This window comes from Bos indicus, chromosome 2 (genome assembly GCF_029378745.1).
Source record: "Bos indicus isolate NIAB-ARS_2022 breed Sahiwal x Tharparkar chromosome 2, NIAB-ARS_B.indTharparkar_mat_pri_1.0, whole genome shotgun sequence".
Lineage (NCBI taxonomy): Eukaryota > Metazoa > Chordata > Mammalia > Artiodactyla > Bovidae > Bos > Bos indicus.
The window spans coordinates 7,024,490-7,587,049 of record NC_091761.1 but is presented as its reverse complement, the minus strand read 5'-3'; the positions used below and the strand labels follow the sequence as shown (position 1 = coordinate 7,587,049).

The following is a 562,560-nucleotide window of genomic DNA, read 5'->3' as shown; positions in this document are numbered from 1 at the left end:
TTTAACTTTTAGAAGATGTAAATTTATATTATTTAGTAAAATTTGTCACTTTGTCTCTAATTTAGAATGATAGTTGCAGACTGGTATAAGGCTTGGAAAGAAAGAAGCAATCATTTAAGAATTCTATTTTGTGGGTTATTTTTTTAACTGCTGTGTAGAACCTTCTTGAATGATTTGATAAAAGCTGAGGAGCTAATAAATATGTTAAATTTCTTAAATGTCATGATATGAATGTTAAGAGAAGATGCAAGTAATAAGTTTAGAGGAAACGTTATCTCTAAACTATCAGGACTGCTATGGCTGAACTTGAATAATCTGGAGCAAAACATGTAGGAACAAGCCAAGAATATTAAAATTTAAGAGATTGTTAACACTGGGCTAGTTGAAAGGTATCTTGAGGCTTTTCACTTACAGGAACAATCTCACCTCCCACTATATAAACAATATTTTTCTCTGATCTGCATTTTGCAGTTAAGTGCATTCCTCTGGCATTTTTAACTATGCAAGCATGATAACCTACTGGATAGAATGAAAAACCACAGAAAAATGTAACTGGCCTAGCTAAAAAACATTTGAAATTCATTCTCATTTTCTACTGGATAGCCCTAAAATATTGATTTTTTTTTTCTTCTATTAAAATTAAGCCATAGTTTTCACATTTCCCTACTTCAGCCAGGCTTCAGATCCACTTTCAAAAAATGGAAAGGAGATTCTAGGTTCTCCAAGTCTAACATTTGAAGTGAATAACATAATAACATAATAAATCTTATCTAAGATTTTATTTTCGCTAGAATTGCTTCTTTTTTAATGTCTATATATTGGTCTGTTTTAAACACAAATTTCCCTCAGTTTTATCCAAACAGTGATGCTTTGAAATACACATTCTGAATGTATATTCATTTTTTTGATGTGCACTGTGATTTTAGAGTAAAAATTTCCAAGACTTATTATATTTAAAAGCAGAATGTAACTTTAAAAATGTTATTGTAATATATAATTGTTATTCTGAGTTTCTTAATGAAAAGAACAACAAAATCTTCTGACACTAGCACCAGATTTTGGAATACTGAAACCACAGATCAGCTGCATAACACACATAGAGGAAAGACTTTCTGTTTCTTTATTCTAGAAAATAAAGGCTTTCTTTAGGCACAGGTATGATGGGAATTTTGCTCTAGGTTCCCGAAATGAAGGTGCCAAGGTGACAGATTAACGGCAGGAAATATACTTAAGTTATCTGTTTGATGTACATGTGCTTAGTCATGTGCTACTCTTTGTGACCCCATGGACTATATACAACCCTCCAGTCTCCTCTGTCCATGGGATTTTCCAGGCAAGAACACTGTAGTGGGTTGTCATTTCCTTCTTCATGGAATTTTTCCCACCTGGGGTTCAAACCCCAGTCTCCTACATCTTCTGAATTGGCAGGCGAATTCTTTACCACTGAGCCACCTGGGATGCCCATATATTTGATACTGAGTGATAAACATTTGGGGCTTCCCACATATACAAAATCCCTGGCATATCTAGTGACTGCACTAGTACCAGCATGGCTAGGTCAAGCTAACTCACTCAGTTTCTCACTCTGTGCTTAGGCACAATTTGGTCTCCTCCTTTTTATTCTTCCCACCATTATTCACTAAACCGATAGCCTGTGTACTATGTGAATTACTGGAAATGTAAAAATGAAAAAGCATATGTTTGCCATTAGCTCACCTTCAGGGGAGTATAGTTTGTCAACAAACAAGTAGAGCCCATGTGGGAAGCTCGAATTTCACCCACAGATATTTGGAGGCTGGACCCAACACTTGTCATATATTATCTCACTATCATCCCCACAACTATTGCAGTTTGGAAATACTTCAGCATGTAATGCATTTTCTTTCACTTTTTTAAAACCTGAGAGTTTTGTTTTATTTTCTAGGCTTGTTATCTCCCTACTTTTATCTACTTACCCAACTTCTCTCCTCCTCCCTTACAGTATCAGGCAATTCGGTACTGGCACTCAACTTGCATAACCCAGTCAACAAAATTAAAAAGCAGCCTGGCTGCTTTCTTCACTGAGAAACATTTCTTCAACTTAGGAGCATTTCAGGCCATAACTCCAGCAACTTAGAAGTACTCTCTTTTTCAGGAACAGGGGTTGAACTCTTGCTTTGTAAGAAAATCGCATCTTCATGCTGGTAACACAAAACAGCGTAATACTTGCCTTTATTGAAGTTTGTGTAAAATCAAATAGAAATAATGCTTTGCATGGGGTTGCAAAGAGTTGGGACACAACTGAACATGCACTCACACACACAAGGCGCTTAGTCACTCCGGGAGCAATCATGAAAGATTGCATAGAGAAGGTAACAGCTGAATTGAGGTTTAAATGATGAGCAATGGTTCCCTGAGCAGAAAGGCAATGGGAATAGGCTCCAGACAGAGAGTTCAATTCTTGCACTTCCTTTCCTTTCACAGATGCCAGAAAGCTCTCTGGTCCCTGCTCCTGCCCTTTGTTCCTCCCTCTTGCCACTTTTCACCACTGTAGTCTTGTTTCTCCTCTTAGCCCATAGCTAGGGCAATGTGTCGAAGGCAATGGCACCCCACTCCAGTACTCTTGCCTGGAAAATCCCATGGACGGAGGGGCCTGGTAGGCTGCAGTCCATGGGGTGGCTAGGAGTCGGACACAACTGAGCGACTTCACTTTCACTTTTCACTTTCATGCTTTGGAGAAGGAAATGGCAACCCACTCCAGTGTTCTTGCCTGGAGAATCCCAGGGATGGAGAGCCTGGTGGGCTGCCGTTTATGGGGTCGCACAGAGTCGGATACGACTGAAGCGACTTAGCAGCAGCAGCAGGGCAATGTGTTGTTCCCTACCAATGAGGCAACTTGCAGTTTTTTTTTTCCCTCATTCAAAATGAAAAACAAGGAACAAAACTCAACATTTCTTTGACTTATCAAAGTGTTTATGGTGTCTGTGGCGGGGCTGGGTGGTACATATATGTACTGGGAGGAGCACCAAGAGAATGGTACAAATTGGCGAAAGACAGGAATATAAGGCAGCCTGCGACATTTTGAAGGATCAGAGAGAAACAAACGCTTAGAGGACTTTGGAGTTAAATGAAATAGTACTTGTCTCTCCCATGTGTTGGTGACTCATGAATAGAAAAGATTCAACTACGTTGCAGGGAAAGTTGCCAAAAACCCAAGTAACAACTAAAAAAAAATTTTTTTTAATTACAGTAATTCAAACTTTATGTAAGTTACATTAATTTTTAATTTTTCCTAGTTACTATGATGAGTATAATGCACACACAAAGCAATAAATATCATAGCAACATTTTTATCATTATTTTTAAATTTCAGAAGTAAGATTTTAAATTTCTCATCAATACCTTTACTAATACCACTGAATATCAAATTGATAAATATATGGATATGTGTTCTCATCTTAATTTTATTCTCCAATAAATCTGGACTTCTAGAAAGGAAACACCAGAGAAAATTTTTTTATTTCACCAAGGAGTTACTAAACAATCTCGTTAAATCATATAAGTTCTTCTAGGACTTTGCAAAATATGTATTGATTTGAAAAAAATTAAGGAACATAACTGTAAAAAGAAAGAAAAAGAGAGAAACAGAAAGAAAGAGGAAGCAAGACAGAAAGGAAACATACAATTTTGCAGACAATATTTAAGTATCAGTCTTATATAATGTGCATAAAATGCCAACTCAAGGAAATTTTTTTAACCCACAAGTTGGAATTAGTTTTTTCTTCTTCCTTGCCTCTGCTGAACTTTATTTCTTATAATGTTTACCACTTCTGTCCTAATATCTTTGCTGTTTGTTATATACAAGTCTGCTTCCCCTGCCAGATTTTTGAGGGCTAAGCTATACCATATTCATTTTTTTCTTCCTTATAATTCACAGCAAAGGTACGAAACATACTAAAGGCATAGTTAATAATAATTGACCTGAACATGGGAGTAATTAAGATACATGTTAGAATTTAGATATAGAAATTGAAGGAGACAAGATAGGAAGAAAAGAATATGTTATAACTGAGCCTGTTTTAACAGCTATTTTAGGAATGATTTAAATTAGACCTTTATTCTTTGGAGTTGATTTCTAAGCTAACAAATATTATATACATATATATCTCAAATGTTTCTATTTTGGTTTAGTAAGAAGAAAATCCCAGGGATAAATAACTATCAAAATCCCATATTATCTAGAATAACACTTTTAATGTCATCTAAATGGGGCAAGGAAATGTGTTTTTGAATAAATAATTCAATCCAGAGGTGTGAGTAAATACTTTTAGCAATAACTGAGTAAAAAATTAAATCTATTGTGTGTGTAAAATAATACCAGGTGCAGATAATGGCAAGTGAATTCGAGATCTAGATTATCAAATCAAGCTATTTACATTTTAGGAAATTAACATATTTTTTTACTCAAATTTCCTTACTAAAAATCTGTCTGATTTCTGCTCCTTCTAACATTATGAGAAAGAAGTCTTGTTCTGACACTCATCAGTTCAGTTCAGTCGCTCAGCCATGTCCGACTCTTTGCCACCCCATGAATCACAGCACACCAGGTCTCCCTGTCCATCACCAATTCCTGGAGTTCACTCAAACTCATGTCCACTGAGTGGCCGAGCTGGTATATCTTTTTGTAAAATTTTGTCACTATGATAAATTAAAATTTATTTCTAACTATTTTAATGTACATTTCTATAATTATTTCAGTTAGTTTAGTTCAATCACTCAGTCATGTCTGACTCTTTGTGACCCCATGGACTGCAGCTCACCCGGCCTCCTTGTCTATCACCAACTCACAGAGTTTACTCAAACTCATGTCTGCTGAATCCATGATGTCATCCAACCATCTCATCCTCTTTTGTCCCCTTGTCCCCCTGCCTAAATCTTTACCAGCATCAGAGTCTTTTCCAATGAGTTAGTTCTTCACATTAGGTGGCCAAAGTATTGGAGTTTCATCTTCAGCATCAGTCCTTCAAATGAATATTCAGGACTGATTTCCTTTAAGGTGAACTGGTTGGATCTCCTTGCAGTACAAGGGACTCTCAAGAGTCTGCTCCAACACCACCTTTAAAAGAATCAGTTCTTTGGTTCTCAGCTTTCTTTATAGTCCAACTCTCATATCCATACACGACTACTGGATAAAGCATAGCTTTGACTAAACGGACATTCGTTGGCAATGTATCTGCTTTTTAATATGCTGTCTAGGTTGGCCATAGCTTTTCTTGCAAGGAGCAAGCGTCTTTGAATTTCATGGCTGCAGTCACCATTGGCAGTGATTTTGGAGCCCAAAAAAATAAAGTCAGCCATGGTTTCCACTGTTTCCCCATCTATTTGCCATGAAGTGATCGGACCAGATGCCATGATCTTAGTTTTCTGGATGTTGAGCTTTAAGCCAACTTTTTCACTCTCCTCTTTCACTTTCATCAAGAGGCTTTTTAGTTCCTCTTCACTTTCTGCCATAAGAGTGGTGTCATCTGCATATCTGAGGTTATTGATATTTCTCCCAGCAATCTTGATTCCAGCTTGTGCTTCATCCAGCCCAGTGTTTCTCATGATGTACTCTGCATATAAGTTAAATAAGCAGGGTGACAATATACAGCCTGGACGTACTCCTTTTCCTATTTGGAACCAGTCTGTTGTTCCATGTCCAGTTCTAACTGTTGCTTCCTGACTTGCATACAGGTTTCTCAAGAGGCACGTCAGGTGGTCTGGTATTCCCATCTCTTTAAGAATTTTCCACAGTTTGTTGTGATCCACACAGTCAAAGGCTTTTGTGTAATCAATAAAGCAGAAGTAGATGTTTCTTCTTCATCTCTATTGCTTTTTCCATGATCCAATGGATGTTGGCCATTTGATCTCTGGTTCCTCTGCCTTTTCTAAATCCTGCTTGAACATCTGGAAGTTCATGATTCACGTACTGTTGAAGCCTGGTTTGGAGAATTTTGAGCATTACTTTACTAGCGTGTGAGATGAGTGCAACTGTGTGGTAGTTTGAACATTCTTTGACATTGCCTTTCTTTGAGATTGGAATGAAAACTGACCTTTTCCAGTCCTGTGGCCACTGCTTAGTTTTCCAGATTTGCTGGCATATTGAGTGAAGCACTTTCCCAGCATCATCTTTTAGGATTTGAATTAGCTCAACTGGAATTCCATCACCTCTGCTAGCTTTGTTTGTAGTGATGCTTCCTAAGGCCCACTTAACTTTGCATTCCAGGATATCTGGCTCTAGGTGAGTGATCATACCACCGTGATTATCTGGGTTGTGAAGATCTTTTTTGTGTAGTTCTTCTGTGTATTCTTGCCACCTCTTCTTAATATCTTCTGCTTCTGTTGTAATTATTAGTGGGGCTGAACTTTTTAAAAATGATTATTGCCATTACTATTTCTTCTTTTGTGATTTATTGGCTCATATTTTGGTTTCTTTCCCTAAATTTTTCCTTAAAACAAGAATTTTTGATCTTTTAAAATATATTTTAATCTTTTACTATAAATATGCAAATATTTAACCAGTTTTTTCACTTAGCTTTTAATTCATTTATATATTGTTGTACAGATATTTTTATTTGTCTTGCTAATGTATCTGTCTTGCTAACGTATCTGTCTTGCTCCTTAGAGTTTGCATTTTGAGTGTTATTTAATATGATCCCTAATTACATATCTCAAAATTATGATTATATCCCTCAGTTCTGCAGTTAATATCATATAGGTTTTTAAATAAATGCTTATATCTTTAGCTGAAATACATTTTTATTTTGTGAATATTTTAGGGTAGAAATTTAACACTACATTTTTCTCTAGTTCAAAGTCAGCAAAATAACACAATTTAATTTCTTCTCCATATACTTCTTAAAAAAAAAAAGAACAGTTTTGTAGGACATATAGAATGGACATATCTGAAAACGATTATGGATAAAGGGGAGAAACATAGATTCTTTGGTGGGTAAGTGTATAGGAGGTTAGAAGGAGATTAGGCCTGTTTCCTAAATTAGCTGGGACACCATAGTCTCATGCTATTCAATGAATACCTAGAAGCAAATCGATCCTTTCTTCTTGTTAAGGGAAATGGGTGCCTGAGACGACGGGCAGCCCTGATGTTGCAGCAAGAGGACAAGCTTGAGTGTTCTGAATCAGTGCACAGGTGTGGTGGGCATTGCTGGTGGCAAGTAACAGGAAACGGGCCTACTGCTCCTGTGCTTTGTGGGGGACAGTGATGTTTGGAGGCTGCAGGTAAGCCTCAAGCAGCTTAGTAGGTGGCCAAGCTGTTTCCCTACGTGAATGAGAAGGAACAGACCTAGCTGAGTACGTTGGATAAATTCATTCCATAAAACTTTCCAATATGTATTCAGCTAAGATCTCTGAGAGGAATGAGAGTAGATTGCGGTCAAAGAATAAGTAAATAAGGTGTATTCCATAAATGAAGTTTTATCAGTGGAAACATTGCTTATGTTCCCAATAACATTTGGAGCATCTTCTTAAGAGGATAAATTGTTTGTGTACCAAAATTGAACTTTTCCTACCAAATTTCAGACAACAAAAGATTTCTGATTCACTTGTGTAACTTGATTTCTAAGGAATTGCTGAAATTTAGTGTCATACCTTAATTTTCAGTATTAATATTGTGTGTTAAAAATTACCAAGGAAATTTAATCTTTATTTATGGCATGATAAAAACTATAGCTTAATATATTAATACATTTTATTTTATAGAATTATAGACTCAAAGAGATTTTTTCTTACTGATATGTTATCTCATGGCCCTTAGTCTTAGCATCTGAGTCGACACAAATTTGAAATCCCAAGTCTAAATTAATGTGCTTTGTATTATTAGGTAGTCTTGAATCATCAAGTTGTCTTCATGCCAAGAAGCAATAGTTCTGGCAATAAAGGTAACACCATGAGTGACTTAACTTTATATGTGTTAATGTAAATATTGCTATATACTGAGAGTGGAAGACAAAACTGTGGCAGAACCTCATAAAAGAGAAAACAGCTTACAGTGTGGCTGGAGGCTTGCAAATATTGAGTGGGAAAGAAGGAGATTTTAAGTACATCATCACCAATGTTGTTAATATACAAATTAACAAATTGAGTTAATTTGTTAACAAATTAAAGTGAGCTGCCTATAAAACACAGTTAATTTATCCAAGCTGAGGTCAGCCCCCAGACTCCTGAATTCTAATACTCCAGGAATGTTTCCTGATATTTACTACCTGTTTAAATATAATATGCTCCAATTTTTGAATTTAAATAATGTTTTATTTATACTTTTTACTGTAGACAACATTTGATAGTTTATGGTAAAGAATGAGTTCTAGAGATGGATGGTATAGAGCAAATCCTAACTATTGTTTCCTAGTATGACTCTGGTATGACACTTGACAAATTTCTCATCCATTGGCAAAAATGGGAATTATTATTTTATCTACCACGAAATCCATTGTAGGACTCCAATGAAGTAATCTGTTTTAAAGAATGTATATTAGTACCATAAATAAGTTGATCACTGATTTATTCCACCAGTCTCAAACTTCGACAGTCGATGTGACTGTTTTTTAGAACTCGTTTTTGATTGTATTCGGTTTATCCCTTATACTATTCTCTGACAAATAATCTGACTCATTCTGGAAATCAGCATATACATCAACTCAGATAAATCTTTTATCATGAATCCACAGGAAGTGTCCATTTTTCTTTGAAAATTACAATTTATATAGCATTATTTTACACATTCTTCTGTGTATTCTTGCCACCTCTTCTTAATATCTTCTGCTTCTGTTAGATCCATATCATTTCTGTCCTTTATCGAGCCCATCTTTGCATGAAATGTTCCCTTGGTATCTCTAATTTTCTTGAAGAGATCTCTAGTCTTTCTCATTCTGTTGTTTTCCTCTATTTCTTTGCATTGATCACTGAGGAAGGCTTTCTTATCTCTCCTTGCTATTCTTCAGAATTCTGCATTTAGATGCTTATATCTTTCCTTTTCTCCTTTGCTTTTTGCTTCTCTTCTTTTCACAGCTATTTGTAAGGCCTCCTCAGACAGCCATTTTGCTTTCTTGCATTTCTCTTCCATGGGAATGGTCTTGATCCCTGTCTCCTGTACAATGTCATGAACCTCCGTCTATAGTTCATCAGGCACTCTGTCTATCCAATCTAGTCCCATATATCTATTTCTCACTTCCACTGTATAATCATAAGGGATTTGATTCAGGTCATACCTGAATGGTCTAGTGGTTTTCCCCACTTTCTTCAATTTAAGTCTGAATTTGGCAATAAGGAGTTCATGATCTGAGCCACAGTCAGCTCCTGGTCTTATTTTTGCTGACTGTATAGAGCTTCTCCATTTTGGTTGCAAAGAATATAATCAATCTGATTTTGGTGTTGACCATCTGGTGATGTCCATGTGTAGAGTCTTTTCTTGTGTTGTTGGAAGAGGGTGTTTGCTATGACCAGTGTGTTCTCTTGGCAAAACTCTATGAGCCTTTGCCCTGCTTCATCCCATATTCCAAGGCCAAATTTGCCTGTTACTCCAGGTGTTTCTTGACTTCTTACTTTTGCATTCCAGTCCCCTATAATGAAAAGGACATCTTTTTTGAGTATTAGTTCTAAAAGGTCTTGTAGGTCTTCATAGAACCGTTCAACTTCAGCTTCTTCAGTGTAACTGGTTGGGGCATAGGCTTGGATTACCGTGATATTAATTGGTTTGCCTTGGAAATGAACAGAGATCATTCTGTTGTTTTTGAGATTGCATCCAAGTACTGCATTTCGGACTCTTTTGTTGACCATGATGACTACTCCATTTCTTCTGAGGGATTCCTGCCCACAGTAGTAGATATAACAGTCATCTGAGTTAAATTGACCCATTCCAGTCCATTTTAGTTCACTGATTCCTAGAATATCGACCTTCACTCTTGCCATCTCCTCTTTGACCACTTCCAATTTGTCTTCATTTATGGACCTGACATTCCAGGTTCCTATGCAATATTGCTCTTTACAACATTGGACCTTGCTTCTAACACCAGTTACATCCATAACTGGGTATTGTTTTTGCTTAGGCTCCATCCCTTTATTCTTTCTGGAGTTATTTCTCCACTGATCTCCAGTAGCATATCGGGCACCTACCGACCCAGTGAGTTCCTCTTTCAGTATCCTATCATTTTGTCTTTTCATACTGTTCATGGGGTTCTCAAGGCAAGAATACTGAAGTGGTTTGCCATTCCCTTCTCCAGTGAAACACATTCTGTCAGAAAAAGAGCTTCATGACGCAGATAATCACGATGGTGTGATCACTCACCTAGAGCCAGACATCCTGGAATGTGAAGTCAAGTGGGCCTTAGAAAGCATCACTATGAACAAAGCTAGTGGAGGTGATGGAATTCCAGTTGAGCTATTTCAAATCCTGAAAGATGATGCTGTGAAAGTGCTGCACTCAATATGCCAGCACATTTGGAAAACTCAGCAGTGGCCACAGGACTGGAAAAGGTCAGTTTTCATTCCAACCCCAAAGAAAGGCAATGCCAAAGAATGCTCAAACTACTGCACAATTGCACTCATCTCACATGTTAGTAAAGTAATGCTCAAAATTCTGCCAGCCAGGCTTCAGCACTTTGTGAACCATGCACTTCCTGTTGATCAAGCTGGTTTTAAAAAAGGCAGAGGAACCAGAGATCAAATTGCCAACATCTGCTCAATCACGGAAAAAGCAAGAGAGTTCCAGAAAAACATCTATTTCTGTTTTATTGACAATGCCAAAGCCTTTGACTGTGTGGATCACAATAAACTGTGGGAAATTCTGAAAGAGGTGGGAATGCCAGACCACCTGACCTGCCTCTTGAGAAACCTATATGCAGGTCAGGACGCAACAGTTAGAACTGGACATGGAACAACAGACTGGTTCCAAATAGGAAAAGGAGTACGTCAAGGCTGTATATTGTCACCCTGCTTACTTATATGCAGAGTACATCATGAGAAATGCTGGACTGGAAGAAGCACAAGCTGGAATCAAGATTGCCAGGAGAAATATCAATAACCTCAGATATGCAGATGACACCACCCTTATGGCAGAAAGTGAAGAGGAATTAAAAAGCCTCTTGATGAAAGTGAAAGATGAGAGTGAAAAAGTTGGCTTAAAACTCAACATTCAGAAAATGAAGATCATGGCATCTGGTCCCATCACTTCATGGCAAATAGATGGGGAAACAGTGGAAACAGTGTCAAACTTTATTTTCTAGGGCTCCAAAATCACTGCAGATGGTGATTGCAGCCATGAAATTAAAAGACGCTTACTCCTTGCAAGAAAAGCTATGACCAACCTAGATAGCATATTGAAAAGCAGAGACATTACTTTGCCAACAAATGTCCATCTAGTCAAGGCTGTGGTTTTCCCAGTGGTCATATATGGATGTGAGAGTTGGACTGTGAAGAAAGCTGAGCGCTGAAGAATTGATGCTTTTGAACTGTGGTGTTGGAGAAGACTCTTGAGAGTCCCTTGGACTGCAAGGAGATCCAACTTGTCCATCTTAAAGGAGTTCATTCCTGGGTGTTCCTTGGAAGGACTGATGCCATAGCTGAAACTCCAATACTTTGGCCACCTCATGCAAAGATTTGACTCATTGGAAAAGACCCTGATGCCAGGAGGGGTTGGAGGCAGGAGGAGAAGGGAACGACAGAGGATGAGATGGCTGGATGGCATCCCCAACTCGACGGACATGAGTTTGAGTGAACTCCGGGAGTTGGTGATGGACAGGGAGGCCTGCCGTGCTGTAATTCATGGGGTCGCAAAGAGTCGGACATGACTGAGTGACTGAAGTGAACTGATTTTACACGTTGGGAATAAACATATAGAATGCATTTTTAGTCATTCAGTGACTACTTACTAACTTCCTTTTCAGTAAAAGAGGATATCACTTGCACATATTTAGACCTGAAATAAAATCATCTGTTGTATATTCACCAAACCCAGATTCTGAAGCATGGTATACATGTAGAATAAAGTATATTTTTGGAATTTTTTGATGTAGCATATATGTGATTTCATAGCTTAATTTTGTTGATTTTTCTACACTTGTTTCTAAATAGTGTGATTTTTTAATATGTAAAACTACTTCTTCAACAGTGGGAACATCTAAATATATTGCTGAAATTTATAATTTATATTTGGTCCAAAACATATTTGTCTCTTAAAAAGACTGTCCTTGCCAGGTACTGCAGAGATAAAATATGTTGGAGTAAAAGAATGGGAAAATCATTTTTAAAATGCTTACAGATATGATAGCTTATATATATTATATAGCGATTAATGCTAAGCTTATCTATCTAGGATGTTAAAAAAGAAAGTATAGGGAAAGAGCTATCCTAAACTAGTAATCTGGATGGTTTTGATTGTATGTTTCTATATTTGTAAAGTTGACTTACCTGCAAATTCTTAGTTTTCTGCACATGAAACTCAAGATTTAAAGTTAGCATAGAGAGGAGACTGGTTAACAGCCTGGGTTCTGCCATCAGACATATCTTGTGTGTGTGCTGAGTTGCTCAGTTGTATCTGACTCTTTGTGACACTGTGCACTGTAGTCCGCCAGGCTCCTCTGTCCACAGGATTCTCCAGGCAAGAATACTGGAGTGGATTGCCATTTCCTCCTCCAGGAGATCTTCCTGACCCAGCAATTGACCCCACATCTCCTGTGTCTCCTGCATTGGCTGGCAGATTCTTTACCATTGAACCGCCTGGGAAACCCACAGTGACTCTTTTTTCACTGTTTATTTGATTAAATTGGGCAACTTACTTAACTTCAAGTACAGATTGGATTTCTATCTGGATCAAATTAGAAGTGATAACGCATGCGAAAGTCTTAGCCTGGTGTCCGACACTAGTAGTCACTCATTAAATGTCAATTATAATTTTATGAACATGAAATGTTGACACAGTGTCAATCATCAATGAAAGATATCATGTTTATTTTTGGATCTTAATTTTTGTTCTTGCACGTACTTCTCGAATCTCTAGTAAATAAGACTAGACAGTCTATAAAAACTTTTAAGTAGCTTCACACAACATAATGCATTCTTGCCATATACTGCATTTTCATGACTGACATAAATTCACGGAGATCATCATAAGCAGCTGGACAGCAAATGATAAAACAATAGTGACCCTTTGAACTTACATTCTTAATATTCCTAATTACAAGTATTCTTTTGTTTCTAAGAATATAGTCAATGCCGTTACTGTTTTTTTAATGTCATTGTTGATTTTATAAAATATTTTCCAAATTCTCTTACAGTAAATAATAAAAGGAGCTCTGTCTATTTGTGTAAGCTTGAAGTCAAATAGGACTTCTTGCCAGTGACACAAATAGAATGCTGTTATGTTCAACAACACGCAGTCCATTATTCAAAGAAGAACATAAATGGATGAGAAATTCTACTGGATGAAAATGTTAAAATATCATCATCCTCTATAAAATGACAGTTTAAAACATGATTTTGAAACATGTAAAATTTAGGCTTGACAATGGTAAACTTGCTTAAGAATTAACTAAATAATGTACTATATGAAGCAAGTAATTTTCTCACTATCCAAATTATTTCTTCTATAACTTCAACAGAGCAATATAAAACCAATGCCATAGAAGAAAAACAATTCTAATCATTATTTTTTAATTTATTTATTCCCTGTTAATTTGATATGAGTTGAATTGTTTAAGACTGAAAATTTATTTTTTACTCTTGTTCTTTGTAATATATGAGGACTTAAGGAAACTTCCAGAATTCTAAACTACATTATGACAAAATATTTTTCTTCTTAGCCAACAGTGTCTTCTTAGATTCAGAAACAATGGACTTTCAGGACTGAAGTAGGTAAAGTGCACTGGGACAAGGAAAGTGATGCAAAGAAGGCATGAATTAAACAAAAGAAAACATATTTTTAAATTTAATTTAAATATCACGTTTCTGGATTTTATTTTTATTACATTTCAAAGAAATGCATAGGGTAGGATATTCAATTTTTTTTGTATCTCAATTTCTTTAGGATTTTGTGAATATATCTGAAAGACTTAGACATCAGGAATGGACATGGTTTCTGAAGTTTAAAGTACAACTCAGCTATGAAAAATATTAATTCTGTGCTTTATTGAGATAGTAATGCTTATTTTACATTATATCAAAGAAAACTGCATTATACATTTAGTCAAATTTTCTGCAAAGAATTTTTTTTTAATTGAAAATTCAATGCAGCCCCTCAAAAATATATACTTTTTAGGTTTATTAGGAAATGTTGGTATAATGGTAGATTTATTTAACAGTATAAAAAATCAGTATAAAATTATGCCTAAAAAAGAGAAGCCTAAAGTAAGGATCAGATTCTTCACATTAAAAAGTTAGAAAAAAAAATGAAAAATTAAATTTAAATATAAAGAAAGAAATGATCAATAGAAATATGTTAAACAATAAGGAAAATAGTAAAACTAAAAGCCAAACTGTTTAGAATTTTGACAAAATTGATAGTCCCCCACTTAAAATGACCAAGGGCAAAAAAGAAGAAATGAAACATTCAATGTAAAAAAATGAGAGAATTATTAAGTTGGTGAAAACATAATTGTGGTTTTGGACCCTGAATTTTAAATTACTTTAACTAGGCTCAAACACATCTTCATTAATCAAGGTAAGAACTATTACAATCAACGTATCAACATATTTTTGCCAATAAGAAAAAAGTTTGTTTTTTCCTAGAGCATAAAAATCCATGCTCTGGGATTCCCTGAACTCTTGGAAAGCATTTTCTGCCTATTGCTGGTTGTGGAAGTGTTTTACTGGAAAAAAGTTGTCTTGAAAAAAAAAAACAAAAAAAAAATTACCTGAAAAAAGAGGCTTGAAGAAGTGGTAGTCACTCGGCAAGAGGTCCAGTGAATATGGACGATGAAGCAAAACTCCGTAACCCAATTCATTAAACTTTTGAAGCATCAGTTGTGTGACATGTAGTCAGGCACTGTTGTGGAGAATAATTGGGCCCTTTCTGTTGACCAACGCCAGCTATAGACATTGCAGTTTTCAATGCTTCTCATCAATTTGCTGAGCATAGTTCTCAGATGTAATGGTTTCACGGGGATTCAGAAAGGTGTAGTGGGTCATATTGGCAGCAGACCACCAAACAGTGACCATGACCATTTTTTGATGCAAGTTGGCTTTGGAAAGTGCTTTAGAGCTTCTTCTCAGTCTAAACACTAGCTGGTCACTGCCAGTTGTCATATAAAGTCAACTTTTCATCACATATCACAATCTGATTGAGAGATGGTTCATTGTTGTTGCATAGAATAAGACAACATGTCAAAAGGATGATTTTTTTTTTTTTTTTTGCTTTGAGGGCAGCTAATGAGGCACTCTGGAGAAGGCGATGGCACCCCACTCCAGTACTTTTGCCTGGAAAATCACATGGATGGAGGAGCCTGGTGGGCTGCAATCCATGGGGTCGCGAAGAGTCGGACATGACTGAGCGACTTCACTTTCACTTTTCACTTTCATGCATCGGAGAAGGAAATGGCAACCCACTCCAGTGTTCTTGCCTGGAGAATCCCAGGGACGGGGGAGCCTGGTGGGCTGCAGTCCATGGGGTCGCACAGAGTCAGACATGACTGAAGCGACTTAGCAGCAGCAGCAGCAGCAATGAGGCACTCACTTACGAGCTTTTCCACCTTTCCAAATTGCTTCACATGCTGAACAACTGTAGAATGGTTGACCTTGAGTTCTTTGACAACTTCTCGTGTTGTCATAAGAGAATCGGCTTACATGACTGCTCTCAGTTGTTTGTTGTCAACTTCTGATGGCCAGCCACTACACTCCTCATCCTCAAGGCTCTCATCTCCTTTGCAAAACTTCCTGAACCACCAGTCCACTGTATGTTTGTTAGTTCCTGGGTCAAATGTGTTGTTGATGTTGCAAGTTGTCTCCACTGTATTATGACCCATTTTGAACTTAAATAAGAAAACCACGTGAATTTGCTTTTTGTCTAACATTATTTCCATAGTCTAAAATCAATATAAAATAAGCAGCAAGTAATAAGTCATTAGCAAAAAATAAAGCAAAAAAAACGCACATTAAAATTATATAACACAACCAGATTTATTTAAAAATATATTCCAATATCAAACAGCAAATTTCAACAATCCAAAACCACAATTACTTTTGCACCAACCTAATAGAATACATTCCAATTCATTTTACAAGTCTAATCCTGATTAAAAAAAACTTGACAAAGATACTATAAGAAAAGAAAATTAAATAGAATAATATTTTTTATGAACAAAAATGCAAATATTGTCAATAAAATTTTGGAAATTAAAACTAGAAATACTGTAAAAATACAATAGTTTCCCACAGATTCAAAGTTAGTTGACTTGAATACCAATCTATGAAATGAAAGACATTAACAGAAAATTAAGAAAAAGTATATGATCATCTGAAAACATGCAATGAAAGTATTTGAAGAATCTGAAAGCCATTCATGATTAAAAATTGTCAGCAAAATAAGAACAGAAGGACATTTCTGCAGCCTGTTGAGAATTGCAATAAAACACTCGTGGCTGAGAAAGCAGTTTCCAATTTTGCATATAAGGAGCTTGGAAGTCTACTCCATCTTAACAGTAAGTGAAAAGCTGAACAGATTGAATAACCAAAAACTCTGTTGAATCCATTAGACAGCAGAGGACACAGGGCCAAGTTCTGGCCCCAAGACTGGAGCAGGGAGTCATGGTTTATCAGACCAGGGACTCAAAAGCAGAACCCCCCACAGGAACCAGTGCCAGAAGGATAATCTTAAGTGGTAATTGGTGCATTGCTGGAGGCTCACGTGGGCAAATCTGAGAGTTAGAAATTTTAGGGAACTCATCATAAGGGGAACGCCATAATTTTGTAGTACTTACCTCTTACAGCTTAACCAGATTACCATACTAACATCTGAGTAACATCCCCTTGTACTTCCAACAAGAGGTGGGAAAAGGAACCATTTTGATAAACCCCATAGCACTCTGTTCTTAAAGGGCTGACATCAAAGGAAGCAAGTTAACCAGACCCTACATTATAGGGGTTTCATCAGAGCCTAACTGACAAGGAGGAAAGAAAATACCCAACACTACTCTACTCCACATGTCTAGTCCCATCTGGAGGAGGAGCAAAAAAAAAACCTGAGAAATTATTGTGAAGTTTACTACCTTGAGCCATAGACTCATTAAAAGACTGATAACTGTCTACATATGCATAATGGGAATATCACAGAAGAATAGAAAAGAGAAAGCAGTAGAAGAAATATTTGAAACAATAGTGACTGAGAATTTCTCCTAAATTAATGTCAGCCATCAAACCACAGATCCAGGAAACTCAGATAAGCAGGATAACTGCAAACCAAAACCAAGGAAAAACAAAAAAGCCTACACTGCACCTCGGCATATTATTTTCTAACTACAGAACTCAGAAGACAAAAACACTTCAAGAAAAGAATGAGATGAAATAATAATATTGATAATAATGAGTAATAATAATAATAATAATGAAATAAAGGGCAGAGATTAAAAATTTCCACCAACCTAGAATTCTGTGTCCTACGAAATTGTGCTTGAAAAGTGAAGAAAAATAAACACTTTCTCAGACACACAAAAACTGAGTATTATGCCAGTAGACATGCCTTGCAAGAAATGTTAAGAGTACCTTAGAGGGAAAGAAGATAATTTAGGATGACCCAGAGGGATGGTATGGGGAAGGAGGTGGGAGGGGGGTTCAGGATGGGGAACACGTGTACACCTGTGGCAGATGTATGTTGATGTATGGCAAAACCAATACAATATTGTAAAGTAAAAAACAAACAAACAAAAAAACAAAAATAAAATTAAATAAAAATAAATAAAATTAAAATAAAATTTAAAAAAAGAAATTTGAATTTATATAAAATAAGGAAGATCATCAATTAAACTTTTATTTTTCTTATTTTTAATTAATCTAAAATGTAACAGTTCAATGGAAAAGGAAATGGCAACCTACTCCACTGTTCTTGCCTAGAAAATCCCTTGGACAGAGAAGCCTAACAGGCTACAGTCCATGGGGTTGCAAAGAGTCAGACCTGACTGAGCAAATAACAACAACAATAATAGTTCAAAATAATGATACCAGCAATGTATTTGATTATGACTGTGTATATATGTTTATATATGTGTGTGTGCATGCTAAGCTGCTTCAATCATGTCCAGCTCTTTGTGACTTTACATATTGTAGCCTGCCTGGGGTGCCCCTCTGTCCATGGGATTCTCCAGGCAAGAATACTGGAGTGGGTTGCCATGCCCTCCTCCAGGAGATCTCCATCCAGAGACTGAGCCCTCCTCTCTTACATCTGCTGCATTGGCAGGTGGGCTCTTTAACACTAGCACCACCTGGGAAGCCCCTATACATATATATATATATATGCTTACATATAAGTTCAATGAATTACAGTAATGACAACTGACGGGAGAGAGGAATCAGGATTGTTTCGCTAGCATACATTGCACACACTATCTGTAAAGTGGTTCTACATCACAGTTAATGCTTGGACAAAACAGGAGTTAGGGAAGCCAACCCCCATGCAGTCAGAAATCTGCATATAGCTTTACAGTTGACCCTCTTTATCCATGGATCCACATCTGAGAAATCAACCAACTACAGATTGTGCAGTACTGTAGTAAACATCTTGAATGTGGACCTGTGCAGTTAAAACCTGTGTTGTTCAAAGGTATTTGAAAGTGAACTTGGATTAGTGGTAAGTGAATATTGCAATCTTTATGGCAGTCACTAAAGAAATAAAAAAAAGAAGTATAACTGATATTCCAAGAAAGGAAAAAAATGCAACAATATAAAATGTTCCTTTTGGAATTCCCTGGCGGTCCAGTGATTAGGACTTGGTACATTCACTGCCAGGGCCTGAGTTCAATCCCTGGTTAGGGAACTACAATCCTGCAATCTGTGCAACCCAGCCAAAAAAAAAAAAAAAATGTTCAATTAAAACTCACAGAAAGGCAGAAAGAGTGGGAGACAAAAATAAGAATAAAGAACAAGGGCAACAAATAGAAAATATTAATAAATATGGTAGCTATTACTCCAACTATGTCAAATAATCACTTTAAATGTCAGTGGGCTAAATGCACCAATTATAAGACAGAATATCATAGTGGATCAAAAAGCAAGACCCTACTGTGTGCTGTATACAAGATAACCACTTTAAATACAAAGACACATGCAGATTAAAAGTAAATAGATGAAGAAAAAGTGTACCATGGTAACACGAATCAAAAGAAAGTGGAAGTAGCTCTATTTCAGACACAGCAGACTTCAAAGCAAAGGAAGTTATCATGAATAAAAGTGGGCATTACATAATGGTAAAGGGATCAATTCTCAAAGAAAACATAACAATCATTAACACAGACATGCCTAATAACAGAGCATGTCTCAAACTGTGTGAGATTAAAAACTGGTAGAATTGAAAAGAGAAATAAACAAATCTAGTAACAATTTTGGAGATTTCAAAACTCCTGTCTCAGAAATGGATAGCACAAAGAAAACAGTAAGGAGATAGTTAAACTCAACAACACCATCAGCCAACTGGATGTCATTAACATCCTTCATTATTTCATTCAACAGCAGTAGAATGCACTGTCCTCTCAAGCTCATGTGGAACAGTCTCCAAGAGAGGCTGCATTCTTGGCCATAAAATACATTTAACAAATTTAAAGGAATCAAATAGAAATCGTATGTGTTTAGCTTCAGACCACAATGGAATTAAAGCTAGAAATCAATAACAGAAAGATAACTGGAAAAACGTATAGCTAACTGAATACTCATTGTATTATTAAAATACACGTTCCAAACAGGACAAAAGTGTATTTATTCACATCTCTTCCATTCAAATAATATCTTTTTCATAATCTGTTTCTGACCTGCATCATGTGGAAACAATACTTGGGAAAGGTCTGAGGGTTTCAGGAGAAAGATATGAAAAGGCTAAGTGGATAAGCTCCAAGAAATACTTCCCAAATTTAATTATAGCAATCTTGTCTATCTGTTGTATATATTGGAATACTTTGTAAGAAATGTTTTTAAAAGGAAAAATTTTAACTTTAAAAATATTGGAACTTTACTGGAATAAATCATCTCTTAAATAGCTCAAATTATGTGATTTGAGTTAAAGATAATCACTAAGTAGTTAGACAAAAAATTTTAAGAAGAACCATTTCTTGCAAAACTCTTATATGCTAATTTATATCTTACATTATCTAAAATATTTAGTTAGTACCTCTGTAATAATAAATAAATCTCTCATTTCAAAATAGTCATTTTAGTAATATTCCTGATTTTGGGGTGGATCTTGCCTACAACAAGTTGGGTAACTCCTGATATATTTGTTTTTATTTGTACAATGTAAACTTAAAATGGATAAAATATATATTTGTCTGTCATCTTAACTATGTTATTCACTTTGATGGCACTCCATGGAATGAAATTTGTTGTCAATTTGAGCAGCAAATTTGTAATTTAAATGCCTTCAAATGTTGTAACAGTGAGGAAAAGAATTACTATATGCAAAATCCGTTTATCACTATAAGTAGACAATTAAAATACTGCAGAATTTCTTGTAATAGTTTACAGGTTTTCTTAGTTAGGTAAATTCATAGTAGATAGTTCAACCATTCTAAAGACAAGAAAAGATCAATTCTCTATATGTCAAAACCTGGATTTTCCTAATGGCTCGGATGGTAAAGAATCTGCCTGCATTGTGGGAGACCTGGGTTCGATCTCTGGTTCAGGAAGATCGCCTGGAGAAAGGAATAGCAACCCTCTCCAGTATGCTTGCCTGTAGAATTCCATGGAGAGAGGAGCCTGGCAGGTTATAGTCCATGGATTTGCAGAGTTGGAAACGACTGAGCAACCAACACACATGTCAAAAGTTACTAACTGACTTTTAATAGAAGCCATTAATCTGCCAGAAATATAGTATTTATTTAGAAGGAAAAATAAAGTTAGTTTAACAGAATATGAAATTCTAATAAAACACTGTTGTTCTTCACTATAACTCAAAATTACAAATTTAATTAAAATATGAAAAAAACCTCAAAAACAGAAACAGAAAATACAAAGCATGTCCATATGTATTCAAAAGTAATTCAGAAAGTGGTTTAGCTTTTGAATATGAAGAAGGCCCAGATACAGACTTTCACTGGAATCTGCAAAAGAAAGTGATACATGACTGTGACAGCCGTACTGTAACTGCTCAGTTCTGAGGCTACGACTGCGACTTCCATGAAAAAGCTCCACTTTTTAGGGGCCACTATCAACCAGTGATTGAGTGAGGCAGAGACTCTAAGCCAGAATTGTTCCTGGGAATTCTGTCCTCATCCTACAAGCCATTTTGAATTGAAAAGCCCTTATTGGTCGTGTTTTATCAGAACTGCACTTCAGATTCCTCCCAAATTTTGCTTCCTTGATTTTCTCCTCCACCAGACTTGGACCTGCTCCATGGTCTGAAAAATCTCTCATCTTCTTCTGGCCCTCAACCCATTTTCCCTCACAAATGTTTTCCTGATGAATCTCTTACAGGGTTCATCTCAACACAGGATCTCCTCAGAGAATCTGAACTAACACAGTAATTTAAAATTCAGTTGGCAAATGTTTCCTATTGTTTCTAAGGTAATAAAAAAGAGAAGTGAATTAATATTTATTTCCAGAAAAAATGTATTACTGTATTTATCATGTGTCTTATAATTTATAGCTTCTTAGAATTGAGAAATTACGTTAATGGGAGTCACAGTTTTCAACAAATGTCACACCATCTTTTGAAATTTTTGTGAAGCTCTCACAAACCCTCTAACTCATTTCTGTGTGAAGTAGAGTGTTCTGCCCAAGATTTCTGCAAATTCCCTTGTGCTTATATGTGCGTGATCATTGCTAGTTCTCAGTTACTGCTTCCTTTGTATTCTTGATTTCATTTCTATCTCCTCTTGCATAGTATAATTTTCCCTTTCCTTCTTCCCAAGTAAAATATAGAATTCAACTACTTTTCTGTGACTTCTATTTAAAAAAAAAAAAAGTACAGATAAGGCATTTGTATATGCATAATCAAGTTTACAGAGATTTTGGAAATCGGGGAGATAGTATTAAAAAAATACAGTGCTTACTTGAATATTTAGATCCCAGGTGGCACACTGTAAAGAATCTGCCTGCCCATGCAGGAGGCACAGGTTTGAACCCTAGATCAGGAAGATCCCCTAGAGTAGGAAATGGCAAACCCCTCCAGTATGCCAGCCTGAAAAATTCCATGGACAGAGAAACCTGCTGAACTACGGTCCATGGGGCTGCAAAGAGTCAGACACAGTTGAACAACTGAGCACACACACAGAATATTAGATATGTCTATTTTTAAAAATCTTCTATCAACCTGATACCAGAAAATTTTCACTAGTCTTCTTTCTCTTCACATTCCAACCTTCTTCTATAATACCCACATCTCTCTGTCTCTGCATCTCTTTCTTTGTCTTTCCCTTCTTCTTCTTCTCTACTTTTCTCTTCCCCTCAAATTTATATCTATTTCTTAAGGAGAAGACTTTTGCCACTTCTTTATTGACTTTGTTAATTCATGCTTTCAGACTCCCCCCATGCCCCGTCTGGATTAGTCAGCAATTTATACAAAAATACTATATAATAACATCAAAATCTTGTTCAATTACAACACAGTACATTTTTCTCTTTTGTGAGTCTCATTTGGTTACAGTTTAGTTGATCCAGGCTAAGTTTACCTCGATTTAGCTGTACCACAGATTGGTATCATTTCTTATCATTGTGGGGATAACAGCTGCCAAGGGTGGGTTCTTTTCTTAGAGGGCTGTGGAAACTTAGAAGGCCAAGGTGAATAATATATTCATAAAGTCTTGCCTTTTGTCACATTTGCTAATATTTTATTTGGCCAAAGCAATGTATAAGGCCAAGCCAAGTGAAAACCAATAAAGATAAATATTCTCTACCTACTCTAAAGGGAGGTACTGCAATCACATGGACCAGTGTGCTTACATATAATTTCTTAACAGAAGAGTGATGAGTAGAGAAAAATAATCCAATCTATCATAATACCCAACTCCCCAAAAGTATTTTCCTAAGTAAAGTAAGGTTGTTACCTAAGAGCAACTCTCTTATGTCAATTATTAAAATAATAATTTCAGCACTTTTTAACATAAGGTGTTCAAATAATTTGAAGTTCAAATAAAAGATCTGGTTCTGACTTGTGGGATCTGGGGATCTGCAAGGAAGTAATGACAAAGAACAAGTGAATAAAATCCTTCCTATTAAATATTAGTATATAAGTCAGAACTCCAAAATATGTAAAGGAAAGTAATGCTATAATGGTTTAAACAAAAATCAATACTTTTAAAGTTCACTCCAAATAAAATAATAAAGCAATATGAAACTGATTTTATAAGAAATATGATTCTTTAAAAGATTACTAAAAGCCACATAAAAATTTTTTATTTTATTTTATTTTCTAACTTCACAACATTGTATTGGTTTTGCCATATATCAACATGAATCCGCCACAGGTATACACGTGTTCCCCATCCTGAACCGTCCTCCCTCCTCCCTCCCCGCACCATCCCCCTGGGTCGTCCCAGTGCACAAGCTCCAAGCATCCAGCATCGTGCATCGAACCTGGACTGGCGACTCGCCTCATATACGATACTACACATGTTTCAATGCCATTCTCCCAAATCATCCCACCCTCTCCCTCTCTCACAGAGTCCAAAAGACTGTTCTATACATCAGTGTCTCTTTTGTTGTCTCGTATACAGGGTATTTTACCATCTTTCTAAATTCCATATATATGTGTTAGTATACTGTATTGGTGTTTTTCTTTCTGGCTTACTTCACTCTGTATAATAGGCTCCAGTTTCATCCACCTCATTAGAACTGATTCAAATGTATTCTTTTTAATGGCTGAGTAATACTCCATTGTGTATATGTACCACTGCTTTCTTATCCATTAATCTGCTGATGGACGTTTAGGTTGCTTCCATGTCCTGGCTATTATAAACAGTGCTGTGATGAACATTGGGGTACACGTGTCTCTTTCCCTTCTGGTTTCCTCAGTGTGTATGCCCAGCAGTGGGATTGCTGGATCATAAGGCAGTTCTCTTTCCAGTTTTTTAAGGAATCTCCACACTGTTCTCCATAGTGGCTGTACTAGTTTGCATTCCCACCAACAGTGTAAGAGGGTTCCCTTTTCTCCACACCCTCTCCAGCATTTATTGCTTGTAGACTTTTGGATCGCAGCCATTCTGACTGGCATGAAATGGTACCTCATAGTACCATTTTTTGCATTTCTCTGATAATGAGTGATGTTGAGCATCTTTTCATGTGTTTGTTAGCCATCTGTATGTCTTCTTTGGAGAAATGTCTATTTAGTTCTTTGGTCCATTTTTTGATTGGGTCATTTATTTTTCTGGAATTGAGCTGCAGGAGTTGCTTGTATATTTTTGAGATTAGTTGTTTGTCAGTTGCTTCATTTGCTATTATTTTCTCCCATTCTGAAGGCTGTCTTTTCACCTTACTTATAGTTTCCTTTGTTGTGCAGAAGCTTTTAAGTTTAATTAGGTCCAATTTGTTTATGTTTGCTTTTATTTCCAATATTCTGGGAGGTGGGTCATAGAGGATCCTGCTGTGATTTATGTCAGAGTGTTTTGCCTATGTTCTCCTCTAGGAGTTTTATAGTTTCTGGTCTTATGTTCAGATCTTTAATCCATTTTGAGTTTATTTTTGTGTATAGTGTTAGAAAGTGTTCTAGTTTCATTCTTTTACAAGTGGTTGACCAATTTTCCCAGCACCACTTGTTAAAGAGGTTGTCTTTAATCCATTGTATATTCTTGCCTCCTTTGTCAAAGATAAGGTGTCCATAAGTGGGTGGATTTATCTCTGGGCTTTCTGTTTTGTTCCATTGATCTATAGTTCTGTCTTTGTGCCAGTACCATACTGTCTTGATGACTGTTAAAAGCCACATAAAAATTATAAAATCATGTAGAATTGACATAGGAAGCAATTGGCGACCTGAAGATGAAATATAGAATCACTGAAAGTAACAACAATGCTAACAGGTAAGTTCAGAGATAAGACTAAGGAAATCTCCCAGGATGCAGTGTAAGAGATAAAGACATGAAATATATGGCACTGATGCTGGTAAAGCTTGAGGACAGGAGGAGAGGGGGGCGACAGAGGATGAGATGGTTAGATGACATCAACTCAATAGACATGAGTTTGAGCAAACTCTGGGAGATAGTGAAAGACAGGGAAGCCTGGCGTGCTGCAGTCCATGGGGTTGCAAAGAACTGGAAACAACTGAGTGACTGACCAACAACAATGAAAGAAATGGAGGGTAAGTTTATATGTGTCAACATAGGTTTAAAGAAGTTCCAGAAAAAAAATTGCAGAGGAAAAGGCAGAAAATAAATTTTTGAAAAGAAAATGGATGAGGGCAAAATATTTTTATAGAATTGAAGACATGTAACCTCAGACTGAAAGTATAAAGCAAAATATAAATAATAAAGAAATACTATCTGCTAAAAGCTTTGTAAATAAAATATCAGGGTAAATGAGAGAGGAAAGACAGGTCAAAAACAAAAAACATATCAACTAAAGAACCATTAACCTGGAATCTAACATTCAATTAACCTACCATCCAAAAATGTATGTCAAATAAAGACAGTTTCAGATATCCAAAGATGAAGAGAGTTTTATGACCCACAGCCCACACTATGAGAGCAATTTTAGAAATATGCTGGGTAACAACAAACAATTTCACATCATTTAACAATTTGAAAGTGACCAAACATTTATAATTTTATTCAAATTCTCAATAAATAATAAAATTGAAGTGGCAGAAGTGCTAGATAACATGCTCAAATTCATCCCCATAGTGCCAACACTCTAATACAGGGTTTGTGAATTCAATTCTCACGCTATCTCTAACATACAAAAGAAAAAATTACCTGTCATGGATTTGACCATCCAGATAAAAGGACTGATCCTGGAATTGCAACTGGTTGGTAAGAACATATTCTGAAAATTTAAATTACTATGCATCATCTACTGTTAGAGAGAAATCAGCTAACATTTTCCTGACCTGTTTGTCTAGAAAACTCTAGAAAAAGTTCTCATCTGATGAGGATTGTTTTCTGAGGATTTGACATGACTGTGTGTGTGAGCATGTGTACGTGTGTAATGATTATTATATTCACTTATTATTTATCTTGTCTGCTTCCTTGGGTTCACTATTAACTGGACAAGAGCAATGATCACTGGAGAGTCTCTTGTTTGCCTTGCTGGTACAGTACAGTCATCACTCAGCTCACATCTTATTCTTGGTTACTGATAAAGAAGGATTTACATATCAGTTACAACAGACATAGAAACCAGAGAAATTCCTTCTTGGGACTGTAATACTGTAGATTTCTAAGTCTTTTAAGAAGATGAAAAGGAGATTAATTCCCCTAATTCTGCATAAATTCATGTTGCATTTCTCTCCTAGAGAGGAATTTCTTTCTCAAAAACAGGAAGCTCATATAATTGGCCATATGTTTTAAAATAATCAACTACTCAGACCTCATGCTATGAATAGGGAATGTGGTTAGTTGATACCAGTCATTATTATTATAAAATATAAATCTATTCCCTCAAATCACAAAAGAATTAACCACTGATTGTTTTAAGGTGTGGTATGAACTCAAGGAGATCCAACCAGTCCATTCTAATGGAGATCAGCCCTGGGTGTTCTTTGGAAGGAATGATGCTAAAGCTGAAACTCCAGTACTTTGGCCACCTCATGTGAAGAGTTGACTCATTGGAAAAGACTCTGATACTGGGAGGGATTGGGAGCAGGAAGAAAAGGGGACGACAAAGGATGAGATGGCTGGATGGCATCACCGACTCAATGGACGTAAGTTTGAGTGAACTCTGGCAGTTGGTGATGGACAGAGATGTCTGGCATGCTGCACTTCATGGGGTCGCAAAGAGTAGGACATGACTGAATGACTGAACTGAACTGAACTGATGCCTCTGAGACAAGTGTACTAAAAATCTGAACTGCTCGCAGAGCTGGTGCATGTTACTCAGAGTACACGTAGTAACTGAGAATTGTTATCATTAGAAAAGGAAAAGCATTTCCAGTGCCCTCATCAAAATGTAGCTGTGTGCTAAAACATACCTGCTAGATTTTAATAGGACTGGTATTTACAAAGCTCTCTGTGGTTGTGTGCTCATGTCTATAAAGATTATAAAATTTATTGAAGTTGGTTAACAAACTGCAAAATGAGAGATTCAATTACTTCAGTGTTGACATATTTCAGAGGTGATTTCCAACAAATGTTATTTCTAAATGTCAATACATATTTGAGAAGCAGAATGAATATATATAATTGAAATCCTCCTACTGCAAACTATTATGGACTCTACAGGTCAAAACTATGGAAGCAGGTATATTTAGAGCAAGGGGACAAATACCAATAGAATCCAAGACAGAGTGTGGGAAGTTAAGCCTGAGAAGTCTCTTTAAATTCTAGCATGAAATAAGGAATCAGATAGCCAGGCAGATACTGGCAAAGTAAAGAATATTGAAATTGGCTAAGGATAATATTGGATGAAACAGTCTTAACCCTGGCAGAGCTTTTATGTGTTCTTTATAGCGTGACTCATGGGAAGGCTTAGAGATGAAATAAAACAATAAAAATCATAGTTAACACTTAATGGTCTTTACTGTGTACTGGGAGCATATTTCGTTTAGTTCTCCACCAGATGATTAAGAGGTTAGTTTTAAACCCTTTTATACACTTTCCCTCTTTGCTTCACCATACATGAGGCTGAGTCTAATATAATTTCTCATTGTACATCCATTTTCTTTTATTGCTATGAAGACTGACTTTTCTTTTAATTAATGTTAGCATGGTATATTCTCCTCTGTCTACTTACTTTTAATCTATATGCATCTTTGTATTTAAAGTGGGTGTCTTTTAAACAACATAGAGATGGGTCTTGTTTTTTCATGCATTCTGACAATCTCTTTTACTTGGTACACTTAGGTCATTGACATTCAGAGAGATCATTTTGTCATAGCTGGAGCATTGTCTACTCTATTAATTACTATTTTCTATTTGTTGCCCTTGTTCTTTGTCCCTATTTTTGTGTTCAACTCTTGTTCTGCCTTTCTGCAGTTTTAATCACATTTTTTTCTCCTTTCTTGGAATATTAGTTATACTTCCTTTTAAAAAAATATTAGTAGTTGCCATAGAGTTTGCAATATATTTATACCTAATCCAAGTTCACTTTCAAATAACACAACACAACTTCATGGATAATGTGAGTATGTTGTAATAATAAAAGAATTCCAATTCCTCCCTTCTATCAGTTGTGTCATTGTTTATCATTTTACTTACATATAAACATGTACGTACACATAATAAATACACTGTTGAAATTATTGTCTTGAATAAACTTTTACCTGTTAGATCAATTAAGAATAAGAAAAAAATATATATTTAAAATTTTTCACTTCACTTATTCCTTCTTTGACACCCTTACTTGCTAAAGATATGTTTCTGACATTTATTATTTCCCCCCTCTCTCTAAAGCACTCTTTTAAATTTTTATGCAAGACATGTCTACTGGAAACAAATTCTCTCAGTCTTTGTCTAAGAAATTATTTCTCTTTCACTTTTGAAGGATAATTTTGTAGGGTACAGAATTCTAGGTTGGTGATGAGGTCTTTTTTCCTCAAAACTTTATAATACATCATTCTCTTCTTGCTTAGATATAATTCAAGAGAATTTGGATATAGTTCTTCTCTTTTGTTCCTCTATAGATGAGATGATATTTTTCCTCAAGCTTCTTTTGATATTTTTTATTTATCTTTTCTTTTCAATAGTTTGAAAATAATATGTCTAGTTATAGATTTTTTTTTTTTTTGGTATTTTCCTGCTTGGTATTCTCTAAACTTTCTAGATCTGTGGTGTGGTGTCTGAACTTAATTGGAGGAAATTCTAGACCATTATTATTTCAAGTATTTTTTCTCTCATTTTCCCTCTTTCTTATTCTGGTATTTCCATTATACATGTGTTACACTATGTCACACCATTGGCCCACAGTCCTTGGATATTGATTTTGTTGTTGTTTGTTTTTGGTCTTTTTTCTCTTTGCTTTGTGGTGTTCAAGAATTTTACTGATATATCTTGTAGTTCATAGATGCTTTCCAGTCTGCTATTAAATCCATTGAAGGCACTTTTCATTTCTGTTAAAGTATTTTGTATCTTTTGGATTAATTTTGGTTCTTTCTTAAGATTCCCATCTCTCTGCTTACATCACCCGTCTGTTCCTGTCTGCTGTCTACTTAATCCTCTAGAACCCTTAACATATTAAAGTTGTTTTAAATTCCTGATCTGATAATCCTAATGTCATTGCCAAGTCTCAACCTGATGCTTGCATTGCATCTTCAATGCTTGCCTTTTGGCATGCTGTGTAATTTTTTCCTGATAGCTGGACATAATGTACTAGGTAAATGGAATGGCTGTAAACAGGAAGTAGCACATGTAGTGGTGAGCTATAGGGAAGGGGAAAGTCCCAGAGTCCTGCGATTGGGTCTCAGTCTTTTATTTTATTTATTTTTTTTTTTTTAGGCGAGGGCGGCCCCCGCCGAGAAGGAACAGCGAGGCTCGGCCGCGGCCGAGGCCGAAGGTGCTGGTGGCGGGAGGAGGCTGCTAGGCCCAGGCGGTACCTCCGCCATCCCCGCACAGGTCCCCGCCGCCACTGCCGCCACTCCTCTTCCTCCTCAGCCGCCGCCGCCTCCCTCGCCGCCGCGGCTGCCTCCGCCGCCGCCCGGGTCTCAGTCTTTTAATGAGCCTATATATTTTGCTTTCTTTGGATGAGACAGAATGGCTAGAGAGTGCTAGAGCTGCATAGGTCTCTTCCTCCTGGTCAGTTAGGCTTTGACAACAGCCCAGCCGGTTAGGCTCTGGGTAACTCGTTTCCCTTGATGGGAGGCCTTCTTAAAAAGATGCTGTATTTCAAAACTGTTATTGTACCCCTCCCTTTGCCAGAAGTACAAGGAAATTTTTCTCATATTTACTGGGGCAAATTGGTTGAACTCCTGGGGAAAGATCTCCTATGACTGCATCCTCTCGAGTTTTTAACTCTCAGAATTATCCATATTGAGCCTCCAGCAATTCGTTATTATAGCTCAGATTTTTCTACCCCAGCATGTGATTTCTGAATGTGGGCCTTTGCTCTGGAAAGCCATGACAGTGATTTGCCCTGTATCCTCTGCTCTGTCATGGATTCAATAAACATTGGTGATATTTCAGTCTATTCACCTTTTTACTTGTTGTTAGGAAGGAGTAGAGACTTTCAAACTGCTTACATGTGGAAACAGAAACTCTCAAGATAAACTTACAGTTTATGGTTTGCTATCTTGCTGTCTATCTCTACAGCATAAAATATAATTTTTCTTTATTCTTTCAAACAACACTCTTCTCTAAACAAAATTCAAATACATAAAACTTTACTGATTTTTTAAGTTAGTTTTAAATTTGGGGATAAGATAAATATATAATCTTATATAAATAAGATTATATATTTATCACTAAATGATAAAATTCAGTGATATTGTTAAAAGTTTCAGGAATTTTATTATAAATAATATTCTCTTCATATATATGATTTCTTTCTTCTGTTATTAGTCTTGAATATGTGCCATGTACTTGCTGAGTTTAGTATTAGTAGATTTAACAATTTAACATTTTTGCTACTTCCTAACTTACAGCATTTAGGTTTAAATTTCTCAGAACAACGCATATCACTCATTCATGATCTATCCCTACAATTCATTTCCTTCTAGTCCTTGTTTTGTATTCTATATTTTAGCTAAATAACTACATAATAAAAATTAGCCACTTCATATTATGTCTTTATTCTTGCTGTCGTCCTACTTTCTTCATTTTTAATAACAACTTTTTTTTACTCTCAGAAGTTGTATTGATGTCTCTCTTTTATGAGCAGGGCTTCCCTAGTAGTTCAGTTGGTAAAGAATCTGCCTGCAGTGCAGGAGACCCCGGTTTGATTTCTGGGTTGGGAAGATCCCCGAAGAAGGGACAGGCCACCCACCATAGTATACTTGGGCTTCCCTGGTGGCTCAGTGGGTAAAGAATCCGCCTGCAATGCGGAAGGCCTGGATTCGATCCATGGGTTGGGAAGATACCCCGGAGGAAGGCATGACAACCCACTCCAGTATTCTAGCCTGGAGAATCCCCATGGACAGAGGAGCTTGGGGAGCTACAGTCCATGCAGTTGCAGAGCATTGGACACTACTGAGCAACTTTCACTTTTCACTTTTTTTTTTTTTAACTCTCAGAAGTTGTACTGGTGTCTCTCTTTTATGAGCAACCTAATGAAAGTATTTGCACATACACACATAACACTCAGAAAATATTTTAGCAAAATTATCAGTGTTTGAATCAATATTCTCCCTAGTCATTCTAACTCTTTGAAATGAGACACAGACTCTCATGCCATCCTCTGTCTCCAGTCTTATTCAACGTCCAAAACCCTCTGCACATGGACCTAAATTAGAGCTCACACTCCTTGTTTCTCTTTTACATCACACTGTCTCATGACATAATACAATAAACAATGTGTATTGATGGAGTACAGTTTTTAATTTTGGAATATTCTAATCTGTGTCAATTATGTGATTTTTCACTTACAAGCATCCAACATCTCAATTCAAATTTTTTTAAATCATCATCTAAGCTTAAAATTTTAGAAATGGGAGGGTTTCGGGGATTATATAATAAGAGTTTTAACTCCATTTCCCAGTGACTCCTTCATCTCTCTCTTCCTGGGTCACCTTTGATGATAAGATATTTCCCATAATGGTGGCAAAATAGATACCAAATGCTGGTATCACCCATATTACATTACCCCCAAAAAGAGACAGAAAACATGTCTCCTGTTCCCCAGGAAAGGGTGACTTTATGGCAGTAAGGCCCACAGCAAAAGTTAGTGGCGCTACATTATTAAAATCAGGAATCGTTATTCCAGCACTAATCTATGACCATTTGTAGAAAATCATAGTATTTTTGTCTCTTTATAAGATAACTAAAGTAAAAATTAGATTTTATTTTGCATTGTGCTATTCCTAGAATCCCTTATGTGTCAGAAAAAAAACCTAAACTTTACTGTTAAAGCATTTTTATATAAGTTTTTACTTTTATGCCTGGAATGTTCTAGAAATATTACAAATTTCTTACTCAAGTAAATCTTTGGTGTGGATTTCCCCTCAAACTTTCCAGGATAAAACAGAACAATAGACAAAGCAACAAACAAGCAAGCCTACTACTATACCCTTTGGTATGTAAAATATTAAAATTAGAAATTAAAATATTTTTGAAATATATGAAAAACATACTGTATATTCCAATGAAATAGGTGTTATTTCAGCTACAATACTTCTCAATATAAATATGATTAAAAATGATGGGTAAAATTTCCAGTTGATGTAACATTCGATGAAATAGACTAAGTGAAATCTTAGTAATAAGAATAAATACTGAACAAAAAGCTAATATAACTATGATTCAGAAAAAGTAATCATTTTATTGGAATCTGTGCTCAACAAAGTTTATGTACATCAAATAAAAATTTAATTTTTACCTATGCCTCCTTTTTTAAAAAAGATATTTTAGAACATATATTATAACCACCCTATCTTCATGTTGGGTGTGCACTATAAATAACATATTAAATCTTTTGGAGGTAAAATAATTCAATCTTTAGGCCAAAGAGAGAATAGATTTCTTCTAAACATTATAAGGAGGAATCATTTTTTTTCCAGTATTCTAACACTGAAAGCTATACACTGCTCATTGCTGTATTCATAACATATAATTTATGAAACATATATGACTTCTCACTCTTCCCATAGTCCACATGCCTTCCCTGTGAAATCTGTTTACCCCTTATATTTTTTTTTCACTCTGCAATATTGTCTTTATAAAATATTTCAGCGTGTTTGTACCAACTATTCTTCTGGTATTCATTGTCCTCTCCTCTTCTCTAATTAGAAAGAATTCTCTTTTAAGAATCAGTCCAAATGTAACCCTCAATGTAACCCTCTGTTTTTTAATATGCTGTCCAGGTTTGTCATAGCTTTTCTTCTAAAGAGCAAGTATCTTTTAATTTCATGTCTGCAGTCACCATTTGCAGTGATTTTGGAGCCCAAAAAAGCTTCCACTTTTTCCCATTCTATTTGTCATGAGGTAACGGGACCAGATATCATGCTCTTAGTTTTTTGAACGTTGAGTTTTAAGCCAGCTTTTTCACTCTCCTCTTTCACCTTCATCAAGAGACTCTTCAGTTCCTCTTCACTTTCTGCCATTAGTCTGCATATCTGAGGTTGTTCATATTTCTCCCAGCAACCTTGACTCTAGCCTGTGATTCATCCAGCCTGACACTTCACATGATTTACTCTGTGTATAAGTTAAATAAACTGGGTGACAATGTACAGCCCTGTCTTACTTCTTAGGCAGTTTTGAACTAGTCCCTTGTTCCATGTCCAGTTTTAACTGTTGCTTCTTGACCCGCATACAGGTTTCTCAGGAGACAGATTAAATGATCTGACATTCCCATCTTTAAGAATTTCCCACAGTTTGTTGTGATCTACAAAGGCAAAGGCTTTAGCATAGTCCATAAAGCAGAAGTAGATGTTTTTCTGGAATTCCCTTACTTTTTCTATGATCCCAGAAAATGTTGACAATTTGATCTCCGATTTTTCTGACTTTTCTAAATCCACCTTGTACATCTGAAAGTTCTTGGTTCACGTACTCCTAGCTTAGAGGATTTTGACCATAACCTTACCAGAATGCGAAATGACCATAACTGAACAATAGTTTGAGCATTTTTCTGCATTGCCTTTCTTTGGGATTGGAATGAACACTGACGTTTTCCAGTCCTGTGACCACTGCTGAGTTTTCCAAATTTGCTACTGACATACTGTGTGTGTGTATGTTAGTCGCTCAGTCGTGTCCGACTCTGCGATCCCGTGGACTGTATGTAGCCTGCCAGCCTCCTCCGTCCGTGGGATTCTCCAGGCAAGAATACTGGAGTGGGTTGCCATGCCCTTCTCCCAGTGAGTGCAGCACTTTAACAGCGTCATCTTTTAGGATTTTAAACAGTTCAGTTAGAATTCCATCACCTCCATGAACTTTGTTTGTAGAAATGCTTCTGAAGCATGACTTGACTTTCCACTCCAGGATGTCTGGTTCTAGGTGAGTGATCCGGGTGATCTAGGTGGTTATCCAGATAATTAAGATCTTTTTTGCATCATTTTGTGTATTCTTGTTATCTCTTCTTAATCTTTTCTACCTCTGTTGTGTCTTTACCATTTCTGCCCTTTATTGTGACCATCCTTGTATGAAATATTCCCTTGATATCTCCAACTTTCTTGAAGAGATCTCTAGTCTTTCCCATTCTATTGTTTTCCTGTACTTCTTTGCATTATTCATTTAAGAAGGCTTTCATATCTCTCCTTGCTCTTCTCTGGAACTCTACATTCAGTTGGGTATATCTTTCTCTTTCTCCCTTGCTTTTCACTTCTCTTCTTTCCTCAGCTTTTTTAAGGGCTTCCTCAGGCAATCATTTTCCTTCTTGCATTTCTTTTTCCTCAGGATGGTTTTGGTCACTGCCTCTTGTACAATGTTATGAACCTCTATCCATAGCTCTTCAGGCACTCTGTCTGCCAGATCTAATTCCTTGAACCTATTCAGCACCACCATAATGATAAGAGATTTGATTTAGGTCACACCTGAACGGCTTAGTATTTTTCCCTACTTTCTTCAGTTCAAGCCTGAGCTTTGCAATAAGGAGCTGATCATCTAAGCCAGAGTCAAGCACCAGATTTTGTTTGTGCTGACCATATAGAGCTTCTCCATCTTCGGCTGCAAAGAATATAATCAACCTGATTTCAGTACTTTTGGTGATGTCCATGTGTAAAGCTGCTCTTGTGTTGTTGGAAAGGGGTGTTTGCTATGACCAGTGCATTCTCTTGGCAAAACTCTGTTGGTCTTTTCTCTGCTTCATTTTGTACTTCAGGCCAAACTTGCCTGTTATTTCACATATGTCTTGACTTCCTACTTTTGCATTCCAATCCCCTATGACAAAAAGAACATGTGTTTTTGGTGTTAGTTCTAGAAGGTATTTGTAGGTCTTCATAGATCCATGTAACCAACTTCAGCTTCTTCAGCGTCACTGGTTGAGGTATAGACTTAGATTACTGTGATGTTGTATGGCTCGCCTTAGAAATGAACCAAGATCATTCTGTCATTTTGAGATTGCATCCAAGTACTCATTTTGGACTGTTCTGTTGACTATGAGGGCTATTCCATTTCTTTAAAGTTATTCTTGCCCACAAGTAGTGGATTTAATAGTCAACTGAATTAAATTCACCGATCCCCATCCATTTTAGTTCATTGATTCCTAGGATGTTGTTGTTCATTCTTGCCATCTCCTGCTTGGCTATGTCCAATTTACCTTGATTCATGGAGCTAATATTCTAAGTTCCTATATAATATTGTTCTTTACCGCAGTGGTCTTTACTTTCACCACCAGACATATCCACAACTGAACATCATATCCAGTTTTGCCCAGCTGCTTCATTCTGAAAGGTTGTTGCTGAGCCATGAAAGATGCCAGGATTCTTGGCTTTCAAAGGGGAAGAATTAAATCTGGGGCCAGTGATGAGGCTTGATCACTCAGAGCTTTTGTGTAAAAAAGTTGTATTAAAGTATAAAAGAGATAGAGAAAGCTTCTGACAGAGATCAGAAGGGGGCAGAAAGAGTGTGCCGAAAGGGAATGTCTAAAAACTCAGAGAATGGCACCAGCCCCCTCACCCACAACATGCACTTTGAGGGAGCATTGGCACAAGGTGAGTTGTCCCAGGCCATAAGATGATTGACATGAATCTTGAAGAAAGGCAGGTTTCCAAGCAAACACAGTCTCATTAACATAACTTGAGAGAACGTTTGCATGAGTAAAACATACTGGTTTGTCAAGTCAGTTCTGAGTCTTAGGTAAACTGACTTGAAGACAGAGTCTAGAGTATATTCATCAACGTAGCTTAAGACAAACTTTTCTATAAGAAAAATGCATTGGTTAACTCAAGGTTTGAGAAAAGTTAAGTTTAGGTGGAACCAAGTGCCATCATGGCAACACAGAATTTTAAAAGAAACCTCTGTTTAAGCTTGTATAGAGAAGGGGGAAAAAATCTTAACACTTGTAGCTTGTTTCCTCCTGCCACTTAAGAGAGCGATAAAAAACTCCTGACACTTGCAGCCTATTTCCTCCATTTGGAGACCCCTGGCCTTCCTGACTGTTACCCTCTCAGTTCTTTCTGGGGCCAGCCCTCTGCTCTTCCCCAGTAGCATATTGGACACCTGACCTGGAGGGCTCATCTTCAAGTGTCATATCTTTTTGCTTTTTCATACTGTTCATAGGGTTCTTTCTCAAGGCAAGAATGCTGGAGTGTTTTGCATTCTCTCTTCCAGTGGACCACATTTTGTCAGAATGCTTCACTATGACCCGTCCATCTTTGGTGGCCATGCAAGGCATGGCTCATAGCTTCACTGAATTATACAAGCTCCTTCAGTACAAGACTATGATCCATGAGATTTTCCTATTAATAGATTTTCACATGAATGGAATCATATGGTATGCAGTTTTCTTGTGGCTTTCTTTTTTCATGTAGCATCATATATCATGATTGATCTATGTGTCAGTATGTACTTTCTTATGGCAAAATAATATGTATTGATATACTATGCTTTATCTATCCACTTTCAGATAATGAACACTTCCATTGTTTCTACCTTCTGGCTTGTATGAATAATGCTTCTAAAGCATTGGTGTACAAATTACTTAATATGTGTGAATATATGTCTTCATCTTTCTTGGGTATATACCTAGGGGTGGATTTGCTGAATCATATCATAATTCTATGCTTAAATATTGAGAAACCCCCAGATTATCTGCTGGAATAAGCCAAACTGTTAGGGGAAGCACACTGACCTAAACCGCCCACCCTGGCCAGGCACCATAATGGCTATTTGGATGAGTTGTTTTACAACAGGAGGTCCTGGTAAGGAACACAATAAGCCACCACCAACCAGAAGAGTTCTGGAAAGGTCAAAAGGAGACACCGCATGTCCAACCACCTCCCAGAATCCTTCTCGCTGGCATCCATCGTGGCTGAACAAGGCATGCCCAACCAGGAAGGACTCTAAGTCAGAATGATTGGTAAAGACAACCCAGAAACTAATCCCATCACCACGACTGCCAGAGCCACGTGGCAGAGCTGTTCTCCTGGGTTCCCTTACCCTACTGTCTCTACTCGGGGGCCCTTTCCCAATAAAATCTCTTGCTTTGTCAGCACATGTTTCTCCTCAGAATCCTTGGACAATTCATTTCTGAGTGTTAGACAAGAGCCCAGTTTCAGGCCCTGGAAGGTGTCCCCCTTCCTGCAACAAAACTCCCAAGAGGTAAGTTTCATAAATTTACAAAATTTTGAGATTATGACTTGCTCTATGTTCCTTTCAATTTATGTTTAGGAAATTTTATCAAATTTTTGCTCACTCTAACTGTATATAAAATGATGTTACAGATTTGCAATATTAATCTACATGAATGAGATAAGTCATATCATGTTACTTTGCTATAACATATGAAAAAAGGGATCCATTATATAACTTAAATATTTGGAAAGAAAAAAGTCAGATGTTGTGATTTGCAACGCTAAAAGATTTAATCCTTAATTTTCTTAAAGAACAAACTTTTCTGCATGGATTTTCAGAAAAAAAACTAAAAAGTTTTTTTAAGAAATGTTAATTAAATAAGAAAAATTACATACACTTTTATTTACATCTTTTGGCTGCTAAAAACACTGAAAAGGGGGTGAGAAGTAAGGAAATAAAAGCACAGTGTTCTTTGAGTAATCCTTGTTCAGTTGAGTTGCCTTTGGCTTAGATCCACTGGAGGGACTGTTTTAGAAATGTACTATATGTCTGAAATTTTATGGCTAGTGTTTAAAGTATGGAATATGTTCCATACTATTTATAATCATAGTGTATCAAACTAATGAATTAAAAGCAGTTTACCAACTAATGGATTAAAAGTAGTTAATGTTGGAACTAGGAACAAAAGTCTTAGCCAAGTTGAAAGAAGTGGATTTAGACATGCCCGAGCAGTGAGGAACAGAGATATCTATCATGTGTTTCTGCCACTTTTTGTGTGGGATACATGGCAGGATGGCTATAGGTCATAATTTATAACAAATGCTAAAGTAGAAAATACTTACTTAATCTTTATAAAAATTTTACATTTAAAGGAAATCATACTTGGCTGGTTATAATATGTTAATAATTTAAATATATTTTATGATACTTTTATAGAGAGAAATATTTTTAAAGTTATTAATTCTTGAATGAAAGAAATTTTAACAAGATAAATATAAACTCCGTCTATGACCAGGAGTCTGTTTGGGGGCACTCTACCTTCAATCACAGCCCAGACTGAGATACATTAATGTAACTGGCCTCATGACCTCCTGATTCTGCTGCTTCCCCATGGGCCAGTGGATAATGCCTTTCATTGTCAGGTAAATTTATTTCTCATTTATTTTTGTTTATTGTAAATAAGAACTTTCCCTAAACGCGAAAAAAAAAGATATTTCATTTATAGCAATAAATATTCACATGTGAGAGATAATGAACTTTTTTTTCTAGTTTAAATAAATTGAATAAAATTTTTTTAAAATAAATGAGATAAATGTTTTTGCTATACACACACACACACACACACACACACATAATCTATTGATTTATTTATTTCCGTTGTCCTGGGTCTTCATTACTGCCAGCCTTTTCTCTAGTTGCAGCAGGCAGGGACTACTCTCCAGTCAAGGTGCACAGGCTTCTGACTGACGGCTTCTCTTGTTTGGAGCGCAGGCTCTAGGGCACTTGGGGTTTAGTAGTTGTGGTTTCCAGGCTCTAGAGCACAGGCTCAGCAGTTGTGATGTAAGGGCTTAGTTGTTCTGTGGCATGTGGGATCTTCTTGGACCAGGGATTGAACCCGTATTTCTTGCATTGACGGGTGGATTCTTTACCACTGAGCCACGAGAGACACCTGAGATAATGATCACTTGACCAGGCAGACACTAAGCCAGAAATACTTGTGATCTTATATATTTTTTCTGACTTATATCCAAATGACACCCATTGATTTTACTTCTTAATTGTATTTTGAGTATACCACCCAAACTAAGATACTCATCTCCTATCTATGTTACTGAGATACCTTTTGTTTTAATTTTATGTATAACATACATTTGATAAGGAAGAGAGATTAGCCTCCTCTATAAATGTATGATTATATATTTGATACAGGATACATGTATTTTTAAATTTCATTTTGCAAATATATTATAGAATAAATGACCCTTATTAACAGATATTTGATATATTTCCACATATTTTGGTTATTATAAACAAACATGTTTCAATGAACATGCATAGTCTTACACTTTTAGATGCTTGAAGAGAAAAATAAATTGTTGGAAGTGATTTATATATTTTATTCTTTGATTAATATTGACAAAACTATCTCCGAAGATGTTGCATCAATTTGTTCTCCTACCAGTAATGTATGAGGTTGCCTGTTTCCTTTCCTCATTGTTAACAGAAGTTGTAACATTTTTTTTTAATTCTTACCAGTATGAATGGAAAAAATTTACAACTTTAGCTTAATTTTCCATTTCATTTATTACAAGTGAGGTTATATGTCTTTTCACAAGTTTAAAACTGATTTGTTTTTCCTTTTATATGTACTTTTCATGTCACTTTCCCCATTTTCAACCAGGCTTTGAGCTGTTGGGATCTTGCTTTTAGAAAATTTTATATACGAATAAAATTGACTTTTTGGTCATATATGAATATTTGACTTTTGACTTTGTTTTTGGTGTTTTCTTCCCCAATCACTTTATAATTTTTTGTGAAGTCACATTTATACTTTTTGATCTCTTAGGATTCTATCACTCTCCTTATGGTTGTGTCTGTCTGCACCCAATACAGTACGTGGCCAAAGATGACACTATATACATATTTGTTTGAAAAAATTGCTGAATTAAAGTGTAAAGTTATGTTTTTAAACAACAAATTCAATCTATTTATTTTCAGTTTCTATTAGATCGCAAAGTTTTTAATGAGAAAAACCATTTATTCAAAGTTTTATTCCCCATTTTCCTAATACAGATTAAACTAAAGTTAGAATGAAACTATGAAGCAATTTGTACAAACTAATATATTTAAATACTGAAAATTTAATTTTATTTTTAATAATAATATTGTCTATATTTTGTAAACACAACTTATTTGAATTATTTAAGTCTCAGGAGAAAAATATTTGAAATTAGTATCTGACTAAAAGTTATGACCAACCTAGATAGCATATTAAAAAGCAGAGACATTACTTTGCCAACAAAGTTCTGTCTAGTCAAGGCTATGGTTTTTCCAGTGGTCATGTATGGATGTGAGAGTTGGACTGTGAAGAAAGCTGAGAGCTGAAGAATTGATGCTTTTGATCTGTGGTATTGGAGAAGACTCTTGAGAGTCCCTTGGACTGCAAGGAGATCCAACCAGTCCATTCTGAAGGAGATCAGCCCTGGAATTTCTTTGGAAGGAATGATGCTCAAGCTGAAACTCCAGTACCTTGGCCACCTCATGCGAAGAGTTGACTCATTGGAAAAGACTCTGATGCTGGGAGGGATTGGGGGCAGGAGGAGAAGGGGGTGACAGAGGATGAGATGGCTGGATGGCATCACTGACTCGATGGACATGAGTTTGAGTGAACTCCGGGAGTTGGTGATGTACAGGGAGGCCTGGCGTGCTGCAATTCATGGGGTCGCAAAGAGTCGGACATGACTGAGCGACTGAACTGAACTGAAAGAACTATTATAACATAATTTACTATGACAATTCATGAATTAAAATTATCCTATTAGATTCATTGAATTAAAGCTACTTTGTTATTAAAGGATTATATCAAGTCATTAACATGTGTTGAACACAGTATTTATTATTTTCTAAAGAATTTAAGATTTTGAAAAGGCATTCATGGGTTACATTAAAATAAAAATAAATTTTGATGCTAAAAAGAATCAATGACCTTGTCATCCATATATTGATTTAATGATACCAATAGTGGATCCTGAGTATGAAATAAATTCAATTATTTGCTCAATAATCTAGTATTTTCTTCATCATTAATTCCTCTCCTTTATTCTTTAGCAATTTCAAAGAACTCAAGATGAAGAAAACTAACATTGACTAAGTATTTTTTTAAAAATTTAAACTTAAAATGCATAAATTATTCTTAATAAATTGTCAATGTACCTTGTACTATATTTAATCCTAGAAGTCATATTTTCAGAATCAGTTGAGAAAGACTTTAGTTTTGTCTTAAGATACAGAAAACATGAAAAAGCACTCCTCCCCATCCCTAAAAATGACAAGTTGGATAATTTGTTGTTCAGTTTCTAAGTCACGTCTGACTCTTTGCGACCCCATAGATTGCAGCACACCAGTCTTCCCTGTCTACTATCTCCTGGAGTTTGTTCAAATTTATCTCCATTAAGTCAGTGATGTTATCTAACCATTTCATCATCTAGCCACACTCTTCTCCTTTTGCTTTCAATCTTTCCCAGCATCAGGGTCTTTTCCAATGATCTGACTCTTCACATCAGGTGGCCAAAGTATTGTAGCTTCAGTTTCATCATTTGTCCTACCAATGAATATTGCTTTAGGGTTGACTGGTTTGATCTCCTTGCTGTCCAAAAGACCCTCAAGAGTCTTCTCTAGAACCACAGCTTGAAAGCTTCAGCACTCAGCCTTCTTTAGAGTCCAACTTTTACATCCATACATGACTACTAGAAAAATCATAGCTTTGACTATATGGACTTTGTCAGCAAAGTGATGTCTCTGCTTTTTAATATGCTGTGTAGGTTTGTCATAGCTTTTATTCTAAGGAAAAAGTATCTTTTAATTTCATGGCTGCAGTCATCATCTGCAGTTTTGGGGGAGCCCAAGAAAGTAAAATCTGTCACTGTTTTCACTTTTTACCCATCCATTTGCCATGAAGTGATGGAACAAGATGCTGTGATATTAGTTTTTTGAATTTGAGTTTTAAGCCAGCTTTATCATTCTCCTCTTCACCCTCATCAAGAGACTCTAAAGTTCCTCTTCACTTTCTGTCATTAGAGTGATGCTGTGCTGTGCTTAGTCACTCAGTCATGTCTGACTCTTTGCCACCCCATGGACTGTAACCCACCAGGCTCCTCTGTCCATGGGGATTCTCCAGGCAAGAATACTGGAGCGGGTTGCCATGGCTTCCTCCAAGGGATCTTCTCAACTCAGGGATCAAACCCAGGTCTCCCACATTGCAGGCGGATTCTTCACTGGAGGAGCCACCAGAGAAGCTAAAGAATACTGGGGTGGGTAGCTTATCTGTTCTCCAGGGGATTTTCCTGATCCAGGAATCGAACTGGGATCTCCTGCATTGCAGGTGGATTCTTTACCAGCTGAGCAACTGGGGGAGCTCTAGAGTGTATCATCTGCATATCTAAGGTTGTTGATATTTCTCCTGGAAATCTTAATTCCTTCTTGTGATTCAACCATCCTTACATCTCACATGATGTACTCTGCGTAAAAGTTAAATAAGCAAGGTGACAATATACAGCCTTGATGTACTCCTTTTCCAATTTTGAACCAGTCGATTATTTCTTATCTCACTTTAACTGCTTGAACCCAGTAAATTGCTGAGGCCACAGGCAGTCAAATAGTCCAAAGTCTAAGGGAATACAGGTCCCTCCAAACAGAGGCAAGATAAGAGCCCTGGCTCATCTGTAGAAAGCAAGCAAGGAAGGAAGATGGGGTGACAAAAATGTTAGTCATTCAATCGTATCTGAATCTTTGTGACCCTATGGACTGTAGCTTGCCTGGCTCCTGTGTTCATGGGATTCTCCAGACAAGAATACTGGAGTGCATTGCCGTTCCCTTCTCCAGGGGATCTTTCCAACCCAGGGATTGAACACATGTCTCCTGCATTGTAGGTGGATTCTTTACTGTCTGAGCCACCAGGAAAGCCAAAGGGTTGCAAAAATTGTAAGAAAGCTCAGCTAAGAGTTTTGACTGATTTATAAACGTTGAGTGTTGGCTACTATGAAACTACGGAATGCTTCAAGCCAAGTATAAAACTCCTTCAAGAAGTAAGAAGGTTGTACTTAACCTCAGGTTTTATCCATTGCCATTTCCAGGTGCTCTGGAGAAAGATGCGGGTAAGGCGGAGAGATCAGAAATTGTCTTCTGCTCAGTGACGAAAAGCAGCATCCACTGGGCAAAGAATGAAACCTCAGTTGAATTATTATTTCCATCTCTGCTACTGAACATATGCCTTGTGCCGCACTAATTTTCAACATTCAGCTTTGGTAGCAACCCACTACAGAATATCTACATTTCAAGGTGAAAACTTCTATGCAGTACTCTCCTTAGAATTCTACTAATAAGAAGCTAGAGGAAAGATGGTTAAAAGCAATAAATCTATGTCACCAAAATGTTCATGGAATTTAGCAAAAAATATAATTTTTTCTCTTTTAGCTTTACTCCACCACTGCATCATTTAGAAGTCAGTGTGTAGTTCTCACATCCAAGGTTATTGTAACTCACAGAAAGAACATTCTCAGTGATGAAAATTTCTAACTTGTCAAACATTGAGTTGTTTTATTTCTTATGCAAGTTGTTCTGGCAAGTGTATCTGTGTGAGGCAATATTTACATATTCTTCTGGACCATTGTGGACAAGAAGTTTTCAACTAAAAAACAAAATATAAAATATATCATAAGATATTATACTTTGCAAAAACATGGGACTTTCAAACATAGTCCATCAAAGTTATCATGTGAGATTTTTCAAAAAAAAAAAAAAAAAACAAAACCACACAGTATCTGTAAAGCAGTGAAAAATTGTTACCGCTATCAGCCTTATTAAACAAGGATATGATAAAAAGTGCTGGTCTGCAAAGAAAATGCCTCAGGCTTCTTAGGGAAAGTAATTCCAATTTAAGCCAGAATTTGCAGAAATGATTGTCTGGTCTCACAACTATACCAAGTATAGCTTTCACATTTCTGGGGGGTTGATTTTTGCATAGTTGAAATTAGTTAGTTGGTTAAATATTATGTGCTATTAAAATTCCCTTGTAAGAAAACAAGCTTTCTACAGTGACTTTCTTCATGATAATTGGCAAGCAAAATAAAATGAAAGCATGGGAATTTTGTGAAATGTCTTCACTCCACCAAGATTAATGTCGTGCGTATCATGTAACTTCAGCTCAATTCAGTTCAGTCCAGTCGCTCAGTCGTGTCTGACTCTTTGCGACCCCATGAATCGCAGCATGCCAGGCCTCTGTCCATCACCAACTCCCAGAGTTCACTCAGACTCACGTCCATCGAGTCAGTGATGCCATCCATCCATCTCATCCTCTGTCGTCCCCTTCTCCTCCTGCCCTCAATCTTTCCCAGCATCAGGGTCTTTTCAAATGAGTCAGCTCTTTGCATCAGGTGGCCAAAGTATTGGAGTTTCAGCTTCAGCATCATTCCTTCCAAAGAAATCCCAGGGCTGATCTCCTTCAGAATGGACTGGTTGGATCTCCTTGCAGTCCAAGGGACTCTCAAGAGTCTTCTCCAACACCACAGTTCTTACTGACTCTGAAATTTCCAGATGCCACTTTAATTTTTAGGTGTTGCATCAAATTATGAAACTTCAGGACCATCAGTTTTCTTAATGAAATATGGAAGGATTTGCTATTTTAGAAGGATTTGTTTTGGCAGTCTCTTTAAGCAATTAAACTCAACGTCGTCTCCTGCACATACTTTAATGTATTGTTTAATAGGCCTGAGATCACCAGGAGATGAATACAAAGTAATTTGGGAAATTAAAAAAAAAAAATTGAACGTCTGTTCTTTTACACAATAAGGGAAAATAATCAGTACTTAAGCACTTTCATGAGGATGAGAAGCTTCTTTATCAAAATTAGAGGCAACAGATGTATTGGGAAGAAATTGACAGAAAACACCAAATATAACATCAAGTAGAAAAAAAAATGAGCTAACTATACATTTCATCTCTGTTTACTACAGAAGTAAAACCTAATTTTAAAGAAATGGAAAAATATAGTGAATGCCAAGAGGATTTTTCCATGTGTTATAGCTGTTTGGCATAGACTCTCTCTATATTTATCCAGATGTTATGGGTGGAAATTATGGGGTTTAATTGTAACTGGAAGTGCATTTGAAGTACAGAATAGTAATCAAATGAAAATAGATAACTAAATTTGAAAAAAAATCTATTTTGCTCTTAAAGGAATTTAGGATCACATTGTCTTATAAATGTTGTTATAAAAGGCATTGGAGATAAAGACACAAACACAACATTGCTTTCCTTCTAAAGTTCACACAAAATGAAATGATGCTACAGGGAAATTTCCTAAGTACACGTTTGATGAAAAGCATTCAATGATCTCTAAAAGATGCATTTTAATAATACATATTTTTAAAAGCATCTTCTGACTGGGCTCTGGTGAAGATTTCTTCTATAGGAAGGAGCAGTTGCGTGAGACTAGACCCCAGTGGGTAAGAGCATGTGCTCTGGATCACACAGACCAAGGTTAAAACCCAGTTCCACCCTGTGTGAACTGTGTGACTAGCCTTTCAAATCTCAATTTTCTTATCTGCAAAAGATAACAGTACCCACCTCAAAGAATTCCTGTGAGGCTTAAAGTTTATTAATGCAAATGACTGCAATTATTACCAAGAAATTCTGTAGAGTTTACTCAGGTTAGCATGATTATATTGACCATTTATGAAGCCAAGTAGATGCCAGCATAATTATACTCTTCTTGTCTGGTGAATGATATTATATCTGATGGTACCTGAGGGCTCCACTGATATGGCTGAGAGACCTATTGTCACACTGGGGCTGCTCCAAGCAACTCAATTTCTGGAGGATGAAAGATTATATTCCCTCATTCTTCTTGACTTTCCAAATCTCTTACTTTCATTAGCTTCCTTAACCTTCAGGAGTGTAAGGAGTATGTGTGCATGCATACTAAGTTGCTTCAGTCGTGTCCAACTCTTTGCAACCCTGTGGACAGTAGCCCACCAGTCTCCCCTGTTCACGAGATTCTCTAGGCAAGAATACCAGAGTGGATTGCCCTGCCCACCTCCAGGGGATCTTCTCCATCCAGGGCTTGAACCTGTGTCTCTTACATCTCCTGAATTGGCAGGTGGTTTCATTACCACTAATGCCACCTGGGAAGCCCAGTAATGAGTATGGGAAGAAGCTAGTGAAGAGATGAAGAGGTTGAGAAAGTAGGGATTGGGTTCTTGTGAATTCTTGAAGATCATATTATGAAATTATAATTTTATTCAAAATGTAATGATAAAGAGGAGAGTGAAAAAGTTGGTTTAAAGCTCAACATTCAGAAAACAAAGATCATGGCATCAGGTCCTATCACTTCATGGCAAATAGATGGAGAAACAGTGGAAACAGTGGTAGACTTTATTTTTCTGGACTCTAAAATCACTGCAGATGGTGACTGCAGCCATGAAAATAAAAAAAAAAAATGCTTACTCCTTGGAAGAAAAGTTGTGTCCAACCTAGACAGGATATTAAAAAGCAGAGACATTACTTTGCCGACAAAGGTCCATCTAGTCAAGGCTATGGTTTTCCCAGTAGTTATGTATGGATGTGAGAGTTGGACTGTGAAGAAAGCTGAGCACCAAAGAATTGATACTTTTGAACTGTGGTGTTGGAGAAGACTCTTGAAAGTCCCTTGGACTGCAAGGAGATCCAACCAATCCATCCTAAAGGAGATCAGTCCAGGGTGTTCACTGGAAGGACTGATGTTGAAGCTGAAACTCCAATACTTTGGCCACCTGATGCGGAGAGCTAACTCATTTGAAAAACACCCTGATGCTGGGAGACATTGAGGGCAGGAGGAGAAGGAGACGACAGAGGATGAGATGGTTGGGTGGCATCACTGACTCAATTGACATGAGTTTGAGTAAACTTTGGGAGTTGGTGATGGACAGGGAGGCCTAGCATGCTGCAGTGCATGGGGTTGCAAAGAGTTAGACACGACTGAGCAACTGAACTGAACTGAATGATAAGTGCATGGAAAGATCACATTGGTTGCTGAAAGGACAGGAGGAAATAGAACTAACACTTATTTAACACAAATAGTGCAAGTTAATTGTGCCGATTTGTGTGACAGATTAAAAGAAAATGGGGAATTTTGATCCTTCCTGAAATCCCATAGGAATTAAATAAAAATATATTTTAGAAAGAAACAAAGTAGAAATTGCCTAATTCACTTTTTAAGACTTAAATTTTAGTCAGAACCTATCTTTGAGTAGTGATTCAATTGAATGAGCTAATAAAAATTTAAATTGACTCACATGACTTCTGAGTAATTCATGCTTTACAACCTGCATTTTATTTCTGTTACTTATTTTTTTTTTCCTTGCTCTATTCACTGGTATGGGGAAAAAGGTCATTTAAAATGATACTATGCTATGCTAAGTCACTTCAGTCATGTCCCACTCTGTGCGACACCATAGACGGCAACCCACCAGGCTCCCCCGTCCCTTGGATTCTCCAGGCAAGAACACTAGAGTGGTTTGCCATTTCCTTCTCCAGTGCATGAAAGTGACATGAAAGTGAAGTTGTTCAGTCGTGTCCGACTCTTAGTGACCCCATGGACTGCAGCCTACCAGGCTCCTCCGTCCATGGGATTTTCCAGGCAAGAGTACTGCAGGAACACATTAATCCTTGATATCGTCAACTACAAACTGGAACTTGCCAGGAGCCTTGCCAGTCACTGAACAACAACAACAAGGGCATTTGCCATTGGGCAAACAAGGGCCTCTGTGGAGGTTGAACACTGCTGCTGCAGTTGCTGATCTTCAACACCCTCTGAGGGGAATCCAGGATGGAGAATGAAGCACTCTGTGCTCCAGGCAAACTAGTGGAGCAGGTCTTTAGATAGTTAAATATTTTCAGGAACTGATTTCATGATCCTAATCTTTGCTTACTCCTTGGAAGAAAAGTTATGACCAACCTAGATAAAATATTGAAAAGCAGAGACATTACTTTGCCAACAAAGGTCCATCTAGTCAAGACTATGGTTTTTCCAGTGGTCATGTATGGATGTGAGAGTTGGATTGTGAAGAAAGCTGACCACCAAAGAATTGATGCTTTTGAACTGTGGTGTTGGAGAAGACTCTTGAGAGTCCCTTGGACTGCAAGGAGATCCAACCAGTCCATTCTAAAGGAGATCAGCCCTGGGTGTTCTTTGGAAGGGTATGCTAAAGCTGAAACTCCAGTACTTTGGCCACCTCATGCGAGCTGACTCATTGGAAAAGACTCTGATGCTGGGAGGGATTGGGGGCAGGAGGAGAAGGGGACGACAGAGGATGAGATGGCTGGATGGCATCACTGACTTGATGCAGTGAGTTTGAGTGAACTCCTGGAGATGGTGATGGACAGGGAGGCCTGGCGGGCTGCGATTCATGGGGTCGCAAAGAGTCAGACACGACTGAGCAACTGAACTGAACTGAATCTTTGCATCTCTTCCTATCTAGAAAGTCATTAAATCCCTTCAGGATGACATCAGCTCCTCATGACTAGCAGAAAACGTTTTGTAAAGTAAGAGTTTGATTGCACTGAACTCCACCTTCACCAAAATCTTATATATTGACTTTCCCCCACTCCTTCTTTGGAGCAATATCTCAGACCTATCTGAGGTGTTGTCTCCCGGGCTGCAGTCCTCATCTTGGCCCAGATCAAACTTAAGTCACAACTCTCATGTTGTGCATCTTTTTAGTCAACAATATTTGTTTAATAATTATATCATTCTGAAAGCTGTAGTTCACACTAAATGCACCAGTTCTCATGGAAAAATCATGTCACTGTTTTGATCTCTGTAGGAGATCAAATAATTTATCTAAAGCAAAATTCATGGTCTCATCCTCACCATTAATTTACCCAAGCACATTATAAAAGTTTGCATTGATTAGCAGTTGAGTTCCAGAGCTTTACTATGTCAACTACAAATTGGCACTAGACAAGAGCATTGCCAAAAACTGCATAGCAAGGGCATTTGCCACCTGCCTCTGTGGATACTGAGCCCTGTGCTGCGGCAGCTGTTGACCTTCAATACCCTCTGAGGGAGTTCAGTGTGGAGTGAAGCACTGTGTGCTCCAGGGAATCTGATGGGACAGGTCTTTAGATAGTTGGATGCTTTTAGGAACAGATTTTATGGTTTCAATCCTTGTATATCCTCATATCTAGAAAATCACTAAATCCCTTCATGATGACATCAGCTCCTCCTGACTAGCAGAAAACCTTTTGTAAAATGAGGGCTTAATGGTATTGAACTCCACCTTCAGCAGTCTCTCAGAGCTATCTGAGATGTTGCCTCCTGGACTGCAGTCCTCATTTTGCCCCAAATAAAACTTAACTCACAACTATCACATTGTGCATCTTTTTAACTGACAATATTCTTTTAACAATTACATCATTCTGAAAGCAGTAGTTCTCCATAGGAGAACAAATAATTTATCTAAAGCAAAACTCATGGTCTCATGCCCACCATCAACTTATCCAAGCACATTATAAAAGTTTGCATTGATTAACAGTTGAGTTCCAGAACTTGACTAGAATTCCTAGAAATCAAGAACTGGAGGGGCCTTTAGAGATGACTTATTCCTTTCTTCACCAAAGAAGCAGAAACTCAGAAAGGAAAAGTGACTCCCAGTTAAAATAAAAAGAAACATATTGAAAATCAAGTGACTTGGTTTCCAGGCTCAGTTTTGTCATCTAATTTCAAAGAATGATTATTAGCTGAAAAAATAAAAGAATTAGTAATAAGAATAATTAGCAGAAAAATAAGAGTTTACTTCCTTAAATTTATCAAAAAATAAATGAAGCTCATGGAACATAAGTCTAACTTTTGTTGAAAGGAAGTTCAAAGTCATATTTAGCAAAGAACCTTATCTTCTAGTTCTTATGCATATCCCCAGTGGGTTCATCATAGATTTACTTATTTTACATAGTATGATTCTGTTAGGTAGGTAGAATAGGGAAAAGGAGTCCAAAATGGCGGTGGCTAAAAGAGAAGGAAGGTCAAAGGAAGGTCCGAGGACCAGAGTGAAGACTTCAGGCAGAACAAACAGCACGCCTGGCTAAGCCCAATTTGCATAGGGCAGGCCCAGGTGGAGGAAAAAACATATAAAAGGAGGAGCCAAAGCGCTTTCTCTCGGACTCTCTCTCCTGCGTGCGTGTGCTCTTTTCTTTCTCTCTCTCTCCCTCCTGCTATCTTCTAAATAAAACGGAGCAGTAACACTGATTTGCCTAAGAGCTGTAGCACGGTTTGTCCAAGTCCCTAGAGCTGTGACGCGCCGAGGGCTTTAATGTCCGTCGCTCCAAATCTTTGTTGTGACGAGACAAAGAACCGAGGAACACACACTCGAGTGACAATTCCCTAGTTTAATGAAGAAGAAAGTCTCTAGCGTCCAAGGAAGCAATTCCTTAGTGTTCAGCAACAAAGAATGAAACAAATAAGGCCAAAGCTCCCAATTCTACCCAATGCAAAATACAGGAAAGAAAAAAAAGCTCTCTTTGGCTGCTAATGTCTTATGATGATAGTCATTTAGGGAATAGCACAAGCAAAAATGTGTGAGAAAGCAATGAGAGAGAGAAAAATGGAAAATATAAGAGAAAAGAGCAGTGTTACCATACTGCTAAAAGAAGTGCTACCATACCATAAAGAAGCAATCATTACTTAGTCTCTGCCCCATGATACACACAGCTGAATCTCTAGGTACGTGTACCCAGACAATGCAGTGAGTTAAGAAAATGATGATGCATAGTATTTATTCAGAGAATAGTTCCACTGGGAAAGGTTTAAATTTAAAATAAAAAAATAGGAAGAACTAAAGCTATACAGAATAACAGCTTGTCTAACATTACTTATTGTTCAGGAATGCTGTATAGTTGAACTCTTAACTTTCTCTGTCAGTGACATAATGTGGATTGTTGCATTTATCATCATTATGTTTTTATGCATTTATAGAATTCTTGGTTTCTAAGAATTATTTTTTTTAAAAGGGATTATTTCTTTACAGATGTATTATTTAAATTCCTCAAAAAGTAGTATAACAGCATGTACTTTGTAAACCTGTATTACTTGTAGATTTTATCTCCAGTGACTCAACACAATGAAATTACATTTATTCCTACCTTCTTATGCATGTGGGCTCAGTTGCAGCTGACTCTTTGTGGCCCCATGGACTCTAGTCTGCCAGGCTCCTCTGTTCATGGAATTTTCCAGGCAAGGATACTGGAGTGGGTTGACATTTCTTCCTCCAGGGGATCTTCCTAATCCAGGAATTGAACCCATGTCTCCTGCATCTCCTGCATTGGCAGGTGGATTCTTTACCATTGAGCCACCTGGGAAGCTCCCTACCTGCTTATACCTACCTACTTATACAAAACCCTGAACTCATTCATTTACATTCTAATTAAATATTGAATTTTTAAAAAACGAAAATTATAAAAGGATACCATTAAATATAAAGCACATTGTTAACATCTATTGAACTGTTAAAAATGACTAGATCTATTTCATTATTGTAACATTATTTGTGAAAATACTTCTAAACATTATGCAATGAGATTTACTGGCAGATTCCCCAATCAACTATGCTGCTAAGATGCTAAGTCATGTCAGTTATGTCTGACTCTATGCGGCCCCATAGATGGCAGCCCACCAGGCTCCCCCATCCCTGGGATTCTCCAGGCAAGAACACTGGAGTGGGTTGCCATTTCCTTCTCCAATGCATGAAAGTGAAGAGTGAAAGTGAAGTCGCTCAGTAAGTGTCCGACTCTTCGTGACCCCATGGACTTCAGCCCACCAGGCTCCTCCGTGGGAGTTTCCACGCAAGAGTACTGGAGTGGGTCGCCAGTGTCTTCTCTGCAACTCAAGTATATTTGTATTAAAAAAGATTCTATGACTTTTAAGATTATACAGTGGCTCAGGATTATGAAGCAACCTTCATCTTTTAGACGCTTCAACTCTTCCTGTATATCTCTGAAAAATTAATTGCTCTAAAGCATTTATTTCGTGTACCACTCACCTATTGAGAAACCCAATTGGCTTTCCTATGGAATAAAGTACACACTTTTCATCCTAGCCTTTAAAGTTTCCCACGATCTGGCCACAGTCTAGCTTCAACACTGGCTGTGTTCCAGCCAAACTGAACCATGAAATATTCTATAAACTACTCATGACCCATGAATATTTGATCCCATTCTTGCCATCTGGAAGGCCTCTCCTTCCATATGTATTTTTGTATGCTGAAATAGTCTGCCTCAGCAATGAGCTAATTACCTTCCTTACCAAGAGCCTGCATTCGTGTCACAGATATTGCTTTTATCAATCTATCATAGTTCTGTGAATATGTTTTATGTCTACATCTATTTGCTAAATGCCTATTTACTGACAGTTACTTCTGTTTTCTTTGCAACCCACATCTGCTCAGCACTGTACCTTATCACAGCAGACTCACTAAATATTCAACTAAAATCATTGAACTAAAATGTGATTGCACCTTAGTTTCCTCTTTCGTGTTTTCCAAGGTGTCATGCACAGAACTGAGTACTAAATGTTCTAAGTTGACATGATTTGTGTTCTTATGTTATTAAACCAACACTAAAATTGTCCCATTTTGCATTCATTTTCATTATGTTCTATGGGATTGTCAAATGCTAAAATCCGATCTCACTTAGAAGAAATAGATAATCCCTATACTTGGTGGTCATGGAAAGGATAAAAACAAAACAAAACAAAAGCAAGCCACACTACTATATCATTAGGAGTATGGAAATCTGACTTTTGGAGTGCCAACTTACCATGAACCAAATCACTGGGAGAATTTTTACCAAAAAGCAAAGTTTCTCATTCAGTGGTTATACTTATTGCCTAAAACAGTGATTCTTAAACTTTGGGTGCTTGCTTTTATTTCATGATATCCATCTTCCTAAATGAACTGCTTTTTGAATACTACTGATTTTTTAAGAAATAATTAAAATGAATTAAGATCTACTTTGTTCTGAAATGTATTTAGGGAATGGTGAAGTTTGAGATTTCTACAACATTCTTGGACATAACTTTGGGCATCCTGTTATTGCACAAGAAGATTAAGAAACTGTGTCCTGTATCATCTGATGTCGTCAGTTTCCCAACAGATACACATATTGCTCACTTTATAAACATCTGTCCAGAATTAAATATGCAACCAGATATAATAAGATTTTCCACGTTTTTGAGTCAGAATTTAATGATATGGTGAAAGGTGATGTCTGAAAAACTTTTGTTTAATTTGCATAATCCATTAAGTCTCCATACATGACATTTCTACATTTCCTACTAGCTGCTAAAACATTTGACATTTCTTATTTGCTAAGTTTAATTCAGGCAATGACTTTTCCATCCCTTGACAATTGTTTTTATCTAAATATCATTTTATTAGAACCAGAATTTATCCTGCATGATGCAGTGAACATTTGCATAATGCTAAACACTTGTCCATATTTTTGACAATATTTGCATAATGAACACTACAAATATTTGCATAATGCTAAACATTTGTTGTCAATGTTTTTTGTTCACACCCTTCACATTCTTTTAGCCCTCTTCCCTCTTACTCATCAGTTGGCCTAGCTGAAAGATTTAGTTCTTTTCATCTGTTTAAATAAATCAATACCATATTTTAAACAGAATATTTCTATTCTTCATGTATTCTTTGCATTCTCATCAACTTTTAGAAGACTTTCTGATACAAATGTCCCCAGAAAAATATTTAATGTATTTTCAAAAGAGAAATATAGAAACAAGAATAATCTCTAAATCAATAAGTTAAGGGCAAAAATGGCTTCTGGCAAGCGTTCCATTATCAAGTCGCATAATTAAGATCAACTTGTTCTCTACTATCTCACAGGATTTGGGAGAGGAAGACTTTGAACTATCAATTGAAGAAGAGAGAGAAAAAAACACTGAACAGATAGCTTACAGATGTGCTCAGCAGATTTTTACTAGTGTGCAGTAAAGTCTGTGGGCTTCCCAGGTGGCTCAGATGGTAGTGTCTGCCTGAGATGCGGGAGACCTGGGTTTGATCCCTGGGTTGGGAAGATCTCCTGGAGAAGGAGATGGCAACCCACTCCAGTACTCTTGCCTGCAAAATTCCATGGATGGAGGAGTCTGGTAGGCTCCAGTCCATGGGGTCACAAAGAGCTGGACACAACTGAGTGACTTCACTTTCAATAAAGCCTGCAGAAAATAACCTATTGTCCTTTGTATTTCACATGCTATTTTATATCAGTATGCTAAAGTTTCCATGGGTATAATTGATTTTACATTAAATTTCAACTTCCCACTCTTGTTTGTGAGTGGAACAACTACACATATTGATCATCATTTATCTTTGACCATCTTACATCTTTTTAAATTGAAAGTGAACATTAGGTACGTAGAATTTCATGGTGGCCTCCTATGACCTATGTATTTTTGGAGAATCAGACTTAGTGTGGTGGATGACTCTAACTTTCTTCCCCAGATAAACTCTACCTTCTAACAAAAGAAAAACACTGTACACTAAAGTTATGAACATTTTCTAATGTAATTTGTGAAATTTAAAATATAAAAGAATTGTAGAAAATGTTCCTTATACATTATATGAAATACCATCAACATAGATTTATTTAATGATTTTTACTGATACCTAAGTTATTTAAAACAACAAAATACAGATTTCATTGTTTATAAACATTTTCTCAAAGAAAAGATGTTCTAAGATCCAAATACATAGCTGACTCTTATTTTTTACTGTGAAACAAAACTTACTCATTTGAGCATACAACCCTTCACAGCTCTACAAGACTGCAGGCTTCATCTCCTGCTTTTGAAAACATCTTACCGTTAAAATCACTTCCTATAATTATACAATAAAGACAGAACTTTTTATTAAAAGCATCCATTAAATTTGTACATATTGCTTGGGATTGGAGGTCAAAGAAAGTCTTATCCTATTCTCTGTTAATCTTTGTCTTACCAGTGAACCAAGAGCCTCTAATCTTTACAGTCAAGAGAACATACTGGAGACACAATTATTTATTGGTTGCTTATTCAACCATCATTTATTACAAGTCTTCTTTGTACCTGGCACTAAATTAAGTGCTGGGAAAGTGAGGGAAAATAAACACACACATGTACTCACTTCCCACATAGTTTCTGTCCTGTGAGACTCTCAGTTCAGTCAGGAATATAGACCAATGAACATATTATTATTATTATTATTGTACTGAGAGGCTTGTACATCACACAAAGATTTTGGATGGTAAAGTGCAGAGTAATAGAATGATTATCCTGAAAGTAGGAAAAAACGGTTAGTAGACATAAGGAAGATGTATTGAAGCAGGAGAAGGAAGAGGCATTACTTTCTCCTTATTCTCTAATTTTTTTCCTTATTATTCTTCACCCTGAAAGAAAAAAAAAAGAAGAAGAAATGCAACAGAGAGAAAGGGAGCAAGGAGAGCTTTAGGGGTTGAAAGTAGGGTATAGGGGATACAAGAGGAGAGAGACAGCAAACAAAGGTGAAGAAAGAAGACGGGGTATAACTTTCTTGGTGCTCTTCATGTGTCCACAGCCAGATCAAGGGAGGGCAAACAGGGCACCCAGACCATATATCTATTAGGGATTGCTAAAAAATCACGTGAACAGGTCAAAAAATATGGTGGCTGCTACCTAACTAAGGTGTTCTCCTTCAATTGCTGAAATATAAACTGAAATGGCCTCTCCCAAAAAAGACAGCATTTTAATAAGAAATTAAATAAATTAATTTAATTTTAATTGATTAAAAATTAATTTTAATTAAGTTTATTTTAATTTTAATTTTAAAATTAAACTTTTAATTAATTAAATTCTAATTAATTAATTAATTAGAATGCTCTTTACATTCATTAACTCTGATGCTATTGTATAATGCTGATTATATTTTTAAATAATAGCAGTTTTAAGAACAAACAATTATTAGCCTGGCTGTTGCAGCAAATAATAATTTTGGCTGGGGAAGCCCCATATCTCTGTCAGTCATTGAACATGCATTGAGATATTTTGTCTTTTTTACAGGAATGAAGAAGAAGGGAAAAGAGAGGTCAGAGAGGAGCAGCAGTTTGGAGCAAGGGAAACTGGTATTAGTCCAGCCACACATCAGTATAAATATATCTAACATGGCTTTTGAAAAATTGACACTCATAGAAACAAACAAGATCCAGTGGGAATCAGAGAGGAAATTCAGGACCTCAAAGAGAAGTTCAGCTCAGTCGCTCAGTTGCGTCCGACTCTTTGTGATCCCATGAACTACAGCCTGCCAGGCCTCCCTGTCCATCCCCAACTCCTGGAGTCCACCCAAACTCATGTCCATCAAGTTGGTGATGCCATCCCACCATCTCATCCTCTGTCATCCCCTTCTCCTCCTGCCCTCAATCTTGCCCAGCATCAGGTCTTTTCCAATGAGTCAACTCTTCGCATCAGGTGGCCAAAATATTGGAGTTTCGGTTTCAGCATCTGTTCTTCCAATGAATATTGAAGACTGATTTCCTTTAGGATGGACTGGTTGGATCTCCTTGCAGTCCAAGGGACTCTCAAGAGTCTTCTCCAACACCACAGTTCAAAAGTATCGATTCTTCGGTGCTCAGCTTTGTTTATAGTCCAACACTTACATATATGACTACTGGAAAAACCATAGTCTTGACTAGACAGAGTTTTATTGGCAAAGTAATGTCTCTGCTTTTAAACCGCTATCTAGGTTGGTCATAGCTTTTTTTCCAAGGAGCAAGTGTCTTTGAATTTCATGGCTGCAGTCACCATCTGTAGTGATTTTGGAGTCCAAAAAGTAAAGTCAGCCACGGTTTCCATTGTTTCCCCATCTATTTGCCATAAAATGATGGACTGAATGCCATGATCTTAGTTTTCCGAAGGTTGAGTTTTAAGCCAACTTTTCACTCTCCTCTTTCACTTTCATCAAGAAGTGCTTTAGTTCCTCTTCTCTTTCTGCCATAAGGGAGGTGTAATTTGCATATCTGAGGTTATTGATATTTCTCCTGACAATCTTGATTCCAGCTTGTGCTTCATCCAGCCCAACATTTCGCATGATGTACTCTGCATAGAAGTTAAATAAGCATGTTGACAATACACAGCCTTGATGTACTCCTTTCCCAATTTGGAACCAGTCTGTTGTTCCATGTCCAGTTCTAAATGTTGCTTTTTGACCTGCATACAGATTTCTCAGGACGCAGGTAAGGTGATCTGGTATTTCCATCTCTTTAAGAATTTTCCACAGCTTGTTGTGATCCACACAGTCAAAGACTTTGACACAGTCAATAAAGCAGAAGTAGATGTTTTTCTGGAATTCTCTTGCTTTCCCTCTCAAAGAGAAGATATTCTTACTAATAAAAAAAAGCACATTAAAATTATCTTATCAAAAGTGATAGGGAAGAATAAAACTGCCAAAGTCATTGAAAAATAAACAGAAAACAGTGAGTAACCCATGTAGGAGGTGCATTACAGAGACACAATAATCTTAAAAATATATTAGGTTTAAAATTATAGCATTTAGTTGTTTGTCTATGAATTTTGATATTAATAAAATTTAATCTCAATCATGTATACCTTGTCATATAGACACTTATATTAGCTCCTTTAAATTATAAGAGAACTTGATATGTATGCACTACAGAATTGCCTAGAAACTTGACAAATATTAAGTGAGCCTACTTCCCAAGTAAATTTCCTTTACACTAAACAGTGAACACTTTACAATGAAGCATCTGATGTTATCTATAAATCTTGTTGGTTCTCCTACCCTTACTTATAAATAGTTCTACCCTTATAAACAGTTTCCTAGACTTGGGTGTTGCACAATATCCCCACAAATGCCATAACCTTGCCCTACATTGTAGTATATAGAAAAGGAAAAATGAAAGAACAAATACAAAAATAATTGAGAAAAAATAAAGGATGTGTTGGGAAACCAAACATACAAAACTACACACATTCTCACCTATACCCACTGTAACTCATTTCTGAACATTCTCTTAACACAGCCAGTCCCCAGGCAATAATGATGCAGAAGTGTATACTTAATGTATGTTCATAATATGGGATTCTAATTCTTATAATAAAGTTTGACTCACTTCACCACACTTGATTTGTTACTTAAAACATATTCTTGGGGAAAAAAGAATTTAAAAAATTTTTAAGACTTTCCTGGAGGTGCTGTAGTTAAGACTCCCCATGTCCGCTTCAGGGAGCACAGGTTCATTCCTGGTTGGGGAAGTAAGGTTCTGCATGCTGCACGGCATGGCCAGTACAATAATTTTTTTTTTCCACTTCCCAACATTAGAATTTAGCATGCCTGTTTTAAACTTAACAACAGACAGTTTTGAGGTGTCTTGTTATGAATAGATCCAAATTTTGATAGAATATGTTATTTCAAATGAGATTTGGGTGAAAGGGTAGAAACGGGAATAGGTGACAAGAACAGAGCTGGCTTGTCTGCCTGACACAGTTATATTGGGAACAGAATATAAGAAAGAGTAAAAGTAGCTTTGAGAGGTACATATCCTTAATGATGGTCTCTGTCAAATTTAGACAGTTATGTTTTCATGTCTTCAGAATTAGGTTATTTGTTCTTCTATTCCATGAAAGCTAATTAGCACTAATTAAAATACAGACATGGTGAACAAAGTATTCATGGAATTTACTGTCTAGTGGGAAATAAAGATATTGATCAAACTAACACGCATGTAAAAATACAGCTTGATAGACTGACAGTCTAGTGGGAAAGACATTAATCAATGTCTATCTAGCATATGTATAAATATTTCATTTTATTTATAGCAATAAATATTATTATTAGTTGCTCTGAAGATTTAGATATACAGTGCTAGGAGGATTTAACACAAGAATACTAGTGTTATTGTGAACATTTTGGATGTCCAGGGTATGTTGGACTGATCCTTTGTAATGTAAAAGACAACTGCTGAGAAATCTAACACTAAAAAGATAACAGTTGAAAAGAGGTGTAGTCATAAATCAATGATCTAATCTCAAGAATCTGGAAAGAGAACAAAATAAACCCAAACCAAGTAGAAAGAAAGAACAAATAAATACAGATAGACATCAGTGAAGTTGGACACAAGCAAAAAAAAAAAAAAAAGGAGAAAAAATGAAACAAAGCTTATTATTCAAAGACATTAATAAAATTGACAAGTGCCTAGCAAGACTGACAAAGAAATGAGGAGGAAAAGGCACAAGGTGTCGTATCAGATATGAAACATATCACTACAGGTCTATAAATATCAATAAGGTAAGTGAATACTATGAACAGCTCTCGACTGTAATAACTATATTAATGTCAATGTTGTGGTTTTGCATTATGTTACTATTGAGGCAAACTATACATGGGATGTACATAAATATCAGGCAATATATGTTTGATTTTAATTTTTCAGAGCAAATTGATTGAGACTGTAGGTTGTGGACAGACCACAGGGAAACCTTGAAAGACAGGATAAAAGAACCTGGAATGTTCAGTCCCTTAGTTTAGGATGAAAAACACTGTATATTAGTGTGGAAAAACTTTTAATTCCAAACTATGGCAGTAAGAAATACAGAGTAAGTGTTCTTAAGAGAAAACATAACATTGATATACGGATTTTAAATGCAATTCATCAGTGTTGGCAAAAAGCCTTCCACTGTTTCCACCTCTGCCTCTTGTCTGTTGGTGACTCATTCTATGGCCTCGAAGAATTTGAGTTTTTATAACCCAAAAAATTAGTTTGATTTTGCAAGGAAACACAGAGAATTTAGCTTCTTATATAAAAGCTATAAATAGTAGTAGGACTCAAGAAAATATAGACTTTAAGTTTACACATTTATTACTAACCTATAATATTGAACATTTTTATATCTCTTTATAAACTGAAACTATAGCTTTATAGCTAAGTTCTGAGATAACATCGGCATTATAAAGTTAACACTTCCAGGAAACTTTATTTACGTGCTTTCCCCATACGTTATCATTTCCAAATAAATTTTCTAGTCAATATGACATTTTTTTTAACCTGAAGCAGAAAAATAGAATATTTCAAAGGAACAGTTAAACAAAATCTTGGTAGATCAATTTGAATTTAGAGGATTTATTTAATGATTTTTCTAAAGTTAAAATGAAATTTATTATGTGACTTCTTAGGCATCAATAACTCATTAACTGGCCATTTAGGACCGATTTACCAAAATAACAGCAAGCACACTACTTGTCTACTCTGAATATAAGTAAACTAATTCTGTGAAACAATTTTGCTGCCCAGTCCCTTAAGTGTTGTTATGACTTGGGGTTCATTCTAGTCATCTCTCAGACACTGCTCTTAATCTTTAGTAAGTCACATTGATCTAGGAACACAGTTCCATAGGTAAACCATCATTTTGACATCTATCTTTGAATTTTGTAGGCTGACTATAGCTTTGCCTGTAAAATTTCACTCATTGCAAGTAATGTATAATTTCTTCTCAATTTTTTTTTAAATTTTAATCAAATAACCAACACTTGCAGAGCACAGAACCATTTGCAGGAAATGGAGATTTATATGGAACATTCTTCCATGGAATCTGTCATATATATCTTAGAATTTGGTTTTACTAACACAGAGGTCCTTAGATGACAAATGCTGCTATTTCCGAGGAGTTTATCTGCCCATTACAATCAATCTACCTACAAAAATGAAGAGAGTATTAAATCCAGGAAAAAAAAACCCTCCTCTATTAAATCATAGTTAGGTCAATCAGAATTAGATAATGTAAAAAAGTAGTAGAAAGCCTGAAATATTTTCTTCATGGGCAGCCATAAAATCTCAAAATAGATTGTTCAGTTCAGTTTATGGGCATTATCTTACCAGAAGATGAAAATAATTTAGAATTTATATGCCTTTTGTGATTTTAAATGGCAATCAAATTTAGTCTTTTTTTTTTTTAAATAACTTGAAAAGCATTACAGGGAAAAGAAACAGCCAAAAAGAGCTTTTGCAGCCCTTGTAACTGAAAAGATTTTGGTTTTCCCTGCTTTGGTTTAAAACATAAAAGCAAACAAACCCAAATTAAAAAGTAATTATAAGGAATCAAAATGTTCTGATTTTTGGCATAAAAACAAGTTCAACAAGTTTTGAAATAACAAAAATCAAGTTATCTCAAAAACATTTTGGTGCTGTAGCATGCAATTGGCCACTCTGTGGGTTAGACTAGTGGTCATGTCAGGACATATTTTTCTAATAGGTCTGACTGTCTCTGAAGTCACAACATAGCACCTTTTATTTTGGGGGGAGAATGGGCATGCAGTGATTATGAGTGTGGTATGAATGGGGAAACCAAGAGAAAAAGAACAGTTTTATAACCTCCCCTTTAAGCCACCAGATGTTACTAGTCCAAAGGAGAACTAGCCAATGCATCAACTTGGTCACACATTAAGTTGACACCAACCCTTTTTACAGTTCTTAGAATGCCTTGGGGTCGAGAAGAGTCCGACACGACTGAGCGACTTCACTTTCACTTTTCCCTTTCACGCATTGGTGAAGGAAATGGCAACCTACTCCAGTATTCTTGCCTGGAGAATCCCAGGGACGGGGGAGCCTGGTGGGCTGCCATCTACGGGGCTGCACAAGTCGGACACGACTGAAGCGACTTAGCAGCAGCAACAGCAGCAGCAGCAGCAAAATGCTAGAAATCTATAAAAGATATTAATTCTAATAATAAATGTTTTTTCAAATACATTTATGAGGATGGGTAATATAATTTGAAAACCTTGGATATCAAAATTGAAATCAATTTGTTCTCTATGTATACGAGGTCTAGAACACAAGTTTTATTGTGAATAGAAAATGTCAAAAGCCTTCTTGAACTGAACTTGGTGAGTATATTTCTAATGCTCTATCCTTACTAGTTTTTGGATTTTATCCTTATATTTATCCTTAAATTTCCTTCTCTGCCTGACAAATTATACTCTATTCAAATTTTACTAATGAACCTGTTTCCCCACTAGATCAGAAAAAAAGTTTAGTCTATCTTATTTTAAAAGGAAGGTAACTTTCCATGGGGAAATAAGTGAGATTTTAATTCTCTGCAGTCTGTGTTCACAAATTTGTAAAGCAAAATTCCTTTCAGCTGACAGTGTGAGAATGAGGGATTTTTGTAACAAAACTTATCTGTGCAGGAATGCAATGCACACTGAGTGGAAACTATCATGTAGCTAATGACATACAGGACCTGGGTCAGAGGTCTGAATTCCAGTCTCTTTCTGCTACTTTTTGTTGCATGAGTTTACATAGTAACAGCTTCTCTCACCCAATTTCCTTCCTGTGAAAGATTAACAAATGCTAAAGTAAATGTAAGGTGATAATGATTTAAAAAGACATTTTATATTATTTCGCTGTGAAATTTTGAACACCCTAATGGCACCCCACTCCAGTACTCTTGCCTGGAAAGTCCCATGGATGGAGGAGCCTGGTGGGCTGCAATCCATGGGGTCGCTAAGAGTTGGACACGACTGAGCGACTTAACTTTCACTTTTCACTTTCATGCATTGGAGAAGGAAATGGCAACCCACTCCAGTGTTCTTGCCTGGAGAATCCCAGGGACAGGGGAGCCTGGTTAGCTGCCGTCTATGGGGTCGCACAGAGTCGGACATGACTGGAGTGACTTAGCAGCAGCAGCAGTAGCAGGAAACAGACTCTGCTGCTGAGAGGGATTGGGGGCAGGAGGAGAAGGGGACAACAGAGGATGAGATGGCTGGATGGCATCATGGACTCGATGGACGTGAGTCTGAGTGAACTCCGGGAGTTGGTGATGGACAGGGAGGCCTGGCATGCTGCCATACCTGGGGTCACAAAGAGTCGGACACGACTGAGTGACTGAACTGAACTGAACTGAATGAACCTCTTACAAAACTATAGTACAATTTCAAAAACTGACAAAGTATATCTACCAAGGGGCTTCCCAGGTGGTGCTGGTGGTAAAGAACCCACTGGCCAGTGCAGGAGACGTAAGAGACATGGGTTCAGCCCTTGGGTTGGAAAGACCCCCTGGAGGAGGAATATGGCAACCCACCCCAGTATTCTTGCTTGGAGAATCCCACGGACAGAAGAGCCTGGTGAGCTGCAGTCCATAGTGTCCCAAGAACACGACTGAAGCAGTTTAGCATGCAGGCCAGAGTCAAGATGCAAAACATTTCTACCACTGCTAGGATCCTTCACTGACTGTTGCTTCTCCATGAGTGAACTGTGTGATTGAATTGCTTAAAAGATCATGAAAACTCATGTTGCATTTGTGGTCATGTAGAAAACAGAGGTCCTTATCTATAGGACTGAGATGTTACCAGAAACTATTGAAAGAAACTTCTAAGTGGTTAAATGATTCCCTGTCTTTATTACTGCTTCCCTTTTCTAATTCTTTGCACCCAATCACAGAATGACATTTTGAAATTTTAATAGGAATCTCTCCAGCATAAAAGGAGTCCATCATTCTCTGCTGCTTTAGGTCCACATGTCCAAACTCACTCAGTTCAGTTCAGTTGCTCAGTCGTGTCCGACTCTTTGCGACCCCATGAATTGCAGCACGCCAGGCCTCCCTGTCCATCACCAACTCCTGGAGTTCACTCAGACTCACGTCCATCGAGTCAGTGATGCCATCCAGCCATCTCATCCTCTGTCATTCTCTTCGCCTCCTGCCCCCAATCCCTCCCAGCATCAGAGGGAGGGATTTTCCAATGAGTCAACTCTTTGCATGAGGTAGCCAAGGTACTGGAGTTTCAGCTTTAGCATCATTTCTTCCAAAGAAATCCCAGGGCTGATCTCCTTCACAATGGACTGGTTGGATCTCCTTGCAGTCCAAGGGACTCTCAAACGTCTTCTCCAACACCACAGTTCAAGAGCATCAATTCTTCAGCGCTCAGCTTTCTTCACAGTCCAACTCTCACATCCATACATGACCACAGGAAAAACCATAGCCTTGACTAGATGGACCTTTGTTGGCAAAGTAATGTCTCTGCTTTTCAACATGCTATCTAGGTTGGTCATAACTTTCCTTCCAAGGAGTAAGCGTCTTTTAATTTCATGGCTGCAGTCACCATCTGCAGTGATTTTGGAGCTCAAAAAAATAAAGTCTGACACTGTTTCCACTGTTTCCTCATCTATTTCCCATGAAGTGATGGGACCAGATACCATGATCTTCGTTTTCTGAATGTTGAGCTTTAAACCAACTTTTTCACTCTCCTCTTTCACTTTCATCAAGAGGCTTTTGAGTTCCTCTTCACTTTCTGCCATAAGGGTGATGCCATCTGCATATCTGAGGTTATTGATATTTCTCCCGGCAATCTTGATTTCAGTTTATGCTTCTTCCAGCCCAGCATTTCTCATGATGTACTCTGCATATAAGTTAAATAAGCAGGGTGACAATATACAACCTTGACGTACTCCTTTTCCTATTTGGAACCCGTCTGTTGTTCCATGTCCAGTTCTAACTGTTGCTTCCTGACCTGCATATAGGTTTCTCAAGAGGCAGGTCAGGTGGTCTGGTAATCCCATGTCTTTCAGAATTTTCCACAGTTGATTGCGATCCACACAGTCAAAGGCTTTGGCATAGTCACTAGCATGACATAAACATCTCCCTGGAATAAGACTTCTTTTAAACCTCCTGGCCAAATCTGTGCCTATTTCCTCTACTCCTGATCCTGGACACCACGACAAGCTAGCCTCTAACACCAGACTGGGCGTGCATGCTGAGTCACTTCAGTTGTGTCCCACTCTTTGTGACTCTGTGGACTGTGGCCTGCCAGGCTTCTCTGTCCATGGGATTCTCCGAATGAGTTGCCATTTCCTCCTCCAGGGGATCTTCTCTACCCAGGGATCGAACCCATGTCTCTTGAGCTCTCGTATTACAGTTGGATTCTTTACTGCTGAGCTACTAGGGAAGCCCATTACACAAGATTATCTCAGCTTTTTGTATCTATACACTATTTACCCATAATGCATCCTCTGCCAGGATTTCCTCTCATTCTCTTTCATTCCTCCCTCTGACTCAGTATACTTGGAAGAATTCTATTTATCTTTCACGGTGCAACTTAGTTATCATTTGCCTTAAAAACGATTTTCTGATAGTTGACCATCTCTATGGCTCTTGCTTTTTTTAAAACTTAGATTTTTGTTTATGTGTTTATATATTATTATTATTCGTGTAAGAGCAGTTAACATGAGATTCACCCTCTAAAATGTTGAAATGCACACCACCACAGTGTCAATTATGGGCACTCTGATCTAGAGTAGATCTCTAGAACATTTTCATCTAGGATAACTGAAGCTTTATACCCACTGAACAATGCCCCATTTATCCCACTTCCCAAACCCTAGGCAACTAGTATTATATTCTCTGTTTCTTGCAAGCTATAAGTTTGTGAGCCCCTCAAAGGTATCATATTTTTCTTATTTCATGGATCCCTAGATCATGACCAAGTATACACATGACACATACATGTGCTACGTGTATGTCTATGTTTTAAGATAAACATATCAATTCCATTTTGGTCAGATGAAATTGTGCTATAATTTTCAACAATAAAAATGTTTAATGAAATGTTTGGATACGTCATCTAGAAATCAAATTTTGGAAGAAATTTCTTCATTAGATGAGAAATTAGATTCAGTTAAGTTCAGTTCAGTCACTCAGTTGTGTCCGACTCTTTGCGACCCCATGAATTGCAACCCGCCAGGCCTCCCTGTCCATCACCAACTCCCGGAGTACACTCAAACTCAAGTCCATCGAGTCGGTGATGCCATCCAGACATCTGATCCTCTGTCATCCCCTTTTCCTCCTGCCCCCAATCCCTCCCAGCATCAGAGTCTTTTCCAATGAGTCAACTCTTTGCGTGAGGTGGCCAAAGTACTGGAGTTTCAGCTTTAGCATCATTCCTTCCAAAGAACACCCAGGACTGATCTCCTTTAGAATGGACTGGTTGGATCTCCTTGCAGTCCAAGGGACTTTCAAGAGTCTTCTCCAACACCACATTTCAAAAGCATCAATTCTTCGGCATTCAGCTATTATCTAAATTAGATTAGATGATATCTAAATAAAAATGTGTGTTTGCCCAGTTGTGTTCAGCTCTTTGCAACGCCATGGACTGTAGCCCACCAGGCTCCTCTGTCCATGGAATTCTCCAGGTGAGATTACTGGAATGGGTTGCCATGCCCTCCTCCAGGGGATCTTTTGGACCCAGGGATCAAACGGTGTCCCCTGCACTGTCAGGCAGATTTTTTACCACTGTGCCAACTGGGAAGCCTATCTAAATAACAAAAATAATAGCATAATAATAGTAATAATTTTATTCATGTATCACCTCCCACAGCAATTAATAAGTATTTGTTATGTGCCAGGCACCGTGCTAAGTATTTTACATACATTATTTGAATTGATTCGACTTTGTTGTAACATGATTGTGTGAAAAAAAAAAAAAGTCAAAGCCATGGTACCTCCCCTGATGATCTCTAGGACCAAGACCTAGGTCAGCATCTGGGACCAGGAAAATTGAGAGAGACTCATGAAAGTATAAAAGATTTCACGAATCCAGAGGTCTCAGGGAAGAGGGACAGGAGCTAAGATTCAGGTTAATACGAGCTGGCAAAACGTAGAGGCTGGTGCTGCTCCCTCTGTCCTCTTAAAAAACAATAGAAACCACCACGAGGCTTAAGCTTAGGCAGTTTGGCTTACAGAGTTCAAAAACAAAGAGCTTTCCTAGGATCTTTAGTCCCTTTGGCACCGCTCCCATCTTCTCATTCTACCTACACTCTCTTGTCTAATAGCTTTTTTTAAAGTACAAACAAATCTTCTTAGTTTACACTAAAACATAAAGTTTGGAGAATTATGCTTTGGTCTTGGAGCAACCTGTTAGTTTATTACATTGTTAATATCCAAAATATAAGATTTTTTTTTTTTTTTTTTTTTTTGCAGAAAGTCAAATGATTGCTAGCTAGACTGCACTATGTCATTTCCTGGATACATATATAATATATTTGGTTTCCTACCTTTAGTTTTATCCTGGAGCATAAATAGAAGGAATTTGAGCTTGGGGCCAAGCTTTGGAAATAGAAGAAAAGAGTATGTTAAATCCTTGTTCATGGATCATTAGACATAATGAAAATGAATCTTCCAGATGCCATTATTGCCACTCTAACCGAAGCAAGGGATAATATGTCTTGAGAATTGCAAAGAAAGGCCATATAACCCAGCAAGGCTCAGCACAGATCTGATTATACAGCCTCCTCTGGGAATTCTGCTCTTCCCTTCCCCATCATGACCCTCTATGCCATTCTCATCTGTCCTTTAAATTACAGTTATGTTTCACTCCATAATCAATTTACTTGAATAGAGCAGGGTTATGTTAGAACTTTGTTCTTAATATATTCCTCATCATTTAAAACTTTCTTCATTTTTCCCCAAATTATGTTGACTTCAATTCAAAGTAAATTCTGACCCACTGTGAGATGAATGAGAAATGGAAAATATAACTATTTGTTACTTCTCAATAATCTTATCACGGATTATATCTCATTTTCTGTCAAAGAACTTTTTCATTAATAAAGCATAACTCATCAAATATCAAAATGATTCTCTTAAAGCACCTGTAATGGATTACTTACAAAATTCTGTTAAACTTTTTCTCATAGTAATACTGTGGTGTAGGAAGCATTATTTATAATTTTGCCAGTATGTGTGTTTGTATACATTATAATTATAATAAAACACATTACATAAACAAATGTATGTTCCTTACAACATATAAATAAATAGAAATGTGTAATAATATATATAAACATACTATGATAAGATATATCTAAATATTTTCTCTATCCATCATACTCTGTACTTCTTAAAATAATGCTTCACATCATCAGATAAATCTTCTGGTAAATGTCATCTTTTCTATTCACTTACATGATATTTGAAAATATATGTGTGTGTGTATATATATATATAATGTATTTATATAATACACGGTTCAGCAGGTAGAGAATCTGCCTGCAATGCAGGAGACACAGGAGACTTAACTTCAATCCCTGGGTTGGGAAGATCTCCTGGAGGAGGAAAATGGTAACCCACTCCAGTATTCTTGCTTGGAGAATTCCATGGACAGAGGAGCCTGGCAGTCCACAGTCCAAAGAGTCACAAAGCGTTGGACAAGACTAAATGACTAAGCAGTATATATTTTATAATACATATTACAGAGAGAAACATGTTTAAAATACATATGAATCATGTCATATTTTGGCAACCCAGATAAAATGCAACACCTGATATCAAGGAATTCAGTTTGGTTTTACTAATATTCCAAGCTCTGTATCACATAACAATGCTCTGAATGATCATTCCAGAAGTCAACATCTCACATGCTTTTTCCAGTTATCATGACCCACAGGTCTAGCTAAAATCATCAAAGAATCATCTGTGGATGCTTATAGAACTAAATAGAAAAACTCTGATCCTTTAAGGGGATCTCAAACTGAAAGTAAAAGGTGTCTCCTTTTTCATTATAATATAATATATACCTCAGTCAGAACTGTAATATTCTATCTGACCAAGTAACTACAATAAAAGAGAACAAAGAGCCTCAGTTTACCCTTGAGGTATCTTGGTGTATAAGTAGCAGCCTTAATGTATACAGTACTGTGGAAAATAAAATACATATTTCAGCTTTGGAGATGTGATACGCTCCCATTTAGGTTCTGACCATGAATGCTCACAGGAAAATGAGACTTCATGAACTCAGACTCTAATTCTGGACAGTCTCACTTGTATTGGAATTAAAATCATCAGGGGATAAAAATCAGAAGTAAAAATATTCCTCAACACCTTAGAGTACTTTTATACACTTCAGAGAACCCATAATTCTGTCTTACAAATAATTTGGAATTTTTTTTAATATGGCTGATTTTAGTGCAAAATAAAAGAAGTGAAAGTCTATGTTATAATCTTTACAGGCTGTTCTCAGAAGTGTGTTATTGGGACCTATGATCACTCACTGGGTTAAATGTAAATGCATGCCTATCTATTTATATTATTTGCATAAACTGATCAAATTATAGCTCCCAAATATACTTTTCTATCTTAAAATATTTAAAAAATTTTGAGTAATTCACTTATTAACATTTCTCTGAATTATTTTATTAATAAATTTATTCAAGTGACTATTAAATATTAGGCACTCCAAGCTGCCAAGAGAGTCAATACATAGCCAACCTTGAGGAACTTAAAGCTTATTCAAATCAGCTTTATAAAATCATATTAAAATACTCATTTAAACTGGTCTAGACAGGTAACATAGTTCTAATTAATTCTTTGTTCATAACTCGCAAAACTCCATAAAATGTGTCTGTTCCTTTTTCTTAAAGGTAAAAGATTCAAATTTTTCATATATCCCCAGTCTCCAGTCTGTTTATCTATGAACACTTAAAAGATATGGAAATGAATGTTAAATATGTGTAGCTCCCTACCCATGCCCTTGAAGACAGTACAGAGCTTTCCCTCTTAGACGACTAGGCACATGTCTGAGGCTGAAGCTGACACAAACCAGCCCTTTCTTTTCCCTTTAGCAACATAATCCTCTGAACTAAGACGCCTCAGATGGGCAACAGACCGTCTCCTCTCTTTGGTTACGCGCTCGCTTCTCCCATCTTCTGGGTTCCCTCAGATGAAAAATGATTTGCTTTCTAAACCATTGGAAGCTCATTACTTTAGAAACATAATTCATAGTTATTTTGGAGTTCTAATTTTATATTTTCCACATCCTGAAATAATTTGATAACATGTTTTCCTAGGTAATCTAAATGTCTCCAAATCCTCTTTCATCTAAGGTAACTGTACTAAGTCCTGAGCCCTCTGCCATAATTCTGAAGTATACCAGGACACATATCTTTTCTCTTGGTCACTCTTATCTCTCCTACTGAACTCCGGGCTTCCCTTTAATCACTGTGGCCTCATTCCTCACTATTGATGCCAGATGCTACCCTCTCTCCATATCACTTGGTCCCCAATGTGGACATAAATCATTAATTCCTCATTAATACTGAGTTAGTGTGTGTTTTAGACAGTACCCAAACTGTGAAGTTGATGGAGGAGAATCACAGTTCAGGATATTAAATAATTGAAAACTGGATATCAATATCATGTTTCTCAAGTTTCTTAACCATTCTTAGAAAAGAGGGCTTTATTATGCCCTCTCGTTAGGCACAGACCTGTTCTGAGGCCTTTAGAACTTCAGAACAGAAAGATGTTCTCTGCTCATCATCTCGCCTCCCCATTCCACTAACCAACAACACAGTATAAATCCAATGCAGAATAAACCCACATATAACAAATGGTATAAACAAAAATGAAACACTCTCTAAGGCAACACCTGTTACTTCATTATATAAAAGTTTGTGCATTCTCCTAATTTTTCCCTATATATGCTTTATTTCCTATACCTACAATGCCTATTAAAGAGTTTCCTCAATGAGAGTAGTGCGCCCCAGAAATGAATTTGTCACTATAGAAGATGTAAGGAATCCCACAGATGATACTCTGCATTTTATTAAATAACACTTTTTTCCTCCTCCTTTCATGTGACATTGTATTTATTTGCTTGCATAATCTCTGTCTAATCTACCTGGAAAAGTGTCACTTCAAATAGCATTTCTGAGAAGTGGCAATCCTGTTCTCTGGGAAAGAATCATTTGAAATAAAAGTGAGTCATTTGGAAGAGGCAGACTGGGCTGGCTGGGAGAAGGTACTGAAACATGACAAGGGAAATTCAAACTTCATATTGGAATGAGAGTTTGGAGCTCTTGTACTTTTTGAGCAGACTTAGAGATATATAAATATATTTACAGGCTCATTAATCCTCTGTCTTTGAGCCAGCAGTTGAAGATGAGTTCTTAGCAATGATCTGTCTGTTTTGATCTCTGTGTGCCAACCTTACCTTTCAGCACTTTCAAGACAAAATTGTCTGCAGACCAAAAAGCAGTAAACACCTCTTGTTGGTTAGTGTTAGTCACTCAGTCATGTCTGACTCTTAGTGATCCCATGGACCATAGCCCACCAGGCTCCTCTGTTCAAGGGATTCTCCAGGCAAGAATACTGGAGTGGGTTGCCATGACCTTCTCCAGGAGACCTTCCTGATCCAGGGATCGAACCCAGGTGTCCCGCATTGCAGGCAGATTCTTTAACATCTGAGCCACCTGGGAAGCCTGCGTACCTCTTACCCTAGGGCAAAAGCTTACAATTGTCAATGGCTACTGAGATGGACAGGGAGGCCTGGCGTGCTGTGATTCACGGGGTCACAGAGAGTCGGACATGACTGAGCGACTGATCTGATCTGATCTGACTCTTGGCTTTGGGCTTCCCCAGTGGCTCAGCAGTAAAGAATCCCCAGCAATGCAGGAGACTCTGGAGACGTGGGTTTGATCCCTGGGTCAGGAAGATCCTCTAGAGAAAGAAATGGCAACCCACTACAGAATTCTTGCCTGGAAAATTCCATGGACAAGGAGCCTGGCAGGCTACAGTTCATATAGTTGCAAAGAGTCGGACACAACTAAAGCAACTGAACACTCACACACACACTCTAGGCTTTAGGGGCTTCCCAGGTGGTACCGTGGTACCACTTGCCAATGCAGGAAATTCAGGAGAAATGGGTTCCTGATCCCTGGATCAGGAAGATCCCCTGGAGAAGTAAATGGCAAGCCATTCCGGTACTCGTGCCTGGAGAACTCCATGGACAAAGGAGCCTGGAGGGCCATAGTCCATAGAGTTGCAAAGAGTCGACACGACTGAGTGACTAAACATGCACTGTAGACTCTAGAATTCTCTCTTCCATCCCTCTGCTTCCCCCCAACCCTTCCAGTTTTCCTTCTTGTCTCTTTTTGTTTATTCCATGAAAACCGTCCCATCTCTTAGTTTCCTAATACATGCTCTTAAATGGAGGAAAGGGAAACATATGGGCAAAAGAGGACCAGGGAAAGGCTGCAATACTCACTGTTCTCTTCTAAGATAGACATTTTTACTGTACTTCACAACTTTCCTTCTCTCTAATAGGTTTGCTGTTTTCATGACAACTTTGTAAAATTGCATTCCTAAGTTAGTTCATCACTGTTTTTTATTATATGCACTTGAAACTTTCCAGAACCCTTAACCGAAGAGGCTTCAGTAAATGGAATTAGCTATTGGGTTCTACAAAGAGTCAGAGAAAAAAATAACGGTAGTCACTTGGTCAAGAATATTTACACAATACTTAACCATCTGAGCTCACAAGATAAAGGACAGTAACTGTTTCTAACATGATCAGTAAAACTGGACTTGTAGCAGGCTTTTTGGTCCTTATTGCTGGAACACTGAGTTTTCAAAGGAGAACTCTATATTGAAATAAACTTATTGACACACAAAGTATGCATCACATAAATATTTAATTACACAACTACATAGTTCTCATAGTGAACCCATGTCCCCATTCTTTACATTTAGCTTTCTTACAATTAGCTTTGCATCTAGGCAGCATTGTCCACATTACAAAAGGCAAAATTCGAGCTCTCTTTTTTAAGAATGTAATTAATAAAGCTATGAAAACAGAATGGAAAATCTAACATAGTTTGGAGACCATTGCAGAGAGATCTCAGTTTCCTGAACTTTTAGAATATAGGATTTATGCCTTTATTTTCTGAAAGATATGGCCTGATTTTTTTTTTTTTTCCTGAGAAGCTACGTGGCATTACTTCATCCTCAGACTCACTTTTACCCTTGGACTCTTTCTCACCCTTCTCCTCCTTTGGGAGCAAGGGAGAGAGAAAAAAAGAAATGGTTCAGCCAACTGGCTTTATTAAAGCTTTCTCATCTACAAGGCATGAGAATATGTTTATGAATCTGTTTCTCTTCTGATTGGCAATAAGATGTACAATTGTTCTTTAATTAGAACCTTCTGAGTCCTGTCATATTGTTTAACCCGAGTGTTTAACCTACTTAAATCCAAGGGCAAGTTATGACATGGGCACCTGATAATCTAATTATCAGACAATGTAGGACAAACTAAACACTGACACCAATGATTCACTGAGTTATTTTCTTTGCTGATTACTAGACCAAGGGAATTACAGAGGGAGTGTACTGAAAATCACGGTAAACTGGATTATGAGATTGAGTTCGAGCTTTGATCCTGACAAAATTTATCGGTATGGGGCTGAGTAAACCCCTTAAGATTACTAGAACTTGATGTTTCTATCTTTAAAAATATATTTTATAAGATTATCTTCAGGTCTCAGATTCTATAATTCTAATCAATACATGAACAGAGATTGAAGGACAGAAAGAAATATACACATATGTTACCAAATGGTTGTATGGATTTGAGAAACCATATTTAGTTAATACTTTCTCAGTGATGTTTTGCCTTTGTGACATTTTAATGAAAACATTTGCTAACATTGGCAAGAGATTTCCTACTTCAAATATAATCAAGACATATCTGTGAAGACTATTTCTTCCAATTCCATCTCTTGTACAACTAGCAGAAAATATCAACGTCATACCTCATTGAAAATCACACACTTGCCTCCTTTCCCTGATGTCTGGCTGTAAACAAAATCCAAGAGCAATGTCTTTTACTTTTGTGTGTGTGTTAGTTCCTGTTCGTGTGTGAACATCAGGCAGTGATTCATACTCCTGACACCCCGCCAGCACAGCTGGGTAGGCACACAGTTCATTTCATAACAAGGGGGACAAAGGAAGAAAGACAGGGAGAAAAGTTAGCTTGCTGCTGCAAACTTTCCTAAGAAAACAGCTTAAAGGAAATGCAGGTTGTTGGGAGCTAGACAAAGTTATGTTAATAACAGTTAATATGTTTTATATGCCTTGAAGTTACCTATTCCCTCTGGAAGCCTCACTCTTTTCCATCAAAAAGAAGCAACCATCTATGAATATTACCAGGATTTCACTAAGATGACAAGTTGGAGATACAAACAATAACATAAAAATACTCCACAATAATTTGGAACTTTTTTGAAAGAAAGCTAGAAATAGAATATTAAATGTAAGCGGAAAGAAAGATATTGTGCAAGCGTTGAAAACACAACTGAGAAATATGTGCATTTTAGCTTTCAGAGTGTGAGTAGATTGATATAGTAGAATGTCAAAATGACATGTTTAACAGAGCTGTCCATAGGTGAAGGCCTTCTTAGGTGGCACAGTGGTAAGGAATGCAAGAGATGAAGGAGAAGCGGGTTCAATCCCTGGGTCAGGAAGAGCCCCTGGAGGAAGACATGGCAACCCACTCCAATATTCTCTTGCCTAGAAAATCCCACAGACAGAGGAGCCCGGTGGGCTGCAGTCCATGGGGTCACAAAGCCTTGGGCACAACTGAGCATGCATGCGTGCATGTTAGGGTTTTCTATATATAGTATCGTATCATCTGCAAACAGGAACAGTTTTGCTTCTTCCTTTCCAGTTTGGATTCTTTTTATTTCTCTTTTTGGTTTTATGATTGCTGTGACTTGGGCTTCCAATTCATTGGAAAAAAAGTGGGGAGAGTGGCCATCTTTGTTATTCATATCATCTCTGCTGTTAATTCCCTATAGATTTTTTTTTCAGTTAATATATTCATTTTGATTCTTTCTAATATTTCTCAATCTTTGCTAAAGTTCTCACTGAGTCCCTCCATCCTTCTCCGGGTTTCATGGACATCCTTATGACTGTTTTTTTGAATTCTTTATCAGATAAATTATTCATCTGCTTTTCATTAGGTTTTTTTCCTTAGAGCTTTATCTTGTTCTTTAATTTGGAACATATTCTTCTGTCTCCTCATTTTGTTTGACTTATGCTTTTTGTTTTTATGAATTAGGCAAAAACAGCTACCTTTCCTGGTCTTAAAGGGATGGCCTTGTGTGGGAGCTCACCCTGCGTAGACTGCTTGCGCCTAGTGGATATGGCAGGCCGGCTGGGGCTGGAGCGAGTCAGGACAGAGGCAGGCCCTTGGAGTGCTGTGCCCAAGGCAGCCTTGGTCGGATAGCTGGAGCTGAAGCTGGAGCAGTTGGGGGCAGTCCTGAGGGGACTCAAATAATGACACTTATCAGCGCCCCCAACCCTAGCAGGGGCTCTAGAAGTTCCCTGCTTATTTGGCAGAAGCCCTAGGGTTAGTAAATAGATTTGTTTCATGTATAGTATAGATGCCCCTGAAGCTGTTGGGGTTTTTTGCTGTATCTCAGGGCAGGCTGGCAAAACTATGATTAAGTCCCTCAGCTTATCTCTGCTCACTGCAGGTCGCCCTCCTGTAGGGTGGGGTTCCCATGGATACAGTGTCTCTGTCTTCTCACTCAGTACTAAGTGGTCCTTCTTTGAGAGATAGCTGTTCAATTAGCCCTCAGGTCTTTATTAGGAGGCATTGCTCGAGACATAGGTTAATATGCAGTATGTTCATGGGAGAAGGTGAGCTCAGGGTGTTCTACACCACTATCTTGCCTTTTCCTTAGAGGATTGTTTTTAATTATATGGTCCTCTAACTTACTTAGAAATAGTTGCTGCTACTGCTGCTAAGTTGCTTCAGTCGTGTCCGACTCTGTGCGACCCCATAGACGGCAGCCCACCAGGCTCCCCCGTCCCTGGAATTCTCCAGGCAAGAACACTGGAGTGGGTTGCCATTTAGTTAGTTGACACTTATTTTGTAATATTTGATTAAATGAAGCATATCTTTGGGTTTCTGTTTTAAATGTTGAATAATTTAAATGTGTATTTGGTTTGGGAGGTTAAAACAGAAAATGTGCTTGTTTTTTTAAGATTTCTCAGAAAACTGTAAAAATCTTTACTTTTGGAAACAGGCCTAAAGATAGAAGTAGTTCTTCAAGTTGAATAAACCTTCAGTAAAAGTTGCTCCCTTTGCCTTTTCCACCACCCATTAGTCAACTGTCATTATTCAAAACTTGGCTCCTGTGGCATCTGCTATGGAAGCCTTTTCTCATACCCTTCCATGGACTAGTAAGGCTCTACTGAGAATTTCAAGAGCATCATAAAGCAGTGAACACTTGATTAAATGAGTGGGCTGTGGAGATGTTTTGCCAAAGTTTAATTCCAAGCTCTACTACTTATCTTCTGTGTACTTTCGACAAGTTTCCTAAACAGTTTGTTCCTCAGTTTTATTTGTACCTACTATATGGGGTTGCTGTAAGGACTAAATGAACTGATGATTGGAAGGCACCTGGAGAAGTGCCTTTCCCAAAGTAAGCACTCAATAAAACATTAGCTGTGATAAACATGATTCCAGGCTAAGCAGTGGAGAAGGAAATGGCAACCCACTCCAGTGTTCTTGCCTGGAGAATCCCAGGGACGGTGGAGCCTGGTGGGCTGCCGTCTATGGGGTCGCATAGAGACGGACACGACTGAAGCGACTTAGCAGCAGCAGCAGCAGGCTAAGCAGAGATTGTGGCAACACTGATTGTCCTTGTCTGTCTTCCTAAATACGTTTGTGGGCTGAAGGAATTCAAGGAGTTGGCCTGCAGTCCATTCGTTCCCTTCTCAGGGAGTGGTAGAATACTTTGGGGGATAAAAGGAAGACAAGTTATTCAGTCTTACTGCCTTAATCTTTGGCCCTCGGAGTAAAAAATCTAATAATAGTTACTAGGAGGAAGAAAGCTTATCTGAATATTCTTATCCAGATGCCCATAACTAAAGGATTATTGATAATAAGTAAATCCAGATTCTATTAGGCATCTATTAGGCATAGATCTCTAGAGAATGTGATATAAGCTATGTAACTCAGAATATATATATATATATATATATATATATATATATATATAAGATGTTTCATACTTAAATAACTTAATGTTCCTTGCCATATGAAGAACGCTGCCACACCTTGGTTGGTGCCCTCAGCCATTATTCTGGACCAGACAGAAAGTGTCCACATAGAAATGAAAAAGAGGGAGAAGCACAGGGAATATCTTGAACCTCTCCCTCCCTGCCTTCTTGGTGTGTTGTTTTTTTTTTGATAGCCTATACCTCTGAAATTATTAGTACGATGTCTCTTCTTGTGTGTCTTACTTGGCAATCTGTACCTGTATTTGCTCAATTATAAATTATTCTAACTTAGAGGCTTTGCCTTTGATTTTATTAATGTATCTGATTCAGAACTCAGAGTAGATACTAAAAGACTTCTAAGAAAAAATTTTTTTCCCTGTTGTCTTGAGCAGTTTTCTTGCATCCAAGGGCTCAGTTTGTTGGGGTTTTTTTTCCTGGATGTTTCAGTGAGGAAGAAAATCTCTGAAATTCTGCCCAGTACCTGATGAAATGATCAGTGTTGTTATACTTGAGGCTATAGATCCATCAAAAGCACCAAAAATCACACATTGTCATTCTATGAAACATAATCACCCTTGTTTCTTAAATAATTTAAAGATGAGGTTGCTGGATTTGTTCACAGACTATTACATTATATTTAGAAACTTAACTTCTATCCTTGTTTCCTGTCAATTTGATAGTGTTAACTGGTCAGTTCTGTCCGACTCTTTGAGACCCCATAGACTACAGCCCGGAGGCTCCTGTGTCCATGGAATTCTCCAGGCAAGAATACTGCAATGGGTAGCCATTCGCTTCTCCAGGGGATCTTCCTGACCCAGGAATAAAACCCAGGTCTTCTGCATTGTAGGAAGATTCTTTACCATCTGAGCCACCATTTGTTCACAGATTACTACATTCTATACCTGTCTCCTGTCAATTGGATAATCTCAACACTGATGTTCATCCTGTATCCCAGCAGAAGGTTTTGGACCACCTGGACATACATGCCACATTCAATCAGAAGTTGGCACAGCTTAATTATCCTGAAAATGTATTCTTCTTTGGAACAATAGTTAGATCAGACTTTACCAGACTAATTATGGGAATATAAGTGTAATTTTCTGTATGTATTTATCATATATATTTTTCTCTATTTTAAAAATCCCTCAGTTATTGAAGCACAGTGGAGTATAGATAGGTAAATAGATGATTGATAGATAAACAGGAGACGAGTTCAGTGACCACAAGGATTGTTATCCTGGTTTTATAAAACTTTAATCTGATTTAAATTGTTATTTAAGCTTATTTTAATTTCTATCTGTTTAAATATTACTTAATTTAAGATGAACAGACTAGACAGACCTCAGCCAAATAAGGAGCATTAAGATTTCAATGTGTAATTACAAGAAAACAATTATTAGAAGGTACTGGCCAGTAGCAAAGTTCTTTCCCTGGCTCTGCTAAAGGCCCAGTCTTCTGAATGGTCCTTTGTAAACAATTTTCTTGGTCTTTGTCACATACTGTCAAAACAGATTGTGTGATGATAGAATCATTGAACTAAGATCACACCTACGTGTACCCTAGAAATCTTTTGCTAAGAACACCAGCTAACAACCATCCTTCCATTTTTGCTTTCTTGCCTCACTTACAGTTCAAGTCTTACTGGGAAAGTAAACCTAAATTCCCAGAGCACCCATTGCACAGTGAGCATCCAGGAACTTGTGGGAAGATGGATGGAGATAGAAGGGAATCGGTGTTCCTTCCTATTTAATAATAGGTTTTAAGTTTTTCCCCCTTCATATACAGTTTTTTGGGTGTTTTATCTGTAGGTTCTATGAGAACATTATGTGAATTCTAATACTAAATTCCTTTCTAACAATTTATTTTGACTAAAAATCGCAAAGCTTGTATTAAATTCATCATTATGTGGTTTTGCATGTGAATGATGACACATAGACTCTACAAAAAAAAGAATAATATATATTTGCATAGTTTTTCTTTCTAGCTCATGTTAAGGAGAAATGAAAGAAGATGCCAAATAAATGAGAGAGGATATCTAAAAATGAGAAGCAAATATTTGTGTGCCTCCCCAAAATACTCTATACTGGTCATGCATCTTGGTTTTTAGAATATGGTAAAGAATCTGCCTGCCAATGCAAGAGACACAAGAGACTTGGGTTTGATTCTTGGGTCAGGACTATCCCCTAGATAAGGAACTGGAATCCCATTCCAGTATTTTTGCCTGGAAAATTCCACAAACAGAGGAGCCTGGCAGGCTAGTCCATGGGGTCACAAAGAGTCAGACACAACTGAGCACAAGCATCTCATCTCAATGCTTAAGTTTCAATTGTGTAAGATGACAAAGCCTAAAAATCTATCACAGCATTTTAATCTACTTCTCATATTTTAAGACAAAAATTTTTTCATTTCTTTACCATAAGATCTTTAGCTTTTTAAGAGAGTTGAAATGTAACTGATAGATAACATCATGTTAGTTTCGGGTGTACAAGACAGTGATTCAACATTTAACTATATTATAAAATAATCATCCAGTACCATCACTTCATGGCAAATAGATGGGAAAACAATGGAAACAGTGAGAGATTTTATTTTGGGGAGCTCCAAAATCACTGCAGATGGTGATTGCAGCCATGAAATTAAAAGATGCTTGTTCCTTGGAAGAAAAGCTATGAAAAACCTAAACAGCTTATTAAAAAGCAGAGACATTACTTTGCCAACAAAGGTCTATATAGTCAAAGCTATGGTTTTTCCAGTAATCATATATGGATGTGAGAGCTGAATCATAAAGAAGGCTGAGCGCTGAAGAATTGATGCTTTTGAACTATGGTGTTGGAGAAGATTCTTGAGAGTCCCTTGGACAGCAAGATCAAACCAGTCAGTCCTAAAAGAAATCAGTCCTGGATATTCATTGGAAGGACTGATGCTGAAGCTGAAGCTCCAATGATTTGGCCACTTGATGTCAAAAGATCCTGATGCTGAGAAAGATTGAAGGCAGCAAGAGAAGGAGACAACAGAGATTGTCTGTTGGATGGCTCACTGCCTCAATGGACATGAGTTCGAGCAAATTTCTGGAGATGGTGAAGGACAGGGAAGTCTGGCATGCTGCAGTCCATGGGGTGTCAAAGAGTCAGACACGACTGAGTGACTGAACAACAACATCCCTATAAGCCTACTAATGATTTTCCCCATAAAAAGATGCTACAATATTATTGGCCAGGTTTTTATGCTTTGTATTACATCCCATGACTTATTTATTTTACACTGAAAGTTTGCAGTTCTTTATCCTCTTCACCTCTTTGTCCAATCTGCACTCCTCTCCTTTAGCAACCTCCTATTTTTCTCTATATCCACGTCTGTTTTCAATTCATTTTGTTTTGTCTCTTAGATTCCAGATTTAAGTGAAATCATATGGTATTTGTCTTTATTTATAGGACTTAGTTCACTTTGCATGATACCCTCTACATCCATCCATGTCCCAGTTGGTAAGATTTCATTCTGTCTCTCTCTCTCTTTTTTTTTTTTTTTTGGTTGAGTATTATTTCATTGTATATATGTACCATATCTTCCTTATTCATTCATTTGTTGAAGGACACTTGGGTTGCTTCCTTAGTTTGGCATTTGTAAGTAATGCTGCTATGAGCATTGGAGGCATGTATCGTTTCAAATTAGTGATTTTGCTTTCTTGAGAAAAAAATACTAGAAGTGGAATTGCTAGACTGTGTGGCAGTTCTATTTTTAATTCAGTAAGGAACTTCCACACTATTTCCAAACTGGTTTTGTGAATTTTGAGTCCTACCAACAATGCCCAAGTGTTCCCTTTTCTCCACATCCTCACCAATGTTTCGTATTTCTTGCCTTTTTGGTAATAGCCATTCTGACAAGTGTGAAGTAATACCTCATTGTGGTTTTGATTTGCATTTCCCTGATGACTATAGATGTTGGGCATCTTTTCATGTGTCAATTTGCCATACATATGTCTTCTTTGGAAAGATGTCTATACAGGTTTCTCTTTCCATTTTTTAATTATTATTATTATTATTATTTTTGGATATTGCTTTGCATGAGTTTTTCACACATTTTGAGCATTAACCCCTTAATGAATGTATTACTTGCAGATATCTTCTCCCATTCAGTAGGTAACCTTATCATTTTATTGATGGTTTCTTCTGCTGTGTAAACCAATGGGACTGCATTAAACTAAAAGTTTAATGCAGTCCCATTGGTCTACTTTGGCTTTGTTTGCCTTGTCTGAGGAGATGGATCCAAAAAACTATTGCTAAGACGGCTGTAAAAAACTTGCTGCCTGTTTTTATCTAAAATATTACGGTTTCAGGTCTTACATTTCAATCTTTAATCCATTTCAAGTTTATTTTTGATTATGATGTGGGCAACTAGTCCAGTTTGGTTATTCTGCAGGAGCCAGTTTTCCTCATTGTATATCCTTGCCTCCTTTGTGTTTGAGTTCCCTTGTGTGTGACACTTTGTTTTTTTTTTTTTTTTTGGCTGCCTTTAAAATTCTCTTATCTTTAACTCTTGCCATTTTAATTATGATATGTCTTAGTTTGGGTGTCTTTGGGGATCTTGTTTGAGACTCTCTGTGCTTCCTGGACCCGGATATCTGTTTTCTTCTCTAGGTTAAGGAAGTTTCCAGCAATGATTTTGTAAAATACGTTTTTCTTGCCCCTTTTTCTTTCTTCTCCTTCTGAGATTCCTGTATTGAATGCTGGCTTTCCTGATGTTACTTCAAAGGCCTCTTAAACTATCCTTTATTTAAAAAAAAAAATATTTCCCTTTTCACTGTGCCAATGGGTGATTAACACTATTCTATCCTCCAGGTCCCTTGGACAGCAAGGAGATCAAACCAGTCAATCTTAAAGGAAATCAACCCTGAATACGCACTATGAGGACTGATGCTGAAGCTGCAGTATTTTGGTCATCTGATGTAAAGAGCTGACTCATTGGAAAAGACCCTGATTTGGGGAAAGATTGAAAGCAGGAGGAGAAGGGGGTGACGAGGATGAGATGGCTGGATGGCATCACCTATGCAATGGACTTCCTGGGCAAACTTCAGGAATAAGGGACAGGGAGGCCTGGCATGCTGCAGTCCATGGGGTCACGAAGAGGTAGACATGACAGAGAGACTGAACAACAGTCCTCCAGGTAGCTCACACATTCTTCTGTATTACCTAATCTGTTAATCCCTTCTGGTATATTTATCTCAGTTATTGTATTATTCAGCTCTCATTGGTTCTTTTTTATATTTTTTTTCTCTTGAAATTCTCAATATGTTCATCTCTTCTTTTCTCAAGTTCAGTAAGCATCTTGATTATCTTGATCTATTTATTGGCTAGATTGATTTTCTCATTTTCTTTAGTTCTTTTTCTAAGGTTTTTGTCTTGTCTTTCATTTGGAAGACATTCCTTTGTCTCTCATTTTCCAAATTCTCTATGTTTATTTCTATGTATTATGTAGGTTTGTTACATCTCCCAAGCTTGAAGCAGTGGTCTTATGTAGCTGTCCCCTGGGTCACGCGCTAGGCTCCCCGCTGGGCAGCAGGGCCAGGTCTTCTAGTGGTGCCCCCTATGTCAGCGGCATTCCCTCTTCAGCTGTGGTAGAGCCAGCTACCGTGGGTGGGATAGTAGGCGTGACTGGCCCCTGCCCTAGCTGGCTGGTCTTGCCTCCTGCATTTGCTGCAGATACTCTGGTGGGTGGGGCAGGACCCCAGCATGGCTGGTTGCACGTCTGGCATGTGCAGCTGCTACAGGCTCCCTGGCGGATGGAAGAAGCCCCTGCTAATAGGCTGGAGGAAAATTTCCACAAGAGTGCTTGTGAGCACCAGTGTTGGCACTGGACAACTGCTACTGCTCTTTCACTTAGTTGTATCCAACTCTTGTGCAATCCCATAGATGGCAGTCCACCAGGCTCCTCAGTCCATAGGGTTTCCCAGGCAAAGATACTGAAGTGGGTTGCCATTTCCTCCTCTGGGGGATATTCCCAACCCAGGGACTGAACCTGCCTCTCAGGTGTCTCCTGCATTGGCAGGCAGTTTCTTTATCACTGTGCCACCTGGGAAGCACAAAAAGAGCTGCCACCAATATCTCAATCCCTAGAGGTAAACAGAGTCACAGACAGACATAGAAAGCAAACTTGTGGTTACCAAAGGGGAAGGGAAAGGAGGGATAAAGCTTGGGACTGGCAAATATAAGCTACTATATATAAAGTACATAAACAGCAAGAACCTATTGTCTAGAACAGGGAACTAGTGACACATTCAATATCTCCTAATAAACTATAATGGAAAAGAAAATGAAATATATATATATATTATATATATTTATGTAATACACACACACATATATGTAACTGAATCACTTTACTGTAGCCAGAAACCAATGCAACATTTTAAATTAACCATTCTTGAATTTTAAAATAAGAAACCAAATAGAGTAATATACTGGGGGCTGATAATAACAGCTCTTAATTAATGAGTTTTACTTTTTAATTTATCCATTCAACAAAAGTTTATCTAATACAGAGTAGGCAATTCATTATATGACAGAGGAATGCTAGAGGATTTCATTTTTACTAGGTCTATTAGAAAGAGATTTTAACTCTGTTTCACATGAAATATTGTCCCACAACTACTACCCAAAGGATAACATTACATTCACATCTCATTATAGAAATTTACCAGATTGGAAATGACCTCCTCATAGATGAAACACTGTATGTACATCTATTTATTCTCATCATATGAATATAAAATCCGCAGCATTTCTGCTAAATAAAAAGGTGAGCCCAAGCATTAACCTGTCCATATAGTTACTGTAGGTGTTTGGTAAGTTGCTTCAATCATGTCCGAGTCTTTGCGACCCTATGGACTATAGCCTGCCAGGGTCCTCTACCCATGGGAGTCTCCAGGTAAGAATACTGGCATGGATTTCCATGCCCTTCTCCAGGGGTTCTTCTCCCACCCAGGAATCAAACCCATGTTTATTGCGACTCCTGCGTTGTAGGTAGTTTCTGTACCACTGAGCCACCAGGGGAGCCCCGTATGGTTACTACATAAGGATAATTAAGCCAGTGTGTTCTTTTACAACACATGCTTCTGTAAGTTGAATGAGTACATGCGCAATTGGTAAATGCAGGGTGATGTCAGTACGATATGAATTCATGTAGATCCCTATAAAATTTTTCCTAGCACATTAATCTGTAAGCTATCATGGATTGCTAGAACAGTTAAGGTACCAGACCATAGAGGGATACAGTGTCATTCAAAAAGCTCACTCATTCTAAAACGGAGCAGGATCCTTTGGTTCTTGCCCCCCACCCCATGTCCTCAGCCTGCCTTTTATCTGTGGTAAAACTTTAGCCAAAGAAAACGTTTAATCAGAGAAGTGAGAAAATGCTGAAACAAAAGAAAACAGTCAAAAGAGGCCAAATAATAATAATGTAGTCACTAAGCGAAGTCAAATACTTTTAGTTCCTTCTCAAGGGCTATAGATAATATTCTGAACATATCCTGTGAGCTATCTTTTAAGTACTGAAACCCCCACCAGGTGGGAAAAATTAACTATGTGATGATCAGACTATAGCCATGAAAAAGCTGCCACAATTCCGAGAATTAGTCTCAAAGAAATGGGGGAAAAAACAACCCTGGACTTGACTATCTAAAACAATCAAGAGGATGCTGGTCAGACTACCAATGACAGACTTCAAGATAACTGTCAGAGCTGACTATGCTGTGTCTGTACGAGGCACCCTTCTCTGTCTGGGGGAGTTGGCCTTTGAACAGATATCTGCCCTGAGCCTCACCACCCCATTCCCTGGTTGCAGACATCTAGAATAGACCAAAGTTTCCTATCCACCAACCTGGCCTCTTTATTGACTTTTGAGCAACAAGCAGCTAGACCCTGCTTTCGGTAACAATTCCTCATTCTTTCTCTTGGATGAGGTTGATCATATGTTCAGGTTTTGAAGAAGACAATTGGTATGTAACCTCTGAAAAGCTAATAATTTCCTTCAACCGTTTAAATCTAGAGCACATACCACTTTTAATTACATTCAGAAATATTGGCCCTTCTCCCACACATTTTATTTCAATGATGCATCTTGCTTTAATTTTACTTACTCTTCTGCATGTGCTGGTCTATATTTGTCACTGGCAATAAATTATTAATAAGCAGCGAGTCAGGATATAACAGCTCCTTGGTTAGCTGTTTCATCCATGTGTTTGCAATGTGCTAGGTCACACGATTTGCAAGATGTTTGTACAGTCGCTGGGGAGCCATGAACAATGGGACTGCTGGAAATACCTGGCTTCATTTTGTATTATAGAAAGTGAAAGATTCTAAGGACAACTGTGTGATATAAGCACAGCTGGAACCACTCTGTCCTAGAAATGGGAGACTTGGGTCCCTTTGGTATCCACCAAGTAAAATAAATATAATGCTCTTTCCCAAGTTGAATATTTAAAGTTCATTTTCATAAGATTTAGAGTAAATTTTATAAGTACAGTTGACACAGTATATTTCTACTTATTTTATTATGTGTACATACATACCCTACTTACTGCAAAATACATAATAAATGCTAATGTAGATAAAATACAAAGGAACATTGACTTCCTGGTTGTGCGCCTTAAATACAATTTTCTACTAAAACCAAGATTCTTTTGGGAAAATGTTGATTACAGATCTGAGGCAGGAAACATTAGCTAATGTTTCAGGCCAAGTTGAGCCTGAGATAGCTTTGTATTGAATGCAAGAAAGCTGTTAAATATTAGTGGAGTCTTGGCAGAATGAAATGGGTGCTAACTTGAAGGGACTACTACTGTTCAAATGTGGGACAATTAAACATCAGAAAGAATAGTGATTGAAGTAACTGAAGCATGTCACGTACATAAAACTTCATAGGTTCTATTAATGTTCAAAAACTTTGATATTTCTAGAGTTTGCTATGGTGAAAATTCAAAGCTTTGAATATCGATAAATATAAGAAAAGACTCTAGTGTTTATTCTATCCTTTTTTGTAGACTTATTTCAAGCTAACCAAATAGTTAATGGAAGGAATATGCTTTTTGTTTTTATTTTAATAGAAGAATCACAGTTAATGAAAAGATAAGAAATGATAAAAGCAAAATGTTATCATTTTCAAGCACCAAGGGAGCAATGGATATATACATCAATAATCAATGGCTGCTGAATCATTAAGAGACAAGCTGATGGGAAAATCTAAAAAAGAGCTAGGATGACTTTACATGAAAGTAAAAATGTTAGTCTCTCAGTCATTTCTGGCTCTTTGTGACCCTATGAACTATAGCCTGCCAGGCTCCTCTGTCCATGGAATTCTCCAGGCAAGAATATTGGAGGGGGTAGCCATTCTCTTCTCCAGGGGATCTATATAATTGGTGTTGAATCAATTCAGTCAACAACTGCGGTGTTCGTGAAGACTCTTGAGAGTCCCTTGGACTGCAAAGAGATACAACCAGTGCATCCTAAAGGAAATCAGTCCTGAATATTCATTGGAAGGACTGATGCTGAAGATGAAACTCCAATACTTTGATCACCTGATGCAAAGAACTGACTCATTGGAAAAGACCCTGATGCTGGGAAAGATTGAAGGCAGGAGGAGAAGGGGATGACAGAGGATGAGATGGTTGGATGGCATCACCAATTCAGTGGACATGAGTGAGTAAACTCCGGGAGTTGGTGATGGACAGGGAGGCCTGGCATGCTGCAGTCCATGGGGTCACAAAGAGTCAGACACAACTGAGTGACTGAACTGAACTGAGTTCATGATATTTTGTTATAGTAGCCCTAAGAGTCCAAGGGAGTGACCATTATTAATGAATTCATGATGTAATATTCTCCATCAAAGAAATGTATTTACTCAGTTCACTGGAAAGGTTTAAAAGCAATGACCAACTCAGAAGTGGTGGTTATCACAAATACCTAGGTTTTGATCACTGCTGTGGACAAACCCTAAGGGGACCCTAAATGAGCCACACCCTTGTATAACCTCAATACCTTGAGGGCAAGCATTCGTGCTTCTAACCAATAGGATGGACAAAGATGAGGGAATGCCATTCTCATGATTATACTATATTATATAAAATTCCAAGCTATCTGACTTTAGTTAGAGAGATGCCCTGTGGCCTTGAAGAAGAAAGCTACTGTGGGGTGACAGTTCACAGAGAAGACCATGCAGCAGGGAATTGTGGGTGATCTCCAGCCAGGAGCTAGTAAGAAGGTGAGCCCTTTGTCACACAGCCACAAGAGAATGAGTTCTGAAGACAGCCTAAATGAGCTTTAAAACAAATTCTTCCTTAGACAAGCCTCTAAAAAAGAGGATGTGTGTGTATGCTCAGCTGCTTCAGTCATGTCTGACCGTTTGCGATTCCACGGACTATAGATTCTCCAGGTGAGAATACTGGAGAGCGTTGCCATGCCCTCCTCCAGGGTAACTTCCTGACCCAGGGATTGAACCCTTGTCTCCTGCATTGCTGGCAGATTCTTCACCAATGAGGCACCATGGAAGCCCAAATAAGAGTACAACTCAGCTAAATCCTGGAGTTCAAACTTGTGATACCATAAGCAGAAGACTCAGTTAAGTCATACCCAATTCCTGACCTACAGAAACTGTGAGGTTTAATTCTTACCTTCATATATTTACATATGTATATATATTATATGTGTGTGTGTGTCTTTTAAGTCACTAGTCTGTGGTAATTTGTTACAAATGAAAAGCTAATATAGACCTTCAGTACTTTTTCTCACTAAGAGGCACCAGAGATCCATGAGGGAATGACTATGTTTAGTGTTTGGGTCAGAAAATATACTAGGTAAGTCTAGAGCATGTCATCATACCAGGAAGAAAAGCAATACTCAAAGACTATGGTGGTTTTGTTAAAAAGTACATGTGGACCAACCTGAAAGAGCTCCCACTGCCTAGTTACGAAGAAATTTGATATAAAGGATAATAATGACAGTTACTTATTGAAATTTGTTACATTCTAAGGGTTCAAAACTACCTGAAAAAAGATTCTTAGTACTTTTGGAAGTTATTGTGGAGTCATCTCATTTTCTTAAAAATGACTACAGAGACAGAAAAAGGCATCTATATTATCTTTACTAAATGAATCATCGTCAATTGCTGCTAAAAAAAAAAAAAAAAAAAAACTAAGTGAAAAGCTGGTGATATCTTTACCATAGGATAAGACTGACACCTAAACTCGCTTATCAATCTTATTAAATCACTTGAGAAACAATCAGACATGATGTCCTTCCTTGTTGAAATATAAAGCTCAGAATCACCACCTGTGAAATGCTCTTGCCAAATTTATACAATGGATCCCCTCAAGCCCAAGATCTGTCATGTTGTTAAACTTTTATTTTGTGATAGCAGACATTCAAAAAAGTTGCACAAACAGGACAAAGAAATTGCATATTCCTTTTTTCCAACTCCTCAAATCTGAATATTTCCGGCATTTATTTTATTTTCCACTTGCTCCTCCTCCTCCTTCGCACTCTGACTGTATATGTATGCATAAATATATAGATACTGACATATTAAAATATATGTATTTTTTCTGAACAATTTGAGAAATGTTATAGATATGACATTACATCTAGACTCTTCAGTATGCATTTTTTAAAAACTAGGACAATCTCTTACTTAGCCACAGTTAAATGATGAAAACAAGGAGATAATTATAATATAAAGTATGATTTTTTTATATAGATCCTATCAAATTTTGTCACTTATCACAATGTCCTTTGTAGCAAAATAAAATTTCTCATTATGCATTGCTTTTCATTTTTATGCCTCTTTAATGGATGGAGGAGCCTGGTAGGCTACAGTCCATGGAGTCTCAAAGAGTCGGAAACGACTCAGTGACTTCACTCACTCACTCACTCAACACCCTTCAGTCTATCACAGTTCTTCAGTCTTTGTCTTTTATGATACTAGCATTTTTGAAAAGTACAGCTGACTTGTATTTTTCTTCTTTGTGTTCTATCTTTGGATTTGGGTATCTTCAACTATATGGGAAATACAGGAAACAAAAGTACATATTTTTAAAAAAATTACACAGAAAGCAATCCAGAATATGAGGAATTCCACAAAACAAAAGACCTGGTTTCCTCAAAAAAGAAATGACAATAGAAAAGAAAGGGTAATTATTATGAATTTTTAAAACTTAGGAAATATGCCCTAATGCTATATGTAGAACTGGTTTGGACTTTAATTTTAACTAGCCAATTTTAAAATACATATGTGCAACAGTAAGAGAAATTTGAAACTGGATATTAGATGATAAAGAAGGCATTAATTTTGAGGTATGATAATGGTATCATTATATTTTTTTAAATAGTTCTTATCCCTTGGAGATACATGTGCCTTATTTATGGTTAATATGCAGACATGTCTGATATTTGTTTAAAAAAATCTAGTCAAAGTTGAAAGTTGCAGGCATAGATTGTTGCTGCTGTCCAGTCTGTGAGTCTGTCTGACTCTTTGCGATCCCACGGACTGCAGCAGCCAGGACTCCCTGTTGCCAGGCATAGATAAACGCTGTTAAATGTTAAATGTTAATTGCTTAGAGTGACAGGTACTTGGGAGTCTGTTATACCATTCTTTTATTTTTGTATATATTTGAAAGTTTCCATAGTTAAAAGTTAAAAACAAAGGGCTGAATGCCTTACCATGAGACTATTAAGGGATCAAAATCCTTCAGCTCATGACTTACAGGTTATCTGATGCCTGCATGCTAAGTTGCTTCAGCTGTTTCCAACTCTTTGTGACCCTATGGACTGTAGCTCGCCAGGCTCCTCTGTCCTGAAACATGCTAAGACTGAAACATACATATAATTCACCCAGGAGGTCATAGTGATAAACAGTAAGATTTATTTCTTGGGTCATCAATGGTAAGGAGCTGATGGTAGCACCCAGAATCTAATATATTCAAAGTGGGTTTCAGTTCAGTTCAGTCACTCAGTCGTGTCCGACTCTTTGCAGCCCCATGAATTGCAGCATGCCAGGCCTCCCTGTCCATCACCAACTCCTGGAGTTCACTCAGACTCACAGCCATTGAGTCAGTGATGCCATCCAGCCATCTCATCCTCTGTCGTCCCCTTCTCCTCCTGACCCCAATCCCTCCCAGCATCAGAGTCTTTTCCAATGAGTCAACTCTTCCCATGAGGTGGCCAAAGTACTGGAGTTTCAGCTTTAGCATCATTCCTTCCAAAGAAATTCGAGGGCTGATCTCCTTCAGAATGGACTGGTTGAATCTCCTTGCAATCCAAGGGACTCTCAAGAGTCTTCTCCAACACCACAGTTCAAAAGCATCAATTCTTCGGCGCTCAGCCTTCTTCACAGTCCAACTCTCACATCCATACATGACCACTGGAAAAACCATAGCCTTGACTAGACGGACCTTTGTTGACAAAGTAATGTCTCTGCTTTTGAATGTGCTATCTAGGTTGGTCATAACTTTCCTTCCAAGAAGTAAGTGTCTTTTAATTTCATGGCTGCAGTCACCATCTGCAGTGATTTTTGGAGCCCCAAAAAATAAAGTCTGACACTGTTTCCACTGTTTCCCTATCTATTTCCCATGAAGTGATGAGACCAGATGCCATGATCTTCATTTTCTGAATGATGAGCTTTAAGCCAACTTTTTCACTCTCCACTTTCACTTTCATCAAGAGGCTTTTTAGTTCTTCTTCACTTTCTGCCATAAGGGTGGTGTCATCTGCATATCTGAGGTTATTGATATTTCTCCCGGCAATCTTGATTCCAGCTTGTGTTTCTTCCAGTCCAGCATTTCTCATGATGTACTCTGCATATAAATTAAATAAGCAGGGTGACAATATACAGGCTTGAGAACCCCATGAACAGTATGAAAGGGCGAAATGGGTTTATGTGAAAATTAAATGAATTTTTATGTGTAATTGTGTTGCACAGTGTCCCGACTGGTTGTGCTCTTAATAGCTCATTCATGCCATTGAGATATGGCTGCCACATTAATGATAATTATGATTAACTTTCAGTTCAGTTCAGTCACTCAGTCGTGTCTGACTCTTTGCGACCCCATGAATTGCAGCACGCAAGGCCTCCCTGTACATCACCAACTCCCGGAGTTCAAACTCATGTCCATAGAGTCAGTGATGCCATCCAGCCATCTCATCCTCTGTCGTCCCCTTCTCCTCCTGACCCCAATCCCTCCCAGCATCAGAGTCTTTTCCAATGAGTCAACTCTCCGCATGAGGTAGCCAAAGTACTGGAGTTTCAGCTTTTGCATCATTCCTTCCAAAGAACACCCAGAGCTGATCTCCTTTAGAACGGACTGGTTGGATCTCCTTGCAGTCCAAGGGACTCTCAAGTCTTCTCCAACACCACAGTTCAAAAGCATCAATTCTTTGGCGCTCAGCCTTCTTCACAGTCCAACTCTGACATCCATACATGACCACTGGAAAAACCATAGCCTTGACTAGACGGACCTTTGTTGAACTTTAAGGACACTCAAGTGTTCTGTTTCTCTCATTTTCTCTTGTTGTTCATACTTAATTCTTTTGGTTCTGCCCTCTTCTTATTGGTGATCTGGTTGAAAGGAATGTCTGGACTTGGTTTTGTCCCCGAATCACCTTTAATTACATTATTTGTCCTTTGAGTGAAAGTCTTTCTTGTTCCTTTATTTAGCCAGACTTTCAAAATACACTAATCTAGACCAGGTACAAACACTGGGTTCCCATTTATCCATAAAAGGGGATCTAACAATGAAAACAAAGTACTATGAAAATAATCTAGTAGACTTGTTTTATCCATTTTAACTTTCAAGTATTTGAAAGTTAGAATAATAGAAGAATTATTAAAATGCTGGTACCAAAGGAAGAAAACTATGGCAGACACAAAGATGGACTATACAATATCAGAAGGTAAAAATTATTATTTATAGTATATTCAATTGAATCAATGTTTAATGTGATTTTAAAAAGCTAATATTCCCTGCCTGCCTTCTTCTTTTTTTTTTCTTAGATTGAAACATAATCAATCAGCCCATCAACAGCTATTCTAAACAACTAATTTTTATCTCTTGCTGTTTAGATTTAGGATTGTGGACTTGAAAACAGAGAAAGAACCAGAACTTGGAGGCGAGAAAGGGCTACTACTGAGGATGAAACAGTAGAGTAAGAAAAGGCAAGTGACAGAGTATTGACAATTAAACCACCCTTATAACCACCCATCCTCCTGCTATGTATCTTCACCTGATCACAGACAATGGCAGCACATGGAGACCATTGTGTGACCTCATACTTTGGAAGGTTAACAGAGTGTTCTTATTGAACTGAATAAAGTAAGTCAAAGTTTATTATTATTTTATAAGCTTGGTGACATGAAATGAAATGAAACAAGACTAAGTAATCAAAAGACTTTGTCTCTACCTGCCAGGAGCCAGCGTGAGGAACTCTGCCCGTGGCAAAGGTGATGAGGAAGGAGGCTCGGCATACGCAAAGGTGGGATCGAGCCTCAGGAGTCCCCCTGGAAATTCTCAAGTGTCTACCCCCAAAACCAGAGTCTGCCCACTTTACTGCTTTGTGCTCTCACTTACACCTTGACTTTACGGGGGGCTGTCCCCCACCACCTCTCTCTGAAAAAGAGTTAGCTTACAACTCCAGTTAATAAAATTCCTGGGCGTGACAAGAGTGTTTCAACCTACAAACTCCTCTGAAGGTTATTCTGGCCACATGTGATTGTTCACAGCCTCCCAGCTGTGAGAGGCATGAGATGTTCTAAACTGTCTAAATACAGATTCCTTTCAGCAGTTAAAAGATTGATTAGAAATTGTATTGGTGAAGGGTTTTTCACTTGTTGGGCCAATGTTTGCTGCTAAGTTTCCATATCCCTTACCTACTGTGTCCCTGGTAGTGTATTGATTGATATAATTGGTGTATAGGAATGTAAGTAATAGCTTTAATGTTTGTAACCTTGGACCCTTGAGTTAATTCTTTTCTTGTTATAGCCCACCACACCTTTGCCCTATAGAAATGCAACTTTATCTAATGCTTTCAGAGGGTAGCACCTGACTTTAGAATAATCACCTTTAGAGAAAAATAAGTTTTCTGAAGAAAGGGTCTTAAAATGTTAACAGGCCTCCGGGCCAGAAGATGATGTAATTCACCTAAACTTTTGCATATGATAAGTTTGCAGGAAGAAAGCCTGGCTTACTGCTGACTCTACCCCTTCCCCCATTATCCCCTATGCACAACTTAAGGTATAAAAACTACTTTGGAAAATAAAGTGCAGGCCTTGTTCACCGAAACTTGGTCTCCCCATGTCGTTCTCTCTCTCACCTTCCGGCTGAATTCCCATCTTGAGTGTGGAGGCTCATTAAGCCTACTAATTATGTCTAGGCTTCTAAGATCTGACCGGGGAGGACTTAGTGTCTCCTCTCCTTCTGGAGAATGGGAGGATGCCTGCGGCCTACGTAGGTGACGCAAATTCCTTATTTTGGAATTTTATTAGCTTTCCACGTAAACCAAGTTATTCAGCCTCTTTTCTCCACTGAATTTTCCTACTGAGCTATCATTATTTAACCATTCTTTATATCTTTAATTCTATTGTATCCTGATCACCGAAGCCATCTCCCCTTTGAAACCCCTGACTCCACCAGGGCTGGACCCTGGTAAGTGGCGCCCGAACAGGGATTCAATTTAATTGAAATACTGCTGTATTCTTTGCTTTCCAAATTACTGAAATCCACACAAGTTAAAAAGTATAATAGTGGAGTCTTTGCATCATGGGCCTGATTTCACTCACAGATTCCTAAGGAATTCCTTGGCAGCCCTTAAAGGAAGGTTGTAGAGAACCTTCCACAAGAAAGAAGCAGTGGTAACCCAAAGTAAATGAATTTTTTAGTTTCATCATGGCCTAACAGAGACTATCATGAAGACTTACTGACTTACAGGGTGTTTAGTACAATAGCATTACTTTTTTACTTTTGAGGGTCTACTACTATAGAAAATGGGGCTATCTGTTACTTTTTTTATAAATAAAATGTCCTTGAATTGTTCAAATGCTTTCCTTCTCACTGAACATAGATGGAGGCTACAGGGAACAACTGAACTACAATACTATTTATCTCTTTTTGGCTGTACAACAGGAAATTGTATTGATAAGACTTTAAACTGCTGACTAATAATGAAATGAGTGATGTATATTTTTTCTTTTTTAAATTATTTTTTTTTATTGAAGGACAATTGCTTTACATAATTTTGCTATTTTCTGTCAAACTTCAACATGAATCAGCCATAGGTATACATATGTCCCTTCCCTTTTGAACCTCCCTCCCATCTCCCTCCCATCTCACCCTTCTAGGTTGACAGAGAGCCCCTGTTTGAGTTTCCTGAGCCATGCAGCAAATTCCCCTTGGCTATCTATTTGACATATGGTAATGTAAGTTTCCATGTTACTCTCTCCATACATCTCACCCTCTCCTCCCCTCTCCCCATGTCCATAAGTTTATTCTCTATGTCTGAGGCTTTCTTCCTAGTAGAGTTCTGAATTTTTACTAATGCTATGGTGGCTTTTTCTAATATTGTATTGTATATCTCTATGAATAAAGTATGCTGCAAAAATGTTCTCATGTTGGTTTCACAGGGGTGGGGTGGGATGGGGAAGGAATATAGCCATTAGTAGATAATTTTAAACCCACAGTGATCTGTCATAGGCAGGAAAATATTTTGATGACTAACTGTGGTTATCTTGACTAAGCATCTCCTTATTTATTAACTTTCTATCTAGTCTCTTTAAAGACATTAAATTAACTTAGAGATCCTCTTACCATGACAAGCAAGTGGCTAACGTGTTTTTCCAAAACTCTGTGGGAAGTTGTAATTGTCTGTGAAGGATTTTCCTAAATGTTGAAATGCCCTCCCTGGTTCCCAATGACTAAGTTCCAATTTGGCTTCAACTTTTACAGCAAGACTTTGGAAAACCATTATTCCCAGAGAAACATCTTGTGCTTAACTAATGTTTCTACAAAACTCAAGGTAAAACAAAGATAACTGAAACCCAATGCTCTCAACATTTAGACCATATGTCCATAATGTGGTTCAGGCTGAGGTGACATGTATTTCTCACTCTTAGCAGTAAAATTTAAAGTGAACAAACCAGGCACCTTCAGCTCTTCTAAGTCAGGGAATCAGGCTAGGAATGTGTCGGTGAGACAGGCTTAGTTCTGGCCAAAGTCTGGAAAGAGTTGAGAGTCAATATAACAGTGTGAGCGTCTGGGGCTGGGTCCAACACTGACTTAAAACAGGAAATGTGTGCTCTGAAGCCGTTCGGTCAGACCCAGTTGGGTCTGAGACGTGCAGAAATCACAAAAGGTACTTGAGGCTTTATAGCTCCAACTGTTAAATTCAACATTAAGCCTCTCTTTCCTGCTTTCTGACCTAATAGGAATTCTCGCCCTTAGTTGTGTTTAAAAACTACCAAGTGTATTTTGGCTTTCGGTAAGTAGAAAAGCAGAAGTCTACCATGTGTGCCATGTCTCTGAATTTGAGACTGCAATGATATCATGACTAAAGGGAACACCATTAATCACATGGGGCAGGCTAGAAAAACCAGGGAAGGAGACTTTTTGTGTAATAAAATCCAGACTAAAATTAAAATGGTGAGAGGAAAATGCTGAGAGAAAAAAAGTCTTAAGGTATACTTTAGCACTTGGAAATATTTAAACTGAGCTATTTAAAATGTATTCACATATGTATGCATATATTATATACATGGAAAATACATACACATATGCAATGTACACATATCTAATATATACATAAAATATAATTGCTTTATACTTACTACAACTTTGTACATAATATTTACATATTTTTAAAAATTTAAGTACATTTTAAGTTTAGAGAAATGCATTTTGCCTTAATTTTAAAAGATGCTTATTCTTATTTTTCATAATCCATTTGTAATTAGAGATACTACTTTTAAAATAGTCAACCCTTAAAACTTCCCTGGTGGTTCAATGGTTAAGACTCTGCACTGCCTATTCGAGGGGCAGGGGTTCAATCAATCCCTGGTCAGGGAATTAAGATCCCACATGCTGTTCAGCATGGCCAAAAGATTAAAAAGAAAAAAGTCAACTTCCCACTTTATTAAGTTTAAGGATGAAACAGAAACTATATTAAAGAAAGTATGCAGAGGCAGTAGCAGTGATAAAAGTTGAAAGTAAAGTGGCTTTGGTGGTAAATTCCAGCAGCTTTCTCCCAAAGAAGTGAGTAAAAAGTGAAAATGTTAGTTGCTCAGTCATGTCCAACTCTTTGTGATCCCATTGACTGTAGCCTGCCAGGCTCCTCATTCATGGAATTCTCCAGTTAAGAATACTGGCGTGGGGAGCCATTCCTTTCTCCAGGGGACCTTCCTAACCTAGAGATTGAACCCAAGACTCCTGCATTGCAGGCAGATTCTTTACCATCTGAGTCACCCTCAAAATCTAATGCCAATCATATGATTTGTTTTCTCTGTAATTTAAAAGAATGACTTAATAAGCACATAGAGTAGAAAACTTTATTCATGTACATGAGCATATATTATACAGAAAAAGAAACATTACATTCTGTGGATGAGACAAAAATCCTGAAACATGACTTTATTGAACTGAAAACTTAAAATCTCAGAGCTAACTAGTTCTAATAAAAATGAGCAAAACACTAAAATTTGAAATATTTGTTTTCTTTTACAGACAGCTTTGCTAATAGACAGACAACATCTAAAGCTTTCTTCAGTGTTCAGGTCCCAGAATAGTTGACGCATCATTACTTCTATGAACATTTATAATTTCTAGCAGAGTTCATTAGTATTCTATGGTTTTTAATTATGTTGGACAAAGTAGATCATCTCCAAAATTCATTAGTCAAATCCAGAACAAAATTTAAAAAATAAGTCAACCATGCCATATTCCAGTTATTTCTATTATATAAGTTCATTAAAGGAAGTGAAAGCCAGGATTTCATATTTCATTGAGATGAAACTTAGTCTCGCTGCAAGGTGACCATAAAACACAATACATCTTAATACATTTTAAACGCATTCATCCACATTTCCAATTATTTAGCAAGGCATTCTACTGGGGGTTTGTGAGCAGTTTGGCTAAAATAAGAAAAACCATGTTCCACAACAACACAGATGTTGTGTCTTGAGTGACCAGAAGAAATTTGAAAGTTATTCTGACAAATGAGATAACTTACTACCATTTTACCCTCATTCGTCTCCTTAGACAAGATAAGATGTGACATGGGGGTGGAATGGGAAGCAATATGGTGGAAGGGAGAAGGGAAGTGGGATGAAAGGAGGCAAAATGTGCATAACTAGAAGAATTCAGAGATGGAAGGCAATCAGTGTTTTGTTTATTCATTTAGATCTGTCCAGTGTGATAAGTCTTTATTTCAATATTTATTTTAATAGCTTGTTTCTTATTTTAGATCTGTGGAAGCTCATTCAGGAGTTCTTATGTTGTTTACCATAAAAGTAGTTATTCAATATACACACACAAAAATGGAAATCTGGTACTCAAACAGATACATGTACACACGTGTTCATCATAGTATTATCCACAGTAACCTAAAGGTGAAAACAGTCCAATGTCCATCATTGTATAAACAGATAAACAAATGGACAAATGATGGTACATTTACACAATAGAACACTATCCATTCATAAAAAAGAAGTGCTGACAATGCACTTATATATCACGGATATATCAAAAAAAGTGGATGTATCAAAAAGTACAAAGTAACATATAATTTTATTTATGTAAAATAACCAAAAAAGAAGCAAATTCATGGGTAAGAAATGCAGTGGTTGCCAGGGGTAGAAAACGGGGATATGGAAGCGACTTCTTAATGGGTATACACTTTTCTTTTGGGGTGATGAAAACATTTTAAAAATGGATAGAGGTAGTGATAGTACAACATCATTAGTGTCTTAAATATTACTGTATTGTTCACTTTAAAATGGTTAATTTTATATTATGTGAAATTATACCTGTCAAAATGTTCTTTAACTATTCTTTAAAGTAACACTTCTCGTTAGTAAGATGCAAAGTATGTTGGCTCAGTTCAGTTCAGTCGTTCAGTCGTGTCCGACTCTTTGCGACCCCATGAATCGCAGCAGGCCAGGCTTCCCTGTCCATCACCAACTCCCGGAGTTCACTCAGACTCACGTCCATCGAGTCAGTGATGCCAGCCAGCATCCTCTCTCGTCCCCTTCTCTTCCTGCCCCCAATCCCTCCCATCATCAGAGTCTTTTCCAATGAGTCAACTCTTCCCATGAGGTGGCCAAAGTACTAGTTTCAGCTTTAGCATCATTCCTTCCAAAGAAATCCCAGGGCTGATCTCCTTCAGAATGGACTGGTTGAATCTCCTTGCAGTCCAAGGGACTCTCAAGAGTCTTCTCCAACACCACTGTTCAAAAGCATCAATTCTTCGGTGCTCAGCCTTCTTCACAGTCCAACTCTCACATCCATACATGACCACTGGAAAAAAATAGCCTTGACTAGATGAACCTTTGTTGGCAAAGTAATGTCTCTGCTTTTGAATATGCTATCTAGGTTGGTCATAACTTTCCTTCCAAGGAGTGTCTTTTAATTTCATGGCTGCAGTCACCATCTGCAGTGATTTTGGAGCCCAGAAAAATAAAGTCTGACACTGTTTCCACTGTTTCCCCATCTATTTGCCATGAAGTCATGGGACCAGATGCCATGATCTTCGTTTTCTGAATGTTGAGTTTTAAGCCAACTTTTTCACTCTCCTCTTTCACCTTCATCAAGAGGCTTTTTAGTTCCTCTTCACTTTCTGCCACAAGGGTGGTGTCACTGCATATCTCAGGTTATTGATATTTCTCCTGGCAATCTTGATTTCAGCTTGTGTTTATTCCAGCCCAGCATTTCTCATGATGTACTCTGAATATAAGTTAAATAAGCAGGATGACAATATACAGCCTTGACGTACTCCTTTTCCTATTTGGAACCAGTCTGTTGTTCCATGTCCAGTTTTAACTGTTGCTTCCTGACCTGCATATAGGTTTCTCAAGAGGCAGGTCAGGTGGCCTGGTATTCCCATCTCTTTCAGAATTTTCCACAGTTGATTGTGATCCACACAGTCAAAGGCTTTGGCATAGTCAATAAAGCAGAAATAGATGTTTTTCTGGAACTCTCTTGCTTTTTCGATGATCCAGCAGATGTTGGCAATTTGATCTCTGGTTCCTCTGCCTTTTCTAAAACTAGCTTGAACATCTGGAAGTTCATGGTTCACGTATTGCTGAAGCCTGGCTTGGAGAATTTTGAGCATTACTTTACTAGCGTGTGAGATGAGTGCAATTGTGCGGTAGTTTGAGCATTCTTTGGCATTGCCTTTCTTTGGGGTTGGAATGAAAACTGACCTTTTCCAGTCCTGTGGCCACTGCTGAGTTTTTCAAATGTGCTGGCATATTGAGTGCCGCACTTTCACAGCATTGGAGTTTTTCAAATGTGCTGGCATATTGAGTGCAGCACTTTCACAGCATCATCTTTCAGGATTTGAAATAGCTCCACTGGAATTCCATCACCTCCACTAGCTTTGTTTGTAGTGATGCTTTTTAAGGCCCACTTGACTTCACATTCCAGGATGTCTGGCTCTAGGTCAGTGATCACACCATTGTGATTATCTGGGTCTTGAAGACCTTTTTTGTACAGTTCTTCTGTGTATTCTTGCCACCTCTTCTTAATATCTTCTGCTTCTGTTAGGTCCATACCATTTCTGTCCTTTATCAAGCCCATCTTTGCATGAAATGTTCCCTTGGTATCTCTGATTTTCTTGAAGATATCTCTAGTCTTTCCCATTCTGTTGTTTTCCTCTATTTTTTTGCATTGATCACTGAGGAAGGATTTCTTATCTCTTCTTGCTATTCTTTGAAACTCTGCATTCAGGTGCTTATATCTTTCATTTTTTCCTTTGCTTTTTGCTTCTCTTCTTTTCACAGCTATTTGTAAGGCCTCCCCAGACAGCCATTTTGCTTTTTGCATTTCTTTTCCATGGGAATGGTCTTGATCCCTGTTTCCTGTACAATGTCACAAACCTCAGTCCTTATTTCATCAGGCACTCTATCTATCAGACATAGTCCCTTCCACTGTATAATCATAAGGGATTTGATTTAGGTCATACCTGAATGGTCTAGTGGTTTTCCTGCTTTCTTCAATTTCAGTCTGAATTTGGCAATAAGGAGTTCATGATCTGAGTGACAGTCAGCTCCTGGTTCTGTTTTTGTTGACTGTATAGAGCTTCTGCATCTTTGGCTGCAAAGAATATAATCAGTCTGATTTCGGTGTTGACTATCTGGTGATGTCCATGTGTAGAGTCTTCTCTTGTGTTATTGGAAGAGGGTGTTTGCTATGACCAGTGCATTTTCTTGGCAAAACTCTATTTGTCTTTGCCCTGCTTCATTCCATATTCCAAGGTCAAATTTGCCTGTTACTCCAGATGTTTCTTGACTTCCTACTTTTGCATTCCAGTCTATGGGCGGGTCATGGTGGAGAGGTCTGACCGAATGTGGTCCACTGTAGAAGGGAATGGCAAACCACTTCAGTATTCTTGCCTTGAGAACCCCATGAACAGTATGAAAAGGCAAAGTGATAGGATACTGAAAAAGGAACTCCCCAGGTCAGTAGGTGCCCAATATGCTACTGGAGATCAGTGGAGAAATAACTCCAGAAAGAATGAAGGGATGGAGCCAAAGCAAAAACAATACCCAGTGTGGATGTGACTGGTGATAGAAGCAAGGTCCGATGCTGTAAAGAGCAGTATTGCACAGGAATCTGGAATGTCAGGTCCATGAATCAAGGCAAATTGGAAGTGGTCAAACAAGAGATGGCAAGAGTGAATGTCGACATTCTAGAAATCAGCGAACTGAAATGGACTGGAATGGGTGAATTTAACTCAGATGACCATTATATCTACTACTTCGGGCAGGAACCCCTCAGAAGAAATGGAGTAGCCATCATGGTCAACAAAAGAGTTCGAAATGCAATACTTGGATGCAATCTCAAAAACGACAGAATGATTTCTGTTCGTTTCCAAGGCAAGCCATTCAATATCACAGTAATCCAAGTCTATGTCCCAACCAGTAACGCTGAAGAAGCTGAAGTTGAACGGTTCTATGAAGACCTACAAGACCTTTTAGAACTGACACCCAAAAAAGATGTCCTTTTCATTATAGGGGACTGGAATGCAAAAGTAGGAAGTCAAGAAACACCTGGAATATATTGGCTATTGTAAAAGAAAAGAAATATTGCCCATCATAGAAAGTATATAAATATAAAAAATTTTAGAAAATTTGTGGAGCACTTAATATACATGCCTATGAGCATACCAATTTTCTCATTCCAAAATATCTTCAAGAAAACTTTGTTTTCTCAATAGAACCTGGGGATCTAAGGCCATCAATACATACTTTATGTTTCCAGTGACTTAATTAAACAGCCTTCTAATATAAGTGACTCTACAGTATAGTAATTTTTTTATATTAATACCTTTAATTTTGTAAGATATTTAATCCCTCTAGTACTGGGTTCCTCTGACTATAAATGGAAGAGGCTAACTTAACAGTGGGTGTGAGCCAGGGGCATACAATAGAAATATTCACATATACACTCTGTTTCAAATCTTGTGAATCAGAAATAAGGGATCAGTGTCTTGGCAGGCATGTTTTTAAAAGTTTAAAATATTCCCATTATTTCTATCATATAAGGTCATTAAAGGAAGTGAAATCTTTTCTCACATTTTGACTATTAACTATGAGATCCAATGGTCTCATAGTTAAACTGTCCTTTATTTTTCATATTTCATATTGAAAATAACATGCTGCTGCTGCTGCTAAGTCTCTTCAGTCGTGTCTGACTCTGTGCAACACCATAGACGGCAGCCACCAGGCTCCCCTGTCCCTGGGATTCTCCAGGCAAGAACACTGGAGTGGGTTGCCATTTCCTACTCCAATGCATGAAAGTGAAAAGTGAAAGTCAAGTCGCTCAGTCGTGTCCAACTCTTCCCGACCCCATGGACTGCAGCCTACCAGGCTCCTCCATCCATGGGATTTTCCAGGCAAGAGTACTGGAGTGGGGTGCCATTGCCTTCTCCAGAAAATAACATATTTATGACCAAATTATGAGTCAACACTATTGGCAGACTTTCATACATTCAAAATATAATCAGAAATATCTTCTCAATAATACTCTATTTTGTTTTACATGATTAACTATAGAAATTGCCTACCCATTTTAATTTTGCATGTGTAGATAAACCTTATATTTTAAGTGTTGGATTTTATTTTTATTTTAGGAGATATATATATATATATATATGACATTTACTAAGTATATAAAGAATCCACTGCTTGCAATTATTGCAAAATTTCTATTTTCCCATAGACTGTTCACTGAAGAATGTAATAATTACTCATAAAATTACATGAAGAAGTTGTATTTTTGTGGGTAGCCACAAAAATAGGCAATCAGACAGTCACTTATTGCAACAAACAGTTTTTGACGAAGGACATTCTGAAGACTATAGAAGCCAACCACAAGGATTTAGAAATTACCCCAAACACTACTATTGAACCAGAATGGAAAGATAATAGATAACATATAAAACTTAAAGACCAAAAACAAGCCATAGACTTCCTCTAATTCTGAATCACTCCAAGAACCCTCCCAAAGTGAATCATCTAATCATCAAGGTCTTGTAGGTCTTCATAGAACCGTTCAATTTCAGCTTCTTCAGCGTTACTGGTTGGGGCATAGACTTGGATTACTGTGATATTGAATGGCTTGCCTTGGAAACGAACAGAGATCATTCTGTCGTTTTTGAGATTGCATCCAAGTACTGCATCTCGAACTCTTTTGTTGACCATGATGGCTACTCCATGTCTTCTGAGGGGTTCCTGCCCGAAGTAGTAGATATAATGGTCATCTGAGTTAAATTCACCCATTCCAGTCCATTTCAGTTCGCTGATTCCTAGAATGTCGACATTCACTCTTGCCATCTCTTGTTTGACCACTTCCAATTTGCCTTGATTCATGGACCTGACATTCCAGGTTCCTGTGCAATACTGCTCTTTACAGCATCGGACCTTGCTTCTATCACCAGTCACATCCACACTGGGTATTGTTTTTGCTTTGGCTCCATCCCTTCATTCTTTCTGGAGTTATTTCTCCACTGATCTCCAGTAGCATATTGGGCACCTACTGACCTGGGGAGTTCCTTTTTCAGTATCCTATCACTTTGCCTTTTCATACTGTTCATGGGGTTCTCAAGGCAAGAATACTGAAGTGGTTTGCCATTCCCTTCTACAGTGGACCACATTGTAATGCTCAAAATTCTCCAAGCCAGGCTTCAGCAATACATGAACCATGAAATTTCAGATGTTCAAGCTGGTTTTAGAAAAGGCAGAGGAACCAGAGACCAAATTGCCAACATCCGCTGGATCATCGAAAAAGCAAGAGAGTTCCAGAAAAACATCTATTTCTGCTTTATTGACTATGCCAAAGCCTTTGACTGTGTGGATCACAATCAACTGTGGAAAATTCTGAAAGAGATGGGAATACCAGACCACCTGATCTGCTTCTTGGGAAATTTGTATGCAGGTCAGGAAGCAACAGTTAGAACTGGACATGGAACAACAGACTGGTTCCAAATAGGAAAAGGAGTACGTCAAGGCTGTATATTGTCATCCTGCTTATTTAACTTATATTCAGAGTACATCATGAGAAATGCTGGGCTGGAAGAAGCACAAGTTGGAATCAAGATTGCCAGGAGAAATATCAAGAACCTCAGATATGCAGATGACACCACCCTTATGGCAGAAAGTGAAGAGGAACTAAAAAGCCTCTTGATAAAGGTGAAAGAGGGGAGTGAAAAAGTTGGCTTAAAACTCAACATTCAGAAAATGAAGATAATGGCATCTGGACCCATCACTTCATGGGAAATAGATGGGGAAACAGTGGAAACAGTGTCAGACTTTATTTTTCTGGGCTCCAGAATCACTGCAGATGGTGACTGCAGCCATGAAATTAAAAGACGCTTACTCCTTGGAAGGAAAGTTATGACTAACCTAGATAACATATTCAAAAGCAGAGACATTACTTTGTCAACAAAGGTCCATCTAGTCAAGGCTATGGTTTTTCCAGTGGTCATGTATGGATGTGAGAGTTGGACTGTGAAGAAGGCTGAGCACCAAAGAATTGATGCTTTTGAACTGTGGTGTTGGAGAAGACTCTTGAGAGTCCCTTGGACTGCAAGGAGATTCAACCAGTACATTCTGAAGGAGATCAGCCCTGGGGTTTCTTTGGAAGGAATGATGCTAAAGCTGAAACTAGTACATTGGCCACCTCATGGGAAGAGTTGACTCATTGGAAAAGACTCTGATGCTGGGAGGGATTGGGGGCAGGAGGAGAAGGGGACAACAGAGGATGAGATGGCTGGATGGCATCACTGACTCGATGGACGTGAGTCTGAGTGAACTCCGGGAGTTGGTGATGGACAGGGAGGCCTGGTGTGCTGCGATTCATGGGGTCGCAAAGAGTCGGACATGACTGAGCAACTGAACTGAACTGAAGTGAATCATCAAGGAAGGAGAATAACAACATGTACAACTCAAACATAAAGATGTCTGGTATTTCTGATTTGAAGTATTTTCTTATATTCTTAAAAGCCTGTTTGAGTGCTATGGAATATAGCGCAATGTAGTGTATCATTTTCTTCTGTTCCATGATTATTCTAGGGGGAGTGGAGGATTGCCCTGTCTTGAGATACACTTCCTATATCAGTTCTGAGCTTTTTTATATGGTTTCCTTAAAGGGTAATGTCAGGGGGAAGGAAGTTGTATGCTGTTTCTTATTTGCTAGTGCTGGAGAACTAACTTTTCCATCTTTATATGGCCACATTACTATAAGATAACACCACTTCTTCTTATCTTTTTTTTTTTTTTTAAGCTAGGAAAACGTTTATTTTATTTATTTATTTATTTTTACTTTACAATATTATATTGGTTTTGCCATACATTAACATGAATCCACCACGGGTGTACACCTTTTCCCCATCTTGAACCCCTCTCCTACCTCCCTCCCCATACCATCCCTCTGGGTCATCCCAGTGCATCCCTGCATCGAACCTGGACTGGCAATTCGTTTCTTATATGATATTATACATTTTTCAATGCCATTCTCCCAAATCATCCCCCCCTCCCACTCCCACAGAGTCCAAAAGACTATTCTATACATCTGTGTCTCTTTTGCTGTCTTGCATACAGGGTTATCGTTACCATCTTTCTAAATTCCATATATATGCGTTAGTATACTGTATTGGTGTTTTTCTTTCTGGCTTACTTCACTCTGTATAATAGGCTCTAGTTTCACCCACTTCATTAGAACTGATTCAAATGTATTCTTTTAATGGCTGAGTAATACTCCACTGTGTCGGAGAAGGCAATGGCTCCCCACTCCAGTACTTTTGCCTGGAAAATCCTATGGACGGAGAAGCCTGGTAGGCTGCAGTCCATGGGGTCGCTAAAAGTCGGATACGACTGAGCGACTTGATTTTCGCTTTTCACTTTCATGCATTGGAGAAGGAAATGGCAACCCACTCCAATGTTCTTGCCTGGAGAATCCCAGGGATGGGGATCCTTGTGGGCTGCCGTCTATGGGGTCACACAGAGTCGAACATGACTGAAGTGACTGAGCAGCAGCAGTAGCAATACTCCACTGTGTATATGTACCACAGCTTTCTTATTCATTCATCTGCTGATGGACATCTAGGTTGCTTCCATGTCCTGGCTATTATAAACAGTGCTGTGATGAACATTGGGATACACGTGTCTCTTTCCCTTCTGGTTTCCTCAGTGTGTATGCCCAGCATGGGATTGCTGGGTCATAAGGCAGTTCTATTTTCAGTTTTTTAAGGAATCTCCACACTGTTCTCCATAGTGGCTATACTAGTTTGCATTCCCGCCAACAGTGTAAGAGGGTTCCCTTTTATCCACACCCTCTCCAGAACTTATTGCTTATAGACTTTTGGATCACAGCTATTCTGACTGGCGTGAAATGGTACCTCATTGTGGTTTTGATTTGCATTTCTCTGATAATGAGTGATGTTGAGCATATTTTCATGTGTTTGTTAGCCATCTGTATGGTAACAATGATTATATGAAATATTTGATATGTTGGTATTCAGTTGCTGTTCTTTGTGACCCCATGAACTGCAGCACACCAGGCTTCTCTGTCTTTCATCATCTCCTGGAATTTGCTCAGACTCACGTCCATTGAGTCAGTGATGCCATCTAACAGTTTAATATCACATCAAATATTATACTGAAAAGGACTTTTAAAATCTAAAGCTCAAAAAATGTAGGCAGCATGTGAAGGTGAAAGTTACTCAGTCATGTCCGACTCTTTGTGACCTCATGGACTATGCAGTCCATGGAGTTCTCCAGGCCAGAATAATGGAGTGGGTGGCCTTTCCCACTCCATTTCCAGGGATCTTTTGATCTTTCCAATCCAGGGATCAAACCCAGGTATCCTGCATTGCAGGAGGATTCTTTACCAGCTGAGCCACAGGGAAGCCCATTTATGATTTAATTATTTAATTATTAATCAACAGAAGCAAGATAGATATATATGTGTCCCTTACTTGGAGGGCAACGTTTTTCTCTTATAACATGCTAGTATATTTTATAATATATGTGTTTTATTTGTTGAAGACCAGCAAGACAGAAAGTCAAGTCATTGCTATCAAAATTATTATCACATGTGGGTATTTTTTATGGATGGCTGTTTTTAAACGTTGAAAAAGGAGTTAGGGAAAGAATAAGGATTCCACATTTAGTTTTAAGAACCATGTATGAATTCAGTAAGGAAGCTAATATGACAGAGTAAAAACATATTAAGTTTCCCTGGTGGTTCAGTGGTAAAATATCTGCCTGCCAGTGTCGCAGATGCAGGAGATGTGGGTTTGATCCCTGGATTGGGAAGATCCCCTGGAGGAGGAAATGGCAACCCACTCCAGTATTCTTGCCAGAGAATATCCCATGAACAGAGAAATCTGGTGAGCTACAGGTCATGGAGTCACAAAGAGTCAAACATGACTGAGCATAGTAATGTTAGTCTCTCAGTCGTGTCTGACACTTTGCAACGCATGGACTGTAGCCCACCAGGCTCCTCTGTACATGGAATTCTCTAGGCAAGAATACTGGAGTGGGTTGCCATTCACTTATCTAGGTGACTGAGCATGCATATATTGCCTTTGAAGTTTTACTTGTGTGACCTTGCTGTTAGCGGATAACTTAATCCTATGAAACCTCAGTACTCTCATTTGTAAATTGGATGACTTTGACTGTAAGGATTAAATGAGGTGAACTCATAGTCATACACACATGCCTTCATGCTGTCCCTCAATCATGACCTAACTCTTTGAGACCCCATGAACTGTAGTCCACCGACTTTTTTGTCCATGAAAATAACCAAGCACATTGGAATGGGTTGCCATTTCCTACACCAAGGAATCTTTCTGACCCAGGTATCAAGCCTGCATTTCCTGCTTTGGCAGGTGGAATTTTTACCACTGATTCACCTGGAAAGACCCAGTCATATACATTGTTGTTGTTCAGTTGCTAAGTTGTGTCCAGCTCTTTGCAACCCTGTGAACTGTAGCTTCCCTATTCTTCCCTGTCCTTCACTGTCTCCTGGAGTTTCCTCAAACTCATGTCTATTGAATTGGTGATGCCTTCCAACCATCTCATCCTCTGTTGCCCCCTTTTCCTCCTGCTCTCAATCCTTCCCACCATGAGGGTCTTTTCCAATGAATGGGCTCTTTGCATCAGGTGGCCAAAGTATCAGAGCTTCAGATTCAGCATCAGTCCTCCAGTGAATATCCAGGACTGATTTCCTTTAGGATTGACTGCTTTGATCCTCTTGCTGTTCAAGGGACTCTCAAGAGTCTTCTCTACACCACAGTTCAAAAGAGTCAATTCTTTGGTGCTCAGGAGTCTTTACGGTCCAACTCTCACATCCGTACATGACTACTGGAAAAACCATAGCTTTAAACAGATCTTTCTCAGCAAAATGATGTCTCCACTTTTTAATACACTATCTAGGAGAGTTTCATAAAAACATCTATTTCTGCTTTATTGACTATGCCAAAGCCATTGCCTGTGTGGATCACAATAAACTGTGGAAAATTCTGAAAGAGATGGGAATACCAGACCACCTGATCTGCCTCTTGAGAAATTTGTATGCAGGTCAGGAAGCAACAGTTAGAACTGGACATGAAACAACAGACTGGCTCCAAATAGGAAAAGGAGTTCGTCAAGGCTGTATATTGTCACCCTGCTTATTCAACTTATATGCAGAGTACATCATGAGAAACGCTGGACTGGAAGAAACACAAGCTGGAATCAAGATTGCCAGGAGAAATATCAATAACCTCAGATATGCAGATGACACCACCCTTATGGCAGAAAGTGAAGAGGAACTAAAAAGCCTCTTGATGAAAGTGAAAGTGGACAGTGAAAAAGTTGTCTTAAAGCTCAACATTCAGAAAACGAAGATCATGGCATCCGGTCCCACCACTTCATGGGAAATAGATGGAGAAACAGTTGAAACAGTGTCAGACTTTATTTTTCTGGGCTCCAAAATCACTGCAGATGGTGACTGCAGCCATGAAATTAAAAGACGCTTACTCCTTGGAAGGAAAGTTATGACCAACCTAGATAGCATATTCAAAAGCAGAGACATTACTTTGCCAGCAAAGGTTCGTCTAGTCAAGGCTATGGTTTTTCCTGTGGTCATGTATGGATGTGAGAGTTGGACTGTGAAGAAAGCTGAGTGTTGAAGAACTGATGCTTTTGAACTGTGGTGTTGGAGAAGACTCTTGAGAGTCCCTTGGACTGCAAGGAGATCCAACCAGTCCATTCTGAAGGAGATCAGCCCTCGAATTTCTTTGGAAGGAATGATGCTAAAGCTGAAACTCCAGTGCTTTGGCCACCTCATGGGAAGAGTTGACTCATTGGAAAAGACTCTGATGCTGGGAGGGATTGGGGGCAGGAGGAGAAGGGGACGACAGAGGATGAGATGGCTGGATGGCATCTCTGTCTCGATGGACGTGAGTCTGAGTGAACTCTGGGAGTTGGTGATGGACAGGGAGGCCTGGAGTGCTGCGATTCATGGGGTCACAAAGAGTCGGACACGACTGAGCAACTGATCTGATCTGATCTGATCTAGGTTTGTCATAGCTTTTCTTCCAAGGAGCAAATATCTTTTGATTTCATGGCTGCAGTCACCATCTTCAGTGATTTTGGAGCCCAAGAAAACATAGAAGGCACTTAATACCTGTTATTTCCTGATACTCCCATTCTGCCCTACCCCAAACACCAACTCTTGTATAATAAAACTGTAGAATATACAAAATATAATTCTATGTTATATTTGTATTTATTTTTAATATCCATCATTTGCATAATACTTTATTAAATGCATTAGAAATTATATAACTTGATATTTGATCCTTTCATGAACTGATCATGAAATCTTATAAAAGGCAGATATGTAAAACATTTCATCATACAAATGATTTTTAAGTAGTAAAACTAAAGGATGTGAAAGACTTTAAATTCAATATAAGATTTATGCTTACAAAAATATATGAAGCAGATTATTTTTAAAAACAAGGACAAGCAAAGAGTATTATGCTAATTTTTAAATGGCCAATAAACAGAGTATTCTTCCTAACAGATGACACAGACAGGATTTCCTGGGAAATAGGAGTGTGTTGAGATTTTTAACCTCTTGAGTATTTTGAACTACTTTGGAGTGAGATTGCTGCAGAGTTCCTTAGATTATTAGGCAATAGCTCTCTTTTCTTCCCCACTTTCAGCATAAATCGAGAACAGCCTTTAGGTATTAGCATCTTGATTTTCACCCATCATCACAACCAGCCATTCCTTAGACGAAATGAAACACTACAGTCTCACGGTGGTATTCTCTGAAATGCCATCAACTCTTAACTCCTTTGGAATTAATAAAAGCTGACATTTGTTTCTGGCTATTAGAGAAAAAAAAAAGACAATGTTCTATTTTTTTGTCTTCTCCCGCTTAGGAAGCTCCTTAATTACAGAGACCTTTGTCTTTTTGTTTACTGATGTATTCCATGCATGTAGATCAGAGCCACTCAGATGCACAGTAAATGTTCCTTTAAACAAATTTTGAATGAGTTCAATAGATAATGGTTCCCATGATATGATCAAGGAGGTTGTTGTGAGTAAACTGAAACATAAAAATTATCCTGACAGATGGGTGAGTTTGGATAAGTAGTGAGATAGGAGGATGATCTGGGTGGAATGACTGTCTTAGATATTTGTGAGTACTTTTTATTATTCAGAAACTGACATCTGATATATTATACAAACTAGCAGGGAGGACAGCCATCAACTCTGATAAATGCTGCCAAGAGGCCAATTAAGGAAGGAGAATAGCCAATTGGCTTTAGCAATAGGATTCCTTGTAACTTTAAGATTACTTTCAATAGAGTGTTGGAGATGGAGGCCAGATTGTAGAACAGTTATGAAAGGGGGACAAAATGGAGACAATAGGTCTTTGAAAACAATTGGAAATGAAGAAATCATATATAGGTCAGTAGAAAATTTCAAGGAATCTTTGAAAATATTGTCTTTATAATAAAGAAGGTCAAGGGGCTTCTCTGGTGGCTCAGTGACAAAGAATCTGCCTGCAAATTCAGGGGACACAGGTTCGATCCCTGGTCTGGGAAGATTCCACACGCTGCAGAGCAATTAGCCCATGTACTACAACTATTGAGCCATTGCTCTAGAGCCTGGGAACTACAGCTATTGGGCCCCGATGCCACAACTACTGAAACCCATTGCAGCTAGAGCCTGAGCTCCACCTGGTGAGAGGCAACCACAATGAGAAACATGCACATGGCAACCAGAGAGTGGCTCTGCTTGTCCCAAATAAAGAAAGTCTGCGCACAGCAATGAGGGCCTAGGGAAACCAAAAATAAATAAATAAGTAAACATTAAAAATAAAAATTTTAATCAAAAAATAAACAAGATTGAGCATGTTTAAACAGTAAAAGGAGACAGAAGTTGAAAATATCAAGTGAATCAAGGGAAAATTGCTACCATAAGAGTCCTCAGAATTAAGGAAGGTATCTAATTCAGATGAAAAGGGAAGGCATAAACCTGGACAGGAGTCCAATACTATGGTAAACAAATTAGTTACATATTTTTTTAAATTGTATCATAAAATTGTTCAAATATTCAGAAAGGCTATAAGAATTATATATAGACACCCATATTCTCAACACTTTGATTTGTGATTAACACTTGGTGATATTAATTATGTATCTATCCTTATTTCCATCCTATTCTTGCAGAAATCTACCTTATTTTTGACATTTTTCAAAGCTGCAAATGTCAGTACATATCACTGCTAAAGTTTTCAACATGTGTGTCATTAACTATGGTTCAATATTTAAAAAACATTTTGTGATAAAAATATACAAATGTAAAAAGCACAAAATGGATTGCTTCATTGACTGAATAAGTTTGGAAAATGTATTTACTAAGTAAGCTAGACATTTATCAAGTCATAAAATATATGCATTACCTCCACAGCATTCCTTTGTGTTGTTACCCAGTGATTCCTTGCCTTCATTCCCACTCTTCTGGCATATTTTAACTACAGATTAGTTTTGCCCATCCTGAAGCCTGATATAAATGGAATATTTAATAGATATGTACTCTTTCGCATACTTTTTGTTTTGAGTTTCACCCATGTTATTGCAAATATTTGCAGTTTGTTCTGTTTTATTACTATATACTTATTCATTTGAATTACTAAGACAGACCTTTCTTATTTTCCTCTTGATGGATACCCGAGCTTCAGACAGATTTTTGCTGATTAATAAAACTGATATGAAAATTCTTAAGCAAGTCTCTTTATGAACATTTGCTTTCTTTTCGGGGGTAAATACCTAGGAATGAAATTTCTGAGCTTATAAATGTATGTTTAATCTTTGAATAACTGAGCACCTTTTTTCAAAATATGGTAAGAGGATTAATAACTTTTGCCATAATTATATAATATGTCTGGGTTATTTTATATCTAACTTCAGTCATTCTAATTGATATATATATATCTCAATGCTATTTTATTTTACATTTTCCTGATGTTATGCAAAGCATCATTTCAAATGTTCTGTCTATTTTTACTGGATTGTTTGTCTTTTTACAGTGTGTTTGTGTATATATGACAAGAACACTTAACACAGTTCAGTTTATTTCAGTTCAGTCCAGTCATTCAGTTGTATCTGACTCTTTGTGACCCCATGAACTGCAGCACACCAGGCCACCCTGTTCATCATTGACATTTGGAGTTTACTCAAACTCATGTCCAATGAGTCTGTGATGACATCTAACCATCTCACCCTCTGTCGTCCCCTTTTCCTCCTGCCTTCAATCTCTCCCAGCATCAGGGTCTTTTCCAATGAGTCAGTTCTTCTCATCAGGTGGCCAAAGTATTGGAGTTTCAGCTTCAGCATCAGTCCTTCCAATGAATATTCAGGACTGATTTCCTTTAGGATGGACTTGTTGGATCTCCTTGCAGTCCAAATGACTCTCAAGAGTCTTCTCCAACACCACAGTTCAAAAGTATTAATTTTTGGCACTCAGCTATCTTTATAGTCCAACTATCACATCCATATATGACTACTGGAAAAATGACAGCTTTGACTAGATGGACCTTTGTTGGCAAAGTAATGTCTGTGCTTTTTAAACTGCTGTCTAGGTTGGTCATAACTTTCTTTCTAAGGAGTCAGTCAGTTCAGTTCAGTCGCTCAGTCGTGTTTGACTCTTTGCTACCCCATGAACCACAGCACGCCAGGCCTCCCTGTCCATCACCAACTCCCGGGGTTCACCCAAACTCATGTGCATAGAGTCAGTGATGCCATCCAGCCATCTCATCCTGTCGTCCCCTTATCCTCCTGCTCCCAATCCCTCCCAGCATCAGGGTCTTTTCCAATGAGTCACTCTTCATACGAGGTGGCCAAAGTATTGGAGTTTCAGCCTCAGCATCATTCCTTCCAATGAACATCCAGGACTGGTCTCCTTTAGGATGGTCTGGTTGGATCTCCTTGCAGTCCAAGGGACTCTCAAGAGTCTTCTCCAACACCACAGTTCAAAGCATTAATTCTTCATCGCTCAGCCTTCTTCACAGTCCAACTCTCACATCCATACATGACCACTGGAAAAACCATAGCCTTGACTAGACGGACCTTTGTTGACAAAGTAATATCTCTGCTTCTGAATATGCTATCTAGGTTGGTCATAACTTTCCTTCCAACAAGTAAGTGTCTTTTAATTTCATGGCTGCAGTCACCATCAGCAATGATTTTGGAGCCCCCCAGAATACAGCTTCTCACTGTTTCCCCTGTTTCCCATCTATTTGCCATGTGATGGGACCAGATGCCATGATCTTAGTTTTCTGAATGTTGAGTTTTAAGCCAAAATTTTCACTCTCCTCTTTCACTTTCATCAAGAGACTATTTAGTTCGTCTTTGCTTTCTGCCATAAGGGTGGTGTCATCTGCATATCTGAGGTTATTGATATTTCTCCCGGCAATCTTGATTCCAGCTTGTGCTTCATCCAGTCCAGCATTACTCATGATGTACTCTGCATATAAGTTAAATAAGCAGGGGGACAATATACATACTTGATGTACTCTTTTCCTGATTTGAGACCAGTCTGTTGTTCTATGTCCAGTTCTAACTGTTGCTTCTTGACCTGCATACAGAGTTCTCAGGAGGCAGGTCAGGTGGTCTGGTACTCCCATCTTTTTCAGAATTTTCCACAGTTTATTGTGATCCACACAGTCAAAGGCTTTGGCATAGTCAGTAAAGCAGAAATAGATGTTTTTCTGGAACTCTCTTGCTTTTTCTATGATCCAACAGATGGTGGCAACTTGATCTCTGGTTCCTCTGCCTTTTCTAAAACCAGCTTGAACATCTGGAAATTCATGGTTCATGTATTGTTGAAGCCTGGCTTGGAGAATTTTGAGCAGTACTTTGCTAGCATGTGAGATGATGCAATTGTGCAGTAGTTTGAGCATTCTTTGGCATTGCCTTTCTTTGGGATTGGAATGAAAACTGACCTTTTCCAATCCTGTGGCCACTACTGAGTTTTCCAAATTTGCTGGCATATTGAATGCAACACTTTCACAGCATCAAATTTTAGGATTTGAAATAGCTCAACTGGAATTCTGTCACCTCCACTAGCTTTGTTCATAGTGATGCTTCCTAAGGCCCACTTGGCTTCACATTCCAGGATGTCTAGCTGTAGGTGAGTGATCCACCATCATGATTTTCTGGGTCGTGAAGATCTTCTTTGTATAGTTCTTCTGTGTATTCATGCCATCTCTTCTTAATATCTTCTGCTTCTGTTAGGTCCATACGATTTCTGTCCTTTATTGTGCTCATCTTTGCATGAAATATTCCCTTGGTGTCTCTAATTTTCTTGACAAGATCTCTAATCTTTCCCATTCCATTGTTTTCCTCTATTTCTTTGCATTGATCACTAAGGAAGGCTTTCTTATCTCTCCTTGCTATTCTGTGGAACTCTGCATTTAAATGGATATATCTTTCTTTTCTCCTTTGCGTTTTACTTCTCTTCTTTTCTCAGGTATTTGTAAGGCCTCCTCAGACAACATTTTTCCCTTTTTGCATTTCTTTTTCTTGGGGGTGATCTTGACCACTGCCTCTTGTACAATGCAATGAACCTTCATCCATAGTTCTTCAGCCACTCTGTCTATCAGATCTAATCCCTTGAATCTATTTTTCATTTTCACTGTATAATCGTGAAGGATTTGATTTAGGTCATACCTGAATGGTCTTGTGCTTTTCCCTACTTGCTTCAATTGAAGTCTTAATTTTGCAATAAGCAGTTCATGATTTGAGCCACAGTCAGCTCCCAGTCCTATTTCTTCTGACTGTATGGAGCTTTTCCATCTTTGGCTGCAAAGAATATAATCAGTCTGTTTTTAGTATTGACCATATGGTGATGTCCATGTGTAAAGTCTTCTCTTGTGTTGTTGGAAGAGGCTGTTTGCTGTGACCAGTGCATTCTCTTGGCAAAACTCTATTAGCCTTTTCCCTTTCCATTCTGTACTCCAAGGCCAAATTTGTCTGTTACTCCAGGTATTTCTAGACTTCCTACCTTTCAATTCTAGTCCCCTATAATGAAAAGGACATCTTTTATGGATGTTAGTTCTAGAAGGTCTCGTAGGTCTTCATAGAACTGTTCAACTTCATTTTCTTCCTGACCATTTTCTGGTCAGGGCTTAGACTTGGATTACTGTGATACTGAATGGTTTGCCTTGAAAATGAACAGAGATCATTCTGTCATTTTTGAGATCACATCCAAGTACTACATTTCGGACTTTTTTGTTGACCATGATGACTACTCCATTTTTTCTAAGGGATTCTTGCCCACAGTAGTAGATATAATGGTCATCTGAGTTAAATTCACCCATTCCAGTTCATTTTAGTTTGCTGATTTCTAAAATGTTGACACTCACTCTTGCCGTCTCCTGTTTGACCACTTCCAATTTGCCTTGATTCATGGACCTCACCTTCCAGGTTCCCATGCAATATTGCTCTTTACAGCATCGGGCTTTATTTCCATCACTAGTCACATCCACAACTGGGTGTTGTTTTTGCTTTGGCTCCATCTCTTCATTCTTTCTGGAGTTATTTCTACACTGATCTCCAGTAGCATATTGGTCTCCCTACCAACCTGGGGAGTTCATCTTTAAGTGTCCTATTTTTTTGCCTTTTCATACTGTTCATGGAGTTCTCAATGCAAGAATACTGAAGTGGTTTGCCATTCCCTTCTCCAGTGGACCACATTTTGTCAGAAATCTCCACCATGACCTGTCCACCTTGGGTGGCCCTACACTGCATGGCTCACAGTTTCATTGAGTTAGACAAGGCTGTGGTCCATGTGATCAGATTGGTTGCTTTTCCATGACTGTGGTTTTCAGTCTGTCTGCCCTCAGATGGAGACGGATAAGAAACTTATGGAAGGTTCCTGATCGGACAGACTGCTTGAGGGGGAAACTGGGTCTTGTTCTGATGGGTGGGGCCATGCTCAGTAAATCTTTAATCCAATTTTCTGTTGATGAGTGGGGCTGTGTTACTTCCCTGTTACTTGACCTGAGGACAAACTATGGTGGAGGTAATAAAGATAATTATGACCTCTTTCAAAAGGTCCCATGCATGCACTGCTACACTCAGTGCCCCCAATCCTGCAGCAGGCCACCACAGACCCGCACCCCCGCCAAGACCCCTAAACACACACAGGCAAGTCTAGGTCAGTCTCTTGTGGGGTCACTGCTCCTTTCTCCTGGGTCCTGGTGTGCACAAGATTCTGTTTGTACCCTTCAATAATCTGTTTCCCCAGTCCTGTGTAAGTTCTCTAGGCTCTACACTGGGGTTAAAGGTGACCTCCTCTAAGAGGGCCTATGCCATATCCAGAGCCCTTACCCCTGCAGCAGTCCACTGCTGACCCGTACCTCCACAGGAGACACTCAAACACAGTTATGTCTCAGTCTCTGTGGAGTCTCTGGGCCCTGGTGTCACAAGGTATATCTGAGCCCTCTGAGCATCTCTGATGGGTATGGGGTTGATTTTAAACCAGATTTTGCCCCTGCTACCGACTTGCTAGGGCTTCTCTGCCCTTGGACATGGGGTATCTCTTCACAGTTGCTCCAGCTCCATGCAGCCACTGCTCCAGCGCTTGTTCTTAACACAAGAACACCTCATACCAAACAGTCTATTGACTATAGGCCCAGTTCTGTACAAGAGATATTTAGGACATATTTATCTTACATAACTGAAACTTTCTACACTTTGACTAGTAACTCCCAATTTCCCCCTTCTCTCAGCCCCTGGCAACTACCATTCTACTCTTCTTCTATGAGGTTGACTGTTTCAAATTCTTCATATAAGTGGTATCACGTAGTATTTGCCCCATGTCTGGCTTATTTCAGTTAGCATAATGTCCTCCAGGTATATCCATATTGCTACAAATGGCAGGATTTCTTCCTGAATGATATCCTACTGTATATATATACCACCTTTTATTTATCCACTTGTTCATTGAGGGACATTTATAATGTTTTCATGTTTTGACTATTGTTAATTAAAAAAAGAAAAAAGCTTCAATGAATATGGGAGGCCACTATCTCTTTGAAATACTGATTTCAATTCCTTTGGATATGTACCCAGAGTGGGGTTTTTGGATTGTTCAATTTTTAAATTTTTGAGGAGTTTCCATACTGTTTTCCAAAGTGGCTTCATCAATTTATATTTCCTTTTTTTTCTGTACAATTTATTCTTGTTATAGCATCCTTTTTCAAAGGCATAGTCTATAATAATTCATTATAGTGTTTGTAATAAAGAAGTAGGTACATATCTTTCACCCATTATGATTAAGAATTGTGATTATGACCTTTGGTTTCTGATCACTCACTTGTGATGGCTCGTACTAAGCAGACTGCTCGGAAGTCCACCGGTGGCAAGGTGCCGCGCAAGCAGCTGGCCACTAAGGCGGCCCGAAAAAAAAAAAAAGAATTGTGATTATATGTGTGATCAAATGTATGAGTGAACACAACTTAGTTTGTAAACAATTTTGTATAACAAAATTTATCCAAAAAATAAAAGCTTATCATGTTCTTATATCTAGATGTATAAATTTATTTTTTCTCCCAATTTATGTGATATGATGTCATAAGGATACAATTCAACTTAAGTATGCAGAACATGATGCAGTACGTGGTATGGTATTGTAGTTATGAATTTTCAATTGATATGTAAATCTTGTATTCTCCTTCTCTAAGAGTGCTTGGGAGTGTTCACAATATAAATCATTAACAAGAATGAAACTGGCTGCAATTGGTGTTTTATCTCTGAGGATCAACTGGCAGAATGAATTTTATTGTTAAAGTTACAAAGAAAATAAAAATGAGACATCAAATTTCTGACTGCTTGAATGAAATCCTTCAGGTCTAGTATCTACACCAGTAAGACAATCACAGCAAAATTTTTATGCCTAAGGACATTTCCGCTTTCTCCAGCTGCCTGAGTTGAGTCATTACCTCTGAGAGAATCCATTTGGTGGCAAGGGAGAGATTGGTTATGTTCACTATGTGCTTTGTCTGAGAGCCAAGGTATATTTTCCTTCTCAATGCTGCAGTTATGGAATCAATTTCTACTGTATTTATACCATAGAATGTTATTTCCAGCATGTCTAGTGTTAGTAGACCAAATCTGCCTCTTGGTTTCTGTTTGCTTTCCTGAGAAATCAATAAAGTCAGTTAGTGATGGAAATCCCATCTGTCCAGATCTTTCAACAAGTCTCAAAATAACATTAAAAGATGTAAAGAGTAACCTAATTTCATCTCTGGATGTAATACAATAACAACTATTTGGGGCAACAAGTGAGGATCTAGGTCCTCTAAACTTAGGAAAACCTTGATTAGATTGTGGCCAAACATCAAGTAATAGTATCTGGAAAATTATTTCACAAGACTGTGGTTGACAGGATTCAAGTATGGAAAAATATGTGGATAATTCAGATTTTAGATTCTCTTAGGATTGAAAAAACACTCTCCTCTAGAAAATACAACTCCAAACTCTGTAACTAATTTAGAAGAAAAGACAAAAGATATTATTTTAATGAAATGTCTACTGTTTGTTTCTGGAGTTATCAGCAACTATGATGTACTAAAACCATTACATCAAAATGGTTTCAATAAGATTACACATTAGAATATATTATTATCAAACGCTTCCTTAAAGTATCTATATATTCCTTAGAATATATTATTATCAAGCACTTCCCTGAAGCATATGTAAACAGATATATCATTCATAGAATAGGACTGAGGAGTATATATATTACATAATTATCATAAATCCCCAGATTTTTACCTCCCACAGTTATTGTCTATTATTATGCTAAAATCATCTCTTTACTGACAAGATTATGCTTGAAAGCCTCAACATTAGAGTTACTTTTTTGAGTGAAGATGTAGTCTTAGAGTGGTAAGTATCAAACTATAGAATTTCAGGAATGAAAAGCTATAAGGCTTGCATTTATTTCCTGTTAGTTTTTTACTTATTTCCTATTGGTCTGACATGTATGGCTTAATACATCAGGTTGTCTCATACATCCTTGAAAAAAAGCATTTATGTATAATACTTTGAGCAATATTTAATACATTTGACTTAATATAACCAATTTAGAAAGCTGCATTTCATAACTGCAAAATAAGCATTATCTTCAAATGCATATAAAACATTTACCAAAGTGACTATTATTTTCCCATAAAGCAAGTCTCAACAAATTTTGAAAGCCTAATATCCTACAGAGTATGTCCTCTAAACATTGTTTGATTAATATAGAACAAACTAAATGTTAGAAACTAATTGATCCAGAAATATTTGGAAAATAAACAGTACAATTCTTAATAATCTATTGGCCCCATTACAAGGAAAATTAGAAAATGCTTGGAACAGAGTACTTATGAAAATATGATATAACTTATATCATTACTCAGAGGGAAAAGTTTTGGGAAAATTTTTATTAGATGCATACAAAACAGTGTAACTCAGGTTGGGGTTTAAACCCAAATACAAGGATTCAAACCCGGGCAAAACCCTGGTTGTTGGGCCTTGAACACACTCAGCAGGGACTTAACGTGGCCAAAACTCACAGTCTTCCAACTGAGGTCACACACCTGGTTTTAGGACTCAATGAAGTTCAGGTTCTTGATGTCTCATCAGCAGAAAGAATTGAGTAAAGGACAAAGTGATGGATAAGAAGTGGGTTTATTCAGAGAGAAACACACTCCACAGATAGAATGGGCCATCTCTGAAGGCGAGATCAGCCCTGAAATATGACATGCTTAGTTTTTATAGGCTGGGTTATTCCATAGGCTAACGAGGGAGAGGATTCCAACTAGTTGGGGAAGGGGAGGGAATTTCCAGGAATTGGGTCACTGCCCACTTCTTGGTCTTTGATGGTTCACCTCAGAATAGTCAGGGCATTTCCAGGTATGTCATTTAGCTTGCTGATGTGCTTCAATGACTGTATACTCAGGCTCAAGATCTAGTGGAAGTTGCTTTGTCTGTCATCTGGGACCCATTTGGTTCTAAACAGTTTATGTTTGTCCTTCTAATCAGTCATATCAGGCCATGTCATTTTTTAAAATTTGTGCCCTGCCCAATTCCTTCCTGTTTCAATATTAGAAACTTCGTCTCCCAAACCATTAAAAGATAAAATCCATAGCCACAATGAAAGAAACTATTTTTAATATACAAAATAAACAGAGAAAACAACATATAAAGAATCCCCAAACACACATTGAAATTCTAGTTTCCGACATGTAAAGAGTTTGTAAATTATCTCTCCCATCCTTAGAAGAAAAAGTTGGACAATCTGACAATCAACAACATTAGTTTGACCCATCGGAGAATGGAGGTTTCAAGGGAAACCACTACCGCAATCTGGCTGCTGCTGCTGCTTCTAAGTCGCTTCCGCTGTGTCCGACTCTGTGCGATCACAATCTGGAAGGATAGGCAAATCCGGAAAGTCACCTGGAATAGAAGCCACAGGAGCCATACATTGGTAAGACTTCCTAAATGATAAATATGCATTGCTAGAGGCTGAATGTAGGAGCCAGAAATGCTTGGAGGCCTCCACCCTTTTGTAGGCTTTACTTCCAGGAAGCCCACCAGGTTCTCACTGTGAACATCTTAAAAAAAAAAAAAAAAAAAATCCCTTCTTCCGTCTGGAAAGAAGAAAGAAAGAGTAATCAATTTTGAAATACTCTGTTAAAGTCTTCTCCATAACAAAAAGTCTATCTAAAAAGAAAAGGAGTTGAGACCAACTCTTTGCGACCCTATGAACTATAGCCTGACAGGCTCTTCTGTCCATGGGATTCTCCAGGCAAGAATACTGCAGGGGGTTGCCACGCCCTCCTCCAGGGGATCTCCCGACCCAGAGATTGAACTTGGGTCTCCTGCATTGCATGCAGACTCTTTACTGCTGAGCCCCCGGGAAGGCGAAAAAGTGCTTTACTAAGCCTTATTGTTATCCTATCTGGGGAGAGATCCTCCAAATCGGTCTACCCCTAACCTTTCTGCTTCTCCAAAGGTGTGTGTGTGGGAGGCAGGGTGGGTTGGCAACAAAATGTAGTCACAGGTGTTAAGTCTTAGAGGAAATAGACTGAGAATGCCAAAGGCAGAGGAGGGAGTTAGGGAATGGGGGAAAAACAATTATCACTGGCGATAGAATTTGTGAATGTCACGGCCCTGAGACACAGATCCATGAAAAGGATTAAGATTTAATTAGAAGTCAAAGAATGTTCCACTCACTCACACCTCACCATTTATAGACTACTCCTTCATATTTATAGAATACTCCATCCAACAATAGCAAGACACATTCTTCTCTAGCTCATATGGAACATTCACTCATATAGACCATAAAACACACCTTAACACATTTAAAGGACTAGAAATCATACAAATACGCTCTCTGACCACAGTGGAATTAAACTAGAAACAAATAACCAAAAAATAGCTGAAAAAATCCTGCTAAATGTTTGGAAATTAAACAACATACTTCTAAATAACCCAAGGGTCAAAGGAGTTTCAAGAGAAATTTTAAAATCCTGAGAGATAAAAAGCAAAGGCAAGTTAAATTTAATCAGGTGAGGAGAAAACCTTAAACAGACAGTTCACAAAAAATGATTTTCCAAAAGCTGATAAATATGTGAAAAAATTCCTCAACAAAGTCACCAGAGAAATGCAAAGTAAAATGATAAGATTTTTTACATGACAGTTTTAGATGATAAGAAGGACAGAAGTCAACTGGAATGCTGATGAGAGAATAAACTGGTATGATAACTTTGCAAAATTTTTTCACAGTTTTTGAGTATGTGCATACGCTGTGATCCAAGACATCCTCTTCAAGGAATATACCAAGCAGTAATAAATCAAAAATTTTTTTAAGTACAAGAATTTTCATGGATTGATTCTTAATACCCAAACCAGAACATAATCTTATCCAAGTATCCCTCAGGAGTAGAAAACATAACTGAATTGTGGCACAATAACACCAAGGATATGATTAGCAGAGAAAATAACCAAACATGCTACATGCAACAACATGAATGAATCTCAAACCAAAATCCTTAATGAAAGACTGAACCCAAAACAATACAAATGGTATGATTCCTTTCATATAAAGTTCAAAAAGAGCCAAAAATAATAACTAGAAAGCAGAATAGTGGTTACCTTTGAGAGGGACAGGTGACTCAGACAGTAAAAATCCGCTTGCAGTGCAAGAGACCTGGGTTCTATCCCTAGGCTGAGAAGATCTGCTGGAGAAGGGAATGGCAACCCACTCCTGATTCTTGCTTGGAGAATCCCATGGACAGAGGAACCTCATGGGCTATAGTCCATGGGGTCAGAAAGAGGTGGACATGACTGAGCGACTCACACCCACACACACAGGAGAGAGGATAGAGCAATACGCTGGGTGATACTGATGCCTGAAGAGTGTTTCTAAGATGCTGCTGCTAAGTCACTTCAGTCTCTCTGTGCGACCCCATAGATGGCAGCCCACCAGGCTCCCCTGTCCCTGGGATTCTCAAGGCAAGAACACTGGAGTGGGTTGCCATTTCCTTCTCCAATGCATGGAAGTGAAAGTGAAGTCACTCAGTCGTGTCCGACTCTTAGCCACCCCATGGACTGCAGCCTACCAGGCTCCTCCATCCATGGGATTTTCCAGGCAAGAGTACTGGAGTGGGGTGCCATTGCCTTCTCCATCTAAGATGCTGGTGATGTTTTATTTCTTGACTTTGCTGGGAACATGATCAGTTCTTTTTGTGACAATTCACCAACCAATGGACTTGATTTTATATATTTTCCATAGCATGCTTCATCTTGAAAAACAGGTTTTATTTTAAAAATTGAAGATAGAATACTAAATTTCATGATGTGGAATATAATCCTTATTCTTCCAAGATTTAAGGCTCCATGTCATCTAAGGCATTAACATACTCTTAAGAAATTTAAAGAAATGTTTTAGTCAACTCTGACTTTTTAGTAGGAAAAAATAAAGTTTTCATTTTGAAAGTTTGGCTTATGAAGAAGATACATAATTTCCTGTCTGATAGAGGAAAGAGTCTTGTTTAAATAATAAATGACCTCTCTGTGTTCTCTGCAGTATTAGAAAAAATATCCTTCTGTAAAATTCTTTTTAAATTTTGGTTTCTTTTTGGGGTTATTGATGTTCCATCCAATGTCAGAGAAGTGGGCTGAAATTCCTGTCGTTGACTTCTGAAAGCTCAGGCCAGGGTCCTCAGAGTTGCTGGCTTAGCCACCTGTGTTTCTTCTTACAGGTGTATCTAATCCACCTTAATGCATTAATAAAGCTTGACTAGTCTTTAAAACAACATTTTTTTTTTTTTTTGTCCATAGAAAAAATAAGAAAGTATAGAATTTTAAATCAAGTTACAATTTGATAAATGTACCTGGTCTTTGATGATTAGATATTAAAGATTAAAGTGTAAGTAATTTATTTTTATTAAGGATTTTCTCTTGGTAGCTACACAACAAATTGCATTCTTGTATTAACATATAATAACTAGAACTCTAAGTCAAATAGTAAATTCTCACAAAAATATTTTTCATTATTTTGGGGACAAAGTGACCCCAGATTTTTTTTTTATTATTGATGTTTTGTCCTACTAATTGACTAATAACAACCAAACTCACTTTATAATAGTTATGTACACTGAATGCATTAGTTCATCAAAATATTTCATTCTCTAGAAAAAAAAATGGTTAATAGAAAATAATCTGAAAAGCACCAATTTTATGTCTTGAGTTTTGAAACTAAAGTGAGAAATGGGAGCTATGTTTTGTGGTTGGGGAATATGGGAAGTCTTCTCATACTAATATAGCTCGTGGGCATCAGACTATATATGGCTATTGTCCAAAAAAATGAATTATTGCAGTCTCTTGAGCTGCACACTATACATTGAAAAATGTTAATTGTATCAGTCTTTGCCAGGCTTGTATCATTCACCCAGTCTCAAGCATTAAATGATTTACATACTAGTGAGCCAAGCACTACCTCATTATATAATGGTCCACACTAGCTTTTGTTTTTATTTTTTCTTTTTCCATTCCTCAAATATTTATCTTCCCCTCCTCTTTCAAATTAAAAATAAGCCTGGATGACTCCTGTAAGATGAAGAAAGAGACAGTGTTGAGTAATGGAAAAATGAATAAATTTGGAATTTGGAATCTTGGCTTGCAGTCCTGGCATTACATTTCAACATTTCTTTGGGCACCTCAGTCTTTCTGAGTCTCAGTTTCCTCATTCGTAAAGTGTAGATAATGACATTTATTCCACTTACCTCACTAGTTGTTGTGAACGACTGAGGTAAATGTGAAAGCTCTGTGAACCCCTATTACACAAATGGAAGGTGTTATTATTACTACTTTTATAACTTATTAGAACTAGACTTCTGACATGGTGTCCCTGTGCCAGACTCAAGTCACATCACTCACACTGAATTTATTTTGTGATGGACCTGGAAACTTCAAATATCTATCCTGTAGGGAATATTTATTTAAAACTTTTGAAACTAAGTTTATTTGGGTGAAAGTGGTTTGCAAAGACTACCCAATCATCTGCTTTAAATAGTTGTAAGATTAAAAAAAAAAAAACAGAGGGAGGTGTCTCTTATGAAATCTGAAGCACTGGCAACCTCTGTGTATCAGACTAGAGCAGAGGGGCTCTCCCTTGTAAATGTGCTACCAGAGGGCACCCAAGGCCATTTGCTGAAAGATATTGGCTCTAGTTCAGTTACTTCTAAGTAACTTCCAGATCTTTCTCCCTGTAACCTTACAATTTGGCTCCCTTTGCAAGTCAGCACCCGTCTCCAGGCTCTCCCTTTTCCAGACTCTAGTGGTGCTCCCCACCCTTCTTTGCTGGCCTCTAAATGCCAAAGCTTTGAGGTTTCCAAAAAGCAAACTCAGCCTGGTCCTTCATCTGGTGGCGGTGTTTGAGTGTCTCAAGCCATTTATTCCATTTATTAGACTTGGATTCACAGAGTAAAGAAAACTTATGGAAACGCTCCTAGAGTTTTGACATGGGCTGACTCATGTGCCCTAGGTCACAATGACCTTTTGGAGTCCTCAGAACTTTCTTACCATACCCTCAGATCTCTCTGACCAGTTGTCAGCAGCAGCATCAGAAAAGTAGTAGTCCATAGCTCCCAGCAGACTGGTGCAGCCCGCAACCACAGTATGGAAGGACAGCCCTCATGGCTCAGTGGTAAATAATCCACCTCCCAATGCAGGAGACTCAGATTTGATCACTGGGTCAGGAAGATCCCCTGGAGAAGGAAATGGCAACCCACTCCACATTCTTGCCTGGGAAATCCCAGAGAAGGAGAACAGAACAGAGGAGCCTGGTGGGCTGCAATTCATAGGGTCGAAAAGGAATCGGAAATGACTGAGCGATTCAGTTCAGTTCAGTCACTCAGTTGTATCCAACTCTTTGCAACTCCATAGACTGCAACATGCCAGGCTTCCCTGTCCATCACCAATTCCCGAGCTTGCTCAAACTCACGTCCATGGAGTCGGTGATGCCATCCAACCATCTCATCCTCTCCTGTCCTCCACTCCTCCTGCCTTCAATCTTTTCCAGCATCAGGGTCTTTTCCAATGAGTCAATACTTCACATCATGTGGCCAAAGTATTGGAGTTTCAGCTTCAGCATCAGTCCTTCCAATGAATATTCAGGACTGGTTTCCTTTAGGACTTACTGGTTTGATCTCTGCAATCCAAGGGACTCTCAAGAGTCTTCTCTAATACCATAGTTCAAAAGCATCAATTCTTTGGCACTCAGCTTTCTTTATAGTCCAACTCTCACATCCATACATGACTGAGAGACTAAACAACTGCAAAAAGCTTGTCAAGGGGATTTAAAGTGTGAAATGGAAAACAGTGGCCTTTTTTCTCACTTGCACATTATGGATTTCTTATTTAAAAAATCCTAAAAACGATGCTGTTAAAGTGCTGCACTCAATATATCAGTGACTTTGGAAAACTCAGCCATGGCCACAGGACAGGAAAAGATCAGTTTTTATATGAATCCCTAAAAAGGGAAATGCCAAGGAATGTTCAAACTACCTTACAAATATGTTCATTTCACATGCTAACAAGTTAATGCTCAAAATCTTTCAAGCTGGGCTTTAGCAGTACATGAACCAAGAACTTTCCAATACAAGCTGGATTTAGAAAAGGCAGAGGAATCAGAGAATAAATTGCCAGCATTGGTTGGATAATGGAGAAAGCAAGGGAATTCCAGAAAATCTCTACCTCTCCTTCACTGAATACACTAAAGCAATTGATGGTTTTGAACTGTGGTGCTGGAGAAGACTCTAGAAAGTCCCTTGCACTGCAAGGAGTTCAAACCAATCAATCCTAAAGGAAATCAGTCCTAAATATTCATTGGAAAGACTGATGCTGAAGGTCCAATACTTTGGCCACCTCATTGGAAAAGACCTTATGCTGGGAAAGATTGAAGGCAGGGAGAGAGGGGGGTGGCAGAGGATGAGCTGGTTAGATGGCATCACTGACTGGATGGACATGAGTTTGAGTAAGCTCCGGGAGTTGGTGATGGACAGGGAGGCCTGGTGTGCTGTAGTCCATGGGTTGACAAAGATTTGAACACTACTGAGTGACTGAACTGAACTGAACAGAAAGCTATTAACTGTGGGGATGATAACAAGCTGGAAAATTCTTAAATTGATGAGAATACCAAACCACCTTACCTGTCTCCTGAGAAACCTGTATGCAGGACAAGAAGCAACAGTTAGGACCTGAGATGGAACAATGCACTAGGTCTGAATTGGGAAAGGAGTACCTCAAGGCTCTATATTGTCACTCTGCTTATGTAACGTCTATACAGAGTACATCATGCAAAATGCCTGGCTAGATAAATCACAACCTGGAATCAAGACTGCCAAGAGAAATATCAATAACCTCAGATATGCAGATGACATCACTCTAATAGAATGTGAAGAGGAACTAAAGAGACTCTTGATGAAGGTAAAAGAGGAGAGTAAAAAAGCTGGCTTAAAACTCCACATTCAAACAAACAAGATCACAGCTTCCTGTCCCATTCAGATCAGATCAGTAGCTCAGTCGTGTACGACTCTTTGCGACCCCATGAATCGCAGCACACCAGGCCTCCCTGTCCAACACCAACTCCCAGAGTTCACTGACACTCACGACCATCAAGTCAGTGATGCCATCCAGCCGTCTCATCCTCTGTCGTCCCCTTCTCCTCTTGCCCCCAATCCCACCCAGCATCAGAGTCTTTTCCAATAAGTCAACTCTTCGCATGAAGTGGCCAAAGTACTGGAGTTTCAGCTTTAGCATCATTCTTTCCAAAGAAATCCCAGAGCTGATCTCCTTCAGAATGGACTGGTTGGATCTCTTTGCAGTCCAAGGGACTCTCAAGAGTCTTCTCCAACACCACAGTTCAAAGGCATCAATTCCTTGCTGCTCAGCCTTCTTCACAGTCCAACTCTCACATCCATACATGACCACAGGAAAAACCATAGCCTTGACTAGATGGACCTTTGTTGGCAAAGTAATGTCTCTGCTTTTGAATATGCTATCTAGGTTGGTCATAACTTTCCCTCCAAGGAGTAAGCGTCTTTTAATTTCATGGCTGCAGTCACCATCTGCAGTGATTTTGGAGCCCAGAAAAATAAAGTCTGACACTGTTTCCACTTTTTCCCCATCTATTTCCCACGAAGTCATGGGACCAGATGCCATGATCTTCGTTTTCTGAATGTTGAGCTTTAAGCCAACTTTTTCACTCTCCATTTTCACTTTCATCAAGAGGCTTTTTAGTTCCTCTTCACTTTCTGCCATAAGGGTGGTGTCATCTGCATATCTGAGGTTATTGATATTTCTCCTGGCAATCTTGATTTCAGCTTGTGTTTCTTCCAGTCCAGCATTTCTCATGATGTACTCTGCATAAAAGTTAAATAAGCAAGGTGACAATATACAGCCTTGACGTACTCCTTTTCCTATTTGGAACCAGTCTGTTTTTCCATGTCCAGTTCTAACTGTTGCTTCCTGACCTGCATACAAATTTCTCAAGAGGCAGGTCAGGTGGTCTGGTATTCCCATCTCTTTCAGAATTTCCCACAGTTTATTGTGATCCACACAGTCAAAGGCTTTGTCATAGTCAATAAAGCAGAAATAGATGTTTTTCTGGAACTCTCTTGCTTTTTCCATGATCCAGCGAATGTTGGCAATTTGATCTTTGGTTCCTCTGCCTTTTCTAAAACCAGCTTGAACATCAGGATGTTCACGGTTCACATATTGCTGAAGCCTGGCTTGGAGAATTTTGAGCATTACTTTACTAGCATGTGAGATGAGCGCAATTGTGTGGTAGTTTGACCATTCTTTGGCATTGCCTTTCTTTGGGATTGGAATGAAAACTGACCTTTTCCAGTCCTGTGGCCATTGCTGAGTTTTCCAAATTTGCTGGCATATTGAGTGCAGCACTTTCACAGCATTATCTTTCAGGATTTGAAATAGCTCAACTGGAATTCCATCACCTCCACTAGCTTTGTTTGCAGTGATGCTTTCTAAGGTCCACTTGACTTCACATTCCAGGATGTCTGGCTCTAGGTCAGTGATCACACCATAGTGATTATCTGGGTCATGAAGATATTTTTTGTACAGTTCTTCTGTGTATTCTTGCCATCTCTTCTTAATATCTTCTGCGTCTGTTAGGTCCATACCATTTCTGTCCTTTATCGAGCCCATCTTTGCATGAAATGTTCCTTTGGTATCTCTGATTTTCTTGAAGAGATCTCTCATCTTTCCCATTCTCTTGTTTTCCTCTACTTCTTTGCATTGATTGCTGAGGAAGGCTTTCTTATCTCTCCTTGCCATTCTTTGGAACTCTGCATTCAGATGTTTATATCTTTCCTTTTTTCCTTTGCTTTTCACTTCTCTTCTTTTCACAGCTATTTGTAAGGCCTCCCCAGACAGCCATTTTGCTTTTTTGCATTTCTTTTCCATGGGTATGGTCTTGATCCCTGTCTCCTGTACAATGTCATGAACCTCATTCCATAGTTCATCAGGCACTCTATCTATCAGATCTAGGCCCTTAAACCTATTTCTCACTTCCACTGTATAATTATAAGGGATTTGATTTAGGTCATACCTGAATGGTCTAGTTGTTTTCCCTACTTTCTTCAATTTAAGTCTGAATTTGGCAATAAGGAGTTCATGGACTGACAGAATGTGGCCCACTGGAGAAGGGAATGGCAAACCACTTCAGTATTCTTGCCTTGAGAACCCCATGAACAGTATGAAGAGGCAAAATGATAGGATACTGAAAGAGAAACTCCCCAGGTCAGTAGGTGCCCAATATGCTACTGGAGATCAGTGGAGAAATAACTCCAGAAAGAATGAAGGGATGGAGCCAAAGCAAAAAGAATACCCAGCTATGGATGTGACTGGTGATAGAAGCAAGGTCCTATGTTGTAAAGAGCAATATTGCATAGAAACCTGGAATGTCAGGTCCGTGAATCAAGGCAAACTGGAAGTGGTCAAACAAGAGATGGTGAGAGTGAATGTCGACATTCTAGGAATCAGCAAACTAAAATGGACTGGAATGGGTGAATTTAACTCAGATGACCATTATATCTACTACTGTGGGAAGGAATCCCTCAGAAGAAATGGAGTAGCCATTATGGTCAACAAAAGTTCGAAATGCAGTACTTGGATGCAATCTCAAAAAAGACAGAATGATCTCTGTTCGTTTCCAAGGCAAACCATTCAATATCACAGTAATCAAAGTCTATGCCCCAACCAGTAACGCTGAAGAAGCTGAAGTTGAACGGTTCTATGAAGACCTACAAGACCTTTTAGAACTGACACCCAAAAAAGATGTCCTTTTCATTATAGGGGACTGGAATGCAAAAGTAGGAAGTCAAGAAACACCTGGAGTAACAGGCAAATTTGGCCTTGGAATACACAATGAAGCATGGCAAAGACTAATAGAGTTTTGCCAAGAAAATGCACTGGTCATAACAAACACCCTCTTCCAACAACACAAGAGAAGACTCTATACATGGACATCACCAGATGGTCAACACCGAAATCAGATTGATTATATTCTTTGTAGCCAAAGATGGAGAAGCTCTATACAGTCAGCAAAAACAAGACCAGGAGCTGACTGTGGCTCAGACCATGAACTCCTTATTGCCTGTCCCATTACTTCATGGCAAATAGATGGGGAAAGTGGAAACAATGAAAGATTTTCTTTTCTGGGCTCCAGTATCACTGCAGACTGTGACTGCAACCATGAAGTTCAAAGATGCCTGCTCCTTGAAAGAAATGCTATGACAAACCTAGATAGCATATTAAAAAAACAGAGACATCACTTTGCTAACAAAGGTCCATTTAGTCAAGGCTATGTTTTTTTCAGTAGTCATATATTGATGTGAGAGTTGGACCATAAAGAAGGCTGAGAGCGGCAGAATTGATGTTTTCAAATTGTGGTGCTTGAGAAGACTCTTGAGAGCCCCTTGTACTGCAAGGAGATCAAACCAATCAATCCTAAAGGAAATCAGTCCTGAATATTCATTGGAAGGACTGAGGCTGAAGCTGAAGCTCTAATACCTTGGCCACTTGATGCAAAGAGCCAACTCATTGTAAAAGACACTGATGGTGGGAAAGATTGAAGGAAAAAGAAGAGAGGACATCAGAGGATGAGATGGTTGGATGGCATCACCAACTCAAAGGACATGAGTCTGAGCAAATTCCAGGAGACAGTGAAGGACAGGGAAGCCTGGCGTGCTGCAGTCTATGGGGTTGCAAAGAGTCATCAGACATGACATATCAACTGAACACCAACAATGGGTTTATTATTATCTATTATTTATTTATTATTATTCGATTTCATATAGGTCTAAATTATATTTTCAGTGCTTAAATTAGGTGATTTCTAATTGTGTTTCAGAGAAAATTGCTGAAAAGTGGCATGTGGAATATTGGCAATAAGGAGAAAGAAGTGTGTCATGAGTGCCAAGAGTATCACTAGTAACATGTTGGGCACCTCAGTTAGGAGGATTTAATAATCTATTCAGTAAATAGATAAATAGGTTATTAATACTTCATCCAGGGATCTCCGAGAAAGGCTTTCCATTCCCCACATGGGTCTCAGCAACAATATCTCTATATTAGCATCACTTTCCACTTGTTCACACTATTCACTGATGGGAAAATACAAAAATCCATAAGATTGTTCATATCAGTCAGTGGGGAGAAAAAAAGTGGGGAAAAAGCAATTCAGTTGTGTCTGACACTTCACTATCCCATGGAATGTAGCCCTCCACTTCTTCTGTCCATAGAATTTTCCAGAGAAGAATATTGGAATGGGTAGTTAGTTCCTTCTCCAGGGGAATCTTCCTGAACAAGGCATTGAATCCAGGTCTCTTGCATTGCAGGCAGATTCTTTAGGGTCTGAGCCACCAGGGAAGCCCAAACCAATCAGTATATAGTATTTGACTACTGGTTATTTTATAATATTATCTATATTTTATAATCCATCAGATTATCTTATATTTATGTTCTTGTTGGAATTTCAAAATTTTCTGATTATTTCACATATATTTTCTTCGTGTATGTCTGTGCTACTTCAAGTGGTAAAGATTTCCAAAATTGTTTTCTTCTTAAATTTATTTATTTTAATTGGAGGCTAATTAAAATATTGTATTGGTTTTGCCATATATCAACATGAATCCGCCACGGGTGTACATGTGTCCCCATCCTAAACCCCACTCCCACCTCCCTCCCCATACCATCCCTCTGGGTCAGCCCAGTGCACCAGCCCCAAGCATCCTGTATCCTGCATAGAACCTGGAGTGGAGATTCGTTTCATATATGATATTATACATATTTCAATGCCATTGTCCCAAATCATCCCACCCTCTCCCTCACCCACAGAGTCCAAAAGAGTGTTCTATACATCTGTGTCTCTTTTACTGTCTTGTATACAGTATTGGAAGAAAAGTTATGACCAACCTATATAGCATATTGAAAAGCAGAGACATTACTTTGCCAACAAATGTCCATCTAGTCAAGGCTATGGTTTTTCCAGTGGTCATGTATGGATGTGAGAGTTGGACTGTGAAGAAAGCTGAGTGCAGAAGAATTGATGCTTTTGAACTGTGGTGTTGGAGAAGACTCTTGAGAGTCCCTTGGACTGCAAGGAGATCCAATCAGTCCATTCTGAAGCAGATCAGCCCTGGGATTTCTTTGGAAGGAATGATGCTAAAGCTGAAACTCCAATACTTTGGCCACCTCATGCGAAGAGTTGACTCATTGGAAAAGACTCTGATGCTGGGAGGGATTGGGGGCAGGAGGAGAAAGGGACGACAGAGGATGAGATGGCTGGATGGCATCATGGACTCGATGGACGTGAGTCTGAGTGAATTCCGGGAGTTGGTGATGGACAGGGAGGCCTGGCGTGCTACAGTTCATGGGGTTGCAAAGAGTTGGACACGACTGAGTGACTGAACTGAACTGATACAGGGTTATCGCTACCATCTTTCTAAATTCCATATATATGCATTAGTATACTGTATTGGTGTTTTTCTTTCTGGCTTACTTCATTCTGTATGTCCAGTAGTGGGATTTCTGGGTCATAAGGCAGTTTTATTTCCAGTTTTTTAAGGAATCTCCACACTGTTCTCCATAGTGGCTGTACTAGTTTGCACTCCCACCAGCAGTGTAAGAGGGTTCTCTTTGCTCCACACCCTTTCCAGCATTTATTGCTTGTAGACTTTTGGATTGCAGCCATTCTGACTGGCGTGAAATGGTACGTCCTTGTGGTTTTGATTTGCATTTCTCTGATAATGAGTGATGTTGAGCATCTTTTCATGTGTTTGTTAGCCATCTGTATGTCTTCTTTGGAGAAATGTCTGTTTAGTTCTTTGCCCCATTTTTTGATTGGGTCGTTTATTTTTCTGGAATTGAGCTGCAGGAGTTGCTTGTATATTTTTGAGATTAGTTCTTTGTCAGTTGCTTCATTTGCTGTTATTTTCTTCCATTCTGAAGACTGTCTTTTCACCTTGCTTATAGTTTCCTTTGTTGTGCAGAAGCTTTTAATTTTAACTAGGTCCCATTTGTTTATTTTTGTTTTTATTTCCAATATTCTGGGAGGTGGGTCATAGAGGATTCTGCTATGATTTATGTCAGATAGTGTTTTGCCTATGTTCTCCTCTAGGAGTTTTATAGTTTCTGGTCTTATGTTTAGATCTTTAATCCATTTTGAGTTTATTTTTGTATATGGTGTTAGAAAGTGTTCTAGTTTCATTCTTTTACAAGTGGTTGACCAGTTTTCCAAGCACCACTTGTTGAAGAGATTGTCTTTTCTCCACTCTATATTCTTGCCTCCTTTGTTAAAGATAAGGTGTCCATAGGTGCATGGATTTATCTCTGGGCTTTCTATTTTGTTCCATTGATCTATATTTCTATCTTTGTGCCAGTACCAAACTGTCTTGATGACTGTGGTTTTGTAGTAGAGTCTGAAGTCAGGCAGGTTGATTCCTCCAGTTCCATTCTTCTTTCTCAAGATTTCTTTGGCTATTCGAGGCTTTTTGTATTTCCACACAAATTGTGAAATTATTTTTTCTAGTTTTCTGGAAAATACTGTTGGTACCTTGATAGGGATTGCGTTGAATCTGTAGATTGGTTTGGGTAGTATACTCACTTTCACTATATTTATTCTTCCAATCCATGAACATGGTATATTTCTCCATCTATTAGTGTCCTCTTTGATCTGTTTCACCAGTATTTTATAATTTTCTATATATAGGTTTTTCGTTTCTTTAGGTAGATATATTCCTAAGTATTTTATTCTTTTCATTGCAATGGTGAATGAAATTGTTTCCTTAATTTCTCTTTCTATTTTCTCATTATTAGTGTATAGGAATGCAAGGGATTTCTGTGTGTTGACTTTATATCCTACAACTTTACTATATTCATTGATTAGCTCTAGTAATTTTATGGTGGAGTCTTTAGGGTTTTCTATGTAGAGGATCATGTCATCTGTAAACAGTGAGAATTTTACTTCTTTTCCAATTTGGATTCCTTTTATTTCTTTCTCTGCTCTGATTGCTGTGGCCAAAACTTCCAAAACTATGTTGAATAGTAATGGTGAAAGTGGGCACCCTTGTCTTGTTCCTGAATTTAGGGGAAATGCTTTCAATTTTCCACCATTGAGGATAATGTTTGCTATGGGTTTGTCATATATAGCTTTTTATTATGTTGAGGTATGTTCCTTCTATTCCTGCTTTCTGGAGAGTTTTTATCATAAATAGATGTTGGATTTTGTCAAAGACTTTCTCTGCATCTATTGAGATAATCATATGGCTTTTATTTTTCAATTTGTTAATGTGGTGTATTACATTGACTGATTTGCGGATATTGAAGAATCCTTACTTGCTCGTAGTGTATGATCTTTTTAATGTGTTGTTGGATTCTGACTGCTAGAATTTTGTTAAGGATTTTTGCATCTATGTTCATCAGTGATACTGGCCTGTAGTTTTCTTTTTTGTGTGGCATCTTTGTCAGCTTTTGCTATTAGGGTGATGGTGGTCTCATAGAATGAGTTTGGAAGTTTACCTCCCTCTACAATTTTCTGGAAGAGTTTGAGCAGGATAGGTGTTAGCTCTTCTCTAAATTTTTGGTAGAATTCAGCTGTGAAGCCGTCTGGACCTGGGCTTTTGTTTGCTGGAAGATTTCTGATTACAGTTTAAATTTCCGTGCTTGTGATGGGTCTGTTAAGATTTTCTATTTCTTCCTGGTTCTGTTTTGGAAAGTTGTACTTTTCTAAGTATTTGTCCATTTCTTCCACATTGTCCATTTTATTGGCATATCACTGCTGATAGTAGTTTCTTATGATCCTTTGTATTTCTGTGTTGACTGTTGTGATATCTCCATTTTCGTTTCTAATTTTATTGATTTGATTTTTCTCCCTTTGTTTCTTGATGAGTCTGGCTAATGGCTTGTCAATTTTATTTATCCTTTCAAAGAACCAGCTTTTGGCTTTGTTGATTTTTGCTATGGTCTCTTTTGTTTCTTTTGCATTTATTTCTGCCCTAATTTTTAAGATTTCTTTCCTTCTACTAACTCTGGGGTTCTTCATTTCTTCCTTTTCTAGTTGCTTTAGGTGTAGAGTTAGGTTATTTATTTGACTTTTTTCTTGTTTCTTGAGGTATGCCTGTATTGCTATGAACCTTCCCCTTAGCACTGCTTTTACAGTGTCCCACAGGTTTGGGGTTGTTGTGTTTTCATTTTCATTCATTTCTTGCATATTTTGATTTCTTTTTTGATTTCTTCTGTGATTTGTTGGTTATTCAGCAGCGTGTTGTTCAGCCTCCATATGTTGGAATTTTTAATAGTTTTTTTTTTTCCTGTAATTGAGATCTAGTCTTACTGCATTGTGGTCAGAAAAGATGCTTGGAATGATTTCAATTTTTTTGAATTTACCGAGACTAGATTTATGGCCCAGGATGTGATCTATCCTGGAAAATGTTCTGTGTGTGCCTGAGAAAAAGGTGAAGTTCATTGTTTTGGGGTGATATGTCCTATAGATATCAATTAGGCCTAACTGGTCTATTGTATCATTTAAAGTTTGTGTTTCCTTGTTAATTTTCTGTTTAGTTGATCTATCCATAGGTGTGAGTGGGGTATTAAAGTCTCCCACTATTATTGTGTTATTGTTAATTTCCCCTTTCATACTTGTTAGCATTTATCTTACATATTGTGGTGATCCTATGTTGGGTGCATATATATTTATAATTGTTATATCTCTTGCATTGATCCTTTGATCATTATGTAGTGTTCTTTTTTGTCTCTTTTCACAGCCTTTGTTTTCAAGTCTATTTTATCTGATATGAATATTGCTACTCCTGCTTTCTTTTGGTCTCTATTTGCATGGAATATCTTTTTCCAGCCCTTCACTTTCAGTCTGTTTGTGTCCCCTGTTTTGAGGTGGATCTCTTATAGACAACATATATAGGGGTCCTGTTTTTGTATCCATTCAGCCAGTCTTTGTCTTTTGGTTGGGGCATTCAACCCATTTACATTTAAGGTAACTATTGATAAGTATGATTTCATTGCCATTTACTTTATTTTGGGGGGTTTGAGTTTATACACCCTTTTTGTATTTCCTGTCTAGAGAAGATCCTTTAGCATTTGTTGGAGAGCTGGTTTGGTGGTGCTGAATTCTCCTAGCTTTTGCTTATCTGTAAAGCTTTTGATTTCTCCTTCATATTTGATTGAGATCCTTGCTGTGTACAGTAATCTGGGCTGCAGGTTATATTCTTTCATCACTTTAAGTATGTCGTGCCATTCCCTCCTGGCCTGAAGAGTTTCTATTGAAAGATCAGCTGTTATCCTTATGGGAATCCCTTTGTGTGTTATTTGTTGTTTTTTCCTTACTGCTTTTAATATTTGTTCTTTGTGTTTGATCTTTGTTAATTTGATTAATATGTGTCTTGGGGTATTTCACCTTGGGTTTATCCTGTTTGGGACTCTCTGGGTTTCTTGGACTTGGGTGATTATTTCCTTCCCCATTTTAGGGATGTTTTCAACTATTATCTCCTCAAGTATTTGCTCATGGTCTTTCTTTTCATCTTCTTCTGGGACTCCTATGATTCAAATGTTGGGGTGTTTAACATTGTCTGGAGGTCTCTGAGATTGTCCTCATTTCTTTCATTCATTTTTCTTTTTTCCTGTCTGATATATTTATCTCTACCATTCTATCTTCTACTTTCTATCTTCTACTTCACTAATCCTGTGTTCTGCCTCCGTTATTCTACTATTTGTTCCCTCCAGAGTGTTTTTGATCTCATTTATTGCATGATTCATTATATGTTGACTTTTTTATTTCTTCTAGGTCCTTGTTAAACCTTTCTTGCATCTTCTCAATCCTTGTCTCCAGGCTGTTTATCTGTGATTCCATTTTGATTTCAAGATTTTGGATCATATTCACTATCATTATTCGGAATTCTTTATTAGGTAGATTCCATATCTCTTCCTTTTTTGTTTGGTTTGGAGGGCATTTATCCTATTCCTTTACCTGCTGGGTATTCCTCTGTCTCTTCATCTTGTTTATATTGCTGTGTTTGGGGTGGCCTTTCTGTATTCTGGCCGTTTGTGGAGTCTTCTTTATTGTGGAGTTTCCTCCCTGTGGGTGGGGCTGTACGGGTGGCTTGCCAAGGTTCCTGGTTAGGGAAGCTTGTGTCAGTGTTCTGGTGGGTGTAGCTGGATTTCTTCTCTCTGGAGTGCAATGAAGTGTCCAGTAAGGAGTTATGAGATGTCAATGGGTTTGGAGTGACTTTGGGTAGCCTGTACATTGAAGCTCAGGGCTGTGTTCCTGTGTTGCTGGAGAATTTGTGTGGTATGTCTTGCTCTGGAACTTGTTGGCCCTTGGGTGGTGCTTGGTTTCAGTGTAGGTATGAAGGCGTTTGATGAGCTCCTGTCAATTAATGTTCCCTGGAGTCAGGAGTTCTCTGGTGTTCTCAGGATTTGGACTTAAGCCTCCTGCTTCTGGTTTTCAGTCTTATTTTTACAGTAGTCTCAAGATTTCTCCTTCTATACAGCACCATTGATAAAACATCTAGGTTAAAGATGAAAAGTTTCTCCACAGTGAAGGACACCCAAGAAGGTTCACAGAGTTCCATGGATAAGAGAAGAGGGAGGAGGGAGTTAGAGGTGACCCGAATGAGATGAGATGGAATCAAAAGAGGAGAGAGCAAGCTAGCCAGCAATCACTTCTTTATGTGTGCTCCACAGTCTGGACTGCTCAGAGATGTTCATGGAGTTATATAGAGAAGCGAAGAGGGAGGAAAGAGACAGAGGTGGCCAGGAGGGTAAAGGGGGGGATCAAAAGGAGAGAGACAGATCCAGCCAGTAATCTGTTCCCTAAGTGTTCTCCACCATCTGGAACACACACAGAGATTCACAGAGTTGGGTAGAGAAGAGAAGGGGGAGGGAGGAGACAGAGGCGACCTGGTGGAGAAAAAGGAGAGTCCAAAAGGAGAGAGCAGTCAAGCCAGTAATCTCACTCCCAAGTAAAAATGGGTGCTGAAGATTGGGTTCTTAAAGGTACAAAATTGATAACAAATACAAAAAAGCAAAGATTAAAAATCTAGAGTAGAGGTTGGATTTCCACAAATATAATATTAAAGAAAAGAAAGGGGGGAAAAGTCACAAAAATTATAAAATATATATATATATACACACACACATATATATGAAGGTTGCTTTAAAAAATAAGGTCTCTTCTTTTTTTTTTTGCAAAGTAATAGTAGATTATAAAAATGAAAATTAAAGGAGTAATTGAAGACTTAAATTTTTTTTTTAATTTTGAAAAAATGAGACAATGGTAGTAAAAATATATCTAGGACTTTCTCTGGTGTTGTTGTGGGCAGTGTGGGGTCAGTCCATTTTTGGATAGTTCCTTGGTCCAGGTAATATTTCTGAAGATCTATAGGCCCCTTTCTATGTAGTTGGTACTAACTACAGGGTTTTAATCTATTGCACCTGTCACTTCCAAGACAGTTCCCTCTGTTTTAGCTATTTCTGTTTGCTGGTCTCTTCAGTGTCCGATTTCCACCCTGACACAAGGGGGCGGTGGTGGACACTTTTTTAGGCTCACTTGTTCAGTAGCGCTGTGGGGTTGGAGGGACGCTGTAAGCAGATAACACTGGCGTGTGCTCGCGGTATCTCAGACACTGGGCCTGTCCCCGCTCATGGTGCGTGTGCCCTCCCTGTCCACACTGCTCAGGCTCTAGGTTGCTCGGCCAGGAACTGTCCGAGGCCGGCCCTGAGCTGCATGCACCTCCCAGGTCCAAGCTGCTCAGGTTCAGGCACTCTGGTAGTCCTCAAAGGCGCAGACTCGGTTGGGCCTGCGTTTTGTGCCCTTCCCAGGTCTGAGCAGCTCAGGTGATGAGGTGTTTGGTGAGCGCAGTCGCTGTGACTTATCGCTTCCCCCATCCCTGCCACTTGGTTTTCTGGGTGTACACCCGGTGCACCTTCTCAGGCAGATGTTGACCATCCAGAAACCCAAGAAGTCTTGGTTAGCAAAGAAGCCTGCTTGCACTTTGGTAGATAATGCCTGTCTGGTGCTGTGATTGCCCCCTTCTGTCTCTGGCTGCCTGTCACCGGAGGGGGATGATCTGCCACCTGATAGCTCTGTTCAGTCCTTTGTTCTGTGCGTGGGCCTGGCAGTGTCTTAGGTTAGGGCTTTTCGCGTGGTAGCTATCCCACAGTCTGGTTTGCTAGCCCAAGTTAGTTAGCTCAGATTGCCCTCAGGGCATTCAGGCCCTGTCCTTACTCTGAGCAATGCAGCCTGTGCCTCCCTGCCCAGCCCCCACTTGCTAGTGGCAGATACAGGTATCTGCACTGCTTCTCTGCTGTGAGTTACCGTTGGGCACATAATTTGTGGGTTTTAATTATTTTTTTATTTTTCCTCCCAGTTATGTTGCCCTCTGTGGTTCCAAGGCTCACCACAGACTCGGCAGTGAGAGTGTTTCCTGTGTTTGGAAACTTGTCTCTTTTTAAGACTCCCTTCCCGGGACGCACCTCCATCCCTACCTCTTTTGTCTCTTTTTTTGTCTTTTGTATTTTTTCCTACCACCTTTCGAAGACAATGGGCTGCTTTTCTGGGTTCCTGATGTCCTCTGCCAGCATTCAGAAGTTGTTTTGTGGAATTTACTCAGAGATTAAATATTCTTTTGATAAATTTATGGGGGAGAAAGTGGTCTCCCTGTCCTATTCCTCCACCATCTTAGGACCGCCTACCCTCTTTTCTTTTCTAAATAATATTTTTCCTTTCAAATTTTTTATTTACGTGCAATAATCTGAGAAAATAACCTCCCCTACTTCCAAAGTCAGTGCTTGAGCCAAACACTTGCATTTTCCACTCTGGTTCACTACTTGTCTGGCTTCATCCATTTTTTCAGAACTGAAGTGAAATAAATGTTCCCTTTTTAGAGAGACTTCCCATAAATTTTAGAAATAGTTCAGGTTTTTCTGTAATATACACACATAGGTGGACATCACCAGATGGCCAACAGCAAAATCAGATTGATTATATTCTTTGCAGCCAAAGATGGAGAAGCTCTATACAGTCAGTAAAAACAAGACTGGGAGCTGACTGTGGCTTAGAAAATGAACTCCTTATTGAAAAATTCAGACTTAAATTGAAGAAAGTGGGGAAAACCAGTAGACCATTCAGGTATGACCTAAATCAAATCCCTTATGATTATACAGTAGAAGTGAGAAATAGATTTAAGGGACGAGATCTGATAGATTGAGTACCTGATGAACTATGGACTGAGGTTCATGACATTGTACAAGAGACAGGGATCAAGATAGGGATCCATCCCCATGGAAAAGAAATGAAAAAAAGCAAAATAGCTGTCTGAGGTGGCCTTATAAATAGCTGTGAAAAGAAGAGAAGTGAAAAGCAAAGGAGAAAAGGAAAGATATAAGCATCTGAATGCAGAGTTCCAAAGAATAGCAAGAAGATATAAGAAAGCCATCTTCAGCGATCAATGCAAAGAAATAGAGGAAAACAACAGAACGGGAAAGACTAGAGATCTCTTCAAGAAAATTAGAGATACCAAGGGAACATTTCATGCAAAGATGGGCTCAATAAAGGACAGAAATGGTATGGACCTAACAGAAGCAGAAGATATTAAGAACAGGTGGCAAGAATACACAGTAGAAAAAAGAGCTTCACAACCAAGATAATCATGATGGTGTGATTACTCACCAACAGCCAGACATCCTGGAATGTAAAGTCAAGTGGGCCTTAAAAAGCATCACTACGAACAAAGCTAGTGGAGGTGATGGAATTCCAGTGGAACTATTTCAAATCCTTAAAGATGATGCTGTGAAAGTGCTGCTCTCAATATGCCAGCACATATGGAAAACTCAGCAATGGCCACAGGACTGGAAAAGGTCAGTTTTCATTCCATTCCCAAAGAAAGGCAATGCCAAAGAATGCTGAAACTACTGCACAATTGCACTCATCTCACACGCTAGTAAAGTAATGCTCAAAATTCTCCAAGCCAGGCTTCAGCAATACATGAACCATGAACTTCCAGATGTTCAAGCCGGTTTTAGAAAAGGCAGAGGAATCAGAAATCAAATTACCAACATCCACTGGATCATGTAAAAAGCAAGAGAGTTCCAGAAAAACATCTATTTCTGCTTTATTGACTATGCCAAAGCCTTTGACTGTGTGGATCACAATAAACTGTGGTAAATTCTGAAAGAGATGGGCATACCAGACCACCTGACCTGCCTCTTGAGAAACCTGTATGCAGGTCAGGATGCAACAGTTAGAACTGGACATAGAACAACTGGTTCAAGATAGGAAAAGGAGCATGTCAAGGCTGTATATTGTCACCCTGCTTATTTAACTTATATGCAGAGTGCATCATGAGAAACGCTGGGCTGGAAGAAGCACAAGCTGGAATCAAGATTGCGGGGAGATATCAATAACCTCAGATATGCAGATGACACCACCCTTATGGCAGAAAGTGAAGAGGAATTAAAAAGCCTCTTGATGAAATTGAAAGAGGAGAGTGAAAAAGTTGGCTTAAAGCTCAACATTCAGAAAATGAAGATCATGGCATCTGGTCCCATCACTTCATGGGAAATAGAAGGGGAAACAGTGGAAACAGTGTCAGACTTTATTTTTCTGGGCTCCAAAATCACTGCAGATGGTGACTGCAGCCATGACATTCAAAGACGTTTACTCCTTGGAAGGAAAATTATGACCAACCTAGATAGCATATTGAAAAGCAGAGACATTACTTTGTCAACAAAGGTCCATCTAGACAAGACTATGGTTCTTCCAGTGGTCATGTATGGATGTGAGAGCTGGACTGTGAAGAAAGCTGAGCGCTGAAGAACTGATGGTTTTGAAATGTGGTGTTGGAGAAGACAGAGTCCCTTGGACTGCAAGGAGATCCAACCAGTCCATCCTAAAGGAGATCAGTCCTGGGTGTTCTTTGGAAGGACTGATGCTGAAACTGAAACTCCAATACTTTGGCCACCTCATGTGAAGAGTTGACTCATTGGGAAAGACCCTGATGCTGGGAGGGACTGGGGGCAGGAGGAGAAGGGGATGAAAGAGGATGAGATGGTTGGATGGCATGACCGACTCAATGGACATGGGTTTGGGTGGACTCTGGGAGTTGGTAATGGACCAGGAAGCCTGGTGTGCTCTGATTCATGGAGTCACAAAAAGTCAGACATGACTGAGCGACTGAACTGAATGAAGTGCCAATATGTCAGAATCATGTCAAATCTTACTGTTCTTAGTAAATCAGTTTAGCTCAGTCTCTCAGTCGTGTCCGACTCTTTGTGACCCCATGAACCACAGCACGCCAGGCCTCCCTGTCCGTAACCAACTCCCAGAGTCCACCCAAACCCATGTCCATTGAGTCGGTGATGCCATCCAATCATCTCAGCCTCTGTTGTCTCCTTCTCCTCCTGACCTCAATCTTTCCCAGCATCAGGGTCTTTCTAAATGAGTCAGCTCTTCACAGCAGGTGGCCAAAGTATTGGATTTTCAGCTTCAGCATCAGTCTTTCTAATGAATATTCAGGGATGATTTCCTTTAGGATGGACTGGTAGGATCTCCTTGCAGTCCAGGGAACTCTCAAGAGTCTTCTCCAACACCACAATTCAAAAGCATCAATTCTTCGGCACTCAGCTTTCTTATCTTAGTAAATGCCCAGTTATTTAATTGTCTGTGAGCATGTAATGCCTTCATTTTTGGACTTTAAGCTCCATGAGGGCAGATCGCACACTGGTCTTGAACACTGCTGAATTCCTTTGTCTACCAGGGCACCTGACACTCAAATAGTAGCTCAAAGAAGAATGAACAAACCAATATCTCCCTGCACACAATTCCTGGTGAACCTAAAACATGTATCCTCATGACACTTGGAATAAAATCAGGAATATTTATGACCACAGGTAGAAGCAAAGGTGGCAGAAAAGTCTGCTGTTTGAGTCTTGCCTCAGTTCACAAACATTTCAGGATGTATTAATTCCCCCAATCTTTTCAAGCTAATTGCCAAATCTGCAGCTGTGTAGAGAGGATCTGTGTTTTGTACATATGACACCCTCTGATGGACCAGCTGCCAGATTTTACTCAAATACTTTTAGAACATAGACCCAAGAGGTGGCAATATTCTCAGTGCTCAGTCCCTGCAACCACTATTGTGTGTGTGCTTAATCACTCAGTCATGTCCAATTCTTTGATACCCCATGGAATGCAGCCTGCCAAGCTCCTCAGTCCATGGGATTATCCAGGCAAGAATACTGGAGTGGGTTGCCATGCCCTCTTCCAGGGGATCTTCCCAACCCAGGGGTTGAATCCAGGTCGCCCGCATTGCAGGTGGATTCTTTACCATTTGAGCCACCAGGGAAGGCTAAGAATACTGAAGTGGGTAGCCTATCCATTCTCTAGGGGATCTTCCTAGCCTAGAAATCAAACCAGGGTTTCCTGCATTGTAGGTGCAAAAGTAATAGAGTTTTTGGACCCTGGATTTTAAAATTATTATAAGAGGTACAAACACATCTTTATTAATCAAAATAGGAAACATTATAATCAAACCATTTTTGCCAATGAGAAATAAGTTTGTTTATTCCTATAGCAAAAAAAAAAAAAAAAAAGTCCATGTTTAGGGATCTGATGAACTGTTGAAAAGCATTTCTGCATACTACTGGTCATGGAAACATTTTCCATACAAAAAGTTGTCAAGATGCTTGAAGAAGTGGTAGTTGGTTGGCGAGAGGTCAGGTGAATATGACAGATAAAACAAAACTCCGTAGTCCAATTCATTCCATTTTTGAAGCATTGGTTGTGTGATATGCAGTCGAGCATTTTCGCAGAGAAGAGTTGGGCCCCTTCTGTTGATCAATACTGGCTGCAGGTGTTGCAGTTTTCAGTGCATCTCATCAATTTGCTGAGCATACTTCTCAGATGTAATGATTTCACTGGGATTCAGAAAGCTGTAGTGAATCCGCCTGGCAGCAGACTACCAAACAGTGACCATGATCCTATTTTTTTAGTGCGAGTTTGGCTTTGGGAAGTGCTTTGGAGCTTCTTCTCAGTCCAACTACTGAACTGATTATCACCAGTTGTCATATGAAATCCACTTTTCATCACACTACATCACAATACAATCAAAGAAGAGTTTGTTTTGTTTCATAAAATAAGAGAAGTTATTTCAAAAGGATGATTTTTCTTTTTTAATTTGAGATCAGCTCATGAGGTACCCACTTATAGAGCTTTTTCACCTCTCCAGTTTGCTTCAAATGCCAAACAACAGTAGAATGATTGATGTTGAGTTCTTAGGCAACTTCTTGTGTGGTTGTAAGACGATCAGCTTCAATGATGCTATTATTTATTTGTCAATTTCTGATGTCCGGCCCCTTGCACTTCTCATTTTCAAGGTTCTTGTCTCTTTTGCAAAACTTCTTGAACCACCACTGGATTGTATGTTCATTAGCATTTCCTGGTCAAATGTGTTGTTGATGTTGCTAGTTGTCTCCACTGCTTTAAGACCCATTTTGAACTTAAATAAGAAAATTGCTCAAATTTTCTTTTTGTCTAACACCACTTCCATAGTGTAAAATACATTTAAAATAAACAGTAAGTAACAATTAATCAGCAAAAAACATAAAGCAAGACATGTGCATTAAAATGATGTATAATATAACCACATTTTTAAAGAATGTATTCCAATATCAAATGGCAAAATTCAACAGTGCAAAATTGTAATTACTGCTTCCACTGCTTCTAGAAACTGTCAATAAGTGGAGGTAAGTGATGGGTGCATGCACGTGTGCCAACTCACTTCAGTCATTAAGTTGCTTCAGTCATAACTGACTCTTTGTGACCCCATGGACAGTAGCCCACCAGGATCCTCTATCCATGGAATTCTCCAAGCAAGAATATTGGAGTGGGTTGTCATTTTCCTCCTCCAGGGGATCTTCCCAAACCAGGAATTGAACCAGTGTCTCCTACAGCTCCTGCGTTGCAGGCAGATTCTTTACTGCTGAGCCACTGATGAAGCCCAAAATGGATAGGACATTTCTTTAATTCTCCTTTTCACCATTTCAGTTAAAGAGATTACCAACAATCATACTTTTTTAGGTCTTATTGCACATATTAATAACTTTTCATTCCTTCTGATTACTCAATTATACTGAGGCAGTTATCAACTGAATCTAATTGTTTGCCAAACATTGAGAAATGATCAAGAAAAAAGCCAGAGATAAGGATGGCAAGACAGCAAATCCTTTGAGCCATTTTATTAGACTCTAAAGAGCCATTTTTATGACAATATTCCCTTACTTTAGTGGAAACAGACTAAGACCAAATTCTCTCTTGATTTCTCAGTTAAGAAACTACTGCATTGTATACCCACAAAGTAGAATTCTTATATGCCCTCTTTGATAAAAACATGATACAAAAGGCTTGAAGACCCAAATGACTGTCATGCAGTCTTTCCATCCTAGGTAAACTTGAAACTTTGACATTTAACTTTGTTTCTAAACAAATTAAACAACCCAAGACCAGTTTGTTTATTCCAAGTGTCATTGTTATTTGTTTTGAACATATGTTTTGGAAGATATGCTTTGAGCACAATATGTAGATTTAGCAATTATTAAACGACAAATAATTGTAATTGTCATTGTCCTTATACTGAATTTTATTTGAAAATGTGAGACTTGGTTGTGAATTTGAAATGTTTGGTAATCTTTTGTTTCCCTTCACCATAGTGCTTGTGCTATCAAAATCAACACGTGGCAGAACTGTAAGGACTAATGCCAAACATGTGGTATCCACAACAAGTCAGCATAATCTTTGGAATTCTAATTGCAAAGAAGTGCCAAATGAAAATGCTTAATAGCATACATATGGCCAGTTGAGGATTTCCTAATAGGCTAACTTCTCTAAGGCCTGTAAATATCTTTGTCATGTAGAACAGACAAATTTTAATGCTGCAAGAAAAACCATGATTAAATACGGTCTTTTAACAGTTTTATGTACTTTTTGAGATGTAAAAGTAAAATGTAATTTTCACATCTTTATTAAACCTTTAAAGTGCCTTTTCAAAAATGTATGCACTGTAGAAGTGCCTGCTAATTACCCTATCCATTTTAGCCCAAGGCTAATATAATTACAATTCTCCTTGAACTAAATATATAATCATTCCATGACAACAACTACCACAGAAGCATAAATCTAGTGTCTAGCTAATGCTGCATTTATATTAAACACTAGTCATGGAATCAAGACTTTTGAGTACATGGGACTATGTCACCTTCTGCTCTAGTTCTGCACCTGATACTGGTTCATACAGTACTTGCAGAATCCTTGGATTGAGGTTAACATATTAACCATCTGATAGGCAAAATTACTCTATATTTAGTCTTTCCTACACAAAAGATATCTTCTTTCTGTAAAAGCATAATTTTTAGAGCAGTTTTAGGTTCATGGCAAAGTTCAGAGGAAGATACAGAGATTTCCCATAAACCTTCTGCTCCATTACAACATTGCCCACTAGACTGGAACATTTGTCTCAATTGACAAACCTAAATTAATACATCATAATACAGTCAGCAAAAACAAGACCAGGAGCTGACTGTGGCTTAAATCATGTACTCCCTATTGCCAAATTCAGACTTAAATTGAAGAAAGTAGGGAAAACCACTAAACTATTCAGGTATAACCTAAATCAAATCCCTTATGACTATACAGTGGAATTGAGAAATAGATTTAAGGGACTAGGTCTGATAGATAGACTGCCTGATGAACTATGGACGGAGGTTCGTGACATTGTACAGGAGACAGGGATCAAGACCATCCCCATGGAAAAGAAATGCAAAAAAGCAAAATGGCTGTCTGGGGAGGCCTTACAAATAGCTGTGAAAAGAAGAGAAGCGAAAAGCAAAGGAGAAAATGAAAGATATAAGCATCTGAATGCAGAGTTCCAAAGAGAGTTCCAGAGTTCCAAGGAGAGATAAGAAAGCCTTCCTTAGCAATCAATGCAAAGAAATAGAGGAAAACAACAGAATGGGAAAGACTAGAGATCTCTTCAAGAAAATTAGAGATACCAAGGGAACATTTCATGCAAAGAAGGGCTCAATAAAGGACAGAAATGGTATGGACCTAACAGAAGCAGAAGATATTAAGAAGAGGTGGCAAGAATACACAGTAGAAAAAAAAAGCTTCACAACCAAGATAATTACGATGGTGTGATTACTCACCTAGAGCTAGACATCCTGGAACGTGAAGTCAAGTGGGCCTTAGAAAGCATCACTATGAACAAAGCTAGTGGAGGTGATGGAATTCCAGTAGAGCTATTTCAAATCCTTAAAGATGATGCTGTGAAAGTGCTGCACTCAATATGCCAGCACATATGGAAAACTCAGCAATGGCCACAGGACTGGAAAAGGTCAGTTTTCATTCCAATCCCAAAGAAAGGCAATGCCAAAGAATGCTCAAACTACCGCACAATTGCACTCATCTCACACGCTAGTAAAGAAATGCTCAAAATTCTCCAAACCAGGCTTCAGCAGTACATTAACTGTGAACTTCCAGATGTTCAAGCTGGTTTTAGAAAAGGCAGAGGAACAAGAGATCAAATTGCCAACATCCGCTGGATCATGGGGAAAGCAAGAGAGTTCCAGAAAAACATCTATTTCTGCTTTATTGACTGTGCCAAAGCCTTTGACTGTGTGGATCACAATCAACTGTGGTAAATTCTGAAGGAGATGGGAATACCAGACCACCTGACCTGCCTCTTGAGAAATCTGTATGTAGGTCAGGAAGCAACAGTTAGAACTGGACATGGAACAACAGACTGGTTCCAAATAGGAAAAGGAGTATGTCAAGGCTGTATATTGTCACCCTGCTTATTTAACTTATATGCAGAGTGCATCATGAGAAATGCTGGGCTGGAGGCAGCACAAGCTGGAATCAAGATTGCCAGGAGAAATATCAATCACCTCAGATACGAAGATGACACCACCCTTATGGCGGAAAGTAAAGAACTAAAGAGCCTCTTGATGAAAGTGAAAGAGGAGAGTGGAAAAATTGACTTAAAGCTCAACATTCAGAAAACTAAGATCATGGCATCCAGTCCCATCACTTCATGGGAAATAGATGGGGAAACAGTTGAAACAGTGGCTGACTTTATTTTTCTGGGCTCCAAAATCACTGCAGATGGTAACTGTAGCCATGAAATCAAAAGACGCTTACTCCTTGGAAGAAAAGTTATGACCAACCTAGACAGCATAGTAAAAAGCAGAGATATTACTTTGTCAACAAAGGTCCATCTAATCAAGGCTATGGTTTTTCCAGTGGTCATGTATGGATGTGAGAGTTGGACTATAAAGATAGCTGAGCGTTGAAGAGTTGATGTTTTTGAACTGTGGTGCTGGAGAAGACTCTTGAGAGTCCCTTGAACTGCAAGGAGATCCAACCAGTCCATTCTAAAGAAGATCAGTCCTACGTGTTCATTGGTAGGACTGATTTTGAAGCTGAAACTCCAATACTTTGGCCACCTGATGTAAAGAGCTGACTCATTTGAAAAGACCCTGATGCTGGGAAAGATTGAGGGCAGGAGGAGAAGCGGACAACATAGGGTGAGATGGTTGGATGGCATGACCGACTCAATGGATATGGGTTTGGGTGGATTCCGGGAGTTGGTGATGGACAGGGAGGCCTGGCATGCTGCAGTTCATGTGGTCGCAAAGAGTCAGACATGACTGAGCAACTGAACTGAACTGAACTGAACTCAGTCTCTTCAGTCATGTCAGACTCTGCCACCCTATAGCCCTGTAGCCCGCCAGGCTCCTCTCTCTATGGGATTCCCCAGGCAGGAATAATGGAGTGGATTTCCATGCCCTGCTCCAGGGAATCTTCCAAACCTAGGGATGAAACTTGTATCTCCTGAACTGCAGGTGGCTTCTTTACCCACTGAGTCACCTGAAAATATGTTTAGTTCTGTATAAATTTCCAGAATGTCTTTCAAAGTGGCTGAGCCATTATGCATTCCCATCAACAATGAATATGAGCTCCTTGTTCTCCACAGTCTTGACACAGCATTTAGTGTTATCAGTGTTTCAAATTTTGGCCATTCTAGTAGTAGTATAATGGTGTGTTGTTTTAATTTGCATTTCTCTGAGGATGTATGATCAGGTCATCTATTTGTATGACAAATAGATTCAAAGGACTAGATCTGATAGACAGAGTGCCTGAAGAACTATGGACGAAGGTTCATGACATTGTACAAGAGGCAGTGATCAAGAACACCTCCAAGAAAAAGAAATGCAAAAAGGCAAAATGGTTGTCCGAGGTGGACTTACAAATAGCTAAGAAAAGAAGAGAAGTGAAAAGGAAAGGAGAAAAGGAAAGACATAGCATCTGAATGCAGAGTTCCAAGGAATAGCAAGGAGAGATAAGAAAGCCTTCCTCAGTGATAAATTCAACAAAATAGAGGAAAAAAATAGAATGGGAAAGACTAGAGATCTCTTCAAGAAAATTAATTATACCAAGAGAAACTTTCATGCAAAGACGGGATCAATAAAGGGCAGACATGGTACGGACCTAACAAAAGCTGAAAATATTAAGAAGAGGTGACAAGAATACACAGAAGAACTATACAAAAAAAAAAAACCCTTCATGACCCAGATAACCACGACGGTGTGATAACTCACCTAGAGCTAGATATCCTGGAATCCGAAGTCAAGTAGGCCTTAGGAAGCATCACTATGAACAAAGCTGGTGGAGATCATGGAATTCTAGTTGAACTATTTCAAATCCTAAAAGATTTATTATTACTAGCACATTAAGTATAATTTATCATTGTTTCCATTTTAAATCACATGTAGCAGGTTTGCATAGTTCAAATCCTCTTATTTGGGGGGAAACCTCTTATTTTAAGCAATAGTTCTTTATTTTCTGAGTTTTTTATTTATAAATTTGTTTTCTAAATTTATAAACATTTCTTCTCTGTCAATTGTAATTAAAAGAATTATCTCAGAAAATCTGTCTGAATTATGACCCTTAATAGTGAGTGGTGTGTGAATATTTTAGACCCAGGTCATAAACAGCAGTTCGAATATACTCTGTGAAATAAGAAAGACTAATCTTTGCACCTATTTTTGCAGTTTTTAAAAATAAGTGTTCAATAAAAAGAGTCAGACCTTAAAAAAAAAAAAAAAAGATAATGCTGTGAAAGTGCTGCACTCAATATGCCAGCAAATTTGGAAAACTCAGCAGTAGCCACAGGACTGGAAAATGTCAGTTTTCATTCCAATCCCAAAGAAAGGCAATACCAAAGAATGTTCAAACTACTGCACAATTGTACTCATCTCACATGCTAGTAAAGTAATTCTCAAAATTCTCCAAGCCAGGCTTCAACAATACATGAACTGTGAACTTCCAGATGTTCAAGCTGGATTTAGAAAAGGCAGAGGAAACAGAGATCAAATTGCCAATGTGTATTGGATCATAGAAAAAGCAAAAGAGTTCCAGAAATACATCTATTTCTGCTTTATTGACTATTCCAATGTCGTTGACTGTGTGGATTACAACAAACTGTGCAAAATTCTTAATGATTTGGGGGTACAAGACCACCTGACCTGCCTCTTGAGAAATCTGTTTGCAGGTCAGGAAGCAATAGTTAGAACTGGACATGGAACAACAGACTGTTTCCTAATTGGGAAAGGAGTACATCAAGGCTGTATATTGTAACCTTGCTTATTTAACTTCTGTGCAGAGTATATCATTTGAAATGCCAGGCTGGATGAAGCATAAGCTGGAATCAAGATTGCTGAGAGAAATATCAATAACCTCAGATATGCAGAGGACACCACATTTATGGCAGAAAGTGAAGAAGAACTAAAGAACCTCGTGATGAAAGTGAAATAGGAGATTGGAAAAGTTGGCTTAAAACTCAACATTCAGAAAACGAAGATCATGGCATCTAGTCCAATCACTTCATGGCAAATAAATAGAAGGGGAAACAATGGAAACAGAGAGAGACTTTATTTTCTTGGGCTCCAAAATCACTGCAGATGGTGACTGCATCCATGAAATTTAAAAACGCTTACTTCTTGGAAGAAAAACTATGACCAACCTAGACAGCATGTTAAAAAGCACAGACGCAGGGGGTGGTCCTAAGATAGCGGAGGAATAGGATGGGGAGACCACATTCTCCCCCACAAATTCATCAAAAGAACATTTAAACGCTGAGTAAATTCCACAAAACAACTTCTGAATGCTGGCAGAGGACATCAGGCACCCAGAAAAGCAGCCCTTTGTCTTCGAAAGGAGGTAGGGAAAAAATATAAAAGACAAAAAAATAGACAAAAGAGGTAGGGATGGAGCTCCGTCCTGGGAAGGGAGTCTTAAAAAGAGAGAAGTTTCCAAACACCAGGAAACACTCTCACTGCCGAGTCTGTGGTGAGCCTTGGAAGCACGGAGGGCAACATAACAGGGAGGAAAAATAAATAAATAATTAAAACCCACAGATTACGAGCCTAATGGTAACTCCCCAGCAGAGAAGCAGCACAGATGCCTGCACCAGCCACTAGCAAGCGGGTCCTGGGCAGGGAGGTACAGGCTGCATTGCTTAGAGTAAGGACCAGGCCTGAATGCCCCAAGGGCAATCTGAGGGAACTAACTTGGGCTAACAAACCAGACTGCGGGATAGCTACCATGCGAAAAGCCCTAACCTAAGAAACCGCCAGCCCAGTGCACAGAACAAAGAACTGAACAGACTAGCCGGCTGCAGACCATCCCTCTCCTGTGACAGGCAGCCAGAGCCGGAAGGGGGCAATCGCAGCCCTAGAGAGACATTATCTACCAAACTGCAAGCAGGCTTCTTTGCTAACTAAGACTTCTTGGGGTTCTGGACAGTCAACATCTGCCTGAGAAGGTGCACCGGGTGTACACCCAGAAAACCGAGTGGCAAGGATGGGGGAGGTGATAGGTGGCAGTGACTGCACTCACCAAACACCTCATCACCCTGACACAAGGGTGCTCAGACCTGGGAAGGGCACAAAACGCAGGCCTAACCGAGTCTGCACCTCTGAGGACTACCCGAGTGCCTGAACCTGAGCGGCTTAGACCTGGGAGGTGCATGCAGCCCAGGGCAGGCCTCGGACGGTTCCTGGAAGAGCAACCTAGAGCCTGAGCAGTGTGGGAAGGGAGGGCACACACGCTGTGAGCAGGGGCAGGCCCAGTGTGGCTGAGACACTGCAAGAACACACCAGTGTTATTTGTTTGCAGCATCCCTCCCTCCCCACAGCACGACTGAACAAGTGAGCCTAAAAAAGTGTCCACCACCGCCCCTCTTGTGTCAGGGCAGAAATCAGACACTGAAGAGACCAGCAAACAGAAAAAGCTAAAAAGAGGGAACCGCCTTGGAAGTGACAGGTGCAATAGGTTAAAAACCTGTAGTTAGTACCGACTACATGTGAAGGGGCCTATAGATCTTGAGAAATATAAGTCGGAACAAGGAACTATCTGAAAATGAACTGACTCCACACTGCCCACAACAACACCAGAGAAAGTCCCAGATATATTTTTACTATTTTACAATCATCCTTTTAAAAATTTTTTTAAGTCCTCTATTACTCCTCTAATTTTCATTTTTATAACTTACTATTACTTTGCAAAAAAAAAAAAGACTCTATTTTTTAAAGGAAACTTCATATACATATTTTTTTATAATTTTTGTGACTTAGCTTTTTTCTCTTTTTCTTCTTCTTTTCTTTAATATTGTATTTTTGAAAATCCAACCTCTACTCTAGATTTTTAATCTTGACTTTTTGGCATTTGTTATCAATTTTATACCTTTAAGAACCCAATCTTCAGTACCCATTTTACTTGGCAGCGAGATTACTGGCTTGACTGCTCTCTCCCCCTTTGGACTCTCCTTTTTCTCCACCAGGTCGCCTCTGTCTCCTCCCTCCCCCTTCTCTTCTCTACCCAACTCTGTGAATCTGTGTGTGTTCCAGACCGTGGATAACACTTAGGGAACAGATTACTGGCTGGATCTGTCTCTCTCCTTTTGATTCTTCCCTTTTATCCTCCTGGCCACCTCTGTCTCTTTCCTCCCTCTTTTCTTCTCTGTATAACTCCGTGAACATCTCTGAGCGGTCCAGACTGTAAAGCACACATAAGGAAGTGATAACTGGCTAGCTTACTCTCTCCTCTTTTGATTCCATCTCATCTCATTCGGGTCACCTCTAACTCCCTCCTCCCTCTTCTCTTCACGTAACTCTGTGAGCCTCTCTGGATGTCCCTCACTGTGGAGAAACTTTTCATCTTTAACCTAGAAGTTTTATCAATGGTGTGTATAGAAGGAGAAGTCTTGAGACTAGTGTAAAAATAAGACTGAAAACCAGAAGCAGGAGGCCTAAGTCCAAATCCTGAGAACACCAGAGAACTCCTGACTCCAGGGAACATTAATCAACAGCAGCTCATCAAACGCCTCAATACCTACACTGAAACCAAGCACGACCCAAGGCACAACAAGTTCCAGAGCAAGACATACCACGCAAATTCTCCAGCAACACAGGAACACAGCCCTGAGCTTCAATATACAGACTGCCTAAAGTACTTCAGCCATGAAATTAAAAGACACTTACTCCTTGGAAGGAAAGTTATGACCAACCTAGATTGTGTATTGAAAAGCAGAGACATTACTTTGCCAACAAAGGTCCGTCTAGTCAAGGCTATGGTTTTTCCTGTGGCCATGTATGGATGTGAGAGCTGGACTGTGAAGAAGGCTGAGCACCAAAGAATTGATGCTTTTGAACTGTGGTGTTGGAGAAGACTCTTGAGAGGCCCTTGGACTGCAAGGAGATCCAACCAGTCCATTCTGAAGGAGATCAGCCCTGGGATTTCTTTGGAAGGAATGATGCTAAAGCTGAAACTCCAGTGCTTTGGCCACCTCATGCGAAGGGTTGACTCATTGGAAAAGACTCTGATGGTGGGAGGGATTGGGGGCAGGAGGAGAAGGGGACGACAGAGGAGAGATGGCTGGATGGTATCATTGACTCGATGGACGTGAGTCTGAGTGAACTCCGGGAGTTGGTGATAGACAGGGACGCCTGGCGAGCTGCATTTCATGGGGTCGCAAAGAGTTGGACACGATTGAGCGACTAAACTGAACTGAACTGAACTGAAAGTTACTCCTAACCCATTCACATCCCATAACTCATTACTGGACACTTCATTGCACTCCAGAGAGAAGAAATCCAGCTCCACCCACCAGAACACCGACACAAGCTTCCCTAACCAAGAAACCTTGAGAAGCCTCCTGTACAACCTCACCCACAGTGAGGAAATTCCACAATAAAGAAGACTCCACAAACTGCCACAATACAGAAAGGCCACCCCAAACTCAGCAATATAAACAAGATGAAGAGACAGAGGAATACCCAGCAGGTAAAGGAACAGAATAAATGTCCACCAAACCAAACAAAAGAGGAAGAGATAGGGAATCTACCTGATAAAGAATTCTGGATAATGATAGTGAAAATGGTCCAAAACCTTGAAATCAAAATGGAATCACAGATAAATATCCTGGAGACAAGGATTGAGAAGATGCAAGAAAGGTTTAACAATGATCTAGAAGAAATAAAAAAGAGTCAGTATATAATGAATAATGCAATAAATGAGATCAAAAACACTCTGGAGGCAACAAATAGCAGAATAACTGAGGCAGAAGATAGGATTAGTGAAGTAGAAGATAGAATGCTAGAAATTAATGAATCAGAGAGGAAAAAAGAAAAACGAATTCAAAGAAATGAGGACAAACTCAGAGACCTCCAGGACGATATTTAACACCACAATAATCCAATCATAGGAGTCCCAGAAAAAAAGAAGACAAAAAGAAAGACCATGAGAAAATACTTGAGGAGATAATAGTTGAAAACGTCCCTAAAATGGGGAAGGAAATAACCACCCAAGTCCAAGAAACCCAGAGAATTCCAAACAGGATAAACCCAAGGCAAAACACCTCGAGACACATATTAATCAAATTAACACAGATTAAACACAAAAAAACAAATAATAAAAGCAGCAAGGGAAAAACAGCAAATAACACACAAAGGGATTCCCATAAGGATAACAGCTGATCTTTCAATAGAAACTCTTCAGGCCAGGAGGGAATGGCAAGACATACTGAAAGTGATGAAAGAAAATAACCTTCAGCCCAGATTACTGTACCCAGCAAGGATCTCATTCAAATATAAAGGAGAAATCAAAAGCTTTACAGACAAGCAAAAGCTAAGAGAATTCAGCACCACCAAACCAGCTCTCCAACAAATGCTAAAGAATCTTTTCTAGACAGGAAATACAAAAAGGGTGTATAAACTCGAACCCCAAACAATAAAGTAAATGGCAACAGGATCATACTTATTAATACTTACCTTAAATGTAAATGGGTTGAATGCCCCAACCAAAAGACAAAGACTGGCAGAATGGATACAAAAACAAGACCCCTATCTATATATGTTGTCTACAAGAGACCCACCTCAAAACAGGGGATACATACAGACTGAAAGTGAAGGGCTGGAAAAAGATATTCCACGAAAATAGAGACCAAAAGAAACCAGGAGTAGCGATACTCATATCAGATAAAATAGACTTGAAAACAAAAGCTGTGAAAAGAGACAAAGAAGGACACTACATAATGATCAAAGGATCAATCCAAGAAGAAGAGATAACAATTATAAATATATATGTACCCAACATAGGAGCACCACAATATGTAAGACAAATGCCAACAAGTATGAAAGGGGAAATTAACAATAACACAATTATAGTCAGAGACTTTAATACCCCACTCACACCTATGGATAGATCAACTAAACAGAAAATTAACAAGGAAACACAAACTTTAAATGATACAATAGACCAGTTAGACCTAATTGATATCTATAGGACATTTCACCCCAAAATAATAATTTTACCTTTTTCTCAAGCGCACACGGAACCTTCTCTATGATAGGTCACATCCTGGGCCATAAATCTTGCTTGGTAAATTCAAAAAAATTGAAGTCATTCCAAGCATCTTTTCTGACCACAATGTATTAAGATTAGGTCTCAATTATAGGAGAAAAACTATTAAAAATTCCAACATATGGAGGCTGAACAACACGCTGCTGAATAACCAACAAATCACAGAAGAAATCAAAAAAGAAATCAAAATATGCATAGAAACAAATGAAAATAAAAACACAACAACCCCAAACCTGTGGGATACTATAAAAGCAGTGCCAAGAGGAAAGTTCATAGCAATACAGGCTTACCTCAAGAAACAAGAAAAAAACTCAAATAAATAACCTAACTCTACACCTAAAGCAACTAGAAATGGAAGAAATGAAGAACCTCAAGGTTAGTAGAAGGAAAGAAATCTTAAAAAATAGGGCAGAAATAAATGCAAAATAAACAAAAGAGACCATAGCAAAAATCAACAAAAGCTGGTTCTTTGAAAGGATAAATAAAATTGACAAACCATTAGCCAGACTCATCAAGAAACAAAGGGAGAAAAATCAAATCAATAAAATTAGAAATGAAAATGGAGAGATCACAACAGACAACACAGAAATACAAAGGATCATAAGAGACTACTATCAGCAATGATATGGCAATAAAATGGACAACGTGGAAGAAATGGACAAATACTTAGAAAAGTATAACTTTCCAAAATTGATCCAGGAAGAAATAGAAAATCTTAACAGACATATCACAAGCATGGAAATCAAAACTGTTATCAGAAATCTTCCAGCAAACAAAAGCCCAGGACCAGACGTCTTCACAGCTGAATTCTACCAAAAATTTAGAGAAGAGCTAAAACCTATCCTGCTCAAACTCTTCCAGAAAATTGCAGAGGAGGGTAAACTTACAAACTCATTCTATGAGGCCACCATCACCCTAATACCAAAACCTGACAAAGATGCCACAAAAAAAGAAAACTACAGGCCAATATCACTGTTGAACATAGATGCAAAAATCCTTAACAAAATTCTAGCAGTCAGAATCCAACAACACATTAAAAAGATAATACACCACGAGCAAGTGGGCTTTATCCCAGGGATGCAAGGATTCTTCAATATCCCAAAATCAGTCAGTGTAATACACCACATTAACAAATTGAAAAATAAAAGCCATATGATTATCTCAATAGATGCAGAGAAAGCCTTTGACAAAATTCAACATCTATTTATGATAAAAACTCTCCAGAAAGCAGGAATAGAAGGAACATACCTCAACATAATAAAAGCTATATATGACAAACCCACAGCAAACATTATCCTCAATGGTGAAAAATTGAAAGCATTTCCCCTAAAGTCAGAAACAAGACAAGGGTGCCCACTTTCACCACTACTATTCAACATAGTTTTGGAAGTTTTGGCCACAGCAATCAGAGCAGAGAAAGAAATAAAAGGAATCCAAATTGGAAAAGAAGAAGTAAAACTCTCACTGTTTGCAGATGACATGATTCTCTACATAGAAAACCCTAAAGACTTCACCAGAAAATTACTAGAGCTAATCAATGACTATAGTAAAGTTGTAGGATATAAAGTCAACACACAGAAATCCCTTGCATTCCTATACACTAATAATGAGAAAACAGAAAGAGAAATTAAGAAAACAATTCCATTCACCACTGCAACAAAAAGAATAAAATACTTAGGAATATATCTACCTAAAAAAACTAAAGACCTATATATAGAAAACTATAAAACACTGGTGAAAGAGATCAAAGAGGACACTAATAGATGGAGAAATATACCATCTTCATGGATCGGAAGAATCAATATAGTGAAAATGAGTATATTACCCAAAGCAATCTATAGATTCAATGCAATCCCTATCAAGCTACCAATGGTATTTTTCACAGAGCTAGAACAAATAATTTCACAATTTGTATGGAAATACAAAAAACCTCGAATAGCCAAAGCAATCTTGAGAAAGAGAATGGAACTGGAGGAATCAAGCTGCCTGACTTCAGGCTCTACTACAAAGCCACAGTCATCAAGACAGTTTGGTACTGGCACAAAGATAGAAATATAGATCAGTGGAACAAAACAGAAAGCCCAGAGATAAATCCATGCACCTATGGACACCTTATCTTTGACAAAGGAGGCATAAATATACACTGGAGAAAAAACAATCTCTTTAACAAGTGGTGCTGGGAAAACTGGTCAACCACTTGTAAAAGAATGAAACTAGAACACTTTCTAACACCATCCACAAAAATAAATTCAAAATGGATTGAAGATCTAAATGTAAGACCAGAATTTATAAAACTGCTAGAGGAGAATGTAGGCAAACACTCTCTGACATAAATCACAGCAGGATGCTCTATGACCCACCTCCAGAATATTGGAAATAAAAGCAAAAATAAACAAATTGACCTAATTAAAATTAAAAGCTTCTGCACAACAAAGGAAACTATAAGCAAGGTGAAAAGACAGCCTTCAGAATGGGAGAAAATAATAGCAAATGAAGCAACTGACAAACAACTAATCTCAAAAATATACAAGCAACTCCTGCAGCTCAATTCCAGAAAAATAAACGACCCAATAAAAAATGGGCCAAAGAACTAAACAGACATTTCTCCAAAGAAGACATACAGATGGCTAACAAACACATGAAAAGATGCTCAACATCACTCATTATCAGAGAAATACAAATCAAAACCACAATGAGGTACCATTTCATGCCAGTCAGAATGGCTGAGATCCAAAGGTCTACAAATAATAAATGCTGGAGAGGGTGTGGAGAAAAGGGAACCCTCTTACACTGTTGGTGGGAATGCAAACTAGTACAGCTACTATGGAGAACAGTGTGGAGATTCCTTTAAAAAAACTGGAAATAGAACTGCCTTATGACCCAGCAATCCCACTGCTGGGCATACACACCGAGGAAACTAGAAGTGAAAGAGACACATGTACCCCCAATGTTCATTGCAGCACTGTTTATAATAGCCAGGACATGGAAGCAACCTAGATGTCCATCAGCAGATGAATGGATAAGAAAGCTGTGGTACATATACACAGTGGAGTATTAGCCATTAAAAAGAATACATTTGAATCAGTTCTAATGAGGTGGATGAAACTGGAGTCTATTATACAGAGTGAAGTAAGCCAGAAAGACAAACACCAATACAGTATACTAATGCATATATATGGGATTTAGAAAGATGGTAACGTTAACCCTGTATGCCGGACAGCAAAAGAGACTCAGATATATAGAACAGTCTTTTGGACCCTGTGGGAGAGGGAGAGGGTGGGAAGATTTGCGAGAAAGGTGTTGAAACATGTACAGTATCATATAAGTAATGAATCACCAGTCCAGGTTTGATGCATGAAACAGGATGCTTGGGGCTGGTGCACTGGGGTGACCCAGAGGGATGGCACCGGGAGGGAGGTGGGAGGGGGGTTCAAGATGGGGAACACGGGTACACCCGTTGCAGATTCATGTTTATGTATGGCAAAACCAATACAATACTGTAAAGTAATTAGCCTCCAATTAAAATAAATAAATTTAAATTTAAAAAAAGAGAGAGAGAAAAAATATATTAAAGCACAGAGGTTACTTTGTCAACAAAGCTCTGTCTAGTCAAAGCTATGGTTTTTCCAGTTGTCATGTATGGATGTGAGAGTTGGACTATAAAGAAAGCTGAGCACTGAAGAATTGAGGCTTTTGAACTGTGATATTGAAGAAGATTCTTGAGAGTCCCTTGGACTGCAAGGAGATCCAACTCATCCATCCTAAAGGAAATCAGTCCTGAATATTCATTGTAGGACTGATGCTGAAGCTGAAACTCCAATACTTTGGCCACCTGATGCAAAGAACTGACTCATGGGAAAAGACGCAGATGCTGGGAAAGATTGAAGCCAGTAGGAGAAGGGAGCGACAGAGGATGAGATGGTTGGATGGCATCACTGACTGTATGGACATGAGTTTGAGCAAGCTTCTGAAGTTGGTGATGGACAGTGATGACTGTCATGCTGCAGTCCATTGGGTTGCAAAGAGTCAGCAACGACTGAGTGACTGAACTGAACTGAACTGATGATATATGATATGGACAATATCTTCATATGTCTATTTTCCATTTGCATATCTATTTTTATGAAGTGTCCAATAAGGCCTTTGGATATTTTTTCAATTGGGTTGTTTTCTTATTGATGAGTTTTATGAGTTCTTTTTACATTTTGGATAACAATTTTTTTTATCATGTGTCTTTTGCAAATATTTTCTCCAGTCTGTAGCTTGTCTTCTCATATTCTTGATACCGTTTTCTACAAAGCAGGAGTTTTAATTTTAATAAAGTCCCACTTATCAGTTATTTCTTCCATGGATCCTGCCTTTGGTGTTGTATCTACATAGTCCTCACCATCCACAGGTCATGTAGGTTTTCTCCTATATTGTTTTCTAGAAGTTTTTTTTTTTATAATTTTGTGACTTATGTGTAAATCTGTGATAGATTTTGAGTTAATTTTCTGTAAAAGACGTAGCGGGCTTCCAGGTGGTGCTAGTGGTAAAGAACCCACCCGGCAATGCAGAAGACTTAAAAGACGTGGTTTCAGTCACTGGATCAGGAAGATCCCCTGGAGGAAGGCATGGTAACCCACACTAGTGTTCTTGCCTCTTGAACGCTATGGACAGGAGAGGCTGATGGGCTACTCCATTGAGTCCCAAAGGTTTGAACATGACTGTAGTGGCTTAGCATGCACATAAAGAATACAACATCTGTGTTTAAATTCATTTTTTTCAAAAAATGATGTCCAGTTGTTCCAGTACCATCTATTGAAAAGACTGTCTTTGCTTTACTGTATTAGCTTTGCTCCTTTGTCAACTCTTACGGCACAAGTCCATCATGCATAAGAAAAGAAGGTGTTAACTCCCTCCAATGCAAACTACTCTACCACTTTTCTCTGAAAAATGATGATAAATCTGGACTGTGAAATGTCCTTGAATTATGGTTTCCCCCTATAAAATGATTTTAAGGGAGAAATTTTCATCTACTTTTCTGACTTTAATTTGGGAATAAAAGTGTTCATTTTAATCTAGAAGATTATACCTTATTTTCAAATTTTATTTACTGTATATTTCCTTGATTCCTTTGTTAATCTCCCTCTATGTCTGTTTATACCACTTACACATTCCTCAAGATGTAAACAACTTTCCTTGATGAGAGTTTGCTATTCATTTATTTTATGTTTACTATGTACAGGAATCTTTTAAACTTATATACCAAGTAAATTTAGTAGTGTTCAAGACATATTTTATTTCTATACCAAATAAAGCCATAACCATTCATGCTAACTAAAGGATCAGGGATGCCTTCCCTGAAGAAAGAGATGAGACATTCCAGGCTGAGAGAGCAATGTGAATCCATGCATGTGTCTGGAATGTGCAAGGAATGTTCAGGAAATAGTGAATGACCCTATACGATTAAAACAGGCTTAAACATACTGCATGAAAATCAGATCTAATTTATCAAATGCTTAGGCAGAGTGAGGTTTTTAAAATGTTTGAATTATTTGTCACTATTTAATAACTGGGAGATTTCATATTACACTTTAGATCCCTGGTTTGTCTTGAAACCCTGAAATAGAGCCTCTGAGCTTGCTTTTCAGCATGGCAATATACATTTATCAGGCCAGGCTGAATTCAATAATAACTGTAAATTTTTAATAACACAATTAGCATTTATTTCTTCCCAAAACAATGGTTCAACAAAGGTGTTCCTGGTCTTGTGTCTTTTCTGAATAGCTCTCCACTGAGTTATATATCAAGGGCACAAATTTATTTTATTTTATAGTTTTACCCTATTCTAGGTCTTTGGAGTTATTTCTATTCAGCAGAGGAAAGAAGGAAGGACAAAAGAGAATTGTACATGGTGGATTTTATGGTCCAGGCCTGGATGTGGTGTTCGTCACTCTAACTCATGTTTCATGAGCCAGAAGTCAGCGACATGCCTCACCTAATGGCAATGAAGGCTGGGAAATATATTTTAACTGTGCACACAAAAGGAAAATAAAATGGCTTATGAACAATTCTTTAATTTTTAATACATGACAGCTGGTTGGAGGTAAGTAATCCCTACTCCCTTTATTAGGGTGTGTGTCCACTCTTTCATCACATCCTCACCCACCCTGCTCAACTTTTCTGTGTTGCCTTTCTGACTGCTATAGGCATTTGACTCTATAACTCACAGGATAGAAAATGAAAAGTATATATTTCGAACTAGTTAAAAGGTTTTCTCTGGAAAGGGAAAGAACTTAGCATAGTATGGTGGTGGTGGTTTAGTCACCAAGTCATGTCTGACTCTTGTGACCCCATGGACTGTAGCCTACCAGGCTTCTCTGTCCATGGGATTCTCCAGAGAAGAATATTACAGTGGGTTGCCATTTTTTCTCTAGCATAGTATACTTTGCATTAAACAGTAATTTTGTTCTGCTGTTTTTTTCTTTAAGTGAGAGTACAATTCTCTCTTTAGGCCAATGGGTCATGTGAAGATGTGCATGCATGCATGATCAGCCATTCAGTCATGTCCAACTCTTTTCAAACCCACGGATAGTAGCCCACCAGGCTCTTTTGCCCATGGAATTTTCCAGGCACAAATACTAGGGTGGGTTACCATTTCCTACTCCAGAGGATCTTCTGGACCCGGGGATTGAACTTGTGTCTTCTGCGTTTCCTGCATTGGTAGGCAGATTCTTTACCACAGAGCCACCTGGGAAGCCCATGTGAAGATGTACTGAAAACAATTATATGAGCTTTTCATCAAACACTAAATAATTTATGTTTTCCAGCATTGCTTTTGCTGTACTTCTAAATAAAATGCAATATTTGTGCATTTTTATGGTGCTGATATTTTTCTCAGAGTCAAAGCACTCTGATTTATGGACTGTGATTTTGTATGACAGAGAAATATTTAATACATAGATTAGTTGTTTGATATTTTTCTTTTTAAACTTGTCAATTTCTTAATTTCTCAGACCAAGTTTATAAACACCAGGATAAAGTTAACATTTTTTGAAAAATCTTGCTTTTTTAGGCATAATTTTTTTTAAGTTGTATCTCTCAGACCTGGGAAAATGTTAAGAATTTCTATTTAAATCTTCCTTTTTGCACTTGCTAAAAAGAATACCAGTTGGCCCTCTGTATCCATGGGTCCATCAATTCAACCAACCACAGGTCAGAATAGTAAAAAAAAAAAAAAAAAAAATCCAGAATGTTCAAAAAAGCAAAACTTGAATTTTCCTGTGGACCAATTGTTTCATGCAGCATTTACAGTGTATTTACAAACATTTATACAGCATTTAGTCATTCAGTCATGTCTGACTCTTTACAACCCCATGGACTTTAGCCTGCCAGGCTGCTCTGTCCATGGAATTCTCCAGTTAAGAATACTAGAGTGAGTTGCCATTTCCTTCTCCAGGGTGTCTTCCCCACCCAGGAATCAAACCTGGGTCTCCTGCCTTTCACACCAATTCTCTACCATCTGAGCCACCAGGGAGGAAATTAACTGTGAACATTCATCAGAAAAACTAATACTGAAGCTCCAATATTTTGGCCACCTGATGTGAAGAGCTGACTCACTAGAAAAGACTCTGATGCTGGGAAAGATTGAAGGCAGGAGGAAAAGGGGATGACAGAGGATGAGATGGTTGGATGGTATCACTGATTCAATGGACATGAGTTTGAGCAAACTCCAGGAGATAGTGAAGGACAGGGAAGCCTGGCATGGAGTCACAAAGAGTCAGACACGACTGAGTAACTGAACAACAACAATATAGCATTTATAATATACTAGGTATTATAAGTAACCTAGAGATGATTTAAGTGCATGGGAACTGTAGATTATATGCAAATACTATACCATTTTATATAAGGAACTCAAGCATCTGCAGATTTTGGTACCATCAGGGGTTCCTAGAACTGATTCGCCATGAATACCTAGGGATGACTCTACATGGTAAATGTTCAAATGGAATTTTAGTTATACTAAGGAACTTGAGCACCAGTCAATCTAACCTCACTTCAAAACGAAGTCACTGAGGTTACAGAAGGTAAACAGCTTTGTCCAAGTGCTCAGAGACATTTAAGCTTTGTAAATTCCTTTGTTGTTTTACAGCATAGTTCTTTCATTTATGGCCAAACCATCATTAAATTCACTACATCTTTGAGTTGATAGTTAGGGGGCACTCTGATGATGTCAGCAAAAAAAGAAGATGCTTGAGGTGGGTGTCACAAATAGACACAGATTAGGAATTACAGCATGGACCCAAATAAAAATGAATATATATTTCCAAAACACACTAGAGGTAGATAATTTATGAAGAGACTTTTTAAGATGTTGGAGCCTTTAAATACCATAAAACAAATAATATCATCTTTTACTATTGCCCCTTCACTCACCAGTGGTGAATTATTGTTATCCAGCCACTACTGTCCTTGCTGGTTACCCATATCATGAATATGGGCTTCCCTTGTAGCTAGGTTGGTAAAGGATCCACCTGCAATGCAGGAGACCCTGATTTGATTCCTGGGTTGGGAAGATCCTCTGGAGAAGGGATAGGCTCCCCACTGCAGTATTCTTGGCCTTCCCTTGTGACTCAGCTGGTAAACAATCTGCCTGCAATGTGGAAAACCTGGGTTCAATCCCTGGGTTGGGAAGATCTCCTGGAGAAGGGAATGGCTACCCACTTCAGTATTATGGCCTGGAGAATTCCATGGACTGTACAGCCCATGAGGTCACAGAGTCAGACACAACTGAGCGACTTTCATTTTCACTTTCATATCATGAATATACTGCTGCTGCTGCTAAGTCGCTTCAATCGTGTCTGACTCTGTGCGACCCCATAAACGGCAGCCCACCAGGCTTCCCCATCCCTGGGATTCTCCAGGCAAGAATACTGGAGTGGGTTGCCATTTCCTTCTCCAATGCGTAAAAGTGAAAAGTGAAAGTGAAGTCGCTCAGTCGTGTCTGACTCTAGCGACCCCATGGACTGCAGCTTACCAGGCTCCTCCGTCCATGGGATTTTCCAGGCAAAAGTACTGGAGTGGGGTGCCATTGCCTTCTGGAAGCCATTAAATTGGACACTTTAAATAAGTTATTTGTATGGCATATCAAGTAAACCACAACAAAGCTATTAACATATACAATAAAGTAAATTATATTTTTCTCCATATAGGCGCACACCCCTTCTTGCCAGGCTTCTAGGATGAACGCTGAACCAATGCACTCTAGGTTGAGCTGGGTCGGAGTTTGGTTGAAACTTTAGTTTGCTTCAGTTCACTAGTAGATTTAGATGTTTCAATGGCAGTGTTGGGACTTGTCTTCAATGGGGTCTTCAGTCTGAGCACTGATGGGCTCCCAAATTTTGCTTGTTCCTCACGGTTGTGCATATGTTTTCTAAAGTTGAGCAATCTCTGTTTTACATTCTACAGACAATGTTTTGTGTGGCTGAGGATTTCTCTTGGCTCTCCAGTCCTGCTTCTGGTCTTGGGAAAGTTGTTCTCACTCTTCCAGCCTGCCCTTGGCCTCAGAGGTCAACTGAGGACCCATATTCTGAAACGACAGAAGTTGTCTTATAGGGGTTTCACTCAGCGCTCCTGTTCCAACTCAGGACTTCTGAGCTAAGCTCAGAGCGCCAGAAGGAGACAGGGGTTCTCTGAGCTTCCCGTTCCTCCTCCAGTGTTCCTTAGCTCCAAGACTGTCATCTTTATGAGTTTCCCTCAGCTTTCTTTCTCCACCCATATTTTTAGCACTCAGTAAAGATCAAAGGACAGAACTGGCAGCAATGCTGATTTGTTTCATGTCTCAGGCTCTGGTGGAATTTAACCTGTCATGCCAGCTCACATTAGAAATGTCGGGGTAGGCTCATTTTCCCTTATGCCCATTTAAGGGGGATACCTTTTCTCCCCCCATGTCAGTTATGAGAGGTCTCTTCACTCTTCTCTCTTATGAAGGGCTTTTCACTTTCTGGATTTTAGTTTATTAAGGTTATTTTGTGTTCTCTACTTCGTGATGTGCTTATGGGGAACACATGTATACCTGTGGCGGATTCATTTTGATATTTGGCAAAACTAATACAATTATGTAAAGTTTAAAAATAAAATAAAATTAAAAAAAAATAAAGTACTAAGTAGTACCTAAAAAAAAAAAAAAAAAATTTATCATTATCTACTTTTCCAGTGTCTCAATTGAAAGACCAAGGATAGCAGTCTTGGGGGCTTCCCTGATGGCTCAGTTGGTGAAGAATCCACCTGCAACATGGGAGGCTGCGTTGGCTCCTGGATTGGGAAGGTCCCCTGGAGGAGGGCGTGGAAGCCCACTCCAGTATTCTTGCCTGGAGAAGCCCCATGAACAGAGGAGCCTGGCCAGCTACAGACCATGGGGTTGCAAAGAATCAGACATGACCAAGTGACAAAGCACACACAACAGTCTTACAACTTCCAATATCTAAACTGGAAGTAAGACTCCTACTAAAAGCTAAGGAGAGAAAAGCAAGTTACTGAAAGGTTTTTAAGTACATGTTGAGCATTTTCAATCTTTAGGTTCTATAAATATAATTTAAGAAACAAGCACGCAACAAAGTTCTCAGGCCTCAGATTTGCTCTTTTCAGGTACCTCTCTCTCCGCAATAGAGTCTCATAACTCAGGTATAACCCCTACCTTTATACACTAGGAACACGACATAGCCAAAGAGGCCCTTGGAACCATATGAGTCAGCTTATCCAGTCTTCTGCAGTCTTGCTGCATCTGTTTAGAGCTAACATGGTCGAGTTATTCAGGAAGTATTCAATAAAGTGAGGATGGAGTCACTTCTGTTGTCTACTCTGGTCAAAAATGGTCAGGCTCACTAAGGCAATAAGAAAGAGGTCATGGAGGTACATTGTTTTTCTTGAGCAAGAATTTCCTTATATGCTAAAAGAATAAAGTCTTAGATTCCACACAACTCTTTCTATACCACTCACATAAAATGCACAAGGATTGACTGGAATCCTCTCATGTGAAAGAATCCTCATATCTCATGTCTAAAACCGACCCATAAACATCAAGTGTTCCTCTATGAACAACAAAAGATAGAAGAAGCTGTGGTACCCAACTGTATCCTTGATAAGGTATATATCCCAGAAACAGGTTGCTCAGTTTAATTCTTTGATCATTGGTAAATCAAAGTGAAAACCATCATGAACAGCATCTAAGGAATCCATATTTATTACAACCAAGTGCTGCCAAGTCGCTTCAGTCATGTCCGACTCTGTGCGACCCCAGAGACGGCAGCGCACCAGGCTCCCCCATCCCTTGGATTCTCCAGGCAAGAATACTGGAGTGGGTTGCCATTTCCTTCAATGCGTAAAAGTGAAAAGTGAAAGTGAAGTCGCTCAGGCGTGTCCGACTCTAGCGACCCCATGGACTGCAGCCTACCAGGCTCCTCCGTCCATGGGATTTTCCAGGCAAGAGTACTGGAGTGGGGTGCCATTGCCTTCTCCGTTACAACTGAGTAGCTGACAATAATGAATGAAGTGAAGTGAAACTCACTCAGTCATGTCCAACTCTTTGCTACCCCATGGAATGTAGCCCGCCAGGCTCCTCTGTCCATGAGATTCTCTAGGCAAAAATACTGGAGTAGGTTGCCATTCCCTTCTCCAGGGGATCTTCCCAACCCAGAAACTGAACCCAGGTCTCCATCATTGCAGGCAGATTCTTTACCATCTGAACCACCAGGGAAGCCTGATGTAATACGCAGGTGAAAGTGAAAGTGGCTCAGTCATGTTCAACTCTTTGTCACCCCATGGACTATACAGTCCATGTAATTCTCTAGGCCAGAACACTGGAGTGGGTAGCCTTTCCCTTCTCCAGGGGATCTTCCCAACCCAGGAATCGAACCTAGATCTCCCACATTGCAGATGGATAATTTTTTACCAGCTGAGCCACAAGGGAAGCCCAATACTCAAGCAGTACATTTTATGTTCCAGGTGCTATTCTAGTTCTTAATATTTAGGCCTTACCAAAACAAAACAAAACCCTATGAGTTATGTACAACTGTTATCTCCATTTTGCTGATGAGCAAATTGAGGCAAAAAGTGGTCATGGAGTTTGCTCAAGCCACAGATAATGGTTTATATATATAGTATAGATACAATAAACTCTTCCCTATGAGTTTCTTCTCATTGGGAAGAAACTTGAATTACGTTACTATTCAATTGCAATTTAGAGTAACTCATTGTCTTAATTATCAGACATTATTTCTTGTTATGATGCTGATAAAGATCAGGAGTAACTCTTCTGACAATGTACTGAATAGAATCATTTTTTCAACTGCTGACTTATGAAACATTCACCCCTGCCTGTGTTCTTCCCCCTACCTCATTTATCTTTATTCTGAAATGAAAGGGAAGATGTTCATGGAATAGAGACAAAGTCACATAGGAAAAAAGCCAAATTGTGCACATCTTTAAATTTATCATTCTCAAGGAGCAAATACACTTGTATTATACTATATTGCTTTCATTCTTTTACAGCTGTGCCTTTCGAACAATAAAAGAACAATGCTGTAAACTAAACAAATCTTTTCCAACTTTATATTATACCCATAAATTACATGTAAAGGACCGCTTTAATGATATCTAATACTCACCCTACACTACTATGCTGAGAAACACTCCAAAAATCAGAACTTAACCTAAAGATACATTTTAACTGCCAGAAAGCTCCCAACCTAATTACTTTGTTTAAAAAAAAAGAAAGAAAGAAAGAAAGAATTCCTTTTGCTTGAGACCAGACATGGGTGTGGTGAATGTGAGATTGAGAAAAATCCTTTGGAGAGAAAAGAATTGAGAAACAACTTTAGATGATAGTTAACAAAGGGCAAACAGATTTATATTTCATATGAAATATGTTTGAAATAAAAAGGCTATGATAAGATAATTTTTTAAAAAAACTATGATCATATGTGTACATTCCTTTTCACACAGAGTATTTGTCAATAATTTTAACATCAATCAGCCCTACTTGGAAAATACTACATGTGATTCCATACTGCAAAACAGTCTATTCTACGGTAAACACTGGGTCAAACACATAATCAATAGTAAAAATCAAAAACATGAACACAAGCAACAGTAAAACACTCACCCTTTCAAGTGTCAGTGAATTGTATCTTTACAAAAAATATTTGGCAACCAATTCCCACAATTATGTGACCTAATGAATCACTAGTGTGACTGAATATAAGACATCAGTCTAAGAAACTGTAGAAAGTTAATCTTTCCAAAATTTCAACTACAGCCCTATAAAACTGTACCAAGTTTTATCAAATCCAATTCTTGAGTTAGCATATCTTAAATTTATATTTCTTGCATATATTCATTGTATATATGAGTAATAAAAACTTCTAATATAATTATATATATATATATATATATATATATATATATATATACATTTTTATGCTTTAGAACTCAAAATTTGTCAATCAAAAGCAAGGTATTTAACCAACAATTAGAGTAGGAGGGTAAAAAGAGGACTAAATTATCTATAAGATACCACAATAGTTTTAAAAATATACATAAAGCTAACAACTGAAAATCCTTTATCATTTTCAAATGAATACTATGTCTGGTTTCTAAATTTCTATTTGCATTCTTCCTTCTGTAATCAATTCCACACACAGCTACTAGAATAACCTTTTAGGGTAGTAGATACACAGTAACCTATCATGCATCATATCAGAATCACTCAAACTTGGGTATTTTCTTACTAACTCCTTTCTTATCCTATATTTTGCTGCCTTCTTTTCTTCCATTCAATTTTAGCATTTTTTATATTATATTTCAATGATATAGAAATGCTTGCATCCAGCCTCCATTCAATCTGCTCCATGTATCAGTTTGTGTTTGTCAGTCCCCCCTTAAAAGTGGAGGCTAGTGGAAGATCCTCACATCCATTTGTATTCATGCTTAGTGAAATCATAAAGCTAAAATATAGTTTTCATTACTTTATTTATAAAAGTAAATCCACAACAAATGATTCTACTTAAAATCATCCAATCATGAATTTGGCAAATCTTTCTTGAAACACTGAATTATATAAAGAACAGCAAAATCAGTGGTTTAATCATTCATTAGACTAGCATAAATTTTTGAAGCATGACTATATGTGGAGGATGCAGCAAGACAGTATTTTCACTGCCTCTTCATTGAATGAGTCTTGCTTTCCCCATGGGTTTTCATACCATTTATAAAATTATAACTATATATATATATATATATAATATTAGTCTATTTCTGGGATCTAAAAATTATATTCTCCTTGCATCTGGCCTCAAGATGAGCATCACTGCATGCAGACATTTTCTTTTCAGGGTACAAAGGATAGAATTCATCTTGAAAAAAGAACTGGCCCTAAATGCAGGCAGCTGTTTTCTAGAACTCTATGATCCTAGAAATAGTTGAGCAGCTAGAAGGCATTTAAGCATGGGTAAACTGACGAACTTCCACCTGGAAGCTTTTCAATACAATGTATCTTTTAAAAAAAAAAAAAGTAATGTTCTTTTCTCATCTGTATTTTTGTGTACCTGATCTTATCTCTTGAAATATTTAAGATTTTTAGAGCAAGAATGTAAAAACAGTGTTAATATATTGCTTTTTACATTCAAAATGGAATTTTACAGCAAAGTATTGTTGACAGAAAGAATTTTCTAAATTTCTTCTCCATCTATGCCCCACACACCTCATATTTCCCCCTGAAACATCAAAAGTAAATCTTGGTTGATTTAATCACAGAGTTGTTCATAAGGAATTTTCCCACAGGAAGAGATACAGACAGAATCCATTTCCAACCTGCCCTAATTGTGGGAAATGAATGGGGACAGGAAAAAAAAAGAGTACAGGAAAATGTCACATTTTGTCTCTTCCACTCTCTGGTTGACCCCAGGACAGATGAATGTTTAAACATACACACACACACACACACAATAAAGGAAATTAAGCACAGAATGCTTTTGCTATGATGTCCCATACCAAAGATTCTGGAGTAAAATTGCTTCCTGGACAGCCTCTGCAAGGTGAAAATAAGCTTGATAGTGACTTGTGTGTTTGGACAGAAAAGTCCTTGATATTCATCTTTCTGACTTGAATGGATGGAAGCAAGAAGCAGATGCAAATGGACCTAGAGATTATCGTGCTAAGTAAACCAGACAGAGAAAGACAAATATAGAATAATATTGCTTATATGTGGACTCTAAAAAATAATGATACAAATGAACTTAGATACAAAACAGAAATAGAGCCACATAGAAAACAAATTTATGGTTACCAAAGAGGAGAAGAGCAGGGACAGAAGGGATAAATTAGGAGTTTGGGATTAATATGACAATATTAATATGTAAAAGTGGTAACCAACAAGGACCTACTGCATAGTACAGAAAACTACATTCAATATTTTGTTATTTGGTAACAATTTATAGGAACAGTCTCTCAGAGTTATTTGGGATCTAGCAAGATGGCAGAGTAGAATGATGTGTGTTCATCTTCTCTTGCGAGAATTCCAAAATTACAGTTCAGTTCAGTTCAGTTGCTCAGTCGTATCTGACTCTTTGCGACCCCATGAATCGCAGCACGCCAGGCCTCCCTGTCCATCACCAACTCCCCGAGTTTACTCAAACTCATGTCCATCGAGTCGATAATGCCATCCAGCCATCTCATCCTCTTTCCTCCCCTTCTCCTCCTGCCCCCAATCCCTCCCAGCATCAGGGTCTTTTCCAATGAGTAACTCTTTGCATGAGGTGGCCAAAGTATTGGAGTTTCAGCTTCAGCATCACTCCTTTCAATGAACACCCATCTCCTTTAGAATGGACTGGTTGGATCTCCTTGCAGTCCAAGGGACTCTCAAGAGTCTTCCCCAACACCACTGTTCAAAAGCATCAATTCTTCCGTGCTCAGCTTTCTTCACAGTCCAACTCTCACATCCATACATGACTACTGGAAAAACCATAGCCTTGACTAGATGGATCTTTGTTGGCAAAGTAATGTCTCTGCTTTTCAATATGCTATCTAGGTTGGTCATAACTTTCCTTCCAAGGAGTAAGCGTCTTTTAATTTCATGGCTGCAATCACCATCTGCCATGATTTTGGAGCCCAGAAAAATAAAGTCTGACACTGTTTCCAATGTTTCCCCACCTATTTTCCGTGAAGTGATGGGACCAGATGCCATGATCTTCGTTTTCTGAATGTTGAGCTTTAAGCCAACTTTTTCACTCTCATCTTTCACTTTCATCACGTTCTACCATAAGGGTGGTGTCATCTGCATATCTGAGGTTATTGATATTTCTCCCAGCAATCTTGATTCAACTTGTGCTGCCTCCAGCCCAGCATTTCTCATGATGTATTCTGCATAGAAGTTAAATAAGCTGGGTGACAATATACAGCCTTGACGTACTCCTTTTCCTATTTGGAACCAGTCTGTTGTTCCATGTCGAGTTCTAACTTGCTGCCTGACCTGCATATAGGTTTCTCAAGAGGCAGGTCAGAATTACAACTCGCTGCTAAATAATCATTGACAGAAGAATGTTGGATCCCACCAAAAAAAGATAACCCGTGTCTAAGGGCAAAGGAGAAGTCCCAGCAAGACTGTAGGAGGGGGGAAATTGCCTTTAGAATCAAACTCCATCCCAGCCAGAGATGCTTGGAAGGTTCAAACAAAACCTTGTATGCACCAGGACCCAGAGATCCCACAAAGACTGAGCCAGACCTGCCTTTGAGTGTTTGTATTTCCTGCAGAGGCACAGGTCAGCAGTGGCCTGCCGCAGGGGCAGAGGCTCTATGTGTAGCAGACCTGACTCACTCAGTGTGTGGCAATAACCTTCTTGGAGGAGGTAGCCATTAACCCCACCATAGAGCCTACTTCTATCCTTCTTCTACAACTACTACTGCTTTATTAAGTATGCCAAAGCCTTTGACTGCATGGATCACAACAAACTGTGGAAAATTCTTCAAGAGATGGGAATACCAGACCACCTTACCTGTCTCTTGAGAAATCTGTATCCAGGTCAAGAAACAAAAGTTAGAACCAGACATGTAACAACAGACTGGCTCCAAATCAGGAAAGGAGTATGTCAAGGCTGTATATTGTCACTCTGCTTATTTAACTTATATGTAGAGAACATCATGTGAAATGCCAGACTAGAAGAAGAACAAGCTGTATTCAAGATTGCCGAGAGAAATATCAATAACCTCAGATATGCAGATGACACACCCTTATGGCAAGAAGTGAAAAAGAACTAAAGAGCTTCTTGATGAGTGAAAGAGGAGAGTGAAAAAGTTGGCTTAAAACTCAACATTCAGAAAACTAAGATCATGGCATCTGGTCCCATCACTTCATGGCAAATAGATGGAAAAACAGTGAGAGACTATTTTCTTTGGCTCCAACATCACTGCAGGTGGTGACTGCAGCCATGAAATTTAAAGACACTTGCTCCTTGGAAGAAAAGCTATGACCAACCTAGACAGCAGTTTAAAAAGCACAGACATTACTTGGCCAACAAAGGTCCGTCTAGTCAAAGCTATGGTTTTCCCAGTAGTTATGTATGGATGTGAGCGTTGGACTATAAAGAAAGCTGAGAACTGAAGAATTGATGCTTTTCCACTGTGGTGTTGGAGAAGACTCTTGAGAGTCCCTTGGACTGCAAAGAGATCCAACCAGTCCATCCTAAAGGAAATTAGTCCTGAATATTCATTGAAAGGAGTGATGCTGAAGCTGAAACTCCAATACTTTGGCCACCTGATGCAAAGAACTGACTCACTGAAAGGTCCCTGATGCTGGGAAAGACTGAAGGCAGGAGGAGAAGGGGATGACAGAGCATGAGATGGTTGGATGGCGTCACCAACTCGATGGACATAAGTTTGAGCTAGCTCAGAGGTTGGTGATGGACAGGAAAACCTGGCATGCTTCAGTCCATGGGGTCATCACAAAGTCAGACACAACTGAGCAACTGAACTGAACAACTTACAAGGGAAAAGAATCTAAAATAAAACAGATATATACATATATAGATATAATCAGATTACATTGCTATACACATGGATCATCGAAAAAGCAAAACAGTTCCAGAAAAACATGTATTTCTGCTTTATATGCCAAAGGCTTTGACTGTGTGGATCACAATAAACTGTGGAAAATTCTGAAAGAGATAGTAATACCAGACCACCTGACCTGCCTCTTCAGAAACCTGTATGCAGGTCAGGAAGCAACAGTTAGAACTGGACATGGAGCAACAGACTGGTTCCAAATAGGAAAAGGAGTACGTCAAGGCTGTATATTGTCACCCAGCTTATTTAACTTCTATGCAGAATACATCATGAGAAATGCTGGGCTGGAGGCAGCATAAGTTGAATCAAGATTGCTGGGAGAAATATCAATAACTTCAGATATGCAGATGACACCACCCTTATGGCAGAACGTGATGAAAGTGAAAGATGAGAGTGAAAAAAGTTGGCTTAAAGCTCAACATTCAGAAAATGAAGATCATGGCATCTGGTCCCATCATTTGATGGCAAATAGATGGAAAAACAGTGAAAACAGTGTCAGACTTTATTTTTTGGGGCTCCAAAATCATGGCAAATGGTGATTGCAGCCATGAAATTAAAAGACGCTTACTCCTTGGGAGGAAAGTTATGACCAACCTAGACAGCATATTAAAAAGCAGAGATATTAGTTTGTCAGCAAAGGTCCATCTAGTCAAGGCTGTGGTTTTTCCAGTAGTCATGTATGGATGTGAGAGTTGGACTATAAACCTGAGCACGGAAGAATTGATGCTTTTGAACTGTGGTGTTGGAGAAGACTCTTGAGAGTCCCTTGGACTGAAAGATGACTCCAACCAGTCCATCCTAAAGGAGATCAGTCTTGGGTGTTCATTGGAAGGAGTGATGTGGCAGCTGAAACCAATACTTGGGCCACATGATGCAAAGAGCTGACTCACTGGAAAAGATTCTGATGCTGGGAAAGTTTGAGGGCAGGATTAGAAGGAGACAACAGAGGATGGCATCACTGACTCAATGGACATGGGTTTGGGTAAACTCCAGGAGCTGGTGATGGACAAGGAGGCCTGGCATGCTGCGGTTCATGGGGTTGCAAAGAGTCAGACACAAGTGAACGACTGAACTGAACTGATACACCTGAAGCTAATACAACCTTGTAAATCAACTGTACTTCAATAAAAAATTGTTTTTTAATTTTTTAAAAAAGAAGTAGATGAGTACCTGGAAAGGCAGATTTCTGAGGAGGCTGCTCTCAAGGAGGAAGCAGGGGTCATGTGTGGATCATCTGGTCAGTGGTGTCACAGTCAGGCGTAACAAGTTCTTCAGTAAAGCTGAGTCAGTCAGTGGGGACTTCGTGTCCCATGTGAAGACAGGAGTGATCAAGACACAGTTCACACAGATGTTGCCTTGGCAGATGAATGTCAGGTAGCTAGAGGTATTTAGAAGCCAGAAGACCCAGAAGACACAGTGCAGATCTCAGGACCCTCCCTTATCAATGCCAGAAGTTTCCATGGTCTCCTGCCACTAAACCGAAGTTTTGTCCTGAAGAAGAACAGGACTGGGGATGGAAGTATGAAGGAAAAATGTTTAAAATACCTAAAGGGACTGTGTTTGCCAATTAGATTAAAAATTAGACGGTCATGTGTTTTTTTTGCTTCTTATTTACCAATGTGCAGACACATGAGGAAGACCATCTTTTTATAGGCCAAACAAAGATGCTAAAACTGTCCATTTATATCTTAGTGTTATTGTTTGTAAATATGCCCTCAGTTATATTAATTTGGGGATATGGATTATGTATTTTTAAATTTTGATCTATTGCTACATTATATTTAGTAGTTATTATCAATTACATGAAAATTAATAAAAATAATAACAAATGCTACATTATGTGCTAAATATTAGCCAAATTTATTTACATGAGATAGATTATTATTCTTCACAAAAAATCTGGTGAGGATATTGTTATTATTTTCGTTTTTTTTCAGATGAAAAAAGCAATCAGGGAATGGTTAAATCATTTACCAAAGGTGTAGCGTCAGGCTTCCAACCAAGGCATCCTGACTACAAAACTTGTTTTTTAAATCACTGGCTTTAAGACTTTTATTACACTGTTCACTAGGTCTGAAACTGTGTCAAGTAGGTTCATTGGCAGCAAGTAGGGAAAATGTCTGGATGAAGAAAGAATTTTTTATTGAATTAATCATGTCTATGTCTGAACATGGCAAATACATTTTGGGTGGTTTCCATATGGCCTTAACAAAATATTGCACTTGTTTAAACTCTATAAGCTAAAAGCTCCTGTGCTGGTGTCTTCGATTATAGTGTTTATATTGACCTATTTTAGTTCCATGTTTTGACTGAGAAGATTCATTCAAATCATGAAGTGGAAAAGTTTCAACATAGGATTAACCTCAGGTTAATCATAATTTCATTATTCCCCTTATTGTGGTTTTCTTTCCCCCTTTCTCCAGTCCTTCCACTCATTGGTTTTCATCTTCTCTTTTCTCTATACGTTTATTTTTCCACTCAGATTCACTAATCAGTTTCCTTTGGAAAAGGCTATTTTTTTTTCCAGGGCTTCCCTGGTGGCTCAGATGGTAAAGAATCTGCCTGTAGTAGAGGAGACCCAGTTTCCATTAATCTTTTGCCCTCTTCTACCAATATGATCAGCTCAACTATGGTAGAAAGCATATTAAAATAAGAGGTAGGGTTCTAAGTTATTTGACTTTGGCTAAGTCTTTAATTTTCTAAGACTCCGTTTCCCCATCTGTAAAATATAGGGATTAAGCCAGAATGTTTCTAAAATCTGCCTGCAATGTGGGAGATCTGTGTTGGATTCCTGGGTTGGGAAGGTCCCCTGGAGGAGGGCCTGGAAACCCACTCCTGTGTTCTTGCCTGGAGAATCCCCATGGACAGAGGAGCCTGGCAGCTTACAGTCCATGGGGTCACAAAAGAAGGACACGACTGTTTGACTAAGCACAGCACAGCACATAGCCTCATTTAAATGCATGTGAAAACAACTAATATTAAAATAGGAGAGGAAGCCAGAGTTGAAAAAAATAGACATTTAAATGAAGTTTTCCTTTAACTACCACCAAGTTGTTAATAAACATGATGAGAATCTCCTTTCACTCTGAATAAATAGTTGTCTATAGTTTTAATGTGCTGGAAGTATAACTGCCTGAATTTAGGTACACACAAATGGTAAGAAAAATGTATCAAAGAAATTTCATGATTTGCACACACAAAAAATGTGACACATAGGCAATGTTGGTCGCCATAACATCCAGATGGAATGCATGATGCTAGCTAATGTTTGAAAATTTTTCCACTCAAGACAATGTGATGACAAAGCAAACATGCTCTTCCTCCCCTATAAGACTATGATACATATACATCTGTCACCCAGCTGTGTAAAATAGATTTTCTAAAAATAAGAAGTGCTATTTTCAAATTAAAAAATCTTAATAACTTTAATTTTTTGGATAAATATTTTGAGCCAGATAAATTCCATATCAAATGCCAAGTTTTATCCTTTCAGTCCCTTATGGTTTTGCCATGAATCCATAAGGGTGGCTGTGTTGCTGTTCAGTCGCCCAGTTGTGTCTGACTCCTTGCAGAAGAGTTAAATGGCATTATAAATTAAGAAATGTTTTTTGTAGTCTGTCCCTAAATAACTCTTGTACTAAAAAGATAACTTAGTCTCATAAACACTTGGTAGAAGTTCAGGTTGTAGGAGGCAGCAGCACCATATAACTTTGAACTTGAAAAGTTCCAACAAGTAAAGCTGTCGGCTGGGAGAGTCACAAAAAGAAATAGAACTAAACAAATGGTATCTAACATTCTGTTTGTTTGCTTAACACATTTTCTTTTGTGCCTATGTTCTAGACACTGGACCAGTCATTGTAGATACCATGTTGAAGAAAACCAAACAAGGTCCTTACTCTCATGCGGCTTGCATTCTAGTAGAAGAGAAAAGCATTAATCCAAGAATCAAGTGCAAAACTGTCTTCTGTCAAATGTGATGAAGGAGACTTGATCTGGAGAGGGGTGGCCTTCTCAAGGAAATGAGGTTTTGCACTGAAATCTGAAAGACAATAAGTGATAACTAAGTTAATCAATCTCTATTAAATATTGAAATTGTTTGTTGTGGGTGATGAGTGGTTTCTTTTTTTATGAACCCTTCAAACCTAAAACAAAAGTAAAACTTTCAGCAAAACATTTGCCTCAATGTTAATTGGCTAAACTTAGCCAATACCTTGATTTTGGACTTCTAACTCTAGAACTGTGAGAAAATACAGTACCATATAGTCTGACATTTCATCATGGTAGCCCTAGCAAACTAACTCAACTGTCAGCTCTGGGAATGAGGGAAATGTGAATGTGAACAATTTTGCTAGGTTGTTTAACAGATTAAATAGTGATAAAAATAATCCCTGTTTCCTTGGGCTGTTATAATTATTAAGTTAGCGAATCTATGTAAAGTTTTACATACTAGTAACTTGCATACAGAAAGCATGATACCCATACATTTATCTGTGTTATCTTTCTGAACCATAGGTTAAGGTCATCTTTTGAAGGTGAGGGTGAAAGAGTTGAAGGTTTTGTGACAGGGCAGAGGGTTAGGGATGGCACTACTGAGAGTGGGAAAGTTCAGTACGGTTGTTGGTAATGTTGGGAGCCCTTTTAAGGTCAAGATCATAAATTTGTAATGGACCCAGGCTACTATATTCAGCAGTTTTTAGCAATTCAGGAACAGCAGCAGAAAAAGTAGAAACCACTCTGGGTTTTGCTTGACAGACTGGTAAGGCAAAAGTACAATTGAGCAAAGGAGGTGAAGCTTATTGCAGAAAACTGTATGAACTGTGTTCACATGAGGTTGGATAAAGAAGGACTTAAAGGAAGGAGATAGATGTAGGATGTAGATAAAGAAGAGGGACCTCTTTTACAATGACCACAGATAATAACAACAAGGGACATTTTGCTTGTCAATATGATTATATTTTGTCTCTGATTTAAACCTGTTTTGTGTGGAAAATTCTTCAAGAGACAGGAATACCAGACCATCTTACCTGCCTCCTGAGAAATCTGTATGCAGGTCAAGAAGCAACAGTTAGAACTGCACATGGAACAACAGACTGGCTCCAAATTGGGAAGGAGTACGTCAAGGCTGTATATTGTCACCCTGCTTATTTAACTTATATGCAGAGTACATCATGAGAAATGCTGAGCTGGATGAAGCACAAGCTGGAATCAAGATTGCCAAGAGAAATATCAAAACCTCAGATATGCATATAACAGATGACACCACTCTTATATCAGAAAGCAAAGAAGAACTAAAGAACCTCTTGATGAAAGTGAAAGAGGAGAGTAAAAAAGTTGGCTTAAAGCTTTGCATTCAAAAAACTAAGATCATGGCATCTGTTCCCATCACTTCATGGCAAGTAGATGGGGAAACAATGGAAAGAGTGAGAGACTTCATTTTCTTCAGCTCCAAAATTGCAGCAGATGGTGAATGCAGCCATGAAATTAAAAGATGCTTGCTCCTTGGAAGAAATGCTATGACCAACCTAGACAGCATATTAATAATCAGAGTCATAACTATGCCAACAAAGGTCAATCTAGTGAAAGCTATGGTTTTCCCAATAGTCATGTATGGATGTGAGAGTTGGACTATAAAGAAAGCTAAGTGCAGAAGAACTGATGCTTTTGAACTGTGGTGTTGGAGAAGACTCTTGAGAGTCCCTTGGACTGCAAAGATATCCAACCAGTCCATCCTAAAGGAAATCAGTCCTGAATATTGGAAGGACTGATGTTGAAGCTGAAACTCCAATACTTTGGCCATTTGATGCGAAGAGCTGACTTATTGAAAAAGACCCTGATGCTGGGAAAGACTGAAGGCAGGAGGAGAAGGGGATTACAGAGGATGAGATGGTTGAATGGAATCACCAACTCAATGGACATGAGTTTTAGTAAGCTCCGGGTGTTGGTAATGGACAGGGAAGCCTGGCCTGCTGCAGTCCATGGGGTTGCAAAGAGTCAGACATGACTGAGTGACTGAACTTAACTGTGTCAGTTGAAATAGAATTTAATGCTATTCAAACAAACAATAATGTTGTGAGGTGATGTTGCCAAAATGGTGTCACAGAAGCTCTGTCTTAAGATCAACAGTTAGATGGCTACTGATGAACAAAAGCAGCTCTGGGAGAACTCTGAGGTCCCTTCAAGAAACTTTAGCAACACACTAGGAAAAAATCAAACCAAAGAACAAACAAAAACAAAAATCTGAGAGTAGCTACACAAAAAGAGAAGGAAGACAGTTTCATTTTGCCTTAAACCATTCTATCCACCAAGCTGGCATTGCTCAGTACCAAGAGGGAATTCTCAACTAGAAAGTGTTCCCCTTGTTAAGAAAGGAAGAACAAAGTGGGCAGCCAGTTTCCTCAGCTTTTGAGGGCACCACAGAAAGGTCTGGCTTTGATTTCACTTGACTCAGACCAACAAAACTGAGGTGTATAGACACAGTTAGGAACAAGGAAGAAAAGCAGGGGTGACCAATGGCAGCCATGATACTGGAGAGATCATGGTTCATAGCCTATTCTCTCCTTGTTCCTTCCCCCCACCCACTCCGATTGGAACCTGGAAAGTGTATTAGCAGCCAACCATACCTTTGCTGCTTTGTGGCTGTAAGATGCCAGCTTAGACCTCCAAGACTGACCCACACAGCCATGTGCATGCTTGGCCTAGTCCCTCCAGCTGAGCACTGGTCTCCAGTGCCTTGTAAATGCCCAGGGGAAGGCGACAGCCATGGGAAAGCATGCAGACACACAAAGCAGCTATTGGTGGGCCTGGATCAGGCCCTATCTTCTCTCACTGGCCTGCACCACTGCACTAACCTTCAGCTGGCCCATCTAGCTCTGCACCTGAACATGCTCAACTGTGGAGAGTCGCAGCAAGTAATGCACACCAACAGCAAGACCCCGAGAAGCTGCCAGTGAGCCCGTGATTGTTCTCAACTCTTGCTAATCAGGCCTGCTCTCCTGCTTCTGAAGCCTGAACAAGACTTCCTCCATTTTAATTTCCCTAACAACATATAAGCAATCCCATGTAACATTTGTCTTTCTCTGTCTGAATTCACCTCATTCAGTATGACAATGTCTAGATGCACTAGTTGACTGCTTGAAAGTCCGTTAGGTGATATCCTCAGGATAAGATGATTTCCTTGAGATATTATAAGAAAAAAGAAGGAAAGAGTGAAATAGAGAAGGAGAGAGGAAGGAAGGAAGGAAGAAAAGAGGGCTTTAACCTGGCATTACTACCCACAGGAAGAGGAATTTGCCACATGGGAAAGAGAGGAGCTATTGAGAAGATTTTCAGAAAAGGAAAGCATAGAAGAGTATTCAATTAATCTGCTTAGACTTGCAGTAAAAGTTTAAGTTTAAAAATGAGCCTCAATGTTACTGTTCAAAGGAAGAGGTCATAGTTTGATTTGAAATGTCAAGATCCTCTTGGTGAGAGAGTCAAGCTAACGTGTCCTTAATCCTCTAACTTCTGAGACACTCGAGACATTCTCTGTGTGATATCAAATCAGTTCATCCATTGCATCCCAGGGATTTAGCAAGAAAAGCAACAGCTACTCTTCTCCTGGAAGAGGGAAATTTTGTGTACACAGCCTAGAGTTACTCTAGATATGAGGTTAAAAATCTGGAACTGTTTATTTGGAATACCAAATTTTAATGTGTTGCAGCTTTAAATTTCAGAACACAAGAAAGAAATTTCTCAGTGCCTTTACTTATTGATGGATTTTTCATAATATATTGAATATAAAACTTCATAATTACTATTATTATTCATAGATCTTATGCATAAATGATTGAAATGTATACTCATGTTGCAAAAATTCATGCATTAATCACCAGAGATTTCTCTTGAAACCTAGGAAAACAGTGTTATATCCAACAAAATATTGAAAGATCAGTGTGAATTTGCTCTCACACCAGGACAAGGCAACATTTCAGCAGCTCTTTTGGATCAGAAGATGAGGAACTATGTTCCAGGTGGAAAAGGCTTGCTAGTGTTAAGTATTTAAAGTGGATTCTAACATTATTTGACACATTCAACTAACTGATGATATGGAATGGAATACTTGCACAATTCAGAAAATGGAGTCTTTGTTGGGTTCAGTGTTTAGTGATAAATTCAGTAGGAGCATGGTGGTCCATTGGAGTGGATTCTGGCTGAAAACCAAGACAGCAAGTCTTATTTTGATTCTTATGTTAACCATGAGCAAAAGCTCAACCTCTCTGAGCCTTAGTTTTCCCACCTACAAATAGTGCTTGGTTTTAATTGATCTCTAGGACTCTTTTCAGCTCTAAAATCTGTGATCATGTCTTTTCTAGGTTAGCTACAACATCATTCCTTCAATAGAGTTCAGTTCAGTAGCTCAGTCATGTCCAACTCTTTGTAACCCCAATGGGCTGCAGTACACCAGGTTTCCCTGTCCATCACCAACTCTGTGTGCTAAATAACTTGGATGCTTTCGCAAGCAGGGACTTCCCAGGTGGCACAGTGGTAAAGAATCCACCTGCCAAAGCAGGAGACACAAGAGACACTGATTTGATCCCTGTGTCAGGAAGATCCCCTGGAGTAGGAAATGGCAACCCACTTCAGTCTTGCCTGGAGAATCTCATGGACAGAGTCTGGCCAGCTACCGTCCAAAGGGTTGCAAAGAATCAGGCATGACTGAGCACAGCACAACACAGTATTCGCAAACAGAAGATTCATCTCTTTCTTGCTGTAGACAGAATTCAAGAAGGGCTTAATTTCATCATTTTAAAGAGGCCCAAGGAAGAGTATTTCCTCCATGTGGTTTTGGTTATAGAAAAATGTATAAAGTACATCTCTGACTCAACTTGTGGGTGGTCAAATAGGGGGAAAGTAAACAAAAACGGAATCTGTAATATGTTAGGTCACTGCAATTTTGTGTTTGTAAAAACTGCCTGAGAAAAGATAAACAAATAAACTCTCAAATCAAGTGAAAAAAGAAAACTTTTTGCTATATGCAGCTAAAATCATACAGAGCATACTACTTCTTAAAATGGAGAAAGCTAAAGATGTCAAACTTTATTCATTTTTTATTCTCTTCCACTCCCACATTGTCACAAGCAAACACACAAAGAAACCCTCCTTAAAATAAATTATCTTTGAAGCATTAATAATCTGCAGCTTCACTTCAAGTAAACCAAAACTGCATTTTATATTTTCTTTGCCAAATATATATGTACATATATATATAATAAAAAATTTTAAATATATGAAGTTTTACTATAGCACTCTATGATAGAGGGGCTGTCCTGGTGACCCAGCAGTAAAGAATCTGCCTGCTAATTTAGGAAGTGCTTGTTTGACTCCTGGGTCAAGAAGATCCCCTGGAGAAGGAAATGACAGCTCACTCGAGTATTCTTGCCTGGGAAATTCCATGGACAAAGGAGCCTGGTGGGCTATAGTCCATGGAGTTGCAAAAGAGTTCACAAACAACATATAATAGAAGCCAACATAGAATCTATATGCTTTCTTCACAAAAAGTCACAGCATTATGGAGTTGAAGCTTGTCTGAAGAAAATGTCAACTGAAAATTTTGGAAATATATTGTAAGAGTTTCCTATTAGCTAAATAAACTCTGTGTTTTGATCATTGACTCAATTAATATAGATCATTTACTGTACATCAATAAAAGAAACAGATGAGAATTCAGATTTTCATAGATTACATTATTTAAAATTGTGCAAAATTTATTTGTTGAGTCTCTGAATATAAATACTCATTAAAAATCAGTTTAATGCTATTTGGCTGACAAATACAGAAAAATCAATCTGTAAGGTAATCTCTAAAAAAAGTGGCCTCATTCACATGATCTGTGCCTTTCCCATGGATGGTTTTGTGGTATTTCTCCGTAACTATTTCAATTAATTTAAGGAACTTTTGAATGGAAATTATTGGTGCAATTTGGGATCATATATCAAATTTCACAGTTGGAAGTGTTGGAAGTATCCCTTTTATTTTAAGAATAGTTTCTTTATCTTTCATAAGTACCTCCTTTTATTATCTGATGCTGTCTCTGAAATAAAAATGTAGCATATTGAAATCTTAAAAGAGGAAGATATATAAACATTTTAAATGGTATGAGTCAACTTTTTTGGTTCTTTGTTTTTTGTGAGTGGCTCAGTTGTGTCCAACTCTTTGTGACCCCATGGACTGCAGGTAGCACTGTCCATGGGATTCTTCAGGCAAAAATACTGGAGTGAGTAGCCATTTCCTCCTCCAGGGGATCTTTCTGACCCAGGAATTGAACCTGAGTCTCATGTGTATCCTGCTTTGGCAGGTGGATTCTTAATCATGTTGTATGTTACATCCCTAGTACTCATCTATCTTGTAACTGGACGTTTGTGCCCTTTGACCACCTTCATCCAATTACCCTTCTCCTTGCATCCTCTGTTAACCAGAAATCTGATCTCTTTTTCTATTTGTTTGTTGAACTGTAGTTGACCTACAACACTATTTAAGTTCCTGATATACAACATAATGGTTATATATCTATCTGTACATTACAAAATAATCACTGTGATAAGTTTAGTTACCATCTGTCACCATATGAAGATATTACAATCAGTTCAGTTCAGTCACTCAGTCATGTCCGACTCTTTGAGACCCCATGAACCTCAGCATGCCAGGCCTCCCTGTCCATCACCAACTCCTGGAGTCCACCCAAACTCATGTCCATTGAGTTGGTGATGCTATACAACTATCTTATCCTCTGTCATCCCCTTTTCCTCCTGCCCTCAATCTTTCCCAGCATCAGGGTCTTTTCCATTGAGTAGGCTCTTTTCATCAGGTGGCCAAAGTATTGGAGTTTCAGCTTTAGCATCAGTCCTTCCAATGAACACCCAGGACTGATCTCCTTAGGATGGACTGGTTGGATCTCCTTGCAGTCCAAGGGACTCTCAAGAGTCTTCTCCAACACCACAGTTCAAAAGCATCAATTCATCAGCACTCAGCTTTCTTTATAGTCCAACTCTCACATCTATACATGACCACTGGAAAAACCATAGCCTTGACTAGATGGATCTTTGTTGACAAAATAATGTCTCTGCTTTTTAATATGCTGTCTAGGTTGGTCAAAACTTTCCTTATTCTCGACTATATTCCTCATCCTGCATATTTCTTCCCCATGACTCATTTGTTTTGTAAATGGAAGTTTGTACCTCTTAATTTTCCTCACCTACCTTACTCTTTCTCTCAGTCTTTCCCTTTCAGTGATCACCTGTTTGTTCCCAGTATCTGTGACTGAATCTGTTTTCTTATGTTTGTTCTTGTTCTTTTGCTTTCTTTTTAGATTCCATAGTACATGTTACATCATACTATATTTGTCATTCTGTCTGACTTGTTTTAGCATAATATCCTCTAGGTTCATCCATGTTGCTTCAAATGGCAAGGTTTAAGTCTTTTTTATGACTGAGTAATATTCTGTTGTATGTATACATATAAAATCTTCTTTATCTATTCACCTATCAGTGGGCACTTAGATTCCTTCTATATCTTGACTATTATGAATAATGATTCAGTGAACATAGGGGTATCTGTATCTTTTCAAATTAATGTTTTTATTGTCTTTGGGAAAATATCCAGAAATGGAATTGTTTGATTATATGGTAGTTCTATTTTTAGCTTTTTGAGGAACCACCATACTGTTTTGCATAGTGCCTTCATCAATTTGTGGTCTTTTTGATGATAGACATTCTGACAGGTGGGAGGTGATATCTCATTATAATTTTGATTTGCATTTCCCAGGTGACAGTAACATTTAATTGATCATAGAATATTATCCCCAAAAAGGTTTAGGAGTGGTCATGGGTGAAAAAGAGGAAAGAGCAGCATCATAAAAGAGGGACAAAAGACTTTTGTGAAGGATATTGGCTAGATTTCACCAATGTCTCTTTTTTTTTTCTTTTTCTCCTTTGCATAATAAGAAAAGTATTTTAAAAATAATCCCCAATTTACTTTATTTTCTCCAAAATCACTGCAGACGGTGACTGCAGCCATGAAATTAAAAGACGCTTACTCCTTGGAAGGAAAGTTATGACCAACCTAGATAGCATATTCAAAAGCAGAGACATTACTTTGCCAACAAAAGTCCGTCTAGTCAAGGCTATGGTTTTTCCTGTGGTCATGTATGGATGTGAGAGTTGGACTGTGAAGAAAGCTGAGTGCCGAAGAATTGATGCTTTTGAACTGTGGTGTTGGAGAAGACTCTTGAGAGTCCCTTGGACTGCAAGGAGATCCAACCAGTCCATTCTGAAGGAGATCAGCCCTGGGTGTTCATTGGAAGGACTGATGCTGAAGCTGAAACTCCAGTACTTTGGCCACCTCATTCGAAGAGTTGACTCATTGGAAAAGACTCTGATGGTGGGAGGGATTGGGGGCGGGAGGAGAAGGGGATGACAGAGGATGAGATGGCTGGATGGCATCACCAACTCGATGGACGTGAGTCTGAGTGAACTCCAGGAGTTGGTGATGGACAGGGAGGCCTGGTGTGCTGTGATTCATGGGGTCGCAAAGAGTAGGACACGACTGAGCTACTGAACTGAACTGAACTGAACTGGAAACTAGTTTTTCTCCCCATACTCCAGCTGATATTTCAGTTTCAGTGAAGTAGATAGAAAAGATGTCAATTCAGGGAATCAGAGAAAACCATGGCATGTAACCAACTACTTCCCATCTTAGGAACTGTGATAAAACCGAGGAGAGAGCAAAGCGATGGCTCGTGGGTGGGCTATACTGGTCCAAGCCTCCCCTCTGTGGACAGTGGCCCAGAATGTGACAAATGTGTTAGATAAATTGAGGAGAATGCCAAAGGAATGAGGCTTTTGGAGAAGTAACTGATCTACAATGTGATTTCATGCAAACAAAAGTCCTTGGCTAGTAAAACTATGAGGGAGGCATGGTGTAATCAAGCTGGGGAAAATCCTCATTTTATAAGAATCATAGATAACCAATTTAGAGCCAGCAGATCTGTCATGGGGCCTGGCATGCTGTGGCAAAGTGAGAGATCAGAGAGCAGAGAACACTGGAGGATGAGGCAAAGACTCAGAGAGCTGTACAGCATCAGCAGGAGTCCAAGGGAGGACAAGTCAGCAAGGAAGGAAACCCCAGGGCTGAGCAAACCAAAAAAAAAAAAAAAAATAGGTCACAGCTTAATCACCAATCCCAACAGAATGACCTTGGGCAAGTCAGATCACCCATATTTCAAGGGAAAATCCCAGTTTGCATCTAATTAGTAACATAAAGTGAGAGGATTCTTTTTCTCTTGTCATCAAAAAGTGATGTGTCTCTCTGATGTATCTCAGGGGAGGAATCTGAAAGGTCTGGGCTCTTACTCAAAATGATCAAGTTAAATCTACAGAGACTCTTCAAACTATATATTCTAAATATTTAACTAAATTGATTTATATTTAATTCCTCCAAACCCCTGCCTTACAACTACTTAGCAGATGAGAGTGATAGCAAATCAGTTTTAGAAAGTAAGGAAATTGTATAGTTTTTCTGCACAGGCAGTACGAAGTGAGTAATTTTTCAATCAAACAATTGTGCATCATTTGTTTTGGTTTCTCATCCTTCAATAGAATTTTTTTGCAAAATTGATCCTTTATTTAAAGAAGAGGTAAGTAGAGTGAATAGATGAGGTCATAAGTCTCCACTGTCCCCAAAACTGTCTGTCCTCAAGCACATATGTATTTTTTGGATTACTAGACATCTAAAAATCTTTGATTAATGACTGATGTCTTTTGTGAGAAGACTCTTAGCAAGAGAGATGCAATTGGTAGCTATTAGTAATTCAGTATATATTGACTATTTGGTATGTGGTAATTACTTCTAGATAAAACTTGGAAAACATAGTATGCAAGAAAGGAGGAAGGCAACTGATATATGGGTATTCCTAGGGAAAATGAATACAGATGGAGTATTGAGTTAAGTATGTCCAGTAAAATCGTTGGGACCTTGGGCTATTCAGACAGGGAGAAACTCTAAAGCATAAGAGAAGATATTTAAATTAAAGGAAAGAGATACTGAAGGGTAGTACTATTAATCTTTATTTTTATTTAAAGTGCACGAAGGTTTTTAATCATATATAATATTCCATTTGATCTTCACACCCACTTCAGGACATTGTATCATTTCTGTTTTATCAGTGAAGAGCCTAAGTTTCCAAGTGGTGATTTCACCTATCCAAGGTCACATCACGTTAATTGACAGAATCAGACCTGGAATCCCTGTCTCCTGTCTCCATGCCCATTTCTCTTCAGATTGCAATCACAGCAACAACTTTGCAAATGTCATAATTTTGCACATGTCAAGCTACATGATTCTGAAAAATCCAGAATGTGAATAAAGTCTGAAACAATCAATGGGCCATCAACTTCTAGGACTATAAGCAAAGCACTTTAGCTCATGCAATCCAATCTAAACTCTTTAGCTGTTTTTCATTAATATTTAGATTTGCTAACATGTGCCTAAAAACTAGGATTAACGTTTTTGCAATGTTTTTAGTAAAAAATGATTTCACTTTGTCTAATGCAAGAAAAAAGATGACATGACATATGAGAGCTGCTTGCCTTCCAGACTTGTCAGGAGAAGGACAATTGAAATATAATTAAGACTATAAAGAAAGCTGAGTGCTGAAGAAATGGTGCTTTTGAACTGTGGTGTTGGAGAAGACTCTTGAGAGTCCCTTGGACTGCAAGGAGATCCAACCAGTCCATCCTAAAAGAAATTAGTTCTGAATATTCATTGGAAGGACTGATGCTGAAGCTGAGACTCCAATACGTTGGCCACCTGATGCAAAGAACTGACTCACTGAAAGGTCCCTGATGCTGGGAAAGACTGAAGGCAGGAGGAGAAGGGGATGACAGAGCATGAGATGGCTGGATGGCATCACTGACTCAATGGACATGAATTTGAGTAAATTCCGGGAGTTGGTGATGGACAGAGAGGCCTGGCGGGCTGCAGTCCATGGGGTTGCAAAGAGTCAGATAAGACTGAGCAACTGAACTGAACTGAACATGAATTGATAATAGCTCTTGGGCAATGTTCAGCTGCATTTGAATCTGTAAAGATACGTGATACGTTGCAGTACACTAGTAGTGCTCAATCACTTACTCATGTCTGACTTTTTGCAACCCTGTTGATTGTAACCCACCAGGCTCCTCTGTCCGTGGAATTTTCCTGGCAAGAATTATTCAGTAGAGATGCTTGAAAATAACAAAATACACTTTTACAATTGTAAAATGAAATACTTTTACCTTCATGGTTAAAGAAAAAAAGGATTTTTACAACTGTTAAATGGACATTTAATAAGACATGTATTTTGAGAAAATCCCAGGTAATTTATTAAACACAGGGAAGATTCATTCAAAAGAAGCAAACACAGAATTAAGAAAAAAGGTTAAAAATGAAAGCTATTCTCACCTGACTGATTAGTATGTTCATCACCATTTTTTAATCTATCTTGTGAAAGATGTTGAGTTACACATCTTTCATTTACCTAAGTGTTTTTATAGTATATTTTTTCATCTTCCAAATTTTAATTTTTCTGTATGTTCTGTTCTAGATGTATCTATTCTAAATAGTTTATAATTAGATTGTTGTTCATCTAGTCAGAAAATCTGTCTTTTCACTGGTACACATTTGGTACACTTATACTAAAATGCAATATTGTTTTACAATATTGTAAAAGGTTGAAAATCAGCTAATTATCACAATTTTGATGGAAATAGGTCCCCCTTTGCTACACTTAAATTTTCTCTTTGTCTTTGATTTCATTTATTTATTCATTAATTTATTCATTTGAGGTTGTTTAGGCTTCTTGAAATTGTGATGGATGTCTATGGCATGTTTTATTATAGCCTCAAAATGCCTCCTTTCCTGTTTAAGAATACTTTTGTTTACAGTGAGCAGAATAAATATCCTCATCTCACTAATAGGCTTGTCCATGTATTAAACTTTGATCAAGAAAACGTAGAAGGAAGTGAGTGTGTCAGTACCTAGCCAACACTCTATGAAGGATGAAGTGCTTCTGTTTTTCAGATTAGACTTCTAATCTGAAGTCCTTATAGTCAGTCTCCTTTTTCTTATTTCTTCTAGTTCACAGTCATTTTCTTTATGGATGATTATCTTTTATCACTGTTACACTTTTAAAAATTTGAACCTATGGAAAAGATTCCTTTTTGTAGATAAGATTTATGTTCTTTTCTGACAGATGGCTAGGAGCACTACTTGTCCATGTCCATTTTAATCAATGTAAATGTTTCCAATTTCTTGGATCACATGTCTGTGTGCTCAGTCATGTCTGACCCTTTATGACCATGATCTGTAGCCCACCAGGCTCCTCTGTCCATGGAATTTTCCAGGCAAGAATACTGGAGTGGATAGATTGTAATTCTATGCAAATATTAGTTCTCTTCCTAACTAAAGATTAGTTCTCTCTACCAAGAGCTAGTAGCCCTTAGTCCAAACTGACATGAAGATCTCCCAATAGACTCTCCACTTTACATATGCCCTCAGTTTTGAAATCTGTCCTCTTCATTATAGTCAGTTTTAAATTTTTAGGTCAACAAATGCCAATAGGCAAAATTAGCTTCTATGCTTGCTTTCCTACTTGATTTATAGCATTCTGTTTATTTTGTCATTGGTAGTTTTTTACAATTTTGTAATTTTGTCACACGAGTGTATGTTCCTCGGTTCTTTGTCTCGTCACAACAAAGATTTGGAGCGACGGACATTAAAGCCCTTGGCACGTCACAGCTCTCGGGTCTTGGGTAAACTGTGCTACAGCTCTTAGGCAAATCAGGGTTACAACTCCATTTTATTTAGAAGATAGCAGGAGAGAGAGAGAGAGAGAGAGCGCGCGCGTGCGCACGCACGCGGGAGACAGAGTTCGTGAGAAAGCGCTTTGGCTCCTCCTTTTATGTTTTTTCCTCCACCTGGGCCTGCCCTATGCAAATTTGGCTTAGCCAGGGGTGCTGTTTGTTCTGCCTGAAGTCTTCACTCTGGTCCTCGGACCTTCCTTTGACCTTCCTTGTCTTTTAGCCACCATCATTTTGGACTCCTTTTCCCTATTCTACCTACCTAACATTCCCCCCTCAAGAGATGGGAGGCCCAATTCTTTGAGAATAAGGACGTCAAGGTCTTTCTGGCTACTTCCTACTGAACTGGGAGGGCGAGGGGTATTGGGCCTCCCCCTCTTGCTAGTCTCAATCCTCAGAGTCCTTATAGCGGTGTCCAAGGGTGTGTGATATTTTCCGTGGCAGGCTGTAGTTTTATATCTTTGTTGAACTGGCACTGCATGTTGTAGTTGGTTGACCTGGGCCGAGACAAAACAGGTTAGACAATTGACAGTACATGGAATAATCATAAGCATCATCAATATAGCACAACAAGGACTAGTAGGGGCATTAGTCAATTTTAAATTCACATCACCAGGATGGCTCAAGTCCCTCCTTGTTCAGGGATCAGAAGATCTATCTCCTGTCTGTCTTGAAGTACAGTCTCTGTCAAGCTGTGTTGGCTCCTTAGAGTTATCCTGAGAAATCTTATCCCCAGAAACCAGATTTTGGGAGTGTGCATTAGAATGGCACACATTGGTAGTCCTGAATAGGTATCTGAAATTTCCCAGGGCCTCACAGGTGTATTGAGTGTCCTCTTCTGTTTTCTTCCACAGCTTGATTCGTGAGTAGTGAATCCAGGAGTCATGTCCTGGTACCTTGACTGCTGTGAGGGTAGAAAGTATTACAGGGTAGGGGCCCTTCCATGTGGGCTGGAGTTGAGCCTTTGGGGACCCACCTTTCCAGACTTTAATTAGGACTTGAGTCCCTGGAGCATATAGTGGTGACTCTTTAGAATCTTTTGGGTCCTGGTTCATATCCCACAAGCATATATCCTGTTGGAGTTGCCCAATGGCCATGGTATAAGACTTGAGGGTCTGAACCTTTGGATCTAGGAAAAGGTCATTGACATAAACAACAGGTCTCCCATATAGCATCTCATAAGGACTAAGACCAACCTGTTCCTTAGGGGCAATGTGGGTGTGGAGGAGAGCTATTGGTAAAGCCTCCTTCCATCCCAGGGAGGTCTCTTGGGTTATCTTTTTTATCACTGATTTTAAGAATTGATTGGCTCTTTCTAGTTTTCCTGAAGACTGAGGCCTCCAGGCACAAAGGAGATAATAAGTAATGCCCAATGCTTTCAAGACCCCTTGGGTGACCTTAGAAGTAAATGATGTCCCATTGTCACTTTGTAATGACCTGGGCAGACCAAATCTTGGAATGATTCCATGGAGCAGTTTTTTTACCACCTCCTCAGCCTTCTCAGTCTGGGTGGGAAAGCCTTCAATCCATCCTGTGAATGTATCTATCATAACTAGGTATTTATACCCTTGAGAAACTGGCATCTGAGTGAAGTCTATCTGCCAGTCCTCTCCTGGGTAGGCCCCATGTCGTTGGACGGGCTGGGCCAGCTGGGGTCTTTGAGCTCCTTGGGGGTTGTTTAATTGGCAGGTGGGACAAGAGGAGACCACCTGTCTTATAGTTTGGAAGCCTGTTCCTCTGAAGGACCTTTCTAGTAATCTGTGGAGGGCCTTTTCTCCTAAATGAGTAGTGGCAAGTAAGGAGTTAACCAACTTCCATTGGAGGTTTCCAGGCAGAAAAAGGAGTCCCTTCCTTTGGAACCACCCCATATGATCTTCTTGAAAGCCCTCGCTCTTAGCTTTAAGAGTCTCACCTTCAGAATATGGCAAAATTAGTCTGTGGAACTAAAGTGGCAATCCCTATTAGGTCATGATTCTGTAATGCTGCTCTCCTAGCTGCCTGATCAGCTGCTTAGTTCCCTCGTGCCACTTCTGTGCTCCCTTTTTGGTGTCCTTTACAGTGGGAGACTGAAACCTCAGTGGGCAGATGGACTGCCTCCAAGAGTCAAAGAATCTGATCACCATATTTGATTGGGGACCCTCATGTGGTCAAGTGGCCCCTTTCTTTCCAAACAGCCTCATGTTCATGTAGCACCAGAAAGGCATACTTGGAGTCAGTGTAAATGGCTATTCTTTTTCCTTTTACCAGCTCTAAAGATCGAGTCAGGGCTATGAGCTCAGCTAATTGGGCTGAAGTACCTGATGGCAGAGGCCTAGCCTCTATGGTCTCAAAATTGGAGACTACTGCATACCCGGCTCTTCTTTTTCCATCCAAGACAAAGCTGCTTCCATCAGTGTACCAGATTTCCTCAGGATTGGTCAGAGGATCTTCTGACAATCCCTCTCAGGGTTTTGTCCAGTCGTCCAAGGTTTCTAGACAAGAGTGAAAGGGGAGAGAGCCCTCGGGGCGGGGGGGCGGTAGGAGGGTGGCTGGGTTAAGAACCTCACAAGAGGATATAGTGAGGCCTGGATTTTCCATCAGCATTACTTGATATCTAAGGATTCTTTAATCAGACATCCATAAATGGCCTCTCCCATTTAGGAGTTGTTTTACTTGGTGGCTGGTAAAAATAGTTAGTTTGCCCCCAAAGGAGAGTTTTAAAGCATCTTCTATCATGATTGCAATAGCTGCAAGATTTCGAAGGCAGAGGTGCCAGCCTTGGGCACTTGGATCGAGCCTCTTGGATAAGTAAACTACAGGCTGGGGCTCAGATCCCAACCTTTGAGTTAACACTCCCAAGGCTATTCCCTCTCTTTCATGGACATAAAGTTGGAATGCTTTTTCTGGGTCTGGCAACCTCAAGGCAGGTGCCTGAGTTAAGGCCAGTTTTAGTGTAGCCTCTGCCTTCTTTTGAAGAGTTCCCCACATCAGTGGGATTGAATCATCTTGTCCCTTTAAGCTTTCATATAAGGGCTGGGCAATTAGACCGTAGTTGGGTATCCAGATTCTACAATAACCAGTTAGCCCCAGGAAAGCTCGCAATTGTTTTTGAGTTGTGGGGGAGGGCAACTGGAGGATTCCTTGTACCCGATCAGAGGACAGCCTCCTGGACCCGTGTGTAATCTTAACTCCCAGGTAAGTGACCTTTGTCTCGACCATCTGTGCCTTAGCACAGGAGACTTTATATCCCCTTTCTGCCAAGAAGTTTAGAACCTGAATTGCATGTTGTTGGGCACTTTTCTCATCTGGAGAGCAGATTAGTAGGTCATCTACGTATTGTAATATTTTCCCACTAGGTCCCAGGTCCAGATCTAGGAGATCCCGGCTAAGGGCCTGTCCAAACAGGTGGGGGCTATCTCTGAACCCCTGAGGTAATACTGTCCAAGTCATCTGTTGGTGTTTTTCTCCTGGGGCTTCCCACTCAAAGACAAAAAGGTATTGGGATTCTTTAGCCAGTGGTATGCCAAAAAAATGCATCTTTGAGATCCAAGACTGTAAACCACTTGGCACTGGGTGGGATTTCTCCCAAGATTACATAGGGATTGGGTACTGTGGGATGGGGGCAGACTACAGCTTCATTTATGATCTGGAGATCTTGAACCATTTGCCAGGTTCCGTCTTTTTTCTTTACTAAGAGGATTGGGGTGTTACATGGCGAACTCGTGGGGACCAATAGCCCACAAACAAGGAATTTATTTATTAAAGGCTGTAGTCCCTCCAGAGCCTCTCTTTTGAGAGGATATTGTTTCCGGTTAGGAAACAGAGTGGGATCTTGGAGGACAATGATGACCGGTTCAGCTTGGTGGGCTCGTCCAGGAATCCCCTGGTTCCACACCTGGGGGTTAATTTTGTCTTCCCATAGTTTTTAGTCCCTGTCTATTGAAGATGTAATGGGTTCTTCAGTAGTAACCAGGAGATGTAGAGCTCTAGGGGCTGAAAAACTTCCCATCACAAGGGTGGTCCCCAGTTTAGTGAGTATCTCTCCCCAATAAGGGAGTAGGACACTCAGGGACCACCAGAAACTGGTGGGAAAATATTTGTCCATCCCAGCAGCAAAGAAGTGCTCGGGTGAATCTTTTAGTAGTTGCTTTTCCTGTAGCAAATGGTACAGGTTTGGGAGGAGAAGGCTCCGGAGTAGGAGATCAAGACAGAGTAGGTAGCCCCTGTGTCAACCAAGAAATTCTCGGACCTACCTGCCACATCCAGTTGCACCCTTGGCTCCAGCCCCGCGATGGTTATCTGTGACAGGTGGGCTGGCTGGAGTGAGCCGCTTCAGTCCTCTTGAACCATCGTGAGGGTAGGCTTGGCGCTTGACCTTGAGGCTCTTGGGTCCAGAGGGCAGAGTGCTGCCCAATGTCCCAGTTGATGGCATTTGTGGCAAGCCGTTCCAGAAGACTTGTCACGGTTTGGACACTCTTTGGCCCAATGCCCCGCCTGTCTATAGATCAGGCATCTGTCTCATGCCTTGTCCCTCAAGGACTCGGGGTTTGCCATAGGGCTTCTCTGGAGGGCGGCCAGCATCTGGGCATGCCTTGTCTCTTTCTTTCTCTCCTTCTCCTGGGCCTTGGCCTCCTTCTCCTGTTCCCTGTTATAAAAGGTATTGGTGGCTGTCTGGACCATCTCATCTAAAGAGGCAGCAGGGTCCTGCTGTTGTAGCTGCTATAACTTAATTCTGATATCTGATGCACACTGGGACAGGAATTTGTCCTTTAAAATCACCCGTCCCTCATAAGAGTCTAAGTCCAGGTTGGTAAACTTTTGGAGTGCCTCTTTTAGCCTCTCCAGAAAGGCAATGGGGTTCTCATTGGGCTTCTGAGTTATTGCTGAGGCTGGGCACAGTCTCACAAGTAATAGGCTTCCTTTCTGTTTCCATAGGTAGACTTCCTTAGGGGTGAGTCTTTCTAAAGCTTATCCTACCCAGAACTGTTACAACCTGAGAGCCAGGCATCCCCGGGTCAGGGTGCAGATCCCCAGGCAGGCTGAGGCTTGACAGCCTCCTAGAGATCAAATCCCCAGGCAGGTCGAGGTGTGACGGCCTCCTGGGACCCCTAGGACTAGAGGATCCCCGAACAGGTTGAGGAGTGACAACCTTTCGAAGACTGATCCCTAGGCAGGTCAAGGCGTGATGACCTCCTGGGACCCCCCGGACTGGATTTTTGGCTTCCCCAAGATCTCCAGTGTGACCAGTGCTGGGTAGAATTAAGAGGTTTGTAACTCATTGCTAGTTTGCCCACTGTGAATGGGAATAGATATAATGTAAGGTCATCCTACCTAGTACTGTTGCAACCTGATAGCCAGGCGTCCCCGGGTCAGGGTGCAGATCCCTAGGCAGGCTGAGGCGTGACAGCCTCCTAGAGGTCGAATCCCCAGGCAGGTTGAGGCGTGACGGCCTCCCAAGAATTGGGTCCCTGGGCAGGTCGAGGTGTGACAACCTCCTGGGACCCCTGGGACTAGAGGATCCCTGAACAGTTTGAGGCGTGACAGCTTTTTGAAGACTGACCCGTAGTCAGGTCAAGGCGTGATGACCTCCTGGGACCCCCTGGACTGGAGTTTTGGCATCCCCAAGATCTCCAATGTGACCAGTATTGGGTAGGATTAGGAGGTTGGATATTATAGAGTATTTCCCTCCCAAGGCCACCTATTTTCTGGTTGTCTCTCTAGAACATTGTAGAGGCAGTCTTGTGGGTCTGGATGGGGCTCAGGAAAAGAGCATGAAACAGGAGGGAAGGGGGCAGAGCAAAATGTAAACCAATTAAAATCAATTGGGTCCAAGATGATGCAAGTAAACCTTAACCCCCAATCTATAAGCCAACAGACACACCCAGAGGTGGCAGGACAGCTCCAAGGCACGGTCAAAAGAGGGAGGAGTGGGTGGTTCCCCAATGGCTGGGATGATCCTCTCACTCATTAGCATATAAATTCCACACCCTCACAAAACCTAGCCAGGCCTAATACGGTGGCAGCAGCCCTTGCCCTCGGCAACAGTTCACACCCTGAAGAGTGGCTTCTCTCTGGACCCTAACAAATCCACCTCTTATCACTTTGTCTCTCAATGAATTTTTGCAATGAGACATCAGAGCCTGAGTTTCATTAGTTTTGGCAGGGCTTGAGACCCGGGAGAGAGCTGAAGGAAACGTGCCAAGGAATCCCCTTCATAGCCCACCGGAAAATTTGCTAAATATCTGACCGGTGCTCACAGTTTCTTTGGTCTGATCCTTGGCACAGAGAAGAGAAAGGACAGAAGAACCCCCACCGGCTTGTGTAACAGCTATTGGGGCTCAGCAGATAGCACCTTTGGGACATGCTGAGGAGTGGCCTCTCCAGAGTCCCTCAGCTGTGCCTCCTGCCTCCCACCTGTTTGCAGGAGGTTTGAGGAAACAAGAAACAAGAGATTGTAAAGGTCCCTCCAGCCATAGAAGCAAGGACCTCTTACCTTACCCGGGGGTCTTCTGGAATCTGAGACTGGGCCGCGTGAGCTTTCTGCTGAGTTTGTTTTTCACTGTCCCGGTTTCCAGCACGATGGGCCTTCCCCTGCGCTGGGTTTCTTCGCCTTCCACTTCTAGCGCAGGAGCTTCACTGAGTTGGGCTCCTGCTGTGCTTGGCCTCTTCTGCGCAGAGGTTGTTTCAGCCAGGTTAAATCCGAGTCACGGCACCATAGATGTCACGCGAGTGTATGTTCCTCGGTTCTTTGTCTCGTCACAATAAAGATTTGGAGCGATGGACATTAAAGCCCTCAGCGTGTCACAGCTCTCGGGTCTTGGACAAACCATGCTACAGCTCTTAGGCAAATCAGTGTTACAGCTCCATTTTATTTAGAAGATAGCAGGGGAGAGAGAGAGAGAGTGAGAGAGAGAGACAGAGAAAGAGCACACGCATGCGGGAGAGAGAGTTCGTGAGAAAGAGCCTTGGCTCCTCCTTTTATATGTTTTTTCCTCCACCTGGGCCTGCCCTGTGCAAATTGAGCTTAGCCAGGAGTGCTGTTTGTTCTGCCTGAAGTCTTCACTCTGGTCCTCGGACCTTCCTTTGACCTTCCTTGTCTTTTAGCCACCGCCATTTTGGACTCCTTTTCCCTGTTCTACCTACCTAACATTTTTCTTAAGTATTTTTTAAGTATATTTTAAGTATTACGAAAATTTTTTTAAATCTTTTATCTAAGTTTTAAATTCCTGTTAGCAGGATAAGTGCTCTCAATAACCTAGTCCATCATTATCAGAAACAGGAAGTGTCTCAGTCTTTCTAGGCCTTTTCTTTATACAACTTTTTCTGTTTAATTTCCTTTTCTTCAATCTGCTCTTTCTACTATCTTACATGTTTGCACTGGAATCAATCCTGACTCTTCAGCAGAAAGTCAATGTTGCTATTAGTCTGACTCCATCTTTTGCTTTTATGGAGAACAAATCCTCAAACAAACCCTAGCCTTGGGCCCTGATTTCATAGTCTTTTTTTTTTTTTTTTTTAGCTCTTTTGTGCAAAAGATCTTATATAGAAAGTCTGGAAAATTTTCTAGCATGAAGCACACTTCTTTTTCATTGCTGAAATCCTTTCTGTTCTCTTCAGACCTCATGACTAATGTTATGTTTGTTTAGAAAACACCATCTTGATTCAGATGTCTAACCTTTATCTCTTCATGTTATTTTCGATGTAAATCATTGTTGCAGTGTTTCACTGGCTTCATGGAAACCTCGGGGCCACTTTCTGAACCTCCTCAATGTCGATTGTTAATAGCTACTTCCTTTTAACCTACTTTTTGAATGTTGTTTCCCTTGCTGACTCATTTTGCCCCATCTCCTAGAGCCATAAATACGGTCTACCCACAGAAGTCACCCCTCTCATGGACTAAATGTGGCCTCATATTCTGGTCCCTCTTTGATGATGCTGTCTATCAGCTTCACAAACTATTTCATAAACTTTCATGTCACAAGGCATGACCCTTCACCATTTGTCAGTGAAGGGTAAAGAAAAAAGATAAAAGTTAATTAGTTGCTTTAATTATTTTAATACATATTTTCTCAAAGATGTGATATTGAAGGATGAATGCACCAATTTAGTCAGTGGTATTTTAAAAAATAAAAACTCCTACTAACAAAGAAGAACACCCTTACTCTCAGCTTTTGAAAGTTGATTGCATTGACAGATTCTCTCTTGATGAGATGTGTTAAGTGTACTTCTCTCAATATTTTGGCTTACTTTTGGAACCTTATTCATGGAGGAAACATATCAGATGTAAAATCTGAATTACAGCTGTGTTGTTTCAAAATGAATAACGTCTACTGGGTGAGACACTGAGTCAAAAGAGTTTCGTTTGCAGCATAAGGAAAATATTTGTGAGTGTTGCTGGAAAAGCTGACAGCCTACCATATGCAGCCTCCCTTTTAGATAGAGAAGAATGGCAATGTGAGCAAATTGCTCTTTTGGCTAGAAAACTTTTGTATCCACATCAGTTGTATCCAGAAGAATCACTGTTTGATTACCAACACCCTTATCTGCTTTTCCTTGCTTTATATAATAAAGTTATAAACTTTTAAAACATTAAAATAAACTTCTGGTCTTAAATTTGGTGGGAAAAGATTTCCTGGAAAAAGGCAGGGAGAGGATTCTTATTGCTCAACACAGGATGTTATCTAAAAGAGACAATAGGCTTAAAACTGAGTTCACTAGTCATTACCTCCACAAGCGTAAGTGATTGCTTTATTGACCTAGACAAAATGTAAATTAGGTGAGGCCATATATTCTGACGATTGATTTATTATTCAGATAACAGTTTTAAATTTCTTTGTTGAGAATATGAGTTCTTCATTTAGAGAAGTTCTCTACATTGATCAGTTTCACTAAACAGTTAATATGTAAGGTTAGAGAAAGTGGCAATGATCTTTCAGGAAGAATGGATTTAAAAATACTAGCCTATGTGTATTTTTAACTCAATTTTTTAAAATTTGAGCTAAATTAAACCTACTGGCAAAATGTTGATGGGTTTTAAATTGAGTAGAAAGCTCACTTTATTATGTCTAGGAGTATTCTTTGGCTTTCATTTCTGAACTAAATGTGTGCTAATATGCAAGCATATATGAAAATATAACTTGGTTTTTTATCCACCTTGATGCAATCGGAAGAAAAATGTGGTAGCTGTCAGAGGAATGCATTTCTAGCACCACAACTAACTAGCTATACAATTCCAAGGAAAAAGCAAAATCTCTTTTCTTCATGTTAAAATTCCTTAAAAGCACTAAAAATATAATAGCCTAGTCACTAAATCATGTCTGACTCTTTTGTGACCCCATGGATTGTAGCCCACCAGGTTCTTCTGTCTATGGGATTTCCCAGGCAAGAATATTGGAGTGGGTAGCCATTTCCTTCTCCTGGGGACCTTCCTGACCCAGGGATTGAATCAGCATCTCCTGCATTAGCAGGCCCAGTGAATAGGTCATTGAAAAGGCAGACCAAACTTTCCTATATCCCAGAGCTAATCATCAAATATACATTAAGCCACAGACCTACATGGCATGATCTTGCCTCAAGTAGTTCATCTCCTTCCAGAGACAACATTGACAGACAATCAGAAGTCTAGGATAGATGACCTGAAAAGTCATTTTCTGTCTTTTTTTCTTTGGCAATTCAAGGCTAGACTGGAGGTCCTGCCTGGATGAGTAATAAGACGACTTCACCATTAGAAAAGTTAGGAGAGAGGTGCAGTGCATGCAGAGTTAACTGAAGGAAAATGAGCTAATGAACTCTAGGGAGACAACCATATTGCAGTATAAAACATTTTCTTGGCTTATAAACTAAGAATTGATTTAATAATGCAATAAATGAAGTAATATGAAAACAGAGAGCCAATATCAGTCAAAAACTGTTAGCAAGTTGATGAACTTGATCTCATTTTTTAAAAAGCCATTTGTATGGGCAAATAAACACCATCACTAACAAAGTAAATACAATACAAAGATGTTTAAATGTAACAGGTAAATTTTAGGAATAAATTGAAATCATTATTAAATATGATTGGGCTTTCAGACAACTTGAAAAAAGTAAAAAATCATGCTTGGTCTGTTTACACAAAAGCCTTACAGTCAATTTGACCATTATAATCAGCTAGATACATGATCATATTTTTCATCTGTTGATGGAGCCTAATGATCATGTTCAAAATCAGTTATGTCATTTAGAAGTGATCTGAAGAAGTATTTAAGTAAATGCATTTGGCATAACATACGAGACCTGAAAAAAGAAAAAGGGAAAAACACAGAGAAGGGAAAAGTAATATTTTCCCTGATGATTCAACTAAGACAGGTTAAATCCTCATGGGATTACCAACAAAAAGTCTTGCTGAGAAACCTGCTTTTTGAATTTGTCAGACATGTGTGATTTATATTAAAACAATGATGAAATTAGGTAGTACTGCCAGTAAACTTGCCCACTGCTCCTCCCAACCCCCTACTTCTCTTAGGAAAATTTAAATAATCTTCTAAAGTTGAAAAACAACTCTTAATTGTACTGTACCAGTATGGCAAATTGATGAAGAATTAGAAATATATGTAAATACATTTTTCTCCTTTTCCTTCACCTAGGCAAATAAGAAAAGAGTTTTATGATAAAGTTTGTTAACAGATAATTTGCTTTCCGACATTATAAATTCAAAAGACTAAATTTAATTAGAGTTCCTTGCCAGTATATATCATTTTTGTTAGCCATTATTATCACAAAACATTCTTGAATAATTTTAAGTCATTAACCTTACTGTTTAAATCAGAATATGGTGCATTAGCAAGGTGAAAAGACAGCCTTCAGAATGGGAGAAAATAATAGCAAATGAAGCAACCGACAAACAACTAATCTCAAAAATATACAAGCAACTCCTACAGCTCAACTCTAGAAAAATAAACGACCCAATCAAAAAATCGGCCAAAGAACTAAATAGACATTTCTCCAAAAAAGACATACAGATGGCTAACAAACACATGAAAAGATGCTCAACATCACTCATTATCAGAGAAATGCAAATCAAAACCACTATGAGGTACCATTTCACACCAGTCAGAATGGCTGCGATCCAAAAGTCTACAAATAATAAATGCTGGAGAGGGTGTGGAGAAAAGGGAACCCTCTTACACTGTTGGTGGGAATGCAGACTAGTACAGCCACTATGGAGAACAGTGTGGAGATTCCTTAAAAAACTGGAAATAGAACTGCCTTATGATCCAGCAACCCCACTGCTGGGCATACACACTGAGGAAACCAGAAGGGAAAGAGACACGTGTACCCCAATGTTCATCGCAGCACTGTTTATAATAGCCAAGACATGGAAGCAACCTAGATGTCCATCAGCAGATGAATGGATAAGAAAGCCGTGGTACATATACACAATGGAGTATTACTCAGCCATTAAAAAGAATACATTTGAATCAGTTCTAATGAGGTGGATGAAACTGGAGCCTATTATACAGAGTGAAGTAAGTCAGAAGGAAAAACATAAATACAGTATACTAACGCATATATATGGAATTTAGAAAGATGGTAACAATAACCCGGTGTACGAGACAGCAAAAGAGACACTGATGTATAGAACAGTCTTATGGACTCTGTGGGAGAGGGAGAGGGTGGGAAGATTTGGGAGAATGGCAATGAAACATGTAAAATATCATGTAGGAAACGAGTTGCCAGTCCAGGTTCGATGCACGATGCTGGATGCTTGGGGCTGGTGCACTGGGACGGCCCAGAGGGATGGTATGGGGAGGGAGGAGGGAGGAGGGTTCGGGATGGGGAACACATGTATACCTGTGGCGGATTCATTTTGATATTTGGCAAAACTAATACAATTATGTAAAGTTTAAAAATAAAATAAAATTGGAAGAATAAAAAATAAAAAAAAACGTTATGAAAGACCAAAAAAAAAAAAAAAGAATATGGTGCAAAAATAATTTCTGAGATATTTGAGAATTTATGAAATTATTTATTAAATGTGGACAAATGCTGACATGGCTGACTTTCTTCTAATTTGGCTTACTTCAGAATTACTAAGTAGTTGAATAAAGCAATATCTCATGTAATTATAAGAGAATAGGGCTTCCCTGATAGCTCAGTTGGTAAAGAATCCACCTGCAATGCAGGAGACCCTGGTTAGATTCCTGGGTAGGGAAGATCCACTGGAGAAGAGATGGCTACCCACTCCAGTATCCTTGGGCTTCCCTTGTGGCTCAGCTAGTAAAGAATCCACCTGCGAGAGACCTGGGTTCAATCCCTGGGTTGGGAAAATCTCCTAGAGAAGGGAAAGGCTACCCATTCCAGTATTCTGGCCTGGAGAATTCCATGGACTCTTCAGTCCATGGGGTCACAAATAGTTGGACACGACCAAGCAACTTTCATTTTCACTATTGATACTAGTACCTGAGACAGACTTGAAATCATTATTTCATACATGAAACTGGCAAACTGGCAAATAATGTTTTGAGTATAAAGATAATTATTTTCAAGAATAAAATATTTTTATACAAAGCAACAAGTCATTTTAACTTAAATATTTTTAAAAGGAAATTAAACTACTATACTAATAGATATCATCCATACTTCTTCTACCAAATCATATGTATTCTGTAGTTTGTTGCCACAAGAAGAATATTGGAGAACCAGTGGATAATACTAAAAGATTATTGTATATAGCATATTGTATATGATGGTTTGTTCCTTTCATTAAGAAAGCCTAGCTAAAAATATTTTTATCTCCTTTATAAGCCTTAAGTTATTTTTTCAAAAAGGAAAAAATAAGGAAGAGGGATGGAAGGAAAGAAACTCAAATTTGTGTTCTTTTTCAATAGAAGTTATCATTCGCCTACACACTCAATGTGTTTCCACCTTTAAATGATGTTATCTTTGAAAAGTATGTACATAATACAAAAATTCAATATAAAACAAATTTTCCTAATCCAGGGACTTCAAAATGTTATTGAACTAATGAATTAACTAAATCATTGTCATGTCTCATAACTGCAGGCTAGCCCCCAAGTAACAATAGGGCAACCCATTTCAGTTCAGTTCAGTCACTCAGTCATGTCCGACTCTTTGCAACCCCATGAACTGCAGAGCGCCAGGCCCCCCTGTCCATCACCAACTCCCGGAGTTTACCCAAACTCATGTCCATTGAGTCGGTGATGCCATTCAACATCTCATCCTCTGTCATCCCCTTCTCCTCCTGCCCTCAATCTTTCCCAACATCAGGGAAATGAGTCAGCTCTTTTCAAATGAGTCAGCTCTTCGCATCAGGTGGCCAAAGTATTGGAGTTTCAGCTTCAGCATCAGTCCTTCCAATGAACACCCAGGACTGATCTCCTTTAGGATGGACTGGTTGGATTTCCTTGCAGTCCAAGGGACTCTCAAGAGTCTTATCCAACACCACAGTTCAAAAGCATCAATTCTTTGGTGTTCAACTTTCTTTATAGTCCAACTCTCACATCCATACATGACCACTGGGCAACCCATTAAGTGATGTCTTTTCCTTCCCATGGATGGAGAATCAAATTAATAATGTTACTGATCCAAAAAATAATCATTTTGTAGTTTTTTTGTATGTGGGTATCTACTGAATATGTAATTCTGCCTGATACCACACCTTGATGTGCTCTTGTTCTTTTTTTCTGATACTGAGCATCTGCTTCATTACACATTATTAAAGTTAAGACATGCAGTAAATTACAGAGTGAGTACCAAGTCCATATTCCTTCTGCCTTCACTAAGCCAGTGGCCAATTTGATAGTTTTGTTCAAGATTTTGAATCAAGGGTCTTAGAGAAAACAACCACTGAGTCCCATTAATAGTGACACATTAGAAGAAAGGTCCCTCAAAAACTCAAACACCACTGTTCATGTCCCCAGACCCCTCATGATCCCTAGATGGAATCACCACTGACACCAGATCTCCCCAACATTCTTCCTGGTTATTCAAATTGCTCAAATTCTATAAAATGCCTAGGTACGTTTCTAATAAAATTCACTTTATGTTTAAACTGGATAAAGTTTCTGTTACTTACATTTGAAGAAAATTACAGCATGCAGTTTGTGCACAAGTGAAAGCGCTAATCCATATAGACTATGTTGTTGTTGAATCGCTAAGTCATGTCCAGCTCTTTTGTAACCCTATGGACCAGCCTGCCAGGGTCCTCTGTCCATGGGATTTCCCAGTTAAGAATACTAGAGTGGATTGCCATTTCCTCCTCAGGAACTCTTCCCAACCCAGGGATTGAAGCTGCATCTCCTGCATTGCACTGGAATCTTTGCCACTGAGTCACCATTTAGTAATACAATGCAGTATATGTATTACTAAAAACCACTTCTCCTGACTTGAAAAAGAAGACTTACGTAAACATAAAGAAAATGGGAAAATGCATTTTTTTGAAACTGAGAAGAGACTTTCAAAAATACTTGATATGTAGGTCTTCATATTTTATCTTATAGTCCTAACTTGGCTATGTATTTAGAACCAAGCTCATTTTCACCCATTGCATATGTTTTGCTGAAAGAGTAAAAACCACTATATTTTCTTTAAGACTTTTTGAATTGTTTTCTATATAAAGTATACTTCTTTCTCACTAATGCTTATTGAATCAAGAAGTTAAATATTTACATTTTATTTTGACTAATACTTAATATAGACATATGTTTTCAAGACTAATGATATGAGGAGATTTTAGAAAGCTCCAGAAAATGAAATGACACAGAAATATACAGAAGAGAAAAGAATTTAGATTGCATTACAGAGCCATTCTCTGCGGGCACTTAACTTCCCACAGTCTCTAACAATCAGGCAGGGTAAATGGTTTTAAAATAGGATCATGCTTAAATAAATACATTCTCAGCCACCCAAACTGTCGTCTGATTTCTGAAGGTTCAGAAACATTGGTGAATGTTTTGCATTTCTGGTTTCTGACCTGGATTGAACTGGACACATTGAAATAATGTGAGAAAGGCTGTTTTTTGGCTTGGACTAGAAATAAATCTGCCAGCATTCCCGTGAGCCTGCCTTTCTTCTGTCCAGCTTTGACTGTTTGAAAAGTCAAGTTATGTTAGACCCAGCCCTTAATATGAACTAGAGCTAGACTATGAAACTTTTTAAAACATGATGGAAATGCCCAATCCAAATTTGTGAGGGCAGAGCTTTTAGGAGGGTTGATACTGCCAAAAGTCAAAAACATTTGGTAAGTGAGAGAAATGGATCATCAAAACATGCCTCAGTGGATATGTTGTCCCCAAGCAGGAGAGGTGACCCGAGAGTAACCTCTCACCTAATATGTGACCAAAACTACTGCAGATGGAGTATCCTAGCCAAGGTTTTTGAGATATTTTAGTAATAGTCTCCGTATCTAGTGAAAAGAAAGCATGCCAATGGTCAAATATCCATTTAAGCTTTAGCAGCATACCAACCCATATTTTACTAATAGGATATTTGAGATTTCTGTAATTTATAACTAACTTTAAATTTTATTCATCTTCAAATTGATCTCCTCCTACCAAACTTTATTTTTCACTTTTTAGGATGTGGATTTTCCCTAAAAAAAGAAAGAAAGATTATGACTAATGTGGGGCTGTGTGTTACTGTGATAACATTCTGATTGTTTTTTTTTTTTCCTTCTACTTATTCTTTATTCCTTATCCTACACATTCAAACTTAACTTTGTTCTTTTAGAATCGTGAAGTAGAGTTGAAAATCTCTGTCCTTCAAAGGTCAAACATCCCCGACTATCCTTTTGAGGAAAGGAGTGGCATGTTATTCCCCTGTCACACAGCTTTAGACTTTGCCTAGGTCTATATCCACAGGACAGTTAAATTGGAGCCCATTTTTGCCTTTTCAGTCACCAGTGAAGAAGGGGAACATCTGGTTCCTCTCTTTTGTATATTCATCTTTTATATACTTAGAGACTAGGCACATCTCTTAGTGTTTAACCAAGACTAAACAATAAGGATCCTTTGGACGTGACTCATCACTTTTATTCCCGGCTCATTAATAATCAAGTGGATGACCCCTGAAACTTTCCTATTTTTCCCCTCTTAAATTGTAAGATTAGAAGCAACAGTAGTCTTGAAAGGACAAACGTTTAAAGAATTTCTTCAGGGTTCTTAAAGATTTTTGCACATTATCTTACTTCTATAGCAAGTATGACACATAGTTGACATACGTGGTCAAACTGAGTTTGTTATTTCAACCATCTCCAGCAATGTTTTGTGAGCATGCTAACGGCATATATTTTCTTCCCATGTCTGCTATTTTCACCCCAGCTCCAATCAAGAAGCTAAAGATTTACATTTGAGTTTGTCACATACCAACCCAATGTCTACAATGTTCTGGTATCTACATGCCTGTCTAGATATGAGGGGCATTAAAACAGTATCACCACCCAAGGCAAAAATTGCCAAAGCATCTGAATTGACCTTAGTCATTAAATAAAAGAAAGAAAATTTTGAAAACGAAAAGCATATTTCAGAATCAAATAGGCAAGAATGAATTGCCCTGTGACTATTGACCCAAATCAAATTGGAATTAGACGGCCCAGTGGGCTCTGCTATAAAATTATCTCTAACAAACACAAAGAACTAGAACCAGTACTCGTCACAGTTGGCGTTCCAAATTGACATTTGTTATTAAGGACAAATTCAAAGGCATAGTAGTCCAATGTACAATAAATAGATATCCATATTTATTATTGTTTCATATAACCTTATAGCTAAAACAAATTGTCTAAATATACCCATTAATTAGGAAATAGGTGCCTTTATTTTTTTAGTCCAAAATATCTAGTATTCCAAAACTCTCATCAAATACTATTCTCTAAACATTTAAGTTTGTTAGGATACTATTGGATACAAATAACAGAATACCTGACCGACAGTGGCTTAAACTATAAAAGTATTTATTGTTTTTATTGTATTTATTGAAATCCTGGTAACTCAGATGGTAAAGAATGTGCCTGCAGTGCAGGTTGATCCCTGGGTTGGGAGAAGGGAATAACAACCCACTTCAGTATTCTTGCCTGGAGAATTCAATGGACAGAGGAGCCTGGTGAGTTACACTCCATGGGGTTGGAAAGAGTCTGAAACAACTGAATGACACACTAACAAAAACTCTCTCAACATTTGTCCAGCAGCTTAGGGATTTTATCAAAGATCCTGGCTTTTTCTCCCCTTCTGTTTTGCCATATTTTCATATTGTCTTCCCATTTGTCTTCTAATGGATAGACGTCTGCCATAGCTCAAGACATCATAATGTCCATCTTCAGAGTAGGAAGAAGAGGAGAGAAGAGGCTAATTGGACATTTGTCTCAAATTTGTTTCTTTTACTCGGAAATTAATAATTTTTCCTGAATCACTTCCTTCTAGGAGAATTTCTCTCTAATCACTCAGTCATTTCCATCTGGAGGCAGTCTGAAAAACTGTGTTTCTATCAAATTAGAATAAAATTATGAAGAGTAAAATAAATGAATCACAATTCATTTCTTAGGTTTGACAGACTTCCTTATTTTCTGGAGGTCAGGATCTCTCAGTCCACCACTCAAACAAACTGGACTTCAGTTAGCAAAAAAGTAAAGTTTGAGAGTGGCTGTTGGTAGGTAGCCAGAAACATTTACCACAGAACTCATCCTTTCTGAGCTTTTAACGTACTTAAACAAGCACTACTTATAACCAAACATGTCTTGGCAAAGATATATTTCAGGAAATAACATCAGACAGTTTTATCTAAAAGTATGATCTACAAAAAGGCTGGAATATAGAAATTAAAGGGCTCACTGTGTCTTCAGGCCCCACATCAATGTTTCCCCTGAGATGAGGGTTACTAGGGTCTCTGGAGGGCTGGGCGGATGCTGAGAAAGCCCCTGATATTCCTAATGTCCCTTTCCCTACAGTGATCATGTTCTTCCCATAGTCAGGTCTGGCCTCCCTTCCAGCTGTAACCCTCTCTTCCCAACAAGTTTCAAGCATGAGCAAGACTCATCCCAAGCCAGTCTAGGGGAGACTCAACCAACTGGTGGAGGTATTAAGTACATCACATACTGTCTTCAGAATTCTAGCAAGACTCGGATCTCTCTAAGCCTCACTTACCTCATCTGTAAAATGGAGATAATAATAGCTGCTTGACTGGGTTGTTCTGAGGATTGTATAAGATAGTCACATATGATAAAGCCAAATCAGCACTGCAGTACAACTATAAAAAGGTTAGATTTGTGTATGAAATTAATGATAAAAGACCACTGCTTAGATATCCCTGGTGAAATATTTGTGGTTCAACAGTAAAGAAAATCAGAGACTTCTCTAAAAGGACAAAATAATGTGACCTACACATATAGAGTGCAGAAGGAAATGGCCACCCAATCCAGGATTCTTACCTGGAAAATCTCCTGGGCAGAAGAGCCTGGCAGGTTACAGTCCGTAGTGTCACAAAGAGTCAGACGTGACTGAAACAGCTTAGCACACAACATGCACACAAATAGAAAAATAAGAATCATCTCATCTCTAAATATTAAATGTGGGAAGACACTAGCATGATGTGTGCTGAGTTTTCAACTGAAAAGTTTAGGACCCAGGACATTTTTACTCATGCAATACAAACAATAGAAAGAACTCAAATATTCAAGTACCCAGAGTGCAGCCCACACAGTCTTCACCGGAAAAAAAAAAAAAAAAGTTATTCAAAACATACTCTATCCAAAGAAAGCAGCCAGTGTCATCCTCTTAAAATGTAGGTCAGATCATGTCACTGTTCTGTTCAAAACTCTGCGTCCCTGTCCATTCACCTTAGGGTGTGATGGCATTGGTCGAAAAGAAACTCTGGCAAGAAATTTTGGCCCCAGTTACTTTTCTTATCACATGTCTGACTCTCCTCAGTATTGGTCACTCAGCTCTGCTTGCAGTAACTTTCTTGCTAGTCCTCAAATAAGCAGGCAGATCCCTACCTCTGGGCCTTCGCAGGGCCAGTCCTCTGCCTGGAATGCAAGACTCCTTCTCTCATTTTCTTGCACAAATATCCCTTTTCCCTGTGGCCTCCTCTGACTAAATATTTACTTGATCAGCCTTCTCCTTATTCCATTTTCCCTGTTCTTGCCAACTACAGCATGTTCTAGAATGTGCTTCTCTGTGTCTCCCATATCTATTAATTTGTTTCCACCTTTTTTCTCTTTTTACTGAGGTCTGAGCCTTTTGCTCAACTTTTTCTAAAATAAGCTCTATATTATTTACATTTTTTTGCATTAAAAAAATGTTAAGACTTCTTCTTGGTCTATGATTACTCCTATTCCTTAATAACTTCCTTTTCCTTTATGGATGATATAATCTCAAATGTCTCTAAGAATATGTATTAGAATTTTTAAATTCTCTACTATTTCTTGCACTATTTCTATACCTGGGATCTGTTGTTTGTCCATCTTCGTCTTCCTTTCCCAAGGTTTTTAAGTATTCTCCAAAGTTCTAATAACCTTTCATTAACAATTCATATTTATGAATAAAATTTGATTCGACTCAGTATAAATAAATTGCTATCCTTTACAGTATTATATATCAGACTATGTATGTAGGAAGTACTGACTAAGTATCCCCTTGTAAGTTGATAGTTCCCATTGAAACTAAACTTTCCTTTAAGCTACACACCTGAGAGTTGGAAGGCTAGCTCAAAAACTCCACAAATACCAAGTAAGTCATATGCTACTTTGGAAGTAGACAACTCTCGTCAATACCCTTCTGACGGGCACTATCTCTTCCTATGTGTGGGCATGTTCAGTCATGCCTGACTCTTTGCAACTCCCAGGACTGTAACCCACCAGACTCCTCTACTCATGGGATTCTCTAGGCAGGAATAATGGTGTGGGTTGCCATTTCCTACTCTTTGGATCTTCCCAACCCAGGGATCAAACCCACATCTCTTGCATCTCCTGCACTGGCAAGTGGATTCTTTACCACTAGTGCCACCTGGGAAGTCCTTTTCCTATAATATTGTGGGAAATGGTGTCCTTTCAGGTCCTTTGCCCTCATTATACAAGCACCACTGGGAAGCCCAGACTGTGACCAACCCTTCCCCAAATCTGTTACTCTATATAGAAGGCAAGTCTGGGATTTCCATCTGTGAACAAGTGTTCTAGAATGCTGTTCCCAAAATGCATAGAAGGATGAGGAGCCAAATTAGACCACGTACATTTGACTCTTTCCAGTCCTGCTTTTTCATTGTCCCCCAGCTCCAAACTGAATTTCTCTGCAGCTCAGCTAGGAAGAGCTCCACAATATCTTCCCTCTGTTCTAATCTGTGCGTTTTTTCACCCATCTGCTTTATCTATTATAGAATCCCTTCCACTTTCAGAATTCTAAAAGCTTGTTAAATCTCTGGTTTCCTGGAGGAATCCTCTCTGGTTCGCAGTATTAAACGGAAGTCATTATGTTGACATTTTTACCACCATTTAGTGGGATCTGTGGATGGAAGAGAGATTCATATGTGTGCCCAGTGTACCCCCATAGACTGAAAAACAGGGTGAAAGGGTTAATTATACAGTGGCAAGAAGCAAATTTCAGATGAATAAATTAGAATAGTAGGAGTAGGAATGTGAATCAAGGATTTTGCTAAAAGAAGTCTCCATGCCATTCCCTATTATCCACTTTTTAATCCCCAATAAAAGGAACTTTACTTTGTCTTTATATCCTTACTTCTCATGAAAGGTAACAAAATGATCGGCTGGAGTGGACACCTAACGTTTTAGTCTGTACCTAGGAATTTCAGAGAGGGTACCTGTGGGAGTCAGCCAGAAGTCTGGACTCTGGTCTTAAGTCTTACAGCAAAGATGGCAATAAACTTCACTAAAGAAAAGGATGGCTCAGGCCCCAAACAATTTTTTTAAATATGACATTAGTTTTATAGAAAACAATCTATAAAATGTCATGGATGAAATATCTTTTAAACTTATTTTAATATATGCTCACTCTTACATCTTTTTGCTTTTTCTTAATTTGGCCATTTGATTTATTCTTTATTCTCTTCATCTCTACCTCCTCTGTAAAATTCTGTAAGAAAATAATTCAAGATGATAGACAAGCAACATCTTAACTTCATTAGAGTTTTCCATCCCTTAACAATTATCATGACTAGAGAATGACAGAGGCAATTGGCCCAGGAGCCTAATACTAAAACTGAGTTTTTGAGAACAAAAAGTAATGATATCAAAGCCAGCAGGACAAAGGAGGGAGGCACAAATCCCCTACATTCTCTAATTTAAAACAAAGGAAGGAAAATCCTTGTTTTTATTTTAAATTGATGACTCAAATTTGGGCAAGAGACAGTGGGATATGATAGGATTGTCCTGTTTAATTCAAATGTTAATTTACCATTGTTCTCATATTTGCCTTAGTGACTGCTGAGATGTACAAATGTCTATGATGGCTGTCACTTATCATCTGAAGTTTCTTTAGATGGTGGAAAATCTCCCTTGGAAGGCTTTATATAATTAGCATAGCCAACCATCATCTGTTTTGTATGATTTTGGAGACAGAATTTTCAGGTCCTTTCCAGCTCTGAGCATGTGTCTGGGTCTAAACAAAATGAAACATTTCCAAACAATTTTCCCAAATGCACACATCAGCACTTCCTGGTGCTGCCTTGTCTCAATTATTAGGGAGAATTTGCAACCGCTCACCATCCTTTGTCTCAATACCACTCACCCCGAAACACACTTCTGACTGTTCAAGTATGCTCCAGTCCCACCTTGTCACGTCTGCTTCCTCTTCGCTCCACTACTGCACGCTCTCTACACGAGTACACACACCTGCTTACTCTCTTTAGCTCATCAACTAATCCCGCATTTCCCCTCCAAGTCAAGCTGCCCAGCTGCAGAGAGCATCATCAAGTCAGAGTTTGTATGTTCTTCTTCCTGCTGCAATGTGAAGTAAATCACGGTTTCAAAAGGTGTTTTTTCTGGAAAGTTCCTTTCTGCTTTTGAAGAGCCAAGTTTCTACATAAATAAGACAATTAAAACTTTTGGCCTTTGTAGGTAAACAGGTGTCACATCTGCATGCAATGATCCATCACTCAGCAATATTACTTATCAAGGTCAAAATTACCCAATTTTGATTTGTTATAGTATTAATCCATCCCTGATATATATTACAAAACTAAATAAAATTAGTGTATTTAACAAAACTACTTTAGAGTCAAAGTAGATTTATGAGTTCTATCTTTCCACTGCCTTCTATTATAAAAATAAAATCAGGAAAAAATAGAAATGATAACAATAGATAATGTTTCTTGACTTCTTATCATGTCCCATGCTCTATTCTCAGCATTCCCAATAGAAAAAATTTCTTTACTCCTCACAACATCCTTATAGAGTGCATGTTATTCCTATGCAGATTTTATGCATAATAAAATGAAATACAGAGACTTTCACATATCCCACACAAAATCACTGCTATCATAATGCAAAGTCAAGATTTAGTCCTAGTTCCATAATTCATGGTCTTAACCAACATATTGTAATGCCACAATATAATGAAATAGTCCTATATACTAAGAAGGCCTTGAAAAATAATTTATGAAAAATAAAACTGATGGAGCACCAATGATGACATCAAACCTTTTAATAATAATGTAGCTACATGCTGGGAGATTTTAACAAAATGTGTTAAAAGAAATAGTTGCTTACAGCCAAGAAAAGAAACCCAAAGCCTTTTCGGTAGAAGAGTTATACCATGCACATGCCACATTCACATACTCTACTCCACGATGGAGGGAAGGAAGAGTATGCCTGGAATAAAGGGGAACTCTTCAAGTGTCTATTGGGTCACTTGCTGAAAGCAAAGGGAATATAGATGAGTATCAAAAGGAGGTGGTTATAAACACTAGCTATGACATTGTGACAAGTTACAAAAATTAAAACTATAATTGTCATCAGCATTTCCTCTTCATTTTGCTATGAATGTGTATGTACAGAATATACATAAACACACACACATACATAAATATGTATATCTTTTTATTTCCATATTTTCTTATGATATAACATAAGATATACTTACTGATTTTGTAACATGGTATTTAAGTATGGTTAATTCTACATCATATAATTTAATTTATAGGACATCAAGAAGAAGAGTAAGCATCGCTCAAGGACTTAACCTTCTCTTCCAGGGTCAGTTCAGTTCAGTTCAGTCACTCACAGTTCAGTAAGAATACACTTACTTAGTCATCTAATATTATCCCTACATAATAGTTCAGTTCAGTTCAGTCTCTCGGTCATGTCCAACTCTTTGTAACCCCATGGATTGAAGCACACCAGGCTTCCCTGTCCATCACAAACTCCCAGAGCTTGCTCAAATTCATGTCCATTGAGTCAGTGATGCCATTCAACCATCTCATCCTCTGTTGTCCCACTCTCCTCTTGCCTTCAATCTTTTCCAGCATTAGGGTCTTTTCCAATGAGTCATTTCTTCACATCAGGTGGCCAAAGTATTGGTGTTTCAGCTTCAGCATCAGTCCTTCCAAAGAATATTCAGGACTAATTTCCTTCAGGGTTGATTGGTTTGATCTCCTTGCAGTCCAAGGGACTCTCAGGAGTGTTCTCCAACATCACAGTTCAAAAGCATCAATTCTTTGGCGCTTAGCTTTCTTTATGGTCCAACTTATACATCCATACATGACTGTTGGAAAAACCAAAGGTTTGACCAGATGGATCTTGGCTGGCAAAGTGATGTCTCTGCTTTTGAATATGCTGTCTAGGTTGGTCATAGCTTTTCTTCCAAGGAGCAAGCACCTTTTAATTTCATGGCTGCAGTCACCATCTGCAATGATTTTGGAACCCAAGAAAATAAAATCTGTCACCATTTCCATTTTTTCCCTGTCTATTTTCCATGAAGTGATGGGACTGGATGCCATGATTTTTGTTTTCTGAATGTTGAGCTTTAAGCCAACTTTTTAACTCTCCTCTTTCACTTTCAAGAGGCTCTTTAGTTCCTCTTTGCTTTCTGCCATAAGGATGGTGTCATCTGCATATCTGAGGTTATTGATATTTCTCCTGGAAATCTTGATTCCACCTTGTGCTTCACCCAGCCCAGAGTTTCTCATGATGTACTCTGCATATAAGTTAAATAAGCAGGGTGACAATATACAGCCTTGACATACCCCTTTTCCTATTTGGAACCAGTCTGTTGTTCCATGTCCAGTTCTAACTGTTGCTTCTTGACCTGCACATAGATTTCTCAGGAGGCAGGTCAGGTGGCCTGGTATTCCTATCTCTTTCAGAATTTTCCACATTTTTTTTGTGATCCACACAATTAAAGGCTTTGGTGTTGTCAATAAAGCAGAAATAGATGTTTTTCTGGAACTCTTTTGCTTTTTCGATGATCCAATGGATATTGGCAATTTGATCTCTGGTTCCTCTACCTTTTCTAAATTCAGCTTTACTGTCTGGGAGTTCATGGTTCATGTACTGTTGAAGCCTAGCTTGGAGAATTTTGAACATTACTTTACTTGTGTGAGATGAGTGCAATTGTGCAGTGTTGTTTGGCATTGCGTTTCTTTGGGATTGGAATGAAAACTGACCTTTTCCAGTCCTGTGGCCACTGCTGAGTTTTCCAAATTAGCTAGCATATTGAGTGCAGCACTTTCACAGCATCATCCTTTAGAATTTGAAAGAGTTCAACTAGAATTCCATCACCTTCCCTAGCTTCGTTCATAGTGATGCTTCCTACATTACTTAGAAAAGTATTACTTAGAAAAACGTTACTTAAAAAGAGAAAATATATCTGAGGAACTAAAGCACTCCTCCTAACTTATTCCTTTTACAGTTTGGAAAACTGCATATAAGTTTAATTATAGTCAAAATGAGATTCAAGAAACAAACAAAAAACCTCCTTTCATAACCTATTGGTTCTGATTCTCTGGAGAACTTCTAATACAGGTATTATTTTTAATCATGTAAACAAACTAAGCCAGCTGCTACTCAAGATTTTAAAAGAAAGAAAAAGAACAATGGCCTGATTTCTCACACTTTTTGTGAGTTGGTTCTGTTGTTGGTGTTTTGGTTGCCAGGAAACTGATGATTGCATGCTTTCTGCAGTACTACTGGTAGGCAACACTTTGTCAGGCATCTGGAGAATGATCTCGGCAGACATCTGGAGCTTGTCCTTCTGTAGCATTTTTATTTCTCATCTTAACTTTCTTTATCATAAAGCGATATCTATCTATTCAAGCCTAGGAGAATGCCAGTGCTAAGTATAATGTGAGAAGCATAATCTCACAGCCATCTCTTGGCTGTCTTGCCCACCTAGCAGCTGTTAGATATTAAGAGAAAATGCAAATATCTATCACTCCATCTGAACAGAATCATCTATTAACTCCTTACAACCATATTTATCCATATATTTACTAGCATAATTAGTTACAAATTTAATTTGAATAACAACTGTGGTTGACACCCCAAATCTAGTTTACCGAGCACCGAGTAGCATGAATACAATCTTGTGACCAAGGTTTGACTCATTTTTTTAAGTACTCCTAATAATGTCAGCCCCTTTGCCTGTGATTGTATTAAAGGATGCGTCCATTAATCAACTTGATCTGGTAAGCATAAAAGAAGGTATGAAGTCCCGAAAACAAGTTCAGAAAAGTAAGTCCATCCCTTTCCTTTCTTACCACTGGATATAAATAAACATGTAGCCTTATTGCTACTGAAAAAATTATTCAATGAATTCCCTGGACTACTTGGGCCAGATAATTTTTATTGTAGGGAATTGTAGAATGTTTAGCAGCATCCCTGTCCTGTACAACTAGATGATAGTAGAAGCCTTCCAGCTGTGACAAAAGTTTTAGATATTTTCAAATGTCCCCTTGGGGGTAAAATCTCTCCTAGATGAGAAATGCTGACTTAGAAGCTGGAGAAATGGACGGCCATGGGGGGCTGGGAGAAGAGACCAAAATAAACTAGATTCACAATTACATCATTGAGTTTCAAGGTCAGCTAATTCTGAAACCCTCTTAACATCTGGACTACTAGGCAAAATAACAAATTCTTTTATCTCTTAACCGTGTAAGTTGATCTATCATCTGTACTGTGCAGCTTAATGTAGTGAATGCAAGACCTGGAATGAATGGGATAGTGGTAGGAAGAGAGAGAATGATACAGTCTTTTCATTTTAAACATTTTTTAATAAATCCAATGCAATTTTTAAATCTTGTTTATTTATTTTTGATTCCGCCAGGTCTTTGTTGCTGCGTGGGCTTTCTCTAGTTGCCAAGAGCAAGGGCTACTCTGTAGTTGTTGCTGTGGCTTCTCTTGTTGCTGAGCACTCTCGGGAAATGCCCAGGCTTCAGGAGTTGCACCTCCTGGGCTCTAGCATACAGGCTCAATAGCTGTGGTGCACAGACTCTGTCGCTGTCTGGCATATGGGATCGTTCCGAATCAGGGATGGAACCCATGTCTCCTGTATTGGCAGGTGGCTTCTTTACCACTGAACCACCTGGGAAGCCCTAGAATGATACAATCTTAAAGCAAAGATTTGTGAAAGAAAGTGAGAAATATGGCGTATGAGGCACGTGATAGTTATTAATTCAGAGAAGGAAGTACCACCATTGGTTGTTGTAAAGAGAAAAGGAAAGGCCTAAGACAAAAAACAGAATTACTCTGTTAGAAGATACTTTATATGATGCTAGCTCTCATTTTTTATTCTCCTACGTACTTGTCTCAGCAGTAAGCCTAATATGCTTGCAGAGTGCCTTGGCTCTCCCACTCCCGTAAGTGATTACTTCACATATCCCATCTCCTCAAGCCAACATCTCCGCATCTTCAGTGTTAGCCAGTGACATTGCTCCCTACTTCCACTATGAAAAATTTGAAAAGTGGAGAGTACACATCTTTTGCATAAGTAAAAATTACAGTAAGGTTATGTGTAAACATAAATTTATCTACACATACAACTAACATGTGTCAGTATATATGTACCCATTTATTTTTCCACAAAGCTGGTGGTTAAACCTTTAGCATCACATCACTGAACTCTGGGAAAATCCCTTAAACTGTGAAAATTTTATAAACACAATTTCGCATCTCAAAATTAGATGTGACCAAGAATTATCTCTGGAGAAGGCAATGGCACCCCACTCCAGTACTCTTGCCTGGAAAATCCCATGGACATAGGAGCCTGGTGGGCTGCAGTCCATGGGGTCGCTAAGAGTTGGACACGACTTCACTTTCACTTTCACTTCTCACTTTCATGCATTGGAGAAGGAAATGGCAACCCATTCCAGTGTTCTTGCCTGGAGAATCCCAGGGACGGGGGAGCCTGGTGGGCTACCGTCTACGGGGTCGCACAGAGTCGAACACGACTGAAGCGACTTAGCAGCAGCAGCAAGAATTACCTCAGAGTTTCAGTGTAAGAATTAATGATATAACCTAAAAATTACTAATATTTTTTTTTACTATGTTTAAGAAGGTTTCTTCTATTATTTCTTTATTTACCAAGACAAGATGCTGCTGATGTTTAGCAAATGCTTTTTTTGGAGGCTAGCATTTTCTTTTATAATAGATTTTTCTCCTTTATTTATTTTATTTCTCTGAGTCTTTGTTGCCACCTGTGGGCTTTCACTAGCTGTGGTGAGCAGGGGCCACTCTCCATTGCAGTGTGCAGGCTTGTAGTAGCGATTCGCTGCAGAGCACAGGCCCTAGGTGTACCGGCTTCAGCAGTTGTGGCTCACAGGCTAAGTTGCCCCACAGCAAGTGGGATCTTCCTGGACCAGGGGCTGAACCCCTGTTTCTTGCATGGCAGGCAAATTCTTAATCACTGAACCACTGGGGAAGTTTGATTTTTCTCATTAAATGTTTTAATGACACAAGTTATTATGGTAAATTTCCCAGTATTGAATTACCTTTTCATTCCTGAGATAAGCCTGTTTAGGCAGTAGATAAAATGCCCTGATTTATTCACTTTGTTTTATACTTGGGTTTTCTTTAAGGACTAGAACATGTATAGCAAGTGCCTATTTGGCCAATGTGCATAATGGAGTGGTCATAAGATGTCAACTCTCAGGGAACCGGAATCAAATTCTGACTTCATAGCTTACTAACTATGACTTAGGCAAATTAAAATCACCGAGTCTTAATTTTGTCATCTTTCCTCAGAAGTACTGTTAAGTTGCTGCACTGAAACTCTTAAAGGATAAAATGTGAAAAGATATGTAAAAACCCTAGCCAGGACCTTTGCTCTCAGTAAACATCAATTACCTGTCCTGTGAGCTAACAAGGCAACAGCATAGCACATATATATATATTTTCATGTGGATCAGGGTGGCCTTCTTCCTGAATTACACTGGAAAAGTCCAACTGTGTATCCATAAATAGTAAGGGCAATATAAATACCACACTAAGTAAAATATTTTTGGCTATTACTGCTTTAATAAGAACAGTCACTAGTGAGTGAATCTCCTGGCTGGGGTTACCTTTCCAGCAATCTGTCTTTTGCATAATAGGACTGTTTGATCCAAACATGTGTTCATGTTGAACCTTTCCCAGTACTCCTTATTTATAACTACACCGTAGCCAGTGTAGTTCTTCTTACATATAATCTCTAAAACATATTTGCCATTGAATAGTTACTGCCATTTCCTTCTCTGAATTTCTTTCTAGGACACATGGAAAGGAGGAAAGCCACTGTTTGCACAGCCAAACATCTTCTGTGTCCAGAAATTTCCTTTGGCAGTCAATGCAGTAGGTTTCTAAGTATGATGAGAATACACACTGCATTGTGAATTGTGAAAGCAGCTACCAGTGCTGTGCCTGGCATAAACCAGGTTTTAAATAAATATTAAATGAATGAATAATCGAAAGGATAAGAATCCAATTTTTTAAGTCATTTTTTGGGGAAATATCTTAGGACCTTAGAGAATTGGGAAAATGTTTCAGTAGAAAATACAACTTATCCATCTACCCACTCATTCATTCAATAAATATTGACTGAGAGCTTGCTATTTTCCAGGCAATCACTGTGAATATTGTGCTCAGTACTCATGCTGGCCCACTTAGAAAGACTGCAGTCTGCTGAGGAGATGAATATTGAATATAATTCTAAAAGACTGACTGATGGAAATGTCCTATTATGCAAATATATAATAGAGAATAAAAATAGAAATATTTCATGTTTTATCCAAAAATTACAGGATTCAGTGCATTAAACCTCCTTTAATCTACATTTGTGCTGTTATTATTCAAGAATAACAATTGAATATATCATGATCAAGTTCTAAATACTGAATAATTCAAGCTGTAGTTCAAGGTCTAATGTTAAATAAGCTAATTATAAACTCATATTCACTATTGGAGGCTGGGCCAGTCTTCTTCCTGTGCTAAACATTTCTGTCCTGACTGTTAGCAAAACAACAGTGAAAAATACTTCTACCTAAAAACAAATAGCTAAATCTTTGAGTACACATCTAGTATAAAACATAAAATCTTGACTAGACAGAAGTAACAAAAACGAGAGAACAAAATATGTCCAATAATCAAACTAAAAATTTACTGTGGAAAAAGCAGATGAAAAATAACAGATGAACTTCACAAAAGATGAAGAAAGGTCCTATTAGATAATTAAGAATGCTTTCAGACAAATCTGAATCTACAAGCTGAACACGGGTAACTTTTGCTTATGGTGAGATAAAACAGCAAGCAAACAATTAACAATGGCAACCCACCCCAGTACTCTTGCCTGGAGAATCCCAGGGACAGTGGAGCCTGGTGGGCTGCCATCTATGGGGTCGCACAGAGTCGGACACGGCTGAAGCGACTTAGCAGCAGTAGCAAACAATTAGCATGCAGTATGCTTATCCTTGACAATAATTGCCGAATCATTTGTTGGCTCATTCCCATAATTTTCTGGCAACAGTCATAGCATTCTCAAGATGTCAGCTCCTACCCACACAAACTCCACTATAAATGCTTGAGGAGCTCTTGATAAGACCCCTAAAAGCTATGAAAGCCTTTCTCACCCTCCTCCCACTTGATATAGTAGGTAGAGCCCCTCCCATCAACTTTCTGCCCCTATAAAATGATCCTCTCAAGGAGCTTTAGGGAAAACAATATTCTAAAAGGCAGAATTAACTTTCCCCTGGGGAAAGGGACTGCCAAGGCCTGGCTATCTCCTTATAAGGGGAAATGGAAAAGTACAGTGAACACCAGATTGAACTCCTGAGTTCCCTGTGCTATACAGCACCTGACTTAAAGGGATGGAATGGAAGGGGTAAGAAGGAGGCTCAAGAGGAAGAGGATATATGTACACATATGGCATGGCAACCCACTCCAATACACTTGCTTGGAGAATCCCAGGGACAGAGGAGCCTGGAGGGCCCCAGTCCATAAAGTAGCAAAGTGTCAGACAAGACTGAAGTGGATCAGCACACACATGGCTGATTCCCGTTGTTGTACAGCAGAAACTAGCCCAACATTGTAAAGCAATTATATTCCAGTTAAAAATGCACTGTGAACACAAAATAGATACATAGAAATATTCTAATATAGTTGACACACTTTCTCACTTGGATCCCTCTCACTAGAACGTAAAATCCTTAAGTATACTCCACCAACCTAAAAAACACAAATAAAACTATCCTCACCCCCAAGGACATCTACATTGTTAAATTGATCAGTCAGACTTTCTTTTCCAGACTTCTGAGTTATTGGGCAGATTTTATATTGAAATAATCTTTAAAAAAAATCATTATCACTGTAACCTCTCAAATGTGTCAACATCTTTTAGTCAGCTCCTCCTCCAAGCATTCTCTTTCCTTTGCCTATAACAGTACCTTTTTGGTTATACTCCCAACTCAGATCAACTCTCAGCCTCCTCAACCCATTATTCGAGTTCTTCATGCCTAGACTGTAAGACTTCTTATTCTACACTCTCATCTAAATCTACAGATTCAATTATTGATCTAGTCAACTGGTGATTAGATACACAGGTCTTCCAAACCTACGTTAGTACCTACTTTTGCTAACCAAAAGAAATCAAAGAGGATTTTTACTTTTACTTAAAAAAAGGTGAAAAGTGAAAACAGTGTTCAGCAATGATATTATAGCAAGCCAGTTACAAAGGCAGCCTACACTCTGAGCAATGAGAGTGGCACTGCCAACCTCCTTCCCGATCTACACTCAGCATCTCAGCATTAAGACACCACAACTCTGAACTGAGCTTGGGAGCATCTGTGCTTTATCTCAATTTGTTGTGTGCATCCATTAGCAAGACGTGTCCTAAGGTAATTGTGTCTTTGCTTTATGCCATTTCAGCTTATAAAAGCTTTCATAGGAATGTTCCACTTTCAGACAGCAGAGGAAAAGTATACAGTATAGAACTACAATGAAAAACCATACAGCTCCTCATACCCTAGATGCACCTCAAACTCAACATGCTGCTGCTGCTAAGTCGCTTCAGTCATGGCCGACGCTGTGCAACCCCATAGACGGCAGCCTACCAGGCTCCCCCGTCCCTGGGATTCTCCAGGCAAGAACACTAGAATGGGTTGTCATTTCCTTCTCCAATGCATGAGAGTGAAAAATGAAAGTGAAGTCATGTCCAACTCTTAGTGATCCCATGGACTGCAGCCTACCAGGCTCCTTCATCCATGGCATTTTCCAAGCAAGAGTACTGGAGTGGGGTGCCATTGCCTTCTCCCAAACTCAACATAGCCAAAGCCAAATCCCCAATTTCTCCCTATCAAAACAAAACTATACAAATGAATGAATAACAAAGTAAATTCCCCTCTACAAAAACAACTACCTGATTGTCTTCTGGTGTTTTCTATCTCAATTCAATTGATAATCCATATCCTAGTCATATAAATTTGAAACTTAATGTAGTTCTTTTCCTTACTTCCATATTCAATGAATTATTTAGTTTCAGTCTTTAAATATATCTTAAGTGGATTCATACTTCTTTAACCTGCCTTTCACCACCTTGGTATAGGTCTCCATTTGCCCAAGACAATTTCTGAATTGCCTAATGATTGGTATCTTCACATTTACTCTTATTCCAATCCAATTCTTTCTTCAAACTACCATCAAAGTATGTTTTCAAAGTTAAAATTTCATCACTGTTCTCTTCTTTGCTTAGAAACTCCTCAATGGCTTTTCAGCCCATGGAGAACAGACTTACAGCCTTCATGTAGCACACAATACCTTACATGGTTTCACCATCACCTACATCTGCAGCTTCATCTTACACCATCCACCCTTGATTTTTGTTCCAGCTTCACTAGCATTTTCTCTCTTTCTAAAAATGCCATGCTCTCTCCAACTGCAGGGCCTTTGCTAGAACTCTTCTCTCTGCCTAGGGTATTGTCTCGGCTTTGAAGAATAGGCATTCAGGTCAAATTTTACTTTTGGAGTAAGAATTCTCAACCACCACAGAGCAGGTCAAGGCCCTCATATTATGTGCTCTGGTAGCTGAATATGCAATTTCTACATACCACTTATCATTGTTATATATTAAATAAAAATTGGTGCCATAGTCCAAAGAACATCTGTCTTTCCCCAATGCGTCATGGTAACAGCAGGCACCATGGCCACCTTTCTCACTACTGCACACCTAGAGGCAATCACTGGGCCTGCCGTATAATTAATGTCTAGTGAATTTTCATGGGATAAAAAACCAAGTGAACGATTCTGTAAAGAAGAAAATTGATTAATTTGATACAGTGAAATAATTAAATGCCTTTTTTTTCAGTTTTATACCTTTGATCTACATGAATACATCTTGATCAAGTAAAATTTGGCTCCAAAAATGCCAATTTTCTCACCCATGTACATATTAATGTTTTTGAATGACTAGATGGCAGCCAAGTAAGAATGATGTAGAACGTCTAGCTCTTTTTATTGATCATTAATTGAAACATATTGTTGATACATATATTTATAAATATATATTTTTACCATAAACATAAAAATGAAATATTTAAGGGAGCTGAACTCTCCCCATCTCTAACAGTGAAGCTGAGATTTAGGGTGATCTTTTTTAAATTCAGGAAAAGTTATTTTTGACATCTTCTTGATACTAGTAAGCCCCACAGTGATAGAACATTATACTTAGTATGACTGGAGAGAAGTAGTAGGAATTCTCTGGGCAATGCTTTACTACTCTGTTAAGAAAGCATCTGATTTTAATTTTGAATGGTAAAACTTTAGTATAGTTGGCTAAATTACCCCTCAAAGAAAGAAAAGGCATCATTTTAAGTGGTTTATACAATCTGTGATGATTACTGCCAACTTTGAGCTAAAAAAATTAGAGGCCACTGACTGAGAATATATATTCACAAACTGTATAGTTAATATCCAACCATAATCAAGTTTTTGGAAATCAATATATAAATCCAATGCATATATAATATTAAAGAGCCAATATGAATTAAACTATCACAAAAGATATCAAATTTTATTTTTATTGTATTAGGTATTCATTGAATTTAAGATTATCTATTGGTCTTAAAATGTTCAGTTCAATGTGTCCTATAATTCAATAAAGACATATTACTAATTTTAATTACTAATTTTACTGCTAATATCATTGGATCTGACTTTGTATAAGTCTCCAACTTTTTTCTAGAAAGCTATAAATATGATTACATAGGAAGAAACACTAAAACCAGATTCTGAGCACTTTCAAATGAGAAAAATGGCAAATGCACATTGAGCTTACAAACTGAAGATATCTCCTCATTCATTCAACAAATAAATCTGCCAGATGCTATACTAACAGTTAAGAATGTTTCTAACTTCAGAGAACTTAATCTATTACCTTTTCCAAGAATTTTAATTTTGGTAAATCCCCATCATACACAGATTTATTCTTTAAACTCAAGCTTGTATGTGAAGTTGATGTGTAATAGTTCATATTGTACATGCATGCTTGGTCATGTCTGATGCTGGGTCCCCATGGACTGCAACCCAAGAGGCTTCTCAGTCCATGGAATTTTTCTGGCAAGAATACTGGAGTGGGTTGCCATGGCTTCTTCCAGGGGATCTTCCCAACCCAAGGATTGAACTGGTATTTCCTGCCTCTCCTGCATTGCAGGCAGATTCTTTACTGCTGAGCCACCAGGGAAGCCCCAATAGCTCCTATAATATACACCAAAAAGAGAAAATAAAATTTTCATTTATTGTGTTATTTTTTTCAAATATTTTTTAAACTTTGCTTCTTATGTATATACAATATAATAAAATAAAATAAATAGATTCTGTGCTTCAAAGTGAAATTGTTTCTTTGATTCCTTTCAGTAGCATAGACTTCATATTTTAAATTACTCTAAGTCATTTATGAAAACAAGGTTTTTCATCTGTTTCTCATTACTATTTATACACCTTCTAGATCCACCCCAAAGGCTGGCAGGAATCTGCCTGGTTATGTTGTTGGAGAGAAGTATTCAAGCTGCTGGAGGGAAGCATGAATGAATGGGGTGTGTTCAGGAATCGGCAGAAGTGTTTTTCTTGAACTGCATTGACTGTTCTTTAATGCCAGTTGACTCATCGACTCATACAAATTCACACACGCTTCCAGCATGATGAGGGAGAAAGGTGTCTATTCTCCATCCGTGTTATTTGAGTGAATTTGGAAAACCAGCCGTCCTATCCAAGGGCTGTTTTAATTGTTCATCACAAAATGATATCCTGCATTCAGATGAACTGTGTCACAATAGAATGTTCCATGCACAACTACTACTATAAATAAATAATGTCAGTGGGCAAAATCAGCCATGCAGGCCTCATCTTGACACTTTTCCCTGTGTCTTATAATCTTCAGTAACATGATTCCCTCCTCATCTGACCCTACCAGGACAGGAAACTCCTTAAGGACAGGGAATATGTGTTATTTGTATTTATATTACCAGTATTTAGCAAATACTTAGATTTTCAGTAGACTAAAACACTAAAGTGTTTGTAAAAGTAGGCACAAAACAAACAAACAAAAAAAAGTAAAAGCAAAATGTGCCAATTCTCCTTTTAACATTCTAATCAATTAATAAAGGAACTCACAACAGACAGAACAAAGACATTCGAATCGTATCACTGGAGAACCTAGATTCTTGCTAACCAACCCTGTCTACTTTGTTGATCTTGCAGTGGTTCAATTTTAGCTAGAATCACTTAGGGAACCTTTTAAAAGATCCCTCCTCGATCGCAACTCAGAATAAATAAATCAAAATCTCTGAAAGTGAGAAGCAAGCATCTGTCTTTCTTGAGGCTCCCATGATGATTTCAATGTGCAATTGAATCTGAAAAACACTTTTGTAGAGAAACCTGAAGAATACAGTTATTTTATAGATATATACATTTTAAAACAGCTAAGCTAATTTCTAGATTGATAATAATGAAAATAATTTAAACAGAATTTCTTGGGGTAGAATGATTTTAATATTTCAGTTCCTCAATCCTAAAATACAGGTTATTTTCAGATCCACAAATGAAAGTATATGTACTTGAAATTTTGCATGATGTGATAAAAAATACATTAAACCTGGGGGAGGTTTCCTGGATTTTCAAGACTTTCATCCATAAATTAATCTGTTGTTCTTAGTTTCCTCACCTGTAAAAGGATCAGTTTACGATAAATGATCTCCAAGATTCTCCCCAGCCCAAGATTGTAGAGCTGGTTTGAGGAGCATTCTGAATAATTGTTTTAATGTTTCTAAAATAAAGCTTTTCTTTTAAGGGAGTATCCTTTATAACTATGATGAAATAGGCCTTTTGTGGCAATGAATATTCTTTGTGTTATACTTGAAAGCTCTATTAAATACAAAAAATAATAATAAATATAGAGTCCTTTGATTTTGATGAAGGGTTTTCCTTGGCTTGGATTTTTTAAGCTTGAGTCCAGATACCAAAATCCCTGCCCACAGTCCACATGAATAATTCCAACACTGCTGGCTATCATCTGCAAATCAGAGTCAATGTAGTAAGGTTGATTCCGAGCAAGAAAGTATTTTGCCAACTAAAGAGAACTCTGAGGATGAATTCTAGTTGTCACCAATGTGTGGAGAAACAACAGGAAGTATATTATGATAAATACCTCAGAGTTAGGCATAAAATTAAGCCTATTGTTAAAAGTTTTATTCTGAAGCTTAATATCATATTTAATCTTTCATCTTTCCTTCATACTTTCATAATTGTCCATGGGGTTAAGTGCCAGTATCTGTGTCCAAAGTTAGCCCATGGCAGAGCCAAAGGCTTGTATTCTGTGCTCTTGACTCAAGTCCTGGATGTTTCTTGTTATGCCCAGCCATGATAACCAGACACATTGTTAGTCGTGCTGTTCTTTTTATTTTTATGTTAAATAGACTCAGTTTTTAATTTGGTTTACAGTGGCTACTTCAATTTTTTTCAAGGCAGAAGGAGGGACTAAACAGATTCTCACTCTTGTACTTGGAGTCCAAATGGAGAAATGGCATAAGAGACAATGAGGGTGTCAGTTCTCATAAGGGTAGCAGAAGAAACAAACTTCTGAGATCAGAGATAGAAACTGTAGTCTCAATTCTGCCATCAAATGACTGTATCATCTTGGGAAAATCACAGTCTTTCTGGATCACAATTTCCTTAACAGTTAAATAAGAATGTATGGATTGAGAATTTCTTGTACTTTCTTCTTGAATCCGTAAGTAAAAATCATTAGTTGATCACCATGTCTGACTGTTTGCAACCATATGGCCCATATGGTTGCAATATAGCCCACCAGGCTCCTCAGTCCATGGGATTTTCCAGACAAGAGTACTGGAGTGGGTTGCCATTTCCTTCTACAGGGGATACTCCCAACCCACAATCAAACTCTCGGTTTTTGCCACGTCTCCGGCTTTCGGGCTGATTCTTTATGACTGAGCCACCTAGACTTTAATAGAGATTATTGAGGTAAGCTTGATCTAATCACAAGGATCTTTTACAAGCCTAGAATTTTCCAGGGATTGTGTGCCAGTCCAATGGTTAGAACTCTGTGATTTCTCTGCTGAGGGAGAGGGTCCAGTCCATCACTGGGAAACTAAGATCCCACAAGCTGTGTGGTGTGGCCAAGTTAAAATAAATAATAAATAACAATTTTCTGAGGCTAATTACAGAAGAGGAAGTCAGAGATCCAAAATCCAAGAATGATCTGCACACCACTGTTTGTCTGAAGATGGAAGACACCACTTGAAAAAGAATGTGAGTGACCTCTAGGACTGAGAGTATTTCTCTGTTGATGGCAAGGGAATGAAGACATCAACACCTCCAATTGCAAGGGCCAAGAATGAACTTGGAAGTAATATTTCCACTGAGCTTCCAGGTAAGAACTCAACCAGCCAACATCTTGATGTCAGCATTGTGACAATCTGCTACCAGACACACCAGACCGAACTGTATCTGAAAAACCTGAACTAATAAATGCACATTGTTTTAAGTCATTAAGTTAGTGACAATTTATTACATGAAACAGCCAACTAATACATTCCAGCTTGGCCTCAATTTTCTTTAGGTAAAGTAAACAATTATAGATGCATGCTATGTATAAAGCTATCATTCAAAAATAAACAAAACATATTTTTTGTGGGTGAGCTTTGCTATGGCATTTATTTATACTTTGCTTAGCAAACATAAATCTCCCATATGATAAACCATTTTATTTCTAAGCTATTGCAAAAAGTCTAATACATTCTGTGCTAAATAATTCGTCATTATGAAATTTGTTCTTGGTCTTAATTTCCTCCAGATAGCAAAAACTAGTGTAACTTGTTCACACTATCTGCTGTCCATACCGAGGCATAGTATCCCTTACACAATGATTTATACATACTGTTGTCAAAAAATAAACTCCTTGAAGTTGTTAGAGACGCAAAGGGAAGGACTCTACTAGGATTCAGAATGGTGTTAAGGACACAGGGAGTCTTGGCAACAACTTGGTTCTCTCATGAGCTACAGATTTTTCTCTGAATGCATTTCTCACAACCAGTTTGCTCTGATTTCTCATCATTTTAGTTTCATCTATGTATGTGCTCTGCCCACATGCATAGCATTTTTTCAAGTTTAGCCCCTTTTCTTAATTGGTAAATCATTTCTATAGTCTGATTTAGAGTTTTAAGAGGGAACCTGATTGGATTAGTACACTTACACTATGTCAGCAGTCCATGGCTAAGGCTAGTAGCCAGCCTAAGGATGGCTGCTTCTGGATCCCTGAGGCGGGAGAGGGTTGGGATCACAAATTGTAGCATGGTTGCTTAAATAGACAGCAGAGGTATCAATGTGTAAGAACAGATTTTGCCCAAAGATTACCAACTCTAGTAGAAGCCTCACTTTTCTTCCTCTGACTTCCAGGTGGTGATAGTGATAAAGAACCCACCTGCCAATGCAGGAGACATAAAAGATGCAGCATTGATCCCTGGAACAGGAAGATGCCCTGGAAGAGGAAATGGTAACCCACTCCAGTATTCTTGCCTGGGAAATCCCATGGACACAGAAGCCTGGTGGGCTACAGTCCATAGGGTCGCAAAGAATTGGACATGACTGAAGCAACTTACCGTGTGTGTATAAAATAAAATGGATGAAAATTTACCTTATCTCCTCCTACTGGGGTAAAAGGAAACCATATTTATCTGGTAGGTGGAAAGTATAAGTACAAAAGAACAATCTTTTGAGAAATTACTTTGCAACTAGTTTTCCCATAGAATATGTTACTCAAAAATAAAAAATCTTGAATGTTACTGTAGGTATACTATGATTATATATCTATGGAAGAAGATGAGAAAGAATACTAAGACAAAGTCAATTTTGAAACCAGCAGATAATCAGAACTGAGCAGGGAATAAAGTTACTAAATTGTGCCCACAATCCTTCAAAAGATATTTGCCAACAGACAAGAATTTTGATTTTTACACAGTTGATATTAAAGTCACCAATTTGGCCTGACAGATGCTCTAATCAGACCATTCTAAATTTGAAGAATATAGTCAATACCCTATAAACTCAAAGGAAGATATCACCGCTTTCTAAGATTCTTGGATGCATGCAAATAAGTGAGAAACGCATTGCCGAATGGATCATAGTTTGAGTAAAAGGATGACAATTAAGAGAATAACAATGCCAATTGACATAATATCAAGACCTGAATGGGCTTCTCTGGCTCATGGTAAAGAATCTACTTGCCAAGGCAGGAGACATGGGTTCAGTCCCTAATCCAGAAAGATCTCACATGCCATAGAGCAACTAAGACTATGCACCAGAAATATTGGATCCATGCTCTAGAGCCCAGGATCTGCAACTACTGAGCCCACGTGCCGCAACTACTGAAGCCTGCATGCCCCAGAGCCCCTGTTCCCCGACAAGAGAAGACACCACAATGAGAAGCCCAGGCACCACACTAGAGAGCAGCCCCCTTGCTGCAACTAGAGAGAAGGCCCAGCACAGCCATAGATTAATTAATTAGTATCAAAAGAAAAAGGCCTGGAGAGAAAGCATTCCTAAAGTGTTTTAGAAGTTGATTTGTTGTGGGTGGCCCTAAGATGGCAGAGGAATAGAACGGGGAGACCACTTTCTCCCCCACAAATTCATCAAAAGAACGTTTAAACGCTGAGTAAAATCCACAAAACAACTTCTGAATGCCGGCAGAGAACATCAGGTACCCAGAAAAGGAGCCCATTGTCTTCCAAAGGAGGTAGGAAAAAATATAAAAGACAGAAAAAGAGACAAAAGAGGTAGGGACGGAGCTCCGTCCAGGGAAGGGAGTCTTAAAAAAAAAGAGAGAAGTTTCCAAACAACAGGAAACACTCTCACTGCAGAGTTTGTGGCAAGCCTTGCAAGCACTGCTACTGCTAAGTCACCTCAGTCATGTCCGACTCTGTGCAACCCCGTAGACAGCAGCCCACCAGGCTCCCCCGTCCCTGGCATTCTCCAGGCAAGAACACTGGAGTGGGTTGCCATTTCCTTCTCCAATGCATGAAAGTGAAAAGTGAAAGTGAAGTCACTCAGTCATGTCTGACCCTCAGCAACCCCATGGACTGCAGCTCTCCAGGCTCCTCCATCCACGGGACTCTCCAGGCAGGAGTACCGGAGTAGGGTGCGAGGGCAACATAACAGGGAGGAAAAATAAATAAATAATTAAAACCCACAGATTACAAGCCCAACGGTAACTGCCCTAGTGGAGAAGCAGCGCAGATGCCTGCACCCACCACTAGCAAGTGGGGGCTGGGCAGGGAGATGCGGGCTGCATTGCTTAAGAGTAGGACCGGGCCTGAATGCCCCGAGGGCAATCTGAGGGAACTAATGTGGGCTAGCAAACCAGACTGCAGGATACCATGCAAAAAGCCCTAACCTAAGAAACTGCCAGGCCTGCGCACAGACCAAAGGACTGAACAAAACCAGCCAGCTGCAGAACATCCCCCTCCTGTGACAGGCAGCAGAGCCAGAGGGGGCAATCGCTGCCCTAGAGAGACATTATCTACCAAACTGCAAGCAGGCTTCTTTGCTAACTAAGACTTCTTGGGCTTCTGGACAGTCAACATCTGCCTGAGAATGTGCACTGGGTGTACACCCAGAAAACCGAGCGGCAGGGACAGGGGAGGCAATAAGTTGCAGCAACCGCGCTCACCAAACACCTCATCACCTGAGCTGCTCGGACCTGGGAAGGGCACAAAACGCAGGCCCAACCAAGTCTGCGCCTCTGAGGACTACCCGAGTGCCTGAACCTGAATGGCTTAGACCTGGGAGGTGCATGCAGCCCAGGGCAGGCCTCGGACGGTTCCTGGCAGAGCAAACTAGAGCCTGAGCAGTGTGGGAAGGGAGGGCACACGAGCCGTGAGCAGGGCAGGCCCAGTGTGGCTGAGACACTACAAGCACACGCCAGTGTTATTTGTTTGCAGCGTCCCTCCCTCCCCGCAGCGTGACTGAACAAGTGAGCCTAAAAAAGTGTCCACCACCGCCCCCTTGTGTCAGGGCAGAAATCAGACACTGAAGAGACCAACAAACAGAAGTTAAAACAGCAAACAGAAGTTAAAACGGAACCGCCTTGGAAGTGACAGGTGCAATAGATTAAAACCCTGTCGTTATTACCGACTACATAGGAAGGGGCCTATAGATCTTGAGATATATAAGCTGGACCAAGGAACTATCCGAAAATGAACTGACCTCACACTGCCCACAATAGCACCAGAGAAAGCCCTAGATATAATTTTATTGTTTTTACTATCATTCTTTACTTTTTAATTAAAAAAAATTTTAAGTCCTCTATTACTCCTCTAATTTTCGTTTTTATAACATACTATTACTTTGCAAAAAAAAAAAAAAGACCCTATTTTTTAAGGCAAACTTCATATACATATTTTTTTTTTATAATTTTTGTGACTTTGTTTTTTCTTCTTCTTCTCCTTCTTTTCTTTAATATTGTATTTTTGAAAATCCAACCTCTACTCTAGATTTTTAATCTTCACTTTTTGGTACTTGTCATCAATTTTGTACCTTTAAGAACCCAATCTTCAGTACCCATTGTTACTTGGGAACGAGATTACTGGCTTGATTCCTCTGCCCCCTTTGGACTCTACCTTTTCTCCTCCAGGTCGCCTCTGTCTCTTCTCTCCCCCTTCTCTACCCTACCCAACTCTGTGAATCTCTGTGTGTTCCAGACCGTGGAGAACACTTAGGGAACTGATTACTGGCTGGATCTGTCTCTCCTTTTCATTCACCCCTTTTATCCTCCTGGCCACGTCTGTCTCTTTCCTCCCTCTTCTCTTCTCTGTATAACTCCGTGAACATCTCTGAGCGGTTCAGACTGTGGAGTGCACATAAGGAAGTGATAACTGGCTAACTTCCTCTGTCCTCTTTTGATTCCACCTCATCTCATTCGAGTCACCTTTAACTCCCTCCTCCCTCTTTTCTTCTCCACGTAACTCTGTGAACCTCTCTGGGTGTCCCTCACTGTGGAGAAACTTTTCATCTTTAGCCTAGAGGTTTTATCAATGGTGCTGTATAGAAAGAGAAGTCTTGAGACTACTGTAAAAATAAGACTGGAAACCAGAAGCAGGAGGCCTAAGTCCAAATCCTGAGAACACCAGAGAACTCCTGACTCCAGGGAACATTAATCGATAGCAGCTCATCAAACGCCTCCATACCTACACTGAAACCAAGCACCACACAAGGGCCAACAAGTTCCAGAGCAAGACATACCATGCAAATTCTCCAGCAACACAGGAACACAGCTCTGAGCTTCAATATACAGGCTGCCCTAAGTTACTCCAAACCCATTGACATCTCATAACTCATTACTGGACACTTCATTGCACTCCAGAGAGAAGGAATCCAGCTGCACCCACCAGAACACCGACACAAGCTACCCTAATGAAGAAACTTTGACAAGCCCTCCGTACAACCTCACCAACAGTGAGGAAACTCCACAATAAAGAAAACTCCACAAACTGCCAGAATACAGAAAGGCCACCCCAAATTCAGCAATATAAACAAGATGAAGAGACAGAGGAATACCCAGCAGGTAAAGGAACAGGATAAATGCCCACCAAACCAAAGAGGAAGAGATAGGGAATCTACCTGAAAAAGAATTCTGAATAATGATAGTGAAAATGATCCAAAACCTTGAAATCAAAATGGAATCACAGATAAATAGCCCAGAGACAAGGATTGAGAAGATGCAAGAAAGGTTTAACAAGGGCCTAGAAGAAATAAAAAAGTCAATATATAATGAATAATGGAATAAATGAGATCAAAAACACTTTGGAGGCAACAAATAGTAGAAAAACAGAAGGAGAAGATAGGATTAGTGAAGTAGAAGATAGAATGGTAGAAATTAATGAATCAGAGGGGAAAAAAGAAAAACGAATTAAAAGAAATGAGGACAATCTCAGAGACATCCAGGACAACATTAAAGACCACAATATTCAAATGATAGGAGTCCCAGATGAAGAAGAAAAAAAGAAAGACCATGAGAAAATACTTGAGGAGATAATAGTTGAAAACTACCCTAAAATGGGGAAGGAAATATTCAACCAAGTCCAAGAAACCCAGAGAGTCCCTAACAGGATAAACCCAAGGTGAAACACCCCAAGACACATATTCATCAAATTAACAAAGATCAAACCCAAAGAACAAATATTAAAAGCAGCAAGGGAAGAACAACAAATAACACACAAGGGGATTCCCATAAGGATAACAGCTGATCTTTCAATAGAAACTCTTCAGGCCAGGAGGGAATGGCAAGACATACTGAAAGTGATGAAAGAAAATAACCTACAGCCTAGATTACTGTACACAGCAAGGATCTCATTCAAATATGAAGGAGAAATCAAAAGCTTCACAGACAAGCAAAAGCTGAGAGAATTCAGCACCACCAAACCAGCTCTCCAATAAATGCTAAAGGATATTCTCTAGACAGGAGACGCAAAAACAGTGTATAAACTCAAAATAAATAAAGTATATGGTAAACAATAAAGTAAAACAATAAAGTAAATGGCAACAGGATCATACTTATCAATAATTACCTTAAATGTAAATGGGTTGAATGCCCCAACCAAAAGACATAGACTGGTTGAATGGATACAAAAACAAGACCCCTACATATGTTGTCTACAAGAGACCCACCTCAAAACAGGGGACACAAACAGACTGAAAGTGAAGGGCTGGAAAAAGATATTCCATGCAAATAGAGACCAAAAGAAAGCAAGAGTAGCAATACTCATATCAGATAAAATAGACTTTAAAACAAAGGCTGTGAAAAGAGACAAAGAAGGACACTACATAATGATCAAAGGATCACTCCCAGAAGAAGAGATAACAATTATAAATATATATGCACCCAACATAGGAGCACCACATTATGTAACACAAATGCTAAAAAGTATGAGAGAGGAAATTAACAATAACACAATAATAGTAGGAGACATTACTACCCCACTCACACCTATGGATAGATCAACTAAACAGAAAATTAACAAGGAAACACAAACTTTAAATGAGAAAATAGACCAGTTAGACCCAATTGATATCAATAAGACAATTCAACCCAAAACAATGAACTTCACCTTTTTCTCAAGCGCACATGGAACCTTCTCCAGGATAGATTATATCCTGGGCCATAAATCTAGCCTTGGTAAATTCAAAAAAATTGAAATCATTCCAAGCGTCTTTTCTGACCACAATGCAGTAAGATTAGATGTCAATTACAGGAGAAGAACTATTAAAAATTCCAACATATGGAGGCTGAACAACACGCTGCTGAAAAACCAACAAATCACAGAAGAAATCACAAAAGAAATCAACATATGCATAGAAACGAATGAAAATGAAAACACAACAACCCCAAACCTGTGGGATACTGTAAAAGCTGTCCTGAGGGGAAGGTTCATAGCAATACAGGCATACCTCAAGAAACAAGAAAAAAGTCAAATAAATAACCTAACTCTACACCTAAAGCAACTAGAAAAGGAAGAAATGAAGAACCCCAGGGTTAGTAGAAGGAAAAAAATCTTGAAAATTAGGGCAGAAATAAATGCAAAAGAAACAAAAGAGACCATAGCAAAAATCAACAAAGCCAAAAGCTGGTTCTTTGAAAGGATAAATAAAATTGACAAGCCATTAGCCAGACTCATCAAAAAACAAAGGGAGAAAAATCAAATCAATAAAATTAGAAATGAAAATGGAGATATCACAACAGACAACACAGAAATACAAAGGATCATAAGAGACTATTATCAGCAATGATATGGCAATAAAATGGACAACGTGGAAGAAATGGACAAATACTTAGAAAAGTACAACTTTCCAAAACTGAATCAGGAAGAAATAGAAAATCTTAACAGACCCATCACAAGCACGGAAATTGAAACTGTAATCAGAAATCTTCCAGCAAACAAAAGCCCAGGTCCAGACGGCTTCACAGCTGAATTCTACCAAAAATTTAGAGAAGAGCTAAAACCTATCCTACTCAAACTCTTCCAGAAAATTACAGAGGAGGGTAAACTTCCAAACTCATTCTATGAGGCCACGTCACCCTAATACCAAAACCTGACAAAGATGCCACACAAAAAAGAAAACTGCAGACCAATATCACTGAAGAACATAGATGCAAAAATCCTTAACAAAATTCTAGCAATCAGAATCCAACAACACATTCAAAAGACCATACACTATGAGCAAGTGGGCTTTATCCCAGGAATGCAAGGATTCTTCAATATCCGAAAATCAATCAATGTAATACACCACATTAACAAATTGAAAAATAAAAGCCATATGATTATCTCAATAGATGCAAAGAAAGCCTTTGACAAAATTCAACATCCATTTATGATAAAAATTCTTCAGAAAGCAGGAATAGAAGGAACATACCTCAACATAATAAAAGCTATATACGACAAACCCACAGCAAACATTATCCTCAATGGTGGAAAATCGAAAGCATTTCCCCTAAAATCAGGAACAAGACAAGGGTGTTCACTTTCACCACTACTATTCAACATAGCTTTGGCAGTTTTGGCCACAGCAATCAGAGCAGAGAAAGAAATAAAAGGAATCCAAATTGGAAAAGAAGAAGTAAAACTCTCACTGTTTGCAGATGACATGATCCTCTACATAGAAAACCCTAAAGACTCCACCAGAAAATTACTAGAGCTAATCAATGAATATAGTAAAGTTTCAGGATATAAAATCAACACACAGAAATCCCTTGCATTCCTATACACTAATAATGAGAAAATAGAAAGAGAAATTAAAGAAACAATTCCATTCACCATTGCAATGAAAAGAATAAAATACTTAGGAATAGATCTACCTAAAGAAACTAAAGACCTATATATAGAAAGCTATAAAACACTGGTTTCACCAGAGGACACTAATAGATGGAGAAATATACCATCTTCATGGATCAGAAGAATCAATATAGTGAAAATGAGTATATTACCCAAAGCAATCTATAGATTCAATGCAATCCTTATCAAGCTACCAATGGTATTTTTCACAGAGCTAGAACAAATAATTTCACAATTTGTATAGAAATACCAAAAGCCTCGAATAGCCAAAGCAATCTTGAGAAAGAAGAATGGAACTGGAGGAATCAACCTACCTGACTTCAGGCTCTACTACAAAGCCACAGTCATCAAGACAGTATGGTACTGGCACAAAGACAGAAATATAGATCAATGGAACAAAATAGAAAGCCCAGACATAAATCCATACACCTATGGACACCTTATCTTTGACAAAGGAAGCAAGAATATACAATGGAGAAAAGACAATCTCTTTAACAAGTGGTGCTTGGAAAACTGGTCAACCACTTGTAAAAGAATGAAACTAGAACATTTTCTAACACCATACACGAAAATAAACTCAAAATGGATTAAAGATCTAAACATAAGACCAGAAAGTATAAAACTGCTAGAGGAGAACATAGGCAAAACAGTCTCCGACATAAATCACAGCAGGATCTTCTATGACCCACCTCCCAGAATATTAGAAATAAAAGCAAAAATAAACAAATGGGACCTAATTAAAATTAAAAGCTTCTGCACAACAAAGGAAACTATAAGCAAGGTGAAAAGACAGTCTTCAGAATGGGAGAAAATAATAGCAAATGAAGCAACTGACAAAGAACTAATCTCAAAAATATACAAGCAACTCCTGCAGCTCAATTCCAGAAAAACAAACGACCCAATCAAAAAGTGGGCCAAAGAACTAAATAGACATTTCTCCAAAGAAGACATACAGATGGCTAACAAACACATGAAAAGATGCTCAACATCACTCATTATCAGAAAAATGCAAATCAAAACCACTATGAGGTACCATTTCACGTCAGTCAGAATGGCTGCGATCCAAAAGTCTACAAGGAATAAATGCTGGAGAGGGTGTGGAGCAAAGGGAACTCTCTTACACTGTTGGTGGGAATGCAAATAAGTACAGCCACTATGGAGAACAGTGTGGAGATTCCTTAAAAAACTGGAAATAGAACTGCCATACGACCCAGCAATCCCACTGCTGGGCATACACACTGAGGAAACCAGAATTGAAAGAGACACGTGTATCCCAATGTTTATTGCAGCACTGTTTATAATAGCCAGGACATGGAAGCAACCTAGATGTCCATCAGCAGATGAATGGATAAGAAAGCAGTGGTACATATACACAATGGAGTATTACTCAGCCATTAAAAAGAATACATTTGAATCAGTTCTAATGAGGTGGATGAAACTGGAGCCTATTATACAGAGTGAAGTAAGCCAGAAAGAAAAACACCAATACAGTATACTAATGCATATATGTGGAATTTAGAAAGATGGTAACGATAACCTTGTATGTGAGACAGCAAAAGAGACACAGATGTATAGAACACTCTTTTGGACTCTGTGGGAGAGGGACTCTGTTTTATTGACTATGCCAAAGCCTTTGACTGTATGGATCACAACAAACTGTGGAAAATTCTGGAAGAGATGGAAATACCAGACCACCTGACCTGCCTCATGAGAAACCTGTACGCAGGTCAGGAAGCAACAGTTAGAACTGGACATGGAACAACAGACTGGTTCCAAATAGGAGAAGGAGTCCGTCAAGGCTGTATATTGTCACCCTGCTTATCTAACTTATATACAGAGTAGATCATGAGAAATACTGGGCTGGAAGAAGCACAAGCTGGAATCAATATTGCCAGGAGAAATATCAATAACCTCAGATATGCAGATGACACCATCCTTATGGCAGAAAGTGAAGAAGAACTAAAAAGCCTTTTGATGAAAGTGAAAGAGGAGAGTGAAAAAGTTGGCTTAAAGCTCAACATTCAGAAAACTAAGATCATGGCATCGAATCCTGTCACATCATGGCAAATAGATGGGGAAACAGTGCAGACAGCGGCTGACTTTATTTTGGAGGGCTCCAAAATCACTGCCGATGGTGATTGCAGCCATGAAATTAAAAGACACTTACTCCTTTGAAGGAAAGTTACAACCAACCTAAACAGCATATTAATAAGCAGAGACATTATTTTGTCAACTAAGGTCTGTCTAGTCAAGGCTATTGTTTTTCCAATAGTCATGTATGGATATGAGAGTTGGGCTGTGAAGAAAGCTGAGAGCTGAAGCATTGATGCTTTTGAACTGTGTTGTTGGAGAAGACTCTTGAGAGTCCCTTGGACTGCAAGGAGATCCAACCAGTCCATCCTAAAAGAGATCAGTCCTGGATGTCCATTGGAAGGACTGATATTGAAGCTGAAACTCCAATACTTTGGCCACCTGATGAGAAGAGCTGACTCATTTGAAAAGACCCTAATGCTGGGAAAGATTGAGGGCTGGAGGAGAAGGGGATGACAGAGGATGAGATGGCTGGATGGCATCACCGATGCAATGGACATGAGTTTGGGTAAACTCCAGGAGTTGATGATGGATAGGGAAACCTGGCGTGCTGTGGTTCATGGGGTTGCAAAGAGTTGGACACAACTGAGGGTCTGAAATGAACTGAACTGAACTGAATATATTTTCTTCCAATGATAGGTTTATACTCTTTGTTGAAAGAGAAAAGTTTTCATTATCTACTTCTATACTGAATTTAACTGAAATTTGGAAAGATCTCAAAGAAGTAAGACCACCAAAGCTTGCATAAATATTTAGAGGTACTGACCTATTTAAATGACAGTGGTTTTTGATAGTAGATTAATTTTTTATTTTAAAAAATCTATGGAAATGAGTGAATTGTATATAATTTTTATTTCTCAAATGAAGCTCTTTGAACATAAGAACTTCTATAACTTGTTTGAATATGATGGTTTTCCTTTGATTCAGGAAGCCCCTCATGTGGTCTTATGTTTGCATTGTCTTTAAGTTCACTAGAGAGGTCTAATTGAACCAAAGAATTTAGCAAGCTTGGAGGAAACCACCAAGGTTTACATGGCTTTATTAGACATTCCTCTGAAGTTGTTTGGTTTCTAATGACCCTTTCTGTATAAGCTCACTTTCAAAAGGCTTATTTGTTTTCTTTCATCTTTCTCTGTCTTCTTAAAGGTTTTATAATTTGCTAAGATGTATACCTAGAGAATAAATTACAATCCAACACTTTAAAATGAAAGTTTTAATGCTTTAGACTTTCAATTTCCTGCAAAGATTGGAAGTAACTAGTTCCTTATACAATTAAATATCTAATTTTACTTACACAGTGTTCAGTAAATATCATCTAAATGACCTCTCAACTATCTGTGTGAATGTCAGTAACTCAATTTGGAATATTTACTAGCATTCAACAACATTTCCAGTTTTTTTTTTTTTTTCCTGGAAGTTTTCTTCTGAGGGCACATCTCAGGTCATGTTATTTTCTTTAATCCATGAAAGACTGGCATTCCAATTACTAGTGAGAACACTTAAAAGTTGTCTGATTCTTCATATTCTTTTCAGTTGACAGGGGGAAACTTGTCACTTATCTCTGCTTTATATAACAGCAGAGGCTCCATCAGTCTGATTCCAAGAGTGACCATGGTTAGCAAACCCCCTATGAATCCCCATTGACATGTAGCATAAGTATGAAACAAATTTGTTGCTTTTTGAGTTCTTTGTCTACTCTGGATTCAAGTCTTTTATTGAATATGTGATTTGCAAATATTTTCTCTCAGCCTGTGGCTTGTCTCTTTACATCCTTAACAGTATCTTTCATAGAGAAAAGTTTTTAGTTTTAAGAACTTATTTTTAAGTGCTTTTTTTTTTTTCCATGAATAGTATTTTTGGTGTTGTATCTGAAAATTCATCACCAAATAAAAAGGTCATGCAGATTTTCTCCTACTTTTTCTTCCAGAAGTTTTATAGCATTGTATTTTACATTATGGGCTTCCCTGGTAGCTCAGTTGGTAAAGAATCTGCCTGCAGTTCAGGGGACCTGGGTTCTATCCCTGGATCAGGAAGATCCCCTGGAGAAGGAATAGGCAAACCACACCAGTGTCCTTGCCTGGAATATCCCATGGACAGAGGAGCCTAGGGGGAGGCTATGATCCATGAGGTCACAAAGAGTCGGGCATGACTGAGTGACTAAGCTCATATTTTTGCATAAAAGCATCCAATTATTTCAACACTATTTGTTGGAAAGACCATCATATCTCCACTGAAATGCCTTTGAATTTTTGTCAAAAATCAGTTAACTATCTGTATGGGTCTACTTTTGGCTTTTCTATTCTCTACCACTAGTCAATGTGTCTATTTTTTGTCAATACCAGGCTGTTTTGATTCTGGTTGCTTTATAATAAATCTGGTTTTCAGAGTATTCCAACTTTATTCTTCTATTTTAGAACTGTGTAAGCTCTTCTAATCCTTTTGCCTTTCAACATAAATTTAAGAATATTTTTTTATGCCTACAAAAAAGTTTGTGGGGATTTTGATTGGGATTATGCTTAATCTTTAGATCAGACTGGGAAGAACTGACATCTTAACTTTGTTGAATTTTCCAATTCATGGACACGGGAATATCTTTCTTTTCCATTTACTCAATATTATTGGTTTCTTTCATCAATAACCTGAAATATCCCACATGTATATTGTAGACATATAATTGCTTCATTTTTCTTTTTGGTGCTATTGTAAACACATTTTTTCTTTAATTTCAAATTCTAGTTGTTAATTGCTGGTCTATAGAAAAGCAACTGCTCCTTGCTTCTGTTGCTTTGAACCATTGAAATTTTGGGGTTATTTGTCACCAATTAATCATCATGATGAATATTAAAGTTGCACCTAAAGCATGCTAGTTCCCTAATGAAAACCTAAAATGTGTATTACTGGCCTTAGGAATCCAATAGCCGGGGGGGAGAAGAAGTACTGGAAATTGAAAAGATGGAGATTTGTGCTCCACAGCATGGTGAAACATTTGCTTAGACCTATAATAACATGAAAGGTAGATCATGTTCCCAATGCACTTGCAGCTCTAGGGGACTATATTGGAAAGCAAAATGTTGGTTGTGTGTTTTGGTTACCACTGGACGGTTTGGCAATAAATTGTAAGAAACAAATGAACTCAGAAAAGGACTAGCCAGTTTCCAAAACATAGAGAAAAGGGAATAAAATGAGTCCAGAAACTACTTTTCCTTCTCAAACTATGAAAGGTAAGGTTGAGAAATACTTTGTGAGATCAAAATCCATTAAAACCTTTCAGTTGATTAAATTACCTCTGGGCCAGTAGCAAATTAGGAGTATCAAGTTCATAAGTCTTTTTAGTTAGGAAAAAAGTTTTATTAGATTCCAAGGTCTCACAGCACTTGACACCAAAAAGAGAGAGAGAAAAAGAGCATGGAAGAGAAAACAAAATAATGTAGCATTCTGGGAACTATGTCTTAAAAAATGCCATTGGTCTGGTTACTGGCCCAAGGAGCTGACTAAAGATGATAATCTTACTGAGTTTCTAAGGAGTCTGTTCCTCTTCTAGACTTTAAATGCTCTTTGGGCAACCAACCATATATAGACAGGAAATTATTTAAGAAAACAGAAATGCATATTCCCCAGTGTCCACTTCAGATGTGGCCAAGAAATATATTGGAAAAGGAATACTCTCCCAGAGGGTGTAGCTAGTGACTTGAAAAACAGTGAACAAAGAAGTTCTTCCCAAGGAACAGAATCAGGGCATAAACAGGGAACATTCCATACCCCCAGGGAAGGGAGCCTCATAATATCTTCCTATCGGAATTTTAGAATTGCTGTGAGCCAGAGTCTGTAGAAAGTCCCTCATTCCTCCTCTTTCTGAATGGGAGTTGTTTTTTTCTATCATTGCATATTGTGTGTGTATCTGGTTAGGAAGGTGGTGCATTTTAGCTCCTTTTAGCTCACTATTCTCCAGATCAAGGGAAGCCACCTTATGACCTGATGAACATATTAATACACATTATTCAGAGATCTGGATTTTAAGCTTCATACCATGACTGGAATAGATTTTTGGATTTCCTTTTTTGAGGTGATCATGTGTAAGTTCTACAAGTGGGAAGGAGAGTGAACATAATACTTGCCAATCAAAAAAAAAAGTTAACTCTGATAAATACTACTATTATTCCCAGAGATTTCTGGTTCTTCTCTCCTTCCACAAAGATTCACTCTAAATTATGCATTGCTGTGGGACTTGTTTTGGCCAATGGAATGTAAATGAAAGTGATGTGTAATTCCTGAGAGGAAGCACTTAAGAAGTTCAATTATACACATTCTTTGATCCTACAATGACTGAAATCTTACATTCATATGACAATGCCTTGATCAAGGTAGTCTTCTGAGAAACTTCAATAAGCCTGTTTTCCATTGCCAACCTGGATAACACATGCAACATGAAAAAGAAATAGATGCTGGTCTTTTAAACCACTAAAGTGTGGTGACTTTTTGTTTTGCAACCTAAGGTAATCTATCCTGATCATTGCATCAAGTAAATTGCTTAATAACATTTGACACTTTGATGGATTAAAACTCAACAACTTTGTAGATAAGCTAAAACGTCCAGATTCTGCATGACTTTCTCAGGGGAAAAAAAAAAAAATTCATGATTTTTAGTTAAGTTTCTGTATCCCTCCAAAATGCAGTAGCCATAAGTACATAAAAAGAACAAGATGTACAGATCTGAAACAAGGCAACCTTGTGAAATTTGTTTTGTGAATCCTTCTGCTTTCCTTCTTTATGGCTATTCAGTCTCCGGAGTTCTTAGCTCCACCAACCGACTCCAACCTCTAAATATGTAATTGTACACAACTTAGAGCACAATAATGTAAAAGTGGTGCCATTTGGAGTTAGTGCAAATTATCTCTATTATTTTGTTTGGAAAGCTTGGAGAAAATGATATGGGACATGAAAAATAATGAACAGGTTTATATACATCTCCAGCAGAAGCAGTATTCAACTGTACTAGGTCCACCTTATTTTCTTACCCTCTTTTCTCCTCCTTTTTTCTTTTTTTCTATCTTTCTCCTCTCCTTTTACTATGCCCAAAAAAGATAATTTTAAAATAAAAATCAATAGCTGATTTGATATCAGGAAAATATGTGTTGATGTGTTCACCTACGGTTATTTTTCACAGAAACATACATTTTAAGACATCTCCATTTTATATAAGAATCAGAATAAATTCTATTTTAGAATTTGAAAATTGACAGAGAAGTTCTTTTGTCTGGAGTTTGGTGGTAACGGGGAACTGAAGGTACTCTAACTGGTGGAAACAAATGCAACTCAATAGGAATGTAGGATCTCAAATTTTATAAGCATGAAGTATGCTACTCATTATACGGAGCATTTTCACTAAATATTAAAGGAAATAAATATTAGCATTTTATTCTGAAATGAAGGCAGATATTTTAAGACATGCATCCCAGTTCTCCTATTTCCCAAGATCTATTACTACCCACGAAAACATTTCTTGCAAGTTTTTTAATACCTAGATACAGTCTAAAGTTCCCCATGTCCTTTGGGAATAAGAAATTCAATGCATAATGTGCAAATTTTCAGTGACAAGAAATTAGCAGACACCTGTTTGTGAACAGTATTTTTTTCAACAACATATCAACATTAAATGGAGTACATATTGATTTCAAGAAAATAATTTTAAAAGTATGAATTTAAAGAGCCATAAAATGTCAACTCAAAATACACAAAATAAAGTAAGACTTTTAGTGTAGAAGGCGTTTTGAGTCTCTCAGGACTTTGTTCCCAGGACCAGACTATTGACTGAGGGCTTTTTTCCATGGCTGTGATGAGACTCAGCTGGGCTGTTAACAATCCCCTCCAGGGAGCTGGCAAGTCCAGAGGAGATTGCGGCAACTGGCTCCCCTGCCCCCACCCTTACCCTGCTGCCCTCAGTGAAACTGACTGTCTGGGAAGACAAAAGTGTACAGACAGGGAATTCGACATCAAGTTTAAAGCAGTGCCAAAACCCACTTTATTTAATGTAGACAGTGGCTTTCCACCCACAGCTTCCATCTCTTTAAATGTTCCAGTCCTGTCGGCTCATGAACAATCTTTTCCTGTGGACCACTGCCAGTTTCTTGATTATTATATTTTCCTTTCTAACTTTGAATTGAATTATCTGTCACCGGTTGGAACTCTTTCTGAATTGTCCCTCAATAAAAGTGAACACATTTCTTTTAATCTTTCTTCTTGTGTATGGTAAATGTAAGAATATGAGGCTAGCTAGCAGTAAGTGAAGTTAGGGTTAGAAAACTATAAATCTATATAATTTTATTGACACTGGGAACAGATGGGTTGATGAAAGAAAAGTGATGCATATTTTATTATATATATATATATAATTTCTTTTATTGTAGACCTCAAACTCTGATACTATACTTTTTTTTCTGACTTTTTGGAAAGTTGCTTTTAATTTATTCTCATATTCACTAGTACAGCCCCAGAGAAGCTGGTTTTCTCTAATCTATTTTTTTCTTAGTATTTCTCATTATAGTTCATTGAACTTGACCAGAAGTCAGTATATGTGACTTTATACATAAAAATACAATATGGCTATGAGAATAGAATAGAATAAAAAAGTTTAACCAAACTCAATAACATCTTGACAATAAAGGACATGGAGTGGTAATGAGAGACTTCAAACACTGGATATATTATCAAATCAAGACAATACACACAAATGTTCTTGAATTCTCAACCTTTATGAAAAAGTACTATAAAACTAATTGCCAGTTCTAGTATACGTAGACCAAGTGGTTTTCTATAAAGAGAAAATTACAAAATTTTAAACTATATATCATTAGAAAAGTATTGTTTGAGGTGCATTTCTCAGGAGGGGTTAGTAAATTGTTGTTTTTGGGGGGGTATGGGTATAAAAATTGATCCATATAAAAATATATCCAACTCATTTGAAAGGTAGTCTCACTATGTCCTAGTATTTATGTGGAAAAAATTTAAAAGATTATTCTGCAATAGCAAAGGGTATGCTTTTTTTGGGATAAGCAACATTTCCCCCTCCAAAAAAGCACTCTCTGGCTGTCACAACCTAATGACACACACCATTTCTCGTTCCCTTGTAAATGCTTCCACTTCATTTGAGGACAGGTGCCATATGAGGTCAAGAGTACAGTGGTCAGAACACGTATTACACATTGGCAGTGGTAGTCATGACTTCTGGGTAAAAGAATGAAAAGTTAATATATTTCCATTCATAGTGTCAGTCTTAGGTGATGACGACCAATGGGTGGGGAGGACCTTGTATGGTTTTCTTTGTCTTGCAATGATTTTAGAATGTTTCAAAAATATGTGCACTGTTCCAAAATAAATCACTTACTTTTAAATAAGTTAATTGGAGAACTTTACAACTTTTAGTGGTGCTATTGACTTTGATATTAAAAAAAAAAACTCAAAGGAAAAAAATACAACTTTCTATGGGTAATTGAGGCATTAAAGTGGTAGTAGTGGTAATAATAATCATAATAATGTTATATTTGGCAAACAGAAGCATCATGAAAATTCTAAACAAATTGCAAGTGCCACAGTAGCATATCTCTGTCCAGTTGGGAGGTAACAGCAAGATTTATTTTTCATTAAAAGTTAAGCCTTCTCTCCATGTTTACTAAAGCCCCTTTGCCAAAATCCACCATACTATTAAGCAAGACCGTTAAGGGTAGCACTCCTGTTAGTTAATAAATTAAAGGATTTCTGAAGTGATATTGATTACTTGCCATTTTTGTCTCTTCTTTCTCTTAGTTCATACATTTTAATTTGAGGTAACTGATTTAATCTCTACAGGTATAGAGAATATTTAGTTTATTTTGTGACTTAGAGAAAATTGTCATTCCATCCACTCATTCTTGTAACATGAAAACCCAGGATGATAATGTCCTGGTAGGCAAAGCCACAGTCTTTTATACTGATGGAAAGCTATGACAAAACTAGACCACAGATAGCAGAGACATCACATTGTCGACAAAGGTCCATATAGCCAAAACTATGGTTTTTCAGTAGTCATGTACAGATGTGAGAGTTGGACCATAGAGTAGGCTGAGCACTGAAAAACTGATGCTTTTTAATTGTAGTGCAGGAGAAGACTCTTGAGAGTCCCTTGGACAGCAAGGAGATCAAACCAGTCAGTCCTAAAGGAAATCAATCCTGATTATTCGATGGAAGGATTGATGCCAAAGCTGAAGCTCCAGTACTTTGGCCACCTGATGCCAAGAATCAGTTCATTGAAAAAGACCCTGATGCTGGGAAAGATTGATGGCAAAAAAGAGAAAGGGGCAGCAGAGCAGGAGATGGTTAGATAGCATCACCAACTCAATGGACATGAATCTGATTAAACTCTGGGAGATAGGGAAGGATAGGGAAGGCTGACAGTCCATGGGATCACAAAGAGTCAGACACAACTTGTCTACTGAACAACAACGTGGAGATTGTATTAGGTTTGTATTGCTGCTGTAACAAATGACCACAAACTTAATGACTTAAAAAAACATGCATTTATTAGGTTGCAGTTCTGGAGATTAGGAGTTGAAAATGGATCTCACAGGCTAAAATCAAGAACAGCTTGCATTCATCTCAGGAGTCTCTAGAGGAAAAATTTCCTTGCCCTTTCCAGTTTCTAGAGGTTGCCTGCATTACTTGATTTGTGGTTTCCTTTCATCTTCAAAGCCAGCAGTAGCTGGTGGAGTTTCTTCATATGGTATCACTGTGACGCTAAATCTTTCACTTCCCTTTTTTGCATTTCAGAACCCATGTGATTACCTTGGGCCCACACAGATAATCCAGGATAATCATCCTATTTTAGAGTCAACTGATTAGCAGCCTGAATTCCATCTGCATGTTTAATTCCTTTGTCATGGAAACCAACATATCAACAGGTTCTGGATACTAGTATATGACATCTCTGGTAGTCTATTTTGCTGCCTGCTACAGAGCTATTCTATACACATTTGTGAAAAAGAATATCTTAAGAAGGTGATTTTCAATGTGAAAATTGTGCTCATTAATATAGTTTCATGAACTTTCCCAGGAATAAAAACCATCTGCTTCTTTTCTGAAGGCCACATTTTCATTATATCTAACATATTCTTTCTTTGGATAAAATAGTTATTTCTAAAAAAATTTATTTTCATCAAATGAGTTACTTGTTAGAAATATATTCAAGCCTAAAATTAACTGAAAGCTATGTGGAAAACATTATGAAATTTCCATATTTTTTAAATGGCATGTATCTCAGCAATAGTTTCAATAGAGTGAGTGATTTTTTTTTTTTTTTTCCTTTTTTGGCCATACTACATTGTCAGATCTTAATTCTCCAACCAGGCCTCTTGCAATGGAAGCTGGGAATTCTAACTACTGGAGCACCAGGGAATTCCAGAGTCTTTAATAATGACTGATTCATAAGGAACCCTCAAATCTACAGTACTCTCCTTGAAAAATTTGCCTAATGTACTAAAATACATTTTCACAGACAGCTTTCCAGCCCAGGGATTCTGACAACTTATGGTGAACGGTGCTTCAAACCGTGGCTTTTGTTAACCTGGTAAAATCTGATAGGAAAAATTCTTTTCAAAATACAAACAAGATTAGATTACATAATCATAAGGCTGAATTTCTGAATGTTCAGTAAAAATGAATTTATATAGGTGTGTTTCAGCTTTCTAACATAATAAGCTCAGTCACTTGGCATTATTTCTATAATTTTGCTTATTATTATTGTGTGACTTAAATCTGTTGTGAACCACTGTATTTAAATATATATGTATCTTATCTCCTTATATTCATAATTGGTATGAGTTGCAGTACAAACACAGTAAAAATAACACTGATTTAAAATTTAACTTCATGTTTAAAAAGACATAACTAATGTTAACACGTTATACAAAATAGCCTTAGGAAAACTGAATATTAAGGAGTTCTTCTGAAAACCTCAGATATGCAGATGACATCACCCTTATGGCAGAAAGTGAAGAGGAACTAAAAAGCCTTTTGATGAAAGTGAAAGAGGAGAGTGAAAAAGTTGGCTTAAAGCTCAACATTCAGAAAACAAAGATCATGGCATCCGGTCCCATCACTTCATGGGAAATAGATGGGGAAACAGTGGAAACAGTGTCAGACTTTATTTTTCTGGGCTCCAAAATCACTACAGATGGTGACTGCAGCCATGAAATTAAAAGACGCTTACTCCTTGGAAGGAAAGTTATGACCAACCTAGATAGCATATTCAAGCAGAGACATTACCTTGCCAACAAAGGTCCGTCTAGTCAAGGCTATGGTTTTTCCTGTGGTCATGTATGGATGTGAGAGTTGGACTGTGAAGGCTGAGCGCCAAAGAATTGATGCTTTTGAACTGTGGTGTTGGAGAAGACTCTTGAGAGTCCCTTGGACTGCAAGGAGATCCAACCAGTCCATTCTGAAGGAGATCAGCCCTGGGATTTCTTTGGAAGGAATGATGCTAAAGCTGAAACTCCAGTGTTTTGGCCACCTCATGCGAAGAGTTGACTCATTGGAAAAGACTGATGCTGGGAGGGATTAGGGGCAAGAGGAGAAGGGGACGACAGAGGATGAGATGGCTGGATGGCATCACTGACTCGATGGACGTGAGTCTGAGTGAACTCCGGGAGTTGGTGATGGACAGGGAGGCCTGGCGTGCTTCGATTCATGGGGTCGCGAAGAGTCGGACACGACTGAGTGACTGATCTCTGATCTCTGGTCTCTGAAAACATTGGTAGAAATCAGTGAACTGAACTGCAAAGTCACAGATACTAATTTTTTGTCCAATGGAGATATTTATTTTGAATTTCAAAAATTTTGCCTAAGCTCAAAATTAAATTTTAAGTCACTTATGTTTACTTGCTTTTTCTCTGTAACTGTACAATTTTCTTTTGTATATCTAAGAAAAAAAAACCTGCCAAAGTTGCTGTTCACATTTTATCCATGCCCTAATATTTCTAGAAGTTATGAAAAATAATCATGACCTCTTCTCAATTTCTGTAATCCTCTTCCCTTCTGTTTTTGTTCTAATTTCCTCAAGAACTGGAAAATTCAGTTTTCTCATATAAAGAACATTATTCACCTATAATGCTTTTGTAGCACTCTTTCCATATATCATGGGCTTCCCTGGTGGCTTAGGCGGTAAAGAATCCACCTGCAATGCAGGAGACCCAGGTTCGATCCCTGGGTTAGGAAGATCCCATGGAGAAGGAAATGGCAACCCAACCCAGTATTCTTATCTGGAGAATCCCATGGACAGAGGATCCTGGCAGGCTGCAGCCCATGAGGTCACAAAGAGTCAGAGACGGATAAATGACTAACACTTTCACTTTCACCTCCATATATCATATACAACTAATATCAATCAAAGAGATATGTCTTGGTGGATATATTACTTCTCTTGAACTCGTATTACCAACCAGCTGTCACACACAAAATCAAATCTATGTCTTTATGTGTACTCATTTGCTTCTAATACCTATTATATAGGGTATGCATACCCTCACACTTTTAATAATGTGAAGACTTAATTATAAAACCAAAACAAAATGTAAGAAATAAATAGTCTAACTTCAAATTAAAGTAAAACTAAACCTGCACTGGAATTTAGCATAGGCACCATAAGGATCTATTCTAAAGATTAACGAAGAAATCTGAAAGAGGGAGAGATTGTGATTTTGTCCAGAATATTTAATTATCCACCACTGCAGTTTTACTTTTTCACTCTTCATTGATTTCCCATCCCTTCAAGAGTAATGTGTGTATCACAACAATGAGATATTTTACTAAGATTAGTCAAAAGTCTCCCTCACCTCTGTTTATTTGCTAGAGAGTGTACAAAATTAAAAACTAGAACATTAGGATGAGAAATAGAGGCCAAAAGAAACTAAGAAGAATCTAGGATGAGATTCAAAAGAACTGTTTTCAGAGTGCAAGAGGCTCATTTAAATTACTGATTTAAATTGTCGTGTGCATTTAGACATCAATGTGATAGACGTAATCTCCTTATTCTATCAGTTGCTCAAAATCACATATATTAAAATTTTGATCCATGACTTTCTAGTGAGCATTGTATATTTCTCAGTTTCTAAACTGCCTTCATATTTTTGACATAATAATAATAAAGCGCCCTTTCAACTGGTAGTTTTTCAACAAAATTGTCGTGTTTTCTTGAAAACATATCTCCTGGAGGCCTCTAAGTTGTTTTGCATACAGACACACATACACACAGATCTCAACTGTTCTGCATAACAGCCCCACAAATCACTCTGCTCTTTGTATCTTCAGACACTAAGTCTCCTTAGGGCATTTCTTGGACAGTTATGTTCTCATCTCTACCAGCACCCTCAATTCTGTCACTTGCGGAGCCCTAAGCATGAAACTTCCCTGGTAGCTCAGACAGTAAAGTGTCTGCTTACAATGAAGGAGACCCGGATTCAATCCCTGGGTTGGAAAGATCTCCTGGAAAAGGAAATGGCAACCTGCTCCAGTATTTTTGCCTGGAAAATCCCATAGACGGAGGAGCCTGGTAGGCTGCTTTCCATAGGGTTGCAAAGAGTAGGACACAACTGAGCAATTTGAATAAGCATGAGAATGGGGCTTCCCCAGTGGCTCAGCAGTAAAGAACCGCCTGCAGTGCAGGAGACTTAAGAGATCTGAGTTTGATCCCTGGGTTGGGAAGATCCCTTGGAGGAGGGCATGGCAGCCTACCCAAGTATCCCATGGACAGAAAAACCTGGTGGGCTATAGTCCACAGGGTCAGAGAGAGTTGGACACAAACTGAAGTGACTGAGCACAGCACAGCACAGCAAACATGAGAATAAACAGAGGTCCATGAAGCATATGGCTAAATATTTAAAGATTATAAACCAAGTAACAAACTGCAAATAAATTATGACTTGTCCCTGTGCCTAACAAATATACATTCATAAAAATATATTTAAAGAAATATGTGTAAAGCTATGGTTTGGGGCTTCCCTGGTGCCTCAGTGGTAAAGAAGCAACCTGCCAATGCAGGAGATGCAAGAGACACAGATTCTATCCCTGGGTTGGAAAGATCCTCTGGAAAAGGAAATGGCAATTCACTCCAGTATTCTTGCCTGAGAAATACCGGAGGGTTACAGTCCATGGGGTCATAAAGAGTCAGGCACAACTGAGCATGCATGCACAACGATTTGTATATTCAATTCAGTTCAGTTCAGTCGCTCAGTCATGTCCAACTCTTTGTGATTGCGTGGACTGCAGCATGTCAGGCTTCCCTGTCCATCACCAACTTCCGGAGCTTACTCAAACTCATGTCCATCAAGTCAGTGATGCCATTCAACAATCTCATCCTCTGTCATCCCCTTCTCCTCCCACCTTCAATGTTTCCCAGCATCAGGGTCTTTTCCAATGAGTCAGTTCTTCTCATCAGGTGGCCAAAGTATTCGAGTTTTAGCTTCAGCATCAGTCCTTCCAATGAATATTCAAGACTGATTTCCTTTAGGATGGACTGGTTGGATCTCCTTGCAGTTCAAGGGACTCTCAAGAGTCTTCTTCAACCCCACAGTTCAAAAGCATCAATTCTTCAGTGCTCAGCTTTCTTTTTTTTATTTTTATATTACTTTATTTGTATATTATATTGCTTTATTTGTATATTATTTGTATATTACTGAAAGTCAAAATAATATCAACGGTGACTGGAATCGATTATTACTCTGCATGTAGGCATTCTGCTTATGACCTGAAGTTTTTGGAGAAAAAATAAAATAAAAATATAATAAATGTTCATACATTTAGTCCAGAGCATTTGCTTTTACTTATTTTCATTTTGGCATAATGTTATTATATGGTAATCTTAAAAAAATATAAAAATGAAACTATTAAAAAAGCAAATATAAAACATCAAAATGACTAAATTATACTTACATATTTTTCCAAAAAGTTATTTTTCTAAATTATTTTAAAATGTCTATTAGAAATTAGAGGCAAATACACTTAGAGTCAGGAAATATAAAAAATTTGAATCAAAATTATTTACGTCAAGCTAAATTTGTCATAAAACTTTGTAAATTAAATACTGTTATACTACTTAATGTCCATCTAGTTGCCAATTCAAAGAACTAATACATTTCTATTATGGTTTGGCTAGGTCCTAGAAAGGGGCTTCTTATGTGGCTCTAGTGATAAAGAACCTGCTAGTTGATGCAGGAGACATTGAGACGCCAGTTTGATCCCTGGGTAGGGAAGATCCCCTGGAGAAAGCAATGGCATCCCACTCCAATATTCTTGCCTTGAAAATCCCATGGACAGAGGAGCCTGGAGGGCTACAGTCCATAGGGTGGCAAGAGTTGGACACAACTGAAGTGATTTAGCATGCATGCAGGTCCCAGAAAAAAGTAAAAATGATATGTTTAATATTGCAAAAAAATGATATGTTAGTTGTTTAAAATTGCACAGTATCCTTCATTGTCATGAGCAATACCAATGAACATCATGCTAATTTGCGAGTGTCTCCAAAACCACAGAATGGAGCAAAAAGAAAAGCAAAATAAAATATATATTAGCACAACTGGGAAAGTATACCTCATTAGGCAAGAATCTATGGTAATGATGCTCTTTTAATGGAATCATATGATGCATTAATTTGTCTTTTCTCTTGTGTAAGCAGTTCTATCACTCAAATCCTCTGGGCACTTGTAAGCATTGTCAGTTCCCAACTTTAGTCTAACACAAACTAAAATTTTCACAGGATTAAGACTGGATTGACTTTAGTTTCTGAACATTGGGAAAGGGAAGCAGAAGAGTTTCCTAGGAGTCAGAATGGCTTTAGTTCACAGACTGTGGGTGCTCAGACTAAGCTTTGTTTGGGTTGCTTTGCTGGGGTGCCAAGTGCTGAATCCTGAGTGACAGAAGTCCGTGCATTCTTCACTGTAGTGAAGAATTAACTTTATCCAAAAGGAGGTCTGGTCTTCATCCTTAGCTACTGGGAAATGATTCCAAGCTACAAGAATGCATTGCTGATAAGCACATCTTTGTTATCAGAGGCTTTGGTCACCAGACAGCCCAACAATGTAATTCATGAAGGGGCTTTAGACCACACCATATTAGTTTGGACTTTCAAGAGAAAACTGGACATTAAGATATTGGCTAAACCTCTGGAATGAAGGCTGCCCTGGAGTCTAAAGGATCACCGATATGGGTAGTATGTGAGCTTCAGTTAAAATTCTGTACACGAAAGACTAGAGTGAACTTTTCTGATTGAAACACTCTGAGCAGCATCATGCTACAACGCCATCATGCCATCACACTGTCCATGAGGACAGTGGGAACTTCATGTTCAACACCCTCTCAGATTTGACCTGTGTGTCTCTTTTTCAGTTAGTTCAAATTTATACACTTTCACGTAAAAAAATAGTATAATTGTAGGTATAGTGCTTGCTCACATTCTGTGAGCTATCTAGCACATTCTCAAACCTCAGTGGGGTTCTGGGAACACCTGAACCTATAGTCAAGTTGGTCCAAAGTGAGGGTGGCCTTGGGGTCTCCAGACTTGTGGCTGGTGCCTAAAGTGAGGACGGTGTTTGGGGTATTATTCCTGGAGACTGTGCAGGTTGCCTAAACTCCATTAAAGTCTTTTTTTTTTTTTTAAGTCATTAAGTTTTTATATTAATTAGAATTTTAAGATGAATTCTTTCAATAAAAATTGTTAGGGAAGGGTCTAACTTCTTCTTAGGCTTTCATATTATAAACATATACATTTGGTTTTTGTGTGTTTGCTTATGTGAGCCCTCCAAAGCAGAGTGCCCATGGGAGGGGTCTCTCTCCCTAGTCAATGCATGATCCTGTCCCCAGGGCACCTGTGTACTTAACTTTGATCAATGTATGAATAACTGTATGCAGGTCAGGCAGCAACAGTTAGAACTGGACATGGAACAACAGACTGGTTCCAAATAGGAAAAGGAGTACATCAAGGCTGTATATTGTCAACATGCTTCTTTAACTTATATGCAGAGTACATTATGAGAAACGCTGGGCTGGAAGAAGCACAATATTGCCAGGAGAAATATCAATAACTTCAGATATGCAGATGACACCACCCTTATGGAAAAAAGTGAAGGACTAATGAGCCTCTTAATGAAAGTGAAAGAGGAGAGTGAAAAAGTTGGTTTAAAGCTCAACATTCAGAAAACTAAGATCATGGCATCCGGTCCCATCACTTCATGGCAAATAGATGGGGAAACAGCAGAAACCATGGTTGACTTTATTTTGGGGGGCTCCAAAATCACTGCCAATGGAGATTGCAGCCATGAAATTAAAAGACGCTTACTCCTTGGAAGGAAAGTTATGACCAACCTAGACAGTATATTAAAAAACAGAAACATTACTTTGTCAACAAAGGTCCATCTAGTCAAGGCTATGGTTTGTCCAGTAGTCATGGATGGATGTGAGAGTTAGACTATAAAGAAAGCTGAACACAAAGAATTGATGCTTTTGACCTGTGGTGTCACAGAAGACTCTTGAGAGTCCCTTGGACTGCAAGGAGATCCAACCAGTCCATCCTAAAGGAGATCAGTCCTGGGTGTTCATTGGAAGGACTGATGTTGAAGATGAAACTCCAATACTTTGGCCACCTGATGCGAAGGGCTGACTCACTGGAAAAGATCCTGATGCTGGGAGGAACTGGGGGCAGGAGGAGAAGGGGACGACAGAGGATGAGATGGTTGGATGGCATCACTGACTCGACGGACATGAGTTTGGGTAATCTCCGGGAGTTGGTGATGGACAGGGAGGCCTGGCGTGCTGCATTCATGGGGTCGCAAAGAGTCGGACATTACTGAGCAACTGAACTGATCTGAATCTTATCCACATTCTCTCTTGTAAGAAATCCATTGTCTCTTGATCACTCCCACCAGCCCCTGCCATTTTCTACACCTGTGTGTAATCATCTTTCCTTTTTTTATTTTTATCTGCTTTAATTAGGAATAATAGATATACAATAAAATGCTTATGATTAAAGTTTTAAATTGATAAGAATTGATATATGTATATACTTATGAAACTATTATCAAAATCAAGATAATAAGCAATCACCCCCAAAATTTCTTTAGGTCTCTTTGTAACTCCTCTCTCTGCTCTTCCCCACCCCCTCCTAGAAAATAATTTATTTACTCTATGTCACTGTTGATGAATTTGCATTTTATAGAATGTAATATAAGTGAAATTATGTATTATAGAGTTTTTTAATCTGGCTTCTTTTACCCAGTATGATTATTTTGATATGCATCAAGACTGCTACGTGGCTCAATAATTCACTGCTTTTTATTACTGAGTAGTATTCCATTATATGCCAAATTCTATAATTTGTTATCAGTTGATCTGTTGTTAGAAATATGGATTGTTTCTAGTTTGGGGTTATTAAAAATAACATTCATGAACAAGTATAAACATATGCTTTTATTTACATTGAGTAAATAGCTAAGAATGAAATAACTATGATATGTTTAATTTAAAAAACTGAAATATTAAAAAAAAAACTGAAATATTGTTTCTCAAGGCAGTTGTATTATTTTACATTTGTGCCAACCGTGTATAAGAGCTTTGGTTGTTATACATTATCAACACTTTAACGTCTCATCTACACTTTAATTTTTTACTTTCTAATACATGTGCAGACTTATTTCATTGATCTAATTTCTGTTTCCCAGTGACAAATGATGTTAAGCATCTTTTCATGTGTTTGTTGCAATCCTTTGATAAAGTGTTCAAATCTTTTGCTTTTTTAACTTGGTTGTTGTTTATTATTGACCTTTGAGAGTTCTAGATATGTTCTAGATACGAGATTCTTACTAGATGCATGGTTTACAAATATTTTCTCCCCATGTGTGATTTTTCAACTTCTCATCAGTGTTGTTCAAAGACCCAAAGTTCTTAATTTTAATGATATTTCATTTATCAGTTATTTCTTTGATACAAAAGAAACCTGTACCCAACACAGGATCAAAAAATTGTATCTCATTTTCTTCGAGTGAATTTATGATCTTTGATGTTACCTTTAGCTCTATGCACCATTTGAGTTTATTTCTGTATATAAAGAATGATATATATTTTATATAGAGAGAAAGATAAAGAAATTGGTGAAGGAGATTAAGAAGTACAAACTTCCAATTGCAAAATAAGTGAGTTACAGCTGTGAAATGCATAGCGTGGGGAATACAGCAAGTAATTATGTAATATCTTTGTATGGTGAAAGTGAAAGTGAAGTCGCTCAGTTGTGTCCGACTTGTTGCTACCCCGTGGACTGTAGCCCACCAGGCTCCTCCATCCATGGGATTCTCCAGGCAAGAATACTGGAGTGGGTTGCCATTTGTACGGTGATGGATGGCAAATAGACTAATGTAGTGACCATTCTGAAATGTACAACAATCTCTATGTTTTATAACAAGAACTAACATAGTATAGGTCAATTATACTTCAAGAGCAAACAAACTTAGAAAACAATGAGATCAGATTTGTAGTTAGCAGAGATGGGTTGTGGTGGAGCACAGCAGGAGGTATTACATGCTTCCAGTTACAAGATAAATAAGTACAAGGATGTAACATACAAGATGATAAATATAATCAACACTGTTATAAGTTATATATGAAAGTCAACAAGAGAGTAAATCCTAAATGTTCTTATCAGAAAGAAAAAAAAGTGTTCTATTTCTTTACTTTTGTATCTATATGAGATGACAGATGTTCACTGAACCTACTTTGATGATCATTTTGTGATGTACGTAGTCAAATCTATATGTTGTATGCATTAAATTCATATAGTCCTGTGGATCAGTTTTATCTCAATAAACCTTGAAGGAAGGAAAAAGAAAAGATCTTGAGTCTAGTGAAGGAACTTACAGATAAATATTAATTTATTAATTAAAGGAATCAGTATGGTATCTGAGGGAACTTCCCTTTAGCATCAGTATGCATCAGCAAGTTCTTAATCCTAGTACTTGAATAATATGGATCAAAGTTTGTTTTCTTTATAAACAAACTATTCAGTTATTTCTGCACAGTATAAGAATTGTATTCTTTCTTTATGAAATTGATTTTATACCTTTGATGAACATCAGTTGACTATGTCTATGTCTGTAATTGTGATTCTATTTCATCAATCTGCTTATCCTCACACCATCACCATACTATATTACCTACTATAATTTATAATAAGTTCTAAAGTCATATCCCTGGTCATTCAAGTTTAATCTTTTTTCAAGTTGTTTTATCAGTTCTAGATCATTTGTACTTTTGTACGAAACTTCAAATGACATTGCCAGTTTCCATGACAGAAAATCTGCTATAATTTGACTGAAACCGCATTAAATCTATATAGCTCAGTTTTGGGAGAACTGGAATCTTAACATTACCATATGATCCAATTTGTAAACAAGGCATATATCTTCATTGATTTAGATTTTCTTAGAAATCTTTTATCAGTTTTGTTATGCTGAGTGTACATAGGCCTTATACATGTTTTTAGATTTGCTCTTAAGTATTTTATATTTTCCTGGAGAAGGAAATGGCAATCCACTCCAGTATTCTTACCTGGAGAATCCCATGGACAGAGAAGGCTGGCAGAGAAGAACTATAGTCCACGGGCTTACAAAGAGTTGGACACGACTTAGTGACTAAACCATCACCACCAGTATATATTTTAGTGCCATTATATATTGTATTTGTGTACATTGAAATTTTCAATTAATCTTGCTAGCATACAGAATAAAATTAATTTTAGTATATTTATCTGATATTCTGCACTGTGCTAAACTCAGTAGTTCCAGTTTTTATTTTCCAAACTATATGCTTTTTATTTAGCTTTCTTACCTTACTTTGGACTTCCCTGGTGGCTCAGATGGTAAAGCGTCTGCCTACAGTGCGGGAGACCTGGGTTCGATCCCTGGGTCAGGAAGATCCTCTGGAGAAGGAAATGGCAACCCACTCCAGTACTCTTGCCTGGAAAATCCCATGGACAGAGAAGCGTAGTAGGCTACAGTCCATGGGGTCGCAAAGAGTCCGACATTACTGAGCGACTTCATTTCACTTCACTTCACTTTACCTTACTGCACTGTCTAGAACCTTCCACACAATGCTGAACAGAAGCAATGAGATGAAACTGTGTTTCTCTTTTGCTTATCTTAGGGGCAATGTAATCAGTCTTTCTTCACCAACTGTAAGTTTACCTGTAGGTTTCCCATAGAAGCTGTTCATCAGGTTGAGAAAGTTCTCTTCTATTTCAACCAAACTAAAGGTGTTTAGTCAGGACTAGATTTGGATATTGCCATATGCTTTTTCTACATCTGTTGTAATGATTATGTGTTTTTCTTTTTTTCTACTGTGTTAATATTGTTAGCTCTACTGATTGATTTTCAAACTCTAAAATTTTTCATTCTTTGGTTAAAACCCAGGTAGTCAGTATATTATACAGTTCAAAGTATTGTCAGATTCAATTTGCAATCATTTTGTTAAAATTTTTTGCACCTATACACAAGGTATATGTTTGTTATTTTTCACTTGTGTATTATCTTGATCTGGTTTTAGGACCATAGTAACACTAGCTTCATAGAATGAGTTGGGAAATATTTCATCCTGTGTGTTTTTCTCAATGAAATAGAGTAGTATAAATATTACTTTCCTCTTTACTATTAGAATTCACCTCTTTTCTAGAAATAAACTTTAACTGCAAAAATTTCTGTAATAATTTTAACTGCAACTAAATATTTTTAAATAAACATGACATTTAGGTTATCTGTTTTTGTCTTGAATAAACATTGCAATTTGTGCTTTTCATGTTATTTGCTTAATATAAATTTTCAAATTTGCTGACATAAATTTTTCATAATATCACCTTCTTATCTTTTTAATAATTGTAACATCTATAGTACAATCACCTATCTCATTCTTAATATGAGCAGTTGGGTTTTTTTCAGTATCTTTTTTTCTTTTCTTAATTATTCTGACTAGAGTTTATTATTAATTTTATTGATTACATCACAAGCAACTTTTTGTTTCATATTTTTTTAAATTTTGTATGGTGTTCTTATTTCCTAATACACTTATTATGAAAGCTTATTTATTATCTCCTATATTTTGAGTTTCAAATAGGCAACTGGTTGAGTTTGTTTATTTATCTCTATAGTGTGGTTATGATATTCAATTGAAATACGATTAGGTCCTTTTGATTCAGTGTCTTCAAGTTTTTGAGTTACTTATTTCCTTTCCCATTGATATTAATTTACATTTAAAATTTGTAGAAATTTAAAACTAAGCTTAATATTAATAGCTTTAAATACAAATGGCCTATATATCGAAGTAAAATTAGAGCTTTCAAATGTCAAAATTATATGAAAGCATACACTCAAGAAAGTGTTATTCTCTCTCCCTTATAACTTCTAATTCATTCTTTGCTCAAGTTTTCCCATCACCTTGTCTTTTCACACTAGTGTGAAAGTTCGATTCATAAATCAAAACATGATGGTTTTGATGCAAATGAACTTGAGGAAAATGCAACAGTTGTTTACTAATTAGTAATTTGACTCCTGCTCTTCTCACTGTTCTCTTAGCTTAACTCAGTTAGAATACTTTTATTTGTTATCCAAAAGCTGTGAACATAAGGACAAGGACTGTTGTTTGGCACCACTTGAAACACACTCATTATAAAGGATTACTTATTAACTGAAGAATGAGAAGAGATTCAATAATAATAATCAAATTATGCATATAAAATAGGGTTTGCCTTTTTATTTTGTGTGCATGCTCACTCACTCAGTTATGTCTGACTGTTTTGTGACTCCATGGGTTGTAGCAGACCAGGCTCCTCTGTCCATGCAATTCCCCAGGCAATAATACTGGAGTGGGGTGCCATTTCCTCCTCAGGAAATCTTCCCAACACAGGGACAGAACCTGTGTCTTCCGCATCTCTTGCATTGACAGGTATATTCTTTACCCCTGAGCCACCTGGGAAGCCTATTTATTATTTCAACTACCCATTTTCTTAACAACTCTTTCTCCTTTCTTTTATTTCACTCCTAAGCAAGCCAGGACTCTGGCGCATACATAACAAACTTGCTCAATATTTTCCATCTCAAAATCTTACTTCAATCAATTCCTTTTCCAAGTTGTGCCATATTTTAATTTCACATTCATTTGTCTCACTTCTCAGATCTCACTTTAACATACCAAGACTTGTTCATTTCGTATTTCTAAGAATCACCATTGCAGTAAACTGACAATTCTGTGGTGAATTAACATCTAACCTATTATTGAATCATTTTAATGGTTGCAGTTAAAGCAGAAAATCGGGACGATCCCCTGGGGGTATGGCAACTCACTCCAGTATTCTTATCTGGAGAATCCCATAGACAGAGGAATCTGATGAGATACAGTCTGTGGGGTCCCAAAGAGTCAGACATGCCTGAAGTGACTTACCACACAAACAGAATTAATAACCAATATCTGGCTTTAAATCATATTTGACAAGCTCTCATTTTCTTAGGTTAATACTTATTAAGTCCTCTCTCCCACATTTTACTCCTTTATTCAGTTAGGGAATGGTTGTTATAGTTATAGATAGCTTATGTAAGCAGAATGACAAGTAAAGCGTTACACTAAAATGGGAGTTGAGCATTTGTTGTTGTTGCTCAGTCGTGCAGTTGTGTCCATTTTTTGTGACCCCATGGACTGCAGCACACCAGGCTTCCCTGTCCTTCACTATCTCCTGGAGTGCGCTCAAACTCATGTCCACTTAGTGTATGATGCCATATTTGACCAAAAAAACAAACACAATGAAATAAACAAGGAAGAAAATGTTCATATGTAAATTTTTTCCCTGTGATTTTTAAATTTTGTTGTTATTATTGCCTGGTTTTTTAGTGTGTGTTTAATTTTGCCAACACGGTATGAAAGAGAAAGTTTTACTTAAGTTCTACTTAATAGGAGTTCCTCTTTAGCATTCTTGTCTTAAGCATGAAGATGGAGTTTAGTTCTGCAAAGAAACCAGATGGTGGACTATCCTGCAGCATTAGCTCATGGTCTGAGGAGAATGATAACACGTGGTAAACTCAGCAAAGAGATGGATTCCAAATCCTTGGCAGAGCTCTGAAAGATGGTAATAATACCTTGGCAAGGAAAAATCAGTACACATGATGTTTGCAGCAGTTTCAAGCTCAGATTGGTTCCACCCTTTTTCTTCACCTACATTTCCAGTTTTGTTTCAGAGTGATTATTGTTGCAGATTTGAGATGAATGGACAGAGAATCCTTTTATTGGGCTGTGAATGTATGAGGGTCCACCTGGCCCTCTCTACAGCACAACTTCTAGGTACAAGCAGATTGAATTTGATAATTGTCTCAGTACGCTTAAAAGGCAAGAGCAGAAAACCTTGATCAAAGTTAAGAGAAATGACAGGGAAGTTAATCATTTGGTGGTTTGGGTGGTTCAAGAAGTCTGGAAAGATTAGAAGTATTAGGCAACTTGGAAACTTTTGAATAGGTAGTGTTACAACAACTGAACATTTAATACTTCTCTGATAATTTGTGGAACTTGATTGCCTGAGGGTTGATGTTGTTTGAAGATGGAACAATTTAATAGCTATTTTGAGGAATATGTCCATAATAAATTATGGTTAGTTTAGAAGTACTTGATTAAAAATCTATCACATAAAAATGACTACTGAGAGGTCTCCCATTCCATTCATTCCATGGACTCACCATCATTTTCATAGTGAACTGGGCTGGGTGAACCAGGTCCTAGCCTGGAGAGCATTTTAAACGCTCTCACTAAAATAGAGTAAAAATTTACTAAACAAACATTCTGTGCATATTCACACAGATTACGTCTTATCTGGCTGAAAAAAGAATAGTCTTGTGTGTTATTTGTTGTTGTTGTTGTTCAGTTCCTAAGTTGGACCCAACTATTTGCGACCCAAAGGACTACAGCACACCAGGCTTCCCTGTCCTTCAGTATCTCCCTGAATTTGCTCAAACCCATATCCATTGAGTTGGTGGTCTTAACCAATTATCTCATCCCCTGTCACCTCCTTCTCCTGCCACCAATCTTTTCCAGTATCAGGGTCTTTTCCAATGAGCTGGCTCTTCACATGAGGTGGCCAAAGTATTGGAACTGCAGCACCAATGTTCTTCCAATGAATATTCAGGACCGATTTCCTTTAGGAGTGACTGGTTGGATCTCCTTGCAGTCCAAGGGACTCTCAAGAGTCTTCTCCAACACCACAGTTCAAAAGCATCCATTCTTCAGCGCTCAGCCTTCTTTATGGTGCAACTCTCACATTCATACATGATTACTGGAAAAACCATAGCTTTGACTAGATAGATGTTTGTCAGCAAAGTGATGTCTCTGCTTTTTAATATACTGTCTAGGCTTGTCATAGCTTTTCTTCCAAGGAGCAAGCCTCTTTTAATTTCATGGCTGCAGTCACTGTCCAGTGATTTTGGAGCCCAAGAAAATAAAATCTGCCGCTGATTCCATTTTTTCCCCATCAATTTGCCATGAAGTGATAGGACTGGATACCATGCTTTTTGAATATTGAGTTTTAAGCCAGCTTTTTCACTCTTCTCTTTCACATTCATCAAGAGGATCTTTAGTTCCTCTTCACTTTCTGCCATTAGGATGGTGTCATCTGCATATCTGAGGTTGTTTATATTTCTCCCAGCAATCTTGATTCCAGTTTGGGCTTCATCCAGCCCGGCATTTTGCATGATGTACTCTGCATATAAGTTAAATAAGCAGGGTGACAATATACAGCTTCGATGTACTCCTTTCCCAATTTTGAACCATAATTGGGAAGTGTGTTATTTACTAGATATTTATTTACAAAATGTTATGGCCTGGGGAGCATACTGGGTTAAATAAAATAAGAGAATGATTTAAAGATAACACTGAAACATTTTCTGCTGGCTCCTAAATGTGTTTTTATTATCCAATTTAAATTTTTAAGAACATTTATCTCCATGGGCAATTTAAGCTAGTTTCTTTTTAAATACAGAATAAAGTCTAATTCCCCCACCTCCTCCCTTTCCACACTTTTTTAATTCATTCTTTCTCTCTGTTACTTGCAACAAATAACAAATGCACACCATAAGCTAAGCACCATGCTAAACTCTAGGGATCTGGATGTGAAAGAAACAAATGAAATGACCATCTGCATGGCACTGAGACCCCAACAGAGGGTACAGAGGAATAAGCAATTTAAGTAACATGTGACAACTGCCTTGAGAAAATGCCAGTACTAAGGAAGTGCTTATCAGGAACAACTGGCTTTTTTGTCCTTCAAGGAAAGTTTCCCAGGGCAAGAGCATCTGACCCTGAAGTCTACATGAGAGTTAGGCTAATAGTGTGGATTGTGAGAAGAGTGTGTCAAGCAGAATATAGGTGAAGATCTGGAGGTACAAAAGAAACTGATGAGTTAGAAGTCAAAGTAGTCTAGGATGGTCAGAGTGAAGACTTGGGAGTGTTAGACCTGAGATAGCAAAGTGAGATGAGGAAAGCTAATCTGATTCTTCTTAAAATGTAGGTTTTTCTTCTAAAGTGGTAAAGTCCATTGGAAAACCATAAATTGGTGAGTGACAGGATAACATTTGGACTTTAAAATAATTTCTCAAGAGATAGTATACAGAATAAATGTAAAAAGAAGAAAGCCTAGAAGGCAAGAAACTAGAAGGGTGTTACCTGATCCAGGCAAGAGGTGGGCTATAGTGCTGATTTCCAGAGTAAAAAGGTGCGGCACTCAAGAAAGAGGTCAGAGTGAAGTAAATGTTTATGGTTTATTTATTCATTCATTTATTTTTACAAATATTCATTGCATATCTACTATGTCTAATACTTGATACTTGAGTATTAGGTGCTGGAGTTACAGGAAAGAACAAAAGAGACAAAAGTCTTGTCTTCATAGGATTTATAATCCAGTTGAAAAGACAACAGCAGAAAAGTAAGTGAAATACATAGTCTATCACAGGATCATAAGTGGTGAGAAGAAAAATAAAGCAGGAAAGAGATAGCAGGAGGCTGGTAAGGATATGAGATTTTAAATGAGATAGTCAAAGAAGTACTCATTGATATTGGAGCAAAGATCTGCAGAAATCAAGGAAGCAAACCATGTAGATGTTGGGAAGGAGGGATCCAGAATGAGGAGGAGAAGACAAGGAAGAAAACTAAAAGATATTTTATTTTATTCTTTTCAGTTTTATTTATTTATTTTTAATTTACAATATTGTATTGGTTTTGCCATACATTGACATGAATCCGCCATGGGGGTACATGTGTAACGCATCCTGAACCTCCCTCCCCATTCCATCCCTCTGGGTCATCCCAGTGCACCAGCCCCAAGCACCCCGTATCATGCAACAAACCTGGACCGGCGATTCATTTCACATATGATAATATACATGTTTCAATGCCATTTTCCTATATCGTCCCACCCTCGCCCTCTCCCACAGAGTCCAAAAAACTGTACTATACATCTGTGTCTCTTTTGCTGTCTCTCATACAGGGTTATCGTTACCATCTTTCTAAATTCCATATATATGTGTTAGTATACTGTACTGGTGTTTTTCTTTCTGGCTTACTTCACTCTGTATAATTGGCTCCAGTTTCATCCACCTGATTAGAACTGATTCAAATGTATTCTTTTTAATGGCTGAGTAATACTCCATTGTGTATATGTACCACAGCTTTCTTCATTTCTCCATTCATCTGCTGATGGACATCTAGGTTGCTTCCATGTCCTGGCTATTATAAACAGTGCTGTGGTGAACATTAGGGTACACGTGGCTCTTTCAATTCTGGTTTCCTCGGTGTGTATGCCCAGTAGTGGGATTGCTGGATCATAAGGCAGTTCTATTTCCAGTTTTTTAAGGAATCTCCACACTGTTCTCCATAGTGGCTGTACTAGTTTGCATTCCCACCAACAGTGTAAGAGGGTTCCCTTTTCTCCACACCCTCTCCAGCATTTATTGCTTGTAGACTTTTGGATAGCAGCCATTCTGACTGGCATGAAATGGTACCTCATTGTGGTTTTGATTTGCATTTCTCTGATAATGAGTGCAAAAGATATTTTAAAATAAATCACCAACTCAATGGACATGAGTTTGAGTAAACTCCGGGAGTTGGTGATGGACAGGGAGGCCTGGTGTCCTGCAGTCCATGGGGTTACAAAGAGTCAGACACTACTGAGCGACTGAACTGATAACTGAACTGAACTGATACAAAGAATATTCTAAAAATAGACGTTTAGCTAGAATTCTTTCTCCACTGTTTGGGAGGGCCTTGACCAGAGCCCTCCCCTCTCCCCTGTTAAACTCAGGGTTTTTAAGAGATCAGGCCTTGCTCTTTTGTGACATCCTAGGCCAACTTTCCTGTTTGGAAGTGTCCCAGTGCAGAAGAACAATAAAGAATCCTCCTGGGATTCAGGAGCCACAGGAGACTCGGGTTCTATCCCAGGGTCAGGAAGATCCCCTGGAGAAGGGCATGGTAACCCACTCCAGTATTCTTGCTGGAGAATTCCATGGACAGAGGAGCCTGGCAGGCTACAGTCCAAAGGGTCACAGAGAGTCAGACGCGAGTGAAGCAACTTAGCACGCAGGATGTAGAAGTATGAAAAGTGTTCTCTGAGCGTTTTTGCACCTTCCCTCTTCCCCACCCCAAGGCAAGGTCTCTGTGCTCGCACATTGATAGACTGTTGTGGAGCCTCTTTGATGCTTCCAGTCTTGGCAAAAGACCCCTCCTACCTGGAGTCCACCAAGATCTTTCTCTGACACCTTTCTAACTGTGCCACTCCTCTGCTTTGAATGTGACAGCTGCTCCTGAAGATAGAGCTAATGCCCAAAGCACAGAACTGATTTTCAGAATGGCTGCAGCCCCCAAGTGCCAGGGAGTGGCTGCAGGCTGAAGAAGAGACCTTTACCTGTGAAGGCAAGGCTGAATAACCCAGCGCAGCATCGGCTGGGGTGCCTTAGCCAGGGAGGATATGAATTTCATACTGCAGACCCGGGAGGACAGAATTAAATCTCTCCAGCTTCAGAAGGTTGTGGACAGGAAGAGAAAGAAAAAGCAGCCATCTTTGGAAAAATAAAGTGGAGATAGGATTCGCATGGATGTGGACCCTGGTGAGGAGCAGAAGGAGGAAAAGATGGAAAGTGACCCTCAGGCGTCAGGATGGACTCTCGCTGACTTCAGGAAGCATCAACCCCATCGGCATCCGCGAGGTCACCAGAGCGCCGGAAGAGAACAAGCTGCTCCTGGCCTTGGTGTGTCTGTTGGCCAAGCCAGCCATCGTCACTGCACACGTGAGGCAGCTGAGCCATCCGCGGAAGTACCGCCATCTGCCGGATGCCCCAGCCCAGCCAGAGGCTCGCACCCGCCCTGGGCTTAAAATGACTCCTGAGCTGAAAATACGTCCTGGCCTTGGGATTCAAAAGAAACACCAATGCCTTTAGGGAGCGACTGAGGGCCGTCACGCCCAGAGACCCCCAGTCTAAATGTGCAGTGACCTGGAGAGTACCTGGAGACAGAATCTTCGGAAAGCCTGAGACAAAGAGATTTTGGACACTTCCATTAAAGAATTATCTAAACCACAAAGTAAGTTCACTGAGGGTCAGCAAACTGTAATGTTACACCCCTGAAAATAAACTGATTCCAAACCCCAAAAAAGATAAGGAAACCACTCAAAATCAAAAAAAAAAGAAAAACAAACAAACAAAAACATCTTCAAAGTAATCTTGGATAAACCTGTCACTTCATACAGTTGTAACATGACACTTCATAAAGAAGTCTTGGGGATGCCTGGGTGGTACAGTGATGAGGAATCTACCTGCCAATGCAGGAGACACGGATTCGATCCCTGGGTGGGGAAGAACCCCTAAAGTAGGAAATGGCAACCCATTCCAGTATTCTTCCTGGGAAATCCCATGGACAGAAGAGCCTAGTAGGCTACAGTCCATGGGTTACTAAGAGTTGAACACCACTGAGCACATGCATGAGCATTTTCTCATGTTATAAAATTGCCTAATTCTTTTAATAGAATATAGAATGTAAACTTTCTCTTACTGGTAAGAGCTGCTGTAATAGTTCAGATGGTAAAGAATCTGCCTGCAATGCAGGAGACTCAGATTGAATCCCTGTGTTGGGAAAATCCCCTGGAGAAGGGAATGGCAACCCACTCCACTATTCTTGCCTGGAGAATCCCATGGACAGAGGAGTCTGGTAGGTTGCAGAGTTGGACACAATTGAGCAGCTGACACTTACTGGTAAATATGATTGACAATAGTATGGAATAGGGCTTGTTCAGGAGCTAATGGATTTTATAGATGTGTTTGCTCCAATCTGGAAATAAAGGGTAACTAATCTGCCTTTTAGATTTATCTATCTTCTTTCCTACTTTCTTTCCTAAAAAAAAAGCTACTGGGATGCACAACCTGAATCCAAGTCCGTTTCTTATCAAGGAGAGGGAAGGCATATTACAAAAGCCCTTTGCTTGTCAGAATCTTTCATTGCCCAATTTCACATTTGTAAGAATTTTCTGGATGGTTAAGGAAGTTAGAAACAACACCATGTTCAATCTTTCCCTGATACTGTAGAGGAAGGGAAGGATAGGAAGACTGTTATAGACCAGGCCAAGGTTAGGATTTAGATGTAACTTGGATGAGCCTCTTTGTGTGAGGTTGGTGGAAAATAGAAGCAATGTCATTTTGAAAATCATTTGCTCTGGAAAACTCATCTTGACAGCTATAGATAGGATCAGGTGGCCTTCACAAGTTTCTGTACCATCTTTTTTCATAGTATTTATCACTTTGAGTTGAAAATGCTTCTTGTCAGCATTTCAGACTAGACTGTAGATTTATTAAAGATATAGATCAGGTCTCTTTCATCACTAAGTAATATGCTAGGCACAACACTTAGCACCCAATAGGTATACATTTAATATACATTTAATACACATAAGTATACATAAACGTATACATTTAATTCATAAATGAGGGCATAGACCAATTTAACAGCCATATTTCCCTCCTAAGATTGACTAAAACCTACCAACTATTTTTTTCACATCAACTACTAATACACAACTACTCAGCTCTGTATATTCATTGGAAGGACTGATGCTAAAGCTGAAACTCCAGTATTTTGGTCACCCAATGCAAACAACCGACTCATTGAAAAAGATACCTTGATGCTGGGAAAGATTGGGGGCAGGAGGAGAAGGGGACGACAGAGAATGAGACGGTTGGGTGACATCACCAACTCAATGGAAATGAGTTTGAACAAATTCCGGGAGATGGTGAAGGACAGGGAAGCCTGGTGTGCTGCAGTCCATGGGGCTGCAAAGAGTCGGACACAACTGAGAGTGAAATACAATGACAGCTACGACTAGTACACAGCCATGTCTCTTCACCGTATTCTTGGGCAACTGATTTTTAATAGATGCTTTAATTTTTAATAGCATGTAATAAATTTTAATAGCATGTTACAAATGCTGTTACATTTATCTCTTACATAGCTTTGTTATGTTGATATCAGCCCACTATGTAATTAGCCCCAAATATGTAGAATTGTCCAATGGGAAGGTAGTAATATTGAGATTTTTGTCCTATCATTTTAAAGCATATTCACTCTTCTGTGCACAAACAAGGGTAACATTATTGTCAGTACTTTTCTGAATCAGAGTGAAGCTTTTGATTAGAATGCCAAAAGAATGCATGCTTGCAAGACCTTGAGCTTTCTATAGGACAGTATGAATCTGACTCAATTGCTATGACTGACGAAACAATGTGATGGCCAGATGAAGACTATGCTTGCCATAACTCAACAAAGCAGTCACAAAAAGGCTAACCACCCTATCTCTGGATCGTGGATATTAACAGTTCCAATAGTTATTATTTTTAAAACTGCTACATATTTTCATGTGAGTTTCTCTGATATCTTGCTATAAGAAACACTTTAGTTGGATTGAGAAGGTAAGTTTCTTTTTTCCTTTTTCTAGGTTTATTTCACTAAACTATATACAATAGAAAAAATAGATGCCACCTACCAGTAGTGAGAGTTTGTAAGCTTATTGCCTCATTCTGAAGCATCTCATTCAAAATTTATACATCAATGAATCAGGCTACCTCAATTAAAAACAAAATGAAGTCAAATGTAATAAAATAAATAACAGCAAAAAGAATGAATCTAGAAAAGGTATAATCCCCTATTTTAAAGTACAAAAAATTCTAGCATGATCTTTAAGTGAAAAGCATCCATATATCAGTTCCAGAGAGAGCTTAAATAGCTCATAGGAACCACTTCATGTGCAATTAAAACAAAGTGTTTGGTTTTCTTTACCTGTGTTTTATAGTAATATGCTCTAAGAAAAAGAATAATACTCTGTGAAGTCCAGAGAAGAGATGCATCTATTTCTGTGGGAGCTATTTGGAAAACAGATACTGCTGCAGAAATACAAAACATATTACGGGAGGAGAAAGAAAATCTGAATAAGTAACCAACACATTTTTAATTGGAGAAAAATACATAGCATATGATTTTTTTAAATAAATCAATCAAATTCTGTTTGAACTTATCACTTTATAAATGAATTTATTCTCTTAGAATAAAGGATTTTTTGGACAAAGTATTTGTTGAATATTAAGTAAATTGTATAATCTTTATAAGGCTAAGAATTGTATTACTTTTCTGTTTATACCATAACAAATTTAGTGTTTTGCTTTGTATACAATAGGTATTTGAATCGTGTAATTAGTTAATTTATCATAAACTGTTAGAATCATCAAGGAAATACTGCTATCCACTGAGAGGCACTTACCAGAATTGTCGGAAAGTAATTTGGAGGAAAAATTGTAGAAAGTGGACAATGTTCTTGAAAATCCAAATTTATAAAGTGAGAGCAAGTACCATGTCTATTGAAGGATTAAAGTAAAATCAAATAAAAATTGAAATTTGTTAGCTGCTTTAACTGTTAATAATCCACAGTGTCCTCCAACTAACTGTTTTTTATATTATTCAATTGCTTCTTGGCACTAAATCAACATGTATATCAAAATGACAATATTTGCATAAAAATTTTCTTTGCAGAAATTGGAAATTAATAAAGCTCTTTAAAAAAATGATAGAGAAATCAATAAAGAGAAGACCCAGCTGAAAAATGTTGTAAAGTCTGTGAAATGCTGTTGTAAAGATAATCCTATGATCCTTTTGGAAATATTTGTCTAAGTATGTCATTTCAGGACAGCTCCCTGCCACATATGTAAGTTTTGCTGGAAACCGTTCATTTCTGCACTGTCAGGATGGGATCATTTTGTACAGTTTACAACGTGGACAGGCCCTGAGGGGAGGGAAAGCCCAATCTTTCACTTTCTGGTTTTGCTTGGCTAATCCTAGCTTAATGCTGACTGCAATAAAACTTGGGTTGTCCCAACAGATTCTGAAACAAACAAAAGTCATGTTAAAAAATATAATTTAATAGAAGAATGAGATTCTACCCAAAGATTCTGCTTTCAAAGGTGCATTCACACCATCTCAATTCAAGACAATAGACTTTAAGACTCTTCCACTGACTTTTAAATTCCATAAAACACTGAGAGATTTTTCTTTTTTATTCTCTTTTTACTAATATAACAGAAAAAAATACACCTTTGACTACATCCTCAATTGATATATTATTTTAAAAAACACTTTTTTAATCTAATCCCTGGGATTATCTTTAAAATCATTTTCTGAGACATGAAAGAAAATTGGAATCATTACCAATCATTATCATCATTTTTTTTTTTTTTTTTGATGCAATGTTACACAACTTGACTTGTTTAATCCTACTTTTTCACCAGAAATTGCAGCAAATTGTTTGTGGTAGTTAAAAAAAAATTAAGTCTACTCTTAGTGAATTCATCAATGAAAACAGTGAAAATAATATTTCAAAAAATATGCAATTAAGAGGAAAAAAATGAACTAAATATAGCTACTCCAAAGTTTTCACTGAAGAGAAAAACACTCATTTAAATATAATGGTTCTAAAAATTGACAGCGTTCAGGGCTACTAAACTGAACCTATTGTTCATATATGGGGATCAAAAGAATGGATCCTAGAATCAAATTTCCTAGGTCTGAATCTTGGCTCTGGGATCACTAACCTTGTGATCTTCGGGAAGTCACTTTACTCATTTGCAAAACAAGTATAGCATTCATCATGCTCATGGGATTGTAGTGAAGGTTAAATAAGTTATATACATATTATATATATGTTATATTTATGTATATTATATTAAATATGTATAAAAATAAATACATGTAAATAAAACAAAATAATAATGCTGCTGCTGCTGCTGCTGTTAAGTCTCTTCAGTGGTATCCGACTCTGTGTGACCCTATGGACAGCAGCTCACCAGGCTCCTCTGTCCATAGGTTTCTCTAGGCAAGAATACTGGAGTGGGTTGCCACTTCCTTTTCCAAAATAATGCTGATATATTCTAAACACTAAATAAAAATTGCTACTACTACTTCTACTATTATTATTAAAGGCTTTGTTTATTGTTTTAATCATAAGACAATCGTCCACAGTTATTTTTTCATGAAAATAACCTTCTTAATACCATTTAAATCGAAACATGAAAACCCACTTCATAATTCATTTATTAAGCTGGAATTTACTGAGCACCTTATATACCAGGCAGGCTACAGCCCATGGGGTTGCAAAAAGTTGGACATGACTGAGTGACTAACAGTTTCACTTACAAGCCAGGAACTGCATCAAGAATTAGATATTTAATATCTTTCAGATTCCATTTTGAGATGATTAAAACTCTCTGCATTAACACTCTTTAAGATGTGCTCAGTTGCTTCAATCATGTCCAACATTTTGCAACCCCACGGACTGTAGCCCACCAGGCTCCTCTGTCCATGAGATTATCGACCCAAGAATACTGAAGTGGGTAGCCATCTCCCACTCCAGGGGATCTTCCCGACCCAGGAATCAAACCTGCGTCTCCTGCATTGCAGGCAGATTCTTTACCTGCTGAGCCACCAGGGAAGCCCCAACATTCTTTAAGGCTAAGGATTTAAATGACACAATCAGAAACAATTTCTGAGAATATTTTAATTGTGGGAGGCACTCTTTCTCTTCCTGAATCCCATTCCTTGCCTTTGTCAAGGCAAACTAACATTTACAAGCCAAGCATTTTCTTATAAGCTTTAAAAAGAATTATCTTCTGGCTGGTGATTCAAAATACATAATTCAAATAAGATATTGTTTGGAAAAATGTTAATAAACTTCCATTTGAGTTTTCTTGCATTACTTTCATTTGGCAGGGATTTTATTTGGGGACTAAAAAAAATAAGAAATGAAGAAAAATGTCATGACTTTACAGATGGATATTATTATTCTAAAGTAATGATTATCTTGCTGCTGCTGCTAAGTCGCTTCAGTTGTGTCTGACTCTGTGTGACCCCATAGACGGCAGCCCACCAGGCTTCCCCGTCCCTGGGATTCTCCAGGCAAGAATGCTGGAGTGGGCTGCCATTTCCTTCTCCAATGCAGGAAAGTGAAAAGGGAAAGTGAAGTTGCTCAGTCGTGTCCGACTCTTAGCGACCCCATGGACTGCAGCCTACCGGGCTCCTCTGTCCATGGGATTTTCCAGGCAAGAGTACTGGAGTAGGGTGCCATCGCTTTCTCCGAATATTATCTTATAAAACCACTATTCCAGGTTGAGAACTAGGAAGCCTTTCATTTAAATTTGAATTATATAAGTTACACTGGAAAAATAATGAAACCATCAGAAAGCTTAGAATCATTGGTATCGGACTCAATTCTCAGCCTCTCATCTGTCAACAGATTCTCACTGAGTACTTGTTCTTGGAGACTACCTGCAAGGTGCCAGAGAAACAGTGACTATCAGAACCCAGTCCTTTCCCCAAGGAGCTTTCATTCTTGCAGAAAATACAAAATAATAATTATGAGTAATCAAAGAAATTATCATAAGTAAATAACTACCAGAAAATGAGTCACTTTGGCAAGTGGCCAATCAATATAGCCCATATTTTGGCATTGTTTTTCAGTATTTTAAAATCCTGTGTCTAAAGATTTCTTTATCTCAAACTCTTGATGCCCACTTCCCCTGAGTTCTAAACTTTTGACAAGAGGAAATGAGAAGTGTTCCCTTCACCTTTTTTTAGCCAAGGAGAAGAAAATTTAATTGTACCAATGTAGTGCTGGAAAAAACTGCTAGGAAGAGAGTTAACATCATGGTCAGTACACATGGGTACCCAAGGTGCCTGTCATCACTTCTGTTGTTTCTTCTAGTTCACTGGTCACCCTTTCTTCTGATTAAGACTTTTTATTAAGTCTTCCTGCTAGGAAGGACTTTGCTAACTAGTATGGCTGCAATCATTAGCAATTTGGTGAGATTCCAAAATACACAACCCCTAGAAATTTTCCTGGATTCCTTGCTTGGAGAAACACTGCAAGCAACTTACGGCACACAAATCAGAAAGGTTGGCCTGGAAAACCATTTATGTAATTTCTCTGCTTTTGTTTTGGGGAATCTTCCAAACGAACTGTCTAGAGAATCAGATATAATTTTGAGCAGGGGATGGTAACGTGGCTTCAACAATGATTTGACTTTTCTTGTAATTTTGCACTCGACATCACTTTTTCCAGTGGTGTGTCATGCTGTCCCAGTTGACCGTCTGGCCATATTTTGTTCTGGTGTTTGCTGTAGCAAAAAGTGCAGATATAAAGTTACCTTCAACTTGATGTTAATTTCAGTGAAATCTCTCAAGATGCATCATCTCCCCTTTTCCTCCACTAAATCTGTATGATCTCAGAATCCATCCTTTTTTGATTATATTTCAAATAGGAAATAGTAACTCTGATATTTTGAAATAATTCAAGAGCCTTATTTTAGCTCTGGATTTCTTCTTAAGCAGTTAGTCATCGCAACTAACAAATAGCAAATGTATTTATTTCTTATTTCTTCCCTTCCCCACCACAAATGTGTTGTGTACATCATTTCAAATTGGGAGATAAGGAGAGTCAATGAATTTTTACACAACCCTTTGCAGTTTGATCACATCGTGCCTCCAGCTATTAACCTTTAACTGTTGGCCTCCCGTTGCCAGTCACACCCTAACTGATATTTTAGGAGTGACTGTTTCAGCTCACATCAGGCAGCAATCAAGAGTGATACAACCCTGATGCTGAATCTAGGTCAATGAGGCTGCTCATTTTGGAGCTGACCTTGATGCTAACAACCAAAAACTGGATTACGATTCCTATACACAAGGGTACTCTTGATAATACTACTATCTGACTTCTACATATTCCTAGGGATACTCGACTAAACTGACTGGCGTTTGCGTACATCTCCAAGGAATTTAAGTCAATAAAGCAAGCATTCAACATATGTCTTACGTTATGTGTGAGGTGCCTGTATTTGTGAAACAGAAGGGAAATTTCAGTCTTTTGATGACTTGATTATTTTACTTTTTTTTTCTTTTTAAAATTTTGACTGCAAGGAAATTGAGTCAAAGGAAGTGAAACAGTTCAGAAGTGTGAGAACTCCTCTTTAAAGTATTTTGTGATGATAATCATTTATATGCCATTTAAAATTTTTTATCCCCAAAATAAAACAGATGAAAATTGTGGTCATTTCTAGCTCAATTGTTTAATTTTTTTTAATTAACCTGTCATTCTTTCTTATATTCCTTGGTAAATTACTTACATTTCTTTCCATTAAAAATTATTATTTTTTTAATGCTTTTTTACTTGTAATACTTGTGGGAAACACAGAGTTCAACTGTTTTCAATTTGTTTGCTAACTAGTCCTATTGTTTACTTTTTTTAATTTTGGAAATAAATTCATAACATCTGTAAGTTTTAAAAACCCATTATCCAAAGACTTCCTATGCTGGAAAGAGTGACCTTCCTTTTTTCAGGTTGATGGAAATACTGCAAGTAATTAACTTATTAAAAATTGCATCAGTTCTAAAGAATACAAAGAAATAGATTACTTCACATGCATTTTGTTGGATTAAGTGTTTCATATTGTAACTCATGTGACACTTAACATTTACTAATGTTACTGCATATTGTATGTAAGACCCAGTAATCATTACTGTTGGGTATAAAATGATGAATAAGCCTGAATACTGCCCTGGAGTAGCGTTCAGTCTAGCAAGAAAGATAAGACACTGTAAAAGAAACTAAGAGCCATGAGAAGGGTAAGGAAGATTAGAAAAGGAGGAGAAAGATCTCAACAGGGAAGATCAAAGAGATTTCCTATGAAGAGGAGAAGAAAGATCTCAACAGCGAAGATCAAAGAGATTTCCTAAATCAAAGATCTTGAGTGTTAAAAGTTGAATTGGAGTCAAGCATATAGAGATGAGGAAGGCTTATTTCAGAGAGAAAGGCAGCATGAGCAAAGGCACGAATACAAATAAACATGTTAGGTATTGGAAAAAGAGAGCCTTCGATTTGTTAAGAAGTTAGTGTCTGAATGGGGGTGAATTGCATATCAGAAATTATCTAAAAGAGTGTTGGGATGGGGTTGGTCAAAGGATTCAGTAACTGGACATGAAAGAATAGAAATAAAGTAACATGAATCTACTCAGTATGATCATCCAAAGATTAACACTTTGAATAATCAGGATGGCATAATTTTTATATGGAAACTTTCTACTTGGAGTGGCTTATTTTCATTAGTCAGATGTTTGGACTTAATTATTTCATGAAATGTAGCTAACATCTGTAAAATGGTGAAGGGCAGAGGTGGATTCCTGGTATAGGTCCTGTAATTTTAAGAAATGCCCATATCATTAAACTCTAACTCCCCCCCCACACACTTTTATTCATTTATTTTCAGTAAGTTTAAAATCCTGAGGGGTACAGCATCACATAGATTCTGTGTCCAGTGGCTTGAGCAGAAGATTGCTTCAGAATTTGGCACTCAGCATGCCACTGTTTCCATGAACACAAGTGAAATGACTTTTCCCAGATTCTTTTGGTTTTGCTTGGTTTGCCACCAGGAGTCACTGTGTTCTTTGCTTTGTACACAAAAGAGCAATTCTTGCCCAAATAGAATTCAGTTTTATTTCAGGGATTATTATCTTCAATTTTTAGAAGAGCTGTGTGGTGCTCTGTCTGGCTCTGGAGACCCTACTTAGGCCAGGAGAAATGGTCTTGGACTACAGCCTTCCAGACATATCTGCATTTTAGAGAGTCCATTCCCAGCAGGCCTCCACAGGTCCCAAGATGGTGGAAAGAGAATGCCTAATATTTTAACTATTCCATACCAATCCATTCTTTTTTTTTTTATTACCTATGACTGACACAGGACTGGGTTTACTGCTGTGCATGATTTTTAAAAAGGGGGATGGAAGTAAAAAATAAGAATAGCCTATAAACAGGAATAAAATAAATATATATACACACACACACACACACACACACATAAAGCAAAACTACTAAAATGGCCATTGTGACATGAAAGCCAAGACTCTGAAGGGCAACACTTCAATCTTTTGGGACAAAAGGAGCCTGTTTACCACAGCTTTCTTCCACCAAGAATCTAATATTGAATTATTCCACAGACCAATAAAAAGTCTCAATATAGAGCTTTTTAAAACATGACTTAATGCATAGACAAAAATGCAGTCTTCAGATAATCAAGCAGAATATTTTTTACATGAACATTAATGCTGACCTGAAGAAAGGTTAGTTGTGCAGAGTAACAGTCATAATTTACACCTAGGAAAGCCACATTTACTTCCATTTATTTGGGGAGAGAGAAGCAGATGGCTCTAAATTTCTTTGTCCTAAGAAACTATTTGGATTAAAAAACCCTAAAGATAGCCCCCCATGAAATATCTGAATATAAAAATATTGAGAGAAATTAAAATTACTCTATTTGAAGCATGTAAATCCAATAAGTTTGGCTTTGGCCTATCTCATGCTCCTATCAGAAGACCGTAATTTGGGTCTTCTTTTTATCTTCAGACAAAATTGGCTTCATTTGAAAAGCTATTGCAGCTGTGTTGGATACTGCTGAAAATTCCTAAGTATGACTCAGATGACAAATTCTATTTGATAGAGAGTCTAGTGGGATTTGCAGAGTGGAGCCTCAATCCTGAAAACAATTAAGTTAACTGAAGACCCAACAGAGAACTTCTGAACTCCTATGAGATGTTGCAACCCAGAATCTTTAAGACAAAATTTATAATTTATAAATTACAACATAATTTATAAAATAATCACACTGTTTTGAGATGAGTCAGTATGTTAGGTAATGAGATTGATTCTAATTTTCTATAAATTTTCAAACACAATTGTAAAATTAAGATGGCAAATATCACTGAAACATAAGTATATAAAGACTTCATTCCAGGAGGAAATAATTATAATATTTCATAAACTTTCACAATTCAAACACGTATATTAAGGCAGTTTCCATGAAATTTTACTTGCTCAAATTTTTGTCAAACTTTAAAAGCATATGTGAATATATTTTAAAATATATGCTCATGTATATATACATGTATGCTTACCCACAAACGCATGTATAGAAACACAAACACATATATATGCAAATTCTCTTGAATGCTCTAAGATTAAACTCCATCATTCAGTATAAATTAATAAGGATTAACTCAAAACTTTTACAGTTACAGCAACAGCGGAAATTAAAGATTAATGATGAGCCAAAATCAGAATATTCCTTTTTTAATCAGTCATTAACTCTACAACAGTATCCTTTCTCTTCTTTCCATCTTTTTACAATCCCTCATTAAAAAAAAATGTATTCACCAAGTTCCTAAATTGCATAAAAATATTGTTACCACATCAGTGACTAATTCAAGTGGAAAACATGGAGAAAAAAATTTGGAAAGTGTGCTATTTAATTCCCATTCCAATTCCAATGAGTAATTCTGAGAGTCAGTTAACCTCTTTGAACTTTCTATTCAATCTTGGGGTAATTTTCAGCTGAAAAATGCAAGGAGAGAAATACAGGACCTCAGGCTTAACAACAAAGATATTTAAAAAATAAATAAATAAGAACAGAGACACTAGTGTTTCCAAAATGAGCACATTTCATTTTATTAAGCATCAAGGAAATGTGAGTCGTGTACCAAAGTAAAATTTCTGTGTTAGAGAGAAGTGATTATCAACAGAGTTCTGTAGAAACAAAAATAAAGGGACAATTAACTGTACTTCAGGGAATAAGAAGACATTAAAGGGTCTTGAAGAATTGATCACAGTAATCATTCAAAAATTTGCCTGTTACATCCCATTACCAATCTCATAGCCTCAATCTTAGATAAATCTATGGTTAGATATGCCCAAGTCCTTCACTGTGGCATGACATTTGCAATCACATTTTGGCTCTTCTATATGCATATTAGTATTTGTTTAAATTATTTTTAAAGGAACACATCTCTCCAAACATGATTTCACCACTGACCCACTTCTCTAGGAGTAGTAGCAAAGAAAATTTATGTTGTATTTTACAATTGTATTGTAAGTTATCATGTTTTAGGCTGTAATTCTGCTATGGATTCAGTATATTTTTAGGTAAATCTTCCCACAGATACATTTTAAGCATTTTATAGTGGTTTGAAAGCATATAGAAAATGTCCATTAAAAATGCATCTCTTTTGCTTAAAGAAGAAAATCACATATGAAGCAATATAAGTGAGAGAGACAGAGAGATTTTCATGTGTTTTTCATGATCCAGGTAATTGATTTTCTTATTGCTATTATAGAGAGCACTGCTGACATTCACTGGTCTACTGAGTTCATCACAGCTGTGCTTATGCATCTCTCCCAAGCTCTGTTTTCCACTGAACTGGAAAAGATTTGAATTTTTGTTTGATAATCTGCCACACCCTGGCTTTGCCTCATCTTTATAGTCACTCTTTTTTGTTAAAGGAGAACCAGATTAATCAGTGCTTTAGTTGGTGTGGGTGTTTAGATTTGTGTTAAACTTTAGATGCAAGCCAGAGAGCAAAATGACATGTTCTGTTTGAGCTGGCTAATATCAGAGAAATCAGGGATGTATAGAAAGAAATGTGTGTCTAGGTTACCATGAGGACATCAACTCTTGGATTGCACAGTAGATTTCACCAGTGTGTGTATTTCACCCAGTCGTAACACCAACTGAGATCCATATCTAGATACCATATTATAAAACATTTTGACTTGAAGAAGAAAAATAGGATCGGGGACATAGACTACAAAGGATCCTGGTGCAGGACCTCAATATGCTCGAGGTGGTGAAGAATGCTAAATCAGAAAATTTGGAGTATGAGATTTATCTCTGGATCTCTCATGGATATCTTAAAACACAATTTGTGTCTATGTGTGCAAAATATCAACTAACTTTTCTAATGAGCACATTGATCATGAATTTTTCTTATGGGTATAAAAACTTCATTTGAATAGATATCAAACTGAGAATTTTAAGATAAAAGTTACAGTAGAAATTGGTATATGTAATCCCTGAAATAAAACTAACATATCCAATTTTCCATATTAGAAAACAATTATAATTATAATGAAGAAATTTAATGCATTTCAACTTTTATTGATTATTTAAAATAATAAGATAATGTGTACAGATAATGAATTTTTTCACGCAAGTGTCAAAGACACCAGGAGAAAAATTTAACCATGTTTCTGAACTGGTTTGAACACAAGGGGATCTTTTTAAAGTATAAAATAAAGATGACTGAGAGATAGAATGATAGATATAACAGTCTTTTCCCCCAATATGTCCTCTATGATCCAAGAGCAGAGCTTGTTTTCATGACTGTTCAATCATTATCCTTTTTTTCCCCTTTAAAGTGGTGAATCTCTGGTTTAAAATCAGAAGATGTACAAGAGATTGGTCCAACTGGTTTTCTTTTCCTGTCACCAGATGATGTCATCTATATTGGAACATCTGTGTGCTTTCTGTAACTGGGCCTATAGGGAGGCCTGTATACTACTTCCTCGCTTATAGCATGGATGTAACCTGGGATTCTGCAGATATTATGTGAATTGAGTAAAAATTGAATAACAAGAATTGGCAGAAAGAAAAAGAAGACGAAAACAAGTTTAATGGAAGAAAGTTTTGAACTAGGCATTAGAGGAGTTACTTCCATGAATTGCTGTGACGTGGGGAGAATTTTATGTGCACATAAAGGCATGGAGATGGCATGGTTAAGTTGACATGGCAAAAATAAAATAAATGCAGGTGATCGTGATTAGAATTGAGTAGCTCTACCAGAATATAGATATAAATGAAGGAAATATGGGCTGATGATTAGGGTATAAAGAAATATCTTGATTGCTAGAAATAACTTGGTACTGTGGATAAGCATATTTTTCTTGCAAAGATTTATCAAAGACCTATAAATGCTATTTGCCCTTCTTTCAAATACAACCCAGAAATTACTCCCCACACCCAGAAATAAATACATTGAAAAGCTATGTTAATGTGGTCTGGAAGTTAGACACATAGAAATCTAAATTTGGAAATATTTATACTAGTATTTATACCAATCCAGATAAAATGAGAACTTCTGGTACTATTTTGATATTTCACAGATAAGCTCTTTCTCTTTCTGTTTCTTACACAGTCAAGACATGAAGGGCTAAATTTTCCTCTAGAAAAATCCATTTCAGCTTTTACAAGCAGCATAAAATTTGAAATATCACAAGGAATCCCTCTTTGGCTGGCTAAAGAAATTTGTGAGAAATAGAAACAGCTCTAGATAAGCATCTAACTCTTCAGGTGCCATTCAAACATACCTTAGATACATAGTCTTTTGACATTTATTTAAAACTGAATTTCTGGGACTCAGAGTGGGTAGATGAATGAAAGGGAAAAACAGAGGTTTTTTCTTCCAGTTAATCTTTTGCAGCTCCCTATTTAAATTGAGTTAAGGGGGATTCTGGCAAAATCCCAATATAAAAATCTTCTAGGAAGATCAGGGTTGCAAATTAGTCATGCTCAAAAAATGGGCATCAGGCAATTTCTTAAAATTATGCAGCTGTTAATGAAGGGTTATTTTAAAATACACACATGTAATTCTTTTATTAAAACTCAAGGCAGAGCATTTTGATATATATTTTAAGTTATGCAAATATACACATGACTAAAATATGTAACAAACATATACATACTCAGATGCACACAAACTCCAGATGTGCCATTTTTCATTGTGGGTTGTGTCTTCCATAAGGGAAAAAGGCATATTAATCATTTCTTTTACTGCTAAGGGGATGGGTGCTGCTCTCATATTTCAGAAAGGGGCTGGAAAGTGAGGGAAGCCAAACTTTTTCCTATTTAAGGCCAAAGCACAGGAATCTCAGTGGCTGAGTTTTATGACGGGCCCGGTGCTGAAGGGCAGGGAACAACTGATGGTGCTACTCTGACCTGCTTTTCTTTTCTCCTTTTTGCACAAAGAGTCTCATGTCTGACATTTAGACATGATGAGCTTTGTGCAAAAGGGGACCTGGTTACTTTTCGCTCTGCTTCATCCCACTGTTATTTTGGCACAACAGGAAGGTGAGTAGGTATTGCTTTCAAGAAACTTCATGGGGTTTTTGTTTTTACTTCTCCTTACAAATAGGTAGAAAGGGGAAATCTGTCTCAAAATGCTAATTTTGTCTGTCAGCTCCCAGCTGTGAAATGTAGAACTGACCAGGATGGTGCCTTTTATATTTGCTTAAAGAGAATATTGTCATTTCTGTATTTAAAAGTTCTCCAGTCGTTGAAGATAAAGATGTTCTTGTACTAACTTGTTTTCATGTTAACAGTACTGGAAACTCTTTAAATGGCTTTAAAAAGTTTCCCTCCTGGATTGTTAACATCTTGGAATGCTTCCCTAAGCAATCTGGAAGTTATTGGTCTCTTGTAATACTTTTATGCTCTCCTTTGTATGCTGGGTTCTTTGTCAGGATAGAGTATTAAGCATTGTTTACCCAGTAAGAGAAGATAATTAAAAAATAGCATGCTTTAAGTATAGTCTACAGGGAAATATTATATACTATTAGAATCACCAAATATATTTCTGTAAGATAGCAACAGTATCTTCAGTGTTCTTTAAACAGGTTCAAACTGCAAAGTTTCATCATTTCTATTTTTGGGGGGGGGTTTCAAGCACTTACATAGTCGATTAACATGTATTTGCTAATACTTTATTGTTAAGGGTCTAGTGTTTTTGCATGTTCTTCATTTTAACTGCTTTTATGTTAATAAGGAGAAGATTTATGAAAATATTTTCAATAGAATGTTTGACTTTTCTGCAAACAAGGTAAAGACGCTAGTGCTGTTTGACTTCAAAAAGTTGATTTGCTCTATATTCTAATAAGTGCAAGCAGTGATTTTCATGTTCTAATTTCCTCGAAGCCATGTTTAGTTCATTATTTCATTCTGTGAAAACATGTCTTTTAATTTTTATGTTTCTCAGAGTCATGAAAATATCTGACATAGTAGAATTAAAATTTTCGTACAAATAAGTCTTTAAGTGCTAAATTTGAAGATGCTAGAAGTCTCTACATTTCTACACATAATAAAAAACTTTACATTTAAGCCTATTGCTTTGGTGAACTGTGTCTGAAAACAGCTTTTCAATTTTAATATCATGCCTTTAATGTCCTCACAGGTTGTATATGTAAGTTGGGGGACACACCCAATGATCTCGCTTCAGTTACATTCAGCCATGGTCACAAAAGAAAAGAAACATCCATATTCTTTGTTTCCTTTATTTCTTCTCCTCCTTTTTCCTCTTCTCCCTTCCTTTCTCCACCCCTTTTGGCCTCTTTCCACCTCCCCCTTGTCTTCCCTTCACTTGTCACCCCACCCCCTTCCTAGGCAAGCCCATGTCTCCTCTTCCCTCTCCTCTTTTTCTGTCACTCTCTCCCTCATCCCCAAGTGTCCTCCATGTGCCTCCATCTTTTTTCTCTCTTCCTTTCTCCTGTATTCTCTGCCTTTCCTTCCCTTGCATTCTCAACTCTCTTTCCTCCCTCCTCTCTTTCCCTCCCCATTCTATCCTCCCAGAAGATGTCACAACTCCCAGTCCTAGGCTAAAATACCAAATGACTTCTACCACATCCCCCCACCTCAATCAAATCTTTTACCTTTTTAAAAATTCTTAACTTCTCCTAATTTCCAGGGGGGAAAAAAAATCACAAAGTTCTCATTTACTGGAAAGACTACAAAACTTTTGCATTTAGTTCAAAAGAGTGACAAAATATTTGTGGTTGCTTGGTGGTTACAATCTTTATAATCATTATGGCTATTTTTCTTCTCATTCCCACTTTAGAAGGGAAAAAGTGTTTAATACCTACAGTATCTTTATATCACATAAGTTCTTTTCATTTTCCCTTTAGTTTCAAAATATAATAAATAGTCATGAAATTTTGCTTTTAGGCTTAAAAGAACTTGAAAAAGATTTTGTTCAGCTTACTGTTTTCGTTTGTCATGAAAAAAAATTGTTTTAAAATAGGATATCTTATTTTTCTTACAGGTTTTAAAAAAAATCTTTCTGATAGATTAGCTATAGGAAGGTTATAGGAGGTGGTTGAATGTTCAAGACATTGAGAATACTCATATATAGTTCTGGAGTATGGGTTTCTTATAAATGTCCTGAGAAACAGAACAGCCCTAGTAAACACTAACTTCTAGTTGACTCACACAAATTTTCTGGAACGTAAAACAGGTCCTTACAAAATTTTTGTCTTTTTACAAATCTGTGAAAGCTCTATTTAATTCACATGTTTTCTTGAACCAGTGGAGAAATGTGATCTGTTTTATATTTCCTGTAGTTTATAAACATGCCAAGTTTTAAGTATTGATACAAAGACTCGCCACCTAGTGGCTGACAGTTATCATTTGCATACTAATGCCAACATAAATTTTACACAGCTGTATTCCATAACCTTATAATGATATTTTTAAATATTACTTGTTAATTTGAAATATTAAATACTACTTTGCTAAGAAAATTGGTATGTTACTGATAAAATATTGTCAAGCACACATACTCACACACAAACACATGGTAATAATACTCAAAGACAGGAAATGGACTTGAATGTTATGGCCATTTTCAAAATTCAGTATATAACTTTACACATATAACATATAACTATTTTTGTGAATATTTGTAAAGTTTCTCATTTTTTTAGAATATTTGACATAAGTATTTTAGTTATAGCTTATTAGTTGGTAAATAAAAGGATTAAAAATTGTTACTTCTATTGATTCATTAGGGCAGGGAGATAAACTTTTATTTTAATTCAAAGTGTTTTAATGTTTCAGCTTATATTTTGTTACTCTGATAATTCCACTGTGATAATGAATTGTGAGCATTTAATTGCTTTAGAATTAAAGTCCACTGTAAATGGACTCAGAGAATCAGTTCTTTACCACAAGTAAAGAAGAGTCTATTTTGTTATGCTTATTTCCATTATGCTTTAAGAGGGGATTTGTAACTGATGAAGCTTGTTCAAGTTTTCTGGTTTATGTTGCCCTTAAAATGAAACATGCCAAACTATTGAAAAAATGTAGCATAAGATCACTAGAAACAATTGTACTTTTAAAAGGAAAGAATACAGGTAAATCAGTGTCAGTCATGTAACATAGATTCAGTGGTTTAGCTAAGATTACACACTAGGAAATAACTAAGGGTTAAGACTAGAACAAAAGTTCTGTTAAATCTTAGGTAATTAGTGGATACAAAACAAACGTAATCCAGGGTATCTGAATTTTCTTGTTTTTTAACTGTCGTTCATAGGAGATAGTAAAAAATTGTATATTGTCCTAGAAAATACATGAGTTAATGCACTTCTAAGGTTAAAAAAAAGATAATTTTTTTCTGTTTAACACTTTGAATTATTAAGTCTACTTTTAAAATAGGAGCCTCCTTTATAATTTAACCAGAAATTATCTTCAGTTCTGTAAAAATATAAATTTCAAGTAAATAAAGTACTGATACAAAATTTTGTGTTTTTCATTCATGATACCTTGCATTTTCTTCCCATCTCTGGAGTATTCATCATCAGATGACCTAAATGCCTATAAGTAAACAGATTCTGACTAAATTCTGAAATTAAACATCTCTATTATAAGAGAAAAGAGCAAAGCCAGGGAAACAATTCTGGTAAAGAAAGAAAGACTTGTGGTTATGTGCTTTTTACTAATTCAGATTCTTGGGTTGATGTCTTATCTACAGGCTCATTATAAAAAATCAAGAACTGTTGGATGTGAGTTTTCCAGGAGTAGAGTTGAAATTAAAAACCCTCACCAAAGTCCCTGTTCCACACCTACAGAGTTGCATGCAAGACTTGAGTAGTCACTCAGGGAGAAGAGCGCCATCTACTGAAACCCCATGGTTTCCACTGTGGCTGACTGGCGCAGAGTTCAAAGATTATGCAGCTCAGTTCTTTCATTTTGTAACATCAAATGATATCACCACCTTGAAGTGATTAAAGTGGATTGCTTAAGAGTTAAAGTTTTAAAGATGAAAGATGTTATTGCCTTTGCTGGACATGAAGAACATTTGTAAAGTTTCCAGGTCTACAATAACTTTCTGGAAACGTCTCAGAGGGCTGTTTCTTGTAAAACAGCTTTCCTTAGAAAAAAGTGCAGTGCTCTTGTTTTCCACATTGAAAAGAAAAAAAAAAAGGAGAGGGGTAGTGTGGTATAACAAATATCTAGAGTTTTCAAACGGGAAACTTGGCCTGTTTCATGTCATGATGACAACGGAAAAAAACGAGATAGCAAGTCTTACACAAATCATTTGTTAACTGCAGCTTAGGAAGTTACATTAACCACTAGAATTTCTGTCTGCGCCTAATGAAAACACAGCAGAAATGGATTCCTTTCAGATTAACTAATACAACCCTTGTATTTTCCATGACTGAGGTCAAGAACTGCCATTAAAATGTAATCTTAGTGAACAAAATGAAAAGTTCAAAGAAGAGAGCAAAACTTAGTGTTCCCCAAAGATGTAAAAACTGAAGATAAAGGATCCAGAACCTATTAAAAGTTATATTTGCTTTGGAAAGTCAGATTAAGAAAGTATTGCTTCAGCAAAATGGCATTTATTTTTTCAAAACTTTGTTTTCTATAATATTTGGTGTGGAGGAGAGCAAACAGGGACTGTTTCTCAAGTTAATTAAAATCAGAGAAACTCTGTGGAGCTGCCTGATACGTTCATCTATGTCCACATACAGAAGGGAATCTCTTAATGAAGTTAGAAGTTCATTAATATGACTCATTTAGTTACTATATGTGCTGCCACTCAATCTTAGACATCCTAAATATATATATTTTTCTGCATGAATACATAAGCCTTATCTGTTCATTGTTGTTGCTGCAGATAGGATCCTGGTTTTCTGTATCTAGTAAAACATATCCTGAGTTCCCAGTGCCAGTTAATCCTGTTGGTGGTCTGGATGTCATTAGGGTGGTCTTGGAGATTAAACTCTTTTTCATAAGTTCAGAAGAAAATAAACAACAGAATTCAATTCCAGATGTTGTCTTCTTGTTTTGAGGCCAGATTGAAAAGATTTTCTGCAGAAAAATGTTATTCCTTTAAAAAAATAGAAAAGAAAACCCTGCTTTTTTTACATTCTGATTTCAGATTTGCTGAACTTAGAAATTATAATGGGACAGAGCCTATGCTGCCCTTGAAACTACAGAAAGGGAATAGAATGTAGTAGCTAAGAATATCAGATTTAGAGATAACCTTTCCTAGGTTCAAATCGTAGCTTCACCTCTTACCATATAACCTTGGGGAAATCACTTGCTGTCTGTGTATCTCCGCTTCCCTATCTGTAAAATGAGTATTATGATGGCACCCACCTCCGCAGGCTTGTGGGAAGATTAAGTAGGATAGATATACAACACGTATAGAACAGTGCCAGCAACACAGGAAAGACAGACACAAACTCTGCCTAGTATGAGTTTTACTAACACTGGAAAATAAAATTACTGTAAGGAAGGTGAAATTAAAATACTTCATAATTCAGTGATAAGGAAAGTAAAGAATAGCATTTTGGTTATCAGACATAAAATTTAAAGATGTTTGCCAACTGTAATTATATAAGTAGAATATGTTTTCTTCAGTATTCTTATAATTTGTCACTAATCAGATTATATTATAATGCAATGGCTGATTGTTAGATATATGATACTTTTAATTCTAATTCTTTAATTATTTTTATTTTTCACAGGAGAAAATCTTAAAGGAAATTTCTAATTGGAGACATAAAAATCATATATCTATAAGGAATAAAACAAGAAAACATCTAGAAATGATTCATAAAATTTCTTGGTCTTTGGTTTTTTTGTAGGGGATAAGAATAAGAAGACTCTACCTTGTCCATGCAAAAACCACTTTAAAATTGAAATTATCCATCTACCTAGGTCTACAGATATTTCTTTCAGTCCTTTTTGTTAACTCATCTAACATATTTTAACATATTCTGATTAATAATAGCAGCCAAAACATATTTAATAAAAATGTATGTTTTCCAAACATTAGTATAATTTAAAAGCCAAATATATTTCAATTGAAAACTATATGAATTCCTTTTGTTCACACTTACAAAATATTCAGCTTTCTACAGTAACAGGAAAATGTTATGATAATTTGCATATCACATCTGTTATTTTTAGATTTTCAGGTTAAAGAACACCTTTTCTCTGAGAAAGATTCAGTAAAAAGGGAAGAGGAAAAAAAACTAAACCTGCCACTCAAGCTAAATTAACAATTTGATTGGATGCTTCAAGGCATATAATTTTTACTCCAAAACTAGAATTAAGACAAAGATAACTTACAGTGTATTATAGTTTAGTCACAAGAGTAAAATTTTATCAAATCAGCATAAATTTACATGAAGAATGGAAACCAAAACAACAAAATGAAACTTTTAAGAACATCTGAAAATATAAGATTATGTTACTCAATTTTATTTTTCTCTAAAATTCCAAAGAGCTAGAAAATTAAAGAGGCAAAGAAGGGATTATGTCATACAATAGTTTCATTTTGTTAAATAACTTAGATGATGATTTAGTCTAATGCATTATTGTGTGACCACAAAGAATTGATTTCAGGACTGCTTTTTGTACTCAGAAACAGGAAGTGACATGAGAGATGGGGTTTAAAATTAGTTATACATTGGAACAAGGAGACTTAGTTTAAGCAGTAACAACAAAGGAGGGAATTGGAAAATCTACTATTTGTGCAGTAGTAAAAATGAGATTATTTGCCTTTTCTTTAACATATTTGCAAAAGTATGTAACATTTCTTTTCATCAAAGCTTTTCTGAATTTAGATATCTAGAAAAGAAGGGAATAACATGAGATGACTGTTGTTTCTGAATTCCATTTTCTATTTTATTTCTAAACACTGCAAGTGGCTAACTAGAGCATTTTATTCCTTTTAAAAACAAAACATTTTTTTTTCCTTGACTCTGGCATGATTTTCTCACATACAACTAGGCTATGGTCCTAAAACTGAGGACTGTGAGACATCTGTGTAAGAGGTTTAGCTTCTAACAGAACATACTGCCAACCATATTTGGTCATACACAAAACAAAAAGTTAAAGGGAACTGCATAAAATTCTCTGTTCTTTCAACAAGGGTGACTGAGATAGAACAGTAAAGAAAAGTCTGACATTCAGGTGCAAGTTTCTATAGGAACTGACTTCAGGAGAGCCAAATTTCTTTCAAATGGATGAGAGATAAATTATGGCAATAAATAGAAGTGTATTAATTCTTACTTTTCAACCATTCCAACTTTCTTCTTTTATTTAGAACAAATCATATTTTTTTAAAAGTACACCAAATTAACTCAATCTTTATATTGAGACTTTTATGTTATAAAAATCATAACACACATGTATGACTCCAAATAAAATTTGAAAACAAAAAACTAAATAATTTCCATTTATGTAACATTGGGCTTAACCCCAATTCTAACAAATTCATTTACAAATTTAAATATCAATATTATGCTTATTTGTTTACTGGTTTGCAGAGGGAATGGAAAATACTGTGTTCTAGGTTTGATGATACCTTCAATGAGACACAAACATAGGAGTATGAATACATAAGGGAAAATTTTTATGTTAATTTTAAGGCAGATTATAAACATAGGAAGAGAAGATATTAAAAATACGAGATGCTTGACCCTAGCTCTGTCATCTTCATTTGTCTTTAATACATCATCAGTATCCAGCACCTAATTTTTATAACACAGGCCCTATGTTAAATACAGAAAGATATTCTTGACCCAAAGGCAAAGCGCTAAAAAAATTGTTAGTATAAACTGATGGTGTCTTTTTTTCTTCCCTAGCTTTATTGAAGTGTAAATGACAAATAAAATTGTATATATTTAAGGTGTACTTCTCTGATAGCTCAGTTGATAAAGAATCCGCTTGCAGTGAAGGATAACCCTGTTCAATTCCTGGGTCGGGAAGATCCTCTGGAGAAGGAGTAGGCTACCAGTTCCAGTATTCTTGGGCTTCCCTTGTGGCTCAGCCGGTAAAGAATCTGCCTGCAATGCAGGAGACCTGGGTTCAATCCCTGGGTGGGGAAGATCCCCTGAAGAAGGGAAAGGTTACCTACTCCAGTATTCTGACCTGGAGAATATCATGGATTGTATAGTCCATGGGGTCCCAAAGAGTCGGGCAACTTTCACAGAACAACTTTCACTTTCAAGGTTACAACATGATGAGTTGATATATATACACATTGTGAAATGATTACCACAATCAAGTCAACTAATACATCCAGCATCTCACATAGTTTCCTTTGTGTGTATGCGTGGTGAAAACACTTAAAATCTACTCTTTTACCAAATTTCAAACACACAACACAATATTGCTACCTGTAGCCAATGTTCTGTACACTAATGATATTTTCAAAGAAGCTGAGAAGCCTGAGAGCCATATTATTAATGAGAAAAATCTTGAACTAAAACCAATCTGTTGAAACACTCCATATAATGCTAATTTAAAGAAGGTTTTTAAATAATTCATATAAGAAAAGGGAGCCACTGTAAACATTGAAGAGTGTATTTCATGCAATTTTATTAAACAATCTTTCATCTCATCAAAACTTTCAGACCTTTTCTGAAAACCAGTGAGCTTAGTTCTAAGATGTCAGTTCTCCTTAGCAAAAAACTTTAATGTCTGGATCCTTACAGTTAATAAAATAATATGAAAAAAGATTGCACTTCTCTTAAGCATGTCTTTCAAAACACCATTTTGATAGGCCTACTTCATTCACATTAGGTAAGCATTCTGGCATTCAGCTTTTATGCTCACAAAGTATGAAGGAATGCTCCTTTAAAGCCGAGACAATATTTCTTTCCAATGTTCTCATCTGTTTCAAACATGGAGGAGAAACTAAAATAACTTTTTAAAATAAACAAATTCTTTCTTGCCTACTTAAAATTGCAATGAAAAAAATCATGCTTTGTTTTATTAGCTGTAAATCACATAGGGTAATTATAACATGTAAGAATGGACTTTTAAACCTCTTGAATCCATCAAAGGTATAGCACAAGATCATTAAAGTTGTATGTATACACACAGATGGAAATGAGAAATGGAGGGATCCTGTACAGTCCATAGTTTCTAAAATTCTACTTTTTTTTCTAAATTTTTACTGAGTCAGTTAAACCTCTAAACCCAAAATATTGGGTTGGTCAAAAAGTTCATTCAGGTTTTTCCATAACATTTCATGGGAAAAACACAAACAAATGTTTTGGCCAACCCTATATTTAACATTAATTCAGGTATGGAGAAGGTACAAAAATGGGAACTTGGAAAGGTTTGCTTCATGTCTGTATGTAGTATCTAGAAAGAAAAATCTAGGACTCTCCCAAAGGCTTTTAGGCCATAAGGCACCAAAAAGTGTATTCAAACTACTTGCCTTCTCCCAAGCAGGCCTCTTTCAGCAGGCATTTTAGAGATTATGGCTCTGAGAAAATAAAATTTCACTGTTTCACAAAAACACAAATACTGAACAAGTATGTGATTCGTTTGCAAAAATTTTTGCAGATATTTAGTAACTTCTGATTTATTTACTCAGTTACTGGCAAGTTATCATAGTAGCCCTCAAAAGCTAAAGTTGTATTCAACCACAATTCAGAGCCACTGCTTTAAAAATTGAGACCAGTTTTTAGTTTGGCAACCCTTAAGCCGATTCATTGTTAATAGCCACTGAAATTTCAGTACCCTACATATAATTAGGAAACAAGTCTAAAATTTTGGTCAAAGTGAATTTTTGACCATTTTAAGCCACAAATACACATGGTCATGATTCATATTTTTCCCTATTATTTTAACATATTCCTTGCCAATTTGTGTTTAAAAAAAATTTAGTGATTTGGAGACCACTTTACATCCATATGGGATATACAATATATTGTAGCATATCATATTAATGCCCAACAGAGCTAACAGTGATAGTCAAAACATACAATGAGACTTCTTGAGGTTTTCCCAAGAATCTGGAAGAGTTTTATGTTGCCAAGAGTAGCTCAGTTTTCCCCTGAATTTCTCAACTAGGTTAATAAAATCCAGAAAGTCTTCAGAGTTAGTGACAGAACCATCTTTATAGTTTAATGCTTCCATCTATAGCTAAAGCAAAGAATAGCAATTAGAAAAACTTCTTTTCAATTGCACAATTAATACATAAATGCTTAAGTGAGCATGGGATTTCCACTGGTGTTAAATTCTTACTACAAGCAAAATTAAAATATCTACTGGCCCTAAGGCAGTTTTATCTTGGTGTGCTAGTTTGATGTTAATAAACAGATTTGGTATTTTAATTATTACTACATAATTAAGACTACTTAGCAAATTATGTAGGGAGAACATAATATTCTTGGTAGTTTAATTTTTGGATTTTTTTTAATGTGAAATATCACACCATCTCTCTCCTATTTTCCAGCTGTTGACGGAGGATGCTCCCATCTCGGTCAGTCTTATGCAGATAGAGATGTATGGAAACCAGAACCGTGCCAAATATGCGTCTGTGACTCAGGATCCGTTCTCTGTGATGACATAATATGTGACGACCAAGAATTAGACTGCCCCAACCCTGAAATCCCGTTTGGAGAATGTTGTGCAGTTTGCCCACAGCCTCCAACAGCTGTGAGTTGAAAGAAAATCTGTATATATTCATGATTCTTATTTAAACACATGAGTAGTTCCTATGTCATAGGAGCCAGAAAGGAAATGAAGGTAATATCTGGCAAACAGTCAAATGGGCATTACCAGTAAAAGGTGAACCTTCCTATTTAAAACCAGGGGTTAGATGTGATTTAGGGTAAGAAATTGGGACATATTTGATGGAAAATTTTTTCTGTGTTTAATCTATATCTTTTCCATTTATTAGCCCACTCGCCCTCCTAATGGTCAAGGACCTCAAGGCCCCAAGGGAGATCCAGTAAGTAAACAGTGAAAGGAAATTAGTTCATTGATGAGTTTGTTTTCTTTTCCTTCTAATAACCTTTCCATATTTGAACTTTCATCATGTATACATTTCCTTTAGTATCACATATTTAAATGATAACACATGAGAGCTCAAACTGAGAATCCATAATTGTGCATGTAAGCATTTGATCTCCCAAACTTTGTCTAATGTCTTCACTTCTCTTGTCAGTTTGAAAAATAAAATAGAGGTCAATATACAAAGGAATAAATTACACTGAAATGATTTACATCGTTTGTTTAAAAATGTATAGATTCCCAAGAAAACATATCACATATATTGATTTCTTATAAGCACAGAAGCTACAATTTGATAATGATTCTAAATCACCAAGACTTTTCAGTGTTTTCTTTATTTTTATCTCTAATTTTTAGGGTCCTCCTGGTATTCCTGGGCGAAATGGCGATCCTGGTCCTCCAGGATCACCAGGCTCCCCAGGTTCTCCCGGCCCTCCTGGAATCTGTGAATCATGTCCTACTGGTGGCCAGGTAATACATTCTGGGACTAAAAGATCACCGATTTAAAACTATCTGCTTCATTTTCTCTTCTTTAGTCTATATTACATCTCACTTTTGTGGCATCCCTGTATCTATTCTCTGATTTTATGTGTTTATCAAATTGTTATTTAGTGCTTATGTTTGTGCTAGGCACTGTCCTGTTTTATAAGTAAATTCACTTTCTCCATAATTCTAATGCCATTGCTACTATATCTTTACAAAATTTCCCAGCTTCTCAGCAGGCATATAATATATGCACTATGTTTGAGAAATGAGCAATCAACTACCCAAAGAATTAACCCTGAGAATTTAGCAAGCGCTGCAGCTTGTTCCCCTTATAATCCTCCTGGTAAACCCTCTGAAAGTCTGTACCAAAAGCAGTTAAGGAGTTATGAACACTCCTTAATGACTTCAGGTCAAAAGGATTATGCAAGACTATGCAACTACTCTTGCCCAGGCTTCAGAGCACATCCTGCTCCTCTAGAAAAGCATGGCAACCCACTATCTCTGTATGTAAACTCTACATGTAACTCTGCATGTAAACAAATAAATAAATAAGACAGTGTTTCTGCTGCATGGAATTAGGAAGAATTAGAAAACACATACACAAATCACCGTAGGTTGGGAAAAAAAAAGATTAAAAAAAAAATCAACAGGAGGCAAAGGATAGAGTCTAGCTTATTCTTATCATACTAACAAACAGAATCTGTTGCTAGGCCAAGAATTCAAAATAAAATAGTCTCCAAAACAATCCAATAAAAATATAAACCTTTCCATTATTCTTCCTCTTGTTTTCTATGGGGATGTCTATTTTTTTGGTGAATCTGTTAGGCATTAACCAAAAACTGGAGATATAAATTTTACTTGTATCAGTAATTTTGGACAAGTAATTTGACATCTTCATTTTTTTTGCTCAAAATGAGAGTCAGGTTATTTGATCTCAAGGCCTTAATCTATGATCCTGTTTCCAAAGCTGTGGATATCACTTAGAAATGATATGCTTGGTTAAAGCATATAAAAACAAATTATTTAGAAACAAATTGCTTACAGTTAGTTGAAAAAAATTTGCATTGCATAGGCAAGTATTTCTGTAGGACATCTAATATCTAAAGTTACAGAGAGAATGAGCAAGATAATTAAATCATACATACACTCTCTGGCATGCAGAAAACTTTCTATCAATGAATAGATGTTGCATGCATTTCTACTAAATGCTTTTGCGAAGAACTATGATCTATATAGCAACATGATCTTATCTATCTGGTCTCTTTGCTACAGAACTATTCTCCCCAGTACGAAGCATATGATGTCAAGTCTGGAATAGCAGGAGGAGGAATCGCAGGCTATCCTGGGCCAGCTGTATGTACAATTGTTTGTCAGCATTTCTGAGAATTATTTAGCCTTCTGTTCTGTTAAACCTTGAATGGTTGTTCTTCTAGTAACACAGTATTACAGCAGAATTGTACAAAATAGCTTATTTTTGTTAAGGCTGGGAAAGAAAACGGTAGGTTTACCATGATCCTTCTATCCGAATTCATTTTTTTCTTCACTGACTCATTTCACACCTGTTTTGCCATTCCTTCCTTCTTTACACAACCAGGGGGCACACCTGCCTTCATGCTTAGGTCTTACACACTATTTCCCAATTTTAACCAAATTTTGTTATTTTTTGCTTCCACTTTTCTTCTTTTTCAACCTGAGTTGTTCAGAATCTTCTTTTAATCTTTGTTCATTATTTAAATGCTGCTATCTAAATGACAATCCACAGGATAACAATCCATTATCACAATTCATCTCACTTCCAATCCTGAAATCAAATAACAAATGTTTCCAGAATTTATCAAGTCATTAAGTTCATCTACTGTAAGTGGTAGCAATTTACACTGTACCCAAAGGGTTTTCTTCCATGTAAATGACCTAGAGTTTTGATAGAAGAAAATAGCATAAAAGCATTGAAACGTGGGCATGCGTGCTTGAGGCGTGGTGTCCCATGTAAATGATCCTTTTTTTAAGAACAGCTCTTAGAAGGAACAGTACCAGGGAAGGTAATCATTTTACTGCCAGAAACAGGTAACTCTATAAATGAGACATGGAGCTGGATTGCCAGGGATCATGGAGGAGTGCTGCCCAGATCATTGGACCCCATATTTCTAAAGCTTCTAAAACCAGAAAGTATAAAACTTCAGCTGTTAGATCTAAATGATAAGTTACAGAAAGACGCTTAGTAGGCAAAAAGTAAAAAGACAATTTTTAAGTTTTAGAGCCTGGGTTTTATTTTTATTTTTTGTATCTTTTAAAACCAGAATGGTAATTGCATTAACTATGTAAATGTCAGTATCTCGTGTTTCTCAGCTATATTCACATTATGGATCCTATTTTTCAGTCAGACATACTGTTTTTACTAAAAAACAAGCAAACCAAAAAAGCTAAAAAAATCTAATACTTATATTTTTAATTACAAGATAAAATTTAAGAACTCATTTTCTAAATTTATTATCAGTATTTATAAATAGTATGCTAGAAAACTGAAGATTTTTCATTTAATCTGTATTTATGAACAAGGACAAATCATTTATAATTATAATTTATTGTTGCCCCAGGTACAGTGAGTCTTACATACACATCTAAATCTTCATATCAACACAACTCTATGATATTGGGTTAATTTACATCATTATTTTTAGAAACTTGTGTTTACAGTATGCAGATTAATATTTTTCCACATTGAGTTGGGCTGCCAGGCAAAAGTGTTCTTCTTCACCAGCTCTAGCATCATCTTAATGTTGCCGAGATTCTCATAGCATTTTATGTAGATTTTTCCAGATTTGGAATGCCCCTTTTGGAAAACTCAGGTTAATGTTTTATAACATTTACCTATAATTTTTATTCACTCTGAGAGAATTTCATTTAAAATGAAGTTTTTGTGATGAGATTTTCACTTAACATTAATAAAATAAATTATATCTATGAATAGTTACTGCATAATGAGGTATGTTGTTCTCATTTTTAAAGATGTCAGTATCATTCCAAACAGGGGAATCTCTGATGCCTGGATAAAGTGTGTTTCAGAAGCATTTGTTTTGTATTTATCCTTTGAATTCGTGTTACAGGGTCCTCCTGGCCCACCCGGACCCCCTGGCACATCTGGCCATCCTGGTGCCCCTGTAAGTATAGCCATCCGTGGCGATTTCTTTCTTATGAATATTATATGAGTCAAGTTCATACAGATCTTGCTGTAATTTTGCTATTCCAGCAGACATAATCCCAGTGAAGTACAGAAGTAGCAACCAAGCAACTATCACTCCTTTAAAGACGGAATTCCATGCTTAGTTCCTTTCCACCAACTGTTAGCACTTAAAAGCTTGGCAAAATTAAATCATTTTCTTAATTTGCATGTCATATGGCTTCAAGTCTGAAACAATGCAGTTTCAATAGAATTAAGTGTGTAAAATGGAATAAATGGATGATTCTGACCTGAAAATTTTTGGTTTCCATCTTTACAAACTGGAATAGAATTCACTGACTACATTCACAAATTCTGATTTCATACTATCTTCAAGATGTAAATGAATCATATGAAATTAAGTTAGTGTAAAAATATTTACATATTATTTATTCTATCCACTAGGGCGCTCCAGGATACCAAGGTCCCCCCGGTGAACCTGGGCAAGCTGGTCCGGCAGTAAGTAACATTTATAGCTATACTTAATAAATTGACAGTTTTAGATAGAAACCATCTTTATATTCTAAAACATAACCTACAAAATATTTATCAAATTTATTTAAAATAATAAGCTGGACTTTTAGAATTGTTTAACTGGTTCCAAAGATCTTTTGGACTCAGTCATTTCAATATCTTAGAGACACTATTTTAATCTAGGAATTTCTTGGCTAATTAGCCACCACAACAGTCCACTTCCTAGTATGAATACAACTCCTCTTTCTGTTAAATATAGATTAATTAATCTATTAATTAGTTCACCTATGTGTCTACTTTCTTGAAATATAATTTGTAAACTTAATTTTGTTGTAAAAGTCCACCAAGAAAACATGCTGTATAAATAAGATGAAGTTAGTTTGAATTAATATTTCAAAATACCTATATATTTAAAAGTTCAATATCTCAAAAATGTAGAAGTGTATTTGGGTTATATATATATGATGTATTTATATATATATATAATTATATATATATATAAATATATATAAAACACAGATATATGGTACTTTTAATTTTTCTTAAAAATAAGTTTAATAAACAGTAATAATTGGATTTAATATGGGTAACCTATTAATTCAAGGTGTCATTTTCATAATGAGACACACAGAGTATTTTCTTTTTTTTTTTCAGAGTATTTTCTAAAAGGATTTTTTTCTAGGAATATACCTAATTATAATAATAAATTGATTATAACAGAAAAATCTACAGATGTATTTGTTTTTTATTTCCTTTTTCCAGGGTCCTCCAGGACCTCCTGGTGCTATAGGTCCATCTGGCCCTGCTGGAAAAGATGTAAGTTTTTAAGAAATGCATGGGGATGCAGTACAATTCAAGCTGGAATGTTCTAAATAATATATACCATGTTCTAGAATCTCAAAGAAAAACCTTACTCCAAAATTTGTTACTATCTTAATAACATTTAAGCTCATGTTAATCTCTGAATATCTATGCTCTATTTGTATAGGTATATATACCATTTTTAAAATTCGAAACTAACAAAACCCCTCATCCCATGAATTTATCACTTAACTAGAGATGTTTCTTCTCTTTGTCTCTTGTAATAAAGAAATCGGTATCAGTGCTTTATGAACTCAAAAACTTAAAAAACACCATTAATATTATTCTATTCTCTTTTTCCTTTTGATTTCCAATGGCAAATTCTTCCCACTGGGTTGAGAGTTGGTCATATATTTGTTTGGAGTGATGCCTGAATTTTTGATGAGTTTATGTCAAGGTGGGAGAAACACGCCTCATTCCTTTTGCTGAGGAATCTTTTCTCACAACCATATGTTTAGCCTAACCGTGTTCATGAATCCTCAGTGAGAGAAATACAAAGTAATCAGTTCACTAACTGGCTGCAGTGAGTTTTCTCTTACACAAGCTCCCATATATTTTCTCCTCCATCTAGGGGGAATCAGGAAGACCCGGACGACCTGGAGAGCGAGGATTTCCTGGCCCTCCTGTAAGTCTTCAGTATAGAATGAGTTAGTTGGAGTAATCACAATGGTCTTCAGTTGAAATTGTATGATTAAATTATACTTTAAAATAGAAGACACTGGATTGTGAGTCTATTTGAAAATTCATTAATATCTTTTTTATTCCTTTTTTTAGGGTATGAAAGGCCCAGCTGGTATGCCTGGATTCCCTGGTATGAAAGGACATAGAGTAAGTACAGTTTCTAAATTAACTCTTAAGTTGTTCCATTTGACTATGTTTATTTACCTAGCCAACTTTATTGGGCAATTGAGTGTGTGTCAAAAATGACTAATTCCAACTAGTTGTTTGTTTGTGTTTTCATTTTCTAAATCTATCAACTTTGTTGACCAAATCAACTACTTATTTTACATAAATCAATAAAGCTGAACTTAAGTACACAGAAAATATTTGTAAAAGAATAAGTGTCTCATTGCCACTGTCAGAAAAGATGAAAATAAATTATTGATAACTATTCTTAGTCAATATGATTTACAGATCAAATCAAATGACTTTATTCTAGGCAAAATATTAGGTAGTGTCAAACAACTAGATGGAAATTCTATCAACTTCATAGAAATAAAATTTATGACACAGATATTTGCTACTCTACAGTGAAGGCAACTTCCTAACTGAACTAAATTGTACTTTCTAATTAGATCACATTTTTTTTTTACTGTAAAATCAATGTCTCAATTCTTTAGTGCACTTAACAGAGTTTTAAATCATTTATGTCAGTGTTGAAAAGAGTGCTATGTGCTAAAGCTAGCTATAAAAATTTAATGTAAAGTTTTTAACTATTCTGAATTGTTAACAGGTCTTAATATTTTTACTACTTTTTTATATTTCATAGGGCTTTGATGGACGAAATGGAGAGAAAGGCGAAACTGGTGCTCCTGGATTAAAGGTAAATCACAACAAACTCACATTTTGATAAACAAATTTATTTAAATGTTATAGCTATATTTAAGGTTTATATTTTAGGGTTTGGATTTTTCTAAAACCTACCTGGGTTTTACATTTTAGGAGCTAAATAATAGGGAGATATAACTGAGATGTTCTATTAAAGCTTCCATGAAAGCTGATAACTTAAACTGTCTAGATTAGAAATGACTAAGTATCCCCAAGTAACACGTTGACTTCTTCTGTTTAGTCTTCAAGTTTTTAAAATGAAAAAAATGAGATTTACAGTATATAAGATTGCTACAAAATTTGATATTGCTTAATGTAATCTTTTTCTTCGGTTCCATATGTTTTTTATAACAGACTGTGTTGAAAAAATTATAAATTTTTTTCCTGTTACACAAAATGGTGACATATGTTACATGTTCCTAGGGGGAAAATGGCGTTCCAGGTGAAAATGGAGCTCCAGGACCCATGGTAATTATGTTTCTTATCATACAATTTTCAACTTTATTATTAACTTCCATCTAATGCAGAACTTGCCTCCCTGCTTCCCCAGCCATTCTTACACATGTCTAGTTGAAAGTAAGACCACACTTCTAATTTTATCCTCTAGGGTCCAAGAGGGGCTCCCGGTGAGAGAGGACGGCCAGGACTTCCTGGAGCCGCAGTGAGTATTCCTACTGTCATTACACAATTGCAATCTGAGTCACAGATAAGCATCTCGGTTAGTTTTCAGGCTGTGACAATCTGCAAAAAACTTTTTATAAAGTTGCATTTAAAGTCACCTCCATAATTAGCAATAATTATAAGCAAACAAATAAGCATTTTATAGTTTAACTGGTGAGGATTTTTTAATGTATTAACTTGCATTCAATTCTTAAAACAGAATCCAAATTTTCTACATCAGATCATTGCTGTACATATCAGAATTTTTAACAATTTGCCTTTTTAAGTATATCATTAAGCAGATTTTAATACACTAGAAGAAAAGTCAACTCAGTTGCATCAGACTTTTAGTTAAAATATCACTTCACTTGTGAGCAGCCTTTCAGAAAGAGGAAGATGTTTGAGACCAAATTCTCTTTCTAGGGGGCTCGAGGTAATGATGGAGCTCGAGGAAGTGATGGACAACCGGTAAGCAACTTTTTGTCGAACCCTGATGTGCCTAGTGTAATGAGAGATTATGGATTGGATATTGGAATAATATGGATTGTAAACCTAAAACTCAACATTTTTCATAAATATCTGATTCAAACTGACACTAATCCCATAAACAAAATCTACAAACAATTAATCTAAAAACTCTAAGTCCATAAACAAAATTCTGATACTCCTTATTATACTTGGCCAGGTGCTAACATCTGTATGGTGCTTAACAATGTTAGTTACGGGCTAATATTGGATATGGGACAATTATAAGAGTCTTGCAAAGATAGATAATAATGCTATCTCTATTTTACAAATGACATTCCAAGGCTAAGCAACCTATACAAAGTCACAGAATTCATGGCATAAATGGTGGGGAAAGGGGGATCAAAATTTTCATTTTATTCTGCCATATTGTTTCTCCATATAATAGTCATCTCTGATGATAATACTGTTTTTATCTGTACAGTTTTCCTCTGTACTGTGTATGTACCCATTCATTATTTACCAGTGGTATGAGTTTTTCTTTACTTAAGAGATCTTGAAATGCTTTTTTTCATTTTTTAGGGCCCCCCTGGTCCTCCTGGAACTGCAGGATTCCCTGGTTCCCCTGGTGCTAAGGTAAGCATGTATTTCCATAGAAGAATGTAAAATATATCTTGAAGACTTTATAAAATCATTGGATTGCTTCTTGGAAATGATTTTTTAATAGTCACATGGATTTCTTTGATTTATATGGATGTTTGAAGCCCTATCTTTGACTCCAAAGGGGATGTTATCCCTGACTTTCAGTATTCTGATCTCTTCCGATGTCTTTTCTTTTCTCCCAATCTCTTTCTGTGAACAGAGATAACATAGTTATATACATGGTTATGATTTTTTTCTGCCTTTATGATTAATGACACTTCACTTTAATTTTCATACTACTCCAGCCTTTGGGAGATGGATTTAAGCAGGACTGAATAATAAACTAGCTAAGAGATCAGAAGTGGAAAGGGAGACTGACTACTAGGGGTTTCATCTCTTAGGGTGAAGTTGGACCTGCAGGATCTCCTGGTTCAAGTGGCGCCCCTGGACAAAGAGGAGAACCTGGACCTCAGGGACATGCTGGTGCTCCAGGTCCCCCTGTAAGTACCAAAAACGACTGAGAGGAAGAGTATTGCTACACTTCATTTCATGAAAGCATATATTTTAATGTTGCTGTCAATTAAAGTTACTTTTTTGAAAAAAAAAATGCTTAGTGCTCTGCAGTGCCTCTACTAAGATAAATATTGTTTTGAAATTACTGATTTTAAATACTGAAATTAATTTTTGAGGTCTGTGCTTTTCTAGAATTTATGAATGTTGTGGTTATATGACACCAAATGAAGTAGAGGATGAATAGCTATCTGATACCTTGAAGACTATGCCCCAAACTAATCACCAATCAGAGAAATTCAGAAAAGAAAACCAGACCAAAAAAAAACTCTTCTCTTTATGTACTTATTAATAATTTAGTCCAAGTGCATATTATCTTTAATTTATTCAGATAATGATCATTTTTTGCTACTTTTTATGTGTTGTCCTGTAGTTGGAGGAATCACCTAATCTCTGTAAAGCTCAACATGTATACATGCTAAGTCGCTTCAGTCATGTCCAATTCTTTGTGACCCCATGGACTGTAGCCTGGTGGGATCCCTATGTCTATGGGATTCTCCAGGCAAGAATACTGGAGTGGGTCTTCATTTCCTACCCCAATAAAGCACAACACCCATTAATAAATTTATTTTAGTTTATATAAGCAGCTTCAAATGTAGGTGCACTGTTGGCATTATTATGAATATGCTCTTTTCCCACTCTAGGGGCCTCCTGGGAGTAATGGTAGTCCTGGTGGCAAAGGTGAAATGGTAAGATGTCCCCACAACTCACCCTCATCTCAGTTCAACACACATTTTTGGCTTCCTTTGTATTTAGCATGATAAGACATTTAAGTTGGTTACTTAGAAAAGAAAATTCAAGTCTGGCTCATGTTAATGTGCTTGGATTGTTTCCAGGGTCCTGCTGGCATTCCTGGGGCTCCTGGGCTGATAGGAGCTCGTGGTCCTCCAGGGCCACCTGGCACCAATGGTGTTCCCGGGCAACGAGGTGCTGCAGTAAGTTGTTTGTTTGTTTTCCTTCATTGTCTGAGAGGTGTGGCTTCTTTCTCACAATAAAAATAACAGGCTCTTTGTTCTTGTTCCATTGAATTTATATTGATTTCATTGTTTTTGTAATTGAATCTGCTGTGACTGGTGATGATTTTGCTAGTCTATTCTCCCTGTTTATTAAGCCACAATTATGTTCCATTTAGGGTGAACCCGGTAAGAATGGAGCCAAAGGAGACCCAGGACCACGTGGGGAACGCGTAAGTATTGCCTCAACAGATTCAGTTATTTCTTAGAAATGTAGAACATAGTTTAGAACTAAGCAGGTAAAAAAAAAAAAAGTGCTTGAAGTTCAGTCATTATTTCTGTCATTTCACAGGGAGAAGCTGGTTCTCCAGGTATCGCAGGACCTAAGGGTGAAGATGGCAAAGATGGTTCTCCTGGAGAACCTGGTGCAAATGGACTTCCTGGAGCTGCAGGAGAAAGGGTATGTCTCCCATGGGCATGGAAAAGGAAAACAATCATAGAACTTCACCTTCGTGGTGAGGCAACTGTGTTTGTTCTTAATCTGAGTAGTACTCAATCACAAAGATTATTTTGAAGCATCTTATACTATGAGAATTATGGAAAAGTTTTCACGTTTTGGACTTAAATATTTGCCTTTCACTATTTCCAGGGTGTGCCTGGATTCCGAGGACCTGCTGGAGCAAATGGCCTTCCAGGAGAAAAGGTATAGAACATTAGTTTCAATTTTCAGAAATGCTTGTGCTATATAAAGATATATTCTTCTAAACAGTTTCCCATTAATTAAAACCTAAATATCTGAAGGAAATATATTGGAACTAAAAATAATAATAATTCCCAATGTAAAACAATGATTCCAGCTCCTGTTCAGCCATTCTCCTAGCTTTGTAACTAATGTTACTCGACCTCTGTGAGAACTCTTTAACTTGTCTTTCAACTAGGAATTATTTATCTCAATATAATTACAAGAATAAATTAAAGTGCCTGAAAGTTCTTCGAAAACTCTGAAGTGCAATATAAATCAGATTTCATAACATCAAAGATATTTGATTTTATATGCACCAAAATATATTGCTAAGCCCACTAAATATCAGTTCCTTCAGCATGTGATGTTCATCAAAGTTACCTTAATATATTATGCAAGCTAATAGATAATGTGCTTTACACTGAGCATGTCGGCAATGTCCCATCTCTCTTGAAGGGGCCAAAAGAAGTTCTCTAGCTGCAACCCCAGTACCATCAATGTCCAGGTCAACGAAGGCTCTTTTACATACATGTTGGTTTATTTCACTACATAGGGTCCTCCTGGAGACCGTGGTGGCCCAGGCCCTGCAGGGCCCAGAGGTGTTGCTGGAGAGCCCGGCAGAGATGGTCTCCCTGGAGGTCCAGGATTGAGGGTAAAGAGAAACACTTGTTTGATCCACACTGTCATTTAGTAAGAGGAAAAGCAAATGAAGAACGTTCAAAAATAACTTAAGTCAGACACTATGTTTTGTAGGCTCAGATGAAACAAAATTATTTTACAAAAATTTAACCTGGTATAGATTGAAGAACATAAAATAGAATGCTTCAGTAAGATATTTAAAGACAGAAAAATGTGTGTAAATATGAGGCTACATGCTGCTGCTGCTGCTGCTGCTAAGTCGCTTCAGTCGTGTCCGACTCTGTGTGACCCCATAGACTGCAGCCCACCAGGCTCCCCCATCCCTGGGATTCTCCAGGCAAGAACACTGGAGTGGGTTGCCATTTCCTTCTCCAATGCATGAAAGTGAAAAGTGAAAGTGAAGTCTCTCGGTCGTGTCTGACTCTTAGCGACCCCAAGGAATGCAGCCTACCAGGCTCCTCCGCCCATGGGATTTTCCAGGCAAGAGTACTGGAGTGGGGTGCCATTGCCTTCTCCATGAGGCTACATATGTCAGTGGAAATCTCAAAATTTTATAGATAGATTTTTTAGTTTTTTTTTTCTTTAATTATCATTTTTAAATCAGCTGACTGACTGAATTCTTCAATTTAGGGTATTCCTGGTAGCCCCGGAGGACCAGGCAGTGATGGGAAACCAGGGCCTCCTGTAAGTACATTTTCAACATCTCATTTTACAAGTCCAGAGAATGGTTAAATGCACAATTTGGACTAGCCTTCATGTATATTGTATAGCTTTAGGATGTACATTGCATATTCTATCAGACTTTTTGAAATTTCTGTTAATATAATTTTTTCTTATTAGGGAAGCCAAGGAGAGACGGGTCGACCCGGTCCTCCAGGTTCGCCTGGTCCGCGAGGCCAGCCTGGTGTCATGGGCTTCCCTGGTCCCAAAGGAAACGATGTGAGTTCCTTCCTTCATTTCTTCAATAAATAGGTGATGGAAGTTCTTTTATTTTCCATATGGGGGTGCAGATGGCCCCAAACTGATTTCCACTTCAAAGCACAGAAGAGTATAAGAGAAAGAAGCTTCCCTCTACCGTGTAAGAAGGGAGCTAACGTATTTTCTTCTGGAGTTCCGGGCAAAGAGCAGAACACTTATGGAAGCCTAGTCTAGAAATAAGTTTTCAGTTGGGGATATATACATGTGTGAGTAGGGGGCAGATCAAAAACATGAGAGAACATGATAATGAATACTTTCCTTTTGAGATTTAGTAAATACTGGCTACTTCTTTAGGGTGCTCCTGGAAAAAATGGAGAACGAGGTGGCCCTGGAGGTCCTGGCCCTCAGGTATGTAGATTTTATCCACTCATTTCCAGTCCTCTGACAGTGCTCCCCAACCTTTTTGGCCTCAGGGACCAGTTTCATGAAAGACAATTTTTTTTCCAAAGACCAAGGGAGAGGGGATGGTTTGGGGATGATTCAAACACACTGAATTTATTGTGCACTTTATTTCTATTATTATTATATAAGCTCCACCTCAGGTCATCAGGCATTAGATCCTGGAAGCTGAGGCAATGCCTGTTGTATTAGAGGCACGACTTTTGTTTTCTTGATCTCTGCTTCCATAACTGCTTTCTTTTAGGGTCCTGCTGGAAAGAATGGTGAGACCGGACCTCAGGGTCCTCCAGGACCTACTGTAAGTTTCCTCGCGTGAACTGGAAACGGAAGTGGATGGGAGTGGGCCTGAGGGAAGACTTTGGGAATTATACAGTCTCTGCCACTGTATTGGTATAGCTCACCAAAGCAATTACGAAGATTGTTTATTTAATCAGCTAGCTAAATACTGACACTGAGTAAAGTTTGTGCCGTATATGTCTTCCTTACACCACTTCCACAAGCCAGACTCTGCCTTCCTTCATACCATTAATTTTTAAATTAAGCAATTGGCCTGATGAGATGAAAAATATGTGGATAAATATGAAAAGATATTTTATAGTGAAGCATCTCGTATTATGTTTTTACATAGGGCCCTTCTGGTGACAAAGGAGACACAGGACCCCCTGGTCCACAAGGACTACAAGTAAGAATTTGTTAATTAAATGTCATTGGGCCCCTATTTTTATCAATAGTTTCATTTGATAGCTATATTTGTTAAGTTAATCAACACTTCAATTTTTTTGTGACACTGAAAGATAATTCATCTTTAGCTTAAAATGTGTGCATCTGACTTCTACTTTGAAGTTCACATAATTCAATATGCTTATATTTATTTTTATTGTAATTTAAATGTATATAGCTAAATTCATCTAATCATGATTCAATTTTATATACAACAACAGAAAGAATAGAGGGAAATGAACATAGGTTTCTAAGATATGAATATCACCTCTCTGTCACAGGATTCTGAGGGCTACAAATTTTCTACACCTAAAAAGACTGCTAGAACCATTTTTTGAATACTCTGCAGAAACACACTTACTAAGAGAAGCTTTCCTATAATCAACGTTTGAAGTGATTATACAATACAAATATGATTCTTTATAGGGCTTGCCTGGAACGAGTGGTCCTCCAGGAGAAAACGGAAAACCTGGTGAACCTGTGAGTTGCATGTCACGTTTTCAAAACTCAGAAGCCAAAAGAATAATCATTTATAAATTATTAGCTTTCACGTTTTCATGCCACGGTATCTGAGTTTTAACATTTAGTTTTGAAATAACAAATGTTATTTGTTAGTTCATTAACAAAACAAAACAAAATTGAATCATAACTATTCCATTAAAAGTTTGAATTTTATCATAAAAGGACCTTAAAGAAGAGAATATAGCTCATGACTGGATAAACTGAACAAGTCAAGTGTGTATTTTGCTTATTTATTTATATAACATACATTCTGGTAGAAGCCTAATCACGCAATGTCATCACTGTCCTAGGGTCCAAAGGGTGAGGCTGGTGCACCTGGAATTCCAGGAGGCAAGGTAAATATTTCAACTTACTTTCTCATTTCTTCAGCATTTTTACTATATCAAGCCAAAATACTCCTTTTTTAGAAGCGCAACATTGAAAATGTTTGATGAATACATTTAGGGGAATCCAAGACATTTCTAATACATTAAATTTGCATCATCTAGAAAATTGAATTTTCTGACATGAATAAACAAAGTAGAGTCGCCTATGGGCCTGAAATTTCAAAAGAAAACCTTTCTAGTGCATTGCTTCTCTACAGGAAAACGGTTTTGAGAGAAAACCTTTCAAATGTTCCCCTCGTGATAAAATAATAATAGCGTCAAAGCTAGCTCATCAGGCCAGGTATAAAAATTCCTTTGCTTAGAGTAACTCAGTTTAAATTTCCATTTTTCATTCAATTGATCAAATGCAGTTTATAATTGTTAAAATTTCCAGATTATTCAAAAGTTAAGAGCATTGTGATCTGTATCAAAATAATACAATGTAGGGTGTTTTTGTTTGGTTTGAAGCCTGAGTTTCCTAACAGGGATTTTCTGTCTTCCTCCTACAGGGTGATTCTGGTGCTCCCGGTGAACGCGGACCTCCTGGAGCAGGAGGGCCCCCTGGACCTAGAGGTGGAGCTGGCCCCCCTGGTCCCGAAGGAGGAAAGGTAACTCCCCCAACCCAATTCAATTCACTTAGATTTTACAAAATGCATTCCTTATCTTTCTTGTGAGCTATGATTTCTCTTTTAATTTCAGGGTGCTGCTGGTCCCCCTGGGCCACCTGGTTCTGCTGGTACACCTGGTCTGCAAGGAATGCCTGGAGAAAGAGGAGGTCCTGGAGGCCCTGGTCCAAAGGGTGATAAGGTATCAACCTATTTTCTGTTAATTATGTAATATCACAGACTTTTTTGGTTAAAGGAAGGCAACATTACTGGAAAGTAATCCATTTCTAGAGAAACTTTTTAATCGGGACACCTATGATACATTGCAGTGACTCTTGAGGGTTGCTCCTCTTTTTGTCATATTTTCATTAGAGATGCCTCTAATCTGATGCCATTGTTTTTTATTTGACAGGGTGAGCCTGGCAGCTCAGGTGTCGATGGTGCTCCAGGGAAAGATGGTCCACGGGTGAGTACTCAAATTGGGGAGAAGCAAAATTTATGTAGTATGGAACAGCCCTTCACCTCAACTTATTTTTTCCAAAAACTCCTTATAAGTTAGATCATACTTTGCCACCTTCAGGGCATTAAAAAGAACTAAATGACATGATTGTTAAAATTCCTGACTTCTATCACTAACAGTTCAACAATGACCTGAGAATGGAAAAATCTCAAAAGTATGATAAATATTACAAGCTAAAGTCATAGTAATTCACTAAAATCCAAGATAATCAATACTGCTCATGAAGGAACCTTTTCATTTTAAAAAAAGCATTGAAATTCCATGGTATATTCATACCATGGAATACTACTTAGCAATAAAAGGGAATGAACCATTGATACATGCAACAACGCAGACACACACCAGGGACATCATGCTGAGTGATAAAAGTCAGTCTTGAAAGGATCCATACTGCATGATGTTCATGAAACATTTGAGATGTGGAATAGTTTTATGGTTGCCAGAAGTTAGAAATAGGGGAGAGGGAGATGGATATAACTATAAAGAGATGATATAAGGGGGTGTTTTATGGTAATTGGATATTTGAATATCTTAATTGTGATGGTGGTCATGCAAGGTTATACATAATAAAATTGCATTAAAAATTACATATACATATACACACAAAAAGAAGTGCATGTGTAACTGGTGCAATCTGAAAAACTCTATGGATTGTACAAATGTAAGTTTCTTGGTTTTGATTACTATACCATAATTCTGTAAGATGCAATCCTGAGAGAAGTTGGGAGAAAGATGTACAGAATTTTCCTGTATATTTCTTTGCAATCTTCCATGAATCCATAAAACTATTTCAAAATAAAAGTTAAAAAACACATTACAATCAATTCTGTTCACATTAGAAAACACCTAGATATGACTGTAGCAAATAAACATGATAATTAAGCCATTAGATAGACATTATCTTTACTGAAGTTGCTTTAAATAAATTCATAAATACTTCACTTTTAACAGTCTAGATAGGTAAGCCATCATCCAATATTTTAAAATCCAATATTTATGTAATATAAGTAAACCTTAATATTTGAAAATTTTGATGTGAAAACTTTGATATGTGCAACAATACTTTGGTTAAATTAAATATTTTGAATTATTATACAGTTAAATAAAGCAGTACACTTTAATTTTAAAAGATATGACTGTAAGATCTTACATCATGTCTTATTTATCTTCTGCAATAGAAAGAAAACTGGATCAATAAATTGCCACTGAATCTTGTATTTAGTAAACTGTGTGGTATTTTCACATTGAGTAAAGAGTATCTAATTCAAGCCATCAAGGAGAGCACATTATCTAGCTTATTAGATGAACAATATATCCATATATATGCCTTTTGATTAATAAGGAAAATGATGCTGTTCATCTTCAATATTAAAGTATATTTCTATTTCTTTAGGGTCCCACTGGTCCCATTGGTCCTCCTGGCCCAGCTGGTCAGCCTGGAGATAAGGTAACACTTAACACTGTTTAGAAACAGAAAGTGTCTTTTGTTGCTGTTTGGATGAAGGACAATTTTTTTTTTTCTTTTTTAAGGGTGAAAGTGGTGCCCCTGGAGTTCCGGGTATAGCTGGTCCTCGCGGTGGCCCTGTAAGTGTTACAGACATTTTAACATCATTTGAGCCCCACACAGGCAGCAGCTACCTGTGCCTCCCTCTTTAGCAATTCTGTACATGGTCCTAGTCTCAATGGTGGGATAGCATCATATGACATGCAAGGCAAGGTTAAAGTTCTTAAAGCTAAGATTCACAAGAGACTGTGAGACCATTTAAAATCTTGCCATCTTTCCTAAGTAATTCTGGAAAAAAAAAATATAAAAGTTGCATAAGTAATAATATGCATTTGTAAAAGAGTATTTCTTAAAGCCATAGGATCTTTGCCCGAGGCTACTTCTAGATCTAAAATTCTCTGCTTTCGGGTTTGCAGACTCAGGAGAGATATTTAGTAAATGTTTTTAACTAATTGAATGATTTCTAAACACTTTAACCTTATTTTTATTTTTTTAAATCCTTGCATTTTTAGAAGTTTTACAATTAGGTTTTTTAAATACTTCAAAATTCTCAAATTATTTTTCTTACAAAAATAAGAAGAAAATTGCTACTTCAAATTTTATTGAAAAATGGAGAGGTCTTTAGAGGTTAAGCTCTGTTAGCTTTGCACACTAACATTATCTTTCCTTAGCTTAAAGGAAAAGATAAGATGATGTAGAGGATGACATGTGCTCCCAACAGGAATCTATTTCACTGTGACTAATGAGGATATTTTTCACTTAAGGGTGAGAGAGGCGAACAGGGGCCCCCAGGACCTGCTGGCTTCCCTGGTGCTCCTGTAAGTATGATCATTAAAACACGCATGTCACATAGCCCAGAATCACTATCTCACTAAAAAATCGTAGGAGAATAAGTCAAGTCTGAATTCTAGTCTATTTCAGCCACTCATTCTCTATGAGGGTTCATTTATCCACCTCCTTTTTTTTTTTTTTTTTTTTTTTGAACTTTATTCTTACTGTTTAAAAGATGGATACAAAAACACCTGGCCTGCCTTTACACCAGATTAATAAGACTAACACGATCTCCTAGATTTAAAGCACTCTGAAAGTTTTTATTAAAGTTCTTCCATTTTTAAATGGTACTAAATAAAATTTCCTCTAAGCTCCATCTTTCTCAAATGCATTTATTGGTGCTTGCTTTGAAATGCACAATCCTTAGAGAGAGGTTCTCCCTTATAAAAAATAATGGCAATCGTACCACTTTCTGGACATTTTTTTTTTTTTTTTAATCATGGAAACTCTTTTTATTTTCTGGTGGCTTCATGTGGGGTGTGGGACCTTATTCCCCAACCAAGGGTCAAACTCATGCCACCTGCAGTGGAAGCATGGAGTCCTAACCACAGGACCACCAGGGAAATCTTTATCATGGAAACATTTTCATTGACTTTGTTTCTTCCATGTCTTCAGAGAGTCTTCCAATTTTATTTTAACATCTAAATATATCCATAACTATGTATAAAATAGATAACTAATAAGAATCTATTATATAGCACAGGGAAATCTACTCAATGCTCTTTGGTGACCTAAATGGGAAGAAAATCCAAATGAGAGAAGAGATACATGTGTACATGTGGCTGATTCACTTTGCTGTACAGCAGAAACTAACACAACATTGTACAGCAACTATACTCCAATAAAAATTAATTTAAAAATTAAAAATAGATTAAAAATATCTCTCTGCATGAAGAATTCTATTTTCTGAAGAAAAAAATAAGGATAAGCCCAGTGCACCGTGAAGGGTGTCAGTTCACAGGCTGTGTTTGTTTCTGAATGCAGGGCCAGAACGGTGAGCCTGGTGCTAAAGGAGAAAGAGGCGCTCCTGGTGAGAAAGGTGAAGGAGGCCCTCCCGGAGCCGCAGGCCCCGCCGGAGGTTCTGGGCCTGCTGTAAGTATCTCTCTTTTTCTAAGCCTTCTAAAAGAAAGTATTTAGGTTTGTCAATAATTTAATATTTTCACACCAAGAGAGAGCTTTTCATGGTGACAAGAATACAGGTTTTGTAGGAATACAGTTCTGAGTTTGAAGCTGGGCTCCAACAATCTAGTTACCTCCATCAAGTTATTTTCATGTCCTCAGAGAGTTACTGTTTTTGTGTTTTGATGTAGGTTCTCATTTCTGTTGTAGTGTTTCCCCCAGTTTTATTGAGATAAAACTGACATATACATTGCATTGTATAAGTTTAAAGTACAACATAATGACTGTATGTGTTGTAAATGATTGTCATAATAAGCAGAGTTACTGATTTTTCAAAGGCTTAATGCTAATCCCAAACTTTGATTTTGATGCTATTCCTATTGACAATTTCCATCTCCATTCCATATAGGGTCCCCCAGGCCCCCAAGGTGTCAAAGGCGAACGTGGCAGTCCTGGTGGTCCTGTAAGTAATGATCGTCTTGACTACTATTGAAAAGCATTAATCAATATCAATCTGTATAAAAACTGCTTTGAAAGCCCTAGTTTCCTCCAGAGAGTATAAAATGATGATCACGTATTCATGTGTGAGTTATATGTAAATTCCAAGAGGAAAAAACAAACCATAAATCTCAGAATAGAATGCAGTTCCTACCACATTCCTTACATTTCATATTTGTTTTAGTAGTTAATTATTTGTTCTCCTTGATTTTTGACATTTAAAAGTGTATTTATCATTTTGCAGGGTGCTGCTGGCTTCCCCGGTGGTCGTGGTCCTCCTGGCCCTCCTGGCAGTAATGTAAGTACTTTTTAAAATAATTTTAAGCCATATATTCCATAAAGAGTACTCATATATGCATAGGGTGAGAAACTTATCCACTGCAACTTCTCTTTTTATTAAATTCCATATAAAATTATTCGAATCCAGGTGAAAGAGGGAAGAAAAAATGTACTTTTTCATTATAAAATATTCTAATATCAAACACTTCTTTGTAGGGTAACCCAGGCCCCCCAGGCTCCAGTGGTGCTCCAGGCAAAGATGGTCCCCCAGGTCCACCTGGCAGTAATGGTGCTCCTGGCAGCCCCGGGATCTCTGGACCAAAGGGTGATTCTGGTCCACCAGGTGAGAGGGGAGCACCTGGCCCCCAGGGCCCTCCGGTGAGTGCTTTCTTTGCTCTATTGATTAATAACAGTTTTATTTTCAATCACAAATCAATAGAAGAAAACATAGTCACACAAAGAGTAACCAAGATTTCATTGTCCATCACAACAGGGAGCTCCAGGCCCACTAGGAATTGCAGGACTTACTGGAGCACGAGGTCTTGCAGGCCCACCAGGCATGCCAGGTGCTAGGGGCAGCCCCGGCCCACAGGGCATCAAGGTGAGTGCAGCTATCTTTCACTGGACCTTGGTTTCCTTTATGAAGACTGATAGTCTTTAGACATCACACGACCATAGCAAGTATGTAATGAACAAGTTTTCCTGTAATTAGATGCACATTCTCGATATTTTCAGTTTCAGGAAGCATGCATGTTATCAAGAGGCTCTGGAATCCAAAAACAATGCACATCATAGACCAACTGTGAACACCAACACAAATAGATTGATATCACAGGAAATATCTTGTCATCTCAAATACCTCTGTTAGGAAACTTGTCAGCATTCTTCCATTTGCTGACTGTCAGTCTTGAAGGGGAAAATAATCTCAGCTTGTAGACCTGTGATTCCTTTAATTGATACCAATTATCCATCAACTCAATTTATTTTATTCTCCTGACTTTCTTTCACTGATACTTCTATAACATCCTAGGGCTTAGCGTCTTAAATATCCATTTAGCAAATAGGGTAATAAAATTGTATCTTAATTAGGGCTCACATTTTGACACTTTGAGCACCCTTTTAAACTGATAGTCATATAATATTGTAGTGAAATTACAATATAACATTTAAGTCTATTTGATTTATATGAACATATCCAATAAATGTATATTCTTTAAATAGAGCCAAACATTCGATATAACCTAATTCTAATGGGCACCATAAACCTGTGGTTTCATGATGATTAATCGTTATTTTTTTTCTTACAATAGCCATGTCTACTTATGCACCTCATATTAGGATGTATTCGAATATGATAATCAATGTAATTACTCAGGCATCCAGGTTCATTGAACAAGTTAGAACATACAAGAAGTTTGTTCCCCAAAGCATTTTTCCTCTGGCAGGGATAGTTTTAGGAACAAATTCCATAAGAATTGAATAATACAAAGTTCATCCCTGGGAAATAAAGACATCTAAAAGTATCATATTAATTGATTTCCTGGAAAGAAATATGAATTTCTTTGTTTGTACACAGGGTGAAAATGGTAAACCAGGACCTAGTGGTCAGAATGGAGAACGTGGTCCTCCTGGCCCCCAGGGTCTTCCTGGTCTGGCTGGTACAGCTGGTGAGCCTGGAAGAGATGTAAGTACTAGTTCTCAGAAAGTATCCAATGAGGCATGCTGTTGTTCAGTCGCTAAGTCACGTCTGACTCTTTGAGACCCTTTGGACTGCAGCACACCAGGCTTCCCTGTCCTTCACCATCTTCTGGAGTTTTCTCAAATTCATATCCATTGAGTCAGTAACACCATCCAATCATCTCATCCTCTGTCATTGCCTTCTCCTCCTGCCTTCCATAACATTTAAGCAAGGTTCAAATTGGCCTTACTTGGGTCTAGAAGTGTAAATATTGCCACATATCAAAGTTCACCTTCTTTCTCTAGTAATAAATATTCTTTCTATTACAATTTATTACAACTCAGCCTTAACTGTTCATGTTCTTTAATATTTATGCAGTGAATGATCATTAATGGAGAGGGATATGACCTTTAGCTAAATAAACTCTTGTTGGGGATGGGGAAAGCCCCAGTTTACAGCATTCCTTCCGGGTAAAACTATTCTGCATATTATCTGTGATTAGTCCTTTCTTAAATTGTAGATTTTCATTATCTGCTTAAATTACTGTGTGTCGAGCTTTTATGTATTACCTCTCTCCTAAGAACGCTTTTAGTTTCCTCGTCACTTCTTTCTCGCTTACCCTGTGAAACTGTAGAATCACGGGTGTACTGCCTCTCCGTGTAGGCACTGTCAACCCTTGCAGGGCCACACCCATTGTCACATCTAAGATTTTTCACTCCAAAGAACCAGTTTTTATTCTCTTTAGGAATGATATTTTACCCATTGAGAATGTATGGCTTCAATGGTATTTAAATAGTTCCAAAAATTTTGATTTCTTTTCTTATTTTTTTTCTTTAATCAGGGAAACCCTGGATCAGATGGTCTGCCAGGCCGAGATGGAGCTCCAGGTGCCAAGGTATAATAAACCCAAGTACAGTAATTTTTTTGTAGGTTTTAGTTATACCTTTTAATAGATGTAATTAAAGCAATAACTGCTGATCAGATCGATTTTGGAACTGTGATCTTGTCCACAGGGTGACCGTGGTGAAAATGGCTCTCCTGGTGCCCCTGGAGCTCCTGGTCACCCAGGCCCTCCTGGTCCTGTCGGTCCAGCTGGAAAGAGCGGTGACAGAGGAGAAACTGTGAGTTCTAATGAACACCATCATTCCTTACTTATCCGTTTTCCGCAATAAAGAACTCAGTAGATAGACGATAGAATGTCATATCTGCCAACCGAAAGATCTACTCTCATTTGTTTTACAGTTTTGTATGCTAGTCATTCCTTAGACAATTGTGGTGACAAAGATATATGAGAGATTTCTGGCAATAGTCGATGAAGAGTTCATTTTTTAAATTCAAAATGGTATTAATCACACCAAGTGTATATACGCTTCATCAACATAGAGTTGAACTAACAGGATGTTCTCTTTTTCCTGTTTAGACCCCCAGGTAAAGCTATAAACAGGTCAAGGATTTGTAAGGAAAAAGTAATACTAACTTTCAGTAATATCAGCAAGCATACCATTATTCTCCCACAATGAAAAGATTAGCATTTAAATAAAACAAATCTATATCAAAAAGCAAACACCTCCCCCTGTGTTTATTTGTGTATTTTTATTTTAGGGCCCTGCTGGTCCTTCTGGGGCCCCCGGTCCTGCCGGATCAAGAGGTCCTCCTGTGAGTGTTTGTTTGTTTGTTTGTTGTCTATTTTAACTAAGTCTATGGTGTAGGAAACAGTCTATTTTCCAGCATGTTCAGGAAAAAGGGATGAATAAATACATAACTATGGAACCAAATTTAAACTGTCCTTTGATGAAACAGAAAGCAATTTAGGATCGAAAATGTCCTTGGGGCCGTGTGTATACGTGGCAATTACTGGGGCTCTATACAATTCTCAGTCCAAAATCGAAGCAACCACAGCATTTTGTATAGTTGCACGTACGCAGTCTGTCGATGGGACTTCTCGCTTGTAGAATATTATAAAATGGACTTAATTGTTGTGAGTTCTAATTTGTTTTTCCGACGCGTGTGTGTATGATCCTAATTTGAAATGTGTTTGTAAAGGGTCCCCAAGGCCCACGCGGTGACAAAGGGGAAACCGGTGAGCGTGGTGCTATGGGCATCAAAGGACATCGCGGATTCCCTGGCAACCCAGGGGCCCCCGGATCTCCGGTAAGTGCATCCGCTGTGCTAGAAAGTCCTCTCAGTGCATTTTCACTGATGAGATAGGCACACTTTAGAGATCAGTAATGGAAGAATGTTCATCTCTAAAAGCCTATGCTACAAGAGATTAGAAATCAATTTAAGGGCTTATTTGAAATAGTACTTGGCATGAGACAATGGGGAGAATAAGGAAAAAGAGCTCATGGTTCATCTTGAGCCTCAAGTTTCTTGATCTGACCTTGAAAATACAGTTCACTGAGCTTCTTGAAGGCATCACTCAAATGCACCTTCCTTTCCTTTCAGGGTCCCGCTGGTCATCAAGGTGCAGTTGGCAGTCCAGGCCCTGCAGGCCCCAGAGTATGTACAAGAGAGAGAGATTGGAAGTTCCATGTTTTAACATTTTTGCACTGCAGGGAAGTATTCTAGCATTGTGATATCATGTTCATTTCTTAGGGACCTGTTGGACCTAGCGGGCCCCCTGGCAAGGACGGAGCAAGTGGACACCCTGGTCCCATTGGACCACCGGGGCCCCGAGGTAACAGAGGTGAAAGAGGATCTGAGGTAAGACATTACTTATAAACATGTGTATTTAATTTGCTATCATCTTCACATTTTCAGAAACACTTGGCAATATTTTAAAATTGAGATGGCTAGTTAAACACAATACAATTACCGAACTTAAGTTAGGAACTGAACACTGACTTTAGGACATTCTCCACCACATGAAAACTTCTCCACCACACTGCCCATAACAGGGAGCAATCAAGAAAACCTTCCTTACAGTTTTACTCATCAGATAACAGTTAGCTGATCAGATAACAGTTTTAGCAGAATGAAAACTGTTCAGTGAATAAAAGGAAAATAGCTCAGTGAATAAAAAGAACTCTGCCACTGCTGATCTCATATTAGACAGCTCACAACTATGATCATCATAATGACAGGTTTAAAGTACTGATGCATTCCACTGCTCAAACAGCTTCAGTGATTATTCCTGTTTTGCTGCTTACACCATCATTTCTAACACATTCCTATCCCACGCCTTTGGGGTAAATGGAAGAAAAACTATTAACCCCACAAGTTACACAATTAAACACAAAGTTAAGTGGTTAATCCCAAACCACAAGGTTAATGATAAATCTGGGGTCAGAATCTAGGTTTCCTGATCATAACTCCTCTGACCTGTCAGCATTAGAATCGCTAACATCTTAGAACACATGATAGAGTAAAATTTGTGACCTAACACCATTTCTTCCTATACAGTAGAACACAATAAACTTCCTAAGAATGGATTATAGTTATAAATTGGTTAATATTCTATCAAAAAACAACCCAAACTTGTATCGAAATAATTATGCTTACACAATGTATTAATTCTTTGTAAGACATTTTATTGGGCTAGCAATGTATTCTTTCTGTGGATACCAAACAAGTTTACATCAATGACATATGTTCTTACACATCAGTGATGTATGTTCTTACTCCTTCTAGGGCTCCCCAGGCCACCCAGGACAACCAGGCCCTCCTGGACCTCCTGGTGCCCCTGGTCCATGTTGTGGTGCTGGTGGGGTTGCTGCCATTGCTGGTGTTGGAGCCGAAAAAGCTGGTGGTTTTGCCCCATATTATGGAGATGAACCGATAGATTTCAAAATCAACACCGATGAGATTATGACCTCACTCAAATCAGTCAATGGACAAATAGAAAGCCTCATTAGTCCTGATGGTTCCCGTAAAAACCCTGCACGGAACTGCAGGGACCTGAAATTCTGCCATCCTGAACTCCAGAGTGGTATGTTGGGGAAACTTTCACACTCATAGCAACAAGATAACAGAGAAAACTGCCTGTATTCAAATTTAGGGAAAAGGAAATTTTTACTGTGAGTAGAAGATATTATATAGCAGGAATAATCCTTAAATAGTGTTAGTTGAATTGAAACTCCTTGATGTTGTAAGAAAACATGAATTTTATAGATGTACTTAAACTGTAACATAAATTTGAAATATTCCAATATAGGAAAATTTAAAGACAATTTTGTAGAAATTTTAAAACAAATCATGTTTGGGCACATTTCTTCATATCATCACAAAGTTATTTGAGTTATAAACAACATATATCACTTTGTTCTCAGGATCAAATATTTGTAATTTGATGCAGGCATAATTTGCAATTTAATCATTGTAACCTATATTCATTGAAATAGTTTTTATAATAATCTAATTACTAAATTTTTCAAATTATGAAACTATCCCAAAGTTCCTCTGTTATGCTACACTAAAAAGTAGAAATACGTAAAATACAAATACATTGGCAGTCAACATTGTGAATGCCTCACTCAGTCACTCCAGTTGAGTCAGACTCCTTGCGACTGGATAGACTATAGTATGAACGCCTTACAAAATCATTGTGGCCTAAATCCCATTACTGGACTTCATAACCAATTCCATTGTCCTCTTTGTGACTATTCAGGAGAATATTGGGTTGATCCTAACCAAGGTTGCAAATTGGATGCTATTAAAGTCTACTGTAACATGGAAACTGGGGAAACGTGCATAAGTGCCAGTCCTTTGACTATCCCACAGAAGAACTGGTGGACAGATTCTGGTGCTGAGAAGAAACATGTTTGGTTTGGAGAATCCATGGAGGGTGGTTTTCAGGTAAGAAAAGATACGCCATTTTTCTTTAACTGATTTATCTTTGCTTCCCTAATTTTTTGTTCCTCCCATTTGTTCATCGCAAAGCAAAGATAGTTAATAAATAGAAAGGTGCAAAAGATTGTATATACTCAGATAGCAATTATAACTTGTTTCTCAAAGCTAAATTAGATTAAATGATTCTTAATACACAATCACCTTTCTTTCAAATTTAAGATCTTCTTTACTCTGACATTATATATTATACATGCAATAAAAAGTTGTAGATAAAATACATAAACAATTTATATTACTGTGACCATACTCTCTATATAAATCCACTAGGCATAATTGCTGCTAAAATGTTTGATCAGCTTTATTTGTTCCCCACCACAGTTTAGCTATGGCAATCCTGAACTTCCCGAAGACGTCCTCGATGTCCAGCTGGCATTCCTCCGACTTCTCTCCAGCCGGGCCTCTCAGAACATCACATATCACTGCAAGAATAGCATTGCATACATGGATCATGCCAGTGGGAATGTAAAGAAAGCCTTGAAGCTGATGGGGTCAAATGAAGGTGAATTCAAGGCTGAAGGAAATAGCAAATTCACATACACAGTTCTGGAGGATGGTTGCACAGTAAGTATCAGCACTTTTATAAGCATGTCTTATGATGAGCTCAGCTTGCTCATTTAATCATGCTATTTTTAAAAGAAGGAATAAAAATAATGAGTGTGAACAAAAGATGGCATTCAGTTTGAGTTATATTGAATACTGATTCATTCCAGGGAAGGTTAAATGTCACAAACAATGAGTTTATCTTCTCAACTTCCTGGTGAAAACTAATTGCTGTGAAAGCCATTGAAATTTAAACCCATGATATAAATTTTATCAGATAATTTAGATGGTTATTATCCATTCTACATAACTGCCATCATATGATCTCAATCTAAAATCTGTTTTTAATTTTAAAGGTTACTTTAAATCAACCCTTTGTTATTACCTTTATGAACAGAAGGAGAATTCATTCCTAATATTAATAATATATCACAAGTTCCAGTGTAAGAGAACTATCTACTTCTTAGTAAACTAGCTCCCTACCTGGTAGTATTGATCAGAACTGAGGTTTCTGAGAAGGCACTGGCCTGTGGCAATCTCCCTGTTGGGTTTACCCTGAAGTACTGTAAGGCTTTTGGTTAATGATATGGTTTATCTGCTGGGAGGATTATCACTTTGAACTGGAGCAAGTCTTATATGTATACATTGCAAGTTACCAACTTTAACTCCCTTTAAGCAAAATATTTTTAAAACTTCATCAGAAAAACTAAATAATTGTAATGTCATTATCACTTACATTTTGTATTTGCTCTTTTTTTTTTTTTACAGAAACACACTGGGGAATGGGGCAAAACAGTCTTCCAGTATCAAACACGCAAGGCCGTCAGACTACCTATTGTAGATATTGCACCCTATGATATCGGTGGTCCTGATCAAGAATTTGGTGCGGACATTGGCCCTGTTTGCTTTTTATAAACCAAACTCTATCCAAAGTCCCAGAAAAAGCTTCACACTCCATATGTTCCTTTTGTTCTAATCTTGTCAGCCAGTACAAGTGACCAAGTTCCAGTTATTTATTTCCAAAATTCTTGGGAAAAAAGTGTAATTTGACCAAAAAAGGATATTTGTTTTTGCTATTACACCAAATACAGTTCAAATGCTTATTGTTCTATTTTTTTACCAATTTCAATTTCAAAATGTCTCAATGGTGCTATAATAAATAAACTTCAACACTCTTCCAATAACACTGCGTTACATTCTTTGAATCCTAGCCCATTTTCAGAGCAATGATGGTGCTTACCATTAAAAGATTACCTTTCTTCTGAAACAGTCAAGCAAGAAATTAGAAAAGAACTTCCTGTTTCAACTACCTCAACCTGGTCAGAAACATAAATGAATTCTATGAGTCCCAGAAGATGAAAAATTTGTACGAAATGCCAAAACTTACGTTCCTAAAATATTGGTTTAAAAAAAAGTAGAATGTAGTGCAAGAATTTAAAGAAATAGTTTTGAAGCCATAATTAATCTTGAATATCAACTGCTTTTAAAGGTGCTTTTCTTTTTTCTGGTCATTGCTGGTCAAGTTTACCAATATTTGGCAAGTCTTTAAAGACACATGGTCTGGTGCTAATGTATTTTCACTTTGAAAACTCTAGGTCAGAATTGTTGCCTTGCATTCAAAACACAGTTGCACCATCTGTACTTGTCTCCTGTCAAAAATGTTTCCTGGTGTATCACTGCAGGAGACACTTTCCCTGCATCCTGTGAAAGTCAACAACAACAAAAAACTAATAAAGGGGCTGCTTTTGTCACAGTAACACAGAGAATGTGTTGAAATTAAACTTTGTAAGCTTGTATGTGGTTGTTGATCTTTTTTTCTGACAGACACCCATAATAAAAGATCATAATAAAACATTCCTGGCTTTTGTCAGCTTTTCATAGATGTACGTTTGCACTCAGGAACTCCAGTGATTTTTCCTGGAAAAAGCATATTGAGTCTTAGCTCTCTCACTTAGTAATACAATAATGCTCCTTCAGGAATATGAGATAATATAACTTATGATGGAAAGAGAGATAATGCTCAATGGGGAATCTTGCAGATTTTTAGATCATATTTAACAGAACTCCTTGGGACATGTGGAAAACCAAGGGCTTCTATTTGACACAATCCCTGGAAATAGTAACATGGTAAGTTAGCGAATCCCTAAAGTGGGAGTAATAAAGGAGGAAATATCTGGTAATTTAGAAGAAAATAAGCTGGGTCTAGCAAAACAGAGCTTAACACTGAGAATAATTGCAAGGTTAGGCTTTTTCTACCACTTCTAAACACCACCTCATTGCCCTCTTGGATCAGGGCAATGTAAGTTATTAATTTTCTCCACCAACACATTATTAATTTTTTAGCTACTGTAAATAATAGCAGTATCATCTTACATACCTGACTTTATAGTTTGACATTTATTCACTCTATGATTAATAATAATACTTTCAAAAATAAAAATGCCATCAATCATATGCCAAGACTCTTTGTCCACCTATCCTCTAAGCTCAGCTCAGTTCAGTTCAGTTCAGTCGCTCGGTTGTGTCCGACCCCATGGACTGCAGCACTCCAGGCTTTGCTGTCCATCACCAACTCCCAGAGCTTGCTCTAACTCATGTCCATCGAGTTGGTAATGCCATCCAACCATTTCATCCTCTGTCGTCCACTTCCCCTCCCCACCTCAATCTTTCCCAGCATCAGGGTCTTTTCCAATGAGTCAGTTCTTCTCATCAGGTGGACTTTCAGCTTCAGCATCAGTCAGTCCTTCCAATGAATATTCAGGACAGATTTCCTTTAGGATTTATTGGTTTGATCTCCTTGCAGTCCAAGGGACTCTCAAGAGTCTTCTCCAACACCAGTTCAAAAGCATCAGTTCTTTGGTGCTCAGCTTTCTTTATAGTCCAACTCTCACATCCATATATGACTACTGCAAAAATCATAGCTTTGACCAGATGGACATTTGTGTGCCAAGTAAGGTCTCTGTTTTTTAATATGTAGGTTGGTCATAGCTTTACTTTCAAGGAACAAGCGTCTTTTAATTTCATGGCTGCAGTCACCATCTGCAGTGATTTTGGAGTCCCTCAAAATAAAGTCTGTCACTGTTTCCATTGTTTCCCCATCTATTTGCCATGAAGTGATGGGACCAGATGCCATAATCTTTGTTTTTTGAAGAGTTAGTTTTTCTTTGTTTTTTGAAGAGTTAGTTGATTAGAAAACTTAATTTTATATGCAACTTTAATTCTTTCATGTTTTACCATGTAATGTGGCATATTTCCAAAATCCAGGGCTTAGGATGTGGATATACTTAGGAGCTCTATAAGTGTGTACATGTATTTTAATTGAATGTTCTGGATTTATTGTGCCAATGATCACACTAAAATTAAGTGTAAATTATTATTTGTACATATATGAATCCATAATATTGACTTTCTGATCAAATATTTTCTTATCTCACTTAAAAAGTATCCATTTTTGTTATTCCCATATTTTTTTAATCACAACAAATACTGGAATCTTATTTAAAAAAAAAGAAAAGTAATACAAGTAAGAAGAATGATGGTGGTCATAGCTGTAGTCAGGGCAGCAACAGCCAGGTTCCTAAAAGAACTTGGCCAGTAGTGACAGAAATGGTATCCAGTGCCCAGTTCTTTGGTTTTACCAGGCTGCTTCTGGGGTGTGATTTTGAAGATGGCTCTGGATGTCAACATTCTCTTCATATCTGTTCATTTTATGAACCTGGGTTCTATAGCTTTCTCTGAATTTTCCCAAACTTCAAATAAAATCTATAAATTACATTTCTACTTAAATAAGTCAAAGTTGTTTAAGGTTTTTGCAACTAAGAATCCTGACCAGACTAGCAATTGATAACAGAAGTGATGGCAGGGAGCAGGAAAATGGAAAATTCGGGGATCAAATGTTTGTACTGGTTAGCGATCAATGTAAGAAAATCCAAGTTGTATCCTGGGATGAGAAGTCAGTGGTCCATGGGAATAGGATTTATCATCTCTGATTTCCTGGAGTGATTTGCACTTTGAAGCCAAAACTTAAGAAGATGAATAGCCTCTGCTATACAAAAATATATTTAAATTTCATGAGAAAGTGCAGGACTCATGCGGGTATGGCTGTTTTTCTAGTGATGCACAAAAAAAGAATAAGTTCAAATCCCTAACTTCTTGACTCAAGGTGCAGAAAGAAAAGCTATAGACTTTCTCTGTACAATAAAAACAATTTTACAATAAAAACATAAATTAAAATGTATTTTAAAACTCATCCCTTTGTAGAAGTCTGAGATAACTGAAAAGCAAATATAAATTGTAATTCTGCAGATCACAAAACTTCACCATAAATCTAAATGGATTTTCTGACTAACTGTTAGATTGTTGTGTAATTGGGAAATAAGAGGACCCAGGAATTTGCATGGGGTTAATGCTCTTCAAACATTTCTGTTTCGCATTATGTTTCTCTAGCCTTCTTAAATAAGACCCTTTATTTCCTGTCTGGTAATAATTCTGCTTCTCTTGAAACACAGATGCCTATGAGAAAAGACCGATTCTCCCCAAACCTCACTTCCACCACTGTTTATTGTCTCCAGATTTATAACTAAAGTCAGATTCCAGAACGCTTCAGGGGGGTAACAATCAAAAGGCCAACCTCAGGAGGAGGCTTATGCATAAAAGAATGGAAGAATTTAGCTAATTAATGCTGTCTAAAATTTGGGCCATATGTGTGTAAGTGTGTGGTGAGGTTACTAGACAAAGGAGAATTGTGCAATCCAGATCAGACAAAATTTATCAATATGTCAGGGTAACAGAGAGTTCTAGGAAGATTATGATTATGAACATGGCTGGTTGACTGAACCAGGCCTCAGTGACAGCCCAAAGTAAATGAATTTGAGATATCAAATTGGCAAAAGGAGACTGTAGCTCAAAATATTCAGATAGAATTTTGGAATGGTTTATCATCTGTAACATACCATTCACCTTCAAATTTATGTTCTCAGGGTGGACCACCAAGGTCTTGAGAAATGAAAGGCAAGTGTGTGACAGCATCTTTGAAAACCTTCTTGTAAGAGTGTCTTTAGCCTGGAGATGGAAGCAGAAAAAACCCAGCTGACATAAGCTTCTTGGAGCTTAAGTTTCAATGGAGTTGACAGGATTACATAATTTCAATGGAGTTGACAGGATTACATGCCAGAGGCATCTCTAGATTACCAGAAAGGAAGTGAGAAGAACTGCAGGGTGACATGGTTTAAAAAAAAAGTCGAATTCCGAAATGTCTTTGGTGTTGGCTAATTTATAATTATAACCTATTTGATAGGCCCTATTAGACGGGCTGCCTGGGGCAGTTTTACTTAGTTTTTTATAAACAAAAAAATTCAAAAAATTAGTGCAGGTGAAAAGAGAGCTTAGCTGAGCAACCACACAGGCCAGAGTACTTTCACCCAATTCCCAGACGATGAGTTCACAGACCAGCACCTTCAGTGAGGAAGCTCAGTGCTTTGAAGGCTGTCCTGTGCAGAAATGACACAGCTACAGGGCAATTACCAGGGGTCAAGCACCATCCTAGTCACTTTACTCATTAATATCACTCACTTCAATATCCTGTGGGGGTTATTATCTTCATATTAACCAAAAAAGGGAAAATAAGGCATGAGATTTTGGTAATTGCCCAAGTTCACCTTGTTAGTAAGAGGGAAGGTTAAAATTCTAACTCAAACAGTATAACTTGGAACTAAAACTCTAACCATGTAAATAAACATGTTTATTTAAATGTTTATTATAAAATGCTTATTAAACTGTTTCTACAAAAGGAATCTAAGCTACCATGTTATAGACACACTAGGGAAAAGAAATGCAATTCAGAAATTACTGAAGAGTAATTATAAATTATCACCAATTCCTAGATATTCAGAATGTCACTCTCAGCTTGAGTTGGGATTTTGATTATGTACATCCAGGATGATGCTAATTCATGCTTATTTCACATGAGCATGCATTTATTTAGTAAGCCACTTAGTCATCTACTGTGTACCATTCATTGAGAAAATATCCTACTGTAAGTGAATTTCCTACCATTACTTGACCATCCCTCCTCTATCTCTTCTTCCTCTATCTAGTCACTAGAGTGGATTAGTCATTCTAGTATCTCTCCCTGACAGTCTCATCTATTTCCACATCTTTACTTATCACTTCCATTGAAGGTAGTTCACAAATCTATATCTGCATTTCATGGAACTAAAGACCATATAGTTTATGGCCTAACTAAGATCCCCGCTAAGTTTTCAAATATTTCTCATGAGACAAGCAATATACTTGAGGATCTTGAAGATCACTCTAAGCAGTATGTGGCAAGTCACTTCAGTCGTGTCCAACTCTTTGTGACCCTATGGACCATAGGGTGCCATGCTCCTCTGTCCATGGGATTCTCCAGGCAAGAATACTGGAGTGGGTTGCCATGCCTCCTCCAGGGGATCTTCCTGACCCAGGGATTGAACCTTCATCTGTCTCCTGCCTTTGGCAGGCGGGTTCTTTACCATTAGCACCACCTGAGAACCCCCCATTCCAAGCAGAGTGAATAGCAATTGCAAAGGCCTTGAGAGAAGGATGTTCTTGGTGGGTTCAAAGAAGAGCAAAGGCAGCGTGTTTGAGGCAGAGTTAGCACATGGGAGACTAGTACAAGAAAAGATGACAGAAATAGTGAGGGAGTGACTTCCCTGGTGGCCCAGTGCTTAAGAATCTGCCTTGCAATGCAGGAGATGCAAGTTCAATACTTGATCTACAATTTAAGATCTCACATGCCACAGGGCAACTGAGCCTGTAGGCCACAACTAGAGAGCCTGCATGCCACTAGGAAAGATCCCGCATGCCACAACTAAGCCAAATAAATAAGAAATAGTGAGGGAAACAGATTGTATGGCATAACATAGGAAGGATGACCAAAGGTCCAGGTTTGCCTGGGAAAGCTCCAGTGTGTGCGGATTCTTTTCATGTTTCATAGCATTGAGGATCTGGGGATTCTCATAAGTATTCTGATTTGATAATATTATGGGACCACCCTACTTTCATTTGGCTGCTGTGAGGATTTTTGCCTTTGCTTTCAGTGAGATGAGGAGCCATTGAGCAAGTGGATGACACAATTTGGCTTATAGGTTTAGAATGTTGCTGCATCTGCTCTCTTGAGGGAACAGCATGTTGGAGCAGAATCTATGAGAATAGTTAGGAGTGTAGTGCAATAATCTGGGCCAAGGATCATGGTAACCTCCACCAGGATGGTAATAGTGGAAGTGATGAAAAGTAGTTGAGTTATGGATCTATTTTGAATACAGAGGCAACAGGAAGTGCTAAAAATTGGAAGTGTGGTCTAAGAGAATGAGAGATGCAATCATGAATTCAAAAGTTTTGGCCTGAGTAACTTGGAGAATTGCTAATAGCTACAATTGAATACCTGAACAAGAAGATGGATGAGGTTATCAAGGTGAAAGATTTGAGAAGATAAAAGAGTTTACAGGGCTTCCCTCTAGCTCAGTCAGTAAAGAATCTGCCTGCGAGGCAGGAGATCCAGGTCTGATTCCTGGGGCAGGAAGATCCCCTGGAGAAGGAAATGGCAACCCACTCCAGTATTCTTGCCTGGAGAATCCCATGGACAGAGGAGCCTGGCAGGCTACAGTCCATGGGGTCACAAGAGTTGGACACAACTTAGCAACTAAACCACCACAAAAGAATTAACGAAACAAGGCACATTAAATTATAATGGCTGTCAATCACCTAAGTAAACTTGACGAGTTAGAAATTATATACAAATCTAAAAGTTAGAGGAAAGGTCCAAGTTAGAGAAATAAATTTAGGAATTTCAGCATATGCATGGTTTTTATATCTACACAAGTGTGTGCAATCATAAAGTAATTGAGTGTGGAAAGAAAGGAGAACATAAAACTGAACTCTGGAATATAGGAATATTTACTGGTTGGAGAAGTGAGGATGAAGAAGCTAAGGAGATGGAATAGGAATGAAGGGAAAGCAGGAAAGTGTAATGATCTAGGTGTCGAGTGAATAAAAGTGTTTGTTGCTTAAATTTCAGAATTATAGCACTTTAAGAGGATAAGGAAACTTAAGGTTGATATATTCCAAGGCCACTAAATATGGATTTTAAAAAGCGAGATCAGGTGAGGTTATATCAGTTTTCCTATGTCCTATAGATGTCAAATAATTATATTATCAAACTTTCTAATTCATGGTTATAGTATCACTTTATTATCTCTTTGTTGATGAAGAAGTAAATACAGTTCTCTTTACCTTCAAGGTAACATTTAAGCAAAAACTATTTCACTTATAAAATTTCATCCTTGAGGATGAAATTTTTGCAGTCATTAACAGCATTTCTGAAAATTGGAGAAAAGTAAGAAGAAAAATTAATTATCTTCATCTCACATCAGTGGATACTTCCTTAAAACCTTCTTTATATATGCTGATATAATTGTGACAAACTACACTTGCAGTTTTGCATACTGCTTATTTCATTTGACACAATACCATTTTATCCATGAAAAAAAAATTTTATTTGGGTTAAAATTTGGAAAAATATAGAGAAAAATTAAAGTAATGGCTCCAAAGTCAGAAATAACATCAGAGTGACTGTACTTTTATCTAGTTTATGTTAAAGTTTTACTTGTCTGAGTTCTATCTTAGAGGAATGTACTTATTTTTAAAAGTGAGTCATAAACTGTGAAAAACTTTATTGGTTCAAACATAACTCTCCATTGAGTCATAGCTCCCTGAGCTTGATACAACATCAGTGAAAATATTTTATATTATGAAACATACATGAAAGCTCTTCCCAAATCTTTGTTTCCCAATTTACCACAACTGAGGTTTTCAGAAATTTTTGAAGAACCACTTGTAGAGTCAATGCCATAAAGATTAAAAAGAAGCAATCATCCATAACCAATATTTTTTAAATAAATTCTTATGTGATTTTATTTATCCTCCTCCTTTTCCTTCTCATCTCTTTAAATCTTGTTCAAAAAATATTTTCCTTTAAACTCCTGCATGTTTTCACTAAAATACACTACATGACTTGGCATCTTTTAACCTGATATTTATTAACAGAAAAAAGGCTACCCTATGTGCTCCATAAAATTTATAAATGGGGGTTATTATATTTCACAGTTTTTAGTGACAATGGGAAAGCAATAAGATGCTTGTTTCAATTTTGAAAGGGAGATATTTCATAATTAAATAGGTGGGAGAAATAACAAAAAGATTTAAGCTCTGTTTTAGACTAGGTTCCCTGGGAACACTCTAAGATGACGACTTAGATGCATATTTAATGGGGAATCATCTCAGAAGACAAAGAAAGTCACATTTGAACAGAATGAGAGGCTGACCAACATGTAATTGACACTGAGACAATCCAAAAGAAGCTCTGGAACCAAGATGACCTTTCAGAGTGGTTGTAATTCACAGTAAGAAGGATGTATCTGCGTATCCTTGACTCAGGTGGTAATTGACTCTGGCCAGAATCTGGAAGGCGTGGGGAGTGGGAGGACCTTCTATAAAGTAGTCTTGTTGAATGAAAGAAATTTTCATTGAGGAGCATGCCTGTGAGTCCTCAGTAACAATATTTCCAGGAGCTGATGCTTTTACTTTAAAGAGAGACTATGAATGGAGCAACACATTACCTACTATGAGCTCCTACTCCATTCTCAGCACTTTGCCAAACACTATAGGGAAATATAACATATGATTCCTCCTTAGGAATGTCTTGCCTAGAAAAGATAAGTTGAACCCATATGAAAAGGTACAAAAGCCTTCAACATGGTGAACAATTAAGTGCTATGTTACGCTGGGCCAACCATCTGAGATATAGATAGTAGGTGAGAAAAGGAATTGGCCAGTGATGATTATATTGTTATAACAGTCTTGGTTAAGAATATAAAACTTGAGTTGTGCAATAAAGAAGTAAGATTTTGGTAAACTGTAGAGAAAAGGAAAGCCACTTTAGGAAACAAGAAAAAAAGACAGGAGAAATCAAAGTTGGAATGATTATTCCATGCCCACAGGATAGTGAAGAATCCAGGCTACCTAAATCTATTTGTTTTCATCCACAACATTGTTGAGCAATTAATAAACCTCAGAACCAAGTACTCAAGAAGCTTCAAGGAGAATGAGATTCCATGAAATATAGAAAATAACCTATCACAAGACTCAAAGTAATAAGTTTTGTTAGAGAGATCTAAGGCACTTAAGGACACAGGAAAGGATCCATCATGTCTACTTTGAGGCCCTTGGGAAAGGCTATGTGAAATATTTGGCGGCTTATATTAGCCTGGTTTCAGATGAAACATGGGTTTCATGTGGTGGTGTAAGAAATAGGCTGGAAGTAAAGTCTGGACCAGAGAGCCTAGCAAAGCAATAGGCTTTGTCTTTTTTTTTCCCCCTTAATCTGCATCTCAATGTAAACCCATATAAATATTTTAAATATTGGAAGGCTTTTGCTTGAGGAATGCACAAGGTCAAGGGAAGTGAAGTGAAACAGAATCGGATTTTACAGCCAAAGAGGAGATACCTACAAAACCTACCATGAAAGGAAGAAGGATGAAAGGACATTTTGGGGAAGAAGAGGATGAGACTAAGGAACCTTGGCATGGGAAAGAGCACATTTATTTTCAAAGACTAGACTGAGGAAAGACTCACAGTGTAGATATACTTGCTGGGAAAATTGGGTTAAGAGGGAAAAATGAGGACAGCAAAAGGACATCAGAAGTCATGGAGAGATGTTTCTTCTTAACACAGACGGGCTCAGTGGAAAGTTACACAACTCCAGTCTTACTCACCACCCTCTACGTGGCAGTTCACCATGACAGTGATTCATTTGGAAGGGTGGTTGAACACGATAAAATGTGTGGCTGATTGGAGTATACTAGGTCAGGGGCGGCTAAGTAGATTTGGAAAGTTTCCTTATACAGATGGTCGATGAAATCATCTGGCTCCAGAATGAAATCATTAGGGAGCAAAACTTCCAAAGGAAAGGGGAAAAGGACAGTACAGTGAGTCTGTGATGGGAGGGGTGATGGGGAGAAAGCATCACCAAGAGTCAGATTTGACATCCTGTGGTTCTTAATGGTTTAAGAAAAGGAGGGTTTAATTTTGAGGACTAAGGTTGTGATTAATTCAGTGATTAATTCATGGGATATGAAGAGACAAAGGAAATGAAACAGAAGGACACTTATCATCTGTGCCTTAGATAAAAATGATGCGGGTCTGATTTTCACATCTTGTCTTGAACTTAAACCACCTGGAAACTTTCCTCCGTGGTATCAGCAAGAGCATGGAATTGAAGGAGTGAAGGCTGCGAGAACCCACAGAGCACAGCACTAGGCAGAGAAACTTGTCAGATGTCTCTGGGAGGGGTTTGGACTGCAGCTTCCTATCTGAATCTTCAGGGCTTACATTTGGACTACAGATGTCTTCAATTTCTGTTGCATTTTTTTCTCATTAAAGTGACTAACAATTGTGGTCATTCTGTATCTCCAGCTGCCTCTCATTATAAGATCTATCTCATAACAGTTCCAACTCTTGGGAAAATTGTTCACATTGCAGTTCTACCTTCCTCTATTTACCTTATGGAGCCACATTTATTTTACTTCACATATGTGCAGACCAATTTCTTATAGTATTGATGGCATTTAACCATAATTGCTTATATACATGGGCTTTTGATATACACTCCTTAAATTGTGGTGAATCATTTCCTTGAAAAAATAAATGCACCTTTTTTGGTTTTGATTTTTTTAACTTATAAGAGAGACCCATGGTAAGGCATCTATATGAATTAAGTATCTTTTGAGGTGTTTGTTAATGGCATCAAAATAAAATCCAGCAGAGAATTAAAAGCACGAATTATATAGGATTATGCTTAATTAGTACAATTTCATCTTCAGGGTTCCTTATTATAATGGTCTCACTGGTGTCTTTGTTTAGATTGATTTTTCAACCGGAACGTTCATCTTTCTTCATATTTCTTTCTATTGGTACTCTTGAATTTAGTCATGAAAGTGTAAAAATGAGGAACTGCATTATTGACAAGCACCATGGAAGGTTTCCGGCAAGCTTTTCCAGAGTTCATGTCATATCTTTAACAACCAAGGTTCGGGACACTATAACCAAGAAATAATATTCCTAGTAATAGGAAAACAACTTTTCTTTCTCTCTTTTCCCCTTAAACAGCAACATTTCCCGGTATCTGCTCTGGCTCACTGCTCTCCTCTGACATCCTTCTTGAGTGATCCCATTTCCACCCAAAGCTTTAACAACTCCTTGATGTGATGGCTCATATAAATCTCTTGCTGCCTCACTCTCTCACTCTTGCATCAGACTTTGTTGATTCTATTTCTTACATATCTTCGAGTTCATCTCTTTCTCCATCCTCAGTAACATTGACTTCTCATTCCCTGTTTCATTTTCTCCAATTTTGTTCTAACTAACCTCTCTGTTGTCAGTCTCACTCAGGTTAAAAATTTTCCCTGAATAATGCTGCCAAGGTGATCTCTCCAATATACAAATCACAATATGTATCTTCTTTGCTTAAAACTTCAGTATTTTGCAATAAAGATTCTATTGATATTTTGGGTGGTTTTGATTTTGTTCAAAGGGATTGGTCTGCATGCAAGATATTCAACATCATTAGCCCAACCACAAAATGCCTAGAATAGTTCTCAATTGTTACAACCATGAACACATTTCCAAGGCCCCTCTGGAGAGGATGATTACACACCCAGCTGAGAACCAAAAATAGTTACCAAAGAAAAAAAAAGACTTCTTCAGAATAATTTTTAATCTCTTTAGCTTGACATACTTTCATGGTTCCTCTTTCTGCTTTATTTCCAAACAATCCCCATGTCAGCCTACATGGGATTCCCTGAATAAGCCACATCTCCTCTTAAGGACTGCATGCCCTCGTTTATGTTCTTTACATCTGGTGTACCTCACTGCTCAAGACACTGTCTTTATCCTTCAAAACTCATTGAGGGAAAATGTTTTCCAGATAGTCTTCCTTGCTCCACCTCTTCTTCAAATCTCAGCCTACTTTAGATGGCTTAGTTCTGTGGTTCCACTGTCCATACTTTATTTAGGTCACCTATCACCACGTATTTACTCCATTCGGTTGATATATTGGTCTATTTTACCCACAAAATTATAAAACGGTAACACCAAAGCATAGAATGTCTTCCTATAGCATCAACTGGATACTACATTCCAAACAAAAAATAAGTACCAACGTTCTTACATTAACTACACAAGCAAAACGTGCACTCACAGCAGATTCTTAGGCAGTAGTGTGAATTAATTGGGCTTCCCTGGTGGTTCAGTGGTAAGAATTTGCCTGCAATGCAAGAGACACACAGGTTCAGTCTCTGGGTCAGGAAGATTCCCTGGAGAAGGAAATGGCAACCCACTCCAGTATTCTTGCCTGGGAAATCCAATGGACACAGGAGCCTGGCCAGCTACAGTCCAGGGGGTCATAAAGAGGGGAACACAACTGAGTGACTGAGCACATATGTAAATTAATTGGCCACCATTGTGAAATTGTGTTATGTGAATTTTAAGTTCTGTTCTATTTTATATTTGTGTCTGCAACTTTTACAAATGATATTTTAATCCGTTCATCATCCATTAAAATTCATGGTCCTGGAAGATATCCCAGTGTGTCCTGTTCTTTCTCCTGCCCCCAGATCACTTCTGGTGGCAATATGTACTCACGTTTACAGGAACTCTAAGTAAACCACTTTGATAAAATGACTTTAACTATACTTTCCATGTCCAGTGAGAAAAACAGACAGAAGTGTATGTGTTTTCCTGCATCTTCTTTTACACCTAGCAAAATCAGATATTTTAGTATTTGTTAAATTCTGATAGAATTTAATATCTTACTGTTTTGATTGCATTTTTTATTTCTAATGACATTACATATTTTCCACATGTTTATTGGCCTTTATATTATGGCTTTCTGAATTAGCTATATATAATTTTGTTTTTTGTACTGATTTTTAAAGGGTGTTTTTGCAAGTAGAGTATATGAAGTCTTTTCTGTCATAGTTATTACAAAAAATTTCCCCATTTGAACAAGCTCTTAAGCACACTTATTGAGAGTTTTATAGTAAGATTTAAAATGTAGATTTTAAATTTTGGAATCTTATTGTTCAATATTTTAAAATTTCCAAGATTATCAAACTACTGAAAATATCTTATGCAAATACTACATTTAGAGATTTTTCTAAAAATGGAAATATTCAGTCCACTGGGGATATGTCTTGGTTTAAGGACTAAGGGAGGAAACCATTCTTTAAAATGTAAAATGTCTATCAAGTAACTGTAACACCATTTATTGAATTAATAGTGAAGGACAGAGGAGCCTGGTATGCTTCAGTCCATGGGGTCACATAGAATTAGACACAACTTAGTGACTGAACAATAACAATATAAGTATATATTAAATTGTTCTATAGATTCATGTCTAAATACTTTTCTTTCATCATGATCGGTAACTTTTTATTTTTTTTCATATCTAATAGGAACAATGAGTTGTCTTACTCACCATTTCTGTTTGGGGTGGATTCCTTATTACTCTTCCTTATCACTTCCTTTCCTTATTCCTTATCACTATTTATTTTTTAAAAAAATAAATATTTTTATTCCAATGAGCTTTAAAATGGTTTTGTCATGTTTCATGCTTTTAGGATCTTACAGGGATTTTGAGTAAGATTGTACTTAATTTTTGCTTTGATTTAGGAAAAACTGCATTTTTCAAATACCGAGTTTCTCTATGTGAGAAAAAGGAGCAATTATTCCCATTTTACCTTATTTTAAATATCTTATTGCTTTTGTGGATAGAATCATTTCTTCTGATATGTTTTCTATTCAGTAATACAAATAGAAACAGTAATCATAATACCATAGTAATACATAAATCAAGCGTTAATATTCTCTAAATATACATTTCCAGTTATACAGTATTTATTTTCTCATCATTCATCCAATGAATGTATTTTGAACAAACACAAATACTAAGTAATATGTTGGATCCTTGCAAACAGCCCCCTGCCCTTTAATTAATAGAGAAGACTGACATTAATTAAATAATCATATAATTATAGAAAGCATCATGATTTGTGCTATAAGGAAAAGAATACAAGGTGCCAAGAAAATTCTTAATGGGAGATGTTATCTAATCTGGGAGGTAATAAAGGGTGAGGAGTCCAGGAGTTCATGAGGATGCAACACTGAACAGAGCTCTGAAAGATGAGTACTGGTAAACCAGGCAAAAGAAATGCAAATGGCCTTTAACAGGGTGGGGAGCGTGGTTTAGGAAAGGGACAGAAAGACATTGTGTGTCGAGCAGAGAATAACAAAATGAAGCTTGAGAAAAAGGTAAGAAGTCAGATCATGTCAGAGCCCTCATAGACTGTTAGTAGTTTTGTCTTAATCCTATAAGATACCACTGAAGCTTTTAAAGGGTGTGTGTGTGTCTGTGTCTGTCTGTGTCTGTGTTGTGTTGGTTGGTGGGTGAGGGTGAGGTGATGTATTCAGGTTTATACTGCAGCTTGATCACTCTGGCTTTCCTGGGAAGAATGGATCAGAGGAAGGCAAGAATGCCTGAAAATCTTTTAGGAAGCTATTGAAGGAACCTAGTTGAGAAGTAATGATACTGTGGACTAGGACAGTGACAGTGGAGATGGAGCAAAGGGTATGGGTAATAAGGAGCATTTAGGAAGCACAATTCAAAATATTAGCAATAAGGATTCTGGCATGGTAAGGGAGCGAGGGATGACAGGAATGACCACCGGGTTTCTGGCCTGTCTAAGGCAATGAATGATGAGGCTCTTGCCAGAGATAGCAAACATAGAACATAAATCAGCTTTGAGATATAACTATCGTAATTTTTAAACACAATGAGCTACATAAACTCATCATAAGCTTCTCAGGTAGCACAGTGGTAGAGTCCCTCTGTCAATGCAGGAGATGAGGGTTCAATCCCTGGGTCAGGAAGATCCCCTGGAGTAGGAAATGGCAACCTGTTCCAGTATTCTTGCCTGGAAAATTCCATGGACAGAGAAGCTTGGAGAGCTGTAGTCCATAGGGTCACAGAATTGGACACGACTGAGTGACTGAGCACTCATGCAGGCACTTGCTACAAGTACTTCTGAAATCCAAATGAAGATGGTAAGTTAAACATTTACACAGGCATTTCTTGAACTCTCAGGAAAGATTTAGGTTGTATATATACATTAGAGCTACTAGCATTAGATAGATATGATATGAATAGGGGCCAGTGATGAGAGTATTGCCTGTAAGAGTAAAGAGAAAAGGGCAGATCCCTGGGGAATGCTGACACTGAAACATGGAGTAAAATGATGCATTGATAAAAGAGACTGGGAAGAAAAGCTGCTCTTGGGTAAGCCAGCTGGTCTGATTTAAAATATATATATATATATATATTTTATATATATATATATATACTGGCAAGGCTCATGCAAAGGCCAAGACCCGCTCCTTGCGGGCCGGGCTCCAGTTCCCCGTGGGCCGAGTGCACCGGCTGCTCCGCAAGGGTAACTACTCCGAGCGGGTCCCACACTCCACAGGTTTTAGCTGTCTTTGCAGAATTATTGCATTAGTTTGCCACTGTTGGATCTCAACCCCTAAATCAGTTTTTAACAGATTATTCTTAGTCTCTCCTAAGACGAATGGATGGTATCCGACTTGTTGGACATGAATTTGAGCAAGCTCCGGGAGTTGGTGATGGACAGGGAAGCCTGGCGTGCTGCTGTCCATGGGGTTGCAAAGAGTCGGACACGACTGACTGAAATGAACTGAACTTAGTCTCTCCTGAAATTTTCATAATTTCAAAGAAAAGAATTATCTTGATATGTTCTTTTTTCATGGTGGGATAGAAACTCTAAATGAGGTGCTTCCAATCATCGATTTTGTTTCTTCCCAGATTTTTTTTTTTTTGCCCTTGCTTTCTGCTGTATGACAACTTTCACTTGAAAAAAAGATGTTCTGTATAATTCATTTCAGTCTGTTTTAAATTTAGAATAAGTTACATTGAGTGAGTGAGTGAAAGTTGCTCAGTTGTGTCTCTGTGCGACCCCATGGACTATACAGTCCATGGAATTCCCCAGGCCCAAATACTAGAGTGGGTAGTCTTTCCCGTCTCCAGGGGATCTTCCCAACCCAGGGATGTACCCAGGTCTCCAGGACTGCAGGTAGATTCTTAACCAGCTGAACCACAAGGAAGCCCAAGGATACTGGAGTGGGTAGCGTATCCCTTCTTCAGTGGATCTTCCTGAATCAGGAATTGAGCTGGAATCTCCTGCATTGCAGGCAGATTCTTTACCAACTGAGCTACCAGGGAAGTCCAAGTTACATTGAAACTGACTATAATTTGCCAAATTTTGTGTTATATGACTTTGGGACTTTTTTGGCCTTGTTTGTGTTTTCTTTGCTGTTTTTCTCCTTTTTCTTCATTTCAGTTAATTGGCAAATTTTCATTTTTTAATAAAGTAATAATAAATTAATGTCACATCTTCCCCAGAGGCAGATTATTTTACTTTTGGTGATGTAGACTTGGAGGTGACTGTTGGACATGAAGAAAAGCAGTACACTTATCTAATGGGACCTATATATCTGGAACTCAGGCAAGAAATTTGAAGGCTCCCAGAATGGTCTGGGACAGCTTTTATTTATAACATTCCTGAGCTCCAAATAAGAAGTGATATGTCTATAGCTGGCAATTATTTAGTGCTTTGACTTAAGAGAATCATTACATGTTTCTGGTTTCTCTAGCTGAACTTGTACAAACTTGAATAGGTTCAACTTGGAGGAAATTTTAATACAAACAAAACTCACAAATATTTAGGTATATACATGTTCAAATATTCATATTCAAGATGTGGAGCTCAAATAATAACCAATTTGGAGAGAAACAATACTGTGAAATAAATGTTGAAGAAAAAATTCTGAAAACATTTAGGCTAAATTCATATGTGACACACTGAGACATATATTATCACAATTTATTCAACTATGAAAAATCAGCTGCTTTTCTCTTGTTATCAGTAGGAACCACCCTGAGACTTTTAAGGGCATCGATGTTGAAATAAGTGTCACGCTGCCTTTGTGAGTGACGTTGCAGACTGATTTTCATTATAAGCCAGTATCTACGTGATGAAAGGCATTTGTTGTTTTATCTTTTAAACAAACAGCAAACAAAGAATACCACAGCACCTAACTTTTCACGACTGAAAATGAAATGGATCTAATATGTTCAAAGGAATTCCACAAAACGAAAACCATTGACATGACAAAAGCGTGCATTTAATTCAATGCTTTGCAGAGATACATGACTAAAGTTGTGTGCATGGCTTGTCCTTTGGGATGGTCCCAGTTGTTTATTTTTAAAGAAAAAATAAAAAATGGAGCCAACAGAGAATTAAAGGGAAAAAAATCCTTGAGACATCAGGGGACCTACATGTTCTAGTCTAAGAAACATGCAAGTATTACACAACAGTCTGATACAGTATGACAGATGAGCAGTGAACAGGCAGTGGAGCAATGCCCCTTCTTTCAGAAACGGGAAATCTAACAGTTATGTTTTCACAAATGGTATTGATGAAACCATCTTTATTTTTAAAGAAATTTATAGAAGGAATTTTAGCACCATCATTAAAGGATAATAATAACAATACATTTTAGCCCTGCCTATCTCCAGTCTTGGAATAATCACAGACGCATAGCACCTTTTAGTACCTAAAATATAAACAAGTAGAGTAAGTCCATCCCAGCTTCTAGAGATGAGGTAGCTCATGCTAAAAAAATGTTGGGTCATTTTTCCTAAGAGAGTTCAAAAACCAAATGTTCTAATTCCAACCGTCACGTTTGATTAGAGTCAGCTCCACAACTCTGAGTTTCTAAATCTTTTTCTTCATTATAGGCTTTAGGAAGATGAGATTGTATATGTGGAAGACTCTCAACTAAGGGTCCTGAATATTTGTTTCTAAAGTTGTATGGGAATTATTTTGCATTATTAAACAAGAAAGTGCAAATATATTCAATGGTATACTCATTTAATTTCTATCTATATTGATAGATTGAGTCAATATAGGGAAAGGTAGCTTTAAATTTGAATGCAAACGAAGTCTAGATTTACCACATTTTACAAAAATTTAAGATCTTTTTTTTTTGGTCAGAAATCCTATTGAATATATACTACTTTAACATTCCATTTAAGACAATGAGAAATTGATATTTTTTCATGGTTCTCTTAAAAGAGTCTGTGTGTTAGTTATACAATATCAAGACAAGCATTCAGTTTCAATCACAAGGATAAACATTTTGATTTCATTTTTAATTGATCATCTGCAAATGAGAGGTCACAAAATTGTATTTTTCCAATTGCAGCCATGTGAAATAAACATTTTGTGATTTTATATACCCCACTCTTTAAGCTATCTGCCAGGAAGAAAAGTTTTCTCATAAATACTTAGCAACTTTGTCATTACATTGAAATGAAGAAAACGGAGATTTATTTATTCAATCAGTTTACTTTTTTAAAAAGGTGGTCATTGTCATTGGTCATCTTAAACCTAAACTGTTGTATTGAAAAATACTTTAAATCAATTAAAACTTGAGGATTGTAAGTAAAATAAATATTCTGAAGGATAAGGAGGCCAGGCACTTAAGACCATATATACAGTGCTGATGCAGAATCAGCCATTACTTCAAGAGTCTCAGGATCAGCTTCAAACAGTCAAAGTCTTGTGAATGGTGGTGGTCACTGATGGTAGGGGTGGTGCTCATTGTCGATGTATCTCGGCTTGCTTTACACAAAACAAACTGGCCCAATTTCAACGCCAAATTCTTGGTCTGTACTGCCAACATCCACAGGGGCAAGATCTATGATGGGCAAGCGTGCCACATTCTGCGTTCTATATTCAAAGATGGTCTTGCCCACGTTTCCATTTCGTTTCTGGAATTAAATGGTGCAGTGGGTTAATAGCATACCCAAATTAGTACAAAAATGTTAGACAGCAACTTCCAAACCAATTTTTATAATGTAAAAGCAATGATTTTTAGAGCACTATTTGGCAGTAAGAGCACTGCCAACATCAAATGAGATACTGTCATAGCTGGCAGGTATTTCTCTCATTCTTTAAATTGGGAAAAAGCCCTTTATTCTTTTGCAGCTTCCCAAATGGTCACTAACAACACTAAATTTCATAATTTGTTTCATAAATTATGAAAACATTTTTGGTTTTCATGATTGAAACCAAAATATGTCATTAAATATTTTCTTTTTTATATATATAGATATGCAAGAGGAAAGACATACCAATCAGTATGACCTAAGGTATCAGAAAGACCTAAGGTATCTCAGATGGATTATATATTTTAGAATCCAGGAATTTTAAGCATAGAATTGAGATTAAGTAAACTAAGTAATTTGCAGAACTAAAGTGAGTTTGCAAAAGAGCTGCAAGGATCCAGTCCTTTATGTTTTTCTTAAAGCCTCTAGCGTGTTTCACATACCAACACACATTCAGGTTTATCCTAAGGAACAACTAATTGCTGTCGTGTTTATACACAGGGTAAATTTTCCCCCACCTCTAGTGCCATGACAGTATTTTTAACAAAGTAATTTTTTTTTTCTTCAACCAGATCAATATGGATCAAAAGTACTTACAGAGCAAGAATCATGAAGAACTATGTATCTGAATCTAACGTTTCCCTCTGCTTTGATTTCTAAGTCATTTGACCCTTTGAGAACCACAGCTTTCTTCAAGTTCTTAGCTTGATCATCCATGTATCCTACACTGTTTTTACAGATGTAGGTGATGTTCTGGGAGGCTTCTTTCGATAAAAGGCGCAAGAAGGTCATCTGAGTAATGGCTGCATTAGGTGACTGGTGGTCTCCATAAACAAACTAGAAAAACAAAAAGAGTCTTTGTAATACATGTCTACCCCTCCTGAGTTCTTGTGATTGGACTAATTGACACAAGACAGATTAGCCAGAGAAAAAGAAACAACTTTAACTTGGGACACAGAGGTCAGAGGTCTCACAGAAATGGGACCCAAGTAGAAGCCAAAGAAACAATAAATTTAAGAGGAATTGACAGAACAAAGAAACCTAGGTTTGGGTGCATAATTGGTAAGGAATTTAGTTTGGGCTTCCGTAGTAAATTACTAAGGAAGTAAGGATGTTTGTTTATACAGGCGTCTTGGTTCTAAATTCCCTATCTGTGGAGATAAGGTCATCTTTCTGCCCTCAGTACATGGAGAGTTCACATAGGAGATTTATTTCCTACTTTCAGGGAGACAGAGAGCAGGATCAAAGCATTCCTCTTGCAGCAACCATTACTTACATGACTTTAACTGAAAATGATCAATGTGTCACTGAAGCAAATTTTAGAGCAGCCTGCCCTGAGCCCCAGTATATGTAACACTGATGGGTTTTATAGTGCTGTGTGTGAGTATGTGTGCTGATTTCAGACAAATTAATTTTGAAGGGTATTGCGTCTATTCTTTCACATAACAAGATATTCTACATATATATATATATATATCTATCTATATCTATATCTATATATATCTTAAGGCTTCCCTGGTGGCTCAGATGGTAAAGCATCTGTCTACAATGCGGAAATATCTTAAAATTTCTATGAATATTCACAAGTAAGAAACTTCATTCTTACTATCCCAACAAATGGTGGTGAAACCAAATATAATTATAACTCACCAGAGAAAGTTTAAGTATTTTAAAATTTGCTTCTCTATTTCTTTAAAAAAATATTGAATATTACTTTTTAGAAGTTATATACTTAAGCATAGGTTTGGATATTCAATCATGTATCAAAAATAGCTGATTGCTTTTATTGTCAGTTATGATAAAAATTTGGACTTAACTATTGGTAAAATTTTTTTTAACCCAACTGTTACATACTTATAGGAAATATGAATTACAAGTTTTCCATTAGCTAACAAAAACAAATAATCAAAAATAATTTTCTACAGGATATTTCCTACTTATCTTTTTATATAATATGTTAACTAAATTATATTCCTATTAGGTAGGTAAATTTAAAATTTTTTCCTGTTCTTTAAATAATGGTAGATCCTGCATATACCCAAAATGTCCTCATACCATGTTTATTATGAACATGAGTTCTGAGGAAATGTTCAGAGCAGAGTTAAGAAGAAAACTGCAAAGTTAAGCCGCCACAAAGAGATGTGGAATAGAATACTCATATTGCAATAGGAAGTGGCAAGACTAGTTAAGAATCTAAATACTGGACCATGAAAGAAACAGAGGGGATAAGACTCAAGCAAAAATATTAGGTAATATTATAACTATAAAAGTGTTAAGTTTAAATAACTGTGAAGTTTACAAAGGGATTCAATTATCAAAAGTATCATAATAAGGATCTAATATTTATCCATAACTTACTAAATACCAGATACTATATACTTTATATACACATGCTTTATATACACACAGAAGCTATGAAATAAATATTATCACTCTTACTTTAAAATGGCAGAACTGAAAACAAAAAAAGGTTAAGAGACTTTCTAGGTCCCAGAGATAGTAACAGATCCATGTATGAGTAACCTAGGTTTCCTGATGCTAAATATAATCCCTGTCTTCCAGCTATGGCAAAATCCCTTCAACTCTACTCCACAAGCAGTATCACAGGCATTAAAGGAGCTAATATGAAAAATAATTACTTTTTTACATTCCATCAATTGAAAAATTATCATTCAAAACTGTATTAATTTAATTCATAGCAATGTTTATGCAATGATATTGCAAATACAACTAATGAGAACCTATCACTTCCAATTATTAATAAACACAATAAAATAAACATGGTCAAAAAAAATAATTACAAAAGTCCTAAGTCAATACTAAAATACAATAAATAAAGGCAAGCAATGAATACAACTTTAAGCAAGCATATTAAATTACCTGAGATCCTCGATTCATATCAAGACCATACCAAACAGGCTTATTATCAGGAGATTTGCTGGCCCACCAGGTTTTACGTGGTACACTGGATGGATTTGCTGAAATACATGTTTCTCCTGTTTCCATGTTGCAGTAAACTTTGATTGCATCTTCAGCAGATCCCTGGTTAGGGTCAATCCAGTACTCTCCTGTTTTCCAAAATAAAAAATATTTGCTAAATAAAAAGAATCTCAAACATGATTATGAGTCTCTAAAATAATTGACAGAGGACTAACTCACTGATTAAGGACTAACTCACTCTTTTAAAGTGAATCCCCAAAGTCTACAAGCAACAAATGCTGGAGAGGGTGTGGAGAAAAGGGAACCCTCTTACACTGTTGGTGGGAATGCAAACTAGTACAGCCACTATGGAGAACAGTGTGGAGATTCCTTAAAAAACTGGAAATAGAACTGCCTTATGATCCAGCAATCCCACTGCTGGGCATACACACTGAGGAAACCAGAAGGGAAAGAGACATGTGTACCCCAATGTTCATCGCAGCACTGTTTATGATAGCCAGGACATGGAAGCAACCTAGATGTCCATCAGCAGATGAGTGGATAAGAAAGCTATGGTACATATACACAATGGAGTATTACTCAGCCATTAAAAAGAATACATTTGAATCAGTTCTAATGAGGTGGATGAAACTGGAGCCTATTATACAGAGTGAAGTAAGCCAGAAAGAAAAACACCAATACAGTATACTAACGCATATATATGGAATTTAGAAAGATGGTAACAATAACCCTGTGTACGAGACAGCAAAAGAGACACTGATGTATTGATCAGTCTTATGGACTCTGTGGGAGAGGGAGAGGGTGGGGAGATTTGGGAGAATGGCATTGAAACATGTATAATATCATGTATGAAACGAGTCGCCATCCAGGTTCGATGCACGATGCTGGATGCTTGGGGCTGGTGCGCTGGGACGACCCAGAGGGAGGGTATGAGGAGGGAGGAGGGTTCAGGATGGGGAACACAGGTATACCTGTGGCAGATTCATTTTGATATTTGGCAAAACTAATACAATATTGTAAAGTTTAAAAATAAAATAAAATTTAAAAAAAAAAAAAAAGAAAGGAAAAAATAAATAAATAAAGTGAATCCCAGTTAAGGAAATACCTGCAGCTAAGAAAAAAGTAACCGTTATGCATTCAGGTCCTTTCTCCTTTCTATTCTAAGGTGACTGGCCAAATGTACCTAAGGCTCAAAACACAAAAATGTGAAGGAAATATCATCACACCCATTTTGTAGATTAGAAATTATACCAAAAAGATAATCCATGGTGAGCAAGTAGCTTTGCCAAAATGGATGGATTCTCATTAAATTTACAGTCAATATTTTAGAACAAATAATAATTGAATATTAAAAACATAATGTCTTTTCAAAACTATTAAGTGAGTCAAACTCTAATCAGAATGCTATGAATTATCTCACTGGCCCTATTTATTTATTTAGGCCACATCATGTGGCTGCGGAATCTTTAAGTTCCCCCAGCAGGAATTGAATACATGTACCCTGCAACAGAAGCATGGAGTCTTAACCAATGGACTGCCAGGGAAGTCCCTCAATGGCCCTAAAATTGATCTCTGTTCAATATTATGTAGCATCCTCTTTTAAATGGGAAAATAATTTGAAAAATAATAGATACATGTATACGTATAACCGAATCACTTTGTTGTCACTGGAAACTAACACAACATTCTTAATCATCTATGCTCCAATATAAAATAGTGCAAAAAATTGATCTTATCATGTAGAAGAGATCCTTGAAGTAGGCTACACCAAGTTAGTGCTTGGTGCTAGAGATACAGCTTAATAAATATGCAAACAAATACATTTTTGTGCATATATCTTTATGTATATATCTGTATGTATATGTATATTCTGTATATATATGTAAAATATATGTATATAGGTTATATTATATGTATATTTATATAAACATATGTAAATATATATAGTTTATATAATAGCATATGTAATATATGTATAATAAATATGAATATATGTATAAAATCCATGTCTGTATGTATATATAAAATATGCATTAAAAACTGGATTTTAAATGAATGAAGGGACATTGGTGGTGGGATGTAAAGTATAGACTTGGTAATCAAATGGCCTGTTCTGCAAAGATAACAATTTTAGCTATTCCTGTCAGCATCATTTCAAAGTTATTTGAAACACTTAAGCATTTCATAGCTCATTCCCATGGCCCTCTTATGGATCTTTCTTTTCCAGGTCTTATTAAATTAATCAAAATGATGGAATTTTGCAAACTTTAGGCATAGTGTTTACAACTAGGGGAAAAGACTTTAATTTCAAAATATTTTATAAAATAACCATAGCAAAATTCTGCAGCAAAGATTATTGAAGTATGATTTGTAGAACATTAAACTACATGAAAAGAATTCCATATTCAAATAAATCTGGGAAATAAGGCATACTCTATTCTACTATCTCTGGAGTATAACTGCTTTACAATGTTGTGTTAGTTTCTGCTGCACAACAAGGTGAATCATCCATATGCATAAGTAAATTCCCTTTTTCTTGGACCTCCCTCCCACCTCCCCTCCATGCCACCCACCTAGGTCATCACAGAGCACTAAGCTGAGCTCCCTGTGCTTTATAGTAAGTTCTCACTAGCTATCTATTTTATGCACAGTAGTGTATTTGCTGTTTCTTTAGTCGCTAAATTGTGTCCGACTCTTTTGTGACCCCATGGACTGTAGCCATGGACTGTAGCTGACCACTGAAGCATTGATGCTTTTGAACTGTGGTGTTGGAGAAGACTCTTGAGAGTCCTTGGAATGCAAGGAGATCCAACCAGTCCATCCTAAAGGAGATCAGTCCTGAATAGTCATTGGAAGGACTGATGCTGAAGCTGAAACTCCAATACTTTGGCCACTTGATGCAAAGAACTGACTCACTGGAGAAGACCCTGATGCTGGGAAAGATTGAGGGCAGGAGGAGAAGGGAACAACAGAGGATGAGATGGTTGGATGGCATCACCGACTCAATGGACATGAGTTTGAGTAAACTTCGTGAGTTGGTGATGGACAGGAAGGCTGGTGTGCTGCAGTCCGTGGGGTGGCAAAGAGTCGGACACAACTGAGTGACTGAACTGAACTGAATTGGGCTGTTGCCTGTCAGGCTCCTCTGTCCATGGAATTTCCCAGGCAAGAATGCTGGAGTAGGTTGCTATTTCCTTCTCCAGGGGATCTCCCCAACCCAGGGATCGAACTTGTGTCTCCTGCATTGCAGACAAATTCTTTACCATTGAGCCAACAGGGCAGCCTGGGAGTGTATGTAGTCTCCTAATTCATCCCACCCTCCTCTTTCCCAACTGTGTGCACACATCCATTCTCTATGTCTGCATCTCTATTCCTGCCCTGGAACTAGGTTCATCTGTACTATTTTTCTAAATTCCACAGTATGAAAGTTTCTTTAAAAACTAAAAATAGAACTTTATTCTACTCTTGAGGATCCAACTGTATGTTAGCATATTAAATCACTGAGAATTATTGAGGAAACTAAACATATTTAACCTTGCTCAAGCAAGTATTTTTGGCATTTACAGCACTATAAAATTATCCATATTTTAAGGTTTCTGGATGGAAATGAAAATACCACCATGAAATTGGGTCATTAATAGGATATGTCCTCTATTACAGTACTTATCTCACCCCATATTTTTTCATATCAGTGACAGTTCCCATCAGCAAACCTCAGACTCTGAGTGGCCACCGTTTTATCTCTTGTGTCTATCACTAAATAGAGAGTAAATAAAATATTTTGGTATGCACTGGAGAATTACACATCAAAAACAATGAGCTTTGCTCAAATGGCCAACTGTCTACTCACCGCTCTTCTTTGCAGAATGGCAAAGCTTTAAATCATCACAAGTCCGGGCAGGGTGCTTTCTAGAGCCATCAGGGCTGCGCATGGTTTCAATCTGACTACTGAGTGACTTCAGGGTCGCATGTACCCCCGGGTCCGTTTTGTTTTTGTCATCAGGAGCCGCCTGATCTTCAGTAAACTCCGGAAGTGGGTCTGGCATGCTGTCATCATAGTGCCCCATGATGTCCCCAAGAGCAGCTGTAAGGTGGCCAGGCGGTCCCGGAGGGCCAGGGGGACCAGGCTCACCAGGAGGACCCTAATTTTTAAAAAATCGGAAATATATTTAAAACAGTTTTTAGTTTTTGCTTTTCCATTGGACACAAAGGCACTGATGGGACTTGCAAAGGGGGACAGTGCAAAACCTCAATTTGATGGCACTGAGAGATCTGTGGCTTGAGTCCTTTTTTAACTAGATGGTTCTGGTCTGCTAACTTACAACATTCCAAGAATGAGAAATGATGCATAACTGTTTCTCAGACAAGATATCTGCAAGTTGGCATCTGAGGTTGGCATCTTTATTTAAAGATTAAAACACAAAACATTTGCTTTGATGTTTACGCCTGAAGATACTATACATTTTAATGTATGTATAGATTTGTACACTCATTTTCAAACTATTTTGGCAAGGCACAACTAAAACGTTTTAAAAGGATGTGTGAACAAAGGCTGAACAAGGAGATGCAGAGGAGTTTCTGGGTGCTACTTCCATAAGACTGTCCATCAGTACCAAGGGAATACTTGAAGAAACACCCACAAGAGAATTCCCCCATATCTAAATAAGGGGAAACCACGGGAAATCTATTTATGTGCATTAATTAGTGGGTAGATCAAAATTATCTCTACTAAACAAAACTGGAAGAAGTTATCCTTGCCTAAAGAGCTCTTTCAATAATTATTATTCTTTTGCCAAATAAGAACTACTGGAGCAAAAGGGAGATGAGCACACAAAATATCAGAGACTAGAAAAACAGATCCTCTCTATTAATTTCCTTCTGCATTTTCCCAAGGAAGAACTCAGCAACTTGAGAGAATTCTCCACAACCTGAAAAGGTGTGTGGTCCACATCTCTCTTGGGGAGCACAGACCTGGCAGGCAGAAGGCTGGAGTTCTGTTACTGGCTCTGCCACTCATTAAATGGGCCTGGACAAGTTGTATCAAGTTCTAGTGCAAACATTTCCTCACTATCAAGCAACCATTAAATCCATTTTTTTTTTAAGGTCATCTCATGATTCCATACATTCCTTTATGCTAAACTCAGGGGAAGAGATTTTTTTTTTTTTTGCTATCAAGGACCACTAAAATGCAAAATAAAGTCAATCAAGAGCCACATAAGTAAGAAGTATTCCAATTCTGCAGCTGTTTTCCATGTAAAATTAGAGAAATAAACAGAAAATATTTCTCTTTAACATAGGAAATGTAAGGCTATCCTTTCTATGTAATACTAAATATTTGGTTGAATGGTATTATCATTAGGACAGAGACAGAATAGGAAATGGAAAATAAAGCAAAAGAGGAAGAGACACCAGGGAGGGATGTATAACCTCACATCACACATGCACGCACACACGCATGCATGGCATTTAGAGCAGACTGTTTCCCGAAGTTCGGTTTCTGAGAAGCCTAACTGAAGTCTAACTAAAGCAATTTAAAGCTTTACAAGTCAATACTACTGAAATATTCTATTGAAAGTTTCAATTTGAATCCTTTCATTTTCAGTAAATAACACGTTAATTTCACAGGCTTCACTTTCCAACATTTTCATGGACAAATACATTCATCAAATCTCCCATTTAGTCTATTGCCACTTAGAGCAAAGCCACATTTTTATAACTCTAACGATAATACAGGCATAACTTACTATTTGCTTTCATTGATATCACTCCATTGCTCTCATTGAAGTCAAGGCTTAGGTAGCTTAGACTCTAATTTTATGTATTCTGAATAATCTGTGTTAAAATGTTTGAATTAGCTATTATACAGACAAGCTATATGTGATTTCCAGGCTCGTTTTCAGAGTTCCTAAAGTCTTTTGTCCTTCGTGCTGCACAGATCTTCCTTAGACAGAATCCAAGATATGGGAATCAATAGCACATACAAATCTCTGTGATTTTACCTCAGGGCCTGCTTCTCCAACGCTGCCCCGCACACCAGGAGGCCCAATGGGCCCAAGTGGCCCAGGGCTTCCTTCTTTGCCTGAAGGACCAACTGGACCCGGGGGTCCCTGCAAGAAACAAAGACTGTATTTTAGATCCTAGGAGGCAAACCTCTACAAGGTCTTTTTCTGATCAAAGAACTATTTCTTTTTGGAGCTGTCACATTGATTTCTCATATTTGTTTTCCTAATGACTAATAAATGGACTTTCTAATATTTACTGCTTCATCACACATGAATTCTCCACCATCCATGCATGGGAAAAGACCAGTGTCAGTTAAAACATTAATGGGCTAGTCATCTACTTTTAATGGACTAGTCATCTACTTCTTAGGGCTTCCCTTGTGGCTCAGCTGATAAAGAATCTGCCTGAAATGTGCAGGAGACCTGGGTTCAATCCCTGGATTGGGAATATCCCCTGGAGAAGGGAAAGACTACCCACTCCAGTATTCTGGCCTGGAGAATTCCATGGACTGTATAGTCCATGGGGTCACAAAGAGTTGGACACGACTGAGCAGCTTGCACGTTCACTTTCTTTCATCTACTTTCATTGGCAGGAGCTGTTTCATCACATTTCACATATTGTAAATTAATTAGAAATTCAATTAAGTAGGAGTATGAAAATCACAAAAGTTTCAGTGTTTGACATAAATTAAATTTGTGTCCTGTACTCCAGAATTTTATCACATCTCAGTAATTTTGATACTGTTCTCAATTTTATGTATGACTTGTTTATACTGTATTTAGATATAGCAGAAATTCTTTCTAATGATTTTCCTAAGTAATTATCTTGTGGCATTAATGACCTATTAGACTGCATTAATGCTAAATGTAGAATTTCTACAACCTTCAAATATTTGTTTCATTTTATGATTTGCTTCCTAATTAGCCTTATGCCAACTACTTCTGAGGAACTATTGGAATTGCTTAAATGAAAACAGTATATCCAGCTTCAAAATCTGTCTCCACTTCATGGTAAATCCTACAGTATCATCTCAAAGAGTACAATTAAATAGAAATTTCAAAAAACATAGAGTAAGAAAATGGACAAACAGATGAGTAGATGTACCCTAGGTAAGAGATTTTAAATGGGCCTATGAAGTAATATATTTCAGGCTATGTCTACTTAAATGTAAATGCTGAATGGTTTGTCTCTTATGTTTGCTGCCAGCTTCAGAGAACCTAAGCCAACTCCAGCTTCAATACCGTGAAAATGATACTCAAGCACTAACAAAATGTCCTCAGGTACATTAGTATTTACCCCTGCAACTTATTGTTAAACTTTGTTACTTACTCTTGGGCCAAATGGTCCAGGGATTCCAGCACTGCCTTGTTCACCAGTCGGACCCTAAGTAGAAAAAAAAAAAAAAAAAAGCCAAAATATTTATGTCCTATATTTAACCTCTCTAGCTTTTAAAAATGTCCTGTCATTGACTTTAGCAGCATATACTTCATTCATCAATCTCTATGTCTACATGAGTTGACCAACACTAAAGACAACTGTAAGAGTAATAGTGCATATAACCTTTTGGTTTATTTCTTTCCTACAAAATTACAGCAAACATATGAACAATTATATTGGGTACTTAGGTAATGACTTATTCATCAAGATTTTCTTTAAAATGAAAATAAGATGCAAGAGGTCCATCCATTTTATAGACAAATAAATGTTCATGTCAAAATACCTTTTCATTTTCACGTGGAGAGCAAATAATACTTAAAGGAATAACTTACAGGAGGTCCAGGAAGACCCTGAAGACCAGTAAAGCCTCTGTGACCCTTCTGACCTCGATCACCTCTGTCTCCATGATCGCCTTTGTCACCACGAGGTCCTTGGGGTCCCTAGAAATAAGGTCATAGCATGAGCATTGCCTGTGGAAACTACAATTTACAATTTTACTTGTGCAATTGTATTTGCTACAATTTTGAGCATTTTATTTTATATGAACTAATATATTTACTTATCTAAATAATATAACTAGAAATTTTAATCTATTTTTATCTAGGAATTTTAATCTTTTTTTCTCAAGGAATGAAAGTGATCACTAAAAGCATAGTATATATAATAATGATTCTTAAAGATTCAATTATTTAAATGTTTAACCTATGTTTGGACTAAAATGAAGTATTTTAAATTTAATCTACTTCTGCTTTACTGACTATGCCAAAGCCTTTGACTGTGTGGGTCACAATAAACTGTGGAAAATTCTTAAAGAGATGGGAATACCAGACCACCTGACCTGCCTCTTGAGAAATCTGTATGCAGGTCAGGAAGAAACAGTTGTAACTGGACACGGAACAACAGACTGGTTCCAAATAGGAAAAGGAGTACGTCAAGGCTGTATATTGTCATCCTGCTTATTTAACTTATATGCAGAGTACATCATGAGAAACGCTGGGCTTGAAGAAGCACAAGCTGGAATCAAGATTGCCGGGAGAAATATCAATCACCTCAGATATGCACATGACACCACCCTTATGGCAGAAAGTGAAGTGGAACTAAAAAGCCTCTTGATGAAAGTGAAAGAGGACAGTGAAAAAGTTGGCTTAAAGCTCAACATTCAGAAAAGGAAGATCATGGCATCCGGTCCCATCACTTCATGGGAAATAGATGGGGAAACAGTGGAAACAGTGTCAGACTTTATATTTTTGGGCTCCAAAATCACTGCAGATGGTGACTGCAGCCATGAAATTAAAAGACATTTACTCCTTGGAAGGAAAGTTATGACCAACCTAGATAGCATATTCAAAAGCAGAGACATTACTTTGCCAACAAAGGTCCGTCTAGTCAAGGCTATGGTTTTTCCTGTGGTCATGTATGGATGTGAGAGTTGGACTGTGAAGAAAAGTGAGTGCCGAAGAATTGATGCTTTTGAACTGTGGTGTTGGAGAAGACCCTTGAGAGCCCCTTGGACTGCAAGGAGATCCAACCAGTCCATTCTGAAGGAGATCAGCCCTGGGATTTCTTTGGAAGGAATGATGCTAAAGCTGAAACTCCAGTACTTTGGCCACCTCATGCAAAGAGTTGACTCATTGGAAAAGACTCTGATGCTGGGAGGGATTGGGGGCAAGAGGAGAAGGGGACGACAGAGGATGAGATGGCTGGATGGCATCACTGACTCGATGGACGTGAGTCTGAGTGAATTCCAGAAGTTGGTGATGGACAGGGAGGCCTGGCGTGCTGCGATTCATGGGGTCACAAAGAGTTGGACACAACTGAGCAACTGAACTGAACTGAACTGAACTGAAGTTTAATCTAGCCTGAGATGTTTTCCAAAGTTTGGAAAGTTTGGATTCTCTTTTACATATTTAGATTATATCATTATGTAATGATCTAGCTAAAAATAAAATATGCTTGAATAGTACTTTTCAAGTTTACAAAGAGCTTTCAAACCCATTTGCCTACATAATTTTTAGAAAATCTCAAAGAATGGCACTGTTACCCTTGCTATTGTGGGAGAAAATTGTGACTAAAAGTTTTAATTGATTATTGAAATAATTCATAGTAAAATTCAGAAGAATTATACTAACACTATAAAAACAAATGTAAACACCTGGGTGCTATTTTAAATTAATATTTTGTCTAGGGCTTGAAGAATTTGGTAATTTTCATTTATGAATCTTAAAAATTATGTTTTTTCTTTGGGAGAATATTTTATGTAAGAAATCATATTTTTTTTTTTAAAGCCAAGAACTTACAAGTAAACCACGTTTCCCAGCTCGACCAGGTGGTCCTATAGGACCTCGAGAACCCTAGAAGAAATTTTCACAAAATTAATATAAGAAAAAGTATGGATATATTATAGAGATTTATAATTCAATAATATATGTCTGTAGTTGATTACTTCTATATGTGTAAGTGTATCTAAGTGTATACTCTTATGGCTAACTAAATAAAACCAGGCTAATTTCCCTGGGTATAAGAATGTGCTCACTATAACCCCAATCACATCTCTATAGTCAATTTTATTAATGGACTTCTCTGAATGAAGATCACCTTAGTTAATTACATAAGACATTACTTGCTTAAATTTAACATGATCCATACTTACTATATTTCCTATAAATCACATTTTTAGATAATGAAAGCCAAAGCATCAAGATTTTTGAAGACCTATTAGAAATTAAATTTTTAAGACTAGAAAAGATAATTCCAAGCACACATGTCATCGCATGCATGCATATACGCATACTCATAATACAGTATGTTGATTAAAACTGTCAGTGTGAAACTGATTCTCCTTACCGGGTCTCCTCTTTGTCCTGCATCTCCCGGAGCACCAACAGGGCCAGGAGTTCCAGGGGCACCCTGAGAGCCTGGCAGACCTGCAGGCCCAGGGTCTCCACGATCACCCTGACAAGGAAACCATGATATTACCTTTTTAATATTTATTATAAAACAGCAAAATTCTGTATGCTTATGTTATTCATGAAAGGAAAAACACACCTTTTAAAACATTCTGTTTATTAATTTATATATTACTTAAATGTTCTACTTATATTTACATATTAATAAACCAAACTGCAAAGGGTAAGATATTTTCCCCCAATATCATCTGTCCCCTCATTCTCATCCTATTATTCCCATAGTCAAGATTACTGGATATGGAAGTGGTCACCTCCAGAATTCAGCATGTGACTTAGACCCACTGGGGTATCTGTACTTTTAGTATAGCACAAACAAAAATTTTCCAGAGTGTGAAAACAGGGAAAATTCTAAGGAAACCACTTTCCAGGTTTACAACTTCATACGAGTTCCTTCAGAAAATTGATTTGAAGCATCTTTTCCTACTTCCTCTTTATAATCACCCCTCTCCCATTTTACGAAATAAAAGCATATATCATACCATCTGCAACCTTAATACAGCACAATGCATCAAGGCATAAACCCCACTGGGCATAAAACTAAGGGACTTTTCCAGAATGCACAGTTCACTTGATAATAAAACAAAGAGGTATTTGGAAAGAAAAGCTGCTCTTTATTTTTCCCAGTCTTACTTGGCTCCAAATCTTACTTGTATCTTTAAGAAGTCAGAGGTGAGATTATAGTTACATGAATGTGTATTAATATAATTATTTGACTTGAAGAATGGAGCCAGATCTTTATTTCTAACAGAAGTTAAGTCTTATTTGGCTGATTAGTTTGTCAACTGGATAAACTTTGGCAATTAGGTTAGAGAATGGACATGTAATAAAATACATTGAATAAGCTGAATTGGCAACTTCAAGACTTTAAAAAATATATATGATGAAAGCATACATACATTTAGAATTTACCAGAACTACTTCCTTTGTAACTGTTAGACAGTTAGAACAGGAAAAAGGAGTCCAAGATAGCAATTAGAGACAGTGGCGACTAGAAGAAACATCCAGAGGACAAACAAAGAAAAGACAAAGCCCATGAAAAAGGGAAACCATTTCAGGTTGGAGTGAAGACCTCCAGCAAGGAAAAATGCCCAAGCTCGCCCCCTTCCCTGATTGGTCTTGGGTACAAGCCCTGTTTTGCATGGGACAGAACCAGTCAGGCTGCAGGGTCTCCTTAGGACAGGCAACAAAAAACACTAAAAGGAAACCCTAAAATGAGCAGGACCACTCCTACAGTATTGGTCTGCTCTAAGAGTGGACTGTGTGCCTGCTTGAGCTGTCTTGGTCTGTTGTTTCAATTCTTTGCTACAAGGAGACAAAAAGTGAGGGAAAAGAACTGACCCAACATAACTATCAAAACTTATGATTAAAATAAAATGTGATGGTAACTTAAAATATGCACAGGGGTTCAAAGATTTTCAAAAGTATATTGGGGGTACATCAGCAAAACCTCTGAAGACTACTACACTGGACAATATATACCAACCCTGGGAAAAACTTAGATCCCAAGAGAATTTGCATTTCCTTGGCTTTACAGAAGATGGGGGGGCGGGGGGGGCCCTTGCCCCAGGATTCCTCAAAACTCTTTCTTTCCCTCTCTTTGAGTGCCTATGAGATGCTTTGAACATGATATTTAAAACATAAGAGCTCAATGGTATAAATATTAATCACATTTAAAGTATTTAAAAACTGACGTTCAGAAAATTTGTTCAAGATTACATAGCTAATTACTTAAAGAATCAAGATGAGAAGAAAGAATAGTTTTTTTACTCTTTAGTATTACAGAGATTTCAAATGCACACTATTTCAGATTTTTTGATCAGTTGCCCTTACACGTTCTCCAACAGCACCATCCCGTCCTGGAGTACCATCATTACCAGCTGGACCCTATAAAGAATCATATTTGAAAAATGAATTAACTGAGTAATAAAAAAAATTCACATTTCAATTGCCAGAAAAATTACAGCATATTTTCCACCTCTATTCCACATTACAAATTAGCATTTATGGAAACCAGTAGAAGAAAGTTTCTGCCATATTTCTATTATTCTGATTTGCTTGTAAAATTATTAACACATTTTTACACTTTTGGTGCCAATTTTAAATAGTTTTATTTAAGATACTATTTTCCACTTACAGTACAGTGCTTCTAAAGTGCAATGTTATTTCATTTCCCTGTGTTCATATTCCTTAGTCAAGAATTAAGGATGCCCAGACTTCACTTTCACATTTCACTTTCATGCATTGGAGAAGGAAATGGCAACCCACTCCAGTGTTCTTGCCTGGAGAATCCCAGGGACGGGGGAGCCTAGTGGGCTGCTGTCTATGGGGTCGCACAGAGTCAGACACGACTGAAGCGACTTAGCAGCAGCAGCAGCAGTTATTTACCATAGCAATTCAACTTTAAAACTGTCCTGGAATTGCTATAAATTTGGGCTCATCAATGTTTGTTATGAAACATACTAAATCTATACTCATTGGCTTAATCAATCTCTTCAATGGTGGACCCAGAGGAGCTGCAACCAGACAAAAGAGCTCCATCACCAGAGAAGCCCCCAGACATTTCTTTTACTGTGCCTCCTATACTTAGTCTAAACTCTTTTTTTATTTTTATTTTAAAAAACCAAAGTATTCAAAATAGATAGACAACAATTATATTCCTTGTGTTTTGTTTTCTTTACATTACCAGTGAATGGTTTCCCTCACTTTTACTTACCCAAATAATATCCTTAAAGTTTTAAAATAAAATATCTATGTTTAGACATTAAATTACATTTTAAAATATATAGTCTTCCTTTCCTATTTTATTTTGATTTTTTTTTTCACAGAACTATATTTTTACCATTTGAACAAAAATTGTTCTGAAAGGCATTAATTGTTTCTTTTAAGAAAATGTGACACTAAATGTTTGGCAATTTACTCATTAAAGCACTGAACAGAGGATATTTCAACCTGTAACTTTTCAAATCAAGCTGATTCCTCTCAAAAGAGCCTAAGGGAATTGGATATCCAAAATGTTATATATATAGGGATATTTAAGTAAAATGATCTCTACTTACTTGGCCCTCTTCACAAGCTTTAACAATTATATTAATCCTATCACCATAAAACTTGGCAATTTTGACAAATATGCCGTTACAGAATGAAGTAATAACAAGGGAAAAGATAAACAGTTGTGACCTTTCACTTTCAAAACAATTTGGCAACAACCTAAACCAACTAAAATACTTGGCTCCTGACGAGATGAAGGCCAGTGCAAGACACCAATCTTATTACCTTTTCCTTATGTCATCATTTAGTCAACTATCTAGGGAAGAAAAACACATCAAAAAACAGCACTAGAAAATGTCCTTCAGGTCAAATGTACAATTTCTAGTTTCTAAATTAATTTCTAAATTTCAAAAATGTCCCCATAACACCCAGATAAGGAGGGGAGGATGATCTTCACTGGAGTACTCACCTCCGGTCCTGGTTCCCCCACAGGGCCATTCGAGCCCGGGGGCCCAACAGGTCCAGGTGGACCTTTATCTCCTGGGGCACCAGTTGGTCCTACTTTTCCTGGTGTGCCCTGAAATAAAGTATAAATATGTCAGCCACTTCTGAAGAAGCTTGAGGGGACGGTTCACATAAAGGCTAAGTTTAAATGGCACCCAGTGTCTCCCTCTGGAGTAATAACTGTCAGTTATCACGCAACACCAGTACTACTGCGGTACCTTCCCAGAGATGCGCCCGCTTCTTATCACACCCATCCTGATGTATCGATGGGACTATCCTTTGCACCAATTCAGGTACATTTTGGGTTTTACTCCGAAGTACTATTTTCAGATCTGGATGCCCATCTTGAATCTGTGTCACTAAAATATGCTCATCCTTACTCTTCTGCTTAGTCTCCTCACTTTATTTCTGTTTCCTGACAGTTTGATCTCACTATTGGGAGACCAAATATTCCAAGTTCCTTGGCTCACTCCTGATAACAATAAGACTGCTCTACACTCCCTCTCTACTGGTTTCATATCTCCACCCACATGTCCCCAGTTCCAATACCCCAACAGTAAATCTATCTCCACATTCCATATAAAAACATCATTTTTTTTTTCTCAAGCATGTAAACTTTCAGCAGTAAAATTTAATCTCTTCAAAGCTAACAGTGAGTTAAACTTTTATCCATACTTCAGGGAATATGAAATTCTTAGCACCCTACAGGGAACAGGAGATTGCTTTCAGAATCCTTCTTTATAGTTCACCCCACTTTCACCTCCAGTATTACTTTAGCTCAACTATTTCTTCCCTTTGATGGTTTATGAAAACTTAGTCTCTGAACTGTGAAATATGGATTTTTCCATTAGGCATGTTTATTTAAAAAGAGGTTACCTACTCACCAGGAGATTATCCCCCTTCTCTAGCTCCACGGATATTTTTAATCTTTGAAGAAAGATTTAGAGTCACCAAAAATCCATATCCTTATTTGTCTAAGTTTCTAGTCCCAGGGTTAAATAAATATATTTTTCAAATGTACTTAAGAATTTGACATTTAAAGTCAAAAGGTTTATAAGATACTCTGTATTAGTGCCTTTAAAAGATTTTAAATTTATTAAGAAAAATAAAGATACATTCTCCCTTCACAAATGATATTGCACATAATCAGATGAAGTATTGACCAGTGCAGCTACTTACTGCTGGGCCTGGAAGGCCGGGCATCCCCCTCTCCCCACGCTGCCCCGGCATGCCGACGATTCCTCTTTGCCCAGTAGTTCCAGCTGGACCAGGGGGACCATCTGGACCCTAATGTTGAATACAAACTATAATAAGAAATTCTCCGGGGAAAACTATACGCAAACACTTTATAATAGATGACAGCTTTATAGTTTATTAAGTATGAGTATTATTATTACTCATAGTAATATATTGTCAGTAGTATTAAGTTAGTATTAAGATTCTGTTCTACACAATCATACTATATATGAGTAGTCAAAATGAGTAATCCACGCTGAGCCTCCAACATTATTTAAAAGTGAGAACTGTTTGGAATTAAACCAATTAACCCATTATTAAAGCTGAGAATTAGTTGAAAAGAACTTGAAGATAATGTGAATATTGACAGAATAAAAGAGGTAAATATTCAGGCAGTTTTCCTTCTTTTAAACTCACAAGAAAAATTTTTAAACAAAGGAAAGAAGTTGGGCTCTATCTAAACATATTAATGTTGAAGCATTAATATATTCAGTAAATTGCTTTAAAATTTTTTCTTAATTCAGTACAGATATTTAACAAACAATTGTTTTCTTGTTTAGTTTTTGAGTACCACATCCATTACTGTTATATTTTTATACCTGTACATATACTTTTTCCTAGAGTAGAGAACTGTAAATTAAAAAACTATAGGGCACAATGTACTCAAAGGATTATAAAAGTGCTCTGGATAATGTATAAACAGTTTTTTTGTGGCAGTAGTTATTAGGAGTTTCTAGTTAGAGGTAGTTTAGAGCCAAGATGCCAAACTTACAGGTTGTCCATCTTCTCCTGGGTCCCCTTTGTCTCCTGGGCCACCAGGAGGGCCAGCTGGTCCTCGATCTCCTACTCGTCCATGAGACCCGGGGTCCCCACGAAGACCTGGAGGTCCTTCCTTCCCGGGCTCCCCTAAGGGCCCCGCAGGTCCTGGAGCTCCCTAGTATAACATGGAAAGAGACCCAGAGGGCAAAGTAGAAGCCATGTTAGAATACCTAATATGGGGATCTCTGCTTTAGAAGCAGAACCCCATGCTTCACAGGTCCATTTTTCCTGTTAATCACTCAGTGGATTTAAACAAAAAATAAAATACACAGCTGTAGGTTCTTTTCATTATCTGCAGACAACTACCTCTGAGTCATTATGAAAAGTGTACTGACAATATTATAAATCAACTAAACTTCAACTAAGAACGAAAAGTGGTTTGAAATTGTAAAAAAAAAAAATGTGTTTGAAATTAACTTGAATTTTCAAACTCCATAAGGCTCTTCACCAACAATGAATATGCATTTTTTTAGTCTGACTTGATCTTTTAATGAAAAAATAATTTTTATTACAGATAATCTCAGAGATTCTTCCTAACTGAAAGGAATGATTAGTACCACACAATACTGTGAGTGTTCAGTACCCAAATGAAGTAACAGTCACATATTGGAGCTTAAAAGGATTTGCAAAAAAGCTCCTCCAAGAAACATTCAATGATTAAAGATGATTTACTTGACAACATACCAGCATGAATTACTGGGACAAGAACTGTCAACATGGGATAACAAATCATAAAGTGATTAAATAAAAGAACAAATAAAAACTCAAATATATGTGTGCGTATCATTATAATATGTACATGTGTGTGTTTGTGTGTATTTATGTGTTGTGTATAATTATTCCACTATCAGTGATTTCAATTATTGAATTCACTTACAGCAGGACCTGGAGGTCCAACTCTGCCAGCAGAACCAGGAAATCCTGTAGCACCCTAGAAATATAATTTCATATAAGCAATTTTAAAATAAAAATTAGTTATATATACTTTATAGTGATTACTTATTTTATAGGGATACCTAGGACTTTATATCCCTTTTCTTGTTGTGAGCAATAAATTTTTTTCTTGTATCCTGCTTTTGTTGATGGATCTGGCTTAACTGGCAGGAAGGATGCTATTTTTCCCTTGCCACTTTCCATTTATCTTGAACATATAGAAGTATTGAAGATGAGCACTAGGATCACATTAGAATGTCTTATAACAGAATTACATGAAGTGGGTTCACATTATTCATTCCCTCTTCCATAGGTAATCTATTATTTAGGTTCTATATGAGGCAACCGGATCTCCAAAGTCATAAAACTAATTTTAATGCAGATTGTCATCCAAGTTAAGCACTTTTTTTTCCACTGCAATATATACAACTAAAAATTGGTTGTTATAGCTTCAAAGGAACTTTAAGATGGCTATAAAGTACTAGATATCTGTCACTAGTTATGCATAATTCCCAGAGCTTCAAACCAACTTACAGGTGGACCCTGAGTTCCTCGACCACCTTTCAGTCCGGGAACACCATTAGGCCCCTAAATAGAAAGAAACAAACAAAAGGGTGCGGCAGTAAAGAAAGATGGTCTAAACACAAGGTCTAAACAGTGGGCACTGGGCTCAAGTTCTATCTTATTTTACTTTAAACTTACATGAGGCCCTGGGGATCCTGCCAGCCCTTGTGGTCCAGGAGAGCCAGCGTCTCCCTTCTGCCCAGGCTCTCCAGGTTCACCTTTCACTCCAGGCTGCCCATCCGGCCCCTACATCAAAGAATAAATAAGGAAATGGTTGCAACACTTAAACACAAATTTTTCATAATAATTATCATTTCTCCATATATTATAAAATGGTGATTTGTAATCAGTATAAACACTTAAAAGAAAAAAAAAAAAAAAACACCCCAATGTGATCTTCAAAGACAGTCTGAAAAAGTAAGTTACGTCACCACGTGTTTTGTGCCAGTCCATGAAAAAAAAATGTATTGAAAGTGAGACTATTGCCTAGAATACTATGTTTTCCAGAATCTTGAATCTACCTTCAAAACAAATGACAGTGATAATTAATTAAATTCATTGCTGTAGCAAGAAGAACGAACATTTGTAAATTCAGGACATTTAAAAATCATACCTGGGGTCCCGCAAAACCAACAGCTCCAGTTGGGCCATTTTCACCACGTGAACCCTAGAAGACAAACATTACGTGGCTTTCACACATGATTCTAAACAGGAACAGTATGTTAAAATACAATTTTATAAATCTGCAGTGTCTTGAAATGCACATATAGAGAAATTAGACATGTTGCTTGAGGAAGACTCCTAAGGGCGGTATAGAGATGAGGGTCATAGAAAAAAATTTCCAAGGCCCAAAGTCTCAAAGAAGCTTCTGATTATTTAGTAAAATGAGCTGCTTATATAGACTTAATACACTGTATAGAAACAATACATTAATTTCTTTTTTAAGTGTAATAAGAAAAGTAAAAGGTGAAAACCAGGAAGTTAAGGCATGGTTTCATATAAATATCAAGACAAAATGATGGCTTGTTTTACTGCTCAATCTCATACTAAAGAACATCAAAATTCTGTCACTTACGGGATTGCCACGGGAGCCAGGCGGGCCGACTAAACCTCGAGGGCCGGGTTCTCCCTGAAAAGCAGATTTTAGATGCTTATTGTCCAAAGCAATGGCAAAACACAGTAAAACTGTAGGACATGGTGCCCTATGTGTTGGGTGGATGGGAGGAGAACTCTGAGATGATCTAGCCCAGCTATCATACTTTATGGAAGAGAAGACATTATGAAAAAGAGCCAGCATTCAGATCTCGGAATTTTGAGTCCACAAGATAACAACTTTTGACATTACCTTTTCTCCAGTAGGGCCTGAAGGACCTGGAGGGCCCAAGGGACCCGGAAGACCCTGTCAATGAACATAACATAGGCATATTGAGGAAGAGAATGCGCAGAAATCTCCACGTTTAAACAAACAAACCAAGAAGGTACTATTTTGTTACAGATGACTGCTTTTGTAAAACATCACCTGTAATAAATGATACAATCTGTATATTCTCAATATTTTTATATCTAGTCTAAAACAATTCCCAGTGGATTTTCTCCACAAAACATTTCAATCTGTTTCATCCAACTCACTTATCTATGTACATAACACTGTCTTCAAACATTAGTCTGAAACCAATGCTATTCTTCAACAAGGTTTCTGTGTTTCTTAGCTTGTTTAATTTTACTAATCTCTATTTGAAATTTGACAATAGATTTAAGAGGCTTTTCTTATTTTGTATAGCATACTTTATTCTTAAACTATACAAGTGAAATATCATTCCTTTATTTTTTAGAAAAGTGAAATTGTGCTAAAGCCCTCAGTTTCCCACATTCTTCTGTGATGATAATGGAACCACCTCACTGCACTGAAGGTGAGGGTGTTCTTTGGCTCAGAGTATAGCAGAGCAACACGTGGGGTTTTCTTGACACACAAGCACAGTTTTTAAACTGCTGCACAGCATTGGAGCCCTTCCTAAAACAGGTTTTCTCTCTGATATTTGTGTATTGCTTTTTCACAAGAAACTCAGATATTCCTTTGCCATTTAATTTATGTATGCATTACAGAAGAAACTTAGGGAATAAAATGACTTTTTAATTTTATATTGTATTTTAAGACAAGAACATGAGAAAACTGTGATCTTAAATTCTCTAGATCTATAATGAAACAATATTCTGTCATTCACCTAATACACTTCCTTAAAAGATTTGTTTGAATATAAAGGTGACTACACTAAAATTTTTTCCCCTTTATATGAGATAAATTCTCTGCTTTTTGCCTAGAACAACATATTTCCCTCACTAAAAATTAAGCAGTCATTGCTTAAGTCTTGATCTTATTGCACTGCAGTTTCAAAGTATTCAATAGTTCAAAGGAGCAATAGATGGATATTTCTCCTTAAAATAAACTGACAGCACATCATTCCTTCAAACAGCTCTTCATTATTTACTGTGCACTCCAGACCAACTGTGATATGAAGCACAAACAATAAACCAGATTCATTTAGACCACTTTTGAAATATTGAATTGAATGTTAGATTTAATTAAAAGGCAAAGATACTTTGATTTCATAGTTTGCTAAATTGTTTCACCTTTAACTAGCTTTCCAGAAAAAGAAAAAAGCAATCATTATAATAAGGTTAAAACTTCCCTATAATATACTTTTATTACCAAAGGTTAATATAATCAGTGTATTAATGGTGACTCAATGGGCAGAATCAAAATATTAACAGCAGCGCAGTGTCATCTCTTTGTTTAATAGCACAACTGCTTTTTCAGGGTACAGCATGACAACTACCAGCAAACTAAGTCGTACTGAATCAGCAACTATTTAGCAAATATCAGGAAGTATTTTCAGAAAATGTTGACTATCTGAGTGATTAACTATCTGCTCTTACCTGAGAGAAACATTCATGTCTGAAAACATATTTTCATTCTGATCATTTGATTATCCTTAGAATTGCAAATACATTCTAGTTTTGAGGACACAAAGCTTGTTAAACATCAATTTCTGGAAGGGTATTAAGCAATCCTTCTTTACATTTCACTTGTTCAGTCTCATTAATGATGATTCATCATGCAGTAATTTTCTCACCCCTGACATCTAGCATATTGAGAAACATTTATCACACCTTTGGTTACTCTGTAAAACTCTACTTGCCTATACTGGAAGGAAGTCTAAGATGACTCACTAGATTAGCATTTTAATAAAAAGAAACATTGCATATGGAATAAATATGACAGAGAAGGAAAAAGAGGGCCCCACTGCTTAAAGCATCATTTTCATATGCACAGTAAAAATGTATCTTATTTCATTCTCTCAATAATGACTTTACTTTTTTGGCTTGTTCTAATTCAAGGTAAGCAAATGAATATCCACAGGCAATCAATGTCAAATCTCAGATTTCATCATTCTCCCAAATCCTGACCACCATGGGAACATGAGGCTTATTCTAGAAAGTTCAGGCAGACTCATACAGTAATGATGACGTTGATTCCTAGCCCTGCCACTGAAAGGAATGATTTCACTTACTCTTGCTCCATCATTTCCAGCTGTACCTTCAGCACCTTTTTCTCCTATGCCACCCTGTGAAAACACACAAAATGCCATTTATTCACTTAATTGTCTTTTTCCTGCACTGGCATGGAAGCTTCATGAGAGCAGGGGCTCATCTCTAATGTTCACAACCGCATCCCCTTGGGCCTTGAACAATGTTGGGACTGTGCATTTTCTCAGTACACATATACTGAAAGAATGAACGACTTGCAACTTAGGATGGCAGAAGTAAGTCTGCCCAGAAAATATTATCAGCAGAAAATCTAAATGGATGAATAAAATAAATAAACTTACTCTGTCACCCTTGGGGCCAGGAGTTCCTGCAATTCCCCTTTCTCCTGGCATACCTTGAAGCCCTGGTGGGCCTGTATCTCCAGGGGTTCCAGGTGGTCCTGGACTGCCCTAAAATGAACCAACAGTAAGTAAGCTCATCTATATATTAAGGTTTAGCCACATGGACTCCCTGTTTTGGTAGACCCAAAAGAGTAGAATCTTGGCAATTACATATGGTTCAACCTCATGTTTATATTTTTCATTTGGGAAACCTGTCTCTGAGGTCATTGTTTTTCTTTAAATACTACTTTTCTGTTTTGGTTGTTGCTTTGTTTTCAGATTTTTTCTTTGGGAAAATTGGGTACTGATTCAAACAAATATGATAGAGTTGCCCTTTTGTTTTCCTTTATTGGCAACATCATAAGGATTCTAATAAGAAAAAGAAGACATTATATTTAGAGAGTACATTCATTCTCTCTCTAAAGAACCCATGAAATGAAGCTGGTTTTCAGGCTTATTCAGTAATGAAATTGAAGCAGATCTTACACAATCTCTGGCCCTTGAAGGTGCTAAGGTATCTAACGTCTGATCACAAAAATTTCTACTCTGGTAGTTTGCACTGAAAACGGCCACATTATCTTCTATCAACTTTACAATGGCACCCAAAAGGAAATGGTGCTGATTTTTGCCTTATAATGCATGTACTTTCAGATTTCAAAAATGACATACTTTTATATATTTAGTGAGCAGAATTACAGAAACAGAGACAAGGGAAATGGAGCATATGATTAGGAACATCTCCTAATAAATTATGCAATTTTCCATTTATTGCCTCTACTTATAAATAAAAGTCCTTAGGAAAATATATAAATAAATTTTAGAAACTGTTTTGTATATGAGGAAATATCACTGCCTCGTGTAGTAGATCATAAATCCCATCAAGGAAGAGACTCCTTTATACCTGACTCTTTCACGTCAAAGGAAAGTCAAGCAGGTGCTCTTTAATTATTTGTGAAAGAAATTACTTTGGAAAAACAAGAAAAATAAATTCTAGTACCATCATATGTTCATTGACCAGCAAATTAGAAATCAGCACAATATTGTAAAGCAAATATTTTACAATAAAATATTTTTAACAATTAAAAAAATGAATGAATAAAAAATACTGAGCTCACTCCCACACTTACTTTTGGACCATCAGGACCATGTCCTCCAGCCATTCCTTTCTCACCAGGAAGTCCAGTTATTCCTGGTTCTCCTCTTTCCCCTGGATTTCCTCGTTCTCCCTACACAACACAGAAATGTCAAGCAGTCTCAGCGCTTGATCTGAAAATGGATTTAAATATGTTTCCAGAAATCTGAAAAGTGATTTCTGGGAAAAAATTTAGAAATGAGCAACGATTAAGATTCAGTTTTCTAATTTAGTGATAAGAAATGAACTTGAAGTAAGCATATGCTGGCTTCACAGCACAGACTGTTTCTCATCAGACCGATTTTCATCAAGTAAAAGAACTGCAATGATTAAAATACGGCCAAGTTTAAGATGAAAGATGGTTTTATAAACTGAAGCCAGTGGAAACACAGTTAATCAAAAAAAAAAAAAAAAAAAGAAGAAGAAGAAAATACTTACTCTAGGTCCTAATGGGCCAACTGCCCCAGGATCTCCAGGAACCCCCTGTAAAACACATTTTTTAAAATGAAAAACTTTAACTAAATTTTAGATATTTATTAGAAAGTTTTCCAGACCATATACCTTAATATACCATATACCATATTTTCTTCTAATACGTTATTGGACATCTGACTAAATTCATAATACTGAATAAAGAAAAATGTGTACACTTTTATAAATGAGGGGATATCATATATATTATATGGAAATACCCACATGATCTTTTTTTGGCAATGAGCACAGGCAAAATATTATCTCACAAAGATAGTGCATTACTTAGTGACAATTAAAGCTCAAGAACTTTAATTTCCTAAAGGAATGTGAAGAACTTTTAGCAGAGGAAAGTGAAATTAAAACTAATGAAGTACTGATCTTTTAAATAGAACCAATTTAATTCAATTTACTAAATATTTCTTGAACACAGAATATAGACAACACACTTTACTAGAAATTGTAAGTTCAAATTAATGCAGTCATGACTATGTTAAAAGTCTTAACTAAAAGGAAATTTGTCACTTAAAATTACAAGTACAATTTTGTATTATACTAATGATACAAATGTTATTTGTATTTAATACAAATAATAACTGTATCAAGTAGGCCTCCAGTTTTATCCCTTTAAATGTACTGTCTTCATTGTGGCATGATCTTCCTAAAGCCCAAATCTCATAGTATCTCTCTCTAATTAAAAGCCCTCCCTTAGCTTCCCATTACTCTAGTAAAAGAACAAATTAGACTCAAAACATTCCCTGTCATCTTCTAACCTCATCTTCACCCTCCTCAAGTTGTATACCATATTTCTGACTTACCAAAAATTTTCAGCGCCTAAATTTGATAAGCAAGCCTTTGCATTTGCTGTTCCCATTTCCTAGAATATTTTCTTACCTTCCTTCCTCCCGACTTACCATCATTCATCCTTCAGATTACATAAGAGATAATACTTTGTTGGGGAAACTTTTTCTAAACCTCAATGTCTGAACTAATTCATCTGCATCCTCTAGACTTATACATACACTGTGCCTCCATTACCACTGCACTTAAAACACGCTATTGTCATAACTGTCTTTCTATGCTCTCTGTCGCCTATTAAAATAAAAATTAGGGCAAGGTCCAATTCATCTTATTCAATTGGTTAAGGCCAAAGTTTAGTAGAGCTTAGCACAGAGTGCTCAGCAAATATTTGTTTAAAAGTTAAATGAATGAATAAATCACTCCAAGAAAAATAAATTACATAAACTCATATGTTGGTAAAATGATATAAATAAAATGGTAATTTTCTGTTCATAACTGTTTATGAAGTCTCCAATAAAACCCTATAGTTCCAATAAGACATGTTTAGTGATTAATAACACAATCCTATAAACACTAAATATCATATTGGCTGTGTGATTTTGGAAAAATTACTTAATATCTATGTGCCTCATTTTCCTCATCTATAAAATGAGCTACCCCACATCCAAAGTCAGGGGCGGTGGCAGGGAGGAGCTACCGCATGTCCAAAGTAAGGAGCAGTGGCTGCGCATTGCTGGAGCAGCCGTGAAGACATATCCCACGTCCAAGGTAAGAGAAACACAAGGAAGAGGGTAGGCGCTGAGAGAGGGCATCAGAGGGCAGACAGACTGAAACCACAGCCACAACCACCAATCTGATCACACAGACCACTGCTGTCTAACTCTGAAACGAAGCCATGCCATCTGGGGCCATCCAAGACAGAGGGGTCACGGTGGAGAGGTCTGATAGAACTGGAAAAGGGAATGGCAAACCACTTCAGTATTCCTGCCTTGACAACCCCATGAAGAGTATGAAAAGGCGAAAAGATAGGACACTGAAAGATGAACTCCCCAGGTCGGTAGGTGCCCAATATGCTACTGGAGATCAGTGGAGAACTAACTCCAGAAAGAATGAAGGGACGGATCCAAAGCAAAAACAATACCCAGTTGTGGAAGTAACTGGTGATAGAAGCAAGGTCTGATGCTGCAAAGAGCAATATTGCATAGGAACCTGGAATGCTAGGTCCATGAATCAAGGCAAATTGGAAGTGGTTTAACAGGAGATGGCAAGAGTGAACATCGACATTCTAGGAATTAGCAAACTAAGATGGACTGGAATGGGTGAATTTAACTCAGATGACCGTTATATCTACTACTGTGGGCACGAATCCCTTAGAAGAAATGGAGTAGCCATCACAGTCAACAAAAGAGTCCGAAATGCAGTACCTGGATGCAATCCCAAAAACGACAGAATGATCTCTGTTCGTTTCCAAGGCAAACCATTCAATATCACAGTAACCCAAGTCTATGCCCCAAGAGTAACGCTTCTATAAAGACCTACAAGACCTTCTAGAACTAACACCCAAAAAAGATGTCCTTTTCATTATAGAGGACTGGAATGCAAAAGTAGGAAGTCAAGAAACACCTGGAGTAGCAGGCAAATTTGGCCTTGGAGTACAGAATGAAGCAGGGCAAAGGCTAATAGAGTTTTGCTAAGAGAACGCACTGGTCATAGCAAACACTTGCTTCCAACAACAAAAGAGATGGCTCTGCACATGGACATCACCAGATGGTCAACACTGAAATCAGATTGATTATATTCTTTGCAGCCAAAGATGGAGAAGCTCTATACAGTCAGCAAAAACAAGACCAAGAGCTGACTGTGGCTCAGATCATGAACTCATTATTGCCAAATTCAGACATAAATTGAAAACGTAGGGAAAACCACTAGACCATTCAGGTATGACCTAAATCAAATCCCTTATGATTATACAGTGGAAGTGAGAAATAGATTTAACAGACTAGATCTGATAGAGTGCCTGATGAACTATGGACAGAGGTTCGTGACATTGTACAGGAGACAGGGCTCAAGACCATCCCCATGGAAAAGAAATGCAAAAAATCAAAATGGTTGTCTGAGGAGGCCTTACAAATAGCTGTGAAAAGAAGAGAAGCAAAAACCAAAGGAAAAAAGTTAAAATATATCCATTTGAGTGCAAAGTTCCAAAGAATAGCAAGGAGAGATAAGAAAGCCTTCCTCAGCGATCAATGCAAAGAAATAGAGGAAAACAATAGAATGAGAATGACTAGAGACCTCTTCAAGAAAACTAGAGATACCAAGGGAACATTTCATGCAAAGATGGGCTCAATAAAGGACAGAAATGGTATGGACCTAACAGAAGCAGAAGATATTAAGAAGAGGTAGCAAGAATACACAGAAGAACTGTACAAAAAAAGATCTTCATGACCCAGATAATCAAGATGGTGTGATCACTCACCTAGAGCCAGACATCCTGGAATGTGAAGTCAAGTGGGCCTTAGAAAGCATCACTACGAACGAAGCTAGTGGAGGTGATGGAATTCCAGTTGAGCTATTCCAAATCATAAAACATGATACCATGAAAGTGCTGCACTCAATATGCCAGCAAATTTGGAAAACTCAGCAGTGGCCACAGGACTGGAAAAGGTCAGTTTTCATTCTAAGCCCAAAGAAAGGCAATGCCAAAGAATGCTCAAACTACCGCACAATTGCACTCAAGGCAATGGCACCCCACTCCAGTACTCTTGCTTGGAAAATCCCATGGATGGAGGAGCCTGGTAGGCTCTAGTCCATGGGGTCGCTAAGAGTTGGGAACAACTGAGTGACTTCACTTTCACTTTTCACTTTCATGCATTGGAGAAGGAAATGGCAACCCACTCCAGTGTTTTTGCCTGGAGAATCCCAGGGACAGGGGAGCCTGGTGGGCTGCCGTCTATGGGGTCACGCAGAGTCGGACACGACTGAAGCGACTTGGCAGTAGCAGCACATGCTAGTAAAGTAAAGCTCAAAATTCTCCAAGCCAGGCTTCAGCAATATGTGAACCGTGATCTTCCAGATGGTCAAGCTGGTTTTAGAAAAGACAGAGGAACCAGAGATCAAATTGCCAACATCCACTGGATCATCAAAAAGGCAAGAGTTCCAGAGACACATCTATTTCTGCTTTATTGACTATGCCAAAGCCTTTGACTGTGTGGATCACAATAAACTGTGGAAAATTCTGAAAGAGATGGGAATACCAGACCACCTGACCTGCCTCTTGAGAAACTTGTCAGGAAGCAACAGTTAGAACTGGACATAGAACAACAGACTGGTTCCAAATAGGAAAAGGAGTACGTCAAGGCTGTATATTGTCACCCTGCTTAATTAACTTAATTAATGCAGAGTACATCATGAGAAATGCTGGGTTGGAGGAAGCACAAGATGGAATCAAGATCGCCGGGAGAAATATCAATCACCTCAGATATGTAGATGATACCACCCTTATGGCAGAAAGTGAAGAACTAAAGAGCCTCTTGATGAAAGTGAAAGAGGAGAGTGAAAAAGTTGGCTTAAAGTTCAACATTCAGAAAACTAAGATCATAGCATCCAGTCCCATCACTTCATGGGGAATAGATGGGGAAACAGTGGAAACAGTGGCTGACTTTTTTGGGGCTCCAAAATCACTGCAGGTGGTGATTGCAGCCATGAAATTAAAAGATGCTTGCTCCTTGGAAGGAAAGTTATGACCAAATGTAGACAGCATATTAAAAAGCAGAGACATTACTTTGCCAACAAAGGTCTATCTAGTCAAGGCTATTGCTTTTCCAGTAGTGATGTACAAATGTGAGAGTTGGAGTATAAATAAAGCTGAGTGCAGAAGAATTGATGCTTTTGAACTGTGGTGTTGGAGAAGACTCTTGAGAGTCCCTTGGACTACAAGGAGATCCAACCAGTCCATCCTAAAGGAGATCAGTCCTGGGTGTCCATTGGAAGGACTGATGTTGAAGCTGAAAGTCCAATACTTTGGACACCTGATGTGAAGAGCTGACTCATTTGAAAAGACCCTGATGTTGGGAAGGATTGAGGGCAGGAAGAGAAGGGGATAACAGAGGATGAAATGGTTGAATGGCATCACAGACTCAGTGGACATGAGTTTGGGTAAACTCCGGGAGTTGGTGACGGATAGGGAAGCCTGGCGTCTTGCTGTTCATGGGGTCACAAGAGTCGGAGACGGCTAAGTGACTGAACTGAAAATGGGCATTATAATAGTACCTAGTACATAAGAGTTATTTTGAGGATTAAAACAGATAATTAATTTCAACCAAAGCAGAACAAAGCCTGACAAATAGTAAGTGATATTATGTCAGAAATTTTTAGTATTACTACTCTTATTATTAAAAAACTTACCTGATCACCTGGCTTTCCACCTTCCCCAGGAGGCCCTGGAGGACCAGGAAGCCCCTAAAGTAAAAGTAAGAATATAAACCTGTGTCTCCATGGAAACTAATAGGCCACCAGTGTTAACACTTCACCCTTTACAATGTATGGAGCTCCCTTACTATTTTCAAGCAAATGATACTGTTTAAACAAAAGTTGAGCAAAACAAAACTAGAAACCTATACCCTCTAATACAACTAATCCTTTTGTGGGTGTAGATTTACATTTGCACACCACTTAGCAAAATGATAATGTAGCAATAGGTTCTTTATGTTTGTAAAGTATTTAATGGCTCTCAGAACAACATTTTAGGCTGATAGAATAAATATGGAAAGTTAGCCTGAAAATTTTTCCCCAAATGATGATCACCCAATGCTATTAAATATTCTACCAACATATTTAGATAAATCATGAAAATTTGTTCAACAATAAATTATGGCTGAGCCCCTTCACCTAAAAACTGTCACAGCATTGTTAATCTGCTATACCTCAATACAACATAAAAAGCTTAAAAGAAAAATTTTAGACACCAACACATTAAATAAGCCTTAATACAGTTAATTAAATCCTACTGAGATATCAAAAGCATTTTATAATTTTTAATTTGTTAAAAGGTTTGGATTTTGGTCAGTTTTTCAGGGGAAGTTTATTCCTGTTCTTTGAACAAAAATGTTTGATTTCATCTAAATGTCTATCCTGTTTACTAAAAGAGGAGTTGCTTCTTTGAAAATTACAGAATTTCACATCATTCAACTATATCCTTTTCATTAAAAAAGCATTTTATTAGGGGAAGAAGAAAGGGAAGACGGAGTCAGTGCATACCTGAAAGCCAGTGGGGCCTGGAGGACCCTGTTCTCCTCTCTCCCCGGCTAGACCCTGAGTCACAAAGGAAAGAAAACCATGAACACCAGGAGCCAGATCTACTCACTTCCCCTCTGCGTGAATGACCCAAGTATTCATATTTCTTTGCATTTCTTCCAATCACAAGTTTTTCACTTTAGCCAGATCATAAACTAGTCCTAAAAATCACCTAATGGTATTGTTTGAAGTCCTTGATGGTGAGAAAATACCTCCTAAAGCCAGCAAATAAACGGATAGAGTGTTCATTTTTTTATCCAAACATAAGTGCCTGGAGTCAACTGTAAAATTTGTGGGAAAACTGACTATTGGGCACAGACAAATTCATTACTTTTATATATCCAGTCTAATGTTTCCATTGTAGTTTCTCAGTGTCATAAGAAGTACTAATCAAACTTTCAAATTTAAAGTGCTATTTAAATTGCCCCAGTTCAAAACAAATAAACATGCCAAATATTTCTTATAAACACAACTTTAAACTCCTAGGATAAGAATAAACCTCAAGAGATATTATTCCTTTGAGGACTAATAAGTAGGAAACAATAAATTTATATAAGTTTATATTATATTATATAATTATAAGTTATATAATTATAACTTCTATCATAATTCATAATTATATATAACATAATGTATTATTATTCATAATTATCTTCCAGCTTAAATACATTTCTATAAGGTATAATATTAGAAAAACAGGCATAATTGAAGTTACATATTTTAAATAAAATACAGTATAAAATATTTGTCAGATACTATTTTCCTAGTTGCTATATTTTTCAACTGTGACAACATAGAGATGATGAGGTAGCTTTTGCCATTAGCATTCATAGAAGCTTAAAATAATAAGGCATGAGATTCCTGTTTATTTCAGCTATCAAAAGACATAACTGAAATTCTTTCACCTTGCACTTTCTTATTTGCTTCCCCTTGAAACTTATCCATATGTAAGGTCAAGTCTTACAGATAAGACAATCATTGAAAAATGTAATGTGAATATATTCTCAATAAAACTTACCGGGGGCCCCACAGGACCAGAAGGACCAACTTCGCCATCTTTTCCAGGAGCTCCCTAGCATCACAGAGAGATAATATATGAGGTGAGGCCATGAGAACCTGGATAATTCCATTTATTTTTTTCTTTAACAGAAAATGGATAGTTACCCTCTGCCCAGGAACACCAGCATTTCCTGCTTCTCCAGGTTTTCCAGGATCACCCTAGAGAATCAATACAAACTAACTTAAGTTTCAATCAGTTTGCTGATTGACAGTTGTTATGGCAAGTGAGGATTATGCTGAGATGGCACATTATACACAGTACTTACACTGCTACCTTTGGGGCCTGGAAGACCCATACTCCCAGGCTGCCCTCTGATTCCTATGGAGCCTGGAGGACCCGGCCTGCCGTCTTCTCCTGGAGCACCCTACAGAGTTGACAGGAGCAATGCAAGTTTCACATCAGTTCTCTATACACGTCACATCGCCCAAATTTCGTTTTCACACACTATAAAAGATATATAAGCTTTAAATTATGCTACATTTTTATGTTAGCGAATCAGAATAGTTGAGTATTAAAAAAAACTGCTGAGATATTTTAATATTTAGAACAGAGACTTAATTCTTATTCTATATACAAGTTTCATCTTTATATCTCTTTACACGCTCATATTAATAGGGGAAATCTTTCTCTTCTTTCATTTACTCTTATGTGTGGTAATTAAAACTCAGGACTTCTGTTTCATATATACAACACAAAGGAAGGGCCCAGAATATATGAGTTATCAAACTTTATACCTATTTATCTCTTAAATGTATAAGATTGGGAGGATATCAAGAAATGAGATTGTTACTAACAGACAAATTCTACCAATATTCATAAATACATCATTTCAACTTTTCCATTTATGTCAGAGAAGCAATCCCAATCTCCAACATTTATTTCAATGTGTGATCAATTTTTGGTCAATTTGAAAATGATCAGAGCCTTAGGATTTGCTTCCAGGAGGGGAGGGTGTATTTCAGACATGATCAGCACCCACATTATCAAAAACATTGTTATTGTTCAGCTGATAGGTCGTGTCTGACTCTTTGCAACCCCATAGACTGCAGTGCACCAGACTTCCCCATCCTTCCCTATCTCCCAAAGTTTGCTCAACATACATTAACCTTAACTAAGGCTCTTACCATTTAAGCTGCATGTCCATTGAGAAATATTAATGGTGGTGGACTTTTGTTTAAATCACTTACCAAAGGTCCAAGTTTTCCTTCAGGACCCTGGACACCAGGATTTCCTGTCAGACCCTAAAAATTAAAAGCAACTGTCAGTTTGCTGCTGACCTACCACTGAAGTAAAGTTTCTAAAGAGTAAAAATAGCACTGCATTTAAAAGATCCAGTCCTGTTTTGCAGTGCCCACTCCTGGGAGCCTTAGGCTCCTCTAGACAAACTCTGAGCTCCGTCATGGACTTCACCCAAACTGGCTTCAGAGGATTCAGGATAGACAGCACAAGGTTATAGGAGACTTTCACTCCTACCTCTAACACGGGTTTCAAGAAAAAGAACTTACATTGAGCCAAATGTTATCTTTCCAAGCAACTTTTGTATATTTTTTTCTCTTTATGGGGCATTGTTGACAACTGAATATAAGTATTTACATACTGTTCAAATGAATTTTCAAATGACATTTTGTTAAAATGAAATTTACCAGGAACACTCTCTGGTAAAAGTTAAATTGTTGTTTATCAGTGAATAAAGGAAAATTATAAAATTGATAAATTGGATTTTTTTTAATCAAGTGGTAGAGTTACTAATACATACCCCTTTGAATAAAGGAGATTAGAAGTTACTAGTTTTTTCCATACATGATAAAAATAACAAACAATTCATAAGGAATAAAGCCAAATCCATAAAAAAAAAAGTCCCAAGTTGTGAAATCAAGTTACTAAAAAATAAAACCTTAAAAAAAAAAAAAATGGATTCTCAGGAGCATATCCCTTAGGTTGATGTAGCAAAAAATTGCTGTGTTCTTACCCGAGCACCTGGAAGCCCAGGTTCACCTGGACGTCCTGGATCCCCCTGACCTCCTTTAGGTCCTGAAGAGCCAACAGGACCCCTCTCTCCTTGAGCGCCCTGTTTCAAAGCAAAGTAGAACACGTCAGGAAAAAAAGGAATACAGGCAAACAAAGGCAACTGTACGTAAAACCCTTATTTTATAAATCAAACCACTAGTATAAAGGAATTGGTCAAAGTGGGTACAAAGACCTCTTTGTAAACCATGTCACTTCACATTTTATTCACATTTGGATTCCTTGGAATAAAGGTTTTCCAACATTATTTAATGAGAGTTGTGTTTAAAGCCTCACTCCAATAACTTAGATTTAGAAACCCCAGAATTTTAAAAGAGTCTAAATTTCTAAAGAAAGGAAACAAACTATATCAGCTAAAGGAAAGATTTACGGTCTGTTCTTCTCAGGAACTTCCCTGAAAAGTTTGAAAAGCAAACTCCAGTATACCTCCAACTATCATCCTTCTCCCTGGAGGCCTCTATAATGAAGAAATTGCACAAGAGGGATCTGGCATTAGGTCTAATATCTGTGTTCAACTCTTTTCTAGATCTGGAACCCACGTGAGCCAAAGCTAGATAACCCCTCCGGACAATGGCATCTTTTGCAACAGCACCCACAAGAGTGTCAGCCTTGACAGGATAAACTTACCTTTGGTCCAGGTAAACCATCAGAGCCTGGAAAGCCACGATTGCCAGGAGCACCCTGCAGGTGACCAAAGTGTGATTCTCAATTGTGGGTGTTTATGTAACATCCGATGAATGGGTAATTTTTACTCTTAGTATTATAAGATTTTAGGAGCTATGATCAAGCCTACACAGCAATACATATGTCTAAGAAAAAGTAACCTGACTAAACAGAAAGAAACTTTAAATTTTGAAATATATACATATATATATATATATATATATATGTGTGTACTGAGCCAAAATTATTCAAATCAAGAAACATTCTAATGCTTCACTGTAAAATCAAACTTTGAGAAAAACTGATCCCTAGATACAGAGACAAGAAATGGTACCATGTTTGATAATCACAATGTCAGTGATTGCAGGCATTAGTATTGTCTTGGATATGAAACTGTTTACATTCTCTGAAGCTCTACACAAAAGTAAGGTGATATTGTTAATCTCCCTTGCAGACTGGTTTCATTATAGTCCAGTCACAACAATTTTTTATGATCGTTAAAGTCACTCAACCTTTTCAGGCTTCCTGGATTTGCATTTGTTGCTTGCTCTGCTGAAAATGTTCTTTCTTTCAAGTTTCTTGCTGGCTCATCCTTATCTTATAGATCTTATATAGATGCCAACCTTTCAAAGAATCTCATTTCCTAAACACCTAATCTAGTGACACATGACTGTCATACGGTTACTCTCTACCACATCACCCTGTTATTCTCTAAATGTAAAATGTGTGATTACACTGAGGAAATCAGAGTTGAAAGAGACACGTGTATCCCAGCATTCATCGCAACACTGTTTACAATAGCCAGGACATGGAAGCAACCTAGATGTCCATTGGCAGACAAGTGGATCACAAAGCTGTGGTACATACACACAATGGAGTATTACTCAGCCATTAAAAAGAACACATTTGAATCAGTTCTAATGAGGTGGATGAAACTGGAGCCTATTATACAGAGTGAAGTAAGTCAGAAAGAAAAACACCAATATAGTATACTAATGCATATATATGGAATTTAGAAAGATGGTAACAATGACCCTATATGTGAGACAGCAAAATGAATACAGATATAAAGAACAGACTTTTGGACTCTGTGGGAGAAGGCAAGGGTGGGATGATTTGAGAGAATAGCATTGAAACATGTATATTAACATATATGAAACAGATCACCAGTCCAAGTTCAATGCATGAGACAGGGTGCTCGGGGCCGGTGCACTGGGACAATCCAGAGGGGTGGGATGCAGAGGGAGGTGGGAGGGGGGTTTGGGACTGGGGACACATGTACACCCATGGCTGATTCATGTCAATCTATGACAAAAACCACCACAATATTATAATTAGCCTCCAATGAAAATAAATAATCTAAAAAAATTAAATGTGGGATTATATTTTTATTTATATGTTGACTTACTTAGTGCTTACCTCCCCATTAAACTATGGTTTACTAGCCCTTCATGGAGGCTGGGACCATAGCACTCTTGTTCACTGATGCGTCCCAAGCACCGTGTATCAAAATTGGCATGGAGCAGTTGTTCAATCAATATTATTGAATGAATGGCTATACACTGATTAGACAGCTGGCTCCCTTAATTCACAGGCAGCCATACTGAACTGTGTAATATACCTGCTAGCATTGCTCTTAACTGCCCTACTTTTCCTCAATTTCCCAAAAGTTCCTCGAGTAATCTCCCCACAACTATAAGAATTTATTTTGTTATTCAAATTTTACCCTTTCTCCCACTGGGCCCGGAGGACCAACTGTGCCCGGATCACCTCGGGGGCCTCGTTTGCCTTCTTCACCAGGTGGGCCGATTGGACCCTGGACACCATGTGGCCCCTATTGAAAACAGAAGGACAGGTAACAGATACAGCCATTTAGCAATCGAGTCACAGTCAAAGGAATCCAGTTAGTCACAAACTTTAAACTATATTAAGTGAACTGTTTCCATCAAAAAGTATAATTCTCTTTATCATCCTTTTAAATATTTGAGTATTTTGGGCTTACACTTTGGGATCACACTCATGTTCCCCTTATCACTGAAAAGAAAGAAAACCTTACCGGTTCCCCTTTTGGTCCAGCTTCTCCTTTGAAACCTGGGACTCCTGGATCACCCTAAAATAGGAACATAGAAAACTATAAGAACCAGGATATTTATCCAGCCCAACTTGCTTTCATTGTTGCAGTGAATGGGCTTTGACAATTTCTGCAGCAGAGTCTGTGCTGAATCAATAATACAGTAATTTTTTTAAATGTACACAAATCTTATAGAATGTGAGTGAAATGTTATAAAATCCAGTATAGTTAGGTAGCAATTTGTATATTTTACAGTGATCTTCAAGAGACTTACCCTTAAAGTCTTATTTTTAATCATGCATAGTAGGATGATTAGAATAATTCAATGCTTCTTCCAATTTGATAATAAAAATTAGAACTAACAATGACAACTTCAATAGGTATATCTATTTAGGGTCTATTTTAGGAAATAGATTTTGTTCATCCAAAACCAAAGTAATTTTATACATATGTAGTATTTATTAAGATTTGGCAACTTCAAATAGGGTATTTTATGTTTAGAGTATTCTAGGGTTTGGGGGCATGTATAGGATTTTGGTCTTTATATACCAAGTATACTTTAATTTGTGGGAACCAGATTGCTAAATTGAGAACATGATAAAATCAAATGTAAAATATCAGCAACATTTATGTTTTTATAAATTTGTCATCAGTATTTGAAAAGGACTTATCAGTGTAGCCAAATTACTTACAATAAGATCCAAAATATTTGTTTTAAGTAGTACTAGCAAAAGTTTTAATTTTTTTATATCAAGCTAAAAGATACATAATCACAACTTCTCAGTATGTATTTCTTAAGAACTAACCATACTACTTTACCAATAGATGAATACACAAATATAAAATATACAAATTTCTACAAAATATGGATATTCATTCCATATAAACCATATGTTGGAGGCACTCTTCAAGAACAAGCCTCAAGATATAGCTGTTGAACACATGTTAGCCACACTGTTATTTTAAGTCCCCATGAAACTTCCATATTTCCCCATATTGGCTTGCAAAATATTCTCATAATATTTATCATTCAACTATTTATAAAATTTTATGAGGTGGATCATAAAGTTATGACCCTACTATTTTAAATAAAAGAACACTAAAATTGAACAAAAGGCAGTAATTTTCCACTTTGAATTTAAACACATGAATTGTACATTAACATTTGGCTTCCACTTTACAAAAATTTCTATCTTCATTTGCCTCACTCAGATAAGTTAGACTATCTATGTTTCACTGTATTTCATAATCTATTATTGATACTGATATTTCTCTGGTGATATTAGATGTATTATACAGGGTGATAATTCTCTGAAGGACATTACCGGTTGGCCTCGAATTCCGGGAGGTCCAGTGCTACCCTGAGGTCCTGGAGATCCAGGGGGTCCTGCTAAGCCAGGAGGACCAGAAGTACCCGGAGAGCCCTATTGGAATGCAAGAGTAACAAGCAGAGATCTCAGCACAAGTCTATGGTCACTGTCCGAAGTTCACTGTGTCCCTGCGAACTTCCCGTGGCTTAAATGCAGTTAGTCACTCACCGTTGGGCCTTTGGCACCAGGCGTACCATCAGTTCCTACTGCACCCTAAAGGACACAGGAAAAGTTCACAAGATAGTAAGCCATGTGTTGGGAGTATTCAGATGTCCACCTACCTTCTAAAAGGAAGCAGAAAATTTTAACCAAAACAAAAAAGGATAAAGAAATCAACCATTGTATCATAAAAGTCACTTTTATGACTAATTCTCTTTTCCATAAAATAGATAAAATTTGCAGAGTTGACAAGGGAATTGTTTTTTTTTTTTTTCTCATGAGTTCTAACACTCAATCAGAATTGAAATAGAGTATATTAAGACAGATTGCCTTTGTTCTGATGTTATAGAGCATGTCCAACTTGGAGTGACAAGGGACTTACAGGAAGACCTTGGGAGCCAACAGGACCAGGGGGCCCGGTTTCCCCTCTTTGCCCTTGAGGACCTTCAGGGCCTCGCGCCCCAGTGGGACCTGCTTCTCCCTAAAGGCGTACAAGAGGGAAATGTTAATTTTAGAAAAACCTAAATGCGATGTGGTTCAAAGCTGACTGCTTATTTGGAGTTTTACATTTTACACCTAATCATTTAAAGAGGTCAAGTGCACAAAGCAGGTTCTTCAAGGGTGGGCATATTTTCCCCACCCTCGGGATGCACTGATACCTACAGCATGTTAGAGCAGAGGACCTGGGCAAGGTCACCTGATAACCTTGAAACACCCCAGTTTCCAACCCCAGATAGGAGTCCAGACAGTAAAAATACAGGATGCCTGGTTAAGTTTTAATTCAGATAAAACACAATGGGTCTCAGGGTCACTCTGTCCCACACAATGTCTGGAAAACACTTATACTAAAAATTTATTCTTTATTTATTTGAAATTCGAATTTGCCTGGGTTTCTGCATTTTATCCAAGATACTAAATACCTAATGTAGGTCAAATCCTAGAGGAACCTGGACCTGGAATTTTAGGACTAAAAATTCTAAGCTTAGGGGGGCTCATTGGTATCAATAAAACATAGAAAATTGAATCCTATTACCCTTCACTGAAATACAAAGAACTAGGTGTGAATGTTTATTTTTCATGCAGAGACCCTGGAAGGACATTATGGTTATAGCAGAACTGGACCGAAAAGAGACGGGGGGTGGGGGTTTTTGTGCTGGGGATGGGGAGTGGAAAACAATTTCTGAGAGAAACAGTTTCTCAAGGTGTTTAACTTTATTAAGCGGTTCTCAGTCGCCAACAGACAGTACTAGAAAAACCCAGGAGGAGAGGGAAGTGTCCAGAGTGAACCCTGATATAAACTACGACGGCGAGTGAAGTCTGAATCAGAAGCCACAGTAGGTGCAGAAACCACTTCCTGCCAAGTCAGGGTCCTGGGCTTTGTGGGTATTCTTTCTTGAATTCTCTATCCAGAGCTCAGTTTGGGGGTGGAGAGTCTCACAGTGACAGAGAGAAAGGGAAGGGATTTTGCATACTTTGATTGAGGTACACAGGGAGGCTGGGCGCTCCAAGGTCAAGAGTCAGGAGCAGAGTCAGGAGCAGAAGCCTTGGGACTTCAGGGAGCAGATACAGAGAGGAAGAGAGAGGGTCCTCCTCGGCTGAGCTCACAGTGAGTTCTCAGTCACAGGAGGGACTGTTTCCTGAACTGTCAGAGGGCACCATTTTAAAATAAAACAGCCACATCCCTGGCACAGAGTTTACAGTCAACGTTAGAGAGAGCCAGAAAAATAATTTGCCTTGATGACTCCCACATTTCAAACAGCACTTGAAATGTCAACCATAGACTGTTTGCTTGCTTGTTTCGAAGTTCAAATCCAGTTTGAGTGACCCCACTAACAAGAAGCACGAGCCTATCCTGAGGGCATCGTCTGCCTCAGGAGCTATGCTGTGTGTGCTAAGCCCAGTCATGTCCAACTCTTTGTGACCCCATGGGCTGTAGCCCACCAGGCTCCTCGGATTCTCCAAACAAGAATACTGGAGTGCACTGCCATTTCCTTCTCCACAGGATCTTCCTGACCCAGGAATCAAACCCCCGGCTCCTGTGGCTCCTGCATGGCAGGCGGTTTTACCGCTGAGCCAGTATTGTGTTTTTCAAAATTTGAAAGTGGTTTTCTGAGTTTACTCACTAATTTAGCTTATATAATCTTAATAACCTCTTACTGCAATCCTTGAATTTATCATCCAAAGTACTTGGGAGAAAGAACAAACTGTGACTCACTACAAATGTAAATCATCCCAGCAGAATATCTTAATCCATTCCCATGGGGAGAGACAAATAGCCTCCCTGCCCACTCCTTTAATGATTGTATAAGTTGAGGGTACAAGGGCAGGCGGGGAGGCAGATGTGAAGGACAATATTGCATGAGAGAACAGCCTTTTGACAACCCCTGATTTATTTTAACCTCCTATTGTTTAGAGCATTATGCTATTTATTACTGCCAGACACAGTATTCAAGAACACAGTTACAATTTGAATTGAAATTTTTCCTTGCAGCTGTTAAATTGTCTGGCTTTAGAGTCCTAGTGCCATCAGATTCTTTGATATTACAATTGTATGATTATAGGTAATTCTTTTTAAATTACTTATATAATAATATCATTTTTTTTCATTTTCTATTTTTTCCCTACCATAATGGACATTGAGAGCACTTCAGGCACTTTACTTAGTTAACAGCAACTTCCATACTCCTCAATGAATTAAATGACATTCTTTGGGGATTCATGTGCTTAAGAAGTAATTCATGTCATCAAGAGCTACATATATTAACATCTTACCTTCATTCCAGGATTTCCTGGAAAACCAGCAGAGCCAGGTATCCCAAGAGGACCCTATTAAAGAAACCAGCAAAGTGATGAGGCATGTATTTTAATCAATATTTTATCAACATGTAATCTTTTATCCTTTGAACATTCTGTACTTTGATATATAGGAATAATCTGCTTGGTATTTTAAAATCACAAGGATAATATTATAATTGTATTATAAGAACTTTGCAATATTGACATGAGACATTGGTAGAAGAGGTGTCCAGTGGTATTAAACATAACAGGATCTCCTAGTTGTACCATATGAGAGTAAGTCAGTCACAAGCACAAACTGTCTGGAACAATTGCCTCTTGAGAAATTACTTTCTTTGTGTTAACCAAGTAATAAGGATAGCTTTTAGAAAGTTACACACTATACCAAAACCTAGAATCCCACTTTATACAAATGATGCTTAAGAATCAGCTGTATAGAACAGTCTTATGGACTCTATGGGAGAGGGAGTGGGTGGGAAGATTTGGGAGAATGGCATTGAAACATGTAAAATATCATGTATGAAACGAGATGCCAGTCCAGGTTTGATGCACGATACTGGATGCTTGGGGCTAGTGCACTGGGACGACCCAGAGGGATGGTATGGGGAGGAAGGAGGGAGGAGGGTTCAGGATGGGGAACACATGTATACCTGTGGCAGATTCATTTTGATATTTGGCAAAACTAATACAATTATGTAAAATTTAAAAATAAAACAAAATTAAAAAAAAAAGAATCAGCTGGATACCTTTAGAGTGATTTTTTTCAGGCTAATGAAAAATGAACATGTGTCACTATACTACATTCGGAAAGGCATGAATAGAGTCTAAACCACTGATTTTAAAGCTGAATTTAAAGGAAATTAGTGTAGGTGAATTTCATTCTAGGTTATCCTGATTCTTCTTTGAGGACTGCATTTTAACGCCATCAAGTTTTGCATTAATAAAAGTCCTTTTAAGTTACACTGATTTTTCTTCCTATAGTTTGTTTCATTTTTGTGAGTAACGAGGGAGAAGAGCTCTTAAGGACAAATAACTTCAAATACAATTTACCCTCATCGAATTTCCCTGAGTTTACTGTGTTTTACATCAATCCATCCTGTGGACCACACTATACTCCTATTCTCTTCATATGCTCATCTTTCGAGACTAAGCTTAACAGTTGTTCCTCTTCAGGTCATCCCTGAGATCTTTGTCTCTCTACTGGTGTCAGTACAAGTAGGTCCCCATACTTCGTGTTGCTTTCCCTATTACAGCAGTTAGCAGTAGCATTATGCTACCGTATTAATTGATATATCTCTCTTCTTTGATAGGGAAATGTTCAAAAACAAGCACAGCGTATTCATTGTCTTGTTACTCCAAGCATCTGGGACACAGTAGGTGCTTCATACATGTTAATGAATGTACAAATGGAAGAAAGAGTGAATAAGTGAATGAATGAATGTGAAAGCAATACACTCACCATGGGCCCAGGTTTTCCAGGCATACCATGCGCACCTCGTTGTCCCTAAGTAGAAGAAGAGACAAGATCAGAGTGCATGTCTATAGCACTTGCTGACAAGTCATTCACTTCACAAAAATTTCCATGTTAAAAAATTGGAGAATGTCTATCAAGGTTAACTGACAACAACCTTAACTAGGTTAAGAGCAATAAAAATACACATTTATACAACATGGGTAAGGGAGCAATAGAACACATCTATCCAAGGACAAGAAATAAAAATCAAACTTGGAAATATAAAACTGTGTAAAATGATTTTGTTTTTACTTGAACATGTCACCTTCTATCAAACGAACTCAAAGACAGAGAAACTTTGAACACTGGGCTCTTCTTAATAGCTAGAATAATAATAATAATGTGTTTGGAGTAAAACAAAAAACTCAAGCTCACGTGCACATGTACTCACCCACAAAGGAAATTAAGTGATAGTAAATGCTGTGTATGTCACCCAGATCCCCCTTCAGCACAGAAGTAAGCATCCTATCACCCTTGGAAGTGTTATAAGCTGATGGCTCACCCTTGAGACCCTCCCCACAAACCGCTGCAAGATGGTAGCTATTCCAAGATTATGCCTGTGCCCTTCCATGGTCAATGCAGTGAAACAAAGGATTAGCCCCATTCAAAACAGTCTGAAGAGCCATTTCAGCTCCATAGTTCTCATGGAATGGAAGATTCATGGAGACTGAGGCCTCTGTTGCAAATGTAACACAGCTTTTAATTTCTCCTTGTAACAAGCCCTGCTCATTTCAGTAATTTCTTCATAGGTATAGTTTCTGAGTGCACTCCTCAATAAATTCCCTGCACACAAGTCTTTGCTTTGATGCCAGTTCCTTGGAAAACTGACTCATATACCACTGATGCCAGAGATAGTCAAGAAAGCAGATGCTAAAATGGAATTTTTAATCTGACTTCCACACCGGCCAGCTGGTGATAGATGGGGTATGGAATTCTCTTGGCATGCTGTAGTGATGCAGTGGTAAATATTGTTTCCAACGGTGAACTGAGATAGGGTACACATATAAGGGAATGGGGGCTTCCCAGGTGGCACTAGTGGTAAATACCCTGCCTGCCAACATGGGAGATGTAAGAGACAGGTTCGATCCCTAGGTTGTGAAGATCCCCTAGAGGAGGGCATGGCTACCCACTCTAATATTCTTGCCTGGAGAATCCCGTGGACAGAGGAGCCTGTTGCGCTACAGTTCATGGGGTCACACAGAGTTGGATACAACGGGATTGGGGGCAGGAGGAGAAGGGGACAACAGAGAATGAGATGGCTGGATGGCATCACTGACTCGATGGACGTGAGTCTCAGTGAACTCCGGGAGTTGGTGATGGACAGGCAGGCCTGGCGTGCTGCGATTCATGGGGTTGCAAAGAGTCAGACACGACTGAGCGACTGATCTGATCTGATCTGATCTGAAGCAACTTAGCAGGCACAGAAGGGAATGGGCTATGGGTGCAATAGCTCAGGCATTTGAGAAGGTTTAGAAGGCAATGGCACCCCACTCCAGTACTCTTGCCTGGAGAATCCCATGGACGGAGGAGCCTGGTGGGCTGCAGTGCATGGGGTTGCTAGGAGTCAGACACGACTGAGCGACCTCACTTTCACTTTTCACTTTCATGCATTGGAGAAGGAAATGGCAACCCACTCCAGTGTTCTTGCCTGGAGAATCCCAGGGACGGGGGAGCCTGGAGGGCTGCTGTCTATGGGGTCGCGCAGAGTCGGACACGACTGAAGTGATTTAGCAGCAGCAGCAGCAGAGGATGTAACTATTGTAAAGTTAATGGAATTCTATGGATCTTGTTGAGTGAATCCATTGGAGAAAGATGTTGTAAGGCTGATAGTAATTAATCATCAATGTAAACCTCCTTAGCAGCATTTAAAACTATTATTATCTTCTACAGCTAGAGGGAAGAAAAAGTTGAAGATCAGCTCAGGATTTAATGCTAAAGGTTTAAGTACTCTTGAAAAGGTTGAATTCCAAAACATGGAAATTCTACTATGCCATGGTCAAGGATGGAACGATGAGCACTGAAATTTGGCACTGGGATATGTTAAGAACTTTGAAAGCTCAGGGACCCTGAAGCCTCTGGGCCTACAGAAATGATCCTTTCCCATTAACAATTTATACTTCCCTCTTGCTTAAAGGTGATACAGAGCCCTCTACTTTACCAGACCATATATGCTTCCACCACCACTGCCTGCTTCTCCCCTGGCCACTAGGCCAAGAACTAGTCACAAAATAGCTTGGCTGAAGGAACGCTGTTTCTGATAAAAGAAAGAATAGATCCTTTACCAAAAACACTGTAAGTTCTATACCTCATGTAGAGGCAGGATTCAGGAAAGAACACATGGGAATAGGTCCTAAAGGTACGGGATTGAGAGGGACAGGGTATGAAACTGGAGAATTTTAGTGATTTGGAAGCACTGTACCATAATATATATTTAACACCCGGATAAAAACTCTGGGAAACAGTATTAACAGGGAAAATAGCTTTTGGAAACTTGGAAAGAGCAATGGCCCACACTAAGTGAGGTAGAAATGCCAGAGCTGCCTGGGCAGACAGTAGAATAAGGCAGAGAAGTGAACACAGTAGATTGGATATAATATATATGGCTGGATAAAGTAAGAGCTGGTTATGGCTGACTTTATTTTTCTGGGCTCCAGAATCACTGCAGATGGTGACTGCAGCCATGAAATTAAAAGACGCTTGCTCCTTGGAAGGAAAGTTATGACCAACCTAGACAGCATATTAAAAAGCAGAGACATTACTTTGCCAACAAAGGTCTGTCTAGTCAAGGCTATGGTTTTCCCAGTAGTCATGGATGGATGTGAGAGTTGGACTATAAGTAAAGCTGAGTGCAGAAGAATTGATGCTTTTGAACTGTGGTGTTAGAGAAGACTCTTGAGAGTCCCTTGGACTGCAAGGAGATCCAACCAGTCCATCCTAAAGGAGACCAGTCCTGGGTGTTCTTTGGAAGGACTGATGTTGAAGCTGAAACTCCAGTACTTTGGCCACCTCATGCAAAGAGTTGACTCATTGGAAAAGACCCTGATGCTGGGAAAGATTGAGGTCAGAAGGAGAAGGGGACGACAGAAGAGGAGATGGCTGGATTGCATCACTGACTCAATAGACATGAGTTTGGGTAAACTCCAGGAGTTGATAATGGACAGGGAGGCCTGGCGTGCTGCAGTTCATGGGGTGGCAAAGAGTCGGACACAACTGAGCAACTGAACTGAACTGATATTCTACAATATTCTCTACATTTCCAGGGGACACTCTGCCTATAAGTGATAAGGAATGGTCTAGTGAGAGGGTGTCACTTGTTCTGAACCAAGGCCCTGACTTCAGTACCACTGAGAAGCTCTAAAGTGGTTGTCTTCTGTGGGATCATAGTAGGGGATGTGATAAAACTGGGACTCTTAATTCTAAAGGAGATGATAAGATATTAAAATAAGAAAGGTCAGATGGCAGTCCTTAATTGTCAAAAAAAAAGTGGGTTTAATGTAATGAACTGCAAGTTTGAAATATTAGCAAGTACAGCCTGACTTCCAGAGAGCTGTGAAGAGAATGAATAAAATAACTGCCCCTGCCCCAGGTTTAAGGTAGATGGGCAGAGAGCAAGGGTATTTCTCAATATGTACGATTAAAGGGTTTCCTAGGTGGTACTAGTGGTAAAGAACCTGCCAGGCAATGCAGGAGACATAAGAGATGTGAGTTTGATCCCTGGGTTGGGAAGATCCCGTGGAGAAGGGCATGGTAACCAACTCCAATATTCATGCCTGGAGAATCCCGTGGTGGACAGAGGAGCCTGACGGACCATGGTCCATAGGGTCTCGAAGAGCATGATGTGAAGTGACTGAGCAATTTAGCTGCTGCTGCTAAGTCACTTCAGTCATGTCTGACTCTGTGCGACCCCATAGATAGCAGCCCACCAGGCTCCCCCGTCCCTGGGATTCTCCACGCAAGAACACAGGAGTGGGTTGCCATTTCCCTCTCCAATGCATGAAAGTGAAAAGTGAAAGTGAAGTCGCTCAGTCGTGTCTGACTCTTAGTGACCCCCTGGACTGCAGCCCACCAGGCTCCTCCACCCATGGGATTTTCCAGGAAAGAATACTGGAGTGGGATGCCATTGCCTTCTCCAAAGCAATTTAGCAGGTACAATTAAAATCAATCAAGGGAAAATGATCAAGAGACTCTAATCTTTTAAAGGGTTTATTCATAGTATCACCTTTTAGGATTGTGAGGAACAGGAGATAAAGAGATTTAGAACACTTGGTAAATAATAAGTAATAACAGTTTCTTAATTTCTTTATTAAAAAAGTAGGCAATGAACATACTTTGGTTATGTAAGATGGTAACATTAACAGAAAGTAGGTAAAGTATACCTGTGAACTCTCTATTCTATCTTTTCAACTTTCCTGTAAACTTAACTTTGTTTCAAAAAGAAAAGTATAAAAATTACAAAGTAAGCAAAGTAAAGTTTGTTCTCCTTTAAAAGGCATATTCAACAAAGTATTTGAAAGAGCTGAAATACACATACTTACAGGAGCACCCTGTGGTCCAAGCCTTCCTCTCTCTCCTGGCATTCCTCTTGGGCCCTATAGATGAGAGAGAGAACATCTCTTGAAACATCTTACTTGAATCTGAGAGTACTTTGATTTCACTTCTCAAATCAATCATTAATATAACCACTACTCATTATAATTGGCCCAAATAGATTTCACTTAATCTAGCATTAATGTCCTAAATCTATAATAATCCTGATTTGGTCCCTGGATACAAAAAAAGAAAAGTGCATTCAACAATTAAGAAAAACAATGTAATGCAGGAAGCCTTTTCTATTTGAAGGGGCAGTTCTTATAGGATGCTTGCCTTTCAGCTGATAATAAAGAATTATTTCACCAGCTAACATATGCTCTCTATGTCTTTTTCTCCATTTAAATATTCTCTTAGCATAAGCTAAAAAGCAAAGAAATAACAATGAATTAAATTGATACGTACCATCGGACCCATGGCACCCATTGGACCAGTAGGGCCAGCTTCACCCTAAAGCAAAAGTGAGATCACGTTACAATACAGGAAGCCTACAATTGATATTCACAATATTCTCTTCCAAGTGTGTTATTTAAAAGGCTTATTTTCAAAGTGAGCATTTGAAAGGCACACTTTGAATAAAGGGCCTCAAAACTATGCTGTATCACCTGTTCTCAAAATACAATGGAAATCTAGTGTCTACAGAAATAAGCCTAAAATCAAACTGGGAATTTAAGCAAGACTTATGGAACTATCTTCTTTTCACTTTCATTTTCATTATACCTAGCCACATTAATTGAATTTTAATACAAGTGCTTAGTCTATGTCTGACAATAAAAGTAAAATTTTACAAAACTAAAATTGACTATAATATTCCTTTAAGATCTCTTGTAGGAAGCTTAGAAATGACAAATTTAAATCCAAATGCTTTTTCACACATGTGTCTCATTGTACTTTCCATTAAAAAGTCATCTGCACTTCTTGGATGTTCTCTTTCCTTCTAGAAGCATAAATAAATTTGGGGAAGAAACAATGGCCAAAAAGCCCTAAAATTAAAAGGGTACTAAAATAATGGGACCAATGAACCATCTAAACCTCTCTGATATTCTTAAAGAAAAATTAAGAGTGAATGTGTTTTAGAGGGTGGACTCATAGCACATCTTTATATAAAGATAACACTCATCTTACATCGGTAGAAACCAAATGGCATGGTAGGGGTTTCTAGTGGCAAAGTAAGGTCGTACCATGTATCTTCTTAAATCTACCACTCATCCATGACTATGCCAAAGCCTTTGACTGTGTGGATCACAATAAACTGTGGGAAATTCTGAAAGAGATGGGAATACCAGACCACCTGACCTGCCTCTTGAGAAATCCATGTGCAGGTCAGGAAGCAACAGTTAGAACTGGACATGGAACAACACACTGGTTCCAAATAGGAAAAGGAGTACGTCAAGGCTGTATATTGTCACCCTGCTTATTTAACTTCTATGCAGAGTACATCATGAGAAACGCTGGACTGGAAGAAGCACAAGCTGGAATCAAGATTGCCGGGAGAAATATCAATCACCTCAGATATGCAGATGACACCACCCTTATGGCAGAAAGTGAAGAGAAACTAAAAAGCCTCTTAATGAAGGTGAAAGAGGAGAGTGAAAAAGTTGGCTTAAAGCTCAACATTCAGAAAACGAAGATCATGGCATCTGGTCCCATCACTTCATGGGAAATAGATGGGGAAACAGTGGAAACAGTGTCAGACTTTATTTTTCTGGGCTCCAAAATCACTGCAGATGGTGATTGCAGCCACGAAATTAAAAGACACTTACTCCTTGGAAGAAAAGTATGACCAACCTAGATAGCATATTCAAAAGCAGAGACATTACTTTGTCAACAAAGGTCCGTCTAGTCAAGGCTATGGTTTTTCCTGTGGTCATGAATGGATGTGAGAGTTGGACTGTGAAGAAAAGTGAGTGCCGAAGAATTGATGCTTTTGAACTGTAGTGTTGGAGAAGACCCTTGAGAGTCCCTTGGACTGCAAGGAGATCCAACCAGTCCATTCTGAAGGAGATCAGCCCTGGGATTTCTTTGGAAGGAATGATGCTAAAGCTGAAACTCCAGTACTTTGGCCACCTCATGCGAAGAGTTGACTCATTGGAAAAGACTCTGATGCTGGAAGGGATTGGGAGCAAGAGGAGAAGGGGACGACAGAGGATGGGATGGCTGGATGGCATCACTGACTCGATGGACCTGAGTCTGAGTGAACTCTGGGAGTTAGTGATGGACAGGGAGTCCTGGCATGCTGCAAATCATGGGGTCGCAAAGAGTCGGACATGTCTGAGCAACTGAACTGAACTGAACTGAAGTATTCATTCTTTATACTACTCTTTCCTCTAGAACTATTTAAGGGGGACTTGAAAAAATTTTAGACTTGAAGCAGAACAGAAATTCTGTAGTGAGGTTGTATTGAGATATTATTCAGTTACCTTGGAACCAGTTGCTCCAACTTCACCTTTAGGGCCTTCAAGACCTTTGTGTCCCTGAGAAGAAAAATATAAATTTGTATTTAACAGCTTTTTTGAGCCTCAGGCATGTAAAAGAAGAACCAAAAACAAGTTCACAGGAAGTGCCTTATGAAAATAGATTGCAAATGTAAAGTCGTTATTCAAAATGTTCCCAAATTCTCATCTCTTTTTTTGAAAGTCGTCTATTCAATGAAAATTAAAGTAGGGTTTCCCCTCTTTAAATAACATTTTCAATTTGCAGTGGGCTCATCTTTCAAATTTTTGTGACTTCATAGAAATTTAATGAATAGAAACGGAAAAATGTATGGTGGCCTTAGGGGAAACAAATGGTTATAGAATTTAGTTATAAAATATGGTTCACATCCAGGAGTGATTTTAAAAATACTTAATAACTAGTACAGCACACGCATTCTAATCATAAGCTCAAACACTCAAAACAGAGGCCAGCCAATGTACACTGAGTGAATATCAACTATGCTTTTAGATAGAGGTGTAGTTTCTATGTAAGTATGTACGTAGCTAATAGTTGCATATTCATTATCTTGAGTTAAAGACAGAAGCATTCTACAGCCTTCTGTGTCTGAGTTGGACCTGAGTTGACTAGGCCCCTGTGATGCAGTGCACTTTATGGTATTAGGTAAATATTCCACTACGTAGTAGTTGCCTGTTTTCTTAAATAAATCTCATTAGACTGAAGCTGAGAGTCATGGACATTTCCCATTTATCACTACTTTCTTATTCATAGTGCAGTATTCAGCACACTGTAAGAACTCAAAATACATTTGTTTATCGAATCAAATGAAATTCAAAGGAAATGTAAAAATGCATTGTGATTTTGGTAACTGACATCTACTGTAACCATAGCCAGTTAAGGGCAATTGACAAATGAAATTGTGAAGATTTTGAAGGTAATGCTCCCCAGACCTTACTCCATAAGCCAGGGTATCTAAAAGGATTACAGAGGATTGAACTTACTCGGTGACCCTTCAGGCCTGGAAGACCAGGAGCCCCAGGAAATCCTCGAGCTCCCTGTGCGGGGAAAAAGAGATAAGGCATTTCAGAGTCATTAACTGCATAAGGCACTTTTTTTTCCCAAAAAAGATTTTTGGTACATAGTTTTTTTTTTGCCAACAAACCTAAGAAGAAAAAGGCGAAATATATTTTTATATGTCAAAATATGTCTAGGTTATCAAAAAATTAGCAATGCAAATGGAAACAAGTCTTACACAGAGACATGGATTAATTCCAGGTGTTGATTTGATGACATTTTTAAATTTTCAAATGATATTGCTGTGTTATAATTAGTAAAGAATAAACAATAAGAAAATAAGCCTTAATCTACATTCTCTGTGTCTAAATCAAGTAAAAATAAATAAATAAATAAATCAAGTAGGTCAAGGTATAGGAAAAATAATCAGGAAACTTAAGGAAAATTATGCTTCTCTTTTATATTGTGTTTTATTTGTGGTAGAATAATTAATGCATTTGTAGCAAATAAATATAATCTATTTTTTCTGGAATTCTAAATATTATCAGTAAATTATGATTAGAAAGATTATATTAAAATGTTATCAGAATTTTTTAATAAAATATTCAGGAGCAGCTTATGGATTTGTGATTGTTTAAAAAACTGAGAAAACGAAATATCCAACAGAAAAGAAAGTCAAGTAATATAAAGAGAATGGGTTGGTTCCTTGACTCAACTTCTTAATTTCTGTTAATTCTATGCATCCTTCACCTAACTGTATAAATTAAAAAAAAAAAAAACAGAAATCAGACACTAAATCAAATCCAAAATGGTATGACTTCTTTGAAATGATGCTTGAAACTGTTTCTTCATACCCTTTTTAAATAGTTAAGGATCCAGTGACTTAATTACTCACTTATTCCAGCTGCCTACATTAAATAGGTTTTGTGTTGAAACCTATCTACTGCTACTGGTAGAGTAAGCACTTTGGTAGCACAGACTGACGCTATCAATTATTATTATCAATCCGCATATCCCTAACACTTAGCCTTCTGCCTTATTAGTAGGCATTCAAGAATAAAAACTGAATAAACAACTGAATAAAGAAATGGCTTCACATTCATCATCTTCTTCATCTTCTTGACACTCATAGAGCTTCCCCTAAATCTTTCAAGGAACGTCTCTTGTGTTAGTACAATCTTACAGAGGCGGCAAAATCCTTCTGTTCTGTATTACCCTACCCTTTACTTAGTGTTAACTAAACGAACAAATAACTCAATAAACAAACTTTGTGTGATAAAAGCAAAGCAATAATTCTTCCATGACCTCTTTCAGGAAAAATGTCTCTGTAGTGTTTTGTAGGGGGTTATCACAGTAAGGGCACATCAAACCCTGCACTCTGAACACATTAAGTTCCACTAAAGCTCCTGTTTACACAGCCCTACTTAGAAATTCTTTCACTTCAAAAATGGCTTTTGAGTTTGGAATGGAATCCTGCCCTTTACTGAGATTCATCTCCCCACCATCCTGAGCAGAAACTCAGCATACATCCATCTAAGCCTATAGAGGAATTACTGAGCTATGCTATTTCAAATGATTAGTAAACTTTTGAGTTTTTGTGGTCTGCAAGGGAATTCTCATGTGATTACATATCTCTAATATAGCAAGAAAATAAACCAGATGTACTAGCGCTCATAAAATTTTTCTCGTTCTGCTGACCCAAGACTGTCATCACACCCCAATCACACATCGTTGCTCTGCACTTGCAGACTGCATCTGTGACATCCTGGCAGGGCGCCTTTCCTCCCCGCGGAGGGCCCACGCTGTGAGTAGGGGCAAGTGTGCAGCAGGGCGGGAGTTTCAGGCCTGGATTGGTTCACACCAACATCTGTGCTAATGACTAAACCACCTGTCTTTGTCTGCAGGCTTTGTTTGCAGGCTGAGGAGGGAAGAAAGGAAAAAGAGAGGAGGGAGCTGCAGGCCTGGTTTTGTGTTCGAAACTAAATGATCCTTACAGTCCTGTGCTTAAATTCCCATAAAAGATCATTAGCATTTGTGTGTCCAAAAAATCCCTAGCATTGAACCTCATCAATTTTCATAAAGTAAATGGAAATAATTCAGTATTGTTGTATGTTTATGGTGGTAGAAATATTAGGATATTATAGGAGATATAATAAGTAGGAAGTTGAATCAGTTCAGGGGATTCTGGACCAAGAGAAAGTCTAAGAGCAGGAATGTTAGAGCATTTATGCTTATTTATCATTTTCTAACTTTCCCACTGGCTCTGGAGCACATCCCAGGGGAGCACCTATCAAAGTAACATGAGTGAAGAAAGACAGGTGGGTTCAGAGCAGCCAAGTGACCCAGATCTTGAATTCTGGTAGAGCTAGTTACTCTCCCTGTATTGAGTCAAGTGAGAAGAAAACAACTGTATTAGGAGAGCTGGTGATTAATATATCTGGTTATAAGCTTTTAGGGGCCAGAACATCAATAAAGAATTTCAGTCAACATTAGGGTTTAGGGAACAGCCAAAGAGGCATCCTGTCCACAATTAATTGTTCTAGCATATAAAAAACAAATCAACAAACTTTTTAAAGCTGTCATTTTTGACATATGAATACCAAATCTTTTAAAAAACTAAAAATATCTTTAAAAGATAAATTAGGATCGAGATATTATGAAAGGTAAGTAAGTCAAGCTGGTGACTTATCTGGAAATTTGGTTATAATTCTCTAGCTCTGGGAGGGTCATTCATATGGTGTCAGTGCAAAGTTGGGAACTCAAATTAGCTCTCATCCTGGCAAAATGTCCTGTTTCACAATGACAGAAGGGAACGTATCTTGGTGGCAGTGTCTACTACATGTGCAGGCCATGAATGGTGAGTTAGTTTTAAATGTTCTTCATTGTTTGAATTTTGTCTTTGTATTGTTGTATTGATCAGTATAAACTTACCGGAGATCCTGCAAATCCCACTTCACCAGGTTTTCCATTTCTACCAGGCTCACCCTTTATGGGAAAAAAAGCAAAGTGGAGGAAAGAGGGATTTAAAATTTTCTCTCCTGAGACTAAATGACAAATCAATCGCAGGTAAAAAGTCTTCCTTAGAAAGCTCACATCCAGTGGTCTAAGCAGGGTGAGAGCATAGCCCTACGCCTGAGGGCAGTGCATTATAGCACGTCAGTCTGTGGAGATTCCATTCGTTTATCAGAAGAAGAAATAAATATAAATTATACTGGTCTGACCTAGCTCTCCATTTTACTCAACATCAAAATTTGCACACACACACACACATACACACATGCCACGAAATTCTACATCAACATGAAGCACTGAAACAGTGCTTCTCAAAATAAATTTACCATTTATTTCTTGTGATAAAAAAAATTTAAGAACTACCAGAGATATTTTCTTTATGGCCAAATTCATTGTAATCCACTTAAATAAATCTCATGACACACAAAAAGAAAATATTTTCTTGGTTTAATGTCACATAGACATTAATGGCCTACCTAATAATTTTATCCTCAACTTTAGTGCAACTAACAGAGGAAGTCAGGAAAGCAAATCTGTTGTTATACACTGTTCTTAAGAACACTGATCACATGCTCTTAATGTTAAAATCTGAAATTTAGGCTTAACTTTAAAAATTCAATTAAAGAAACAACTTTTTGAGCATTGGAGAGCAATACTGACACTATTCTGTGAACACATTTTAAAAAATCCATTTAATGAGGGCCTCATAATGATCTTCTGGGATCAAAGAAATGTGTTTTTCCTTAAGATCACTTCAAAAGCTCTGCCCACCAAATGTTGTTGCTGTTGTGACAGCAATTCTAGTATCCCACGGAGAAATCATAATGGAAAACCTAAGCAGGCAAAGATACAGTACCTAACAATACAATACCATCACAATTAAGAGCACGTTCAGATTTTATAAAATTCCATTCTGACCTCTCCTGTTTTTATTAAATTTAATGACAGTAAAAAGTAGGTGAATGAAATGGGAACAAATGAATAATATTCATGTTAATGTTGCAGCTCTTTCCTGGCCAAAATTTTGCAAATTTTGAAATTTGAAAAATTTCAAAGCAAAATGAAGAAAAGCAGCTTACATCTTCACCAGGTTTTCCAGGAGGGCCCTCTGGTCCTCGTGCACCAACTGGACCCTAATAACAAAATGAAGCAAAAGGAGAGTAAGGATATTCACCTTTATTTACCCATATCCATCAATGATACAATCCAAAATACCCTTGAAACAAATGAAAAATATCAGAGAAAACAACTTCATTAATATTCTGAAGTTTATGTTGTATCTTTCAGGTTATGTGCTCAAAGGAAAAAAATTTAATTTCCCAGATGCACAAATCAGCACTTTCCACTGACCATATTCAAAGCCTCTGAATTTAAATACTCTGCCACAAGAAATATGTAGCTTAAGCACAGTCCATAACACAGGACTCCTGAACTGGACTAGAATATATTGCTACATGAGGAAAGAGGTGGTAACATAAATAACTCATGACATCATTGTAATGGTGGACTCACAGTACACTGGGTCTACATGCTTACTTGACATTTACCATTGGGCCGGGGTCACCAGGTTCACCAGGAGGTCCTGCTGGGCCAACACCACCCTAAAATCCAAACAAAAAAATTGTATAAAATTTATATATAATACACAAATTATATGAACAAATCAAAGAAAACACAATACTAAATCCTATACTGTCCACAGTACAGTGCAGTTGCTCAAAATGTTGACTCGACCACTCTCCCGCTATGACTCTGGATGAGTTGTTAAATGCTTCATCTCTCTATATCGCATTTCCTAATCTGTGAAATGAGAATAATGTGGCGCCTACTTCAGTAAGCTGCTGTAACTCTTTGGGTAACTAGCGCATGTTGAGAGCCTAGAATAGTGCTGGCACAGGGTGTCGATGGTGGTAGTCATCTCCCTCTTCTCTTCCTCCTTCTTATCAGCTACATTTTCCATTCACAATGGCAGTACTGTAAAATAGCTTGGAGTAAAACTCCACACACATGGTAATGAAAATATGGCATGTTTGAGCTAGGAATTCTTCTCTCTCTCTCTTTAGAAAAAAAACATGTTCTACAGCCTGTCAAATCACTACAAAAATTAAAATAGCTCTACATGAGTATTTTATTGGTATTTGAAAGGTTATAGAAGGAGAGTACAGAATTATATACTTTATAAAGATTTCATGGAGTGATCATTGTCACTGTTATTTCTAATAATACTAAGAGGTGATATTCTTCTATGACTTCATTTCATAGCTCCAGAGTTGGCACATAATTAATTATAAGGATTTTCACCATGACATGAGATAATGATCTGTTATTTTACAAACACAGGCACATAAAAATTCTTTGTATTGGAGGTCAGTCACATAAAGAAACAGGTGATAAAACTTCAGCATTATGAAAAATCTTTGAAAAACATATTGAATATATTTCTTTTTTTTTTTCTCTAATTTTATTTTTAAACTTTACATAATTGTATTAGTTTTGCCAAATATCAAAATGAATCCGCCACAGGTATACATGTGTTCCCCATCCTGAACCCTCCTCCCTCCTCCCTCCCCATACCATCCCTCTGGGCCGTCCCAGTGCACCAGCCCCAAGCACCCAGCATCATGCATCGAAGCTGGACTGGCAACTCATTTCCTACATGATATTTTACATGTTTCATTGCCATTCTCCCAAATCTTCCCACCCTCTCCCTCTCCCACAGAGTCCATAAGACTGTTCTATACATCAGTGTCTCTTTTGCTGTCTCGTACACCGGGTTATTGTTACCATCTTTCTAAATTCCTATTGAATATATTTCTAAGTGAGTGAAAATTAATTGAATACAGCCCATTCAGTGAGTATTGTTATTGTTCAGTTACTCAGTCGTGTCCAACTCTTTGCAACCCCATGGACTGCAGCATGCCAGGCTTCCCTGTCCTTCACCATCTCCCAGAGCTTGCTCAAACTCATGTCCATTGAGTTGGTGATGCTATCCAACCATCTGGTCCTCTGAGCATTACAATATGCAATTTAAAACCTAGCCAAAAGCAGTCATTTCCCAGAGAACTTATTTCTTTTTCTTTTTCTTTTTTTTTACAGTATGTGATTTAATTATAAAAAGACTTACCTGCTGCCCTTGTAAACCTTGAGGACCCCTTGGGCCAACAGGACCCTTAAAAACAAATGAGAAGAAAAGTTGCATAGTGTTCGTGACAATTAGTTCACAACTTTCAAAAATGTTGAATTCACTTTAGAATCTGGAAAAATGAATCTCTGACAGTGAAAAGGTGATGACATTGTCCTTCTGTATTCACCTGGAATACAGCTAAATTCAAAAAGATTAAAGCTTGGATAATGTTGGGATGATCTTATACACACATTCAGAGTCATGAAAAGAAATAAAAATGCCTGTGCACACCCAGTGTCTTGGGATGAGAACTCTCGCATACTGAAGGGGTGGTTTAATTGAAGCAGAATAACCAACAAAGAAAAATCCTGGCAAGCATAAGTTGTTATCAAACTGTCTATTTAATTCTTCAGCTTCACAGTAAATAACTCGTAATTTAAATGAGCACGTTGAATTAAAGGCTTATGAAACTATCAACAATAGCAACTGGATTATTTTAAATGTAAGTTTTAAATGATCTGGGGCACTGAGTTTTGTAGGTTATTTCTTTCTTTCATGACATACGTCTAAAGTATCCAAACAGACTTCCCCAATTTATTATGAAACGTTTACAATGTGACATAACAAAGATAAGAAAAGGAAAATGCTATTTTTAAAAGTTGTTAGTAAATGTCTATGTAATTTTTTTTTAATGTCACACTTTAAAAAGTGAAAGCAATTAAATCAAAATCTAGTTTGTTCTTATGGTGAAAACTTAAATTTTTGTTTTGGATTGATCAGATTTTTAGATAGCAAGAAAATAAGAGCTTCATTAAAAAAAATAAACACACCTGTAACTTGAACTTCAAATTATTAAAAACATGTATTTCAGAAAAATATCCCCAGTTAATCATTGAATGAGACCATACTGCTACTGACTTAGAATGTGTATAATCAAACAATGTTTAAGTGACTTAAAATATATACCAACAATATTTAAATTACTCACTGGCCTTAAGGATGGGTGTGTGTGCTCAAACATTCCATTTTGTCTGACTATTTGCAGTCCCATGGACTGTAGCCCACCAGGCTCCTCTTTTCATGGGGTTCTCCAGGAAAGAATACTGGAGTGGGTTGCCATGCTCTCTTCCAGGAAATCTTTCCCACCCAGGAATCGACCCAAGGACTCTTATGTCTCCTGCAATAGCAGTCAGGTTCTTTACCACTAGCATTGCCTGGGAAGCCCAAAGGATAGGTAGAAGGGGTGTTTATCTATGCAGTCTGACTTAATATTGTCTGAAATGTCATTAATCTGGAATGCCTTTGAATTATGTTATGAGCAAAAAAGTATGGAAGAGTCACTTTGCAGAGAGTTAATTCATTTAATAAAATTACATTGCTCCAAATACCCAGGTTAAAGTAGAGAAAATGGGAATCTTTCCAGCTGTTGAAGAAATGCAAAAGAGAATGCTAATGGCCCAGTGAGTAAATTTTAGAGTTGTCGGCATAAGGCAACCAGAGAGTAAGTAAGGAAATAATATAAGGAAATAATACATTTTGCCAAATAACTTTCTAACAATACCATAAAACAGACTTTGCTTTGCTTTTTTTTAGTTTTTAGAAAGTACAGTTTTTGTTTTGGTGGTTATAAGTTAGGAAACTTATAACCTAACTTATAACTGTCTGAAAAATACAGACAGTCCTTTATTAATGAAGACAAATAACTTTGTACAGTTACAAATGGAACACCACTGGGCTTTCAAATATTACACAGCAGAGTTTGATAAGTAAATTGAATGAATGGATGGATGGATATATTTTAAGAAGACACATGTTACTTCTTTACTAGCTAACTCAAACCTCTCTGCATAATGGTTTTTCCAAAGTACTTTGATTATCAATAAAATCTACACTTACCACAGATCCAGGCATCAGTCCTACTTGACTTCCAAGTCCAGACTTCTCATCTAACCCAGCCATCTGAGCTGAAAACGGCTGTTAAAGAAATGTGTTGACATTATTTCCACAGTAAAAGATATGTATCAACATAGTTTTTAAACTGAGAAGTGTAGGATCTCTGGGATTCTTAAAGAATGACTCTTTTGAGAATCATTGTAAACTTTTTTTTTTTTTTCATTGTAAACTTTTGACTTCAAAGCAAGGAAAAAGATTCAAGCTGTTTTCACTGTACGTGTTTTTGAGTGAACAATCTTCCTCATTATGTTGCTTCAAAATAACTACTGCAATGGGCCAAATGCCTGATACTTGATAAAAGCATGGATCATTCTGATAAGCATTTAGCCAGTCTAATCGATTTCAGGTTTGTCTCTTTATTCGCTTTCTTCCCATTGTTAGAGCATGCCAAACATCTGAACAAAACCTAAAGGTGCCTTTAAAACATTTCTCCTAAAGATTTTTCCATTATACCAGACTGCTTTACTTAGATGGTATTCTTTCTTTGTTAGTAGGCAGTAAATTTTAACTGTATTTATATAAGTTGATTAAAATGTTATGATCTTTTTAATGAATCCTGGAATATTCCAAAATTGGTAACAGTTTTACCTTCTCTCCTTCACATCTAAAAATCTCTGGTAACCCAATTGACTAAAACTGTCCATTTTCATTCCAGGAGTTCTATCAATTTCCAGATTTTAATGGGAAAAGAAGATGTGTATTTTTAAAAAATAAATTGGCAATTCCTTCTACAATGAGTTGAAAAGCAAATGTAAAAATTGTTGTAAAACAAAAATCACATTTCAGGGTTCCATACATTCCCTCATTGCACTATACAAGTTGCTCATAAATCTACTCAGAAGTCTGACACTAAGACTTCAAAGAGGCAGGCATAGAAAGACATTTTATTTTACTTCTGGTAGGAAATTAACACTCAGAGACATAACCAGAATGCATTTTTGATGTCCACTCAGTAGCCCTTTTGCAAGCATCATCTGGATGTGTCATCCTTCCTTGGTGGGAGGACATGACACAGATTCTTTCAGCATTCTGAGCCAAGAGAACAAAAAAGGAGAGAGACGCATTTCTCTTTCCAGTTCACAGTGGGAACAATATTAGTGGCCCTTGCGAATCAACAGAAAGAACAAAATCCCAGTGCCCAGAACTGACATTAAGAAAGATAAACCATTTGAAGCAGCATCTTTAAAAAGTGATATTTTGAATTTTCCAACAATTCCCTGTGGATTTCCTAGTTTTGTTGTTATTCACAGCAGCACTGTGTTCACTTAGCTGCCCTTACAGCTAAAGACCAATATGTGAACTAACACAATTTAAGATCCTAATAATATACCAAAAACTTAATACATTATCTACAGAAGATTTTAAGCAACGCACACCACTCACCCTGCTCATGCCATCCGGTCCTGGGTGAGAGGGATGCCCAGGAGGTCCTGGGGCACCTGGCTGACCAGGAACACCTGGCTCTCCATCGATTCCCTGAGGACCACGAGGCCCCTGGAAAAGTAAGCCAGAAGAAATTAGAACCCATTGCCAAATATGTACCTAGGAGAAAACAAAAGCCACAAACTTCTTGATGGAGGTGAAGTGTTCATTATTTTTTGAAAAAGAGCAATCCAGCCACCCACAGTAATTTCATCAGCTACACCAAAACTGCAGACTTCAGCACTGGTCACAGCCTCTGCCGTCAGGAGAGGACACATTCTGGGTAGGAATTTTACTCTTGATGTGTTAAATTCCCAGTAATCAGCTTTGTTTTTGGAATAATTATAAGAGTGTATTCAGTTTGTCAATATTCTAGAATAAGTTTCCTTACTTGTTTGAGTTTTGCTGTTTAAGGGTATTTAGTCGATTTCTAAATTCACTTAACTGTGTATGTTCCTGCTTAACTTTCCCCCACTTAAGAAAAGAACATTATGGATCTTTGAACAGTGTTTGTGATTTTCATCTAATTTTTTAATGTTTTACATAGTTCCTGGCTCATAGTAGACACTCAGTATATGATTACTACATTTTCGCATTTCAGTTTCTTTACTCTAGTACTTGAAGTCTGATATACTTTATTTTCCCTACTACTCCCAAAGGTAGACCAGACCCATGAGAAGCAGAGGGAAAGGCATGGGGACGCAGCCAAGTCTAGTTCTCAAGGAAGTGAGCAATGAGTTACAGCTGCCAAATTCCACCCTCCTCCTAACCCACATTCTGAAGGCAGCTTGGGGAACAGCCACGTCCCCAGTTCTGGAAATGCTCCATCTCCTAACCTCATCATTCCCACAAGTCTTGTTAAGTATTTTCTAGCTTTTTAACACTGGAAATTCATAATAGGACCAAAGAAAGGAAAGGAAGGATCAAAGAACTCAAAACGCAATATGATTTTACTAATTAGAAGTAGGGATCAAAAAAATGTATATATATATATGATGAGTTAAACAGTAAAGGAAGTTTACCATGCCTACACCTGAGACTATCTCTCAGCACACAATAAGCAAACATGAGCTGATACAGTGGAGGGAGGAAGCACAGGACAAGCAGAGTGGGGAGGAGAGGTGGCTTGCAGATGATGGTTTGGGGGAGGGTGGCATAAGAGCTATTCCGAAATTTAATTAATATGTATTCTCATATATTCAAACACTCCTGTTTGACATGTTTACTTCTTGGAGTAGTGGCATAATTAAGCAAATTTATCTATTCAAACAGAAGTAGATAACAGCCTGATAAAAACTCACATTTTGAAAACTGATTTCTCAGAAACTGACTACTCACTCTACTCTTTTTTCACTGTATTACATAATGGAGGCTAATTTTTCATTGCTGCCTAAGACTTCTAGATCATACAAATGTGACACCATGGTCTGGAAATGTATGCTGTCAATGGAGGCATATAAAACGTAGTAGCCTGAACTACTCAGACCACTATGTGTGGAAAACTTAATGTGTTTTTAAAATGTGAAATTGCTAATTAATAATCAGGTATCATTAATACAAAAAAATGAGCTAAAACATTCTTTCTGTTCCCAAAGAGATTTCCAAAGCAAAACCAAAAACTACATTTAGTGTCACTGGGAGTAGAGAGAGGTTTGGGTAATATTAATCCTCAAAAATTGGGTCCTTTCCCCAGCCCTCTGTGATTAAAAATCGTGTTTCAAAGTCTGCTCTGAAGACAGCCCACTTTTTCACTGACTTCATGATGCACTCTATGCCTCCATGATATCTCATCTAAATAGCCTACATGATCTACTTTTATACAAATTGAGGTTAAAATTAATAAAAATCTGTGAAAATCATCCAAAACTAAGTGAGCATAATAAGCAAGACTATAAATGAAAATAAGAAAAAAAGCCTATAATACGTGATATTTTACTGATAAATATTTAAAACAAAAACTATAACTGCAGAAGACATTAAAATACATATTTTCACATTTCCAGGTGTGACGAATCACAAAAGTTTTGAATCAAGGTAAGCATTCTCCCTATAATCATTCTTTCCCCTCCCCCAGGATACTTCACTGTCTCAGGAGACGATCCACAATAACAAGTACTTGTAGATTGTCACTAGGTGGCAACGTTTAAACATTCACAAATAGGAATAATAATGCCCCCAAATCAGAAAGAACTTTTTTCACTGATAGTTAGTAATATCACACACACCCACATTATGAAATGTGAGAGTTAGTAATAACTGGTATATTCTCCATTTTACAGATGAGGAAAGAGACCTATAGAGGTTAAGTGACAGGCGCGATTAGAACTCAGCACACCATTGATTGCCGTCCATCTCCTGACAGGTTGCTAGTTTGTCACTATGAAGTTACCAGGACAGTACACTTAAAACTAAGGATATGTGTGAGCGAGAATCGTGATCACTGGCTAGTAAGGAGGGCTTCATGAGAGGATCTCTGTATCAGTAGTTCCCAATCTTGAGCAATTTGCTCCCCTCCCCACTGCCAGGGAACATTTAGCAGCACCAAGAGATTTGTTACAATTTGTTACATTTGTTACAATTGTATGGGGGGGGGCAGGTGTTCCTACTGGCATCTAGAGGGTCGACACCAAGAATGCTGCCAAATTATCCTACAAAACACAAGGAATTATCTGTCCCCAAACATCAGTGGAAAAAACTCTAATACTGGGAAGGATTGGGGGCAGGAAGAGAAGGGGACGACAGAGGATGAGATGGCTGGATGGCATCACTGACTCAATGGACGTGAGTCTCAGTGAACTCCGGGAGTTGGTGATGGACAGGGAGGCCTGGCATGCTGCGATTCATGGGGTCGCAAAGAGTCGGACACGACTGAGCGACTGAATTGAACCGAACTGATCTGAAACATCAGTGGTGTCAAGAGTGAGGAACTGCTCTATTTTATGAGCTTTCTGTAGCGTTCAATGGTAACAAAGGGGAGAAAAGTGGCATCCGTGATTGCACTACCAGCCTATGTCGCGGCATCCACAGCTTTTGTCCAGGTAAGGCTCTTAGGACCAGAGGTAAAACATTCTACCTGTAGGCATTTGTGACATCATGCCAGTATCTTGGAAAAAGTTGTGGTGGGAGTATTCACACCAGAGAAATCAGCAAAAGCTATAGGCATTTTTTTTTTAATAAATCAGTTACTAAACACTTGGCCATCACACCACTGCTTGCTAGGATTAAGAGAGGAACAGATTTCCTACTTGGGTATCTACCAGAACTGTCTTGCTCAATTCCAAATAAATAATTACTTCTCACTCATTTCAACACACACACACACACACACACACACACACACGCACTTCCCATTGATTATCTCAGACTAAACCAAGACAGGAAAGGGAGCTTATCACATACTAAGTCTAGAAGAGAAGAAAAAGGAAAGAGAATACTAAGAGGAGTGGGGAGTAGATTCATTGAACCCTAACAAGAAATTCTGTAATCCCAACCACGAGTTTCACAGCAGCTTCACCTACGCTTAGGACTCAGTTCTATCAATTATTCTGGGCACAAGTACATTGAGCCACAATGTTTCCTGCATGACCCCACCCTCCACCCAGCTGAAGTCATGTTCCACCTGCCTCTGTCATCCCAGACGTCTGGACAGACGTCCGAATACCCACCAACAGGGTTTCAGCTACCAGTGCTGGTGAGGCAGCATGGCAGAACACCATCGAAGAATGGGCTGTGAGATAATCAGAAACCAGCTTTACTGCCCACCTACATGGCTATGACCTGCTTCCTTGGGACCACTGCCATTTACCTGCATGCCTGCAAATACTTTCCATAACTTCAGCTGCAGTTTGGAAAAAGTACTGGCATCATCCCCTTCTTGGTAAAATGAGTAGAAGCGAAAAACAGTATCAAAGATGAAACCAGGGGCAAGGGTTCTTAGTAACATGATCTAGAATGTGTTTTTTTTTTTTCCTTACTTATATATTTAAGGTGGTCTGTTGCTTCCTTGCTCATCTATTTTTCCCATTTAGATATGGATAAGTACATATTTGGAAGGTTAAAACCCATAGAAAGTTACATCATAGTAGCTATCATCATTAGACAGAAAATTAAACAGCATAAATTTTTCAGATTGAAACATAGGATAATGATAGATTTATCTGAATCTATTTTTGATATACAAATTCATCTAAGTATTTGGTATTGATATATAAAAGACAAATTTTGAGGGTGAGATATAAAAAAGAAAAATGATTGCTATAATAGGACTTCTTAATAAGAGAAAACATTTAGCATGTATTATATAATAATCTCATGGCTTATCTCAAGAACATAGAGTTGATTATTTAAATTTAAAGATATTCCCTATGGTAATGAATTTGTTGATGTTTAAAATTACTTCTTTGATAGCTCTGCAGCAGCTGCCCAATGAAAAAGGCAGCATTACTTGGGAAATAAATTCATTACAGAACCACTTGAAAGAAAATTTTGTCCTCTAATAATTTCTTTTTCTTTTATCCAATTTGGTTATTCCTAGAGCAACCACAGATCACACAACTTGGGTGTTTTCTCTCAAGGATGCACTCTTGGCACGGTTTACTTCTGAAAACAATATGAGGTATTCATTATGTTTCCTTAGATTCTACTTTAATTTGACCTCATAAAGGACACATGGATATCATCTGTGTTATCTGAGAAGATCATAGGTAATCGTTAGCATGCAATGCTTTCCTCTGAATCAAGATCAATGCACAATCCCTTCATGACCTGAATTCTATGTCAGTTTAATAGAGGTGAGAAAGGACGAAAGTGCCACTGGCTCTCTGCTGCATCCACGGAACTTGGCATCGATGGGCTTACTTGTTCAAGTTCACAAAAAGGGAGCTCCGCTGTCAACTTACAGGTTTTCCTTTGGGGCCTCTCTCTCCTCTCGGTCCTTGTGATCCTGGTGGTCCCTAAAACAGAAAATGATGGTTATGTCTGTAAAACATGTATACTTCAGATAATTTTGCTTTAAAGGTTACTGATATAAGAAAACTGGAAAACAGAAATATCATCTATTTTAAAATTTCAGCTGAAGACTACAGAAAATAAAGCCATGTATGTATAAAAGTTCTGTGTAATCAGAAAGGCTGTTTATTTTCACACTGAAGCTTAAAGACTTGTAAAGAAGTACATATAACAACGTGGTACCCAATGAATTGTGTAAATTAGTTTGAACAATAATTGTAAATTTGCAATGATCATTTTTTTTTTTGCTCTCTTGTCTTAGACACAAAAACTTACAATTCAAATTTTGAGAACTACATTATTGTCCAAGCTCCAAATTTTCAATTTCTCTGAAGAAAGGTATGAATTCATGTTGGTACACAATGCCCCAAACTATTGATCGCTATTCAGGTTGCTGATGAAAGCAATGGCAAAAAAAAGCTTATTCTGCTCCTACCTTGTGTGCCTTCAAGTATCCAGTGTCATTTTTTAACTTTGCCTCATCTCCACTGTACATTTAAAACCCACCAAGAATTTTCCAAATGGTAACTGCAACTGCAGTTATTTTTCCATTAAAATAACAAATGATTATTATATTTCAAAACTGGCATTTTGTGCCTATATCTTAAATTAACTTTTTTCCCCAGAAAATGGCAGTTGCCAGGAGAATTTTATTTCTCTTCAAAAGAGTTTCAACTGAGTTATAAAAATTTGATTGTGCATTTACTCAGTCCAAAGCACAATCTTTTGTTTAAAAGCAAATGCTTCAGAATGACTACAGCAGGTCTGTTGAAGTGTATCAGTATTTCACTTACATTGACCTAATGTGCTTTAAAATTTACAGGAGTGTGTGTGTGTGTGTGCGTGTATGTGTGTTACTCATCTGGCTACCTGTGAATGCTACCACTAATCCAAACCTGAAATCAGTAGTCTTTTATGCTAAACCAGAAATATGCCATTCTGATGTATACCTTCTCAAACTCTACTGTAATATTTACTGTTATATCAATCTAATGCATATTAATATATTGTTATATAATGTAATAGAAAATATTACAATAGAATATATCAGAAATATATCAATAATATCAAATTCTATTGATTTAATTTTAATAACAGATGGAATTAACAGTTTATTTCATGAAATAGATAAAAGTAGTCTATCCTTAATCATTGTCAACAAGACTAATATGCCCTAATTTCAATGAGTACAGTTAACCTAAATCAGATCACATCAGTTCAGTCGCTCAGTCATGTCCGACTCTTTGCGACCCCATGAATCGCAGCACGCCAGGCCTCCCTGTCCATCACCAACTCCTGGAGTTCACTGAGACTCACGTCCATCGAGTAAGTGATGCCATCCAGCCATCTCATCCTCTGTCGTCCCCTTCTCCTCCTGCTCCCAATCCCTCCCAGCATCAGAGTCTTTTCCAATGAGTCAACTCTTGGCATGAGGTGGCCAAAGTACTGGAGTTTCAGCTTTAGCATCATTCCTTCCAAAGAAATCCCAGGGCTGATCTCCTTCAGAATGGACTGGTTGGATCTCCTTGCAGTCCCAGGGACTCTCAAGAGTCTTCTCCAACATCACAGTTCAAATGCATCAATTCTTCGGCGCTCAGCCTTCTTCACAGTCCAACTCTCACATCCATACATGACCACTGGAAAAACCATAGCCTTGACTAGACAGAACTTTGTTGGCAAAGTAATGTCTCTGCTTTTGAATATGCTATCTAGGTTGGTCATAACTTTCCTTCCAAGGAGTAAGCATCTTTTAATTTCATGGATGCAGTCACCATCTGCAGTGATTTTGGAGCCCAGAAAAATAAAGTCTGACACTGTTTCCACTGTTTCCCCATCTATTTCCCATGAAGTGGTAGGGTTCATCAATTTCATTCACTGCTGCAAAGAAATGTTTAAGTTGTTTCAAAACAAAATGTTTCAAGAAACCAAGCACATCATTGTTTTCTAATCTATTGTCTTTTCTTGGACATAATATCCATAAAGATTCAGTATCTCAAAGCACTTCAAGAATACCATGAATACTGGAGGCAACTACTTACTGCAGGTCCTGGACGTCCACGTATGCCTGTCACCTAAACAACAGACGAGAGAACACAGAGACAGTTTCAAGAGTTTTAGAAGCTCAATAGTCAAATGGATAAGAAGAACAAAAGGCCCGGCTATTATTTTAGAACAAATGGATGTTAACAATTGGTGCCCGTTCCCTCCCCGACTTTCTTATAAGGCTAAGACATTCATTTAAATTCTAATACAAGGAGGCAGTACTGGTATAGTGATTAAGAGCCAATGCTGGATCCAGGAAACAGTTCAAATCCTAACTCCAACCCTTACCAACTGTATGACCTTGAGCTAATTAATTATCCTCTCTGTATTTAAGATTCCTCTTCTGTAAAATGGTGATAATGATTATGAAATTAACTCCGTCTCAGAGTTGTTGTAAAGACAAACAAATAAATATGTAGGAAGTGCTTAATACAGTACCTTAGGCATTGTGCTTTTAAATGAACACAAACAATATGGATGGTTTCACCTTTTAGGTGATCTTTGTTAAAAACAAGTCAATTTAAAAGCAAAGCAAAAATGCAAATATTGTCAAACAAATCAACATGCTCTACTTTTGTCTTAACAAAATGATAATTCCTTTAAAAGCAAGGAGAATAGTGAAGAACTTTCATCCTATATAATGATATACTTTATGATCATCTCCAAGTCTAAATAACTCTTAAGAACTCTATACACTATGGACTTTACATCATGATAATAACAACATACTTCCAAAAGTGTGGCACATTAAATCATGCCTCTCCATTTGGATGATATAGCTAAATATACTATAAAAATATACATCTTAATTATCACTTTATATTCACATACAATATATTTAATTTTGTAAATCTTGATTTACACCTTTAGTCATGGGACAATAAATAAATAAAAGTCAGGAAAAATAAACATAAAATATGATATTAAATTAAGCATTGATTTATTTTATTTTGCTTGTTTTATACTAAAAGTTTGGTTATAAAATAATTAAATTCCCTATTTTTGAAAGTATGTATATAAGCAATAATATACAACGATGCTATAACTAAGTTTATCAAAGGTACATAAAAACGTATATACATGTATACTTACAACAGGTACTAATCCTGGTTCTCCCTTTTGTCCCTATAAAGTAAAAAAAAAAAATTCAATTAGCAAAATATAGTGGCTTATTGAGCATTAACATGTTATACCAAAATATTCCATGTAAACAATGGAAATTTGTAAGAAAGGTAAAAAATAAAATGAGAAAAAGGTTAACAATCAATTTTAGAATATTAGTCAGGTCTTATTCATGAAAAAAACACTACTTCTCTCAAAAACATGAAAATAAAATTAATCCACTGTGTGAAATGTGTAAAGTTTCCGTTCAGTTTTTATGGCAATCAGACCCAAAGAGATGATTAGAAATGCCACTGGTGGTACAGTGGATGGGAGTCCACCTGTCAATGCAGGGGACACAGGTTTGATCCCTGGCCCAGAAGGATCCTCCTGCCACGGAGCAACTAAGCTCGTGCACCGCAACTACTGAGCCCGCGAGCGGCAGCTACTGAGACTGAGCACCTCGAGCCCATGCTCTGCAGCAAGAAGCCACTGCACCTCAAGACCGTGCACCTCAACTAGAGAGCAGCCCCACTTGCCGCAACCAGAGAAAAGCCAGTGCGCGGCAATGAAGACACAGCGCAACCAAAAATAACAAATAAGTATTTTTTTTAAAGAATAAGAAATATAATTAAAAACAAAGAAATGCTTGTGATTAAAAAATTTAAAGTCAAAGTACCACAAGAAAAACCACCCAAAGACTGAAAGCACAAAGGAAAATCCAGATATATGTATATATTTGAACTCTCACACTCATATTACATGCCATTTAGTTTTTAGTAACTTATCAGATGCCAATCCTAAAACACCTGCCATTGTTTTCTTTTTTATACTCATGGGAAAAAGTGAAGGTGAAAGTGAAGTCGCTCAGTCGTGTCCGACTCTTTGTGACCCCGTGGACTGTAGCCTGCCAGGCTCCTCCGTCCATGGGATTCTCCAGGCAAGAATACTGGAGTGGGGTGCCATTTCCTTCTCCAGGGGATCTTCCCAACCCAGGGATCAAACCCAGGTCTCCCAGGTTGCAGGTAGACACTTTAACCTCTGAGCCCCCAGGGAAGCCCATGGAAGACTATGAGAAATAACAAGAGATATGTGATCGTCTTTTAAAGAAAAAAAGGAAAGAAAAGAAAAGACATAATGATATTAGGTAATTCTCAATATCTGAGGAAAACCTAGAAAAATTATTATTTGAACAGGAAAATAAAAAATAACAAAAGAAACTATCATAACTCAAAGTAAATAAAGCATAATTTGCTTTTATCTTTATCTTAACACCATCTTTGCATCTATATCTTAACACCACAGATATAGATGGAATTTCTTTTGATTCTTGGAACTTTAGATTTTCAAAAATTGTATTCTTATAGCATGATGTCAAGTATGTTGTTTAAATAACATTGGTTGAATTATATCTTTATATACCTCTACTGTGAACTCCCCCAGTGGCTCAGATGGTAAAGAATCTGACTGCAGTGTGGGAGACCCAGGTTCAATCCCTGGGTCGGGAAGATCCCCTGGAGAAAAGAATGGCAACCCACTCCAGTACTCTTGCCTGGAGAATTCCATGGACAGAGAAGCCTGGTGGGCTACAGTTCACGGGATCACAGAGAGTCGGACAAGACTGAGCGACTAATACACACATGCCTCTAATTCACTTGTATCATTTATTTCAGTATTTATCTTCCAACAGATATTGGTCTCCCCAAGGTAATGATTATCTACTTTATACTCTCAGTTGGGCACACAGAAGTTCTCAATAAAATTAATATAGTAATTATCATTAATACACTATAAAAATGCTTTTTCCCAGGTAATTATAGAGAATGAATGCATTAGGAATTATATCCAAACTATAGGAAAAACAAGGGTAATGAATTCTATTTTATTTAACTTCTCCTGTTCATATACACTGTCTTTACATTTGTTTATAAAAATAATAGGAGTTACTAGTAAGGAATTATGATAATAGAAAATAGAGAGATAAAGTATGTATCATAGTCAATCAGGAGATAATCACTGTTAACATTCTGACAATCTTAGTTTTTCATCATGTACCTGAGTTTTACCTAAACAATGCTTCAATATTTTACTTTTAGATTTTGTCTTCATTTAAAAAATTATTTTACAATCTTGATAGTCTTAATCATGGACTCAATGACAGAATAATACCCTGATCATACTTGCTGATTCTAACGCTGAGGTAGCTAATACTCAGGAAGTCAGGAATAAATTGAGAATTCAGAAGTATTGTAAATGGCTCTACAGAGACAGGAGCATCCCTCAAGGCAGAACACAAGAGACTGAAAAACACCCACGAAAAGACTAGAGGAAGAGGGGCCAACACATGGGAGCAGCAAAGCAGAAAAGCTTATCTCTGCATTCTCCCTCTGCTAACTTCTAGACTAGATCTTTCCATTTTTAACATGAAAGTAATACAAATTAACCTTTTAAGAGTTTAAAAAAACTTTCTTTGAAATGTCAAGAGAATTTTACTTCTTCGGAGAGGGTATGTAAATCTGTGTCTAATAAATAAAGGACTCTAGTGGCTCAGATGGTAAAGAATCCACCTGCAATGAGGGAGACCTGGGTTCGATCCCTGAGTTGGGAAGATCCCGTGGAGGAGGGCATGGCAGCCCACTCCAGTATTCATGGAGAATCCCATGAACCAAGGAGCCTGCAGGCCACAGTACATGGGGTCGCAGAGTTGGACACGACTGAGTAACTACGCACACACATACATGAGAATAATTCCTTTTTGGAACAAGTCTAGAAATATAAGTAAAAAGGGAGGAGAAATTATTTCAGCCAAAATTAGAAAAATGAGCCTTCTACTGTTCCGCAATACTTGATATTGGGTTAAATGTTCTATAATCAAGTTTTGATAACAAATTTATCAAATGATTCTATGTATTTCTTATTTTGGAAATAAGTCAAAACTGGAAATATTTGTCACTTTTGTTAACATGAGCTTTGAATAAATCAATTTATGTGGAATGATAGCTTTACTAAATTTGATTCTCATACCCCTGGGAAACATAAAATTCAAGTATTCATGTTCAGATGAGAATTACAGTTTGGTTTTACTTCTCATCTGTTACTCATCACTTAATGCTACGTGGATATGCCTCATCACTTTTATAGGAGCCTTTACCACAGGAGGCAGTCACAGTTATTTTTCCCACCATCACGTCATCTGCATTATTTGCCTCCTACAGGATTTTAACAAAGGTTCAGTAATCATTTGGTGCTTAACATGAGTGAATGAATAAATTATAAATAAAAATCAATATTATATAAACCTAGCACAAAATATGTTTATACAATATTGCTCTGCTCTCGTATTTCTGATGACTTGATAATAAATGGCAGAGACATGAAGATAAGCACATAACTAGAATGTGTTAAAAACAGCTGCTTTGAGGATGTCCTTCTCCACGCTGTCTCACACCACCTTTGGAAAGAGGCAGTAAACTAGAGGAGATAGCCTGGCAATTGTCCCTCAGTAAACTGGATGATTACTAACCAAATTAAATTGATTACATCAAGGCAGTTCTCATAGTCAATTCCTTTTTTATTTCACAGGTTGTTTATCTATTTACCTACTAATTCATCTATCTGTTTGCAGTCTATATTCAAACATTTAAGTTTCATAATTTTTTAGCTTTCAAATGTAAACCAAATGTGAGCTGGCATTTGCAGTCCTTCTCCTCTGATATATATTGACATATAAATCGCTTCACTGATATTTATGACAAATAAGATGAATTTACAGTATTGCCCTCTGAGCCAAAAATGTAAAAAGTGACCAGGACCTCCCCTTGATGACATCACTTTTACTTACCATGAAGGTCTTGCATTGCGTTGTACAATTATTAATTTACTTAAGTTCCATTGCATGCAAAGGCAAAGAATGTAAATTTGCTGTCTAATATCTGCCATGAAAATTGAGATGACTCCTCATTTTCATTCTTAATTCCTGTGTCCATCCCATCTGGATAAGACCGGGCAAATGTCATACTTTTCAACTTAACCAAAAAACAAAGAACACTTTCAAGGGGATGGAACTCTGTCACTGAATGGGATCACCCATGTCCAATCACTGATGACTCAGACGATAGTCTGCCTGCAATGCAGGAGACCTGGGTTCAATTCCTGGCTAGGGAAGATGCCCTGGAGGAGAGAATGACACCCACTCCAGTATTCTTGCCTGTGGAATTCCATGGACAGAGGAGCCTGGCCTTCTATAGTCCATGGGATAGCAAAGAATTGGACAAGACTGAGTGACTCTAACACACACATGTCCAGTTAACAAGTGGCTAAACTGAGTAGGTATACCAAGGTCTTGGCTACACCCCATTATTGTCCTGTTGAGTGTAATGCTTGTTTCTGGGATTAGATTTCAGAATCCTTCAATAAGAAGAGGAGAGAAAGGGAGGTGATGTGTGTCAAGTCATTCAATTAATTCTTTTAATTGAATCTTTGTGTGTGAAAGTCGATCAGTCATGTCTGACTCTTTGCGATCCCACAGACTTTACAGTTCAATGAATTCTCTAGGCCAGAATACTGGAGTGGGTAGCCTTTTCCTTCTCCAGGGGATCTTCCCAACCCAGGGATTGAACCCAGGTCTCCCACATTGCAGGCAGATTCTTTACCAGATGAGCCACAAAGCAAGCCCAAGAAAACTGGAGTGGGTAGCCTATCCCTTCTCCAGCGGATCTTCCTGACCCAGGAATCAAACCAGGGTCTCCTGCGCTGCAGGCTGTTTCTTTACCAACTGAGCTATCAGGGAAGCCCCAATCAAATCTTTACTTCCCAACTGATGGGAGAGGGACCACAATTCCACTGAAGTAGAACAAATACCCTCCCACCCTTTCTTCCTTCTTTTTTTTATCCCTTACTTCATTCAATTAAACATTTATTGCAGGGTCTCAGTTCAGTTCAGTCACTCAGTCGTGTCTGACTCTCTGCGACCCCATGAATCGCAGCACACCAGGCCTCCCTGTCCATCACCAACCCCCAGAGTTCACTCAGAGTCACGTCCATTGAGTCAGTGATGCCATCCAGCCATCTCATCCTCTGTCGTCCCCTTCTCCTCCTGCCCCCAATCCCTCCCAGCATCAGATTCCTTTCCAATGAGTCAGCTCTTCACATGAGGTGGCCAAAGTACTGGAGTTTCAGCTTCAGCATCACTCCCTCCAAAGAAATCCCAGGGCTGATCTCCTTCAGAATGGACTGGTTGGATCTCCTTGCAGTCCAAGGGACTCAGGGTCTACTGCATTGCAATTAGACACTTATTCTAATATATATATAAGGTATATGATTAACATGACATAGTCTCAATCCCTTAAGTAGTCACAACCTTCTGAAAGAACCATCTATAAATACACATTTAAAAAGTGAAGAAAATAGAGGCATCTATAATCTATAATCAAAGTAGCTAAACTATGCTCATATAGTTATATTTGTATGGTACTTTACAAAGAGCTTTCAAACTCTTCAAAGCACAGAATTATGTAGATATCATTAGAATTTTTTAAATTTACAAAAATGAAACTATGTAAAGTAAAACTTACCTTTCTTCCTCTTCCTATAAAAAAGAAAAGAGTAAATATATTATTTTATGCATACATAGTTATTAAGAATCTCAATATTTATTTCAATAATTTTTATAGAGTCATAAATTTAATTTAAAAAGCTTCCCCTGTCACCAGTAGATAGAAATCCAAATTATTTTGCACCAATATTTTCATAAGAGGCAAAATAACGTACCCTTAGGAAAATTCTGACATTTGAATATTCTTCACAACCTTTATGTAGAAAACAAATTAGCTATTAAAATTATAACTAATTATCTTCAATCAATATTCTCTATTTTTGGTTTTTATACTTTTTTGAGTAGGTTATTCATTCACATGATTAAAAAAACAAACCTAAAATATATTAATAAAGGTGTAGATTGTACAGTGAAAATTTTCCTTCTCCCCTTTTCTCTATTTCCCACATTTCACTTCTCACCAGAGGTCACTATTATTGATTTTCTTTTAGTCTTCCTAACCAAGAACAGAATGGAACATTACATGTATTAAAGTCATTATTTGAGTTAGTAGTGTTCTAAAGTTTTCTTCAGATATATCTTAAATATTTTGTTTTGTTTATCCTTAACCACTTTACCATATATTTTGCTATTATAAATGATATATTTTTATTCCTATTATTCATTCTATGAAGTAATATACAAAAATATATATATTTATTCCTATTATTCATTAATATTCATAGAATGAATTATAGGAATAAAAATATAATATTTATAATAGCCATATATAGGTGACTCAGATGGTAAAGAATCTGTCTGCAACGCTGGGGACCAGGGTTCAAATCCCTGGGTTGGGAAGATCCCCTGGAGAAGGGAATGCCAACACACTCAAGTATTCTTGCCTAGAGAATTTCATGGACAGATGAACCTGGAGAGCTACAGTCCAGGGCCTCAAAAACACTCAGACATGACTGAGCAACTAACATACATACCTTCTATGAAGTAATTGTATATAGTATATCTATTAATTTGTTAATTTTATATTGCAATATCTTACTAAATTGTTTTGTAGCATTTTTTTACTCCATTCCTTAAGGTTGTGTAAGTACACAATTATATTTTCTATAAATTGATCATTTAACCTCCTCTTTTCTAATATCTAAACTTCCAATTTCTTTTTTTTCTCTTTTTTTAAAAATATAAATGTATTTATTTTAATTGGAGGATAATTACTTTACAATACTGTATTGGTTTTGCCATACGTCAACATGAATCCGCCACAGGTGTACACGTGTTCCCTATCCTGAACCCTCCTCCCTCCTCCCTCCTGGTACCATCTCTCTGGGTCGTCCCAGTGCACCAGCCCCAAGCAACCAGTATCATGCATCGAACCTGGACTGGCGATTCATTTCATATATAATATTATACATGTTTCAATGCCTTGTTCTTGTCTAATTGTTTGGTCAGGTACAGTTAATAATGTTAAATTGTTCTGTGATAGTGGAAATAAGGGTTGGTTAGAATTTTGATCTGTTCTGTGATGATATCTCATATATTTAGTTAAACGGTCTCATCTTTGCCTTTGTATCTTTGTATCAACACTGTTGTCAGTACTTTTTAAAATTATTCAACATGGAATAAATTGGGCTTTCCTAAATCACCTATTTTCAGGAAGTCGTGTATTTTGCTCATTTTTTTTTTTTTTTTTTGTAGGAGGTTGTGTATTTTGCTCTGTTTTTTCTTTTTTGCTACCATTGTCTCAACATGCACTTATTCCCACAGGCTTAATTTTGCTTTACTCCTGGGGATTCTGTGTAGATCATACCCACTTCAGGTAGCCCTTTAGTGCCCTGTTTTTAATTCTTCCCATTATATCTTCCTTACTGTGGGCATGCTAAGTTGCTTCAGTTGTGTCCGACTCTTTGCGACCCTATGTAGTGTGCAGCCCACCTGTTGTAGCCCACCAGGCTCCTCTGTCCGTGTGATTCTCCAGGCAAGAATACCAAAGTGGAATCTTTCTTATTACATGGCTAAAAGTTAAGTTTGGGTATTTATTCCAGGCCAACTGTTACTGTTGAATGATATCCAAGAGGCTAATTGGTAAATTACTGTGTAATGTTTCCATAAAATACTTTTGAGCACTTCATTATATTTGCTGTTATTTGCAGTGAAATTTAGGGGAAAAAATAAAGCCTTGACACTGTCTTGACAAGGGTGCATGCAAGCCTCCATTCATGACTGCTAAAACAAATAACCCAAAAGTTTAATATTAATCTTATCTGGTTCACTAAAACACATAAACATGAACTTGTTTCTTTTATATGTAAGTTTTTCTAACATGTATACTCAAATACACAGTCTTGGTTAAACACAGACACTTTTCTCCAAAAAAGAAGCTTTAAGAACCAATAATTTATATTATTGTTTTCTCCAGAAAACCCATTCCATTCTCTTGTTTCTCTTAGCCAACATTAAAAGCATTCTGCATTTATGAACCTATGTAACAGAGGGTGCTGTGGCACTAAATTACATTAGAAATTATTACTCCATTTCCAAGGGCAAAGTTGGCACAAGGAAGAGAAATGTGTTTTTAGATCTCCTCTTAGACATTAATGGACTTCATAGAAAACCAACAAATATGTTGGAGGCACCCAGCGTGGATAGGATAACAAAAGAACATGTTAAGTAGTACAAGGAATTCTCAAATTAGACATAATCACTTAAATGCAGCCCAAAAAATTCCTTGTTTTTTAAGAAGAAATAACTTTCTTTTCAGTACTGTTAGATTTAAGTGGGTGAGTAAAATTATTATACCAAAGACTACTGAATAGCAGCTTAATTATTCTCTTAGGTTGCTGAATTATGAGAGCAAAAAACACTGTAACTATAAAGATAAGTCACTGGACAAATTCTGAGTTGGCTTTATGCCTTCTTACCAAAGTTGGTATTGCCACCTCCAGTTGTATGTGGACAGACAGGACAGCATTCCCCAGGGGGAGTTACGGGGTCAGCACACTCAAGCACATCCTGGCACTGAATCTTGTCACAAAGAATGGCGCCATTGTCACAGACACAGATCTGGCAAGGGGCAGGTTTCCAAATGTCCCTGTTTAAGTACATCTGACCATTCTGGGTGCAGGCTATTTCTTCACCATATCCTTCTAGAATAATAAGAAAAAAAAAGAGGTTAGTGATCTGAAATTTCAGAATCTGGGAAATATTTAGGAAGGTAAATCATCTTGTGGGTTCTAAAATCTCTGGGCTAAGTGGTAACCTCCTAAGGAGTCAAACACAAATGGGCTTACTCCATTAGTATTTAAAGACAAACATGTAATTCACAATTAAATTATCGTGAAACTTCTATTGTGGCATGATGGGGGCAGGGAAAGTGATCCAAAGTATACTAAATCAGTTCAATTCAGTTCAGTTCATTCGCTCAGTCATGTCCAACTCTTTGCGACTCCATGAATCGCAGCACACCAGGCCTCCCTGTCCATCACCAACTCCCAGAGTTCACCCAGACTCACGTCCATCGAGTCTGTGATGCCATCCAGCCATCACATCCTCTGTCGTCCCCTTCTCCTCCTGCCCCCAATCCCTCCCAGCATCAGAATCTTCTCCAATGAGTCAACTCTTCACATGAGGTGGCCAAAGTACTGGAGTTTCAGCTTTAGGATCATTCCTTCCAAAGAAATCCCAGGGCTGATCTCCTTCAGAATGGACTGGTTGGATCTCCTTGCAGTCCAAGGGACTCTCAAGAGTCTTATCAGAGTGCTTCCCAAAATCATTTTTGAAGATACAAATAATCAAACAACGTAAGATCATGTTTGAGGGATAAAAGTAAACCATTTGAAAAGAGGGCGAAAAGAATAGTTCTAAAGAGAATACATAATTTCGGTGTTTGGTGAACCCTATGTGACTTGAAACTGACTTGAAACTTTCCATTAGTAAATCCCACAACAGAAGACAATAAGTATTCATGTATCATGAAGAAAAACTTATATTCATTTTAAACATTAAGATAAAAAAAGCTAATGGTGACCCATTCATGGAGTGGATTTCCGCTAAACATCTGAAAGTAGTTTCCTAAACTGTAGTGGAAATGAAATTAATGCCAATGCATTAATTATCTTTCTATCAAAATTAACTAAGTCAGGACCAAGACAACATGGTAAGCTATTACATAATATCTGCCAAATACTTTTTATTTTAGATAAAAATTTAATGCATACTTGGAAATATATATGCAGTTTTATATACATAGCAATTCTGTTATACATTTACTATAAAATAAACACATACATCTTTAACATTGTGATTCACAAGAAACAAAACTATAGTATTTTAAAACACAATGTGGATCATAAATCCTTGCTTAATTCCTTTCATTTCCAACTACTTAAATTCAAAGCTCCTTTTTAAAGCCCAAAAGTCCTCCCAGTCCCTTCCTCCCAAAGGAATCAATACAACTTGATCCTTTTGCCTGGCACTGCATTTCCTTTCCTCAACTCCAACTCCACTAGCTCACTATCACATTTGCTACCTGTCCCCCCACAATTCTTCTCTGACTAATCTCTAAAAGTAAACTTTCTTTATCCAATTGATATGCTTTACAGAATGCTTTAAAGAACTCATTCATCCATCCATCCATTGATTCATTCATTTTGTATTATAAGCAAGGTAATTAAACATTTACTAAAATGGAATCTTTAGGCAAAAATGACTGCTTTCATAAGGTTTATCACAATTAGTATTTATTTATTTATTTTTACTTGTTTATTTTCTTATTTCCACCACCAGGCAATATGAAAGTGAGAACTAGTGTATCTTGTTCATCATGGTATTTCTAAAGCTTAACATCATATCTTGCATAGAATCAATATTCAACAAGTACTTGTTCAATGGATGGACATGAATGAATGAGTGAATCTAAATTATGGTTCACTAAATTGTACCACTATTTTACAAAAATAACACTAAAAATTTTTAAATGCATTTACAATAAGTTTTTGAAATATAGTTACATTTAGTAACATTTATATGTCTTTCACAATAAATATAGTCAAATGCTAATATAGAACTACAGACAAAAATGATTTCAGTTTAAAGAGACATTAGTCTAAATATTCATCTTCATAACTTCAGAAAGTTTTTCTTGGATAACATTCTTCTCACTGCTCTATGGAATACTTTGCCTCACATATTTAGTCTCTCATCACAGATGTTTGGTAAATGGAAAATTGTTTTCAAAGCATGGTACCACATCCTGGCTTTTGTACTATTCATAAGAAAAGCACAAAATTTCTAATCTGTCTAATCTTCACCAAAAGATGTTTATCACATACTATGTAGTTCATTAGTAAAATAAAATTGGCTCTGTCTATCCAGTGTTACGTGAGTCTGAGTGAATTCTGGGAGTTGGTGATGGACAGGGAGGCCTGGCATGCTGCGATTCATGGGGTCGCAAAGAGTCAGACATGACTGAGCGACTGAACTGAACTGATCCAGTGTTACTATAGGCATGCTCAAGGAAGGAGAAAATAAATATCTAGCTTTAACATGCTTTTCTACGGAACTATTTTGAAAACATAAGAAAACAGTACTTCAAAAAAGCAGTGCTACTTGTAGATGAAAAGTCACTTTGAAACAATGCAGTTCCAAGGTGAATGTTTCCATAAAACACAATTTCCATAGAAATGGATTCACACCCATAGTCCATTGAGCTATTTCATTAAGTACCAAAAAATACTTTTGTTCATTAAGTTTTATGATTAAGACAGAAATATCTAATCACAAGGACTAAGTGCCATTGGCTGAAAATGAGATACACCCCAAGTTCAATTGGCTTGCTTCTCCCTTGCCACGCCCTGGGAGGCAAAAGTGTTCACATATATTTACAGAGGGCTAAGTGGGCCTAGGACTGCATATGCAAAACATTTAAAGCATTCTGCTCTCAAAAATAAATACTATCATTGTGAAGTGGATCTCAATTTCACTGATGAAACAATTATAAATGGGGAAACAGAGAATATGGAAAACAAACAAGACGACATACAATGATGTTGTTGATTAAGTATCATTAAAATGTGTGAGAGCCTCTTCAGGGGTGGGCTATCCTGCGCTCTGTGTCTCCTTCGGGGTTGGGATAAAAAGACACACTCTTTCAGACTTGTGTTAACTCATAGGTCAGTTTCTTCCTGAAAGCTTAAAACAGTTTCCACCTCAATCCAACAGACAAAGAAGTGGGCCACTATCTTACTTACTTTATTTTTTTTCTTTTTTTTTTTAATTTTATTTTATTTTTAAACTTTACATAATTGTATTAGTTTTGCCAAATATCAAAATGAATCCATCACAGGTATACATGTGCTCCCCATCCTGAACCCTCCTCCCTCCCCATACCATCCCTCTGGGTCGTCCCAGTGCACTAGCCCCAAGCATCCAGTATCGTGCATTGAACCTGGACTGGCACCTCATTTCATACATGATATTTTACATGTTTCAATGCCATTCTCCCAAATCTTCCCACCCTCTCCCTCTCCCACAGATTCCATAAGACTGTTCCATACATCAGCGTCACTTTTGCTGTCTCGTACACAGGGTTATTGTTAGCATCTTTCTAAATTCCATATATATGCGTTAGTATACTGTATTGGTGTTTTTTCTTACTTACTTTAAATGACAACGTTAAAAGTTAGTTTTATACTCTGAGTCATCACTGGTCCGTTTCCCCCTGAGGGTTTATACTTAAATTTAGGATGATGTGGAAAGTTAGTTGGAATGCTTTTAAATGGCAAAGAGATGAAAAACCACATTTGCTGCTAAACCCTGCCTTCTCTTCCCCCGCACAGAATCCATGCTCATCCCAGACGGCGCAAAAACTCAGTGAACTCTCATTGTTCATGTCTGAATGAAAGACGTGTACAAAGAAACGCTGGGCGGAAAATACAGGGTGGCTTGCAGTTCTCAGGTTTGTTCATGGTAGTTGTGTACCTTATGATTAGGTTGTCTCTTCTGTCTTCTACATAGATATTTATTTAAATGAAAAGAAAAGTAAAATAGAGGAAGCAAAATTGCAGCCAATTTGCAGTGAAGTAGTCATGACATAATTATTTTATGAATGACAATATTATTAAAAATAACTAAGAATTTTTATATGACATTCTGAGAGGGTCAATACCATCCTCCTGATTCCTCTATAGAAATCATAAAATTAATGTAAGCTGACATTAGCCTTTACTGAAGGCCCAGAAGTTTAAAAATCATTTCTTATAAAATCTGAAAAAGACCTCCAAAACCAAAGAACTTTGACACTTGCATTTTTTTCTCCATTTATATTTTTTTAACTTTTCTATAATTGAGGAGGACTGATAGATACCTGATTGTGTTGCCATTATTTTGTAATCTCTTATGGTGTTGTAACTTTCAGAAATTTCATCTCCCAAGCTACATGTTTCTTTCACGCTTATCAAATGTTCCAACAAACTGAACCAATCCATTGCAAAATCATGGTTACAAACATCTTGGCACTGATCTCTTAAGAGAGAAGAGATATATTTTATCTGACCATGTTTTGTTTGAAAGTAACTCAGTTGTTCTGTGTTTCTCAAACATCCTCATAGATTTGTCTTCTCATAAACTTTAGGTGCTTTGGAATTTGGTTGTAAGAATTCAGTTCTTAATCACTAGATGGCAGGCCAAATCCACCATCTTATTATAATAAATAATTAAAAACTCAGCCATCAGAATTGCTGTTTGACAACTATGAGCCACACCCTATGGCTACATTTCTTTATAATTATACTTGTGCAAAAAAGTGTGAATAGAAATGGCCTTATTGAAACCTTTGACTGTTCAGGAGAGATGTGATTTTATTTTTAATATTAAATTATTGGGCTTTACCTAAAAATTTTGAAAAATATACAAAATAAACCTTCCTAAGCCTATGCTGGACATTCTGTAGACATTAACTAAAGAACTTTCTTGAAGAAATAATATGCTCAGCTATCACAGAAATTTTAAATCTTTTATTCAAAGAAGTGTTTGTTCAGATCATTGTATCTCACTAGACTGTGAGTTCCTTGGGAGCCAGACGTGTATTCATCTCGGTAATCTTCATACCCAATGTTACATAATCAGGATGTGTACTATGGACCTCTATTTTGAATGAAAGAGAAATGGGTCACTTGGTGGTTCTTGCTAAGTGTACCCCTGACATCTAGACTTCTGTGTGACCAGAAAGGAAGAAGTCCATGTCAGTCATAGCAGCTCTTATTTTGAAACAAAAAAATTTTAAGTTAATAGCAATCCTTCAGCCTTCCTGGGCTTCCCTGGTGGCTCAGACAGTAAAGAATTCGCCTGAAAAGAGACCCGGTTCAGTCCCTGGTTGGGAAGGATCCCCTGGAGAAGGGAATGGCAACCCACTCCAGTATTCTTGCATGCAGCATTCCATGGACAGAGGAGCCTCATGTGCTACAGTCCATGGGATGGCAAAGAGTCAGATGTGACTGACTGACTAACACACGGCCTTCCTGGCCCACTTGGTCTAGGTCCCTTTGGAGATTATGAAAGTCTGAGCTGACATTATTTAAAGTTTCTCTAATTGCAAAAGTTTTTGCAGGGTTAGAATCATGGCAGAGTCAGCTGGTGCCCCTCTGAAGTGGGCAGAGAATGCTTTACGGGACAAAGAGGATGCAGGAGGGCAGCCCCTCTGGTCCCTGTGGACCAAACCACAGATGCTGCCTTTACCAATGCACAGCAGAGCTCCAGCTGCTGGACTCAGTTCTGGAGAATCTTCCAAGGAAATCCCTCCCTTCCTTCTGCTCTCAGGCACTGTTTATCATCACGAGAGACAAAAAGGTTAGAGTATTGAGTCCTTCCTTTAGACCCTTCTGACTCAGTGCCAACAGTTCTGCACCGATCATCTCTCTTTCCCTGTCTGACCCCTCAGGTTTAAAAAATTAGATTCATATGAGGCCGCCAGAGATAGCTGAGGGGGACGTGTCACATACTTTGACAATACTTTTCCACCTCAGCCTCAAGGTCTGAGTGGGTGGATAGGTGAGTAAGAAGCAGACCTGTAAAGTTTTGCATCTTTTGTTTCTTCAATCCACTTATAGATTTTTTACTTTCCAATAAACCATCTGAATTTAAATCTCTTTTTAGGATGATTACACAAATTATTACCTTCTTGTGTCCTCTATTTTTTTTTTAACAATTGGATAAAGTTACCTCTCAATGATTATTTAAGCTGAGTTGAATTTCTCTTCTACCAAGATAACATACTTAATATTCTAAAGCAACATGCTGCTGCCGCTGCTGCTAAGTCGCTTCAGTCGTGTCTGACTCTGCGCAACCCCATAGACGGCAGCCCACCAGGCTCCCCTGTCCCTGGGATTCTCCAAGCAAGAACACTGGAGTGGGTTGCCATTTCCTTCTCCAAAAGCAACATAGTAACAATCAATTATGAAAACTTATCTTGAAATTTGAGAAAGTAAAAAGAAGACAACTAATATATAGTATTTCAGTGACACAGAAGTACAGATAAAATGAGATTAGACAAACTGTACAAAGGTAGTTTCTTCAATACAGTCATGAAAGTTTTCTGTCTCATATCCAAGGGCTTTTCAGTTAGCTAGTAAAGCTGCTGTTTTTCCTTGACTTAAAATGGAAAAAATACAAAGGAAACTTTTATATTGGGTACTACTTAACTTTCCATGTATCACTGGGAAATCTAAATAACTGTGGCCAAACTGTGAAACTAAAACTGCACATAATGCACATGCAATGCTCATCTATGGTTTTGTCTGGAAAACCAACTTTCAGTCTGTTAATCCATTTGACATAGATTTTTTCCTCCAAACAGAAGGCTCAATAATGAAGAGCTGTAAAAACTCCACCAAAAGAATTGAGCCTACTTGAAATGTTAGTAGTAATATCTCTAGCAAACTCTAGTCCTTCTCAAATATTATATTAATCCTAAGTGAATAATTAAGTACCATCTGTGCCATGCAAAATGTGTCTGCCTGCCTAAATGCATGAAAGGTTTTGAATTGCGTTGGATGAAGTCTGGGTACTTAATCTAGCCCCAGCAATGACATTGCTTAAAATAAAGAAGAGAATCAAAAATCTGCCTAGCCATTTCTCTCTTCAAACGAGTACGATCATGAGTTTTAGGTAGTCAAGGAGATAAATTTATCTCCCGAGACTCTGGTCATGGAGTATCTGGAGATAAGTAAGTAGCAAATCCTGAGCAGTGGATAGTACCCACATTTCAGATTTCCTTCATTTCCTTTGCTTTTAGCTCAAATGTGACTTTCTCCATAAAGCTACCCTGACCACCTTACAAAAAATTGAAAACTACCACACACAAACCCATGTCTCTCTCCATCTAACAATTCCTGCTCTATTTTTCTTTAATGTGGTATTTAGCACTTTTGAACCTACTATATTATTGTATTTTTGTCTATTTTTTGCCCCCTTGTGATTTATAGCTCTGCAAGGACAGGTATCATTTATTCTGATTTGTCCATTGATATAACAACAAAGGTCCGTCTAGTCAAGGTTATGGTTTTCCCAGTGGTCATGTATGGATGTGAGAGTTGGACTGTGAAGAAGGCTGAGCGCCAAAGAATTGATGCCTTTGAACTGTGGTGTTGGAGAAGACTCTAGAGAGTTCCTTGGACTGCAAGGAGATCCAACCAGTCCATTCTGAAGGAGATCAGCCTTGGGATTTCTTTGGAAAGAATGATGCTAAAGCTGAAACTCCAGTACTTTGGCCACCTCATGCAAAGAGTTGACTCATTGGAGAAGACTCTGATGCTGGGAGGGATTGGGGGCAGGAGGAGAAGGGGACGACAGAGGATGAGACGGCTGGATGGCATCACAGACTCGATGGACGTGAGTCTGGGTGAACTCCGGGAGTTGGTGATGGACAAGGAGGACTGGCGTGCTGTGATTCATGGGGTCACAGAGAATCGGACACGAATGAGCGACTGAACTGAACTGAACTGATATCCTGATATAGCCTGGTGTTTTAGAATGGTAGTCAGGATCATAGTATATGCTATTAAATATCTGTTGAATTAATTTTTAATTATTATTTAGTTATTTATTATTTAGTTTATTATTTATTTATTTATTTATTAGTTACTTGTTTTAGCCACTTTAGGTGGTAGAGTTGTCTTATAATTGTAGAGTTATTGTATGACTAAAAAGAGTTATTGTTATATTATAAGAGAATATCTAGTATGGTATGTTCAAAACAGTATAAAATTAAATATTATATATAATAAGACTTAAAATTAAGTCAACTCTGTATCTTATTATTTCTTTGCAGGTGCATTTTGCCTTCTTTTCTTATCTTTTCTCATGTAGAAGAATATTAAGGCTTCTGGAGAAAATCTAGACATCACTGTAGTCAGTTTATTCCTTCTAATTCATTCTTTATTGGATTATTCTTTATTCACTGCCCTCACTCTAACTAAACTGAACTTGTTCTTACAGTGAACTAAACATTCCACAGTTCTCAATGGTTCTTTGACCACATTCATTTTACTACCAATGATTCTAAAGTATTTTGAAGTGTCTAAAGTAAACCTCCCAGCATCAGGGTCTTTTACAATGAGTCAACTCCTCGTATGAGGCAGCCAAAGTACTGGAGTTTCAGCCTCAGCATCAGTTCTTCCAATGAACACCCAGGACTGGTCTCTTTTAGGAGGGACTGGTTGGATCTATTTGCAGTCCAAGGGACTCTTAAGAGTCTTCTCCAGCACCACATTTCAAAAGCATCAATTCTTCGGCACTCAGCTTTCTTCACAGTCCAACTCTCACATCCATACATGACCACTGGAAAAACCATAGCCTTGACTAGACGGACCTTTGTTGGCAAAGTAATGTCTCTGCTTTTGAATATGCTATCAAGCATCACTATGAACAAAGCTAGTGGAAGTGATGGAATTCCAGTTGAGCTATTCCAAATCCTGAAAGATGATGCTGTGAAAGTGCTGCACTCAATATGCCAGCAAATTTGGAAAACTCAGCAGTGGCCACAGGACTGGAAAAGGTCAGTTTTCATTCCAATCCCAAAGAAAGGCAATGCCAAAGAATGCTCAAACTACCGCACAATTGCACTCATCTCACACGCTAGTAAAGTAATGCTCAAAATTCTCCAAGCCAGGCTTCAGCAATATGTGAACCGTGAACTTCCTGATGTTCAAGCTGGTTTTAGAAAAGTCAGAGGAACCAGAGATCAAGTTGCCAACATCTGCTGGATCATAGAAAAAACAAAAGAGTTCCAGAAAAACATATATTTTTGCTTTATTGACTATGCTAAAGCCTTTGACTGTGTGGATCACAATAAACTGTGGACAATTCTGAAAGAGATGGGAATACCAGACCACCTGATCTGCCTCTTGAGAAATGTGTATGCAGGTCAGGAAGCAACAGTTAGAACTGGACATGGAACAACAGGCTGGTTCCAAATAGGAAAAGGAGTACATCAAGGCTGTATATTGTCACCCTGTTTATTTAACTTATATGCAGAGTACATCATGAGAAACGCTGGACTGGAAGAAAAACAAGCTGGAATCAAGATTGCTGGGAGAAATATCAATAACCTCAGATATGCAGATGACACCACCCTTATGGCAGAAAGTGAAGAGGAACTCAAAAGCCTCTTGATGAAAGTGAAAGTGGAGAGTGAAAAAATTGGCTTAAAGATCAACATTCAGAAAACGAAGATCATGGCATCCGGTCCCACCACTTCATGGGAAATAGATGGGGAAACAGTGGAAACAGTGTCAGACTTTATTTTTCTGGGCTCCAAAATCACTACAGATGGTGACTGCAGCCATGAAATTAAAAGATGCTTACTCCTTGGAAGGAAAGTTATGACCAACCTAGATAGCATATTCAAAAGCAGAGACATTACTTTGCCAACAAAGGTCCGTCTAGTCAAGGCTATGGTTTTTCCTGTGGTCATGTATGGATGTGAGAGTTGGACTGTGAAGAAGGCTGAACACCGAAGAATTGATGCTTTTGAACTGTGGTGTTGGAGAAGACTCTTGAGAGTCCCTTGGACTGCAAGGAGATCCAACCAGTCCATTCTGAAGGAGATCAGCCTTGGGATTTCTTTGGAAAGAATGATGCTAAAGCTGAAACTCCAGTACTTTGGCCACCTCATGCAAAGAGTTGACTCATTGGAAAAGACTCTGATGCTGGGAGGGATTGGGGGCAGGAGGAGAAGGGGACAACAGAGGATGAGATGGCTGGATGGCATCACGGACTCGATGGACGTGAGTCTCAGTGAACTCCAGGAGTTGGTGATGGACAGGGAGGCCTGGCGTGCTGTGATTCATGGGGTCACAAAGAGTCGGACATGACTGAGCGACTGATCTGATCTGATCTAGGCTGGTCATAACTTTCCTTCCAAGGAGTAAGCATATTTTAATTTCATGGCTGCAATCACCATCTGCAGTGATTTTGAAGCCCAAAAAAATAAAGTCAGCCATTGTGTCCACTGTTTCCCCATCTATTTCCCATGAAGTGGTGGGACCAGATGACATGGTCTTCGTTTTCTGAATGTTAAGCTTTAAGCCAACTTTTTCACTCTCCTTTCACTTTCATCAAGAGTCTTTTTGGGGGGCAGGAGGAGAAGGGGATGACAGAGGATGAGATGGTTGGATGGCATCACTGACTCGATGCACATGAGTTTGGGTGAACTCCGGGAGTTGGTGATGGACAGGGAGGCCTGGTGTGCTGCAATTCATGGGGTTGCAAAGAGTTGGACACGACTGAGCGACTGAACTGAACTGAAAGTGAAACTGAAGGAGCTATCTCTTTGTGTACTATTATCTCTGGAGCTCACTTCTGGAACTCATTTCTAGTGTTTTCATTCTGAAGACATAATTTCTATGTTTATCCATTTGAGTATATCTAGAGACCTGAACTAGTATCCATAATACCCACTTTTGTCCAGATCTACCCTTGGCTCAGATGGTAAAGAATCTGCCTGCAATGAAGAAGACCTGGGTTCGATATCCGAGGATCAAGGAAAAGAATGCAACCCACTCTAATATTCTTGCCTGGAGAATTCCATGGACAGAGGAGCCTGGCACACTACAGTCCTGCTGCTGCTGCTAATTCACTTCAGTCATGTCCAACTCTGTGCGACCCCATAGACCGCAGCCCACCAGGCTCCCCCGTCCCTGGGATTCTCCAGGCAAGAACACCGGAGTGGGTTGCCCTTTCCTTCTCCAATGCATGAAAGTGAAAAGTGAAAGTGAAGTCACTTAGTTGTGTCTGACTCTTCTCGACTCCATGGACTGCAGCCTACCAGGCTCCTCTGTCCATGGGATTTTCCAGGCAAGAGTACTGGAGTGGGGTGCCACCCCCTTCTCCATGGGGTCGCAAAGAGTTGTACATGACTGAGCGACTATCACTATCACCAAGACTTAATTTATGTCTATTTTGTAGCTATTAAAAATTAGAAGGTAATTTCTCTGAAGAACAGTAATGAAATGGATTTTACCCTTCTTTCTGGTATTCCCTTACCATCATTTTAGAATATAAATCTCTCTCTTTAATTTAATGTTCAGCTTACCTACTATAATGCACATTCATGACTGTATAGTAGTCACCTTATTTAAGGGTCAAGCCTCAACATCAGTCTCAACAGAGGACAAATGCTCCAGGAATATTCAGGAACAGAAAGAGAAGTTGTGGCCTTTCCTGGGAAGTTTTCTTAATAACTTTCTAGATGTACAACAAAGTTATTCATTGTAAAATGTCTGCGCTTGTAGGGAAAACAATAGACAAGAAAAGCAAAGATAGAAGGTGCAGGAAGAAGAGGAGGAGGAGAAGCAGAGGGAGAGGGAAGGAGGCTGAGAAGACCAACAAGCAAGATAACCATTTCTTCTCCGACAAACTTTTACTACATAGAGAAGGAAGATCAATTTCAAATTTCTTTAGCAAAATGCAGAACTAAACCAGTGATATTTCATTATCCTATGTTTGGATAAGAAAAAAAAATTTTTTAACGGAATCTAGGAATTTGACCTGTAAAGCCATGTGCTTCTGAGAAGTTATTATCCTAAATAACTAAATGTTAGTCTCTCAGTCGTGTCCAACTCTTTGGAACCCCGTGGACTGTAGCCCACCAGGCCCTTCTGTCCATGGAGTTCTCCAGGCAAGAATACTGGAGTGGGTTGCCATTTCCTTCTCCAAATAAGTAAATAAGTAGAGAAGAAATTAAAATACCCTTATGTAGAGAAAATGTGAACAGGGACAAGTTTTATTGCAATTTCAAAAGCTTTAAACTATTAATAATTATTCAATACTATTCATTTTAGTTTTAGATTACAATTTTTTAAATTTCTCTTTATTTCATATTTTAGTTTCTTAAAACATGATGACCATAAAAAGTATATAGAGGAAAGGAACACATATTATTTTCTTAAAACATCTGTTGAAAGATTTAGAGTTTTCAAAATAATTTTTATTATTTGTTCAATCCCAAATAGCTATGGAACACATTTTTGGGCTAATGCAGTGGGTTAGCAGATGTTGAGATCAGAGGACAAGAATGTAAAACATTTGCTAATGTGGAGGGTAAGACTTAGGTTAAACAAAAAGATTAAATAGGCTGTTTGTTAAAGGAAAATGTGCCTCAGTTTCTCTACTCATTAATGTATAGGAAAAGATAAAATATGATCCTTCACTTTCAGGTGGGATGAAATATACTAGGATATGACAAATAAAGGAGAAAGAACAGGGCTGCTGCTGCTGCTGCTAAGTCACTTCAGTCGTGTCTGACTCTGTGCGACCTCATAGACGGCAGCCCACCAGGCTCCCCCGTCCCTGGGATTCTCCAGGCAAGAACACTGGAGTGGGGTGCCATTTCCTTCTCCAATTGTCTCTTAGTTTGAACATTTAGAATTTCACATGCTAGTAAGTTTATGCTCAAAATCCTTGAAGCTAGGCTTCAGCAGTATGTGAACTGAGAACTTCCAGATGTACAGCTAGATTTATAAAAGGCAGAGGAAACAAGATCAATTTGCCAACATTCGTCGGATCACAGAAAAAGCAAGGAAATTCTATAAAAACATCTACTTATGCTTCATTGATGATATGAAAGCCTTTGACTGTGTGGATCACAGCAAACTATGGGACACTCTTAAAGAGATGGGAATACTAGAGCACCGAATCTGTCTCCTGAGAAACCTGCATATGGGTAAAGAAGCAACAGTTAGAACATGGAACAACTGACTGGTTCAAAACTGCAAAAGGAATATGACAAGGCTGTATATCATCACCTTGTGTTTTTAACTTCTATGCAGAATACATTATGTGAAATGCTAGGCTGGATGAACTAGAAGCTAGAATCAAGATTTCCAGGAGAAATATAAACAACCTCAAATATGCAGATGATGCCACTCTAATGGTAGAAAGCAAAGAGGAACTAAAGAGCCTCTTGATTAGGGTGAAAGAGAAGAGTGAAAAAGTTGGTTTAAAACTCAACATTCAAAAATAAATAAATAAAACTCAACATTCAAGAAACTAAGATAAGGCATCTGGTCCTATCACTTTATGGCAAATGGATGGGGAAACAATGGAAACAGTGACAGACTTTATTTTCTTGGGCTCCAAAATCACTGCAGATGGTGACTGCAGCCATATAAATTAAAAGACACTTGCTCCTTGGAAGGAAAGCTATGCCCAACTTAGACAGCTTATTAAAAAGCAGAGACATCACTTTGCCAACAAATGTCCATCTAGTCAAGGCTATGGTTTTTCCACATCCAAGGCTATGGATGTGAGAGCTGGACCATAAAGAAGCCTGAGCACTGAAGAATTGATACTTTAAAATTGTGGTGCTGAAGACTCTTGAGAGTCCCTTGGACTGCAAGGAGATCAAACCAGTCAATCCTAAGGGAAATCACTCCTGAATATTCACTGGAAAGACTGATGCTGAAGCTCCAATACTTTGGCCACATGATGCAAAGAGAAAGATTTCATTGGAAAAGATCCTTATGCTGGGAAAGATTGAGGGCAGAAGGAGGAGGCAACAGAGAATGAGATGGTTGCATCACAGATTCAGTGGACATGAGTTTGAGCAAACTCCATTAGATAGTGAAGGACAGAGAAGCCTGGCATGCTGCAGTCCATGGGGTTGCATAGAGTCAGACAAGACTTAGCGACTGAACAACACCAATGATAAATAAATTTGCCATAAAAATCAAATTGCTGCTGAAAGTTAATCCAAATAAGTTAATCCAAAAATGAATGGAGGCACTATTTAACCCATTTAGTCAACATATATTTATCTAGAAAGTTTTACTGAATACTTGTCTAGTACCACAACACAGTTTAAGTCGTAGGATGAGACATTTGGAGTCCAGCTTCCTTGCCAAAAACAATCAAAATATATAGAAGCTGAAAAAGGTAATGAAACTTTCTTGTAGGAGACAAAGTAAGTTTGCTCCAATGTATATTTCAAGAATTCATTTTGGAAAATTTGCATACACATTGAAATTTTTATAAACTTAATTCTACTTTCTCATTAACCTATATGAGCCCCAGGCCCTTCTGAATTACCATTTCATATCCTGGAAATCTTCCCCTGTGTGTTGGAGAGACCTCTGCCTAATGCTATTTATTTCAATTAACTAGAATTCTCAGGAATAACAACCTGAAGGATTCCTAGGATCCCAAACAAAACAAACTTCAATCATTTGGGAGAAAAAGTTAAATTTATAAAAGCAGACTTCAAGTAAGCTAGGAATAAAAGGAATGCAGAATTCCAAAAGGCATTAATTTGCGAGTAGATTGATCATGTATTAGCTGTCCTGTTTGGTAAGAACACGTATTTCAAACTCTAGGACAGTCTAAATGCATATCAGTGAGAGAGTGGAAAGCCACAATTTACACCATCCAATGAGCCCCCGCAGTACATCTGCTCCTCTGTGTGTGTTTCAGGCTTCCTTGGCTGTTTTAGTCATCCAATAGCTTTGACATTAAGATAGCTTTAAATTATAAAGTAAATGCACTGACTCTTGAAACAAACATCAGAATAGCATAATATATGCATTCCGATAATAGAGTTTATTTATTTAACAAATATTTATTATCTGTCTGTTATTTTGCCAAACACTGGGAATACAGAGATAAGGTAACAAATTCCTTCCCATCTTGACGAAGCTCACAGACTTGTTAGGGAATCACTCCAGCAATGGACTAGTAGGACATAGTTCTTTAACTATAAAGCTAGATGCAAAGCCAGGTTGTTGTGGGGATATTTAAGAGGGGCACTTCATCTAGGCTAGAGGCCTGATAAGTCAAAAGCTTCCTATAAATGTCCTTATTTCCTTTAATTTAATACTTTTAAGGTATTTTTAAAGGGCCAAAACTAGTATCCAAAATGGTTTCTTCCAAAAATTCACTTCCAAGCTGTATAATATTGTCACTCCTGGCTCACTTACTGGAGTGTAACTCCTTCTTTCTGCCAACTGGCTGGGATGGGTCTGAAGGAGCACGGGCACTTCCTCTCACTCATTTCTTCCTATTTTCATTTCTTTGGCATCTGTTCTCCTGTCTGAGAGTCAAACAACAGCACTCTTGTTTCTAAACCCCCCGACGCCTTTAGGTGGGTGCCTAAGAGGGGAGCAGGGACGCGGCTCATCAGTGGATGGAGCTGGCCAACAGTGCGGAAGCCAGGACAGCGGCGCACGCGGCACAGGAGCAATCAGTTGCCACCAATGACTAAGTCTGGCAACACTGTGATGAAATATAAATGTATTTTTCCAGGTCCAGTTCTACAGCCATTTGGAAATTCAGCACAACTGAATTAAAATACCATTCCTCAAAACTAGATACAGAATTCTAGATTATGCTCCCTTGACACTTTAGGAAGTCAAAAATTGTATTGTATAACGTTTAGCTTGAAAGACAAGGAGCTTCATCCATGGATGCCAGTTTATGATTTAGAAAACAGTGAGAAATAAGATATTAAATATCTGTACTAGAAATTCACTTTTTATATTTTATACCCAGCAAATCCACTCAAATCCATTTTCTTACATACTTACATTAGATAAGTATATATCAAGAGTCTATGTTTGACCATATCCCAGAGAGTTACAAAAGTAAAAGACAGATATCCTACTCCAGAAAAACTTTTATTTGAGTAAATAAGAAGGAGGTTTATAAATATTCTCTACATTTCCAGGGGACACTCTGCCTATAAGTGATAAGGAATGGTCTAGTGAGAGGGTGTCACTTGTTCTGAACCAAGGCCCTGACTTCAGTACCACTGAGAAGCTCTAAAGTGGTTGTCTTCTGTGGGATCATAGTAGGGGATGTGATAAAACTGGGACTCTTAATTCTAAAGGAGATGATAAGATATTAAAATAAGAAAGGTCAGATGGCAGTCCTTAATTGTCAAAAGAAAAGTGGGTGTAATGTAATGAACTGCAAGTTTGAAATATTAGCAAGTACAGCCTGACTTCCAGAGAGCTGTGAAGAGAATGAATAAAATAACTGCCCCTGCCCCAGGTTTAAGGTAGATGGGCAGAGAGCAAGAGTATTTCTTAATCTGTACGATTAAAGGGTTTCCTAGGTGGTACTAGTGGTAAAGAACCTGCCAGGCAATGCAGGAGACATAAGAGATGTGAGTTTGATCCCTGAGTCGGGAAGATCCCCTGGAGAAGGGCATGGTAACCAACTCCAATATTCATGCCTGGAGAATCCCGTGGTGGACAGAGGAGCCTGATGGACTATGGTCCATAGGGTCTCGAAGAGCATGACGTAACTGAAGCAATTTAGCTGCTGCTGCTAAATCACTTCAGTCGTGTCTGACTCTGTGCGACCCCATAGATGGCAGCCCACCAGGCTCCCCCGTCCCTGGGATTCTCCAGGCAAGAACACTGGAGTGGGTTGCCATTTCCTTCTCCAATGCATGAAAGTGAAAAGTGAAAGTGAAGTCGCTCAGTCGTGTCCGACCCTCAGCGACCCCATGGACTGCAGCCTTCCAGGCTCCTCCATCCATGGGATTTTCCAGGCAAGAGTACTGGGGAAGGGTAGCAGGAACCACCTAAAAGAGGCATGGAGAGGAGGGCAAACATGTCATATTAGTAGGAAAAGAGAGGGGATGTGAATTCTTGGTGTGAGCAACACTTTTTTCCTCTAGGAAGGTTTTCTTGACTTAACCCTTTCCCACAGGCTTCTCTGTGTTCTGATTTTATCTTATCCACACACCTGGCAAAATACCTGCAACAATCTATTGTTTGTTTGCAGGTAAACACTACCAGGCGATACATTTCATCAGGGAGAACACATTTAATTTCTCTCTGCATTGTGAATGTAGAACAGTGTCTGACACATACAACATGTCTGACTCTTTGTGACCCTATGGACTGTAGCCCCCAGGTTCCTCTGTCCATGGGGATTTTCCAGGCAAAGATACTGGAGTGGGTTGCCATGCCCTCCTCCAGGGGATCTTCCCATCCCAGGGACGGAACCCAGGTCTCCCACATTGCAGGCGGATTCTTCACCAACTGAGCTATGAGGGAAGCCTAAGAATACTGGAGTGGGTAACCTGTCCCTTCTCCAGGGGATCTTCCCAACCCAAGAATTGAACTGGAGTCTCCTGCATTGCAGGAAGATTCTTTACCAAGTGAGCTACCAGGAAAGCCCAACAACATGTCCAGTAAATGCTTATTGAATAAATGAGTAAGTGAATAAACAGAAGAATGTATAAGTAACTTTCAGGAATATTAATCTAACAACAGAATTGAAGATGAAAGCAAATTAGACTAAAGGCCAGTAGTTTAAAATATTATACTGTAGTTAGGAGAAAGTCATTCTGGGAATAAGAGGGGTAAATCCACAGGACACAAGATAGAAAATATGTAGAGTGTGATTAACTATGGATAGGATAAGATATTAGAAAAACTAGAAAATAACTTTCAAGGTTAATAATAACATCAGGAAAGAATGGAGGAATTAACATCTATTGGATACAGTTGTGGATTAAATGTGTCAACCCAGAAGGTATGTTGAACTTTCTTGGAAATAAGTCTTTAGAAGATGTAGTTAATTAAGTTGAGGATGAACTAGAATAGAGTTAGTCCTTAATCCAACATGACTGGTGTCCTCATAAAGAGAGGAGAATAGAGCACACAGAGAAACACAGACACAGGTGATAGAAGCAGAGGGACTAAAGTGCAGCAGCTGCAAACCAGGGAAAATCCAAGATTGCAAGGCCAGATCCCAGGAAGAGGCAAACAAGGTTAATCTTCAGGTTTCTGAGAGATCATGGCCCCGCCGACGCCTTGATTTGGACTAAAGCCTCCAGAACTGTGAGACAATACATTTCTGTTGTTTCAAGCCACTCAGTGTGTTATACTTTGCTATATACAGCTGCTGCTGCTGCTGCTAAGTCGCTTCAGTCGTGTCCGACTCTGTGCGATCCCATAGACGGCAGCCCACCAGGCTCCCCCATCCCTGGGATTCTCCAGGCAAGAACACTGGAGTGGGTTGCCCTTCTCTTCTCCAATGCAGGAAAGTGAAAAGTGAAAGTGAAGTCGTGTCGAACTCTAGTCCTGGAAAACTAATACAGATAACTGTAGAAAAGGAAGATGGCCTTGACATTGAATGAAATGAAAGTTTTGGATAGATACATAAATTTGATTGGAAAAAATTATAAACCCTGTATAAGTCATATTTGGATGAATATTCAGGAATAACAATGAAGTATAAATATTAGTAGCTACTATTTATTCCATTGTAAGAGCTATGCTAAATTCCTATGTACATTTCATATTTAATCCTTAAACCACCCTGGTAGAGGCTTGGAGTCAATCAGGATTACAAAATTAGTGAGTAGCAGAGCAACTACATCCTCCTAGCTACAACATTCTAAATTAGACTGCTACCTTAGAGAGTATATAAAAGAAAGACCAAGACCAAGTGAAGTCGCTCAGTCATGTCCAACTCTGCAACCCCATGGACTGTAGCCTACCATGCTCCTCCATCCATGGGATTTTCCAGGCAAGAGTACTGGAGTGGATTGCCATTTCCTTCTCCAGAGGACATTCCCGACCCAGGGATCTAACCCGGGTCCCCTGCATTGTAGGCAGACACTTTACCATCTGAGCCACAAGGGAGGTCCTACAAGAAAGACAATTTTGTATCTATAGGACCTAAACTTCACACTCTAACTGTATATTTTGAATATTGAGAATAATAACCTGACAATCCATATGAAGGATGATGAGCAAGAGGAGTCTGGACTGACTTGAGAGAAAAATTTAAAAGAGTAAAACACTCTTAGAGATAAGGACAGGGAGAGGGAGTGTTGTGTGTTTTTTAATGAATTTGTTATCAAAGGGAAGTAAATGAAACGTACTAAGAATATGGACTCCATTTTTTTCTTTCTGTTCAGCTCCCAACTCTAAATGGTCAATATTTCATTTCCTGATGCTATGCCTGTGCAGCGACCAAATGTTACCATTCTAATATCCTGTGAAATTTCCCCTAGCTTTCCTGAGGCTTCACAGGATATTGATGGGGAAAACCAGCTCCATGACACGAATACGCTCTCAGACATTTTGATGAGCATAGGTAGTTAATGACTGCATACCAACTATTATTCAGTTCTTTTTCAGATTGGCTTACAGAGCACAGGAAATGAAAATTTCCCCCAGAAAATTCAGCTTTCATTGCATAAAAGTGATTTTCCTCACAGCAAACAATATACTTTATTCTATTTACTTTATTTAAGCTAAAAAGGATGCTGAAAAAGCCATTGGGGGAAATTCAACATTAAAAAATACAATTTAAAAGCAAACCATCAAACACCTGCTTCTTAAATTACATCGTATTCAGTTCATTTCCTTTCATTTTCCTGAAGTCTGAACTAGTCTTTACAAAAGTTAACTATTTTCTTTTTTTTAACATTTAATCTTCTCTTAAGAGCTTTGAAAATAGAAATTTCTTCAAAGAACCAATCTACAACTTCAAGTTTTTCCTGTTTAATTAACTATCAGTTCAGTCACAATCTATTTGACTGGCAATCATGATCAGAAATAAGAGAAAATAATGGAATAGATGTGATTGCACATTTTGCTTTATGTTAAAGAAAAGAGGGAATGTGAGCTAATAAAAATGTAATCTTAATCTAACAGGAAATAATTGGGTTAATCTGGATATTCTTATGATATTATGGAACAGCAGTGATTAAGATTTATTTAATGGAAATTTTTGGCTAAATATCAAATATAAAGACTGATGGGATTTATCATGAGTTCAGTCAAACTTTTCATGACTGGATCACATTATCAAATAAGACAATTAGATGAAAATGTGGGCTATATATAAAAACAAACAAATGAACAAAGAAACAAAAACCCTTACAGTATATCTCCACCAATAGAAATCTCCCTGGAGTTAGAGATTCAACCACAGGAGAATCAGGTCATTCTCAGCATCTAAACTGCCAAACAGAATAGATTGAGAGGCATTATGTCATGCCTGTAAACCTTTACAAATGACTTTTCTTAGAGGTAGGAATTCTAAGGCAAAGACAAAATCATTCTCTATATTCACACCAAACTGTATGTCCTGTATAGCATAATTTACGCATTCAACATTATTGTACTACATCTCATAAAATTAAAGTCTTTTCATTTCATAGGCTCCCAAGTTTTGAGTCCTTAAACTGTCCCTTGAATAAGTGAAGAGTTTATCCAGAACTTAAAGGAATATGAAATATGCAGAGATATACCTCTCTCAGCCATGACTTTCTGCTATTTTATGCCAGCCCATGTATGACAGATTACAAACTCCATTATATAGAGTGTTCTACAGATGTCAGAAATTTAAAAATTAATTCTTAAGAACTAGATTATACTTAAAATTATTGGGGGTTAATTTAACTCAACAATCATTAAGTTTTTCAATCTTAAGACTGAAACAATTTAAAATATCAGTAAAGGAAAAAAGCCCATGTGACAATAAGGTAAAAAATGTATATTGTCTAATAAGCAATATACGTGGATTCTTTACATGGTGGTATTTATTGTGATAGAAAGACACTATGGAAAATTTCCCTCAGTCATGATCATTAACACCAAATTACTATTTTAAAATATTGTCAATACTTAGGAATTATTTAATAATCAAGAGTATTTCTCTTCCTTATAACATTTATAAAATTGTATTTCTTTCCATGTTGTCAAACAAGGAAGAATTTCAAGAAAAGTGATATAACACTTAGAGCACATCAAGTGGAACATTCTGCAGAATTTCTTTAAAGGAAAGAGGAAATAAGCTCTTTGGCAGTTATACTAAGACATCAAAAAGTCCTAAAACTCAGGAGGAATAACTTATGTGTCTTAGTGAAATAAGTAAATAAAATAATGTTAATCAAATCTTATTTCCCCTATGAAGTAACATTGTAATAAAAATGCATTCTAAACCAACAACAGCAATGACAAAAATGATCATATTTAATTAAATGAAACATATGCAACCAAATGTGCTACAGAGGGCAGAGTGAAACAACTAATTAGAGTCTCCAAAGAAATATCCACAAAAACACTCCAAGGAATGCTAAGTCCGTGAGGAGAGGTAATATGGTCTTTATCCTGCCAACAAATATCGAGCACTTACTATATGCCGTTTCTCTACCAGGTACTAGAGCTGGACAAAACAAAATATGCCATCCTAATTCCAAATAGCTACAGCCCAGTGAGGAAGACAGGCAGATAATCAAGCAATTAAAGTATGTAATAATAAGTACCTTGATAGAAATAAATACAGAATGCTAAGGGCCTACCAGATGGTTTACTGGTAAAAAATCTGGCTGCCAATGCAGGAGATGTGGGTTTGATCCCTGGGTCAGGAAGATCCCCTGAAGGAAGAAATGGTGACCCACTCCAGTGCTCTTGCATAGAAAATTCCATGGACAGAGGAGCCTGGCAGGCTACATAGAGTCCATGGGGTTGCAAAGAGTTGGATGCCACTAAACACAGCACAGTTAATGCCACAATACTTGAGCTACCTGCCCACAGCAATATACCAGCATTTAATGTAATCACAGTTAATTATATGACATTTTGACAAGAGGCTTTTAAAGTTGTCACAGTATATTTTGTGATTTCAGCCAATATGATCCATAACTTGCCACTTATGTTTCTAAAAAGTAAGTGGTATTGAGCCTACAGGGTTGGGAGGCAAACCTCAGTGTCATCTTTCAGAGCCATTTAAAGTTTCGGGTTATTTTTATGTCCACAGTTTATGATTTTTTATTTCTTTCTTCAGTCAAAGTTTTCACCCAAAATGATTCCTATAAAAACTATATATTTTTGTGATTTTAAATGCTGTAAATGCCCAAATTTAATTTCAGTCTTGGCTTTGATACAGTAGAATCTACTCAAAAGAATTTTTTTGAAATACCAGTTCCTAGAATCTACCTCTTATGATTCTAATTTTGTTTTGCAACTGGAAATCTCTATTTCTGTAAATGCTTCTCTGTATTTTGATGCCAGATTTGGGACACTGCTGTCATCACAATGAGCTTCCCTGGTAGCTCAGCTGGTAAAGAATCCATCTGCAATGCAGGAGACCCCAGTTCAACTCCTGAGTCAGGAAGATCCCCTGGAGGAGGGCATGGCAACCCACCCCAGTATTATTGCTTGGAGAATCCCCATGGACAGAGGAGCCTGGCGGGCTACAGCCCAAGAGGTCACGAGAGTCGGACATGACCGAGCGACTACGTACAGCATAGCAGTGTCATCACAACAAGCATTTCCAATGATGTACCATGTTCTTTAAGTGGAAGAAACAATAGAAAAACTATTGTTGCTTAGTGTAATTCTGCCCATTTAGGACCTTTCCTTCCTTACAGACAAGTTATTAAAGAATGTATTTTCTGCCCCTTCATTATAACAACACAGCATTCCCCTCCATAGAGGATTTACTATGTAGAATGACCCCAAAGCTGAAATCTCACTCAATAATCATCCTTTTAAAGTGTAAACACCTTGAAGTTTAAGTTGCTTTAATAATTATGAATCTGGTATTTCAGTAATAAATCTCACTAGAAGAGTATCCAATGTCGATCAGTACAATGAGACTCTGGTGTGAATGTAAGAACTTGCAAAGTTCCTTGAGAATCCAACTGGGTCTTTATGGACCACTAGTGAGTCGTATCACTGGGCAGATTTCATACCAAAGAAAAATCTCAAGGAAAACATTTCACAGGGAGAATTTAACAAGAAAAAATAACAACTAACTTATAGAAAACAGATGCTAGTGTTAGTAAAGCTGGAAGGCTGTCAGCTATACCTTCAGCCTATATTCTGTGCCTTTATAAATTGGCATGGAAAGTCCCTTATGTTTTACCAAAAAGGGTACAGCCCATAAAGAATTGTTAAAGAAATCTGAAAATCCATATTTTGGGTATGAAATATGTTAAATGATTGAAGAATGACTTTTTAGTTCCTTTTGAGAGATGATTCTGAAACATTCCTCAAGTACGCAAGAGAACATAGAGAATAACAGTGTAAACAAAACAGTAGGGTCTATGATGAATATCACTTTTGTCGCTGTCTTTTAAAACCCTCTTCTCTCTTTTACATTCAAAAACTACTAGGAAATCACCTGTTGCTGCTGCTGCTAAGTCGCTTCAGTCGTGTCCGACTCTGTGTGACCCCATAGATGGCAGCCCACCAGGCTCCTCTGTCCCAGGGATTCTCCAGGCAAGAATACTGGAGTGGGTTGCCATTTCCTTCTCCAATGCATGCATGTATGTTAAGTCACTTCAGTCGTGTCCGACTCTGTGCGACCCGAAGGACAGCAGCCCACTAGGCTCCTCTGTCCAAGGATTCTCTAGGCAAGAATACTGGAGTGGGTTGCCATTTCCTTCTCCAAGGAAATCACCTACTTAATCTCAAAACAGACAAAGTTTATAGCCTAGGAAAGTATTTTCAAGTTAGGAATCAAAGAATGACTAAACTGTATTGTGTGCATTCATTTAAACTAAATATATGCAAAGACATAGGAAAAGAGGTTGGATTATAATTTAGCCATTTACTAAACAGACATATTATGGAATATAATATGCTCGGAGGTTTATACTGATATAAAGTTCTTGGCTCCATGTGGTATGAAAGCTTTAGCTGTTTTAAATTTTGCTTTTTTAATGGTCCTGTCTAAAAGTAGTTATGAATTTTATGACCATAACCGTCACTGAAGCAAAGAAATATGAAAGAAATGAATAGTTAACTAAAGTAAGATATCTCAATTGTGATATCTAGAGATCTTTTTGGCCACGGAATTAAAATACTTTTCCTTCCTTATATTTCTTCAGTTCAATTTGACAAAAATGCATTTTCTATATTCTCTGTGTCAGGCATTTCCCTGGACCCTGGTAATACAGTGATGGACAATATATGTCTGAATAATTTTACTTCTCACCTGGCTTTGCATGATAATTCTCCTTCCTTTAGTAATTCATGGAAAGATGACAGTATTTGTAGGTAGAATTCATGTGTATACTTTTGGACAATTTAATACAAATCTTGTTAATCACAGAGATATCATGAGAGGAGATTCTATGAAAAAAAATGTTTGCTTTTCACTAAAAAGTGAAAAGAGTAAATTTTGATTGAGAATTTTTAAAAATTCATTTACTCACTCATTTAACATTTATTGAGCACCTAATATGTGATTCATTTAAAAAAGATACTTCTATAAAAAGCTCATCATATTCAACCCTAATTTTTGCTTTAATACCTCCCAGACTAAACTCTCCATGGAGGCAAGGTAACTCTGTTCTGTTCACAGCTGAATCATTGACATCTACCAGACAACCTGAGACGTGGTGTTCATTATAGCTGCGTGGTAAACTAAAAGGAAAGGAAGAAATCAAACCAGAGGATTGCTACCATATTTAAATAGCCACTTTGGCCCGGAAAAGATTTCATACATATCTTTCATTTCTTATAAAGGGATATGTCCTTTTTCTAGATAAAGAAATATTCAGAAGATAAACCAGTCTACAATCTTACCTTTAGCACTGTGACTGTGAACTGTGAGTCTGGATTTAAAGTCCCAAAAAGCTCAATATATTTCTTTGTCACTCAGTCAATACATATATATTGAGTACTGCTCTGTACTGGCACCATACCAGTATTAGGAAAGGAAGTATGGACAGAATATAAAAAGATCTCTTCCTCAAAGACCTTACAAACTGATGAAAGGAAAGAGAAGGTAAGCAAATTAACTACATTATCACACGATCTGTCTAACAGTGATGAGCAAAGAAAACTGTAGCAAGGAAGAGGCAAAGAATGCTAGAAGAGAAAAGAATTGAATGGGGAGAGGAAAGCAGGAAAATTTTTTACTAATCAGGGATGATGTCACAGATAAAGCAGAGTGTGAACAGAGATCTAAAGGAAATAACATAGTATTTTAAAATGACCATTCTTATTAGGAGAAATGTCATCTTCCAAAATTGTAATAATGAACAGTGATTTCAAGTTGATCCTTGGGTTATAGGAGATGACTTTGACGGTTAAGTGTATTGAAAGTTCATATAAAGGGGCATTTTGCAAATGATAGTTAACAGCATATAGAATACAAAGCATTTTAAGAATTCTGTTTTGCCCTTAAGTTGTTCATACCATTTCAAAAATTTCATGAAAATATGACAGTCATTTAGTGAGGAAATTTAACTTTGCTTAAAGAGTTCTCAGCCGAAAAAAAGTTTAATGAATTAGATTGCCTTTAAGCATCAAAGTAGACAGTCTTAAGATACTTCACTGGACAAAAGATTTAAGAGTCAGAGGCTGGTTTTGAACTGCTGCTGAATACTGAAGGCAGCTTTAAGCACTCTGCTTAGTTCACAGAGAAAGGCACGTGATGTGTGTGTCACAAGCAGGGAGACTTCTGTTGAGCAGAAACAATAATAAATTAGACTTTGAGCTCACTAATATGATGCTCAGACTGTCTGTACCCTGGAGGATGAAAAAATATATATTTCTTGATGCAATTGGGCTTCAGAAGAATACACTAGTGAAACTCTCTTCAGCTCTAAAAGGTGAAAATTTAGCAACTCTGGTGAAAATTGAATTTAAAAACTAAATTGTTGAAAAGAATGAAAACTATGATTTGGTTAGTTTTACAGTCTTTCCAAGAGAATTTCTTCATATATACATAAAAATTTTAGCTAAATTCACCTCTTGTACTTGGCAAAACAAATTAGAAGGGAAAGGGAGAGACTGTGTATGTTAATCATATTTGTCATAATACTATTTGGATTTTAAACATAATATTTACATTTTGAACAAAATAATCCTATGTATTATAACTGATAAAATATGGATGTTAAATTTGGTTTAACTCAGAGGATATTAGATTTTTATTATAAGATATCTATAATTCACACACTGAGGTCCATATTTTGCTTGTCTTGTACAAAATGCCTCTTTTTTGAAAGGTTAAGTCATTGAGACATACGGACATGTGATTAAACATGTTCATGGCAAGCTTCTTTGACCTCAAGAAGCCAGAATAGCCACGTTTTATGTCTATTTTTATGATATGTAATCATGGCCTACTTTTTAGAGACATAAGTAGAAGTTTCCTACCACATCAACATTCCAGAATAACAGTATCATTTTGGTACAGACAACTTCAAAAAATCCAAGAAAAAAAGGTCTTGTTTTTAGGAAGAGTTATAATCTTGATTAGATGTATCTTTTTAAATTAAAAAAATTGCTAATCAGATAAAATGAATTTTGCACACTCAAGGAAGTTGTATAAATTGTTTTAGCCCTGGCTTCAAATTTAAAATAAAAACTATCCCAACTTTCTAATAATATGACTCTACTTTTATTTAAGCCCAAGCTATGAATTTTTTAAGCATAGTAGAATTAAAAACAAAAAACAAAATTCAACTGGCCAAATCATAATATATAGCAAAAAAAACTTATGTATAATAACCCCTATCTAGTTTATTGTCAAAACTCAATAAAACAATTAGGTAATTACTGCCCATAAATGCCTATTAGGAGTTTCAGAAGCAATAAATGGGGAGATACTCTAGCAGTTACTCAGAGATCAGGAGTTAAAGATGGGATATGCTTAGGGAACATTGCAGAATTTGGTTTGCCTTTTACTGAGTATTCTTATATAGGGAACAAGGGGAAGAAATGCCAGAAAGTGCCAGTTACTTCCAATCATAGAAATCCTGAACACTAACTAACAGTGTTGTATTTAACTTGATTGATGATGACGTAACAGCACTGAAGTCCTTTCCTTAATTGAGCAGAAAAATGAAAGGAAGAAGATTGAATCTCCTGAGCTTGTAAACAGGGAGAATCACAGAGGAGAGAAAGATTCCAGGCAGCAAACCAGGTCATTATTCTGGTCCTAGTATGAACTGAGGAGGGTTCAGCCTAAGGACAGAGGAGAGAAAAAGAGAAAGAAACTAGAGAGGCCATGGGAAGCCAAAGATTGGAGACAGAGCCAGAGGAGTTCAGAAGTGATGTTTCTTACAAGACAGGATTTTCAGGAGCAGTTTGTCCTGCCTCCAAGAGTGGATTGACTAATTCGTCGTTTAGGTGTCTGTTTCTGAATAAGAGACTGAGGAGATGCATAGGAAATGACTCCCCTGCCTTTATAGACCTTACAGTCTGGTGAGGACACAGCCATGTAGGCTTGCTTCACCATTCCTGAAAGCTCTTCTTTGACTAATAAAAACAGAAACAAATACTGGAAATGATATGCTCATCAATGTTCTTTGGTATCAAGAAAGATTCCTAGATCTACCTTTCTCTCCATACTGATCTGAGAGTTATAAATACTTCTAGCCCTCCATTCTGTTCCAAAAGTCACTCACTTAGAACTTAATCTCTCACCAGCCAGTAGTCTTTACAGAGTTGATAGTAATTATATCTTGAGATTGAAAATTATTCTATCAAAATAGTTGACAAAGAAACATAATAATCTCTCCAAAACTTGCTGGAATGTGGTGGAGTGCTTCATTTTCAACAGTGCTGCAGAAAGCAAATTTAAATTTGAGAAATCACAGAGTTAAAAAAAAAACTACATAAAAACATCCTTTTAGAATTTGGGAGCTGCCAAATACCAAGAAATAAAGGGCACATTTCAGGAAAGTGAGGCAAATTATACAATAAATGGCAATGCAAAATCTCCATTTATATGTCTTAAGCCTATCTATAAAGAAGGAAGTGGTGTGGATAATCAGTTTTAAGATTTATAAAATGAAATTTCCCTAGTCCCAATTATTCCATTATTAGTAAAAACACTAACTCCTACATGCCTTATTAACCACATGAAATTAGTACAATCTGGGAAGTTATAAGAAGCATTAGTTTAAAAGTTTCGGAAAGTCACCTTGCCCTTAGAACATATCTTCAGCTCCACAATCTAGGGTTAGCTGGAATATACATATAATTGTATATAATGAATCTTTATATATAATAAAGTAATTTTTATTTTTGTTCTCCTATTTCTATTTTCCATTTCCGCTGACATTTATGGCTGAAGTCAAATAGTAAAGTACTAGCTTAATATAAAAATAGTCTCTAATCCAAATCACCCAAGAGTAAAAACAGAACCTATCTCAACCCCTTTATAAATTATTTTCTTCTCAAACTTGGATAATAATATGCAACATGTAATTTATTAAGAAGATATTTTTGGACAAAACATTGCCACATACAGTGTTCTGAACAGCACCCAAGTATTTTCAATTCTCCATGAAGCTGCAGGGTACCCGGTAAGAGAAACATTACCTAAGCTTGTAAATGAAGTACTATAATGATTTCTAACAAATTCTACTCCTCCATGTCATAAATATTGGTTACAAACAGTGAACTGGGAAACCCAAGGTAGTATTCCACTTGGAAGTTTATTGTTCATAATGATCTGCAGGCTAAAATGTTTCAATTGTTGCAGCTTCCAACAATGCCAAACACTATGGCCATACCTACACACACTTAGGAAATTTCTGGATTAATGACAAAGAACTGGTGGCTCAGCATTTTGATGCTAATCTTTTTTTGATTTCCTAAGAGTTATTAAAAGACAATTCAGGTTCAAAGGACTTTAGTTAAAATGATAGCCACAGTAATGTAGCACTAGAAATAGCGATAGGGGCTTATATTTATTGAATATTCAATATGTGCTAAGGACTATCCAAACTGTTTTATACTCTTGATCTCATTTAATCCTAAACATACTTTTACCCCCAGTAGGTAACTCATAGTAGGTCATAGTAATTAAACAACTTGCCCCATTACCAAGATTCCCACGCCTCGAAGTGATAGATCCTGGATTTGAAATCAGACTGCATGGCTGGTTTTAGCTTTTATGAATGAAAAATGAAAAAGAATGAAAAATCAGCATAGAAACAAGTTTTATTTGATCATACATTTTTTTCTCAGCCACATTCATTTTCTGGACAGGATGTAGTCGGATATTAGTACAGAATGATTGGTAGCATGAGACTTGCTGAGATAGGGTCATGACTCAAGCTCTGGCTTCTCAGCACTGAAAGGCCAGAATCTTGATGGTTAACTCAATCTATATTCATCAGATTTATTTCTCTAAATGTTAACTTATGTGGTATAATTTCACAAGAAATTAATTTGTATATGAAAAACCAACACATTGTTCTGCAAACCAGAAGTTTACATTGAATTCAGAAGCATCTTCTAATAGAAATATTACTATTATGTATGTAAAAATAGACTTCCCTGGTAGCTCAGATGGTAAAGCAGCTGCCTACAATGCGGGAGACCTGGGTTCAATCCCTGGGTTGGGAAGATCTCCTGGAGAAGGAAACAGCAACCTGCTCAGTATTCTTGCCTGGAAAATCCCATGGACGGAGGAGCCTGGTAGGCCACAGACCATAGGATCGCAAAGAGTCTGACACGACTGAGTGACTTCACTTTCACTTTTCACTTTTGTGTAAAAATAGGGCTTCCCTGGTGGCTCAGATAGTAAAGAATCTGCCTCTAATGCAAGAGACCCAGGTTTGATCCCTGAGTTGAGAAGATCCCCTGGGAAAAAAATGGCTACCTACTCAGATATTCTTGTTGGAGAATTTCGAGACAGAGGAGCCTGACAGGCTACACACCATGGGGTCACAAAGAGTCAGACACAGCTGAGTGACTAATGCTTTGACATTCATGTAAAAATATCTAGTAAAATCCCTATGTCATATATATCATTATACGTGTATATATACTCATACATACATATACACACATACATACACACACATATATAACATAGTTTCATACTGTGTACTGTGTTTCTGTTCAGTTCAGTTCAGTCGCTCAGTCGTGTCCAACTCCTTGCGACCCCATGAACTGAAGCATGCCAGGCCTCCCTGTCCATCACCAAGTTCAGGAGTTTACTCAAGCTCATGTCCATTGAGAAGGTGATGCCATCCAATCATCTCATCCTCTGTCGTCCCCTTCTCCTATCCTCAATCTTTCCCAGAGTCAGCTCTTTGCATTAGGTGGCCAAAGTATTAGAGTTTCAGCTTCAGCATCAGTCCTTCCAATGAAAACCCAGGACTGATCTCCTTTAGGATGGACTGGTTGGATCTCCTTTCAGTCCAAGGGACTCTTAAGAGTCTTCTCCAACACAACAGGTCAAAAGCATCAGTTCTTTGGTGCTCAGCTTTCTTTATAGTCCAGCTCTCACATCCATACATGACTACTGGAAAAACCACAGCTTTGACTAGATGGACCTTTGTTGGCAAAGTAATGTCTCTGCTTTTTAATATGCTGTCTAGGTTGGTCATAAGTTTCCTTCCAAGGAGTAAGCACCTTTTAATTTCATGGCTGCAATCACCATCTGCAGTGATTTTGGAGCCCCCACTCCAAAAAAGTCAGCCACTGTTTCCACTGTTTCCCCATCTATTTGCCACAAAGTGATGGGACCGGATGCCATGATCTTCGTTTTCTGAATGTTGAGCTTTAAGCCAACTTTTTCACCCTCCTGTTTCACTTTCATCAAGAGGCTCTTTAGTTCTTCTTCACTTTCTGCCATAAGGGTGGTGTCATCTGCATATCTGAGGTTATTGAGATTTCTCCCAGCAATCTTGATTCCAGCTTGTGCTTCATCCAGCCCAGTGTTTCTCACAATGTACTCTATATAAGTTAAATAAGCAGGGTGACAATACACAACCCTGACGTACTCCTTTTCCTATTTGGAACCAGTCTGTTGTTCCATGTCCAGTTCTAACTGTTGCTTCCTGACCTGCATACCAACTTCTCAAGAGGCAGATCAGGTGGTCTGGTAGTCCCATCTCTTTCAGAATTGTCCAGTTTATTGTGATCCACACAAAGGCTTTGGCATAGTCAATAAAGCAGAAATAGATGTTTTTCTGGAACTCTCTTGCTTTTTGATGATCCAGTGGATGTTGGCAATTTGATCTCTGGTTCCTCTGCTTTTTCTAAAACCAGCTTGAACATCTGGAAGTTCATGGTTCACGTATTGCTGAAGCCTGGCTTGGAGAGTTTTGAGCATTACTTTACCAGCGTGTGCAATGAGTGCAATTGTACGGTAGCTTGAGCATTCTTTGGCATTGCCTTTCTTTGGGATTGGAATGAAAACTGACCTTTTCCAGTCCTGTGGCCACTGCTGAGTTTTCCAAATTTGCTGGCATATTGAGTGCAGCACTTTCATGGTATCATGTTTTATGATTTGGAATAGCTCAACTGGAATTCCATCACCTCCACTTGCTTTGTTTGTAGTGATGCTTCCTACGGCCCACTTGACTTCACATTCCAGGATGTCTGGCTCCACAACATCATGATTATCTGGGTCATGAAGATCTTTTTTGTACAGCTCTTCTGTGTATTCTTGCCACCTCTTCTTAATATCTTCTGCTTCTGTTAGGTCCATACCATTTCTGTCCTTTATCAAGTCCATCTTTGCATGAAATGTTCCCTTGGTATCTCTAATTTTCTTGAAGAGATCTCTAGTCTTTCCCAGTCTATTGTTTTCCTCTATTTCTTTGCACTGATCACTGAGGAAGGCTTTCTTATCTCTCCTTGATATTGTTTGGAACTCTGCATTCAGATGGGTATATCTTTCCTTTTCTCCTTTGCTTTTCACTTCTCTTATTTTCACAGCTTTTTCTATTGTGTTTAAAGATATTTTATTTTATATAAATGGTTATTTAGACTCAGGCAACTGTAATTTTTCATAAATACAAATATATACACCTAATATTAAACATGCATAAACAAGATAAAAATCTGTGGTTTTTTATTTATATATACAGACAATTATGCAAAAACATGGTAAAATTTATGATACTGACAGTTACTCAGTGACACTGGGGAAGGTAGGTGGTCAAATTGCTAAACCTGATTTATTTTATATACTTTAAAATTTTTTTTTATACTGTACTTATTTTGTGGTTATCCCTTGTTGCTATTAAAAGATGCTTACTCCTTGGAAGGAAAGTTATGACCAACCTAGATAGCATATTGAAAAGCAGAGACATTACTTTGTCAACAAAGGTCTGTCTAGTCAAGGCTATGGTTTTTCCAGTGGTCAGGTATGGATGTGAGAGTTGGACTATAAAGAAAGCTGAGCACTGAAGAATTGATGCTTTTGAACTGTGGTGTTAGAGAAGACTCTTGAGAGTCCCTTGGGCTGCAAGGAAATCCAACCAGTCCATTCTAAAGGAGATCAGTCCTGGGTGTTCATTGGAAGGACTGATGTTGAAGCTGAAACTCCAATACTTTGGTCACCTGATGCGAAGAGCTGACTCACTGAAAATGACCCTGATGCTGGGAAAGATTGAGGGCAGGAGGAAAAGGGGACAACAGAGGATGAGATGGTTATATGGCATCATCGGCTCAATGGACATGGGTTTGGGTGGACTCCAGGAGTTGGTAATGGACAGGGAGGCCTGGCATGCTGTGGTTCATGGGATCGCAAAGAGTCAGAAACGACTGAGCAACTGAACTGAACTGAACTGAACTTGTGGCTCAGGGGTAAAGAATCCACTTGCCAATATAGGAGATGCAGGTCCAATCACTGGGTTAAGAAGATCTCCTGGAGAAGGGGTGGCAACCGGCTCCAATATTCTTGCCTGGAAAAGCGCATGGACAGAAGAACCCGACAGGCCCTAATACATGGGATCACAAAAGATTTGGACACAACTTGCGACTAAAAAACATACTTATTTTTATACTTAAAACTTGATTTAAATCCTCCCCACCTTTTCCAGGTAATTATAATCTTTTTGTTGTTGTTCCTGCCATAAGTCCATTGTCTTGCCAAATATATCTAATTTAGTTCAATCAGTAAAACATAGTAAACTATAAGCTTGCTTCACTTCCAGCTATTTATAATTTGGGCTTTATTTTCATTTTAACTGTTAATTGCTCAAACTTTCTAGTTTATCATAACATTCATCATTTTAAAAACAGAAGATAAATGCCAAATATAATGCTAAATCCATATTCTCTATATTTAGCATACCAGAAATCTATATTCTACAATTTTAATGAATGTTGTCTTTATTCATTTCCTTTCTGAATAAAACTAACTAGACTGATCTTTGCAACCAAAAAATACAAATATAGTGCTTTAAATATAGCAGTAAATTCAGTTCATGGATCCTGAATACATTATTTTCATTAGCCATTTACACAAAATAACATGTTCAGGATTTACAAAAATTGTCATGAAAAAATATGACATTAGAGATGTCTTCTAAAGATTTAAAACCTGACCATATAATAATAGTATATACGTTAAGGCCACACAAAAATCCGAACTCCATGTTAGGTCATAATACTTTATAGAGTCATTTTATAGAAGTGGCAGGAAGGAAGACATTTTGTTCTGATCCTCACTGGAGAACCAAGGATTAGGGCAAACCTACAAATTTAGTGGACAGGGCTTATTTTGCATTAAATTTTTAAGTGGTATTATTTTGCTGCAGTGACACTTTGCAGATCAAGTAAATAGGGATATTTCTCCTTTGCATTGAGAAATGTGCTTTCTCTCATTTTACTTAAAAAACATATGTCATAGACAACCTTTTGTTTTCCCAATGTGCTAGTCACGGGTTCAAGACTATGTGAAAAAACCGTGCATGTGGGGTGAAGCCTGAACTGGCCTCTCAGTGTTCAAGTGCACAATCCTCACCAAGGTTTCAACCACCATTCGATGCAAAGTGACTGATACATGAACAACACGGGGCCACGGTTTCTCAGACATGATACATTTTAAAGCGACTCTGGAAATCAACACTTGTGTGTGACATCTCTCAATTTTCGAATGGTAGTTTCATAATTCAAAGAGTTTAAAAAAAAAAAACACCATGTGGTCCAAACAAAACATATAAGCCGGCCCATTCAGCCTGTGAAATTCAGGTAGGGATCATTGACTTAGAGAACCATATAGAATAAAGAGAAACACAAAAATATTCCAGATCATTAAAACATAAAAATCATGCCCAAGCCATCAAAGAGGAACACAGTCTTCTGAGTCCCACTCTAGAGCTCTTTCCTGAGGGCCAAGTTGCCTTCACCTTCTTTTATTTCTTCTGTGGAACAGATTAGAGGACTATTCTGAACATCAATAGCGTTTAAGCCTGGAGACACATTTGGCACATTATTATGAAGTATAGACTGTTTTTAGAACAAACAAAATTGTTTGTAGAACAGATAGCTAAACACAGAGATACCACTGAAATTCAACAAAGCTAATGATAAGGATACAGAAATGTTATGTATGTGCTTGTGCCTAATTGCTCAGACATGTGTGACTCTCTGTGACTCCTTGGACTGTAACCTGCCAGGCTCCTCTGTCCATGGTGATAAGAATATAGAAATTGTATGTGTGTGTGCTTAGTCACTCAGTCCGTCCATCTCTTTGCAACCCCATGGACTGTAGCCCACCAGGTTCCTCTGTCCATGGAATTTCCCAGGCAAGAATATTAGAGTGGGTAGCCATTCCCTTCTCCATGGGATCTTCCAGACCCAGGGATCAAACTCAAGTCTCCTGCACTGCAGGAGGATTCTTTACCATCTGAGCCACTGAACATGCATACAAAAAGGAAGGGAAAGAATGGGGAAGTTTATCTTTGCTTTAAATGCATCATGCTATAGTGTCAGAGCTTTAAATATTCATACTCCCTTTCCCCTTGTTTTTATTAAGTATTATTTCCCATTGTAGCGTTTTAATGTATACTAGGAAAAATCATTTCTGACATCTAAAGATCCAGCTCTAGAAAATACTAACAGGGACACCTTCAGTAAGTTATTTATTTTTCTAAGTCTTAATTCTTCCAATTCAAAAAACAGGTTTAATAATGCTTACCTCAAATTGAGTAAGATAAGTTGTGTGAAGGAAAGTACTGCACTCTACTAATCACTAGAAAAATATTACTTGTTAATGAATAAAGATTCAAATATCCTATTCTAAAATGTACTAAAAAGCATACTTTGCCCACTTGATATTTTAAAATATTTTTAATAATAAATCATCATTGTTTTATTGAAAAGAACTATAATACAGTCAGATGTACTCCTTACCATAGAGATATGCTGAAAGTGAAACAGTCTAAGAATTAAAACAAGATTGGCAGGCAGACATGGGAGATAAGTAACATGAGCTAAAGATTCCAGGTGGTTTAGTGTGGAACTATAGTGTGCAACAGAACAAAGAAGATATTGCTTAATTTAGAGTATCAAGGTCATCAGTAATCATAAGAATTACTTATTAACTTTATTTTTTTCAATGCATTTTTCAGATGTTATTTGATAAATGCTCACAACTATTTGAGATAGAAATTATTTTCCTCTTTCCCCATTTTACAGATAAAAGGACTGGGACTCACAGAGGCAAATGATTTCCCCAAAGTACTAAAGAGTCAGTTTTCAAAGGCTTATTAATATGACTGCAGAAGGTGTGTTTTTTCTATTACTTTAGCCAACAACAGGCAGGAGGAGAAGGGGACGACAGAGGATGAGATGGCTGGATGGCATCACTGACTCGATGGACGTGGGTCTGAGTGAACTCCAGGAGTTGGTGATGGACAGCGAGGCCTGGCGTGCTGCGATTCACGGGGTCGCAGAGTCAGACACGACTGAGCGACTGAACTGAACTGAACTGAGCTGATGTCACTGATATACAGTAGAATGACCAGCTGTCTAGGATAATTTATTTATGGCTCTGGTTAATGGTCTCATTTCACGCAATAAATAAAATAAGTTTACATAGTCACTTGGGTTACACGGTTAAAGCAATCTTTATAGTTTACATAGTCTCATCTCTCAACTTTCCCCTGGATTCTTGAAATTTATCAGTGCTGCAGGGAAAGAGTGAACAAATTCACGGCTAAATTTCCTCTGGATTCTTAAGGTAAATGCTGACCTGTAGACAAAGTCAAGTGGTCAGTTACTTGGATCAAAGAGATTATAGAGCTTAGTAGTGAAGTCATATCTTTTAAATGTAAAGAAATACAGTTGTGCAATAGATTTCACTTGCTTGATTTCATAATGAAGTTTACGTCAAAGACTAAAGACCACAAATTAAGCTTTGTGATAGTAAGGAAAAAATTGAGATGTTTTATGGATACTATCAAATTTTTCTGGAATCTCTTATGGTTTATGCTAACAGATTATATAAATTTGATATAAGTGACAGCTAAATTTTCCCCTAATTTATGTAAATATTAAAAACATTGCATAGAGATGACAGTCTACAATTGGAATATATACAAACTGTTCTAAAAGATTTAAATTAAAACTATTTTAAATGTTTTGGTGATTGAAAATAACTTTATTTTTTTTAAGTGGAGGATGATTGCTTTACAATGAAAATAACTTTAAACCAAAAATTTCCTTAAAATAGTAAAATTCTTTCTATTACAAGTTTTCCTTTCAACTAAATATGTCTAAGCATTTATGTGCTATGCTGTGCTTAGTCACCCAGTCAATCTGATTCTTTGCAGCCCTGTGGACTGTAGCCCACCAGGCTCCTCTGTCGATGGGGATTCTCTGGGCAAGAATACTGGAACGGATTGCCATGCCCTCCTCCAGGCTGCTGTTTCTAAGTCGCTTCAGTCATGTCCGACTCTGTGCAACCCCATAGATGGCAGCCCACCAGGCTCCCCCATCCCCAGGATTCTCCAGGCAAGAACACTGGAGTGGGTTGTCATTTCCTTCTCCAATGCATGAAAGTGAAAAGTGAAAGTGAAGTCGCTCAGTCGTGTCTGACTCTTCGCGACCCCATGGACTGCAGCCCACCAGGCTTCTCCATCCATGGGATTTTCCAGGCAAGACTTCTGGAGTGGGGTGCCATTGCCTTCTCCGCTCCTCCAGGCTAAACATTTATAATTACCCCTGATTTCCTTTTATTCTTATTCTTGAGATACATGCTTAAAATTTATGAAATAAGTAAACTATAGATCAGTATTTCCCCTTTGACAGTCAACTAGTTCACCATAATCAAAAATTTTCTGTACTTGTTTATATTACAAACCATTATTTCTGTGTATTTTCCATTAAAATTTATTTTAATTTGACTCTTCTATTTTTTAAGCTTTAAATTTTTAAACTTAGTTCTAAACAAACCTCAGATTTGATAAGCTATACAGTTTTTTTTCTAACATACATAGAAACACATAACTGCAAAATATAAAATGTGGGCTACCTGAAATTATCCTGTGTATCATTATAGACCAATATTCTATTCTTTGGGAAACATTCCCATAAGACCACAGAATTTTAGAGTGTGAGTAATTTTTGAAGATAGTTTATGCCATTAAAATTATAAGCAGATTTTCAATTAAGGAAAACAAATGATCCTTTATTAAAAATGAATACTTTAAGCCTATACCTGGGAGATCATATTTTTGAATGCCAATTCAATACTGTTTGGCTTTAAGAATGCTTAATAATCGAGTGCACATATTAAGAACTCGATAATCAGTACTCCCAAAACAGTAATAATTATTTTTACATTCATGAATATCCAAATAGAATAATAATTTAAGTCATTACTATCCATTCTATCTCCTCAACTTTCAGAGCACACATCCTCAGACTTTATACCCACATAGAGTCAACCAGAAATTGTTCTCTATACTTTATCTTAATCACTCCCCTTGAGAGAGTCACTTCCTAGGCAGGTTGATAAGAAGTCCAGGGGTCCCCAAGGAGAGAGGGGTCTGGAATTCTCAAGGAGGAAGAAAGGACAAACTTTTTTTTCTTCCTCTACATTTGTGAGGATTATATCACAATAATGTATCCTGCTTGAGGACAGTTTCTAGAAAAAAACTTCTGGCTAATCCTGTAATCTTAAAATGTAAATTACGGGAGTAGGTCTATCTAGTAAGGTCTTTACAACCTTTACAGACATTCTTTTGATTCACTGTAATAAGTAATTAAAAAGTATATAACTCCATTGCTAACACTAGCAAGAGGATCCTCTTTCTGCCCCCTTCTGATGTCTATGTCAGAAGCTTCTCTATCCCTTTTATACTTTGCTAAAACTCTATTACACAAAAGCTCTGAGCGACCAAGCCTCGTCTCTGGCCCCGGATTGAATTCTTCTCCCCTGGAGGCCAAGAATCCCAGCGCCCTTCATGGTTCAGCAACATCCTTTCACCCTTTTCTTTCTGCTTTCAATACCATAGACATCTTGTAAATTTTTTAATACTATTGATGCCCTGCAACCTATTTTAAATGCAGCTTCTAAAACTGTCTTCCTCGACGGCACTCAACCATGTCACCTTTGCTGAATCTGAGCCATAGCCCTTGGTTGCACTCGACCCCAGTAGCAAATGCACCCACACCTTCAGCACTGTGTCATTTTCTTCACTCTGTTGCTCACACCCTACAAACCTCACCTACTGCTCCCTTACTTTCCTACCTATCTCTGGTCTTTTTGATCTCAAATATTTCTACAGCTATTTTAAAACCTACCTTCTTAAATAAATCTTTTTTGCAACAGCCACAGCTACTCACAACTCTCTTCCAGCACGTAACTCATAAAATGTCCTGGGTTCATAGGCTCTAGCTTTATGCCACACAGAGTAAATCACACAGTGTAGGCACTTCCTAAACTACCAAACTTCCTCTACTTCCATACATCATCTGTGCCAGTATCTGGAGGGCTGCTATGTATCATTTGCATTTTGAACACTTCACAAAGCTCCAACTGAGGGGCCCAATGGGAGCTGAAATTAATTCCAAGCTCCCTTTGTCTTGTTATGAGCCTTAGCTAGAAGGTTGCACCACCAGAAGAAGAGCACACTGACCTCTTATTAAGGTCACCCAGGGTTGACACCTGTGTAAATGCTAGACCCAGCCCTGTAATTGAGGTTAATATTATACATTACAATTTTTTTCCTAACTTAATCCCTTCCTAATATAGTCTCTCCCACATTCTGTTATTAGAATGAGGCTTCTTCAATGGCATTAATTAGTATTTATTCAACAACGAGGTCTTGACTATCCATTGCGTCTCTTTTACTGTCTCTTACACTTTACAGAATAAAACAAAAAGAATCTTGCTATCAAACAATTTACACTCTGATCGAGGAAAAAAACACTTGTGAAACATTTAAACCAACATACACCATGATTTGGTGCAGAAACAAGCATTCTGGGCAATGAAAGAGAGATGCATGAAGGTTAGTTTAACTAGGAAAGACTTCACAAGAGAAAAAAACAAAAACCTTAAACCAGCCTTGCATTTGAAAAAGGAGTAAGATGTGGCTAGGCTATGGAAAAGAATGAAGACATTACAGCACCACGGTAAATGTCCTACAAATGGAATGTCATAGGTAGTGTGTGCTTCATCCTTACAAAACAGGTAGCTGGAGAATTGAATTCCTGGAGAATTTGACACAGTAATGGAGATTATTATATGAGGGATCAGCAGGGTAGAATTTTAGGTCCCATCTCTTTCCCAGATCATTAGGGGGAAAAAAAAATCTGGTGCTTGTATTTTTCATCTGCGAACCAGATGGGTGCAGACTCTCAAAGACATTCTTCCCCTGCAAGAAACATGTTGTTGTGATGCAAGACTCTAAAAACAGTGAATTCAAAAGTACTTGAAAGTTTTCTCAACAATTCAAGAAATCAGAAAAATAGACAAAGGAAAGAAAGAAATATGCTGTTTGAGACATATGAAGAATAGGAATATCAGTTTCAATAAGTGAGTACATTGCTGGGAATTTGTTTAGTTTTATCTAGTTAAGCGAGCAAAAGTTTTATTTCTGAGCAAGAGTTTTCTAAAAGGAGAGGGAGGAAAAATAAATAATCAGTGCTTGTTTAAATGCTGGATTAGAAAATTGGACTGTGACTTTATAAATATATCTTTAGCTTCATCAAGACTCAGAAGACTGCAATGTCCTTGTGGTAACCACAAAATGTTGAAAAGATTGGGAGTCCCCCCAAAAAAATAGATATACCTGATATGATATGTGACACTTTTTCAAAAAACTTTGGACTGAATGAATTCCATGAGCCATCTTGTTAAATTTTTTAAATATATACATTTTCATCAAAGTTTTTTTAAAAGTCATAATGAACTTGAGAAATGGCAAATGCTTACTAGTCCAACAAATAATGTAAAACCCTAGCTACACTGAGTAGTTTGTATGAATAAAACATCCTGAGCAGGAAGTACAGTGTGAGCCCTGAACAGCCCTGACTTGCTGAGGTGAATGAAGAATTCTCCATTTGGTTCTGAGTAGGAACAGATGCCTCATTTTCTTTTAGAAAGGAAATTAACATTCTACGTAAGAGGAACTCAGCACTGCCAAATTAATAAGATAAGAGATTTCATCATCTCCCGGAACACTTTAGCACGCAATTTTCTTCCTATTACAGTGATTCTTTTTGAATTAGCCCTTTGAGTTTGGAAACTCACGGAAAGCTGAGCTACAGTCCGCAACCAGCATTGCCTTCAGAGCATGGCAGAATTCCTTCTAAATTCTTACATTATGGAACAATGGAAGCCATGAGTGTTTCTTTATTCTCATAAAGACTTCCTAAATCCCAAACTCTGAAAAAAATGGGGTATGAGAGGACAGAAGGATTCTTTCATCTGGAAAGCACTAAAAATACTACTTGGGGACTATGAATCCAATATAAACCTTATTTAAATGAGTAAAATAATGTGAAAATTCACTTACATTAGAAATTAAGAATAACGTATTCCCTGAGCATCTGTTCCTTGTTTAATATTTGTACATAGGTTCAAGGCAGTGTTCACTGGATTTCTTATTTAATAATAAAATTATGGTAATGAAAATGCAGTATGGTCCACTAAAATAATGAAACTAATCTGAAAATATAAATGATTAGTTCCTACAAACCCAAATATTTATCCAATACTTATTCAGTACAGCATTACACACATATATAGGTGCAACACTCAACTCTGAGAATTGCAAAGTGAAATAAGAAAGACATCATCCTTCCTTTGAGTTTACAGACTAGTAGAAATTAACCCACAAATAACCAATTATAAAAATTCATGGTTACCTGTAGGAATAGAAGTATGTATTGGATGCTATGATAGCCATAGGAATGACATCAAATCCAACTAGGGATCCAAACCAAGTAATCTGTAACCGTGCACGGCTGTTTGGATGACACACTAAATTAGAAACTCCAAGAAGGCAAAAATTTTATCTGCCCTTTCACCACTGTAGAAATGCTGTCTACTACATTCCCCAGATTGCTGTGGGCACTTTAAAAATTACTGTTAGGTAATAAGCTGAAGAAGATTTTATTCAGTAAGATTTCTGTTGGGCAAGCACAACATTGCAAAAGAATACATTTGCTAAGTTGTTTAGAGTATAAAGGAGAAGAAAACGGCAACCCACACCAGTATTCTAGCCTGGAAAATCCCATGGATGGAGGAGCCTGGTAGGCTACAGTCCATGGGGTTGCAAAGAGTCAGACACGACTGAGTGACTTCACCTTTCACCTTTTAGAGTACAAAAAAAGTCTGTATAGAAGGTAAGGTCAGACTACAAAAATGTATGAAATAAGGAAAGATTTTTTTCTTTTTTGAGAAGGAAGGTATGGGAGAAAAAGAGATAGAGATAGAAATAGAGAGATGGAGTCAGAGACAGAGAAGAGTGATGAAGGATGAAGAAAGAAAGTAATTGTGATCTTAGTCCTTAATAACATGACTCTTGCTTAGAATTCCAAATTTTCAATTAAATGATTAAATTCTCAGACACTTGGTATGAATGGTCTTTATTGTGTTTCCAAGCAACATGCTGACTCTCACATCTGGACTTACACAGGGCAAGACAGTAGAATTACAGAGAAGGCAAAGGATCATAGATTTAGGTAAAGTTATATGTAATTTAAGGGATTCCCTGGTGGATTAGATGGTAAGGAATCTGCCTGTAATGTGGAAGACCCGGATTCGATCCCTGGGTTGGGAAGATCCCCTGGAGAAGGGAATGGCAACCCACTCCAGTATTTTGACCTGGATTATTCCATGGACAGAGGAGCCTAGTGGGCTGCAGTCCATGGGGTCTCAAAGAGTCGGACATGACTAAGCAACTAACACATACATATGTAATTTAGGGCTTCCCTGGTAGCTTAACCAGTAAAGAATCCACCTGCAATCCAGGAGACCCTACTTCAATTCCCAGGTCGGGAAGTTCCTCTGGAGGAGAGCATGGCAACCCACTCCAGTGTCCTTGCCCAGAGAATTCCCATAAACAGAGGAGCCTGGCAGGCTGCAGTTCATAAGGTCACAAAGAGTCAGACATGACTGAGCCAAAGCACGCATGCACACACATATGTGATTTAGCTTCCCTGGTGGCTCAGACAGTAAAGAATCTGCCTGCAATGTACTGAGAAGTGGCCTACAGATACCGTTTTGATTATAGTGGACATCTTGATTACATCTGAATACATGAAGATAGAACAAGTATTCCAAGAAGATCTGGGAGAAGGTATAGAGTTGTGAAATTATACCAATTACAAAGAACTTTACTGGAAGAGCAAAGGAAGAGTTTGTGTGGGAAGTAAATGATGATATGTAATTAGAGACCAACTTATCAAAGGCCTTGTTTGTTAAAGAATATAAACCTTTTATTCTAAATGCTATAGGGAACCATTTTAAGCAAAATAATCAGAATAGTATACAACAATTAAGAAAGTGAAAATACTTGATAAATTAATGATCATGTGAATTTATATTGTCATTCTCCCACAGGCAATAACCAAGAATACAAGAGATTACAAACATCTGCTTGGTGAAACTGAAATTTCAGAGTGTCTAGACAGAATTGAGCAGGAATTGATGTAGTAGGCTGTATCATGAGTGCCTGAGTCTGTCTACTCATTATTTACAACAATTAGGTTCAGAATTTGGGCAAAAGAAGGAATGTCATATTAAATAATTCAATTTTAGGAAAGAAAGCGTAGGAAAATGTGGCCATTATGAAAAAAAAAAAAGGTAAAAAGGAATAGTTTGAAATAAAATAAACCACAGGAAGTCTGGAGACTATTTTAAAATACAGCATTAGAAGCCCAAAATGAATTTTTTGCCCTGAATCATAAAAACAAGCCAAATGCAAAAAAAAAAAGAAAAGAAAAAAATGCTTTAACAGCAGATTGCTACAGTACAAGCTGACTTCATAGAGAGTAAAGCAATAAGCATAAAATGTAAATATTTCCAAATTAAGAGAGAAAAGGGAAAATTCCAAAATGTGAGAGATCAGATACAAATAGAAATTAGGCAGATCAGAAAAATATCTGGAAACTATGTTACAAGGAACATCATAGCCAGTAATGAAAAGAACTCTTAAAATTTTTCAAAGAAAAGAAGAAATCCAACCACAGCATTCAAAAGAATGCTAAATATAAAACAGTATATTGGAGGAATTCTCTAATAGTTATTTTTTTGTTTTGATGTATTCATTTTATGATTTCAACATTTAAACTGTATATTGAGTTACTAGATTCAAGTTGCTAAAAAATATATTAAGTGTTTTATTCATTAGGAAATTGGGCACAGATAAATACCTGTGATTATTTATTATATTTACTTATTTATTATTTATTATATACAGGTATTATAAATACCTGTGATTTTACCTTCTACCCAAAAATTATGAAAGAATTTAAGAGTGAGTGTTGGACAATGAGCTAAGAAAGACATGTGACTTATCAATACCGAATTACACCAAGCCAGAAAAGGTAAAAAGTCAATAGTGACCTCATTCATAAACACAAAGTCCAGTGAAGACCTTGGAAATCTAAGACTGATTTCCACCCAGGCAATCTTATGGAACCTATTATTAAATGGGGTATAACTATGTACTTAATACAACAGAACTCACAGAGGAATCATTGTCCTGGAAGGGCAAATGATGCTTGACTAATCTGTTAGAGTTGTCAAGCTAAGTAAGCAGTTTGGACAGGAAAGACCTGGTGGTTGAAATATATTTATATTTTCAAAAGGACTCTGACACGATTCATACCAAAACTACTTGAATATTGAGTCACCAAGAGAATTGGGAAGATGTTTTGACTTGCATAAGGAGCTCGCTTAGAGTCAGGAAACCCTAAGTAGGAGGGGCAAATAAGTACTTCTTAAGATAGAGAAGTTCATTTCGATATATGGCAAAACCAATACAATATTGTAAAGTTAAAAAATAAAATAAAATCTAAAAAAAAAAGAGAGAAGTTCAAATACTGGAACATTTTAAGGAGTAGAGTGCTCTGATTTCTTTAGACAAAGTATGCCCCGAGAAGTCTCTCGAATCATGAGAGTGATTTTTAGCTTCAAATGTGTCTACAAGTCTTCCCCAATATTCCAGCACCCCAGCAAAATCTCCTGGGTAGGGAGATGAGAGAGTGGCAGGGTGGAAGAGATGGAGGAGGAAGAGGAGGGCGTTATAGGAGGAGGACAATGAAAAGAAAAAGAAGCCTCATCTCCTCTCACATGCTTTCTGGACCTATACCAAATGACCTGGTAGGAAAAAATGAGCATTTTATCACAAATCCTTAGAATAGCTAGTAAACAATCCGCAGCCCTCTGAAGATTAAAAAACCAAATTATGATTATCAAGGAAATGTTCTGTGATGCTTTAAGTAGACAGATAAAAGGACTAATGAACTTATCTGTGGAAATATGGTTACATTTACAGAAAAACAAATGTCCATTCATTGGAGAAAGGGGGAATCCTTAGATAGAAAATTATGCTCTGATGGGAAAGACTCAGAAAAATAATCTGAGCTTTTGCACAATTATCTCAGAAGATATTCCAGCATGACACTAGTTTAAAAAGGCAACATATTTGTGATGAGAGGAAAGTATATAAACAAAGTAGTATCTGACACTAAAAGTCATAATGTATCTGACTTGGAACATGTAATGTAGCTTAGGTTGCTACATCTAGGGAAAGATATATAGAGGTAGAAAGAACCTAGTAAAGGCTAAGTACAGACCCAGGGGAGGCTGGCATCTGGATAAATTCATTCATACAGAAGAGATGAGGCTTCCAGGCTGAGATGAAGCCAAGAAGAGTGCGATAGGCCAGTGACCTCTATTTAGTCATAAGGATATAAATTGAGGCTTGAAAGATGTAAATATAGGATTGAAAAGAAAAGAACATTATAAAGTTGATTCAGTTCAGTTCAGTCGCTCAGTCATGTCTGACTCTTTACAACCCCATGAATCGCAGCATGCCAGGCCTCCCTGTCCATCACCAACTCCTGGAGTTCACTCAAACGCATGTCCATCGAGTCAGTAATGCCATCCAGCCATCTCATCCTCTGTCGTCCCCTTCTCCTCTTGCCCCCAATCCCTCCCAGCAGCAGAGTCTTTTCCAATGAGTCAACTCTTGGCATGAGGTGGCCAAAGTACTGGAGTTTCAGCTTTAGCATCATTCCTTCCAAAGAAATCCCAGGGCTGATCTCCTTCAGAATGGACTGGTTGGATCTCCTTGCAGTCCAAGGGACTCTCAAGAGTCTTCTCCAACACCACAGTTCAAAAGCATCAATCCTTCAGCGCTCAGCTTTTTTCACAGTCCAACTCTCACATCCATACATGACCACTGGAAAAACCATAGCCTTGACTAGACGGACCTTTGTTGGCAAAGTAACATCTCTGCTTTTCAATATGCTGTCTAGGCTGGTCATAACTTTTCTTCCAAGTTGGTAGCAAACATAAAATCCATATTTGCCTCCCATGTGATATTATAAAATTATGAAGTACTGCAACAAGATTTAGCTAAACTTAGGAATGCTAGAAAAAATACAAAGATGTTTCAAAGAATTTTTAAAAGTCCTTCATCTCCATGAATTATAGATTAAGCTGAGTCTTCATTTTGCCACAAAGAATTACTGCACAAACTTGATCCCACATATAGATTGATAATTCACATAGACGATCTGCATAAGAAATACTGATTGTTCTCCAATAAAAGTTTGAAAAAAAAGGAAAATTTTATTTCTCCATCAAAGTCTTCTCACTTCTTCTTATCAGAAAGCAAACTTAATATGTGATTTTAAAGTTAAGATTTTCTCACCATTATATCTTTCATGTTGTTTCAGACACTAGTGATGAAGTCAACTAGATCTAAATTTCTACAAAATTCAAACAAGATTAGTTTAGAGAGTGAAACAAATACATTAACTTTTGCTGATTAATAACCTTAGAACATTAATATTTTAACTGATAACTTAAATTTTTGGCTTTCCACAATCTAAAATAAATTAGTTGTAAATATTGTGCTTATTTAACTTATGTCAAAAGCACATAAGGTGAAATGCTGGGCTGGATAAAGCACAAAATGGAATCAAGATTGCAGGGAGAAATATCAACAACCTGAGAAATGCAGATGATACCACCCTAATGGCAGAAAGTGAAGAGGAAGTAAAGAACCTCTTGATAAGGTGAAAGAGGAGAGTGAAAGAGCTGGCTTAAAACTCAACATTCAAAAAATGAAGATCATGGCATCCAGTCTCATCACTTCATGGCAAATAGATGGGGAAACAATAGAAACAGTGACAGACTTTATTGACTTGGGCTTCAAAATTACTGATGATAGTGACTACAGCTATGAAATTTAACATGTTTGCTCCTTGGAAGAAAAGCTGTGACCACCTAGACAGAATATTAAAAAGCAGAGACATTACTTTGCCAACAAAGGTCCATATAGTCAAAGCTATGGTTTTTCCAGTAGTCAAGTATAGATGTGAGAGTTGGACCAGAAAGAAGGTTGAGTGCCGAAGAACTGATTCTTTCGAACTGTGGTGCTGGAGAAGACCCTTGAGAGTCCCTTGGACTGCAAGTTCAAACCAGTCAATCCTAAAGGAAATCAACCCTGAATATTCATTGGAAGGACTGATGCTGAAGCTGAAGCTCCAGTACTTTGGCCACGTGATGTGAAGAGCTGACTCACTGGAAAAGACCCTGATGTTGGGGAAGATTGAAGGCAGGAGGAGAAGGGGACAACAGAGGATGAGATGGTTGGATGGCATCACCAACTCAATGGACATGAGTTTGAGCAAACTCAGGGAGATGGTAATGGACAGGGAGCCCCGGCGTGCTGCAGTCCATGGGGTCACAAAGAGTTGGACACAACTGAGAAACTGAACAACAACAAGTATTTTTAATATTGGGTTTAAATTCCATTAAATTCTGAGAGTATATGATTCTTTTAATAATTAAATGAAATGCAATTTTATTTGTAGAGGTCTAATAGAATAAAAACTAATGTGATACTTCACATTAGAAAAACAATAATCTCCCATATTATTAACAAAAAAAACCCACAAATGATAAAGGTTAATTATAAAATTAAATTAGATTTGCCTTAATATCAACATATTCTGATAATACAGAAAACAAAGTGCATTAAAAATGCCTGTGGAACAGTCTTATGGACTCTGTGGGAGAGGGAGAGGGTGGGAGGATTTGGGAGAATGGCACTGAAACATGTAAAATATCATGTATGAAACGAGATGTCAGTCCAGGTTCAATGCACGATACTGGATGCTTGGGGCTAGTGCACTGGGACGACCCAGAGGGATGCTATGGGGAGGGAGGAGGGAGGAGGGTTCAGGATGGGGAGCACATGTATACCTGTGATGGATTCATTATGATATTTGGCAAAACGAATACAATTATGTAAAGTTTAAAAATAAAATAAAATTTAAAAAAAAAATGCTTGATCCTTCCAGTGGGTTAGGATCTAAGTTCCTTGTTCCCCTTTTCCTTTTTAGTAGTTGCTGGCTTCCAGACAGCTTGGAAGGCTAGCATTAGGAACTTCTATCATCAAGTCATTAACCTCTAGAATAAAAATGTGGGCTTCTATTGTACAAACTGACATTCCTCTTCCATAGCCAAGTTTTTCTAGAGAAAAACTTTATGATAACAGTTATTAAAATAGAACCTTTTATTTAGTGTTCTTTGTGAAGTCTTAGAAACTTAAAACATACACTTTGCAAAAATGATATATGTACCATATAGCTATATAATTTCAAGCTTAGTGCAAGGGCTTTAAAATCCCTCCGTGAAGTGTATTTTATGTGTACCCTCAGTTGTTATGGTTTGCTTTAATTTATGTAATTATGTATGAGGTCGATATGGAAAAGTAGCCCTCACTCATTACTGGCAAACATTCCTGAAAAATGTGTGTGCCTTCAGAAATCAAACTAACAGGCTCACAGTCCATAACAAGGTCAAATGAAAGCAACCAACAGTTCAGCCACTGAACGGTTGTGATTGTTTGCTAAATTACAATTGCACTTTGCAGATGGCTTAACAGGCAATAAATTACATCCAAAATACTCTCAGATGACAGCTACATCACAGGAAGTGAGTAGAGTTCATGCTATTGTCACATATAAAGGCACAAACACAAATTTTCTGTTACGTCAATATAAAAATCCTTGAGGCACGGTTCACAGAAGAGATTTCTATTTGAAATTTAGTCAACTAGAATTCCTTGAGACAAAAATAGTTTTGAAGATGTAAACTTTAAAGTCCTTTAAAAGTTCTCAAAGATTGAAATGTTAGTTTGAAATGTTACTATCTTTGTAGGCGATCATTATTTTCTATTTTTTAAGAAAATAAATCTAAACCAGGCTTGGGTTTTATTCCTTGTTTAAAAAGATCCTTGAAAGATAAAGAGTTTTGTACATGCAGTAAATGTTCCCTGACATTTGTCTGCTTGGTTACTTTAAGAGATGGAGAATTTACCATCTAAATGGTAACCTATTCTATTTTTGATTAGGTCAAGTCATTAAAAAGCTCTTCCACAGGGAATCCTAGAGGGGATTTCAGAGTGTTCCTATGTATAAATACACAGCGGAGCAGTCTTTGATGCGATACAATGAACATGTCATGGATTACACAGCAGCCAAATCGTCCTACCTCTACTTTCTACCATATGGAGCTACCGCGGCCTGTTGGAGTTGCAAGAAATAAACCTAATTCATTCCCACACAGATGATCCCTTAAACTATTTTACAGTGCACTAACAAGGCCACCACCTTATTATCTTCTCTCATACATACTCAATCGCTTTACCCTTTGTATTACAATAGAATTACCATATTCTTCCCTGAACATACTTCCAAAATGTACTTTCTTTAAACTAAAATGATCTCTTTGGCAAATGGTCTTACAGTCAGTCAATCCCAAGATGGTTTTATGGTTTATATTCAATAAAGGCATGATGACAAATGAAGCATCTTCAGAGTGAAGACACTCATAATCAACATAAAAGGTCCTCTCGAGAAAAGCAATAGTGAAAATAACTGGGTTTTGTTTGATTCTTTTTTCTATGGTACCCATGACTGAAGACATGGATGCATGGGAAAGCTTAAGGAGAAATGATGGTCTGCTGCTGCTGCTGCTGCTAAGTCACTTCAGTCATGTCCAACTCTTGTGACCCCCATAGACGGCAGCCCACCAGGCTCCCCCGTCCCTGGGATTCTCCAGGCAAGAACACTGGAGTGGGTTGCCATTTCCTTCTCCAATGCAAATGATGGTCTAGATAATCTAAAAATCAAGTAAACATCTGACATTTAGCTACTGCTTGTAAAAGATTCCTTTTCAGTTAGCTTATTCTCCATCCACAATGAGTTTTAAAAGTGTGTTTAAATTAAATACACTTTACATAAGCCAGTAAGAAATTATATAAAAGCTATTTTTATTTTAAAAAGCACATTGCTTCTTTAAAAGATCACATAACTATGGAATTCATCTGAAAGTTGTATTGTTGGGTCTATGATCCTAGCATTTATATTTGAAAGAGAGCTGTTCTGTTCCTTTGCTTACTTAGAAGCTTACAAAGATAACACCTTATATATATTCAAGGTATAACATTGTTTTCAAACTTCTAGAAAAATAAAAAGCATAATCATCTAATCTAATGTAGAAGAAAACATATTTAGGTAAAAAATCTCATTAGAAACATTTATATTAAAAAATCACTGGTTACCCACAGTCAAAATTAAATCTAAGAGATTTTGTGAGTTTAATCCATACTACACATTGTGTTAAGTACTGTAATTATATTCTCTTGTTTGATAAACCAATTAGATAAGTGATGACTTTCATCCCATTTTACTAATGAGATAAATGAGGCTTCCTGAGGTTAGATTCCTGCTCAAAGTCATACAGAACAAGGCAGCCTGAAATGTGGATTTGTTGAAGCTTGACTTCCAAGGCCCCACTCAAAAATGTTCTATATACCTCCCCTGGATCAGCCAAGTACTACATACTGTGGCTGTGACAAATGCACAGAAATAAAAATGATTTCCATCCTTTAGTCACTAAGCCGACAGTCAAGGGGCTTCCCTGGTAGCTCAGCTGATAAAGAATCTGTCTGCAGTGCAAGCTAATCCGGTTCGATCCCTGGGTCGGGAAGATCTCCTGGAGAAGGGATAGGCTCCCCACTCCAGTATTCATGGGCTTCCCTGGTGGCTCAGATGGTAAAGAATCCACCTGCAATGTGGGAGACCTGGGTTCAATCCCTGGGTTGGGAAGATCTCCAGGAAGAGGGCAAGGCAACCCACTCCAGTATTCTTTGCCTGGGGAATCTCATGGACAGGGGAGCCTGGCAGGCTACAGTAAATAGGGTCGCAAAGAGTCAGACATGACTAAACACGAGCACCATATAGAGCCAAATAAATTACAATGTAAACAGAATTATTCAAAATCTCAGAGAACTGAGAAGGAGCCATCCACTCTGCTTCAAGTACTTTAGCACACATGAGCTCGTTCAGGCTGCACCCAGTACAAGGCAGTCAGAGCAAGTCTTCTTATCTTCTACACTTGATAGGTCTAGAGTCTGAGGCTTATGTATATGATTTAAACGAGAAGATCATGCAGCTAGTCAATGGAAGAGCTAAGAGTTGTACTGAACATTTTTAACTCCAAGTATAATCACAGGTAAGGGCTTCCCTGATACCTCAGTTGGTAAAGAATCCGCCTGCAATGCAGGAGTCCCCCAGTTTGATTCCTGAGTGGGGAAGATCCACTGGAGAAGGGGTAGGCTACCCACTCCAGTATTCTTCGGCTTCCCTGGTGGCTCAGCTGGTAAAGAATCCACCCGCAATGCGGGAGACCTGGATTCGATCCCTGGGTTGGGAAGATCCCCTGGAGAAGGGAACAGCTGCCCACTCCAGTATTCTGGCCTAGAGAATTTCACTATGACCTTTGTACTACACAAATCATGATACAAAAAAGTTATGAATTGTATCCCTGTGCTGTTTCTTCAGAGAAACCAGGATGGCAAGGTGCGTGGGCAACTAATGTGTAAATTGAAGTGGTGGGAAGATTGACACAGGTGTAGCTCAAAATTCATGCTTCAAAGCTTCCACAGCAAAGTCACAGAGGAGCGCAGCCAAAGGCCCAGGTGTGGAATGACTAGTTCCCCATGGGGATCTCTTCCTGTAATCCTGGCTCCCTTTACTCTGCCCCTTGGGGAAATAGTTGGAGTATAAATTATGTCTTTAGGTTCTGACTCCAGCAGAGGTTGACCTGTTGGAAGAACCTGGCTTTTTCTGGCCCAGGACCAGGCTTAGCACAAAGGTTGGGGGAAAAAAAAAAAAAGATCTCTATTTCAGAAAAGATCTGGGGCAGAAGGATTGTAGAGGAAGGTGAAAACGAAAATGACTTAGAAAGGGAAGTCCAAGATCTCACCAAGATGTGAAGGCAGATGGGGAATTTATCTGTCTGGAACTGCTTGGAACTGGTGGACTAATTTGGTAGGGCAGTTACCAGTCTCCTATTTAAAATCACCACATAGGTTAAAAGAGTGCTGGAGTAAAAGAAGCATCATGGCTATTCACTGTGTAAAAGGAAATTTATCAAGGACGGATTTTTGTTTTCATGTTTTCCTCACCCTTTATGAAACATTTCCAAGAGGATGCCTGATACAGAGAGAGAAAACATGGTTGCCTGTGTGATTCTATTACAAGAGCTCACAAAAAAGTCAACCTGGCTAAAAATATCCAATTGGTAAGTCAGCCAACATCACATATATTTAACTCTCATATGTCTTCTGAAAATGTCTTTTTTCTAACTGGACAAAAGCATAATGCTAATCCTGGAGGTTGGCTGAAGGGGATCAAAAGGAGAAAAAATTCATTCATGCATGCACTTCACATACATTATTTCATTTGATTCTCACAACAGGCCTTTGGCAATGATATTATAACCTCCACTGTACATATGAAGGAACCGGGCAGCTTAGGGGTTGAACAACTCAGTCAAAACCACCTGGTGGTAAACAAGGAACCCAGAATCTGAAGACAAATCTGTTTCCCTCCAGCCACAAGGGTTTTATTAACCCCATAATATCTGACAAACATGTTACCCAGAAAGATTTTCTGTATTAATATATTGTCAAAAACAGTTATAAGAAAGATAACAAAGGCACAGGAAGGGGCAAGTGAGGTACACAGCTGTGATAAGCTTGTGTGTGCAGCCCAGGACAGAGGCAGACATACTCTCATTTCATGCAATCAATGGGGGCACCGAATATTGATCTCTTGGCTCATCTGTCATCCCTGTATCTATACTCTCTGGGTTCTTCTGACCTTGCTTTCCATGGGCTTGATCCTGCTTACATCAGGGCTTCACATCCCTTCTGGTTGTTCTGGCAAGACATGCTTTAGCTTTTTTTGGAGCAAATGCCAAAACAAGCATTTCAACATCTGGAAATCATCCCCCATCACTTTCCCTGGTAAAATGCATTTGCCTTAAAAGGTAGTTCCCATATAGACCCCTGGAGATTCTACGTTACCTCTGAGTAACAACTTTTTAGTGTTCCCTCGCTATGGAAATTGCAATCCACTGACTGCAAACTCTGGCACTTTCTATCAGCCGAATAATGATGTATTTTACAAGTCAATATTGTAGCATCCTAAAGTAAAATGGAACCCCACTCCAGTACTCTTGCCTGGAAAATCCCATGGATGGAGGAGCCTGGTGGGCTGCAGTCCATGGGGTCGCTAAGAGTCGGACACGACTGAGAGACTTCACTTTCACTTTTCACTTTCATGCACTGGAGAAGGAAATGGAAAGCCAGTCCAGTGTTCTTGCCTGGAGAATCCCAGGGATGGGGGAGCCTGGTGGGCTGCCGTCTATGAGGTTGCACAGAGTCGGACACAACTGAAGCGACTTAGCAGCAAAGTAAAATACTTTTAAAAGGAAAAATTAAAACAAATGATGAAGCAAACAAGAAAGCATGCAACAACACACACACATACACATACACAACACCCTGGATTCCTTAAAGGAGAAAGCCATACCAGAAACTCTATTGTTCATCCTGCAAGACATGACACTTGAAAGTCAATATCACTAATATAAACTGCAAAACAGCAATGAAATGAATACTTAGTAGCAGCAACAACAACAAAAATACACTATGACGATAAAGTTCTAGTTCAAGATTTCCTAATAGAAGGACTTAGGTTTTACTGAAGATGAGCCTAATCGGCTAGGGGAGCCATAATTCACGACTCTTACTTCTGCACCTTCCACTAATGTGAATTTGTGCCTTTGGCAGGGATGTATCAATTCCAGAAAATGATCAAGAAAATGTCTTTGATACTGGACAGGTGGGAAGTTCCCAGCAGAGAAGAATTCTGACAAACTCCCTCTTCCCTCACCCTCCCTAGAACAAAGCGAAACTATTAGTTTAACTCTCTACCTCTAGAAGGACACTAGAGAGACTCACTAAGTTGTGTCTGACTCTTTGTGACCCCCTGGACCGCAGCATGTCAGGCCTCCCTGTCCATCACCAACTCCTGGAGCTTGCTCAGACTCATGTCCATCGAGTCAGTGATGCCATCCAACCATCTCATCCTCTGTTGTCCCCTTCTCCTCCTGCCCTCAATCTTTCCTAGCATCAGGGTCTTTTCCAATGAGTCAGTTCTTTTCATCAGGTGACCAAAGTATTGGAGCTTCAACTTCAACATCAGTTCTTCCAATGAATAATCAGGACTGATTTCCAATGAACCATAATTTTTAAAAGGAGAATTCTACCAAACTGTGAGTTCCATGAGTCTAACAACTCTGTTATATCACTTTTGTATGTATGTTATCTGACATAGACTTTCATGCAAAATTAGGCTGTCAGTAAATGCTTGCTGACTGGATAATGTTTCTTTACAAGTACTTAAAATGGAAACCATGTCTCTACAGGACATTGAGAGGATTTTAGGTGCTCTGCATCTCATTTGTCTGTTTTGCTTATTTTATAGCATATATTGCTCTGAATTCCACACCTTCTGCCAGAAATGCCTTTCCTTGGCCTTTCACATGCCTGATTCTTTTTTCTTATTCAGATTTTCACACAAACTAAACCCACCTTATGTAAAGCAGCACTACACTCCAGCTCTCCTGAAGAGCACTGCCCAAGAGGCCATTCTGTTTCAGTGAAAATATTCTATTGCCTGCGCTGTCCAACAGGGCAGTGTCCAACAGCACTAGCTACACTAGTAGCAATTAGATTTTAATTAAATTAAGTTTAACTTGTTAAAAGTGGATAGTGAATATATACTAGCCAGCACAGCTTCAGGATCCTACTCTTCCTTTATGCCAGTTAATAACTGAAATCACCTCTTTTTTTAAGAGAAATATTTTACTCGTGTATTGTCTTGTCCCATTGTATTAATTTTTAATTGCTACTGTAACAACCTCACTGACTAAAGAGTCTTAAAAATACCACCAATATTATTTTTTATAGTTCTGGAGATAAAAAAAAATCCCAAACAGGTCTCACTGACTAAAACCGAGGTGTTGGCATTCCTTCTGGTGGCTCTAGTAGAGAATTAATGCCATGGCCTTTTCCAGCTTTCAGAGACTGCCTGTGTTCCTTGGCTCATGGAGCCATTCCAAATTCAAAGCCAGCAACAACAGCCCAGTACGCCCAATGCTGCCATTTCTCTCTTTCTGTCTTCCAGTTCCCTCCTCTACTTTTATATTGCTGAATTTGCTTCTCATTGCTGCGGTAACAAACTGGTACACATTTACTGTCTTAACAACATAAATGTATTATTTTGCAGTGCTGGAGATCAGAAGTCTGAAATAGGGCTCACTGGGCTAACCTCAAGGTGCCAGCAGGGCTACACTCACTCTGAAGGCCCTAGAAGATTATCCATTGTATTGCCTTTTCCAGCTTCTGCAGGTCTGCATTCTGTGACATATGGCCCCTTCCTCAATTTTCATAACTAGCAATGTAGCATCTTCATATGTCTTTCTCTGACTCTGATCCCTGCTTTAGTCATCATATTTTTCCTGACTGCATTTCTTCTGCCTCTTTTTTTCCTTATATTCTTGTGATTACATTGGGCCCACTCAGTTAATCCAAGTTAATCTCCCTCTCTTAAAGTCAACTAGTAATACCATGGATCCATAATGCCATGGATCAACTTAATTCCTCTTTACTGTGTGAAGTAACATATCCACAGGTCACAGGGATTAGAGCATGGACTTCTTTGGAGGGCTATTATATGCCAGCCACACCCTGGAGCAGAATTCCAGTTCCATATGGTCAGGGCTCTACTCCTTGCCGCATTCCCAGAGTCTCAGAATTGTGTCTGTCACATTGCAGTCAATAAATAACTCAATTCTAATTTCCCTTTTAAGGAACAATTTTTTTGGCGGGGTGGGGGGAACACATATGGCATGTGGGATCTTAGTTCCCAGACCAGAGATTCAGCCCATGCCCTCTGCAGAATCTTAACCACTGCACTACCAAGGAAATCCCTAGGGAACAATTTTTTACGATATATACTGAAGATTATAGAATTAAAAATATAAAAATAAAGCATACCATAAATCATAATTTACATTATTTGAAAACAAATCAGTACATTATTTCTTCTTTGCAACATATTGTCCTTTAATAAGGATTTGTCAAGACCTGAAAGTCTCAAATATACTGTTTTCTGATACATATTAGTGGTCTTGCCCTCGTATATTAATTTAAAAAGAGTCTGGCTATCATGCTTTGTTGGAGAGATTTCCCAAAGAGTCACAGGCATTACATAAGCAGAAAAATATCACACATAGATGCATTAATAGAATAAAATTAATGTTACTTTTTCATACCTTAAAATGTATATTGGTGTGCCACAATGACAATTGTGTGCTAAATGTTTGATTCTGTTATCTAAGAACAATTTCCATTAAATTTTCAGTGTTATGTTATCTTCTGAAATTTTCCAAAAAGCTAGTGCAAAACCCAGTGTTAATTCACACTAGGGAATATAATAAGCATATGGTCTATTAAGCTACTCTAATAATTTGCAATAAAACAGTGGAAATATGATGGGGGATTAGTTGCCATGGTAGATGAAGAATAACATCTGGTAACAAAATGAAAAATTCAGCCTAAGAAGCTGTTAATATGACTATGTAATAGTTTTGACTGCCTTCTATATTTTTCACCCATCTTCCAGGAGAGAGCCCTCAGCACCCAGGCTATAATTTAGCAAATAGCTAAATGTTCTATACAATTCAATGAAGATTAGAGATCTAGATAGATAGCTTACATTACAACACAGTACAATGTTCTACATGAGTTTTGTGAGATAATATGAAGATTTGAATACAACCAGTGCTAAAACTACTCAATCACATTTAAAGTGTAAGTTGTGTAAATTTGCTTTCTTTTTCAAAAATGTGTTTCTTCCATGTTTGTTAAAGCATATGTAAATGATAACACATCCGGAAGCTTGACCTAAAACCAAAGTAGAAAACAACACATGTTACAGAAGAATTTAAAATATTCATTCAGTTAACAGGGCATTCTAAGAACATTTCAGTAAAAAGTACACAAAGAACAGGAATTCAATTTCACCAATTATCTTGAACAACAATCACAAACAGAGGATTTTGTTATTTCCTTATGCCAAAGGAAGGCCTAGTCACACCACTGTGCTGAACTGACTGGATGCAGTAAACAACGCGGAATTCCAGCCCACACTATTGTCTGCTTCACGGCGTATCTCACACGTACCAGTTACAGGAAGTCTGGAATACAAAGTGCTCTGGATGACAAAAATAAAATGTGGGCTAATTCTTCAGTGGAACTAAATGTTTTGTGGTATTCTTGCTTGAAATAAAACTTTGCCAAGAGTTTGGTCAAAATGCCCTACTCCCTCTGGTATGTCCTGGTTTAAAGAAACAATATTTTTACCATCAATGAAATCACTGAAGTAATAAACAGTTTTCACCTGATATTAGTTACAGGGTTTCCCAGGTGGCGCAGTGGTAAAGGATCCGCCTGCCAAGATCCCCTGGAGGAGGAAATGGCAGCCCACTCCAGTATTCTTGCCTGGAAAATTCCACAGACAGGGCAGCGGGGAGGGCTCCAGTCTATGGGATCCAGCTGGACATTACTGAGCACGCACTGACGCGTGCAGAGATACACATATGACTTTTTCTTGATCTAACTAGAAAATAGTACTTTATTTGTGACGATTAAATTTTTAAACATCCCCATTCTATGTACTTGGTTTTTCCTCTCTCTCTAGGGAGACTATATGTCTTATCCACTGCAGTATCCCTCAGTTCAGTTCAGTCACTCAGTCATGTACAACTCTTTGCGACCCCATGAATTGCAGCACACCAGGACTCCCTGTCCATCACCAACTCCTGGAGTTCACCCAGACTCACGTCCATCGAGTCAGTGATGCCATCCAGCCATCTCATCCTCTGTCGTCCCCTTCTCCTCCTGCCCCCAATCCCTCCCAGCATCAGAGTCTTTTCCAATGAGTCAACTCTTCACATGAGGTGGCCAAAGTACTGGAGTTTCAGCTTTAGCATCATTCTTCCAAAGAAATCCCAGGGCTGATCTCCTTTAGAATGGACTGGTTGGATCTCCTTGCAGTCCAAGGGACTCTCAAGAGTCTTTTCCAACACCACAGTTCAAAAGCATCAATTCTTCGTTGCTCAGCCTTCTTCACAGTCCAACTCTCACATCCATACATGACCACAGGAAAAACCATAGCCCTGACTACAGCTTCACATAATATCTGGACCACAGTAGTGTCTAATAAATGTATGTATAATTGTAATAAGAAAGTCAAGATTTTTAGGTAATCATACCAATATTTAATAGATTAGTCTCTGAGTATCAGCACAATGATAGCAGAAGATATGTGCAATGACTGACTCCATAGGGATGACTTTATTGAGTAATTTATGGAAATTTATGTTACTTTCATGGTGACAACAAGTATTCTTCTCACATGTAGATTAAATATCATCAAGCCAAAGAGAATTTTACTATCTACCTAATCCAAGATCACCATTCTCTATTTTTTGTAATACCTAACCTGAACTACAAACATTTCCTGGCACTAAAAATATTCACATAATGGAAACACCAACAGATCATATCTAATTTCATTAATGACATCCAATAAGCCATTAGAATTAGAAAACAGCACAGAACTAAAACTGCTGCTGCTGCTGCTGCTAAGTCGCTTCAGTCGTGTCCGACTCCATGTGACCCCATAGACGGCAGCCCACCAGGCTCCCCCATCCCTGGGATTCTCCAGGCAAGAACACTGGAGTGGGTTGCCATTTCCTTCTCCAATGCATGAGAGTGAAAAATGAAAGTGAAGTCGCTCAGTCGTGTCCAACTCCTAGCGACCCCATGGACTGTAGCCCACCAGGCTCCTCCATCCATGGGATTTTCCAGGCAAGCGTACCGGAGTGGGATGCCATTGCTAAAACTAGCTGAGTACAAACTAGTTAAATATATGACCTAAATGGCTACTACATGGCATTAGTTCAGAAATCAGTATATTTAGAATATACAAGAAGTCTGACCTGTGGAAATTTTGCTTTGGTTCTTAACTGTTTGGACAACCACTCTCAAAGTTGAGCAGGAAACTCCACACTGCCAGACCCAGAACTTTGTCTCCATCACCCTTCCCTTGGCTCTCGGTGATACAAAACACATTGATTGCTGCTTAGGACACTTCTGATAGCTCTCACAACACTACATTCTCCAGTCAAAACCTTCATTCATTTCCTGACAACTCCAGCTGTTTTTTCCCCCTCCTGAACTGACTCTAGGTTTATTCTAAAAGGTTTAATGTACTTTAGCTCATGTTACATATTCTATTTCTTAGCCTAATTACTTTCCAACTAAATTAGAAACTCCTCATGGTTTGGAATCAAGGATTCTACTTCCTAATTTATTAATAAATATATAGGTTAAGTGCACCATAGCACTTGACTTGGTACAAAGAAGTCAAATAAGTATTTCTTATTGGCAGCTTGAGTGATTATCAATGGCAGCATGTACACAAATTGGTAAAACATTTTTGCAGGTGATTAAAGTTTTAACTCATTTGTAACAACATCAACAGAAATTCTTTCAAATGTTTTGACCAAAAATGTCACTGCAGGGGGAAGAAAAATATTTTCTTAGGAAATAAATATTTTCATTGCAGATACTCCCATTGAAAGTGTTTGGTTCAGATGTCTGATATTTATAGTTTTTGACTAATTTATAAACCAGCTTAAGATGGTCTACACACATGTTGTTACCTATACATCCATCACATCTTTTTACAAAAATGAATAACAGATTGGGTCTCTCGTAGTGGGATTCTTCAATATAAAGATCACTTATTATTTTTCTTTCTACTTCCTATTTTTAATATGGCACTTAGTAGTTAAGGATCAATGAAACACTTAATAAATATATGGCCAATGATGGTTTCCTTAATTTTATAATCAGTGAGGTACATAAAACCAGGACAGAAAGCCTAATAGAGGGATCTCACTAAATGCTAAATCAGCATTAGCTTTTCTTTCCAAGAGTCACTTTTGCCTCTTGCCCTGTAACACAACCTGCGGTAGCATTTGCTTTCACAGCTATGCAGATTCCAGATTACAAGGTTCCAATTACATCTCAAGTAAAAATTTTAGTTGGATAAATCAAAAGTTGTTTGGTTCTTTCCTCCTCACTACAGTCTTCATGAAAATCCCTAACTTCCAGGTTTAAAAAAATATCTAAGCTTCTACAAGATAGATTTATACTTTCCCTAGTCTTTGCCTGTAACAGGTTTGGTCTTACTGAAATCTTTAGGAATGTGGCACTGCATAGAACTGATTTTCATATAGTAGTGTGGAGTGCTTTTCCTGGTAACTAAAACTGTCTTTCTCTTTCCTTTTCTTCTCTCTATGAGATACAATTGAAAGCATCTTGGACTGGGAACCTTGGTTCTCTGACCAATGTCTGCTGCATCATCTATGCCTATGCATCTCAATCCCTCATCTGTAATCTAAGGTGTTTAGATTTACAGGGACATCAAAAGAGTGGATGCACTTTGTGAATTGTATGATTTTTTTTAGGTATAGTGTGATATTATTACTAATAAAAGCAGAAAAATCTGAAAATAAACATCAACCGAGTATAGCCTACAGGCCCGTAAAGGCTATACTACTCTAGCCTTGCCTCTGAGAGAGTGAATCTCTTTTTAGTAACAGTTGACCTTTAGTGGGGCTGAAGTGGGGGGTGGGGAGAGTTAGTAACTGATGGAAATTTGAAGCGGACTATCCAAAAGCACAACTCATTGCCTAGTCAGAAAAAGGAACATCACGTGTCATGATGCAAGCATTTTGAGCAACTGTTTGGTATCTAATCGACATTCACAATAAAAACAAATGACTTACTGATAACTTAATCTTTACATGATGCTAGCACAAGCAGAGCACTAGGTGAAACAATTGGTCTCAAACAACATCCTAGTTAGTATATGTACTCTGTTTAAATTAAGTTGATTCAATTTTAATTTAAATTAAAATAGTTGCATTAAAATGATTGAGATATTAAAAATGATTGAGACAATAAAAAGAGTTGATGTGCTCAAGCATGAACAATCACACCCTCACCTCTTGCACCCCAAACATATCTCTTTCCCCTGAAGCTACATCTGCATCTTTACCTGCCTGTATCTAAGGTCACATACAATAGCCAATCTCTTAGACCCTAACTCCTCTCCCCTCACACCCAGTGCTGCATCTTTCTAAATCCTGGTCAGTCTATACCCTCTTTCTTTCTGTATCTTTGACATCTGACATCTGTCCCTCCAAGGGACTCTTTCTTTCAGTTTATGAACTGTCATCTGAAAACAAAATAAAACAAAAATCCTCATTTGACTCTACCTAACTATGGTCCTATATCTCTTCTTCTCCTTACAACTAAGTTGCTTAATAAATAGGGAAAGAAAAAAAAAAGTCTATACCTTCTGTCTCTGTTGTTGTTGTATTGAATTTTAAAATAAGTAATAAATTATCCCCAAAAGTCAAGTCTCTAATAATAAATGGGGCTTCCCTAGTGGCTTAGTAGTATCCAAGAATCCTCCTGCCAATGCAGGAGACGCAGGTTTGATACTTGGGTCGAGAAGAGGCCCCTGAGGAGGAAATGGCAACCCACTCCAGTCTTCTTGCCTAGAGAATCCCTAGGAGCCTGGCATTACAGTCCACGGGGTCACAAAGAGTCAGACATGACTTAGTGACTAAACAACAACGATAAATAGTAAATGAGATCATCCTGCATTCCATTCTCCAAGCCATCCAAGTAGTTGTATTTTCCTGTGAAACAATACTAAATTTACTTCTGAGTATTTCAAGCATTTTTTTTCCTATCTACACACTATTTACTTGCTCCTCTTATCTCATTTTGGTTACTGTCCATTCATCATTCATATTTTGGATTTATCTCCTCCAGGAAACCAACCTTTGCTCTAATGGGTGAGTTGAATATTCCCATGCAATTCTTTTTCATCATATTTATTATTATATTGTTTTATAATTATTTGTTCATATGTCTATTGCTCTCATTTGGATGTCCCTTAAATACAGGTAGTATATCTTTGCATCCCTATAACCTGAGTAAAATCATGGTAAGTAAAATAGGTAAGTTATAAAATTAACTTACATTTGTATTTATTAAGTCAATTAGTGTGCTTTGAGGTATGTATTTTTATGCGGCTTCACACAAAAGTGCACTAAATACAGCTAAGTGAAAGTGAAGTCACTCAGTCATGTCCGACTCTTCGCGAACCCCTGGACTGCAGCCTACCAGGCTCCTCCACCCATGGGATTTTCCAAGCAAGAGTACTGGAGTGGGCTGCCATTGCCTTCTCCGAAATACAGCTAACCTATATGTAAAAACTCGTTCCATTTTTTAAAATTTGCTGTTACAAATGTAAAAACAACCAAGATTGAGTAATTGTTGTTGTCAGACAGCAATCTGACAATCAATGGAGAGAAGGCATTTTATTTGAATCATCAAGAGAAATATAATTTGTTCAAACTGTTAATCACAAGCATTTATTGAGTAGCTAATACATGCATAGCACTGAATCTGTATCTGACTTTCTGGGTTTGAGAAATGGTCTTTACACTCAAGGGGTATATGATATAAGTAGGGAACTAATGACATTTATTACTGTTGTTGTTTATTCACTAAGTTGTGTCCGACTCTTTTTCGACTCCATGGACTGTAGCCCATCCAGCTCCTTCTGTCCATGGGATTTCCCCAGGTAAGAACCCCGGAGTAGGTTACCATGTTCTTCCCCAATGACATTAAGTGAAATTAAAACAATAGGTTATATGGAAAAGGTTTTTATTAAATGCTAACTATGTCAAAGAAAGGAGAAGTGCTACAGTTTAGAGAAAAGAGCATAATCAAAAGGTTTCAAAGAGGATACACATCGGACTTGACCAGGACTTGAAGGATGTGGATGTGTTAGACGAGGATGACATAGACAGAGGAAATAATGGGGTGAATGCAGGGGAAGACTGCTCAGGTGTTCCCTCCTCTGAGACCTTCCCTGACCTCGCATCCCGCCTTCCACCTCTCAGGCACTGTGTGGTAGGGATGCCTCCTAGACACCGTCTTGCATGTAGTAGTCAATTGTTCTTGATTTTTATTTGTACTCTTTAGACAATTAGCTCCCTGAGCCAGAGGCGGTGGGAGGAGGGGGTGGGGCGGCGGGGAGATTAAATACTTGTTTCTGTATCTTTCAGTAAAGTGCCTGGTTAACAATAAGTACTCATTAATCATTATAATAAATAATGAAGGGATGAAAGTAGGTTGCATGGTGGGAATATACTGCTCTGTAGAGAAAAGCAAGTCAAAATCATCATTGCTTGAGATCAGAAAACTATTTCTTTAAAAAAAAAAAAAAGTCAAAATTTTCAGAATCATCTGAAGCAAATTCTGTCACTAAAACACTTATATAATGGTTTTTGAGAATAGAATGAGATTTATATTCCCTAAAGAAGTGAACTATTGTTATCTGCTTTGAGATGACCAAGTATATCTCATTATCAACGAGTACATTAATCTAAAACCTGACAGCTTTCTCCCACTGGTATTTCTGATTTTAACATGGATTGTGAGCATTTGTGAGTGCCTTTTAAAAATCTTATCAGATTTTTAATTTAAACTTTTCCTGTATCTTAATTAAACAAACATACTTCTTGTAAAGACATTTTTAAGGCCATTTTCTGCCCAGAATGCCTGGGAGTGAAATTCTAGCAGATCTTGGATACCTAAATGTTTAGAGAACTAAATCCCTATTAGTGAAGGAGGAAAACTGGGAAATAAAACACAAAAATGGAGTTCCTCATTTTCCCTGAAGAAAACGGGAGGCAAGTAGCATGTTCCAAAAAGTTCTCCAGTCTTCTGGCCTGGAAAACCTCACGGACAGAAGAGACTGGCAGGCTACGGTCCAGGTGGTTGAAAAGAGTCAAACATGACTGAAGCAACTTAGCATGGTGTTGTTGTTTAGTCACTCAGTCGTGACTGACTCTTTGCAACCCCATATGCTCAAAAAATATCAATGGATTAAATCAAACCTTCTAAATATTCAAACTAAATATGTAAATATCTCCCAACAAACATTATTAATAAAGAAAAATAAGGACTCGGGAACAGGTATAAGGAATCAAGAACAATCATGATAATCTCATGATCTACTCTTCAGGGAAATCTCATAAGCTTTAAATTCTCCTTCCTTCTATTCTTCCTTCCTTCCACCTTTTTGTAAAAGGCTAGATAAAATAGCAGTTTAGTAGGTTCAGCAGATTGCCAGGAAAAGTAAGCAATGTCCTCACTGCAAAGACAAATCCATCAGCTTTAAGGGCAAGAGCCTAGTATGCCACTAAACTTTGACCACTATCCCACCAAAAAATATTTATAGAGCATCAAGTCTTAGGATTGAAAACTAGTGTAACACAGCACTGAATGTATTTACAAATTTTCTAATTGAAAAATTCAAAGTTAATCTGAAATATACAAAACTTATTGCCAGATTATTGTGAATTTTTTTTTCACAATTACCTTTACAACAAAGTCTAGAAACTTTGTAAAGCCATTTGTGTGTGTGTGTGCTAAATCACTTCAGTCATGTCTGACTCTTTGTGACCCTATGGATTGCCAGGTTCCTCTGTCCATGGAATTCTCCAGGCAAGCATACTGGAGTGGGTGGCTATTCCCTCCTCCAGGGGATCTTCCCAACCCAGGGATTTAACACAGGTCTCCTGCATTGCAGACAGATTCTTTACTATCTGAGCCACCTAGGACACCTGAAAAGCCATTCACTGGAAAACGGATTATTTTGGAAGTTGCGTTACTTAAATAAATCATAGTAAGGTAGTCTCCTGCCAATGCAGGAGACGTAAGACTCAGCTTCAATCCCAGGGTTGGGAAGATTCCCTGGAGGGCAGAATGGCAACCCACTCCAGTATTCTCGCCTGGAGAATCCCATAGACAGAAGAGCCTGGCAGGCTGCCTTCCATAGGGTCGCAAAGAGTCAAATATGACTGAAGCGACTTAGCACAATGTTGTTGTTCAGTCACTCAGTCGTGTCTGACTCTTTGCAACCCCATGGACTGCAGCACACCAGGCATCCTTGTCCTTCACCATCTCCTGGATCTAGCTCAAATCCGTGTCCACTGAGTCAGTGGTATCAGGGTCTTTTCTTGTGAGTCAGCTCTTCACATCAGGTGGCCAAAGTACTGGAGTTTCAGCTTCAGCATCAGTCCTTCCAATGAATAGTCAGAATTGATTTCCTTTAGGATTGACTGGTTTGATCTCCTTTCAGTCAAGGGACTCTCAAGAGTCTTCTCCAACACCACAGCTCTAAAGCATCAATTCTGCAGTGCTCAGCCTTACACACAGGTAAATAACCAGAAACTTGGATCAAAACTTCAAATCCTAATTTTAAAATACAGAAAGATATTACCTACAGAAATTATGCATAATGCTTCAACCTACCAAAACTCATACATGAAATTCTTCATGGTGGTATAGCACAAATCTAACCTATGTGAATAAGTTTATGTAAACCTTCTATAGTCCTAGACTTTCAGAGTAGGAAGTAGCCCTGGACAATATACCATAGGTCTTACAGAGGAGGAAACTGAGGCCCAGAGATTTAAAATCACTTCCGCAAGATCACCAATTTAGTTCATGACAGAGCTACAATTAGAATGCAGATTTCCTGCGACCTGGTCTAGTTTTAATTTAGAAACTTTTCTTTAAAATTATTTCAACAATTCATTCATGAAAGAAAGAAACAGTCTATTTAGTTGAGGCCCTCATCTCTTTAACTGCATGTTTCTCTCTGAACAAGTAGAGAGTCTTAAAATATACCAGAAAGTAGACAGGCTTGAGGGATGATGGAACCTTTGTCTAAACACTTGGCTCAGATTGCTATGGATATTTATCATCAGTTTAAACTTCTGTCTCACAGTCACCTTCTGACCCAGGGAAAAGGGATACCATGCTGCAAACAGGCCCTCAGAGCTTAACTTTGATTTTGAGACAGGCTTCCTGATGAGAGATGAATAGGGAAAAAGTGATAACAACAGTGGATTCAGCCTTCTGCCAGGAAGCTACATTTTTGCTTGTAGAGAGACTGCAGTCCAGTTATATTAGAAAAATCACGTTTTGTTTTTCCATCTGTTCTGTTTATCCTCAAGGCAAGGTCTCTATTCTCATTTTTTCCTATTTAATTCCTATTTTGGGGTTTGGGGAGTTTTCTGGATGGTTATGTAAGCAAGGTATTTTACTCTCTGCAATTCAAGGTTTTAAAGAAACCCACTAACTTACTTTCTTTCATTTTCATAAAGAATTTTCTGTTACTTTGGATTATAAATATTTCTTATTTACCTAAAATAAACACTTATTTTATATTCATCTAAAATTTAATTACAATAAACCATATAGACCCTTACTGAGGATTTTAAATCTGACACAGAATTTCTGCAGACATTATTATAAATTCTTCATTCTGAACCTGTGAGATAGAAAAATAAAAAGTATTATCCATGTTTTATAAATGAGGAAATTAAGGTTCCAACATATTATATTTATAAGGTATTTATGAGGAAAGAATCAGGACTTTACTAGAGTTGTCTGACTCGGGGCCAAGTGCTCTTTGGACCCCGTTGCCATGTTGCATTAGGAGAAGTGGAATGAGCTCACACAGCTCCTTCTTCCACCTTGACCACCCAGGTGGAGGTGCACACCATCCCTTATAAAAGCATTGCCAGGGTCCAAATAAGTCTGTCTTGAACCAGTGAAATCTCAGGAAAGGAAATAAATGCTGTATATATTGAGCAGTAATACTTTTACTTTTCTGGAACAACTCTACATGAACTAAATGTTCAAACAATTACCAAAAGCATTACAACAGAAAAAAAGAATAAAATCAAATGAGTATATGTACCACTCAGTTTGTGAATGCATCTTAATACCAAAGTAAAACTTTCAGGAGTTGTACCGGTTTGCTTTTCCTTTGTGAATAATCAAGAGCTGAGCACAGGCCTGGCCCAAGGGAAAAGCACAAAATAAACAAAATTTCTTATCACCATTTCACTCCGCCCCACCCCCATCCCCGGCCCTGTTCTGCTCCAGGAATTCTGCTCCTCCATCATTTCTCTTACCATTTTAGTAACTAGGAATGGTCTGATAAAAATTATTTCAGTTATGGGGAAAACTCTAATGGCCCAACCAGAGGATTCATCCTAAAAGAATAATATCTACTTTTCTTCAGTGCCTATAAATTGCAATTCAATTTTTCAATATGCAGATGAAAGTAGGGAATCTCAAAGATCCGTACCTTGCTCAAGGTCACAAGGTTGCAAAAACGCAGGATTCAAATGTGAGACTCCAAAGACCCAGGCTCTGTTAATTGCTTTTTGAAACTAAATGGAAAAGGAGAAGTTCTAAATGTAAAAACTGTTTACTGTTAAAAGTCCTAAGTGTAGAAAAATGGTAGTAATTGGGAGTTGAAGAAATTTACCAGAATTAAAAAAATCTAACTGTGAGACCTTACCCTCTTCCTACTATTCCTATGGCCTATTTGGCCTAGTTATAAGTATCTATGTTGTTAGCTCAAAATAATAGAGATGCAGAACTGTGGTTGTGTTTATGTGTTTTTTCCAAAATGAACGTGTCTTAGGCATATAGGGTTAAAAAAATTAGAGAAATCTAAGAAAAAAAATTAAGAGATATCACAAACTTTCCCAGCCTCTTTGAAATTTTCCAAATAAATCCCACAAGACACGATAGCCTTCAATGAGGCTATCTGTGCCAACTGTTAATTGGTATCCTTGGGTAGAGTACCACAGAAAACTCATCTTCCCATCTACTTATACCTGGTATATGATGCACAATCATACAGTTCTATTCTGAAGAAACTCAAATATCCTCTTCAGAAACAGTGGGAATCCTGCAGATAAATTTCCATTTTGATTATACGAAGTCAACTTTCAGTTTCTATTAGAATGGATTTGCAGTGATTCTAGTGTCTTGACATCCACGGACAAACACAGAATGTCCATGACAGCTGTGCTTCATCTGCCTGTGGTGTGAGCCATAGAGTCCACCCAGTACTGGGACTTTCACCCAGAGCCATGATGTCAGCTGATTTTGATGGCCAGAGACTATTGGGGGAAAATCATAGAAGGCAAATTACCATATAATAATATACTCAGACTGGGTGAATGCTCAGTCGCTCAGTTGTGTACGACTCTTTGCGACCTCATGGACTGTAGCCCATCAGGCTCCTCTGTCCATGGGATTTTCCAGGCAAGCATACTGGAGTGGGTTGCCATGCCCTTCTCTTGGGGGTCTTCCCAACCCAGGGGATCTTCCCCATCCAGGGATCAAATCCATATCTCTTAAGTCTCGTGCATTGGCAGGAGGGTTCTTTCCCAGCAGCACCACCTGAGAATCCCATATTTGAGAAGGAGACATCCAAATAAACCTTCAGTGTGAGACCTTGATTCTCAGGTAGATTCCAGAATGCCTTTCCTTCAAACTGAAAGTTTAAAGCATATTTCCCATAAAAAAAAATTAAAAGTCATCTACTTCAAAACTGTTTTCTTAAAACTGGAACTGCTTGTCCTCCTAGGACTTTAGCAACACTGCATCCACAGAACAGATGTGGAGGGGGTACCAGGTAGATCAAGTGAGTATAGCTTTAACAGTTTTATGAAATATTTATATCCTGAATGTACCAAAATATCGTGAAAATACTAATTATCATAAAACACTTAATTTAATTTCATCATCCTCCACATACTCAAACACAAACACTGCCAACGGAACTTTGAATGCATTCACTGATTAATTTCTTTAGAACTCATTGTTTCCATCTTGATTCATAAAGGAATTACCCCATTTTTTTTTTTTAATGAAATAGATTACAAGTATTCTGAAATCTTCCCAGGCTAATGAGAATTCCATTGATTCAGGAACTTATTAGTTGTTTCTCAATAAAATTCAGTTCAGTTTTAATGTGCCTAAGGGAGAAAATAAAAACACAAACAAACACATGCCTAATCTAACACGTAGAGACCAAGATTTAAAAGGAAACGGGGAAGGGATGAAAAAAGAAGTCATTTTTTTGGGAATACTCAGAAAGACATAATACTCGTAGCACCTGAAAGCTTTAACACAAGCTGTCAATGGAATGTTCAATTGTTCCTCCTTCATTGACTCCAAGTGTTTTTTCCTTTGTTTCAGCACAAAAAGAAGATTCCTATATCAGAACCACTCATTTGCCTTAGAATGGCCAGTGCCCTTCTGCCTTTCAAAAGAAAGTATAAGCTTTCTTTATAAAACTTCAGAGGGTTTGTGTTTGTAGCCAAAGACCAGAAAACTAGAAACTTTTTCCTTGCAGTTCATCTTCCCATGGTAACCAGTTAACCTCACTGTTCACCCACCAGTCCGTCCTATCAGAAACTCTAGATGAAAGTTGAGCACTAAATGAGAAGCATAATGTTCTGAATTAAATTGTAACTTAATCATTTCTTCAATAGAAAGCTCTGGAAAGAATGAGAAAGAAAAAATTTAAAAATAATTTCAAACTAGCATAAATGAATCTGATAGGTTCTTCTACATCAGGAGCAAATAATAACTATATAACTGCTTTTTAAGCAGTTAAACTTTTTAATGAAAGTATTAAATCTCTATAAATAAGTTGTATTTCCTATGGGAAGTATCCACATTTTTAAATTCCATAATGAAAAACTCTAAAGCTTATGGCTACAGAACAGCTCTAGTGAATAAAAAAAAAATTTTAATTAAAGTAATTCATAGCTACTAATTATCTGGTGAAATTTCATGCACATACCTTCTTCCAAATGAAACCCATCATTTTGTTCAAGTTTGAAAAACTGAGAAGAAAGAAAACTGCAGCAAAATAAGGAAAGTGTGAGCATGAAGAATGTGCCTACATTTTACATCAGTGTCTGCTTTCTGGAGTCAATTTCACAAAAATCTCCTGGGAGTGAAGGGAGTGAAGAAACCAGCAGCCTTTGGAAAATGAGGAGACTTGCTGCAAAATCTGGGAAAAGATGATCACTCCCACTACTGTATCCAATAGTCCTGGGAGCTGCCTTGTAAATCCCCGTGCAGTGAAGCAATTTCTCTCATTCCAGATGCAACCCAGAGGGTGGAAAGGGTGGAAAAGAAGCTTCCAGTTTTTAATACAGACTTTTATGACTATCATATTTTGAGAAAACAAACTCTGAAACAGACAGAGCTGGTAGACAGAATGAGGCAGCAGTGTGGCATGGAATGGGCCGTGCTTGGCTTGCTCACATCTTGGAGACAATGGCAGAGAATGAAATGTGTGTGGGGTGTGAAACAGGAGAGCAGGAGTAACGCTTCAAATCACATGGCCCTTAGAAAATATTTAATGGAAAGAGGTTTTTATTTCTTTTTTTTCCCATAGTAAACCTACACAAGAAGACACTACAGTCCATTTGCTTTTCTATTGGAAAGGCAAAATGTATAAGTAAGCTTAAAATATAGCCTATTTAGACATTAGATAAAAATACTGATGCACTGCCTAAGTGACTGTAGTAGATAAAATGTGCATTTTAAGTTTTACAACAACTTTAATCTCTTTGAGAGAAAAGTTGTTTATTTTTTCCATAACATCTAACATTTTGGTTCTTATAATTACCCAATAAGCATTTATTATTATTGTTATATTATTAAATAGTTGAATAATAATATCAACTGGATACTTATGTTGGATAATAGTATCAATAATCATTTGATGAGCTCCTACTCCTTGTCAGGAACCATACTACTATGTAGGTGGTTTAATAAATGATAGTCTTCAAAATAATTATTCAAGGTAAATATTACTACTCTAATTTTATAGACGAGAAAACTAAAATATAGAGCACTCAAGAAAATTACTCAAGAATATGCAAATGTAACTTGAAAAATCTAAATCTGAAATTGGTTCACTCATATGTGAATGAATAAATAGTGGGAGAGTTTTTTTTAGATTTTGAAAAAATAATATTCAATTGGCCTTTGTGCAAGGAATAGCAATCATATACCTAATAGATAAAATAATTTTATGACATGCAGTGGAACCTGGGACGTAGACTAAGGAAAAGTGTGTGTGCGTGTATGTCATGGGAGGTGAGAACTACAGGCAATTCCTTATTTTGAGGCAAAGAATGATAGTCACGGGACTAAAATTCTAGAAATGAGACAGATCATGAAAGGTCTTATATGCTTTGCTTAGGAGCTTGAACATTATTCCTTCCTCAAGTTATGGAAGTCAATGGAAGGTTTTAAGGAAGGTAATGAAGTGATCAGATTTTAGCAACAGAGGTGGTCCCAATAGGTACAGATGGGAAGTAGCCACATGAGAGCCAAAGAGATAAACTTACATGCTACTGCAGTAAAAAGCAGTAATCCATGAGAGCTTATACTGGGGTGTTTGTAGTAGAGATGGAGAGGAGGTATATTTGAGAAATATTTAGCAGGTACAACGGTAGAATTTGGTAACTGATTAGATTTTTGCTTGAATAACCGAGTAGGATGATGTTGCCATTAACTGACATAAAGAATACATGAGAAAGATGATCCTGTCTGGAAGGAAAGGTAATGTGTTGAGTTTTGGGCATGCTGAACTTGAAGTGGTTATGGACCAGCCAGTGGGAAATTGGGTATTCCGAAGTTCATGTGGAAGGTCAGGGTTGAAGAGAGAGATTTGAAAATGATCAGCAATTAGTTGTTAAGCAAAACCCTGGGAGTAAGATTCCTAGATAATCTAGGAAGAGAATAGACAGAACCAGTGGACTAAATCCTATGAGAAAACAAAGTGCTAAGGGATAAAAAAGAGAGAGAGAGAGAGAAGGAGCCCATGAAGCTGAGAAGGAAAGGTCAGGAAGGTAAAGCGAGAACCTTCAGAGCACAGCCTTTCAAGAAAGCTGGGGTCGTTAACGGTAGGTGAAAGGAGTCCACTGGAACGTCACACATTACTGGACAAGCTTAAGAGGAATAGAGGGAGTAAAAGTGAGGGTGTGTGGGGTGAGCGAGGGCACAGAGTCACACAGAAAACTGTTCTGCTCCTTTAAAGCAGCTAGGCTAAGAGTAAAGGGTGAAAGCCGGATGCAGGCCCTGGGAGAGAGCTGAGCTTGTTTACAGGCTAAGGGGAAAGAGCTCATAGGAAGGAAGCTGTTGAAGTTATGGAAAAGAGAGCACGATTAACAGAGCAACTTGCCCCAGGAGGTGGAGAACAAACAAAATACAGAAGGAGGACAAATCCGGAAGGTTCTTCAAAACAAATTCAAAGATTTGGCAACAGTAGAATTTATGCCACCAAGATTTATAGCTGTGATGACTGAGATCAGACCAAAATATCACTTTGTGAGTCTCACGTAAATGCTCTAAAATTGCCTTCAGGTAAATTTCCCAAATGACCCTCTTAAGAGTTCCATCAGATTGACAGGAGTGTGTATAATTTCTACAAATTCAGATGAGGACCCAAAGGTTTGGTAAGGTTTGTTGTTGTTGTTCAGTCACTAAGTCGTGTCTGACTCTTTGTGATCCCCATGGACTGCAGCATGGCAGGTTTCCCTGGAGTCTGCTCAAACTCATGTCCAGTGATTTGGTGATGCCACCAAACCACCTCATTGTCTGTGGCTCTCTTCTCCTCCTGCCCTCAAAAAAGGAGTCTAAAGGTTGCCGGACTCCTAAATAGCAGAGATGGATCAGAATCCAGGTGTCCTCCCAGTGATGGCGAGACCGTGGCTTACTTTACTTACTAAAGTATGTAGACTACAACAGGGCTATGATGCTCAGGTTGCAAGCAACAGTGTCATCTTTAAACTGAACTTATAATTCTGATTAAATAGACACCCAGAAAAAAAAAGGAAAGAAAACCAACTGTGAGACTGTCTTTCCTCCTTCCCAGATGTACACTAAAAAAAAAACCACTTTTTAAAGCACACAAACATTTTCGAGTTTGAAAATTATACCAGAAAGCTATAGAGACAATGTTCACTAATTTATTGATGCTAACGTTTTAACAGTGTTAATGTTACTTCTCTGTAGAAGACAACAAGTGGGTAAGGAAAATCTTGTTCTATCATAATGTCCCTGATACACTGTTCCTTAGGAAAAATACTCAGTATAAGATGAAGCCATCCTGATTTCTGTTGAAGGGTTTAGTTTTAAACATACCAATAAAATAAAGTAAAAACACTAAAGCCACCAAGGCAGTCACAACTTCAAAGAAAAATTTTCCACTGGATAGACTACTTCTCACACAAATGCCAAGAATAGATACTCTTTGTGTGTAATAGCTCTTCAGCATTAAATAAAATTTAGAAAAAGCCACATGAAATTTACATGAAAAGAAATTTAGAGGAAAACTGAACTGTCAATATATTCCTAGCAATTCCACTGTCTTATATAAACTTGTTCAACTTGCCAAAATGTACAGAGTAGATCAATTAATAATTAATAACTTTAGTCTTTTTTCCTACTATTATTATATCTCTCATATATAAATCTAAACTTTTCAATATTGTAATCTCAGAACACAAAACATCGGTCAAAAAGTGACTGATCCAATTTGAAATATTTTATAAATTTCCATGTAAGACTAAGAAATAATAGAGGAATTCTCCTTCAAGTACGAACAAACTATTTGATTAAAAAAAGAAAAAAAATAGATTAACATAACTTTAATCTCTAAGTCTCCTCCTCTCAAAACAAAACTTCCTCTTGATGTTTTTACTTAACATATGGCATTATGTGCACTTCTAGAATGATCAACGTGATGAGTCTTTGGCCTTCAGGGATATGATAAAAGTGTGAAGAGCAGGAAGTAACAGAAAGCAAAAAAAGACTATTAGTCACCTGGAAATACATTTTAATAGTGTGGCCTTTGTATAGTAGAATGATTCGTCTAACTTGCCATAAGGAGGACTGGGGTCTTGATTATTTTTTCCAGAAATGATTGTGAATTCACAATGTCTTATCTACAAATTTTCAGTAAGCAGGCTTATAAGTGAAAGGAATAGCAAGTTATTAGCAAAGTCACAGTGTGTAGCCTTAGAAGAGGAAGCCAACTGATGCCACATCAAGATCAAGAGTCTAGGCAGGGACTTAACACAGTGGTTCACCAGCATGAATCCATCACCTAGAAAGCTTCCCATATCCCATCCACAACCACCAAATCAGGCTATTTGGGAACAAGAGCAGCCTAGACTCTATACTGGCAACAAGCTCTTCAGGTGACTTTTTATGCAATCAGCTCAGCACTGATCTGTGTGGATTGCTTACCAACTAACCTAAAGAGTCATGATCAAAGTCTACCCTGCATTTGTCAATATAAAAAATTGACTGTACCTATCAATCTACCAATCACATATATAGAGAGATACTCTCCAAAATAAAGCCTCATTCTAATTTTTATAAAAGTAAAGTTATTTGAAGAGACTACAGAAAGAATTGTAAAGAATAAAAACCTAATGTTTAAGTGCCATCTGGTGTTCTTGGCTTTGTATTCTACCTAGGAATGAACAATAACCAGGGTAAGTCTGGTTACTCAACTATATTCTGTCCATTGAAACCAGATCCATTCCACTGAAAGTGGTTGACAATTATGCCCACTGTGGCCAGGATTACAGTTGCCTCCTAATAGCTATTCTCTCTTTTATATCCTCCATAACTCTATTCAACAGAATACATTGTCAGTGTTACCCAGCTAAGACTACATTTCCCAGCAGCCCTTGTAGCTTTGTGTGACCACATGACTTACAATTAAGTTGAAATGATATGCGGAGAAGGCAATGGCACCTCACTCCAGTACTCTTGCCTGGAAAATCCCATAGATGGAGGACCCTGGTGGGCTGCAGTCCATGGGGTCGCTAAGAGTCGGACAAGACTGTGCAACTTCACTTTCAGTTTTCACTTTCCACTTTCATGCATTGGAAAAGGAAATGGCAACCTACTCCAGTGTTCTTGCCTGGAGAATCCCAGGGACGGGGGAGCCTTGGTGGGCTGCTGTGAAGCGATTTAGCAGCAGCAGAAATGATATGATGACTTAACAATCTCCATTAAAAAAGAATCACAGCCTTTATCTCCTATTCTCTTTCTAGAAGCCAGGAAAGTAAATATAATGGCTGGGATTCCAATAGCTGTCTAGGAATTTAGAGCATCAAGAACTGTATCCTAGGAATATAAGAGAGCCAGAAAAAACTGAATCCCTGATGATTCTGTAAAGTTGGTAAACCAACCTTTTACTACTAAACTAGAAGCTTATAAAATAAGAAAAAAACACTTTTTTGTTGTTTAAACTACTACACTCTCCTATATGCAGGTGGACCTAGCTTAAAACATTCACTGTAAAAGAAAAGTGTACATATCCTACATGAGTATGATCCAAAGTATCAATTTCAACAGTAAAAAGTTTAAAACAATTTATGAGTGAACAAGTATCTTAAACTATATATTTGCATTCTCTACTGCCTTTAAAATGATCCCATCCAAGTACTGCTGAAAATCTCTTCAAGCTGAGTATTAAGCATTGTTTCTTGTTATTTGTATTTGAATGATGAGATAAATGCCAGACATAATATAATAAAATGCAGGAGGCCATGCTATAGAAAGGGCTTCCCTGTTGGCTCAGACGGTAAAGAATCCACCTGCAATGCAGAAGGCTTGAGTTAGATCCTTGGGTTGGGAAGATCCCCTTGAGGAAGGTATGGCAACTCACTCCAGTATTCTTGCCTAGAGAATCCCCATGGACAGAGGAGCCTGGCAGGCTACAGTCCATGGGGCTCCAAAGAGTTGGACACGACCGAGTGACTAAGTACGCATGCTATAGAAAGAACTGTGAGCCCCTCAGTTCAGTTCAGTCTCTCAGTGGTGTCCGATTCTTTGTGACCCCATGGACTGCAGCACTCCAGGTTTCCCTGTCCATCACCAACTCCCAGAGCTTGCTCAAACTCATGTCCATCAAGCCAATGATGCCATCCAAACATCTCATCCTCTGTGAGCCCCTCATCTCTTAGTAATCAGAAGTCAGCTTGGGTCCATGATACTAGTATAGCGTTACAAATAAGAGGGTTGCAAATTTATGGTCCATGAGCCACACTTGACATTCAAAATATACTGTATTTGGCTTAGGTAATACTTTCTGAAAATATTAGATATGAATGGCTGCAAGTGGGCATGCATCTTCAGTTCTCCACAGCCCTGCCATCACCTGTTGATATACACTCTCTTGCTTCACTTGTTGGTGTCATCTGCCTGACCTCTGAGAAGCACTGACATTTATAGTCTCTGGAAATAAAACACTACGCTTCTGTAGCTTTCCTTCTCTCCACTGTTTCTCTGTTGTTGAAATCAATGATTCATATCAAAGATTATTTTCCAAGATTAAGTATGTCCACTTCTAATAACAAGAATGTATTTAAGTATTAGATATTAGACCTTTGTTAGGTATTAGACCTAGGTATTAGACCTTTATTCAGGAATATAAAAATTAGTATAAATGCACTAGTATTTTCTCCTACAAAAAACAAATGGGAAAATCTCTTCAAGCAGCTCCCCCAAAACCAACACACTTCCACACACACACAAACTCATGCAAAGCTGATTTTTGTTATCTTAACTCATTTGTTTACATAATTTTACTTAATAGCCCCAACTAAAGTTAGTCCAACTCTCAAACTTTCTCACTTTTATGAATTTAAAAAACCAACTCAGTTCTTAAAATTTAGTGAGAAGTAGTAACAATTTTGGCTTAAGAGGCTCAAAGCTTTGTTTTCTTTTATCTCATCATTCATAAATATTTCTATAAGACATTATATATGTAACTTATGTAAAATATAAATTTTAAATTTCCAGTAAAAATAATCACAAACAGAAGAAAAATATACTTTGAAGTCCTGAAAAGAAAAAAAAACTTATTAAGTATGTACTTACATATGATAATAAGTCTCTACATTTCAAAGAGGACATATTCATACACAAAGTCAGCACCACATTATATGACTTAGAGCTAAAATTTGAAAAACATATTGTTTTGCATGTGTGCCTTAGAAACTTCTTTAGTTTAAAACATTTACTCTTCTCCAAACTTAAAATTACATGGAGTTTCAAAATTCTGATTCTTCTATTAAGTGTGTGACAAGCCTGAACAAGAAAAATAAAGTATTGCCAAGTATTCACACAATATAACTTAAACTAAAATATGCATGGTAAGTTCAAGTTATGTAGTTCTGAATATCCTGGATTCTGGAATTCTTTTTTATATCACCTTTAATTAAGATCTTAACTATTTACTTTTGCTATTGAATTTTACACATATTCTCTTAGCTTGAGTAACATAACTGAGCAATTTATGCTTTTACAATATGTATGCAAGCAATTTACCCTTTTTTCTGTAAAATGTTTGGAATTCTATGTTCTATGTTATTTGGATATACTGGGGAGAGAAGGCTTTTTTGCACCAAGCATCACATTTCTAACATTTATATAAAGTAGTATTAAGGTAAATTGAACTCTGCTCATTTTTCAGAAACACCTACAGTGTAATTACAACTATTTAAGAAAGTCTTTTAACATATGGCCTACTCCATATACTTTAGGAAACATTCATTTATTCACATGTTCAATTATTTTTATACCTTATAAATGAAAATTTTTATCTTAAAATATAATAACAAGGAAAGTTGTGTAAAATTTTGAATGAAAGTTATTGGTTTTTCTGGTGGGGGAGGGGAGTCTTTTATATTCAGATATTTCTATTGCTATAATAATTTTGTGCATTTTTCCCTCCCCTTTCCTGACTTCTACTTCTTATTCTATTATCTCCCAGCCCTTCCAAACTACACATGCTTTTCACACCATTAGAAGGAAACTCAAGAGGTTTAATGTTCTATGAATTGTCTCATTTTTTAAAGCATAAAAAGTAAGATAAAAGTTTCAAGATTTCAGAAAGTGCCCCCTCTATGGGACTCTGGACAGATTCTTGGGTATTCATCCTAGATTCTTATTTTCACTCTAAATGTTTTTTAGACCTCGGGGTCTCTAGATTAATTTTATGAACATTTATAGAGCAAAAATACACAGAAACAGGTTTTAAATGTATATATAGCCATAAAATATATATGAAGGACAGTAACAGAAAAGTTTAATAAGTGTGCTAAGTTTTAAAAGCTTGAGTTTGATGTTAAATTGTTATGAAAATCTTTAAAGCCTATTATGAAAGAGTACATGTCTGTATTTGAAACTTCAGGCCTGGAGGGTAAGGATTTAACAATGTGAAACCAATTTAAATATTTTCTTATATTTGCTAGCAGCCACACATTTTTGCTTAACCATACCATAGAAAGCAATCCTAACATATGCAAATTTCATAGGAAAAAAATTGGTAACCAGGCAAGATTTGTCTTACATTTTTTAAAAAGAGAAGAAAGGAAACTTGTGTCTAATGAATAATGCCCGTGCAAATACTCCGTGATAAATAAATTATATAAGACATGCCGATTTCCTGCCTTCCGCCTCCAACAGGGAACCACCACTGTCCTGATAGTCAAGTCAGAAGGGTGGGAAAATAAGAAATCTGGCTTCTATAAACCTCTGCTATGGAGAAAGAAAGACTTGTCCCACAGAAACAAAAGTGATTGTAAGATCACAAATGAAACCAGAAGGGACGCAAAAATCTATAAAGAGAAAAGAATAAGGAGCCAAAGACAAAGAAAAATCAGTTATGAGTGGCTACAGAGGTTTTTCTAAACAAAGAATTTTATGAAGCAGCTAAAGTTCCGTACAAAAAAGGCTCCACCCTACTCTGCTTCTGCCGCGACTTTTCCTTGCTCTGAGAACTCTAGCCCACAGAACAGACCTCCTCTAAGAGTGTCTCTAGCCCTCCGTTTTAAGCACTCTCCTTTTCTTTTAAACTTCCCACTCTCCACATTCAGGGAAAAGGACTTATCCCAGGCTTTCCCAAAAAGAATTCAGTAGTGTACTCTTCGAACGGCACATGTAGAGGCTCCGGATTTACAAATGTCCCCGATTGTCTTCCGAGCCGTTTTCCAGGTGCAAATCTGTCAGCCCCCTTCTCAACTTCAAACCAGAACCTCCTCTTCATGCTCTTCCTGAGGTTTAATATTCCACCCATTTCCCAAACCGTGCAATAAACACCAGAAGGAAAGCAAACGGCAAACTTACCATCCTCGTCTTCTTCCTGGGCTTTTATTGAGACGAATTGCCCTAATAAAACAGTAAGAATGAGCAGAGGTCTTGCTTCCACCCAGTTTGCCATCATGTCTAAATATTAGACATGTGGGTCCTCCTGGGAGTTAAAAGTATATTCTAAGGTTATTGTAGCACCATGAAGTCAGCTGCGGGCTCTTCTTTCAGCACCAGCCCCAGCCCCAGGGCAGCCTCTGCAAACCCCCTTTTTCAGCACCGGCTCCAGCACAGTCTGCGAAAACTTTTTTCAAGCGATGCAGCTTTAAATAGGAAGAATGCTGCCTCCACTTCTTTTCCTGCCCCTTTTCAGCTTGTTCAGGCTCATAACCATCCAGTGTCTGCCAAGCAACGGTCTGATTGATGGTAAACAACCAAATCAGAACACAAGCCCCTGTGCCTTGAACTGTCCCTATTTCATTTATGTTTTAAACATAAATGTGGCTTAATCACAGTAGCAAACGTTTGTTTCTCTTTCCTTTTCTTTTTCTTTTTTTTTAAAGAAAGCCTGTTAGAAGGAAAGAGTCTTATTCTTCCCTCCCTAACCCTTCCCCCAGACACACACCCTTTCACTTTTCCCCTATAAGCTGAAAAGACATCAGGAAGGAAACACAGCCTTTCAGCCTAGTTTTTGGTATCTAGATAATTAAACCTTAAACTACCCACGTTAAACTTTCAAAGGGTCAAATTTTAACCCTTTCTTTTTTACTAAGGAGGACTTATTCTTGTCCCCTTGCTACATTCTGTTTCTTTTCCCAGATTCTGGAACAGGACCATTAAATGTCCAGGTGAATAAATTATTTTAGACAAATGCATCATACTTGGGATTAAGATCATCTCCTTATCTCTCCATCTCTCTTATTTAGGGAAATACATCTGCATCTCCTTCTTGTCCCAGAGAGTTTTATTATGCGGAAAAGCAGTCCACTTTGTCAGTGTAGAGGGATGGGAAGGACACTGTATTTGGATGCAGAAAGCCTTGCTTCAGACATCAGCTCTGCCACTCACCCATTTTGTAAACACTAAGCCCTTTATCTCTGTGCACTCCAATTTTCTCATTTGAGAACAGAGCTTTGCTCTGATCAGAGGACAGAGTTTAGTGGCATTAAAATGAGTAATACATTATTAACTAAGTTTCAAGCTGCAAAGAACTACCTAAAAGCAGTTACAGTGGTCTTATTACCCCTAAACTAGCTTTGCAGGGAATTTGGTAGTTCCAGTTGTACGTGTCATTCAAGAGCACTGTTCATGAGTTTTTGTGCCACACTCATGCTTGCCAAGATCTTAATGACCTCAGAGAGTTCCACATAATCTAGTAGATTTGCTACCTCGAGTCCACGCAGAATGCGAATGGCTGTGCTACACAACACAGGTGAGTCAGTGCTTTAAAATTACTCAGCAATGACCAGGAACCCTGCATTGTGCTAAGCATTGGAGGGAGAGGATGACACAAAATAAGTGAAAGGCATGCCCACTGTCTCCAAGGAACACATGTAGACACTAAGAAAAAAGATTTACGTAAAGCAAGAACCATAAGCCAGAGCATATACATTAGACCCAGCAGAAATTCAGGGAAAGGAGAGATTATAGGGTAAGATTAGGCAATTAATCCATTATCCTTACTTTTTTTTGTAGAATAAATCCAAGAACCTTTGCATTTTCCCTTTGGAGCTATAATCTCTGGAGAAGTATTCCAGAGGAATATATGGAATGCAGCTATACCCCACAGTCTAACTTTTCGCTTCGACCTGTCCCGTTTCAATTGCTCTGGCACCACCACACTGAACACAGGGCCCTGCTTCCACTTAAATGAATGCATTGCGTAAGGATCGAAAAGCCACCCTTCTGCTAATTCTAACTAGAATATCTGAGAGAGACCAGGACTTGAAAAACACTTTGCCAAATATTCAAAAAGAATAAGTGGAAAATGCAGAGAAAAAAAAAAACGACTCCACATGCTTCCCACTTCTATTCTACTTTGAAACCATCTTGAGACACCAACACAATACTAAAGGGTTGGCCCAGTTTTCAGGCATCTTGTGTGGAATCTTTACTGAGCCACAGAGACTAAGGACATTTATGGAGACTCTGCAGTTCTCATAAAGTATTTTAGGTGCTGATGGCACAGAGATGGTAACAGGACTTGTAGCAGAGTCAGTGTCCATGAACACTCTGTGCTTGCATCTCAATATCTGTTAGTAAAACAGATATCATCAGCATAACAATACAGCTATTTTCCATTTAAATGTAAGCACAGTTTTTATAAAAGTGATTAAAAGTCCAAAGCAACCTCTCCTAGTTTCCTCCAGCTTCAGTCTCCTCTTCCCATCATACCAAAATCAAAATCACATGTTACAATAGGGACCAAGCAAATATTTTCAGGAGAACTGAGATAAATTAGCATTATCTCTTATCTTTGTAAGTTTGTGACCTGGGCTATTCTTCTATGGTTGGCTTTAGGTTCTACATTAAAATTTGGAAAAAAGTGAAACGTATACAGGTGTTGACCAGGTGTGTCTGTTTAATAGATGTGGCTGAATTCAGGAAGACTTGACCATTTCTTGGTCCCCAAAGAACTGATTCTAGGCCTCAGTGCTTGAGTGGAGAGCTCAGGTATCTGTCACAATTCCAGTGAATTGTGTATATTATAATAATATGTGCCTAGTGGGTGAATTTTTACTAGTCCAATTTTTCACAGAAACACTGAAAGGTATTTATTATTTTTCTCAAGTCATGTATGACAGGATTATGCTTCAAAGAAGTTTCAAGTTTGCTAAGTTTGCTGGTAATAAGTGGTAGATTCAGTATTCTATTACTCTAAAAATGAGTGTTCTCACCACTTTCTAGATTTTAGATCTGCTGCTGATATTTAGTCACTAAGTCCAACTCCAACTCTTTTGTAACCCCACGGACTGTGGCCTGCGAGACTCCTCTATCCATGGGATTTTCCAAGGTAAGCATACTCAAGTGGGATGCCATTCCCTTCACCAGGGGATCTTCCTGGCTCAGGGATCAGATCCACGTCACCTGCCTGGCAGGCAAGTTATTTATCACTGAGCCACCTGATCTGTGCTGTGCTGTGCTTAGTCGCTCAGTCATATCCAACTCTTCACGACCCCATGGACTGTAGCCCACCAAGTTCCTCTGTCCATAGGGATTCTCCAGGCAAGAATACTGACATGGGTTTCCATGCCCTGCTCCAGGAGATCTTCCCAAGCCAGGGATTGAACCCAGGTCTCCCACATTGCAGGCAGATTCTTTACCATCTAAGCTACCAGGGAAGCCCAAGAATATTGGAGTGGGTAGCCTATCCTTTCTCCAGGGGATCTTCCCAACCCAGGAATCAAACTGGGGTCTCCTGTACTGCAAGCGGATCCTTTACGATCTGAGCTACCAGGGAAGCCCCGCCATTTGATCTACTTGCCACCAACACTTCCAATCTCAGGTGTCTCAGCACCCTGCAGGCTTAATCCCTCCCTCTGCTCTCTTTATCCCTTCTCTTTACATGTCCTTCAAGACATTACTATGTGTCTTCCTCAATTTCTTCAAAAGAGAAACAAAAAACCAAAAGTTTCCTTTAACTCCACATCTTCTACCATCTTTTTTTTTTTTCCTCTCAGTCCTCTCCTGCTTATACTTGACCTGTGCGTCAGGATATCATTACCAGCTCTGCAAAAGACACCAGTACCCCTTTGCTGGACTTCCCTGGTGGCTCAGACGGTAAAGCGTCTGTCTACAATGCGGGAGACCTGGGTTTGATCCCTGGATTGGGGAGATTCCCTGGAGAAGGAAATGGCAACCCACTCCAGTACTCTTGCCTAAAAATCCCATGAACGGAGGAGCTTGGTGCAGGCTACTGTCCATGGGGTCGCAAAGAGTCGGGCACGACTGAGCGACTTCACTTTCACTTTTCACCCCTTTGTTGATCAATCCAAAGGTTTTTCCTCTGTTCTCATGTAGTGTGTGATATTCAGACTACTCCCTCCTTTCTGAAATTTTCCTCACCATGGCTTCCTGGCCCCAGATACTACTTCTACTCCTCTGCTTTTGGGGTCCAATTTCCTTTGCCAGTCTCTCTCAGAAAGTTACTGTGCTTTCTAGTGCTGTATTATCAGCTTTTTTCTCTCCTTGCCCATTGTCTTTATCTGTTAATTATTAGATCCCTTGACTTTGTGTCTATTTACATCCTAATAACTTCCAGTCAAGTTTCAGACCCTAAGTACTTGCACTGAACATCTCCTTCTGGACAAGTCCATATAGCTCCAAGTCCAGAATGAGACAAATCATGATTTCGCATTGTTCTTTATACCAGTTAGCACTACCACAATTATCCTCGTCCCAAGATAAGACACAGAGGACACTCTTCCTTCTCCACTCAGCCCACACACAATTGTTCACTGGGTCTTGTTAGCTTTGTTATGCGTTTGAATTTTTTTAATGTAGTTTATTGACAATATTATGTTAGTTTCAGGTGTACAACAGGAATTCAATATTTTTATACATAATACTCCATTTAAAGTTATTATAAAATATTGGCTATATTCCCCCTGCTGTACAATATATCCTTGCAGCTTATTTTATACATAGTTTGTATCTCTTAATTCCCTACTCCTGTGTAGCCCCTCCCTCCCTCTCCCCACAGGTAAACATTAGTTCATTCTCTATGAGTCTCTATTTTATACTTGTTAATTCCTAAATAATTACATGAAGTAGCAACCTAATATTTAAAATAATAATAAAAGAGGAGAAGGAAAATGCCTAGCTCTTGGTCTCCATCTTCCTCTGCTTTCCTCTTTTGGCTTCAGCCATTGGAAACACAGGTTTTCCCAGGAACATAAGCAGTTTCACACCTCCAGATTTATTCAGGCTCTGACTTTTGCCTGAAATAACCACCTCCCAGGTTTATTTTCTCATTCAACAACTATTTGTTGATTGTATATTATTTGCCAAAGGATACAGTGTGAACAACACAAATAAGGTCTGCAGTAGAGCTATGAACAACACAGACAGGGTCTCTGATGCTACAAAGCTTAAAGCGGCAAAAAATAAGTGAGCAAGCAAGGTGATTCCAGACAGTGATACGCCATGAAGGAAATAAACAGTGTGTTGTTTAGAGTTGCTCAGGAGTCAGGAGTGGAAAGGATGTTGCAGATAAGGCCATAAGAGTAAACCCCTTTTGGAGATAACAATGAATCTGAGACCTAAAATTGGAAAAGGATCTATCCCTGGAGAACTATGAAGAAAATGGCATTCCACGCAGAGGGGACAGCCAGTGCGAGTGGCTTGGAATGATGTAGTAGTTTTCTACGGCTGCCATAAAAGTTAGCACAAAGGTAGTGGCTTAAAAGAACACAAATGTATCGGCTTACTGTTCTATAGGTCAGAAGCCTAGGTCTCATTAAGAGAAAATCAAGGTGTCAACAAGACTGTGCCCTTTTTCAGAGGATCTAGGGATGAACCCCTGTCTCTACCTTTCCAAGCTTCCAGAGATCACCTGCATTCTCACGGCCTCATCTCATCTTCAAGCCAGCAACGTAGAGTCTCTCTGACGCTACTTTTGGGGTTACGTCTCTTTCTCTGACCATTGCCAGGAAAGGTTCTCTGCTTGTAATAATACGTATGACTGCATTGGTTCTATCTGAACAATCCAGAACAATTTCCCCATCTCAATATCCTTAATCATATATCACAAAATCATTTTTGACATGTAAAGTAACATAGTCACAGGTGCTAGACACCAGGACATGGACATCTTTGGGAGGCTATAATTCCTCTTTCCAAAGATGGGAATAAACTTTGAGTGTGAAAGAATAAAAGAAAATTATTATGACCAGCCTGATATGATGTAAGGTTGGAGATAAGGTCTGTGTACCTTACTGTAAAGTACCTACTGTAAAGTAGGTCATGTGTAAGAGTATAGATTTTTTTTTCTATATGCAATGAGAATCCAATGACGGGTTTTAAACAAAGGAATGGTGTTCTCTAATTTACTGATTTAAAAAAAAAATCTGAATGGCTTGTGAGAAATGTATTATAGCAAAGCAAGAATGGAAGCGGGGACACAGGTTAGGAAACACTTTTAGTCCAAATGAGAGATGATGGAAATAGAAAGAAGCAGAAAAATTCAGAATATATTCTGGAAGTAAAATCCCTAATGAGTTATAAGAAGTTGAAGTACGAATTTGAAGAGGAAACTTCTGCCAACTAAGTGGATGATAGAGCCAGCAAAGCTCAAGTGTTGGTTCCCCGACAAACAGGCCTTTTCCTTCATAGAGCTGACCAGCGTGTTCTGTATGTTCCTTCCTGTGCTGTGCTGTGCTCAGTCGCTCAGTCATGTCTGCCTCTTTGCAACCCCATGGACTGCCCACCAGGCTCCTCTGTCCGTGGGGATTCTCCAGGCAAGAATACTGGAGTGGGCTGCCATGCTCTCCACCAAGGGATCTTCTCAACCCAGGGACTGAACCCAGGTCTCCCTCACTGCAGGCGGATCCTTTACCATCTGAGCCACCAGGGAAGCCCAGGGCCCTCCCTAACCTTACACAATATTTACATGTCTGTCCTCCCTGTCAGACTGAAAGTGCCTTAAGATTATGCTCATTGTCTGGTTATTTATATTTGTTGTTGTTGTTTAGTCTCTAAGTTGTGTCCGACTCTTTTGCAATCCAATGGGCTGTAGCCCACCAGGCTCCTCTGTCCATGGGATTTCCCAAACAAGAATACTGGAGTGGGTTGCCATTTCTTTCTCCAGGGGATTTTCCTGACCCAGGGATCAAACCCGTGTCTCCCACCTCAGTCAGATTCTTTACTGTTTGAGCCACCGGGAAGACCATATTAAGTATTTATTATGGGTCAAGTACTATGTAAGTACTTTGTATGGACTCATCAACTTAATCATCATATCAATACTGTGGAATTAGTCCTATTATTTTCTCTGTTTTACAAATGAAGGAAAGATATTGAGGCTCAGAGAAGCTAAATAACTTGTGTCAAGTCATACTAAACTAGTCAAGAAATGACATCCTAGTCAAGAAAGGGCTAGGTCCTGGATGGAACTCTCTTTTCACAGCCTTTTCTCTTAAGGAGATGTGGTGCCAAGAAATTATATGATAATTATTTCTTTAGCTTAAGCTCCATCACTGATTTTTTAAAAACAAATGACAACACTTAGAGAATCTTTCAAAAAGTCTTTAGCATAATAGCTTTTCAAGTAAACAAATATATGAATCAATTATTTAATTATAAATGCTATCTATATTCAAACTCTATAAATAAAGGTTAGCTCTATCTGAATATTTGTATTAAAAATGTAATTTTTTATAGGTAGGCATAATAAGGAATGTTTTCTTTTTTAACTTCTTAAAATCTGAACTTTCATTTTAATCTGGATCTTTATATTTTAGAATAAGTCAGATTTTAAGAAGTTTGCAATTTTAAATTTTAAAATATTTTCTTATCTCTTAAGACAATCAATGGTCACATTTAGAAGCTATGGAGAGACCTGTAAATGAAAACCATAAAATGATCTAGCAAATAATGTTAGCTCATATAGCACCTAACTGTTTACGTACTCTTTGAGTGCATATGCTTTGAGACTAACAAAAACCCAGTGAAATGAGCAGGATAATCATTCCCATTTTACACTGGGATTCAGTGAGATTAAGTGACTTTTCAGACAATGCAAACAATAGTTATAAAATGGTTTCTAAATCCTAGCAGTCTAGATCTTGTACTTCATGATAATTGAACTATAATATAATTTCATTTTACTAAGTAGGAAGATAGCATAAGAGAGTAGGTCTTAATTGTTCTCACCACCAAAAAAAAAAAAAAAAAGGTAACTGTGTTATGTTTATTAAGGTATATTTTAGACAGAGTAAAATTCACCATTTTAAATGTACAGATCTTTAAGTATGACAAAGGTATACAGTTGTATAACTACGTAGCATCACCACCTAGAGGACATTTTTTTCACCCCCAAAAGTGCCTCCACTTGTGAATTCAACCTTCTCCTCCCAACCCTACTCCTGGCACCACTGATCTGACTTCCATTCCCATAGCTTTGCTTTTCTAGAACATTATGTAAGTGGAATCAGACATATGCATACTTTTGTATCTGGTCCTGATTCATTCATGTATCAGTAGTTCATTCCTTATTTTTAAAGAACTATGTTCACATTTTTAAAATTTGACCCTCATTCTTAACCATTAATCCATTATTTTTTTTTAAATTTTATTTTATTTTTAAACTTTACATAATTGTATTAATCCATTATTTAGTAAGCCTAATAAATCCTATAATGTGGATGATTGTTTGAATTGGAATAGACAATTCTCTGTAGCTAAAATGAGAGTCTATGAGTCAGGGCTCCCCTAAGGGAAACTTGTTAGATGGCAGGAGTACATACAAGCTACAAAGGGGAAATTGTCCAGAAATTCAAGGACACCAGAGGCCACTTGTACCAAATGAGCTTGCCATGCTCCGTATACTGTTTTGAGAAAATTAAAGGCCTGAGAGTCCCAAGTTGTTTCTCAACAAAATAAGGACTCTTTCAGCCCACAAGGCTTTTGAGTTCTTATACTGTTCAGTTAACAATTATGTGGAGATCAGAAGTCTGGGAAATTGGTCCTTGGTATGGAGAGGGCAGCAGAAAGCAAAGTAATCAAAGTAATACATTTTATCACACTTCATACCTCCATCAATATTTTGCTTAATATTCTACATTTTCCTTGCTTGGGGCAAACTACCCTTCAGACCCTTTTATAACTTCATTTTTGTTTTAAAGAGCTATGGAATTCTCTGCTTTGAGAGGTCATAAAAGAAATTTTTGTAAAATTGGCTACTTGATAAAATATAGCATTTTATATAGCCTGCCATTTCAAGTGTGATTTACGCTATAATTTTGCTTGATGTTTTACATTTGTGTGCAGAATTTGAATATGAAAAATAACTATACCAAAAATTACATCAGTTGTCAATATGTCAGAAGTATTTGATGCCAATTTTTAAAGCACTTTTAGACAATCTATGAGCAATAAAAAATTCATCCCTAACTCCCTCTTTCCAATGTGCATATATCAAATGGGAAATGGCCAAACTTCTGCTCACAGTCTCTACTATCACAACTATTTGTCATATGCAAGTACTTTAATAATCATGGAAAAGCTGAAATATATTGATTAAAAACATATGACACTTTTAGATTACAATATTTGTTTGAATATCTCCAAGTAATTAACAAGTTACTTTGAAATGAATTTACAAGTATAAATTAAGATAGGCTCTGACTGCAGTATTAAAGTCTTAATTAATTATTAAAATTAGTCACTCTGTATCCAAGTTTTTCAGTCTTCAAAACACCACAAGGACCCAGTGGCTCACTGACAATATGCCTTAGAAATTAGGAGCATTCTACATATTTATCACATATTGCCTTAATTACTATTTAATTAAAATATTTAGATATCTGCACACATATCCAAAGAGTTGGCAAGAGAACAATTTACAAGCTTGACTTTTAATATGTTCTTGAGTTATTGCAGCCACATAAATTTGAGTCCTGAACACCCAAGGATAAGAAAATCATAGCCTCCTGTGATCACTTACTGCCAAAAAATGGGTCATTATTCCTAATATATAGAAAATACCAACGTAAGTTTCACTCACCAGTTGAATAATGTTTTATTTTTATTTTTTAAGTATGTGAGTGATACCGTCTCATGAGATTAGAAGAAACACATGGATCTCATTTTCTGTTTTACAAAGACTTACTTTTGTTTTCCCTGGAATAATTGCAATCATAAGATACTATTGAATGAGTGAAATTTTATAAATGTGCCTTGTCTTCTCTTTCAGTATCATCTCCACTTCCATGATTTTGGAATGAGAGGAATCCAGAAAATTGTTCCTGGGACATTAGAAGTCCTTTCTCCATAAATATATAGCTAAAACAATCAAGGGACGCTTAGAACATTTGGCCATTTCCCTTCCTGTTACACTAGTTAGCATTAATTTTATACACATTTATTTGTAAGAAAAGATCATTTATTAATTCACATCTTGTAGTGAATCTCTAAGGCCCATCAGTTGTCTCCAAAAGCCACAATGCACTACTTGACTAAATTTATTCTGGATTCTGCTCAATTTTTATGAATCTGTTAAAAACTCTAAAAATTACTTCAGTTATCTGTGACATGGAAATCAGCAGTAACAGGGGGAGTTAATAAGTCACTGTACTGCTGAAGCATGAGCAGTATACCTTGCCCATCCTAATATGTTCATTCTACTTACTTAGGGAAGAGGAGGTTCTGGCTTCAGAGGATATATGCAATTCAATATAAGACACATTTGTCAGGAAATTATTTTGAGGATGCAAATATATATAGCACCAATATAAGGTACATTTTTCAGGAAATTACTTTGAGGACGCAAATATATTTAGCACCTAGTCTGGGTCCTCCATGGCCTTACCTGGTTTGGTGGTAATAGACATAAGCCCTGGTATCTATTGATATAACCCACATGATATTGGCATGAGTTTTGTATTGTAAAAGTGCACAGAGCAATGGAAGAACAGAGAGGGGCAGAAGGACAGAATCGCAAGGAATCTGGGAAAGAGCCCATGGATGTGATGGAATTTAAGCAAAGCATCAAAGAATGAATAATGCTTCAACAAAGATTGACTGAAGGGAGGTTAGGGAAGATACAGAGAACACTCAGGTGACTTAGAGAATCTGATAGTAATCTAGCAGATTTAAATCAGAAGCCACTTAACAGTACAAAGGAAGGAATAAAAACTCGGTGTTTTTAAAAGTGTGAAGTATTAAAGTAAAACACATTAACTTATACTTAAAATATTATTAGTAAAACTTAATATTTTATTTTTTAAACCTTTTAATTTATATTGATGTATAGCCGATTAACAACACTGTGATAGTTTCAGGTAGACAGCAAACAGACTCAGCCATACATATACATGTATCCATTCGCCCCCAAACTACCTGCCCAATCCAGGCTGTCACATAACATTCAGCAGATTTCCCTCTGCTATACAGTAAGTCCTTGATGATTATCCATTTTAAATATAGCAGTGTGTACATGTCGATTCCAAACTCCCAAACTACCTCTTCCACCCATCCTACCCTTGGCATTTGTGTTCATTTTCTAAGACTATGAGTTGGTTTCTGTTTTGTAAATAAGTCCATTTGTATCATTACTCTTTAGATTCTATATATAAGAGATGCCATACAATATTTTTCCTTCTCTGAAAACTTGATATTTTAAAAGTATAAGGTATTTACAGTAAAAGAAATAGGAAGATGAGCCCAAAAATATTTAAAAGCCAGCTGCAATAAATCCCAACCTTAAAAATACCTTTATCTTTTAAAAGTCTATTTAGTATTTCAAAATAACATCTATGGTAATTATTATATTTCAGGGTACAGGGATTTTTAAAATGATTTCCCTAAACTAATAAACTACTGTACTGGATTCTGCAGAACTCTCTGTCATTCGAGAAGTACAGAAAGACATTGATAATATCCTCACATCTTTAGTCTTGTAGCAAAAATAAAAAACATTTCTAATTCTTTGCATGGTTTTGTTTCTTGTAGAACCACACCCATATCTTAGCTTCCAAAAGAAGACATAGTTCAAGAAAAAATGCATGAATCAGTAACCATACATAAACTTGAATTGTTTTTCACATAGCAACCTCATCTCATCTAAGCTTACTCCAAAGTGATTTTTCAGCAGCTTGAGTCAACACACCAAGGAGAAGTAGAAAATACACATCTGAAGATCCCTATCTTATCTGTCTGTGAGTGTTACTATTCCTTTAAAATATTTGGAAAGATAAATACCATTTCAAATTCCAAATCTTGAAGAGAGGGAACGAATAGCTAGTACAATCAAAGTAATTTTAGATTACAAAAAAAAAAAAAAAACCTACAAAAATTCATCTTGTGTCATTAAGAACTTGAAGTGTGATATCTCTGAAAAAATTGATAGACTATTATCAGCAGCAGTACTGGGCCTTGGGACACACAAGCCTGGTCCTGGGACAATCTCTGATCAACCTCTTGACCTGAGAAAGACCCCTCTACATTATCAGAGCCCAGTTTCTTATTTACAAAATGAAGTAGTAGAAGTCCCTTCATATTCCCAGGTATTGTCACAGAGGCTATTCATGAATGAGCATTATAAATTCTAAAAATTAATAAAATATAAGCTATCATTCTCATTATTAATACACTTAAAGAATGATTAAATATAAACAGACCATTTAAGAAAAATACTATCCCTTTCTTCATTTAGGAATGGACAGTGAATCCTAAAGCTATTTTTAGCCATTAAATGCATATTTTCAATGGGTAAAAGGACAAGACAAGTGAACAATGCGATGTTCCTTGGTTTGGCAGGGTTCCCTTTAGACTGCCTAAACTCAAAAAGAACTTCCAACTGAGTACTGATCTCATAGAATGAGCTAAGAGGAGAGCAAGAGTTTGGAGAGACAGGAGGGGACAGAATAATGAGGGGGACAGTCCAACAGCCTTCTGAAAAAAAATTTTCCTTTTGCGTAGAAGTAATGCACAGAATTAAAATATTATTCCTTTACCACTTATGACTATGAAAGCTACAAACATAACTACTACTACTGATTAAACAGAGAAAATAGGAAAATGACATATGTTGTATCTCAAGTCTTTGTTTTGACAATGCAAAGGAATTTCACAACAATGACTTTTCTCAACCACACAGTGGAATACGAATCTCATTTCACAGATAACATTTAGTTGCTGCTGCTGCTGCTGCTGCTAAGTCGCTTCAGTCGTGTCTGACTCTGTGCGACCCCATAGACGGCAGCCCACCAGGCTCTGCCATCCCTGGGATTCTCCAGGCAAGAACGCTGGAGTGGGTTGCCATTTCCTTCTCCATAACATTTAGTTCAGTGGCGTTAAATGAAATGTCAGAATTACACAACTAATAAATACATCACTTATTTAGGACTCAAACCCAGATCTGACTTCCAATTCTTCTTCCACCTCAGAGGAAGGTCTACATACTCGGGTGCTCCCAAGACTTTCTACATTTAGGGAGTTGGGGTGTAAGAGTGTAAGAGTAAGTCTGTGAAGCTTTCCTTTTTCCAATCACATATCTGTATGAGTTCATGTTTTTCAATATACTTTAACCATAGCAAAACATGGCAACAGATGGAAATCAGATACAAATATGAGACTCTGTTGTATTTTCTTAAGCCAGATATTTATGAGATTTGCAATAATTTTAAATAATGCCACTCATCTAATTAAGTTCTTGTTTTGTTAAATATGGTTGTTTTATAATAACATATATATTTTTTTTAGGGGAGACATTTATTTTTTTTTCTTTTTTTTTTAAATTTTTTAACCTTAAAATATTGTATTGGTTTTGCCATATATCAACATGAATCCGCCACAGGTATACACATGTTCCCCATCCTGAACCCTCCTCCCTCCCCGTACGATCCCTCTGGGTCGTCCCAGTGCACCAGCCCCAAGCATCCAGTATCGTGCATCGAACCTGCATCTTTGATGTTAACATAAAATGGATATATTGTTTTCAATGAATTAATAACTTTTTAAAAATTTCTGAGATTTAACTTCTAAAATTGTAAATATCAGTAAGTATAAACTACTAAATGCTATTTGGAGTCCTTGATAATTATACAAGTGAAAAAGGCTCCTGAAACCAAACTAAAAGTTCAGGAAACACTGCTCTACACCATGATCCAAGCATGTCCAATTCTCTTCTACATTTTTCAGATAGTATGTAATTTTCATGTTCACAAGACTAAACATAGCATACACTTCCCCATCCCTAGAAAATGGAAAATATAGAAAGTACAAAGAAAATGATTTCATTTAATAAACCCTGATATAATAATTTTTAACACAGTATTTGTTTCAAATTTCTGTCATTTGCGAATGCATGTTACATGCAATCTCTTGATGTCCTACTGGTTTCCTAGTGTCTGTGAACAGCCCTTTTAGCAACTATGTAATATTCTATCATACATCTAATCTATAATTCGTTTAGTCATTCCCCTGTTGTCAGATATTAAGCTGTTCCCCAACTTACGATATTATAAATAAAGAAAGGTGGAAAGAGTTCCTGGAAAGATTCTCTGTTTCTGTGTGATAGATAAAGCCACTGGAGACAAGTATATACTTGATTGTGGTTAAGAATAGATATGTTTAAGCTGTTGAATTGGTTTAAAAAGAATGTTTATTTAGGTTTATTTAGTTTACTAGCGATGTTTAAACTCAGAGCCAAATGACAAAAAGTAGCTAGCCATGAAAATCTTCAAAGGTGGAAAACTCCAGCAAAAACTCATACAAATGCATTAAGATAGGATCTGCTTGATATAGTTAAGAAACAGAGAAAACCAGTATAGCCAGAGGCTTCATATTACTGTTCTTTTATGTACCAGAAGTTTCTCATAAGCCCTTGTTATTTTTCATTCTGCAAATTTAACCTTTAATAAAACACATATTTAGATCTAGGAGTATATATATCACTCCTACCTGGAAGACGTGTATATTATTCTTTAACATCAATTTTCCACATGGAGATTGAATATATAAATATTATCTTTATACAATAAAGATATATAGACATAAAGATAAGGAATACACTTCCAAGCACAGAATCTAGGCTGGCAGTTACTCATCTTTGGCAGTGCTGTTGGAGTAAAGTGAGATCTTTTACCACCATGCATGGTGCATGCTGCCTCTTCAGTCGTGTCCGACTCTTTGCAACCCCATATACTGTAGCCTGCCAGGCTCCTTTATCCATGGAATTTTCCAAGCAAAACTACTGGAGTGTAGGGATCTTCCTGATCCAGGAATCGAACACATGTCTCTTATGTTTCCTGTATTGGCAGGTGGGTTCTTTAACACTAGTGCCCTGTGTGAAGCCCCTCTTTTACCACCACTCTGTGATTATTTGATTATGAACAAAAGATCTTATGAAAATGAAACAGTATGAAGCTCATCTTTAAGTGGATGAAATGTGGATAGCAAAAGGGAAATGTGGAGGAAGGTACCACTTTTTTGGAAAAATCTAGGGAGAAAGGATAGGCTGGGTAGAATATTTGCTAGAAAAATGGATGGAGGTATGAAGTTTTATTTGTTGGTTTGTTGACAAGTGGGAAACACATGCTGACTAGAGCCATTTATCAGATAATTCTATTAATGATAAGTCTAAAAAGTTAATTAATCATCCAGAAGTTGCTTTTATAATAGTAGATGGAAAACAAATTAAAGGTCTGAAAATCAACCCTTTACCTACTGTTGTAGAACATATATAAGTCATCCTCTTGAGGGATAGACAAAAGTGATATTAATAAATAAGCAGAAGAAATGATAGTCAGTGTTAAGCCACCAATCTATCAACTTGAGATATAAACTAATTTTTTGTTTCAGCAGTAATCGTTTTTTTAGATTCCAAGTTGGAAAGCAAGAGAGAGTTATTGATTTTTATTTTCAGAGCAATTCTATTCTAATTTCTAATTTATTCATCAACTACTTCATTGACGTATTCTTTCATTCAGCCACATTAATATTCTTCCTTTTCTAAAACTATGTTTTTACATGATGTTCTATCTTTTCAATAGACTATGACTCAACAGAATCAAGACCAGTTCTTTTTGTAACATTTTTGAGTTGGGTTCTTATAAATACAAATTGTTGAGCAGACCCTTGATGAAAAAGTAAAATGAGTATTTTGTTAATTCTACTCTTATGTAGTAAAAACTTTTATAATTCACATATTGGTGGTCATTAAAAACTTAAATGTAAAACTAGCTGGTAAATGTTAGCAAGGGAGATGAAACACGAGATAATGCCATAACCATCTATAGAGTAATATTTATTAAGGCAGCATTTAGTCCAATTTTTTCCTCTTCTCTTTAAAATATAGAACAACCCACGGTGGTATATTTGTTTGCTTTTATTTCAAAACACAAAGCTGTAGGGTGGCTAATTTAAAAATTATAGCCAGAACTCGAAAAGTCAGGTGAAAAAGACTATTCAATTTAAAGTCTAAACTATGTACAGATATGGTTCTACAGACTTGTCTACAGTTAGAATATTTATTCTGATACAATAAATTCCCAAAGAAAGCAACAGATGTACTTGGTTTTCTCCTTTTGCCCCATCAGATTCATTCTCCATCTCTTTCTATACATCTGCTTGTCCCAAGAGGCTGACATTTACAGTTCCATCAACAACCTCATTCTCTGGCTTGGCCTGTTATGGTCTGGGCATTGGGAAGCACAGTAGGGGATTGGAAAGCAGGAAGAGAATGAGGTCAGAGTATTTATTCTCCTGGCCCCCGCCTGCCAGGCTGTGGTTAGAGAATGGCTACATTCCTGCGGGGTAGCTTTTTCCTAAAGCAACATTTCCCCAGGTTCCAAAAACTGTTCTCTTCTTTTATTTATCCAGGCCCAAGGATGATAAACACAAGTCTTGGGTGCTTTACCATTTGTTGTTGAACATACTTTCCTTCTCACACCGTTGTAAATGTTTTCATTCATCATCCTCTATTGCGTCCCAGAGGATCTCATCTGTTTCTTGCCAGGATCCTGGTATACACAATCTATCAAAAATAGAATTCTTCCAAGTGTTAGATACAGCAGACTATTGGCAAAAAACAAAAAAACAAAAAGAAGGCTAAGAAAAAGTGATCCAGATGAGATTATGGGAAGTTTTTCCTTTAGCAACTTGTAGGTAAGGATTTCACAAATTTATAAGTGAGACAAATTTATAAATTTATGAATGAGTAGTTGAAAGCAAAAGGATATAATAAATACAAATTACTAACAATAATAATAAAATGTATTGAATACTTTGTGCCAAGCATTCTACTCAGTGCCGTTTGGGAATTAATATCATTTAATACAAACATCATGTATGAAGTAGGTTCAAAGTTAAGAAAACCAAATACTAGAATGGTTAAGTATAATCAGGCAAAGACAGTGGTTAAAACTGAGTTTCAAAGTCTAGTACCTTCAGCTGCAAGACGAGAGTCCATTCCCTCAGCTACAAGACAATATCAATACAAGATAATTATTTAGCCATATAATTTCTACTACCTTTTTCAATTATTGTATTTATATATAACATTTACACAAGGTGGTAGCATAGCACTTAATCAAATGACCTATAACATTTACCAGATCAAAGCTCAGAAAGTCTGTGGGGAAAGGATGGGTGAACAGGAAGGAGACCTTCACTGCAAACATCACTGTCAGTCATACGAATCTCATGGATGCTGAAAACTGAGTAAGGATGTACCTTGGAGGAGCGCTCAAGAAAAAAATCCAAACAAGAGTCACAGGCCCTGCCAGCTCGTTTCTTTGTCACGACTTTTCTTTCTCCACTTTATCTTCCTGCAAATTCCTAGCCCTGTTAATGCCAGCACAGAAACTAAAAAGAGAAAAGGAAAGCAAGCAAAAGGTAGAAGAGGAAGAATAGGAAGGCACATGAAAAAAAACAGAGCCATAGTTCAAATAAAGGATTTTTCAGACTCTCAGTAAAATTAATATGTGATATTTCTATTAACAAATTACACTAATAATAAATTATGAGATCAAGTGTTACATGTCTATAGAAGATGAAGACTGAGTTTATAAGTGCTCAAAAAGGGAATCGAAGATAAATATAAACAAAAGCCATAGTGAAAGCAAAAGCAATGGAATATATATTACTGAAAACAGAAAAGATAGTGAACAGGTTAAATGCACTAACACAAAAATAACTGGAAGATAATACAGCTACTAAAGTACGTAAAGACAATGATAGGTATTGTAAAACTAAGGAAATCAGAGATTCAATATATATGTAATTGGTGCTCCTGATTTTAAAAAAGAGAACAGAAAATGTACACAAAACATATGAGAGGAGAAGCATTTTTAATAAAGAGAACATCCTGAACATATAATATATATATCATATATATACATATCTTGAACAAGAATATATATATCATAACAAAAGTTGTTACTGAACAATCAACACAAGATCATATCTTAGTGGACTTATTGAGTTTCCATATTAAAGATGATCTGAATATTGAGGTAGGAAGAAAAAGTTCATTCAGTTCAATTCAGTTCAGTCACTCAGTTGTATCCAACTCTTTGCCACCCCATGGACTGCAGCATGCCAGGCTTCCCTCTCCATCAACAACTCCTGGAGTTTACTCAAACTCATGTCCATTGAGTAGGTGATGCCATCCAACCATCTCATCCTCTGTCATCCCCTTCTCCTCCTGCCTTCAATCTTTCCCAGCATCAGGGTCTTTTCAAATGAGTCAGTTCTTCGCATCAAGTAGCCAAAGTATTGGAGTTTCAGCTTGAACATCAGTCCTTCCAATAAATATTCAAGACTGATTTCCTTTAGGATGGACTGGTTGGATCCCATTGCAGTCCAAGGGACTCTCAAGAGTCTTCTCCAACACCACAGTTCAAAAGCATCAATTCTTCGGTGCTCAGCTTTCTTTATAGTCCAACTCTCACATCCATACATGACTACTGGAAAAACCATAGCTTTGACTAGACGGACATTTGTTGGCAAAGAAATGTCTTTGCTTTTTAATATGCTGTCTAGGTTGGTCATAAATTTTCTTCCAAGGAGTAAGCATCTTTGAATTTAATGCTGCAGTCACCATCTGCAGTGATTTTGGAGCCACAAAAAATAGTCTCTCACTGTTTCCACTGTTTCTCCATCTATTTGACCAGATGCCATGATCTTAGTTTTCTGAATGTTGAGTTTTAAGCCAACTTTTTCACTCTCCTCTTTCACTTTCATCAAGGGACTCTTTAGTTCTTCTTCGCTTTCTGCCATAAGGGTGGTGTCATCTGTATATCTGAGGTTATTGATATTTCTCCCAGCAATCTTGATTCCAGCTTGTGTTTCATCCAGTCCAGCATTTCTCATGATGTACTCTGCATGTAAGTTGAATAAGCAGGGTGACAATATACAGCCTTGATGGACTCCTTTCCCAATTTGGAACTAGTTTGTTGTTCCATGTCCATCTCTGACTGTTGCTTCCTGACCTGTATACAGATTTCTCAGTAGGCAGGTAAGGTGGTCTGGTATTCCCATCTCTTTTAGAATTTTACAGTTTGTGGTGACCCACACAGTCAGAGGCTTTGGCATAGTCAATAAAACAGAAGTAGATATTTTTCTGGAACTCTCTTACTTTTTCGATGATCCAATGGATGTTGGCAATTTATCTCAGGTTCCTCTGCCTTTTCTAATTCCAGCTTGAACATCTAGAAGTTCACAGTTCATATACTATTGAAGCCTGGCTTGGAGGATTTTTAGCATCACTTTGCTATTGAGTGAGATGAGTACAATGGAATATTGCTTTTAAAGTAGTGAAAGAAAAAACAATGTCAACCAAAACTTATTTATCCAGAAAAAATATCTTTTAGAATAGAAAAGAAGTATAGTTGAGACAAACAATAACTGAGATAATTTGTTACTTGAAGCCCTGCATATAAGAAATGTTAAACAAAATTATTTAGGCAAAAGGAATATGACAGAAACTTGGGTCTACACAAAGAAATGAAGAATTCTGGAAATAGTTAAAATTATGGTAAATATAAGAGATATATGTTATTATTTTTTGCCTAAAATATAACTGAATGTCTAAAGCAACTATAGTAACAATTATAGCATATGGAAAAGTAAACTCTAAGATAAAATAGCATAAAAGATGACAAAGAAAAATTGGAAATGTACTGTTGTAAAGTTTAATATTACATGTGAAGGTTGGCCTTGATTTTAAAATGTGTATTATAAACTCTGGAGCCATCACTAACAGTATATTAAAAGCATATATTCATAAAAACTCCATCACAAATTTACCTTACATGCTCATATATCTACTACTCTCATTTTTGTTCTTTTGCTCAGTAGCTTTCACTTTTCTACCACATTAATTTTAAATCTGTAGCAATTGATTTCTACAGCCTCTGAATATGAAACCTCTGCCTTCTTGGCCTGTTCACTTATTGCAACTTGAATAAATAGAAGTTATTCCATCCTCCACTCTTTCCCTGCACTTATTCTCCTCATCTCTCTCTTCTATTCATTCCAAATCCAGCTTTTTATTTATCCTATTTAGGTATTTAAAATTTTTACATTCACGGTGGGCATGATGAATTTGAGTTATCATTAAAATTATTGCCTTTGGTGGAAAATTCAGCCAGAAAGTAGAAATGTGGATGAGGGGAAGGGAAACCTGAGTCAGAGACATAAAGCTCATTAATCTTTTCTCAAGATCAAGTTCAATCATTCATATTTTATTACTTACGTACATCTAAACTTACCAATATTTAAATGAAATTGTTTTTTCTACAAAAAAGTTTTGCCTAACAGCTCAATTACTAGAACAATATTATTACTAATAGATTCCAAGCCTCTTCTCTGCTAAATAATTTTTCCTCTAATGGCATAGAAATGCTAAAAATAAAATTCAAGTTCAATAACTTCCCACTGGTACAGATTATAAATCTGAAATGGAGTCTTTAAAGGTATATTTTGGAAACAAGAGAACATATGAGTTCTTCAGACATATGTACAAGTCAAGGACATGTAATGAAGATATAGCATGACCATAATATAATAGTCCTGCCTTATTTCTTTGCACCCTCCCAAATCTAAAAGTGGCATTGCTTTCAAGTTCCAACCAAAAAAACTTAGAATGAACTTAAGTACAATGTAGTCAAGAACCAAACACCAGAGCTCTAACTTACAATCAACACACCCATCCCATAAATACAGGAGAAACTCTCTTGGCATGGTAGAATTAAAGGGAGCAGACCAGTATTTGCTTTGGCAGATGTGAAGTCTGTGCAAATAGGAACACAGCTGTATGCTGAGTATTTCAGTGTTTCTAAAACTGCTGAATCAGGTATAAAACAATATCCAAAGTCGTGGTGTATCAGCAAGTTTAGAGAACAGAGTGCCATTCTAAGTAATTTTTAAATTTTTGTATAATAAGTGGCCTGTAATAAGCATTTTTGTCACCATTTCAGTTGTAATATAGTACTTCAATCTTCAATACTGAGGGTCACATCTTACTTACATGACTACAGTCCTTGTTCCACTTTTACTATTTTGCTCCAGTGTTAACACCGGCAAACTCCAGAGAAACTCGTGACCCATTAGCCTAAAAGAGTTTTACCTGAATATATAAAACATATGTATGAAAATTTCAATAAAACTGGAATACCTTACACTGACATTCTGAAAAGCAATACTGAAAAATTATTGAGAATAATATTGGAGAACTTGACCCAGGACTACCCCTGTCTGAAAACTGAGGCATTTTCACATACCACACTTTAATTCTCCAACTTAGTAAATTATACTATTCTTGTGGAGAAATCAAGCTCACTTTAACATTTTCAAAAACAAGAATGAAAAAGAAGGACCGTCAGTCAGTTCAGTTCAGTTCAGTCGCTAAGTCGTGTCTGACTCTTTGTGACCCCACGGACTGCAGCATGCCAAGCTTCCCTGTCCATCACAAACTTCCAGAGCTTGCTCAAACTCTTGTCCATCAAGTCAGTGATGCCATCCAACCATCTCATCCTCTGTCGTCCCCTTCTCCTCCTGCCTTCAATCTTTCCCAGCATCAGGGTCTTTTCCAATGAGTCAACTCTTCGCATGAGGTGGCCAAAGTTTTGGAGCTTCAGCTTCAGCATCATTCCTTCCAAAGAACACCCAGGACTGATCTCCTTCAGAATGGACTGGTTGGATCTCCTTGCAGTCCAAAAGGACTCTCAAGAGTCTTCTCCAATACCACAGTCCAAAAGCATCAATTCTTCCAAACTCAGTTTTCTTTATAGTTCAACTCTCACATCCATACATGACTACTGGAAAAACCATAGCTTTGTCTAGACAGACATTTGTTGGCAAAGTAATGTCTCTGATTTTTAGTATGCTATCTAGGTTGGTCTTAACTTTCCTTCCAGGGAGTAAGCGTCTTTTAATTTCATGGCTGCAGTCACCATCTGCAGTGATTTTGGAGCCCCCAAAAATAAAGCCTCTCACTGTTTCCATTGTTTCCCCATCTATTTGCCATGAAGTGATGGGACCAGATGCCGTGATTTTGCTTTTCTGAATGTTAAGCCAAAGTTTTCTCTCTCCTCTTTCACTTTCATCAAGAGGCTCTTAGTTCTTCCTCGATTTCTACCATAAGGGTGGTGTCATCTGTATATCTAAGGTTATTGGTGTTTCTCCCAGCAATCTTGATTCCAGCTTGTGATTCATCCAGCCCAGCGTTTCTCATGATGTACTCTGCATATAAGTTAAATAAGCAGGGTGACAATATACAGCCTTGGCATACTCCTTTCTCAATTTGGAACCAGTCTGTTGTTCCATGTCCAGTCCTAACTGTTGCTTCCTGACCTGCATACTGGTTTCTCAAGAGGCAAGTCGGGTGTTCTGGTATTCCCATCTCTTTCAGAATTTTCCACAGTTTATTGTGATCCACACAGTCAAAGGCTTTGGCATAGTCAATAAAGCAGAAGTAGATATTTTTCTGGAACTCTCTTCCTTTTTCTATGATCCAGTGGATGTTGGCAATTTGATCCCTGGTTCCTCTGCCTTTTCTAAATCCACCTTGAATATCTGGAATTTCATAGTTCACTTACTGTTGAAGGCTGGCTTGGAGGATTTGAGCATTACTTTGCTAGTGTGTGAGATGAGTACAATTGTGCAATAGTTTGAACATTCTTTGGCATTGCCTTTCTTTGGGATTGGAATTACAACTGACCTTTTTAAGTCCTGTGGCCACTGCTGAAATTACTAAATTTGCTGACATATTGAGTGCAGCACTTTCACAGTACCATCTTTTAGGATTTGAAATGGCTCAACTAGAATTACATCGCCTTCACTAGGTTTGTTCATAGTGATGCTTCCTAAGGCCCACTTGACTTCACATTCCAGGTTATCTGGCTCTAGGTGAGTGATCACACCATCTTGGTTATCTGGGTCATGAAGATCTTTTTTATATAATTTTGTGTATTCTTGCCACCTCTTCTTAATATCTTCTGCTTCTGTTAGGTCCACACCATTTCTGTTCTTTATTGTGCCCATCTTTGCATGAAGCAAGCAGCTGTGAAGAGATACCCCACATCCAAGGTCAGAGGAATCCCAGTAAGATGGTAAGCACTGGAACAGCTATGAAGAGATACCTCACACCTAAGGGTAAAGGAGAAGCCCCAGGAAGATGGAAGGAGGGGCAAATTCACATTTAGAATCAAATCCCATCTCCCCCAGAGATGCTCAGAGGGCTCAAACAAACCTCGTGTGCACCAGGACCCAGGGACCCCACAGAGACTGAGACAGAGCTGTGCTTGAGCGTCTCCTGTGGAGGTACGGGTCAGCAGTGGACTGCCACAGGAAGAGGGGCTCTGGGTGCAGCAGCCTTCGTTATGGCACAAGCCCTCTTGGAGGAGGTCACCATTAACCCTGCCATAGAGCTGCCAGAACTTACACAGGACTGGGAAATAGACTCTTGGAGGGCACAGACAGAACCTTGTGTGCACCAGGGCCAAGGAGAAAGGAGCAGTGTCACCACAAGAGACTGACCCAGACTTGCCTGTAGTGTCCAGGAGTCTCCAGCGGAGGCGTGGGTCGGTGGTGGCCTGCTGCAGGGCTGGGGGCACTGAGTGTAGCAGTACATGCATGGGATCTTTCAAAGGAGGTCTCCATTATCTTCATTACCTCCACCATAGTTTGGCCTCAGGTAAATAGCAGGCAGGGAGCACAACTCAACCAATCAACAGAATATTGAATTGAAGATTTACTGAGCATGGACCTGCCCATCAGAACAAGACCCAGTTTCCCCCTTAGTCAGTCTCTCCCATCAAAGGGCTTTCTTAAGTCTCTTATCCTTCTCCATCAGAAGGCAGACAGACTGAAAACCACAATCACAGAAAACTAACCGATCTAATCACATGGACCACAGCCTTGTCTAATGCAGTGAAGCTATGAGCCAATCTGTGTAGGGCCACCCAACATGGGTGGGTTATGGTGGAGAGTTCTGACAAAATGTGGTCCACTGGAGAAGGGAATATCAAACCACTTCAGTATTCCTGCCTTGAGAACCCCTTGAACAGTATGAAAATGCAAGAAGATAGGACGCTACAAGATGAACTCCCCAGGTCAATAGGTGCCCAGTATTCTACTGGAGATCAGTGGGGAAATTATCTCAGAAGAATGAAGAGACTGAGCCAAAGCAAAAACGACACCCAGTTGTGGATGTGACTAGTGATGGAAGAAAGGTCTGATGCTCTGAAGAGCAATACTGCATAGGAACCTGGAATGTTAGGTCCATTAATTAAGGTAAATTGGAAGTGGTCGAACAGGAGATGGCAAGAGTGAATGACATTTTAGGAATCAGCGAACTAAAATGGACTGGAATGGGTGAATTTAACTCAGATGACCATTATATCTACTACTGTGGGCAAGAATCCCTTAGAAGAAATGGAGTAGCTATCATAGTCAACAAAACAGTCAGAAATGAGTACTTGGATGCAATCTCAAAATGACATAATGATCTCTGTTCATTTACAAAACAAACCATTCAATATCATGGAAATCGAAGTCTATCCTGACCAGTAATGCTGAAGAAGCTGAAGTTGAACAGTTCTATGAAGACCTACAAGACCTTCTAGAATTAACACCCAAAAAAGATGTCCTTTTCATTATAGGGGACTGAAATGAAGAAGAAGTAAAGAAACACCTGGGATAATAGGCAAATTTGGCCTTGGAGTATAGAATGAAGCAGGGCAAAGGCTATCAGCTTTGTCAAGACAATGCACTGATCATAGCAAACACCCTCTTCCAACAACACAAGAGAAGATTCTACACATGGACATCACCAGATGGTCAACACTGAAATCAGGTTGACTATATTCTTTGCAGCCAAAGATGGAGAAGCTCTATACAGTCAGCAAAAACAAGACTGGGAGCTGACTGTGGATTAGATCATGAACTCCTTATTGCAAAATTCAGACTTAAATTGAAGAAAGAAGGGAAAACCACTAGACCATTCAGGTATGACCTAAATCAAATCCCTTATAATTATACAGTGGAAGTGAGAAATAGATTTAAGGGCCTGGATCTGATAGACAGAGTGCCTGATGAACTATGGAATGAGGTTCATGACATTGTACAGGAGACAGGGACCAAGACCATCCCCAAAAGAGAAATGCAAAAAAGCAAAATGGCTGTCTGAGGAGGCCTTACAAATAGCTGTGAAAAGAAGAGAAGCCAAAAGCAAAGGAGAAAAGGAAAGATATAAACATCTGAATGCAGAGTTCCAAAGAATAGCAAGGAGAGATAAGAAAGTCTTCCCCAGTGATCAGTGCAAAGAAATAGAGGAAAACAATAGAATGGGACAGACTAGAGATATCTTCAAGGAAATTAGAGATACCAAGGGAACAGTTCATGCAAAAAAAGGGCTCAATAAAGGACAGAAATGGTATGGACCTAACAGAAGCATAAGATGTTAAGAAGAGGTGGCAAGAATACACAGAAGAACTGTACAAAAAAGATCTTCACAACCCAGATAATCATGATGGTGTGATCACTCACCTAGGGGCAGACATCCTGGAATGTGAAGTCAAGTGGGTCTTAGGAAGCATCACTATGAACAAAGCTAGTGGAGGTGATGGAATTCCAGTTGAGCTATTTCAAATCCTAAAAGATGATGCTGTGAAAGTGCTGACTCAGTGTGCCAGCAAATTTGTAAAATGCATCAGTGGCCACAGGACTGGAAATGGTCAATTTTCATTCCAGTCCCAAAGAAAGGCAATGCCAAAGAATGCTCAAACTACCACACAATTGCACTCATCTCACACGCTAGTAAAGTAATGCTCAAAATCCTCCAAGCCAGGCTTCAGCAGTATGTGAACCGTGAACTTTCAGATGTTCAAGCTGATTTTAGAAAAGGCAGAGGAACCAGAGATCAAATTGCCAACATCCACTGGGTCATCGAACAAGCAAGAGAGTTCCAGAAAAACATCTATATCTGCTTTATTGACTATGCCAAAATCTTTGATTTTGTGGATTACCACAAACTGGAAAATTCTGAAAGAGATGGGAATACCAGACCACCTGATCTGCCTCTTGAGAAACCAGTATGCAGGTCAGGAAGCAACAGTTAGGACTGGACATGGAACAACAGCCTGGTTCCAAATATGAAAAGGAGTGTGTCAAGGCTGTATATTGTCACCCTGCTTATTTAACTTATATGCAAAGTACATCATGAGAAATGCTAGGCTCGATGAAGCACAAGCTGGAATCAAGATTGCCAGGAGAAATATCAATAACCTCAGATATACAGATGACACCACCCTTATGGCAGAAAGTGAAGAGGAACTAAACAGCTTCTTGATGAAAATGAAAAAGGAGAGTGAAAAAACTGTTTTAAAACTCAAAATTCAAAAAACTAAGATCATGGCATCTGGTTCCATCACTTCATGGCAAATCGATGGAGAAACAGTGGAAACAGTGAGAGACTTTCTTTCCTTGAGCTCCAAAATCACTGCAGATGGTGACTGCAGCCATGAAATTCAAAGACTCTTTGCTCCTTGGAAGTAAAGCTATGACCAACCTAGACAGCGTATTAAAATGTAGAGACATTACTTACTGAAAAGGTCCATGTAGTCAAAGCTATGGTTTTGCCAGTAATCATGAATGGATGTTAGAGTTGGACCATAAAGCAACTGAGTGCTGAAAAATTGATGTTTTTGAACTGTGGTTTTGGAGAAGACTCTTGAGAGTCCCTTGGACTGTAAGGAGATCCAACCAGTCCATCCTAAAGGAAATCAGTCTTGAATATTCGTTGGAAGGACTGATGCTGAAGCTGAAGCTCCAATACTTGGGCCACCTGATGTGAAGAACTGACTCATTGGTAAAGACCCTGATGCTGGGAAAGATTGAAGGCAGGAGGAGAAGGGGATGGCAGAGGATGAGATGGTTGGATGGCATCACTGACTTGATGGACATGAGTTTGAGCAAGCTCCGGGAGTTTGTGAGGGACAGGGAAGCCTAGCATGCTGCAGTCCATGGTGTTGCAAAGAGTCAGAGAGGACTGAGTGACTGAACTGAACTACCTGAAATATATAGCTTTTCTTTGTTTCCTATTTTGTTATCCAAATGAAAATAAAGCTATTTTTTTAAAAGCCAAAATGTCCAAATTAAGGAAACAACAATTATTTTATGTTTACTCTATACCAGTCACCAGCTGCTTTACATGTATTATCTGATTGGCACAGGCAATCCTGGAAGAAAGGAAATATTACCATCTTCACCATTACCATCCCTAACTTAAAGATAACAAAATTGAGTCTTGAGTATGTTAAGTGGTACACTCAGAGCCTCAGTGCTGATGAGTAGAAGAAAAGGGATAGAACCCAGGAAATCTAATTCCAAATCAAATTCTTAATTACAGTGGGAGACTATGTCTCTAAATGAGACATTGGGCCACATTTCAGTTCAGTTCAGTCGCTCAGTCGTGTCCAACTCTTTGCAACCCCATGAATCGCAGCACGCCAGGCCTCCCTGTCCATCATCAACTCCCGGAATTCACTCAGACTCACGTCCATCGAGTCAGTGATGCCATCCAGCCATCTCATCCTCTGTCGTCCCCTTCTCCTCCTGCCCCCAATCCTTCCCAGCATCAGAGTCTTTTCCAATGAGTCAACTCTTCGCATGAGGTGGCCAAAGTATTGGAGTTTCAGCTTTAGCATCAATCCTTCCAAAGAAATCCCAGGGCTGATCTCCTTCAGAAGGGACTGGTTGGATCTCCTTGCAGTCCAAGGGACTCTCAAGAGTCTTCTCCAACACCACAGTTCAAAAGCATCAATTCTTCGGCACTCAGCCTTCTTCACAGTCCAACTCTCACATCCATACATGACCACTGGAAAAACCATAGCCTTGACTAGACGGACCTTTCTTGGCAAAGTAATATCTCTGCTTTTCAATATGCTATCTAGGTTGGTCATAACTTTTCTTCCAAGGAGTAAGTGTCTTTTAATTTCATGGCTGCAGTCACCATCTGTAGTGATTTTAGAGCCCCCAAAAATAAAGTCTGATACTGTTTCCACTGTTTCCCCATCTATTTCCCAAGAAATAAGGCCACTTTTAGATCTTAGTAAAAAAACTGAACTGAATCAGTTTACATTTGGCCTTGACTTAGATTTCTGTGTTCATGTTGTATTTTCCACCCAACTGTGTCTTATAGAGATACCCTTATCTTACATAAAATATGGAGATAATGTTTCCTATATTGTGAAAAAATTATGAAAATTAGTAAAATAACTGCATGTAAGAAAGATATCTGGCCAACAGTTGATTTCAATAATTGTTAGTTTTCCACACTCATATTTTAATTTCTTACAGTTCCTAGAAGTAAGATCTCTAGGTTTAAAAAGGGACCTATAATTCATTAGCTAGCAAAAGTCATGAGCATTTTTGGTGATTTACAAATTTGTATAATATGCAAGAACCAAGGTATCACATTTATTAGAAAAATTGGTGGATTTTGAAGTAATAATATGGCACCAACATCATATTATCCCACCAAAATTCCAGTTTCCTAAAATGAATTATTTAAAGTAAAGAGTAATTACTCCCTTCCTTTTCCAAACTGCTGTTAGCATCTCTTAAGTCTACAATAAACTTTTCAATGATTATTCCATGTACATGTCACATCAGAGCCTGGGAGCAGAGGACCACAGTAGGGCATGGGGAGGGATAACATGAGGTGCGTCAAGATGCTGAGCCTCAACATGACACCAAGAATGGGAAATTAATAGAGAAAGAGCTGGTTCAAGTGAGTTCATGATGGACTCCATAGGAAGGGCAAGGGGTAGAAATATGTCAAAGTCAGAGATGGGATTATAACCAGACAAGCAGATGGCAAGAGTTAGAGCATCCAATCTTAAAACAGATGCTGAAAGGAACTTCGGGGGAGTTGGTTCGACAAAGAAGTACAAGTACAGAGGCCCAGACCGAATCCCACCATCCTCACCTGTCACAGCACTCCTAGGTCCTAAAGACGCTCTACCCACTTTGGTTGGACCAAAGGCAGATGTGGTTTTATCTTGGATGTGATGCCCTCCAGGCCAGCTGCACGCAGAGCAGAAATAGTAGCTGCCTGTATGTTGTGATTTGTGAGGAAATAAGAAGTTTCTTCTCTAAAATATACCCTGTGATGAATAAAAGTCCTTTGAGCTAAGGGGTGGCTCTCTGTTAAAAACATGAAGGGTAGAACCAAGCCTGAGTAACCATTGGAAAGGGAAGAAAAACCACTAATCTTTATTCGTCATTTATGACTTACTTAAAAAGTATTTGCCCAACAAAGTCACACTGACAGCAATTTTGTGAAAGTTATTTAAGACTTGGAAACAGAGAAGAGAAGAAGAACCACAGGGGACAACAAGGCTATGAAAGGTAACACTGAAAGGTTTTCATAACAATATCATTTATTTGACAGTTTTGTGTAGAATTGGGCCAAATAGCCTCTGATAATTTGTTTTGTTTTGTTTTGTTTTTTCTCTAATTTTATTTTATTTTTAAACTTTACATAATTGTATTAGTTTTGCCAAATATCAAAATGAATCCGCCACAGGTATACATGTGTTCCCCATCCCGAACCCTCCTCCCTCCTCCCTCCCCATACCATCCCTCTGGGCCGTAGATAATTTGTTTTGAATTGCAATTGTAACTATTCAGTAAGAACATCAATTAAATATTAAACTTGGAGGGACCCCTGTGGTGGCTCAGAGGATAAAGAATATGCCTGCAATGAAGGAGATCTAGGTTTGATCCCTGGTTTGGGAAGATCCCCTGGATAAGGGAATACCCATTTCAGTATTCTTGCCTGGAGAATTTCATGGACAGAGGAGCCTGGTAAGCTATAGTCCATGGGGTCACAAAGAGTCAGACGTTACTGAGCTTGACTTGCAATATTGCAGATATTTTTTATACATAATTCAAATGTATACTTTTTAAAGTATCAAAAGTTATTTTGTAACATAACCTTGGACTTCACACAAATTAAAGACAAAAATTAAGATGCCTATTACTCCTATAACAGTGGAGAATACATGTTGAAAGAAACTAGTAATACCACTGCAGATCAAACTCTTCTTGTACATGTTAAGTCAGAATAAAACTAGGGTACACCTAGGACTTTTCAAACTTAAACAACAGGAATATGGATTAGAGCTGTGAAGTTTATGGCATTGTGCTATTTTCAAAAATTGGCTTTATTTTCTCATTGATTCCTCTACTATTCTTAACTTTTAACATGCAAAGTTTTTTTGAATCATTGAAACATATCTTCAAATTTAGGCCAAAAATAACTCAGGAAAAAAAGTATTCTTTTTTACTATTCTATTCTTTTAGTATTTTAGTATTCTATTCTACTAAACCTAAGCCACAAAAACTTGCTCTGTGCCATGACCTGAATGTGCATACGTGCGTGTTTGCTCAGTTGCTTCAGTCGTGTCCAGCTCTTTGTAACTCCATGGGCTGTAGTCAGACAGCCTCCTCTGTCCATGGGATTCTCCGGGCAACAATACCGGAGTGGGTTGCCATGCCCTCCTCCAGGGGATCTTCCCGATTTAGGGAAGATCTCTTATTTCTCCTGCATTGCAGGTGGATTCTTTAACCTCGGAGCCACCTGGGAAGTCCCTGAATGAACCTAACCACCCCAAATTCATATGCTGAAATCCTAACCCTAAACATGATGATATTTGTTGGTGGAGTTTGGGAGAGATGTTTAAGTCATGAGGGAACCCTCATGAATGAAAATAGCCCCTTATAAGAGGCCCCAGAGTGATCCCTAGTCACCAGTCTGTGACCCAGCAGGGGGTCTTCACCAGACCATGACCAGGCAAGCATACCGATCTCAGATTTCCAGCCTCCAAAACTGTAAGAAATAAATTTCTGTTGTTTATAAGCTCCCTGATCTGTGGTAGTTTGTAATTAACAGCCCAAACAGACTAAGACACTCTGTTATTTTATAGTTTTAATTAATCCCCTTTAATAACCTTCATCAGTCACACATCTCCTTAACAAGCATCTAGTCGGTGCCAGTTGCTGGTCTAAGTGGTAAGGTTACGTAAGGTATCTGCAGAAAGTACATGCTGTAGCTGGTTAGAAAAACTGGAAAAGAACTTTAACACAAGAAAATAAGTACCCTGGGTCTTGTTCTTCAAGTCAAATTCTTCTTAAGTTATTTAGCTGTCTCCATTTTCTCTCCCTTGTTCTTATTCTACGTGTTGGTGCCACTGCTTCACTGAAAAAGATCTCCCTATGATCACTATGAGGTCATTTTAATCCAGTGCAAAAGTCTGCATGCTCATTTTATTAAACCTCAGCAGCATTCAACAGTTTCTAATTCACCTTTTGAAATGTTTTTTTCATTGTTTCTGCTTTTAATCCTCTCAATTTCCCATGACTCAGCCTTTAATTGTTTAAGCTATTAAAAATTTAGAAACTGTCTCTTCTCTTTCCTCTCCTCTCTTCCCAGGACTGTGATTAGAATGTGTATGGCGCTGCTGCTGCTGCTGCTGCTGCTGCTGCTGCTAAGTTGCTTCAGTCGTGTCCGACTCTGTGCGACCCCATAGACGGCAGCCCACCAGGCTTCCCCGTCCCCAGGATTCTCCAGGCAAGAACACTGGAGTGGGTTGCCATTGCCTTCTCCAATGCATGAAAGTGAAAAGTGAAAGTGAAGTCACTCAGTGGTGTCCGACTCTTCGCAACCGCATGGACTGCAGCCTACCAGGCTCTTCTGTCCATGGGATTTTCCAAGCAAGAGTACTGGAGTGGGGTGCCATCGCCCTCTCCAATGTGTATGCTAGAGAGTGTAAATGTACTTTTCCAGTTAGCCCTTACTTTGACCCTACATGCTCGGTTATACAATAGTTGTATCAATTCTCTTGGATGTATCAATCCCAGTTTCCTCCAATCCAAGTTCAAAAATAATTTCCTCAGGAAACTCCATGTAGCAAAGACCAAGGGCATTTGGTTCATCATTGTATACACTATGCTTTGCACAATGGCTATTACATAATATAGAGTCAATACACACCTGATTTGAATGAATGTACCAATAATCTATGGAAGTACAGAGGAATACATCATTAATTTTGTCTAGAACTCAGTTTAATGGAAGAGTTGACTAAAAGAATGGACAAGATCTTGTCAAAATATGAAAGAAAGTCAGAAGAGGTAACAGAGTAACACAATGGAAGTAATTAAATGTTTCAGAAGAAATGAATCAACGACTGCACAGCAAAGGGCATGGTGAAGAGGCAGCTGAAAGTTAGGAGGTGGCGTGAGGACAGAAATAAGGGAGGAAAGGGAGGATGGGGGAAAGAGCGGAAGAAGTGGATTTTGGCTGGAGATCGAGGAGTCTAAAACTCTGTCCCTTAGGTAGCAAGGGGCTGCTGATTGTTTTCAAAGTGCAGAGCGGAGGTTGTATTTTCAAAAGCACACTGTACTGGTTATTAAGCTCTCGACTCTCGTCTCCAGTCCATCCTTCTATACTCTCTCCTGGGAGCCTAGTGCTTGGAATTCTGCAAATAACTCTCCTTGGCTATCTGGTTCTTTTAGATTCTTCAGGAGGGCTCTGGACTGGAAGACTGGGGAGAGGGACAAGGGACTCTCTGCTTTCTGGTCGCTTTGTGGCTTTGTCACAGTCACCCCACCATGGCACTCAGGCTTCTTCTGACTTTCCCAGGCTCTCCTCATGAGGCCCCTTGGTGGATACCAGTACGTTCCAGGTGGTTCCTTCCTGCAAGCCTGAGTCCTCTTCTCAGGGCTTTTCCCTTAATCATCCAGCTTCCGAAAACCCCAGCCTGAGGCCTCTCTTCACTCAGCCTTAGGAGTCGTAGCAGCTTCCGCAGTTATTCCTCTGATTACTTCTTTGTTTTTTCAGTTCTCTAATAACTATTATTCAATACCCTTCCAATCCTGTTAAAATACCTAGTATAACTTTAGTTGTTCTGACTGAGCCCTCACATTTTCCTTAGATAAGGAAACTGAGTGATTAAGAACTGGAGTTAGAAGACTACTTAAAAGATCATTTCAATATTCTAAACAAGAGATAAAGTAAGTCAGTAAAGCTGTGAAGATTATAATGATGAAACTAATAATAACTAATATTTATGGAGTACTTATAATATACCAAGTACTCTTCTAAATTCATGATCTCTATGATCTCATGATTCTTTCCTTTTCACAGACAAGAAAACTGAGACCCAGAGAGGTTTTAACAGGCTAAGTAACATAGATAGTAGTGGGTGGAGACAGGATTTAAACCTGGTTCCCAAAGTCCTTCCTTTGAACAATTAAATAGGGATTGAATTCTTGAGTTTTTTCTGAAAAGGAAGCAATAGTATTTGAACACTTATTCAACAGGAAGGATCATGGAGAGGGAGTTTAAAAAGACATCAGAGACTTAGTTTTGGAGATTGGGTGAATGATGAAGCTATTAACAATGAAAAATTATTTTAAAAACCAGATTTGGGTGCTCAGTAGGAATAATTAATTCCATTTTGATATTTTGAATTAAAGATGTTTGTGGGACATCTGAAGAGTGATGTCAGTTGAAAGTTGACTTTGATCAGGTCCTTTAAATGCTTCATAAAAGTAAAGATTTCAGAGCTCTTAGAATACAGATGTTAGATGAAGTCATAAAAGCAGATACTGAGATACATACATCTTTTTCAATTATTGTTTTCTCAGGGCATATGCCCAGTAGTGGACTGCTGGGTCATATGGTAGTTTTATTCCTAGGTTTTTAACTAAAGTGACTTAGCAGCAGCAGCATACTGGCTGTATCAATTTATATTCCTATCAACAGTGCAAGAGGATTCCTTTTTCTCCACACCATCTCCAGCGTTTACTGTTTGTAGATTTTTTGATGATGGCTGTTCTGACTAGTGTGAAGTGACACTTCATTGTAGTTTTGATTTGCCTTTCTCAGTACTATTTACAACAGCCAGAACATGGACGCGACCTAAATGCCCACTGACAGATGAGTGGGAAAAAAAAGTTGTGGTGTATAGACAAGGGAGTATTACTCAGCCATTAAAATAATGAATTTAAGTCAACTGTAGTGATGTGGATGAACCTAGAGCCTGTTACACAGAGTGAAGTAAGTCAGAAAGAGAAGAACAAATATCTTGTATATATATGGAATCTAGAAAAACGATACTGATGAATCTGTTTGCAGAGCAGGAAAGAGATGGGGACATAAAGAACACACACAGAACGGGGAGGAGAGGGTGGGACAAACTGAGAGAGGAGAATTGAAACATATACACTACCACACGTAAAACAGATGACTAGTAGGAAGTTGCTATATAACTCAGGGAGCTCAATCTAGTACTCTGCGACAACCTAGAGGGAGGGAATGGTGGGAGATGGGAGCAAAGACCAAGAGGGAGGGGACATTTGTATACTTATGGCTGATTCATGTCGTTGTATGTCAGAAACCAACACAACATTATAAAGCAATTATCCTCCAATTAAAAATAATTTTTAATGAAAAAAAAGAAAGAAAAGCAGATATTGATAGTAATGCCAGTCCTGAAATGGAGGCTATGGAAAGAGAGTGAGCCGAGTTTTCAAGCTGCCAAATATAAATCTCATAGCTCTTTTTCCTACATAAAGCATAGCCAACAGTTTTTAGAAGAAATATATATTAAGCAGTGGAATGGAGACATGGGGGATGAAAGGAAATGTGTATGGCATGACACACAAGCTAAGTATGAAATTATTCAAGACTCTTTTTTAAGGAACCAAAAAGAGAGGGAAAGGGAGATAAAGAGTTTAAAACAAAATGCTTTAGTGCCTACACTGAAATGCAAGCTCCTCTAGATGGATTTTTCCCCTTAGAATGACTTGGCAGCAGAGAATGAGATGACATCAGCAGGCCAACCCCTAATCGAGTAGAATGAGTCACATTTTGTCTGTTTTCACTTGATTAAAATATTTTACATTTGTTCAGCTTGAAAAAAAAAGGACAGAGGAAGCCATTGAGAAGGGAAAATTCAAAGTCCAAATACGGTGTGTTTCTGACTCACTAGAATTGCAGCATCATAGGAACTAATAACTTTGACTTAGAGAGACATTAAAAAAAAAAACACCTCTTCTTTAAGAAGTAAGTCCCCAAGTTGGATAAAAAGTGCTTTACAGCTTTTTTTAAACTTTTAACTTCACACCAAGCAGAGAAAATCTTAAAAAGGGGTAATCTTCTATAATACTTTAAAAAATACAAAGATCTTGTTAGCTGTAGAGAAAATGGGTAATATTTAAATATCATCTGGTCTTTATAACTGATTTGGTTTAGATTAGTAGAAACTGCTCGTTTTGATGGTTCAAATGTGTCTAAACGTTTCCGTCTTTGGAACAGAGCACAGCAAGAAAAGTAGACTGAAGAGGTGGGGGGCAGATTTGCTTCTTCACAGGGCTTTATGCCAAGTAATCTGCAAACAATCCATTTCCTGGCAAATGTCTCTAACTGGTTTGTCCATGATTCTGTTTTTTTTTTTCTTTTTCCTGTACTGTAGTTACGAATACTGACCTTCAGATCCCTTAACAAGAGAGATTTATAATTAGGCAGAATGCACTTGGAAAACAAGCCCACTGCTGCTGGTTTTAGGCAATTCTTTTTCTAAGAATGCGAATTATCATGACACAAATTATACAAACGAAAGAAGTCTTTAAATAATGAGGCACTTCAAAAATCTTAGTTATTGCTTGTTTAATCGATAAGAATATGTAGAAATCATCTATGAATAGGAATAACACTGTTTGGGGCCATTTCCTATTAAGAAAATGCTCTGCTTTCCAAGATTTCATTTTTTTCATCCTGAAGTGGCATTCATTAAATATTGTTCATCAGTAAAACTTATCAAGCTCTTTACCAACTAGTGAGTGAGTCTCTCTAGTTTTATTTTTCTTTAATTGAAATATAGTTAATTTACAATGTTGTGTCAATGGGTCACTAAATATAGCCAAAAACAACATAGAAAAAATTGAGAAACTTATTCACTTAAAACTATATTATGTCAAAATAAATTTAGATGATAAATACCACACTGTTAAAAATTATTATCATTATTATATCATCATTATTATCGTTATGTGATACTCAAGAATTAAAATGTATATCTTAAGAGTTCTTACATATTAAGGAAAAGGGCATATACAAAAGAAAAAAAATTCTCAAAAGGCTGATAATCGATATATACATAATATTGTAAAATCACTATCAGGTTTAGTAAATATCAAGTAAAAAAATTAAAAGCAATGAGATGCCATTCTCAGATTTCATGTTGACAAAGATGAAAAATGAAAATACTGAGGGGGAGTCTGGGAAGATGACTGAAGTAGGGACAACAAAGGTTTTGGATCTTCTGGAAAACCTGTATGAAAATGGACAAAAGAGCCAGAGAGTAAAATCAAAAACCCATGGGAAACATGTTCAACAAAACTAGAAGGCAATAAATGAAAGTGCAAAAGAAAAAAAAACCACAAGTAGCCTCAAACCCTCAAGAGAAGGGAAGCTGTGCAGAAATCAAGGGACGACAAGAGGCATCTGGTGGATTTGACAAAGGAGACAATCCCCAAACAGCTGCCGGCAGGTATTCCCTGAAAATTCCAGTAAGCCAATTTGGGATCAATTGCTTGGAGGGGGAGGTGGCACTGTGAGACTGATCCATCTAGGTAGAGAGAATTATTTTGTTGATGACATTGTGTCAGTGGAGACTAATAATGTAAAGCAGACCAAGTTTTAGTAGCTCATTTTAAAAATTTTCTGTAGAAAATGTGACCCTTTTGGGTTAAGCCACTATTCTCTACTAACTGCTATTAGATTCATTCAGCAGTTAACTAACTCTTTCATTCATTCAGTGTTCTTTTCTCTAGGAGTTAAGGGATGAGAATTCAAAGATGAGAAAACTAAATACCTGCAGCCTGGGGATCTCAAAATCTAGATTATAAACAACACAACAACAAACTATAATGTGATTAGTGCTAGACTCTTGAGAGTCCCTTGGACTGCAAGGAGATCCAACCAGTCCATTCTGAAGGAGATCAGCCCTGGGATTTCATTGGAAGGAGTGATGCTAAAGCTGAAACTCCAGTACTTTGGCCACCTCATGCGAAGAAATGACTCATTGGAAAAGACTGATGCTGGGAGGGATTGGGGGCAGGAGGAGAAGGGGACGACAGAGGATGAGATGGCTGGATGGCATCGCTGACTCGATGGATGTGAGTCTAAGTGAGCTCCGGGAGTTGGTGCTGGACAGGGAGGCCTGGCATGCTGCGATTCACGGGGTTGCAAAGAGTCAACTGACTAGACAGACCTTTGTTGGCAAAGTAATGTCTCTGCTTTTCAATATACTATCTAGGTTGGTCATAACTTTCCTTCCAAGGAGTAGGTCTCTTTTAATTTCATGGCTGCAGTCACCATCTGCAGTGATTTTGGAGGCCAGAAAAGTAAAGCCTGACACTGTTTCCCCATCTATTTCCCATGAAGTGGTGGGACCGGATGCCATGATCTTCGTTTTCTGAATGTTGAGCTTTAAGCCAACTTTTTCACTCTCCACTTTCACTTTAATCAAGAGGCTTTTGAGTTCCTCTTCACTTTCAGCCATAAGGGTGATGTCATCCGCATATCTGAGGTGATTGATATTTCTCCCGGCAATCTTGATTCCAGCTTGTGTTTCTTCCAGTCCAGCGTTTCTCATGAGCTACTCTGCATAGAAGTTAACTAAACAGGGTGACAATATACAGCCTTGACGTATTCCTTTTCCTATTTGGAAAGAGTCAGTTGTTACATGTCCAGTTCTAACTGTTGCTTCCTGACCTGCATACAGATTTCTCAAGAGGCAGATCAGGTGGTCTGGTATTCCCATCTCTTTCAGAATTGTCCACAGTTTATTGTGATCCATACAGTCAAAGGCTTTGGCATAGTCAATAAAGCAGAAATAGATGTTTTTCTGGAACTCTCTTGCTTTTTTGATGATCCAGCAGATGTTGGCAATTTGATCTCTGGTTCCTCTGCCTTTTCTAAAGCTAGCTTGAACATCAGGAAGTTCACGGTTCATGTATTGCTGAAGACTGGCTTGGAGAATTTTGAGCATTACTCCACTAGTGTGTGAGATGAGTGCAATTGTGTGGTAGTTTGAGCATTCTTTGGCATTGCCTTTCTTTGGGATTGGAATGAAAACTGACCTTTTCCAGTCCTGTGGCCACTGCTGAGTTTTCCAAATGTGCTGGCATATTGAGTGCAGCACTTTCACAGCATCATCTTTCAGGATTTGGAATAGCTCAACTGGAATTCCATCACTTCCACTAGCTTTGTTCATAGTGATGCTTTCTAAGGCCCACTTGACTTCACATTCCAGGATGTCTGGCTCTAGGTCAGTGATCACACCATCATGATTATTTGGGTCGTGAAGATATTTTTTGTACAGTTCCTCTGTGTAAAATCAAGGCAAATTGGAAGGGTCAAACAAAAGATGGCAAGAGTGAATGTCGACATTCTAGGAATCAGCGAACTCAAATGGACTGGAATGGGTGAATTTAACTCAGATGACCATTATATTTACTACTGCGGGCAGGAATCCCCCAGAAGAAATGGAGTAGCCATCATGGTCAACCAAAGAGTTCGAAATGCAGTACTTGGATGCAATCTCAAATATGACAGAATGATCTCTGTTTGTTTCCAAGGCAAACCATTCAATATCACAGTAATCCAAGTCTATGCCCCAACCAGTAACGCTGAAGAAGCTGAAGTTGAACAGTTCTGTGAAGACCTACACGACCTTTTAGAACACCCAAAAAAAAATGTCCTTTTCATTATAGGGGACTGGAATGCAAAAGTAGGAAGTCAAGAAATACCTGGAGTAACAGGCAAATTTGACCTTGGAATACGGAATGAAGCAGAGCAAAGACTAATAGAGTTTTGCCAAGAAAATGCACTGGTCATAGCAAACACCCTCTTCCAACAACACAAGAGAAGACTCTACATATGGACATCACCAGATGGTCAACATCGAAATTAGATGGATTATATCTTTGCAGCCTAAGATGGAGAAGCTCTATACAGTCAACAAAAACAAGACCAGGAAACTGACTGTGGCTCAGATCATGAACTCCTTATTGCCAAATTCAGACTCAAATTGAAGAAAGTGGGGAAAACCACTAGACCATTCAAGTATGACCTAAATCAAATCCCTTATGATTATACAGTGGAAGTGAGAAATAGATTTAAGGGACTAGATCTGATAGATAGAGTTCCTGATGAACTATGGACTGAGGTTCGTGACAGTGTACAGGAGACAGGGATCAAGACCACCCCCATGGAAAAGAAATGCAAAAAAGCAAAATGGTTGTCTGGGGAGGCCTTACAAATAGCTGTGAAAAGAAGAGAAGCCAAAAGCAAAGGAGAAAAGGAAAGATATAAGCATCTGAATGCAGAGTTCCAAAGAATAGCAAGAAGAGATAAGAAAGCCTTCCTCAGGGATCAATGCAAAGAAATAGAGGAAAACAACAGAATGGGAAAGACTAGAGATCTCTTCAAGAAAATTAGAGATACCAAGGGAACATTTCATGCAAAGATGGGTTCGATAAAGGACAGAAATGGTATGGACTCATACCCTTAAACACCCCAAATTATGAAAAATAGTTACAGCACATACCCCTTTGAAGTTCAGCTTGTTTGTGAATGATTTAAATCTACTCAGGATCATGTTTTTGTTGCAATCTAAAGGGTATCTTAAATATCTGAGCAAAGCAAAATATCAGGAAAAGTTACTCTGATTCTTTTTTTTAAATAAAGTAAAACTGAAAGAATAATGATGAAGTGAAGTGTTAGTCTCTCAGTTGTGTCTGACTCTTTGCGACCCCATGGACTGTAGCCCACCAGGGTCCTCTGTCCATGGATTTCTCCAGGCAAGAATACTGGAGTGGGTTGCCATTTCCTTCTCCTAAAGAATAGTATCCTGTGCTAGTAATAAAACTTGTTTCTATTTTTCTGATCAGGATATGATTAATATCTTATCTTTCACTGAGGCATAGGGACTTGAATCCTCAGAGACGGGGTAGCAGTGGGAGTGAGGAAATAAATGCTAAAGGGAAAAGGATAATAGGCTAACATTAACACTGAAAGTACATATATGGTATGAAGCTTACATCCAAACATTACAACCTCTTTATCAAAAGGTTTTATTCAAGAAATATAATTATATAAGCTTACAGTTAGGTAAAGGAAAAAAGGCATGTGAAAGTTACATAGGAGCATCTCTTAACTCTTGTAAATAGGGGTTTCTCATTCTAATAAATCTTATTCTTAAGAAAAATTCATTCACTTTTCTCATTTTCTTCTCTCCCCATCTGCTCCTCTGTGGCAGCAAGAGTGAAAAAATAATATATGGCAACAATATAAAAGTTGGACTAGAATCTGGCAAATTAATGATACTGGAAGCCCACTATAACTTCATTGTCTACAGAATAGAATTTTCTATAATGTGGATTTATTCAAGATGCAAATCGAAGGACATTTTGTTTCTGAAATATAAACATGTTCATGAGACACTCACACCGCACTTAGTACATTCCAAGTTTTGGTCTTAAGGCTTTGAAAAATATTCCTAGAGTATTACTAGAATTAAGGGTAATTAATGCTTAGCCATTTGAATTGATCCATGTAAATTACCATCATTTTGCTGCCATTTAAATTTCCTCTTATTTTTAAATGGATTCTAACTAGTAGAATAAACTCAACTGACTGTGCTTTAAGGTTTCAGCCAAATGTCTACAAACATTAGTGTATGTCAGAATCATCTGAGACGACTGATAAAAATGGAAATTCTTAGGTCCTTTTTGCAGAGATTCAAAAATAACAGGACAGGAGGTATGGTCTATGTATTAAGAAACATTGGAACAAAGAGCTGTGAATTTCAAGCCTTTGTGAGAGATAGAAGTAGTTTTAGAAACACTATTATATAGCAAAGATAAGGAACATTTACTGGATAAAAATGTTACCAAGTATGACTTTTCATAACATATCCTTTAATACTTCTAGGTCAATTAAAAATAGTTCGTATCACCTACCAGTTGTATCCTCCTGACCAGGAAAAGTGCCAATTCAAGTTTGTTCTCCTACAAAATCAGAAGAAACATCTGTGTACTTATAAATGCCAGAACAAAAATGATTGGGTAATTTCCTCCTTAGTCTACCAAGCAGCCTGATCCCCAGAGAGCCTAGACTGGGCACTTGGAAAAGCACTTAAGGGCTTGACTCTGGGCCACTGGACTTTGGCCAAGGCAAACCTGTCTGCTTTCCTCCTCAGAAGGGGCAGTCATGTTAGTAGTTTAGGAAAGGAAATCACTGATGCCCAGTAGAAAGCCTCCCAGAATTCCATCAGTACAGTTCTGCTGCGGCCTGACTGCAGAACATCATTGAGCATATGAAAACCAGATCCTAACCAGAGTAAGTCAGCATCGGTGCTGAGAGCTACTTTACACGAGGTTGCCTTAGCCTCCTGCACTGAGAAATTCTCACTCACCCAGCTCAAGTATTCTTAGTACATATGTCAGAATAGTTCATGGATAACATTCAAGGACTAAAATAAATAAATTCTACATTTCAATCAAAAAGAACAAATATCTGAGTTTTCCTTAAGTCAGGCCAGCTAAAAATGTGCTCCTATATAAGTTATACTACAATATCTTACTATCTGTGTTCATTAGAAAACGGATTTCTCCAAATAACTTAGCACACAAGAAACCTTCACCAAAAGAACTTCTAAACACAGCCATATTTAAAAAGGGATCTTTCTCATCCAAATTTTTCCTCATCCAGACTCTTTCACATGTAAGATTGACTTCAACAAAACTGTTGGTTCAGACAATATTTTGTGCATAAAGCCAGTCTGGCCTACACTTGCCTAATCTATAGTATCTTCCTGTTTTTCCAAATTCAGATTATTCTCTTCAATTGCTGGGTTTCTGTGAATACTAGACCAAGCTAGGCAGTCAGGTTGTAATGAATGTATGTGTGTGTTCAACAAAAGATATGTATGAGAACAGTCATAGCAGAATGTATTCCTAATAGGCAGAAGCTAGTAGTCACCCAAATGTGTATCAACTAAAGAATGGATAAACAAATTTATGGTTATAATCATACAGCAATGAGAATCAATCATCTATAATTATTCACAGTTGAGTGAAAATCTTACAGACATAATGTTGAGTGAAAGAAGTCAATATTATGTTGTTAGTACATAACTATATTTCTATTTATATAAAGTTCAAACTCAGGAAAAAGTAATTTATAGGGTTCTAAATCAAAGTAATGGTGAACTTGAGTGGGGAGGAGAAAAGACATGAATAGGATGTTGGTACAAAGAGGCTTTCTGGGTTGTTAGCTGGTTTTGTTTACTTAGCTGGCTCCTGAACACATGGGTCTGTTCACTCTAAGAAAGCTTATGTGTATTGTGCATAAAAGATATAACACTTTTTTACACTTCAATAAAAAGTTCATTTAAAAAAAATTCTTCCATGTGCAACCTCGGAGGAAAACAACATGAAAAGGGACTAAAGGAGATGAGAGTAAAGGACAGGGAAAGGTTCTATCAGGAAAGCTAGAAAATGAATAGATGGAAGAAATATATCAGAAAGTGAATGCCAGGCTTCTTAAGGGGGGAGTCTAAACCAAGGGTAAAACCTAAACCGAGGATTTCCCTGATGATCCAGTGGTTAAGAATTTGCTTGCCAATGAGGGGACAAGAGTTCCGATCCCTGGTCCCTGAAGATCCCACATGCCTCAGAGCAACTAAGCCCGTGCACACAACTCCTGAGCATACGCAGTCTAGAGCCTGCACGCCATAACTGCTGAATCCCGCAAGCCCGAGAGCCTGTGCTCTGCAACAAGAGAAGCCACTGCCGTGAGAAGCCCATGCACCGCAGCTAGTGAGCAGCCCCTGCTCGCCACAGCCCGAGAAAGCCCGCACACAGCAATGAAGGCCCAGCACAGTCAAAGTAAAATAAACAAATAAATAATTTAAAAAAAAACCACCTAAACCAAATGGCTGGAAAACACTGAAAATCATGACCCACCACCAAACCCTCAAACCAGTTTCTCCCTTAATAAGAAAACATGTCAAAAGTCAAACACAACTAAGAAAAATAAATGGCATTGTCTTCCCTAATGATTTTTTTTTAATTGTGAGCTGCCTAGTTTCATACCATGCAATCTCCCTAGAAATCAGTTGTGATTTTGATTTAAATGAAATAAAGTACAAAAAAAGGAGACCAATAAAAGAGGAATCAATTTTTAACTAAGTATGAATTACTGTAAGCATTGTTTTGTTCAATTGCTAAGTCATGTCTGACTCTCTGCAACCCCATGGACTGCAGCACGTCAGGCTTCCCTGTCCTTCACTATCTCCCAGAGTTTGTTCAAACTCACATCCACTGGTCGGTGATGCCATCCAATCATCTCCTCCTCAGTTGCCCCTTTCTCCTCCTGCCCTCAGCCTTCCCCAGCATCAGGGTTTCTTCACAACAAGTATAATACCATAATTTTTTCAACTTGAAAAATCAAAAATATCTATACACCTAAAAACTAAAACTGGAAGTAAGAAACTTTTAAAGAGATTTGAGGAAATATCTGCAGCTTATTTGAAAGGCAAAGAGTTAATATACCTGATTTGCTAAGAATACTCACAAATTGATAATCACGTCTTAATAGAAAAACAGACAAAGTACATAATTAGGCATGTCATAAAAGAATACAAGTAAATGAAAAATGAATCATTTTCAATGCATGTCAAAACAATTATAGCATTTTGCAATTATAAAATTGGCAGGGGCTTTCATAAATGTTAATCATCAGTGTTGGTATAATACAGAGATATGGTGGAGATACAAGTGTTAAAACCATCTTGGAGGAGAGCAAATCAAACTAAATCAAAACTCTGTATACTGCACACACAAAGTTAAAGTTTGACCCTCAGCAATCTTCAAAGAGAATCGGGAAGAGGTGGTTGTGTATGGACAGTGATGGCAGCGACTCTGGGATCCAGAAGCTTCTGGGCTGCTGCTGGATATAACATCAGTGAGGAAGAACATGGCTGGGCTCTCAGGACTTCGGAAACAGCAGGAGCTGGCCCATAAGGAGACTAAAACCAGAGGAAAAATATTCATGACAAACCATCTCAAAAGGCCCAGCTGCAACATGATGAAAACTTCTCTCATATATAGTCTCCATATTGAATATAGTCTCCAATGTTATTTTGACCGAAATACGTCTCATCAATCTGAATCATAACAGTCAGACTCTCAAGGAAATCTATGTCCAAATTTGGCAAAACACGAGTTGTGTTCCCTTCACACCATTTTGCTGAAGAATAAAGCTGATGTGGGACCTTTTTTTTTTCCTATTTACAACAAAGAGAATATAATCAGTGTGTTAAAATGTTTCAAACAAAAAGGATACTTTTAATTATGAAAAATTAAAAAATTAACTGTTTTAAAACACAACTAAAGCAAACCACAACAACAAACCAAACAAGCAATTGTGTATGTTCCAAGTTGGGCACTGAGTTTTGGGGATATTTATGTTGTTGTGTTTTGTTTTTTTCTATTCTGTTTTATTTCTAGACCAACCCCTGAGTTAAGCTACACAAGTATGATGGTTACCATGGTTCTGTAGTTAAAGTGCCTGGGTCCAGTTCCCAGCTCTTCTGCTAATACACTGCACAAATTTGGGTAATTTAGGGCTCTCTGGTGGCTCAGACAGTAAAGAATCTGCCTGCAATGTGGGAGACCTGGGTTTGATCCCTGGTTTGCAAAGATCCCCTGGAGAAGGAAATGCAACCCACTCCAGTATTCTTGCCTGGAGAATCCCATGGACAGAGGAGTCTGGCGGGTTACAGTCCATGGGGTTACAAAGAATGCACAGGACATGACTGTGCATCAGTTTCCTCCTCTGTAAAGTCAGAAAAATAATAGTAACATATCTGCAGTGTTCTGTGAAAATTAAATATCACTGAATAAACACTAAGGATAATTACTGATGTAGTAAAATTCTATGTAGATATTGTCTGTCTTTATGATTTATATCTCTTAGCTGTTTCTGTTATTACAGATAAAAAGCATAGAGAATGCATGATTCATTGGTGATAACATTTCAAAGAACTCAAACCAGAGAGGCATATGTAAGTAACAAGTAGAGGGTGGGGCGAATTGAGACAGTAGCACTGATGTATACACACTGCCTCTCCCTGGCACAGCATCACACAATTGGGAGGAAACTCTTCTCCTGGCTTTTTTTAGGAAGGGTAAGAGAAGACTGGACCATACATCTAACATTCCAACTTCTCAGAGAGACTTTCCCAAGGGATTTGCTGCGATCTCACTGTCTTGGAGGGTTGCTGGAACCCAGTTACTCTAGCGGGACCACTGAGAACAAAATAGCTGGGCACCACAGTGATGCTCCAGGGGCCACTCAGTATGGCACACAGAGGCTGATACAGCTCAGCAGCCTCTCTCTCAGTGGAGAAAGAGAAGAGCGGAGCGTGTGACCAATTTTCCAGCTTTGTGAGAGCTTCCCAAGGCTCTGGCTTCTGTACAACCCAACTCAGAGCTCTGACAGGACCCAACATACCACTGATGACACTCTAATAGAAGAAAACCATAAGCCAGTATTCCTGATGAATATAGATGCACAACTTCTCCACAAAATATTAGCATATTAAATTTCATAGCACATGAAAAGAATCAGTCACCATCATTAAGTAGAATTTATGTCAGGGATGCAAAGATGGTTCAACATATAAAAATCAATTCATATGATACACCATATTAACAGAACAAAGGGTAAGATGCATAAAAAGCATCTGACAAAACTCAATGCCATTTTAATATAAAAATACTTCATAACGAGGAATAGAAGGAGAGTACTTCTACATAAAAAAGACCAAATACAACAAGCCCACACTAACACCATACTCAGTGGTGGGATACTGAGAGATTTTTCTCTACGGTCAGGAAAAAACAAGCATGTCTACTCTTACTCAGTTGCAGTCAACATAACATTGGAAGTCCTAGCCAGAAAAATTAGGAAAGACAAAGAAGCAAAAGACATCCAAATTGGAAAGAAAGATTAAAACTGTTTCTGAATACAAATGATAAGACATTAAAGATTCCATTTAAAAAACCATTAGAACTAATAAATCAATTCAACAAAGAAGCAAGATAGAAAACGAACATACAAAAATCATCAGCATTTCTCTATATAACAACAAATAATCTGAAAAGGAAATCAGGAAAATAAACCCATTTACCATTGCATTCAAAAGAATAAAATACTTAGAAATAAACCAAGAAAGCAAAAAACTTGTATAATGAAAAAAATTAAAACTTTGCAAGAATAAATCAAGAGGATACAAATAAATGGAAACATATCTGTGTTCATAGATTGGAAGGCTTAATACTGCTTAAATGTCCATATTACTCAAAAAGATCTATAGATATAATGTAATCTCTTTCAAAAGCTCAATGATCTGCAGAAATAGAAAAAATAACCTTAAAATTCATGAGGAGGCACAGTCGTGTCCAACTCTTTGTGACTCCATGGACTATACAGTCCATGGCATTCTCCAAGCCAGAATACTGGAGTGGGTAGCCTTTCCCTTCTCCAGGGGATCTTCCCAACCCAGGAATCGAACCCAGGATTCCCACATTGCAGGCAGATTCTTTACCAGCTGAGACACAAGGGAAGCCCAAGAATACTGCAGAGGGTAGCCTATCCCTTCTCCAGCAGACCTTCCCGACCCAGGAATTGAACTGGGGTCTCCTGCATTGCAGGTGGATTCTTTACCAACTGAGCTATCAGGGGAGCCCTGAGGAGCCACAAAGGACCCCAATAACTAAAACAGTCTTGACAAAGATTGAAACTGGAATGCTCACACTTCCAAAAGGATGGTGGTGATGGTTTAGTGGCAAGGTCATGTCCGAACCTTGTGACCCCATGGACTGTAGCCCACCAGGCTCCTCTGTCCAGGCAAGGAGGATTTTCTCCATCAGGATTTTCCAGGCAAGAATACTTCAGTTCAGTTCAGTTGCTCAGTCATGTCCAATTCTTTGCAACCCCATGAATTGTAGCATGCCAGGCCTCCCTGTCCATCACCAACTCCCGGAGTTCACCCAGACTCACGTCCAATGAGTCCGTGATGCCATCCAGCCATCTCATCCTCTGTTGTCCCCTTCTCCTCCTGCCCCCAATCCCTCCCAGCATCAGAGTCTTTTCCAATGACTCAACTCTTCACATGAGGTGGCCAAAGTATTGGAGTTTCAGCTTTAGCATCATTCCTTCCAAAGAAATCCCAAGGCTGATCTCCTTCAGAATGGACTGGTTGGATCTCCTTGCAGTCCAAGAGACTCTTAAGAGTCTTCTCAAACACCACAGTTCAAAAGCATCAGTTCTTCGGCGCTCAGCTTTCTTCACAGTCCAAATCTCACATCCATACATGACCACAGGAAAAACCATAGCCTTGACTAGATGGACCTTTGTTGGCAAAGTAATGTCTCTACTTTACAATATGCTATCTAGGTTGGTCATAACTTTTCTTCCAAGGAGTAAGCGTCTTTTAATTTCATGGCTGCAGTCACCATCTGCAGTGATTTTGGAGCCCAAAAAAATAAAATCTGACACTGTTTCCACTGTTTCCCCATCTATTTCCCATGAAGTGATGGGACTAGATGCCATGATCTTCGTTTTCTGAATGTTGAGCTTTAAGCCAACTTTTTCACTCTCCTCTTTCACTTTCATCAAGAGGCTTTTGAGTTCCTCTTCACTTTCTGCCATAAGGGTAGTGTCATCTGCATATCTGAGGTTATTGATATTTCTCCCGGCACTCTTGATTACAGCTTGTGCTTCTTCCAGCCCAGCATTTCTCATGATGTACTCTGCATAGAAGTTAAATAAGCAGGGTGACAATATACAGCCTTGATGTACTCCTTTTCCTATTTGGAACCAGTCTGTTGTTCCATGTCCAGTTCTAACCGTTGCTTCCTGACCTGCATATAGGTTTCTCAAGAGGCAGATCAGGTGGTCTGGTATTCCCATCTCTTTCAGAATTTCCCACAGTTTATTGTAATCCACACAGTCAAAGGCTTTGGCACAGTCAATAAAGTAGAAATAGATGCTTTTCTGGAACTCTCTTGCTTTTTTGATGATCCAGCAGATGTTGACAATTTGATCTCTGGTTCCTCTGCCTTTTCTAAAACCAGCTTGAACATCAGGAAGTTCACGCTTCACATATTGCTGAAGCCTGGCTTGGAGAATTTTGAGCATTACTTTACTAGCATGTGAGATGAGTGCAATTGTGTGGTAGTTTGAGCATTCTTTGGCATTGCCTTTCTCTGGGATTGGAATGAAAACTGACCTTTTCCAGTCCTGTGGCCACTGCTGAGTTTTCCAAATGTGCTGGCATATTGAGTGCAGCACTTTCACAGCATCATCTTTCAGGATTTGAAATAGCTCAACTGGAATTCCATCACTTCCACTAGCTTTGTTCATAGTGATGCTTCCTAAGGCCCACTTGACTTCACATTCCAGGATATCTGGCTCTAGGTGAGTGATCAGACCATCGTGATTATCTGGGTTGTGAAGATCTTTTTTGTACAGTTCTTCTGTGTATTCTTGCCACCTCTTCTTAATATCTTCTGCTTCCTTTAGGTCCATACTTGGTGTTAACTAATTTAAGATGAACTCTTGCCTGTTCAGTGCAGGGATGCATACTGTCAGTGTTTTATGGCATGACTTCTTTCTGAGCTGCTCTTGCCAATCAGTGCCTCTTTTAATTGGCTTATCTAGTTTTTACTCATCTTATTGACCCAGTGGTCATCCAGTGTCTTTAAGACAGTTTTATAGATCTCTTTTCTAAAATATTATGGGCTGTTCTCATAACATGACTTTCAGAGAGTATCTTATTTCCAGGTTCTCAGAGTTACATGTTAACTCTCAAGTGCAGTCAATACATAATATAACACATTAATATAAGTAATGTATAATGGGAAATTAATGAATCAATTAATTAGTCAATAATCTGTGGAGAGAAAATTCAAGCCATAAAACTATACTCAGACATATATGTAAACAGAAGCATAGTCATAACATTTTGCCTCTTCTATCCATGGGTATTTGCTTCCACAAATTGGACTTCAAATTATATATTGTTTTATCTTTAAAACCAAATAGCTTGCCACTTAGACGAGAAGATCCATTAATACCCATTGTATGTTACTGATATTAATGTTCCATAGAATTTGCATTTTCTTTCTTCAGTTTTCTACAATGTTTAATGATGCCCTGTTTTCTTCCACATCAAATATAATCATCAAAAATAAATAAATAAAATAAAAAAACAAATATAATCATCAACTTTCTTCACCACATATCCTCATTACTCTCTGAAATATAACACACCTCTTGAAGAGGTTCATTGAGGTACATTGTCTTGCCCACAATTAAATAGCTAGTAATCCGTAGATCCAGGATTCAAACACAGCCTTAGCCAACATCCAAACGTTCTTCTTTTCACTGTATTTAATATTCCTCACAAACAACATGCCCTACAATGGTCCTACTTCACTGTGTTCACTCTTAATTAAAAACTCAGTTGTTCAGATTTCACCTGCTTTTTATGGTCCAACTCAAACTTTGCTGCCTTCTATTCAAAGATACATATTTTTTGTGTGTGAGAAACATCATAATGTAATGCTGGAAAATGTTAAATTGCAATATAATATTAACTTTAAAATATGCTATCAAACATAAAACACGAAGTGGAAAATATGATAACTCAGTGGAACAAGTTGAACTTGATGAGGGGAAGAGACAACGGATACAGGAAGGGGGTTGCCAAGAGGAATCTTATTAGATCATCCTGGAGATTCTAGGAAAATGGGACACCAATGTCTCAATTTCCAACAGCTTCAAGGGGAAGTAGATGGAGCATACTGGCCAATCCAAGTCCTCCAATCTTATACTCATGGAGTCAGAGCACCAAAAGGAGATACCAGAATAGACCAGCCAAGAAATAAATGACTAATATGAGAGCTTGCCTTATTTTGATGGGTTGATGAAAGGGCTGATAATAGGAACGCAGATCCATTCTCTGAATGGATCAGGAAAATGTCACCACTCAGGGAGAGTCGTGCAAAGAAAGAAGCAGCATACGAATGCTATAGCCAAAGCATATAGCTAAGTGCTACATGAGGCTAAGGAACCACTTAGAAAGGAAATCGAACCTGTCCACATGTGGGCTTGGAGAAGGCACTGGCGACCCACTCCAGTACTCGTGCCTGGAGAATCCCATGGGAGGAGCCTGGTAGGGTGCAGTCCATGGGGTCACTAAGAGTCGGACGCGACTGAGTGACTTCACTTTCACTTTTCACTTTCATGCATTGGAGAAGGAAATGGCAACCCACTCCAGTGTCCTTGCCTGGAGAATCCCAGGGACGGGGGAGCCTAGTGGGCTGCCGTCTATGGGGTCGCACAGAGTCGGACACGACTGAAGTGGCTTAGCAGCAGCAGCACATGTGGGCTTTAGTCAGGTACAGACATGCGATAGACTGCAGTGTGGAGATGTGGTAAAAAGTAACCAAAACCAATTAACAGGCCAATAGATAACAAGGCTACTTTTAGAGAAAAATCAGCACAAATGGGAAATAATTTTGGTACAAGGAACCAGATCTAACAAAATACCTTATTGGTGAGAGAGACTGATAGTTGAAGATAAAGCCTAAAGCAATGTTTGAATGCATTATATCCAGCCTTCTGGACTAGAGAGGGCTGTCTGAGGTCCTTGAGAAAGAGAAAACTATGATGCAAACCTAACCAAAGAAAGAAGCAATTCATCAGGTCAGTTCTTCTGAGGAGTAATCACTTCTCCACTTCCAAACAAAACAAAAAAGCACAACTGATATAGAGGAAACGTTACTCTGCTGGTTGGATAAGAAGATCACGCTCAATCCAAGACATGTAGAATAGTGGCATGGCCCAAGCAAAGGTAATAGAGAAGCAAGATTTGTATGCCATCAAGAGGCTCTCCCAATTAAAAATAAATAAAATTTTAAGAAGAGACCTAGGCAGATTGTGGCTCCCATGCAAATGGGCCAAGAACTGCTGACAGAATCACGGATGGTGGAAGAAGCATCAGCATGAAGAGCAGAGTGATGGACAACAGCCCATAGAGATGGCAGGCACAAAAGCGGAGGTGCAGGACCATGGGATGAATTAAAAAGGTAAGAAATGAACCTTCTTTGAGAAACCCCAGAGAGCCAAATAGAAGAGAAAAAATATTTGGCAGCTGGTGGCTCTTTACCTAACAGTCTAATTTAGTGTCTACACACCAGTGGGCACATATGCATGTTAACAGGGTTAGTTAATAGGAGCTATGTACCCCATCCTCTCTCCCCAAAAGAAGCTCCATGATTAAATAGCATAATGAAACAAGCACCTATAGCCCCTCTTTGAGATTTACAGTACATATTAGAGTCAGAAAATTCCACAGTAGAGAAACCTGAAATAATCAAATTTATTTGCCTATAGGATGTTTTTTCTGCAACATATTTATTGGCACACTGAGGATTACAGGACATACAGTTAAAGAATCCTAGTGTGAAATTTTTAAGTTTCTAAAATGTAAGTAACCCGGTGCATTGAACAATGATAGGTTCTGAAAATATATTTGATGAATACTCAAAGCCTTTAAAATCAATACATATTCTAATTTCTCTAGGAGTAAAATTAATTGTTATAATTCCCTTGGAAATACTTTACTACCAAAATAGTTTAAGCTGCACCTTAAAAATGTTGGTTGTTTGCTAATTCTTACCATTAGCTCCAAAATATCAGAGACAGAATGTATGTATTCAGTTTACAAAATGTCACAGCTTCTATCCTAATAGCATTTTAAGTTTCGTTTTTATCAAAGTCAAAAATTAGTAGTTTTCATTATCAAGAAATAGCTGTTTGTGCCATAATTTATGTTGGTACAACAAAGTCTGACATTTCAGAGAAGTTTCCTTTATCTACGGCTATTTCCATGTTTTAAAAAATTGGAGAAGAAACAGATGTTGAATGGTGAAACATATTTTAAACTATTTCAAAAATATTTGGCAGCAAGTGCTGGAGCATTAATGGAAGAACAGTTCTGTATAAATGGCAAGTTTATTTTGCATGTACTTTTCTTGAAAGAAAAATAATTTGAAGAGAGACAAACGAGAATTATTGATGTGTATTATATAAACATTTATTAATATTGAAAACAGGTTTTAGTGAAAATAATGTTTCATGATTTTGAGTCTCTATAAAACTCCATATATATATACTCATACATGTAATATATTTTAAAACTTTCAAGTTCCCTCTGCTTACTATAACTTGTGACTTTTAAAAAAAATTATCCCTGATTATTTTACCCTTCCTTCCTATCTTTTAATTTCTACTATAGCTTTTAAACTAATCCTTGCTCAAGAAAACAGACTGATCCAATATTGCCCTACATTAATCTCTGAAAGATTCCTGTGGTTAAGTAACAACTCAAGTTTCTGGGCACATCTGGTGATTTCTTATAAAATGTTCATTTCACTCTTGGTCAGCAAGCTATGTTTCTACATCATTTCATAGCTTTAAAATATCTTAATCTATCTTTAAGTCTATTCTGGTGGATAGATTAGAAGATGATTCCACTGAAAAGAAGGTTGTCATAATATTTCAAGAAATGTGGAGCAATAAAGCATCAGTTGGATTAACTCAAATTTTTTTAATGATTTTTTTTTAACCATTTGTCCCAGGGATACCCAACTCTGTAGTTTTCTTTGGCATACCAAGAACAATTTTATCAAAACAAACTTTCAGGAAATGAAGTTAGCAATGTATAGAATCAGTTCAGTCACTCAGTCATGTCCGACTCTTTGCAACCCCATGGACCACAGCACTCCAGGCCTCCCTGTCCATCACCAACTCCCAGAGTTTACTCAAACTCATGTCCATAGAGTCAGTGACTCCATCCAACCATCTCATCCTCTGTCGTCCCCTTCTCCTCCTGCCTTCAATCTTTCCCATCATCAGGGTCTTTTCAAATGAGTCAGTTCTTCGCATCAGGTGGCCAAAGGATTGGAGTTTCAGCTTCAGCACCAGCCCTCCCAATGAATATTCAGGACTGATTTCCTTTAGGATGGACTGGTTAGATCTCCTTGCAGTCCAAGGGACTCTCAAGAGTCTTCTCCAACACCACAGTTCAAAAGCATCAATTCTTGGGTGCTTAGCTTTCTTTCTTTATATAGGATAAGCATATATTATTTCAGATTATTTTTCCTTTGGCTAAAATTCTCTAAGATGGCTGCTGGATTTGATATTGCTTTATCACTAATTGCAATCATTTACCAAAGTAGTCAAAATTCAGAGATTGTCTACATATGATATTAAAATAAGATGGCGATTTTAAAGTTCAATTAATGAATCTGTCATTCATGAAAAGCTTAAGTTCTTTTCCAGTTGTCCTTGAAGTTTAAGGTTATGTATGATAAGGCCAAACTCCAACAACTGCCTAATTTATGAACAACCAGTAGACCATTATAGTTTCTCATGGTAATTTAAGATCCAACGTTTTTTAGTCAAAAACAATCCAAAACTCATTAGATAATTTTAACAAACTTGAAGTACAAATAAATCATTTTTGTCATTTTATTCCAGCATTCCAAATTTAGGTTTAGAAGTAGTCCTTTTATCTGTGATCCCCAATTGAATACTCATGCTTAATTATTTAATTAAAAATGAAACAATTTAAAAAACCAAAGACATCACTCAGTCACTAGCTGTCAGCTAGATTCAGGCCAGTGTAGCTACCTGTCTGTCATCATATACATAAGTATGGTTGTATAAAGAGAGGAAAGAATAGTGTGGCTTCTAGTCTGCAGCCGAAACACATCTTCCAATGAAAATAGATACTATAGGAAAAGGATGAACAATCTTCAAGATACTTGAGGTGCTAGGGAACAGGACCACATAGCAGAAGCAGCTCCCACTTATATAGAGAGAGCCTTCACTGTGTACAGAGTTCATTTCCTAGAGTTTGGGACCTATTAACTCATATAATTCACAAAGCAAATCTATAAAACTGGTACATGATTACCCCATTTTTTCGGTTTGTTTTTGTCCATGCTGTGTGGCATGCAGGATCGTACTTCCCTGAAGTCAAAGTCACTCAGTCGTGTCCAACTCAGCGTCCCCGTGGACTATACATTCCCTGGAATTCTGCAGGCCAGAATACTGCAGTGGATAGTCTGTTCCCTTCTCCAGGGTTTCTTCCCAACCCAGGGATCAAACCCAGGTCTCCCACATTGCAGGTGGATTCTTCATCAGCTGAGCCACAGGGAAGCCCTTTACTTCCCTGACCAGGGATCAAACCTGAGCCCCCTGAGATCATGGAGTCATAACCATTGGACCACCAGGGAAGTTCCAATATTACCCCATTTTACAGTGAGGACTGAAGCACAGAGAGATTAACTCAAGTGCTGAGATCACGTAGTTGGTAAAAGGAGGAGCCGTGATTAAAGTCCAAACAACTTGACCTAATAACCCGTGCTCTTAACCAAGTAGTAAACCTAAAATGAGTCAGGCTATTCTGCAGTTCTAGAGACTGATATTTTAGTCAACTACCTCCAATTTTTTTTGTCCAAACAATTTAGAGTCACTTTGTCTAGAATCTTCAATAGAGTGACTAAACCAGTTACTGATACAATTTCCTTCAACCTTCTTTCCTCCTCTACTTGACAACAATCACTCCTATTTTCTCAACTTTTTATCCTTCATTGAAAAAATAAATATCCTTCTTTCTCTCCAAGACTAACTAAAGGTTCCACTTTAGCACTTAATTCTATCCCCTATCACACCCTTTAAAAGACCATGACTCATAACTCTCCTTACAGAGTAGCACAGCATTTCTTCCTTTACTTGAGACTATAACATATTCACATCTCTACTGCCTTTGATAAAATAAATCTTCCCTCAAGGCCTCTAGAACTTTTATCCCATCTTCACTCTTTTACTTCATGCAAGTTTTATTTCAACTAAGGAAAGGTGGCTAAAGCAGGGTCTTTTAGCCATAGACCAAAAAGAAACCACAATATAAATTGTTCAACTGTTTTGATATAAAGGGATCAAAGACTTGGAGCCAAAAATCTACGCTGATTAATAGTGTGAATTCTGGGCATCAGTCATTTGCAAAATATGGACATGGACAAGGATACCACTGCATTATGTTCTTGGGAGGATTACATATGACCAAAGATGAGAAAATCCCACATACTCATCTTGGAGTACAGTAAATAATTAGGAAATATTTCCTGAGTAAGAATTATAAGTAATAATTAAGTTAGCAAATTATTTTATATTAATAAGCAGGGAATGAGATCAGATTGGATGAAAAGGAATATATGTAAGGGAAAGAGCAAAGAAGCAGAGATCAAAATGGAGAGATAATGACAATCTTGTGTAAGATTGTGTAACTTATCCTTTGGAATTCATTGATTCAGCAAATATTTAGAGAGCACCCACTACATTCCAGGCAGGGTTCTTAGCACCTGGGATTCATTAGCAAACTAAGCAGAGAGAGTCTCTCTACATCTGATTCTGTCTATTCCAAAAAATTAATTCTTTTTTTTTTTTTTCTCCAATTTTATTTTATTTTTAAACTTTACATAATTGTATTAGTTTTGCCAAATATCAAAATGAATCCACCACAGGTATACATGTGTTCCCCATCCCGAACCCTCCTCCCTCCTCCCTCCCCATACCATCCCTCTGGGCCGTCCCAGTGCACCAGCCCCAAGCATCCAGCATCATGCATCGAACCTGGACTGGCAACTCGTTTCCCACATGATACTTTACATGTTTCATTGCCATTCTCCCAAATCTTCCCACCCTCTCCCTCTCCCACAGAATCCATAAGACCGTTCTATACATCAGTGTCTCTTTTGCTGTCTCGTACACCGGGTTATTGTTACCATCTTTCTAAATTCCATATATATGCGTTAGTATACTGTATTTATGTTTTTCCTTCTGGCTTACTTCACTCTGTATAATAGGCTCCAGTTTCATCCACCTCATTAGAACTGATTCAAATGTATTCTTTTTAATGGCTGAGTAATACTCCATTGTGTATATGTACCACAGCTTTCTTATCCATTCATCTGCTGATGGACATCTAGGTTGCTTCCATGTCTTGGCTATTATAAACAGTGCTGCGATGAACATTGGGGTACACGTGTCTCTTTCCCTTCTGGTTTTCTCAGTGTGTATGCTTCTTTATAAGAATTAATTTTTTTTCCAAAAAATTAATTCTTATAAAGATAAGGAAATAAGTTATTTCCTTTTTGAAAGTCTTCAGCAGGTCTTTATTGCCTGCTTAGTAAATTCCAACCCCCACTTTGGCCACCTCATGCAAAGAGTTGACTCATTGGAAAAGACTCTGATGCTGGGAGGGATTGGGGGCAGGAGGAAAAGGGGACAACAGAGGATGAGATGGCTGGATGGCATCACTGACTCGATGGACATGAGTCTGGGTGAACTCCGGGAGTTGGTGATGGACAGGGAGGCCTGGCGTGCTGCGATTCATGGGGTCGCAAAGAGTCGGACACGACTGAGTGACTGAACTGAACTGAACTGAACTGTAGCCTGTCTTTCAGTGTCTTTTAAAGTTTTTTAAACTCTTAATCTATTTCTTCAGTCTATTTCTTACTATTTCAGCTTTCCTCCAACATGCACTCCCAGGAGGCAAAAAAAAAAAAAGATTTTAAAGGGATTCTAGAGCTCTCCTAGAGTTCTGGTATTGAATCATATTTGAGTAGAACTGGGACATCTGAGAGCCTTATGCAGGGGTTGGGGTAGTAGATGATGGGGTTGCAAAAGAAAACTGTACTAGAGCCAGATTATAAAGGATATTATATGCCACACTAAGAAGGCTGAGTTTGTTCTTAAAGGCAGTTGAACACTGTTGTAACAAAGGAATGACATGATCGGATCTGTGTTTTCCAAAGGTAATTCTGGAGGCAGTGGTAGAGAAAATTTGAAGAGGAGATGTCTAGTGGCATGGAAGGCAGTTAAGAGAATATTACAATAATGAAGAGAACCAAATAATACAGTGGAGCTGAGGGAGTGAAGGATCTAATTCTTAAGAAACATTTCAGAGTTATTATCAATAAGGTCAAGGATAAATTAGCAGAATGTTTTAATGCTATGTGACTCTGGAGTCAGACTGCCCATGTCCAAACCTTGCCTTTCCAGACTTCCTAAATATATGACATATCAAGATAACATACCTCCCTGAGATTCATTTTCCTCAACTGTAAGGTGGAGATAACCAAAGACCTATCTTCACAGATGCTGTGAGAATTAAAGTCAATAGTTCACATCAAGTTCTTGGCACCATAGCCTACTTATTCACCACAACCTGCTTATTAAGGGCTCTATAAGTTATATCCCTAGAATGTAGCAAGGCATCATAAGACTCTAGATCCCTCTCTCAGCTTTCTGTTCTCAAATTTGTTAACATTTCCTTATATTTCATACATAATACATTTTGCTTCCCTGGTAGCTCAGCTGGTAAAGAATGCCCCTGCAATGCAGGAGACCCTGGTTCACGTCCTGGTCAGGAAGATCCACTGGAGAAGGGATAGGCTACCCACTCTGGTATTCTTGGGCTTCCCTGGTGGCTCAGCTGTTAAAGAATCTGCCTGCAATGTGGGAAACCTAGGTTTGATCCCTGGGCTGGGAAGATCCCCTTGAGAGGGGAACTGGCTACCCACTCCAGTATTCTGGCCTGGAGAATTCCATGGACTCTGTAGTCAACAGGGTCGCAAAGAGTCAGACACAATTGAGCTTTCACTTTTTAACTCTTTCACTTTTATCTCTATTGGATCATACTTCATGCCATCTCTTTCACTCTGGTTTCCATCTACCAAAATTCAACTTAACACCAGAGTCTGTGGTTTAGTCATCCTTGAATTCCTAGCATTTAGGTTAATTTAGGCTGGAATAAAATTGTTCAAAGTTCTCTGTAAACCTCTCCAAACATGATCTTTCCAGCCCCTGAACTTTCACAGGACTTTGTCATCCTTGACCCTACACAGTCTTGCATTTGAGGACTTGATGTATGTAACTAATCTCCCCTCATTGCTCCATGAGTCATTTCTTGACTCCAACTTTTCTGCAGCTCTACAGATGAGCAGATTGGTGTCTCTGAAAAATAAATCCAATGTATAACAATTTGATGATTTTTTTCATTCACTCAATTATATGACAAATAATTCCAAGGAAAGCCACCAACTAGACTCCTCATTGCCATCAACTGACCATCTTTGTAGTCAATACTTACATGTACTGTTTCATCATCTTGAAACCTGTTTCTGGGGAAGTACTGGTAAGTGTTCATTAAGTAATCTTGAGTTCACAAGACTTGATCTTCCGTTGATTGCCCTTGGGTATTTTATGATTCTCACAAAATCTTTCCAAAAAGTAAAACTCAAACCTTCTCAATTAAGATAATTTTAACTTTAACTGTGCTATAATTTAACAGAAAATATAGTTGTTTGTCCAGCTTGGGTCACATTATATTTCATTGCATGGGTAGGTATCTGAATGTTTCACAGACAGCAGTTATAAGGGGTGTAAATATTGGGTGGCTTATACTTAGTTTAGAAACTCAAGGCTGCGATGGCCAATGATCTAAACCAGCACCACGGCTCCACTAAAAGATCTTGGGCAGGGCTTTAAAACATCCTGGGAGAGCAGCCAGCCAAACACCTGTGCCATCCACATTTCCATGTCTGGGGATATGACAAAGGAGGAAACCTGCCCAAGCGTGCTCAGGGCAGACAGTATACCCAGGTCACTTCTCCTGTTCTCTCGGGCTGTGCACCCGCCTGGGGCCATGGTGGCACTCCCACTCTGCCTGCTGCCACCCCAGGCTCTGTGTCACAGAACATTCCCTCTGACATTGTACCACCATCAGGCTGCCTCTGCTTGTCACCAGATGCCAAGAGACAGTATTCTACTGCATTTGAAGTAAATGCTGCTGAGGGATGCCAGGAAAAATGTGAACCAGGGGCCAGTTTGGGAAGTAAACCACCTCACAGATTCCTACTCAACCTAGCAGCAAAACTCCTAGCATTTGAAAGCATCAATACACACTTCTTTCATTCCAAAGATCCCATAATCACACTGTATCTTATAGACTTTATTCTGCTGTGTGTGCATGCTAAGTTGCTTCAGTTGTGTCTGACTGTGCGATCCTGTGGACTGTGGCCTGCCAGGCTCCTCTATCCCTGGGATTCTCCAGGCAAGAATATTGGAGTGGATTGCCACTCCTTCCTGCAGGGTATCTTCCTGACCTACAGAGCCCTGCAAACAATTGTTATGCTTATCCATCAAATGCAAAAAGAAAGTATCTGCATACTCCACCCTACATCCCTTCCCAAAGGACAGTCCTAAGATTGTAAAGGATGTACAAAAGCAATGTATTACTCTCACTTCACCAATCAGAACACAGGCTAGCAAGGGTCTTTCCCATGTATTAGAAACATGTGCCTCTGATCCAAATATTTTAGTTGACAGAGTCTAAGAATCAAAACATAAATTCCAAATGTTGATTAACAGAATATGTGATTAAGTCAAACAGTTAAAATCCAAACATAGAAGTCTAGTTCAAACATGCATTGCATACAAGTCAAAAGTTTGCACTCCCCAACTAATTAAGACAGTCAAATTTGTGTAGTCATATAACATTCTTTCCAGTGTGCAATAAAAATTTATAGGGAAATCTTAATGCCATCTGTACTTTTACTTTCCTCCATCTAAATGCCCACCTTCTTTTCCCAACATGAATCCAAAATTTCTTTGATGCTGGGATTCTGTTCTGAAACCCACTATTATTGGGATAAATGTTTTAAAAATGTCAATATTTTCACAAAACAAACTAAGCTTATATTACCCATAATATAATAATGATTTGTGCCATACAAATACTTTGTCTTATAAAATTTTTGACATGATTCAATTTGATAGACATTTATTAATTCTTATCTTGATTGGTGCCAGTGCTAGTCACCATATACTATATGGGCTTCCCTAGTGGCTCAGTTGGTAAAGAATCTGCCTGCAGTTCAGGAGAACTGCGTCAGATCTCCGGGTTGGGAAGATCCTCTGGAGAAGGAAATGGCAACCCACTCCAGTATTCTTACCTGGAGAAGTCCATGGACAGACAAGCCTGGCAGGCTACAGTCTGTGGTGTCTCAAGAGTCGGACACAACTTAGTGATTAAACTATCATTTACAATAAAATACTCTCCCTTGGGGAGTTAATAGTCTAACAAGTAAAATAGATATGAAAATATCTAACTATAACATAAAGTGGAATGATGTAAGAACTAATGTGCACTGCAAACCTGTTTTAAGAGTAGAGTGGGGAGTGGGAGAACCATTCATCTTGTTGAGGGGAATCAGGTAATGTGTCAAGTAGCACTCAAGTATCTTCAAAAAGGAGAAAGACTGTGACATAAAAGAGATGGATGAATATTCTACTCTCTGAAACATCATGTCTTAAAAGTACAAGGAGGATGAGGAACAAATAGTGTGGAATGGCCAGCGTATACAGAGTGTTGGAGTAGGAGCTGGGGCTTTAAAGATGAAGAGAGAATCATGACAACCTTCAGCATTCATTTGTTATTTGTTTAGATATACTCAGATGTAGCTACTGCATACGTGTTATAACTCAAGCAGAGCACTCATACTAAAGATTCAGTCGGGATTAAATTCAGTCCATGTCCTCCTATCTAGAAAGTCTTGAAGGCAAATTTGAGAACTTTTAATTTCATTTTTGTAGGCAACAAGAAGCTTCTGAAGGCCCTTGTTAAAATAGATGGAATAAATGAGCCTTTATTTGAGGCCACTGCTCTTTGATAATATGTTAAATAGATTGGGGTCACAAAATTGAAAATGAAATAGGAATACTAATATGTCTAGAAGGACACTTTTTCCCTCCTCTGTTGTTTCCTTCCTGGCAAAATGAGGGCCACTAGCAGTGTTACTCCGGAGAAGGCAATGGCACCCCACTCCAGTACTCTTGCCTGGAAAATCCCATGGACGGAAGTGCCTGGTAAGCTGCAGTTCAAGGGGTCGTGAAGATTCGGACACGACTGAGCGACTTCACTTTCCCTTTTCACTTTCGTGCATTGGAGAAGGAAATGGCAGCCCACTCCAGTGTTCTTGCCTGGAGAATCCCAGGGACGGGGGAGCCTGGTGGGCTGCCGTCTATGGGGTCGCACAGAGTCGGACACAACTGAAGAGACTTAGAAGTAAGTATATCTAAGTCTTGTTGGGTAAATTCCTGTTTATTCTGTTGTGAAGTTAATTTCTGTCAATGCAAGAGTATAACTCCAGACAATTAAATAAATAATACTAAAATCTTTAGCAGAGTGATTACCTACCTCATATTTTCTTCTGTGTATATGCTAAGTCACTCCAGCTGTGTCTGACTCTTTGCGGCCCTATGAACTTAAACCACCAGGCTCCTCTGTCCATGGGATTCTCCTGACAAGAATGCTGGAGTGGGTTGCTGTGCTCTCTTCCAGGAAATCCTCCTGACCCAGGGATTGAACCCACGCCTCTTATGTCTCCTACACTGGCAGGTGCATTGTTTACCACTGCTGCTGCTGCTGCTGCTAAGTCGTTTCAGTCGTGTCCAACTCTGTGCGACCCCATAGACAGCAGCCCACCAGGCTCCCCCATCCCTGGGATTCTCCAGGCAAGAACACTGGAGTGGGCTGCCATTTCCTTCAATGCATGAAAGTGAAAAGTGAAAGTGAAGTCACTCAGTCATGTCTGACTCTTTGCAACCCCATGGACTGCAGCCTACCAGGCTCCTCCATCCATGGGAGTTTCCAGGCAAGAGTACTGGAGTGGGTTGCCATTGCCTTCTCTGGCCAAAATATTGGGGCTAATAATTAACCTATGATGTATAATTGTGTATTCAAAATAATTAATTTACATTGCTGCTTTTTCTCTATAACTTTAAATTAACATCCTTTTCTGAACAGAGATCTTAATTATGCCCAATCATTTTATTGGGAACAGATGATAATTTATTCGATAAAAAAATGAAAGTGTCCTATCTTTGCTTAACATAGTAATTATTGTTCCAGGATTGCTGAAAAAGCAATATGCAGTTTCTTAATCAAATCCTACCCTCAAAATGAATGGTTGTAAGGAAAGTGACATTTGATTAAGTTTTTGTGTGTAAACAGAGAGACAACGTTAGGATGCTTTTCCACTCACATTCGAATTTTATTCCTTTCACCTGAAAGAGGAAAGACAGAGCTGTAGAGCCCAGGAGACACCCAGATGGCCAGGGAGTAACATAGTGGCACAGAGAAAAGATGCATCCAGGAGCTGGGAGAACGGGCACCAGCCTCAACTCTGACTTCCCAACAGCCAAGGCAAGTCACCTGCCAGTCCTTGGCCACCTTGAAAAATTTGACCATCCAAGACCCCTCCTGGTCCAATATTCTAGTCTATGCTTGGATAACTCCAATCTTATCCATCCGTATCAAGCTGGGCTTCCACGATCCCAAACAGAGCAGAACAGAGGAGTTTCACTTGTCTGTGTGTGAAAGGAGCAAACTGCGATTCCCAGTCTCCTTGGACCTACCTCAAGCAAGTAATCTGCGAGGAATCCTTGGTCCATTTTAGCCCCCGAATGCCTTTGATGGCAGAAGAGTTGTTATTCAAAGAAAAAAGCGTGCTAGAAGGTAATTACACCAGCAATACATGGGTATTAATTTCTTTTTCAAAATGTGAAAAAAAAATCTAACAATGTTGTAGGCCATTCTAAGATTTTCCATTTATAGCTTCTTATAGTAATAGCCATTCAAGTCTAATTTTCCAACGTTATGTTTAACCTTACACAGTGTGATTATTCTACTTCACTATGGTAACCATACATCACCAATTTTCCAAGGCAGCCCCACTTCCAATAGTTTTATCCAAAATTTAGGCCAAGTCTTAAACTTTGTCTCTTTTGTTTTAAGCTTAGGAGATATGATTATCCATATACTTACCTATTGTCTTTCTGTTTTTCTTCTCTGATTATAGTAACAACTTTGAGATGAGAAGAGTAGACTAAGGAGATACCCAGAATGTTATATTTCACATCTTTGTACTTGGCTAATAGTTTCACAAGCTGATGTGGTGACAGAAAAAAATGGAGCCCCACATAAGATTTATCCATTAACTAGACAGAGACATTGGGAGATGTTTAGCTATAACAGCTGAGCACATAGAGTTTAGAAGGCCTGTGAAGCAAAGTCAGGATTGCTCCACTGTTAATAGCATTTCCGAGTGATTATAGTAGGGTCCTTATGAGGGGGAAGCTGACAGATCAGCAGTTGTCTTCTGAGAAGAATATACAAGGGCCTCAGGGCTTGGTAACTAGGCTGAGGTCCCCATTAGTACTAGGAATCCATGCAATAAACAGAGAGGAAAGAGCATGGTGGGTCATCAGGTATCCAGTGCTGGGCACGAGGATATATGGAAGCAAGGGGAAATATTTATTTCTTTAATTTTATTTTCTACTGGCTGTAGATACCATGATATTGCACTCTTATATCCTTTACTTTACATCTCTAGAATATAGGCTGTTTTTAAACTTGTATTGCATTCCTCCTTGAGAAAGTGCTGAAAGCTGGTCAGGAAAACACACACACACACACACACACAAAACTTACGTATCAGTGTCTTATGGGCAATTTCAGGGGATTCACAGCTTCCTAGAAAGTTAGTCATAGATTTCAGTTCAAACCCTTAAATAAATCTGCAGGGTGATCTAGGAGGGTGAAAAGTGAAAGTGAAGTCACTCAGTCATATCCCACTCTTTGGGACCCCATGGACTGTAACCTGCCAGGCTCCTCCGTCCATGGAATTTACCAGGCAAGAGTACTGGAGTGGGTTGCCATTTCCTTCCACCAGGGCATCTTCTTGACCCAGGGATCAAACCCAGGTCTCCTGCATTGCAGGTAGA

At 37.8% G+C, this 562,560-nt stretch overlaps 3 protein-coding genes across 3 annotated transcripts; 2 read left to right on the top strand and 1 right to left on the bottom strand.

Moving 5' to 3' along the window:
• Positions 1–75,322: 75,322 nt before the first annotated feature.
• LOC109574961 (ribonuclease P protein subunit p38) lies at positions 75,323–268,247 on the top strand. Its single transcript, XM_070801244.1, is given in 10 exon segments — positions 75,323–75,448; positions 80,627–80,652; positions 82,714–82,945; positions 267,378–267,461; positions 267,463–267,717; positions 267,719–267,850; positions 267,852–267,995; positions 267,997–268,059; positions 268,061–268,155; positions 268,157–268,247. Coding segments are annotated over 10 exon segments (1,248 nt in total).
• A 14,616-nt stretch (positions 268,248–282,863) lies between these two features.
• Positions 282,864–322,548, top strand: COL3A1 (collagen type III alpha 1 chain). Its single transcript, XM_019969580.2, has 51 exons — positions 282,864–283,063; positions 293,472–293,674; positions 293,919–293,969; positions 294,389–294,502; positions 295,790–295,870; positions 297,622–297,675; positions 298,140–298,193; positions 298,971–299,024; positions 299,641–299,694; positions 299,844–299,897; positions 300,559–300,612; positions 301,041–301,085; positions 301,225–301,278; positions 301,701–301,745; positions 302,325–302,378; positions 302,786–302,884; positions 303,599–303,643; positions 303,791–303,889; positions 304,087–304,140; positions 304,260–304,367; positions 304,557–304,610; positions 305,203–305,301; positions 305,919–305,972; positions 306,129–306,227; positions 306,561–306,614; positions 306,910–306,963; positions 307,294–307,347; positions 307,812–307,865; positions 308,198–308,242; positions 308,782–308,880; positions 308,972–309,079; positions 309,290–309,343; positions 310,791–310,844; positions 310,928–310,981; positions 311,666–311,719; positions 312,717–312,824; positions 313,261–313,314; positions 313,594–313,647; positions 313,845–314,006; positions 314,122–314,229; positions 315,205–315,312; positions 316,148–316,201; positions 316,320–316,427; positions 316,909–316,962; positions 317,350–317,457; positions 317,752–317,805; positions 317,902–318,009; positions 318,937–319,234; positions 319,913–320,100; positions 320,473–320,715; positions 321,463–322,548. The coding sequence occupies exons 1-51, from the start codon at positions 282,985–282,987 to the stop codon at positions 321,607–321,609; spliced, it is 4,401 nt and encodes a 1,466-aa protein (XP_019825139.2). The 5' UTR covers positions 282,864–282,984; the 3' UTR covers positions 321,610–322,548.
• A 16,475-nt stretch (positions 322,549–339,023) lies between these two features.
• Positions 339,024–498,780, bottom strand: COL5A2 (collagen type V alpha 2 chain). The gene is made up of 54 exons (XM_070802450.1): positions 498,300–498,780; positions 418,651–418,875; positions 415,752–415,765; positions 410,170–410,202; positions 409,074–409,106; positions 406,926–406,979; positions 401,989–402,099; positions 400,549–400,626; positions 398,653–398,697; positions 397,076–397,129; positions 396,608–396,661; positions 395,448–395,501; positions 392,504–392,557; positions 391,490–391,543; positions 389,475–389,519; positions 389,018–389,071; positions 384,429–384,473; positions 382,946–382,999; positions 380,556–380,654; positions 380,183–380,227; positions 379,970–380,068; positions 378,630–378,683; positions 378,300–378,407; positions 376,538–376,591; positions 375,855–375,953; positions 375,073–375,126; positions 374,151–374,249; positions 373,990–374,043; positions 373,844–373,897; positions 372,790–372,843; positions 371,938–371,991; positions 366,700–366,744; positions 366,257–366,355; positions 365,091–365,198; positions 364,773–364,826; positions 362,549–362,602; positions 362,279–362,332; positions 361,817–361,870; positions 361,342–361,449; positions 361,174–361,227; positions 360,584–360,637; positions 359,660–359,821; positions 358,831–358,938; positions 357,617–357,724; positions 355,990–356,043; positions 354,038–354,145; positions 353,491–353,544; positions 351,526–351,633; positions 351,086–351,139; positions 349,753–349,860; positions 347,604–347,895; positions 343,694–343,881; positions 341,411–341,650; positions 339,024–340,696 (listed from the first exon to the last, which is right to left on the bottom strand). Exons 1-54 carry the CDS (start codon positions 498,394–498,396, stop codon positions 340,550–340,552), a joined length of 4,500 nt encoding a protein of 1,499 aa, XP_070658551.1. The 5' UTR covers positions 498,397–498,780; the 3' UTR covers positions 339,024–340,549.
• Between the last annotated feature and the right edge of the window lie 63,780 nt (positions 498,781–562,560).

Excerpts from the sequence above, each read along its gene's own strand:
- COL5A2 (XM_070802450.1), bottom strand. The coding sequence starts at position 498,396 with ATGATGGCAAACTGGGTGGAAGCAAGACCTCTGCTCATTCTTACTGTT. Across the intron at positions 373,898-373,989 it reads CTGGTGTTCCTGGGCAGAGG|GGAGCTCCTGGAAAAGATGG; the intron begins GTAACTATCCAT and ends CTGTGATGCTAG. Across the intron at positions 359,822-360,583 it reads TTGGACCTCCAGGTCCTGCT|GGAGCTCCAGGACCTGCGGG; the intron begins GTAAGTGAATTC and ends ATGTTATACTAG.
- COL3A1 (XM_019969580.2), top strand. The coding sequence starts at position 282,985 with ATGATGAGCTTTGTGCAAAAGGGGACCTGGTTACTTTTCGCTCTGCTT. Across the intron at positions 283,064-293,471 it reads TATTTTGGCACAACAGGAAG|CTGTTGACGGAGGATGCTCC; the intron begins GTGAGTAGGTAT and ends CCTATTTTCCAG. Across the intron at positions 293,970-294,388 it reads AAGGCCCCAAGGGAGATCCA|GGTCCTCCTGGTATTCCTGG; the intron begins GTAAGTAAACAG and ends TCTAATTTTTAG.